General features: G+C 39.3%; 9 protein-coding genes, 1 non-coding gene and 3 pseudogenes across 26 annotated transcripts; 6 read left to right on the top strand and 7 right to left on the bottom strand.

Moving 5' to 3' along the window:
* Positions 1 to 11744: 11744 nt before the first annotated feature.
* Positions 11745 to 109744, bottom strand: HEATR5B (HEAT repeat containing 5B). Of its 2 annotated transcripts, none has more exons than XM_015076720.3 (36): positions 109620 to 109744; positions 108502 to 108649; positions 105410 to 105621; positions 102928 to 103036; positions 101221 to 101370; positions 95684 to 95855; positions 93900 to 94057; positions 92638 to 92887; positions 89459 to 89614; positions 88716 to 88966; positions 86551 to 86662; positions 85227 to 85379; positions 83952 to 84051; positions 83530 to 83639; positions 81434 to 81597; positions 80702 to 80877; positions 77221 to 77326; positions 74198 to 74388; positions 69829 to 69988; positions 67990 to 68179; positions 65761 to 65930; positions 58263 to 58407; positions 53179 to 53418; positions 52429 to 52680; positions 47302 to 47483; positions 44733 to 44801; positions 38943 to 39122; positions 34046 to 34283; positions 32572 to 32826; positions 30500 to 30627; positions 27161 to 27305; positions 25715 to 25981; positions 24340 to 24564; positions 18219 to 18370; positions 16809 to 17022; positions 11745 to 12650 (listed from the first exon to the last, which is right to left on the bottom strand). In XM_015076720.3, the coding sequence occupies exons 2-36, from the start codon at positions 108625 to 108627 to the stop codon at positions 12346 to 12348; spliced, it is 6213 nt and encodes a 2070-aa protein (XP_014932206.3). In that variant the 5' UTR covers positions 108628 to 108649; positions 109620 to 109744; the 3' UTR covers positions 11745 to 12345. The 2 variants fall into 2 exon arrangements, with proteins under 2 accessions (XP_014932206.3, XP_053056999.1); XM_053201024.1 differs by lacking the exon at positions 109620 to 109744 and adding an exon at positions 109171 to 109597.
* On the top strand, positions 71023 to 72432 carry LOC113592487 (peptidyl-prolyl cis-trans isomerase A-like; annotated as a pseudogene).
* Positions 90685 to 92630, bottom strand: LOC106978968 (ribosomal biogenesis factor-like; annotated as a pseudogene).
* Positions 92943 to 93070, bottom strand: LOC113592533 (uncharacterized; annotated as a pseudogene).
* A 34-nt stretch (positions 109745 to 109778) lies between the features above and the next one.
* GPATCH11 (G-patch domain containing 11) lies at positions 109779 to 125856 on the top strand. Of its 3 annotated transcripts, none has more exons than XR_008289587.1 (9): positions 109779 to 109922; positions 114125 to 114196; positions 114754 to 114980; positions 115784 to 115825; positions 116671 to 116791; positions 116920 to 117010; positions 118089 to 118279; positions 119117 to 119198; positions 119894 to 120029. XR_008289587.1 is itself a non-coding variant. In XM_015076722.3 (9 exons), exons 2-9 carry the CDS (start codon positions 114138 to 114140, stop codon positions 119947 to 119949), a joined length of 795 nt encoding a protein of 264 aa, XP_014932208.1. In that variant the 5' UTR covers positions 109780 to 109922; positions 114125 to 114137; the 3' UTR covers positions 119950 to 125856. The 3 variants fall into 3 exon arrangements, 2 of the variants coding, with proteins under 2 accessions (XP_014932208.1, XP_014932209.1); XM_015076722.3 differs by having other exon boundaries at positions 109780 to 109922; positions 118089 to 118205; positions 119894 to 125856; XM_015076723.3 differs by having other exon boundaries at positions 109789 to 109859; positions 118089 to 118205; positions 119894 to 125856.
* Positions 122398 to 161417, bottom strand: EIF2AK2 (eukaryotic translation initiation factor 2 alpha kinase 2). Of its 4 annotated transcripts, none has more exons than XM_027033559.2 (16): positions 161321 to 161417; positions 155099 to 155230; positions 154111 to 154231; positions 151033 to 151190; positions 148512 to 148638; positions 147215 to 147294; positions 146961 to 147054; positions 144285 to 144319; positions 142664 to 142726; positions 140759 to 140881; positions 137718 to 137834; positions 135547 to 135727; positions 132834 to 132962; positions 130399 to 130500; positions 129252 to 129305; positions 122398 to 129175 (listed from the first exon to the last, which is right to left on the bottom strand). In XM_027033559.2, exons 2-16 carry the CDS (start codon positions 155215 to 155217, stop codon positions 129053 to 129055), a joined length of 1626 nt encoding a protein of 541 aa, XP_026889360.1. In that variant the 5' UTR covers positions 155218 to 155230; positions 161321 to 161417; the 3' UTR covers positions 122398 to 129052. The 4 variants fall into 4 exon arrangements, with proteins under 4 accessions (XP_026889360.1, XP_026889357.1, XP_026889358.1 ...); XM_027033556.2 differs by having other exon boundaries at positions 137718 to 137837; positions 161321 to 161396; XM_027033557.2 differs by lacking the exon at positions 161321 to 161417 and adding an exon at positions 161097 to 161236 and having other exon boundaries at positions 137718 to 137837.
* On the top strand, positions 137000 to 137072 carry TRNAK-UUU (transfer RNA lysine (anticodon UUU)). The gene has a single exon. It is a non-coding gene; the product is annotated as a tRNA-Lys (tRNA).
* A 97-nt stretch (positions 161418 to 161514) lies between the features above and the next one.
* Positions 161515 to 214123, top strand: CEBPZOS (CEBPZ opposite strand). Of its 9 annotated transcripts, XM_053201029.1 has the most exons (7): positions 161515 to 161649; positions 161888 to 162059; positions 190876 to 190943; positions 197069 to 197184; positions 198270 to 198314; positions 198901 to 198985; positions 199124 to 199534. In XM_053201029.1, exons 4-6 carry the CDS (start codon positions 197070 to 197072, stop codon positions 198981 to 198983), a joined length of 243 nt encoding a protein of 80 aa, XP_053057004.1. In that variant the 5' UTR covers positions 161515 to 161649; positions 161888 to 162059; positions 190876 to 190943; position 197069; the 3' UTR covers positions 198984 to 198985; positions 199124 to 199534. The 9 variants fall into 9 exon arrangements, with proteins under 9 accessions (XP_053057004.1, XP_026889369.1, XP_053057003.1 ...); XM_053201026.1 differs by lacking the exons at positions 161515 to 161649; positions 161888 to 162059; positions 190876 to 190943; positions 199124 to 199534 and adding exons at positions 195380 to 196475; positions 213280 to 213370; positions 213991 to 214123; XM_027033568.2 differs by lacking the exons at positions 161515 to 161649; positions 161888 to 162059; positions 190876 to 190943 and adding an exon at positions 194513 to 194550.
* On the bottom strand, positions 169237 to 189435 carry SULT6B1 (sulfotransferase family 6B member 1). The gene is made up of 7 exons (XM_015076730.3): positions 188995 to 189435; positions 187209 to 187321; positions 182792 to 182881; positions 181527 to 181653; positions 176132 to 176226; positions 172474 to 172630; positions 169237 to 169523 (listed from the first exon to the last, which is right to left on the bottom strand). Exons 1-7 carry the CDS (start codon positions 189191 to 189193, stop codon positions 169393 to 169395), a joined length of 912 nt encoding a protein of 303 aa, XP_014932216.3. The 5' UTR covers positions 189194 to 189435; the 3' UTR covers positions 169237 to 169392.
* Positions 198826 to 221902, bottom strand: CEBPZ (CCAAT enhancer binding protein zeta). The gene is made up of 16 exons (XM_015076726.3): positions 221690 to 221902; positions 217964 to 219462; positions 214694 to 214925; positions 213934 to 214114; positions 212622 to 212710; positions 209724 to 209777; positions 209057 to 209159; positions 208885 to 208953; positions 207407 to 207473; positions 206235 to 206335; positions 205372 to 205429; positions 204911 to 205092; positions 204079 to 204165; positions 200216 to 200277; positions 199931 to 200012; positions 198826 to 199164 (listed from the first exon to the last, which is right to left on the bottom strand). The coding sequence occupies exons 1-16, from the start codon at positions 221843 to 221845 to the stop codon at positions 199025 to 199027; spliced, it is 3162 nt and encodes a 1053-aa protein (XP_014932212.2). The 5' UTR covers positions 221846 to 221902; the 3' UTR covers positions 198826 to 199024.
* On the top strand, positions 221896 to 250291 carry NDUFAF7 (NADH:ubiquinone oxidoreductase complex assembly factor 7). Of its 2 annotated transcripts, XM_015076729.3 has the most exons (11): positions 221896 to 222040; positions 222333 to 222493; positions 235542 to 235622; positions 236631 to 236741; positions 239542 to 239755; positions 240596 to 240654; positions 241564 to 241674; positions 244101 to 244244; positions 244652 to 244825; positions 245560 to 245849; positions 249967 to 250291. In XM_015076729.3, exons 1-10 carry the CDS (start codon positions 221986 to 221988, stop codon positions 245770 to 245772), a joined length of 1323 nt encoding a protein of 440 aa, XP_014932215.1. In that variant the 5' UTR covers positions 221896 to 221985; the 3' UTR covers positions 245773 to 245849; positions 249967 to 250291. The 2 variants fall into 2 exon arrangements, with proteins under 2 accessions (XP_014932215.1, XP_026889362.1); XM_027033561.2 differs by lacking the exon at positions 222333 to 222493 and having other exon boundaries at positions 221966 to 222040.
* Positions 247351 to 333285, bottom strand: PRKD3 (protein kinase D3). 2 transcript variants are annotated; one of them, XR_008289586.1, is made up of 20 exons: positions 333129 to 333285; positions 325097 to 326056; positions 293446 to 293584; positions 292002 to 292133; positions 291098 to 291255; positions 285744 to 285936; positions 280017 to 280094; positions 276488 to 276671; positions 274941 to 275064; positions 273196 to 273273; positions 271845 to 272121; positions 268926 to 268978; positions 264549 to 264621; positions 263384 to 263490; positions 256860 to 257021; positions 256524 to 256622; positions 253561 to 253828; positions 251336 to 251421; positions 249893 to 250228; positions 247351 to 249485 (listed from the first exon to the last, which is right to left on the bottom strand). XR_008289586.1 is itself a non-coding variant. In XM_027033554.2 (19 exons), the coding sequence occupies exons 2-19, from the start codon at positions 325382 to 325384 to the stop codon at positions 250055 to 250057; spliced, it is 2673 nt and encodes an 890-aa protein (XP_026889355.1). In that variant the 5' UTR covers positions 325385 to 326056; positions 333129 to 333285; the 3' UTR covers positions 247351 to 250054. The 2 variants fall into 2 exon arrangements, 1 of the variants encoding a protein (XP_026889355.1); XM_027033554.2 differs by having other exon boundaries at positions 247351 to 250228.
* Positions 333286 to 353359: 20074 nt separating this feature from the next.
* QPCT (glutaminyl-peptide cyclotransferase) lies at positions 353360 to 377801 on the top strand. The gene is made up of 7 exons (XM_027033570.2): positions 353360 to 353613; positions 361230 to 361376; positions 367201 to 367479; positions 372416 to 372592; positions 374584 to 374683; positions 376124 to 376240; positions 377487 to 377801. The coding sequence occupies exons 1-7, from the start codon at positions 353494 to 353496 to the stop codon at positions 377630 to 377632; spliced, it is 1086 nt and encodes a 361-aa protein (XP_026889371.1). The 5' UTR covers positions 353360 to 353493; the 3' UTR covers positions 377633 to 377801.
* Positions 377802 to 473100: the final 95299 nt, after the last annotated feature.

Below are 473100 nucleotides of genomic sequence, written 5' to 3'. Positions count from 1 at the left end.
AAATGAAAGCTTTTCCTCTAGGATCAGGAACAGACAAGGATGTCTACTCTCAACACCTGTATTCAACCCAGCACTGGAAGCCCTAAACAGAGCAATTAGGCAAGAAAGAGAAATAAAAGTCATCCAAATTGGAAAGGAAGAGGTAAAACTGTCACTATATACATGACATTATATATAGAAAACCCTAAATACTCCATCAAAAAACTGTTAGAATAAATGAATCCAGTAAAGTTGCAGAATACAGTCAATACACTAAGACATGTTGCATTTCTACACACTAACAATGAACTATCAGAAAGAGAAATTATGAAAAAGATCTCATTTATAAGTGCATCCAAAAAAATAAAATACCTAGGAATAAACTTGACCAATGAGGTGAAAAACCTGTATACTGAAAACTACCAGATACTAGGAAGTTGAAGAAGACATAAAAAAAATGGGAAGATATTCCATGCTTATGGATTGGAAGAATTAATATTTGTTAAATCTCCATACTACTCAAAGCAATCTACAGATTCAATGCAATCCTTATCAAAATTCTAAAGGCACTCTTCCCAGAAATAGAACAATGAATCCTAAAAGTTGTATGGAACAATAAAAGACCCCAAATAGCCAAAGCAATCTTGAGAAAGAAGAACCTCAATTTTATTCCTCACTCTACAGTTATCTAAATCTGGAAATCTTGGACAAATGGTTTAACTTTTTTGATTCACTATTCTGTCACTTTTAATATGAGAATAATATTCAGCTTTTAAGTTACCACAAAGATTAGACAAGAGAAAAAATGTAAAGCCCCTAGCATAGTGCTTGACCAATAGCATATACCAAATAATGATAGCTATTATTATAACAGAGTTCACAAGACTGAGTAACATATAAAGACGATAAATACTAGGGGGAAAATAATTGTTCTTTTTTCTTTTTAATCCCCTATGTAGAAATTCAATTCAGCAGAGTTAAAATAATCTTTAAAAAATATTAATGTCTATGCCTTACCCTTAAGCCTCAGACCTTAAGGTGGTACTGATTTCCTGATCATTTCATTTTATAATTGATAAAACCTATGACACAAAAAATAAAGTTTCATTTCCAAGCACAGAGAGAGCTGTCAAAATGTTGTTTCATGTATCAGTATAACCAGTATAAAGTGAAAAATTGTGAAATGCTAAATGTTTATTTAGATAATTAGAGTGTTGGCTTTTTTTATTTCAATGTGTATGTTATATGGGATGGGGATTATAGGAACACAAAACAACGAATAAGTCATCTGCTCTTTTTTTTTTTTTTGTATTTTTCATTAAAATGAGTGGGTATTTTTAAAAAACTGTGCAGGAGACTGACCGGCTCCGTGGTAGAACATGTGACTCTTGATCTCAGGGGTTGTGAGTTTGAGTCCCATGTTGAGTGTAGAGTTTATTCAAAAAAATTTTTTAAATAAAATAAATAAATAAATGATAAGTCACTTGGGTCTCTGATTTTTTAACTGCTCCAAGAATAGTCTTCAAATTGAGCTTCATGGCTTTTTCAGGATTCTGGCCAGAGAATAGAGTGGACCACTTGAGTAGAGATAGGCCTCCACTAGCATGAAAATGTTCAATAGCTCACTGTTTGCCAGCCTCTGTACTATCTGGCCACTACCTAATTTCCCTCACCTCCCCTTTCTGCCTACCCTGCTTCTACCTTTCCTCAGCTTCCAAGCTCCCTCTTAGATTGGAAGTCTGAAAAATGACTGGGTTGGGAGAACAGCCAATAAAAAATTGGGCAGTAAAGGAACTCCGTTATTTGAAAATGTTCTTGGAGTCCAAGAATTAAATCTACCTCACAGTCACGTGATAGGATGGGGAAAATCGCCTCTACTATTATTTATTATTACTACTATTATTTTCTTTTGGAAGAGTGTGGTTGAAATTAGAGAGTTGCCGGGGCGCCTGGATGGCTCAGTTGGTTGAGCATCCAACTTCGGCTCAGGACATGATCTCACAGTTGGTGAGTTTGAGCCCCGCGTCGGGCTCTGTGCTGACAGCTGGGAGCCTGGAGCCTGTTTCAGATTCTGTCTCCCTCTCTGTCTGCCCCTCTCCAGCTCACCCTGTCTCTCTCAGGAATAAATAAACATTAAAAAAAATTTTTTTTTAAGAAATTTTATGTTACTAACACATTTTAGTAAATTCAACTATTAAATAAAATTTCATTTTGAAATTAAAATTAATTTTAATTTTGTAGTGGCTGATATATGGAGGAATAGATACTTAAAACCTAAAATCAGGATTACTTTCACTGATCTAAATAGCTAACACTGCAGGAGGCTAAAATGATAATACAGCTCTGAAGCTGTAGCAAGACTTCTCTCAGAATATCAGTGGTGACCAACTTAAGATTCTGTTCCTCTCAGCAAAGATCAACTGGTTTTTGAACATTCTTTTTCATCCTCTCCATCAACTCCATGCCTTGCTTCTCTATCCTTGTCTCTTTTAATATTTCCAGGGAATGAAAGCTCTACTCAACTGGTTCTTGCCTTCCTCCTCATTTTCTCCTTAATAACTATGGTGCCCCTATTTCTAAAGCAGGAATTGAACTTTAAACAATTCACAGAACTTCGTTACAATTCACAGAACTTCGTTACCTAAAAATAACCGTTGTGAGGCTTGAGGTGGGGAGAGAACCTTTTTATAAGCTGACTCTCCTTGCCAACCATGAAACAGAGATATACTGATTTCCAGGTGGAGCCTTTGCCCAGAAGACACCCAACCTTCATTTAGATTTGAATTGCTCAGAACAGCAGCTTCCCCTCCCCAAACTCCAATCTGATAGTCCTTAAATATAAACTAAGTCAGTTCTCAAAAGAATTTAAATGTGGTGCGTCATCAGTATTATTATTTGTAAACATGATGGGAAATCTGGATATTGTGCCAGAAAAATAAGAAAAATGAGTGAGGTTAAAGTCTGATACGTTTTTGTTTTAGGGTTTGAAGACCCCTGTTTTCTTAACTTTTTCCAAACAAGATACACGGAGTGTATCTCCCTCCCTCTCCCCTGCAGGCCCTCAATGCGCTACTGCTATCCAGTCGGTATTAATTTTAGCACTTGGAGTTGTTCTCTGTAATGGAAAATTCTACCCATTATCTATGTTATCTCCTTGCCCAGATTTCCCCCCAGCTGCAGGACATGAAGTAACGAGAGGAGGAGGGGTTTGAACCAGCTCAAACACACTTTCACACGAAATCATAATGTGCAACATTACCGCCTGCGAGCTGATTGTATTCAAGCTGAAGGAGCCAACACATACATTTTTATTAGAAGAGAAAAAGATCATTTAAATAATACCATTTTTAGGATATTTCAATAATCAAATTAATGCTGCAACATTTTTATGAGAATACACCAGATTAAAACATGAAGGAAGAGTATAAATTAGCTAGCGCCGGGTGGAATGGAGCTTTTTCGGCCAAATTCAAACACCTGAGGAAGAAAAGTACATCGTGCATTTGAAAGAAGTCCGATATCCCTGACATAAAGAGCAAGAGGAAAGTAATAACAATTATTACTTTTATTCACCGCTTACTAAAAAAAAAAAAAAAAATATGCGTTTTCTATGCATTAACTTGATCCTTACAATGTCCTTAACGGGTAAGTACTAACATCATTTTCACTTAACAGATAGGGACACTACTATATGGCTGTAAGACCAGGATGAAATGAGTAGGTGAAGTAGGCAGGGGCCAGATTACTCGAGTCCCCTTAAAGAATTGGTCTTTAGCTAAGGTAAGCAACTGGAGACTTTTCAGCAAGGTATCAGATTTGAATTTATGAAGATCATTTCAGTTTCTCTGTGGAACACATAGTATTAGTTAACACTTCTAAATTATTTTCTAAGAGTCAGGCACTGTTTTCAGGACATTTGCAAGTCTTAACTCATTTAATCCACAGCTGCTCTATAAAATGGGTATTGTTATTTTCATTTTGCAAAAGTGGAAACTGAGGCACGGAGAGAACAAGTGACTTACCCCTGGTTGCACAGTTTGTGAATAATAGAGCCAGATTCCAACCCAGGAAAGCTGACACTACAGTCCACACCAGCCACTTTGGTATACTGCAACCAGATGTGATTGGGACTAAGATGGCAATAATGGCAATAAAGACATGTGAAGGGATTTGACAAGATATTTAGGAAACTTGATGAACTAAGCATAGTGAGGGAGAAGGTGGAAAGTGTCAGGGATGACATCACGATCTATATTTTACACGACAGGACATAATAATTGTATTATTTACTGGGAGATCACGAGTGCAGAAGTTGGTTTTAGATACAGGTGAAGAATTCAATTTAAAATTAATTGGGTTTGAGGAATCTCTGAGACAACCAAGAGTGCGTAGTCACATTTAAGGTGTGAAGAGTAGATGAGAGTCTGGAGTTCTGAACAATTCTACATAGAAATCCCCGCCTGTTCTTTCTCAAACCATACTCCATACCATTCCCTCCAACTACTTCTCACAACTTGTGACGATTTCATATCTCTCATGTAAACATATCATGGAAGATTCTTTGCTTGACTCTTCGCTATATTCTTCCCAATGCCTGGAATATAGGTGTGCCATAAATAATTGTCCAATGAGTGAATGAGATAGCATCAGACAGCCATATCACAAAATCTTTGACCAACAGGAATTCAAGTTTGCCTTGTACATGTCCAGTGTCAAGGAACGCACTATCATAAGGCAATCATTTTTAACGGCTCTCTTCAGAAATTCTCATTTTATATTCAATTGCACACCACTTATTTGAAACATTGACCTGTTGGTGCAATCCACTATCTGGTCCTGCTATCTGAAGATTAATGACCAAATTGCCCATTTTATTCTCAGTTCCTCTTTATCACATGGCTTGGATACACCTTAGTCTGTCATTGCTCTTGATACGTGGCATCTGAAGCTGATCCTCTAACCCCAAGCCCAGGCCTCACACGCTGGGTCCTTCAGGGTACAGAGTAGGACTGTCACCTTTCTTGTTTCAGCTAGCATATTTTGACTAAAAACAGCCAAACTCTATTAAGTGTTTCTGCTAGCTTCATAATGATTTACAGTCAACTAGAATGCCATTTTTAAACAATGTCTAGGGAGGCAACTGGGTGGTTCAGTTGGTTGAGCATCTGACTCTTGATTTGGGCTTACGGCTCAGGTCACGACCTTGAAGTTTGTGGGATCGAGCCCCACGTCAGGCTCTGTGCTGTCAGCTGAGCTTGGGATTCTCTCTCCTTCTCTCTCTGCCCCTCCCCCCTCCCTCTCTCTCAAAACAAATAAACATTTTAAAAAATGTTTAGGTATAACCAAATATTTGTGATTTAATGATACTCCCAGGTATATTCTCGACTTTGGAAAACAATGGCCCAGTTTCATATTCACATGTTATTTCAAAAGGCATCACTTTCTAAGATTCAGCAATGTGTATCAAAATTTAAAATCTGTCATCTTTTTATAACCCTTTAAAAAGCAATCTATCCCAAGGAAATAATCTGTGAAGTTACATTTTTTAAAAGTCAAATGCAGCATTATTTAGAAAAATGTAAAAACTAGTACCCAGCATAGGTCAGTAGTGGTACAGCCACCATTAAGTAGCCATCAAAAAATGATGGTTACTAAATCTAGCTCATTTTATTATTAGAGTGATTCCAAGGGGAAATGCTTATAAAATAAGTTGGCAAAAGCAGGATACAGCATTCCACTTCAGGATGATTACAAATGTAGAAGGAAATAGACTAAAATATCAACAGTATTGTCTCTGTGTGGTGAATTGTGATAAGTTTTCCCCAAAATTTAATGAATGCACATTTTTTAATTAAAATCAATTTAGAATAATGTATAAAATTATTTTCCTTTTTCCTCTTGAGTCTACTTTTATGCTCATTAGACAAGGTTAAAGTCCCACCCACCCCCCCCCCCTCCATTTTCTTCACAAATAAGAGAGGTATTTTCCTATACAAATGGAAATAAGTTGGAAAGAAGGAAGAGGTTTAAAGAAAGAATGAATAATCAAAGTTAGAAGTTGGAAAAGCCAAACAAACTCACTTAAATTTTCATGTATTCTTTTGTTTAATGTTGATTTATTTATTTTGAGAAAGGAGTGCACGCACACGCACCAGCTGGGGAGGGACAGAGAGAGAGAGAGAGAGAGAGAGAGAGAGGGTGGGAGAGAGAATCCCAAGCTGGCTCCACGTTGTCAACGCAGAGCCGGAGGCAGGGCTTGATCCCACCAACCATGAGATCCTGATCTGAACCCAAATCAAGAGCTGGTGGGCCGCTCAACTGACTGAGCCCCCCAGGTGCCCCTTCATGTATTATTTTGACTTGCATTGAAAGTTGGGGGTGTGGGGGTGGGGGAGAAGGGCAAACAGGGCATATGGGTATGAGAAAAATGATGCCTGAAGTGGAAACCCTGACTTCTAATGGTAAAAAGAGACAGGGAATTGTGAATAGGGGCCCAAGGCTGTAAACAAATGCTCTGGAAACAAAAGAAAAAACAGTTGTACTGTTATTTGTGCATGCATGGTCCTCACATGTTTGTTTAGTGACAGCACCAAGACCTTAGCTCAGGATGATTTTTCTAAATTGTGATTAAGACATGAAATTTTTAGGTAAAATTTTGTGAAGTCTGTCAATAATAATTTCATATGTTTTTACAAGTAGAAATAGATTCGTGATGATTAAATTAGGTTTTTGAAATAATCCATGTGATGGAAAGCATTAAGGCAAGACATTTATTTATAGCTGGACTCTAGCCATTTCTGGCATGGACCTAAAAATTCCAATTAAGAAGGAAGAAAATGTGAGGTATAGTGACTCATACAAGTAAAGGTGTTTTTGAAAATTGTGCTAATTGCATACCTCATTCAGCATTGTTTGCGTAGAAGGAAATAATGGATATAAAAGTGCCTAGCACAGTGCCTGGAACACAATGGGAATGGCAACTCTTCTTGATAGTGATAATCTACAATATTTAACTGCTCTCTGGATTTAATGTATTTTATACTGTCTTACCATGATAGCTATTTTATATCCACTTAACAACTATTTATCAGACGAAACAATATTGTGCGCTAATATTAAAGGATCAGCCAAAGATTCCCTCTCTTGATAAAAATAAGCAGGATAAATATACAGACATACATACTTTTTAGATATGCAAAAGATCATAGAGAGAATACCCAGGAAACTTTCCTCTCATTTTCTAGAGGAGGGAACTGAAGCCCCCAAGAGGTTAGGTTGTCCAAAGTTCTATCCCTAGTTGATGGCAGAACCTATTTGGAAAAGGGAAACCTGACTTCAAAGTTTTGTTCTCTCTCATTAGATTCAGAATCCAAATGGACAATATTAACAAGAACCTGGAAAGGAAATAGAAAATATTTATTTTAATGTTAACAGTGCTCAAACTACGCTTCAGAAAGAATCCATTGGCTACCACGATGCTTCTCCTTTTAGCTTCCTGATACTGGATGTTTGCAAGCAAATAGATACAATTATTCAGGTTGAGAAGAAGCTCATGGATTGGGCAGTGAAACAAATTAATAAATATAATTCTTCAAACCAAACAGAGCTTCTTTTATAAATATTATCACAGAAACCTAGACATTAGGTTGTAAGTGGCTCAGAAGAGTTTAGGGAAAGTATAAAGAAGAACTGGGGAGAGGGAGAAGGAAGGAAGATATTGAGGGAGAGAGGGAGGGAAAAAAGAATCATTGCCAATGCATGATGCAGCCTACCTCAAAGTAGGAAATGATGGGAAAAGTCTGGGAGGTACCAAGAACAGAAGAAAACAGCCAAGGCTGAAATAAACTTTATTCTCTACACACAGGTGAGTGAAAAGGGGTTATATGCGCCAGAAACAAGGGACTGAAGAACAGTCTGGCAGTTCCTTAAAAAGTTGTAGAGCTACCAATTCCACTTCTAGGTATATAGCCAAGAGAAATGAAAACACATATGTCCACTCAAAAACTTGCACACAGTTGTCTGCAACAGTATTATTTACAATAGGCAAAAGGTGGCAACAGCCCAAGTGCCCATCAACTGATGAACGGATAAACAAAATGTGGTCTACGTGTAACGGAGTGTTATCCAGCCATAAAGAGGGATGAAGTACTGATGTGTGCTATCATGTGGAGGAAGCTTAAAAACATGAAGTCAAGGGAGGCGCCACATCCGGGTATCTTCGCCTTTGGCTCCTTAGCTGCGGCCCTTGCGTCCTCGTACCTTCCACTTGCAGAGGGGGCCATGTCATGAGGGGCCTGGGACCTGGAGTCCGGCGGCTTTGCGCATCCTGGCCATGTCCAAGGCAAAGATGTCGGGCATTGGGACTGGTTCGTCGCCACTGTCACGATGCCCTTGGTGGGCAAACTCAGTCCCATCAGCCCTCCCACTTGGCACCGCTCGCTGCCCACAGGAGGGGAGGGGTGTGAATTTGGCGTGCCCCCTGCTAGCATGAGGCGAGATGCTGATCAGAACGGTGGAGGCGGGAGATACAATTGGGGACAGGGTTTGGGGACCTATGAAAGAGTGGCCTCTGGCCAGTCCACCAGCCACTGGCTCAGATGAAGTTTTCTTCCCAGTGCTGGGTGTGCTTAACAACCAAGTTCTAGCAAACGCTGTTGGACCTGACCCACGCTGAAGTAATCTTTCAGTACAAGAGAAAATTTTTTAAATCCTTAAGACAGATGTGTGTTCTTCAAGTTTCCGGATTCTCATTCAAGCTCTTACTGTTAGGAATAAGTATCACTTGTACAAATTTCTGGACTCGTGTGTGTGTGTGTGTGTGTGTGTGTGTTTCGCTTCCTTTTCTGTCTGAATAATGGGCTTTGGTGGGCCCTGGTCTGTGGGCACCAAGATGGGCATCTGGGGATGGGTCACCAAACCCTTGACAAAGGGATTCTTACCTCTTTCTTGCACACACGCCTGGCTCCTTCTTTTCCCAAGCCCCAAATTTGCAGCTAGAGGAGGTAGCCCATATAATGGTTCTGCCTTTGACAAGCTTTCTTATTTATGGACTTTTGCCAAAGACTGGTTGCAAAGAAGTTGTCCACCATCTTTCCCCCTTTGGTGGCAAAACTAGTAACAATAAGGGAGAAGATTGGACCAGTGGATGGAGAGCTTTTTCAGCTTTTGGAATTGCTGTAACCTGATGTATGTTGCAACCATTTGCCACCTCTTTGGTTGTTTTTATAAAAACAAAAACAAAAACAAACAAAAACAAAAAACAAACAAAAAAAGCACCACGGAGTCAGTGAGGGCCACAGATTGGTGTTAATGAGGCATAAAGGTTGTTCCCTAAGGGAAGTGATCAAAACTATAGTGGAGCTACACCTTGCACAGGGGCTAGGTGCAAACTGTGTGTACCCAGAGTAGTTGGGATGTATTATGCTAGAGAGTTCCAAACCCCATGCACCACAAGGACTTGCTCTCTTTGAGAGGCACCTGGGCATTGATTCCATTTCATTCTCATTCTGGATATATGTTTATTGGATAGTGTAGAGAGGAGGACCTTATACTCTATTTGTCATTTTTGCCCTCCCTCCCTTTAATGGCCCTGTGCTTCAGTTAATTGTGAGGAAGGTATAGCTCCTCTGTACATAGGTCATATTTTAGGAGCCAATATAAGTGAATCACATGGGTTGTAATGGCTTTAGAATCATTTGTATTTGAGGGTCCTTCTAAAAAAAAATTTTTTTTTTAATGTTTATTGTTGAGAGAGGGACAGAGCATTAGCAGGGGAGGGGCAGAGAGAGAGGGAGACACAGAATCCAAAGCAGGTTCCAGGCTCTGAGCTGTCAGCACAGAGCCCAATGTGGGGCTTGAGATGAGATCATGACCTGAACAGAAGTCGGACGCTTAACCGACTAAGGCACCCAGGTGCCCCCCTTTTTAAAAAAGATTATTTATTTTGAGAGCGACAGAGGCAGTGTGAGCTGGGGAGGGGCAGAGAGAGAGAGAGAGAGAGAGAATCCCAAGCAGGCTCTGTACCGTCAGTGTAGAGTCCGATGTGGGGCTTGAACTCATGAACCATGAGATCATGACCTGAGCCAAAACTAAGAGTCAGACGCTTAACTGAGCCACCCAGGCACCCTGAGGGTCTTTATTTTGAGCCATGAATGTGTAATTCATAGATGTACATCAGACCAACTTAAATAATCAGTCTTCTTTCATAGGTGGGCTTTTTCCACTAGAGCTAGGCTTATCCCCCAGTAAAGTTTTTTGAAGGCTAATAAACCGTCAAGAAGCCAGTCACAAAAGACCCCATTCTATGATTTCATTTATATGAGATGTTCATAATAGGAGAATTGATGGAGACTGAAAGTAAATCTGTTGTAGTGACAGGCTAGGGAGAAATGGAAGGATTGTAGGGTGATTGCTAAAGGGCGTGAGGCTTCTTTTTGGAGTAATGAAAATGTTCATAATTGATTGTAGGGATGGTTGTTGCACTACTCTGTGAAAATATTAAACACCATTGAATTATACCTTTTATTTTTTATTTTTATTTTTTAAAGTTTATTTATTTATTTAAAGTTTTTTTTTTTTTAAACGTTTACTTATTTTTGAGACAGAGAGAGACAGAGCATGAACGAGGGAGGGTCAGAGAGAGAGGGAGACACAGAAAATGAAACAGGCTCCAGGCTATGAGCTGTCAGCACAGAGCCTGACGCGGGGCTCGAACTCACGGACGCGAGATCATGACCTGAGCTGAAGTTGGACACTCAACCGACTGAGCCACCCAGGCGCCCCTAAAGTTTATTTATTTTTGAAGGAGAGAGAGAGAGAGAGAAAGAGAGAGAGAGTGAGTTGGGGAGGGGTAGACAGAGAGGGAGACCCAGAATCTGAAGCAGGTTCCAGGCTCCGAGCTGTCAGCACAGAGCCCGACGTTGAGCTTGAACTTAAGAGCTGTGAGATCATGACCTGAGCCAAAGTCAGACGCTTTAACCGACTGAGCCACCCAGGCGCCCCTCAATTATACCTTTTAAATGGTGAATTATATGGTGTCTGAATTACATCTCAATAAAACTGTTACCAAAAATATCTCCCCTGAAACAAGAATAACTTTGGAAAAGCAAGTTTGAGATGAAACAACAACCCTGTAGCCATAAAAGAAAGTAAGGAATGGGCAAACGAAAGCCCCCTCTAGAGGCCTAACAGACTGAATAAGGAAAGCCAGCAAGAAGATGGGAGCTGCCAGCTGGTGAGAGTATGCAAGCCAATAGAAGGCCAGCCAATGAGAAACAGGTGTGCATCTGGAATATTCAAAAAAGTGACTTGCTGTTGCTACTGCAGTCTATGTGACACCTGCAGTCTATGCGACACCTGCAGTCCATGAGACACCTGCAGTCTATGCAACACCTGCAGTCCATGAGACACCTGCAGTCTATGTGACACCTGTAGTCTACATAACACCGTCTGGTAAAACATGGTGTTTAATATTTGCTCAACACTGTGCAAATGTTCGTTTCATCAATTATCTATTTGATGCGGTAAAATTCCCATTGCACAAAAGACTGGCATAATCATAATTATGACTAATTCATTTTTGTATGCCCTGCAGCACTCAGCTTGAGGCCTTATATGCAGCAGGCACTCAATAAATATTTGATGAACAAAAGTAACCATCATAGTCGGGGCTCAAGACTCTGCACTGTAATTATAAAACATAACCAAGGCCAAAGTTTTAGCCATCAAAAAAAAAAAAAAAACAAAACACAGAACATTATTCCACATTTGAAATATTTTAATGGACCTTTAAATGAGAGTTTTAATTCAGTTAACAATTAAACTACACACAAAGCATAATTTAGTAATCTAATATGAAAGTAAAAAGATCTATCAGAAAGGTAAGGACATTCTGAGAAATGCTAAGAAAATGGGATTTTATTCATATTATATATACACCGCAAAACAGATAATTTCCATTATTCTGGTTACTTCAAAATTTAAATTCTGCATGTTTTTCAATTAAATTTTTTCATGACAGATGCTGAATACTGACCTGTTTTTTCCTGACAATATCAATAGGCTGCCCAACTACATGATATAATTGTTTTTAGCATTTAAATTTAAGAGCCTATGGCTCAGTGTTTAAAAATAAATTAATTAACAAAAACAAAACATTATTAGGAGAAAAATGAAAGCACACCTACCACATGATAATAATCACTCCTTCAAAATCAGAAAGCGGCGGCATGAGCATTATTTTACTTGTCCTGCTTACCTGAGGCATACAATTCAAATGACGCAGAACCCATAGCTCGGAATGATACAGTTGCTATTGCTAATTAGGTGCCACTAGGTAGTATAAATAAAAACAAATGGAATATCAACTTAAAAAAAACTTGTTTTTAGCTTAATCGTTGGTGCAGTATGTACGGTCGGGGTTGGCTGTCTGGTAGCTGCTTTAGCTTTGCTGGCTTGGCTTGCCCGAATAGCAGTTTCCAAACGCACTTTCAACTCAGGCGCTGCTCCCATTACTGTCTTGAAAGCATGTGGATACAGAGGTCCAATATGCATTAAATTCTGGAGTGCAAACTCATGAAGATCTTTGGAAACTGTGCTTGCTGAGGCAAAGGAATTTTCATCCAGCAGATAGGAGATCAAAGTGGGAACTAAAAGGGCAAGTAACTGGACTCCTGTAAATAACAAAGATAAAGTCTGAAGATCATCCCGGGTCTGTCAATTACAATAAACTTTAATTTTAAAATTATGCAATTACCATGGTGGTCTCAATCATAATACAACATAAGCAAATACACATACACAATCTGTTTTAGACTCAACAATAACTCATAATTAATATCAAATATTTACTTAATGCTAAGCTATCTGGCTGAGACCAGATTTGTTACACTGTAAATCTTAGGTTTATATTAATTTGTTCTATTAAAAAAATTACTGCCTAAAAAGGTTAAAAAGGAACAAGCATTTTACAACTGCCATCTGGTGGAATGTATTCGGCTAGTAAGATTATGACATCTTTAAGGGTATTCCAGAATAGGGAGGTTCGAGTAGGAAACAGATACCTGAACAGCATCCAATTACTAACATTTAACTAAAACTAAGTATTTCTTTCTTTTTAAAATGGAAATATAACTCTCTCCCATTTCATTATCTCCCCAAACGCACAGTAAGTGAGGGAAAAGAATCTCACAAAAATAATGGAATATATAGAATTTAGGGTTAAAAACCAAGAATTTAGGGCTAAAGAGCAAGGATCTTTGTGTGTTTACTTCATGACTAGAACACACCTGGTGCATAGCAGGCATTCAGTAACTATTTGATGAATGGATGAGCAAACACATAAACACCCTTTCTCTTGAAAACCACTCAGAGGTTCTTATCAATTGGATTTTTCCATGATAAAATTTCAGAAGAAAGAAGACAACAAGCTGATATTTTAAAAGTCCCAAGAATCCTCAAATAAGGTAGTTAGTTGAATGTTCCTCATACAGAATTATAACATTACTGTTTAATAAGAACTTTCATAATGAACATATAATAGTAAATTATCAAATAAATATGAAATTATCTTGAGTACACTGTGCATACTAGAGCAGACAAGGCTTTCCACCATTACGTTGAAAAGCAAGGTTTGGTTTTAACACTTAATTAACTGGAAAAAATCTATTATAAATTATTTAAGTACCCATCAAGTATCTAGAAATATGCTAAGCATTCTAGGAAATATGTAATAATTCATCTATACTTAAAACTGTTATTACCTAGCTGAAAAGACTATACAGCACAGGGTGCGTGGGTGGATCAGTCAGTTGAACGTCTGATTCCGGACTTTAGTTCAGGTCATGATCTCACAGTTCCTGAGTTTGAGCCCCACATAGGGCTCTGTGCTGACAGCACGGAGCCTGCTTGGGATTCTCTCTCTCTCCCTCTCTTTCTGTCCCTCCCCTGCTGGCACTCACCCTCTCTTTCAAATTAAACAAATAAACTTAAAAAAAAAAAAAGAGTATACAGTACACCAAACAAGTACAGAACTAAGTGCTAAAAATCTGTGGTTGGCATCTGAGATAGAATTCCTCAAAAAACTCACACAGCTGAGGAATACTTTAGGATTTTATACTTTTAGTGATTATCTTAAAATCTCAGGGCCATAGAATACGGTTGATCATAACTGCCAAAGAAATTGTATGAAGGGAGAGGTCAGAGAGGGCTGAGTAATCAGGCAACATTTCCCTAAAGAAATGAGATCTGACACAGGTTGAATCCGTTTGTATAAGGAGAAAGAGGGGGAAGAAACACACCCAAGAAAAGTGAAAACAGAATGCAGACTGTATAGAGATTAAAATAAGCTGAAGGAGAAAACTGGACTGGTCAGGTTAATGGGTACACATTAGGGAGGAGAATAAAAGTTTTGAGAACTGAGCAAGGATATTCGGACCTGAGGCAGTAATGCAAGAGGAAACTACTTACAGTTCTTAAACAAAGAAGAGGTAAAATTGTTCTAGGTAAAATTGATGGGGAATACTCTTAGGAAATTATTATAGTTATCTAGTTATGAGATGATTAGATATAAGAATAGGAAGTCAGAGTCTCTTGAATCCTAGAGAAGTTTCAAAAAAAGATAGGATAACTTTTGAGTAATAGATTGGATAAAGATGAATAAGAATTAAGACTCAAATATAAATCCAATGTCTTTAGCTTGTAACCCTGGTCATGTCGGGTGAAAAAACTTCATTGTCTATTTCTGTAATGGATACTATCAAGTTAAAAACAAAAATTAGCATTTGGAACTGATGTGAAAAACATTGAGTGATAAAGCAAATTTAAAAGCTGAAAATTTACACTTTGGGTTTTATAGTACTGTATTTTCTATAACTATGTATTGTAGTATTAAGTATAACTTTATACTATATATTATATATGTAAATTGCTATATATTCTCATATTAAATATTAGTGAAATATCATCAACAATAAGTATTATAGTTTCTTCATTTTTTAAGATTGCTTCACTCAGATAACAGATGCTATGTACTACATCAAGACTTAAAAAAATTTTTCTTTAATGTTTATTTATTTCTGAGAGAGAGACAGAGAGCACGAGAGGTGGAAGGGGGAGAGAAAGAGGGAGACACAAAATCTGAAGTAGGCTCCAGGCTCTGAGCTCAAACTCACAAACCGTGAGATCATGAGCTGAGCTGAAGTCAGATGCTTAACTGACCAAGCCATCCAGGCACCCCTATACCAAGACTTTTAAGATGTACAATAAGACTGGTGTATAAGATCAATTTCTTTTTTCAGAGGCACCTGGGTGGCTCAGTCGGTTAAGCATCCAACTCTTGATTTCCACTCAGGTCATGATCTCACCACAGTTTGTGAGTTCGAGCCCCTAACTGGGCTCTGCACTGGCAATTTGGAGCCTGCTTGGGATTCTCTCTCTCTCTCTCTCTCTCTCTCTCTCTCTCTCCCCCCCCTCCCCCACTTACTCAATCTCTGTCTCTTAAAATAAATAAATAAATAAAATTAAAAAAAACCTTTTTTTTCATAATCACCTTTACATTTATCCTTTTTCACTATCATAGTTTTGGATTATTACTTAGAAAATTTTTTTTTAGTGTTTATTTATTTTTGAGAGAGAGAGAGACAGAGTGTGAGAGGGGGAGGGTCAGAGAGAGAGGGAGACACAGAATCTGAAGCAGGCTCCAGGCTCTGAGCTGTCAGCACAGAGCCCAATGTGGGGCTCCAACCCACAGACTGTGAGATCATGACCTGAGCTGAAGTCAGATGATTAACCGACTGAGCCCCTGGTTCCAGGTACCCCTGGATCATTACTTTATAGGGAAACTATAACAATAGCTTTTTCAAAATCTCTCCTATCTTCCCAATTTCCTGTAAAAATTTTTTTCAAGGGAAGAAGAAAAAACTTATGATAGAAAAAATGGATATAATTGTTATCTGGAGCATAAACCAGCAATATATATTAAAAGCCTTAAAAATGTACATTTCCTTCAACCCAGTCATTTCACTTTAAGGAATTTGTCTGAGAAACAGAATAAAAAATCTGTACAAAGATACTTAGAATCCCAAAGAAAGATACAAAGAATCCCAAATGTGTACAAGGATACTTAGCTCAATTATTTATGATTTTGAAAAACTGGAACTAGCTTAATGTTCAATCATAAGGTACTAGTTTAAAAGGTATAGTCTTTCTGCAATAATTGAAAGTCCTATTTCTAAAGACAAATTTTAGATTGCGATGAAATCAAGGGAATAAAGAGTAGGTATTAAGCTAAGTCTGTGATTAAATTGATGTATGTATGTGGTAGCTTTTCATTAAATAAAAATAATTTTTAAATTTCAAAATTGGAAGGATTTTAGTAATGATCTGTGGTATTAATACTAATCTGATCATGTTTGTTATAAAGCTTTTGTACTTCTATTATGAACACAACAATAAATTATTTTTATAAATCTATTAAACATCCATAGTTTTCCTAGTTCTTTTTTTTTTTTTCCCTAGTTCTTAAAGAGTACATTCCTAGGAAAAAACATCAATGTGCTGTAATGCCATCAGTAATTTATTTTAACCTCTTGCTCATAAAAAAATGAATATAAATCAACTCAATACACTATATTATTAGCACCCTAAGAAAAATATTAAGCTTTCCGATAGTAACCACTCCTAGTAAACTTACTATTGCAATGGCCTGTGTCCAATATCAAATTATATATATATATATATGTATATATATATATACATATATATATGTGTATATATATGTATATATAATACAGTTCTTCATTTGAGACTTGGATTTTTATACAAATACTTACTGTTCTGTTCTTCCCCAAGAGCAACTAACGTTTCAAGAACTTTGATTCCTTCTTGAACAGCTAAAAGTTCTGTGCTACTGGCTGGTCTGTTTCTTTCAACAGCTTTCAGCTTTTCAACTACTATTGGAGCTAAGGAATGGATATAAGGAGTTGAAAGGGCACGATTGGAATGTTGGAAGACTGACAAGAGAAGCTGGTAACATTTGGCTTGAACCTATAGAAGAAAGTAATTTCATTAATTAACATGTGCAATAGTTCTTGTTTGTGTACACTCACACTGCAACTTAATATAGGAAGAAAAGATATGACACTATAGGATGAAAATTAAAATGTAGGATGAATTAATGCCATTTTCTATTTATAGAAATGAAGCTAAAATAACAAAATTGCCAATAAGCTAACTAAAAAAAAACTAACTTAAAAGAAATTAATCAAAAAAACATTCCTTATACGGTAACTGCCAAATTACCAAGTCTATATAATTTGTATATTTCAATAGTGTGGAAGATGCTAGAAACCAGGAATTCCAATTTCTGTTTTTAATTTTTTCTTTACTCGACAATTGTCCCTTCCACTTTAACCTAACATATTTAGTAAGGAAGGCGATGTCAAACAATGCTATAAAAATACACTGGTAAGACACCTCACATTCATTTGAACTCCCTGGAAATAACTGCTTATGACAACTTAAGTTTTTTAGGTCTCTAGAAAGTAAAATCTCATTGACTCCACTTTAGCTTAGAAATACTTCATATTACCATTTAAAAAAAAAAAAAAAAAGGAAGGAAGGAAGGAAGGAAGGATCAAAGGAAGGTCCATCACCATATGGGACAAATAGTGGAATAAAGCTGTTTCAGCACTTTGGTAGAAGAGAAGTTACCAGACCTTGCTGGACATAAATACTTGGGCAATATTTTTAAAATACAGATTTATGATTCAGGAAGACAGTAGCAGAGTTCTAGGAATCATGTTACTAAACTGATTTTTTTTTTTCTGATACGAAGCAGGTTTGAGAATCATTAGTTCAGACTTTGACATGTGAAACCAAAAAAATTTATTTTCTAGAAAAACTAGTTTCCAATAGGTTCATCAAAACATGTAATAATACAAATTTATTTTTTAATGTTCTTGGTGCCATTAAGTAAACAGTGAAAAATATAATCGCAGACTCATGTAAAATTTCTACCAATATAAGTCAGAGTTAATAAAATATTTTAGACATTGGAGAATAAACATACACATAATGTGTCTCCTAGTGCTTAAACCCCGTGATCTTTTCCAGCTTTTCTATTTAAAAACCACATAGCAAATATTTAGGTTCTCATTTGATGTATTACCCCTTTTAGTGAACCAATCTGAAATATTATTGATAAAGTGGAATGTTTACCTCTATGTTTAAGTGTAACTTACCCATGGGTCACATGAATTCAAGGCATTCTTAAATCTGTTCATGCAGCCATTCTGTAATGACTGGACTCCTATTATTTCACTACTAGCAGACCACAGGAAGAGTGCAATCGCTGTTAGCATGCTTACTTCATCAGGCATAGGCATGGAATCTTCTGAAATATATGAATAATATTAAAATATGTGAAAAATGAAAGCAATGTCTTGTTTCCAACATGCTTTGGAATTCCAAACATGAACAATAACCTTCTCTCCCCTAAAAGACATTTACAGCAGCATGTACCTCAATCTAATGCAGTCCATAAACAACTTTATGGATAGAATCTACTACTAAGGAAACAGGGATACTTCCTGTATTTAAGGTTTTTTTCCTTGTTTTTCTGGATGATACAATATTAACTGAAAAAAAATCAGGCATAAATCCTAATAAGAACTCTACAAGGGAAAGCAAATTGGAATAGGAAAGATAACACTGTAATGTAAAATTACTTAAAAGTTACGTAACTTCCTTGTAGTTTAGACTGATCAACAATTTCCAAATACAGCTATTCCTTCAACAAAGCCAGGTGATTATAAGATATTCTAAGTAGTTTAAAAATCCAGAGTGTTCTTTGTTAGTGATATCACCTTTATATTCAGTAAATATGAAACCTTTAAGTTCTACACAACCATAATCAAAAAAATCTCGTACAATTTCCTGAAGGCAGTATTCTCATAATTTTAAAGAACTTCTTGCTATTGCAACCATTTATTTGGGAATAGATATGACTTTAACCTAATGGAAATACAGTATGTTATTAGAAACACAGGAAATATATACATTTTTTCTGAAGAAAAGTACTATTAAACATATAAAATAAGAAAAAAAAACATAAAAGAAGAGACCTCAACTATTTTGTCATTATCATTTCTTCCACAGCTGAACTTACTAACATTCTTTACATATGAATTTGGACTAATTTGGAAATTGCAAATACTCTATAATCAGTAATTTATCAGGATTATGAATATATTTAATATGCTGACACTATCTCCTAATTAGGGTACCAGCATAAAATAGAATGTGCTACAAAAATAGTTAAGAAGCCCACTAACTTGGAGAAAAGGAAGAGATGTAAAATCTGAAGGATTCAGCCAATCTATAATAACCTAAGTCACAGATGTTAAAAACCTGAGAACTCCATCATAGGAATATTACTGTATTATTGTAGTAGGAATATTATTGAACAATCTCTAACTCAGAGTTTGTGACACTGCAAGCAATTTTTTGTTGGAAAATTAACACTTTATTTTAAAATTGCGACTTTAAGATTTGCTATCTAAATACCATTTCCTACTAAAAGAAACCAGGGCTTTTTTAGAGAAGTGACTAATTCCAGAACAGTAATAGGGAAAACATAAGGTAAGTCTGCCACATCTTGGTGCCAGAAAGTAAAAATGTGCTCAGGAAATAATGGAGATATGTCAAAATGACATTAATGGACCCACTGAACTAAAAAAAGAATCATAAGTCTGTACTGATAGTAATAAACAATAACCATATAAAAAATAACAAATGAAGGCAAAGAAAAAGCTCTTCCTTTCAGAGAAATGCCAGCTAATAAATGTAAAAGGAAGAAAACTAATGAAGAAGTTAGAAAATTATCATTTTGACATCATCACAGTAAGAACTGGTTCAGGTATAACAGATATTAAAACGACTGGGTATGGCACGCCTGGCTGGCTGGGTTGGTGGAGCATGTGACCCTTGATCTCAGGGTCATGAATTCAACGCCCACACTGGGGGTAGGGCTTACTTAATAAACAAAAACAAAAACAAAAACCATTGGGTAAAAGCTTGATGGGAAACAGATAATTGATATAGTTTCAAAGTATCTCCCTACAAATTCCTTACTAATTGTAAAAGGGAAAAATGTAAACTTTATGGTGGAGAAATATGGCAGACAGCATCTTAATCAAGTTATTAAAGTTAAGACTCCTAATAATGGGGGGGCGGTGCCTGGGTGGCTCAGTCAGTTAAGCATCTGACTTTGGCTCAGGTCATGATCTCATGGTTCGTGAGTTCAAGCCCTGCATGGGGCTCTGTGCTGACAGCTCAGCGCCTGAAGCCTGCTTCGGATTCTGTGTCTCCATCTCTTTCTCTCTCTGCGTCTCCCCCACTCATGCTCATTCTCTGTCTCTCACTCTCTCAAAAATAAACATTAAAAAGACTCCTAATAATGAGACGAAACACCATTATATGGCTCTTTACATGATGCACTGAGAAAGACCTAACAAAATCATACAGTATTCCTGCCAAAAAAGCATAACCTGAATCTAAGCACAACACACACACACACACACACACACACACACACACACACACACACACAATTCCAAGCTGAAAAACAATCTATAAAATAGATGGTCTGCACTTTTAAAGGACAATATCATGAAAGATAAAGAAAAGCTGAGAGAGACTGACTCAGATTAAAGAAGACTAAAGCATTAAGACAAGTACAATGCGTGATCTTGGACTGTATCAAAAAGAAAAAGAAAAAACTTCTATTCAAGTCATTATTAGGACAACTGGTAAATTTGAATATGAATAACAATAGCATTATATCAGTGTTAAATTGCTTACATGTGATAATTCTTCTGTGGTTATGTAAGAAAATGTTCTTGTTCTTAGAATAGCCATAAAGCATTTAGTAGTAAAGAGTCATGATGACTTCAGTGTATTCTCAAATGGCTCAGCATAATTAACAATGATAATATTAACAATAACATGTGGATTATAGAGTAATAAGATACGTGGCAAAATGTTAACAGCTGGTGAATTGAGGAGAAGAGTATACTGTAGTTAACTATGTTATTCTTGTAACTTTTAAAAAGTTTGAAATCTATTCAAAATTGAAGTTTTTAGAAATGAAAAAAAAACTGCAGCAATATTAAGAGTATACACTACATCCAAGGAGATTTCTATTCATGGGTGTATGTGTTCACATACATACATATGTACATTTTTTCTAAGTGGAAGTCTCAGATTTTATACTAGGAAATATGATTTCTATAATAAAAATTCTCAATTACGAAACTTTTCTTGTAAAGCAAGGGATTCTGCTTGCCTTGCCTACATATACTATACATATATTATACACAATGGTACTTGCGGCCTTGATCCCATTTTCATATTGACCATCTCCTAAGAGTTCAGTTCTGGACAGAATATCTTAGGCAAGTTCATTCTTTTATCATACTTTTGAATTAATTTAATATTACTAGACTGATAAAATATCAAAACCTTCCCTTGTAACTGACAATTTAAAAAACATGATTATTGACTACGGAACTGCCCCGTGAAAATTAAAACAATATTTAGATTTTTAAACAAATTCTTAACTATTTATCTTGTTACTCATATCTATTTATGTACTTACACATATATACATACACATACATATATAAATATGGTATTTAACATTTCTTTAGTTGGTTATAAACATTCACTCAAGATACAGCTAAAATACTTCCAGTAGCACTAATAAAACTAATTGAAGTTTTCCTTTCCAAATAAATTTTTTAAAATTCAGATAATAAAAATAACACAAGGTCATTGTTTAACATATAAAAATGGTCTAGGGAAGGAAATAAAAGTAATTCTACCATCAAGTGACAGTTTAATTTCTAGGTACTGTTTTAAATCCTTCTGGTCTGCGTTCTTTTTGTATGTATTTATAAATATGATTTTAATAGATATAATGATATATAATCCAAATTAATATATAATCATGTATTTTATAATTTTTCCCACCGCCAGGTAATTATATTTATCACATATTTTCACTATTGTAAAATAGACTGTGATAAATAACCTTGAACATAATGAATCCTTGAAAACGCTTTGTACATTCTATAGAATTGATTCCCTAAAAGTTTAAACCATTTTAAACTCCCTTCAGCAAAGTAGGAAAATGTTCTACGGGTACCAATGCCAACTGTACAATCACATTTAAAAAAAAAATCAACTTTACAAGAAAAATTTGACAGTACTTCATTTTTGTTCATATTTCTTTGCTTATTAATGTGGTTGATTTTTTTTTTACACGCTTGGTGGTCATCTCTACTTTTCACTAATGTGTGTTCTTTCCCCTTCTATTGGGTGTTAAATGTTTATCTTACAAGACTTCTTTGTATATTAATGATATTAACACTAACATAAATATTGTTGTCAGTTTTTCAGCTGTCTTTTTTTTCAGCTACCTTTTAATGTAAGAGGTTTTGACAGGTAGAAGTTACTCTATAGCCTAGTATGTTGATATTTACCTCTGTGATATTTTCCGTTCTTACACTTACACACTCTGTTGCCATCCTTACATAAAAGTTGTACATGTATTTTCTGTAACTATTTTTAAAATGTTATATTATCATTTTAATTTATCTGGTATTTATTTTGAGTCATGATCTAAGGTGAGGGCCTAACTGGAACTGGTTATCTCAAACAGCTACCTGACACAAACCATTTGAAGGATAATGAATGGTCTTTATCATGTATTATATTCTCATGTGCATAAATGTCTGTTTTAAAGCAATTTGTGTGTTTCGTTGTGCTGTCTGTTAATTCATGGGCCTGCTCCACAGTTTTAATGTGGAAATGCGTGAAAGGTGACATGGCAAATTTTAATACGTGAAACGTGACATGGCAAATCTTTATTATTCTTTGTCTTCCGTCTTTGTTTCTGTCTTTACAACAGAAATAAAATGAAAGAAAAAGTCAAACACAGAACAGAAATGAACAAAAGTGCAAATAAGCATTTCCCTCAAAATTAAACACAAGCATGAAGAATGCTTATTATACTCACTAGGAAAATGGGAAATGCACATTAAAACAACAAGACAGTACATTTTACCCATCAGATAGCAAAATTTAAAAGTCTGAAATACCAAGTCTTGGTGAGGACATGGAGAAACAGAGATTATCATCCACTGCTGGTGGGTGTTTAAATTCACATGGTTACTTTGGAGAGCAATTTGGCCAGGTCTGATAAAATTAAAATTAAAATATGTCATCAATTCCATCTCTAGCGGTGTACCCCAGAAAATCGCATAGCACAAGTGTGTGAACAATTTATAAAGATGTTCATGGCAGCAATTTTTATAATGGGGAAAAATCTGAAACAGCAGAAATATCAGTTGACAGGGAATGAATAATAACTGAAAAATTCATGTGATGGAAACTATATAGAAGTTATATAGAAGGAATAAATGAGAATTTTATATGTACACATTAATAGCTCCAAAAAACCTTACTCTTGAGTGAGAACGTAATGGCAGAATGACATGCTGTGACATTACTTATGTCGATTGAAAAACACAAAAGAGGGGCACCTGGATGGCTCAAGTCGGTTGGGCGTCCGACTTCAGCTCAGGTCATGATCTCACACCCCATGAGTCGGGCTCTGTGCTGACAGCTCAGAGCCTGGAGCCTGCTTCAGATTCTGTGTCTCCCTCTCTCTCTGCCCCGCCCCTGCTCATGCTCTGTCTCTCTCTATCTCAAAAATAAATAAAAACATTAAAAAAATTTAAACACACAAAAATACTATATATTGCGCATGGTTATTTATCTCATTTTATATATAACCCATGTATACATTTATTAATATATACATTTATTTTTATTATTTATTAATAAGGACCTATATTTATTAGTACAAAAAGTATATTTACATACAAAAATATTTCTGGAATGAAATATATCTAAATCAAGGCTGTGGTTTCATTTGAGGATAAGCTTGGTGAGTGACAGATACTTCAACTTTCTCTATTTTATTATATTTATTTTTAAAAATGGAAGCAAAAAAATATTTTAACACATATCAATTTGATTCTGAGTATGTTTTCTGAAATTTTCTGTCCTTTTTGGCCTGGGGAACCTCCAACATGTATTTAAGTGCTACGACAAGGACATTTACAGTCAATATCCAAATATCCAGAAAGGGGTACTAACATTCCTATCTAACATGACTACAAGACATCTCTGAGTTGCTTCAGTGTTCTATAGCACTTTTCTGATAAGCTCATTCAACTACTTATTGGCATACAGATATCCCAATACATTATGGATTTTAAGCCCTGTTTAGGTTACCTGGCTGAGAATATTCCAGGATGCATGCAAGAGTGCTGCGAATTAGAGCTGTCCACTGTTTCTGAGTGTCCTCCGTCTTGGCCATCGAGAGTGTCACGATGCTTTTAATCCCTTGAAGAGCTGCACTGACTGGTGCAGGAACCTGATTATCTGCTGATTTTATTGCTGTGTCTTTCAATATTCTTGCAATTAAAAACAGAATTGTGGGCAGGATTGTCATACATCCTGAATTGAAAACAAATCAGATTACCTCATAACTATTCAGTTCTCACATTACAGTTCTTCCAATTGTTTTCACATTTGATTGTGGTTTAATATTATTTTTTTTCCTTGTTGTTTTACAAAATGTGCTGCATTCCTATTACTTAATTCAATGTTAAAAAAGAAAATGAGAAAGTGGCAAGTTATTTCAAAGAAGACAATATTTTCTTTCTTATTCTGGCTAGCCTTATTTTTATTATTTCCAGTATTTCATCTAATCATGCCCTTCAAAATGAAAATGAGAAAGGAAGACAGAAAACCAGAAGGGAAGCACTACCATATCCTTTGAGAAGCATCTGAGTAACTTATTGAATCATGTAACAATTCTAAGACATGTAATCAATCTTTAGTGTATTCAAGTCAGCCTTAACCATGCTGGGAAAAATGATGAAAAGACTATATGGGTAAGCAAAGAAGAAATGAAAAAAATTCCAGAATTTCTAGCTAAAAGAACTCGAAGGTCATTGAATTCAAACTCCCACCTCGGGGAAGATGCCCCTCACCACGTTTCCATGCAGCCATCGTAGCTGGCCTGCAAAGCCCCAGCAATAGAGAATTCATTATTTTTACATCCACAGGCTTGCATTGAGCTGAAATTTGCCTTTATATCTCCTGATACTATTTCTCCTATTTCTCCCTCCTAGATAAGTAGAGGGAAAGTCTAAGTTTCCATCTGGTATTTTTCAGGTTATCTGCAGACAGCTATAATCTGTGCAGCTATAATTTCTCTAGTTATTCCTTACAGTTGGTTGTCACAGTCATCTGACGTTTAGTAGTTTGTCAGTGTTACTCAAAAGTGGCAACTAGACCAGAAACTAACAGGTTTAGTCGTCCCGCCTTATGTCTATCCACTAACATTCAGTGTCTTGCTTCAAGCTGTGCTTCTATCTCTTTGCTGGTTTGTCTGAAATATATCTGAAAAGCATCTTGAGTTTTTGGTTTTTAAATCCTTAACCTTTCTAGGCTCCAAAAGGTAAACGTCATAAAAGACTGACTTCTTTCATACTTGAGATTTAAGAGGGAAAATAAGTCATAACAGCACTTAAAAACAAAGGAAGGCTCATCTTTGTCTACTGCAATATAATGCATTTGCAAATAGTGTTCAATACTGTACCAGCAGGCGAGCAAAGGGACGGTAAGTCAGAGAGTATGGTAACTGTGGCTGCCACCAGACGAGCACTTTCTTCTGACAGTCGAGTTTTAGTGGCTACGTGACTGGGGGAGTCGGACATCTTGGTACTGAGATGTGGCATATGTCGCACTAAAATGAACATCAACAGCTCCATAGTTGCAAACACAAGAGATTTTCCAGGAACAAGACCACCGCTGTCACCTCCTTCTCCTACTACAGGACAGGGTTCTTTTTCCATATCATCTTCATCTTGGGGGGAAAAATGGGTAAAATTTCCAGCAAAAAAAAAAAAAAAAATAGCACAGAGTAGATAAAACTACACAATAAGTATATTTGAGAAATTCTTTCAAAAGAATTTATAACTGAATGTCTAACTGATAGCACATGTCTTTCAGAATAATTCTCTGCCTTCCTAGAATTCTGTTTATTGACCTCTCCTTAAAAGTAAAGGACAATTCAGGGGTGCCTGGGTGGCTCAGTCGGTTAAGCGTCCGACTTCAGCTCAGGTCACGATCTCGCGGTCCGTGAGTTCGAGCCCCGCGTCGGGCTCTGGGCTGATGGCTCAGAGCCTGGAGCCTGCTTCTGATTCTGTGTCTCCCTCTCTCTCTGCCCCTCCCCCGTTCATGCTCTGTCTCTCTCCGTCTCAAAAATAAATTAAAAAACGTTAAAAATTTTTTTTCAAAAGGTAAAGGACAATTCATTTTTGACTTCAAAAATTCTTATTAGGTATTTTTATTTGGAATGTATTTCATATTACGAGTAACACACGTTAGATTGAACCATATCAACTTGACACTTTTGAAGGTGAGAAATAGCTATCAGCAATTTCCTTTGGGTTTTTTGTTTGTTTAGTTTTTTTATTTTATTTTATTTTATTTTTTTAACATTTATTTATTTTTGAGACAGAGAGCGTCAGAGCATGAGCAGGGGAGGATCAGAGAGAGATGGAGACACAGAATCCGAAACAGGCTCCAGGCTCTGAGCTGTCAGCCCAGAGCCTGATGTGGGGCTTGAACTCACAGACCACGAGATCATGACCTGAGCCGAAGTTGGACGCCCAACCGACTGAGCCACCCAGGCGCCCCTGTTTAGTATTTTTAGAGAGAGAGCACAAGCAGGGCAGAGGGAGTGGGAGAGAGAGACTCTTAAACAGGCTCCACACTCAGCACGGAGCCCGACAGGGCTCAATGCCACAACCCTGGGATCATAACCGAGCTGAAACCAAGAGTCAGATGCTCAACTGAGTGAGCCACTCAGGTGCCCCTCATTTGTCTCTTTCTAATTAAAGCAAAATCAACTGCAAATCTTCTATATATATGGTTAAATTTTTTGATTAAAATTTTTATTAAAAACTTGCTGGCATTGATACTTAAAAGTCAGAGTACAAATAAGATATATTTCAAAGTTAGCATAATTTCTAGTACTTACTTAGAGTGTTTCTTTTTTCTTGCAAATAATCCTGAGCAGCTCTTACTATCTGTTGTACAACTCCAGTAACCAGCAGTTGGACAGATGGGGGGTTCCAGGTCAGCAGGAGGCGGTGCAAAACACTCAGCAACTCTACGCCAATCAGCTATTATAAATTAATTCAGGTAAACTTAATTTATCTTAATTTGAAAGGATAAATTTAGGTTATTAAAATCTAAGAAAATATGCGTGTAAAAATAAGGTTGGTAACTAAAGTTAACATTTATGACTATGCAACAAATAAGAAAATTATAACAATCTTGAGAAATGGTCATATTGTATCCCAACACCTTTTCAGTCAACAAATTATTTTTCCGTTTAAATAATTTTTATATTAAAAAAATGATCATTCTCCTATTTCTTTTCTCCATTTGAACTAAATGGCATTGCTAAAGTACAATGCCACTAAATGTATGATTTCCAATCCTAGCTGAGCACCAGGAGTTGTCTACCAGGGATTCTAAGCCCTTCTAGTAAGTCCTTGTCCAATTCATCTCAGCAATTATTACAAACTTTCACCACTCATTTTAAGCTTCTTACAATCTTCCACATCAAACCCATCCAATGACCCTGCCTCAGATTTCAAAGGGGAAAAAAAAACACTTAACTATAACCAAAGCCACCTTTGCCTTTTTCCTTAAGACTAAGTATCCAGGCTCTATCCAAGGCTGGTTCATCTTTCCTCATTTGCTTCCTATCCTATCCTATTTGACCTCCCAAGGGTTCTTCAAGGACCTTGATTGTACTTCATATATCATCAACCTCTCTCCCTCTGGTTAGGCTCTTCTCCCCAGTATAAGGAAAACACTCACGTCTTTCCTGTCTAATTCGCCCTCCTCCCCTGAACCCAGTCAGATCCTTCTCTCTTGCCTCTATGTCCTTTCTATCTCTTCCTCTGTTCCCAGCCTAGATAGATGCTTCCACTTCCTTCACCCTCTCATTTACTCCGCACTCTTCCACTGTCTGGCTCTGCCCAAAGTCACCAGTAACCTCCTTGGGACTCTCTTATGTCCTTATATACTGGATCCTGTTTCTTCTGAGACTTGTCTATCTCTGAAACTCTCTCTTGCCCTAGTAACTCTGTTCTTAGTTCTCCTCCTACCACTCTAGTGATCTCCACTGTTGACTTACTTCCCTCATCTCCACCCTTATTTGCTATTTATCCCTCAGGCTCCAGTCTTGGCCCTCTTTTCTTCTTCCTTTGTTCAGTTTCCTAGGCCAGTGTAATTCATCACTTCTTTAGAATTATGAAAAGAGCCTCTTAATTTGGTCACCCTGCCTCCCTTATCATCTCTTACCGACCAATCTCTACGAGATTGATGAAAGTGATCAAATCTATATCTACCATATTCTTAAATATAAGTTTAATCATGTCATTCCTCTATTTTAACATTAATTTTTTTTCATATTTATTTTTGACAGAGAGACAGAGACAGAGAGGGGAGAGCAAGCATGAGCAGAGGAGGGGCAGAGAGAGAGAGGAAGCCACAGAATCGGAAGCAGACTCCCTCCAAGCTGTCAGCACAGAGCCGAACATGGGGCTCAAACCCATGAACTGCAAGATCATGCTCTGAGCTGAAGTCGGATGCTTAACCGATTGAGCCACCCAGGTGCCCCTATTTTAACATTTTTAATGATTCCTTACCACTTTCAAGATAGATTTTAAATGCTTTAACATGCCATAAAGGAATCTTCATGAGCTGGCCTTTTCCCCATTGTCCAGCCTCATCTAACAACCCCCACATGCTCCTTTTGCCTTGGCCATAGTAAATGAGAGTAGTGTCCTTGAACTGGTCCTGTTCTTCATACCTTCTTGTCTTTGTATCTGCTTCTCTCTTGGAGAGGAAAACCCATTCCTCTTGTGCTGCCTCACTAATAACTCTTTTAAGATGTAATCCAACCATCATCTCCTTTGACAACCCAATCTTTATTTTCCTTGATAATGTCAGCACTCCTCCCCTCTGTCCTCATCAGACCGTTACATCCGCTAGCTCAGCACTTATCATATTGTACTGGTCTCCTAATCCAGGTGCAGTGAAACCATTTTTGATACCTATAGCCTCAAAATGTGTCTGATGCCAGGACAGGCACAGAGTAAAAGTTGTTGGGTGAATGAATACAATTTTTGAGTCAATGTACTCTGATGCTATTGAAATCATAGGAACCAACTCAGGAGAGAAAAAAAACAAAACCCATCCAAGTGTAAAGCAGTGCTTGAATAAACAAAACACTATTATGTGCAAAAAATAGCTAGGTAGTTAGGTGTGGGACAAATTATGTTAACACCCAAATTACTGAGTGTAAATATAGTATTCCCTTCTCATTCACTGATTGAATTGTATATGTGTGACTATTTGAAGACAACCCTGAAGTTTCTTGCAGCAATCTGTAGTACAGCTGAGGAATAGCTTCAGGATGCAAGGCTGGGGTGCAATGAATATATAATGAAATGACAGCAACTTTGTTTTTTATCTGTTAGTTTGTGGTTTATAGAAAATTACCCCACATGGTAGTGATGGCAACCAAAAAGATGTTTCTTATGAAAAGAAAATAAATTTTTTTAATGTTTTTATTTTATTTTTGAGAGAGAGAGACAGACAGACAGAAAGAGCACGAGCAGGGGAGGGGCAGAGAGAGAGAGAGAGAGAGAGGGAGACACAGAATCCGAAGCAGGCTCCAGGCTCCAGTTGTCAGCACAGAGCCTGATGCGGGGCTGCAACCTATCAACCATGAGATCATGACCTGAGCTGAAGTAGGACGCTTAACAGACTGAGCCACCCAGGTGCCCCCAGGGAAAGAGTTTCGAATTAAAAAGAAGAGTAACAAATCTGCTGGTAGCTTGCTTCTGGAACATGAATAAAGGCTTCTAAATAATCCACACAGAAATTAGAAAAAGCAATTCATTAAACTGTTTAGAGGAGTACTTGAGCAGTACAAAAAACAATCTCATTAAATGAGAGATAAAACTTATCAAACATTTAAAAGTGGTATAATTTACTTAATAGCCTTATAAATTACTTCAGCCCCTTTTTAGTAGAATCATTAACTGGGATGGAAGGCATCCCTTAATTTTTAGTTGTACCTGACTGCCGATGAACACATCTACAAAGATATACTGACCAATCTCTATGCTGGCTCTGCCTGGTCATCCAACATTCAGTATAATGCCTTAGATAAAGCCAAAATCCTGAACAGTTACTACATAAGATTTATTTCGTAAGGGAGAAAATTATCTTAAGATAAAATATGACGAAAACAAAGCATACGATTTATAGAAATTGTTATAGAAATACACTGTACCTGATCTTCTGCGATATGGACTCGGGCATAAGGAGAATCTAGCAAGGTGTGTAAGGCCTGTAGACATGCTGTGACGTGTTCAATAGGCTCCTCGGGTCTAGGGGAACAAAGGAACTGTATACTCACACCTGCGATGTACATAATAAAAATACACATTTGTCACCATCACATACTTCGTTGCTTCCGCATCAATGTTTTTTCTCTATTTTTCCTATTTCTTTGTCAGATGCTTTAGCATATATTTAATGCTACCTTGAAGTAGACTTCCAAATGGTTACCAAAAGCAGCAGCCAAACTTTAGAATACAGATTCTAGCTTTTTAGAATACAGATTTGTAACTACAGATTGTAGCCTCCAATGAAATTGGAGGTTGGGGGAGGGAGGCAGTTCCACAGTCATCAAGTTGATTAAGAAGATATTCAATTTTTTCTTTCTAGGACTTTTAAAAATAAACTTATGAAGGTTATACAATTAACTCTCATTAAATGGTTGCCAAACAATTTTCATATCTACAAAGTTTTTTTCAGTGGCAAGCTACAGATGCACAACGGATAACTTGGGTAACAATTTTTTTTTTTTTTTATCTATTTATTTTGAGAGAGACAGCGTGAGCAGGAGAGGGGCAGAGAGAAAGGCAGAGAGAGAGAGAATCCCAAGCAGGCTCCACACTACCAGCTGTGGAGCCCAACGCAGAGCCTGAACTCATGAACTGTGAGATGGTGACCTGAGCTGAAACCAAGAATGAGTCACCCCACTGACTGAACCACCAAGAAGCTCCAGGTAACAATTGTTTTTAATTTGCATAAGGGTAAGGTCATAGTTCTAGAAGTCTCTCATTTTTTCATGTATAAGATTTACTGACGAGTTCTATAATTTCATCCTACCACTGTGTTCCTTTCCCCTCCCAGAAAAGATAAGACCATTTAAGAGCCTCATTAGAATCTATAATATCTTAATGTTAAAAGAACACCTATGAAGCAATTATAAATTGAAATTTATTCAAATTTGCTTTAACTTTGCATTTGTTATTTCCTCATGGGACAATTTGTTAAGTGCCAACTAAAAATAAAATCTGTTGTTGAAAAAGAAAAATGTAGCTTTTTTTTCTTGAAAATTATTCAGTACTGCTCTGTGAGTAGACACAACAGGTAAAATTTTTAGAGTAGTTTTTTTTGTTTTTGTTTTTGTTTTTAGACAGAGAGCATGTGAGCAGGGGAGAAGGGCAGGAGGAGAGAGAGAGAGAGAGAGAGACAGACAGAGAGAGAGACAGAGACAGAGAGAGAGAGAGACAATCCCAAGCAGGCTCCACACTTAGCACAGAGCTCAACACAGGGCTCAATCCCACAACCCTGGGATCATGACCTGAGCCAAAATCAAGAGTCAGATGCTTAGCTGACTGAGCCACCCTGGCGCCCCAGAATATTTTTAATAATTAAATTTTTTATATTAAAAATTCAGTTAGTAATTTAGAAAATGTACTTAAAAATTCTTTTATTATTCCCTCTCTGAACTGCAATACATAAAACCTTTCTATGGCATTAAAATGAAAGATGGAGGAGTTCAGAACATGCCACACCAAAATATGCCTCTCTGGCATATTGGTTATTTTGAGCTGAAGGTACTTGATGAACAGCAGACCCCTTTCTACCTACAAGCAGGTCATAAAATTTCTCATGAGAAAGGTGCCCTCCCTGTATCAGGAAGACCAGACTGGGAGTCAATGCTGAAATAGACCTGTACAAACAAACCTACTAAAACCAGTTTCCTGCACATATTTCCTAGCCCTGTCCCACAGTTTACTGCCCCTGGCCCAAAGCCCTTTCTTGTCACATTCCTACCATTTACTGTTCTTTGTGCAGAATGGCATGTAAGTTTTTGGGCCTAATGGCTACTTCAGGTTGAAAATATTAAAAAAATCTGTGTGCTCTTCTCTTGTTAATCTGTCTCATATCAATTTAATTCTTAGGCCAGCCACAGAACCTAAGAAGATAGAAAAGAGATTTTTTTCTTCCCTACAGATATGAATTTTCAGAAATGACACATCTCGAAATACAGTAATATGACACACCTACCTAAAATCAGATGCATTCTATCTTTGTTAATTTCTGGCAAAGATTTAGCACTAGGTGTTGCTCCTGATGCCTGGTTTAAATTGACGGGTGTAGAACGTTTTTGTAAGCCAGGTATCGCTGCTGCTTCTGCAGACTCTGAACATGTGAATCCTGTGCTATTTAACCAAAGTGCCACTGCGTGGAGAATAGGGGCCCAGGAATTCCGGTAGTGAAGTCTAGCTGTATCAATAGTCTCAGGAGTATAAAATGCTCCGCCTGTAAAATAATCAAGCCAATCAAAGCCATTACTTTTTATTGTACGTGTTTAACCATTTATCAACAGCTAACTTAAAAATACTCATTCCTTACTGTGTTAGTCCATTTGGGCTGCTATAACAAAACACCACAGACTGGGTGGCTTATAAACAACAGAATTTATTTCTCACAGTTCTGGAGGCAGGAAGTCTGAGATCACGTGCCATCATGCTCGGTTAAGGGCCATGTCTCTGACTCCATGTGGGGTCTCTTCTACAAGGGTACCAATCCCATTCAGAAGGGCTCCGTCTCATGACCTAAGCACTTCCCAAAGACCTCACTTTCTGATACCATCACCATGGGGATTAGGTTTCAACACGTGAATTTTGAGGGGACACACAATTCAGACACAGCACATACAAAAGAGCAATCTGACCAATTGGGATTCTCTTCATTACCAAGCCACCAAAACTAATGTCTTTCCTGCCACTGCTGAACTGGAGTGCCTGTGTTTTCCTCACCAATGCTATGGTTTCCAGTCTTTCCTCTGCAACTGTGGATGCTGATGGGAACCCAGTACCTTTCTCTACCTTGTGGCCACAGGCTTCCTCTTCACTGTTGCCAGACACTCCCTAAAGCCCTTGTCGCCTTCACTTTCCATCACTCTTTCTATCGCCTTTCTCTCTGTTGCAGAGACAGGGAACTCTGTCCCTTCTTTCTCTTTCTTTCAACTCCCCCTCTGCCATTCTCCCTCATCTCCTGTTTACACTGTCAAACTGAAGATTTCCCCCACCTGTCCTTGCATTCACTGACCAGCACAGCAATAAACTTCAATATATAGCAATAAACTTCATAATGACTTGTTATGCATAGTTATTTAGAGTATGTTAGCTCATAAAGTTATTATTATAACAGGGAGAACATGTTTGCTTGGGTTAACAAATAAGCTTAAGGCTGTATTTGAATTCAGAAATTCAATATGGAGAACAGGCTCCAAGTGAGAGAATGCCAAGTATAAGTCCACAGAAATTGAAAATGTTATTGCTACATCTTAAATCACTTTATTAAATTATCAATAATTAAAAATTTAAATTTAAGATGTTATACTATCTTTATAAATTTAAGATGTAAAAGTTATATCATAATATTATTAGTGATTGTCGCTAGCTTCCACCCATTACATTTTGTTTAATTACTACTCTGAACTCCATAAAGGCCAAACTCTGAACGCAGTACTTACCATCTGCGGGGAGCTGACTAGCAAATTCAGCTGGTAAAGTCAAAAGCGCGTAGTCTTTTAGTGCCGCCAACCACAGGCGGCTGAGTGTTGGCAGCTCGGGTTGCACAAGTGTGATTAAACTATCTGGCGGTAGTTCATCTATGGTACCAAAATCATCATCATCATCATCAGCGCTTTTAATTGCTCTTTTTGGTTTTGACTCCGCTTCCTTCTTAATATTCATAGCAACCACATATACCTAGTGCGGTATTCAGGAGGAGAAAATAACAAGGCATAATACTAAGAAATGACATAATCTAAGTTGCTATGATTATACAATTGAATTACCAAAAGTAGCTGAGTACAGACACTGGAGAGGATACAGCCTCATGAGTTCCTGAGAGCCTCCAAAGAATAATTCCACCTGCTTTGGAGGTAATTTGTTTTTATTGCTCTGACTTCTGACTATTCCTCTCATAAAATATTCCTTGAGTAGGGTTCTCTGAATTTCTTCTGGTTTCTCTTGCTATACTTTACAAAGCCCCCTTTTATGTGTGTCTTTTTTTAACTTTTTCTTTTCGTCATAGGGTATAACTTCCTGTTTACTGTCTCTACTTTCACAGACTTATTAGACACAATTGGACAGCATTCAAAGAAAAAGGCTGGGGCATGGGGGAAGGGCCACAGAAAGGATTTCCATAAATATCCTTCTAACCCCTTAAGTGATAGTTAGCAATCTAGTCTTTATAACAGAGAGATGAGCATATAATTTACTGCTTACATATATATTATCCATATCCTTTCTCTCCACTTGGTAAACCAAAAGGATGTATAATAGCAACTTCCTAAATCATAATTTAAAAAAAAAATTGTTTTAAGTTTATTCATTTTTGAGAGACACACACAGCGTGAGCAGGGGAGGGAATAGATAGAGATAGAGATAGAGATAGAGATAGAGATAGAGATAGAGACAGAGATAGAGAGAGACATGGAATCCAAAGCAGGCTTCAGGCTCTGAGCTGTCAGCACAGAGCCTGACACGGGGCTCAAACTCATGAACCGTGAGATCATGACCTGAGCTGAAGTCGGATGCTTAACTGACTGAGCCACCCAGGCGCCCCTCCTAAATCATAATTTTAAAGATTCTTCTTTGTTACAGTTATACACGTTTGTTTTTGTACATGCATTCAGGCTTTGGCAAGTGGTACAGACCGAGCAGAGACTAGGAGGCAAAAGTAGGTGAAGGTTTTACTCTATATGCAATGGGGAAGAAAAGAGGTGACTACAGGATTTATAGACCAGATGTTATGTATCTTCCCTTAACTTTTGATGTTATTTAAAAAGTTATACTATAAAAAGTTTTGGAAATGGGTTTTTAAAATTACTATAATTCCAATTTCCAGGTTATCATATTCTGTCTTTGTAAGCTGGAATGCTGTTGTACAGAGAACTTTGGGTTTAATTTTATCTTCTAACATATCATAAGGTTTTCCCATGGAATCCTAGTCTTCATAACCATTACTCTTCATGGCTGCAGGGGGTGAGCCATAATAGGTCTAACAATTTCCCCATCACTGAAATTTTATATTTACTTCTGATTCTCTAGTCAGCCTTCAGAATCTTAAAAAAGACTACATATAGTTTTCAAAGACAAAAGGTGTTCAGTTCTTCACATTATAAATAATGTTCCAAGTAAACCTTTTTTGTAAACACTTCCTTCCTACACTTTGGATATTCTTCCCTAGATAAAGTCTCAGAAACAGAATTACTGCATTACTGATTATAAATCTTTTTATAGCTGTGAATAGACACTGTCGAAACCTTTCCAAAAGGGTTCTATAATTTATATTGCTACTTGCAATACAGGAGAATATATTTTTTAGGATTTTTTTAAACAAATTTTGGCTTATTTTTCTTATTAGATATCACACAAGAAAAATAGAAAAATGAGAAGCATAAAATGAAGAAAATAAGAAAATATCGTTAACGTTCCAGATAAGTTGTATATACATATTCATAGTCTTTTAAACAATACTTGGATTCTTCTAGCACAAGATAATATCTAAGGAGTGATCAGGTAGGGTCATCAGTTTTCCAAGACCACTGACTCCAGACACCTTGACACTGAGACCTCAGGCTCCAGGGCACAAGTGACTCACGGAGCATGTCTGAGCACTTGTTCTTGTTTTGACCGGTCCGTGGACGCCTGAGAATACATGTACACCAGACCACTGTCCTCAATAAAAACCCCAGACCCCAAGCAAAGATGAGACTCACTCTCCTTTCCTTTCCAAGTCTCCCAGAGACTTGGTATCTGTATCTGCTCTCTCTATATCTTCAGTAAACTCTGCTCCCACTTCCTCTCAGCTCGTGTTTGATTTCTATCCTGCGCAAAGCCAAAGACCCTCCTGGTTGGTCCTGTAGGGCCCCCTCGGGGTCCTCGGACCCAGCTAGCCTGCATCAGTGAAGACCCCAGATTGTGGGGGACTGAGAAGTGGGTGGCCAAGAGCTTAGGAAGTGGAGATACTGAAATTTCAGTGAACTGAGATGTGAAGAGGAGAGACAGAAAGCAGTGAGTAAAAGAGAATGCTGAGTTGGGGAGGAAAGCAGGTAAGAGGACCAAGCATGTAGAGGGAGAGGCTGAAGACACACAGGTGGGCAGGACTGATGGCACTGAGCTGGAAACAGTCTCCCCTTCCTTCTCATGCCTAACGGGAAAGTTCCCAAACCATGTAAATCTAAAGATTTCAAGGAAACGATCTGAGGAGACAGACAATGGAAATCCTCAGCTTTCTGAGTGAAAAAGTATAACCAAAGAAAGGTCTTGAGGAGAGAAATCTAGAATATGCTGGCCATTTGAAGAGAATGATAAAGGAAAGGAAGATAAGCAGGGAAAGAATTGCTAGACAGCATTGAAGGCTGAGGCGTGAGGTGCAAATCATTAAATTATAGCACAAGTTACCCCCCCAAAAAAATGTGTCAAATACAAATGTACATTGTTAATTTAATTATGTGAGGTTCTGGGGCGCCTGGGTGGCTCAGTCGGTTAAGCGTCCGACTTCGGCTCAGGTCACGATCTCGTGGTCCGTGAGTTCGAGCCCCGTGTTGGGCTCTGGGCTGATGGCTCGGAGCCTGGAGCCTGCTTCCAATTCTGTGTCTCCCTCTCTCTCTGCCCCTCCCCCATTCATGCTCTGTCTGTCTCTGTCTCAAAAATAAATAAATGTTAAAAAAAAAATTAAAAAAAAAATTATGTGAGGTTCTGATGTAACTTTTTAAAAGTAATGATCTGTCTTCCATTCAGTCCCAGTTCCAGTCCCAGTAGTTGGTCCTTTTATATACATTGCCTTACAAGATATTATCTCCATGTTGTAATGAAAAAACTAAGGCTCTAAGAGGTTGAATCACTTGACCAAAATCACAAGGATGGTAAATGCCAGAGACAGAATTTGTTCTAGGGCCTCTGAGTCAATATTTAATGCTTTTTATATTAAACTATGCCAGGCTTCCTAGTAGGTGAATCAAGCATGTTAATGCAGGTCAGCAAAGAACTAGCTGACTGGCAACCAATGTGCTGACCTTCAGACCCCACAGTGGTCTCTACATTTGGGGAAATGAGTGAATGGGGTTAGAGAGTTCAGAACAATGCGGATTTTCAGATAAAAATCAATACATCAACTGCAATGTAATTTCTACAGACAAGAAAAGTAGCAGTTTTAGATAAAAACCCAGATACATGAAAATTAACAAAGAATTTTTATCATTTTCTAAGTGAGAAAACAGAGATAAGTCATATTATAGTAACTTTGTCTTATACTACTTCCCATGTAAAAAGGTTTGCATTGATTTGGAAAAAAAAACTAAATGTTTATCAATAAGAGCAATCATTTTATCAATCAAACAAAAAATATTATTTTGCTTTCTAAGCCAAAAATGGCAGCAAGGAAAAATAAGGCAACTTTCATGGATAATCTACTTGAAGGATAGCTTGATCTACAATCTAAAAATCAGAGAAAACTAATTTCCATATCTTATTGAGCTCTATATTTTTCCATTTTTATTTTTGTGGGGGAAAAAAGTACAGCAAAAATTCAGAGGTCCTTTATCTGAACTATATCACGTGGATGCTGCATGCTTTGAGTCAGCAAGTATCTACTGGGTAGTCATCAGCCACTGATACTAGAGAAATAGAGAAGTCAGGTGCTGGTTGGCAGAGGGAGGGTTACTTGAAATACTGTAGGTCAGATAATAAGAATTTGAAAGCAAATGGCAGAAGGAATTTGGAAAAGTGAATTTAAAGCAATATCACAATTTTTTAAAAAATGGCTGTGGAATGAAAAAGGTAAAGCCAGCTATAGAAACAAAACAAAACAAACAAAACCAAAACAAAACACACAAACAGAAAACTGCAATCTTGGTATCAATGAGCAGTGGCAAGTCTCTTGAAATTTAATCAGATAAAAGACTTTTTTTTTTTTTTTAAGTAAATTCTACACCCAACGTGGGGCTTGAACTCACAACCCTAAGATCAAGAGTCGCATGCTCCACCAACTGAGCCAGCCAGGTAACTGTCAAATAAAAGATTCTTGGCATAAAATATTTTATATTACTTATATTTGTAGTTTTCTCTGCCTAATTTCCACATAATTAGTTAAGGGATCAATTTCTCAATATTGAAATTTTGAAAAAACTGATTAAAAACTGTAATTTTCAAAGGCTTCATAAGAGCTCTTTTGAGACATAAACATATACGTATTTCAGCGAGAAGGAGCAAATAATAGATTTTCAAAAAGCATTCCATACCAAAGATCAGTTTTAAAAGAACAATAACCAAATAAAATTTTTTTTTACCTACAGGAGGAGTAGGGGAACATTTTCTCATGGATGGGGAAATGGTTCAGAAACAATAGGCTGTGGTTACCTCTGCCCACGCTTTGAGAACAGCCAGTTTTTCCATGGTTGTGGCACTTTCTCGGTACAGTTGGCTAGAAGATCCTTTTCCAGCCTGCACTTTGTCCAGAGAAGAAACAAGCAGATTGTGCACTCGACGGAGGTCATTGAGATCACTGACAACTCCACTTCCGATCCACGTACTACACACCTGGCCAAAGAAAAACATTGTTAATGTTGTATAAAAAAATTAACACAAAACATTTAAGAGTATAAATATGATTTTTTTCCTTGGGGAAGAAACATAAAACAAAACCAATGAAGAAAACAAAACAAAAAAACCCCAATGCTGTGCTTCAGTATTATTTTGAATCAGAAATCAATAGCAAGAGTAGGATTTATTGTACTCTTATGTGGAAAATGAACTGTGATTTACTTATGCTTCCATTTTCTAATTTGACAAAAATTTTAATAGAAAAAATTTTCTGCCTGTATCAGTTCAGAATCAGTTGTGAATAATCCTTCAATTCAACAACATTTCTGCTTACCACAGATAAAACGTTATTCTGAGTGCTATGGAAGAGATTAAAAAATAAACAAAGGGTTAAAATCTGGTCCCTGTTCTCAAGGAAGAGAACGTACGTAGATTGAATGAACACACACGACCATTTTAGGATTGCAACACTACACTTAAAAACAGAGAAGGGAGACATCACTTCCAGGAGGAGAAATGGGAATGTTTGGAGATCAGGAAGGTCTGTGTGTATAGATACAGAGGAGTTACAAGGGAAAAGTGATGAGATTAGCAAAGTTAAGTGGGATCAGATTATGGTGCAATTTAAATTCCAGGAGAACTGAATACTGACTTTGTTCTATGGGCAATCATAAGTTTCCAAGGCCTCTGGGCAGGGAGATTACAATTAGAATTATGCTTTAGGAAGATTGCTCCAGCATTTATGCCAGCAAAGAGGGTATTTAGATGGTTAGCCATGTGTTCAGTAAAGTGACTACTATAATATTGTGGGACAGAGAATACAGATGAAACTGGGAATGGAATAAAAAGGGAAAGTCATCTGAGAGAGATTTGGAGGTAGAAATCACAGGATTTGGAAACCAATTAAATATTTTTAGGGGGAGGGGGCGGGGCCTTAGAAAAAGTGTGAGGACTCAAAGATTGCCAAAGCTTCTAACTTGGATGAAAGTGAGGAAAGTGAGGCCACTGCTTAAGAGACAAGAAAGGAAAAAGGAAAGGTTGGGGGAGATGAGAAGTTAGAGAGCATTTTTAACCTTGCACAGTTTAACATGCTGAGTTCAAAGTACTAGTAGGGGACCTGTGGGAAGATATTCAGCAGACAGGTGGAACCTTGGTTCTGGATTTCAGGAGGAAGGTAAAAAATAACGAAGTAGATGCTCAGTATCAGTCACCATCAGGGAAGTGCAAATCAAAACCACAATAAGATATCACCTCACACCTATCAGAATGACTAAAATAAAAAACGCCAGAAACAACAGATGTTGGTGAGGACGTGGAGAAAAAGGAACCCTATTGCCCTGTTGGTGGGAATGCAAACTGGTGCAGCTACTATGGAAAACAGTATGGAGGTTCCTCAAAAAGTTAAAAATAGAGATAACTTATGATCCAGTAACTGCACTACTAGGTATCTACCCAAAGAATACGAAAACAATTCAAAGGGATACATGCACTCCTAGGTTTACTGCAGCATCATTTATAATAGCCAAATTATGGAAGCAACCTAAGTGTCCATTGACAAATGAATGGATAAAGATGTGGTGTATATGCATGTGTGTGTATACACACACATACATATATACACACATATCATATATGTTATACATGTTACATATATACACATTATACATATTACATATATATACATTATATACATATATATATATGATGGAATATTATTCACCCATAAAAAGAATGAAATCTTGCCATTTGCAACAACATCGATAGATCTAGAGAGTATTATGCTAAATGAAATAAGCCTATGCTAAATGAATAAGACTAAGACAAATACAATATGATTTCATTCATATGTGGAATTTAAGAAACAAAATAAATGAACAAAAGAAAAAAAAAAGAGACACAAACCAAAAAATAGACTCTTAACTATAGAGCAACAACTGATAGTTACCAGAGGGGAGGTGGGTGGAGCTAGGGTGAAGGAGATTAAGAGTACGCTAATACGATGAGCACAGAGTGAACGACAGAATTGTTGAGTCGCTAATATTGTACACTGAAACTAATATAACACTGTAGTTAACACTGGTTATTATTTAGTAATAATAGCAATGTTACCAGGTAAATTTGTTCAAGGACTGAGGTACAAAAAAAAGGTGTTAAGGGCAGAACACAGGGCAAATATTTATACTTAAGGGACAAGTGGAATAAGAATAAACAATGAAAGAAATTGAAAAGAAAATTCCAGAAAAACAAAAGAAAAACCAGGCAAGTGTGGTGACACTGGAGCCAAGGGAAGAATGTCAAGAAGTAAGGGGTGGCCTGGTAGTGCCACCTTTACTCCACAATTACAAGTCCTCATGTTCTGATTATCTGAAATCTTTGGGTCAAGATGTGGGTCACAATTCACAACTTTTTGATGAAAGGTAGTAAGGCCAGTGAACCTCACTAAGAAATACATCAAGCAAGACGTGTGGCAGCACCCCCCCAATTAACAGAAGGACACTTCTGTCGTGAAATGTAGTACAAATCACAGTAAGAGGGACGGATCAATACTCTAGCCCCACTCAGCTTCACATCAAGACAAATGAGGACAGTCAGCTCAGGTTTTACCAGCAAATAAATAATGAAAAAGCTTTTGTTTTTCAGAGCGTTTGGATATTAAATCATAATTAATGGATTATGTTTCTATATTTAAAATTTTTTTAAGCTGAGAATAAATATTTATGTAAATCATTTTATTCTCTTATAATCTTATCCTCCCAGAATTCAGAACTAAGTTTAATAAAAATTAAAAAGGACATTTTAAAAATTGTTATTAATTATGAACATATTGATGGCAAAATAAAATGCCAATCAAAATATTGTTGGAAATATAATGAAACTTGAAGTAGAAAGATTTTAAATATGATTATGAAAATAGAGTTGCTATTCTTTAGGAAACTGAGCAACATATTGAAGACATCTGATACACATTTCTCTTGAGGTAGAAATACAACTAAAAGTTGGGGGAAACTAAACACTGAGGATTTGGCACAAAGTTTAATTTATAAAAACATTAATTATCTCTTCCACTTTAAAGAAGATGAAACTAGATATTGCAGGTACTGCATTATAGGTTTGGTTTATCAAGAAAGGCATAGCAGCACTGAATCAGCAAAATCATTTTCAGAGAAAAGACCTTGGCCTTACATCAAAGGAGGGGTGCGTGAATGTACATTTATAAATTTTAATCTGAAATAAGATAAAGTATATATTATGTTTAAGATTGCTAGGCTGATTTAAATGATTTTTTATTAAGCCATTGATTACTTGTCCACATGTGTGTTCCACTTGAGTCTTCCTGTAATATCTAAAAATTGTCCTGATTTTCAGGTTTAACATAACATCTATTCCAGTAAATAAGGTGGGATGCAATGTTTCATGACCTGTCCAAAGCCAACTCCTTACTTTTCTTTAAGGAAAAGGAATTTGCAACCCACTGTTCCATTTGTTTCAAAACCAGGTTTCCTTCAAGAAACAGAAGGATAGGAGGTCAAAACTTAAGCCTGCCTCTAGATAAGGAGAAACTTCTTATAGAAAAAGCAGCTAGAGCCACATAAAGAATGAGACGTTGAAGGCAAATTCAGTAAGAGGAAATTTTCATAGTACTCATCCACAAGATGAAATCTGAATAGCCTTTGCTTTTCTATGAACAGGAGCTTTGTATGATTCTTCTGCTTAAATACTATGCTTTAAAACATCACCATGATACATTTATTTATACATAACTATGATTTCTGATTGTGTGTTGGTATCCCAAACAAAACGGCCTCCTCTAACTCTGAGGTTTGTATCATGATCCACAGACTTCTCTTTTCTTTTTAAAATTTTTTTAATGTTTATTCATTTTTTTTGAGAGACAGAGAGTGAGTGAGTAGGGGAGGGGCAGAGAGACAGAAAGACACAGAATCTGAAGCAGGCTCCAGGCTCTAGAGGCAAACCCATTCAGCCACAGAGAGAACACAGTAAGAACTTCACACTTACCATTGCAAACAGCAGAACATTCTCTTTCTAGAGGTCACAGCTTGATTATGGATTCTAAGCAATAATGATGGACCCAAACCCATACTCCAGAAAACTGGGAAGGAGAGGGTTGCCTCTTTTCTATCTTTAGGAAAGCAGATAAAGACTCTGATTTCCTGGGGGCTCCTGGGTGGCTCAGTTGGTTGAGCATCCAACTTTGGCTCAGGTCATGATCTTACAGTTTGTGGGTTCGAGTCCCATATTGGGCTCTGTGCTGACAGCTCAGAGCCTGGAGCCTGCTTCATTCTGTCTCCCTCTCTCTCTGCCCCACCCCCACTCAGCTGTCGGTCTGGCTCCCTCAAAAAGAAATAATAAACATTAAAAAAAAAAAAAAAAGAATTGGATTTCCTGAAACACGGGAGTTTAATGCATGAATCCTTTTTCAGAATGAGGCATGAAAAAGAGGAATTTATTAAAAGTGTAGGAATATAAGTGCTTGCTTTTGTGACTCTTTTCAAATGTAATAATGTTAGAACAATTCCCCTGCAATTAATTTTACAATTAAATTTCCATATTGTTAAATTCTCTTTAGGATAAGTGATTCCCAGAAACGTAAATTTTTCAAAACTTGTGATGAAAAGTCTTTTTTGGGGGTGCCTGGGTGGTTCAGTCGGTTATGATCTTCAGCTCAGGTCATGATCTCCCGGTTTGTGGGTTCGTGCTTTCTCTCTGTCCCTCCCCAGCCTGTGCTCGGTCTCTCACTCTTAAAAATAAACATTAAAAAAGTTTTTTTAATTAAAAAAAATCTTCTTTTATGTTTATTTTTTAAGTTTATTTATTTTTGAGATAGAACATGGGGGAGGGGAAGAGAGGAGAGGGGCTCGCAATCAGTCTCTGCCCACTCTCAGCCCAGAGCCTGACATGGGGTCTAATCTCTCTAACCATAATATCATGGCCTGAGCTGAAATCAAGAGTCAGATGCCTAACCGACTGAGCCACCCTGACGCCCCCCAACAATTTTCTATTACCTAATTATCATTCATAATACATTATTTAATTATTTTGTAATCTTACTTTAATTTTTAGTTGTTTTTATGATTTTCATACCTCTGTTTACTTCTGGATAATATAAAAGCTATGTATTCCAAAGTCATCTCCTCAGCTATGACAAAAAAAGGGATGCGACTAAGTTACTACTTCATCATTTGATACAGAATAAAAAAGGAAACTGTCACTATTGTGTTTTCAAGATAAAAAACAAATATTATTTGATTTTTCCCTCTTCTTTCTTGGAGGTGAAATTCTAAGGCATCTATTAACTTAAAGAAGGTAACTATAGGGGCACCTGGGTGGCTCAGTCAGTTACGTGTCCAACTTTGGCTCAGGTCATGATCTCGCGGTCTGTGAGTTCGAGCCCCGCGTCGGGCTCTGTGCTGACAGCTCAGAGCCTGGAGCCTGTTTCAGATTCTGTGTCTCCCTCTCTCTGACCCTCCCCTGTTCGTGCTGTGTCTGTCTCTGTTTCAAAAATAAATAAACGTTAAAAAAATTAAAAAAAATTAAAAAAATTAAAAAAAAGAAGGTAACTATAGAAAACCCTATTTTTCTTCTTACCTGGCAAGCTTTTGCAATTATGTCTGATGGGGTATCTTGTGAAAAGGCTGGTCTTAGAGCAGCTCCCACCTAAAAAAAAAAAAAAAAAAAATGAATATGAGCGTTTTGTTTTAAAGATACGTGGTAAACATAAAGCCTCTTGTGTCCTTGGAGATGAAAACACACAAAATACATCATTGTTACTTTCCTTTTTATCACATCTCCCTTATCTCTCTTCTCAGTTACAATAAACTCAAACATACCGTGTGTTTCTTTTGCTTTCCAGGAGGTTATAATCATTATCAAATCTGTATGAATGCTATACCAAAGAGGCAATTAATCTTGTTTCTTTTTCCTTTGTTTTTGTTTAATACTAAACAAGATTTTCTGACAAAGTCACAGGCTCCTAGAGATAACAGAAAACTGCTATTCTTTTTTATTCTGTCTATATTTTCCTGAATGTATTTCTTTAAAAAAAATTTTTTTTTATTATGTTTATTTATTTTGAAAGAAAGAGAGAGACAGAGTGCGAGTGGGGGAGGGGCAGAGAGAGAGGGAGACACTGAATCTGAAGCAAGGCTCCAGGCTCTGAGCTGTCAGCACAAAACCTGATGCGGGGCTTGAACCTGTGAGTGTAAGATCATGACCTGAGTCCAAGTTGGACGCCCAACCGACTGAGCCACCCAGGCGCCCCTCCTGAATGTATTTCTAACAGTATTTACCTCATGGGTGAATCTCATATAACTGGATCAACTCCTTTAAATAACTGAGTAATACTAAAAATTCACATAGTCATTTAAAGACCTTAGAAGCCATTTTACCTCAAAAAGAGGTGCTTTCAGAGAAGGATTCTCAAGAAATATTCATTTGTGTACCATTGTTACAGTAATAAGTAAAGGAATATTAGCTTTAGTTTTCAAAAATATTTTTTTTTTACATTTATTTATTTTTGAGAGAGAGAGTGAGTACGAGCAGGGGAAGGGCAGAGAGAGGGAGACAGGATCTGAAGCATAAACGCAGAGCCCAACGTGGGGTTCAAACTCACCAACTGTGAGATTATGACCTGACCTGAAATCAAGAGTCAGCCACTTAACCAACTGAGCCACCTGGGTACCCCATGAACTTTAGTTTTAATAAGCCAACCCAGTCATTGATTTTTAGATATACTAAATTTAATGTGCATGAACTGAACAAGGAATTAGATACATTCAACTCCTAATTTGAGACATTTTCCCTTACACAAGAGTCAGTCACTAAGATATATCAGTAGCCATTTGGAAATGGATTGAGTCACTCTCTGTGACTAAACACACATGGCAACTAATTGCAGTATTGGTGGTACAATCATCAACTAATCACAGAGCTGGTGCTGGGTCCTGTACTGAAGGTGGAAGAGAATATACTGTAAAAGAGATTACCGGCTTGACTGATAAAAGTGGAATATGACAGACTATATAGAAGTAATATATCAATGTTGAATTTCCTGAAGTTGAGAACTGTTCTGTGGCTATGTTAGACAATGTTCTTGTCCTTTGGAAATACAGACTGAAGTATTCAAAGATAAAGGTACATGATTTAAATAATTTATCTGTAAATGGTTTAGAAAAAAAAATGTGTGTATAAAGAGAGAGAAATATAAAATCAATGCTAAAGCAAATGAGGCAAAAATAACCATTGGTAAATATGAGTAAAGGGCATAAGACAGTTTTTTGTACTATTCTTATAATTTTTCTGTACGTTTAAAATTATTTCTAAATAAAAAGTCAAAATAAAGCAAAACAGAACAACAAACCTTCATTTGGATAGGTTGGGTATTTGGGAGTAAATAGTTGAATATGGATTTTCTATAGCCAGCTGGGCTAGAAGCTATAACTTCCTCACCAGTACTTATGATGGAAAAACAATGGATTAAAAATTATTCATACTTTTTAATTTTATGTATGTTTGAGTATAGCTTTTGGATAAGGTGTTGTGTATCTGAAGCGAAGATTTTGATCACAGTAAAAAAAAAAAATGTGTATTCTTTCCTTGCTAACTTTGTCTTCATATAACCCATCATTACCAGGATTATATCTATTGTGCCTCAGGCGAAGAAAACAAAGTTATAAATCTCAGGAGAAAAAAGTATCTCTGTTTAGAACAAAATAAAAATATTTTTGAAGGTATACAATTCTTTCAGTAATATTTTTAACTGCTATTATTAAAAGTTATCCTTCAGCGTACAAAGTTGCCCTTTGTATTTTTAAAAATGCTTATCAAGTCTTGACATATAAAAGTAATGTCAGCAAATCCACAACACTCTTTGAATGTCCTTTTATCTTTTAAATGGCATGGCTAAACATCTAAACACAAGACTGCAAAGCTAGCCTGCGACTTCTATTCTAGTTTTATCATGAATATGCTATCATAACTTAAAAATAGTTTTATCCTATTGTTTCTTCAACTGTGGGATTCAACTATGCAACAGACAATGGGAATAAAGACATACAGTTGAAGCTCCAAAGACATTTCTCCAGGGAATCCTTGTCCCCTTACTCACCACACAAAGAATCAATTTTAAGTTTTTAAGTAAACAGAGTATCTCACTCACATTAGCTTGATACTGCTCCAGAATCACTTGGCCTGGAAATTCTGGCTCAGGCACAGATGCAAACTTCTTGATAATGTCTTCAAGTGCTTGGAGCCCAGCCATCCGCAGCTGGTTACTATGATCTGTTGCAGCCATGAAGGCCATGCGAATCAGGTCAGAGAGATGAAGTACCAACAGGTCATCTAAAAATAAAATAGACGGCAAAAAGGAAAATTTCTGCCCAAATAGGTTTAATATGAAATGAAATAAATGTCTTTAAAAAAGCACTTATGGGGGCGCTTGGGTGGCTCAGTCGGTTGGGTGACCGACTTTGACTCAGGTCATGATCTCAGAGTCTGTGAGTTCGAGCCCCGCATCGGGCTCTGTGCTGACAGCTCAGAGCCTGGAGCCTGTTTTGGATTCTATGTCTCCCCCTCTCTCTACCCCTCCCCTGCTCATTCTTTGTGTCTGTCTCTCAATAATAAATAAATGTTTAAAAAATTAAAAAATAAATAAAAAATAAAAAAATAAAAAAGCACTTACATTCCATACATTTCACTGTGTTTAAAAATAACAAAGATACACTTTCAAGAAAGCTTATCTATCATAATTTCTCAAGAACATTGGTAAACCTTTTACACAGTATGGTAAAATAGATGACATTATTATGCGATAACATTTGAAGCAAAGTAACTGATTATCTTAACTTTCCCCAAAGAAGTTTATAATTCTTTAGAATGGGGTCGGCAGATTTTTTTTTCTGTAAAGAACTAGACAGTAAATAGTTTTGGCTTTCCTGGCCATATAATTTCTTTTTATTTTTTATTTTTTTAATCTTTATTTATTTTTGAGAGAGAGACAGAGCGTGAGCAGGGGAGGAAGAGAAAGAGAGGGAGACACAGAATCCGAAGCAGGCTCCAGGCTCCGAGCTGTCAGCACAGAGCCCGACGCGGGGCTCAAACCCACGAAGTGTGAGATCATGACCTGAGCCGAAGTCGTACGCTTAACCTACTGAGCCACCCAAGCACCCCTGGCCATATAATTTCTAACACAGCTACTCAACTCTGGTGTTGCAGAATGAAAGTAGTCACAGTCCATGTGTATATAAATGGGCGTGCTGTGTTCCAATAAAACTTCATTTAAAAAAACAGGCTATGGGCTGGATTTAGACTGTAGGCAGTAGTTTCTCAACTTCTACTTTATGGAAAAGACTTTTGCAAGGTAAGACATAGGAAGGAGAAGACTTTTTCCTTTTAGAATAAAGGCTGCTCCAGATCTGCCCAAACAAAGCTTAAATGCAAGTCTCAAAGGATTCAAAAGATAGCAGGTAATTTAACTATATCCCAGAACAAAGTATAATACTATTTAAAGGAATAGAACAAAATCCAGCACTACTACCATAAAATTTGCAATATCTGGCATGTAATAAAAAAATTACCAGGGATGCAAAGAAGCAGGAAAATATATTTCATAACAAGGGAAAAAACTCTCAGTGAATAGAAACAGATTCAGAAATGAAAGGGATGATGAAATTAACAGACAGGCAGCCTAAAACAGGTTTATTATAAACATGTTGCCTATATTCAAGAAAGAAAAGGAAAGCCCGAGCATAATGAAGACAGAAATAAAAGAGAAAACCACAAATGGGACTTGTAAAAATTAAAAAATATATATATTGGAAATGAAAGATAAATTGGATAAGATTATTAGGGATTAGTGCCAAAGAGGAAAAGATTGGTGAATTTAAAGACATAGCAACTAAAATCATCTAAATAATTTATCAAGCTCAAGTACTCTAAAGTTCTTCAGGCTGCTGCAAGACTCTCAAAGTCTTTTTGAAGCAGTGGCAAGTCTGTGTTTCAGCCTGATTCCCAAACAGCTCCTATTTAAACAGGTTTTTGCTGTTATTCTTATTGTGAATGTTGTAAGACAAGTTCTTCTAATTTTTTCCTGTGCCTACCTAAAATTCTTATTTTAGAATCTTAAGTTTAAAAAAGAATATCTATTGGTTTGGGGAAGAGGAACAGAGGAGAGAGAAAAAGAACATTTAGTCAGAAGCCCCCAGTGCTTCCTCACCTCAGGGAAACAAAAACATTCCACCAATAAAAATCAGGAATAATGAAATGCTGCCAGAAGTTGGGAGGAAATTTCCAAAGTAGATGGAACTCGCTTAAAATGGGCCTATTCATATTATGCCAACCCAGAAGTAAATTAAAAGGCCCATTACTCCTCTGTTACTCTCTGCCACCTAATTAAAAAGGTCTAGAATGACAGCACTCTCACAACGAAAAAGTAGGCAATAATTCCTAAATGAAAGTGCTATCGCTTCTCTACACAATTCTCTACCTCCAACTTTTCTTAAATCAAGACCGCTTTTTTTTCCAAATCCTAGGAGATGAACTCCTAAAGCAGGGGAGTGGGAAGGGACATGGGGCAGAAATTCTAAAATGGGGAATTAGGGGACTGTTAGAGGTTTATTATATTCTGGGACTGGTAGTTCTGTGCAATGAAAGCACAGTGCATGCAAAGGGAGATAAGGATGATACAGGAAGAGCCTGGATAGCACATTTATTTGATCTGTAACTTTTCATACACACTGACATTACTGTTCAGGACAGCACGCAATGGGAACTAGAAAGGATCCTCTTTCAGTCCAGCAGAACAAAGCATGTCAGATACTGAAATCTAGGTTGGAGAGCTGTTATATCAGCTCACCATCCAGCTACCAATGTGAAGCACCCAGTTAACAAAGACAGAGAATATGGGCAATCCACCCACACACAATGTGAGCAAATTCCAAATATGCACTCTACCCTTTCAAGGATTTATAAACAAATAAGCCTGTGGAAAAAAAATACACCCAGGCAAAAGAAAGATTATGAAGATTCCGAAAGAACTAATCTCAAGAATAATTTTCTGGGGACACCTGGGTGGCTCAGTCGGTTAAGTGTCCAACTCTTGATTTAGACTCAGATCATCATCTCATGGTTTGTGAGATCAAGCCCCACATCAGGCTCCCTGCTGATCACGCAGAGCCTGCTTGAGATTCTCTCTGCCCCTCCCCCATTCATGTGTGTTCACATGTGCGGACTCTTTCTCTCAAAATAAATAAAATGCACCTAAAAAATAATGTTCTATAAAAATCAGAATAAAATACAGAAAATCACTTGGCATCTCAACAGGATGCACAAAGTCACGGTTGCTATAGAATAAGAACAGAAAATCATAAGGAGCCCAAATGATATGATACGATGAAGGAAGAAGACAAAACAATTAAACGAAAACTAAAAACATAAAAGAAGACTTCAGATCCGCTATGGGGGGCAGAAAACAGTAAAACATTATATCCATGACATAAAGGGAAGCCTTGTGAGGATCTCTGAGAATGCAGGGAAAAAGACAAGATACAAATAATGAGAGAAAAAACAATTAAACACAAAGAAAGGAAAGCCAACTTAAGGATCTTCACCTTTCCTTAAATGTAATATGCATACTTCTGTGCCTTTACAAATTCTCTTACTTTCTTTGCTTATAATAAACCAGTGCGGTAGGCGGAATAATGGTGCTCAAATATTTCTACACCCTAATCCCTACAACCTGTGAATGTTAAAGGGACTTTGTACATGGAGATTATCCCAAATTTAACAGGTGGGCCCAATCTAATCACATGTGCCTTAAAAGCAGAGCACCTCTTCTGGCTGTAGTCAGAGAGAAGTGTGACAACTAAAGGTGGATTACTGAGACAGCCAATGTTGTTGGTTTCGAAGACAGAGAAAGGGGGCCACCAGTCGAGGAATACAGGCAGTTGACAGAAGCTATGATGAAAATAGACTCCTCTAGAGCTTCCAGAAAGGGATGCAGCCCTGCTGAGACCTTGATCTTAGGCCAGGGAGACTCATGTTGGACTTTCTGACCTACAGAACTATAGGATAGGGCCACTGAATTTGTGGTCTTTTCTTACAGCAGCAATAGAACACTAATACAATCAGCTTCTTCTACCTGCAAAATCTTTTCTCTGTCTTTAAAATCCAGTTTCAAAATCACCTTTTCTGTGAGATCTTCCCTGGCTCTTCAGGAAACGAACACTACTTTTTTTATGTTCCCCAAATACTCCATCATACCACTATGGGACATGTAATTGTTTGAGACAAGCCTTTTTGTCTTCTAGACTAGAAATTCTTCAAGGATGTGGACTCTGTTTTCTTTTTCTTTGTATCCCCAATGTGTAGCAAAGAACAGGATTTGGTAAATATTTGATAAATAATGACAGGAATAAAGACACTGTGCTCATGATAATTGTGCTTTCCTGATAACTGTACCTTCAGATTCACATTCTATACATGGAGTACTGTTTTACCTTTTGTTTTTTAATGCATTTCTGAGCTCTAGTAAACTGAAAGGCATTTAGTAACAAAACAAACTGGAAGGCATTTTAATGTACAGACTTCAATACTATTAACACATACAGTTTGTCTTTACATATGTAAGAAAATGACAGGGCAATGAAGAGACAACAAATGACGAGACAGAGTCTATTACTCTCTTACTGCCCTCAGCTTCTCTGATTCTCATTTGTAAAATGAGGATATTGGATGCAATGATTTCTTTGCAAACTCCCTATAATATCGGATCCAGGGAATTATGGGATATAAAAAAGGTCATAAAATATAAAAAAGTGACAGGTCTCAGTAACCAACAATTTTCACTTTTTTAAAACTACCTAGCAGCATTTCTGAAATCTGAGAGTTTGAGTTGAATTGAATGATAGCACTCATGAATTCTGACATTCTCCATGGCTGGGGACTGCAAAATTCACTTTGCTTATGCACCTTAAAGCGTTGCTCTATCTTTTACATTGAAGTGCTAAACCTAGGACAAGGTATAAAGGATATGTAAGTTACTGTCATTATTACCCTGAGGGGACATGATTAAGATACATCTACCTTAAGATAGGTAGACATATACCTTTGAACCACTTTCTTCAACTTATCTTCCAAATACAAAGCAGAAGATGGGTAGTATGTTTAGGGGACAGAAAACAAAGGTAAAAGGCACATGAATGCAAGACATGAAAGGCAGAATCTAAAGCATGTTACCTAGCAGCAAAATATCTCAAACCTATAGAAGAAGTACTGATTTTAAATTTACTTGTAGGGTTTCGTAGTTTAGCAGAACGTGCCATCGCAAGATCAAAGTGGGCCTGGTCCGCATTCTCACACAAATTGATGATTCGGCACAGGCAATCGGCAGCGAACACCCGAGTGGCCCAGCGAGGTGCCACGAAGGGCTTTGATTTATCTTCTTCGCCTAGTGTGGTGAACATGGTATCATCATCCATTTCATCTTTCTTCTCAGATTCCTCATCTTTTCCACTACTTAAGGGAGTTGCAGTGCTCATATCTATAACAAAAAACAGCATATTATGACAAATTTCCATATAGCAAAAATGATGTTATAGAACTTGCATTCATGTTAGAAGATTGTTAATAAAAAAGGACTAAATTCTCATTCCTTTGAAAACAGTAGAATTGGTAACTTAAAAAAAAAAAAACCAATCAGAAACCAAGCAGAGGGTAACATAAAAGCCTTTTACATATTTCACTAGTTTTACATACTATGTTGAACTATGGAGTAACTGGGGGTTTTCATACATGAAAATTTAGTTTGAATTTAGCTGTTTCCCCCAAATCAAAGAAAGCATATTACTTTGTAATGTAATTTAACCTTCAACATTTATATAGGGATTTATAGATTAAAATGTATTAGTATTTTTAAATGCAAGCTCAAATTTAAATCTATGTATCTATATATCTTTTTATGTATCTGTATCCATACATTTACACATACAAATGTATATGAGAGGGAAAATATTCACTATTTTATATATTGAATACATACCACTAGAAGCTGCCAGGACATCTTTACAAAGCATTAGCCAATGCGAAAGTTTTTCTACAGCCAGTGATGACAGCATATGCCCCAAAGTATCGTGAATATCAGAACATAATTTTCTATCTGTCTCCCGGTCTAGCATTCCAAAAAGAAGCCCTTCAAGACCAGTTTCTGTTATATTAACACCTTGGTGCCGGCAATGGATATCACTTCGAGAACTAACTCCAGGTGCAAAAGGACTGACATCTGAAAAGCAAATTTTATAAATGAACTTGTACAGGATTTTGTTGTACACTAGAGGTAACAATTACGTTAAATACCAACGCTTACATGTAAATTCAGGATTACAACAAAACAAGCTAGCTACACATACAATTTATGTTCTCCAATTTACATACATATCCTTAGGTTTAGAATTTAATCTGACAATAAATCTGATCTTTAAGACTGATTATTCTGAGGTAGTTTAAACAAATCTCCAGGGAATGCTAAATAGATATATATTTCACGTAAAAAAGAAAAAGTGTGGGAAAGAGATATATTTCTAGGTAGATTGAATTTAATGGCCTAAAAAATAATTACTGCTATATTTGTTGGAAGAACAAATTGAAATTCATTCAGTCTTATAGTTCAGATTTTTAAAAATCTGGCTTTATAAAGCCAGAACACAAATCATAAATGGATTATATGCTATACGAACACTTAAAAACTGGGAAAGTCCTTTCCAAGAAACATACAATCCAAAAGTAATACTGAATGGCAAGATGGATAAAATAGGTGAAGGGGATTAGGAGGCACAAACTTCAAGCTATAAAGTAAGTCACAGGGATGAAAAGTACAAACAAGGAATACAGTCAACAATATTGTAATAATGTCGTATGATGACAGATGGCGACTACACTTATCATGGTGAGCACTTCATCATGTACAGAATTGTGGATCTCTATGTTGTATCCCTGAAACTAACATAACATTGTATGTTACTTATACTTCAACTAAAAAAGCAATATTATTATAAGATAGTAAATGTCTTGCTTTATCTGAAAATCTTTTTGTTCTTATAAACAGCAAAACTTGTACAACAGGTAGCCTTAAGAATGGACACCGTGGGGGTACCCAGGTGGTTCAGTTGGTTAAGCATCCGACTTTGGCTCAGGTCATGATGCCATGGTCTGTGAGTTCAAGCCCTGCGTCAGGCTCTGTGCTCACAGCTCGGAGCCTGGAGCCTGCTTGGGATTGTGTCTCTCTCTCTCTCTCTGCCCCTCCCCTGCTCATGCTCTGTCTCTATCTCAAGAATAAATAAACATTAAAAAAAATAATAATAATGAATACTGCGAGCTCCGAAGTCTAAAGTCCTCTGAACCTTGAAGAGAGTGACACAGATGGATGGAAACTGAAAAGTGACTCTTAGTTGACTCACTCCAAAGACAAATGAGGGGTGTCTGCAGAAAACAGCCACAATGAAAGGAATTCAGACAGTAGGAAAAGTCAAAAGAAAAGGTTCCAAGGAAAGAGAACATTAGTGAGAAATTAGACACAGAAGCTTAATTTTCACTTAGCAGCAGGTAATATGTTCCCATATCAGGAATTATACTTCTATAACATGAATTTTCATAGCTACATAGCAAACCACTGAATTAAGAGAACATTGATTAACTCATTGAGGATGAATTCCTAAAAGGGGAATTGCTAGGTCAAAGGGTAAGCTGACAAAAAATACTGACAAATCCAAAAAATTTGTATGACTTTACATTTCTTCCTATCTGCAGTGTAAGACATTTGTCTTCTATTCATACCTCTCCCAACGCTAGTTATAATCATTATTTTTAATCTGGTCAGTTTCATAAAAGAAAAATGCTATCTTATTATTGCACTGACTTATAACTTAATTATTATTTAATCACTGGAGGTTGAAAATATTTCCTATGTTGATACTTGTTCTTTGATAAAACATGTTTCTTATGCTCTCATGATTTCTGTAGATGCAAAAGACAGTTAACATAGCAGCCTGAGAATACTTAGTAAGGCCTGATATTCAGGTTAGCCCTCTGTTAGCATCTGAGAGAACTGGGTTTCAGGAGGGTTCCCATAATTTCCTGGTAAAAGTGGCTCACTATGCCTAACCTGTTTGTACAAACAGTATGGTTTATGCCAAACATCCGCCTGACTCTTGAACATCTGGGCTTTTGAAACATGCTAGGCAGACATACCCTGTCAACCAGTGCCCAATAAAAACCTTGGGGACTGAGTCTCTGAGAAGATTCCCTGGTAGACATTTCGTATGTGTTGTCAAAACAGATTGTTGGGGAGTCAAGCAGCTCCTGTGTGACTTCATGGGGCATGGGCGCTTGGAAACCTGAGCCTGGTTTGCTCCAGACTTCACCCCAAGTACCTTTTCCCTCTGCAAATTTTGCTTTGTATCCAGTTGCTGTAATAAACCATAGCCATAAGCACGACTATATGCTAAGTCCTCCTACTGCATCATCAAATGTGGGGTGGTCTTAGGACCCCCAACACGCTAAGCTTTTAAGCTTTAAAAATATTAAAACAGGGGCGCCTGGGTGGCTCAGTTGGTTGAGTGTCTGGCTTCAGCCCAGGACATGATCTCGCGGTCCGTGAGTTCGAGCCCTGCGTTGGACTCTATGCTGACAGCTAGGAGCCTGGAGCCTGCTTCTTGTTCTGTGTCTCCCTCTCTCTTCCCCTCCCCTGCTCATGATCTGCCTCTCTCTCTCTCTCTCAAAAATAAATAAACATTAAAAAAATTAAAAATTTTAAAACATAAATATACACACTTCAATAAATAAAGCAATAAATATATTTTGCAAATATTTCCCCCTCTTAGTTTGTCTTTCAACTTCAATGATGGTGGCTGAATGTAAATGTTTTAAAATTTTGTATCTTGGGCAGCCATGGTGGGTCAAGAGGATCGGTACTGTGAGAGGTTCAGCAGGACTGAGCGAACTGGGAGTATACTGAGGTCATCAGCAGCAGCATCAACAAATTGTGGACTTTCTCAACTCATTCGATACATCTTGTTGTTCAAGACTTGCAACACTAAACGAGAAACTGACAGCCTTTGAACAGAGACTAGAGTACACTGAAGCACGGGTGACAAAAGGTGAGACCTAGCACCATGCCATGCTGCTGCTGGGAGGCATACCTGGGAAAGGCCCCAACAGCCTCCGCTCCTTCCTCTCTCCTTAAAGAGCAACAGGGCTTATTCTGGTTTTACTTTTTTCCAAAGCGTGGCCTTTGGGCCCTGCCACATACGTTGGTGTGTGATGTGGCGTGTGGGAAGAAGTCCAGGGGCACTCTCAGAAACAACATTAGGCATTTTACCTTTTAAGTAACCATTTTGTAGAACTGTTTGTCAATGCATTTGAGGCCGTGCAGAGCCAAACGCCTGGGACTCTTTGTTAAGGTCCTCCCCACCTCCTTTTCTCTCTCTCTCTCAGACTTTCCTTATAGCTCCCATTGCCTCTGCATTGGTTCTATAAACAGTCTTTGTCTCCTTTCCACCTTTGGAGGGGAGGGGGGTGGAGTGGAGCGGTGCTGGCTGAGAACACTTATGCCCTGGCAAGGTGGCCACCAGAGAATGTTGTTGGTAACCCACCAGTTTCTTGTCCTTTTGGGGAGGTCAAGGCCAGGCCCCCACTTGGCTTGAAGGGACATTTTCAGAATTTTCTTTCTGTCACTTGGGGTGTCTTTGCCTCTCATATTTCTCTAATAAACTCCTCAATTTTTAAAAAAGATAAAAATAAAAAAATTAAAATTTTATATCTTATTCAGGAATATTCTGTAATTACTTTTGGTTCTATGTTTTCTCTCTTAAAAGCAATAATGTTTATTGTATAGCTTCTTTCACATTTCTACAATACAGTATATTTGTTAATAGAGCTCCTACACTATGCTAAAATTGAAGATATTTTAGTATCTTGCTTCTTAGTACCCAAGCAACTTCTATGCCTTTGAAAGCTCTTGTAAGTAAAATTTTTTCTCTCACAATAAGGAAATATCTGTCAATTAAGCTCTGAAAAAGTTCCCAAGCAACCAATCCCTAGGGACCAGAAGACCAAGTATGAAATTCAAGTTATACATAAAACCCCCCCAAAAACAGAAAGAATTGAAGAAAGCAAAGATCTACCTTTTGCTACCCAAACATGTACTGACATTTCTTGTTTTATTGGTTACTCTAGCTTTACCTTCTTGAGGAAAAGTTGCATCACTTTTCAAAAGGGACCAAAGCTTTCAGGTACCCCCCAAATAGATCACTGCTCTTTCCAGAAGTCTATCAGTGATACTGAGCAACATCCTTAGAGTTAGTAATCCTTTATATATAGCTAAATCATCCTCAAGGCATGGCACAAGTATCTTGATATTAAATGCTGTTTAGCTCCAAACCTTAAAAAAGGTAAAAGTGTAAAATTACCAAGAAAACCATACTGGAATTTTTGGGGGCATGTGGGTGGCTCTGTCAGTTAAGCATCTGATTCTTGATTTCAGCTTGGTCATGATCTCAGAGTTGTGGGATCAAGCCCCATGTCGGGCTCAGTGCTGAGCGTGGAGCCTCCTTGGGATTCTCTCTCTTCTCTCTCTGCCCCTCCCCTGCTTATGCTGTCTCTGTCTCTCTCTCTCTCTCTCTCTCTCTCTGTCTCTCTCTCTCTCTCAAAAAAATCAATAAACATTTATGGGACGCCTGGGTGGCTCAGTCAGTTGAGCGTCTGACTTTGGCTCAGGTCATGATCTCACGGCTTATGGGTTCGAGCCCTGCATCAGCCTCTGCCCTGAAAGCTCGGAGCCTGGAGACTGCTTCAGATTCTATGTCTCCTCTCTCTCTCTGCCCCTCTCCCACTTGCTCTGTCTCTAAAAAATAAATAAAAACATAAAAAAATTATAAATAAATAAACATTAAAAAAATCTTTCTAAAAACTACACTGGAGGTGTTTTCTAAGTGATAATGGTTTTATTTTATTTAAAAGGACAGGAAGAATGACTATCCTTGAAAGCAAAAATGTTACTTAAAGAGCAATACTCCTGTGAAATGGTTAAGTATTTAAACAAAAAGAATAATGACCGATAAGGTAACTTACTAGTACCACTGTTCTCCTTGTCGCCTGCATTTTTGGCTAGGCTCATGGCATATTCACAGACTTCCGCAGCTTCTCTTTGGGCGAGCTGCCGGAGACAAGCCACGGCTGCGCGTCGAAGCAGCAAATGGGAACTACATAAGTGAACCTGTAAACCATAACATATTAGACAATTTTTTTAAAAACACTGCGATCTCATTTACCTAATGAATATATATTAACACTTTACTTGGGAAGAGGCTCTTCATTGAACAACATCAGTTGTTAAATATATAGCCAAATAAATGGCCTTTTGGAAAAATAATAATACCAATAAAGCATATAAGGAATATTTTAGTGGCCAAAATAACTGTCCCAAGACCTGGTCACTAAAGACCATACAATATACTTACATAAAAATCCAGATGGATCTCTTGCACATCTTATTTTACACACGGTCCTACTAAATGTTGTCATCCAAAATTTTTAACTGCAGGGGTGCCTGAGTAGCTCAGTCGGTTAAGCATCCGACTTCGGCTCAGGTCATGATCTCATGGTTCGTGGGTTTGAGCCCCGCATTGGGCTCTGTGCTGACAGCTCAGAGCCCAGAGCCTGTTTCAGATTCTGAATCTCCCTCTCTCTATGCCCCTCCCCCACTCATGCTTTGTCTCCCTCTGTCTCAAAAATAAATAAACATAAAAAAAATTTAAAAATTGTTAAGTGCATAAAGATTATATGTAGTGAATGAAAAGTTAGCAAGGAATGAAAGCAAAGAAGGGTTGTTTATTAAAATAAAAAAAATCAAGCCAATATTTACACGTGGAAAAAATTCCAAAATGGGCCCTTTTGGAAAAGAATTGTTTTTCATCTCAAAAGATCCTGAAAGACATTGAAAAAATCAATGTAGCACACTTTAATACATGAAGTATAAGACACAGCATAACATGATGATTAAGAGCTTGTGCTCTGATTGCTAGACTGGGTTTGAATCTTGGTTGTCATTTACTTCTGTGTGACCTTCGACGAGTTACTTAACCTCTCTGTGCCTTGTTTGTCCATATGCAAAATGTGGAGAGTAATTCTTTGCAGGAATATAGTGAAAATAAAATAAGTTAATGCAAGTATTTTGCTTAGAACAATGATTGACATACTTACTCAATACAGATTAGTTGTTATTACCATAAAGCTGATTCACCAAGAAAATATTAAATTAGGTCCCATGAGCTACTTCTTAAGCAAGGAGATAAGAAATGTAAGTAATATATGTTAGTAAAAAATCTCATCCAGAAATAGCGAAAGGGGGAATAATTATATGGAATACACCACCCCTTCACAATGCTAGATAGTATATTTTTATACTACCAATATAGCATTTTTAATTCCAGATATATTTGCATAAAATTCATAGCCTGTGAAACTTATACCAAGTATTTAAAATATATATCTATATCTATATCTATATATACATATATATGTATATATATATATATATATAACTGAGGAGAGAAAACCTGACAGATTTCTTTCAATAAAATGTTTTATTCACTCCATTTCCTTAAAATTAAGACATTTTGGAACTTTCAAATATCCTCTAATTAGAAAGCTTAAGTATGGTCACATGAGATGTGAAGAACAAGTCACTTAGTCTCTCAGAGTTTCTGCCTTTTCATGTGTACATTGGGGACAATACCCACCCTATCTTACATGATTGTGGTAAGAATCAAATGATTAAATATATATAAACATAACATCATAAAAATTTAATTTAGTTGCAACTAAATAGAATTGTAGCTAAGAGGGGTGCCTTGCTGGCTCAGTCTATACACCATGCAACTCTTTATCTTGGGGTCGTGAGTTCAAGCCCCACGTTGGGCACAGAGTTTACGTAAAAAAATTTTTTTTAATATTAAAAAAAAAGAATTGTAGCTAAGAAAATACATTCAACAAATGTTGATTGGGAGAGCTGAAGAGAAAAAAATAGAACACTTTTGTTTTCAAAGTACTTTGAATACTCCATTTTAATGATTTTGAGGCATATATATTTTTTTCCATTTGAACATCTCTAGTATTAGAGATGCAAATTACAATCGATGGTGTCTTACAGTCACTGTAAATCAGGTAAAATAAAGACATATTTGTTTGAATAAATATTTGATAAAAATATGTGGCTTCCTAATGTCCCTCCCTAGCTCCTTAGAGATAATGAGAATCTATAGTGACATCCATCATTATAGTTTCATTTAGCCTGCTCTTGAACTTTATATAAATGGAACTATGTAGTGTGCTCTTATGTCCGACTTCTCAGAAATTTATCTGTGAGATTCATCCAAGTAACTACATTTCAGTTTGTTTTTATTGCTGTGTAGTGTTCTGTTGAATATTAATTATATCACTATTTATCCACTGCTCACTGGTAGACATATAGGTCATTTCTGGGTTTTGGCTATTTTGAATAACCAATCAATGAACATTCCTGCACATGTATTTTGGCACACATATGCATGTATTTCTTTCAGCTATTTACTTAAGACTGAAGTTGCTGGGGGCACCTGGATGGCTCAGTTGGTTAAGTGTCTACTTTTTTTTTTTTAATGTTTATTTTTGAGACAGAGACAGCGCAAGAGAGCACGCACGCACGCATGCATGCATGCGTGAGTGGAGCAGGGGCAGAGAGAGGGACAGAGGATCTGAAGCAGGCTCTATGTTGACAGCAGCAAGCCCAATATGGGGCTCGAACTCAAGAACCGTGAGATCATGACCTGAGCTGAAGTCAGACACTCAACTGACTGAGCCACCCAGGTGCCCCAAGCGTCCTACTCTTGATTTTAGCTCAGGTCATGATCTCACAGTTCCTGAGATTGAGACAGCATCAGGCTCTGCGTAGACAGCACGGAGTCTGCTTGGTATACTCTCTCTCCCTCTCTCTCTGTCCCTCCCTGCTCACATACTCTCTTTCTCTCAAAATAAATAAATGTAAAAAAAAAAAAGCCTATAAAAAAAAGAGTGAAGTTTCTGGGTCATAGCATATGCATATATTAAACTAGTTTAGATTATGCCTAATTGTTTTCCAAAGAAACTTTTTTGTCTTATATTTCACAAACTTCAGGAACATTGTGTTGCTTACTCCTACAGTAGACCTCCACCTTCCTATAAAAATGCCTGTTATTTTATACTTTACATCATCTTGCTATCTCTTGTTGCATCCACTGCATATACATCCTGGACAACTGGACATCCCCTGCTCTGACACTGATGACCTGGGCATTCAGTTCAAGTCTTTTTCTCACTGACATTTCCTACAACTATCCCAGATGACATCAATGCCTATGTGTGGAATACTTCTGTCAGGATGGGAGAATGAGTAACTGTGGTCACCTGGTAGAAAAGCAGTTGCTTGCCAAGAGGGAAATAACAATACGTCAGAGTGGTGGTTGTTCTTTCAAAGACACATTTTGAATAGTTCTAACATCACACAAATTTTAACACTTTTATATCACTTAAAGATTACTATGGTGAAACTCACCTCTCAATACATTTGCTGAAAAAATAAATCACATTTCATTTGTGTGAGGTATTACACATGGTATCACATAATATTGCCATTTCTTTTTTTTTTTTTTTTAATTTTTTTTTCAACGTTTATTTATTTTTGGGACAGAGAGAGACAGAGCATGAACGGGGGAGGGTCAGAGAGAGAGGGAGACACAGAATCGGAAGCAGGCTCCAGGCTCTGAGCCATCAGCCCAGAGCCTGACGCGGGGCTCGAACTCACGGACCGCGAGATCGTGACCTGGCTGAAGTCGGACGCTTAACCGACTGCGCGACCAGGCGCCCCTAATATTGCCATTTCTGATGGCAATGATTGAGTAGGAATAAACATGAAATTTGTAAAAATCTGAACCGATTTCACTAATTTGGATGAACCCACGTGTGGACTAATTTTCAGTGTTGAAAGATCTGGTATGGAGACAGCACAGGGGCTTTTGGCAATGTGGAAACAAGACAACCCCTTGCATGGCCCCTTTTCTCATCGCTACCCTGCCAAGCCACCTCCTTCCAACCAACTACCTGGAATCTCACTACTTAGCCTCTTGGAAGAGGTTCAGGAAAGTGCTCCAACACACCTTGTAATAAAACCCTTGGTGTTCTGCCAAGGGAATCAGTTTGGAGGCTCATTGCACAGCCTGTGGCTTATTGATAACCTCCACTGAGATAAAGAAACTCATGTTATTACTTTACCAGATCCTCTTAAATGTGCTCTATTTCATAAGGTCAATGCCATAGTATAATTATATTTAAGGAGAAAAAAATGGAGAGAGGAATCAGACAACCTAAAGAATACATGTCTGTGTTTTGTCAGTAACCTACGTTTGTCAGTAACCTAAGCTGTATCACGTAACAGAGTCACCTTGTTCAAGAGATGCCATCAATGCCCTCGGAGCTTGGGCATTAAACCATGGTTTTTGGCAGGATGCTACGTATCTTGTTGCAGAATGCAATCAGATATGAACTATTAATCGACTATTTTCTTTGCAGATGTTTTTTGTACACATTTCATGTGCATCTGGTTTCTGCCCTGCAGCACTCTCAGATTCTGGGATGGTCTAGGACGGATTCACATTCCCCTGGTCTATGGTGAAACAAGAGCAAACCTTATTGCGTCCGTTAAATATACCACATCAGATCTAACAACTAATATGTTGGCCTTTCAGTCCCTTCACCTCATTCTGGGTAACCTCCTCCCTTTTTCTCAGCAATATCCTCCCATGGTTACATCTGTAGTGCCTTTCTTTCTCCTTGTATATCAGCCTCATACTGTCTTTTCCTTCCTCCTTTACTGAAGTGAGAGCTCACAATCTCAGCACTATCTTGTTAGTATCCTTATTTCTTTCATCCTGCTGTCATTTAACTGAACCTGCTTGGCTAAAGTCCAACCATGAATGTACCAAAGCATCTATCTGGCTGCTCAGTGCCTGCACTCAGTTGATTACAGGTTTTGGAGAAAAATCCTACAAGGTGAACTGCTACCATTACAAATCACACCCTGGAGCCAAAAGGGTCACTATTCTCCGCTGAAGCCTTAGTCCTACCACAGAAACTCCTATTTCTCCAGTTAGTTCAATCTCCCACATCCCACTCCTGTCAAATTTCTGGCCCTCTTCTTTGCTCTTTTGTTCATAAAACTTATCTTCCCTTTTACGTGAAAGTAAAAGTCATTGGATGATAACCCCCCAACTTCAAGCCACCAAATCCATAAACTCATCTGTATGTACACTCATCCTCTCCCCCTTTCTTCATGCTGTACCGGGAGAGAGATTCTCTTCCTTGTGCCCTGAGAAGTTTATCCCATTAGAAACCTTGGGTGATTAATTATCTCTCCACTCTCCGTCCCACACCTTAAACTCTCCCACCCTACTGGTTCCATCCCCTCAGCATTTAAACCCCCACATCTCACTACCATAGGAGAAAAAGTCCATCTCCCCCTTGACCTACTGTCCTCAGTCCTCTCCTACAAAGTGAACTTCTGGAAAGAAGTTTCTATTCATATCCCACCATTAGCCCAATGTATTTGGGCTTCCATTGGTACCACTCTGCAAGATGAGCTCTTGCTAAAGCCATCATGTGACAAAAGCCAAAGGACACATTATAAATCTCATTCTTATCTCTTAACAATATGTTATAGCAGCCCACTCCTCTAATCCACTTGGCTTCCGTGAACACTACAAACTCTATTTTTCCTTTAATCACTCAGATTGCTTCATATTTTTCCTAATTCTTTTTCTTTCCCTAAATGTTATATGCTGAGTTCCTCATGCAGCACTCTCCCTGGTGATCTTATCTACTTCTGTATTTATTGCCCATCTAAATGCTTATGCCTCCCAAATTTACCTTTCCAACCAGACTTCTCTTTTCTGAGCTCTAGCTCATGAAACTAACTAAATGTCTAAAACTGAATTCATTACATCCACCTTTCCCAACCTTCTCCTATTCTGGTGTTACCAATCTCAGAAAATTATATTACTATGCGCAAGTCAGGAACTTGGATTATATCCTTCTCCTTTTTCCTTACAGCCCATTAATCAATGAATTGCACTGATTCTTTCTCTTAAACATCACTCAAATCCATTTATTTTTCTGCATTCTCATTGCTACTAATAGGGAGCAAGTCATTACCATCTCTCTCCTAGACCACCGTATTTCTCTCTTTAAAAAAATTTTTTTTAAAATGTTTACTTATTTTTGAAAGGGGGACAGAGTGTGAGTGGGGAAGTGGCAGACAGAGAGGGAGACACAGAATTCAGAACAGGCTCCAGGCTCCGAGCTATCAGCACGGAGCTTGACATGGGGCTGGAACTCATGGACCATGAGATCATGACTGGAGCTGAAGTTGGACGCTTAACCAACTGAGCCACCAGGCGCCCCACCGTAATTTTCAAAGCCAAAAAAGTCCAAAGTTTTACTAAATCTAGAAAGTCTGCATGATCTCTCACCTGGCTAACTGTCTAGCTTCATCCTGTGCCTGGGCCCTATCCACCCCTTCTCTCTCAGCCTAACCACACTGACTAAACAGTTTCTTGAAAGTATCACACTCCTTCCCATCTTGGGGCCTTTCACATTTTTCTCTCTCCCTAAAAATAAATGCTGTCTATACCAATACCATGCTTTCTCTCAAACTAACTCTTATTTATCACACCTTGAATATCATTTTTTCAGGGAAATCTTTTCTGAATGCCTGGATTCTGACAGGCTCCCCTGTTACATGTTTTCCTATAGCCCTTTCTAGCAATTGTCATATTGGTAAATAATTATTATTGGCCATGTTCCCTTGTAAACTATAAATTTTATATGACAGAAACTTCATCTTGTCTCATCTATAAAATGTATTCCCAGTACTTTGCATAGTACATGACATATGGCAGTTTCTCAATAAGTATTTATTAAGTGAACAGATTAATGACTGTGATAACAGCAACTGCCCCTCAGAAGTTATCAATCAAACTTTAGGAGACAAAATTCTGAATGGGAAAAGCTAAAAATATGATACATCCTTAACCAAGACATAAACAGCTCATCAAAATATTTCTTAAAAGGTGAAAAAGGAAACCAGTAAATAAAACGAACAGTCAAAAAATGACTACTGAAGCTGAATCTCTAAGATTCACAATCTAGGAAACTTCCATTTTTTGTTTTGGGTCTAGTTTAATCTTTTGGGAAACAAATCTGGGGCTCTCTAAATAAATCCATGAATGAGGGGTGCCTGGGTGGCTCATTCAGTTGAGCATCTGACTCTTGGTTTCGGCTCAGGTCATGATCTCACGGTTTGGGAGTTCGAGCTCCACGTCTGGCTTGGTGCTGACAGCCTGCTTGGGATTCTCTCTGTCTCTCTCTCTCTCTCTCTCTCTCTCTCTGCGAACCGCACCCCCTCCCCCCACCAGCCACTTGTGCTGTCTCTGTCCCTCTCAAAATAAACTTTGAAAATATTAAATAAATAAATATATAAACGAAGCAACTTTATACTTACACACAGGCTAGGAACAAGACTAGATAGGTTGACATGTCGTGGTGCAAACATGTGAAGCTGCTGAAGGCAAGAAATGGCAGCAGCCTGAACAAGGGAATCTGAATGGTCCTGGGTTATGGCACAACCCACCAAACAAGAAGAACGAATGGTGGAAATTGTTGCTCCGTTCCCTAATCGAAAAATACAAGAAAATGCAAAACACAATTATTAGTATTACCAAAAATATTCCTAGAAAACAATTGTCTTCTAAATAACCTCTCTTTCTGATTACTGTACAGTTTTGAAGACAAAAAGTCTACGAAGTCCATAGAAATGATTTCAAAACATGATTGTCTATCAATAACAACAATATATCCCTCCAGGTTTAGCTAGGTTTACATATACTCTCTAGGAAACTATGTTGTCTTTTAAATCCATCATTGTTTTATTTGAAAGAGACAGAAAATTCCTCATTCTGTTTCTCTGTTCAACCAATATTATCACGACAGTATTTAATAACTTTAAATCGTATTTTCCTAAGAAGATTAATGGAAATTTTTACAGAGATAGGAAAAATAATTGTAGTATTATATACTATCTGTATAAAAATGGCTTAATTGCCGGGGCACCTGGGTGGCTCAGTTGGTTGAGCGTCCGACTTCAGCTCAGGTCATGATCTCACAGTTCATGGTTCAAGCCCCACATCGGGCTCTGTGCTGACAGCTCAGAGCCTGGAGCCTGTTTCGGATTCTGTGCCTCCCTCTCTCTCTACCCCTCCCCCACTCATGCTCTGTCTCTGTCTCTTTTTTTTTTTTTAATTTTTTTTTTTAACGTTTTATTTATTTTTGAGACAGAGAGAGACAGAGCATGAACAGGGGAGGGGCAGAGAGAGAGGGAGACACAGAATCGGAAGCAGGTTCCAGGCTCTGAGCCATCAGCCCAGAGCCCGACGCGAAGCTTGAACTCACGGACCGCGAGATCATGACCTGAGCCGAAGTCGGACGCCCAACCAACTGAGCCACCCAGGCGCCCCATCTCTGTCTCTGTCTCTTAAAAAAAAATGAATAAACCTTAAAAAAAAATGGCTTAATTGCCTAATATAAGTGATTTCAAACTTTTGCCAATGTAAAATAAAAAATAATTTTATAGACATAAGGAAATCATAGGGTCACTTCTAATTTGAAATACACATTGCCTCCTTATCACTGCATTAGAAAGCACTTGGTAAACACCTATGTTTAATCAAAGTTGTATATTTATCCTGTGTATATCCTTATGATAACACTGAAAGAAAGAATTATCAACTTTCTCAAAGAGGACACTGAGACCAAGAAAAAAGACATGTCTAAATCATGTATTTTCCACTTTCTAGCATTCTTCATCAAGATCTTTTTATTTCGGCTTCCTTTTTTAAAATATCTGTCTGGATGGAGGCAACACAGACAGCAGAGTGGTTAAGAATGCATGCAAAGGAAACTGATCTGGGCTTCACCTCTGGCTCCAACCACTTGCTGGCTATACAAAACTTGGAAAAGTTCTTAACCTCTCCCAGCCTTAGAGTTCCATCTATAAAATGGAGTGATATACCTATCTCAGGATGTTGTCAAAGTTAAATGAGATAATGTGCATAAACACCTTGACCCACTTAAAGCATTTACTGAATGATGGGAAAAAAGTGAAAATTTTGAAAATGGCTGGTACATTCAGGATAAATTCACAGTAATTTTCTGCCTTGTATGTTTCATTCAACCTTTAGTAAAATTATGTCGGTGGAATTGTGTGGTTAGAATGCGGGCCTTAGGATCATATCTATCTTCTCTGAGTTTGCTTCCTCACAGAGAAATTACATAATATTATCCCCTTTATTGCAGTGGGTTTTCAAACTTTGATCCTGAGCTTTAGAGTTCAAAGAAAACAGTGAAGCAAAAGTCCATGAAGACAAGTGGATGGCACTCCGGGACACAGGGACTCCACTTTCATCTTGTCTTCATGGGGATCCAGGTAAAATATAATTTGGAAAGGCTGTCTCTGCTCAAAACTTCAAATAACAGTCAGTTATAGGTATGGTGTACGCATTAGATTAAATACCATATGTAAAAAGAAGAGGCATAGGTCTTTGGTAAATAACAAGCATTCAGTACATAGTAATTATTATTATTATAAGTTTTCATTTAGCAACATGATAGTGACATGCAGGAAACTGAAAGACGGCAAAGTGTAGTTCCTTTCATTTAAGATGAATTCACTCACCTTGTAGCTCAGGGCCAACCGTAGTTATTATGGCACCCAAACATCTACCCAAACATTGATGAACTTCTGTATGTGAAGGTGGAACAGTCAACAGCAAGGTAAGAACTAGAGATAATGTTGGCTCCACATATCCACGATACATTGGGCCACTAGAATCCACTATAAGAGCGAGTGAATGAAGAGACCATGTCTGGAATGAAATATAATTTCATTTAGTTGTAAGGAATAATTAGAGTATACTGAGCTGATTTTTTTAACTTAAATTTTAGTAACTACTAACATCTTACTTTTTTAAAAGTTTATTTATTTGTTTTGAGAGCGTGCACATGCAAATGGGGTAGGAGGGGAGAGGGAGAGAGAGAGAGAGAGAGAGAGAGAGAGAGAGAGAGAGAGAGAGAGAATCTCAAGCAGGATCCGTGCAGTGCAGAGCCTGACACAGGGTTCGATCCCGTGAACCGTTAAGATTATGACCTGAGCCAAAATCAAAAGTTGGGACGTTTAACTGACTGAACTACGCAGATGCTCCTTGAGTTAGGATTCTTAAAACGGAAGACAAATTAGGGAAAACTTAAGAATATCTACTGTACTCTTCTTGTGCAGATATACAGTAGTGCTGAGGGAATGCAATTGATACAAATTATAGTAAAATGTCCTCTCATATAAAAAGAATCATGTAGGGGTGCCTATCGGATGGCTCAGCTGGTTAAGCCTCCACCTCTTGATTTCAGCTCAGGTCATGATCTTGCAGTTCATCTCGCAGTCTACTGTGAAAACAGAATTTTTTTTAAAAAAAAGTGTAGCGCCTAACAAGTAATAAGCTTACTTAACTTTTGTTTCTAACCTTTTTGGGAATTTTGGGCTTTACACAGCTGGAAACTTTTACCAAGAAGTCAAAGGCAAACTGAGCCTGTAGACTGGAAGCCTCTGCTGGATTTACTGCTTCTTGTCTAACTGTGAAGGAACTAATTTATCAACAAACTAATGGTATGTAGTAATGGCAAATGAATTGTTTCTTCTCCCAACTTACAGTCCCAGTATGAAGCTGGCAAGCTGAATGCTACTATAGTCATATACTCTTAATATTTTTAGGTGCATCAGTGCATGGTGGCAAATCCTTAGTGTAGTATGTTTTCAGACATGTGAAGCTCTTGCCTTTCGTTGTGGTTGTATTTATTTGTATATAAAATGTTCGAGCATAAACAAACAAAAATTCCAGGAGAACACTTGAAAATTCAACCAAAAAACCCAGACTTTGACTGGTGTCTGAGTGGGAAGAGAGACAGGATAGCCATTAAAACAAACTTGATCAACTCAGCAAATGTGGAGCGCCTGGGTGGCTCATTTGGTTAAGCGTCTGACTTCAGGTCATGATCTCAGTTTGTGGGTTCGAGCCCTGTGTTGGGCTCTGTGCTGACAGCTTGGAGCCTGGAGCCTGCTTTGGATTCTGTGTCTCCCTCTCTCCCTGCCCTTCCCCTGCTCTTGCTCTCTCTCAAAAACAACAACAACAACAACAACAACAACAACAACAACAAAAACTTAGCAAATGTAAGGAAATGCAAAAAAAGAGGAAACAAGTACAAAAGATAGTAAATTAATAAAAAGAAACTATATTTCGAGAAATATATGTGAATGGGTTAAATTCCCAGAATAAGACAGATTTAAGAGTAGGTTAAAATACAAATTCCTGTTCTACAGTTTTACAAATAGAACTCATAAAACAAACACCCTAGTAACATTTTTCCAAACAAATTATAAGAATCATTACTATTTTATAAAACAAATGACAGTCCTAAAAATATTATTTAAAAATGTCATAATGAAACAAAATCAGCATTATACCTGGACTTCAGAGGATGTTCCATCTTGTGCTAGAGCCAATAAAATGCTGACACTGGTTTTCAGATGTTGTCCTGAGCCGATACCACCAACATAACGATGCAAGCAACCCAGAGCCAATGAGTGCCCAGTTCTGGATACAACATCTCGGGCTGATTTCAACCTGGGAAAATAATTATATGCTTCAGGGACTGGCCTTTCTATTTCCCTATGACAATAACAAGCTGATTATGAGTCACACCATAAACTGGATTTATTGTGGAAATCAGAAAAGACTACAATCATGATTACTTCTTTATCCACTCCCTACCAAGAGTCAGAGATTAATTTAAAATGGTTGGCTAACGTCACATATTTCATTTTAATTTTAGAGAAAATCTGAAAGAAGAATCACAACTTCTCAGTTTTTAACATTTATTATTCCTTGAAAAGTTAAGAATCATTTGAAACATATTTTTATTATTGGTGTTTTAAATAAACACGAATTGCTTTTATAACTGGTTTTAAAAATCTAAAAATTTAGATTACAGAAATTACAAAATTACAGAAAATGTTAACTTAAGAAATTCTCTATAATTATGATCTGAACCTCTTTAACATGCATCAGTCTTTTTCTTTGTGAAATATATCTAATGAATTAAAAAATATAAAAAGAAGATATTGCAGATTACTTAAAAAATAAGCTTTATTGAGATATATTTATATAAAATAAAATTCACCAATGGTAATTCTTTTCAAGTATCCATAGAACATTTACCAAGATAGATAATTAATTGAGCCAATAAGGAAATAAAACATATCAGAATTTATGGTATGCAGCTAAAGTGTGTATCAAGGTGAATTTATAGCATCAAAATCCTTGTATTAGAAAAGAAGAAAGGTTTTAAATGAATTATCTAAACCTCCACCATCAGAATCTAGAAAGAGAAAAGTAAACTGAACTGAAGGTAAGCATAATGAAGCAAGTTATAAAAATAAAGCAGAAATCAGTGGAAGAGAAAATGGAAAGACAATAGAAAAACTCAATGAAATCCAAACCTGATTTTTTAAAAAAGAATTATGAGAATAAGGAGAATAAGGAGAGAGAGAGAGAGAGAGAGAGAGAGAGAGAGAGAGAGAGAGAGAGAGAGAAAGGCAGAATGTATATTGCTTCTTTTGTAAAGTATTCTACAAATGTCAGTAGGCCAAGCTAGATGACAGCGTTGGTAAAATCTACATTTTTAATAATCGGAGTGTCTGTTCTATTAGTTACTGAGACAGGAATGCTGAGATCACCAAATATAATTTTAGACTTGTCTATTTTACTTTCACTTCTATTAGGTTTCGTTCCATGTATTTTAAAACTATATCATAAGATACATATACATTGAGAATTGCTATGTATTCTTGTGGGGAATTGGTCTTCTTATCATTATGAAAGCACTCATTTATTCTGGTAACAATTTTTGTTACAAAATCTACTTTTTCTGATAATAACAGAGCCACTCTAGCTTCCTTTGAATTAGTGTTTTCCTGGTATATTATCCCTATCCTTTTACTTTTAAGCTATTTCTTTCTTTAGAGTTAAAGGGGTTTCTTGTAGATAGCATTCAGTTAGATTTTGCTTTTTATCCAATATGACAAATTCTAACTTTTACTCGTAATGTTTAAACCATTTATATTTAATGTAATTATCAGCAGGTTGGGTTTAAGTCTCCCATATTGCTATTCATGCTCTGTCACATCAGTTTGTTTCTTTTTCCTTCTTTCCATCTTCTTTTGGATTTAGTATTTTTTATGATTCCATTTTATCTCCACTATTGGTTTATTAGTTATACATTTTTGTTTTTCAGTAGGATCTCTGGAGTTTACATTATACATTTCTAACTCATTATGATATACCTTCAAAGAATATTATATTCTTTCATGTATATTGTACACAGAGTATGCCACCATTTCCTCTTCCCATTCTTTGCACTGCTGTCATGTATTTTTACTTCTCTATTAAAATCCTACCATACATTATCATTTTTGCATGAAAGGGTCAATTATCTTCCCAAGGCATTTAAAAAATGCGACTAAAAATAGCCTGCAAACTCTGTTGCCCAGGAGCTGCCTGTGCCACTCAGCCATGGTCAACTCCACCATGTTCTTCAGCATCGCCATAGATGGTAAGCCCCTGGGATGTGTCACCTTGGAGCTGTCTGCAGACAAAGTTTGAAAAACAGTAGAAAATTTTTATGCTCTGAGCACTGGGGAGAAAAGATTTGGTTATACAAGTTCTTGCTTTCATGGGATTATTCTGGGATTTATGTGTCAGGGCGGTGACTTGGCATACCATAATGGCACTGGTGACAAGTCCATCAATGGGGAGAAATTTGATGATGAGTATTTTATCCTGAAGCATAGGGGTCCTGGAATCTTGTCCATGGCAAATGCTGGACCCAACACAACAGTTCACAGTTTTTTCATCCGCATTGCCAAGAGTAAGTGGTTGGATGTCAAGTATGTGGTCTCTGGCAAGTGAAAGAGGACATGAATATTGTGGAAGCCACAGAGCGCTTTGGGTCCGGGAATGGCAAGGCCAGAAAGAAGATCAGCATTGCTGACTGTGGACAAATCTATTAAATTTGACTTGTGTTTTATCTTAACTACCAGACCATTCCTGCTGTAGCTCAAGAGAGCACTCCTTTGCCCTTGTCTGCTCTCGCTGTAATCTTTGTATCTCGCTGCAGTTCTGTGGGTTCCATAATTTCCTTATTCCCCTCCAAGTTTAGCTGGATTGCAGAGTTAAATTTATGATTATGAAATAAAAACTAAACAATAACCAAAAGTAAAATATAATAAAAAATAAATGAGAATAAAATAATAGGTCATTTTAAAACAGACATATAAAGAGTAAGTCTTTATATTTATCTACATACCTACCACTCTTGGCACTCTTCACTTCTGTATGTTACACTCAAATTTTCATCTACTATCATCTTTTTTTTTTTCCCAAAAAGCTTCTTTTAACACTTCTTATGGTACACCGGGTAAGCAATGAATTTCACAACTTTTCACAGTCTGAAAGTCTTTATTAAAACTTCAGTTTTAAAAAAGTATTTTCACTGGCTATAAAGTTCTAGGTCACTCTACTGCCTTTTGCTTGCATAGTTTATAATCAGAAGCCTGCTGAAATTGTTATCTTTGTTCCTCTGCGTGATGTCTTCCCCCAACTGGCTGCTTTTATGACATTCTCTTTATCACTGGCTTTATGAAATTTGATTATGCTATGCTTTTCTTTTGTCTTTATTCCACCTCGGGTTTGTTGAGGTTATTGGATGTGTAAAACTCCTATTTTACCTATTATTAACAGAGCACAAATCATTAAACAGGTAAGACTGGTTGTATATTTTAAAAAATCTTTAATGGAAGTTGGATTTCAGAATCAATGACATACTTGGAAAAGCAAAACTGATCTATTGTTAGAAAATGGTAAAAGTCATCCTACAGAAGATCAAGTGTCAGGGACTATTTTATCTTCTGCTTGCTCATATTATCCTTAGTGATTCAAACAACACACTGGGGCATTACCCTATAAGCAAATTGTTGCTCATGTCTGAAGACGGGGAAAAGCCATTCTCATATAACCAAGAATTCAGAAAATACTTTTTATTCAGAACTACTGCTTCACAACCATTGCTTCCCCCCCACCTCTCTCGTTAAAGATTATGGCCTAGTTTGGTGTAATTAGTACTCAAAATATACAGTGGTTAATTTACATAACTCAAGTATCAGTTCTTGACCACACTTGATTTTCAACTTGTCTACTTTAAGTACTTGATTAACAACCAACCAAGAGTCACTAATAAGGGCATCATCTTAACCATGCTTATTTGGAACTCTGAGATCATTCTTTTTAATTAATATGCAAAGAAATCCTTAAAACCTAACACCAACTTTTCCTGTTTCAGGGATAATTTAAAAGATGATAAACTTGCTGGCAGTTATAAAAAGAATGGCTTATTCCAAAAAATGAATAATTAACAAAAAGAGTAATGTAAGGAGCAGAGATAAGAGAAAGGGACTTCCAGAACACGTCTTCAGAGCAGAGTACATATAACTAACTAAGAGAGGTCGTATTAACAATCTGCTTGATTCCATTATGTAATACTCAAAGGCTGAAGCCTGACCACCTTAAAAGTATCTATAATATGACAACTTTCCCAGGTTCTGGAGTTTAAACAATTACTGCATTGAAAATTAAAATCATTATAAAAAAACACACAATATTTTGTCATATGCTATACCATGTGGAAAGCATATCACCCAGTTAATATAATTATTGACTACTAAAAAGACATCTTTGTCTCTATGAGAAACTTACTTGTCAGTAAAAAGACCCACTTACTTGTCAAAGCTATACTGGGCCATTCTAGCAATGAAGGTTGCTTCCCCAACCACCTGAGCCATTCTTCCAAGAGCTTCCCCTGCTGCACATCTTAAGATGGGGTTTGGGTTGTCAAGAGCACCCATAACCAGAGTCAGAGCAGATTTACGAACTTCCTCAGGTCCTAAAGTACTTTTGTTTTCAGCCAGGCCCTATGGTTATTAAAAACAAAAAAGGGGGTGGGGGAAGGGGGCAAATTCAAAATTCACAGTACATAAAAGAAAAAGATGTGCTGCTATCTTTGTAAATATACATGTATTTCCACCCACCTTTTTTCAACCATCTTTTTTTTTAAGTTTTTATTTTAATCACCTAGTGCTCACCATGACAAGTGCACTCCTTAATCCCCATCACCTATTTCACCCATCCAACCACCCACCTCCCCTCTGGTAACCAGTTTGCTCTCTATAGTTAAGAGTAGTTTCTCTCTCTCTCTTTTTCCCTTTGCTTGTTTTGTTTCTTAAATTCCACATATGAGTGAAATCATATGGTATTTGTCTTTCTCTGACTTATTTTACTTAGCATTATACTCTCTAGCTCCATCTATGTCACTGCAAATGACAAGATTTCATTATTTTTGATAGCTGAGTAACATTCCATTGTGTATATATACCACATCTTCTTTATCCAGTCACCAGTTGATGGGCACCTGGGCTGCTTCCATATCTTGGCTATTGTAAATAATGCTGCTATGAAATAGGGGTATTATGTATCAACCATCTTTTCGTTTTAATTGAAGTACAGTTGACATACTGTACAAACCTAGTTTTAGGTGTACAACATCATGATTAGACAATTCTATGCATTAAGCTATGCTCATCATGATAAATGTAGTCACCATCGGTCAATGTACAATATTATTACAATATTAACTATGTTTCCCATGCTGTATTCCTATGACCTATTTGTAACTGGAATTTGTACCTCTTAGTCCCCTTCACCTATGTTACCCATTCACCTACCTGCTCCCCTGCTTCAGCCATCTTCCATATGCATATATTATGCCTAGAATCAATACCCGTTAAACTAATCATTTTCCTAAACATGATTCACAACATGATATATAACAAGGTTATAGTCAATCAGCCCTAAGATGAACAATCCCTGGACGTGTCTTTATCCAAAGACTGATGCTTTTTATATAAAAGTATTGCTTTTATGTATAAAGGATGCTATACTATTAAGTCAACTGGTATTCAACTAATTGACATTTACCATTAGAACTTTAGGTAAGGAAAAAGGCTGATGAGTATGAAAATTTGACATGTTTCTATAAAAATTCCAGAGAAGATAATTATGTCATCAAGAGTACATTCAATATATATATGAAAAGATAAAATAAGGTAAAAATAATCAGTAACTGGATATCGATACACTTTGTTCATCATATTAAATGTTAGTATCTCTGTTCTAGGTACACCTAGAACATGGAACTTAGCTTACATGAGACCAAAAATCCAACTCATGGTGCCTGGAGAAAATGTTAGCCATAGCAGGGGCATTAGCAAGCAAATCTATGAAGAAAAGTATACTGTAGAGCAATATTACAGTTGGTTCACTCACCTTCCAACCACTAAGGAAGACTGACTACCCAATTCTTTTTTAAAAAACTCAGATGTTCATATTAGCTGATGGTCTCTAAATAGGGCATATACTAATAGTTATATAAATGATACAAACTTCTATTTCTGTATTCAATGCCTATGTCCCTTTTCCCTGATGTTTACAAAACACAATTTAATTCACGCCCATTTAAACACTTGTATTTGCTGTCATTTTAACGGTAAACCTTATAACAAGCTTAGTGCTGAATAATATAAAAAAGTTTTCAAATATGTCACGAGAGGCTGTAGGCTGCATAGAACAGTGCATGAACTCTGACAGCTAGGCAAAATATTGGTTATTTCACTTCAAACATACAGAAACCGAGGTTCAAAAGGTTAAGGAACTGCTTAAGACATAAACCTATGAGATCTAAACCACAACACAGTCTCTAAATGTAGCCTTTTTTCAGCTGTATAACATAGTCTCTCCTGATTTATGGTCTAAACCACAAATGGAACTCAAACTTTATCTAGTTAACCTCAAGTAGAATACAAGATTTTATTAGTCAGACATCTTTGAAAATTCCAAGAAAACTTACTAGAACTTATAAAATCTGAAAGATCAGATCAAAAAATGAACTTTAACATTATTAAACTATATTGCAATGAGTCTAATAAATAGTTTCTAATAATTTAGTTAAACTAATGTAAAAACACAGTTTTCAAGTGATATACATATAATCGTCATAATGGTCTAGATATACCTGCCTTATTAAAGGCATTAATTAAAATCTTAGTTCAGAATACTTATGTTTTTTTTTAAATTTTTATTTATTTTATTTGAAAGAGAGAATGTACACACGTGCTCAAGTGGGGGAGAGGGGCCAACGAAGGGAGAGAGGGAGAGAGAGAGAGAGAGAGAGAGAGAGAGAAAGAGGGTGAAAGGGAGAGGGAGAGAGAGGGTGAAAGGGAGAGAGAGGGTGAAAGGGAGAGGGAGAGGGAAGGGGGGTGGGGAGAGAGAGACAGAGAGACAGAGACAGAAAGAGAGTGAATCTTTTTTTTTTTTTTTCAACGTTTTTTATTTATTTTTTTTGGGACAGAGAGAGACAGAGCATGAACGGGGGAGGGGCAGAGAGAGAGGGAGACACAGAATCGGAAACAGGCTCCAGGCTCTGAGCCATCAGCCCAGAGCCTGACGCAGGGCTCGAACTCATGGACCGCGAGATCGTGACCTGGCTGAAGTCGGACGCTTAACCGACTGCGCCACCCAGGCGCCCCAGAAAGAGAGTGAATCTTAAGCAGCCTCCACATGCAGTGTAGAGCCCGTCTTGGAGCTATTCCCACAATGGTGGGATCATGACCTGAGCCAAAATTAAGAGATGCTCAGCCAAATGAGCCACCCAGGTGTCCCCAAAAAACTTATGTTTTAAAAGTAAATACCTTTAGTGCACTAAGAACAGCAGTAAAAATATTAAGCTGCACAGCCTGCTGACGGACGCCTTTGGCTTGTTTAACGCATTCAGCAAAGTGGTCCAACATTTGTAATCTATGAAAACAGAATAAAGATCACATTAGCAATACTTTTTATTCAAATATGGCTCAAAAAAGATACATAAAAAGAGTATAAGCTAATTGGTAACAAATAATGCCCCATGCTGTCTCATTTTTATTTCATTCCTGCAGCTGGTTCAAACCCGAGCTCCTCCTGAATTGATATAGGGGCATGCGGTTTTTAAGTGGAACAAGGCAAGAGACTAAATATTAAGTTTCAATGAACAAAATAAGGTCATAATTTCAGTGTTAACATTAATGCCAGAATCTAATAAAGTGCCTGGTATACAGTAGGTGCTCAAGGTTTCTTGAACAGAATTAGCAATCATTAATTATGCATCTGTGTAGAAGATTCAGTTGGAAATTTTTAAATGAGGCATAATTTTTTTCTTCTTTTCAAAATACACTCACATGGAAGAAAATTGTACCTCATGTCCTATTCTCAGAAGCTAACTGGGAGGTTTTTATTTTATTTTTTTTATTTTTATTTAAAAAAAATTTTTTTTTAATGTTTATTTATTTTAGAGACAGAGAGACAGAGCAAAGCAGGGTCAGGGCAGAGCGAGAGGGAGACAGAATCTGAAACAGGCTCCAGGCTCTGAGCTGTCAGCACAGAGCCCGACACGGGGCTTGAACTCACGAACCGTGAGATCATGACCTGAGTTGAAGCCGGACGCTCCACCGACTGAGCCACCCAGACGCCCCAACTGGGAGGTTTTTAAAGGGATTTAGCTTTGGTCATTTTTTTCGTTTAATGTAAAAAATCAGAAGTGAATTTTTTTTTATTTCAAATTTTTTAAATGAGACAGTCAGCAAAAAAAAAAAAAAAAAAAATCACAGCCATTTGAGACTATTCCGATAAGAGAATGAGATTTCAGATTCTTCTAAAAATAAATCAGATGGGCAAAGGAATCCGGGATGTTGGATTCAGTACCAAAATAACTATGATCTAAAGTAGGAAATCAGGATCTCCCTAAGGTCACTATAAGGATTTAAGCTTAATTTACAATAGGCCATAGGTCTCAGGTCAAAGTATTCTTCAAATATCACATAGGAAGAAATCACCTAATCTTTCAGTAAAACTCCACTGAGAGTTACTGGGGGCTAAAATTGACTACTTAATACTTGCTCTGACATAGACCCACATCTTCTAAGGATGAGGAGACTGGGCATTGCTTTCAAGCATACACATAAGAAGACACACACACTACCAGAAGCATGATTTACCTATGACTGATCTCAAATACATAACCTTTTTAAAAACCTTACTTTAAAAAATGTTTTTTCTTTTTTATAAAATATTTGTTTCATTTAATTTGAAGATTAGTAACAAAAAATTATATCCAGAAATAACTACTCTTACCCTCAGATACATTTCCTTTCAGGTCTTTTTTTTCATCATTATTTTTAATGTTTATTTATTTTTGAGGGGGGGAGGGGCAGAGGGAGAAGGAGGCAGAGGATCTGAAGTGGGCTCTTTGCTGACAGCAGAGAGCCCAATGCAGGGCTCGAACTCACAAACTGTGAGATCACAACCTGAGCCAAAGTCGGACTCCTACCCGACTGAGCCACCCAGGCTCCTCTCAGGTCTTTTCTTTAAAATACAGGACAGGGATCACTTCTTGCCTTTTATTTTACTTTTATCATTTAACATTGTATAAGGAGCATATCAAAACATTGTCCATGTAAAAAAAAATTCTAACCTATTGACCTTCCATAATTGATAGACTCATTCCTCTATCACTGGATATTTAAGTTATTAATTGTTAATGTAATTTATTTAATTGTTCTACAAAAGTGAGTTAATATAGTCAAAATAATCCTGGACTCTACTTACAGCTCTCATAACTAGCTGTGTAACTTTGGGCAAACCACAAACTCTTAGACCTGGATTTCCTGATTTAAAACAAGGATATTAAAGTAGATGCTTTATGAGATTCTTTCCCCTTTCATATTCTTCATTTATGTGACAACCAAATGTTCTTAAAGATACCTGGGTAAAGTGAAATTTTACACGGAAATTTTTCTCCTCAAATTAAAAAGCAATTAACCAAGTAACCTATGCATTTTTTAAAGATAATATTTACATTATTTTTTATACTTATGTTATCTTTATACACAAACCTAACAATGTTTCAAAAGCATTATTTATTTTTTATTAAAAAAAATTTTTTTTTAACGTTTATTTATTTTTGAAACAGAGAGAGACAGAGCATGAATGGGGGAGGGTCAGAGAGAGAGGGAGACACAGAATCTGAAACAGGCTCCAGGCTCTGAGCCATCAGCACAGAGCCTGATGCGGGGCTTGAACTCACGAACCGCGAGATCATGACCTGAGCCGAAGTCGGACGCTTAACCGACAGAGCCACCCAGGCGCCCCTCAAAAGCATTGTTTAAAAAGATTTTTTATTTTTAAGTAATCTCTATATCTAACGTGGAGCTTGAACTCACAAGCCCGAGATCAAGAGTCACATGCTCCACCGAATGAACCAGTCAGGCACCCCTAAAAGCATATTTTGTTAAACAAGTTACCTATGAGTGTCTTACACTAATTCATTTTCACTCTTCCTCTTGAGAAAACCACCATAAATAGATAAAATGCCTACAAAAATTAGGGATAGTGTCTGTGGACACAGAATACAGCAAACCAAAATGCTCCTATTAGAAAAACAACCTGTTACTTTAGTTTCCTAAGTCCCAGACTAAACCATATGACAGACAAACACTATTAGAGAATGGACCTCACATTCATTAACTTCTTCAGTAATAAAAAAAAGAGTTAGCAAAGTGATGTCTCTAATTAAAGATATGGAAAACCTACTTAAAAACTCGCAAACGAATTATTGAAATGAAAATCTTCCTGTTTTAAGACAGTCCACAAGACAATGGATGTCAGAGGCCAGTTCACAGAGCCAGATCTTAAAAAGTTTCAATTATGTGGAATTTTCAAGCAATTTTTTTCATCATGTATGTGTCACTTACATTATTAAATTTATAAGCCTATTATTTAAGTAGTAGTTTACCTTATTGCAGGTAACTGAGATGGGAAAATCTATTGCTTAAATATAATTTATATATATGTTTTTCCTGACAGCTTTATTATGTTAAATACTTAAAAAGTGTTTTTATTTTTTATTTTTTTATTTTTATTTTTAAAAAGTTTTCATTTAAATTGCAGCTAGTTACCATAGTGTAATCGTTAGTTTCAGGTGTGCAATATAGTTATTCAACACTTCCATACAATACCCAGGGCTCCTCACAATAAAAGCCCTCCTTAATCTCCATCACCTACTTAAACCATCCCCCCACCCACCTCCTCTCTGGTATAGTTTATATTAAACTAAAATTATTTGATTGATTTTATACTAACCGGTGTTTGTAAGAAACATGAGGAAACACTACACCAAAAAGAGCCACGGAAGCATCAATGACTGAAACCCCAAGCGGGAGAGGACCAGGCACAGCTTCTCCAGCAGGGATTCGTAAGTAAATGGAGGATGGGTCGTGCTCCAGAGCCCCACTTCCAGATGCACTGTTTGGCTGGAGCTACAAAAAGAAGGACATAAAAATCATTCAAAATCTACTTTAAGAAACTCACTAAGTATTAGTTAGGCATGAAAAACAGAATGAGAGGAAGGAAAAAAGGTAACAACAGCACAAAAAAACCAAGAATGATTGAATTTGAAAAAAAAGAAAAAAACAAAAATGATTGAATCTGAAAAATGTTAAATAGATAAAAATATTATTTGGCCACTAAAAAAAGCCATCAGTAACACCTTGTATAATTTTAAGAAAATACTTATTCATTTTAACATTTGTATATTGACCACCTTACAATGTGTAAGCAAAACAATATCAGGAATAACTTCAACTCACGAAAACTCACTAAAAGAGGCATTAGTAAGTCTTTTTTTAAAAGAACATAAGAAATTCACCATTTTTCACTATTTTTTTCTACCACCAGGAAGCGATCTTTAAATGTCTAAGGAAGCTAAAATAAAATTAAACTTTAGTCTGAAATATTTCCTTTTCAAATAACAATCTGTAACAGCCCCATTGCTTTTGATGACGTAGTATTTCAATTCCCTGTGTAGTTTGCTACCTGGTCTTCAATTGATTTATGATCAGTTTCTTGAAGCCAGGAACCAAGAAGAACACTGTCATCATAATGGCAGAGAGATCTGAGGAGGGAAGTGGTTGTGTTGGCTGAATTGTCAGTCAAAGTGAATTCTGCTACCAGTTCTCTAAGAAGTGCGTTGAAAGATCCTAAAAAAACAGAACTTCAGATCAGACATGAAAGAATAGTTTTTATGAAAACTGCAATCACTGCCCACAAAAAGAAGCACCATGTTCAACAGGGATAAAATAATTAAGTCCCATCGCTCCTCAGCCTCTTGCTAAGATCAAGTGAGATAATTAAGTCCCCCCTGTTCTCTTTTTTAAAAAATCTGTATCAAATACTTTAATGCGGTTTTAAAATACAATAATGGTACTTTCTTTTTTATTATTGTATTATGCGTTTTAGCCCAAGTTATTTAAAGGAACAAAAAACTTAGAGAAAATATTTACAATAACTATTACATTTACTATTTAAATTTAAAACATTTAAATTTACTAAATATATTAAATATTTTCATGCTTTAAATATTTATTTAAATATACTAAATATGACGCAATTATTATTTATTAATTACCCAGTGATGTGCAGACAATGAAGCCGAGCACATCAGAATTCTTGGACATGGCTGAAGTGAAGACAAATCAATGGCTTATTTTAATATTAACATTTTACATAATATTTGATATCTATAGAGTACATTATTATTCTCTTTCAAGATTCCTAAATTATTGGCTATATTATAATATATATGAAGCAGTTTCAGATGGTGATTAAAAGCAGAGACTTTGTTGTTGTTGTTGTTGTTTTTTAGTGTTTATTTATTCTTGAGAGAGAGAGACAGAGCGTGAGCGGGGGAGGAGCAGAGAGAGAGGGAGACACAGAATCCGAAGCGGGCTCCGGGCTCCGAGCTGTCAGCACAGAGCCCGACGCGGGGCTCGAATGCACGAACCGTGAGATCATGACCTGAGCCGAAGTCGGACGCTTAACCAACTGAGCCACCCAGGCGCCTCTGTTGTTTTTTTTTAATATGAAATTTATTGTCAAATTGGTTTCCATACAACACCAGTGCTCATCCCAACAGGTGCCCTCCTCAATGCCCATCACCCACTTTCCCCTCTCTCCCACCCCCCCTCAACCTTCAGTTTATTCTCAGTTTTCAAGAGTCTCTTATGGTTTGGCTCCCTCCTCTCTAACTTTTTTTTTCCCCTTCCCCTCCCCCGTGGTCTTCTGTTAAGTTTCTCAGGATCCACATAAGAGTGAAAACGTATGGTATCTGTTCTTTCTCTGTATGACTTATTTCACTTAGCATAACACTCTCCACTTCCATTCATGTTGCTACAAAGGCCATATTTCATCCTTTCTCATTGCCAAGTAGTATTCCGTTGTATATATAAACCACAATTTCTTTATCCATTCGTCAGTTGATGGACATTTAGGCTCTTTCCACTATTTGGCTATTGTTGAGACTGCTGCTATAAACATTGGGGTACAAGTGCCCCTATGCATCAGTACTCCTGTATCCCTTGGGTAAATTCCTAGCAGTGCTATTGCTGGGTCATAGGGTAGGTCTATTTTTAATTTTTTGAGGAACCTCCACACTGTTTTCCAGAGTGGCTACACCAGTTTGCATTCCCAACAGTGCAAGAGGGTTCCCGTTTCTCCACATCCTCTCCAGCATCTGTAGTCTCCTGATTTGTTCATTTTAGCCACTCAAAGCAGAGACTCTGAAGTTGAACCAGTTGGGTCTGAATCCAAGCTCTGCCACTTACTAGATCTCAGACTTAGGTAAGTTACATCACCTCTCTGTACACCGGAGGTTCTTCATCTATAAAATATAGGTGAATTACCTCATAAAGTTGTGGTTAGAGTCCAAGGAGATAATCCACGTAAAGGGATTAGAACAAACCTGGAACACAGTAAGTGCTCAACGAGAGTTAGCTACTCTACATGAAGAAAAGTAAAATGGTTGTCTTCCTTTGTACGGTCAGGGGACAGCCTTGGTCAGAACTCTGTAATGTTGTGAAGAACTAGAAAGATACACTGAAGAATTTTTATTAGATAATGCAAATTTCATTTACCTTCATAAGTCTTTGGAGGTAACAAAGCCAAGATATCATAAAGTCTTAAACGGACCATTGCTGCACTAGCTTTCAGATGAGCTCCATGGGCTTTAATTACAGACGGAATGCTAAAATATCAAAAGTACAGTTGGTGTCAGCTTACTAGAATAAGTGTTATAGACATTTTCAGCAATGTATCGATGTACTGTCAAAATACATTGGCAAGTATAACATTTTCATCTTAGTTTAGACTGTGACCTTTATTGGAACAGTATAAAATACAATTTTATTTCAATTCATTCCATGACTATAGTTTTTAAGTTCATTTTAAAAAAGTAAAGTTTTACATGTTTCCTGTATGACATTAGAGAGGAGTGCAAAACATGATTATTTATAAGTATGTAAAACTGAACATTAACTTGTTATAATCGCTTACTTACTGTGACATCATGGTCATGGCACATTCAATTGGGGTCATCAATTTTCTAATCACATCTTCAGTCAGGAGCTCAGGGCAATGTGCGACAAAACTCCTCATTGCTAGATAAAATTTTTAATTCTTAATTATTATGAAATATAAGGTTCTGAAATCAGGTCAAATCAAACAAAGAACTAACTGCAACTACAGAGAAACATCATTAGAAAAGGCTAGAAGAAAGGTGGAGGGAGGGAAGATATCTGTTAGGGAGATTTCTGTGAGTGGGAATTCAAAGGTCTGTTAACATCACTGAATTCAGATAACCTCAAAGAAAGCAAGACAGAACCAAGGGTGGACAAAGTGGCTCAGTGAGAAGGAATATCTTTGCTGCCTCTTTAGCAATAGAACTAAGACAAAAAGAGCTCTCAGATGTTTGGGAACAAAACTGACACCTTCCCCTGCCACCTTTATGATTTAAGCATATATCTGTTTCCCACGGTTTGGAAAAAGAAGCACTTTCCAACCAAAAAAGAACAGAGTCACCCAGTGTAATTCTAGTTCCCAGTTGAAACAAAACTGGAGCCTTTCCTGTAAGTTGCTGACTTCTAAACAAAAACAATTTTATTCATAATTTTTGTAATGTGGATGTCTAAAAAAATGCATCTCAACATTTGTAGATTTGATAATGCTGGAGGGAACAGCTGTTTGTCCATCATGAAAAGACTCACTGTCAACTCAGTGACCTGGGAGATCCTGAGTGTCTTCTTCCTTTAAATACCTACTGGGTTTTCTATGTGGTGACAGTGCCTCTTTGACAGGTAGAAGACTGCAATAACTGGACTCAAGAGGCCTGGGTTCTAAGTCTTGTCTGATGACCACTAATGCTAACCTCCTCTTTCAAGTCACTGCTTCATTTCCATCTCAAAATTAGGTTATTTATGGGATGCCTGGGTGGCTCGGTCAGTTAAGCGTCAGACTCTTGGTTTTGGCTCAGGTCATAATCTCATGGTTTGTGAGTTTGAGCTCAGTGCTGACAGGCAGAGCCTTCTTAGGATTCTCTCTCTCCCTCTCTGTCTGTCCCTCCCCTACTCATGCACGCATGCACGCGGGCTCTCTTTCTCTCTCCCCACCCCCCAAAATAAATAAATTAGTTTACAAAGTTTCTTTCTAAATCTACAAGTCTATGAGTTCATCATTACACATTAACATAAAAATCTGAAGTAGTGATTCTCCTTAACCTCACAAATATTTTCGTAATAAAATTATATTCTGGGAGCACACCCCTTTCAGTTCTTACCACATAAAGCTCCGGCACGACCTTCCAATGTTACCTGCCAGGTAAAAGAATCGCCTCGGGCCTTCTCAGCCTCCAATTCCTTTAGAGAACGAGGGAAAACATTTCGCCACAATAACAACATCTTGGGCAGATGGTATCGAACTACAGATGGTCCTAATGGAGAAAAGGAGAATACGAAACCATACATACATAAAACAAACATTACAAACAAAAGTCAAAGAGCCCCACACAAGCTTTAATAATATCATTTCACTCTACCTTCATCTGTGACAGTAAGAGTTTCAAAATGTTTCTTTTATTTTCCAGTGTGATTGAGAAATAAGTGGCATACATCACTGTATCAGGTGAAGGTTTGGGTTACAAATATTGTGAAATGAGCACCACAACAGGTCTGGCCAACATTCATCATCTCATATAGATACAATAAAATGAAAGAGAGAAACAGAGAAAGAGAGAAAGAGAGAAAGAGAGAGAGAGAGAAAGAGAAAGAGAAAGAAGAGAAAAGAAAAAAAAGAAAAGAAAAGAAAAGAAAAGAAAAGAAAAGAAAAGAAAAGAAAAAAGAAAAAGAAATCAAAAAAATGTTCTCCCTGTGATGGGAAGCCTCAGGATTTACTACTCTCTTGACAGCTTTCCTGTCTGTCACATAGCAGTATATCTGCATGCCGGACATCGCATCTCCGGTATTTACTCATCTCAGAACTGCAAGTCTCTACTTTTTGATCACCTTCCCCCACTTCCTCCCTAACTCAAAGTGCTTCTTATTCAGTAAGTAAAACACGTATCTACTACTAAAGTTGGAAGTTGGACATGTGAACTAAAAAGAAGACACACGCCATCACCATGACAACAGTTCTGTTCTATGTACAGTGCTAGACTTTGCCTGCATGTCAGGTTTATCATAGCACTTGGGAAAGTGAAGGGGAGAAGGGTAACTCCAGAAAAGCCGCACCAACAAGACCACTGGAATGTGACTTTATCACCCCACTAAAATCATGTCACTCACATCACTTTGGGGATGGAATGGGCCCCACACTCTTATCTCATTTGGTTAACACTAAGCCAGTTAGTTAGACCAGGGCTATTCTGGTGACACTTTGTTATTTTTTAAGGTGAAACTTTGTTAACCATTTTCTCCTTAAATGTACTTAAGCAGAAGTTACCAGAAATAGAAATCTACTCCCAAATGAGAGGAAAAACACCTTCACCATTTTACCATGTCATTCAAAGTCTAGAATGTGAAGTTTAATACTTTTAAATTACATTTTATTTATAATCTACTGACACTTACAGAGTAAGACGACATCCTACTCAGATATAACTATACCTAAAGTCATAAGTGCTCCAAGTAAAAGCCATCCAGCTTGGGTGCGCTGTAAAGACAGCCTGCTATTTTGAGCAGCGGTTCGTAAGAGATCTTCAGCGATACTAACTACCATCTGCAAGAGAAGTTCAGAATTGGATTTTAACTGAAACAAGTTAAAGAAACCAAGTAAGAAAATACATAGCTAGTGCGCCTTATTAAAAAAGGAAGTTGTTCTTTTTTGTTGTTCCTGTTAACATGTTTTAAAAGATCCAACATCAAGACCTACTTCATCTCGATCACACTGTCGTCTGTGAGGAGACCCTGAACAGCACAGTGGTTGAGAGAGAGCTCTAGAGCCAGACTGCCTGGGTTCACAGCCCAGCTTTGTCATTTCCTGGCTTTCTGATCTGGGACACCTTCACCTCCCTGCCTCAGTTCCCTCACCGGGGAAATAGGAGTAATAGGAATGCCAACCTCACTCCAGCAAGGATTAAATAAGTTAATACAGCAAAGCACTCAGAACAGTTGCTGGTCCATGAAACCACTTAATAAATGCTATTACTGGTAGCACCATTATCCTATATTAAATGATTTGTTGAACTCCTAATATGTTTCTGCCATTAAAATCATCTTACAGCACTTAAAGTCTTCGAGAAGTCACAGGGAAATGGGAAGTAACAAGCAGCACATGAATGACAAAAGAGTAAGCAGATATAGTAGTGGTCCACAAGGGCAAAGGTTATCGCAGACAGAGTAGCTCTGAAGAAATTTCATAAAAGAGATGGAACTTGAATTGGGCCTCTAAACAGACAGATATGTTTGGTTCATGTGACCAAGAAGGGGGATGAGATGCTATTGTGTGAACACAGGCATGAAGGCTGCAAAAGGCATGGAAAGAGAGCAAGACGACTAGTCTAAGTAGAGCAGTGGGAACGCAGAATGAATGGGTAGAATGACAGCAAATTGTGGAGGTGCCGGTTTACCAGACCGAGGGGATTCTATTTACTCTCTGAGCACCGGGTAGTCCCTAAGGGTCTTGGAGCTAATGTGAAAAATGCAAGTGGTGTGGGGAGACGGGAGAAAGACTGCAGGCAGGATAATCAGAGAGGAGGCAGTTGAAGGACAAAGGGAGATGGAAGCCAATATTCGAGTGGTAGCTATGGAGCTCGTAAGAGTGAATGGATCTGGGCCTAATGTCCCAGGAAGAGTAAGAAGTTAAAAACCTAGCCCCAATCTACATATGTAAAGTTGCAGACAGTATTTACATAAATGTTTAATATTCTTTTTTTTTTTTCTAAATTTTTTTTTTCAACGTTTTTTATTTATTTTTGGGACAGAGAGAGACAGAGCATGAACGGGGGAGGGGCAGAGAGAGAGGGAGACACAGAATCGGAAACAGGCTCCAGGCTCCGAGCCATCAGCCCAGAGCCTGACGCGGGGCTCGAACTCGCGGACCGCGAGATCGTGCCCTGGCTGAAGTCGGACGCTTAACCGACTGCGCCACCCAGGCGCCCCATAATATTCTTGAGAAAAAAAACCATAATAGTGTTAGTAGGTATAGTAGAAAGAAAAAGAAAAAGGGGCGCCTGGGTGGCGCAGTCGGTTAAGCGTCCGACTTCAGCCAGGGCACGATCTCGCGGTCCGCGAGTTCGAGCCCCGCGTCAGGCTCTGGGCTGATGGCTCGGAGCCTGGAGCCTGTTTCCGATTCTGTGTCTCCCTCTCTCTCTGCCCCTCCCCCGTTCATGCTCTGTCTCTCTCTGTCCCAAAAATAAATAAAAAACGTTGAAAAAAAAAATTTAGAAAAAGAAAAAAACTGACTCATAATAACCTCTGATTATTATTACCAAAATGCTAAATGCAATAGCATATTCTCCTGATATCTTTGAATAGAGCACTGTGAATTTTTATCTCTAAAAGCTGAAAGAATAGCTCTGATTTCTACATAATAACTGTTAAGGGTTTGGGGTTTTTTTTTTCTCTAAAATAAAATGATACTACCCCCAGACAACAGAATTAAAGAATTAAATATCAAATTTGAATTAGGGTCTGTCAACTCCATATTAGCATAACACTATATTTTATACTATTATATTAAAATTGATTGATCACCCAGCTCAGCATTAAACACAGGAGGTGTTCCAATAGAGACTAAAGCCCACGTGACAGCACTCATAATTCCGTCGTACCTTTCCCTTGGCATGAGGAATGCCCAATGGACACTGATGAACTCCACCTAACAGAGCAGCCATTGCAAAGCTGTATCCACTAACGGCTTCCGGTGACGTTTTCAAGTTGTTGAGCCGTTCGGCACACCTGTCTAGAAAGGGTGTCAACTGGAAAGGTAATGCCACAGCCACACAGCGCAAACACCATGCGGCAGCAAGCCGAGCAGCCATACTCGGATGAAGAAGCACGGAAGTCACAGTCTCCAAAAGTCCTAAGAAGAAATACTCAAAAAATTACTCTTTAACGAAGTCCAACGATTCCATGAACTAGAAGACTACGTGTAACACAATGATTAAAATCATAATCATTATGGTTTTAGTCACATACATTCAGAACTTTGCCAGAAAACACATAACATCATCTCAGAAACGGCAGAGAACCTCAAAGAAACATTTTCTACAAAAGAGAGTATAATTACATCTAATAAAATACAAATGATGTAAAAATTAAATGAATATTTAACAAACGTTAGCCAATTATTACAAACTACCATGACGTCTTTGTCTCCCTAAACTTTCACTATTTATTCAACATTTACAATTACAGTGAATCTTAACTTAAATAAAACCCAACTGATCTAAATGATCTAAAAACTGCTAATTATGATGACAAGCAACTAATCAGGAGTTAAGTATCAGTCACACTTCTGACTTTCTTTTTTAAATAGTGAAAAGAATCCCAGCAAGTAAATGAATTCTCATACCTATAGATGCTTCCTGAATAAGAGGAGAGGCGGTAGCATTCAGGCTCTGCACCAGGCTCCCGAGCTCCTGGAGGGCACAGACCATCACATGCTGGCTTGCTGCGATGTCTGCCGCTCCAGATTTGTTTTCACCGCTAGTATCATTCACGACTGCTTCTGGAAACACACAATCATGTGTTTGATGTGGGTGAGTTAAATTGTGACATAATGTTTTTGATTTATACAACTGATATTTATTTTAACTTTATTTATTTATTTTGAGAGAGACAGAGATAGGGTGAGTGGGGAAGGGGCAGAGAGAGAGGGAGAGAGTGAGAATCCCAAGCGGGTTCTGCACTGCCAGCACAGAGCCCAGGCGGGGCTTGAACCCATGAAGTTCTGAGATCGTGACCTGAGCCGAAACCAAGAGTCAGATGCTTAACCGACTGAGCCACCCAGGAGCCCCCTACAATTGGTATTTTTATATCAACATTTATACCAGTTGATGTCTGCATGTTAAAAACTCTGTATGTAATTATTTCTTAGCAGAACACTTGTGTAATTAAACGATGAAGTGACTTAAAAACACTGATTAATGACATCATGACAGTACTTCAATACATACTGGGATATCTTGTCTGCTTTCAGGAAGACACCTAGCTCTAGTCAGCAGTAGCAAATCACATTGTACAAAGCACTGGCTCTGGAGAAAGGAAACCTGGGTTCCTGTCCCATCTCCACCAGTCACGTCAGCTATGTGACTCTGGGCAAGATACTCCGCTGACCCGAGTCTTAAATTCCTCATCTGCGGAGAGGGTTAAGGGCCTATCTCAACGGGTACTGTGGTGATTAAGGAAGACAGCACAATGCTGCCCGCAATACATGTTCAGCAAATGTCAGCAGCCATTACTGTCACTTTATTATTATTGCTATCTCAAGTGCTGCAACACTGTCAACTTTCTGACTAGAAAGGAAGTAGATCTATAAGGAAACTGGCTTTAGAATTTCTTACTGAGATGTTCCTCAAAGCTCCTTTAGCTTTGCTGCCCCCTTCCCTGACCCTTCATTAGAATTAAAATGTATTTAACATAAAGACAACTGAAGATTCCTTGTCAAATTAATTGAGAATATATTCTGGCCCATAAATCCCAGACATATGGCATTACATTCAGTTCTGCTTTTAAGATTGTTTAAATATTTATTTATTTATTTATTTATTTTTTACTTATTTTTAAACTAAAACTGTATATAAAACATTTAATTTATTGGTCTTTCTGGGGTATTTGATGTATCACCAGTGTCTTACAACTGAGCCATTAATCTTGTCGCTTCATCAACATTAACTGGCTCGTTTTCATGACACTGCTGAGGAACTGACTATTTCTGCAGAGGTTCAAGGGAAAGTCCTTTGGAGAAACATGCAAGTTCCTTTTGTATATCTACAAAAGCTTTATTCACTCTGTTAACTTTTCCATCATTCACAATGTTTATCTTCTTAAGATTAGTGGTAACTGGTTTTGCTTTGTTTTTAGTCTTAAAATTTTTTGGCTCGCTATATGAAATCCATTCCTGGACCCTTTGCCCTCTTAGTTTGCTCTTGGCCATTGTCTTCAATAACCCTGTGCAGCAACTGAAGCTCCAAGTGACGCCATCTGCACGCCTTGTAAGATTTTTTTAAAAATCAAATGGCTAGTCTGTTGCCTTAAGATTAAGACCCTTATGTGACTGTAAAACTTCCTTACCTTTATTGCATTCATTGTGTATTGACAGACTATAAAAATATATAATACCTAATTATGGAAGAGAATAGATTAATACACTACAGACTGTAATTTTCATTACGGACCTCTTTATTTTTACCTATTTCTGGACTTGGAAATGCATTAACTCCACCTTTTGATTACTAAACCATAAGCCCCTTGACCAGGTACTATCTATATCTGGTTCGCTATTTTATTCCCACAACCTGGCAGTGTTTCTGGCACTCAAACATTTCTTCCACACATCAATGTACAAGTATTTGTCAAGTTGTGAAACTAGGACAGACTACTATTTTAAGATAACTAAAGAATGATGCCTCATTCATTTAAACACCCTTCAATTCACAATTCATAACTTTTAGTTAACCCTATACATTTAAAAATGGTTTGCTAAGTAAGCTATTATAAACAATGAAAGCAAGGGGTGCCTGGGTGGCTCAGTTGGTTAAGCGTCCGACTTCGTCTCGTGTCATGATCTCAGGGACTGTGAGTTTGAGCCCCATATTTGGCTCTGTGGTGACAGCTCAGAGCCTGGAGCCTGCTTCAGATTCTCTGTCTCCCTCTCTCTCTACCCCTCCCTCACTCATGCTCTGTCTCTCTCTTTCTTTTCCTGAAAAAATAAATATTTTTAAAAACTTAAAGAAAAAAACAATCAAAGCTATAACTATTTGTGAATTTACTTTTATGGATTTTAGAAAATGTTTAATATATATTCTCTAAATATAAGTTACCGAGTATTCTCTATTCATTAAATTCTTATTTCTAAAGAGCACTAGTAGGCAATATAATTTGCATGATTAGAATTAATAAAACTGAACTGTCCAGAATTTATATTTTACGTTATATAGTTCCCTAACTGGATTACAAGCCAACTGGATTGCAAGAAACTTTTATGTCACTCATTATTCAAACCCTGAATTACTGCTTTGCAAATCTCAGATACTCAATATTTGTTAACTGAAAATTTTATAAATGGACATTTCTTTGAAAAGGATTTCTTTTAATTATGAATTACTGAGGTTTCACAGTGTATCCTCTGGTGGGCTAATAACCACATCTTCACAGTAAGCCTAGTAATGGAGGGAAAACAAACAAACAAACTTGTGTTTATAAAAAAAAGGGTCCAAGCAGAAAAATTACAATAGACTGTTCCTTAAAGACAGCAAAGCACAACAGAGCTTACCAGGAGAGCTCTAACACCAGTATAGGTACTGGAAATAAAACAGAAAACCTAACCTTTCAAACACGCTACCGAAATCTGTAAAAATTCTATTTCACTGTAATGACATTGTTTGAATAACAAAATAAGAGTCCTCAATAAAACTATTAAACACAGTCCAGAAAGTGACACAAATGAATCAGATCTATTATATTTATCAAGAATAATAATACTAAACTAAATGACTAATCAACCAGACACATCAAGATATCGATTCTTACCTACTGCTTTCATCTGTTTCCCAATAGCTTGGCATATTTCTTTGGCAGCTGCAATCTGGGCTTTTTCACCTAGCAAACTGCCCACGGTAGCTCTTAGGATAAAGGAGACACATCGTCTTGAGTACACAGCCTCTACGTGAGTTTGTGTTGCCCGAGGATGGGAGACCAGATCAAGTACGTGAGACAAGAATGTAGCAAAGCTACGCTCCAACCACTGACCACCCAACGTAGTCACAAAAACGACATACGCCTATAAATAAAGATACAACTTCAGCTAAATTATATAAATGAACTGAAATTAACAGACAAAGCAAACACAGAAATACATGATGACAGTATGCAAAATAACTTATATTTGAGAAAAGTTTTCAATTAGCAATAATCACGCCTCAGATAAACCTCATTGGCTACAATACTGCCACTGCGCAAAGCTAAAATAACTTATATTTGAGATTAAAGTTGAGAAAATTGACAACTTGAGACCTGGTGGATTAAAAACTGTCCTTAAGATAATAGCTTCATGAAAAACACAAAAAGAGAATGGGGAGGGATAGCTGAATTCACCCTAATACTGAGGAAGGTAAAAGGTTACAGGACTAAGAAAACTCACACATCCTAAATAAACATGGACCTGGAAAATAGTTGCTTATGATAGTAAGATAAAAATGGCTTACTATTATTTTACACTTGTTTTAGGAACAATGTATAGCTGGAGTGATTTTGACTAAGATCACAAAGGAACATTTTATCTTATAATGTATTAATTATTCTTGGATCATTACCCATAATACCTTATTTGGTTAATTATTATTTTGAAATTATAAATCCAAGTCAGGATTCATTTCATAATTACACTGGTGATTAATCATTAATGATAATCCAATCAAAGTATTAACCAATATGGTTGGCTACAGGGTAGCTGGAGTACGTTAACATCTAAATGCCTAAAGCTATTTGAATATAATTTCAAGTAAAACTGAATTATTTTACATCTGATTTTCAGCCAAGTAAAATTTGGGAAAATGTTATTGGATACTTATATAAATATAGTAGACAAAGGCTTATTTACACATCATTAAAAATCTATCTTTCCATATAAGTAATTTGGAATCTGAATGTAATTCATTCATTTGGTAAAATAAATGTTTTGAAAGAAACCAGACAGGGTTAAAAACTTGGGTGTACTGTTACTTAGTAAGAATGTTCCATGAGATTTCATAAGCGATGCAAACAGAATTCTTTTATAGGTATACATTACAAACCTGTGTGACTCCAACTCTCACTTCACGATTAACAGACCCTCCGACTTTTAACATTTCTCCACCACTCTTTAGAAAACCTGACCCTCCACGTAGAAATCCTGTGGCCATGAGTTCCAAGACTTCATCAAATGTCGCTCGCTTCACATTCTGCCGCATTACTTTCAGGAAGAAAAATAAATTCATAAGCAATATATCTTGCTATTAGTTGAGTAACACTTTCTTACAAATCTAGCTTAAAATTCAAGGAATTATTTTCAAGGATTCTTTACTACAAAGGAGATAGGGTCCTTTTGTTCTCTTACAGTCTTTACATTTACAATGTACTTGTAAAAATAAATTCAACTTTGAAGCTAAATGCTAGGAAATGGAATGAACTAGATATTAAAGGTAATTCAATAAATTGATGTCAAAAATAGCTTAATAATACTGTTAACCTTGATATATGTAACACAAGGACAAAGCACACCCACAGCCCTCATTGATCACAGCCCTCAATCCCAGCTGAGGTGGACTCAAAGAAACTTTGTCAAGTACATGCTTTTTACACAATGGTTAGCAATAAATTAAAATGTCACTGGACTGCCGCTGACTTGCCCTCCCTTATACAGAGCTTCATATTTTACAAAGTCCTTTCACAAACAGCTGCAAACATAATCCTCACAAAAAGTCTGTAGGAGAGGTATAAAGCTCATGATTAAGTATGTTAACTTTGGAATCTGGCTGCCTGGGTTTGAATTTGTTCTGACACTTAACACTTAACAGAATATAAATTAATACAATCGCTCGACTTCCTTGTTTATAAAATAACAGTACTTATAGGGCCGCCTGGGTGGCTCAGTTGGTTGCATCCGACTTTGGTTTTGGCTCAGGTCATGATCTCACGATTCATGAGTTCAAGGTTCATGAGTTGGAGCTCTGCATCGGGCTCTCTGCTGTCAGCAGAGACCGTTTCATATCCTCTGTCCCCCTCCCCTACCCCTCCCATGTGGCCGCATGTGTGCACACCCTCTCTCTAAAAATAAACATTTAAAAGTAAATAAATAAATAATAGTACTTATAAGTCACAGAGCTTTTGTGAGGATTAAATAAAACACTTTTGTTATATGCTTAATTCAGTGCCTGGCACAGAGAGCTTGGTAAATGTTACCTGTCATCATCATCTAACTGCACAAATTGAAATAATTGAAGATAAAGAGACTACAGCTCAGAGGGCTTCATAGCTAATTAACATAAGAGCCTGGACTTGAATCTATGACATCTGATTCTCCTTCTACTATATAAAGGTGAAGTAGGGGTGGGGACAGTAGCAAACGGTGGCTCAGAGCATCTACTCACAACCCTCCCTCACTGAGGCATCTCTGTGGAACTGTGAGGCAAAGCACAAATCACATGACAAATCAATGATGCCTCTGATTTTGCTTAAAATAGTCATCAAAACAAAAAAAAACCAAAAAAAAAAAATACTGTACTATAAGAAGGGTCTACTCACAGAGATTGAAAGAAAGCATATAAAGTGCCAGACTCTGGTCCCTTGACGATTACACAATACCATTTCATAAATCTTACTTGCTTATATATCCAGTATACTTGATATATATTATCTTGTATGTTAAAACCATAAAAAAATGCCTATATCAAGAAAAATTCCATTTGGGTAGTAGACAAAGATACTCAACAATTTAAAACTTTAAAGTGGCTTGCCTCTAAGAAAGAACTCACTTAGATGAATTCCATATACCTTCAAGTATCTGTTATAATCTACATTAGGGGCTGGCAAACAATACCTGTTGCCTGTTTTGGCATCAATGCTGTAGCCATGACTGTTCCTAAGAGTTTAGACACTGCCACTCGAACCCCATAATTTGAGTTTTCCAAAGCCTTGAAGCAGAGAGTGGCAATATTTTCCAGTTCAGCAGTCCACATGAACACAGCTTCATTCTGTAGTTCTAGTAGACACTGGAATTAAAAAAAAAAGAAAAGAGAAAAAAAAAAAAATAAAGTACATCCTAGAACTTCCACTTCCATAGATATAATAAGAATCAGATTTACTCTTTCTCCTGAAATAACTAAAAAAATTAAATTAAAATATATGAAACAATAGTTTTCAAGACGCTGGACATCAGGCAATGAAGCACAGTGAGCCTTAGGAGATGGAAAATAAAGTTAACCCTATAATTGTCCCAGCTTACTGCCTTGAGTTTTCAGTACTTTGGAGAACATATTTAACAGTAATTCTTATATTAGAAAGAAGAAAAGTCTTAAATCAATAGCCTCAGCTTCCCCTTAAGAAACTAGATGATGCAGAGCAAATTTAGCACAAAGTAAGCAGGGAAAAAAAGAGAATAATAAGATAAAAGAGCCAAAGTAGAAAACTGAAAAGAAAAACAGAAATAAAACCAAAAGCTGCTTCTTTGTGATGACCAATAAATTTGACAAATCTCTAGCCAGACAAATGAAGGAAAAAGGGAGAAGACACAAATCACCAGAATCAGGAATGAAAAAGGTCACATCATTACAGATTCAATATATATTAAAAGAACAAACAGAATATTATAAACTTGATGCCAATAAATTTGACAACTTAAATGAGACAGATAACTCACTGAAGAAGAAATATATAACCTAAATAGCCCAATATCTATTTTTATTATTATTTTTTTTAACGTTTATTTATTTTTGAGACAGAGAGAGACAGAGCATGAACGGGGGAGGGGCAGAGAGAGAGGGAGACACAGAATCGGAAGCGGGCTCCAGGCTCTGAGCCATCAGCCCAGAGCCTGACGCGGGGCCCGAACCCACGGACCGCGAGATCATGACCTGAGCTGAAGTCGGACGCTTAACCGACTGAGCCACCCAGGCGCCCCAGCCCAATATCTATTTTTAAAATTGAATTTGTATACAAGTAAAACTGGGAAAACTAAACAAGATCAATGGATTGTGTCAATGTCAACACTGTATTAAACTAGTTGTAATACTGTACTATATTTTTGCAAGATATTACCATTGGAGGGAACTGGGTAAAAGTTTATAAAAACTTCTCTATATTACTTCTTATAATTGCATGTAAATCTACAATTATCTTAAAGTAAGAAGTTTAACTCGAAAACAGCAACAACAAAAACAACACAAGTAATCAAGTATAAAACAAAAGACATTTGACAAAATCCAACATCCATTCCTGCCAAAACCTCTTAGCAAGCTAGGAATATAAGAGCACTTCCTCAATTTGGTAAAAGTCATCAAGAAAAACCAACACTTAACACTAAATGGCAAAGTACTGAATATTTTCTCCTTAAGGATCTGGAATAACACATGGATCTTTGCTCTCATGTTTTCGTTTTTGTTTTCAATGTTTTATTTATTTTTGAGACAGAGAGAGACAGACAGACAGAGTGTGAGCAGGGGAGGGGCAGAGATTGAGGAAGACACAGAATCCGAAGCAGGCTCCAGGCTCTGAGCTGTCAGCACGGAGACCGACGTGGGGCTCGAACTCACAAACCATGAGATCACAACCTGAGCCCAAGTCAGACACTTAACCAACTGAGCCATCCAGGCGCCCCCTTGCTCTCATGTTTTTAATTCAACATTGTACTGAAGGATTTAGCCAGAGCAAGACACCCATGTTGGAAAACAAATAAAACTGTCTTTATTCTTAGACAACATGATTGTCTATGTAGAATATCTGACAGAATCCATTAAAAGAGCTGACAGAACTTATAAGTCACTTAGTAACACTGACAGATACAAGGTCAATATATAAGAACCAATTGTATTTCTGTGTTAGCAAAGAACAATTAGAAATTAAAATTTTAAAAATCAGTATCATTTAAAACAGCATCAAAAATATAAAATGCTTAAGAATAAATCTGACAAAAGATGTACACGACCTACACCTAGACTCCACAAAGTGTTAAGAGAAAACAAAGAAGACCTAAATAAATGGAGAGATATAGCATATTCAAGGGTTAGAAGATTTAATATTGTTAAGATGTCAACTCTTCCATGGATAAAGAACATGTGGTTATATATATACACACATATATATATATGGGTGTGTGTACATATACATACACCCATATATATGGAATATTACTCAGCCAAAAAGAATGAAATCTTGTCATTTGCAATCATATGGATAGAGCTAGAGCATATTATACTAAGTGAAATAAGTCAAAGAAAGATAAATACCATATTATTTTACCCATATGTGGAATTTAAGAAACAAAACATATGAACAAAGGGGAAGGGGTGGAGAGAGAGGGAAGCAAAGCATAAGAGACTCAGTGATAGAGAACAAACAGGGTTGAGGGAGGAAGGTGGGGGGGATGGACTAAATGGGTAATGGGTATTAAGGAGGGTACTTGTGATGAGCACTGGGTGTTATATATAACTAAATTCTACTCCTGAAACCAATATTACACTATATGCTAACTAACCAGAATTTAAATAAAAATGTGAAAACGAAAAAAAAAAAAGGAAAAAAGATACCAACTCTTCCTAAATTGATCTATAGATTCATTGCAAAATACCAGCATGAATCAGAATCCTAGCATGTTATTTTTCTACAAATTGATAAACTAATTCTAAAATTCATAAAAAATGCAAAGAGCCTAGAATACTATTTTGAAAAAGAACACAGTTGGAAGGTTAATACTACCTAGTTTCAAGACTTATGAAGGTACAGTAATTACGACGGTGTTATTGACATCAAAATAGATCAATAGAACATAAGAGTCCAAAAATAGACCCATACATATATGGACAATCAACTTTCAACAAAGGTTCAAATCCAAGTTAGGTGAAGAAAGGATAGTGTTTTCAACATGGTGGTGGAACAAGTGAATATACGTGTGCAAAAAAGAAAAAAAGGAAAAAAAAGAACTTTGATTCATACCTTGTACCATATTAAAAAAATAACTCAAAATGGATCATAAAAGAAAGAACTTCGATTCATACCTTCCACTATATTAAAAAATTAACTCAAAATGGAGTGTATATCTAAGTATAAAACTATTAAACTTCTAGAAGGAAACATAAGAGAAACTTTCAGTTAGGAAGTTTTCTTAAGATACAAAACCAGCAGTATGGTCTATATAAGAAAAATTGGTAAACTGGACTTCGACAAAATTCAAAACTTCTCTTCTTAGAAAACCACTATTTAGAGAATGAAAAGACAGTCCACAGCTGAAAAAAAAATATTTACAAATCATGTATCTGATAAAGGAATACATACAAAAACTATAAAGTACTATCAAAACTCAATAATAAGAAAACAACTCCATAAAACAATGGGCAAAGGATTTGAAGAGATTCTTCACCAAAGAAGGTATGGATGGCAATAAACACATCAAAATATGTGTCTGTTTTTGTGCCAATACCATGCTGTCTTGATGACTACAGCTTTGTAGTAGAAGCTAACATCTGGGATTGTGATGCCTCCCACTTTGGTCTTCTTCTTCAATATTACTTTGGCTATTCGGGTCTTTTGTGGTTCCATACAAATTTTAGGATTGCTTGTTCTAGCTCTGAGAAGAATGCTGGTGCAATTTTGATTGGGATTGCACTGAATGTGTAGATTGCTTTGGGTAGTATTGACATTTTAACAATATTTTTTCCAATCCATGAGCACGGATTGCTTTTCCATTTCTTTGTATCTTCTTCAATTTCCTTCATAAGCTTTCTGTAGTTTTCAGCATACAAATCTTTTACATCTTTGGTTAGGTTTATTCCTAGGTATTTTATGATTCTTGGTGCAATTGTGAATGTGATCAGTTTCTTTATTTGTCTTTCTGTTGCTTCATTATTAGTGTATAAGAATGCAACTGATTTCTGTACATTGATTTTGTATCCTGCAACTTTGCTGTATTCATGTATCAGTTCTAGCAGACTTTTGGTGAAGTCTATCAGGTTTTCCATGTATAGTATCATGCCATCTGCAAAAAGTGAAAGCTTGACTTCATCTTTGCCAATTTTGATGCCTTTGTTTTTCTCTTGTTGTCTGATTGCTGATGCTAGAACTTCCAACACTATGTTAAACAACAGCAGTGAGAGTGGCCATCCCTGTCGTGTTCATGATCTCAGAGGGAAAGGAAATTTACCCAAGGGATGCAGGAGTGCTGATGCATAGGGACACTTGTACGCCAATGTTTACAGCAGCACTTTCAACAATAGCCAAATTATGGAAAAAACCTAAATGTCCATCAACTGATGAATGGATAAAGAAATTGTGGTTTATATACACAATGGAATACTACTTGGCAATGAGAAAGAATGAAATATGGCCTTTTGTAGCAACATGGAGGGAAGTGGAGAGTGTTATGCTAAGTGAAATAAGTCATACAGAGAAAGACAGATACCATATGTTTTCACTCTTATGTGGATCCTGAGAAACTTAACAGAAGACCATAGCGGAGGGGAAGGAAAAAAAAAAGTTAGAGAGGAGGGAGCCAAACCATAAGAGACTCTTGAAAACTGAGAATAAACTGAGGGTTGGGGGGGGGGGATGGGAGAGAGGGGAAAGTGGGTGATGGGCACTGAGGAGGGCACTTGTTGGGATGAGCACTGGGTGTTGTATGGAAACCAATTTGACAGTAAATTTCATGTAAAAATAAATAAATAAATAATTAATTAATTAAAAAAATATGCTCACCATTAGTCATTAGGGAAATAGAAATTAAAGCCACAATGAGATGTGGGTACATATATACAAGAATGGATAAAATGAACAAGCATGACTAACCAAATGTTGGTGAAGATGTGGAGGAATTAGAAATCTCATACATTGCTGGTGGAAATGTAAAATGGTATGATTACTTTGGAAAATCGTTTGGCAATTTTTTAAAAAGTGAAACACAAATCTATCATAGGATCCAGTTATTCCACTCCTGGGTATTTACCCAGGTAAAATGAATGCATATGTTCACACAAAAATTTGTACAGAGATGTTCATAGCTTTTTTTGTAATAGTCTACACTGGAAGCAACTCTAATGTCCCTAACTGGTAAAGGAATAAACCAACTGTAGTACGTCCACACAATGAAATACTACCAAGCAATGAAAAGAAAATAAACTATTGACACATATGTAACAATATAGATGAATCTCAAAATAATTACATTGAGTGAAAGAAGCCAGACCACCCCCCCCAAAAAAGAGAGGGAGAGAGAGAGCACATACCACATGATTCCATTTATACATAATTTTATAAAATGAAACTAACCCATGGGGACAATAAGCATACTATCATATTTTAAAACTTAAAAAAAAAAAAAAAAGAGCAAGCAGGAGAAGGAACAGCATTATAAAGTGGCCAAGCACTAACCTTGGCAACTGCACACCTAACAGCCATTGACCGGTCAGTCAAGAGGGATCTGGCATTCTTGTAAATATCACGATGAGAGGAAGCTGCCGCACCTCCCAGTCCATTCAGAACTTTCTGTAGACTCATTAGGATTTCACTTCGCCCTTGAGACTAGAAGTGAACATAAATCAAACTGAAAACTTTGTTGTAAAACAAATTCCATGTTTAAACAAGAACATACCAAAACACAACAGTTTTCTGGGCTTCCTGGTCTCATAGTCTTACCTTTAAATTGTAAACAGTAAGTAATGAAAAGCAAAATAAAATAAAGTATCCTAGAAAGTACCTGAAAGGTAAGAGTAGTTATTAACTTCAATTAAGGAATACCTTTCTGAGAAATTAGGTTACAACTAGAAAACATATTCTAATGTTTCCACAATATGTTGAAGTGCAGCTTAATGAGAACATGAAAACAAATTCAAAAACTTCACTATAAGTGTATCTCAAGGATCCAAAACCTCAGAATGTGAATGATTAAGCAAAACAGTAGTTAAGTAATATAGGCATTCTAAGAGAAAAACCATCCAACACATTTAAAAAATGTGTCACAGAGATATGCTAAACCTTCATCTTTTTGTAGTTCCTGTTGTCATACTCTTAACACTTATTCAAACACAGATCTCTTCCACTAGACTTGATGAGGTCAGGGACCACATCTTGTTCATCTTTATGTGCTTACTACCTGACAGTATGTCCTCAATCATTGTTTAATAAATGAATGGACAAATGATTCCCAGAAGAAGGGTTGTCCAAGAAATCTTTACCTTTCCGAGATGAAGGAATTAGACTGTGAGAGTCCAGGGCTTGGTCCAGTTTTAGTCAACACCAAGTTGATAAGGAACTTTCAGAAGTAACACGAAACTGACATCACAAAATAGAACTATTTTTACTAAATAGCAGCTGCTGTGGATTGAATAGTGTCCTCCGAAAAGATTAGTTCAAGTGTTAAGCCCCATTACCTGTGCAGACGACTTGATGTGGAAATAAGGACTTTGCATATGAAATTAAATAAAAACAAGGTCATACTCTATTGAAGTGGCCCTACTCCAATAATTGGCATCCTCATAAGAAAAGAAGAATTTGGATGCAGAACACAGGTACGGAGGGAGAACACTATGTGACAACAGAAGTAGAAATTAGAAATGTGTCTATAAATCAAGGAATACCAAGGAACAACAAGGGACTGCCAGCAACCACTGGAAGAAAGCAAGCAAGGAGTCTTCACAAGTCTTCAGAAGAAGCATAGCCTTGCCAAACATGTTGATTTGGGATCTTATCTTCCAGAACTGTGAGACAACAAATTTCTGTTGAAGTCCCCATGGTCATTCATTACCCTGGGCAACTCTTGGAGCCTAATACATTAATTATGACAAATAAAATGGCAATGCAAAAATATCCATAGGGCTAAATAAAAAATAATAAGTAAACCTATTTTTGCCCAGGTGCCAAGGAAAAGCATTCTTTTCCTTCACACTGAAATATAAGGTAATATACATTAAAGAAGGGGCAAGCGATGTATTTTTTTGCAAGTAATAATCTTAAATTACCTTCTTGCTAAGCACTAGGAGTACCACAGTGACAGGAAAAAAAGGCAAACATATATTTTTAACTGACATCTAACTCCTGCCAAAAGCAAAACATTTAAATAATATTTGTTGTAAAACTTACCTCTGCACTTTTCAGAGATTTCAAAAGATTATTCACTGTTTCTGGAAATGCACTTCCTAACATTCTCCCCATTTTTTCATAAAATGCTCCAACACAAGCCACTGCAGCCCTGTAAGAAGTGATGCTTTCACTGGTCGCTGTTCAGGTTAATAAAACAATTTTCATGATACCTTTCTCATTTTCAGAAATCAGTTTGTATTTGTGCAGGACACTTTTGGCTACAAATCCTTAATTTTCAGCTTTCAAAAACACCTTGTTTACCTACCTATTCATTACAATCACAACAAATACTACCATTAATCGAACTGTATTGTTAGGAATACAAGAGAAGAAATATATTTATGTAAGAAATCCTACCCATCCTTTGGAAAAAAAACGAAGTTTTCCTTTCATGAAAACTTCCCAAATTATGTCAATCCACAACGATTCCTTCTCTTCTCTCATTATATATAACACTCCATGTCAACCATTCATTTTCACAAAATTATGTTATTTACTGTGTTGTGACTTGACCATTTATGTGACAAGCATAAGCTTTGAAGTCTGGCAGATCTATGTCTAAATCCTAGGACCCGCCACCTAATACCTATGGGTCCTGAGCAAGTTACTGAGGCAGAAACATTAAATATGCTCACTTCACTACCATATATGTAATAAATAACAGAATCATGGAATCAACCTTCATCTGTTTGACTCTAAATCCTGTACTTTTTTCAATACTCTCCAGGCTGATAACAAAACTAAAAATGACTGAGGTCACATGCCAGAATATTCAGGAATTCCTAAACAGAATCCATGAATCCACTGGAAATACATATGAATAATATGCAATATGTAATAAATTCTACTTAAGCAGAACTAGAAAATCATGTGTGGATTTGCTAAGTGGTGGAGAACTAAACCACCCAAGTTTAGTTTCAAATTCCAAATTAAACTGGAAAGCACTGGTGCTCTCTAATCTCTTCCAAAACTTTTGAGATCTACATCTATCCCAAACAACACAGAATCTAGTCACAACATACCTATGCAGTTGAAAACAGACTTAAAAATCAGTGCCCAGGTTCAGAATAATGTCCCTGTTTCCTCTGTAAGCTATTAAACTGGCCCAGGCCCCTTGCATCGTGTTCTAGAGATGTATCTCTGGCCAGTCTCTGTTCTCAAATAGTAACTCTTTCTAGGTAACTATCCATACCAAAGCTGCGTTGCCAAAAGCTACGTTCTCAACTCAGAGCTCTGATATCCAGACCACGACTTCCAACTACCGACTATACACACTGTCCCTTGGATATTGCCTCCTGTCCTGCAAGTCAGCACACCCAGAACTGAACTTCTCATCTTCCCCTCATGACTTGTTCCCTCCTCTACTTTGCATCTTTCTGAAAAGCTCTGTAAAGTATAAAGAACCTACTTCTGTTTCCAATGAGAAGTTTCCTTTGCCTAGAAAACAGGTTGGCAAACTACTGCCTGCAGGCCGAATCTGACCCATTATCCAGCCTGCCACCTGGTTTTGTAAATACAGTTTCCCTGGAACACAGCTATGTTCGTTTATTTACATACAGTCTTGGGCAGAGGCGAGTAGTTGCAACAGAAATGTATATATGGTCTTATAAGCCAAAAATAGTTATTACCTGGCTCTTTTTTATGAAGTCTGTCAATCCCTGGCCTATCACATCCACCTTCCCTTCTTCCCATCTAACCACTTACTTGACTATTTCCATGTGTCCTTCCCTGCTGTTGATCTTCTTTGGCCGATGCTTTGTTGAGAAGCCTTCCTGACACTGCTCTCCGCTCACACCACAGCTAAGCTTATTTAGGTGTCATTTCCCCCTCCCCACCCCACCCCGGACAACACTCCTCACTGTACTCTAACTGCTGATTTTCTTATTTGACCCTTTCATAGGACATACCCCATTGCCATTATTCTTAAGGCTTGCTCTGAAAATGTCTGTCTTTGACCCAAACCACAAGTTCGAGCCACGAGTTGGGTAAGCCCTTAATTTAGAGGTCATCAAATTTGCAGGCAAAATGGTCTCTGTCTCAGCTATTCAATTCTGCCATTATAACATGAGAGCAGCTACCACCCGAATGAATATGTCTGTATTCCAATAAAACTTTATTTACAAAATAGGCAGCAGGCTGGATTCGGCCTGTGGGCTAGTTTGCCCATTCCTGCCTTAATCCCATCACTTAGAAATTCTTGACTTTTCTTTCTATCTCAGTCAAGAATATTCTCTCCATCCAAATTTACCAAGAGATCTCTGTGCAAATTGAAGACACCACACCAATTCTCTGTAGTTTACTGAAAAGTCCCAGGGGTGATGAAACACGTATTGAAAAAGAAACCCTTCCCCAGACCTACTTAGAGCTTTCATTGTCAAGCAGAATGCCTCAGGTTCCATTGACCTTGGGGTCTTTATGATCAGTAGTCCCTTATTAAGATAAGTTACTCTAAAAAAACCAAAACGTCAAATTAAGTACTTACAGTTTTGTTGGTAAGTAGGCTGCAGTGTCATCTTTATTTCTGATAATATCATTACATTTATCAAGTGTTTGAAAAACAGTAAAAGTATCCCCAATGCTATAAAGGGCTGCCAGATTTTTAGCTAACAATTTTCGTGTAGGTGGTCCAGGTGAACTACTTATTAATCCAGTTAATTGTTCAACAAGTTTTTTCTGTTTTTCCTTTACGTCAGTCTGTTATAAAAAATAAAGAACATTAATCAGCTTTTTTCTTATGTGTGCTTTCATTACCTTTCAATCAAAATAAAAAATACTCAAAAGTTAAAATCTATATTACATTAGGCATAAAACCATAAATGAAAATGTTCAAGATAAGGAAAAGTTTGGTAAGAAATGAACCATTCTTGGGGCACCTGGCTTGCTTAGTCTGTCGGGCATGCAACCCTTGATCTTGGGGTTATAAGTTCAAGCCCCACACTGGGTATAGACATTACTTAAAAATAAAGTCTTAAAAAGAATAAATGAACCATTCTTTCCTAAATGTTATCCTTTGTTCCCCTCCAATACCAAAAATTTAGCTGCTAATACAAGTGACTGCTCTAGATGAAAAAGTTTCCACACCAACTTACTAAGAAACCAACAGTCAAAGGATGTAAAATATTGGGTACATGGACAACTGACATCTTAGAACCTAGCTAGGCTGCCCTGTAAAAGCCAAGTCAGCAGTTCATAAGACACAGGTCCGTGAAGGAAACCAAAAGAAACTCTAGGAGCCCTACGCAGTAAAAAAAGATATTCAAATAGACTCATAGTCAATACTGAGAGTTCATTCATTCATTCAAGAAATGCTTATTGTGCACTTATTATATGCCAAGCACTATTCCAGGCACTGGGATGAAACAGTGAACACAACAAAGTCTCTGCCCTTGTGAGTTTATATTCTAGTGGGGAGAGGCAAAGTTTACCGAATAAACAAATGAATAGTGTGAGTTCTTACTGTTTTGTTCAGATTAGTAAGAAAAGGCCTCTCTAAAAAGAAGCGAAGGTGTGAGCTATGCAGATATTGAAAGAAAAATATTCCAAGCAGGAGAAACAAGGGCAAAGGCCTTGAGGTGGGAACTTGCTTGGGAGAGGACAGCAAGAAGGCCAGTCTGGCTGGCAGAAAGTGAGAGAGAGGAAGTAATGAGAGATGAAGTCAGAAGAATAGAAAGGACCAGACTGTATAGCCCCTTATACACCATTGTAAGAATTTTCTATTTCATCCTGAGAATCTGAAGCATAAGAGGTACATGATCAAAATGTTTTAATAGGCACATTCTGACTACTGAGTGAAAAATACTCCACAAGGTCCATGGTCGGAAGCATAGTGAGCATTTAAGAAGGTGTTGCAATGATCCAGATGAGAGAGGAGGGTGGGAACAATGGAAACGATAACAAATAATTCAATTCTGGACACATTTAGTGGATAGAACCCTTAGGATTTGCTGATAAATATGATGTGAAATTTCCAAAAGAGAGAAGAATGACTCTAAGGTTTATGACCTGAGCAACTGGAAGGAAGAAATGGTTGTTTCCTGAGATGGTGACCACTGAGGAAAGGACAGGTTTGGAACGGAGAAATCAAGAATTTAACTTTGTATATGTTAATTTTGGGATGCTATTTAAAAGAGAAAGAGGTAGTTGGAGATCTGCAAGTCATTACTGTATAGATGGTAGCAAAAATCATGAAATTAGATGATATCATTGCGGGAATAAATATTTGTATATACTCTTCACAACAAAATAAAATACCTATTTAGTGTTTCAAGGGAGAGGATCAACTATGTCAAAAGCTGCTGATGGTCAACTAAGACGGAATACTGACCATTGGCTGGAACAATGTGAGATCACTGATGACTGGACAAGAGCCATTTCAGTGAAATGGATGCAGCAAATACTCAGTTGGAAGGGGTTTAAGAGAAAATAGAGACTTCTAGCTAAGGGCCATAAGTGAATCCATGCATTAACTTTGTCTTTCCAGAAATACTAGTAAAACTATATTAAAGGGCAACCACAACACACACCCAAATGCACAAATCCACAAGAGCAAAGAAAACAGGAAAAAAATCAACAGAATATACAGAAGCCAGGTACCTCCAATGGGGAAAGCTGAGAAGAGACGCAACTTACAACACAGAATCCCATGAAGCTCATGTCTGTTTTGTTGTTGTTGTTTGAAGCTCCAGGTGCTTATGGAGGAGGGAGTGAATTATGCCTGGAACTGGAGGAAATGGTTGAGAGTCTAGAAGTTGTAAGACTCTCATACCTCTCTCCTCCATTTGGGACTTAGGAAGCTCCAGCACAGCTGTGGGCTGGAAAAACTGTACTGAAAACAGGGGATTAAACGAAAGTTTTCATACTGGATGTTGAAGCCTGGAGCCTTCTCCCTGAATTCCTAGAATCTAGGCAGCTAGTGATATGCCCTAGGACACTAGAGTAGAAAAGTCTCTTCCTGGGAATCACTAGCCAAGGGAAATCTATGATGCCAATGCCAGGGGTTCCTCAAACCACAGGACTGGCCTACAGTGAAGCACAGTTAGCAAACTTCACCCTGCCCAGGAAACATACTACTCATTCTTAAATTTGAGCAGACAGCCAAACATTATCAGATATTCGAGGAAAGTATCTAATTTTAAAGACAGAAAACAAAACACATAATGAAAAGCAAGAAGGCTAAAACAGACTATGTAGGAAGAAGAAAACAGAAAAAAGCCACCCCATTATAACTCCTCAGAGAGATAAGTGAAGATATTGGGATTGCTAGACAGCGCAGAGGGACCACTTGCAAGGTGGAGATGAGTGAATTTAAAAGTCATATAATCATATTTTTCTCCAGTCACATTCAGTTGTCCGGGTAGAGACATGAAGTAGGCAAAGAGCTAGGTTCAAATGAGATTCTGGTTTTGCCACAAAATAGAAAAAGAACAGACAAAAATTTCTATTACTGTGTTATATTCTCAATTCCGTAAGTGACCCACAACCTTTCCAAAACATAATGCGTGCTCCCTTACAAAGCATGAACATATAATACTCTTCATTATGTAAACCCAGCTGGGAAAAAAAGCAATACTATACCTTGTTGGCAGCGACCAATACTTTATCAAGAAATCTCAACCATTCAAAGATAAAAACTGGTCTCTTTGCTTCAGTGATTTGAGCCAAAGCTTCTTCATTTAGCAATAAACTGTGGGCCAGCTCCATTACTGAAGTTTAAAAGTCACACCTTAACAAATCAAGAAATACTTGTAAGGATTTTTTTTTAATGTTAAAAGTCAAAGCTTAGTAAATGCAACCACTAAGAATTGAAAAGTGTGGTTTTACTTCTCATTTCATTTGCGGGAAATTTACATTACTTCTTTGAGGCAAAACCCAAGAACCTAATTCTAAAGAACAAGGGTAAAACAAAAACAAACATAAATGAGTCATGCTTGGTGAAGAAGAATGAAAAAAGGACAATTTAAATCAATACTGCAAATAACAGGGCGTCTGCCTGGCTCAGCCAGTACAGCATGCGACTGTTGAACTCAGGGTCCTGGGTTTGAACTCCACGTTGGGCATAGAGATAGCTTTTTAAAAAAATATTGCAAAGAAGACGTTATTCCAGAAGCAATATGCCTAGCAAAACATGTGTCATTAACCCATTCCACGAATGGGAAAACCACGGCACCAAGATCATCCACCGGTTGGGCCTGACAATCCACCCTCCTCTTTTCTCGCCCACGGCTCAGTGCACAGCACCCTTACCCTCCCCTGGCCCAGGACGACGTCAAAACTCCCGGAATAAAGATCTCACACTGGAAGTCTCCAACAAGAGTCTTCCTACGGTGACGGGACGGGGAAGGCCAGATCCCTGTGGCCGAAGATTTAGTGACAACCCCGGGCGGTCGGGGAAATGCAGCCCACAAAGGCTGCGCGCGCTGCGGGTCTGGGTTAGCCCGGCTACTCCGAGGACCGCCGTAGCGCAGCGCCCGGCCTGGGAGGAAATGTTAAGAGGCCGCCGCAGGCCTCGCAAGGGCCACTTAGGGCTGTCAACTACAGGAGGCAGTGGCTCGGAACCAAGCCCGGAGCCTGAGAAAGAAAAATGTTCCCTACGAATTCGATTTTCCTCCCCAGTCCTCTGAAAACATACGGGGGGACAGGGGTGTGTGTGCGTATCACCGTGCGTGCTTTGGCCGCAACGGGGATGGCCTCACCTCCTAGTCTGGCAGGGGCTGAACAGCTGAGTTCCGGGGCCAGAAGCAGCTGCCAAAAGACCCGGATGCCCCGCCTCCCGCACTCCTGCCAGCAGGAAACGAGAAGAGAGCGCGTGCGCGGAAGGCTCGTGTTGCGCAAGCGCACTAACGACATCCTCCTGGCTCCTCCCGCCGCAGGTTTCCAATCGATTGCTCGCTAAGAAGCTCAGGTGGGAGCTGAGGCTCAGAAGTCCTGTGCAGGTGGGTGGGCGCATGCGCAGCGCGCGCTCTCACAAGCCGACCCGGGGCGAATAGAGCTACCAGGTAAGGGGATGGGGACACCTGATAGAATGGTAAAGGGCGGTGGTCTGTGCGCTGGTCGTGACTGACCTATCACACCATCACCCACATTCCTGCCTGTGACGCTTGCAGCTGGGCGGGACGCGAGAAGGGAGAAATCAGCCGTCCCTAAGGGGGGGTTTGGGGACTGAGGCTTTTTGGTTACCTTTCTACTGTATGTCCAGCTAATTAGCCCTTCTCTCCACTTGGATGTATAATGGGATTCTCCGTGTGTCTGAAGCAGCGTTCTTGTTGCCACCGCCTCTGCCTGCTCTATGTCGAAAAAACAAGCAAAAGTCTTCACCCGAACCAAACCTACTACAGTCTAACCACTCTTAACTGGTAACTCCATTCTTCCAGGTGTTCGGGCCAAAAGCCTTAACATAATCGTTGACATCGCTCTTTCACACGCCGCCTCCCATCCATCAGCCAGTCTCCTTAGCTCTACCTTTAAAATACGCTCAGGGGCGCCTGGGTGGCTCAGTTGATTAAACGTCCGACTTCAGCTCAGGTCATGATCTCGTGGTTCGTGGGTTCGAGCCCCATGTTGGGCTCTGTGCTGACAGCTCAAAGCCTGGAGCCTGCTTCAGATTCTGTATCTCCCTCTCTCTCTGCCCCTCCCCTGCTCTCTCTCTGTCTCTCTCTTTCTCTCGAAAATGAACAAACTTAAAAAAAATTTTTTAATATACGCAGAATCCGACCGCTTCTCACCACTTCCACTGCTGGTGGTCCACTTCCACTGGTGGTCCAAGCCACCGTCATGGTGGCTTTACAAAGTTTATCCTTATGCTTGATGCGAATGGATGATGTTGAAGTGTATTGGACCCACAAAGGGGGAGTTTTAAAAAGAAGCTGGAACCCCTTAGGCAGCCCCCCCCCCCGCCCCGTTCCTAAGACCAATGGATTACTTCTGTCCTATAAAAGTTGAAAAAGCCATGCTTTTATGCATGGAGACATGAATTAGCAGTTCTTGCATACCTTTTCAGTAAATAGGAAGATTCAAACTTCTATTATTAGACTAACCAATCTAATGTTTTTATTAAACTATATTTACAGTAAATAGGACCTAGAACGATTTTGGGATTTAGTGATAGGAGTAGGAGCGGGAGTAGGTGGAGAGTTATTACGGCATTTTCTCATGTAAATGATGGTTTAGTGCTTTTGATATGGTGTGTGTATTTGCCCCGTTGGGTTGTGATTAGTATATAAGGGGAAATATAGGGCTGTAATAATAATGTGTGTGCCTATGAGGATAATAGTAATATTGGATCATGAGGATGAGGCTATTACTACAGATAGTTCTCCAACTAGATTAATTGTAGGGTGTAGGGCTAGATTTGCAAGGCTGGCTAGTAGTCATCAGGCAGCTATTAAGGGGAGGAGTGTTTGCAGACCTCATGCTAGGATTATCGTTTGGCTATGTACTCGTTCATAGTTTGAGTTTGCGAGACAGAATAGTATTGATGATGTTAATCTGTGGGCAATTATTAGGGCTGTTGCTCCTAAATAGCTTCATGGTGTTTGGATAAGAACTGCTACAATAATTAGGGCTATATGGTCCTATACTTCTATAAATTAACTAAATGTTTTGATTTATTGTTTTACATTAGTTGAATTTATGGTTATTTGGGCTAGTTTTGGCTCAAGATGGCCAGTTTGATATGAAATCTTCTGGGTGTAAGCCAGATGCTTTGTTTAAGCTGCATCTCGTTTTACCCAAGCATACTTTCCAGTATGCTTACCTTGTTACGACTTGTCTCCTCTTGTGTTTTTTATAGTTTGAATAGATTGTCTTTGGGTTTTGTCACTTGAGGAGGGTGACGGGTAGTGTGTGCGTGCTTCGTGGCCCAATTCAATTGAGCTCTCTCTTCTCAATTTACTACTAAATCCTCCTTTGGTTCTTAATTTCATAAGGACTTTTCATGGAAAAGTGTTCTAGGATAGAAAATGTAGCCCATTACTTCCCACCTCATAGGTTACAGCTTGACCTAACTTTTTTATGTTAAGATACTTGTGCTTACTTTTCTTCCTTTTTACGGTTTGCTGAAGATGGCGGTATACAGACTGGATTAGCAAAGGGTGGTGAGGTATATTGGGATTTATCGATTATAGAACAGGCTCCTCTAGAGGGATATAAAATAAAGCACTGCAAAGTCCTTTGAGTTTTAAGCTGTCGCTAGTTCTCTGGCAGACAGATTTGTTTAGTTAGCTATCTAAGTTTAGGGTTAAGCGTAGTGGGGTATCTAATCCCAGTTTGGGTCTTAGCTATCGTGTGGTCAGAGGTGTTAAGTTACTTTCGTGCCATATTTTTATGTTAACTGTAGCTTTTTACAGCTGAGTTAAAATTTAACTTTAGTGCGGGGTGGGGAGGGGTTCCTCTATAACACGCTTTATGCTGTGGGTCTATTAATTCGGGTTAATTGTATGACCGCAGTGGCTGGCATGAAATTTACCAACCCTAGTTTAATACGGCTTAGCTGAACTTTCATTCATGGCTTAATTTTTATCGCTGCTGTGTCCCGTGGGGGTGTGGCTAAGCAAGGTGTCAGGCCTATCTTTGCCCATTTTTTCTATCTGGCTTCATTCTGCAAGTGGGATCTCTTCATATGGCCAGGAAGATGGCCCTTTGGAGCCCACCTTCACATACTCTCTGTTCAGAAACCCCAGTGAAGAGATCTCTTTTCCCCCATAAGACATGCTTATCTGACCTGGTTAGGTCATCACCTCCTCTGTTGCTGGGACATAGTGAACTATAATTGGCCATCTTGTGCCCAGGGAAGTATAGAAGACAGAGCTTGCCACCCTCCACTAGAACCCAGTGGAGGGCAGAGGGTTGGGTTCCCAAAGAAAAGGATGGTGGGTGGGCCAAAACAGCCTGTGTGTACTGCAGCAAATGACTGCCTTCTGTAACTAGCTTCTAGACCAGAAGCATTGATATCATCTGGGAGCCTATTAGAAATACAAAACTTCAAGCTCTAGCTCAGAATCAGACTCTGGATTTTAAGAAGATCCTGAAGCAATTCATATACATAATAAAGTTTGAGATGTGCTTTTTTGGATAACTATTTTATCCCTGTAAGAGAAAATAATTACATGATTTTAACTATTTTGGATGGAAACTCTCCCCAAAAATGTCTCCGTATAAGTGAGATGTTAAGTATACCAAGTTCCAAGTGGACAGCTTGAACATGGAGTGCTGTAGAGAGAGGCCTGGAATGGTTAGGATGGGTTTCGTGAAGGAGGGGAGCTTAGGCCAAGGAGGAAGGAAATGTCTGTGTATGTTCAGAGAACAATGAGAAACCCATGTGACTTGAATATGGAGCCCTAAAGGAGCGTCAGGGGTGAGATTTTGAAGGATCCCTCCTGCTACAGTGTTAGAGTGACTAGTCCTCCAGGGCCTGCAGAGTAAAGTTTATTGAGGGATTGAAATAGACAGATTAAATGACCTGACTTATGTTTTTTATAAAACCACTCTGGAGAGGCTGGCTCAGCAGGAAGAGCATGCAACACTTGATCTCAGGGTTGTGAGTTTGAGCCCCACTTTGGGTGTAAAGATTACTAAAAAAAAAATAAACTTTAAACTTTTTTTAATGTTTATTTTATTTTTGAGAGAGAGAGAGCAAGTTGGGGAGGGGCAGAGAGAGGGAGACAGAGGATCTGAAGGAGAACTCAGGAACCATGAGATCATGACCTGAGCCAAAATTGGATGCATAACCAACTGAGCCACCCAGGAGCCCCAAATAAAAAAAAATAAAAAAAAAAAAAAAGTTGTCTTTAAAAAAAAAAAACACTGCAGAGGGTGTAGGGGATGCACTGGAAGAGGAGAGGCCACACACAATGAAACTAATTAGGAAGTTGTTGTAATAGTTCGGGTGAGAAAGAAATGCCTGAACTGAAGCAATGGTCACGACTATAGGAAAAAAGCTTTTGAAGGATATTGTAGAGGAAGAATTGGCAGAGGGCTATACGAGGTCAGGAATGGGGAGATTGTAGCGACATTTATTTGAAAAAATTAGGGGATAACGGGGGTTTGGAATGGAAGAGAACGAGTCGTTGGAGAGCTTCCCACAGAAAGATGTCAGAAGGCACTTGAATGTGTGGTAGAGCTCCAGAGAAAGGTTTATTTCCATTGTCGACCAAACAACAACAAAAAAAGGTGCTGTTACTTTATCCTCTTTGATTTGTAGATACTTTTGCCATATGAAGTTGAACATGGCGGAAGAAGAGGACTATATGTCTGATTCCTTCATTAATGTCCAGTAAGTAAATTTGCACACCTCATGTAGTGATATATATAAGACATTAATGTAGACTCCTAAGTGATGACATTGATTTTAAATGTGAGTTGAAAAGTCAGTTTTGTTGCTTTGTGGAAACACCTCCTACATTTCTGTACAAAGATACCAGGAGCCTTTTCTTCCCTTTTAATGCTAAACATTTGACTTCTGCCCTTGATTCTTGTTATTTTCCTCTTCCAAGCAAGTTTACACTTTTGCTTTATTTCATCTTACTGTCTCTTCTAGCTCGTATTCAGCTTGGCTCTTTATTATTTCCAACCTCCTAGAAAAATTAGTCTAAAATTACTGTTTCTTCAACTCTCTATTTTCTTTAGCTTCCTACAATCTGGCACCAGCTTTCATTATTTTTACTAAAATAGCCATTCTCAGAGGTCACTGATTATGTTCTAAGATCAATGAAAACAAAGGTGGTCATCGTGGTGGTCCTGAAATATTAAGTAGCGTCAGGTAAGTAAGTAGCAAAGTTATGAGAAAACTGCATGTCCTCATCTAAAATAACCTTCTCCATTATTCTTTAGACAAGACATCAGACCAGGATTGCCAATGCTGAGGCAAATCCGAGAAGCCCGTCGAAAAGAAGAAAAGCAACAGGAAGCTAATTTGAAAAACAGACAGAAGAGTTTAAAAGAAGAAGAACAAGAAAGACGTGACATTGGATTGAAGAATGCACTAGGCTGTGAAAACAAAGGGTTTGCTTTGCTCCAAAAGATGGGATATAAAAGTGGTCAGGCCCTTGGCAAAAGTGGTAAGTTCCATCTGGACATAAGCAGGGGTTCCTAACCACCAAATGGTGCTCTATTGATGAGTGCCAGAGAGGACTCCTTATCCATCTACACAGAAAGTAAAGCAACATAGCTACTAGGTGTAACAAGCATATAGAGAACGGTGTCTTCCTACACCACTTTAGACAAGTGTGTGTCATCAAGAGCTACTTACCAGCCCCACTTCGCCTTCAAGGCACCAACAGTGGGGATGGACGAGGCTTACAACGGAGGCAGCAGCTAACAATGGTGATAAGAGAAGGGTTGAGAAGTACAACAGCCAAAGGACAGTGAAGCAACATTGAGGATGATGGCAGGACACCGCCCTGCTCGCTCTGTACCTGTGCCAGGTACCCCAGTGAGCGCGTGGTTGGAGAAGCTCCATTCTCGCCTCCCTATTTAGGAAGGTGTAGAGGCCATACATTCATAGTAGATTCTGTAAGCCATTTTTCTTTTCTTCCTTATTATAATTGCTTTGATCTTCACCGAGCAAGGCTTTGCTTTCTCTGGAAGCTGCCACTTTCTTGGACATATATCAGTGTTTTCCCTTCCTGAAACCCTAACTTCAGATGGCATAGGAGGCTGTGGGTCAGTCTTACTGAGGAGTAGATATTTGAAGGCAAGGGAGGTGGTTGATTATAGAGTATTCATGTTCAGATTTCAATTTCAAATGGCATCGAAACTGGAAGGGTTATGTATAGAACATTGTAAAGCTGCATACTACGCTCACCTGTAGTTTGAGGAAGAAGTTCTAAAGTCATGTGTGTGTTTTGTTCTCTTTTCTTAGGAGGTGGTATTGTTGAACCAATTCCTCTCAACGTCAAAACAGGTATATAATTATTTCTGAGCATATTTACCAGTAATAATAACTTATGCTTAGATCTAGCACATAAACTTGCATACTAAATGGGTTTTTTTTGTGGTAGCACTGTTACAGTTCTTATCCTAGGAAGCCCCCAGTAAAATATTTCTTAGTTAAACTTCTCAATATTTTAAACTAAAAATAACAGTTTGAGTATAAAATAAAATTTAAATCCTAAAAATATGGGGGGGAATCATAACCATTAAAAATGCAAAGCTATTTTTTGCCCATTGAAATGTGCTAAGGGGTGCCTTGGTGGCTCAGTCAGTTTAGCGTTTGAGTCTTGATTTCGACTCAGGTCATGATCTCACAGGTTGTGAGTTTGAGCCCCGTGTCAGGCTTCCCACTAACAGTGCAGAGTCTGCTTAGGATTCTTTCTGTCTCCCTCTCTTCCCTGCTTGTGCTATGTCTCTAAATAAATAAACATTAAAAAAAAAAAAAGGAATGTACTGAAAGTATTCTGAGACAGACTTATCCATTCAATGTTTTTCTTAAGACTTTGGATGAATTAAGGAGAAAAAGACATATTTTATTTGGTTATTATATTTATATGGAAGTATGATAGTTGATACTGTTTTCCCAATTTAAGGAATTTTGTATTGTGTGACTATCTCATTAAGTCAGACTAATGATCTTTGTAAAACTCAAATTGTGTGTTTGGGTTTAGGAAAAAAAAATCTCCAGTGTTTTCATGTCAAATGATTTTGAGTGATTGTACTCAAATCAGAATTGTGTGTAATTTGCACCTGGTTAGAGGTCGTGTTTTGAAGTGTGAAGTCATCAGGTTCTAAAGCAGTTTGCTCTTTGAACAGGGAAAAGTGGCATTGGTCATGAGGCATTACTGAAGCGGAAAGCAGAGGAAAAACTAGAAAACTATAGGAGAAAGATCCACATGAAAACCCAAGCCGAAGAAAAAGCCGCAGAGCAGTTTCGGTAACACTTGGTATTTGAGCTATTTTGGGTTTTACCCCGTGTTTGTTGTGATGTTTTCTGGTAGTTGGGCATTTAAATGGATAAAGGGAGGGCAGACTCTCGGTAGACTATTGTTTTCTTTCGATTAGACTGCGATTGAAACATAAGCAGGATGAAGTGAAGCTGGAAGGGGACCTTAGAAGAAGCCAGCGAGCCTGCCAGCAGTTGGATACTCAGAAGGCAAGCCTTTCACCTGTGTTCCGTTTGGAAAGGTTTTTCGGCGCCCAGTGTGATTTGCCACGTAATTAGGAAAAAAGAAAGAAAAGAAACTCCAGGCCTGTGGTATCTAGCCCGCTACCTATTAAAGCTTTCATTTAACATGCAGGGCTGATCTTTGATGGTTGACACTCATGACGATGACCTGGTCGCTGCAGGAACCGGAGTAGTCTGAATCACCCAATAAGGCTCAAATAACATTTTTATATTTAATCGTTCTCTGCTTTATTTGGATATTGGAGACTCAGAGCTAGTGTGTGTGGAAATTCTGTCCACCAGAATATTTGATGAATAGCCTATTTTTAGTCCATCTTCAGTACCTCTTGTGTCCCTAACTAGTAAAATCATGGTAGATTACTATATATTTTGGCTGTTTTTAAAATTCTGTTTTTGGTTTTATTTGTATTTCATTTTGCAATTTTTTTATTTTGATCTTTCCATTAGAATAAAATGACTTCAATTAAAGTCTCTAAAACATTTCCCTTCTATGTAAATAGATCTCTGGAAGCAATCTCTCACTTTTCTGTATTCCCATAGCACTTTATTTTGCGTCATGACACTTTCCTAACTGATGTGTAGTTTGTGTGTGTGTGTGCGTGCTGTACAAGTAAATCTCGCGAGATCTAAAACCAAATCTCATGAGATTTTTTTTTTTTTAATTCAAGTTAATTAACATACAGTGTAGTCTTGGCTTCAGGAGTAGAACCCAATGATTCACCTCTTACATATGACACCCAGTGTTCATCCCAACAAGTGCCCTCCTTCATGCCCATCCCCTCACCTACATCCCTCTTATGTGTGTTATTTTATTCCCATTAAGATATGTATACCCATGGCTTATTTCCCTAATAGACTGGCAGCCACTGGGGGACAATACTTGAACTGAGTCTTCATCCCTATGGTTCATACAGCCCAGGGCTTTACTTTTGAAGCAGCAATCAGTAAATATTTCATTGAAAGAAAGAATCCATGTCGATATGAACGTACTTGTGATCGTCTTCTGGTTAGCTGTGTTTAATTGGGAATAATTCTTTATTTTCAGAATATTCAGGTTCCTAGGGAAGCATGGTACTGGTTGGGGCTTGAAGTGGAAACCGAGGAAGAGGAAGAGGAAGAAAAAGAACACGATGAAGATGAATATAAGAGTGAAGACTTGAGTGTATGTTTTGGTACCAGTTCCTCGAGCAGGGTGTCTTAAGTGTATGCCTTGGTACCATTCACATTTTGAGCTGGGTAATTATTTGTTGGGGCACACTGTTCTAACAGCATCCCTGGCCTCCACCCACCAGGTGCCTGTTGCACTTCCCCCTTGTGACAATCAAAAATATTTCCAGACATTGCTAAATTTCCCCGAGGGGAAAAATCACCTCTAGTTGAGAACTACTATATTATAGGGTTATTTTATTGACCCCAAACCATTATATAATTTCTTCCTTTAGCTTCGGTTTACACTCTCAGCTTCAGTTTGGATGACAGATGAGCCACAAATATAAATTATCTTAATTTCTACTTTGTAGCCTGTTAAACCTCAGGAAGTGATTCTAATGAATACCTCTCTCCTCCACCCATAAACAAAGCAAAAAGACACAGCTCAAAGGAAGTGGAAATTATTCAAGAAAGGAATCCCATTTCTGTGTTTTTTTGTGTGTAAGAATTTTATAGGAAACATTTGCAATTTGAAAAACCAGTGTTCCACTTAACTGGGAGACCATTGATGAGAACTTTAATGACAAAGGGAGGCAGTGTTCACTCTCATTCCATCTGGGAAGGTAGGTTCTTTGAAGTAGAGGGAGGTTTTTAAAGGATCCTGATTAAAATAAGAGCCAGCCCAAATGTATTCTCCAAATGTTAACAAGTGGTCTCTTTGTGTCTGTCAAACATGTGAAAATATCAGGGTGGCTGGTAAACTGGGACACGTTCTAATATATTCTTCCCTTGATACCTATCCTACATGGTTAAGAGAGTAGCAGAAGATTTATGGCCTTGGGCTTATTTGGCAGGATCCAAGAGACCAGAATACCAAGATTATGTTCAATTTGAACTATTAATGTGCCTGTGTCCTACATGTAGGTACTGGAAAAATTACAAATATTGACTGGTTATTTAAGAGAAGAACATCTGTATTGTATTTGGTGTGGAACAGCCTATGAAGGTAAGAGGATACTTTGCACTTTTTAAAAATATTGAACACAAATGCTCTTTGATTTTTTAACTTTGATTTTGTGTGTGTGTGTGTGCACGTGTGTGTAAGTCACATTTCCCATAGACAATGGAAATTTCTTATTTCATCCAAATGGCAGTGTGGGGTCAATGTCTTAAAGCAGTGGTACATATAGAAATAATTGAGGCCTTTTCAGAAACTAAATGTGCAGAAGGGAATTTTTCAGTTCTCTATTTCAAAAGGAAGAATTTTTTAGTTACTTGAGGATGAATTTTTTTCATGCTTTATTTTTAAAGATTCTTTCTTCAGCTGCATTACTTGCAAGATATTTCAGATTTTTAGAATTAGCTTTTATGTAGATAGAATATTGTTTCAGAATACTGAAATCCACTCCATTTTTTTTTTATTATTATAAGGAAAGAAATGAGTTTAAAATTTGCCAGATACCTTATAGGGCCAAGCACTTTCCCTTCTAACACATTCTCCCCAAGTTGGCCCTGTTAACTTGAATTTAAGGACTTTACACTTGACAGTAAAGAATTGTTGGTTATGGTTGTATCTTTTCCCAGTTTAGCTCAGTAAGTAGCAAACACAGCTACATGTGTTTACATGTTATGTTGAACTAATTTTCTAGAGTAGTTTACTATACTAGTATTAATCTTTTATTTTCCTCACATACATTACAGATAAAGAAGACCTCTCTTCAAATTGCCCAGGACCAACTTCTGCAGATCATGACTAAGATTATTCTCAATAAAGTAGAAACTTGGAAAATGTTACTGTTTTCTAAAAATAAACAATTGAGCAGTTAGAATTCCCAAATTATGCCAGTTAAAGAAAGAGGGCCTTTTTATATGTTTTGTTCTTTTTGTGATTTTAGAAGCACTTTGTACTTTATAGTTGTTCATTGATTTCAAAAAAAAAATAACAATGCTGTTTCAGAACGCAAGTGTTATAGACATGGGCAAACACAATTTGTGACTCTGTTGTGATGCTATGGGGCTCAAGGACACCAATAGGTAACTCCCTCATTCCTCTCTTCACTTTGGAACAAAGTGAGAAGTAAGACATGGGAGTCAGAGAGAGATCAACATGTCAGCTTTATTATCAGTGACGTTGAGATAGAGAGCAAGGTTGACTTGTTCTCCTATTAGGCTCCCTAAAATATCTCCCTGACTGGACACAACTGCAGACCTCTGCCTTGCCGGGGATGGAGCCTACCTTTGCCTTCTGAGAGCATTTAGCTTTCAAGGAGAGAGGACCCACTAGGGGCGGGGCCACACGTGCTAAGTTCCTTCTCCTAAAATCACATCTCAGATAAGACACTTCTCTGTTGAGAGGGAATGAATGACGGTTCACAGAGCTTGCTCCCATACTTCTCTCTCCCAAGGAGCAAGAAAAAGTCCCTTCCCTCCATGCAGATAGGAGGAAGGAAAAGCATCCCCCTCAATAAGACTGATGTCAGGCCATGTTCCATTAACACTACTTCATTCTAGCCAATTTCAGAAACAAAATAATTATGATACTTGTGGGTAAATCATGAGTTTTCATGACAGTGTGTATATCCACTATAAGTGAAGATTGCAAGTTTTAGCTAAAGAAACTTTAGAATTGGAAGTAATCTTAACTATCAGGTTATCCAAGTACTTCCTAAATTTGGGAGCCCTTGGACAACATTCCCAGCAGTTTGCAATCTAACCTCTGCCTTTATTTCTCCAGCCACAGAGAACTCACTGCCTTAAAATGGATTGTTCCATTGCTGGGTAGCTATAAGTGATTTTTAAAGTTATTTTTCTAAAATCTGCTTCTCTATAATGTCACCACATATAGCTAAGGACATACCATGTAGCACACCTCTAGATATCTTCAGACAAAATTGGGCATCAAAAATCCTGAACTTTTTTTAAAGTTCACAAGCTCAGGTACCACCCGTAGTGATTTTGATTCGGCTAGTCTAGGGTAGTTTCTAGATATCTGTATTTGTATAAAGTGCTAAGAATACATCTGATAAGCACCTGTGCATTAGGACTAATGCTACAGGTTAAATACAGAGCACTGTTACATTCTTGGGGATCCAGTTTTATAGCTAACCTCTCTTTCAGTACCACTGAGCAAGAGATCAGCCTCTTCTTTTAGAAACAGTATACACAAGAACAGAGCAAAAGCATAACCTGTATTTGCATAAGTTAAGATAATCAATAGCACAACTTGTATCAGCCTTTGCCCTAATATAACCTAATCCATTTGTTCTCAAGTTTAGCTTGGGGAGCTTTAAAAATGATAATACAAGGGGTGCCTGGGTGGCTCAGTCGGTTAAGTGTTTGACTCTTCATCATCACAATTTCGTGAGTTGAAGCCCCACATCAGGCTCTGCGCTGACAGTTTCCCATCGGCAGAGGTTCTGATGTAATTGGTCACTGTGGCCTGAGCGTGACCACCTTTGACTCTGAGATGCAGCAAAACTTGAGAATCACTACACTAGTTAACTTCTGGGCCTCCAGAAAATGAAGCATTATTTTTATGAATATAAACACACATATAAAATACTAGAGCTTATACTGTTGTATAATAGTATTAAATATTTACTTTTTCACTTAACAATAAAATTGTATTAATAGCTGAAACAAAGGAGTTCATCTTTCCTGGGAATTACAGTCAGATACTCTCCCGTCATTTCAGCCAGTATACTGCCATCCATGCAGTCATTCCCAAAGCCATGTGGGTTGTTTCAGATGGAATGGAGTTAGTCACCAGCTTCCTTTTCTACTACTGACTGTGGGGACAACCATCCACCTGCCTAATGGCCAAGAATATTTTTAATACGTTCATGCTCAGAATATGGGAATAATTTTGATAGAATCCATGACTCCACCAGATTTGTGGTTCGCATTTCCAGGTCAAGGCTTAAAACTAGGCTTACCTTGGAGAATGGGAAACATTCCTTATTCTTATCCATTGACAATTAAAAATACAGGCTTCCAGGGCGCCTGCGTGGCTCAGTCAGTTAAGCGTCCAACTATTGATTTTGGCTCAGGTCATCATGAAATGGAGCCCTGCATCTGGCTCTGCACTGACATCATGGAGCCTGCTTGGGATTCTCTCTCCCTCTCTCTCTGTTCTTCCCCTGCTTGTACTTTCTTTTCCTCTCAAAAATACATAATAAACTTAAAAAAAAAATACAGGCTTCCAATATGAGTAAAAATTTACTTTTATTAACATAAGCCTTTACTGATTTCAAAACTAGACAATAATGAAAACCAAGATAAGCAAAACATTAGAATTTTTAAATTTGCTTTAGGGAATTTGAATTTGCTTCAGTGAAATTTATGTAAAATTTGAAACATAATATGTCGTGTTGTCATTTACTTTTATTTATATTGTGCTTTGTTTCCTTTTTTTTTTTTTGAGTGCTTTGTTTATTTTCAAAGTCCAATCTATAATTTCTAAAGTCTTTCATTTTCCTAAAATATAAATCCAAAATACTGGAGCTTCTACAATTCAAAATGAATAGACTTTAATGTACAAAATTTGTTTCCCTTAAATACCCCTTTTTTTAGTGTTATTTGCCATTTAACTGTTGAAATTTGAAAGTGAACATTATTATTTAGTATTAGACACATTTTGTAGGATCAAGCATATGAAATCCTTAATACTTTTATTTCCCACCGATTCAAAAGCATTTACAGAGTTCCTGCTTTATGCAGATCAGTAGGCTCACTGCCTTGGGGTAGACAAAAATGAGAGAGCCTGTCCCTGCTTTCCAGAAATTCATCGAAAGAGCCACACAGGGAAAACTGAGCTCCCAAGGCAAATTGGTAAGCATAATACTGAGGCACTGGACAAGAGCAGAACTAGGAAACTGTTCCATTCTGGGTGGGGGACAGTGGAACATGATGAAGTCACACTGAATTTGATTCTGAATGTCATTTCAATACGCGAAGTTATGAGGAAAGGGTTACAATATAACCCAGCACTTTCACTCCCAGTATTTACCCAAGAGAAATGAAAACATACATCCACATAAAACTTGCACATGAATATTCATAGTAGCATTGTTCATAATAGCAGGAAAGTGGAAACAACCCAAATGTCCATCAACTGATGAATGGATAAATTGTGATAGAGCCATAGAATTGATTATTAGTTGGCCATAAAAAGGAAGGAGGTCCTGGTCCATGCCACAACATGGATGAACCTCAAAAACATTATGCTAAATGGAAAAGACCACATATTGTATGATTCCATTTAAATGAAAGTCCAGATTGGGCAAAAAAATCTCTTTGGGATTCTCTCTGTCTCTCTGTCTCTGCCCTCCTCTGTGCACTCTCTCTCTAAAAAAAAAAAAAAAAAAAAAAAAAAAAAATTTAAAGATTAAAAAGATAACATCGTGGTGATGGTTGCACTCTCAACATACATGACGTCACTGAAATGTATAGTTTAAATGGGTGAAATGTATGGTATGTATTCTATCTCAGTAAAATTGTTATTAAAAAAAGAAGGAGATTTTAGGTAGAAACCGTAGTTGAGAGCCATTGAGTGCAAAACCTTATTCAGGTAACACAGCTGACCTGTGTGGCAGGAGCTTAGTCAAGTAAGTCAGTGAACATGGGTCATGGAGTGGGAACCTCCAGAGGAACATGGCCCTGTCAACACCTCGACTTTAGCCCAGTGAAACTCACTTCAGGCTTCTGGCCTCCAGAGGTGTAAGAGAATAAATGAGTGTTGTTTTAAGCCCCCAAGTGTGTGGTAGTTTTTCAAAGCAGCCATAGAAAACTAATACAGGTCTCAACCCCTGAAGAGTCACACATATTTGAGAGGTATTTGCCTCACGGTTTTATCTCTTCTACTGTTTTTAGTCAGAGTTTAAACCAATAGTGAGAACACTGTACATCTATCAACTGTAGTCCCTTCATCTGAGACTGTTCTGAGGACATGCAGGATTGGGACAGGCCATAGTTACAGATAGAGAATCACACAGACGTCAAGGACAGGGTTGACATTTAGATATAAAGAGTAAATACCTAAATGGAGTGTTTGCCATACTTTGTTCCTTAGTCTGCCTTCCTCTGCATAATCTCCCCTGGATTCAAAGTTGAGCCTCAGGGGTTACTTCCAGATAATATACACATCACTCTGTGTATGAATCCATCCTCTCTCTCATGTGTTTTCCACGGTCTGCTCGACCTCTTCACCTCAATATTCTGGCAGCAACACAAACAGCATCTCCAAATGAGAGCTAACATTTTACACCCCATACGTGCTCCCCTCATCACGTGGACAGATGTGCGGTGGCCTTCCTATTGGCTTAAATCCTAACGAAAAATTGTATAATAGATAAAAGTGTGACACAAAATATCTCTCAAATATGTGTGGCTCTTTGGGGGTTAATCCTATTGAAGCCTACATCCTAATCTGGCTACTCACCTTCAAACAAACCTGGAGGTAATCTCTGGCGGTACTTTCTCCTTAATCCTCACAACTAGTCACCGACTCCTCTTGGTTCTGTCCCCAGTATCTTTCAGGCCGTCTTAGCCTCTCAGCCTTCTGGTCTTTCAAATATAGTCTCCTCCTGCTCCAACCCATTCTAAACACAACTGTTTCAAAGAGCTGGCTGGGTCATACCGCTGCTCAAAAAACGAAAGCCTTATTTGTTGCCTTTGGGGGTTACCAGGGCACCAACTCATTCTAAAATATTTATTCCATCTATTCCATTCTGCTTTAAAGAAAGTTCTTTATAGAATAACCACAGATGATAAAGATTACAGAATCCAAAAATCTCTATTTTGCAACCCCTAATGAAATAATGGATCCAAACAACAATCTCCAACCATTAGGTGGAAGATTGGAAAGAAACTTTATAGTAGATTACACCACCAGAACCCACGGATCAATCTTAAGATCACTGAAAATGAAACAACCAAACATTATGTTACTCCTGAAGAGATGTCAAGGAAAGTATACACCATCATCTATGCAGTATTCTTGGGGAAAAAACTTGAACCAGAATCAAATCAAGCTTCTAGTCCTAACTAGACACCATGGGGATACCATCAGTCAAGTCCTGAATGAAGGAAATTCCACAGGATATATGATCTAGTTCCGTCCTTAAATAAATGGCAAGAGGAAAGAAATTTAAAACAGGGGTAAATGTTACAAAGCAAAAGAGACATCAGCTAAATGCAATGTTGGATCCTGATTTAAACAACTGGCCAAAATATATTTTTGTGAAGAAAACTGAACACAGACTGGTTACTATACAACCATCAAGGAAATATTAATTTTGTTGAATGACAATGTATCATGGCTTTGTTAAAATTCAAAAGATCTTATGTCAGAAATACATTTTTAAGTATTTACAAGTGAAATGACACAAGGACTGAGATTTGCTTTAAAATACTCCAGTAGAAGAAAATTTAAAAAAGGAAGGGGGGTTGGGACACCTGTGTGGCTCAGTCGGTTAAGCATCTGACTCTTGATTTTGGTTCAGGTCACCTCACAGTTTATGAGATCGAGCCCCATGTCTGGCTCTGCACTGACAGTGCACAGCTGCTTGGGAGTCTCTCGCTACCTTTCTCTTTGCCCCTGCCCTGCTTGTACAAGCTAGCTCATTCTCTTTCAAAATAAATGATTAAACATTAAAAAAAAAAAAGGAAGGAGGTATATATAACAAAGAAGGCATAATATTGATATTTGAATAATGAATGAAACATAGAGTTTCATTATTCTGTTTTTGTGTATGCTTTAACATAAAATTTATTAAATTAAATATGAATAATATTAGAATCATTCAATATTCCATAATATCCCATAATGAAATATTCCACAATGAATTCCAATATTCCATAATGAAAAGTTAACATGCCAGGAACCTCAAGTTATGGTGGACACTCCAGTAGGGAATGGATGTTGTGAGTTTGTTTCTAGTGAGGGTCCTGGATGATTTGAGTCTTGGAGAAGCTGGTATTTAGACTTCTAAACATTTCATCTCAGATACATATGCATGTGCACGTATATATGTGTGTATACATATATATCTTCACACATGTCTGGCTTTACGGCTGTGGAACCTGTGCAGCTGTACAAAGCTCCATATTCAAGAAGTGACCCATGCTTAATTACTGAACAAAGTCCCCATGTGTTCATTTCACTGGGTCCCAAATGATGTAGCTGCCCCCACACACACACTTATCTATGTATATGTGTATATATAAAAGCTAAATCACATATGTGCATAAATAACTTTATCCTCCTCCTGGATTTATCAGTCATTCAGTTGTTAACATTTTGCCCCATTTGCTTTTTCTCCCTTCACATACAAAGTGATTTTCACTAAACATTTGAAAGTTGTCCCTATCATGCTGCTTCACCCCTAAATATTTCCTCATTCACTGCCTAAGAATAAGACCTCTTCCTGCATAACTGCAATATCATTATCACACCTAAGAAAGTTAAAAATTATTCTATAATGCCATCTAATATGCAGTCCATACCCAAATGTTAACTGTCCCCAAAACGTCTTTTATAATTTGATGGGTTTTTTTTTAATGTTTATTTATTTTTGAGAGACAGAGAGGGAGTGTGAGTGGGGGAGGGGCAGAGAGAGAGGGAGACACAGAATCTGAAGCAGGGTCCAGGCTCTGAGCTGTCAGCACAGAGCCCGATGCAGGGCTTGAACTCATGGACCATGAGATCATGACCTGAGCCAAAGTCAGACGCTTAACCCACTGAGCCACCCAGGCGCTCCAGGTTTTTTTTTTTTTTTATCTCTTTTTTTTTTAACATCCAAGATACAATCAAGGTTCAAGTATCACATTTGGTCATTATATCTCTCTAGTCTCTATTTAGAATACTTCCTCTACTTTTTTGTGTGTGATATTGACTTTCTGAGAAGCCCAAGGTAATTATCTTATAGAATGACTTAATTCAAGATTTGTCTAATAATTTCATGATTGAGTTCCAGTTAAATGCTTTGGCAAGAAAACGAAATAGGTGATAGTACATAACTCTTACATCAGGAGAGGCATAATATTAGGTAGTCAGTCCCACCTTCAGTGATGTTGATTTAATCACATGGTTATTAAGGAGACCAGGAGGTCTTTCCATTGTAAAGGTACATTTCCCTTTCCCCCTTGTAACTGATATATCATCTGTGGGATTATATTTAAATCCTTTGAAGATCTTGTTCCCCAACACCTTTTCAACCAATGGTTTTACCCTCCATTGATAAACCTTGCCTTGATCAAATACTGCATTGAGAGTTGAAAACCATATTAACTGCTTTCAATAACTTTTTAGAAATAGCTATAGCCTTCATAATAGCCTTTCTCTGTGACTTTTCTGCCTAGCCTAAACTTGGCTCACTTTAAAAACTGTAAAATTATATGACAGGTTTTTTCCCTCAGGTTTTTTTCCAAGATGTCACCCAAATTATCTTCTGGTATTCTCTCCAGCAATTCAGGGAAACAAAGTATACCCAACATTCTTAGGTATATCTTTTCCAGAACTCAAGCCATGGCTCTTGTCCAGACTCCTGCCCATATTTGCTCCTCACTACTTGTCTAAATCCCTAGCCTACTTAGAAGTCTCACTGGAATGCCACTTCTAAGCCGTATGCCATGATACCTCAGTAGAAAGTGATCTCCTGGAAACTTCTCCAGACTGATTCTTCTCTGTGCTTACCTACTGCCTTCTAGCACAGTTATCTCTTTAAAGTGTTTGTTCTAATAGATACAAAATGTATTTAAGATAAAAAGAGTACACAGTAAACAGTAGTGAATGCAACATCTGGTTTAAGACAAAAAAAGTGAGGAGTGCCTGGGTGACTCAGTCATGATGCTTAAGCATCCAACTCTTGACCTCGGCTCAGGTCATGATCTCATGTCTCAGGAGTTCGAGCCCCACATCTGGCTCCATGCTGTAAGTGTAGAGCCTGCTTGGAATTCTCTCTCCTCTCTCTCTCTCCAAAGTAAATAAACTTAAAACAAAGTGAACTGTTATCTCTGAAGTTTACTTCCCCTATCACACCACTTCCATCCCTCCTCAGAAAACCACCATCAAAATGTAGAATTTCTTATTCCTTTCTTTCCCTTTATTGTTTTACCACATTTGTTTGGATTTCTAAACAAAGTATTTCATTTAGCGTGGTCTGCAACTTTATGTAAATAGAATCATTCTGTATATGTTTTCTGTAACTGGCTTTGTTGGCTTAACATTATGTTCCTCAGAGATGTATCATGTTATTGCACCTAGCTATATAATTGTTCATTTTCACTGCTATATAGTATTACAATGTATGAAAAAATACAGTTTATCCATTCTTCTTGTGATGTACGTTGTTTTTTGTTCTTTTGGCTGTTATGAACAAGGTTTCTATGAACATTCTGGTAGGCAAGCATGTAGGAACCAAACTGATGGCTTTGAGGGTATATACACCTTCAACTTTACCAGATCATACCAAATTGTTTTCCAAAGTGATTGTATATCACTTATCTTCTTATGAGTACCATATTTCTCTAAATTAGCTATTTCAAACAGTGAGAGATCTCATATTTTTTGGCCTAGAAACAGTGGACATTTAATGAATATTAATTGATTTGCTAATATTTTAAAAATTTGAGAGATATTCTCCCCTATGTTTATAATAAGAAGATAAGCTCAGGAAAAGAAAAGTGTCTGAATGTTTTTGAAGTAAAAAAAAAAAAAGATTCAAACCTTCTTAAAATTTAGTGAAAAATTAAGAGGAAAATAAAAATAGAAGGTAAATACCCAATCGGTGTCCCTAGAAGAATTTAGACAGTTATAGAAAAATTGAATATCCAAGGCAGGATACTTTTTTTAGAAGAGCTCTAACATGTGCTTCGTTTCATATTCTCTTTTACATTCCTCCACTCCTTCAAAGTCTCCAGTATTTCAGATGCATGAGGCCGTTTCGTGGGTTCGGGTGACAGTAATTTTTGCAGAAGAATTTTCTGTAATGATAGTGAGTCAATACTAATAAATAGAACACTGAAATGAAGAAAAGTCTGATTATTTTCAAGTACTTACTTCTCTGCCATCAAATACATCTGAGAACTTGCCGTCCCTTAGCTCTTTAAAAATCTGAAAATAAAACACACACACACACACACATATATATATGTATATATGTGTATATATATATATACATATATATATATATATACACATATATATATATATATATATATATATATATATATATACATATATACATATATTCATGAGGAAGTTATTCACTCAGGAGGAAAACCAAACTTGCTTCTTGGCCCAGAGGCAAGCAGGACTCTCCTCTCCCACCTTTCCCCATCCTTAACATCAACATGTTGAGTGCTAAGAGCGTCATCTGCATTACTTCCCTTCATCCTTTTTTGGCATCCTACGTGCTAGGTATTTTCATTATCCCTGCTGTCCAGGGAAGGCTGTTGGCTCCAGCAAGTCCATTTACTGAGCTTCAGACCAAGATATCCCTCCGGTTGCCTAATACGTTTAGCAGCTCCCCACTGCCCCCATAAGAAAGTCCATAATCTTGCCTTAATTTAGTCCCAACACGTCTCTCCAGTGTGCCAACCATCCCTTCCTTGTCACTTACTACTCCAAGAAAAATGATTCTGTCTGCTAGTCCCACCCTCTGCACAAGGAAGGCTGGAATGATCTTTCTTCTATTTTGGCCTATTAGAAGCCAACCAATCCTTCAAAGCCCAACTTAAACACCCCATGAAACCTAAATCGCTACAGCTAGAAAGATCTCTGTCCTGTTTCCCCAAGACTTCATGTCTTTTCCCAAAAACATGTAGAGCATTCTCTTATAGTATCTTCCCTTCTAAAATAAAAGCTCCATGAGAACGAGGCTTATTCACATTTAAAACCCTGTAGCACTTAGCACAGTGTCTTAGGCAAAGCAGGCAATCAATAAAATTTTACTGACTGACTCAAATAAGAAGAAACAGCTTTAGTTTTGTGAGATGTACACACCTTAAAAGAAGACCAAAGTTTCTGGTCTGAAGCAAAAAGTTTTGGTTGCCCAACTGTGTGAAAGATTAAATCCGTATTTCCTTCTCAGTCAATACTAATATATTCAAGTCTATCCTCACATAAGGGCAGTTACTGTAGCAGCACTTTGGAGATGACTGCTAATAATTTTTGTTGCTTAATTCTTTTTTGTGATATTATTTACCTGTAATGTTTCTGAAACAGTGGGACATATGTAAAGGAGTTCCGCGAGAATTAGCCCCAAAGCAAAGATGTCCACTTCGTTTCCATATTCTTGTAAAGAAATCTAAAGAGACCAAAATATGTTTATATTTGTTACTGATAGATACCTGATATAAACATCCATGGCTTCTGAAACCAAAACAGCTATTTGACCAAACTATCTTATATCATGTAACAATGCATGTTTATTAGCAAGATCTAAGGAGTCTCACTGCCCTGGTTCAAATGTGTCACTAACTGGCTGCATCACTCATGTAAATTAACCATCAATGGTGGAATAATCTCAGCCATAAAATGGGGATAACAAAAATTTCAGCCTCAGAGCTTGACAGTAGTGTTAAATAAGATGCAGGAGGCGAAATAGTTAAGAGTTCCCAGTAAGTGGCTTTCATGCAAATGTTCATATGTATTCATAATGTTCTATAACTGGAAGCAATCCAAATGACCATCAGAAGAATAGGGAAGCACACTGTGGTATATTCAGGCAATGGAATAGTACTCAGTAATCAAAAGGAATAATCTGCTGGTATAAACAACCACTAGAGGTTCTCCAGCAGACATTAGTTTGACTGAAGTAATCAAATACAATAAAAAAATCATACATAAAATATGATTCCACTCATATGAAGCTCAAGACAGGGAAAACTAATCTGTGGTGACAGAAATCAGAGCACCAGCTGCCTCTGGGAAGGAGGGAGGGACTGGAAAGGGCCTGAGGGAATTTTCACAGGCCAGGGAGATGTCCTACATTTTCACAAGTGTATGGGTTTCCCAGGTATATATGCCTTTGTCAAATGACAAATGTACCTTTAAAATACATACACTTCATGATGTATAAATTATTTCTCAATAAAATGTTTTTCAGTTTAAAAACCACTAAGGAAATGAAAAGCACAATGAGGAATGATTTTTTCAAAAATATTTTAGGGTGACAATACAGGGTGCAGGAGTTAAAGTTTGTCTTCCAGTTTCCTATTCCACAAAAAAAATTAAATTATGTTTTTATGCCACATGGTCCCCAAGGGAAGAAGGTGGATTTCCTCTCTACCCTAGGCTCTCAAACATCAAAAAGATGAAAACAGACAATAAGCTATCAACCAAAAATGGAGACTATTAGAGTAATGAAACTACACATAAGACAAACATTCAAATGTTCTCCTTGATGATGGTTTCTTGTTATTTCTTTGTTTAAAATGTAGCATAGACGATTTTAAGTTGTCATACAAGAACATTTCTGTAATATCGTTAACAGATACAGAATCAATATCCAAAATATATAAATATTCCTTACAAAGAAATTAGGAACAGATAACCTAATTAAGAAAAATGAGGAGAGTACATGAATAGAAAATCTGCAGAAAAGCTGTAAGTACATACATATATAGATGGCCTACCTTACTAAAAATCTGAAAAATGCAAACTAAAACATCAGGATACTCATTCATCACCGAGGCCAAAATGCAGTCTGCTAGCACCCTAGTCTGGTTGGGAGTGTGAAGGAGAAAGCAGCATTGTCCTACACTTTGGGAGGAGGGCATAATAGAATCACTTTTTTCCGAATGACAATTTCACAGTGTTTACCAAATTTGAAATGCACCTGTCAGCCTACTCAGTAATTTCACTTAAAGAAATCTATTACAGATTATCATGGAAATACTCATTTTTAGGGGCACCTGGGTGACTCAGTTGGTTAAGTGGTGGACTCTTGATTTTGCCTCAGGTCATGATCTCATGATTGTGGGATCGAGCCCCGTGTCGGGCTCCACACTGAGCACAGAGCCTGCTTGAGATTCTCTTACTCTCTCTCTCTCTCTCTCTCTCTCTCTCTCTCTGCCCCTCTTACTGCTCACTAGCACACTCTCTCTCAAAATAAATAAACTTAAAAAAAAAGAAATATGTGTTTTTAGAGTCAAAGATAAGGAGGAAAACACGTAAAAAGTTGGTAACAGCCTAAATAAACACTCATCAGTAGGGGAACAGTTAAATAAATGATGGTAGAGCTATACTTCAGTATACAATACAGTTGCTAAAATGGATGTCAGATCCGTCTGTGCTGGTACGGAAAGATTATGATACATTGTTGAGTGAAAAAAAAAGCCACAAAACAATAGTACAGTCAGTTATAGAAACACCTCTTTATATTTTTGTGCAAAAAGTCTGCATATATATACAAATGTGTGTTTATAAATGTCTATAACTCACAGAAAATGATCCAAGAGGATAAACAACAGACTCTATGAGAAGAGTAGGGATAGAAAGTTGGGTTAAAGGGAATTTTCCACTTTCTTCCTATATCCTTCTGTGATGTTTTAATTTTATAAGAGGTGCCTGTTATCTTTCTAATTAAAAATACAAAAGAAATGAAAACTATATAGACAGAAAGGAAAGGGACCTCACCTGTTCTGGGCTCATGTATCGAAGAGTTCCTGTATTCCTTGTCCGATTTGCGTAATTTTTCAGGGATGTCACAAGTCCAAAGTCTCCTATCTTTACTTGTTTTGTATCTACCAAAAACACGTTACCTGGCTACAAAAAAAGAAACCCAATATTGAATTTATAAGCACCAGTTTGACAGACTGTTAACACATATCCAAATCACATTTAACAAGGGCTATTTTTATATTTCCTTATAAGACATTTACCCTTACACAGGTAGCCCCAGACAGGATATTTAATATCACAGGTCTTTAAAATGCCAGCTGAAGAAGTAAGGATTTCTCTGTCTACAGAGAGGGCTTTGGGCATTGCTGCCTTCAAATCTCTGGAGACATGTTAAGTGGGAGGTGGATTCACTCTGTACAGTACAAAGGGATGGATCCAGGACTGGAGGGCAGAAAAAAACCAAAAGTTTTACTTTAATATATCCTAATAGACTAACAGTGTGGTCCAAGGAATGGGAATTTGAGAGTCCCCATGTCAGAGAGTATTCAAGGTGGGGCTGGACACCCACTGGTTAGAAATGTTGCAAATATGAGTCCAGGATCTGTTGGGGATTGAAGTCGACACCTTTAAGATCTCTTCTAAGTTTGAGATTCTCAGAATGAGACTCTTGTCAATAATGTTGTAAGATAGCGCATGCAGCAACCGTAGTAGAGAAGCTAGAAAAGTTGGAAGATGGAAAGAAGGCTCAAGAGTATTAAGGTCTGATCTCTGAGCAACTACAGACACGGAGCAAACATCGTCTGCAAACAGACACAAGAAAAGAACACTGTGACACAGGGCAACAGGAAGTATGGGGTACAGGAGAGAACGGGCAAGAGACGTGCTAGAGAAAGGAACATCCAGTCAGCACCAGTCAGTTTCGAGAATTCATCCAGAGCAGGGGAGCCTGGGAGTTAATACCCAAACTTCTGCATTTATTTGCAGGTTACTTTATAAGTAAATAAATGTGCTTAATTTGTTATTTAACTATATATATATATATATATATATAGAGAGAGAGAGAGAGAGAGAGAGAGAGATATATATAGATAGAAAGATATATATATCTCTATATATCTATATATATCACCTATTCCAAGGTGAAGGCATAGCCAATCGAAATGTATTTTTCTGAACACAGTTCTTACAACATTCCAACTTCAAAGAGCACCTTCAGATATTAAAGCAGATGAAAGTAGGTGGACTCCAACACAAAGGCCTTGGCCATCCAGCTCCTGGGCAGACCAAAGACACGATATCTTTTATGGGCCAATTATTCCTATGTAGGCCCAACAACTACAACTATGGGTCCTTCTTTTACTCAAGAAACTCTTTTGTTTCATCCTTATTCTTGACTATTTTAGATGGGTGGGGTAAGCAAACAGCCAAGATCTACACAGAAAAGGTGCTTCTCCTGGATCCAGAGTCATCAGGAAAGGCTACATGAAGAGCCTGAGACCAGAGAAGACAGAAGAATGTTCCACGCAAGAAGAAGAGGAGCAAAGCCTCCGTGATAGGATTCAGCATGGCCAAAGTGTGATGGAAGTAGGCCAATTACAGGGAAGAGAGAGTGAGGGAGGCTGTGAAAAGCTGTTCTGTCTTCTTTGATTTTGATGAGGAGGTAAAATGGGAAAACAGCTCATCTCAACCATAAAAGAAGCTAGGAAGCCAGCAGAAAATAAAAATACAAAGGTATGCTGTGTGTTCCAAGTTTTGGATTACAATTTTCCAGTCACGGGGTAGAAATGTCTAACCAAAGGCCAGGAAAGTTCTAGACTCTGGACCCAGTAGCTATGATTGCCGTCATGAATAATGACTGATAGGGGCGCCTGGGTGGGTCCATTGGTTAAGCATCCAACTGCATCTCAGGTCATGATCTCAAGCCCCACATTGGGTTCTCTGCGGTCACCACGGAGCCTGCTTTGGATCTCCTGGCCCCCTCCTGTCAGCCCTTCCCCCACTTTCTCTCTCTCTCTCTCTTTCTCAAAAATAAATATTTAAAAAAAGAGTAATGACTGAGAAATTGGGAGAATCATGTTCCCAAAGCCAGTCATCAGAGTCCCTTCTGCTTCTCAAACAAGCCTGAGTAGCAGCAGAGGCAATGACAAAGCAGCCCACTGGCTGTGGTAGCCACAGTAATTCTTTGCATGCAAAGGTAGTTTACTGAAGCAGTGTTTGCAAGCGAAGTATACAGAGCAGCCAGATAGGACCAGAAGTGAATGAGCTCCTTCCTATAGGGCTCACTGTCTCAATAAATTGATTTGTCCTGAAGATCCTCTGAATGGTCCTATGGAATGGTATTTGGGGCAAGAGCTAGATCCATTCTAACTTCAGAGGATCAGAGATATTATTTCCTCAGGACTGTTAATCAATTCTAAAACTACAGAAGATACGTTTTAGAATGACTAAACCGTAGGGGCGCCTGGGTGGCTCAGTCGGTTGAGCATCTGACATCAGCTCAGGTCATGATCTCGCGGTCCGTGAGTTCGAGCCCCACGTCGGGCTCTGTGCTGACAGCTCAGAGCCTGGAGCCTGCTTCGGATTCTGTGCTCCCCCTTTCTCTGCCCATCCCCCGCTAGCACTCCATCTCTCTCTCTCTCTCTCTCTCTCAAGAATAAAACAGACATTAAAAAAAATAAAATTACTAAATCATATTTATCAATTCCTAACAAAGTACATTTTCATTTACCTTAAGGTCTCTATGGATTAACTGTTTGCAATGTATATAATCCACACCTGCTGTTATTTGTTCATACAATTCCAAAGCCAAATGTTTGTCTGGTGTCTGGCCTCTTCTGCTGTCAATCCATTGCTCCAAAGTCCCTTTACCACAGAATTCCATTTGGATGAAAAGGCACTTAGTCTTTGGTCTGGATATAAAATTCACAGTATATTACAAATAGCAATAAAAAGAAATTTATAAAAAAATAACATTTCTTTTTAAAATTATACTTCATCTTCTTAAGAATCCCAAAACATGTCTGAAGGCAGAAATCTAGGGGTGCCTGGGTGGCTTAGTCGGTTAAGCATCTGACTCGTGATTTTGGCTCAGGTCATGATCTCACAGTTCATGAGATCTTGCTAGCATCTGGCTCTGAGCTGTCAGCACAGAGCCTGCTTAGGATTCTCTCTCGCCTCTTTCTCTGCCCCTCCCTTGCTCCCATATGTGCACACACATGCTCTCTCTTTCTCAAAATAAGTAGATAAGCTTAAAAAAACATGAAAATCTAAATGTAATAAACTTGAATCAAAATACAATAAATCATTTTTGACTTAAATTGTAAGTTCCCAAATGTCCAGAGCTTTATTTGTTAAGTAATTTACAAAGTATGAGACTGCCCATTCTCTAATGGTAAGGGTCCTTGATCACCTTTGCTAGTAGAAAGGAATAGCAACACCAATACAATGGAATTAAGGAAAACCAAATTGCATTACTACATAAAGTAATTCTGGAACATTTTAATTCACTATTGGCCTACTGAGCATCTGTTTTGTGAAAGGCCTAGAACAGTCACCTAGAGATGAGAAAACAAGTTAGATACTATCCTTGCTGTCATGGGGGTTATAGTTTAATGAGAGAGAAATACAGGAAAAACAAATCGAAAACAATAGTGTAAGGATCGTTTCTCAAAGAGAAATGCCAACAAATTGCTATGACATATACTTGCAAGGACTAATTTTGCTAACCATGTTTTTATCTTGCTTTATAAACTAAGTTGGCTTCAATATTAATTTATTCTCTTCAAATTTATGTTGGTTAGAAAATAGGAAAAGAAAGCCAAAAATCTGCTGAAAGCTGAAGAAGTCCTGTCTGTATGCTGATGGTCGATGAGTCCTGAAACTAACGATAAAGCTCTCAATCACATGGGGTGGATGGAGCTGGTGCTGGGGGTGGGAGTCAATGAATGAACAGACCCTCATTGTCCTCAGGATTTCAGTGAGGACAGTCCCCAAGAAACACTGGCTGACTTTTCAGAAGCAGATGCCAGGTCTTTAGAGACCTCCAGTCCTTTGTCAGGGTCTTACCTGAGACAAAGCATGAGTGATGCAAGGTGGGGTACCTCCTTGGTCTTAAATTATCTTCAATGCCCACCACTCCACTGTAAGTGGTGTGGTTGTATTCAAAAGGGACCCCTTGGGGTGTCTGGCTGGCTCAGTTGGTAGAGCATGTAACTTTTGACCTCAGGGTCATGGGTTCAAGCCCCACGTTGGACATGGAGCTTAACTTAAAATATTAAAAAAAAAGAGAGAGACAGAGAGAGACAGACCACTTAACCGCACCCCAACAATCAGGAGTCTCTGAGAGGGACAGAAAAGTGTTGGCAGCTGAGGAGGGGTTTCCAGCTGTAGCATCCATAATGTGTTCAAACCTTCTTCCTAAGACTGCATGTACAGCCTAGCCTGAAGCCGGGGTAAGTGAGCAAGCCTACAAATTAAACAATGGAGACAAAAAAGCTAAACCTGAGATTTTCAAAACAGATGAGGACAGGGATACCTGGCTGGCTCAGTCAGAAAAGCATGCAACTCTTGATCTTGGGGTTGTGAGTTCGAGCCCCACACTGGGTGTAGAGGTTACTAAAAATAATAAATAAACTAAAAAAAACCCCAAAAAAACGTATAAATTTAAAAAAATAAAACAGTTGAGGACAATAAAAAAAATTTTTTAAGCAAGTGTGGAGCAAGGGATAGAAGCAAGGACAAGATTATTGTTTCAAACGGTGTTTGTGGTTGGTGGTTATTAAATGTAATAACTTATCTTCTGTAATGTAATTAAATGTAATGGCCTTATCTTCTGGCCTACACCAAGTAAATAACAGTTTCTTCCATCCTGTTAGGGCTATGAGAATTCTTTTTAGTTACCTTGAAGTGTTAATGCTGTCCACAGAATGGTAATCATCGCCAAACCAGCAGCTGTAGTAGTGAACGATATTTGGGTGATTGAGAGCTGCCAAAGCTTTTACTTCACGCTCTGCCTTCCTGCTTTAAAGAAACAGGGAACATAAAAGTGTCAGCATCATCCCTGCTATGAACTACAAGTCAGGTGACAGAAGACAACTACCTACGCTCCCTTATGAAACAGTTGCCGTGGTTCCCTCACCCTGAGTTTTTAGAATGGAGGCCAGGAGTACTCGAAAGGAAAAACTGAACACACAGAAAAAACATGGCTGTCCTCACTCTCAACATGAGAAAAAGCAGTGACTTAATCAAGTTCAAGCATCAGACATTTTAAAAGCCATTTGTAGTCGTCTTTGAAATGCCAGTCAAGCATTTTTGGTTGCTAATTCATACATCATATTTTGTTTAACCTTGTGTTGAAATCACTTTGGATTTCATAAGCAAACCCTAATAGGGCAGCAAGGGTAACCCAGGCAACATGATGAACCTAACTCAAAAATTTTAATGTATAACAGAAATACACAAAGGAGATATCTACGCAGAGAAAGCTAGACTTCACTGTACGTGTGGGAGCTTTATAGTGATCTGGAGTCAAGAGCTGAGAAAATGCTATGCTACATGGAATAAATTTGAGATTTCAATGAGGAGAAAAGATAAGCAAACATTTTACAATTCCATTTTCTAATTTGCAAAGTTCCATAACCACATGACATAACATTTGTAAAAATAAAGGGAAAAAAAGTACTCATCCATCAACAGCCCTAACACAATCAGTTATCGTTTTGGATTGTTTCTTATAGTCTTTCTTCCTATATATTTTTATATACTTGTAATTATAGTATATAGTTTTTATCCTATTTCTCCATATAACAGGTTATCTTTACCATTTTCCTTGTTATACAATTTGTATAACCATCATGTAAACTTTTTAATGTAAGATTTCTAAAGTATAAAAAAGTAGAGCAAATAATTTCATGAACTGCTACCTAGCCATTACCCAAATGAAACTGTTATTAACTCCTGGCCAATCTCGTTTCATCTATACTCTCACCCACTTCCTCATCTTCCCTGGATTATTCTGAAGCAAATTCCAGCATCATATCATTTCATGTCTGAATATTTTCCGTATGTAAGCTTAGCCATCGAACAGGGGAGAGAACAAAACATACTTAATCATTCCTTCGTTGCTGGACCTTTAGTTTGTTCTAATTTTTCACTGTTATAATGGCACAGTGATTTACATCTTCTTGTATAACTTTTTCCATAATTTGGATAATATCCTTAGAATAGGTTCCCAGATGGGAAATCCATGGGTCAAGGTGTATAAATATTCCAAGTATATTTTTTTTAATTTAATAATTATTTCTGAGAGACAGAGAACACAAGCATGGAGAGGCGCAAACAGAGAGGGAGACACAGAATCTGAAGCAGTCTCCAGGCTCGAGCTGTCAGCACAGAGCCTGATGTGGGGCTTGAACTCACGAACCACGAGATCGTGACCTGAGCTGAAGTTGGATGCTTAATTGACTGAGCCACCCAGGTGCCCCTCCACGTATATTTTTAACTGTGTTATACCAATTTATGAAGCTACTAAAAATGTCCAACATACTGTACTCTTATCATCATTACATATTACCATTAAGAAAAATGCTACTGAATGGAAAGAACAACACTTCATTCATGTTAAGCAAAATAATGTAATGGGAAAAATAACCTTGTTTTGATGCCAGGTGGACAAGGCAAGGCATTGTCCGTGGGAAGGGAAGTAGGTGTGTCTGGCTGAGATGAGGAATGGCCAGGACTCCATGCCTGCTTCTCCTTTACTCATGTCATTTTCCATAGCTCATATCTGTTTCCCATATCCTTCCCTAGTCCTTGAGGGATAGGTATACCAAGTTATACATAGTCCAACTGTCAGAAACCAACAAGCAAGATTGGTGAACCGGTGAGCTTGTGATTTAATACTTCCTTCCCACATGTTCTCTTTTCTGCAGGAGTTCTATCCAGTAAGTGGGAAGGGTGGGAGTAAGTGGGTGCAGATAATACATGAAACAAACATGGGGAGCAAGGGGTTATAGTGGGAACACAATGGATCAGCATTCCAGAAAACAAGTTCTAAATCTCCACCTTGTTACCATAGTAGGTAGCATCCAAAGATGGTCATCAATTCGTGTCCTCCCCATACATACATCCACTCCTCAGATTAAGAGGTAGAGTCTATTTGCCCTCTACCTGAGTCTGAGCTGGCCTTAGTGATGCTGTTTATCCGATATTATGTAGAACTTCCAAGACTAGGTCAAAAGTAGCCTTTGCTGTTCCCTCTTGGGATGACTTTCTCTGAGGACAATCCTTGGAATGCAGCCACTAGGTTGTGAGAAGCCCAGGTGACATAAAGAGGCCACGTAGAGGCGCTCTGGTTAACAGCTAAAATTCCAGCCCACAGCCAGCATCAACTGCTAGCCATGTGCGACAGCCATCACTAGCCAAGCTTTCAGATGACTTCTGACAGCAAATGCGTGAGAGACCCCGTGTGAGGATGGCCCAGATGGCCACAGCCAACTCAGAGGACCATGAGAGATAATACCTGTTGTTTTTAAGCCACTACATTTTGGAGTGGTGTATGATGCAATAATAGACAAACAGTTACCTATTTACCTTTGACAGATCAGTTCCCAGCTTTGGGTCTCAGTCTCCTAGTTCTTCCGATAAAGGAGAGGAGACCAGAAAATCTCAAAGGTCACTGTAAGCTAGATGATTCTATTACTTCTGTTTTCATCAAGACAAGCTCAAAAGAATGATCAATGGTATATTCTTTTTTTTTTTTTTAATAACCACAGTAAAGTGAGGTCATTTCACGGTAAGCCAAGCCCCTGATGATAGAGCAACATTTTTAAGGAAGACGAGAAAAAACTAAATAATATGCTAATGAAGAAGAGAGAAACATAAAAAAAGAATAGTGCAGGTTCACACACCTCATTCAAAGAAATAAAACATTTACTACTTACTCGCTATCATATTTAACACGTTTAACAACGTAAGTCTTCCTATCAATTCTGTGTTTTGCTTTGAAAACTTGGCCATATCCACCTGAACCAATCGGTTCTATTTCTGTAAAATCGCTGGTAAACCTTAAAAGATAAAAAATACATGGTTATTCTGAGGTTCAATGGTCACTGCCCACCCAGCCTCCCAACCCTTCCACTTTCCCTTAATGTCACTGGCAAAATGGACTCTACAAGAAACATGGCTCTCTCCTTCTAAATGAGAAGAGTCTACTCCACAGAAACTCTTGAATCACAAAGGATAGCTACGCCTGCTCCTGCTCCCAAAATAACAGACCACCTCTGGTAATTACGTTCAACTTCTGGCTGGTACAAAAGCCATGATAATTTTATCTCAAGTATAAAACTTTAGAAAGAAGTGCCATGGGGCGCCTGGGTGGCTCAGTGTGTTAAGTGTCCGACTTCAGCTCAGGTCATGATCTCACGGTTCGTGAGTTCAAGCCCCACGTCGGGCTCTGTGCTGACAGCTTGGAGTCTGGAGCCTGCTTTGGATTCTGTGTCTCTCTCTTTCTCTCCCTCCCCTGCTTGAGCTCTGTCTCTCTCTCCCTAAAAATAAATAAAGATTAAAAAAAATTTGTTTAATAAAAAAAATAGAAGTGTATTATGTTCCACAGCTATCACCAAGCTATCATAAGAGAAATGAGCATGTTCTCTGAGCCTGCCTAGGTCTGTAACTACCTGGGGTTCCCCTCTCTCTCCTGTCCTGCATTCCATCATTAAGCCCTGCCAATTCTACTTCCAAAACCTATCACTGGTATGCACCCACTTTCCTTATCTCCAACAGCTGTACACTAGTACAACCTTCTATCAGGCTCCTTCATGAGCCACACAGCAACGAGTGTCAAAAAATGGAGTATGATCATGTCTCTCTATTGCCTAAATTCTCCAACAGCCTCCTTTTCATTAAGCCAGAAAGTCCTTAGATGGCCTATAAGGAGTCTCCTACTTCCCTGCTCAGCCTGTCTCATGGCACCGTGTCCTTGTTCCCTGCACTCCAAGCACACAGCCTCTGCTCCTTGAACACTCACCTACCTTTCCTACCTTTACTTTTCCACATGTGGCTCTTTTGCAGAGCCACAGAGCTTCTCCACCTCCCTGTCCTAACTCATCCTCTAGGCGCCCCCACACCGGTGACCCCACAGGAAGCCTTGCTTCACCCCTCACACTAAACCCAAGGTTCCTATTTCCACTTCTTACCATGTCATTGCTTCTAAGACCATGCGTGTTAATTACAGATTTTTCATCGAATTATTCTCCCCACAAAACTGTGAGGGTGGAAGATGTTTCTGTTTGTTCCACTCTAAATCCAATGCCCAAAACTGTGCCAGGTGTGTATTAGGGACTTATAAAATGTTTGCAGATTCTTTTAAACTTGTATTCAGTGTCCTCCTATTGCAAATAGGCTTCATTTTTTTTTAGATACTTTATTCAAACCCAAACATGCAATCTACCACAAGGGGAACCTTTTTCCAAAGTGAAATCTGGAATGGAGCTGGAAAGTGGAAAACATATTCAAGTGGAGCTGTTCGGATTCCTGCAAGAGTCTTTTCTAAGAAATCATTGGTTTATAGAAATATTTACCTTCAATATTAAAAACGTCCATGGATGTCAGAAAAATTCACATAACTATCCAGTAGATCTACACTTACCACATTCCACCTGGATTCATCTAAACTTTCCGTCTCCAGGAGACAATGATCCTTTGTGGATCTGAGTGTACTAAAAAATTAAACTGTTCAGGTAGAAATATAATTTAGCCTGGCTGACGAACAACAGTCCCTTAAGAAACTTTTGTCGAAGGGGCGAACATATCTGTAACCAGATTCTTGTCACAGCTTTCCCTCTTACCTGAGTTCCACAGAACACCTGCTGTCTTTTGTCACAGGAGAGTTAAATGTAGGTGCCAAACTTCTAAGATTTAAGAATATGAAACTCAAATAAAACTGAAATCAAATATAACGTTAGAAGAAGTTTTATGTCACGCACTAGTTTTTTTTATATATTCAGTCAACTATTAGAATTACAGGGTTGAAACCATTCACCTTTTCCTTTATAAAACAATAAACTTAACAGTTCTCCTCTGTCAACTAATGATTTTTCATTCCTTTTCTGATTCCTTATTTATTTATTTATTTATTTATTTATTTATTATTTTTGCCTGAACACATTTATTGCTGGTATGCCCCAGCCTCCCTTTTTCTCCCTCCAGACTCAGAACCAAAGGACTTCTATCTGCTTGCACTGTCATTCCGGTCATTTTACCCTTTGTACTTTATTCCTTACTGGCCATGACACCTGCTTTTGGAAGTTCAAACCCCACTTAAAGCTAAACCTCTTCCAATTGCTACCTTCCCTTTAAGCCCTCAGGTTCCTAACACCATCAGCTGTTAGGCCATCAGCCATGATGCCTGATTCCGTCTACATCTCACCCACAAGGAATAGTCTTCAAATCCTTTCTCCATTGCTTCTTCCCCCAGTTACTGGAACCATACTCCCTCAAACCCTGCCCACTCTTCTCGTATGGTCTGTCTTGCAAATTCTCCTCACCCTCCTCACTGCCACAATAACCAATGGCTGATGTCTGGATCACCTCACATGTACATCTCTCTTCTCTCCACCCAAACACCCACATCAGGAATCATTTTTCCTTGACACACCTCCTACTCTTCAGAATATATCGGTGGCTCATAATGGCTCCTACTGCCACCTCACCCTCACGGCTGACTTATAATTACGTCCTCGTTTTTCTCTTCAGGTCAAAAAAACAATCCACGTGGGGCGCCTGGGTGGCTCAGTTGGTTAAGTGTCCAACTTCGACTCAGGTCATGATCTCACAGTACATGAGTTCGAGCCCCATGTCGGGCTCTGTGCTCACAACTCAGAGCCTGGAGCCTGTTTCAGATTCTGTGTCTCCCTCTCTCTGCCCATCCCCTGCTCACATTCTATCTCTGTCTCAAAAATAAACATCAAAAAAAAAAAAAAAAAGAAGAAGAAGAAGAAGAAGAAGAAGAAGAAGAAGAAGAAGAAGAAGAAAGAAACCAATCCACCATCATTTATGTAACATTTGGTCTTTTTCTTTTCTTGCCCAAGTCATTACACCATCTCTACCCTACCTAGCTGTAAAATAACACAATTCATGGGTCATGGGAGAGTACTTCCCTAAGCCCACATTTGTCAGCCTCATCCAAAATAATTCCCTTAACCAATGACTTTAGTGACCCCCTACAGGCTTTATGTCCACAGTGCAGTATGTACATCCATTCAAAGATTTCTCTACATATTTACACTTATTTGTTTGCAGATGTCAAGCTTTCTGTGATCCTCAACCATGCTTTCCACCTCTGAAACTCCACACAAATGACGATGTATAGTATTCTACAAATACTAAAGACTTAGTAAATAAGGCTAACAAACGAAGTCTGAAATAAAACTTCGTTTCAAAATACAGTCACTGCATAATGATACTCACCTTTTCACCTTCTTTTCACTATTTCTGACATTGTCCTATAATAAAAGAAAATGAAAAATAGTTTCAGATGATTAAATCAATTCTCTTGCTTGACCTTGCTCTTCTTCCTGCTGTACTTCTAGATGGTTCTGTGACATTTTTTTGGTCCCTTAGATGAACAGCATCATCAACTTGTGTACTCTCGTCATGCCCTGCTTCTCAGGTTGGCTACATCAGTGTTCTCATCTATTATAGCAACCAGATAGACATGGTGGGAAGAGCAAAAAGGTAGTCCTAGGGCATGTTCAGCAGAAGCACAGATTCCCTTGGTACAGAACGTGGCCTCCCTGGCGACGCCCCGGGCTGGTGGGTCTCACCAAGTCATCCACAGTGCTAATGAAGAAGAAATGGAGCTCAGGGACTAGTTTAAAGTAATTCCCCAAGTGTTTCTGATCTGATCAGTTAAAAATGGCAATGCTGGGGCACCTGGGTGGCTCAGTCGGTTAAGCATCTGACTTCAGCTCAGGTCACGATCTTGCAGATCGTGGGTTTGAGCCCGGCATTGGGTTCTGGGCTCATGGTGCAGTGCCTGCTAGGGCTCCTCTGTCTCCCTCTCTCTCTGCCCCTCCCCTGCTCGTTCTCTCTCTCTCTCTCTCAAAAATAAATAAAATTTTTAAAAAATCCAAACTGTTTTAAAAAATGGCAATGCTGAAATATTCATTTTTAGCAAAAATGAACAATTTAATTAAAAAAAATTTTTTAACATTTATTTATTTTTGAGACAGAGAGAGCAGAGCATGAACGGGGGAGGGTCAGAGAGAGGGAGCCACAGAATCTGAAACAGGCTCCAGGCTCTGAGCTGTCAGCACAGAGCCCAACGCAGGGCTCGAACTCACGGACTGCGAGATCGTGACCTGAGCCGAAGCCGGCCGCTCAACCGACTGAGCCACCCAGGCGCCCCAACAATTTAATTTTAATAGTTAAGAAAAAAAGAGAAGTCCTGGATATATCTCAAAAACTAATTTCACATAGCTATTCTTTATTCATATTCACTTTTATTCTGGTAGGTTTGGTAACTTTGTAGTTTTACCAAGTTGAGTATGTTGACACAGAGTGGGGAGCATCGAACTAAGAACTTTTGAGCTCATAGCACCTACCAGCCTCAGTATTGTGTGATGACTAAGCTATGGTTAATTTAGCCATTCTGTTAATGGACAATGTTTTTTTTCTAATCTCCTCCTGTTACCAATGCTGTTGCAAAGAACGTGCTTATCCAGTGTCTCTGTACATACGTATGAGTGTTTCTCTAGTACACATTCCCCAGGAAGGGAACTGCCTGAAGGCACAGCACACACACCCTCCACTTCACTACGTGTCGCCAAACCGTTCTCCACAATGACTGCACCAACTTACGCTTCCACCAGCAGCAGCGTATAGCGGTCATAACTGGAACACAGCTGTGCCAATGTTTAGTACTGCCAGACTCAAATTTTGCCATGGTAACGGGCTTAAAATGATACCTAACTGTGTTTTGATTTGCATGTTCACCATTACTATGCAGTGAAGCATCTTTTCATATGTTGGGGCCTATTTGGGTATCTCTTCTCTGACCTGTTTGTTCAGATATTTTGCACATCTTTATACTGACCCACTTTTCTTTTTCTTATTGATCTGTTCATCACTCATTATAAACAGGACACTTTTATAACACTAATCATCACCACAAAAATTATCTGATTTTTTAATTTACTTTTGAGAGAGAGAGAGACAGAGAGAGAGGAGAGACAGAGCATGAGTGGGGAGGGGCAGAGAGTGAGTGAGACACAGAATCTGAAGCAGGCTCCAGGCTCTGAGCTGTCAGCACAGAGCCCCATACAGGGCTTGAACTTGTGAACTGCGATACCATGACCTGAGCTGAAGTCAGATTCTTAACCGACTAAGCCATCCAGATGCCCCCCAAATTATCTGATTTTTAACATTAGTTCTGATTTTTTAAAACAAGAGCAGAACTGGGGTGCCTGGGTGGCTCAGTCAGTTGAGCATCTGACTCTTAATTTCAGCTCAAGTCATGATCCTAGGGTCTTGGGATTGAGCCCTGTGTTAAGCTCCGTGCTGAGTGTGGAGGCTGCTTAAGATTTCTCTCTCTCAAGCCAAACCATAAGAGACTCTTAAAAACTGAGAATAAACTGAGGGTTGATTGGAGGGGGGGGTGGGAGGGAGGGGGGTTGGGTGATGGGCATTGAGGAGAGCACCTGTTGGGATGAGCACTGGGTATTGTATGGAAACCAATTTGACAATAAATTTCATATTAAAAAAAAAAGATTTCTCTCTCTCTCCCTCTGCCCCTCTCCCCCACACATGTTCGTGTTCTCTCTCTCTCTCTTGAAAATAAAACAGGAGCAGAATTATATTAATGGACCTTTCAAGTACTAATTAATAGAAGATAAGCATGATCATAGGAATATATGAAGCCATGAAGGTGAGTAGGGAGAAGATGAGAGTGAATAGTGGAGGAATTTTGCATGTGAGGAATGGGAGTTAATAAAGGAGGAAGTCAAATGCTGCCACATATCAATATGAAATAAGAGTGCACCAGATAATAGAAAAATTACGGTTGGGTACGGGAGATACTTTTTAAATGAGGAAATACAAAGAAAATAAGGAAACTAATTAGGAAGCTAGAGGCTAATACTATACCATAGGAGATGAAGAATTGTTTACATGGCCCCTGTCACAACTTCCTCCTGATGAATTTTCCAAGAAATCATTTTCAGATGGTGATTCAGGAGCACTGGAAGAAGGGGGAATAATTGTTAATTTGTGAATTCTGACTATTTTTTGTTGATCAGTAATTTCTTTCTCTAAATTCTCCTTCAACATTTTCATAAAATGTGCACTTTCAGGCAGCAATCTTAATTTGTTAAATATCACAGCTGTTTGCTCATACTTACGATATGCTTTTCACCAAAGTGTTGCTTCCAGAGTCACCAGGCGAAGTAATCAAAGAACCAGCTAATACCGAGTCAGCTTTCTGAAAGAAAGAGTACCCCTTAGGAGTTTGAAGAGCAATTAAATTATTGCTCCATACTGACTCAGTCTCTGTGCTAACTACCACATTTATTTACGAATGCTTGATCTGGATTTACAAAACAACCCTGAGGGGGGCGCCTGGGTGGCTCAGTTGGTTGGACGACCAACTCTTGATTTCCAGTCAGGTCATGATCTCACATGTCTGTGAGTTCCAGCCCTGCATCAGGCTGTGCTACGAGTGCAGAGCCTGCTTGAGACTCATTCTCGCTCCCTCTCTCTGCCCTTCCCCCGCTCATGCACATGCTCTCCCTCTCTCCCAAAATAAATAAATAAATATTCAAACAAACAAACAAACAAACAAACAAACCCTGAACTGCCAACAGAACTTTGATCTCTGGGGCCTCATGGCCCCATGGCTCATGGCTCATGGCTCATTGGTGAAACACAGAATGGAGGAATCCTTTTGCTATGTTACTGGCTGTCCTGGCATCATCTAAACACAGTCTAACCTTTCCAGGGGAATTCTACCAAACACTTAAAGAAGAGTTAACACCTATTCTTTTGAAGCTCTTCCAAAAATATAAATGGAAAGAAAACTTCCAAACTCATTCTATGAAACCAGCATTACCTTGATTCCAAAACCAAAGACCCCACTAAAAAGAATAGACCAATTTCTCTGATGAACATGGATGCAAAAATCCTCAAGATATTAGCCAACCAGATCCAACAATACATTAAAAGAATTATTCACCACAACCAAGTGGGATTTATACCTGGGATGCAGGGCTGGTTCAATATCCACAAAACAATCAATGTGCTACGTCACATCAATAAAAGAAAGGACAAGACCCATACGATCCTCTCAATAGATGCAGAGAAAGCATTTGACAAAATACAGCAACCTTTCTTGATAAAAACCCTCAAGAAAGTAGAAATAGAAGGATCATACCTCAGGATCATAAAAGCCATATATGAAAGACCCATCGCTAATATCATCCTCAATGGGGAAAAGCTGAGAACTTTCCCCCTAAGGTCAGGAACATGATAGGGATGTCCACTCTCACCTCTGTTATTCAACATAGTATTGGAAGTCCTAGCCTCAGCATTTAGGCAACACAAAGGAATAAAAGCCATCCAAATCATCAAGGAGGAAGTCAAACTTGCACTCTTCAAAGGGAATTTTAAAATTTAAAAGTTAAATCCAAAGGCAGTACGTACCATTGAGGTTTTCTCTGAAAGTATCTGCTCATATGCAAGCTTAGCAGCTGACTGTTTGGCTTCTTGCTTAGTACTACCTACACCAATACCGTATTCTTTCTGTCCAATTTTGCATCTATAATGAAATCTAGGAGAAATGATGGAGAATATGTAACCCAAATACCAAAAAACAGTGAATCTAATTTATGATGTGGAAACAAACACATATTAACAAAGACCTTAATATGATGTGGTAGGTAGATTTACAGTTGGTAGCTTGTATGATATAAATCTTCAAAACTGGCTGACCAGTTTCCCAGAATAACCAGGATTGGTTGACATCCTAGCTTGCATTTTCCAGCCAACTTCTCTTTGTTGCTTCACTGAAATTCTGCAAAGGTTGGGGCACCTGAGTGGCTCAGTTTGTTAAGCATCCAGCTCTTGACTTCAGCTCAGGTCATATGAGTTTTAGCCCTGCATCAGACTCCGTGCTGACAGTGTGGAGCCTGTCTGGGATTCTCTCTTTCTACCTCTCTCTTTGCCCCTCCCCCCCCATGTTCTCTTTCTTTCTCAAAATAAATAGATACAATTTTTTTAAAAAACTTTTAAAAAATTCCTTGGGGCACCTGGGTGGCTCAGTCGGTTAAGCTTCTGACGTCAGCCCAGGTCATGATCTCAGCATTCGTGAGTTCAAGCCCCACATCAGGCTCTCGGCTGTCAATGCAGAGCCCGCTTCAGATCCTTTGTCCCTCTTTCTGTCTGCACCTCCTCTGTGCTCTCACTCTCTTTCAAAAATAAATAAACATTAAAAACATTTTTTTTAATTCCTCAAAGATCAAAAGATATGGAGGAAAAGAAGGACGAGAGAGATCTGGTAAATTTTTCAGAGATGCTCAAATGGAAAGAAAAAGCCTGAGTAGGGAAAGTAGGACATCTACAGTAGAAACAATAAGGTTATAGTGTTTTGTAGGGAATGGGCAAATCATAGATTTGTTCTAACTTCAGCATTTTCTGTCCCCTGCTCATGTGCCCCCAAACCTAAGAAAATCCCCACAGTACAAAAGACAAAAGCCCCATGCTGAAGTCCAGACACCCCTCATATTATATGTAAGAATATTTGTGGTTAGGCAAGGATACTTGAACAATTACATGAGAACTATATTTAAGGTAGCAAAGCAATGGACATGGTAAGTATCATCGAGTTACTATATATTACCGCAAAACTATTCTAGTATTATTTGCCATAGAGGCAAATACATCCAACCAGGGTGAGTCTTTGCTGCTGGGCCCTGAAAGCAGAATTAGGTTGAATGACTGGAGGGTTTCTATGGCCCTTATTCTCTCAGGCACCTCTAACTAGACTTCTCTCTTTTAGGGAACTGACGTTAGAGCACTTAAGCCAAAGGAACCAAACAGGTGAGCTATGAAAAAATAAAATGGCCTCTTACTTTATTGAGATTGACCCACACACTTCACTATTTCATGCCAATGAATACTATCCTGCTTTTCTCATCCTGGTTCTGGCCTAAAAGCCATCAGAGTAAAATAGTCAATAGCTGAGTCAATTCAGAGGACAGTGGGGCACGCAGGTGGCTCAGTAGGTTGAGCGTCCGACCTCTGCCCAAGTCATGATCCCGTGCTTTGTGGGTTCAAGCCCCCCGTCGGTCTCTGTGCTGACAGCTCAGACCCTGGAGCCTGCTTCAGATTCTGTGTCACCCTCTGTCTATGCCCCTCCCCTGCTTGCACTCTGTCTGTCTCCCCAAAATAAACAAACATTAAAAATAATTCAGAGGACAGTATCCTAAGGTAGTTATTTGGGTTATTTGTCAGTCAGATTTTTTTTCTCTCATTTACCTGTTGGTTGTAGCCAAGAAACAATCCCCTTCAGACTCATTTGCTTTCTGCTTTTCCTAGTTCTTATCTATTCTTTATCCTTACTTCCAAAGTCTTGGCAGCTCTGAAGCTCTACTCCATCCCTCAAATCATATTCCTAAAATCCTGGTCTCCTCACAGTCTACGACTAAAGCCCATTTCTTTTAATACCTGGTATTTGTCTAGGGAGTGACACCATTTAACTGAATTTGTAGGACAAACACCTGGACAAACAGCTCTCTAATCTGATGATGGTAGAAGGAGAGTCATTTTGCCTACACGTGTGGCACAGCCATTTTCATCTAGCCACTTCCGCTGTGACCCCTGGGATGGAAATATCTCTGCACCCCCACACTCCCGAGCAGGGCCACCTCACACTCTCATAGGTCTCCTGCAGACTAAACCATCCAGATATACCTCAGAAACAAAGGATTCCCCAGATTTGATCTATTATGGTATATGGGTCCCAAGATTTCAGCAAGTAAGCATTTTAATATTTCAATTACAAAGATGTCCAATTGCGTATGAGTTCTATAAAACCTTCCCTGCAGAATATACAAAAAAGGAAGACAAATATTTCTGGAAAATTAGACATGAAACAAGCCCGTTATATTGCTGTTATATTGCTTAGATACAATGAAACCGAAGGAAAAGCTGAATTACGTCTCACCTTTCAGGCCCAGGTTCTTTCAGTTCACATTGTTCATAATTTACAGACAGTTGTTCCTTCTGGGCAAGCCTATTGATACGGCCTATGAAATTCCCAGTGGATCCTAATCCTAATCCTTCTGATGAATGTGTTGTTGGCAGTGATACAGAACTAACTGCCTACAAAGAAAGAAAAATCTTGCTTAATATACATGAAAACAGAAGTTGAACTATTTTGATAAATACTAAATAAAATTTAGTTTATTTAATAAAATTTAATAAGATTACTAGAAGAATAATTTGAAAGACAATTTAGATCTTATGTGTTGTCCTACTCTACTACCTTGAGTACAAGTCTAAGTATGTATCTTTTTCTACCAGAAAAAATCCACAAGGGTAAGTGTTAACCATAGGAACCACCATTTTCCTTTGATAGTTTCCTAAAGAAAAACAAAGTAGGTAACTTTCTTGTTTATCCACGCAAAATACTATAACACTGTCTCACTCATCCTTTGTAAATCTCAAAAATGAAGACAACCAAAATTGAAGTAAAGCCATATCCTGGATCACACCTTAGTGGGAAAGATGAATATAATAGCACATTCCTTCCATTATAAGAATGGAATGTACTTTTTTTAATCTGACGAAAGCTTGTCCAAAGTTTTTCTATTTAATCTTGTCAGAGAACTAACTTTTAGTTTTATCGACCATCTTTATTATTTCTTTGTTTTCTTGTACATTAACGTCTGACCTTGTTATTATTTTCTTCTGCTTCTTTAGGGGAAGGCATTCTATTGTTCTTTTTCTAACTTCTTGATTCGATTTTCTGGCTCATTAACAATTCATGAGTTTACAATTTTGCCTGATTTACTTTTCCCTATTTGAGTTACCAGGGAGACATCATCGAGTAAGATTTTTCAGGAAAGTATCTTGAAAGTCAATGTTTTCAAATGTTCAATATGTGAGAATGATCCTCTCTTGTCCCACATATAAACGAGCTCTTGTCTCATGTTACAGCCATTTCTCGACTATCCCTTGGCTTTTAACGTTGCTATGGACAGTATGATTTTTTTTCATTTTTATATACTTTTAAAGTATTTATTTATCTTTGAGAAAGAGAGAGCACAATCAGGGGAGGGGCAGAGAGTAAAGGACACAAGAGGATCCGAAGCAGGCTCCACGCTGACAGCACAGAGTTTGATGTAGGGCTCAAACTCATGAAGCTGAAGTCGGATAGCTAACCAACTAAGCCACCCAGGCACCCCTTCATTTTTACATTAAAAAAAATTGTTTTTAATGCTTATTTATTTTTGAGACCGAGAGAGACAGAGCGTGATCAGGGAGGAGCAGAGAGAGAGGGAGACACAGAATCTGAAGCAGGCTCCAGGCTCCAAGCTGTCAGCACAGAGCCCTACGCGGGGCTCGAGCTCACAAACTGTGAGATCATGAGCCAAGCCGAAGTCGGACGCTTAACTGACTGAGCCACCCAGGTGCCCCCATTTTTACATTTTAAATAATTTACTTTTGGGGGTGCCTGGATGGCTCAGTCAGTTAAGTGTCCAGCTTCGGCTCAGGTCATGATCTCGAGGTTCGTGAGTTCGAGCCCCGCATTAGGCTCTGTGCTGACAGCTCGGAGCCTGGAACCTGCTTCAGATTCTGTGTATCTGTCTCTCTCTGGCCCTTCCCTGCTCATGATCTGTCTTTCTCTCTCTCTCTCTCTCTCTCAAAAAATGAATAAACATTAAAAGAAATTTTGAAAAAAATTTTTTTTAATAAAAATTTTTTTTTAATTAAAAAAAAAATTTCTTTTCTGCCTAGATGCTTGCAGGATTTTGTCATCACGCCTAGAGCTCAGGACTTTCCCAATGATTGATCGATCTTGTTCTTGGTGGCTCTGTATTTTTCTATGATCTGTTGTTTTAATCTGGATGCAGGTCTTCCTTTATTTCAGAAACATTTTCGACTGGAATCTCTTCAGACAGCTTTTTCTGTACTCTTTACTCTGTTCTCACCTAGAACAGAGCTCTTGATCAGGCTCTCGATCATCTGCCCTCCTGATACATCACCCTCCTCACAGTCCCTCCACCTCTTTGTCCTTTCCCACTGCACTGCTCACTTAGGTGGAGGGGTCCTGCCAGGACCTGTCGGCTCATTTCACACTGTTTCCTTTCCCCATTCTTCCAACTTCAGAGGCTACCACTACCATTAGCATTCTAAATAGGTATGGCCAAGCTTTGCCCACTATCTCCTAGATATATCTTTCATTCAGGGCTTTACAGAAATGGAGATGGTGGGGGGCGGAACTTCTGAATGTAAAAGAACTTGTGGGAGCACCTGAGTGGCTCAGTTGGTGAAGAGACCGACTCTTGATATCAGCTAAGGTAGTGATCTCTCAGTTGTGAGACTGAGCTCCTTGTCGGACTCTGTGCTCATAGCATGGAGCCTGCTTGGGATTCTCTCTCTCCTTCTTCCTAAGCTCCTCCCCCACTTGCCCTCGCTCTCTCTCTCAAAATAAATAAATAAACTTAAAAAAAGAAAAAGATGGGGTGCCTGGGTGGCTCAGTCAGTTAAGCGTCCGACCTCGGCTCAAGTCATGATCTCACGGTTTGTGAGTTCAAGCCCCGCATCAGGCTCTGCGCTGACAGTGCGGAACCTGGAGCCTGCTTCGATTCTGTGTCTCCCTGTCTCTCTGCCCCTCCCCCGCTTGCACTCTGTCTCTCTCTCTCTCTTTCAAAAATAAATAAAACATTTTTTAAAACTTTAAAAAATAGGGGCGCCTGGGTGGCTCAGTCAGTTAAGCGTCCGACTTCTGCTCAGGTCATGATCTCACAGTTCGTGAGTTCGAGCCCCATGTCGGGCTCTATGCTGACAGCTCAGAGCCTGGAGCCTGCTTCGGATTCTGTGTCTCCCCCTCTCTCTGCCCCTTCCCTGCTCATGCTCTGTGTCTCTCTGTCTCTCAATAATAAATAAATATTAAAAAAAAATTTTGTTTTAAAAACTAAAAAATTAATTAATTAATAAAAAAAAAAGAACTTGTGAATGGCTTTACTCTGTATGGGTATTTTCTCACAGAGAAAAGTTAAAAAGGGCATTTACTCACCTTGTTTTCTTTATTAAGTATTTCAATCGCCAATTTGGCTGCAGCATTCCTGGCCTCCTTCTTCGATTTACCTTCAGCTTCTGGATATTCTCTCTCATCTATGATAACTTGGTATTTAAACCTGATTACAAAGACAATATTCATAAAATATTATAAAATTCATACATTATCTAAAGACAAGTGTTCTAATTACACTGCCTCCTGTGACTACCCTGAAGGTTTTAACCCATTCCACATAGAATTTAAGCAGTCACCCCCAAACACCAAACGGCACATCATCTTTGTTCTAGAGCTAAATTATTATTTTTTTCTTTTTTTTAAGTTTATTTATTTATTTTGAGACAGAGACAGAGAGACAACAGGCAAGGGGCAGAGAGAGAGAGAAAGAAAGAGAGAGAATCCCAAACAGGCTCTGTACTGTTAGTGCAGAGCCTGACATGGGGCTTGAACTCACAATCTGTGAGATCGTGACCTGAGCAGGAATCAAGAGTTGGATGCTCAACCGACTGAGCCGCCCAGGTGCCCCCATAGCTAAATTATTGACTTCAAAATTGTGCCAGAGTGGCCATTTTCCCAGTTCATATTTTATGGAGATATACCTTTTAAAAACCCCAGCAATCAGATGTGCTTGGGTGGCTCAGTCGGTTAAGCATCTGACTTTGGCTCAGGACATGATCTCGAGGTTTGTGAGTTTGAGCCCCGCAACGGGCTCGGTGCTGATAGTACAGAGCCAGGAGCCTGCTTCAGATTCTGTGTCTCCCTGTCTCTCTGTGCCCCTCCCCCACTTGTGCTGTGTCTCTATCAAAAATAAATAAATGTTAAAAAAAAAACAAAACAAACAAACAAAAAAAACAGCAATTTGAAAGACCTAGTTGGCCCAGTCAGTCGAGCATGCGACTCTTGATCTCGAGGTTGTAAGTTTGAGCCCCACATTGGATACAGAAATTACTAAAAAAATACAATCTTAAAAAAGAAAAAAGCAATGTACCTTAAGTTATGTGGAGGTCCTGTCTTAGACAGTTCCTGATACTTAAGTACCATGTTGTGCTTCTGACAGTATACATTAAGTTCTTCTATAAAAAAACTTGGTGGACGATGATTGGCCATTTCTTCTAATGACCTAGAACAGAAGAGATGTTTGAAAAAAGTAACACAGAACATATTTAATCTGATTTTCCCAGTCCAGTTTAGGAGACAAAACAGGGTAAGAAGAATCTTCTTTAGAAGACTCTTCTCTGGGCACCTGGGTGGCTAAGTTGGTTAAGTGTCCAACTTCAGCTCAGGTCATGATCTTGCACCTCATGAATTCAAGCCCCGCGTTGGGTTCTGTGCTGACAGCTCAGAGCCTGGAGCCTGCTTCCGATTCTGTGTCTCCCTCTCTGCTCCTCCCCCACTCGCATGTGCACGCACGCTCTCTCTCTCTCTCAAAAATAAACATTAAAAAAAGAGACCCATTTCAGCCCCACATAAATACAGAGAAGACTTTGTTACGAAATCTTTTTCTCTCATGAACTGCATACCAAAACTTTCTACTTTCACAACTCAACTGGCCAAAAAAGGAAAGGGATCTCTCTCTTCCACTCCACTCTCTGTTTCTAGTGAATGTCAGGTACAAGTTTATCTACCTGCCTGAGAAGGTAAAAAGGCTACAGGAGTAGAATCAGAATTCTTCATGCTGAGAAGAAAAAGGTCGAGAGTACATATATAAAGTGAAGTTTATGAAATCATTAAAGACTTTGCAATACAGAAATAGACTTCCATATGAAATCTCCAAAATCTTTCTTTGAAAAGTCAATTTTAGGTAAATTCACCTGGGTAAATTATGACCCCAGTTTATGGGTCTCATTGGACCAAGAGAGTAGCAATGACTTAAATCATAAGAAAAATCTAAAAAATATATAGAATCTAAATACAGGAGCTCAAACTGTAAAACTCTTAGAAAAAAAGACATAAGGGTAAATCTTCATGATCTTGGATTTGGCAATGGAATCTTTGTTATCACAGCAAAAGCACAAGCAGCAAAAGAAAACACAGATAGACTGGGTTTTATCGAAAGTAAAATCATTTGTGTGACACAGGCCACTATGAAGAAAATGAATGTACAGAATGGGATATCTATAAATCATATGCTGATAAGGGTCTAATATCCAGAATATATAAAGAACTTTTACAACCCAACAACAAAAAGACAACCTAATTAAAAACTGGCAGAGGACTTGAACAGACATTGCTTGTAAATATTCTAGTACCCCAGGGTCCAGTCCTTGGATCTCCTCTCTCTTCTAACACTCACTCCCCTGGTGATCGCCTCTAGAATTATGGCTTTAAATTCCACCTACACAATGGTGGTGTGCAAAAGAACACTTCTACCCCTCCCTCCTGACTCCTAACTCCTTCTGTCCAACACGCTGCCTCCTGAAATGTTCTTGGCTCTACCCCTTCCACTGCCTTCGCCTGGTCAACTCCTATTTCCTATAGATCTCAGCTCAAATGTCACTTCTCAGACACCCTTGAAGAGGTCCTGGTTTGGTGCTCTATCACAGCTCTTGTCCCCTTTACTGCAATTGCTTATATAACTGTGCGCCAAAAGAGTTCACAAGCTGTAAAAGGGAAGGGAGCAGGCTATTATAGTAGTGGCTCAATAATCAATGAATGGATGCCAAAGTATCTGCAGACCCCCCCCCCCCCGCCCAGACCTCCCCCGCCATGACTTGTCACATGCTTTTCTCTTTGCTGTGAATGCAATATGTGAGCCCTCTGTCTACCAGGCAACTCCCACTCATCTGTGAGGCTCCACAAGTCTTCTTTGATGTTGGAGGGCCCACTAGTATTCCTCCAAGGCCCGGCCGCTCCATTTTGCCCAGCTCTGATAACAGCCCAGTGAGTTCTTTGGGAAGTAGGTTCTATGTCTTACTCATCTTTGTATATCAACACCCAGTGGGCAGTGGTAAGTACTGAACAGTTGAACGGTATACAGAGAATGAAAGAATGACTCATTAAAATTAATTACTGCACGTTCAATCCTCTCGTCTTCTCCTTTTTCTTCATCTGCTGTTTTCTGTGTATCCTTTCTTCATTTATTCAGTAAATGTTTATCAAGTGTCAGGCACTGTTCTGACCATGAGTATACAGATGTGCACAGGACAGATTATAACTCTACCTGCATTCCACTGAGGGAAGACAGAAAATGATCATGTACAGAAACAAATAAAAGGAATGGATAATATGATGATCAGATGGCTGAAAGTGCCACGGTGAAATTAAATAGGGGTGCGGCATAGAGGATGAGCTCTGTTGGTGGGGACAGAGGGAGGTGGTTGTAGACACAGTGGTCAGGAAAGACCTTTCTTAGGAGGCAATATTTAAATGAAGACTGAGTAATGAGAAAGTCCATCATATTAAGATATGGGGGAAGAGTATCTCAGGAACCAGCATGGCCTTTGAAGGGATAACAAAAAGATCAAGGGGACTGCTGCACATTGAATGAGGGGGAAAGAGTAGGAAGCGAGACAGAGAAGTGGGCCAGTGCCACCCACATAGACCTTGTGGTTCACGGTCAGAACTGGTGGATGTTACTACAATTGCAATAGGAAGTTAGTTACAGAAGGTTCTCTAAGTAGTGGGGGGATGTGATTGGATTTACGTTTTAAAGGATTACTCTGATACTACGTAAAGAACAAGGTATGCAGGCAGGGACAGGTGTGGAAAGGGAAGCAGAGCACGTGCAGAAGTAAGGCGACCAAACAGAGGCGGATGCAGTGGTTTGGGCGAGCAGTGCTGGTGGCTCCCAGTGCCTGGAGCCCGAGCAAAGGTAAAGCCCTCACATGACTGCTTACTGTCGTAGAGACAGGCTTTACAGCCACACGGATCTGGGCTACACCCTCTCTGAACCTTTTATTTATGACTTGAAGACAGGAATAAAAGCACCTGAGTTCAACGTTGTGGGGAATAAATCAGATGAAAAGCATCCAGCAGAGTCCTTCCCACACCATTAACCTTCAATCAATGGTGCTCCTGGTCTGCAATTCCAAAATCCAAAAGGCACTGAAAATTGAGGTTTATTTTGTTTTCATTTGTTTGTTTTGTTTTTGATAGGTGTGTAGCCCCCTGTCTAGACCTGAAATGACACGAGCTAGCTTTATGATACTTTGTCGTCCACTTATACAGTTCACTACGGAAACTGTTTTATTAGAGAGTGCTGCCCCCAAATCCCACTGAGAGCATGGTATAATAAACAGGATGTATGCTGCCCTACCTTTCTAAAATCCAAAAACCTCTGAATACCAGAACACATCTGGCCCAAGGGTTTTTTTTTTAATTTTTTTTTTTAACGTTTATTTATTTTTGAGACAGAGAGAGACAGAGCGTGAGCAGGGGAGGGGCAGAGAGAGGGAAACACAGAATCTGAAACAGGCTCCAGGCTCTGAGCCGTCAGCACAGAGCCCGACGCGGGGCTCGAACTCAAGGACCGCGAGATCATGACCCGAGCTGAAGTCGGCCGCTTAACCGACTGAGCCACCCAGGCGCCCCGAGGCCCAAGGGTTTTTGATAAGGATCTGTAGATGTACCATAGGAACAGTGTCATTTACTTTGGTCACAACTATGAGACCATATGTCAGATTAGGGGAGGGGATCACAGACTTCAAAATAGCAGTTATGGAAGAGACCGTAAATTCTCTCAAATGCTCTAAATCCTCTGTACTCTTAATTTTAAGTAACTGCCCATCATCAGAATTTAAGTGAAATATACGTGCAACCTAAGAAAGTGCTGAATTAACATGTTTGCAAAAGTACTTACAAGCCTGGAAAAAAGAAGCAGCAGGTTTCTTTTCCAACTACTGTAAATTAATCTTGTTTTAAATCTATGTTATCATTTTCCTAAAAGAAATCCCCACCTAAATCACTGACGAGTGTTATGTATCCATCTTACTCATGCCCGGAAGTCACTATGACTGTGGCTTTGCCCCTTCTGGCAGACTGTTAGCTCCTTGTGGGCCCAGCCCCCTCCCGGGCCTCCACGATGCTCGCCACACAACACGTATCATCTAGTATCTGACTAATGAAATGAGTAAACTATAGGTCCAGGGTTATGGATCCTCAGGGTCAAATAAGCAAATGGAAGAAGAGCACAATCTGCCCCAAATTCAAAACTCCGAAGTGACAGCAAAGTCTCTTTCAGCCCTCCTTCGGCAAGACATTTTTTAGTGCTTAAGAAATCACAGGCTGGGAATGCAAACTGGTGCAGCCACTCTAGAAAACAGTATGGAGGTTCCTCAAAAAATTAAAAACAGAACTACCCTACCACCCAGCAATTGCACTACTAGGTATTTATCCACGGGATACAGGTATGCTGTTTCAAAGGGGCACATGTACCCCCATGTTTATAGCAGCACTATCAACAATAGCCAAAGTATGGAAAGAGCCCAAATGTCCATCGATGGATGAATGGATAAAGAAGATGTGGTATATACACAGTGGAGTATTACTCGGCAATCAAATCAAAATTTGCAACTACGTGGATGGAACTGGAGGGTATTATGCTAAGTGAAATTAGCCAGAGAAGGACAAGTATCATATGACTTCACTCATATGAGGACTTTAAGATACAAAACAGATGAACATAAGGGAAGGGAAGCAAAAATAATATAAAAACATGGAGGGGGGCAAAACATAAGAGACTCTTAAATATGGAGAACAAACAGGGTTGCTGGAGGGGTTGTGGGGGGGGATGGGCTAAATGGGTAAGGGGTATTAAGGAATCTACTCCTGAAATCATTGTTGCACTATATGCTAATTAACTTGGATGTAAATTTTAAAAATAAATTAAAAAAAAACACAGGCAATAGGAAGTCTCGTTATTCTGTAATTCAAAAGAGAATTTATGAATCGCCATTCATTAAACAGATATTTAATGAGAACCTGTTATGTACTAGGTGCCCAGGCAGTACCAGTGAACAATACTCTTGTGAACTTAACTAATGGAGGAACTCAGACAAATCCATAAAAAATGTCACAGGCTGAAAACTACCATGTTGAAAACTGAACCAGAGTAAGGGGGGACTGCCAGGGAAGGGAGGTGTTTTGTTTGTTAATAATAGACAGTATTCAGGGAAAGCTACTCTGACATAAGTGACATTGCAGGAAGCACAGGGTAAAACAGGGGAGTCTGGGTGGCTCAGTGGGGTGGGGGTCCAACTTCGGCTCAGGTCATAATCTCATACATAGGTCATGATCTCACCGTGGCTGGGTTGGAGCCCCGCATCAGGCTCTATGCTGATAGTGGGGAGCCTGCTTGGGATTCTCTCTCTCTCCCTCGCTCTCTGCCCCTCCCCAACTTGTTCTGGTTCTGTCTCTCTCAAAAACAAATACACTAAAAAAGAAGAAGTGCAGGGTAAGGTAAAAGAACGGCCCAAGAAGGTATGGGGGGGAAGAGCTTTCCAGGAAGGGTAAACAGGCAGTGCAAAGGCCCAGAGGCAAGCATATGCTCGGCTGTATCCCAAGAACAGCAATGGGGCCTGCATGGTCGGAGTGGAGAGAGCAAGGGGCCTTGTCTGTGCCATTTACGGAATTCTGATGAGCCGGTAAGCCATTGGGATGATCGGAGCAAAGGACTGTCCTGTTCTGATTAAAAGGACCCCTGGGGCAGCGGCAGTGTTGAAAAAAGGCAAGGGGGAAAGGGTGGTAGGGAGTTGGGGCAGGGGAAGGAGGAAGGGATGGGGGCGGGGGGAGAGGAGGAGACCGGGCGGGGGCGGAGGGGGGGAGGTGGGGGGAGGGCTAAGGCCAAGCAATCGGGAAACAATTAGAAGTGTCTAGGCAAGGGATTTTTAGCCAAGGCCTATTTAGCCAATCTATGAGAAGTCCAGGCCTCCGTATTTCCGATCTGTCACATTCCCCACGTATCTGTTTTCCACTAGATCCCCCCGCCCCCGCACCCCCACCCCACCACCCTGCCACCCCGGCCTGGGAAATTCGTTACTTGCTCTGACCGAAATTCTTCGCGGAAAAAAACAGCTCTCAGTCGCCAGCGCGCTGAGGGATCCCCTCCCCAGCTGCGGGCCTCGGACAGCGCTTCCGCGCTGCCAGGCCGGGGGTCCGCGGCGTCTACCCCCGCCGCCACTTCCCGGGCCGGGGCCGCGCCCCTCGCCGCGCCCCTCGCCGCGCCCAGCACCGCCCCGCGCGCTCGCCGCGCACCCGGAGCCCCGCTGCTCACCGTGCACCGCCGCTGCCGCTGCCGCTGCCCGCCTGCCGGGTCCGGGCGGCTCGCTCTCGCTTTCCTTTTCCCCGCCGGCTCCGCCTTCTATGACCGCGCGCGGCCCCTCCCGCACCGACTCGGGATCGCGGGCGACTCGAGTCTCCTTCCGAGTCCGCGCCGCGCGCGCTGCCGCCCACGTGCTGCCGGCTGCCCGCCGGGCGCGCGGGGACTCTCCTGCGGCACCCCCAGCTCCAAGCCCTCCGGCTTCCAGGTGTGTTTGTGGCCGGAAGGGTCCGCCGGGAGGAAGGGAGGACAGAGAGGTGTCCAAGCGCCCGTGGCGTGCGAGGGTGGGTATTATTCGCCCCATTTCAGGATCGAAGAAACTGAGTAAATTTACTCGTCCAGAGTCCTGCTGCTGCTAAGTGGCAAAGTCAGGAGTCAACTCAGGGTCAGGCCTGTAAACACCGAAGTACTCCGTCCCCGTTCCCTTCTGCCTCCTAACTTTCACGAGACTGGGGATGAAGAGACCTGAAGGCCTAGCCTTCCTTCGGTCAGTTTCCACCCATTTGTCTATTCATTCAACAGGTACTTGCCAGCGCTGTTCTAAACACCGGCCGCAGGTCCAGCCATTAGGAGAGCTACCTGCTCCCTGTGGGACCTCGTGGAGTTTTGCTCCCGAAGCCCCTACGGGTAGTCCTCGGTTTATAAGAAACTGACACAGCGATTGAGGAGTCCTGAGGACTTACGATAGGGCAAAGTAGGTACCCATTACTGTACCCATTCAACAGATAAGAAAACTGAGGTCTGGGGCACAGAGAAGTTCAGTAACACAGAAGTTAAGTAAGCCGGAGAGCTAGAATTAGAATTACAAGTCTGTACCCTCAACATCTGAGTTAGAGTGAGGGAGTGAGGTGGTCCCAAGATGGACCTCCGATATACTATTGGCATTGGGCATTGGCTCTAGGACTCATTGCCCACTCCTCTTCTCCATCCCTCCGGAGTTTCAGTGGCTAAACTGAATGGCTAAATTTTCGGTGGTTAAACACTATATTTTCTTTAGAGCCCAGGTCCTGGGCAGAGGATTTAAATTCTGCAAATGTGAAGTACTGGTGGAAAGTTTGAAAGATAGATAGGAGACAGAGCCATCTTTCTGTGGGATTTCCAGATGACGGAAAGCTCCAGAAATAGCAGGGATTTGCATGAGACCATTTACCAGGTTTGTGGGTGCGTGGTGTCTGTGACAGCAGCAACAGCGGTAGCAGTGACAGGTTTTCTGAAGGCCCTGAACTGCCCAAGAGAGTTTAAAGACAGGAAATGACAATCTCAAGCGTGGTCAGAGGATACAAGCTTTAATAAATGCCCAGAAGCACCTCTCATTTCATGTAGACTCAGGGCTGATGTTGCAGAAATTAGGTGCAGAGTCTGCAGCTGCAGGTAACAGAATTTTGCAATACAAATTTAATTTGCAGCCTCCCCAGGTCTCTTCTATGAACATTGAGGGCATTGAATGGGAAAGAATGAGGCCCTGGGAATTTGGGGGGATTTGAGTGAATCCAAGTACTACTGCCCTCCCAAATACTGCTGAGCCTTCAACAGTCCTCTGCCCATGTTTGGTAAGAGTGGTACAGCCTGGTTTGAAGATTATAAAGTAATCACCTTGCAGGGAGGTGCTGATTCTCCAAATGCCCCATCCCTACCTCATACTTTGACTCCCAGAACTAGAATCAGATGCTAGCATGCCCCAAGAGGATACGGACAAGATCTGATCCAGAGGAGATAGTTTATGGGACAAAAGATTTGCAAACTTCCACTAATTTTTATCAGCAGAAACCCAGGAAATATGCATGCAAATGATTCGAAAGGTGGCATTTAGAAATGAATGTAATTCGGATTATGCACTCAGTGTGCTGGCTCCAGCAGCTGGAAATGGCTCATTAGAAATGTTACTGCAACCTGGGCTCAGGGGTGGCCCCCATTAAATGAAATTGTGATGCCAACTAATACAGATAAATCAAAAATACTCAGGGAGTCAGGAATATTGGAGTAGAATGATGGCATTCATTCACTCCCTAGCCATGCTCCCCAAGAAGATCCAAAGGACCCTTCTTCCTCAGGCATTGAGGAAAATATTGGAGTGAGGATCCATTGGAGTGATGTATCCTTGATGTATCCTTGAAAAACTCTGTAATGCCTGACCACTGTAGATTTAGAGAATGTCAGTGGGAGGTGCTGCCATTGGAAAAGCTCCCTAATTTCAGTGGGGATTATGGCAGGTATATAAGACCCCCATGGCACTCACCGCTGCTCTGTCAACCCACAGCACTGAGCTCATGGAGAGTTCCCTGTGACCAGATGACTGAGAAAGAAAAAATCGAATGAAGCACAGTATACTGGCGTTAATCAGAAGTGGATTGATGTATTAAAACAGCCCCTCTGGAAGGTGGCCCTAAAGAGTATTGGGAGAAAGGAAATCCAGCAGGCAGAACTTTGAGCAGTACATTTCGTTGTCACTTGGAAAGAGAGCAAGCCAGTGGCTTGAACACACCCAGTGTCTCAGAGGCTAGCTGGAGATTCAGAGATTTGGAAGGAAGAAGATCAGAGGGTTGGTCATAAGCGGTCTGAGGAAAATGGTGTGGGTGAACCCCTTGGACACTATGAGCATATAGTGAATGTTCATCAAAGGCACCTACTACTTCTGAGGAGGCTTTTGAGGAGCAAGTGGCCAGGAAAACTTCTGTAGAGGTCAGTCAGCTTTTCCCCAGCACACACAGTTGCTTGTTCACGATGAATAAGGAGACGACAACAGCAGCAAGGTATGGAATGTGTGAGTTCATCGACGCGAAATTCTCATCAAGGCTCATCTGGCTGCTGAGCACCCAGCAGTCTCCCATCAGGGACCAACTCTGAGCCCCAGTGTCGAGTACCATACCCCAAGGTAGACCAAGCGGCCACTTGGTGGCAGACAGGTTACACAGGAGCCCTTCCATCTGGAGTGCACAGGGATTTGCCCTGTGGGGAGTGAGCATTTATTTCAGGTACGGATTTGCATTTCCTTCCTGCAGTGCTTCTGCCAGCATCATCATTGTTGGATATTCTGTATACTTGCTCACCATCACAGCCTGTCTTGCTAAGAAACCCGTTTTACAGAAAAATGAGGCAGTATACTGACTGCTGTAGAATTCAGTAGTTTTATTATGAACCTCGTCACCCCAAAGCAGCTGGCTGTACAGGGCAGTAGGGTGGAGTATTGAAGGCTCAGGTGCAGCCCCAAGCAGGAGTATACTGAGTGTATACCCAGCTGAGTGTACTGTCCTTCGGGCAGTGGATGTTCTAAACCAAATTGCTGTTTCTTTCATGGCCAGTACACCTGAACTCAGGAAACAGTAGAAGTGAGAGGGTCGTGTTCCATAATGAAACCTAGTCATGCCTAGTCATCGCAAAATAGTGCTTTCCTGTTCCTATGACATTGGGCTGTGTTTCCAGTAGGAGACACATAGTTCCTTGAATAGGAATTTGAAACTGCATCTGGACATTTCAGGTTCATGATGCCATCAGGCCATCAAGGAAATAAGGAAGTTACCAAACCAGCTGGGCTGATTTATGGGAAAATAGTGATGTAGCCACACAACGGAGTTCGAGACAAGCATGTCTTTAACTCAGGAGTTCCTCTTGAGTTCCTTCTAGTAACTCCCTGTTCAATGATACATGTTAGTAGAAATCTACAGCTGTTCAACAAGACAGGACTGTTTAGGGCTCAGATCCTTCAGGATTGAAGGTTTATGTCACCCTACTGGCTGGGAAGATTTCTGAGGGCAAAGAGAATAAGGAATAAGGAATAAGGAAGTAATAAACACCAACTACAGTTTCGTGACCTATTGCATTTTTCTTCCTTGCTTTGTTTTTGTATTAATAAACTTCTTTTCATTGCTTTTCCCTTTCCTTTTCTATGAGATTTGCTGGTAGTGGTTAATTTTATAAGATAGTCTTCTGGTTAGAGTGTCTTACGGTAGAATTTGTGACTAAAAGAGAAGAGGGAGGAATATCACATAGCCATGGGTATAAAGACTAGGGGCTCGGATAAGCATGTTTTCATTTGAAGAAGGGAATGGGTGCATTAGGTGGGAACATAGTTCTGTTGTCTGCTTGAAAGATTATTAGTGCAAGCAGTGGACTGCATGATATTGTTCATTTTTATTTAGCTTCTAATCTCACTCCTTTCTATGTGTCCCTGTCTCCTGGATTATAAAGTATGGAAAGTTAAAATCACGTTGCCAGATTTTTATGGAATTAAAATTCTGGAGTTCTGCTAATGACTGATGAGCCATGGTGCAAGATTTGGAAGACGGAAGGAAGGAGAAGGCCATCCTCACGTGATAGAATGAGCTGATGAGCAAACTTTTGTGCTCATGACTCCAGGTGCCCTTGTCAGTTCTCCAAGGGTATGGTGCATCCGTGGCGGCAGCCGTGGTAGAAGCAGTGTCAGTGACAAGGTCCTGAGCTCTGGATGGCAGGTGCAGTGGAAGTCTCTTGGTTTTCATTCTGCCAACCTTTCCGACATATATGCATTCATTTCCCACTGAATCCTTATGCTTGACATACTTATAGTGGTTTCTGTTTCCAGATTTCCAAAGAGAAATCTCCCCCAAAATGGAGGCTACACTGAGGGGGTAGAGTTGAGAAGTGAAGGTTGAGAATCGGGCCTTTCTTTGAGCTCTGGATCAAGACTAATCTGAACCAGACCCATCCTAGGCCAGTCAGTTGTAAGACTTCTCCCCTCCTTTTCTTTCTACTATAAACCAGTATGTGTTTGATTTTCTGTTTATTACATCAAAAGGATCCTGACTGATTTATATTCTAAGTAACACTTCTTGGTTTTTTAAAAAAAAAGTCCCTTCGTTCATTAATTTATTCAATAAATATTTATTGAGTGCCTACTATGTGCAGCATTGTACTGGATACACGATGATGGCACTATGTCCTTAAGTGTTTATGTAGAAATTAGTTTCAAAAAGATAGAGTGTAAGAAAGGAAGCAGGCATTCAGTTGATCTTTATTTTTTTAAGTTTTTAAAAAAATTTTTAAATGTTTGTTTATTTTTGAGAGACAGTGAGCAGGGAGGGGCAGAGTGAGAGGGAGACACGGAATCCGAAGTGGGCTCCAGAGCCCGATGTGGGGCTCCAACCCACGAACTGTGAGACCATGACCTGAGCCGAAGTTCAACGCTCAACCAACTGAGCCACCCAGGTACCCTTTAAGTTTTTTTTTTTTTTTAAGTTTATTTATTTATTTGGTGAGGAAGAGAGAGAATGAGTGGAGGAGGGTCAGAGAGAGAGGGGGACAGAGAATCCAAAGCGGGCTTTGTGCTGACAGCAGAAAGCCTGAGGCGGGGCTCAAACTCACGAACCATGAGATTGTGACCTGAGTTGGACGCTTAACTGACTGAGCCACCCAAGCACCTCTTGGTTGTTCTTTATATACTCTAAATAGTAGCCTTTTATTTAGTAACTTCTTCAAGTCTCTGCCCTGCCATTTTACATTTTTGGGTTTCACTTTCTTAATGACACAGTTTTACTTTTTAAGGTTTTTTTTTTTTTGTTTGTTTGTTTTTTTACTTTTTAAACTACATCCAGCCTGGGGCTAGAATTGACAACTCTGAGATCAAGAGTCAGGACTGAGCCAGCCAGACACCCCACAAAGATGTTTAGATTTTAATGTAGCCAAAAACATAAATTGTGTCCTCTTTGTGCTTTCTGTTTCTTCTTTAAGAAATCTCACTCTAGTTATAAAAATATTATCTTGTATTTGCTTCCAAAAAACTAAAGCTTTAACATCTTTTTTAAACATATGGTTGTTTAATTTGCAAGAAATTCATTTTTGTGAGTGATAGAATGTGAGAATCTGATTTTACTTCTTCTGTATCATAACCAATTGTCTTAGTAGCAAATATGGAAGAGTGTAATTTCTTCCTAGATATGCAATGGCAGCCCTGTCCTCTATGGGTCAGTTCAACAGCTCTGTTTTGCTCTATTTGTCTACTCCTGCACCAATCATGGGGGTCTGGGCATTAAAACCCAAGCCTCTGTTGCTGACAAGTCTCTCAGTAAATGGTGGCTTAATGTCATCTCTGATTATTACTTGGTCTCCTTCTCTGTTCCATCTGTGGTTTTGGGCCCTGATGAGTCCACTTACTCTACTGGGGGCTGAGAAATTCAACTAAAAAGAATTTGTAAGAATTTTTATCCAGACTTTCTTGGTGTTCTGAGGGAAGGGTTTTCAGGTTATGTAATCCACCATACTACCAGAAATAGTAGTCCTGCAGTCTTTCTCAATGCAAATTTTTAAAAAAAGTTTAATATTTATTTATTTTTGAGAGAGGGAGAGAGAGAGAGACAGAGTGCAAGTGGGGGAGGTGCAGAGAGAGAGAGGGAGACACAGAATCCGAAGCAGGCTCCAGGCTCCGAGCTGTCAGCACAGAGCCTGATGCAGGACTCACACTCACAGACCATGAGATCATGAACTGAGCCGAAGTCAAATGCTTAACTGACTGAGCCATCTAGGCACCCCTCTCAAAGGAATTTTATTTAACTTTTCTATGAACCCTTCTATTCTTCACTGTGACTAGCTATGGTGTAAAGATTAGGGACTGTTGAGAGGGTTCGTCCAAAACTTTCTTTACCTTCTCTCGTAAGTTCCACCTTACTACCTAGGGTTCTGTGGTCGAAAAGCCTTTATGCCAGAATGACACAATCTCTAATATTTAGCTTTGAATTAAAGGTTGTGTTAAATAGACATATAATGCCCCTTGAGAGTGGGGCCTCCACGGGGCTCACTGCAGGGACATACACAGAGTAGATGAGCAGTGAATGCATTTTCCTTGAATTATATGAGGATAGGATTTATTCATCTTAATTCAGTGCAGAGTTGGAATTAAATTCCCCCCGACAGTAAGTCTGAGATAACCACAAGTGCTTTGGTCTGTAGTGAGGGACAGAGGGATTATTCTGGGAGGACAAAAAATTGTGCATCACTGGGAGGCCTGTCTCATCTACACACCATTCAGACGCCAATTTACGTGTGTCTCTGATAGTATCTGCTTATGCTCTTATGTGAACCCAGAGCATGAAAGAAGTTACAACCCCAGCATGCCACATGAGCAAGAGTATCCCCTTTGGACAGCTAAATGGTCTTTCCTCAAAAAGCAAATGGGCGCCTGGGTGGCTCAGTCGGTTAAGCGTCCGACTTCGGCTCAGGTCATGATCTCACAGTTTGTGGGTTTGAGCCCCTCGTCGGGCTCTGTGCTGACAGCTCAGAGCCTGGAGCCTGCTTCGGATTCTGTGTCTCCCTCTCTCTCTACCCCCTCCCCCGCTCGTGCTTTCTCTCTCCCTCTCTCTCTCTCTCTCTCTCAAAAATAAATAATAAACATTAAAAAAAAGTTTAAAGGGGCACCTAGGTGGCTCAGTCAGTTGGACATCTGACTTCAGCTCTGGTCATGGTCTTGTGGTCTGTGGGTTCGAGCCCCGCATCAGGCTCTGTGCTGACAGTGCGGAGGCTGGAGTCTGCTTCAGATTCTGTGTCTCCCTCTCTCTCTCTGCCCCTTGCCCACTCACTCTCTGTCTGTCTCTCCCTCAAAAATAAATAAACATTAAAAAAAAAAGTTAAAAAAAAAGTGAACAAACAACTCTGCACTCAAAAACTTCAATGTTATCATTATTATTAATGTTTTATTTATTTTTGAGACAGAGAGAGACAGAGCATGAGCAGGGGAGGGGCAGAGACAATGAGAAAAAGACACAGAATCCGAAGCAGGCTCCAGGCTCTGAGCTGTCAGCACAGAGCCCGACGCAGGGCTAGATGTCACAGACCGCGAGATCATGACCTGAACCGAAGTCGGATGCCCAACCGACTGAGCCACCCAGGCGCCCCAATGTTATCATTATTATTAAATTCATATTATGTATATCTAAACGTTGTTTAATTATCATTAGTTGATTATTTGATCAACTTCTTATTTCATTATTTAATAATCATTCAGGAAAAGAAAATACCCATGCCTGCTGAATTGGCAATCGGATGGCAGTAGGATTCCTACTTCAAGGGTGGCAGTAGGATTCATACTTCAACTTTGCTCCTAGGGAAGTGCCTGCCAAGCACTGTTTGAATTTTTCATCCATTTCCTGGTTCTGAGTTTCACTGAACAAATTTTTCCAATCACCAACTTCACCTACAACACACACAAAAATAACAGACCCGGACACCTGTTAGAAGATAGTTTCCTCATTTTTTTTTTTTAGCTATTTATTTCATTTTATTTTTATTTTTATTTGAGTATGGTTGGCACACAGTGTTACATTCGTTTCAGGGCTATCACATAGTGGTTCGACAACTAGACACACTATGCTGTGCTCACAAGTATAGCTACCATCTGTCACCATACAACGCCATTTATAATACCGTTACCTGTGCTGTGCCTTTTAGTCCCATGACTTGTTCCTTACTTAACTGGAAGCCTGTACCTCCTACTTCCCTTCACCCATTTTACCCATCCCCCTATTTCTTCTTGATTTTACCATTTTTTCAGTGCAGCATTTCACTTTGAAATGTGAAATGGAGACATAAAGAAAATTAAGCAGTCTTAAAAATGAATGTAATTTCTCCTGTAAAGTTAATGGTATCCATTGGGGCCTCCCCATCTGTGGCATAGTAGGTGATGTGCTTTCTTTATATCACCGAAGGGACTGTTGGCCTCAGTCATCTCCTAGCCCCACCCCTGTCTCAACACTTGGGACCTAAAATTCCACTTTTTGAGAGTCATTCTTTTTTCCCCCTCTGTAAAGTCTTTTAAATACCTCACCCCTTGAGAAGTTATCATTTTACAACAGGTTTTGGTTAAGACCTCAGATGCTGATAATTTTGCAAAAAGTTACTACTTTGCCTGAGATTAGGATATGTTTTTCTTATTCCTTTTTTTTTTTTAATTTTTTTAACGTTTATTCATTTTTGAGACAGAGAGAGACACAGCATGAACGGGGGAGGGGCAGAGAGAGAGGGAGACACAGAATCGGAAGCAAGCTCCAGGCTCTGAGCCATCAGCCCAGAGCCTGACGCGGGGCTCGAACTCGCGGACCGCGAGATCGTGACCTGAGCTGAAGTCGGACACTTAACCAACTGAGCCACCCAGGCGCCCCTCTTATTCCTTTTAAAAACAAAGGAAGTTGGGGCGCCTGGGTGGCTCAGTCGGTTGAGCGACCAACTTCGGCTCAGGTCGTGATCTCACGGTTTGTGAGTTTGAGCCCCACATTGGGCTCTGTGCTGACAGCTCAGAGCCTGGAGCCTGCTTCGGATTCTGTGTCTCCCTCTCTCTCTGCCCCTAACCCACTTTCATTCTGTCTCTGTCTTTCTCAAAAATAAATAAACACTAAAAAAATTAAAAAAAAAAAAAGGAAGTTGCTTCTTTCTTTAGAATCTTTTGGTGATTTGGGTTGAAGTTGCAAGTTCCTTGTTGCATAGCCATTGAAATGTATGTTTATAAAGAGGGTTTAATGACAAGGAAGTGCTTGGATGTATGAAGGGAGTAACATAAAACACAAAGCTGTTTACAAATGTCATCCACTATAAAGAACATCACAGAATGAGGCTGGAAGAGATATGCCAAAAAGTTAAACTTGCCTCTGGTGGGAGAAATGTGAATAATTTTTAACGTTCTTGCACATTTACCTGTGCCTTCTGAATTTTTGCAAAGAATATTGTAACTTAAGTTACCACTTTATTTTAGAATTTTTCTGTTCTGAATAGTGCGTGATTAACGCCTGGGTGTTTCAGTTGGTTGAGCGTCCGACTTTGGTTCAGGTCATGATCTTGCAGGTTTGTGAGTTTGAGCCCTGTGTTGGGCTCCATGCTGGCAGCTCAGAGCCTGGGGCCTGCTTGGGATTCTGTGTCTCCCTCTTTCTCTGCCCCTCCCCTGCTCTCTCTCTCTCTCTCTCTCTCAAAAATAAACATTAAAAAAAAATTTTAAAAAGCAATATAAAGAGAAGTTCTATTTTCTTCCCCCTCCTTTAAAGCTAATCAAGCAAGGCATAAAAATCAGGGGTAAAGTCAGGAATCAAGCCCAAGCTAGATTTACATTCAATGTTCCATTCACAGTGGGTATTTTAGATGGGTCTTCATTTGATAAAGTAAAGTGGAGTAGACTCAAGTAAACCTACGTTCAAATCCTGACTCCATCGATCATTAGCTTTGTGGCAACGGACAAATTAATTTCCCTGAGCTTTGGTGCCCACATTTATAAAATTAAGGAATTCATGAATTTTTTTGCTGTAAAATTTATGCCTAGTAAAAGGTCTAACACATAGTGCTGCCTCTAAATCATGTTATATTTTCAATATATATATATATAATTTTAAAAAACTGGTAATACCTAAGCTATATTATCATAAACTGTCATAAGAAGTTAGATTGCCTTTAAAAAAATCACAGTTCCCAACCAACAGGGCAGTAAGAGGTGGCCAATGAGGTATAAAGAAGTCACTGATGAGGCTTCCCACAAAGTTCTTTAAAGGGGCCCCACTCAGCTAACATGCGATTCTGTATCTTGCTATTCCCTGTTTATTTTTAAAATGTATAATCCTTTAGTTTTAATGTAATGGTGGAGCGCTGGCTGTTGTCCTGCCATCACATACTGGCAAGCAGAAAGGTACAAGGAACTTAGTACTCTGAAAGGTACTTTAGATATTGTGGAACTCACTCAGTCTACTTCTGTGGAATTAGTACACAGTAGAAGTATACTACTCAGTGGAACTCAGTCTACTTTGAGCTCACTGTGTCCAAACTTATTGAGGGAGAAACAAGAAAATCCTGTCTTAACTGAAGATAAAAGTATTTGGATTGGGGCACCTGTGTGGCTCAGTCGGTTAAGTGTCTGCCTTCGGCTTAGGTCATGATCTCATGGTTCATGGGTTCAAGCCCCACGTCTGGCTTAGTGCTGACAGCTCAGAGCCTGGAGCCTGCTTTGGATTTGGGGTCTCCCTCTCTCTCTGCCCCTCCCCTGCTGGTGCTCTGTCTGTCTTTCTGTCTCTCAAAAATAAATATACATTAAAAAAATTATAAAAATAAAGTATTTGGATTGCCTGTTACATGCAAACCAATGGATGTCCCAGAAACAAATGTGACTTTACCTTTGCGGAACAGGAAGGGCCCAACGGCACCGTGTGTTTCCTGGGACTTTGCTCGCATTGCTTGGAAGGTACTCTGGGCTGAGATGGTTTGGATCTGCTCCCCAGTTAAAGAGAATCCAAAGAACTCAGCAATTTGTTTTATTCCAGCGGTCAGGTTCTGAAAACAACATTTTCAAGGATAAACTTCTTTCTATGGGAATTGTGCCTGAGCAAAGACAGGTTTCTTAGCCAGAATGGATTCACTAAGCTTACCTCTCCAACTCACCTTTTCATCTCTCTCTTTAGACTTTCTTTGATACTTCTGTATCAATATTTGAGATAGCCCTACAAAATATTCTGTATTGTTTTTACTTTGTAGTTTCAATGGGTGACTCTTACTAAACTCCTCAGGATACAAATAATGATAGCAAGCATTAAGTAGTAGGTCTTATCTAAGATGATACTCATTTTATTAAAAAGCACCAGTCTAGGGGCACCTGGGTGGCTCAGTCGATTAAGCATCCGACTTTGGCTCAGGTTATGATCTCCCAGTTTGTGAGCAAGCCTTGCATCGGGCTGTGAGCTTGTTTCAGAATCTGTATCTACCCCTCTCTCTCTCTGCTTCTCCCTGGCTCTTGCTGTCTCTCTCTCAAAAATAAACATTAAAAAAAAATAATTAAAAAAAAGCACCAGTCTAAATGAGCTGAGGAAATCAATGTATTTGTACATGCCCATTCCAATTCTCTTTTCTTCTGAATCCTATTTATAGCTAATGTTTAATTCTATCCAGAAAGTCTAATTTTTAGAATCCTGAAAACTAGAAGGAATCTTGAAATTAATCTTGTCTAAATACCCTTGTAACCAGTATCCCTACCAATGACGATTCATAATCTTCTAGAACAGTTTCTTAAACTGTATTCTACAAAACACTAATTTACTTCAAGGTGGCTATAGATGTTTTGTGAAAAAAGAAAAAAAAAGAAAAGAAAAGGAGAGTGAAGGGTGAGGTCAAATAAGTTTGGAATCCTTTTGGTTAAATAAAGAGAAGTTTGTTTTCTTTTTCCTACAGGATCTCTCACTTTTTTTTTTTCAACGTTTATTTATTTTTGGGACAGAGAGAGACAGAGCATGAACGGGCAAGGGGCAGAGAGAGAGGGAGTCACAAAATCGGAAACAGGCTCCAGGCTCTGAGCCATCAGCCCAGAGCCCGACGCGGGGCTCGAACTCACGGACCGCGCAGGATCTCTCACTCTTGAGTATGTCAATTTGCAATGTGAATGTCCCAAAAGAGCCACAGTCCCCAAATCAGTTTGAATAGGCAACCTCCAAGCAAGAATTATTAACATCTGGGCAACATGGCATTCCATGGAACACAAGTTTCAGAAACATCATTGTAGACTAGAAGGATAAAAGACTAAATTAGTATGTTCTCTCATGTTACATAAATGCACTCGAGAAACAGAAGGGATGGATTCATTCATACTTCCCTTTGATAAGAATGTCAGAGGAGACTGGTGTTAATAACCCAATTCCTCTAGAAAGCATTTGGCACGCTCCCTTTTTAACATACTTTCTCTACTGGAGTCCAGGACTCTGGCTTCCCTCCTGCCTTATTAGCCCCTCCTCCATCTCCTTTGCTGGTTCCTCCTGTTTCCCAAACAGTCTATATGGGGGACTCTAGGGCTCAGTTCTTGGTCTCCTTCTCTTCCCTATGTATATACTTACATACATGTAAGTGTGTAATCTCATGGCTTTAAATGCCATCTATGTGCCAAATTTATATATACAGCCCAGCACTCTTTCCATTCAACACGTTTATAGTCAACTTGACCTCTCCATTTGGATGACTAATAAACATCTCAGACTAAGCATGTGCAAAGCCAAACCCCTGATCTTTCCCACAATCTCACTTCACCTGCTGGCATCTCGTACTCAAGGGACAACAATTCAGTCCTCTCAGTTGGTCAGGCCAGTAATATTGGAGTCTTATTTGACTTCATTTTTCTCTCACTGCTCTTTCTCCCATCCAATCCAGCAGCAAATCCTAATAGCTCTTCTTCAACAAATATTCAGAATTTAACTACTTATTACTTCCATTGCCACTTCTGATCTAAGCCACAATCTTCCTTTGCCTGGACTACTATAGTACTCTCCTCATGGGTTTCTCTACACAATCTTTGCTTCTCTCTAGTACGTTTTCATACACCAACCAGAATGAACCTGTTAAAAACACAACTCCTATCACTTTTCTGCTCGAATCCCATAATGGTTTTCTATTTCACTCAGAGTGAAGGCCAAAGTAATTTCAATGGCTGGCCACATTATTCCCCACACTCCTCTCTACCCCACTCCCTTGCCTCTGTTCTCATTGGTTAATCTCCCCTGGTTCACCCCTACTGACCCAGCCACATCCGCCCCCTTCATATCACTTAACCATACCAGGAACACTCCTACCTCAGGGCATTTGCTCCAGTTGGTTCTGTATGCCTGGAAAATTCTTATTCCAGTTACCTACTCTGCTTACTCCCTCATCTTCTTTAGATCTTTGCTCAAATCACATCCATTCCATGAGGTTTCTACCAGCTATCTTATTTGGGGATTTGTCCAACATCCCAATTTCCTACCCCTGACATTTCCAGTTTTCCTTAATCAGTTATACCATTTCTTTTTTCTCACATATTATAAACATTTTTAAAATGTTATATTTATTGTTTTTCTCTCTCCCTGCCTCCTCCAGCTAGAAGGTAAGCTTCTCCAGGGCAGTGAATTTTGTCTGGTCTGTTCATTGATGTATCACAAGGGCCTAGAACAATGTTGGGCAGCACTAAATGTTCATGAATGGGGGAGGGGAAGGAAAAAAAAAAAAGAGGTTAGGGTGGGAGACAGCCGAAGCATAAGAGACTCTTAAAAACTGCGAACAAACTGAGGGTTGATGGGGGGTGGGAGGGAGGGGAGGGTAGGTGATGGGTATTGAAGAGGGCATCTTTTGGGATGAGCACTGGGTGTTGTATGGAAACCAATTTGACAATAAATTTCATATATTAAAAAAATAAATGTTCGGGGCGCCTGGGTGGCTCAGTCAGTTGGGCGACCAACTTCAGCTCAGGTCATCATCTCACGGTTTGTGAGTTTGAGCCCCGCATCAGGCTGTGTGCTGACAGCTCAGAGCCTGGAGCCTGCTTTGGATTCTGTGTCCCCTTCTCTCTCTGCCCTTCCCCAACTTGTGCTCTGTCTCTCTATGTCTCTCAAAAAAATAAATAAATGTAAAAAAAAGTAAAAAATAAAATAAAATAAAAAAATAAATGTTCATGAATACCAATTTAAAAAATAACATTATATGGAAAAATCAATTCACAGCCAAATGCACGTTCAATTCCATCTCAGTTGAAACCTACTTATTATTTCTGCCATTCTTAAGTTGGGCTGTCTATCACAGAAGGAAAATAAAGCAGCCACTGTTAGTAATAAGTTGCTAAGCATTATTTTATTTCTGTTAAATAAACAACCTAAGCCCCTATGCACTGTGTTTTTTTTTCCTAGCATTGTACCACAAATCTGGAATATTTATTTTTTTAATTGAATACAATATTTGTTCACACAACCAGACATTAAAAGTAGGTTCTCTATGTGATATTTTATAATAAATCTTGCTATAGAATGTCAATAATCAAAATCTTACCTTTTTCAGGTCTTCATATAATATGAACTTAACATTTTCATCATCAAGATGTTTGTTCCAGTTAATGGCAAAATCAAAATAGCTTCCCCAGGAAACTAAAAATACAAGGAAAAAATTCTCAGGGAATTTCAAATAATTGAGGTTAAAATTATAGATGGTTAATTTATGCTTTAAAATATAAACTATATATATATGTGTGTGTGTATATGCTCAGACAAGATGTTTGTATGTCATTATAAATCCCTGCTCCAGAAGAACTGGCATACGGCCATTCCTGTGTCAGATTTCTATTCATTTTATTATTTTCATAAATAATAACTAAGCAAGTTGCAAAAGTGATTTGATAAAAACTACCAGACATTCATGAATATTTAGGTGAATAAAATGATTCAGAAATAGTGAAAGGTACACGAAAAACGACAGATAGTACCAGAAAGAAAAGAAATGATGAGACAGATGTTTTCTCGATCAGCATTGTCCAATAGAAGTTTAATGAAAGCCACATCTGTAAATTTTTAAAAATGCTTATTTATTTATTTTTGAGAGAGAGAGAAAGCAGAAGCAAGGGAGGGACAGAGATAAAGGGAGACAGGATCCAAAGCAGGATCTGTGCTGAGAGCACAGAGCCTGGTTTGCAGCTCGAACTCATGAACCGAAAGATCATGACCTGAGCCAGAGTCAGAGGCTTAACTGACTGAACCACCCCAGCATTCCCCCCACCACATCTGTAATTTTAAATATTCCAATAGCCACATTAAGAAAAGCAAAAAGAGGGGCGCCTGGGTGGCTTGGTTGGTTAAGCGTCCAACTTCGGCTCAGGTCATGATCTCACAGTCCGTGAGTTCGAGCCCCGCGTCGAGCTCTGTGCTGACCGCTCAGAGCCTGGAGCCTGTTTCAGATTCTGTGTCTCCCTCTCTCTCTGCCCCTCCCCTGTTCATGCTCTGTCTGTCTCTGTCTCAAAAATAAATAAATGTTAAAAAAATTAAAAAAAAAAGCAAAAAGAAACAGGTGAAATTAACTTTAATATTTTATTTTGTTTAACCAAATATATCCCAAAATATTATCATTTCAGAATATAATCAATATAAAAAATTACTAAGGAACCATCACACTTTGTTTCTAAGTCTTCAAAAGCCAGTGGGCATTTTACACTTACAGAGAATCTCAATTTGAATGCCAAATTCTTTATCAAAAATACTTGATGTATTTTTAGACCTTTTTTTAAAGTTAATTTGTTTATTCTGTGAGAGAGAGACCACAAGTAGGGGAAAGGCATAGAGATAGGGAGAGAGAGAGAGAATCCAAAGCAGGCTCTGCAGTGTCAGTGCAGAGCCTGATGCGGGGCTCAAATTCACAAACCCGTGAGATTGTGACCTGAGCTGAAATCAAGAGTCAGACCCTTAACCGACTGAGCCACCCAGGTGCTCTGATGTATTTTTAGACGTTTACAACTTAAGTTGAGAAAGTAGATTCATATACTCAACTTGTACCAAATTCATTTAAAAGTTTCCAATAACTGAATTATCTGGGTTTTTTTTTTTTTTAATGTTTATTTGTTTTTGAGAGAGAGAGGGAACAAGCAGGGGAGGAACAGAGAGGGAGGGAGACACAGAATCTGAAGCAGACTCCAGGCTCCTTGCTGCCAGCGCAGAGTCTGATGCGGGGCTCAAACTCACGAATCTTGAGATCATGACCTGAGCCAAAGTCAGACCCTTAACCGACTGAGCCACCCAGGTGCCCTGAGTATCTGTTTTTAAATTTAAACTAATTAAATAAGATGCAAAGTTTAACTCCTCGATTGCACCAGTCACAATTCACGTGCTCATTTGCCACACGTAGCTAGTGGCTACTACACTGAACAGTAAACATCTAGACACTGATTAGCTGTGCTGCTTATTAACTGTGTGACTTTGAGCAACAACCGAAACCTCTTTGTACCTTAGTTACCTCATTAGTAAAATGGCATTGTTGTCAGACTTAAATGAATTAACACACATCAAATGGTTAAAACAGTGCCTGATTAATAGTACCCACTCAGCAAATTTTAGCCGTTACTATAATCGCTAGTAATAATAATATTCTCATAATTCTTATCATCATCATTGTTATCATTGAAGCCCTTGCTTTGAGCCAGGCTATTTCCACATGTTTTCTTTGTTGAGGCAGACACTGTATGTTTCATACCCAATATCCAATATTTTCCTGTTTTTGCTGCTAACCAAACTCTGGTTAGTTACTTGGGTCTAAGCCAGTTATGGGAATTCTGGTTCCTGTTTCTCAGCCTCCCTTCGCGCTGTGATTGGTCTCAGGATATGGTTCTGGCGAGCAACACACAAGCAGAAGTCTGCTGGAAGCTTTCTAGTAAAACCGTTGCGGTCTTGATGAACCTCCTTCAGGATCTGAAAGTGATGCTTGGAGGCACAGTAGCCAGCCTGAGAGTATGTTGCAAAAGGCAGAAGGGAAAGGCCAAGGGAATGGCAGAGGCGTTGGCTTTGCCATCACTGGGCAACTGAACCAGCTGTCTCTCTTCAGGCTTCTTGTTGAGTGAGAAAAATTAAACCTAATCTGTTTGGGCCACTGCGGTCAGGTTTTCTGTTCTTCCCCATGCACTATTAATTGATAGTTACACATTTGATCCTGGGATCTTTAAAGCAATCCAGGGTGATAGGTACAGGTTTTATACCTATTTTGTTGGTGGGGAAATAACCGCTTTAAGGTCACACAGCAAGTTATGGGTTTTGCCGTCTTTCAACATCTGTCTGACACCAGAGCTGTAGTGCTGCCAAACAAAATGCTCTACTGTCCTACTTCCTGCAGGTCAGATATTCTTACCTTTCCTTTATAAGTCAGGAAACCAATGTTCATAAAGATCAAATGTTGTGGGGCGCCTGGGTGGTTCAGTCGGTTAAGCGTCCGACTTCAGCTCAGGTCACGATCTCACGGTTCGTGAGTTCGATCCCTGCGTCGGGCTCTGTGCTGACAGCTCAGAGCCTGGAGCCTGCTTCCGATTCTGTGTTTCCCTCTCTCTCTGCCCCTCCCCCATTCATGCTCTGTCTCTCTCTGTCTCAAAAATAAATAAACGTTAAAAAAAATTAAAAAAAATCAAATGTCTTGCTCAACATCACCCAGGTGTGAGTGATTTGAACCTGAATTTAAATTCAAGCTCTGCTACTTAGTGGCTGTGTGACCTTTTTATGCCTCTATTTCCATCTTTACAAAAGGGGACAATTACAGTATTTGTCCCCATGGGTTCTTACGAGAAATGGAAATTTTGGGGAGCATCTGGGTGGCTTAGTCGGTTAAGCGTCCAACTCTTGGTTTCAGTTCAGGTCATGATTTCATGGTTCGTGTATTCGAGTCCCTCATCGGGCTCCGCACTGACAGCACAGAGCCTGCCTGGGATTGTCTCTCTCCGTCTCTCTCTGCTCCTCCTCTGCTATCTGTCTCTCAAAATAAATAAACTTAAAAAAAAATGAAATGTTAAAATGTACACGAGAGATAGTATATAGTGCCTGGCATGTAGTAATTGCTCAGTAAGTGGTAACTATTCTATCTAATATTAATTACTAATATATAATAATAAGTGATGAAGCCAATCCAGTCCTCTCATTCCAAATCCTGCATGTTTTCCAGTACACTGAGCTTCCTTCATAAGTTGAACGTAACAAAGCGTGCAAAGAAGAAACTTTGCACCACTTAGTGAGTGGTTTCCAGACAAACAAAACTTTGATCATGGTGCTTCATAAGCACCTTCTGTGCACTACCCCCCCCACACCCCCCCCACACCCCCGCCAATCCCAATACTTAATCTGTGCTTAGGAACCAATACTGTACCCAGTGGCCATGCATGTGGGGCGTGGTGTTGCTGTGCTGGTCACCTTTAGAAGTGGTCCTCTTTGGGCGCCTGGGTGGCTCAGTAGGTTAAACATCCCACTCTCGATTTCAGCTCAGGTCATGATCTCACAGTTTCATGTGTTTAAGTCCCACATCGGGCTCTGCATTGACAGTGCAGAGTCTGCTTGGGATTCTCCCTCTCTCTCTGCCCCTCCCACACTTGGCACGGCTCTGTCTCTCTCAAAATAATAAATAAGTCCGTGAGTAAGTAAATAAATAAATAAAACTTTAAAAATCATGTTAGGATGAGCACTGGGTGTTGTATGTAAGTGATGAACCACGGGAATCTACCCCCAGAACCAAGAGCAGACTGTACACGCTGTTTGTTAGCCAATAAAATAAAATAAAAGTGGTTCTCTTAGAGTGACCTGTCAACAACTTCTCAAGGATCATGTGGCATTAATTCTGCCTTCTATGACACTGCCAAGACTGAAAAGAGCCACCAACTAAAGGAGGCATCTTTAATCTCTGGCCATTATACCCATGGAAGTAGAGTCACTGGGGCTTACAAGCAGTGGGACCACTGGCAAGTGTTTTAACTTTTTGGATTAGTTTTCTCATCTGCGCAAGGGGCTGGAAATACTTTATTCATAGTTTGTTATAGTCTTAAATGAAATCAGGCACATAAAACACCTCCTTTGGTACATTGGAGCATCAGTAGGCACTTACAAGAGTTTTTTTTAAGTAATCCCTACACCCAATGTGGGGCTCGAACTCACAACCCCAAGATCAAGGGTTGCATGCTCTGCTGACTGAGCCAGCCAGAAGCCTCAGTAGGCACCTACAAAATTGCAGTTATCAATAACCAGAGGTAAAACATCAACATGGTCTAACAAAGCCTTTTCCTTTCTGGCAAACAAATATCTTAGATGTGTTTGCTCAATGTCATGGTTTTATCTCTCTCTCTCTCTCTCTCTTTTTTTTTTTTAATCATTGTGTTATATAGAGACTTAGGGTAAATTAACCAGAGATGCTTTTCCACATGACTCTGTATAAGCCTCTTGGTCCTATGTCTGTTCTACGGCCACCTCATACTTCTAGGCAACATGTAAATTGCCCAAATTATTTTTAAAAACAGTAATGTATTATTGTTTGATGTGCAGAACTAGTGGTGCTATAAAACTTCATTAAAGTTTCATTAAAAGCAACTTTTTGGGGGGCGCCTGGGTGGCTCAGTCGGTTGAGCGAACGACTTCGGCTCAGGTCACGATCTCGCGGTCCGTGAGCTCGAGCCCCACTTCAGGCTCTGTGCTGACAGCTCAGAGCCTGGAGCCTGTTTCAGATTCTGTGGCTCCCTCTCTCTGACCCTCCCCCGTTCATGCTCTGTCTCTCTCTGTCTGTCTCAAAAATAAATAAACGTTAAAAAAAAAATTTTAAATAAAAGCAACTTTTTGGTTCCTGGATCCTCCCTAGTCTTCTTTCTTTACCTTAAAATACATTTGATTTTTTGTACTTTTGTGGTCATCTGTCAAAGTAAGAATTCTTTCACCAACAGCCATACCTTGGCCTTTCATGAACTGTCTGAAGAATTCATCCCAGGAGCCATAGCTTGGAATATCAGGGACATCGTTGTGGAAATGGAAAAAAGATACTGCCGTATCTTTAGGGTTTCGAAATATCACCAAAATCTAGAAAGAGAAAATTAAGTTAATTTATTCAGGTCTATATTTTGAACTTTGGAAAAGTGAAGGGGTGAACAATATCATTGTGTAATCTTGTATACGACATAATTTTGTTAACATACAGAGAAATTGAAGAAGCGGGGGTGGCAGATGGGGAAGTCTGGGGAGAGGGAAGAGAAAAGAAGAAAAAGCAGACTGATGTTGTAGCAGAGAACTTTTGCTAATGAACTTAGACATTAAGAAGGCATGTGTAGAAGATATGAAAAAAGCAAGGTGCCTGGGTGGCTCAGTCGGTTAAGTGTCTGACTCTTGAGTTCAGCTTAGGTCACAATCTCATGGTTTGTGGGATTGAGCCCCAAGCCAGGTTCTGCACTGACAGTGCAGAGCCGGCTTGAGATTCTCCCTCTCCCTCTCTCTCTCTCTCTCTCTCTCTCTCTTTGCCCCTCCCCCAGCTAGCATGTGTTCATGCGTGAGCAGTGCACACACTCTCTCTCTTTCTCAAAATAAATAAATAAACATTAAAAAAAAAAAGAAGATACCAAAAAGGAAAAAAGGGCAAGCTCATTAGAATAGTCATAAGGGCATGATCTGGAAGGGTAAACCACAAAGTAAAAATTGCAACATAATATTAAAAAGTAATATTAAGGACAATGAAAATAATGTTCAGAGTTTGGTCAGCAAAAATAAAAAAATGATAAGAGTAGCCAAAGCACCTATAGTTAGTTTGCAGGACATGAAGTTTGCTATTATACGTGAAATTCAGAAATAAAATTGCTTCAGACCTCACATAAATAATGCTCACCAGAAAGAACAAAAAAACACAACTTCTCGTTTTCCTATCACATTCTTTTGTTAAACTCTCTAAATATCTTAGTGGGATTCTGGAATCTATTCACTATAAAACAGATTTTAAAATATGTTCAATTCTAGGTATATGTTTTATATCCTAACTGAAAATGCATTTGCTTTGAGCACAACAATAGCAAATATATTTGAAGAAAGAAACAACAGAAGAAATGCTAAATCACACGTTTCATTTCTCAAAATTCTATGATAAGATGCAGACTTCATCACATAGCTCAGAAAGGCAATATCTAGACATTAAAAACTTCAAACTGAAATACGAGTAGAGAGGGACACTCACTTTGGCTTTATTCTTGAAGATGGACCCAGGTAATTTGTCATAATGGAGATGAGTTGCCAGAATCCTTGGGGATGGAAACTGTTTCATTCTCTTAAAAACAGACATGGTAAAGTAAAAGTGTGTATGTCTTATGGTGAATCGCTCTTAAGTGTAGTATCTGAATGGTAGTTCCAAGTATCACTACTGTGCCTTTTCTATTTCCCCCTCCAGTTTTTAAAAATTTATTTCCGTTTTCTTAATTTGTGGGGATAAGGAATGGAGAAAGTCGTAAATAATTTAAATCATCTTTCTGGACCGCCTTATAGGGTTTGGCTTACCATTTTGGAGGGGTCTGTTTTTTGAAAATTTTACCTTTTCTACAATCATACTAAATTCTTTTTAGAATTGATTCTTTGCAGCTCATAATTTGTGATGTATTCTGTCTTCAGTTGGCTCTCTTCTATAGTCAAGGTCTTTACCAGAAATACTCAAGTTTTTCCATAGGTCTCCCAAACCCACTTTTAATATCTAGACTTTTTTTTTGCCAACAAAATTCCATGCAATCAAACATCCTAACAGAACCTGGAAGTGCACAGTCACTTGAATATCTGAGAAATATTTTACTAGAGAAATTCTTGTCAATGTAAGGACTCAGTGATTGATTCTTTGTGTGTGTGTGTGTGTGTGTGTGTGTGTGTGTGTGTGTGTATGTGTCTGCTTCTACTGATAATTTTGAAAATGAAGTTACCTGTTTAATCTGCCAGGGTTAAGGGTTTTAGTACGTTATATGGGCTAAAGCCTCAAGTTTCATTTCCACACTTGTAGAGGTCACTCACAGCTGGGGCACATTATTTCAAGTGGTAAAATGATATTTAGACGTTTATAGCCAATGTTTCTGTAGAAACTTAGTGGACAGTAGACACCAGCTCATGTCATGATCTCGCAGTCCATGAGTTGGAGCCCTGCCTTGGGTTCTGTGCTGACAGCTCAGAGCCTGGAGCCTGCTTCAGATTCTGTGTCTCCCCCTCTCTCTCTGCCCCTCCCCTGCGCACTGTCTCTCTCTCTCTCTCTCTCTCTCTCTCTCTCAAAAATAAAATAAACATAAAAATTTTTGGAAAAAAAAAAGAAAGAAACTTAGTGGACATCTCAATTCAAGCAAGAGCCAAAAAAAAAAAAAAAAAGGAAAAAAAGAAACACCTGAGATTTTAAAAATAAAAAACCAATTTAAGTCAATGATATGGGTTCCAGTGGCAATTAATAGTCATAATACTTGAGGGGCATCTGGGTGGCTCAGTCGGTTAAGCTCAGATCATGATCTCACAGTTTGTGAGTTTGAGCCCTGCATCTGGCTCTGGGCTGACAGCCTGCTTTGGATCCTCTGTGTCCTTCTCTCTCTGCCTCTCCCTTGCTTGCACTCTCTCTCTCTCTCTCTCTCTCTCTCTCTCTCTCTCAAAAATAAATAAACATTAAAAAAAGAAGAGAATAGTCGTAATACTTGATTTACATCAAATTTCCCTAATTTTTAGTTTTGAACATTACTTTTACATTCATTCACAGCAATCCCCTCAAGTGGATATTATAACCCCCATTTTAGAGATTAACAAATGACTTTGAGGTTTTAAGGGCTTTGTGCAAAATTGCACAGATGGTAATTTTCAGATTAAGTTATAGAATGCAGTTTCCACTGCACTGCATGGCCAAAAATCACAAAAAGACATATGAGAAATGGTAAAGTTCCTAATAGGATTAAAGAAATATCCAGGGAGAAAACGGGAAATAACTGTAACAAAACTGATGTGTCAACGAAAATGTGTGATGGGGCCAAACTATAAGCAATGTAAAGACTGGATATAGACATATTTTAAGAAAATACATGTATTTAATTTTATTTATTTTTGTAAGTATCTCTATGCCCAATGTGGGGCTCAAACCCACAACCCGGAGATCAAGAGCTCACATGGGGCACCTGGGTAGCTCAGTCTGTTGAGCATCCGACTCTTGGTTTTGGCTCAGGTCAAGATCTCACAGTTTGTGGGTCTGAGCCCCTCATGGGGCTCTGTGCTGAGGCACGGAGCCTGCTTGGGATTCTCCGTCTCCCTCTCTCTCTGCCCCTCCCCTGCTCATGCACTCTCCCTCTCTCTCTCAAAGTAAATAAATAAATTTTAAAAATTATAAATAAAAGGGGAGTTGGAGGGGCGCCTGGCTGGCTCAGTCAGAGCATGTAACTCTTCATCTCCAGATCGTGAATCTGAGTCCCAATTCGGATGTAGAGTTTACTTTAAAAAAAGTTGGAGGGGCACCTGGGTGGCTCAGCCGGTTAAGTGTCTGACTTCGGCTCAGGTCATGATCTCACAAGTTCGAATTCGTGAGTTCAAGCCCTGCATCGGGCTCTGTGCTGACAGCTCAGAGCCTGGAGCCTGCTTCGGATTCTGTGTCTCCCTCTCTCTCTCTCTCTGCCCCTCCCCAGTCATGCTCTGTCTCACTCTGTCTCTCAAAAATGAAGAAATTTTAAATAAAAATTACTTTTAAAAAAAGTTGGAAAGCTAGAGAAATGTTAGCATAAATTTTAAAGGTGATGATACACACCCTCTTTAGATAAAAGGTTATGCAGTGGCCTGGAGAGGAAAAATCAATGGGGCTTTTCATTAGCCCGTTCATCTCTACCTAGGAAAGTTTCTTAAAACTCCTGTCCCCACATCCTGAACTGGTCCTGACCTCCCACCTCTGGGCCCTGCTGTGGCTGCTAGGCCTCTGCTTCCTCCTGACATTGCAGCCCACCAGATCCAGGATGCACGCTTAGCTCCGCACTCCAGCCCAGCCCCAAGTCCCTGAATACCTTATCTGCCTGTGTTTTTCTGTTACTTTAACCCAATCCATGGAAATGGGCTTCCTTCCCCCTAGGATCCAACTTTTCAGTTTGTATTTGTCATCATGCCATATGTCTCTGTCGTTTTCCAGAAACCCCTTCATCAGTCCCGATCCAGTGACTTAATTCTCAGTAAATGAGTTCTTCTGTGTGCTTGTTGGGAGTCCTGGCGGTAAGCATCTCTGAAAGTTTTGCTGAGACTGTAGTCCCCCCCCCCCGCCCCCAAATGCGTTTCTGGCGGGGCTGGGGCTGGCCCTCCTCCCACCTGTCCTGTCCAGGCACTGAAGTCTTGAGGCAGATCCTTCCTCCCTCCCTATCCTTGCCTTTCCTGCCTGGGAACAGAACTTTCTGTCTCACACCCAAGCCTCACCTGGTTATATTGGTAGTGGGAGCAATAACGTGTAGTAAAGTGAATTAGAACAGGTAAGGGGGCGCCTGGGTTGCTCAATCGGTTAAGTGTCCAACTCTTCATTTTGGGTCAGGTCATGATCTCACAGTTTGTGAGATCGAGCCCTGCATGCTGATAGCATGAAGCCCGCTTGGTGTTCTCTCTATATTTCTTTCTGGCCTTTCCTTGCTCATGCATGCTCTCTCTCTCTCTCTCCCTGAAAATAAATAAATAAACATAAAAAAAAAAAAAGAAGAACTTTAGGGTGCCTGTGTGGCTCAGTCGGTGAAGCGTCTGACTTCGGCTCAGGTCATGATCTCATAGCTTGTGAGTTCTAGCCCCACATCAGGCTCTGTGCTGACAGCTCAGAGCCTGGAGCCTGCTTCAGATTCTGTCTCCTTCTCTCACTCTGCACCTCCCCTGCTTGCACTCTGTCCCTCTCTGTCTCTCTCAAAAATAAAAATTAAAAAAAAAAAAAGAACCTTTATGCACAATCAGTGGCTTACTCTCTCAGCTACTACCCTTTCCCATCCCCCCACACACCAGAGACATCACTGATACAGGGACACCAAAGATAGTGTCTTATTAGGAAAAGACTGGGGGGTGCTGACATAAACTGAAGGTAGAATGATTCAGGCCTTAGAGGAACCCTTCTCTTGCCATCCCACCAAGTTTCTGTCTTCAGAGAGAAAGTTTTTATGGTTTTAATTTTTTTAAAGAGATCTTATTTTTTAAGTAATGTCTACACCCAACATGGGGCTTGATCGTACAACCCCAAGATCAAGAGTAGCATGCTTTACTGACTAAGCCAGCTGGGTGCCCCTCATTTTAATTTTTTACTTTCCCTCCTAGTTCTCTTTAATAAGTAGGCTGTCTATATTGTGCAGAGGTTAAGAAGCTCAAATTGGACAATTTGGGTTCAAATCTTGGCCCTGACATTTATAAGCCCCTTGACCTTGGGCAAGTCTCTGACGGTTTGATCTTTTGAGAAACGGTGATGAGGTTTTTTTGCCCTGAAATGAGACAATCCTTGAAAGGTGCAGGGCTTAGAGGGTACGCACAAAATAAGTTGCAATGATTATTAGTATTAGTACTTTCTGAACCCAAAACTAAAAAAATCCCCCAAATGGAAGAAGTCTTTCTATGATAATTTACTATAAGTTTAAAGGCTGTTTTGTACTAACCTGATATTTTTCTGGGTCCCCACATTCAAGAATTGGAAATTCTGGATATTCATACTTTTTGTTAGATTCAGCAAATATTAACTCACTAATGATATGTAGAATCCAATTTGAACCTATAAGAAAAATCAGAGAATCAAAGCTCATTAAAAGAACCTTGGTATAGCAAAGACATGTTACTTGTGCATATACATCATAAAAATTAAAATCTATAGCCACTCTGTGGTATGTACAATTGGTTCTTCTGCATTTGAAATAAACCGGGCTATGGAAAGAAATAGAGTTTTGTGGAAAATAGAACGTACTTACATTAGTATAAATTCAGGTTACCTTATTTTTCAGATTTCTCTTTTAACAAGAGGCAATTCTTCTTAAATCTACAATATGTTCCTTATAGAACAATGTTATGTTATAGAAATGATTGTTTATTATATATCACATATTATTGTACCTTACATTAGTAAATATTTTCTTTGAAAAAAATTTTTTAATGTTTATTTTTGGGAGACAGACAGACAGACAGACAGAGCCTAAGCAGGGGGCAGGGGGGCAGAGAGAGTGGGAGACACAGAATATGAAGCAGGCTCCAGGTTCTGAGCTGTCAGTGCAGAGCCCCGATGCGGGGCTCGAACCCACGAACTGTATGATCATGACCTGAGTCAAAGTCAGACGCTTAACTGACTGAGCCACCCAGGTGCCCCAGTGAATATTTTCTAAAAAAGTATATATAATTTTGAATTTATAAAAACTCAGCATCAAATAATAGAAAAATATCAAATAAAGATGACTTTAGTAAACACTTAGAGATGAAATAACAGTTTAAAAAATCAGATTGTGTAAAATAGGGATTTAGATTCTGTTTTTTTTTTATCGTTTATTTATTTTTGAGACAGAGAGAGACAGAGCATGAACGGGGGAGGGTCAGAGAGAGGGAGACACAGAATCTGAAACAGGCTCCAGGCTCTGAGCTGTCAGCACAGAGCCCGATGCGGGGCTCGAACTCACGGACCATGAGATCATGACCTGAGCCGAAGTCGGCCACCCAGCCGACTGAGCCACCCAGGCGCCCCTGATTCTGTTTTTTTTAAATGTATTTACTTATTTTGAGAGGGAAAGAGAGAGGGGGAGAAAGAGAGAGAGAGAGAGAGAGAGAGAGAGAGAGCGCGCGCGCGCGCTCATGGGGGAGGGGCAGAGAGAAAGAATCCCAAGCAGGCTCTGTGCTGACAGCGCTGAGCCCCATGCAGGGCTCGACCCTATGAACCATGAGATCATGACCTGATCTGAAATCAAGAGTCAGATGCCTGACTATGTCACCCCGGTGCCCCACAGATTCTTAATTTATCCTCCATTGATGAATGACCATTGTAACACTGGTTTGAGAAGCTGGAGGATTGATGATGTTTGATCCTGAAAAATAATTACATGGAAATCATCATATACATTATAGACATGGCCATGCTCCTCAGTCAAAAACCAAGATGAAAATCTTTCCTGCTCTCAGTGGCCGATGGCAAATGGACTTTCTTGCATTTCTCTTTCTGGTTGCTAGCCCCACCATGACTCCCTTTTTGCATCCATCATCCTTCCCTCAGACCCCAGGATTTCTAAATCTAGCAGTTCTGGTTATTGATTTCACAAGCTATGTTCTTAACCATCTTGGTCGTCCTCCTCCCTGACTTCTGGCCAGCTTCATGCGGAGAGGAACCGCCTTCCTCCCACCTTTGCCTTGCACCCTGCCCAACCTACTCCTTATGAAAAGCGCCCTTGTAGAAAATGACTTGTTATTTACCACACTTTGGATAAGATGCAAGCACTATGTCATTGCTTCTGGCTTCAAAGTTGTCCAAGGCCTGGAAAGTTTCTGAAGTGCACATGGTGATGGGGTACGGAATCCCCTGATGGGTGAAAAACAAGTGAGAAAGTGCAGTTTCTTTTGATTTTTCCAGAGCTTCATCAATGTAGTCAATAAATTTCGACTTGTTGGCCATGCTGGCTTTCTGCTAATGAACCTGTTCTGTGGTTGTCCGGCGGCAGCCATCGCTTTTAAAGGAGTTTTTCAGGAGGTGGAATAAAGGACTCCTCCCATTCACATGAGAAACAAGTCATTTCATTCTCACCCCTTTCTCACCCCTTCCTCCCCCCACCTGCCTGTTTGCACGCCCACCTCTGACAAAAGGCAAACCACAGGTGCAAAAACAGGCTGAGGATCAGGGAGTATTACCCCAGGGGTCGATTATATTACCATTATGGACAATCCTCCCAAGGAAAGTAAGAGTAGAATCTCCGACCAGACGATAATAGATAATAACTATCGAGCAAATAATTCTTTAATTGAATCAGACATACAATTTTCCATCACCGAATTGAGGAAATTTTAGAAGTCAGCAGAACATATCTTACTGAGGCAGGTAGTACACGTAGGGGAGCAACTTTCAATCTCCGTTTTACAGAGGGAAAAAAGAGCTGACCAAAGAGGGTTCCCAGTTAGATAGGGTTCTGGGTTTCATTTTATTTATAATAATGTCTTTTTAAAATGTTGGTAAAAAGGTAGAATTGGAATGTCCAATTGTCTTACTATTTTTGTATTTCCTTATGTAACAATGGGATGCTATTCACTGTAGGTGGGAAGGTGGTGTATTTCAGAAGCTCCCTCCCCACCCCCTCCCGGCCAAAAAGGGAGGTAGGATTGGACTCCCTGCCAAGCTGCTTAGTGGGATTGCCCCTTACATTATAAAGAGTCTTTGTTTACCTGGGGAAGGTAGAATTTAAGGTATTAATTCAAATACTGCTGTTGTCCTTAGTTTGCTTCTTAGTGAGTAAAATGTTAAAAAAAGACAATATGCCTGGATCCTGTTTTGACAGTAATGCCTGTAATTATAGGAGGATTTGGAGGACTGTTTGGACTTGGTAATGTGAGCTCTGATTCTTCTTAGTCTCCCTGGGCTCAGGGCAAATGGTCAGTCTTAACAGTTCTACCTCCTTGACTCTGTTTTATCTGCAAGATTTTATTTTTTAAAGTATTCTCTACACCCAATGTGGGGCTTGAACTCACAACTCCAAGATCAAGAGTCACATGCTCCATTGACTGAGCCAGCCAGGTGCCCCCCTACTTGACTCTTAAGTGTCTACATGCATGATGCAGGGAAACAGCATGAATGATTGTAAAATAACCTAGATTATATGCTCGTGTGCACTGGTGTGCTTTTGAGTGCGGGTAGGCCCCAGGTTCTGTGCAACCCCAGCTTTCATTTAGCTCCTGGATCCACCTAGGCTGGAGATAAGTGGTGGGGGACCTCTCAGACGGCACTGCCCAGGCTTGGTTCACGCTCCTTGGTGGGAGCAGCAGAGAACGTTTGTTTAAAGCTCCTTTTCTTGAGATTACACACATTGCTCCCTCTTTTAAAAAAAATTTTTTTTAATGTTTATTTATTTTTGAGAGAGAGAGAGAGACAGATTGTGAGCAGGGGAGGGGCAGAGAGAGAGGGAGACACAGAATCTGAAGCAGGGTCCAGGCTCTGAGCTGTCAGCACAGAGCCTGACAAATGGCTCAAACTCACAAACCACAAGATCATGACCTGAGCAGAAGTTGGATACTTAACTGACTGAGCCACCCAGGCGCCCCGAGACATTGTTCCCTCTTAACTTCTTTTCTTTTTATTTTTTTCTCTAGGCTATGGACTTACGCCAGATGACAGAGAGAGACAGAGAGAATTCTGGAAAGAGAGATTGAGAAAACAGGTGACAAAAAATGTCTAGGGTGATCGAACTCAAGTCTGGTTAGTAAAGCAAGCAAGTGAGGATCAAGAAGCATATGTGCCCATTGGCCTCAGGCTGATTTTTAGGGGCAGGTAAATCAGCCCCTCCTGTGCCATCCCTCCCTTTAGGGAGTGGGATGCCCCTTCAGGATTAAATTGTGGTTTTTTTTGTCTTCTTTAGCAAGAGAAGTCTTACTTGCTAGTGTAGTACAGGATTGAAATTTACTTTGGAATCTTACATGCAGGGAGAGGGCATAGCCTCTTGGTATTTGGGGGAGTTTATTAAAAATTGGCTTCCCTCTTTAGAACTTGAACACCAGAAAGTCAGGGATGATGTGTATGAGTTAGTGGATGCTGAAAACATTCAGGATCCAGGATGGTTTATCTGGTGACACTTTGACATCCTAGAATGGGGACAACGAAGAACCACTCCACTCCAGCCCTGGGCAGCTGGCAAGGTCCTGCCGCCACTGCCCGTGTTTCAGGGACAGTGCCACCAGAGGCTCAGTCACCCACTGTTCTGTGTTCTGTGGCCCTCCTAAGGGAAGGCTGGGTTGTCACCAAGATCCTGGGCCTCTCTTTTCCAGTAGGTGCCTTTTGGCACCAGTGGCCATGGGTCATCTAATCTCTGTAACCTCATGCCAGTTAATTGAAAGAGCTTTATTTGGAGGATCCCAGACAGGTTGGGTAGCTGCTCTTTCTCTGAGATAACCATGGGAGAATGGTCAGCAAACCTCCTACGTATTTATTAGTGAAGAGATCCCTGCTGCCTTACACCTGCTACTTGTGAGTCTTTCCAATTGACGCTGGTGGGAATCGGTGCCACTTTGAAAATCTGCCATCAGAGTCTTTCCCACCACCCCCATACCCTCTGCCCTCTACCCCAATTCACTGATTGTATTAACTTAACACAAGTCTCCATTGGAGTCTATATTTCTCCTGTTCTAAACCTTGTGGGCAAATGGTCCTTACCTGCAAACATGTTTGTGAAATTTATGATGGGGTCCAGGATGTGTAAAAAATGAATATGAGGATGCCATATAAGTTTTGTGTAATACCAGGAAACTCCCACTCTAATGGACAGCCTCCTTTAATTAGTTTATATACACTCTCAGTGGAAGTGATTGCATCTCTGTGCAATTATTTCAGCCTTTGTTATCAAGTTTTTTCTTTTCTTTTTTTTTTTTAATTTGAGAGAGAGAGAGAGAGAGAGAGAGGGAGAATCTTAAGCAGGCTCCATGCTTAGCACAGAGCCCAACTCTGGGCTACGATCACAACCCTAGGATCATGACCTGAGCCAAAATCAAGGGCCAGATGCTCAACCAACTGAGACACCCAGGCGCCCTTCTTTTCTTTTCTCAATCTGAACCATTCCAATTTACCTTTTCGTCTTGTTTTGTCACCCTGGTTCATATATCTATGTATGTATGTATATAACAAATATAAATATAAATTATATATTATATCATATTGTGTATTAAATACAATATATATTAAACAAATTCCTGGAAGTCATTTGGGCTGCTTTTGAAATGGGAAATATTTATCCTGGGTGAATCTTTGAATAGAAATGAATCTCTAAAGACTGCACATGTCTCGGCTGGAGGAAAAAGAAGAACATTAACAGAGTAGGTAATAGCTGGGGGTGGAGTTCTGAAAAGTTTTGAGAAAAACAGATCATGACAGCAAAAACAATAACTGACAAAATAAAAAAAACAGACCAAAAAAAAAAAAAGAGATCTTGGGAGAAAAACTGGAGAGAAAGTCAGATATATAATATTAATAGAATGGGGGCTCAAGCCAGAGATCGTTACCATAGAGCAGATAGAAGAGATAGAGACTATACAAAACCCAGACGTTAAGCGGATACTGATAAAGCCGTGTTGTGGAAGTTGGGGATCTGGATCTGTAGGGATCTGAGTGATCTTGACCAATGACATGCTTTAAATTAGTAGTTTGCAGATCCACATTTCTCACAACTTATGATGGTTTAGTTGTGTAAATGAACCATGTATGCGGCACTGTGGGGTTGTACAGGAAAACTGGGGACATCACAAAGAGCTCCTCAGAGGCACTTCCTTTACCTGGCTTTGACAAAGACAGCTCCAACTAGCTTGCCAAAGACAACTCATCCCTTCTCTAAAACCTCGGGGGTCCTTCAGATTAGTACCAAGACCCTAGGGGCTCTTGGCTGGCTCAGTCAGAAGCAAGGCCCTAATCGCTGTGTACTTTTCATTGGCTATTTGTGAATGTATTTTACCCCTACTAGACTATAACCTCAATGAAGGTAGATCTGTGTAACTATTTTGGCTAGCCCAGGCTTCGTCTTGTACATAGTACCATAATAGACCTTTATATTCCTTTTCTCCTCTTCCTCCTTCTCCCCTTCTGCTTCTCCTTCTCTTCCTTTTGGGTAGTATAGGCAGTGCATCTCAAAATTCAATTTACAAGCGAATTGTCTAGGGATCTGGCTAAAATGCAGGTTCTGATTCAGTAGGTCTGCATTTCCTACAACTTTGTTTTGTTTTTTAAGTAGCCTCCATGACCAGCCTGGGGCTCAAGCTCATGTCTCTGAGTTGCTTGCTCTAACGGACTGTGCCAGCCAGGTGCCCCCGTAGGTCTGCATTTCTAAGAAGCTCCCAGGTTGCTGATTCTATCACACTTTGGGTTGCAGAGTGTAGAAAAATAATTGAGCACAGGTTTTCCAGTCAGTGTCCCGAGTTCAAATCCAATTTTAACTCTTGTTAACTCTGTGCTTGTGGGCAGGGTAAAACTCCCGCCTTCTCTGTAAAATGAGATACTCATACCACCTAGTATGACATAGGGTTTTTCTGAGGATTAAATAAATTAACGTACATAGGCGGCAGTCAGGATCTACTTTCTGTAAGGAAAGCACAATAACGGGGCACTTGGCTGGCTCAGTCGGAAGAACATGCGTTCCTTGATCTAGGGGTCGTGAGTTCCAGTTCCACATGGAGTGTAGAAATTATTGAAATAAATAAAACTTAAAAGAAAAATAAAAGGACCACAATAGGGGCGCCTGGGTGGCTCAGTCGGTTGAGCGTCCAACTTGGGCTCAGGTCACAGTCTCACACAGTTCGTGGGTTTGAGGCCCGCATCAGGCTCTGTGCTGACCGCTTGCTCAGAGCCTGGAGCCTGCTTCGGATTCTGTGTCTCCTTCTCTCTCTGCCCCTTCCCCGCTCACGCTTTGTCTCACTCTGTTTCTTAAAAATAAATAAATGTAAAAAAAAAAAGGGGGGGGGGCGCCTGGGTGGCTCAGTCGGTTAAGCGTCCGACTTCGGCTCAGGTCGTGATCTCTCAGTCCGTTAGTTCGAGCCCCGGGTCGGGCTCTGTGCTGACAGCTCAGAGCCTAGAGCCTGTTTCAGATTCTGTGTCTCCCTCTCTCTGGCCCTCCCCCATTCATGCTCTGTCTCTGTCTCAAAAATAAATAAAGGTTAAAAAAAATTAAAAAAAAAATTTTTTTAAAGGAGCGCAATAAAAAGTAATCTCGGGGCGGGGAGGGCCCAACGCCGGGAGGGGCGGGGCTTTGACAACACTCGCGCATGCGCAGTCCGCAGTAAGCGCCTCAGGTAAGAGCGAGGGCTGACTCTAGTTGAGAGTCCTCTTGATCCTCGGAACGCTGAGCTGGGCAGGTTTTCTTTGGCGGGGGTAGGAGGTGGGGGTGGGTGCGTGCTAAAGTTCTGGGTTCATAAGGAGGAAAGTTGGGTGTCGCTATATCCATCCATTCAGCGGGAGAGTCGCCGGAGAGGACCGAGTGTTTCCGGGTCGCTCTGCGACCTTGGCCCCGTGACCGGGCAGTGCAGCCTGCGATGATGCCCGCGGGAGTCGGCTGCGGGCCGGGCGGGAGCGTCCGGGGAGCCCGGGCAGGCGGGAGAGCGCGGGGGGCCGCCGAGATACACCGGAGACCCGGGGGCCTGGGGGCCGCGCGAGGGCCTGAGGATCGTGGGTAGCCAGCCTGAGGCAGCTTCCGGAGGCCTCGCTGGTTCCTTGGTTCTTGACCGTGGGAATCTGGACAAAGTGCTTTAGCTAATCAAACCCAGGGACGTAGCTGAGAAACCTTGCTCTCCAACATCTAGCGTGCGTGTGAGAGACCTTGCTGTGTGATAAATCGTGTTGCCTGCAGATGCTGAGCCGTGTCGGTTTCCAGCTGTAGTGGACGGATGAGGGTTTTCAGACGCAACATTTGCACGTTTAAGCTTGTGCACCCTGAATCAGCTTCTCAGCCCGGTGCTGAGACCCCCATGACGCACAGCCCTGCTTTCCTTCGAGCCCATTCGGGGACTGCTTTCTTTTAAACTTCGCCTAAGTTCTGTCCTTCTCCAAAATCTTGCCTAATCTTGTTCCTCCTCTGCTAGTTAGTAACCTAACTTCGTCGTGGACAGGTATGCCTTTGGTGGTCTTTGTCAACTAGGCTTTATCAGTCGTTATAAACACCTTTACTGAAGTCGAGGGACTTGTAATGTAAAATGTGTGTATATATTTTTCAAAAAGGTAAACACTGAATTATACAGTGTTACTTGTACTTTATGTTTTGAACCCTTAACCTCACCTCCCAACAGAACAAAACCAGATTTTACTTGGATTCCTTACACTGTGGTTATGGCTGCAGTCAGGCTTTATTTTTAAGTTAAAAGAATATTTTTTTTTCACCCGTTGAACATTAAAACTTATCCCACGAGAGGTCCCTGTACCAATCATGACTTACTTGGTGTCAGGTACAGCATTGTAAACAAAACAGTTCTCCATTCCCACCCACTCAGCTGCCTGTTGGTTACATGCAAGTTCTTTATTAACTTCCTCTGCTTCGGTTTTTAAAGATACGAACAATAAAGTTATAATCTTTTAGTCCCCAGGGTGATCATATTATCAAAATGAGGGAAAGGAATTTTGGAGGGGAGGGGCACCTGGTAAAGAGATTAATAGGATAATCCCACAAAGTAGGGTATTTAATTACCCCGTCTGAGGCATTATAAAAAGGAGTCAAAAGGAAATGGTGCAAACGCATGACGTGAGCAGAGAACTGGGACTGTAGAATATCACAGAGCTTACCATCTCTGCACCGATGTTAGAGAACAAATACTATGACACAGCATACATTGACGATATCAAAATCCTAAGATTAAAAACGACTGGTTTCTCCTGTTGTTGGGGTTCTAGGGAGGCAGAGTAATAACTTGAGTTTATGTTTCATATACTCAGTAAGAGTCATGTGTTATTTTCTTGACTTACATAGCCCCTTTCCCTTGTTTAGCTTTTACATTAGAGAAAGAGAATGAAGACTCAAACCCTTTTTGATTGGCTTTTATTTTAATTGAAGCGAATCAAGATCTGAAGTCTAGGTTGCGACTTACTGGATGGTGGTGATCAGTTTTCCTAATGTGGTACAGGGGCCTCTTGTATACAAGTCATTGGAGTTGCGTGCAAATGGGCACCTTACTGGGATGCTAACCCTCAACTTGTTGAATCAGAAAGCTGGGAACTCGGGAACTGCAGGGTGAGGCCCAGGAATGTGCATTTTTAAGAAGCCTTGTGGGTGATGTACTTAGTTTGAAAGTACTGTTAGAATAGCACCTCCCCAGAACAAGTTGATTTGTTGCTCAACTTTGAAATGCTTGGGCTGTGGCACCTAGTTCACTATATGCTGTATAAATAAAATGAAAACCTCCAGCTATGAAACATGTACAACCACTCAGAGAATAGCCTTACTTTTGTAGGGTACTTACAAAGGGCTTTCACATATGCTGCCCATTTAGATCATCTTAATATTTTTTTTGGTTAAAAAGAAAGGATTTACCCTCTCTCTCAACATTCTATATTCTTAGGTAATTAAAAGTCTTAGTTCCATAAATTGTTGGTTCTTTTTACAGTGCTTTTTTCAGTTTTATCTCCTGCCTGTGCTTTATCCAATGGTGTCTTTGGTTCATTGTGCCCTTAGGGGTGGAGATTGAAAACTAGGAATGTGGGACATCTAATACAAATAAGTATACAGTATACATCATTCAAACTGGGAATGAATTATTTTTATGGAAGTGGTATTAAGTTTGTATATGTTCACTCAGGTTTACATGTTGTTATTGTTAAACTTAGGATGGCCCGCACTATGGAACCACTGGCAAAGAAGATCTTTAAAGGAGTTTTAGTAGTTGAACTTGTGGGCGTTTTTGGAGCATATTTTTTGTTTAATAAGATGAACACAAGTCAAGGTAATTCTAATTCAGAAGTTAATGTTTTCTAGAGGGGTATACAGTCTGTTAATGCATTTAGGTGCTAAACAGTTTTAGAGAAATTGCTTCTTCCACGTATTGGGCATTTTTATGGGTATAAGAGGAACACTTGGTGTTAATTATGGACCTAATGACTCTTCTTCCTAAATGTTGTTTGTAGATGAAAGAGAATGTTTCACACTTCTATGGATTTTACTAGTCGGGGGCATAGAGCAAGTATTTTTGGTCTGGCTTAGTTTGGGAACATGGGTGGAAGAAATTCAGCCTGCCAATTATACCTCATCGTCTGGTAGAGTAGTGGTGGCATAGCTGAATCATCAAATAACCACTCTCAAAGGCTATCATATCTGAGTTCTTCCTGTGTGTCAATATTGGACACTAAAAACCTTTCCCATGCCACCGGCTATCACTGAAAGTGCTTGACATTTTGTGGGGGGAAATTGTAGAGTCCTCAACTTTTTGAATTATTAAGTGGTGCTTTCTTTTCCTAAAGCAGATAATAGTAGTCCTGGGTGGTGGCCATCTTTGAAACTTATCATGTGTCTTCTTAAAGTATTTTAGTGCAACACTGTGTTCTGGATGCTATTCGATCTCACAAAGTCTCTACACTTTTCAAGTGTAAGGGTGTAAAAGAAAACATCGACATGGAATTTAAGAGCAAATTAAAGTTTCTAATTATATTAAGAGGGTAAAATAGAATCCATCGAACAATGAATTGTTTTTATGGATTCCATTTTGCCTTACTATGGAATTAGAAATACGTCTACTCAGTTTTTTATCTCAAACGTCATAGCTAATGTGTCTCAAACACATTAACAATGAAAAGTTGCTTTTTGTCCCTTTTCTAAATAAATTACATCATGTATACAAGCCAAATTTGAAAAACTCCAAAAGGAACTATGGGAGGCAACATGTAAGGCAAGTACAACTTACACCCTAAAAGGATATAGTTCCTGATTGCCAGAAGGACCTTAACACAGATTCTTATCTCATAAACCCTAAAGCTAGCACTAATTATGGACTCTATGCTTTAATATTTAATTTTAACACTTTTTCTCCATCAGATTTCAGGCAAACAATGAGCAAAAAATTCCCCTTCATCTTGGAAGGTATGTTTTAAGAGTGTACAAAACCTTTTTCAGGTACCCTTTAAGTAATTTTTTAAATGACCAATTAATGGCTGAGACTTTAATTTTGTGGTGTCAATTTCCAAGAATTACTGCCTATCCCTATTTTAGCTCCTCTGAGAACACAGGGTGGAGAAAATTCTCATTTGGAGAGGAGAGTAGTTAGCCAGTGGTTAAAAATGTAGACTTTGGAATGAAACCTATCTGAGGTGGTGATGGAATCAAATCACTACCTAAAACTTGAGTGACCTCTGGTTTGCTAATTTCTTGGGAGCTGTTTCTCCATACAGCAGTGATGATAATGGCCATCTTTATGAACTGTTGTAAGGATTAAACAAGATGACATTGTGTAATCACTTAGCGCAGTATCTGCTATAAAGTAATGCTTAACAAATAGTGCTTATTATAACAGTACAGATGCTAGAGGGCTTGTAAGTGAAATACGTATCCTACTGTCTTTTTTACTTTACTATTAAGAAATAAGGAAAAAAGGTTTGATTTCTTTCAATATAGTTTAATTTTGACACTTTTACATGATTTTATAAATGACAGCTGTCTTTATTTATAGTTTATTACAAATCCATTGAACAGTCTGGAATGTATGGAGTCAGAGAGCAAGATCAAGAAAAATGGCTGAATAGCAAAAATTAAGAGTAAGTACAATTTTAACTTATAGTTTATTTAGAAAACAATCAATTTCTTTGCTTTTTAATTTTCTGAGTGGTTTTTGGCCTCTTCTTTTTGAAATTTTTCTTTTTCTTGATGATACTTTTTACATCTCTGTTGTGTAGCCAGTCATCACGTTCAGCCTCCCATCTAAGCTGTTTGAGACCTTTGTGGGGAAGAAGAAAGATGAACACACCGTGTTGTAGACTCCTGGCCCCACAGAACAAAACAGGAACTTCTGGTCTGCTATGGCTTACTCATTTCCTATCCACTATGCAAATCCCCTGCTCTTGTTTGTTGCTTTCCTTCTGCATTTATTGTTAAAGATTACTGTTTAACAAATAAAAGACTAGGTCAACAAAGGAACAAATACCCTAAAGATTTTATTTCCCCTGAACGCTTTTATTGGCAAAAGAACAGAAGCCAGTAACAATATCAGAAATTATGTCTATAAAGTACTTGTAAAGCTACTAAGCATACTCACAATATATAAAAACTGCCTCTCTAAAAGAATTAAACAGTTTAAAGTAACTACAGTCTTTATTACAAAATGTTTTTTATATTTATTTTGAGAGAGAGAGGGAGACAGAGTACACAATTGGGGGAGGGGCAGAGAGAAGGAGACAGAATCCCAAGCAGGCTCCGCAGGATCCACAAATCATGGGATCATGACCTGAGCTGAAATGAAGAGTTGGATGCCTAACTGACTGCATCACCCAGGGGCCCCAAACGTAACTACAGTCTTTATTGCTGTAGTCTAAATGCTTTTTAATCCTACATGCTCCCCAGACACTGATGAAAAAAGCCATTCCTTCAGGGTTGTAAGGAACCATTTTATTTATCCTTACTAAAAAAGGTTGTCTAAAAATACATCTTCGGAAGTTGTAAGTTAAGGCTATTTAAAAACCTCCATAAAAATTCAAGTTACTTACTTGCATTGTCTTTGTTAGCCATGGCATTCATGCCAATGTTATCAAACTTGGATCCCATATTTTCATCCAGTAGGTGGCCAAACTTAAAAAGAGATACATTTATTAGAAAACTCAAAGCAGTGTAGAATAGCTAGCTTTTTTAAAAAAAATTTTATTTTTTAATCTCTCCACCCAACATGGGGCTTGAACTCACAACCCTTAGATCAAGAGTCCTGTACTCTACCGACTGAGCCAGCTAGTTACCCCCAGAGTAGCTAACATCATGAAGCAGTATTTTAACCTTACCTCTTCAGCTGATACAAATAGGCTGGAGTCATTGAAATTTCCTTTCTTTTTTTTCCTTGGTCCTAAAAAAAATGTAAGTGTAGGTTATTAAATTGTAAATCCATTAATTTTGGAAAAATACAACATTTTTAAATTGAAGTATAGTGGGCACACGTTACATTAATTTCAAGTATATGACACAGTGATTCAACAATCTTTCAACATAGTTTTGTTGTAAAAAAGTTGTATTTGGGTTAAAACACAGAATTACAGTTTCCTCATAGCACCATTAAGTAGCTGGCATTTTAAAATAAATATATTTTATTTAAGAGTTGGTATATAGTACTTTTAAAATTGTATCCTAATAAAATTGTTTAGATGACAAATAGTGTCTTCTTGACTGCCTTTCCAATTTGGCCACTGATCAAGGTTTACCTAATTTCATAGTATCAGGCAAGATTAATTCTAAGGGTGACATGGATGAATTTTGGAATTTTTAAGGAAAACTAAATTCTCATTAAGTCAGAGGTTTTATTCTTTGGACTAACAGTGAAGAAAGTGATGGAAGGTATATTATGTTGTAAATGAAATTTTTGTTTACACTTCTCAAAATGGTTCTCCTTAGAAAAAATAACTCCACTTATAATTGTGAATATAAACTTTTTTTAAGTTTGTTTATTTATTTATTTTGAGAGACATTGGGCGCAAGAGAGGGGTAGGGGCACAGAGAATCCCAAGCAGGCTCTGCGTTACCAGCACAGAGCATGACACAGGACTTCAACTCATGAATGCGAGATCATTACCTAGGCTGAAATCAAGAATTGGGACGCTTAACTGACTGAGCCACTCACGTTCTGAACATAAACTTTTCAAAATAAAAAACTAGAACATCTATTTCTAATATTCATTAAATTTTAATTCATACACTAATAAAAATTTTTAAAAATGGCTCTACTAGATGCAAAGAATTTGAGTAATACTGTTTCAGAAAAAGTGAAAATGGATAAAAACAGTATTTCTAGTTAATATATTTTAGATAATGTGATTTTAACTAGAAATACTGTTTTTATCCATTTTCACTTTTTCTGAAAAAGTGAAAATGGATAAAAACAGTATTTCTAGTTAATATATTTTAGATAATGTGATTTTAACTAGAAATACTGTTTTTATCCATTTTCACTTTTTCTGAAACAGTATTACTCAAATTCTTTGCATCTAGTAGAGCCATTTTTAAAAAATTTTTATTAACTATGGGGCACCTGGGTGACTCAGTTGGCTAAGCATCCAACTTTGGCTCAGGTCATGATCTCAGTGCGTGAGTTCAAGCCCCAGGTCAGGGTCTGTGCTGACAGCTCAGATCCTGTCTCCCTCTCTCTGCCCCTCCCCCATTCACATTCTGTCTCTCTCTCCCTCTCAAGAATAAACAAAAACAAACATTAAAAAAAACCTTTTTTTGATTTTTATTTACTTTTATTTTTTGAGAGAGAATATGCATGTGTGAGTGGGGGAGGGGCAGAGAGAGAGGGGAGAGAGAGAGAGAATCCCAATTAGGCTCCACATTGTCAGCGCAGAACCTGACATGGGGCTTGATCCCATGTACCATGAGATCATGACCTGAGGCAAAATCAAGAGTCAGACACCCCATAGTGGGCCAATTTTTAAAATAGCTTTATTAGGGAATAAAATTCATAATAAAACTCAGCTGTTTTTAAGTGTGTAATTCAGTATGTTTTAGTAAATTTACAGAATTGTTCAACGTCATCACAATGCAATTTTAGGACAATTCCATCAACTCCAGATCCTGGTGCCCATCTGCAGTCATGTGCCCTTTTCCCAAGAAGGCTTTTGCCTTTTCTGGTTATTTCATGTAAGTGGGATCATGATGTGGTATTCTGTATTTGGCTACTTTCACTTAGCGTAGTATTTCTGAAGCTCATCCATGTTATAACATGTAACAGATCAGTACTTAATACCATTTTATTGCTGAATAATATTCCATTATCTATTCTTTAGTCAACAGACATTTAAACTGTTCCCACTCTTTGGCGGTTAATAATAATGGTGCTACTAACAATCATGTAAAGTCTGTGCATTGATACCAAAGCCACTTTTGATAAAATAGTTTCTACAGCATTTCATCTCAAATTTTGTGTATCCTTAAATGGGATACTGTTATTGAGTATTTTCTCTTTAGCTAAAATTCCCATTTGTGTATAGCACTTAGAAACGTGTTTTTGGTGTTCACTCACATTATATGTATACATCTATAACTTCAACTGGTGAGCCCTGTTACTGCCCTCTTAAAGTTGCCTTAAGGTTTGTTTATCCTTAAGGATATCCAACGTTTGCAAATATAGGGTGAATACCACCCACCTCTCCCTCTGCAATTTATCAATGTTTGAAATTCCTTTGCCTTCTTTTGTTTTAATCAATTATGTCAGGTATCCTTTAATTCAAAACTATTGTCAGCTGAGATCTAACATCTTTCAGGCTCTGGTCTTCAGAAATAATAGTAAGGTCACTGAGAGAGCATCTTTTAATGAAAGTCTCAGTAGGACTTACGATAAAGCAACATTTTTAAGTTTACTTATTTGAGAGAGCACAGGGGGGAGGGGTGGAGAGCGAGACAGAGATCCCAAGCATGCTCTGTACTCAGTGCAGAGCCTGACATGGAGCTTGAACTCAGGAATGCTGTGAGATGATGACCTAAGCCAAAACAGTTGCATGCTTAGCCGACTGAGCCACCCAGGTACCGTTTTCATAATTTTAAGTAATCTCTACACCCAACATGGGGCTTAAACTTAGAACTCCAAGTTGCATGCTCTGCTGACTGAGACAGCCAGGAGCCCCAATGTTTCTTTTTGGAGATGATTTTGGGGAAAGCCGTCTTATATTTGAGCACAGGCTAGTATTAAATTGCGACCTTACACCACTCAACGGATGACAAAATCTGAAAGATAATGTTATCATTTACATATCAGGTAAGTCAATCTAATTAAGAGGATTATGGCTGTCAGTACTTGAAAGGGCTTATAAAAGTTTTGCAGGTATAAATGTCTGAGAGACTACTACCAAAATATAGTTATTATTTTTGATACTTATTAGCAAAAATATTTAATGTCCAAAATATTTTAACATTTAATTTTAAAAGAAATGTTGTCAAGCATTTTAATTATTTTTAACTTTGCAAATCTATTTTTATTCGTTATCAGTATTTATTAGTCAGCAGAAACGAGACATTAGAAGCAAAGCATAGAAAAAAAGTAAGCCTATGAATTTATCACAGATTTCAGGAATAAAATATAATGCTTTCTACATCACAAAAAATTTTTTAATGTTTATTTAGTTTTGAGAGAGAGAGAGAGAGAGAGTGCACAAGCAGGGGAGGGGCAGAGAGAGGAGACACAGAATGTGAAATGGGCTCCAGGCTCTGAGCTGTCAGCACAGAGCCTGATGTGGGGCTTGAACACACAAACTGTGAGATCATGACCTGAGCCAAAGTCAGACGCTTAACCCACTGAGCCACCCAGGAGCCCCCTGCTTTCTATACATTTATCAAAAAGTTAAAATTGTCACCTGATACAGTACCTTTTTCTTTTATTACCACTTTACAAGTGTTAACATTAAAAGGCATAATCTGTTATGATATACTTTATAGATGATCGAGAGATTTAAATAAGAAAAAAGTTATGAAGAGAAAATAATTGAAGGCATATGTGGCAAACAACTTTCACATATTAAAAATAGAGAAAATCGTTATTATCCATTATAAAAACAAAAACTAAATTATACTAACCAATTAAGAAGTTTCCCAAAATAATAATGAGTGGTAACTTTCCCATAACCACTGTTTAGGTTTAAAAGAGAGTAAATGCATTCCTTACCTTGAAATGATCCAGCAAAGTCCAAATCATTTGCACCTTTCCTTTTGCTTCTCTTTGTATTGATTTTGGAGCTGACGTCATCAACTTCTATTTCAAAAAACCCAAAACAAAAAACAACACCATGCTATTAAGCAATTTAAAAAACAGAACTGCCACTGGGCTAAGAAAAATGATTATTTTGACTAACTTTTAGAAATAATTACTACTCTAAAATTTAAAAAGGGGAACGTAACAGCTCAACAGGTATTGAAGAGACAGCTTAAGTGCTGATTAAAATAAAAGCCCAAACACCTGGGTGACTCAGTAGGTTGGGTGTCCAATTCCTGATTCTGGCACAGGTCATGATCCCAGGGTGGTGGGATCAAGCTCTGCATCGGGCTCTGCACTGAGCATGGAGCTTGCTTGGGATTCATATTTCTCTCTCTCTCTCTCTCTCTCTCTCTTCCCCCCCCCTTCTGCCCCTCTTCCCCAGCTCATGCTCCTTAAAATAAAATAATATATATACACATATATATATTTATGTGTATATATGTATATATGTGTGTGTGTATATATATATGTAATATATATACATATATAAATAAATGCCCAAAACTCAACTCTTTAAAAGAAAAAAAAACACACACACAAAAAACCCTTCAGTTCCAAATAAAAATAAGAGGGGAAAAGGTCCTATTTAAATTTTTGGCCGATCTCATTATTAATTTGAATATAGGATAATATGTAAAAAAAAAAAAAAACAAAAAAAAACCACTGTAGTAGAAAAACTAGCTTACACTGAGGAATAAAGGAAGATATGTTTTTTTGGCCCATATTTAAAAAATGCCCTTACTTTCCTCATCCGACACATCCATGAATGTTCCTCCATCTTCATCAATTTCAGTAAATTCCTCATTCAGACTTCCTAAAGAAACTTCATCATCATCTAAGTTATCAAATAGGTCATCATCACTGCCTTCTGAATCTTCATCTTCTGGGTCTTCCTTAGCACCTTTTTTTTCCTTTTTCATGTTGCTGAAGAAAACCAAAAACTTGTAATGGAGAACATTGTTTTCCTAAGTGTTTTTTGGTGACCAGAGGGTACTAGGCTAATAAGAGCACAGAATCTCTATTTAATACACTAATGTGTATTATAAAGGTCTAAAATGAAAGTACAAATCCATTTCCCAAACTTATTTCAATAAACTTCTCCTACACATCATAGTCCTGTACTTTACTGTTCTGAAGACAATTTGGGAAATGCTGAGAAAACAACAAAGTTAAGAAAAGACCAAAAAAGTTGAAGTATTTTACCCAGCAAAATCAAGGTCATCCTTTCCAGAGGTGAAACAATTATCATCTTCAAATGTGTCTGTCAGAGAACAATATACAAATTGTCAGATATAGCAAGGAATAACAAAGTTGACCTATGTCTTCTATTTGAATCAATTAACAGTTATGATTGTGCTAGTTATGACAAGCAAACACCAAAACGATATAAATCTGATTACTGCTGGTGTGTTTGATTAATCTACATAAACCTATGAATATACTGACCTTAATTAAATCCCCAAACTAAAGTGGATTCCAGTTAATTTCAACTTCTTTCTACAACTCTTTTATGGAAAGAGGGTAAATATCAAAATACTTAACAATGTGTAGTCCTTTTAAGTGATTGTTGTTTAAGCGCTTACGGTATTCTATCTACACGATGCACAAGAAAAACAAACTCAATGTAAGCTTTTCTAATTTCCCATTTTTTGTTTTAGCCTAAGTATAGATTAAAATTTTTCTAGCTCTGTGGATCACAAAGGTAAAACAGATGAAACAGCAGACTATTGCTACGAATAGTGCAAGGAGATTATTAGTAAAAGTAACAATGGCTTCTCTTTTATAAGAGATTAGGCCTTAAGAAGGAATACATACCATATAAACACAAACTTATTTTTCCCATTAATAGTCCATGCACAATCCCATACATTTCTCTGGAGCAAGTGTAGGTGAACTACCGTATGCCACCAAGGTACTTCCCAATCCTCTGTTGTCATTTTCATGGCATTCTTAGCTAAATGATTTTTCTAAAACTAAGATTATTACTACAACTAATATTCCAATATTCTAAAAGGAAATAGAAATAGATTATTTTACAAATTGAAGAGCTGACAAAAACAAATTACCAATCATCTTTTCAAATTCCTCATCGTCCACATCTTCTATACTTTCTTCATCTGCATTCCGTTTTTGTTTCTCCTTAACAATAGCAACCTTTTTATAGTATCTAAAATAAAACAGATGTTATATATTTGATAATTTTATGAAAGAGCCCATTTAACTATAATTAAAGCACCTATGACCAGTGACACAAACAAATGTAAAAACTTAACTCAGCTGGATATAAATGACTAAAATTTGTATTTATTGTAGAAAAAGTTTTGAATTAAAATAGAAGCCTCTGGATGTGAAGTATAATACATTTCAAAGATTTCATAAAAACACTTCATCTTAATTAAACGGCATAGCAAAAAGTTGTTTTAGCATCAACACTAACGATCTAAGTGTTAGAATAAGACCAACTGTGACTCTAGAGAATAGCTAATCACAATATTTTATCAGTCAGACGCATCCTCTTACAAGGGTACAGTGAAACTTGGCATTCTGCAAATGGGATCATACCCTCAAAATTCTTCACACAAAATGTTTTTTAAAAAGCAAATCAAATCAAGTGGAATTAACCAATCAGATAATGATAACAGTACTAGTAGGTTTAGGACTTCTCTCTACAGCAGCACAGTGAATTTTGCTAATTCTGCTTAGAACCATGTTTTAGACAACTTACTCATGAGTTGCTTATTATGTTAGACTGGTAACAGATTTAAAGCCTATAAGACAATTACTATATTAAAAAAATAAGAAAGATAAATTTCATAAAGTCAAGAGTCATAAAAAATTCCCCCAAATTTACTTGTTCTTAAGTTTCACTTACATATCCTTTTTTTTTTAATTTGAGAGACAGAAAAAGCGAGTGAGACAGAATGCACATAAGCTGGGGAAAGGGGCAGAGGGAGAAAGAGAATCCCAAGTAGACTTGACACTCAGCAGAGCCTGAGGCAAGGCTTAAGACAAAATCAAGAGTCAGACGTTCAGCCAACTGAGACACACAGGTGCCCCAGATTTCACTTAGATATCTTAAGATTAGTAAACTGAATGATTTATAAATTCCCTTTGCAAAACAACAAAAAACCTACCTTCTAATCTTTTCAAGACACACCTATGTTAATGAAACATTTTATGGAATCTAAAAATTTCAATTTTAATAGTACCCCAAATGAAACTGTATTAAGTAGATTACCTGTAGAAAAATAGTTCATCTGCTGGTATTTGGCTTTCTTCTTTTGCAAGGAACTCCTTACTGTTCACTACGAAAACAGATTAAGATAAAAATTTTATTAAAGTAATCCTTTTTTATGTTATTCAAGCTCTTAAGACTACATACAGCATACCTATAACTCTAAGTCTCAAAATGTTAAGGAAGATGGACAGAAGGCATCTTCTAGTGCATAGGACAATCTCTGGAAAAGTCTGAGTGCAGAAGACCCAACATTTGAAACTATTTGTCAGCTACAATGAAGTATGCAGCCACCAGTGCATCACAAAGAAAGAACATGGTTCTCTCATTGTCCTCCAACTGCATCCAGGATCCCAATTTCAAGAGAAAATTAGAGTTCTCTTAATAATCACTTTAAACTTGACATTTTCATCTCAGAAAAAAGACAATAATGCCTGCCATTCTGGAACAGGAAGTAAACGTAAACAGAATTATCCACAATTTTACATAATACTAAGACAGAAACTAAGGAACAAGAACAAGGCACTATAGGAATATTAGTTTTCCCTCTTCTGAATACAATTTTCTAACTCCTCTTGATTAAAAGCAGATTTGGGTGAATTCTAACTATTAACTTTGGGCAAGTCCATTTACATCTCTGGGTCTCTGTGAAATCAGTTGGGAATTAAATGATTTATAAGGTGCAAATTAACCCTAGTCTCTGAACAAAAAGCTGTGACTTATTATATAAAGAAATATCTGAATACAGAAACAGAATCAGGTCCACAAGATGGGTATTCAAAACCCACAGAAGGTTATCAGCTAGTTTAAAATGATGCTTTGTGGGGCGCCAGGGTGGCTCAGTTGGTTAAACGTCTGACTCTTGATCTCAGCTTAGGTCATGATCTCACAGTTTGTGGGATAGAGCCCCACGTTGGGCTCTGCTGCTTGGGGATTCTCTCTCTGCCCCTTCCCTCCCCTACTCTTGCATGCGTGCACACATGCTCACTCTCTTTCAAAATAATAAACATTAAAAAAAAGGGGAGAAATCTATTACAAAGAAATGATGCTTTGTGACAAAAGCAGTTGTGGGTTTTCTGCTGAACCCATATTAGAGAGCTTAAGATGGTATTCAACTATGAAAGATAGTTATATGTGTGTGTGTGTGTGTGGGATCATCACCAATAAAGCTATAGATGATAGAGAAATGGCAAAATATTGATAACTGTTCAAGCTGGTGATAGTTATAGAGGGTTCATTATACTATATGTGTATTTACTCTGGATATGTTTGAAACTTTTTGTAATGTAAAAAAAAAAAAAAAGAAGAAAAGAAAAAGCCCAGTCAGACATGGTAAACTCGCGAATGCATACACATTTTTGGGAGTAAGAGATGGATAATGTCTCTGGTGCTTAGTTTTATTCTGGTAAAGTGGAGGAAAGAATAACACAACTTATGTATTATTGACTTGTTCATTTCAAGTGTCCAGGCTTGATGCTTACCAGCAAGACTACGAACATCCTTCATAAAATGTTTTCTTTTTGGCTGCATCACAACACTATCTGTGTTTTCTGAAATGTAAAATCAAGACAGTGCAATGTAAAACCTAGTTGTATGCTCATTTTATTTATTAAATATCAACAATGAAAACCAAATAATTAAATAGAAGCATACCTTTGCCTTTATGTGGCTTTGGATTTCGGTATACAAATCGATCTAAGAATCTCATTAATGTAAAATCCTGGAGTGGGTCCCCTGAATACTGAATATGATTTCCCTGAAAGGCAGACAGGGTGGGAGGATTAAGAGCTTAACTCAAGTTATATAGATGCATCCAGATAAGAAAGAAAAAAAAAAAGGAAAAACACAATGCACAAAGGCACAAATATGCCATAAATGATGGTTCAAATATCCATCTCATCCCTCTTTACTTGAAGAATTACACACACACTCATATATACACATATGTACTTTACGATACACTGCTGACTTTATCAATAGGCCAATGATATTAATACTATAGGTCATCTAACTATTAACCAGGAACACTGACGTGGCAAACACAGCAAATGGGAAAGGAATGGGCACTCTTTCCTCAGGAGACAAGCCAGAATGTAGTTAAGTAATGGCTGAAGTTTTTTAATATCCTGTATTTCCATTCACCTCAGAGTGGGAAGACTTATCTGCTGCACTGTATTAGACAAGCCACTGCTCCTTTACAACAGCAGAAAATGTTTATGATTCTATGTGGTAGACAGAAAACAGTGTATGACCAATTATTGATTATCTAAAACTAGATTATTTATTCTTATTTCTTATCTTTGTAGTATTTTAGACTTACCTGAAGGATAGTCTTTGCAAAAAGGGCCACAGAGGGATGAAAATGCTCAGATAGCTAAAAAGAAAAATGTGAGCAAAGTCAACTTTTACTACAGTAAATCCAAAAAACTGAAACTTGAGCCAATACATTAGAGAAGAATGATTCTCAAAATTTTGGTCTCAGGAGTACTTTATACATTTAAAAGTCAGGGACCTCAAGAGCTTCCTTAATTTAAGTGGGATATATCTACTGTTATTTACCTAATTAGAAATTACAACAGAAAACATTTTTTTAAGTTTATTTATTAATTTTGATAGAAAGTCAGATGCGGGATTGGAACTGTGAGATCATGACCTGAGCTGAAACCAAGAGTCAGATGCTTAACCAACTGAGCCACCCAGCCACCGGCAAAAGAATTTTAAGTTTTTATTTACTTAAATAATCTGTACAGCCAAAGGGGGCTCAAACTCGACCTGGAGATCAAGAGTCACACGCTCTTCTGACTGAGCCAGCCAGGTGCCCCACAACAGAAAAATTTTAAACAACTGTTTACAGTCAACTTAAAATAACAATGAGCCTATTATACAGTAATGTAAATAACAGAGTTTACCAAAAGTAAGTTTTTCAGAATAAGTAACTATTAGAAGAGCAGAATTATTTCACAGTTTTGTAAAACTACTCAATGGCTGGCTTAATAGAAGACAGTGGATTTGCATACATGCTTCTGTAGTCCATGTTATTTTTAGTTGGAAGTATATGAATGGTCTTTCTTCACACAGATACATAGTTGGAAATAGGAGGGTTAACTAATAGTCTTTCACATAATTGTGGATTTTCTTCTTTGCTACTACACCCAAACTGAAGATTAGTTGCAATATGGAATCTGAAACCATTATCAATCAGCTTTTCGTACTTGCTACTTAAAATTAATTAGTCTACTTTGAATAGATCTCTTATTCATGACTTTGTAACACTGTGCATCAGTCGTTTGGAAAATACTGATTGAGTTATGCAGTTCTTCCAAATGCTGGTTATATTATCACAAAAATTACACTGGTGGTATCCCACTGATTTTATCAGAAAAGTTTTTACATATTGAGAAAATGTCTAATTCAAGGTGGTGGTTACAAGATTTCTAAATTTTTAGTCTTTGCTTAAAGGCTTGAATTTTAAGGGTGCCTGGGTGGCTCAGTCAGCTAAGCATCCGACTTCAACTCAGGTCAGGATCTTGCGGTTCATGAGTTTGAGACCCACATTGGGCTCTGTGCTGACAGCTCAGAGCCTGGAAACTGCTTCGGTTTCTGTGTCGCCTTCTCTCTCTGCCCCTCCCCGCCTGCACTATCTCTCTCTCTCTCAAAAGTGAATAAACATTAAAAAAAAAAAAAGCTTGAATTTTATCATTGACCATAAATACTGTCAGCTGTTTCACTTGAAATAAGAGATTCACTTCATTCACTTTCAAGAAAATGTCTCCCAAATACCCAAATCTGAGTAACCAGTTTATCAGTCAGCCAGTCTTTCATGAAAAAAGCAGCTAGTTGAGCTTACAACAAACTACACGTGTACTTTTCCTAAGACCCGAGAAAACCTTCATACTTACTTAGGTATGCACAAGTATGTTATGGATTCTTGCTGTATATGCACACAGAATATAAAAAGACATGTACTCTAGGGTAAAGATCATCACTAATTTTTCCTGCTTCATCATTCCTATGTGATACTGGCTTTTTTTGGTTTTCCTTGGAAAGTAAGTGGCAATGAAGAATATAATGGCCATGAATGCAGTATGGTGCTACTGTCCCTATGTGTGCTAAGGCACAAACAATTTTATCCATTTTAATATCATCAGTACCACGGTCAACACAGTTACAAAGGCAAATAATGTGCCTTGGTATCACTATGAAAGTAGCTGTGACCTTGTAGACTCATTGAAAAGGTGTGAAGGACACACAGGAGTCTATAATGAAGCACTTGTTTAACCAAAGGTATCATAGAAAGTTTATTGGATATATTAATTCCTCTAATGCATTTCTTTAAAAAAACTTTTTTTTAACGTTTATTTTTGAGAGAGAGAGTGTGTGAGCAGGGGAGGGGCAGAGAGAGATGGAAACATAATCTGAAGCACACTCCAGGCTCTGAGCTGTCAGCACAGAGCCGGACACGGGGCTTGAACTCAAAAACTGTGAGATCATGACCTGAGCCGAAGTTGGACACTTAACAGATTGAGCCACCCAGGTGCCCCTTCTCTAATGCATTTAAAAAGTAACTATATTTGTAAATAGTTCTATCTACACAAAACTTCTCAGGGAGATCTAATGCATGAAGCAAAATTTACCCTTTATATTGAGTCCTTATATGCAATAACCTGCTAAAAACACAATTTCTTTTATTAGTATTAAGATGTTATATTTATTATTTATTAATTTTGCATGCGCATTATTTAAGATTTTCTACATGTGAATGTAGAAACGTATAAATGCGTAAATTTAGGGGTGCCTGGATGGCTCAGTCAGTTAAGTGTCCGGCTCTTCATTGCAGCTTAGGTCATGATCTCACAGTTCATGAGTTTCAGCCCTGCAGTGGGCTCTGCGCTGACAGTGCAGAGCCTGCTTGGGATTCTCTCTCTCCCCTCTCTATGCCCCTCCCATGCGCACATGCACGCTCTCTTAAATAAACTTCAAACAAACAAACAAACAAATAAATGTGTAAATTTAATGTTTAGCAGAGGCCACAGAAGTATGAGTTATAAAGCATTACAGCTGGGTGACATACTTCAAATTGGTTCCTTATGCCAATTAACTAATGTCTAAGCAAGTAAACACTATCATTTACAAGAAAAATGGAAACTTCAAAGTGTTAAATCCATGAGGGCAAATAGAAAGCGCTATTGAATTAAAAGACAATTTAAAATTACTTTACCTTTTTGAGTTCCCAAAGACTTGTGTTTTCAGCTCCACAGAACAGAGGGTTTCTACTGAATGGATCATAGGTCTTTAACTTTTTGCCACCTGAGAATAAAAAAATACTATTTCTCAAGTGCTTTATTCCCAGCCCAAGAGTTCACTAAAAGCTATCACCATTAATGTCTCCAATAACTATAATATGTATGTGTATATGTAATGTAACTACAATTTTCAACATTCTTAGTTAGCCAGGTATCTACCTAGATTAAAAATTCTAAGCCCCAACGAGAATTAGTTATGGTACCCAAAATAGCATTTGCTACCTTGAAATAGCAAACTGAATAAACCAGGCAGCAAAAGGTACCCAAATCTGGGTCAATTAGGTCGTTAGTGTTAAAATGGCAAATAACCTGATGATGAAATACATCTAAATTCTTTCAGAACTTTAAGAGCACTGAATATTTGTTATTAAATTATGTGCAGAAATAATCCTCACTTCAAACAAGTTTTACATTATCTTCATGTTTGCAGAAACTCAGGATGAAAAATTTAAGAGAACTTTCAGAACAGATCACAATGTCTCTACTTCACAATGTACATGCTCATCATCTTTCTGATGGATTCTTTTAAAAATTTTCCTGCTTGCTATCATACTTCTCTTTTATATTTCACAGGCAAACTGAATCTGGGGAGATGAAATAATTTGACTAAGAGTCCCATGACAAGTTTGAAGAAATGGATCTGGCCCATTTCTTGATCTCCAAGGTTAGTGTGCTTTTCTTTTAGAGCCTCAAATGAAGAAGCTGCATTTCCAAAAGGTATTTGCTTTATTTTTTAAGATCTAATTTACTTTAAAATGTGCTATTATCTATATTATTAATAAACAGATCAGTGATTCACTATATTAAAAATTTAGTTCTAAGTTCCTGAATATATCTGGTTATAAAAGCTCTATTTTATTTTTTTTTTCAACGTTTATTTATTTTGGGGACAGAGAGAGACAGAGCATGAACGGGGGAGGGGCAGAGAGAGAGGGAGACACAGAATCGGAAACAGGCTCCAGGCTCTGAGCCGTCAGCCCAGAGCCTGACGCGGGGCTCGAACTCACGGACCGCGAGATCGTGACCTGGCTGAAGTCGGACGCTTAACCGACTGCGCCACCCAGGCAGGCGCCCCTATAAAAGCTCTATTTAAAAAAAAAAAAAAAAAAGAAAGAAATACTGAGGTCTTCTAAAATGGTATACTATTAATTTCTATTAAGATCAAAGGGGAATCCAATTCCCTGGTTTAAAAGTTCAAGAGAAAAATTTGAAGATTAAGAAACTCACCTTTCAAATTATCAAAGTGCACCCAAGAAGCAGACTCTGATTTTTTTGTCCCCACAGGTCCGTCAGACACAGTTTCTTCTATCTCAGCTTTTTTTACTGTATCTGTTTCTTTATCTGCATCAGTGAATTGTTCTGTGTCTTCATCATCTCCTATGTCAATAAAATTCTCTTCATCAGACTCCTAAAACAATGTTTTAGTAAATCTACATTAATCAGCTGAAAGTCTGTATTTAGTTAAGTGAGGGAGTTCTGAAGAAGATCCACTTATTGCAATAATGGTGAAACATGAAAGTTCCATCAATCAAATTGATAATGAGAGGATTCCATGTTCTTTTTCCTAAATGTAAAAGGAATTAAGTTTTCAGCCACAATTCCCTGAAGACTTTGGGGATTTTTTTTGTTTTTTTTTTTACATGAAAACATTCAGCCCTCAAATTTCTGACATGTTATAAATAACCCTATGAAGTAGGTGCTGATATGTCCATTTCACAACCAAGGAAACAGGTTTAAGAGATCTACTAGCTCTGTAACTATCTGTAACCACCTCATATAATTTTAGTTTAGTACAGTTTATTATGAGTAAAGGGATCAAGCAACATGCCCACCTAGTAAACTGTACACCTGGGATTAAAATCTACGTCTGTCCAAATCCAGGACTCACACTTGTTCATGTTCCAGAGAACTAAGTTATTGAAGCAAAGAAGAAAATACCAATATATTTCAGAACCCACTCGATTTAAAAAGCAGTTGTGAAATATACCGGATGATCATCTAGTTGGCTTCTTAAACCTGGTTTTGCTTTAAGGATCTCCGACACAAGATATAAAGCTCCACATATGAATGGTGGCATCTGTTCGCAAGTAACTTGGAGTAACCTCTTCACAAAAGCCTTGACCCTGCGCAACACGATGTCCGCTTTCAGAGACTTGTAGACAAGGTTAAGAAACATGGCTTGCTTAGAACACAACATCAACCCTGGATCCAACATCTTCCTATAAAACAAAAACAAGATCAAATATTTATTCATAAAATACCTCCACAACCAGTAGCAGAGGCAGCTGCTAACCTCATCTTAGTTAGGGATAACCTTCCTGTTTATTTTACAACAAGAGACCATTTCTGGTAAAATGGAAGTCAATGACCAAAACAGAAAGAATGATGATCTTGGGGGTGTCGGGGGGGGGGGGGGCGGGAGTTATCACAGGAGAAAGAGGCTTTTTGTGGGTTTCTTTTCCAAGTGTTTCTCCATTCTCTAGGATAACAGCCTAATTTTTATATGGATACAAAACCGTACATGAAAGGCTAATCCAAAACCAAATAATGAAAACTACTTATGAAAGCAGTGGACTAGACCAGGGCTCTTCCTATCCTTGTAGTACTACCTCCTACCTGGGGACCAGAGGCAGCCTCGACATATTTCTAATGAAAAACACACATGTAGAGTAGAAAACTGAACATGATACTTTTAAAATTGTCTTTATCCTAGTTGCTGAATCCTAGAGATGCTTCAGACATTAGGATATCCAGAATTAACACAATCCTTGGTATATGCTCATGTGCAGTATTACTTCTTATTCTAAGCACTTCTATTAACTTTTTCCCGTTATACTAGAGATGGAAATATTTCATCTTGTGATACATTTTCATATTGCTCTGCATCCCAGTTTTCCCCATTTGTCAGTTCTGTAATTCTGGTGATATTCTGAGATCTCCTATATTATCTAATCTTTGATATTCAATTTTCTCTCTGCACATTTAAAATTGTATTTCCATCTGTTTTATGCTCATTTTTTTAAAACACTTGAGAGTTTAGATAGGTGTGTCCCCACCACTTGGCAGAGAACATGCTCTGGAAGTTTTTGATAAATCATATTTTTGTAAACGAAATCATCTGTTTCCTTTATCCTTCAAATATTAGGGAATTTTTGTTTATAGGGAATTCTGCTTAAATAAAATACTATAAGAAGGCTTAGATGCCCTTTGAGGAGATACATCTGTGAGAGCTCCTGGCAAGCAATAATTTAAAGAATTTACGAATGTACTCCTCAGATATTAGACTGTTGTGTTAAACACTGAGATAGTAAATGGATATTAGAAAAGTATATTTCCAATAGACTCTAAATGTTGTCCAAAAGGTTCTTGTGACCATCAAAAGTTACAAAAAAAACCCCCTAGGACCCTGAAACCTCTACATTTTCAGTCCTGGAACTCTTTCCAAAGTAAAGAAGTTTTTATTACTTAAAAAAATTGTAGACTGTTAGGAGTTATGGAAAGGACTCTTAGATTTTCTTTAGTTTACCAGTGCAGTCAGTACCGTGCAACATTATGAATTCCCAGAGCTCGAAGTCCAGGATTTGCCATCTCAGTTGGCTTTGTCATGTCTGTGTGATTTTGCACAAATCACTGTACCTCACAGACTGGAGAGGTGTTAAAGGGAAGAAATTCATGTGAGTAACATTAATAACAATAGCAGCCAACACTTGCAGAGCACTTATTGTATATGAGGCATTATTAAACACAACATACATGTGAAGATTACATGGGTTAACATATACATGGATTCAATAAAGCCCCAGTTCTGTCATTTTTTAGCTATGTAACCTTGGGAAATTTTAGAACAATTAATCCTACAGGAGAGGTGCACTCCTTTCCATTTTACAGACAAACTGGGCCACAGTAAAATGGGATCAATCATGTTTACCAACAGGGTTTTAAAGAGGATTAAGTAATTTGTCCAAAGTTACACAGCAAACTAATGGCTGGGACTCAAAGCCAGGCACTGGGTCTTAAGTTCAAAATATTAATTAGCACATTGTATTTCTTATAAAATACATGTATGTAAAATTAGTAAAATGAATTAGAAAGGAACATAGGGGTGCCTGGATGGCTCAGTCGGTTAAGTGTCCGACTCTTGATTTCAGTTCAGGTCCTAATCCCAGGGTCACAGGACTGAGCCATGCATCAGGCTCCGTGCTGGGTGTCGAGCCTCCTTAAGTTTCTGTCTCTCCTTCTCTCTGCCCTGCTCCCCCACTCACACTTTTTCTCTAAAAAGAAAAAAAAAAAAAAAAAAAGGAACATATAGCTTGTTGGTATACTTGAACAGTTCCAAAGTGTTTGTTTATACACTGTTCAAAATACCATCCCTCAATAGGTGTCAGGACAATTGCAAAATTCAGTAAACAAAATCTTAATTCTAATAACTAAAAAATTCCAAAAATGCAACCCTAACCCTCCCTAACAGACTTTCTTATGTACTATCTGTCCTCCCCATTATAAACGTAAGCACCTCTAGGGGTAGGAATTTTGTCCAGTGCTATAGCTGGAGCACTTATAACAGTGTCCAGCATATAGATGTCACTCAAAAAAAAAAAAAAAAATTCCTGTTGAATGAATTACTAAATGGCTGTGTGAAGGGCAGGGGGAAGAAATATAGGGCTGAGGATGGGGGTGGTGGGAAATTTTAACTGCAGTTCTAATTTTTTAAATTTCCTTTATTTTTTAAAGTTTATTTTTGAGACAGAGAGGGTATGCATGTGAACTGGGGAGGGGCAGAGAGAATCCCAAGCAGGTTCCTCCCTGTCAGCACAGAGCCTGACATGGGGCTTGATCTCAATGAACCACAAGATCATGACCTGAGCCAAAACCAAGAGCAGGATACTTAACAGACTGAGCTACTCAGGTGCCCCAGCAGTTCTAATTTTTTAATATTTGAAAGATTTAAAACAAATATAGCAAAATGTTAAAGTTGAAATATTAGGTGGTAGAATATGGATGCTTTCTTTGGGGAGGGTATTCTTATGAATTTTAACAACTTCTTAAAACAAAAAGTAATGTATGCAAAACATTTAACAGTTTTCCAAGAAGGAAACAAAGATTAAGTGACTTACTCAAAGTCGGTGATTAGCAAGTTGCTGAGGAGGGGGACCCAAAATCCAGTTTTCTAAGTCTTTTTCCCGCAAGTGGGGCACAGTAGGTGCTGTATATTAAATCACATTATTATTAAATCATGTTATTAATGGTATGTACTTACCTATATAGTGCTGCATAATATCGATCTGATATTGTCTGCTGAGAATTCATTACTTGAAAAAGCAACATTAAAGCCTGGACGCTGGTATTAAAATTCACAACATGTAGCACTTTAAAGAGCGTGTCAACCTGCTCCCTCACTTTGTCATCACCAGTCTGGGCATAAGGGTATGCCCTATTTACTCCTGTTAAAAGGGCACTAAGCATTTTTGATTCAATATCTTTTTTCTTGATACAAGTCCGAAAAAAACAAAAATAAAGAGTAATTAATTTGTTAGCTAATTCACTTTCTTCATGGGAAAGGACCATTTGATTTAAAAAGCAAATTGCATAATATTGGGCTTTGGAGCTGATATTTGAGCGAAAGAGCAGTCTTTCTACTTCGCCACATACAACTCCTTTCATATTTGGATGTTTAGAAAGCAAGGTCTCTAACAGATGGGAGGCTTTTGTGGCTATTCTGTTCTGAGGATCTCCCAGTTTATTTACCACCTGCACAAGAAGAGCCTTTTCTTCCTCTGGTTTGTTGCAGAGAAGTTCATGAGCTACCACAAGGGCTCGAGTTTTAGTGGCCACTAATGAATCATGACTTAAAGTTTCTAAGACCTGCACAAATTCAGCCACTAAATGTTTCAGCTGGTGTTCAAAATACCATAATATCAGCCTTCTATCTCTTGAGTCCTTGTTGCCACTGGACAACTGTTCCAGTTTGTTGAAAGGATGCTGGCTGAAAATCCGTAGTTTCCGACTGTCTGGCAAAAGGTCTGTAATCAGTAACTCTTTGAAAGTATCCAAAGCCATGAGGCACTGCTGTTTGCTACCCTTCTTTTTAACAAGGCTCACAAGAGTTTCTACAAACTGCAGTGTGTGAATAGCATCATCCTGAATAAGAAGAATCATGGCTGCCATCCTGTCACCTAGCGTCCCTGACGACACAATTGCCTTCATCCAGGTAGAAGCAGCTCCCTTTTGATTATTTGTCTTATTTTTGAATAAGTTGATTTCATGCTCATACAATTTCTGAGCTAAGGTTTTGTACTGAGACACAACATCCCGAGGCTGGGGTTCCAAAGAATACTCGTTGCTGTATTCTAGATCATACCATTTGCCTCCAGGCTTGAGCAACAATGTCTGTCTCTCACAAAATTCAAAGATGTCCTGTTGTTTATCTTTCTTAACTTTTGGTGTGGCACTGTTGTTCTCACCAGAATGCTGTTCTGGCCTCTTCTTATTCTTCACCTTACCGAGTGATGTCCTTTCACTTTCTGCTGCGTTTTGCTTTTTTTTATCTACTTTAGATTCGCTTGCTTTTTTGCTGGCATTTTCTTTTTTAGCTGGTTCATCTTCTTCAACTAAGAAAGCTTTTGCATACTTGGCCAAACTAAGATTTTGAATAAATGCTTCTAATTCACCTTGCTGAAGGTCATCAATTGTTCCTTTTTTGCCTCCATCCACCACTTCCTCATTTTCATCCAAGGTAGCCAGCATAAGGTAATCTTGCTGCATTAAAACATAAGAAAGTTTAAATTACAAATCCAACAGTTTAGGTAAGTTTCAAAAGTTAATTTGAAATCTGTATCTTCAAAAGCAATTAAATTCAATTACCATGGTATTGCCTGGGCTCCCACCGTACAACCAAATAAATACTTGATGAATTAAAGATTTATGTGAAAAATAAAACCATAAATAGGAGGATGCACACTGTAATTCAAATAATTTCAGAGTAGAGAAAATCTTTCCAAATCTGACATACACTGCAGGCCTTTAAAGGCAAAGATGGGTATGACTGTCATTCACAGAAAACATGCAAAAGTCAAAACACAAATATGGGGAAAAAAGTAATGGCAACTGACATCAAAGTAATTGGGCTTAATATTTAATACAAAAGTTCCTACATGTCAATTAAAGAAGTGACAACCAAAAAGAAAGATTTGCAAAGGATATAAACAAATGGTTCACAGAGAAAAATGTATTTTTTTCAAAATATGAAAGGATGCTCAACCTCACTGACATTAAGAAAAATCCAAATTATGGGGCGCCTGGGTGGCTCAGTTTGTTGGGTATCTGGCTTTGGCTCAGGTCATGGTTTCACGGTTCATGGATTCGAGCCCCACGTCAAATGAACCTGTACTGTCAGCATACAGCCTGCTTCAGATCCTGTCTCCCTTTCTGCCTCTACCCTGCTTGTGTGCACTCTCTCCCCAAAATGAATAAAACATTAAAAGAAAAACAGGATTTAAAACCACCACGATTTTCTAATGTGTCAGATGAGCAAAGATAAAATTATGACAGCTGGTGCTGGGGAGAGTGTGAGGAACAGGCATTTTCCTACATGGTTGATGGAAATGCAAACTAGCACAACCTCTACAGAGAGCAATTTGCTACCTTCAAATCAAAATACAAGACACACTTCCTTTGATCCAGCAGTTCCATTTCTATCAATTTGGGTTATACATAACACTTACAATGTGGGAAAGGATTTATTTTCAAGGTATTCACTGAAGCATTATTTAAGATAGCAAAAAGTTGACAACCCACAATAAATGGCTGGTTAGACAGATTAAACAACGATTTATGCAGGCATAAAACCAATAAAACCAGTGACACAACTGCATATACTGATAGGGAAAAATCTTCAAGACAGCAAGAAAAAAAAGACACACAAAATATTATACAATATGGTATCTTTTGTGTAAAAAAGAACCTGTGTTGTGTGTTTGCTTGGAAGATATCCAAGACACATAAAAATAATGGAAAGGAAATTGCATGGCTGGACATAAAAGCGGGAAAGACGACTTTTTACCGTGTACTCCTCCTTTTTAAGAGAACCTTTTTGTAACATCGGAAATATTATATATTCAAAAATTAAGTACAGGGAAAATTGTGAATCTGCCCCTGTAAAGTGCATTTCTCCTGCCCCCATGTCTCCCCCTCCCCAAGCTATAGTCTCAAACATTTACTAAAAAAATAAGCTAAATTCTGCCAGGTATTTGCTCCAAACCTTTTAAGGTTTTCCATCAAACCCAGGGACAGGCCTACATTCTTACCTTTCTTACTTCATTTCTTACACTCTCTCCTTACCTCACTGGGCCTCAGCTACACTTGACATTTTTGTTGTTCAGAGAGCAGCATGGCTCACTCCTTTCTTTCCTAGTTTTATGCCTAAACATCTCCGTGATGAGTTCCCCGATCACCTCATGTGAAACTGTTACGCCCTTCCCACTCATTACCCTCTTTTCTGATTTTCTTTTTTTCCGTGGCACTACTCAGCATCCGACGTTCTATGCATTCAAAAGTTGGTTACTGTTTCTTTTCCTTAATTAGGATGTAAATTCCGAGAGCGCAGAAGGCTTCTAGAGCGCACAGTAAACACGTGCATGTATTCCGTGAGGACAGAAGTTAACGTTCCAACCGCACTGGAGTACAGAACACTGATGCCACGATGTCAGGACCCAAAAAAGGTCAGTCCTCTCTGACCTTATGGAGTGCCAATTATCCATCAGTGAAAATGAGTGACCTACATCCTAAGAAAGGCCATAGCGTAAACACGTTCAATTCTAAAGCACTCTTCTCTCGTAGAGAGCAGTAGAAAAGAAGTGCAGGAAGGGCACAACACAGTTTCGAAGCTGGAATCAGGGTTCAGGTCACCCTCCCACGCCACTCGCCGGATCACTTGCGAGACCACCCCGGGCGCCTCTGTCCCCTTGTCTGAGTACGAGGCCATTACCTTGGTGCCTCCAAGCCGTAATACTTCCTCCAGAGAGAACCCATTTTCGGCTTCATCGTTATCCTCTTCGCTGTCCTCGTCCGGATCTTCTACCGCCTCCTCTCCGCCCCAGGGCCGCTTGGCATGGAACTCCAAAGGCTTCCTGGCGGCCGCCATTACCAGCACAGCACGCGCAAACAGCCCAGAGCCTCCTTTCGTTTGCCTGAGTGACGTACTTCCTGCAGGGGCGGGCCCTCTCCCGGAAATGGCTTTACTCCACACCCCGGGACTGCGCGCTGCAGCCTGCGAAGTTCGGCATGAACGTCCTTGCAAGGGTAGGCGTGGGGCCGCTGTGCTCCGCGGCTCGCGCGGGTAAGCGTTCGCCTAGCCAGAGCCCCGGTTGCGGTAGAGACTGTCTGGGGTGCCTTCCTCAATTGGGCGCTCCTGGGGTGCAGGACGCCTCTTGGGGGTTTTGAGGTGCAGACGAGTCCAGCCTCAGACCCCAAATGGCTGGTCGCGGGCACTGTGCGTTCCTGCTGGCGCCTGGTGGGCTTGCTTCGTGCGAGGTTAAGAGTTAACGCAGCTGCTTCGGAAGCACTCAGGCTGCTTGCACTTGCAAAGAAACTAAGATTTTTTCATGGTCCCGTTTAACTGTTTTTCGCAGTCATTCCCTGGTTTTGGAGAGGGAAATACTTCAGTTCCGGGAGAGAGCCGGCAGAAAACCAGGTGACACCAATGCTGCGGCATCTTGTGTACAAAATCAAAGCAACTGGCCCCATCACTGTGGCTGAGTACATGAAGGAGGTCTTGACCAACCCCGCCAAGGTACCAGTCGGGGAGCCCGAGGACCAGGCCCTGCTCTAGCGGCCTTGAGGTGTGAGCCAGGAGGGGTGTGCACAGGGAAGCCCCAAGTCCAGGCAGCGGTGGTGCCTTCTGCAGGGGAAGAGCCACTCCCACAGACCTGGAGATGGAGAATTAGTGTCAGGTGGTTAGGGATGGATCAAGTCAGTGGCAGTGCCATAAAGAAGAGAGAACGAAATCAAAGCTGTTCAGGAGGCAGTGTAACCCACTGAATTTAGGAAATGAGGATGTCTTTCCTACCTGGGCTGATTGATGGTAGCTGGTGGTATCATTTCTCTGGGAGAAGGGAATGTAGAAGGAGAAAGAGCAGTAGCCTCTTTAAGAGGGAGGGAAAGTACAGAATTCAATCCAATATATGAACCTGAAGTGCAGACAGGACTTAAGTGGAAATCTACAATAGGCATCTGGAATTATGAATTTAGTCCTGGAGCTTTGTCTGTGTTGGGATGGCATTAGCAGGCATTGGAAGCATATTCTGGGTTTCCTTTTTGGGAATGGAAGGTCTAGGTCTTTACGCTTCAAGGATTAAGCACTGCCCCTGCTCTCTGTCCTGGATTTCCTTCTCTGCTCAACAAAGCCACTTGGTGAAAGCTGGGGTCCTTTTGGTTTAGAATGTATTACCTGTTGATGGGTCGAAATATGAAATCTGGACTTCTGGGGTTTGTTTGGCCTATTGCTGTTGGATGTGGTGAAGGCAGGGATCCTTTCATACCTGTACTCAGTGCTACCACATACCAACAGTTCACATAGGGAGAAACTTTAGAACAAACATCTGTGTGTTAGAGTGAGGGTTCATTCATCATTGATTCAGGCTCCAAAAGGGCCAGGCACTATCTGAGGCACTGGGAATACTGCAGTGGACAGTGGAACATGGCACTTATGTTCTAGTGAGGAAATGATCTATAAATAAGGAAACAAGATAATTATAAATTGTTGCAAGTGCTTCTGAAGGCAAGGAAAAGAAGAAAAAAAAAAAACCTCAACGGGTTGGTGGGGTTGAAAATAAGTGGTGCAGTGGGAGTAGGGGTTGTAAAAGTTCCCTTGGTAGGTAGGTGGCCAGGAAAGGCTAGATGGTTGAGATGGGCCAGCCTGGCAAAGAACTGGGAGTGAGTCCCCGATGGAGGAAGGGGAGGTACAAAGTTTTAGAGCTGGCAAATGTCTTGGCATTCACAGAGAAAAAAAAGGCACCAGTATGGCTGGTGGGTGGTGACTGGGTGTGGCAGGTAATGGTGAGGAAAGTAGATGAGTTTGAGGGAGGAGCCAGTTCATTCAAGGCTTTCCTGGAATTTAGACTTTTGTGTTAGTGCAAGGGGAGAACATTAGGAGATGCATTTGATGCACGTTGGTGATGACATCCAGGCGGAGACAGCAAGTGAGCAGCTGGCTGTAAGGGTCTAGAGTTCTTGAGAAAGATTGGATATGCATATATTAATTTGTTCACCAGCGTATGGATGGTGTTAAAATCCAAGGAATCTGAAAGAATATATTTAGAGAACTGAAGGTTACCCCGGATTAAGCCTTGAGGAAACTCTTTGAATTTAGAGTAGAGGCTTTTTTTTTTTTAAATCAGCCTTAATTTTTATTTAAAATTTGTTAAACCTTTTTTTTTAATTGGAGCATAGTTGATACAATGTCACAGTAGTTTCAGATGTACAACATGGTGATTTCGATGACTGTACCTTATACTATGCTCACCACAAACGTAGCTACCATTTGAAAGTAGAGTTTCTTAACCTAGGGATCCTTGAATAGAAACGGGGCTGTGACCTTGGATGGGAATAAAAATTACACCATTTGCATTAGCTTCTTTTTTTCCCCCATTTTTACTGAGAAATAATTGATGTACGTCACTGTATAAGCTTAAGGGGTACAGCATGATGGCTTGATGTGCACATGTTGTGACATTACCACAGTGAATTCAGTTAATATCCACCTTATGTAGATACATTAAGAAGAAAGGAAACAAAAAGGGAGAAAAATTTTTTTCTTGTAATGAGAACTCTTAGGATTTACTTTCTTTTTTTTTAATTTAATCTTTTGTTTTTTAAAATTTACATCTAAACTAGTTAGCATATAGTGAAACAATGATTTCAGTAGATTCCTTAGTGCTCCTTACCCATTTAGCCCATCCCCCCTCCCACAACCCCTCCAGCAACCCTCAGTTTGTTCTCCATATTTATGAGTCTCTTCTGTTTTGTACCCCTCCCTATTTTAAATTATTTTTGTTTCCCTTCCCTTATGTTCATCTGTTTTGTCTCTTAAAGTCCTCATGTGAGTGAGGTCCTATGATTTTTGTCTTTCTCTGACTAATTTCACTTAGCATAGTACCCTCCAGTTCCATCCACGTAGTTGTAAATGGCAAGATTTCATTTATTGCTTGCTAATACTACATTGAATACATATACCACATCTTTTTTTTTCTTTTTTCTTTTTTTTTTTTTTTTTTTACCACATCTTCTTTATCCATTCATCCTTTGATGGACATTTGGGCTCTTTCCGTACTTTGGCTATTGTGATAGTGCTGCTATAAACATGAGGTTGCATGTGTCCCTTTGAAACAGCACACCTGTATCCTGTGGATAAATGCCTAGGAGTGCAATTGCTGGGTCGTGGGTAGTTCTATTTTTAGTTTTTTGAGGAACCTCCATACTGTTTTCCAGAGTGGCTGCACCAGCTTGCATTGCCGCCAACAATGCAAAAGAGATCCTCTTTATCCACATCCTCGCCAACATCTGTTGTTGCCTGAGTTGTTAATGTTAGCCATTCTGACAGGTGTAAGGTGGTATCTCATTGTGGTTTTGATTTGTATTTCCCTGATGATGAGTGATATTGAGCATTTTTTCATGTGTCGGTTGGCCATCTGGATGTCTTCCTTGGAGAAGCGTCTTTTCATGTCTTTTGCCCATTTCTTCACTGGCTTATTTGTTTCTTGGGTGTTGAGTTTGATTGTAGAAAACTTTGTAGATTTTCAATACTAACCCTTTATCTGATATGTCATTTGCAAATATCTTCTCCCATTCTGTCGGTTGCCTTTCAGTTTTGCTGATTGTTTCCTTTGCTGTGCAGAAGCCTTTTATTTTGATGAGGTCCCAGTAGTTCATTTTTGCTTTTGTTTCCCTTGCCTCTGGAGACGTGTTGAGTAAGAAGTTGCTGTGGGCAAGATCAAAGAGGTTTTTGCCTGCTTTCTCCTCGAGGATCTTGATGGCTTCCTGTCTTACATTGAGGTCTTTCATCCACTTTGAGTTTATTTTTGTGTATGGTGTAAGAAAGTGGTCCATGTTCATTCTTCTGCATGTCGCCGTCCGGTTTTCCCAGCACCACTTGCTGAAGAGACTGTCTTTATTCCATTGGATATTCTTTCCTGCTTTGTCAAAGATTAGTTACCCATACGTTTGTGGGTCCATGTATGGGTTCTGTATTCTGTTCCATTCAACTGAGTGTCTGTTCTTGTGCCAGTACCATACTGTCTTGATGATTACAGTTTTGTAGTATAGCTTGAAGTCTGGGATTGTGATGCTTCCTGCTTTGGTTTTCTTTTTCAAGATTGCTTTGGCTATTCGGGGTCTTTTCTGGTTCCATACAAATTTTAGGATTGTTTGCCCTAGCTCTGTGAAGAATGCTGGTGTTGTTTTGATAGGGATTGCATTGAATATGTAGATTGCTTTGCATAGTATCGACATTTTAACAATATTTGTTCTTCCTATCCAGGAGCATGGAATCTTTACATTTCTTTGTGTCTTCTTCAATTTGTTTCATAAGCTTTCTATAGTTTTCACCTCTTTGGTGAGATTTATTCCTAGGTATTTTGTGGTTTTTTTGTGCAACTGTAAATGGGATTGATTCCTTGATTTTCTGTCGCTTCATTGTTGGTGTATAGGAATGCAACCGATTTCTGTGCATTGATTTTATATCCTGCAACTTTGCTGAATTCATGAATCAGTTCTAGCAGTTTTCTGGTGGAATCTTTTGGGTTTTCCATATAGACTATCATGCCATCTGCGAAGAGCGAAAGTTTGACCTCTTCCTGGCTGATCTGAATGCCTTTTATTTCTTTGTGTTGTCTGATTGCAGAGGCTAAGACTTCCAATACTATGTTGAACAACACTGGTGAGAGTGGATATCCCTGTTTTGTTCCTGAGCTTGGGGGGAAAGCTCTCAGTTTTTCCCCATTTTGAGGATGATATTAGCATTGGGTCGTTCATATATGGCTTTTATGATCTTGAGGTATGATCCTTCCATCCCTACTTTCTTGATGGTTTTTATCAAGAAAAGATGCTGTGTTTTGTCAAATGCTTTCTCTGCATCTATTGAGAGGATCATATGGTTCTTATCCTTTCTTTTATTGATGTGATGAATCATGTTGTTTTGTGGATATTAAACCAGCTCTGCATCCCAGGTATAAATCCCACTTGGTTGTAGTGAATAATTTTTTTAACGTATTGTTGGATCCGGTTGGCTAATATCTTGTTGAGGATTTTTGCATCCATATTCATCAGGGAAATTGGTCTATAGTTCTCCTTTTTAGTGGGGTCTCTTTCTGGTTTTGGAATCAAGGTAATGCTGGCATCATAGGAAGAGTTGGGAAGTTTTCCTTCCATTTCTATTTTTTGGAAAAGCTTCAAGAGAATAGGTGTTAACTCTTCCTTAAATGTTTGGTAGAATTCCCCTGGAAAGTCATCTGGCCCTGGACTCTTGTTTTTTGACAGATTTTTGATTACTAATTCGATTTCCTTACTGGTTAAGGGTCTGTTCAAATCTATTTCTTCCTGTTTCAGTTTTGGTAGTGTATATGTTTCTAGGAATTTGTCCATTTCTTCCAGATTACCCATTTGATTGGCATATAATTGCTCATAATATTCTCTTATTATTGTTTTTATTTCTGTTGTGTTGATTGTGATCTCTCCTTTTCATTCTTGATTTTATTTATTTGGGTCCTTTTTCTTCTTGATCAGACTGGCTAGTGGTTTATCAATTTTGTTAATTCTTTCCAAGAAATTTGTTAATCAAATTTTGTTAATTCTAGTTTCATTGATCTGTCCTACTGTCTTTTTGGTTTCGATAGCATTAATTTCGGCTCTAATTTTTATTATTTCTTGTCTTCTGCTGGTTTGGGGTTTTATTTGCTGTTCTTTTTCCAGCTCATTAAGGTGTAAGATTAGGTTGTGTATCTGAGATCTTTTTTCCTTCTTTAGGAAGGCCTGGATTGCTATATACTTTCCTCTTATGACCGCCTTTGCTGCATCCCAGAGGTTTTGGGTTGTGGTGCTATCATTTTCATTGACTTCCATATACTTTTTAATTTCCTCTTTAACTGCTTAGTTAGCCCATTCATTCTTTAGTAGGATGTTCTTCAGTCTCCAAGTATTTGTTACCTTTCCAAATTTTTTCTTGTGGTTGATTTTGAGTTTCATAGCATTGTGGTCTGAAAATATGCACGGTATGATCTTGATCTTTTTGTACTTACTTAGGGCTGATTTGTGTCCCAGTATATGGTCTATTCTGGAGAACATTCCATGTACACTGGAGAAGAATGTATATTCTACTGCTTTAGGATGAAATGTTCAGAATATATCCGTTAATTCCATCTGGTCCAATGTGTCATTCAAAGCCATTGTTTCCTTGATGATTTAAAAAAAAATTTTTTTTAACATTTATTCATTTTTGGGAGACAGAGACAGCGCATGAGCGGGGAAGGGGCAGAGAGAGAGGGAGACACAGAATCCGAAGCAGGCTCCAGGCTCTGAGCTGTCAGCACAGAGCCCGATACGGGGCTCAAACTCATGAACTGCGAGATCATGACCTGAGCTGAAGTCAGACGCTCAACTGACTGAGCCACCCAGGCACCCCTCCTTGTTGATTTTTTGATTAGATGATCTGTCCAATGTTGTGGTGGGGTGCTGAAGTCTCCTACTATTATGGTATTACTATCAATGAGTTTCTTTATGTTTGTGATTAATTGATTTATATATTTGGGTGCTTCCACATTTGGCACATAACTGTTTACAATTGTTAGGTCTTCTTGCTCTGTAGACCCCTTGATTATGATATAATGCCGTTCTGCATCTCTTGATACAGTCTTTATTTTAAAGTCTAGCTTGTCTGATATAAGTATGGCTACTCTGGCTTTCTTTTGTTGACCATTAGCATGGTAGATGGTTCTCCATACCCTTATTTTCAATCTGTAGGTGTCTTTAGGTCTAAAGTGGGTCTCTTGTAAACAGCATATAGATGGGTCTTGTTTTCTTTTCCATTCTGTTACCCTATGTATTTTGATTGGAGCATTGAGTCCATTGACATTTAGAGTGAGTACTGAAAGATATGAATTTATTGCCATTTTGATGCTTGTAGAGTTGGAGTTTCTGGTGGTGTTCTGTGGTCCTTTCTAATCTTTTGTTGTTTTTGGTGTGTGTGTGTGTGTGTGTGTGTGTGTGTGTGTGTGTGTGTTTCATCTTTTCTCCCTTCAGAAAGTCCCCCTTAAAATTTCTTGCAGGGCTGGTTCAGTGGTCACAAACTCCTTTAATTTTTGTTTGTCTGGGAAACTTTTTATCTCTCCTTCTATTTTGAATGACAGCCTTGCTGGATAAAGAATTCTTGCTGCATATTTTTCTGATTCAGCACATTGAATATATCCCGCCACTCCTCTCTGGGCTGCCAAGTTTCTGTGGATGGGTCTGCTGCAAACCTGATCTGTCTTCCCTTGTATGTTAGGGACTTTTTTTCCCTTGCTGCTTTCATGATTCTCTCCTTCCCTGAGTATTTTGTGAATTTGACTATTTGACTATTTGACTTATTGATGGTCGGTTTTTGTTGAATCTAATGGGAGTCCTCTGTGCTTTCTGGATTTTGATGTCTGTGTCTTTCCCCAGGTTAGGAAAGTTTTCCACTATTATTTGCTCACATAACCCTTCTACCCCTGTTTCTCTCTCTTCCTTTTCTGGGACCCCTATGATTCTGATGTTGTTCCTTTTTAATGAGTCACTGATTTCTCTAATTCTTAAATTGCACTCTTTTGCCTTAATCTCCGTCTTTTTTTCTGCTTCGTTATTCTCTATAAGTTTGACCTCTATATCACTGATTCTCTGTTCTGCCTTGTCCATCCTTGCCGCTGCTGCATCTATCCATGATTGCGGCTCAGTTAAAGCATTTTTAATTTCATTCTGGCTATTTTTTACTTCATTTATATCTACAGAAAGGGATTCTAATCTATTTTCGACTCCAGCTAGTATTCTTATTATCATGATTCTAAATTCTGGTTCAGACATCTTGCTTGTATCTGTGTTGGTTGAATCCCTGGCTGTTGTTTCTTCGTGCTCTTTCTCTTGGGATGAATTCCTTTGTTTTGTCATTTTGAAGGGAGAAGAGGAATTAATGAGGTAGAAAAATTGAAATTAAAAAAATTAAAATTAAAAAAATGGTAAAGTTAAACATTAAAAACACACACATACACACAAATCAAATAGATAATGCTAGATCCTAGGTGTGTTTTGGTCTGGGTGTTGAAAGTGGTTTGACAGATTAGAGAAAAAAAAAGGGGGGGAAGGAAATCGTTTGAGAATTTGAAAAAATGAATACACTGAAGTAGACTAAAATGAGATGATGGGGGTAAAATAGAATTTGAAATAATATGCACAAAAATCAAGAATATAGTAGAAAAAATATTTTTAATAAAAGTTAAAAATAAATATGAATTTTTTCATTTTCTGTATTTAAGAAAAAAGAAAAGAAATGAAAAAGAAAAAATAAAATCGTTTGAAAATTTGAAAAAGTGAATACGCTGTAGTAGACTAAAATAAAATGGTGGAAGTAAAATAGAATTTGAAAAAATTTACATAAAAGCCAAAAATATAGTAACGAAAATTAAATAAGAATATTTTTAATAGAAATTGAGAGTAAAAATGAAGTTTTTCTGCATTCAAGAAAAAGAAAAGAAATGGAAAAGAGAAAAAGAAAGAAAAAAAGATTGTATGAAAATTTGAAAGATTGTATGAATACACTGAAGTAGACTAGAATGATGGAAGTAAAATACAATTTGAAAAAATTTACACAAAATAAAAAATATAGTAATAAAAATAAAAGATATTTTTAATAAGATTGAAAATAAAAATGAGTTTTTTCTTTTTATGTATTCAAGAAAAGAATTGTAAAAGAGAAAAAGAAAAAAAAGAAAGAAAATTGAATAGATGAACCTGCTAACAGATTGAAGTAGGACTGAAATTGTTTCATTTTCCCTTAGAAGTCAGTCTATGTAGCTCTTTATAGTCCATAAATTAAGCTGATGGTGAGACTTGTGTTCTTAAAGAGCAAGGTTGGCCCAGTTGGGTGGGGCTCAGTGTAACAGCTCTGCTCTCCACTAGATGGCGCTGCTAGCCTATTGGGGTGGATTGTTGAGGCACTTGCAGGTGCATATGCGCATGCACGGGAGTGGAGAAAATGGTGCCTCGCAACTACCCAGTCTGTTCTCCCGGATCAGCAGTTGCACACCCATCCTCTGTCTTCAGCTCTTGTCCACTCCCCGCTTTTTCACTCTCCATGATCAGGCCCCAGGCAGTACCTCTCTCCCAAGTTTTGTCTCAGATGCGGCTGTTTTCCCTGGCCCCTTACTTCTGAAGGACTGTGGCTTTGACCCATTGTGCCCCTCTGCACAATGGTCTCACTGAGCGATAGCCGAATGAGCAGTGGCCGAACGTCATCTGCACCCAGGAAAGCCTGCTGTATCCTGCTGTTGCCGATGTCCTGAGGCTGCAGCCAGGTGCAAGCCTGTCCCAGAAAATGGTCGCAAGACAGTGTAGCCGCAGCATTTCAGGGATTATGGAAAATCACAACACACATCTGGCACCAGGCCTCACTCTCAATGGCCTTGCCCCAGCACCAGCGAATGTGGCTGCCTTCTGGGGTCTACTGGGACCAGGTGGCTTCAACAGTCTCTACCAAATGTCCTTTCATTAGTGGAACCACTTTTCCCTGTGTGGCCCGAGAACCTCCCGGATCCCACTCTGTTCCTGGGGATTCGCCCTTCCCACTGGAGCACCGCCAGGTATTGAGCGGCTGAGTTGCAGCCTTTGTGCTCCCCTTGTTTACAGTCTTAATGGAATTTAAATCCTCTCCTTTCTCCCTTTTTAATTTAGTCCCTGTGGCTGTTTCCAATTTTCCACTTTGTCCTCTAGCTGCTTTTAGATACTTTTAGATACTTTTCCCATATCCGCGCCCCCCCCCGCCCCCCGCCTCCAGTCTCCATCCTCTCTCCACCCGCAAAAGTGGTTCCCTACCTTCCACGGCTTCTCGCTTCCCAAGTTCAGCTCTCCACGCCGTGTGCCTGCTGAATTCTGTGGTTCAGGCTGTGCAGATTGTTGTGTTAATCCAATCAGTTTTCTAGGTGTGTAGAATGGTTTAGTGTTGGTCTGGCTGTATTTCGTGGACACGAGACATGCAAAAAGCTTCCATGCACTTCCGCCATCTTGCCTCCTCCCCTCTCTTTAACATTTCTTGTCAGGCCAGTTTGGTAATGATGATCTCCTTTATCTTGTTTTGGAAATTCTTTGTCTCTCCTTCTATTCTGAATTTTAATCTTGCATGGTAGAGTATTCTTGGTTGTAGGTCTTTTCTTTTCAGTGCTTTTAATATAGCACTCCTTTGTTCCCTGTAAAGTTTCTGCTGAAAAATCAGCTCATAGCCTTATGAGGTTTCCCTTGTATGTTACAGTTTTCTCTTGCTTCTTAAAAAAAAATTTTTTTTTAAATGTTTGTTTAGTTTTAAGAGAGAATGAGCTGGGTAGGAGCAGAGAGAGGGAGACACAGAATCCAAAGCAGACTTCAGGCTCTGAAGTGTCAGCACAGAGCCCAATATGGGGCTCAAAGTCATGAAATGCAAGATCGTGACCTGAGCCAAAGTTGAATGGTTAAGTGACTGAGCCACCCAGGGGCCCCTCTTGCTGCTTTGAAGACTGTCTCTATCGGGGCACCTGGGTGGCTCAGTCGGTTAAGCGTCTGACTTCAGCTTAGGTCATGATCTCATGGTTCATGGGTTCAAGCCCCACGTTGGGCTCTGTGCTGACAGCTTGGAGCCTGGAGGCTGCTCCAGATTCTGTACCTCCTTCTCTCTCTGTTCCTTCCCTGCTCTCACTCTGTCTCTCTCTCTCTCTCTCAAAAATAAAGAAAGATTTTAAAAAAATGAAAAAAGAAAAGACTGTCTTTATCATTACTTTATGCGGTTTTAATTATTATGTGTCTTGTTGTGTACCTCCCTGGTTTGTCTTGTTAGGTGTTCTGTGTGCTTCCTGGATGTCTGCTTTCTTCCTCAGATTAGGGAAGTTTTCAACTATTATTTCTTGAAATAAGATTTTCGCCAACCTCTCTCTCATCCTTCTGGGATTCCTAATAATGTGAATGCTATTATGCCTGAAGATGTTGCAGAATTCCTTTAACTTATTCTCATTTTCAAAAAAATTTTTTTAAAGGTTTATTTATTTTGAAAGAGAGAGAGACAGAGCACGAGCAGGGGAGGGGCAGAGAGAGAGAGAGGGAGACACAGAATCTAAACAGGCTTCAGACTCTGAGCTGTCAGCACAGAGCCCGATGTGGGGCTTAAACCTATGAGCTGTGAGATCATGACCTGAACCTAAGTTGGATGCTCAACCAACTGAACCACCTAGGCACCCCTAAATTCTTTTTCTTTTTGGTCTTCAGTTTGTTTGCTTTTCATTACCCTGTTGGATTACTAATCTGTCCTGCATCCTCTAATCTGCTGTTGAGTCCCTCTAGGATATTTTTCATTTTAGTTATTATATTCTTCAGCTCTGACTGGTTCTTTTTGAATATTTTCTATCTTCTTGTGAAGTTCTCACTGCATTCATTCACTCTTAAGTCTGCTGAGTTTCTTTATGGCCATTACTTTGAACTCTATTATTAGGGTTATTGCTTATCTGAGTTTCATTTAGCTGTTTTTTCTGTGATTTTGCTTTGTTCTTTCATTTGGGACATAGTCCTCTGTCCCCTCATTTTGTTTCACTCTCTGTGTTTGTATATATGTATTTGTTAAACCAGCTACATCTTTTGGTCTTGAAAGTAGTGGCCTTGTGTAAAACAGGTCTTCTGGTACCTTATGTGCGGTCTCCCCTGGTCACCAGAACCAGATGCTCCAAGGATATCCCTTGTGTGGCTGCATGTGCCCTCCTGTTTATATACCACAGTTTCTTTATCCATTCATCCATTGATGGACACAGGCTGTTGCCATGTCTTGCCTGTTATAGACAATGCTGCTGCGAACATGGAGGTTCAGGTCTCTTTTCGAGGTAGTGTTTTCATTTTCTTTGGATATATTCTAGAAGTGGAAGTGCTGAATCATATGGTATTCTATTTTAAAGTTTTTGAGGATCTTCCATACTGTTTTCCATGGTGGCTGTACCATTTTACAGTCCCACCAACAGTGCACAAGGGTTCCCTTTTCTCCACATCCACACCAACATTTGTCATCTCTTGTGTTTTTGATGGTGACCTAACATGAGGTGGTATCTCATGGGTTTAATTTGCATTTACCTCCTTAGCTTCTGAAAGTTAGCATTTCTCTCATTATGAACAGAGGAGACATCCTGTGGCATCAGTAATACCTGTGACTTTAACATTAGTGGAAATCACTGATGTTGTCATACCCAACAGAGTGATCGTAGGTATCTCACAATACCATTGTGCTCATCCGTATTTCAAAACTTTGTTACTTATTGGACCTTAAGTTTGGCTTTATTAACATACTTCTAAAGCTGCATATATATTATTATATCATCAGTTTAGTTTTTAAATATTGGATAAGTATTTTTCTTTTTTTTTTTAACCCTATGTGTTTTAAAGTCTTGCATTTAAAAACATTGTATGAAGGGATCTATAGCCTTCATTAGGCTACCAGAGTGGTTTGTAATGCACCACAAAAACATCCCTGCAATCTTCACTTATGAAGAGAAAGGCTAGAGGGGGAGATGCTGTATGAAGTGAAAAGTTGTTTTTTGTTTTTTTTTTTAAGTTGAGAGTGACTCAAGTATATTTCTGCTGCTGAGAGAGGGAAGTTAAAGCTATAAGAGAAGGGGATGATAACAAGATCCTGGCCTATGAGGACTGTGTGAGGAGAGGCAGTGGTCCAGAGCACAGGTGGTGGGATTAGGTTTGGGTAAGAGCAGAAGGTGAAGGCATTTCATCCTTTGAGTTCCGAGGAACGAATGGGAGCAGGTGGAGGCCAGTTGGGGTCAGGAAGCTGAGTCAGTCCTATTTTGTAACATTTCGTTACTTCCTGTGTAGACTGGAGCCCAGGTCACCTGCAAAGAGTAAGATGGTGAAAGAAGGGGCTTGAGGAGCATAGAGGAATTTTTAACAGAATTCTTGAGTATTTCTTGAAGTTTAGACAGTATGCTGAAACTTGGAATAGTATGGTAAATAAGATAGTTCTCTATCCCGAATAACTGTGTTTCTTGGTGAGGAACACAGATACATAAAAAAATAAGCACATAAAAGGAAGCACTGCATTTAGTCTGAAGTTGGAGGGCTGGAGGAGGAGGTCAGGGAAGGTGACATTTGAGCAGATATTCACTTTTATTGAGTGTAAGATTGCCAGGGAGAAACAGGCAGGGAGAAAGGAGAGCATCTGCAATGGCATGGATTTGTGGACAAAGAGGGCTAATTAAAAAAAAACAACAAAAAAACTTTTCTTGGAAATATAAACACAGTAAGCAGGATCTTACTGTGTTGGGTGTTGGGAGCAGGGAGGGACTGGCGGGTGTGGAGATGGATGTGGTGTGGCTTCTGCCTTGATGGTCAAGGAGGGGTCATGTTGGGATAGTATAGTTCTGCAATGTGATTGGTGCTGTGTAAAGTTTAAATCAAGTCACAGTGCTTATCATGTTTATTTAGAAGACGGAACTTTCTTACCAAATGATTATGTCATTGTATACGTTATGTAAGATTCTGGAGGGGTGTTTTACAAAACTTACTTGAAAGTTAATCCATTTTCTCCACTTTCTCTTTTTACTCAGGGATATTACGTGTATCGTGACATGCTAGGAGAAAAAGGAGATTTCATTACTTCACCGGAAATAAGTCAGATCTTTGGGGAGGTAATCGTCAATTTCAGCTATAAAAGAAGCTAATATCTGGGCGCCTAGGTGGCTCAGTTGGTTAAGTGTCTGACTCTTGATTTTGGCTCAGGTTATGATCTAACAGTTCATGAGCTCGAGCCCTGCGTTGGGCTGTGTGCTAAAGGTGCAAAAAAAGCCTGCTTGGGATTCTCTGTCCCTCTGTCTTTGCACGCCTCTCTCTCTCTCTCTCTCTCTCTCTCTCTCTCAAAACAAACATTAATTAAAAAAGCTAGTATCACAAACACTTGAGAGCAGATCAGGTTGTATTCTTCTGTAGTAAGTAGTCTCTTACACCTTTGCTTTTGTGATTCATCAAAAGTTCTAATTTTTAATCATTTATATGCTGGAGGAATACAGAATAATAGAGAAAAGAGAGAGAGAAAAGTGAAGGGAGAAAAGTTGCAAAACCCTGAGGAGTTCGTGGGGCGAGATGTGGTCTCAGGCCCCACCCTGCCGTGGTTGTACCGTAGTTCCAGTGGAAACCCCCCTCACAAATTTTCAATTCTCCTCAGGAATTCCAGTTCATTGATTTCCACATAAAAACCCCCGATGAATTTAGAAATAGAAAGTAGTACACAAGAGGAAGTGGAATCCAGGTATTAAAAATGGTAATTGTGCCTAAAAAGCCATGTAATCGTATCAGTCATATGAATGTAAAGAAATGGCATCATCTTATTTCATATGTCTGTCTGCTGTTCCAACAGCAGCACCTTTCTGGAAGTGCTAGCCTCTTCCTTGTGTCAGGGGACCTCTTACAGTGGGGCTGCCTTTTAATGGTGCTCTGTTACTAGGCTTCCTAAGTGGTGTCTTTTGTAATGCCGCCTCCATGAGGCTTCTGGGTGTGCATACGTATATGTACATAGTAAATGACATACATGTGGTCATTGGCAAATATTTTGCTTTCTGGCATAAAATGCATATTTCCTTGGAGTTTTATATACTTTTACGCTATAATATTTCAGTATAGTTTTTTTTTCCTTGTCCCAGCTGCTAGGTATATGGTTCATTAGTGAATGGATGGCCACTGGAAAAAATGCAGCTTTCCAACTGGTGGAACTGGGCCCAGGCAGGGGTACCCTCTTGGGAGATATTTTGAGGGTAAGTAATAAAAGGAACGTCTTCAGAGTCTCGTGTACTTGCCTGAACCTTTGTTCTTTTGATTTGTTTGCAAACTTCATTGACTTCAGTGGCTTTTGGTCCTCCCTCCTTACCTTCTCTTTCTCCGCTAAAATACAATGTCAGAATGATGTAATGAATCATTACTTATTGTTGTCTGTTTGTAATCTAAAAAGTGAGGGTAAAGGAGAATGTGAAAGGGAAAAGTTTAAAACCTTTAGAAGACATCATGGGAGAATATATTTGTCTTCTAGGTGGGAAAAGAATTTGTGAATTATATAAAGGTAGAAGCCATAAAGGTAAAGGTGAATAGAGGGATAATTTCAACTACATTAAATTTAAGAAGTTATTGTTCTTTAAAGAAATTAGGAATTTTTTATTCTTCAAAGACACTGTAGGGGCGCCTGGGTGGCTCAGTTGGTTTAGCGTCCGACTTCAGCTCAGGTCATGATCTCATGGTCTGTGAGTTCCAGCCCCACGTCAGGTTCTGTGCTGACAGCTCAGAGCCTGGAGCCCTCTTTGTCTGCCTCTCGCCCGCTCATGCTCTGGTTCTCTCTCAAAAATAAACAAGCATTAAAAAAAATTTTCAAAAGACACATAAAGAGAGTGATAAGACAAGCTGCAAAATGGGAGGAGTTATTTGCAACACATAAAGAACTGGTAGTTAGCATACATGAAGAATTCCTTTCAATCATTAAGAAGGTGACAGATAGCTCAATAGAAAAGTCAGGCTAAAGATGTGAATAGGCCCTTCATGAAAGAGGAAGTCCTCATGGGCAGTAAAAACAAAAAGATGCTCAGACTGATTGGTAGTCAAGGAAATGAAAGTTAAAATCAGAGTGAGATACCACTGTGTCCGCAAGATTAGCACATTTTGCATCACCAAGGGTTGTTGAAGATGGAGAGATGGGGAGCAATGGGGACTCGCAGACACTGTTTGTAAGAGTGTAATTTGGAGTAAGCACTTTGAGACGTGCTTATTGGGCATCGTCTGCTAACGTCACAGTAACATACTGTATGAGCCAGTAGCACTTTTACTGCTAGACGTCTGCCCTCCAGGAGCTAGTGCAGATGTGTACCAGGAAACATGGTCAAGAAGACAGCAGCATTGTTTAGAAGAGCAAAAAAAATGGAAACAACCCAAATGCCTATCAATGGGAAAATAGATCAATAAATTGTGGTACAGTCAGACACACAGTGGAACATCAAGGGTTGTGAAACTGCATGAAATCACAGCAGAATGCACAACACTCAGATGGACCTCAGAGTCTTGTGAGTGAAAATAACAATTTGTAAAAGAATCCGGATCATATGATTGTATCTATATAAAATCCCCAAATGTCAACATTCAACAATTTGTGTTTGGTGATACAAATGCAATTAGGAACATTTATAAAGAAAAAGCAGGAAATGTTGGTGGTGGCATCTGAGGGTGAGGGAGGACACGTTTTCGAAGGGAAGGGTCGTGTCACTTTAACCAAAGATGCGGTATCTTTCCATGTATTGTTGTTTCTAGCACTCTACCTAATGTTTTGTAAAAACACTAAAGAGGAGGAATATTGTTTATAGTACATGATAAGTAATTGTGTTTGTTAAACTTTTGTAGTTACACTGTTTTGGAATCCATTAGGCTTTTAAAAACAAAAACACATATTCAGTATACATTTGAATGTCTTGATGCAGTATGATTTTTGCTTGAAATTTGGAATCAAAGGATTTTAAAAAACGTATAACATCTGACAGATAATCCTGATTATATCATATTTGGGGGTAAAAGAAATGAACCACTGTTTTAGGTTTCCAGTGTTCTATTTTATCGCTTTAAATTGGCAAAGTCATTTGAATACAAAATACTTAATAAGGTTCTCAAATAATATTGTCTTGTTTCAGGTACAATAAAAATCAAGCCCACAGCTCTTAAAATGCATACAGGATGCTTCTTTAGATCAAGTCCTAAGAACTTTAAAAAGCTAAAGGATTTAAAAGAATGTTAAGAAAATGGACAAAGACATAATTACGGACTTGTTTTCATTTTTTGATCATAATTTCTGAAGGATTTTTCTCTTGGGAAGTTTTCCATTTGTAGTTTCATTTCCAAACGAAATTTGGAAAAATTGTCTTATTATTAGCCTATACCTGCTTATTCAGATCTCAAAAATAGGAGACAAATCAGCAGTGAAAATTACATTCAAATGAAAAATACTATTGGCGTACTTTATGCCTTGGCATTGAATTTTTAGCATTGAGATATTGATAAAATATCAGTGTACTCCTTTTTTCTTCATGTTTACAACAGTTATAAATGTGTGTGGCTAAAAAAAATTAAAAATTTAAAGAACTGCGAAGTTAAACTGTCAAGTTTTTACTGCCCTTAGAATTTGATTTCCTGAGAACACAGTTGAAACATCTCAAAGATGAGATTATTTCATAGACATAGCAGCTTCATAAAATCAGGGGATACATACATTTCATGTTTTTGTTCTCTCTTTAGACTCCCTAATCTGATTATTTACTGGATGCTGAATCGTTAATGTTTGTTTGTCTTAATTCTAATTTTTCTCATTAGGAAACCAAATTGTGCATTATTCGTCTTTCATGTAGACTGTAATAACTGATAGCTTATGAATCTCACGGACTGCTGGAGAGTGGCTTGTGTGAAGTTCCTCTGAAACCAAATTTTACTTCTGTGACATGAGCAAAGTGTTAAGGGAAATGGTTAGAAAACCTAAAATCTACTCAACACATTGTATTTTGCCATTTTTTTCTTTCTTTTTGTATTTAGGTGTTCAGTCAGCTGGGATCTGTGCTGAAAAACTGTGACATTTCAATACATCTGGTAGAGGTGAGCGAAAAACTGAGTGAGATTCAAGCATTAACACTGACTGAAGAGAAGGTCCCTCTAGAGCGAAATCCTGGATCCCCTGCGTATATGAAAGGTGTTACTAAATCTGGGATTCCAATTTCCTGGTACCGAGATCTGCAAGATGTTCCAAAAGGTAATTAGTTTTACACTGCGTGATGAGCTAATTTTGATTACCACCCATCCCAGCGATGATAGGCGACTACAAACGTGTAGAGCACTATAGTACGTTGATGCGATGCCACCAGGACCCTTACTCATAGGGAATAGCAAATTTGTTTCTAAAAAGTAGCATTGTATTAAAAAAATAACATGCCTAATAATAAGGAGAAATGCCTTTCATATGGTTTTGCACAAAAATGTAGATAGATCCCTATTGTACCTTTAAGTTTTTCCTGACCCCTAAGATAGCACTGTCGCTGAGGCAGTCCAAGGCGGTGGGGACTGATGGAAGCAGAGTTAGGTGGTTTGAGTTTAACTGTCTCATCTTTTGAACATCCTTGCTTACCTTCAGAGAGGTGGGAAAATCCCTGCACTCGGCAGGGACCATCCACTATGTTGATGGACCTCTGCTCCCACCTAAAGTGGTGGTCTGACCTTGGCAAGCCACCTCGGCGAGTCCTGGGCTCAGCTGTCTCAGATGATTTTAGGAAGTTCAAAGCCTCTTTTAGCTAACAAATTTGGGTTCTAATTTCTTTCATGCCCTGTGATGAATAAAGGGTTAAATTGATAATTGGGATGTTTTGGCCGTCGGGTCCGGATATGTGGAAAATGAGGAGGTAGTAATTGGTCTTGAGCGTGTTCTCAGAGTAGGTGAAGCAGTGCCTGAGGTGGATGATTCTCTGGTAGCGATGGTTGTGGAAGCCACCTCAGGTTCCTACTCGATCCGCTAGGCGCTTTCTTTTGTTGATGTTCAAAAGAACTATTAGATATTGCCTTAATGCTGAAACTATTTTTTCCTTCTGTTTTTAAATAGGGTACAGCTTTTATCTTGCGCATGAATTTTTTGATGTTCTTCCTGTGCATAAGTTTCAGGTATTGACGGGATAAAGTCATATTTATAATTGAATAACAAAGGGGCTTATGTTGGAAGAATAAACGTGAATGGCATTTGATTACTGTTAAAGTTAACTCTGTTTGGAATTCTGATGAATATAAATAATTGAAAAGCAAAAGTAAAAGGTTAAGTAGAATCTTAATTGTCTTAGGATAACTATTAAGAATATTTATTTCCCATAAGAGACTCTTAAACACAGAGAACAAATGGAGGGTTGCTGGAGGAGAGGTGGGGGGGATGGGTTAAATCGGGGATGGGCAGTAAGGAGGGCACGTTTTGGGATGAGCACTGGGTGTCATAGGTAAGAGATGAATCACTGGAATCTACTCCTGAAGTCAAGATTACACTGTATGTTAACTAATTTGAATTTCAATAAAAAAGCTTATTTTTCCAAGGACAAAGATATGTGAGAATATAACATGGTAAATGGCTTTATTACAAGGAAGGATTACGTTTTAGCCAATAGTTTTGATATCCAAAGGTTAAAATTTTTCCTCATTGAAACTGAAGTGAGCAGACTTAAGATTTGGTGGTAATGTATGTGTCCTGGTAATTTTTAAGGCTAAGAGCATGCATTGATTTGTTAGCAAAAGCTATTGATTAGTCCTTCAGAGTCTGTTTTCCATGTTAGGGGGCACTTTCCTTGCTGCTTAGTTTATCTTCAGCTCCATCACTTATCTAACCACTACTAGTAGTTTTCATCTGTCCGTCTTACTGTTTGAAGGAATTGAAGTAATGCCTTCAAGTGATTTTAAGTGGTAAAATCCTTTGTAAATGTTAGTCATCTATCTTGTATATGGCAGGAGAAAATTAATAGTTATTTTTGGGAGGCAGTTTTGAGGAAAAAACTTGTAAGAATTAGTTTTTATGTGTTATTTTGTGTTTAGAAAACTCCGCAAGGATGGCGAGAAGTATTCATCGATATTGATCCCCAAGCTTCTGATAAACTGCGGTTTGTTTTGGCGCCTTGTGTCACCCCAGCGGAAGTCTTCATACAAGTAGGAATACCACGCGAATCCTCATAGTCTTGTTTTCTGAGTTACTGCTTTACAGGGGCCAGGAGAGATTTGCTCTTAATGTATGCGGTGCATTTTATGAGTGGGAAGTGCAGAGGCTATCGAGTCAGGAGCCTGGGGTAAAATCCTTTCTTGGGTGCGTGACCTTAACGTAACAGGGAAGTTAGTAAGCACTTACTCTGCAAGTTCTTCACCTTCTCCCTTCACTCACTTCCCTACCACGCGGTGATAGTATTGCCTACCTGATGGTACAGTAATGCAACAACTGTTTAATGAGTACTTTGTATATGTGACTCTGTATTTTCTCATTTAATTCTCAAACGATTATGTAGGCTTCATTCTACACTGCCAAAATGGTTCATGTGCTGCTGCTGCTTTTGCCCTCAAGGAGTAATCACAAGAGCCATTCTTGTGTTTAGGGTTCAAAAAACCCTATACTTGTGAGGAACGTTTAGGTTTTGGATTGCATGTTGTAAAAAGGTCTACTTTTTGGGCCATAACTAAGTACTTTTTCCTCAGAAGTTACTTGTTTCAAAATCACAGGAGCTTTTAAACATGAACCTATCAATTAATTTTTTTTTTTTTCCAGAGCATAATTAAATTCAAATAGCAACCTGAGTGCTTGGGGGCATTTCTGTTTTTTCGTATTCTAGCTTCCCAGTTTTACCTGAGTGAGAAGCAAATTCATAGCTACCAAGAGCTAACCCCCTGCTCCTGGGAGATACAATTGTTTTCAGTTCTTGACTTGAGTGAGTGGTACTCACGAGAGAGGGAGCGATGACTTTCCCTCTCATTTGAATGGGGCAAATGGTGACAGAATCTGCCATCTTGAAGAGTGGTCGAAGATGGTAGGTATGTCACCACAGCACCCCGAGGTGTCAGTTTATGCCTGAAGTGGCTAATCTCATGGGGTTACAGTTCAACCACAGTAATGTATTTTATAAAGCTGGGGGATGGGGCACCTGGGTGGCTCAGTTGGTTAAGTGTCCAACTTCAGTTCAGGTCATGATCTTGCACTTCATGAGTTCAAGCCCCGCGTTGGGTTCTGTGCTGACAGCTCAGAGCCTGGAGCGTGCTTCCGATTCTGTGTCTCCCTCTCTCTCTGCCCCTCCCCGACTCGTGCATTGGTGTGTGTTCTCTCTCTCTCTCTCTCTCAAAATTAAACATTAAAAAAATAATAATAAAGCTGGGGGCTAAGTGCTTTATTGTTTAAGCCTCACGATAAGCCTTGTGTGTACATGATGAGGAAGGACTCTTGTCCTTCATGTGTGTACATGATGAGGAAGTAACTTGTTTCTAGTAAGCAGTACGAAGAGCAGAGACTCAATTGCTAAGTGTGTGTGACTCCATACCTGTTAGCTCTGTGCCATTAGAGGCAAGATCAGGCCAGGTCAGTACTTCATTTTTTTTTTTTTTAATATTTATTTATTTTTGGGAGACAGAGTACAAGCAGGGGAGGGGCAGAGGCAGAGGGAGAGGGAGACACAGAATCCAAAGCAGGCTCCAGGCTCTGAGCTGTCAGCACAGAGCCCGACATGGGGCTCAAACCCAAGAAGTGCAGGATCATGACGTGGGCCTAACTGACTGAGCCACCCAGGCACCCCAAAACTTCATTTTTAAGAGTATATTAGGAAGGAGCAAAAGTTAATACAGGTTTTCATAATAAAGACCAACGCTTTTTCCCCATTTTCTCAGGAGTTAGTGTAATGTCATATATACTAGTCAAGTTGACAAGTTCTAATACCATCATTTCACTTTTTAGACTAATGGGCACTAAAATAAATAAACATCAAAAGAATCATCTAGACTATTAGGCACTTATTAAGGACCCTTAGTAAATAGTTGAATATCTTGGGAAATTACGGCCTCAGGTACAAGGTCATGAGCTGAGGTTTCTAGACAGAGGGCATATCATTGGAGTATCTTTTGCCCTAAAAGAAGGTATCAAAACATACTTACTTGCTAGGGTCTATCTTGTTATATTGGATTTATATCATTTGTTCTTTCAGCACAAATTTTAGAGCATCTGTTATTTGCCAGGCACTATTCTAGGCAGACAAAAATTCCTTTCCCATGCATTCAACCCAGGGGAATATATTTATATGAATTACGAGCATAATATCACCATAAATAAAACTATAATGAGCCAGCCATCTAGGGGTTTGGGAGGCATATGCCTTTTTATAAGAGGGATTAAAATTAAAATATCTTTGTAAACTTAGTGGACGGCATCAAAGCACTAGGGAGTTCCATATAATAAAGAGGACGTCATGTGGAAAGTTGAGTGTGGACAACATAATGCGTATTGAGGAGGAGTGTATTGTAACCAAGAAATGCTCATTATAGAAAAACCCCAAGGAAACCGTTCTTTTCAGTGATGCATTTTGATGCAGCTGTTCCTTTACCAGAGTGATGAAACGAGGGATCACGTGGAAGTGTGTCCTGAAGCTGGTGTAATTATTCAGGAACTTTCTCAACGCATTGCGCTGACTGGAGGGGCTGCGCTGATTGCCGATTATGGTCATGATGGGACTAAGACAGACACCTTCAGAGTACGTATAATTCAGCAAGATGACTTCTCAAAAGTTAATTGGCGTGCTCTATTAAGTTTTTAGGTTTGAAACTCATTGAAGATCTTTATCTTTGGCTTCTACAGTGGCTAGCATTGTAATATCACATTATTTTGTCATGAGTATTCATTTATAGTATTATAATTCCTTCTCTATTCCATCACTGTGGGCAGCATCTTCAGGCACTCCAGGCGGCACTTTATATTGGGTTTTCCACATAGCATCTCATTTGAAGAAAGGGTGCTGTTTTAAGAGTTTGGAAACCACTGATTCAGGCTACGTTTTTCTTTTTAACAGCTGTTATGTAAAATGTACTAAAATGATAGCATTTCCTTAGTCTTGATAACCACAAAAGGACAAAAATTCATCATTTTAAAATTATTTTCAAGGGATTTTGTGGCCATAAGCTTCATGATGTCCTTATCGCCCCGGGAACTGCAGACCTAACAGCTGATGTGGACTTCAGTTATTTGCGCAGAATGGCAGAGGGAAAAGTAGCTTCTCTGGGTCCAATAAAACAACAGACGTTTTTAAAAAACATGGGCATTGATGTCCGGCTGAAGGTAATGATTTATTTTGCTATCTTAAATATTTCAATTTTGTAGTATTTCTAATGTTACACTATGTGTTAACTAACTGGGATTCAAATAAAAACTTGAAACAAAAAATTTTGTAGTATTTCAAAGAAACCTCTAAAATAATAAGTACGTCTGGCCTCAGCGCTCCTATTGTTAGCCAGATGCTTGGTATTGCTATTGTAGGGTATGGTGGAACCAGATCGCCTGTTGTGGCGGGGGAGCCTTGTAAGTTCCTGTGTTTCTGTGTGAGGTAGATTTAAGACTTCCAAATGGTGTTTGTGTTTGTTAAGAAAACTTGACTGTGTTTATCAGTAGATCAAACCACCTGGGAATATTTGCTAAACCTACAAATCCACAGGTTTGGGTCTTGGCAACCTACATTCCCCCCGCCCCCCCAGTAATTTTTATTTTTTATTTTATTATGAGAGAGAGTAGCGGGAGAGGGAGAGAAAATCCTAGGCTCCATGCTCAGTGTAGAGTCTGACACGGGACTCGAACTCATGACCTGAGCCAAAATCGAAAGTTGGACGATTAACTGACTAAGCCACCCCGGCGCCCCAGCAACCTGGGCTTTTAGTGAGCACCCCATGACTCTTGAGGCAGGTGATCAGAAACCCCATCTTAAGTAGTACTTTACTGAGTGGCTAACAGTCATGAGTGTTGCTGCATGTAACTAGGAATCCTTCTGGTTATTTCTTCTAAGAAGTTTTTCCTTTCAGGTTCTTGCAGACAAATCAGATGAGCCATCCAGGCAGCAGTTACTTCAGGGGTATGATATGTTGATGAATCCTAAGAAGATGGGAGAAAGATTTCACTTTTTTGCCTTGCTACCTCATCGGAGACTTCATGGTGGAAGCCATCCAATGAATGCGTGTCAGTCAAAACCTTCTCCGTCACCTGTAGCTGGGTTTGGTGAACTTGCCTGGAGGTGATATCTCAATGTGGACGTTTTACCCCTAAGTCTGCCTAAGAAAGCAAAATGAAGGGAACCCATTCACATATATCACAGGTAAAATCCATATCGCAGTATTTTATGTCTCACAGCCAATAAAAATAGCCCATTTTATATACAGTACAACTAAACATTGATCTTTTAAGGTTGTGTGTGGCTTTGGGCACAATTGTGTGCTTTCAGCTTAATGAAACAAGTTACCATGAAACAGAGTATCCTTAATTTTTTTAAAGTTTATTTTGTGGAAGAGAGCGTACATGTGAACATACTGGGGAGGGGCAGAGAGGATCCCAAGCGGCCTTCATGCCATCAGTGCAGACAGAGCCTGATGCAGGGCTCGATCCCACAACTGTGAGATCGTGATCTGAGCTGTATCAAGAGTTGGACACTTAACCAACTGAGCCACTCAGGCACCTTGAAATGAATATCCTTTAATTAATAAGGCTAGTTGCTGTATTTTTATTTTAAAAAGTAAATATGAACACTGATTGGTTTAGTAAAAACTGGAAATCTAAGTGGCCTTTCACAGGGGATGGGTTAAATAGAACTATCCATAAAGTATTTTTAAAAAAAGAGGTAGAGTAGTATGTCCTTACCTCTAAGAAGGTAGTAAATGAAAAATGTGGTCAAGTAAAAATGTTTTATAGTTATGATTCCATTTTTGTTGGGGAGAAGCTGCATTTAAAGAAATGCTTAATTTCATAGAAATTAATAATGCAGACTGGTGGTTTTCTGTGATAGTTACTTATATATAAAAAGTGAGGAAAGGATGCCAGTAATTACTATCAAATATGCCAACGTAGCCTCTCTGGCTCTTGATTTTGGCTCAAGTCCTGCTCGCACGGTGGTGAGCCAGAGCTCAACGTCAGGCTCTGCGCCGAGAACGGTGCCTGCTTAAGTTTCTCTCCATCCCCCTGCCCCTCCTCTGCTGTATGTGCACACGTGCTCGCTCACTCAAAACAAAAACAAAAACCCCAACATGGAAGTGGGTTTGAGGGGTAGAAATTCATTCTCCTTTGTGGTATTTAAAATTTTGTACCCTATGAGATTAAAGGAAAAGAATACCAGCCATGTTTTGAACTTACAGCTTAACTGTATTCGAAGTTTGCTGGCGGAGTGATCAACCCTTGGTTTTTTATTGCTTCTCTGGCTTCCCTCAGAACAGGACTAACATTCTGAATCTCACTCTTAAAATGAAGATGGAGGCCTTATGTTTCACGTGCTGCCCAGCCTTGGGCCATTCATAGCCACCCTTATTTTTTTTTTCCCCGCATTTTCTTTTCTCAAAAACTTGGTTGGGAGAATTTGGAAGGTGAAAATGCCTCATATTGGCCCCTCTCAATTATCTAGTAGTTTTACATTTAATGGGAGGAATCAGGCAATGCCTTGTATCTTAAAACTTAGAACATTTACTTTGAATGGTAAGTCTTCTAGCAGTGGCAGTCGTTGAATATTTGATGATAGTTCCCGAAAAATCTGTAGTTGTAATTACTCTAAACTTTCATTCCAAGAAATGAGACCTCCAGATAATTACCTCAGATTTCATATAAATTGAAATAATGAGTTTTTTATTTTAGGTAGTTAAAAAAAAAAATCAGTGTTTTAAATATAGCATTAGTTCCATTTACAAATACTATTTCCAAAATAGTTCTTTTACCAAGGCCTGGGAAAACAACACAATCTAATAAAATTTTCTTTGGATACCTCTACTAGAGATAAGCTCAGGTTTTCACATAGGAAAGTATGGTGATATGGAAATACATTTTATTATCAGGTTTCTTTGAGGATATTTACAAAAGTGGGATGTAACAAAAAATATAAAAATGTACTGAACAGTGTCATTATAGACTACTTTGTACATTACCAAATGTTTCTAACAATTATTTCTTATACAAAAACAACTTCAAGACAAAAAGGTTATGCAGGTTATACAGTATCTGGAGTAAATTACTCCAAATTATCTGACAGTGCCTTTACAAATTTTTTAAGAAAACGTCTTAGGCATTCAACAACACAGACACAAAGAGTGCAATTAATTTCATGGCTTGTAGTTTGATTACATAAGTAGAGCAAACCATTCCAGTTAATTTTCACCTTCTGTAGTAAAACCACAATAGGGTGCCTAGTGACTTAGAACTACTCCATTTTAGCACATTGATATAAACAGACTTAGTTTGGACACATTTGGGAAGCCATCCTTTCCCACAGGGAAATTATAGTTCTAAAAGGTTTTGTGAAATTAATTTGGATTAATTTTTTAAACTCCTGTAGGAGAAGAAAATACCAGGAGACACTGTGGAATGTTTCCTGGAGAGGTTTATGGGAGGCAGTGCAGCAACATGGTTAGGAGGGAGGAAAGGGACTAGAGCCACACTGCCTGAGTTCAAATCCACATACCAACTGTGACCTCCAGCATCTAGGTACTTAATTTTCCTGTGCCTCAGTTTCCTTATCTGTGAGATGGAGTCCATAACGTACTCCCCCTCGTGGCTGTCATAAGGGGAACTAAAGACATGTTGAGTTGAAAGCATGGGAACCACGTTTGCTACTATCTCCACAGTAATTTTAGTCCTAGGTAAGGGAGTAGCTTCAGGGATCTCTTAAGACCCTCTCTTACACTGTATACAGGGACATTCTTTTCCTTTGCCACCTCAAATTCAGTGGGCAGTGATAGTTAACGCTTTTATGGTTTTTAGTTTATTGAATATGGATATGTTCTTATATATCTGATCATCACAACACTGTGAGGAAAATAGAGGCAAGGGTTATAATCTTTGTTTTTTAGACTGATGAGGAACTTGAGGCTTAGATAGATTGGAGCCAAGACATAAAAGACTGGATTTTCTGACTCCCAATCTTTTGTTGCTCTTTTTGTAGGAAAAAAACTTACAGTGATTACTGAGGAGTGAAAAAACGAAAAGCCACTAGTTTTTTAATAAGTGGGTGGTGCTAGATCTTGAACTTTTTTGCGGGGGGGGGGGGGGGAACTATTAGTAACTTGTTAAAAGCTATGGAAAAATCTAACCTCTTAAATATTATATCTGAGTAGAAAAACATTTCGTTAGCTGGTTGCCAGTGCTGAAATGTAAAAAAACAAAACAACCCCCCCCTCCCCCACAATTTATAAGGGCAGGGCTACGTGATCAGCAGAGCAGATGAAAGAATAAGTGTTTCATGCTCTACCCCACCCACTCTCCCAAACTGCTTGAGATGATTGATTTACAAACATTCTGGATATCTGTAAAACCTTCCAATAAACTAAGGGAAGAAAAACTGGATACGCTCTTTGCTGTTTCCTGCAGCATTAACTGATCCTGCACTGGCCTTACTTTTAGTAATTTTCTTCCTCAAATTATTCAACTCTGTGTAAAGATAAACTGTGTAATGAAAGTTCCCACCTAAACCTACTGAATGTCAGAAACCAACCATGGTGTCACAGAGCTGTGGGTCACAGATATGGGAGTTCGAGTATGCAATAGGGGGGCTGGGCTCCAAAAAGACATACTTACTACCTCCGCACTTAGACCAGTGGGTTCTCCCCCCAGGTTTGTAGTATCGTTTGACCCCAAAATTATCTTAGAGGGCCTTCCAATATACTCACAAAAGGTGACAACTTAATTTCTATCTTGTAGAGAGCACGTTAAGAATTTCAACTCCAAAATGTTAGGGATCACTGTTTTGGAGTCGACTGACCTAAAGAAAAAGAAAAAGGTACAAGAGTCTAGAGCTCCTCTTCTAGGCATGCAGGAAAACCCCCTCAATGCCTCTGTGGTCAAATATTTAGAGTTCTCACAGGAAATCGCATGCTGGGAGCCCTTCCTCAGTTCTCTTTAAATGCAAACCTATTTAGTAATCAACTTTAAAACTCTTGTGTGATTTGGTCAAGCTATACAATGGCTGGACTCTAAGCCTGCCTTTTTCTCCTTTTTAAAAAATAATGTAACAGGAAAGGGAAGATAAATTAAATGCCACTATAGTATTAAAGTGAAGGATTAGGAAAAAAATATAAAAACCAGTCATTGCTTATGCTATAAAAATTTATGAAAAGCTTCATCTTGATTCCGTTATGTGTTCTTATTACTCAGTTTCCCCTCTTGTACCTTCTCACGATGAACTACAGTATTGGTGTCACGGATTCCTTATCACATTTCCCCGTATCTTCGCATCCTTGCAGATGATAACCTACAAAGAACAACAGTTGTGCGGCAAAGTATCAGTCCATAACGTGAAATCCTTCCTTACTGACGTTAGCTCACTGACAACTAAGGATCTTCTTCCATATCATCCGGATTGGGAGCCATAATGAAGTGCTTTGGGTACACAAGATTGTGGGTGTATGCATGTATTTCCCAGCGGGCATCGTCACTTTCGTGCGTAATGTAACGTTCACCAATGCGAGTTTCAAATTCTCTAAGGTCAAGCCAAGTCTGATAGTCCTAGAAAAAAATGGAATTATAAACGATAAAAGAAATAAAATACGTTGAACTTTTTTTTCCTAACCCCATAGCTGCAAAATTGACAGTCTCTACTATGAGTACTTGCTATACAGTAAGTTCCATTCGTAATATTTTAAATTAGCAATGTTAAGATACTTTTTCAAATTTAGAGTCTCTAATGAAGGAAGTAACTAGTTTCTAAAACTAAAACTAAAACAAAACTGCCTGGGGCTTCTGAGATGGCTAATAATAATCACTAAAACATTCTGTTCTAAATTCTGACCTTATACCCCACCTTACTCCTCAAAATAGGGGAAAGTACTTAGAATCTACTATCAGGATAATTTAATAATCACTGCAACTGTGCATTTGTTTTGAAGTTAATTCTACCTGCCAACCTCCACCCCAGTCACCTTTAGAGTAGTTCTAAAGCTTCTCTTTACTCTGAAGCTCAGGGGTTCCTTTTAAGAAATCTATGCAATAGCTTTTGGGGGAATTAAGCCAAACATTTTTATTTTATTTTATTTTTTTAAATGTTTATTTTTGACAGAGAGACAGAGCATGAGTGGGGGAGGGGCAGAGAGAGAGGGAGACACAGAATCTGAAGCAGGCTCCAGGCTCTGAGCTGTCAGCACAGAACCCGATGTGGGGCTTGAACTCACAGACTGCAAGATCATGACCTGAGCTGAAGTCAGATGCTCAACCGACTGAGCCACCCAGGCGCCCCTGAGCCAGACATTTTAAATGGCATTTCATGTATCATTAGTGCAAATATGAATCTTTTAAGCGGGCATCTTAAAAGCAAAATCTATTTGACAAAATAACATGCTTATTTTACAGAAAGGGGAAATGAAGCCTAAAAGGCCCTATATAAAGGCTAAATCATTGCTTTCATTTAATGGGAGTTGAACTGCCTATCAGTTCTGCATGTGAATGGTATACAGCAAACCTTCCAGAGATTCAGCCATAGTACAAAGTAATCACTGAAGAACACTTACAATATTCTAAAACGTGTAGAATCTGTTGATCTTAGAGTAGTTTGATTAGGTGAGACACATTACAATGAATGGCTCCAATGGGGATCACCAGAGAGATTTGTTTTTTTACCTGCAGCCAGGGATGGCTGAGAGATTTGTCCACACTGTAGCGCTTTCTCATCTTCACTTGAAGGAGGTTGTTTATCAAATCAATTGCTAAGAAGAGAGAAAATCCAACCGGTGAACTGGGTGTATGGGGCACCCACACATACCGTGACTCTGCCTGGAAGGCATTCAAGCCACAGAAATACAGGGTGGGCGACTTTTCTCAAGAACATGGCCTTCCCGCTGACACGTTAGTGGCCCGTAAACATTCACTGAATTTAGAGCACCTATTTTATGAAGTGTGCCTGTTTTGTTACAGAGGCGGTGTCAAGTACAGGTTAACAGTGTAGACTTACTGCGTGTGCCAGAGGGTCACTTTCCTCTTCTGTAACATGAGGTTATTGAGAAGATGAAATAACACACATAAAGGGCTTAGAACGGTGCTTACTTAGCACGTAAGTGTTAGTATTATTATTATTTCCAAATGAATTAAAAAACTCAATTCAGACTGACGTGTTGTTGCTGTCCTCCAGTGACACCGTTCTCTAGTCCCCGGCTTGGTCTGCAAGGGACCAAAAGCCACTGCCTTGCCTCTACAGATGTGGCCGGACTTGCACGATCACTTCTCATCAAAAGTGTTTAACAGGTCTTATACAAATATGTTCATGGTGTTTTGGTGTGAGTGGGGAGATCTTGGCATACTTGTTTTGCCCACTTATTTGAAGAAACAGAATACCACAAAACCAAAACCACCATGTAGCTACATACTGACTTCCACCTGTATGACGATACGCGTGAAATACCGACAATAAGGCCTGGACCCAGGGCTGAACCAAGGGGAAGAGTCCCATTATACCACTTCTCTTTCTCTTCCGCACACCACAGTATTTAAGTATGAACTTCCCTGTGTTCAATACTTCAAACTTTTATCCATTGTTCCTTAAATGGTTGTCCACCATGTGCATCAGAGTCATTTGGGGTGTTTATTAAAATGCATTCTTGGGTGTCATAACAACTGGTGAACTGGAACCTCTGAGATCTAGCCACAGGTTTTTGCTTTAGTACGCTCACCAATTGATTATTCTGAAGTCTACAGACCACACTGCCCCAGGAACTCTAAGAGGATTCTGGGAACACCCAGACCCTCCTATATTCTTCAATTAGGTATTCATTACAAAGAAAGCCTGCTACTGCCTTTACATGTTGTTCCTCAAACCTTCCCAGTTTACTGGACTGTCAAATCCCCAAGATTAGGTCTGGTACTTTTGGAAAACAAAAAAGGCCCGTGTTCCAAAGGTTGGCTAAATCCAGGTGGGGGTATTCCCCAGTAGGGTTCTATTCAGTATGGGGCTGTTAAAGAAGTGTGTGCCTTTCCTGTCAGCGTCCATAAACTAAAGAGACCCAAACAAGGCATTCTTGATGGGTACAGAACCAGGGCCCGCAAGCTCAAAAACCTTCACCAGGCAGGGAAAACGAATGTTACCATGCCTCCTAGGATTGGTCCACAGGGGAGCTAAAAACTGAAGAATGTCTATATCATTCGTTGTAGGTATAAAGAACCTGAAATACAGGTCTCTGAAAATAAGTAATTATGAAAAGAAAGAATACTTCAGGGAGAATATCTCCTCCTAGTAGCCTGAGTAGATCTTACACAGTTCAGAGGAGGGGCTCCGGGAAGACTTCACAGATGAGCCACAGGCTAAGAGGTCCCTGAAGGACTGGAAGGATTTCAATAGTGAGGAGGGACTGAAGGCAGGGAAAGGTCTAAGCAAAATGCAGAAAGCAGCTGAGAAGAGTCAGCAGCTAGGTTTTAGATCGGGAGCAGTAGAGGGGAGGGCAGAAGGTGAACTTGGGCTATCTCTGAGAGACCTACAGATGCAATGTGGTTAAAGGGAGGCCGTGATGTAAGGGCACAGTAAGATGGAAGGAGGGTTTCCTGAAGACCGATTTGGCAGCAGTGGTGACTGGGAAGCACCGTCAAAGAGTCTAACGGGTAGAACCCTAGGTATTTTAGTAGCTTCAAAGGGAGGAAATTGGGTCCTGGGTTAGTGCTAGGCGTGGGAACTTTAAGGAAGTTAGAGACGAGACCGTCAGGAGGAAGAGTGCTCATGAACTGGTAACTGGTTGAATCTGGAAGAGGAGTATGAGAAATTAAAAAGAGAAGTCAGAAGAAATAGGCTGATTTGGGATCACAAAGATTTTTAGACTAAAGGGCACAGAGCTATAATTTTTTTTTTTTTTTTTTTTTACCTTCACCAGAAATTTCTCTCCACGGATTTGGTGGGTACATAAACGCAGCATTTTGGATTTGGTCATTTATATCTTCATCTTCATTAAAAGGAAATGTGCCACTGAGGCTCACATAGACGATAACTCCCACTGACCACATATCTAGAGAACGGTTGTAACCTTTGCTCCTGAGCACTTCAGGGGCTAAGTATGCTGGAGTCCCCACCACAGACCTCCTGAATGACTTTTCACCAATGATGCGTGCAAAACCAAAGTCACATAGCTTCACCTGCAAATTAAAAAAATGTTAGTTTTGTATTATTATCTATGTGTCAATCTATTATGCTTGTCCCTAAATGATACTGTATCATTTCATTTTTAAAAGTTATGTTTTTTTTATTTTGAGAGCGAGCGAGTAAGCAGGGGAGGGCAGAGAGGGAGAGAATCCCAAGCAGGCTCTGCGCTGTCAGTGCAGAGCCCTAGGTGGGGCTCGATCCCACCAACAGCTCATAACCTGAGCCAAAATCAAGAGTTGGACCCTTAACCAACTGAGCCACCCAAGCTCCCTGATACCGTATCATTTCAACACACTTGCCAACTGTACTGATCACGAATGTCAAATGATTGTCAATAGGGAAATTGTAAAGTATGCTTTTCCCAAAAGGCAGATACATTTATGATCCTGTGATCTTCTGCCAACATGGTATGAAAAACTTCCCTAGTGCCTATTTCAAAAAACCACTTTGAAGTTTTAGCTTCCACAATGTCAAATACCAGCTGGGTGCTGTAAGTGGTCACAAAGTTTTGTTCGTCTGTTTTTAACATTTATTTACTATTGGGAGGCAGACACAGAGCATGAGCAGGGGAAGGGTAAAGAGAGGGGGAGACACAGAATGCCAAGCAGGCTCCAGGCTCTGAGCTGTCAGCACAGAGCTGGATGCGGGGCTCGAACTCACAAACGGTGAGATCATGACCTGAGCCAAAGTCGGCTGCTTAACCGACTGAGCCACCCAGGCGCCCCTGGTCACAAAGTTTTTTGATGAAATGGAGGGTGCTGATCTTTCAGCATCTGACTTTAAAGGAGATAATTTTCTGTGAAAAGGAATTATAGGTTTCATTTTTAAATCCTCAGTGACTTCACAGCGCCTGAAAACATAAAGGCCCTCAGTAAATGTTTGCTGAATGAAAAATAAGTTGATATTTTAAAACTTACCCTTTATTTTGTTTAATCCTAGAACCTATATTCCCAAGGATACTGTCAATTGGCAAATAACTTGAGTGTAGTAAAGAACTACGAGGCTGCTTGAAAGAGGAGCAAAGGTGTTTCCTGTGACTGTGGAATAAATTATTACTAGTGAGATGTTTAGATTTGAAAAAAGTTCTGTCTGAAGGTAGTCACGGTTACTACAATGTCCTTTTGGAAAGAAAGTTCTGGAAGTGTGATGAGCTTGGCAGAGCTCAGAGCACTTCTGCTGCCCATCTTCTAGTGATGTTCAGATTTTGGTGATTAATGATGCATCCATGCCGAACAAGCAAATGCCAAGTACTTTCCGGAGGAGATGCCCTGCCTCATAAACTGTCTTCACAAAAAGCATTATGATACATTGAGAAAAAAAGAGATTTGGCCTCTACAAACCAACAGTACCAACAGTGCCTGGAGAGTGTATGATGAAGGTGTATTCAAATGCTGCTGGCTTTCTAGGACATGGACCCTCACGCACAATTTTATGGTAACTGTTCCGCGCCATTATTGAATGTGATTCCCTCTTTGAGTATTGGAAGAATAGGATTATCGACCATGAAGACATGAACTCTTTTGTTGTTAGATGCCGCATTTCAGCTAACATCTTGATAAAGAAAAGTTGCCTTGGCAGTTTGGCAACTGAATAAAGTGTGGCCATGGCTAGCACTTAGGCAAAAAGGCACGTCGAGTAAATGATGTGATTTTCCCTTTGTTCCTAACAGAGGTAAGAGAGACGGAGTTTTAGCCTCACTGTAGGGGTGTGCGTCCTTTGCCCAAACTATTCTGAAGATCAAATGAGGTAACGACGTATGGAAGCACTTTATTTAAAACATCACGCCAACTATCAGGGAACCTTTTTTGGCCTCACAATGATAGGGAGTCACTTTTAAGCACACAGGCATTGTAAAAGAATAGGATTACCTCCTTAAAAGAGTTGAGTAATTTTTAAAAATACGTCTTTTTCTTTGAAAGACGATCTGAGTTGCATTTGACTCAAGTGAAACAGCTACTTGTCCTTAGTGTAGCCAACTAATTGTGCGTGTTTCAAATCTACATAAACAATAGTTTGAAGGAGAGAGTCTAGCTGATAGTTATGGGCACTGCCAACACATATTCCACAGGAAAATATTTCAAACTTTGGGTTTATGAACCATTTTGCAGGTTATTAAATAATTTTGGATCAAGGTCAACAGTCTTCAGCGAAATGAAGTTTCACCAAGTAAAACAATCAGTGCATCACACACAGGACACACACACACAAAGGGGATACGCATGTGAGTGACAGCAGTGATGGGAAATGTAATTCTGACATAGGTTTTGGTGAAAATGTTTGAAATAAAGTGCCCTAAAGAGGAAGAGGAGCTGGCTGCCTGCCTCAAAATCTATGTCCCCCAACGTAGGGTCACCCCTCTGCCTCATTTTATGGGGAGTTTGTCCTGAGCACCAGGCACCAACCAAGGTGGCCTCTCCTAACTTCATTCCCTGCCCACGAGGAGAAGTGACCTGCAAACAGTCTACATGCAAAAAAGATACTCCTTAAGGTCTGCTGAAGTCTAAAAAGTCTTCATGAAAATAAACAATATACGTTCTGAGTTCAAATTATTCAAGGATTAATCCTCACTGGCAGTTACAGGCTAATTACTTCTGTCAGCATGTTTATGTATCCGAACCGACACCACCGCCTTTCATTATACGGGTGCTTTGTAACGTCAGACACTCAAGGTTCCGGAGAGTATCTCACCTGAGGAAATGGCTCTGCTGATGCGAGCAGCACATTTTCTGGCTTTAAATCACAGTGCACAATATTTTTAAAATGTAGATTCCTCAAAGCAACAAGGATCTGTTATTGAAGAAAACAGTTTTTTCAGTGCCTGGAAAAAATCATAGTTCACCCCCACCTGACCTCTCGAATGGCATAACTGGAGAAGTCCACCACAGTTCGTCAAGATTTAACTGAAGTGTTAGTTACTCTGTTCTCCACGGTTAATAATTCCCACCATATCCCTTTATGTAAAAAGCACTGCTATTTAATTCTCTCATTTTAAAGTATTCTCGTTTCAAAAAAGAGTTAAAATACCTGTGTCACCATGAATTTAGTAATTCGTTCTGGAAGTCGACTTTTCTCACTGGACAGAATCATTTCCAACATATCGCCATGCAGCTTTTCCATTACTACAAAAACTCGTTCCGGAGTTTCAAACATGCATTCCAGGTTTACAATCCCAGGATGGTGCAAATTCTGAAGAGTTGCAGGATGTTTATATGACCAACTTAAGTAGAGAAATGGTTTTACTATGCAAATATCTAGCAATGTGCTACGATTAACTGTATGCAACACATGGAATGGGAACAAAATCAGCTTAGGGCAACAGGCACTAAAAGCAAACAAACAGCATCACGGATTCTGATTTGCCAAGATCTGTGGTGGAGAGTGGAGAGTGGATGGAGGGGAAGGAGGGTCCTCCTAACTGATTACATAATTGCCCTTGTCCATTACTACTCCTTTTCCTTCTCATCTTTTGTCTTCTGCCTCTACTCTAAGTTTATGTTGTCCACGAGTGGGCACCAACTGCCAATCAAACTTTATGGTCAATTACGCAGAGCTGTGGCTCTTTGGGGCTGTATCTCTGCTCAAGAAATGGTTCTGTTTTTAAGGTAGTTTTTTGTCTAAGCCCGGATCTTCAATCACGCCTCGATTTGGTCTTCCCTCTTTCGGGCTCAGCATCTCTACCTCCATCACCTCAGGTTTCTTGAGCACCACTACGTTACCAGGGCTAGTGAAATAGAAAGCTGAATGTGATACGGTTTCTGCTAATAAAAAAAAGCAATCTATCTTACCGGTTTAAAAAAAAGCCAAAAACCCAAAAAACTTTCCTCAAAAGTAAATTTGAGAAGTCAGTCATGCTCAAAAACATTCAATGGCTTATTACTCTGGACATAAATCTATTCCTCTGCTTGTATTTTCACATCTTCAATAACATGGCTTCATTCGCCCTATTCAATTTTAAATATGCTCTATTGGTCCAAGTGATTTAACTTTTATTCTTTATTTATAGAAATCTATTTTTCTTACGCTGTTTTCCTTATTATGGGTACCTAATTATGCCAGGAGGGCAAACTTCTTTTTGGCTTATGTGAGGCTGAGTGCCATCTCTATGTTTTTTGAACCTGCCGCCATCTCTCAATTCCCACTGTAACTGCTTTAATTTCAGCTCACGTTACCTCTCTTTGGGACGACTGCAGTAGTTTCCAGCAAACACCGTCTATCCATGTAGCAATACTTACCCCATGCTACTATGTCATGTGTATCTTACTCTGTAGTCTAGGAAGTTCCCTGGGAGCAGAGACTGTCTTAGTCATTTTAGGTCAATGTCTGAATCACGGTTGGTGTTTTAAAAAATGACTAGCAAGCATGAAATAAATACTGTTTACTAATCAGTTTAAAACAACTTAATGAGGTGGTATTCCAAGTAGCAAAATATAAAGTGTCACAGCTTTATAAATAAACAAAAGTGAAATGCGTGTGATAATAGCGGTAAGCAAGGGGAAGACTCAGAATATCACAACTCTGATCAACTTAAGAGTTGGTAGTGTGGCTGGCTGTCCCCATGCTGTAGTTGTCTGTCTCCCACTCTCCTGTAAAGCCGTATGTATACACATACAAAACCAGAAGTAAGCTGTAACATTATTGTCTCTTAACTTCTATTTGTTTAGATGTCCTGTTTCCTCTGGAGTCTGTTTTGGGAAGTTATACTTTCACAGAGAATCATTTTCTCCAGGTGTTCAAATTTATCTGATCAAGTTGGTCACGGCAGCATCTTAAAATCTCAAAATGCCTTTACATTTTTTTCAGTATTTGTGGTCATATTTCTTATTTTTTGCTTTCCTTAAGTTTATTGTTCCTTTTTTTTTTTTAAAGTAATCTCTACATCCAATGTGGGGCTTCAACTCACGACCCCGAGATCAAGAGTCAGTCGCACACTCTCCCACTTGAGCCAGCCAGGCCCCCGTCATTCTCTAACTTCTCAAGTTGGATTCTTAATTCATTTATTTTCATTCTTTCTTGTGTAAATACTTGAGCTTATAGTTTTTTTTTTCTGAGCAATAGTCTAAAAGCTGATATACAGTATTTTCATGATTACTGTCAAAATACTCTGACATCTTGACTTTGCTCTTTAAGAATTAAGATATTAAAAAATTTGTTTCAGAGGGCACCTGGGTGGCTCGGTCAGTTGAGCGGCTGACTCTTGATCTCAGCTCAGGTCATCACCTCAGGGTTGGGAGTTCGGGCCCACATTGGGCTTTGCGCAGGCCGTGGAGCCTACTTAAGAAAAAAAAATTCAGGAGGTGGGAGCTTTTTGTTCTCTGATTTTGTAATTTATTTCTAGTTTTATTGCATTAGGATCAAAGAACACTATCCTATGGCTTTTTTGAATTAATGAGGTATTCTTTGTTCTCTGTTTTTAGGACACAGATGTCAGTATCAAGTGGTTAGATTAGCTTCTACTGTTTAGGCCTTCTACGCTGTTAGTTTTGGCTACTTCATCTGCCAGGACCACTAAGTGCTTGCCAGTTCCTCCCTGGCTCTAGTTTCCTTTTATAAATCTTGCCACTGTTAATCTGCTGTGATCTGCATTCTTCCACTGTCAAAGTGCCCTTCTTCAGTTCACTTACTGTTTTCCCTTGAATTAAATCTTACCAGATCATGACCCCCTTGGCCTTCTATTTGAGGAGGGACCTGGAGAGGATATCACGACTGGAGAGGTCAGAAAGAGCCAGCAAAACCTGCTCTGACTGTGGCCCCTCTTCCTGCACGCATCCCTGGCTCCCCCTGCAGTGTTTCTGGAAAACTCCTACCTATTTTGTAGGTCTGAACTCCCTTCTATTTTTATTAAAGACACAGTATACATTTCTGTTTATCATTTTTCTTGTAGCTTTTGGGTAATTTCCAAGAAGAGGTGGGGGAAATGCTGAATTTATACCACAGCGTATAACCAGAAATTTCTCTCTGAAGTTTCTGATGACATTTTCCCATTAACACAGTAGCCGTGAGAGTGCCACACATCTTCCCCCATTACTACTCTATACCTACCCTCTTCAGGCAGGGGCAAAAGACATTTTATATTACCTTATCCCCATGAAACAAAGGTAAAAATCCTCCGTTTCCTTCCTGCCCCACAACACGCTCCCCAGATGTGGCCGTGTTAACAGTTTACGTAGGTATGGACCTTTTTCTCTGCATAACCGCTTGTACACATCTACAAAGTAACACATTACCTTAAGGAACTATACAAGTGAAACCATTCCACGCTTCCATTCAAAATTTTAACAATGTGTTATGGGTTAATTCCCCACATAAACACATTTATTCAATAAATATTAAATGAGTATTTGCTATGTGCCAGTACTATGCTGGTAGTCCGGATTCATGAGTACACAAAATTGACAAATATGTCTCATCTCACTGAGCTTATTAATTCTAGCAAGGTTGGGTAGACACTAGGTAATAAACTAGTAAATGACCCAGTGTGAAGGTGGTAAATGCTATGGAAAGAAGAGGAAGGGGCGCTGGGGGTAGATGGGTGGATAATGCTGAACGGAATGCAAGGGCCTCACGAGGAAATAACATCTGGGCAAAGTCTTGAAGGAGATAAAGGAATATGCCATGCAGATATGGGGCGTGCCAGCATTCTAGGCACAGGGAATAGCTAAAGCAAAGTCCTTGAGGCAGGACCATATCTGGCAAGTTTGAGGAACAGAAAGAAAGTCAGTGTGGCCACCATCTGGAAAAGAGACTCAATGTGTTGAGTGTGGTGTCTATGATGGAACCTTTTTAAAGAGATTTTGATTTAGCTGAATAGAATATGTGCAGATGTCCAAAAATGTCATGTTCTCATTTCTATTAAATTGATAGAAATACAGAGCTTATCACCAGGCACTCAAGAGAGAGGCTGGATGTTCCTGGGTAAACTGTAAGGTCACTCCTAAGTCAATGATTCTATAATTGTCTCTCCCTGCCATTGGAAAGGCCAAAAGTATGGTCTCAATAATATGCTTGATCTTCACCCCATCCTTTCTTTATAAAGATGAGGACACGGTGGGCGCCTGGGCGGCTCAGTCGGTTAAGTGTCCAACTTCAGCTCAGGTCACGATCTCACAGTCTGTGAGTTTGAGCCCCACGTTGGGCTCTGCACTTACAGCTCGGAGCCTGGAGCCTGATTCAGATTCTGTGTCTCCCTCTCTCTCTGCCCCCTCCCCTGCTCATGCTGTCTCTGTCCCAAAAATAGATAAAAACATTAAAAAAAAATTCATAAAAAAAAAAAAGATGAGGACACGGGGAAGAAAAACTACGGCTGTCGGCGGAGCTGCAGGGGACTTACAGTACCAGGATCAACTACCAGGCTGCGTTCACCCAGACCTTTAGATTTGTTTAAGGAGGACTACGTACAAGAAGAATCAGGGGCACTGACTGGAAAGTAAGGATGACCGGGCTGCCAGGGGAGGCGGGAACCAAAGGGTAGAGCGAGTGAGCGAGTACAGAAGTGCCTCGCGACCCGTGTGGAAGGGTCTCGCTGAAATGCTCATACAACCAAATCTTGAGGAATGAATTTCAGCAAATGAGTTACTATCTGAAAGAAGTCTGCTTTAAAAAAATGTATTTACCATATTCACATTGTTCTAAGAGAACTGTAATTCAAATATAAAGTAGCCTAAAGCTGGTCCTCACACTCAACATTCGCTGAACTTACACACTGCAAAGAAACTGAAGTCACAATTTTACACACACACACACACACACACACACACACACGAGATCCAATGTGGCAGAGAAGAAAGAGCATGTGGTGTGGAGACAGACTTAGATTCACACTCTGAACCTGTCCTCTTCCTGCTGGGTGATGTTAATTAAGTTTAGTTTCTGGCACAAAGTAAGCCATTCACGACATACGATTTGAACAGAATCTATAACAAAGAATATGGTATTAAATTTAAGATGAAAATAGTATATTTGGAGACATACTATAATCACTTAACTGTATTCCCCATAGGGCAATATCAATGAAAAAACCCAGAAGGACAGAATACAGCTTTTGCACTGTGCATTACCTGGAAACCCCTAAATTTAGCTATTATGAGCCATAGTTCATAACACGACGAAAAAAAGCTTCAGTGTTTAATTCAAAGATGTGTTCGTGATCAAAGCGACAAGGATGAATCAAGTCTTAAGAATATATCCTTGGGGCACTTGGGTGGCTCAGTCAGTTGGGTGTCCAACTCAGGTCACGATCTCACTGTTCGTGAGTTCGAGTCCCACGTCAGGCTCTGTGCTGACAGCTCAGAGCCTGGAGCCTGCTTCAGATTCTGGGTCTCCCTCGCTCTCTGCCCCTCCCCTGCTCATGCTCTGTCTCTGTCTCTCTCAAAAGTAAATAAACATTAAAAAAAAAAAAACCTTAAAAAATATATATCCTTAATGGTTTTTTTTTTTTTTTTGCATACTAGTTGGACAATGAGCAAGATTCCAAAATTAGATGTGAAAAAGATTTCTAACCATATCCTAATATACTCTGAATGCTATTAATATTCTGTATGAAGGTAGTTTTATAGGAGGAAGCAACTTGAAAGGACCACAGGTAGCTTGTTGATCATAATCTTTTGATTATCACGCCTCTGAAAAAGAAGTGAGGCAAACATTACTGCTAGTAACTGATAATGTAATACATGTAACATTAATCCTTTGTTTATACATTTCTTACCTGCTTCTTCAAGGAAGCCTAAGTTCAGTAGACTATCTTCTTGAACTTCACCCACAAGCAAATGGGGGCTCTGACAGCATTAACTATTATATCACCATGATTTCTTAAATATTATGCAAAAGCTACACAGTAAATAGTTATTTGCATATTATAAAAGATTTAGGATATTCATAAAAATAAAGATAAAGCTACATTTTAGTCTTCTAGATGACCCCCAAAAGAGGTAAAAATGTTACATGAAAATAAGAAGACAGTAATTTATTTTATGGGAGTTAAGTCATTGTCAGTATATCTTTAAAAACACACCTTAGTGAACTAAACCATTATAAAATTAAATCTTTGGAGTTGTGAATTAATAAAATAGCAAATGCTACTGTTAAAAAGTCCACAATTTTTAAGCGACTTTTTTTTTTTTTTTACAGCAACTGCTATAATCATCAAGCAGATCATCTGTGAGAACTGAACGGGTATAGCACTGATCTCCTAATCAAATGTGGTGATACAGAACTATCAAGTGTTTTGAGCTTCTGGAGAGACGAATTAAGAGTTTTGTTGTTAAGATTTTACTTATGAAAATGTGTTCTGAACAAACTACTACCATAATGGCAGTTCTCGTAACTCCTAGGTTACTGTAACTTAATTTTTCCTTTAAAAAAAAAAATTAAAAAAAGACTTAAGGATTTAATGCAGATGTGCACCAACCTCTCACTAAGCCAAAAGGGCGTAATATGAAAACAAAACAGAAAACAAGCCTTATTCTTATCAGCACAGTAAACAGACCTGTATTTAAAAACTCATAAATCAAAATTAAAACCAATACAAAGCAACTTGGTTTTTTGTTCTTTACCTGTAAAATAGCCACTTCATTACGGAGTTGACTTTCCTGTTTTGTGGGGAATCTCATCTTATCAATTACTTTAATAGCCACATCCCTTCCAGTCTTTCTGTGTTTTCCTATTAAAAAAAAAAAAAAAAAGTATAGAAAAGAAAGAAGGAGCAAACTGTCAGCTCATCTACAACATAAAAGCTTTATCAGGAAGTTGTCCTCAGACCAAAACTGATATGTATTTACTCTTATATTTCTTTTCTTTGGCTGATTTTGTTCTCCTTCACTCACCTTTAATTTTAAGAAGTAAATTGTTTTCCCTTAATAGTAGCTGTCCCTAATGACAGCTTCAGTACTCAAAACAGCAGGAAATTTGAATGAACTTGGGGGCTGAAAAATAATCTACCTTATTAGTTAACTACTCTTAGTCTTCAAAGACTGTCAAGATAGAAACACTGTATCAATGAATTAATTTTACTAGGTTCACTGAGTCAGCACAAAGTTATTTAACCACACTTGAGAGCAAGCCTGGAGGCAGAAAGGCTGAGGAGGAGACTACTTAAACAGTGTCAGCAAGTGAGGACTAGGATTTAACATTACCTTCCTTTTATACCTCGGATCATAGCTCATAAAAGTACTTTTATGTACAATTAGGTTTAATTAACAACCCTGTGAACTATGCAGGTAAAGGTTTATTAACTCCATTCAACAGATGAAGATACAAAGGCATGGTGAGCTTAAATGACTCTGCCAATATCATAAGTCACAGTGAGATCTTAGGTCCTCAGACGTGATATAACATTCATGCCAACAGCAGATGAACGGGGCCATTTGTGTTGGACATCCAGTAGGGCATAACCTCCAATAAACAAGCTCACACGCCGCCCAACAAAGCTCTGAGCCATTGATTTTTCCCTCACAAACATCTTTATGCTACAAGAAGAGATAAAGTAAGACTACTGTGGAACTAATTTCCTGATTCTTTGTTACTTTGTAAAGTCTGCGGTTGAAATGAAGAATGAATACTCAGTTACAGTGAAAAGGGCTTAGCTGAAAGAATGCAAGTCAACCCTGCAGAAACAAGCCACTGGACAAAATTGTGAAAAGACGTAACAGCTAGCAGAGGTTTTCGAATTTCACAATTTTCTGGAGTATGTATAATATGCAGCAGGCTGCAGTCACTCACCTCCATAGACGATGCCAAACTGGCCTGAACCAAGCACCTCATCGGCAAAGATCTGGTAAACAGTACTAATGTCCTATTTGGGAAGGAGTAAGCAGCATTATTTGCCTTATGAAACACGGTCAGCATCTCTAACTCTTCATTCTAACACTTAAACACATCTTTATTTTTATGAGGCAGCTAATTTTCATAACAAATATTTTATGAATATAGACTTCCCATGTCCTAGAAAAGCCCAGTTTTAATACTATGACTCTTAATATACAAGTATAATATATTCAGCAAGATCTTTGGGGAGGGAAATGCCTTGAATAAAAGACATCATGCATTTATTAAGTAATCATCTATAAACAGTAAATTAACATAAAAAATTAAGAACAGTATTTTACTTATTTCACCATCAAAGAAATTTGCTATCTTTGATTTGAGAGAAAAACTTACAAGGTTCATATTATCAAAATTAGGCTGATTTTGAAAGGCTGGTGACAGCGTATGTGTGAGAAAGTCTGTCAGTGAGACCCACTCCCCAATCTTCTCCCCTGCCCCGCTCTCTCTTGGTGGTGGTTGCTGCTGTCGGATTATTCTTGGGAGGGCAATCCCCGGTCCCCTCCACAGCTCTTCGATCCCGGTCTCCCTTTTGTTTGGGGTCTGTGCCAGTCTGCATGAAGTCAGGGGCTCGATCTCTGTGGCTCTTACATTCCCAGCCAGTGCCTGTCTCACGGTAGTAACTCAAATAGAATCACATAGGCCTCAATTTTCTCAATTGGTAAAGGGAATATAGTAACACCTATTTCACTGGATTTTTAAGCAAAGTAAATAAAGATATCTACAAAGTGTCAAGTCCAGTGCTTAGCATATAAAAATCAGTAATTCCATAAATCTGATTTCCTAATTTGTTTTAATTAGATAATCTTAAATTGTTGACTCCCCTGGGACGTTTTCTCATCTGTAAAAAAAAAGTATTGGTCTACATCCCTAGGTTCCTCCTAATTTAAAAAATGCCTATGATTTTATGATTATCATCAACATTTATTGAACCCTAACTGTACACAGGGCTCTGCAAAAGGTAGCTAATTTGTGGAAGAGACCTAGTTAAGAGCCTTATGATGTATTTGGGAAGCAGAAAAATCTATTAAAAAGATAAGGAATTCAGGACATATCAGGGTCAAATAAGTACTACATTAGAGGCTATCCTAACACCTTTTCTTTTACTAACTCACCAGAAAAACCTACACTCTCCACTCCCTCTGTAAAGCATATATTGACTGATGTCTACCACAGCCTAACAAAATGCTTGTGGCCGGTATCCCAATGAGTAGCTCTTAAAACTGAATTTATTCCCCAAACCATTTTGCCAAATGTACTTGTTATAGATTACACAAAAATTAAATATAAATATATTTGATAAGTCAATGAAACACACAAGATTTCTATGAAAACTAAGTAGTTTTACAAACTCCAGATTGGGGGAGTGTGGATTCTGTTCTCAGAATATTTCACAAGTATCCCTGGCTCTACTTTAAAGAAACAAAAATAGGAAATTATAGATATTATGGGTGTTGTATAATAAGAATTTGACTGGCCTTTTCCCCTGGTTTCTTAGAGAGAGACTCTTAAATCCTGGGAATTTCCCAAGTCACAGGAATATCTCATTCATGTAATACATGAGCCCTTTGGATCACACCTGTGTTAAGCTAACAAGATGACTTAGGATGAGGAAATATCACTGGAAAGACTAACCACGTGATTAGAGGATTGGGGCTTTGAACAGTCCAAACTCAGGGGAGGACACGAGGGGGCAGGAGACTGAGTTCAATCAGGTAGCCAATGATTCAGTCAATCATACTTAATGAAACTCAAAAAAAAAACCTTTGGACACCACAATCCAGGTAACTCTCGGGGCTGGTGACACATCTATGTGCTGGTAGGGTTGCATACCCGGACTTCAGCAAGAGAACGCAGAAGCTCTACATTTAGAACCCTCCCAAACCGCACCCTAGGTGTCTTTAGTTGGCTGGTCCCGATTTTTATACTTAAGCTGTAATCAGAAGTCCAGAGCTTTCCTGCGTTCTCAGAGTCACTCTAGTGAATTATTGAACCTCAGTGTGGGTTCGTGGGAATCCTCTGGATTTGTAGCCAGTTGGTCAGAAGTACGGGTGACCTGGAGACCGCTGCACTTGTGGCTGGTGTCTCAAGTGCGGGCAGCCTTTTGGGAACTTGTACCCTTAGTCTGTGAAGTCTGCACGAAATCTGGGTGGTTACCATTGGAACTGCATTACAGATGTGACTGACACAAGAAAGACAAAGTGCAAGTCTGCTTAGCAGACCCATAAGAATCTCAGTCCTGTGACAACAGCAAATGAATGTGCATAGGTATGTTTTAAGTTATAATGAAAATTTTAAGGTTTGTAAGAATCATTTTTATATGCTTCCTAACTTTAATCAACTTTTTGTTTAACCAAATTTTGGTTCTAATCAAATTAGATGAGGGGACATGTGCTATTCAAATAATAGCTGCCAGAAAAGGTTTTTTCACAAAGATCAGCTCTAAACCTTTCCCCTTTTCAGCTATGAATGTGCATGTCCCTCAAGCTCCTTCAAAGTTAGTGACCTCACATTCTTGTTACTCCTCCTTCCCTCCCCGAGAATCTGGTATCTCTCGTACCTGCCACTACAACAAGAGATACACAGATTACATCTCCTTGAGACCCTCTATTTCCCATAGCGCCACTGGATAACGTGTCTTCACTGCAATCCTAGAATAGGCAACGTTTATATGCTAAGAGCTAGAACAGCTGGATGCCCCAGGTGGAAGATGGTGAGAGGTTTTTATCAGAGAAATTTATATATAGTCAATGAAATATTTTAGGACTTCTTTTTCTAGCCTTTTTTCTTTCTAATCCATGGTTGGCAAATTAGTTGGTAGGTCTGCTGGGTCTTTTTGTACAGACTCCTGATCAAAGAATAGATTTTACATTTTTAAATGGTTAAAAAAGAGAAAATAATGGTATCTCTCGACACATGAAAGTGACATAAAGTTCAAAATCAAGGGTCCATAAATGCAGGTTTATTGGAACGCAGCCATGCTCATTCCTTTCTGTACTAAGGCTGCTTTCTCACTACCATGGCAGAATCAAGTAATTGGGTGTGGTCCACAAAGCCTAAGATATTTACTATCTATCCCTTTATAGAAAGTTTGCTGGGGCGCCTGGGTGGCTCAGTCAGTTAAGCGTCCGACTTCGGCTCAGGTCACCATCTCGCGGTCCGTGGGTTCGAGCCCCGCGTCGGGCTCTGTGCTGACAGCTCAGAGCCTGGAGCCTGTTTCAGATTCTGTGTCTCCCTCTTTCTCTGACCCTCCCCTGTTCATGCTCTCTCTCTGTCTCAAAAATAAATAAATGTTTAAAAAAAAAAAAAAAAGAAAGTTTGCTGACCCCTGTTACAATCCTCAGCACATACCTACATATATACACCAGCCAAACTAAACCTATTCACTATTCCTTACAAGTCCTGTATGTCCTGCTTCTTTCTATGTGCCCATCCTGGTCCCTGTCTTGTATGAAGTAGTATTCCCTGCCCTCAACCTCTCAGCCCTTGAGTCTAAATCCCTTTCCATCCACTTGGGCACAGCTCAGGATTCACTTCTTGTAGGAAGCTTTCTCTGCTGACCCAGAAAGAAGTGGTCTCTCCCTTCTCTTTGAACTAGTCTGTCACTATGTAATAGTCTACTAACACTTATGAAAAAGTTAACTTTATTTTCACAGTTAAAAAAATCTGCCACACTTTCCTTCATAAGGCAGAATTCCTTAAAGAAGTTATCAGCCCCGAAGTCTAGCCTGCCTGGTGTCTTTAGGCCAACTGGTCAATACTTTGGCCTAAGAATTATTATTTTTTTGAATTTTCTTTAACGTTTATTTATTATTGAGAGACAGAGAGAGACAGAGCATGAACGGGGGAGGGGCCGAGAGAGAGGGAGACACAGAATCCAAAGTGGGCTCCCGGCTCCAGCTGTCAGCACAGAGCCCAACGTGGGGCTCGAACCCACAAACCGCGAGATCATGGCCTGAGCCGAAGTTGGATGCTTACCCGACTGAGCCACCCAGGCGCCCCATATATTTTTTTTTTAATTCAAGTATAATTAGCATACAGTGTTATATTAGTTTCAACAGTTCTATATGTTTCTCAGTGCTCATCAGGATAAATGCATTCTTAATCCCCTCTATTTCCCCATCCCCCCATTCACTTCCTCTCTGGCAACCACCAGTTTGCTCTCTGTGTTTAAGAGTTTGTTTTTTATCTCTTGAACTGATTTTCACATCTACATTTACCTATTTTAATTATCCAATTTGCATATCTTAGCTATAATTTTCAATTTTTACTTACCACATTTTCCTGGATCTGACAGTTAGATACAGAGATACTAGTAGATAAATCTTCTGTAAAACAGAAGAACGATGTAAGAGCAAAGAACAAAGTTGTTATAGGACTTAATAATATTAACATCTGCTGACATGCAAGTGCCCACAGTACATTAAGTTTTATAAACTGGCTGAATTAAAAACTGGCTAATTATGTTCTTTAAAAAAATTTATCCACACACACAATACTAACCCAGTAACAGGAAACTGGTTAAATAAAATATGAAACATCCACACAAAGAAATCCTATCTAAACATTTAATGGTGTAGAGCTATAATACTGAGTTAGAATGCTATCCACAGCATATTAAGTTAGAAAGGCAAGTTGTAAGGTAGTAGCAGCATTTGATGAAGAAAATGATACTTCCGATGAGTGAGAGAAGTAGGGTTGGGGAACAAAGCCTGCTCTTTATACACTTCTATACTGCCTTCATTTTCTAAAACATAAAAAGCATGCATTACTTTAGTAATAATAAAATTTGGGGTGTCTGGGTGCTTCAGTCGGTTAAATGTCTGACTTTGGCTCAGGTCATGATCTCGTGGTTCATGAGTTCAAGCCCTGTGTCAGGCTCTGGGCTAACAGCCTGCTTCAGATTCTGTCTCCCTCTCTTTCTGCCCCCCTCCCATCATGCTCTCTGTCTCTCTCTCTCAAAAACAAACATTACAAAACCTTTTTTAAAAATTTAAAAATTAAAATTAAAAATTAGACAAATCTACATATACTAGCATTGAAATATATCTGATATATATTAAATAGTGGATAAAAGCCAGTTCCAAAAAGAACAAAGAGTATGACCACACTTTTCTACAAAAATAAAATATAACAATACAGCATAGATAACATAAGCTTCCCTTCTCCCCAAAGCAAGAAATATACACCAAATTGTTCATAATGGTCTTCTGAAGGAGGAGGTATAGGACCAGGAATAAGGGGGGGCATTACAAGTGTATAGGAAGGACTTCTTCACCTTATATTCCATAATGCTGTAAAATTCAAATGTTTGTATTATTTTGGTATGCAACGGAAGTAACTGACAAGAGAAAAGGGCAGCATGGGAAGTGAGTAAGAGATTAGGTCTCAAACATCTAGAATCTTGGAGACAACTCAAAGACAATATGAAATTTCCTTTACAATCCCAAATACAAAAATTAACAAAATGTAAGCAAACTATGCATCAAAAACTATGCATCAAAAAATGACTGTCAAAGCCTGCATTTAAAAATATTAAATCAATCTTAAAATATTTTAAATAATTAAAATATTAAATATCAATGAAACAAAAAAGGCACAGCATCAACGATACAGAAGTATCTAACACTATGCTTTCCAATTGTTCCGGTTTCCTAGTGTCAACGCAGATTGTTTCAAAGGCCTCCACTGTCCAGCTCCACCCAGTTTTAATTTCTATTGCTTCCCAGAACTTTACACCACAAAAAGCAGCAGCAACAACAACAACAACAGTATTACCAGTGCATCAGGAACTGTGCTACGTGCATTGTATGCATTTATTATGATTCACACTTTAGATGAGAGACTGTAGAGACCAAGGTCACACAGACAGTAAGCAGCACGACTGTGCATCATTCTCTAGCACTCTCACGCAACCCTTCTGCTTTTCGAGATTCTCAACCCGAGGGAGGAGGTCCATGGATGATGGGCTAGAGGAGGTTCCCACATCCAGTTATACATAAAATTTGTATGTATGCTCCTGTATTATTTTCTGGTGGAATAGGTCCATGGCTTTAGTTAGGTTATCAGAGTTCTGTCTAAAATCCCCCAAAACTTTAGCAGCACTGTAAATATCCATTAATTCATCCTCTTAGAATCAATGTTAAACACCAAACATGGTCACGGTCATTATCTTCATCCCATTGATCACACCTGTCTCCTTAACGAGACTAACACTAGCTCTCTACCGTTCCCTTTTAGCTTTTCCTATCCTAACCTACTTGGGATCCAAGGTCAAGATCCAAATCATGAAGTCTCTGCTTACTCCTTCTATCCATATCCGCATCCTCCAAGTAATGCATTATTTTGCGCACTACTGCTTTATGCTGCTACCTAACACTTACTTATGTATGTGTGTCCTATCTCCCTTAATTTCTCCCTTAATACTCCAGCTCAGAGCCTAACATAATGCCAAGAATAGGTGCACAAAATAATACAGTTGAACAGAAATAAATTACATGTAGGAACTGGTTGATACCTATTTCAATTTAAATATATCTGTCTAAGAAATGGTGTTTCCCCAGAAATAACATAATACCAATGGCGTAAAAGTGACATTATATTATGGCTTTCACTTGATCCTTTACAGAATTTAGCTTTTATTTTATAAATTTTGTTGGTGCAAAGAACATGTGTTTCAACAATTTTTTTTAGTATTTCTGAATGTCTTAATTCAGTTAAAAGAAAAACAGCATTTCTGGCTTCATAGATTTCACAAGTATGACGTGAACCGTAATTCTTGATCACCTGTTTATATCCCACTATGAAGCAAAATACTAATATTAGCAATTTAGTTTAATCCACTGAGAGTTCATGGAAACCAAAGACTGTTCTATTCCTTACTGGTTCTCTTTCCTCGAATGCTGACAACCCCACAAAGTAGGTACTATCACAGAGAGGTGAAGTTTTGCCTAAGATCACCTAATAGGTTGGCAGAGCCTGGAGAGGGAGACTGACTCTGGAACCTTTTCTTTCATACTGGGGGTTGTATGGATACACTATAACCAACGTGAATTGTATAAAGGAATTAACCCGCAGTATTGGTTACTGACGATGAAGCTTAAAATGAGCGTTAGAAATACATAAACACAACCACACCCACAAAACGCTTAAGAACCAAAGGGGGGAAAAGCCATCAACAAGCTTATTGCTTACTGTGATCTTTCCCTTGCCCCGGAGAAGTGCAAACGCTTGCTTGAGGGGTAACGGGCATGAGGGCTTGGCGAATTGCTTTTTCCCAGCTCTGTGCTACATCAACTCCAATTCCAGTGGCAGCAAGAACAGGATTGTGGGAACTGTCTCCATTGTTCTCCCCAACAAAGTATACCATCGTGTCAGTGATGATTTCAAAACAGTGTGGGTTGCTGCCTTGTGAAATGTTTGTGAAATCTTGTGGCGAAGATATGCGGAGAATTTCTGAAAGGGGAATTTCCTGCAGTAAAAAATCAAGCATTAAAAAATATAAATACATCTTTGTTTTTATTTTCAAATACGCTAAACAATCAAAGATACACATTTCTAGCGAATGCACTAAGATGAACACAAGTATGTGGTACACGGAGCACGCAGTCAAGTCTTACAGTAGTATCTGCCATCAGTGATCTGCCAAAGGCAGAGCCTGGAGCGTACTAACCCAGTGTTCCAGCCTATAGCAGGTTGTTAGAATGCAAGGAAGGAGAGGACTGGGGAGAGTTAACCGCCACTGTATCCAACACTTGTCCCTTTCCAACTGTCATTAAATCAACTCAACAATTACTTCTCTGCCAGCTGCTGTCTGCAAGATGCAGCCCTCAAAGGAAAACAAAGCAAAAACAACAGCAAAAGGAGAACGCTAGCACAGGTTGTTCACGCACTCCATTCTGGTTCTGCCCACAACTGTAACAACTCTGTATGTGTAGTCTACTCCCTGAGGCAAAAAAAAAAAAAAAAAAAAAAACAAACAAAAAAAACACACCCAAAAAACCTATTTAAAAGAACCCAACCAGCTCAAAGTCATCAGTTTCTGATCTCTCTTAAGGATACAATCGCTCCACTTACAATTTTGTTTGGTGTCGGTCTGTGACATGGCCAAGTGTGGAACAAGCCAGGCAAAGAAGACTATACAAAAGCGAAGCAGCAGCATGTGGGAATCGGGGCCTAAGATCAAATGGAGCAGGGAGAACATGGATACCACACCGGCCTCTTCTGGACAGGCAATGATCATGAACAGCCCGATCTAAATCATGGTGTCCAGAAGGAAATCAGCAGCAACCTGACAGGCAGGCCAAGACCAAAGGAACACACAACAAAAAACATCCTTTGGTAGCAGGGCTGCTGTGGGGGGTGAAATGGAGGGTGGGGGAAAACTGTTTCAACAAGGAACTCAAGAGTGACTTATAAGCGATATTAGGCAGAGTCATAATACACAGTATATGCCAATATAATAACTAACAAATATTACTTTAATATACCTGGAAAACATACGATATTTTAATGTATGTTATTTTTTTAAATGTGGAATCTTTACCTTATAATACTTTGATCCAGATTCATTTTGAAATAATGTGAGACATTTGCTGTCCAGTCTCCAATAATGCCTCTTTCTCTATAAAATAAAGGGCATACAACTGTTAGGTATAAAAATAATGATTCTTCCAAAGTACCTGTGCCTTTCTTTCTTTTTCCTTTCATTTATACTCATAAGTTTGTATGTCTGAATAGGTTTAAAATTCACGGGGGTCAAAATTCTGCGAACAGAAAAAGGATATGTAGTCATAAGCATACTCAAGTCCACCCTACCCCACGTAAGCAACGGTAGTAGGTTTCTGGGAATCCTTTTAGGGAACTTTATGTGAGCACGTGCAAATATACGTGTGGTATACATGCACTGATATGTAATTCATCTGTAGGCTACATTTCTAATTTACCTATTGGCTTGCCAGGTCAAAAGATATGTACACATGTAATTCTCCTTGACAGTATTAATTATCCTACATATGATTTGATCCAATTTATAGTTTTATCAGCAACATGAGTACCTATTTACTCAAACCTTCACTAATCTAGTATGTCACTAAACTTTTTGATCTTTGCTGTACTGATAAAAAAAAAAGGTAATTCAGTGAAATTTTAAATTGTACTTTTTATTAAATATGAGATCAAGCTCTCATCTTTAAAAGTCATTTGTATTTTCCTGCCTGTGAACTCTGTAGATATTATTTGCCCATTCTTTGTTTGCATTTTTTTTGAATCAATTTGTTGGTATCCTTTACATATCATGAAATGAATCCTTGTCTAGAACATGACTTCAGAATACTTTTTTCAGTTTGTCATTTGTCTTTGCTTTTTTTGACACGTGGCTTTTTTTTAATGTTTCTTAAAATAATTTTGTAAAATGAAGATTTTGGCCGTTTTAAGTTCATAGCCTAATTAAAGGGAAGGTACAGAGATTTCTCATATATCCCCTGTGCCCACACATGCAGAGCATTCCTGTGACCTACATCCTTCTTCTGAGTGGTACATCCACTACAACTGATGAACCTACACTGATACATCATAATCACAAAGCCCATAATTTGTAAGAAACCACCAGTCTCCCAAAGTATCTATACCACTGCATCCCCATCAGCAATGAATGAAAGTTTGTGTTGCCCTACATCCTTGCCAGCATTTGGTGTCGACAGTGTTCCAGATTTTGGTCATTCCAATAAGCGTGTAGTGGTATCTCACTGTTGTTTTAATTTGCATCTCCCTGACAACATATGATGTGGAACATCTTCATCATATGCCTGTTTGCCATCTGTACAGATCTTCTTTGGTGAGGTATATGTTAAGGTCTTGGACTCATTTTTTAATTGGGTTGTTTGTTTTCTTACTGTTGAGTTTTAAGTGTTCTTTGTATATTTTAGAGAAGTCTTTCATCAGATGTCTCTTTTGTAAATACTTCCTCCTAGCCAGTGGTTGTCTTATTCTCTTGATACTGTCTTTCGCAGAGCAGGAGTTTATAATTATAATGAAGTCCCTCTTATTATTTATTTCATGGATTTTGTATTTGATGTTATATCCCCAGACCTCTTCTGAATCTCTACTGCTCTACTGGTTTGTAAAGATATTTCAACGTTCTGTCTTTTGAGAACTCTTTACAAATGTAACTACAGTTCCAATATACTATGTCTTAATACATATTACATCCTCATTTTGATTTTAAAAATGCACAAAATAAAGTACGTAACAAACTTTCACTACCATATTAAAATATCTGTGACTACTGACCAGGGTGTCCCTGCTGGTGTAATGGACCATCCACCCTTCCTTCACCATCGTGCTGCTCTTCCTCTTTGTGTGCTTGATGGACTGTACAACCCTCATCAGCGGAATATTACTGCTTGTTGACGGACTACAAAACATTTAACATTTATGATAAAATATTGATAATTTGAATTTTTAAAAAATCCTATGAATACTGTAAGCTCACTGGCCTTTTTAAAGATAACTGAGCTAAATTTTTTCAAAATATCTTACAGAAATAGGTTAAGAAAAAGAAATTAATCCTTTCATGATGATACACAGTTGATTTATAAAAGACTAAGACAATCCTGAAAGTCCTCATTATGTGTCATCAATATTTTTTGGAAGGTCCCAACACAAAACAATGAACAGAGCAGAAAGAATCTTCCCCAACTGGAAGATCTGGAGCCTGGAAGAGGGTCTCATTTGGGACTGCTGTTGAGAAAGGTTCTTTTGTCCTAGGCAGCATGATTAACTAGTAAATTCGTAACAAGGTAAAAAGCAAGTATACCTATTCACAAAATCACATGGTTCAAATGTCAAATTCCATTTTTCATGTTGTTAGGAAAAAGTATTTCTAATAGATACTAATAAAATGATTTACAGCTACCAATTAAGACAATAAAATAAAGTACTGCGTCAAATCAGGTAATATTGAAACATGGGTCAGAAACAGCACAGCTGGAAGTAAAAGAATTTGACGGGATATGTGTGAAAAATACATGGTTTTTCAATTTGAATCTCAGTTAAATATTTTCTCTTAAATTATGAAATATTCATGATTAGGAAGCTAGCTAAGTTCTCTTCACAGTCTCCGAACTGGGTAAACAGTAAGTTTTAGTTCATAATGATAATAGCTGCAATCTAATGACAAGCCAAAATGAATAAATGACCACTCAGTTAAATGATCCATTTTCTCTAAATACTTCTTTGTTGCCAGTGAAGAACAAAACCTGCCAAAATATTCACATTTTATTACAAAGTAGTGTATCCTACAAAGCTGTATACACAAAAAACTGAATTTCTATAAACATAAGGGGGATATTTATAAGTTTTATAATCCAATAGCATTTTGCAAAGTGCTAACAGTCTAATTGTGGTAAAATGAAAACTGCCCCCAAATTTGTCACCATCATCTCTGTGCAACATTCAGCAGGTATATATTCTCACTGGTGTTTCTAACATCTGATAATTTGCCTAAATGAAGAAGCTGGTTGCTTTAATTGATAGTTTAATTCCGGCACCTTGTGGTGGCTGTTCCACAGCCAGATATAATATCTAGACTACATTTAAATAAAGCATTTTTCTCTTTAACAAGGATTTTCATACTTTCCCATCTTGAGTAGATGGCAAGAGTGTATAATTTATTTCAGAAATACTGTGGTGCATGTAAAGGAATTAGCAATACTTTAACTGTATTGTAAATTACATTCTAGGTTCCACTGAAAGAAATGTGGCTTTTTCTTTCTTAATGAAGCACCTGGACTAATCTTGCATTTGGAAGTAGCTTGCAATACACACACGTGCATTACCTGATGGTTTTCACAGCTTCCTCATCTCTTTCCACATCAAGATCAGACGGATCCAAGAAGAACATCTTATCTTCTGGAGGAGATGGTTCTTCAATGTCATCCAAGCCCCGGCTACCATCACTGTTCATGTCACTACTGTCAATATCCATTGGTATATCTGTATCTGTTCCCAGACTGGAAGGTTCTGGCAAAGTTTTAAATGAATTCAGAGTTTCATATTAATGGGAGAGCAATACATGTAAATAGAAAAAGTATATGAAATGTGAAAAAAAAAGGTTTTAAAACTCTTAATGAAAATAGGAAAATATCTTTATGGATAAAGAGGTATTTAATTAAGGAAGATATAAAATGCACATACCCTAAGGCAGAAAATTAATTAATTTGCTTAAACAGAACTTAGGGGCGCCTGGGCGGCTCAGTCAGTTGAGTGTCTGACTTCGGCTCAGGTCATGATCTCACAACTCGTGAGTTCGAGCCCCGCATCAGGCTCTGTGCTGACAGCTCAGAGCCTGGAGCTTGCTTCAGATTCTGTGTCTCCCTCTCTCTCTCTGCTCCTACTCTGCTTGCTCTCTCTCTCTCTCAAAAATAAATAAAAACATTTAAAAAAAATTTTTAATAATTAGAACTTAAATTTCTGTATGACAAAAGATACTAGAAGCAAAGCAAAAAATTAGCCACCACTATTGTATGTTGGGTTAACTGGTCCAGGGCAATTTGTTGGGGAAAGATAAATAGTCTGTTCCAAAAATGGTGCTGGGAGAACTGGATTATCTACATGCAAAAAGGTGAAACTGGACCTCTTTTGTAAACCAAATACAAAAATTAACTTAAAGTGGATCACAGATCTAAATGTAGGAGTTAAATCTATAAAATTCTTAGAAGAAAACATAGGAGTAAATCTTTGTGACCTTGGGTTATGCAAAGCCTTCCAGATAGAATACCAAAAATATAAGTGACAGAAGAAAAATTAAAGTGGACTTGATTATAATTAAAAACTTTTGTGCTTCAAATGATACCTCAAAAAAGCAAAAAGTCTGCCCAACAGAAGGGAAAAAAGTATTTACATATCATATATCAAATAAGGGACTTGTATCTCAAATGTTTAAAGAACTCTTAAGACTCGATAATAAAAAAAGAAATAACCAGTTGAATGGGCAAAGGACCAGAGTAATAGAGATTTCCCAAAGCAGATGTAAAAATGATCAACAGGTATGTGAAAAGATGTGGATATCAATTAGCCATCCACGAATGCAAATCAAAACCACAAGGAAGTATTACTTCATACTCAGTAGGACGGCAACAATCCAAATGACAGATAATAACAAGTGGTGGTGAGCTTTCAGAAAAACTAGAATCCTCATACACTGCTGGTAAAGTGAGTGTAAAATAGTGCAGCTGCTTTGGAAAACAGTTTGGCAGTCCTCAAAATTTTAAAACACGGAGTTACCATATGACTCAACAATTCCACAACTAGGTATCTACCCAAGTGAAATGAAAACATATGTCCACAGAAATTGTACTCAAAATGTTCATAGCAGCATTATTCATAATAGCCCCAAAGTGGATACAGCTCAAATGTCCATCAACTGGCTGGTGAACAGATACATAAAATGTGGTATCTTCATACAGAGGAATGCTATTCATCAACAAAGCAGAACGAGTACTGATACATGTTACAACATGGAGGAACCCTGAAAACATTAAGCTAGGTCCAAGAAACCAGTCACAAAAGACTACATATTATGATTTCATCTGTATGAAAAGCTTAGAATAGACAAACCCACAGCGGTAGAAAGTTGATTAGTGGTTGCCATGGGCTAGTGGGGAAGAGCGACGAGTGACTCCTAATGTGTATGGAGTTTCTTTTCAGGGTAATGAAAAATGTCCTAACACTGGACTGCACTGATAGATGCCTAACTTTGTGAATAAACTAAATGTGCCAAGTATGCAAAGTTTCTCAATAACACTGCTTAAAAAAATGATAATCCAGAACTCAGAGAAGGTATTTACATCAAGTATAACTGACAAAGAACTATTAGGTAGAATTATCAACAACTCCCTGCAAATCAGTAACAAATAAACAGAAAAATGGACAAAACATGTGAACAGATAATTTATAGGGGAAAAAAAAAACCCCTTAAGAACCAGTAACCATTTGAAAGATGTTCAAACTACTTAGTAAAACCAATATAAATAGTATTTCATATTCATCTGTCAAACAGTAGTAAAGTACAAAAATACATGAACCATAAATCTGGAGGAAACTTTAGTCTATAGCAAAGCTGCATTAATTCAGAGTAACCCAAATGAGAAAACCAATCACGATCTGTCAATGGTGTTAAATAGCAACCATAAAAAACATGCCACAGGGGCGCCTGCGTGGCCCAGTCAGTTGAGCGACTGACTCTTGGTTTTGGCTCAAGTCATGATCTCATGGTTTGTGAGTTTGAGCCCAAAGTTGGGCTCTGCACTGACAGTGTAGAGCCAGGTTGTGATTCTCTATCTCCCTCTCTCTCTGCCCCCCACCCTCGCACTGTCTCTCTCAAAATAAATAAACTTAAAAAAAAAAAAATGCCATAAAAGAAAACATTAAAATCTTAAGAAATTCAATTTCCATTCCTTATACTTTTCATCCTACAGAACTACTTACATTTAATTTTTACCAGTCCTGTAAATGTTAAATAAAAATTATGCTTGGATGATGGGTATTGAGGAGGGCACCTTTTGGGATGAGCACTGGTGTTGTATGGAAACCAATTTGACAATAAACTTCATATATTGAAAAAAATATATATTACAGGCAAACAATAAAAAAAAATTATGCTTGGGATCATTATTCCTTCCCTCCAAAAACATAATCACTATATAATCTTGAAAAAAGAAAAGAAAAAGGCATATGAGGGAATATGTTTAGCAAATGATTATTTGATGGAGAAAGAGACAGTGAGGCAGCACAATGTGTTCTAATGACTATGGACTAAGAAGCCAGATCATATGGGTTCAAATCCCAACTCTATAAACTGTTGGCTATATTTCTTGGGCAACTTATTCAATGTATTTGTGCCCAAGTTTACTCATCTGTAAATACTTAACTCAAAGGGCTGTTCTTAGGTTTAAATATCAATGTATGTAAAGAGTACAGAACTGTGCCTGGCACACAGAAGCAGTCAGTATTAGAACTATGAACACCTCTAGGGACAACAGCAGGGTGTAAAAAGAAGTATTTTATGTCTAAGGATGGAAGAAAATATGCAACACCACTGGCAACATTAGACTACAAATGGTAGGTGGCTATAGGAAAAATGGGAAGGCATAAATAAAATAAGATAAAATACAATACAATACAATACAATAAGTGTACCTTTACTGATTATCTGTATTTTCCTTGATTATTAAATTTAAAAAGCCAAAGTTTAAGAAACAAAGTAAACAAAATAAAACATGCAAATATAACCTTATACAAAGATAATACACAAAAGAACTGTGACCTTTTCTGCTCGTTTAGGCAAATTAAGAAAAAGAATTTTACCTCCATTGAAAGTGACTTCTCCAAGACAGTCTCTTGGTACTTTTGATGCACAGCGTTTATGGCAGTTGAATTTACAATCTGAAATAAAATATTTGGTTTATTAATGTATGTAAAAAGTCAGGCAGTATCAGATATGCTTAGAGACTTTTTAAAGTTTTCCTTTACTAAGAACTCAGGTCTTGGAATAAAGGTCTGGTTTCAAATTCTGATGCCACCTCTTAATAGGTATTCAACTCCTCAGGGTTCCATTTCTTTTTTTTTTTAATTTATTTTTTTTAAGTTTTAATGTAAATTCCAGCTAGTTAACATGATGTAATATTAGTTTCAGGTATGTAATATAGTGATTCAACACTTCCATACATCACCCAGTGCTCATCACAATGCACTCCTTAATCCCTATAACCTTTCTAACACTTCCTCTACCAACCTCCCCTCTGGTAACCATCAGTTAAGATGTTTAACTCTATAGCTAAGAGTCTGTTTCTTGGTTTGTTTCTGTTTTTCCCCTTTGCTCGTTTGTTTTGTTTTTTAAATTCCACATATGAGTGAAATCATATGGTATTTGTCTTTCTCTGACTTATTTTGCTGAGCATAATTCTCTCTAGCCCCATCTACCAAGTGGCAAGATTTCATTCTTTCTTATGGCTGATTAATATTCCACTGTATATATATGCCGCATCTTCTTTATCCATTCATCAATCTGTTGATAATGGCTGTTTCCATAATTTAAATATTGTAGACAATGCTATTATAAACATAAGAGTGCATGTTACCTCTCTGAATTAGTGCTTTTGTACTCTGTGGGTAAATACTTCTGGTGGGATTGCTGGATCATAGGGTAGTTCTATTTTTAACTTTGTTTTTTTTAAGTCTATTTATTTTGAGAGAAAGAGAGCATGAGTGGGAAAGGGGCAGAGAGAGGAAGAGAGAGAATCCCAAGCAAACTCCAACACTGTCAGCACAGAGCCCAACATGGGACTCAATCTCACAGTTTGTAGGATCATGACCTGAGCTGAAATCAAAAGTTGGACGCTTAACCGACTGAGCCACCCAGGTGCCCCTATTTTTAACTTTCTGAGGTATTTCCATACTGTTCTCCAGAGAGGCTGTACCAGTTTGTATTCCCACCAAAAGTGCAAAAGCGTACCCCTTTCACCACATCCTGACGAAAACTTGTTTCTTGTGTTGTTGATTTTAGCCATTCTGACAGGTGTGAGGTGATATATCACTGTAGTTTTGATTTGTGTTTCCCCGATGATAAGTGATGTTGAGCATCTTTTCATGTGCCTATTGGCCATCTGTATGTCTTCTTTGGAAAAATGTCTATTCATGTCTTCTGCCCATTTCTAATTGGCTTACTCATTTTTTGGCTGTTAAGTTATATAACTTTTTTATGTATTTTGGGTACTGACCCTTTATGGGATAGGTCATTTTTAAATATCTTCTCCCATTCCATAGGTTGCTGCCTTTTAGTTTTGATGATTGTTTCCTTTGCTGTGCAGCAGCTTTTTATTTTGATGTGGTCCCAACAGTTTATTTTTGCTTCTGTTTCCCTTGGGTCAGGAGACCTATCTAGAAAAAAGTTGCTATGGCTCATATCAGAGAAATTATTGCTGTGCTTTCTTCAAGGGCTTTTATGATTTCAGTTCTCACACTTAGGTCTTTAATCCACTTTCAGTTTATTTTCGTGTATGGTAAAAGAGAGTGGTCCAGTTTCATTCTTTTGCATGTTGCTGTCCAGTTTTCCCAACACCATTTGTTAAAAAGATTGTCTTTTTCCCACTGGATATTCTTTCCTACTTTGTCCAAGATTAACTGACCATACAGTTGTGGGTTCATTTCAGGGTTTTCCATTCTATTCCACTGATCTATGACCACTAATTGGCAGGAGAAAAAAATGGCACCAGCTCCTTTGTTCCCAGAAAGGGCTCTTTGTGAACTCTGCTTCTCAGGGGCATGCTCCAAGAAGAGCAAATAATCTCCTCACTGTGTGCCCCAGGCATTCTTCAGATTGTTGCTTCCACACTGTCTGCCCCCAGGTTGTTTGCCTGTCTTGTCTCTGAAGGCAGCCCCAATACCTCTAGACTCCCAGAGTCCAGTCTGCTGATGCTTAAAACTTCAGGCTTTAATCTCTGCTGACTGCAAGAACTCAAGTAATTCAGCCCCTCTTGCTTTCCAAGCCAATGGATGAGGCAACATTCTCCTTGTGCATTCCCTTGTGCATTCTCTCTCATCCTTCTCATGACCATGGCTCCCTCTCCTCCACAGCAGCTAAGATCCATTTCTTCCCTAAACCACATCCCACACTTCCATCCTTCTTCATTGTGGCTTCTTTTCTACCTTTAGTTGTAGAGTTTGTTCTGCCAGTCTTCAGGTAGATTTCTGGGACACTTAGGATGCTTTGATAATTATCTAGTTGTATCTGTGGGATGAGCGAACCTAGGTTCCTCCTACTTTGCTGCCATCTTCCCCAATTCTTCTAGGGCTCAGTTTCTTTATCTGTAAAATGAAGCTAATACTATTCATATAACCATTGCCAAAATGTTGCTGGCAGCTCCATTAACTCATACTCATCTTTCCATGTTCCCCTTGACAGTTTCTCAGGCTGACTACTTTCCAATATATGTCAAGCACTTACTTTCAGTTCCTAATTATTAGGACCTGGTGCATATGCAGAAGAGAGACTGAGATTCTACAAGCTTTTATTAGGAATTAGTAAGGGCTTTCCTATACAGCCTTGTAAGGAAAGGCATGAGCTTCTCATGCACAACGTCTCCCACCTTTATATATAGTTCTCTTCAGCCTGCAAGAACATCAGAGTTGATAGCACTGCAGATGAATGTCAGGTACAAGCTATTCAACACTACAAGTAACTCAGTGGTTCTCAAACTCTGGTTCCCAGACCAGCAGAATCAGCATTACAAAGAACTTGTTAGAAATGCAAATTCCTGGGTGACACTCCAAACCTATTACATCAGCAGCTCTGGGAGTGGGGCTGAGAAATGTGTTTTAAAAGTGTTTTTTAGGTGATACCAAAATTGAGACCCTCTGCTATTACTACTGTGTACTACGCCCTTCCACCTTGGAATTCCATCTTCCAGCAATATCCGGAAGAAAATAATTTCAAGTCCTGACTTAGAATGATTTTGTAGCCCTTGTGATTCAAGAAAGTTCTGGGTATCACACCAATGGCATAAGGTAAAGGTTATTATAAGAAAAAGTCCCATGATTAATAATTTGGTGGGTGACCCAACTTGTATTAAAATGAAAGGCCCTAGAAAAATTCATATATGATATTAATATTAACATCTTCCATTTATCTTAAGTAATTGATTTGCTTTTTATCTCATGAGGTATGCAAGCTATAACAATAACAAGATTTCCATTTTCGCTTTGAAAATGTAGAGCCAAATTTGTGGCCTGTCGGCAGCAAGTAGGTAGGTTCTAATGGCAGGCATTTTTATTTCTCTGTACTCTTACTCATGTTCTTATTAACTTGTTCATATTTTCTTATATTTTATGTATGCTTTCAAGCTGTCTTGAAGTTTTAATATTACAAAGTAGAAAATAAGCAGGTGATGGGGCACGTGGGTGGCTCAGTCAGTTAAGTGTCCAACTTCAGCTCAGGTCATGATCTCACAGTTTGTGGGTTCAAGCCCCTACACTGGGCTTTGCACTGGCAGTATGGAGCCCGCTTGGGATTCTCTCTCTCTGCCCCTTCCCCCCCCCCCCTCAAAATAAATAAATAAACTTAAAAAAAATTTTTTTAAACAAAAAAACAGGTGATTGAATGAGTAGCTGCTCTTGGAACTGTGTATCTTCTCAAATGATCCAGCATAACTGTTTTAACTAAATTACTGTTTTCTTTCTTAGCTTGACAAGTGAATGAAAATGACTGTTTTACTTTTTAATATCCTAATTCATATCTTAAAAATATAGAAATCACTGGGGTGCCTGGGTGGTCAGTCAGTTAAGAGTTTGACTTTGGCTCAGGTTCATGAGTTCGAGCTCCACATCGGGCTCTGTGTGGACAGCTCAGAGCCTAGAACCTGCTTCGGATTCTGTGTCTCCCTCTCTCTCTGCCCCTCCACTGCTCACACTCCATCTCTCTCAAAAATAAATAAATATTAAAAAAACTAAAAAAACAAAAAAGAAGTCACTGAAATAAGTGATTGTTTCTGACTGATCATTAAAATAGCTTAGTTATACAGAAATATATATATTTCTGAACCAATACGTGCTACTTTCTGAACCAATACAAGCATGAAACATTATTTTTTTAGAGCTAAGAAATTAAATCAATAACCCAGTGGCAGAGTTAACTGGTTTTATTTCAAAATTCATCAATCTACATATTTATGTTAGGTCCTCTACAAACTATCGTACTGCTCTGCAGATGGTTTTAAAATGTTTCTGTTCTGTTCAGCAGAGCAGCACTACTTACAACCTTTTCTAAGATTATCTGTTGGCTAGAATTTGTACATCTGTTATTAATGTTCTTTCCCAAAACATTCCTTAGTGGCTGCTTGCCAATATACTTTAGTGTTGATATTTTAAAGTATTAATTTATATATTAACTCATATTTAAAAGTAAGCTGTTGAAATAAAATTTCAACATTTAATTATGCCTGCCTGATAGTTATTAACTACCTGGCAACAAACGCACAACCTGTCCTCTATCTGCTGTTCTCCCATGTCACCATATATTGCCAAGAAAAGTTTTCTCATATACTTAAGTCAAATTTATGTACAATTATTTTATTCTGTATTGTAAATAGGATTTATTGTTGCAAAGACCTCAATTCTAATGTTTTATTTATATAAAACTAGATAATTCAATTCCACATCACTTCTATTATATAAAAAGTATGTTACCAAGAACCGTTAAAATAATCACATAAAAATAAGTACATAAAACTATAGACAGGCTACTTACACCCCATCCTGGCTCAATAATTAATAACACATTTTAAACTGTTTTGGTTTTCACTATATTGTTCAGGAGTGTTGTGAAGGAGATATGAAACAAAAGTTAAAATCATCTTTAAAAACATAAAAAATAACACAACTGTAGGAAAAAATATTCCATTATTCTATTAAAAGCCTGGTTCAATGAGAGATGTTTTTAGAATACGATGATAGTATTCTGGGTTAGTACCCGAATATGGATAATCCCTATCACATTTCCAGTGGCTTCTACTTATATTCTTCCTATTTCAGTATGATTAGTCTCTGGAATAACAGTTTTGGTACAGCTTTCCTAGCTACATAATTATAAATAAAAACAAGAAAACTCTGGTAATATATGTGTGTGTGTGTGTGTGTGTGTGTGTGTGTGTGTGTGTGTGTGAATGTTTAAGGGCAAGAGGAAAGCATTATTTTATATTTTGGGTAGCATTTGGCTCTGGAATCAGAAAGACTTAAGCTCAAATATCTGCTCACCTGCTTACTAACTGCCCCATACTGATAGGTGTAGAGCAGCCATACCTTACAGATCCAAATTCTAGCTTTTCTGTATTGTAGTTCCTGGTACATAGTACATATACTGCAGAGAGCAATAGCTGTTGATAAATATGAATGTGTGTGTATGCATGCATTTTTTTCTTTTTTTAAATTAACAACTATGAAACCAATTTCTTTGCCTATGCTTCTGAAATATAAATATTTTGAAACAAATTTCCTAACAAAAACCTATGAATTTTATTTAAGAAGAACATCCAATCCTACCTTTACACTGCATTCCTTGGCGAAAGAGGCCTTTCAGTAACCGCTTGCAGTACTGACATATTGTGGGGCGGGTGTAAGAGTGAACAGCAAATGTGTGTGGAACTTTTACTCTGCACATTACCATCTTTTCCATCCAGATTGGGCGACCACTCCAAGAAGGAATTCTCTTACTTGGTTCTTGGTGAACATGTGACTAAAACATAAGTAATTTCCATAAGTATTAAGTATATTAAAAACAAAGTATTAAGAGCAGGACTTGAGATCAAAGTCATTTATTTTGAACACTAAAGCCAAAAATCTAAAAATGTGCATCTCAGCAGTTTCCTCTGGAAGCTTAACTTACCATCACTTGAATGTGAACAGTGCAGATTTTTTTGCTATTATTTATACCAAAAAAAATTTTTTTTCATCCTCACATATGTATATTCATTGATGAACTATTTGCCAGACATATATAGCGTTTTACAAATAAAAAACAAAAGCCTTAAAATGAATTTATGACATGTTTAAATCCCTTGAAAAACCTAACCAAGAAATGAATCATAATCATGAACCTTTCTGAATAATAATAAATTCAGAAAGTTTATTGTTGTTCATGTTGAATTATTGAACATGATGTCTAAAAATATTTTGAAATAAGTCTTGGTTTTTCAAATGTATTTTTACAAATACTAAAATATGTTTGTTAAAAACTTAAGTCTAGGGGCGCCTGGGTGGCTTGGTCGGTTAAGCGTCCGACTTCGGCTCAGGTCATGATCTCACGGTCCGTGAGTTTGAGCCCCGCGTTGGGCTCTGTGCTGACAGCTCAGAGCCTGGAGCCTGTTTCGGATTCTGTGTCTCCCTCTCTCTCTGCCCCTCCCCTGTTCATGCTCTGTCTCTCTCTGTCTCAAAAATAAACGTTAAAAAAAAAAAAAATTAAAAAAAAAACCCAAAACTTAAGTCTAATGATGACATAAAAAATGGCAGATACAAAATTAGCTAAAACTTTACCCCTCAGTACTGATGCTTTAGGAAGTCCCTTGATATTTTAAGTATTTTCTAGTTATTTGGGCTTTACTCCCCCAGAGGAGCAAAGAGGAAAATTAAAGATGTTGATTAAAAATTTTTGTGTAACCTGAGAGATAACTAGATTTTTCTAACTATGATACTTTCTATATGTACAAAGAAAATAATCAAGTTAAATTATAGGCCAGTTCAATATGGCTCATCCCATTCATTCAGCATTCACTGATTATTATACTACAGCCCAGACCCTCTGCTGTGTATTGCAGAAACAAAAATGAATACAGTATAGTCCACATTCTCAAGCACAAAACACCTATCATCTAGACATATTATAGATTTTGTTGTAGCTGCTTGTATCTTCACTGCCAGAACTGAAGTCCTGAGACCTTTCATGCGCCTTCCATAACTTGTAATATCTAACTCAGAGAAGTTGAGTCAACCCATAAAAGCAAAAGAAGCCAGAAGAAACCTAGAGACAGAGAACTGTATGAAATAAATGAAGGGAGGAAGAAAAAAAAAGACTGTTTGGAAGAAAGCAGGAAGAAGGTTAAGAAGAAACAGAAAAGGACATACAAATGGAGAAGAACATTATAAAAAGAACACAAAAATGGTCTCTGATGGATAGTTTTTCACTACTATGTAGCCACAAATGTCCCAAAGCATATTAGGAAGCAGTTTAATTTAAGAAAAGTTACAAAAACAATGTTAAAACCCAAACCAAACTTGCTTCAGCTCTCAGGATCTCCCGCTCTAGCCTGGCTCTTTTCTTCCACCGTGACGCTGGGTACTTAGCACCGCAGCGATCCTGCAAAGCTAGTAATGGAAGCCAGCGGGAACGAGAAACAGATGTTGTAGGCTTTTGTTCACCCCTGGCTCCCTATTCTAGTGGTGATTCAACACTCTGCTCCTCTTGCTCCTGCTTCTACCACTTTTGGTTTGTCTCAAGTGTAAAGCACACAAGATGGAAGAAGATCGATTTTGCCAGCCATCATCAAATATGTAGGACACCCCTGTAAGGAAGAACTGTCATAACAAATCCCTTCATATGCCAGTGGCCAGCGAGTGACTGACTGCCTTTGGTCAGGCCCTCCTGGGACTGGGTATTAGGGACATGGTACAAAGCATGTGTGCAAGGAGCTACTCAGGAGACTGGGCTACAGCAGCCACCTAATTTTTCATGTTTAGTACAAAGTTACTTAAATATGAAAAAACAAGCTCAAAGGGATTAATATTACTTATATGCAAGCATTATAATCAAGACTTAGCCCTAGGTCTTCTGTCTGTGGGTTTTTTGTTTTTTGTTTTTTGTTTTTTGTTTTTTTTTTTGAGAGAGAACATGTATGTGATAGGGAGACAGAGAGAGAGAAAGAATGAATTTCAAGTAGGCTCCATGCACTGCACAGAGCCTGACACGAGACTTGATCTTATGACCGTGAGATCATGATGTAAACCAAAATCAAGAGTTGGACGCTTAACTGCCCGCCTAGGCAGGCGCCCCTAGCCCCAGGTCTTCTCCATGAAAGTCCAGTCCCATCTTTTTCCCATCTCAAACACACCTGAGCATAGGCTACAATCTCATCAGGGACCACGGTTTACCACTCTCTTGAGTGAGGAAGGCAGGAAAGGTATGGAAGACTGAACCAGAATTTGGAGGAAGGAGGATACTGGTAAAATTACCTGTGGAACATTTGGTGAAAATGGGACCACTAAGACTAGAGTAACTAGAGTGAAAGTTCTTCTCTTACCTTGATTTAATGGCCCCTCTTTACAAACTACTAAAATTCTTACTTCTTTATTAATGAGAAGCCAGAAATTCTCTAAAAGTAATCCGATTATTTCCATGGCATGGGTTTCAACTAATGTCTAAAGTGAACATTTGCCTACAAAAACTTTATAACATGTTGCCAACTCTCAATCAGATGTAATAATAAAAGCAATAAAAGCATTCAAAGGGGGGAAATTCCCTAATTATACAAATTTGACTTTGGAATATTATTCAGTAAAAAAATGCCTCCACTTTTATGCATACGCTTAGTTCCAACAGTTTCTACCTTGATTCTGTCCTGTCCTGGCCCCTCAGGCCTCTGCCCAAATGTACTGCAAGGAATATTCCTCCTTCTCATCTCCAAAGAGCCATCATTCAAGTCTGGTCTTTCTAGTCTTAGTGGTCCTGTGGTAACCAAATTCAGTGACCATCTTCTAGTCCCAAAGACTAGCTTCTGCTCCTCTGTCTCTTTACTCACTTCCCTTACAATGACTTCAGGCACTGCAACAGAAACTGCCTTCTTACATGTAAACAATGACAACCCCAGAGTCAGATTCAGAAGTTTCTATTCCTGCCTGGCCTTTTTTCCAACTTATCTCAGTGGTCAGTGAAGTTTAGTATCTCGACTACTCAGAAACTTTTCTTCCTCACATCTTATCTAAGAAATCAGGATGAGAGCTGCTATGCCTTCCAGGACTGTGGTAAGGATTACATGAGAAAAGACGAGTAAAGCATCCATCATGAAGCCTGGCACGTGGAACGTAGGAGGCTCTCACCGGGCAGCCATTTGGAGTCAGCTCTTCTCTAACCTTTGTTCAGATTCAAGGCTGCACTCATCTCCTCATTGGTATCTCCTATATTCCTTTAGTGTGTCCTCTTTTCCCACGCTTCCCTCTGATTTTCCTCCATGAGCTCTTCTCTTACTGTACCTTTTTCCTTTTTGAGACTGCATGCGTGGCCTGATAGAAGCAGCCTTTTTTCACACATTCTACTCTACAATTTCTACTCATTCTACAATACTCTGCACAATCTAACCAATTCAAACATGTCACTCTACTTCATACACTTCCCTAAGGAATTTTCATCTTCAGGATAAAACAGAAACTAATGAATTAAATTTAACCTGATTCATCTGCTCTGTCCTGCCTATTTCCTAATCTAGTACTCCTCATCTAGGGGGAGCTGGAATCCCAGCATCAGTTGTGGGGCTCTTAAAACAACACGCCTCTATCCTACAGACCCCATTGCGACCTAAGTTTCCTGTGTAGTTCGTGTATAAAATACACTCACTTTTCAATCACCAGTCCTTTCCCAAGCTCTTGTATATGTTTCTGATAACTCTTTGCTCTCAGTTCTTATGCCACAGCACTCTTTTTTTCTAAGTTAAACATCTCACATTAGTGCTAAGCAACAGGGAAATATGGGATTTTTGTGAAAGAACTTCAGAAGCTTTTATTCTAAGGTGCCTCAGTATAGCAAAATCTTGTGACCAGGATTTCAAGCCAATAGCCCAAAGGCTTGGTTTTGCCATTAATTTATGGAAGACCAAAGGGGTTACAGAAACAACTAAATGATAAGATTGCAATCTATGGATGGAGGTCACTTTAAGTACTATCAAAAGAACAAGGGAGTTATTTCTTTCTCTCTTGATCTACTATTTTACTCTTCACGGGTACAATATATTAGGAAAAATCCCTGATCTAAAAATAATTAAATCTGGATTTAATTCTAATGTTGCTTACGAATTTGCTCGGTGACTTGAGTCAAGTTACTACTTAACCATTATAAGTCTCAACTATCTCATTATGTACAGATCTACTAAAATATCTCACTGGAATATTGTGATAATCACTGGGTTCATTCATTCACTCATTCTTACATCACTGAATATAACATATTCAGTGAGTATAACATATACAGAGTATAACATATTGTGCTGGGCACGGTAGGGCACACAAAAGACCATGAGCATTGTCTTCTCTAAACAGATCATGAATTCCTTGAGGACACCATGATATTAAGGTAGAATGATATACACACCATTAGACAGGTCTGAAAAGTGGTTTGGCATTCGACCAATAAAATAACTTCTGGGTAAGAGGAAAATTCAGGAAAGGCAGCTGTTGAGCTAGGTCTGAAAAAAGCATGGAGGAGGGACACCAATAAGAGCAAAGGTAGAGGGAACAATCGGGTGTTCAGGGAATGCTAAATAGAACGGATTGTTGGAAACGAGAATATATAAAGGTTTCCTAGTGGGGAGCGATATAATCAGAGTTGTGTATTAAGCTCTAGTGAAATAAGATGATCTGACTGTAGTGTAAAAGATGAGGTAAAGTATGGGAACCAGGATACTGGTTAGGAGGTTAACACAGTGGTCCAAGTGATAACGTGGTCCCAAAGAAGATAATACACAACTCATTACTACTGGTAAACTCTGTCTCCAGTAATATATTTTAATTTTCTTAAGTCTAGGAATGTTTGTAGTCTTTAGTGTATAATTTATGTCCTAGGATGATGTCATATACCTCATAGAAACATAAGGAACAAGTAGTAAAATGCCCTCTTATTGCCTTAAAATACATACCTCCTCTGTGGGAAGGGGTACATATTCAGTCTGTAGGAGTCTTGGAACTGAGAGGCCAGGTCCTGGCAGAGATACATTTGATAGACGTCTCTTTCTTACTCCACTACAGTTATTTGGAATCTTGAAGGCACATCGTTTATGATAATTTAATCCACAGCCTAAATATATTTTAAAAGGTAAAAAAATAGATTAAAGAAACTTAGATATATAAGTATGTTACATAAAAAATAGATGCTTCTTTTATTTAATTTACTTTCTCTGGCAGCAATAGTTATCCTAATTAAGAACCTGAATGAAAAACTAAGCAGAAGCCAAAAAATTCAGTGTAAATTATTGGGCTCCACCCCAGACCGACTGAATCAGAAATTCTGGGGATAGGTCCTAGCAAAGTATGTTTAACAAGTCCTCAAGGTGATTCTGATACATGGTAAAGTTTGAGAACAATTAGCTTAAAGCACTTCAGCAAACTGTAGACTGTGTACCAAATTCCTCCCATGATATATAAAAATTGTATGAAATCCAAATTTCAGTGTTCATAATTAATTTTATTAAAACACAGCATGTTGTTCATTTCTCTACATCTTGTTTATAGCTTCCCTGGCCCAAAGCAGATTTAAGTAGCTGTGACAGAGACTATTAACCAATAATACTTAAAAATTTACTCTCTGGCCCTCTGCAGAAAAACTTTATTGACCCTCCACCTTAGAGTACTCAGAAGACTAATCAGAAATGTGCACCTGCTTCCTACCCCTTAGCAATTCTAACGCAGAAAAACTAGATCTGCCCAGTTCTAAACACTGGTTACTACCTAGTCACCAACCAATGATCTTATTCTTTCATTAACGATTAGAGAATGCAAATGCAAAATCCCCTTTCAAAAGACACCAAAACTCAGAACACATACCTTCACATTTCAGTCCTTGACGTACCAATCCCCAGAGCATCTCACCACAATAATCACAAAAAGTAGGAGCTTTGTAAGAATGTACATAGAGAGTATGTGGACGAATCTGGAAGTCTTCTACTGTGGCCAAAGCTTTTAAAAAAGACAAGTACCAAAATAAAACGTATATCTGCAATTACAATAATATTAAGAATGTTGACCATACTCATTTATGTCAAAGTATGTGGAATCTTTTTTTCTTTCTAAGTTTCATTCATCATAAACTATTCTCGGCATTTAATATTGTGGGTTTCAAACTATTTTAGGAAGTTCCTCAGGTCCAAATAATTTGAGCTCCAAAAGGAGGTCTGTGGGTAGATATTTCAATCTCCAAAAGAATATTCTCATAGTGACAAGATCACAAATAGTTGTTAGGTCTAAAACTGTTTAACTTATAACACACTGGGAAACAGAACACTAAAGTAAAAACAAACAAACAAAAAACAAACAAAAAAACCCATAAAACTGTGGAACTTAACCTCAATGGTAAACACAATGAGTTCTAACAGGATCTCAGTATAAGCTCTTTCCAGAGTCTGTTCTCCATAGTCCTGGTAGTTAAGAAAAAGAGACTCTAAAAAACAGCAGCTATCAAATGGGAAGGATCGAGGACTAATAAGGAAAGGTGAGGGGAGAGAGGATCTCAAGAACAGGTAACAAAGATGAGTCTGAAAAGAGGAAAAATTGGTGGCAGGACTCTGAACTCTTGGCTGGCTTTCCTTTTCCTTCTCTTCCTTCCTCTCACACCCTTCTCTCTCTCCCTCCCTCCTTTCCTGTCAAACAAGAAATTCTGCAGGCCTACTAGGTGCACTTTCTGTTCCTTTACATTCCTCACTAAATCCTGCCCACCTGCTATTGGATGAGATCAGAAACAGAAGGAGCTAAGGAACAACAGGTGGCAAGAACGGGTGAGGGGGGGAAAGGAGGGAGGTAAGAAAATGTCCACTGAGAACACATAGGGAAGGAGCATTATTTAAACCATGGGAATGATCAGCACTGCAGTTTTCTCTTCCACATCTTCATTACTTCTCCTTTTTTCCTGATTTTCTTTTTTGAGCCTCAATTCTCTTCCATGCTCTTCGTAGAAATGGGGATAAGTGAACTGAATTTTAGTATAATTGTTTTATTTCAATTTATTTCAAAGAGTATATATTCTTCTGCCAGTTCAAATGATAATTCCCTTAGCTTAGTAACACTCAAATAAACAATTCAGGGCTTATTCTCCTACTGTGTCATCTGTGATATAACCTTCCTGAAAGTAAAAATCACCTGGTAGCCGTTACAATAGATGAAAGAAGTTAAGCAACTATAGTATAAAGGCTAAGTATAACAGAACAAGGCATTTAGCACAAAAAATAATGTTTGTTGGGAAAAAAAAGGCAACAAAATAAAAGAAGCCACTTACCTGAAAGAACAACTTCTACTAGGTCTCCTTCATGTATTTCATCTGCTGAGGTAATCAGCTGCAAAATATTTTCTGAGTTCATGTCATGGCGAAAGAGAAGAATTTTATCATACATGCCAAAGAATCCACACTCTGGAAACTACAAGAAAACAGTCTTATATCAGTATACCCACAGGTTTCCAGTTTTATAAGTAAATGTCTCAATCTTATGAAATAATTTTAAGTGTAGTTTTTAGCCTAACACGGTCTGAAAACAACTGTATTAATATCTAAAAGATCAACCATGGACTCAAGCATCCTTGGTTAACTGTCAAGCTCAAAAACAAAACAGCAAACTTAAATATAATCATTATCTTTAGTAAAAGCTCATGTCTCTTAAAAACACAGGATTTCTTTATTCAGTTATTGATGAAGAATATAATCTTGAACTTAGCTGCTACTCTATCTCACACAGACTGAGAGATCAGCATTCTTTCCTGTCCTCTAGAACCGAGCTTCCTCTCTAGCTACTAGCCACATGCAGTTATTTTAATTAAAATTAAATAAAATTAAAAGTTCAGTTCCTCAGTCACTCTAGCTACATTACATGTGCTCAATCACCACCTTGGCTACTGGCTTGGCTACCATTTTGGAATGTGCAGATATAGAACACTTTCACCATCACAGGAAACTCTACTGAATAGTGCTGGTAGAAGGTTAGCAATTCCCAAACTATAGTCACAAGAGTATCAGTTCCAACATTTTTGACAAATGCACCTACAGCCTCCAGCATTTACCTAATACTTTCCTCTTAAAAAACCTTTGGCCAGAGCAGGAGACTTGCAGATCTGTTCATATATACCCTATGTATATTATTTCAAGGCTTCTACAGTTTGTGACTACAGAGCTGACACTTTGGGGACTGGCATACCAAGGACTAAAAATATGAAGGTATGAGCTCTAAAAGTTTTTATAGTTAATAAAGTTATGTAAGGGAAACTTGTAAGTCTTTGCCTCACAAAATAACTGTTTAATTTCTAAATCAAAATCAAGACCATCTTCTAAAATATCAGTGCCTTGGGAAATGCTGCTCAAAGTATTTCAAATTTCTTTAGTTTATCTCAGGATTGTATACTCTCGTTGACTTATTTTGGCTCCTCATAGAGTATCCTTTGATGGACTATATAGTATGTCACTGGTCTGCACTGAATGGTCTGATATGTATGTCATACTAAACCATAAATGTATCTATTGCAGGGATGTTGCTGAGGATACGGACCTACTTCATATGGTAGCCCTTCTTTGTGAGGACTCATAAAAGACACTTATCTGGTTGGTTTTAGAATATGAACAATTTGATCATGTAACTAATCATGTTTACTTTGCCCACTGGAAAAAGCAAAGTCAAATATGTAGTTCACTTCCAGCGTGAGTCTAGGATCTTAGGCATGTGTTTTAGGTGGAGATACTTTCTCCTTATCTTCTGAATTTAATTTTCCCATTAAAAATTCTTGTATATTTCTCTAAAAAGGTCTAAATTTTATTGGAAAATATTAAATTAAAAAAATTGAAAATAATGACTTAATTAGAAATTTGAGTTGATTTGAATTTTTTTAAACCTCAGTAAATAATGAAAAAGTACAGAAATATTCAGAATCTTTATATTAGTTCACCTTTCAATTATCTGAGTTACCAATAATACTTCCAAAACTTTATAGTATGCTTTAAACATATACCTAACAGTACATAATTTTCAACTGAAAATATAAAAGTAGGGGTGCCTGGGTGGCTCAGTTTGTTGAGTGCCCAACTTCAGCTCAGGTCATGATCTCACGGTTGGTGGGTTCAAGCCCCGCATCAGGCTCTCTGCTGTCAGCACAGAGCCCACTTTGGATCCTCTGTTCCCCACTCCCCTTCTCAAAATAAACAAACTTAAAAGAATAGTACAGAATCAAAAATGGAGTTTTATTTAATATTAAAACTTGAAATTAAAATTTTATGAAGTATCATCAAATTAGAAAATCTCCATAAATTAGTTGCAACAATTCTTAAGTATTAACAAAAAAGATTCCACTGTCCATCCTTATAAAAATATCTAACAAAATATTTGTATGAATAAAATTCCTTTTAAAAATTCACATTTCTGCATGTCTTCTATGTGCAAGGCATTGGCCCCATGGTTTCTAAAGGTAAGACAGCCCCTCCCCTCCCAGAAACTTACAATCTAGTAGGAAGATGGAAATAAAACAAATATATAACCTGATAATGGAAATGACAAAAATGAAAAATAAATAAAATTCTAGAAGAGGGAATAAAAAACTTTAACTGAGAAGGTGGAATGTCACTTTAACAGTGATATTTGAAGAGAATCATAAAAAGAAAAGCAGGGTTTCTATGGGCAGAAAGTGAAAGTGAAAGTACAAGGGTCATAGCTGAGAAAATACAAGGTAAATGGGACAAAGTAAGTGGACCCCTATGACTGAAGAATGAGGGGACGGCTGTGCAGAAAGAGGGCAAAAATGCACACAGGAGCTCAAAGGGGGCTATACTTAAAGAAACTCGGGAGTCAACAGAATGGGGTTCAGGCTTTGCCACGTACTAACTATAGAACCTTAGATAAGCTACTTAACCTCCCTATGCTCAGCTTCTTGTCTATAAATTTGGAATAAAAAGGGTACTGGCTTTATAGGATTCTTGTTAAAATTAAATTACTTGATGTTATAAAATAGTACCATGATCAGTAAACGCTAGGCGCTCATATCCCATACGCTAGGGGGTGGGGAGGAGAGAGAAAGAATACCAGAACAAGGCAGTGACATGATCAAATCTGTATCTTAAAAAGAAACAGGATGAGATCAGAGCAAGCTCCTAAAGAAGGCTGAAGCCATTGGTCAGGAAAGAGGCATCAGGGTCTGGACTATTCAGTAAGAAGACGGAAAGCAAGACAAGAAAGAACACTTCTAAAATCTATCTTTGGCAAATTACAGGGATCATTAGCATTGTTTTGACCAGCCCAGAGGTCCCAATAACTAAAGAGCTAAATAAACACATTAATGACAGAAGAAAAACGTTTAAAAATGTGTGGAATGAGTCATGGACATCTGAATTTCAAGTTTACTTTTACATTATTCAATACATTTGTTATGTATACTCTTTTTAAAAAAACAGATTTTGTTTTTAAGAACAGTTTTAGTTACAGAAAAACTGGGATAATACATAGAGATCTCATATACCCCACACCTAGTTTCCCCTATTATCAACATCTTATATTAGTATGGTACATTAATTACAACTTAATGAACTAACATTGATACATTCTCATTAACTAAAGTCCATACTTTATTCAAGTTTCCTGAGTTTTTACTCAATTTCCTTTTTATGTCCCAGGATCCTACACAGGATACCACATTATCTTTCACTGTGATGTCTTCTTAGGCCACTTTTGGCTGTGACAATGCTTTCTCAGACTTTGCTGTATTGTGTGAGGATGCCACCATTAAAATATATCTGATGTTTTTCTCATAATTAAAATGGAATTATGAGTTTTGGGGAAGAAGACCACAAAGGTAAAGTGCCATTCTCCTCACATCATATCAAGTGTACCTACTACCAACATGATTTATTGCTACTGATGTAGACCTTGATTATCTGGCTAAGATAGTATTTGTCAAGTTTCTTCACTGCAAAGCTATTTCCTCTGAACCCCTAATACTGTGCTCTTTGGAAGGAAGTCGCCGTGTGCAGTCCACCCTTAAGGAATGGCAAGTTACATTCCTTCTCCTTGAAGGCAGAGTATCTATATAAATTATTGGGAGTTCTTCTGCATGTGAGATTTATCTATTTTCCCCCATTTATTTATTCATCTAATCATTTTTAAACACACACACACACGGCCTCACAGATATTTACTAATACTCTGGGATACAATATACACTCTTTAAAAATAGAATTTTATTTATTTTTTAATAGGCAATTTTTTCACATGGTTCAAAATTTTTACAGTACAGAAGAATAGAGTGCAAAATCTATGCCTGAGTTTCCAGTTATCCCTGCCATAGTCAACACTGTTGCCAGTTTTCCCTAGCATCCTTCTGAAGATATTTTATGCATAAAATGTTCTTATTCTTTTTTAAATTTATTTTTGAGAGAGAGTGCATGGCACACATGTAGGAGAGGGCAGAAAGAAAGAGGGAGGCAGAGGATCCAAAGCAGGCTCTGCATTGACAGCAGAGGGCCCGATGTGGGGCTCCAGCTCACGAACCACTAAATCATGACATGAGCCAAAGTTGGACACTTAACCAACTGAGCCACCCAGCCATCCCTCTTCCCTTTTTCTTTCCTTCTTTCTCTCCTTTCTTCCTTTCTTTCCTATTCTATTCTATTTTTTAATTTTTTTATGCAATTTTTACAATTGCATAGTTTTATTTTACCAGTTTCCCACTGATGGGATATGGATCAAGGAATAAAACTAAGCCCAAACTGCTGAGTTCAAATCCTGATCATTTCACTTACTATTTAACTGTGGCTAACTTACTTAACCTCAGTTTCTCTATCTGTAAAATAGTACCCACTTCATAAGGCTGTCACCAGAATTAATGAATGAATACACATAAAAAGTTAGAACTCCTGATCCATTTTGGGCACTCTATAAATCTTAGCTACTGTTTCAAATCTTTTTTTTAAGTTTATTTATTTTGAGAGAGAGTGTGTGTGGGTGCATGTACACACACGAGCAGGGGAGGGGCAGAGAGCTAGGGGGAGAAAGAATCCCAAGTAGGCTACACACTCAGAGTGGAGCCCAATGTGGGGCTCAAAACCACCAACTGTGAGATCATGACCTGAGCTAAAATCAAGAGTCAGAGGTTTAACCGACAGCCACCCAGGTGTCCCTCAAATCCTTTATTACAAACAACACCCAATATATAATCTTACATACTTACTTTTTCTACTTTTTGAGTATATGATTAGGACTACTTCCTAAAAGTAGATTTGCTAGGTCTAAGAACATCCACATTTGACATTTTTAGATATTGCCAAAATTCTCTTTATAGAGGTCATACCAAGTTATATTTCCATAAGTAATAAACTGAGTGCTTGTTTTTTCCACATTCTAGTTTATAGTGTTGTATTAGCTTAGGCCGCATAACAAAATATAGACTGAGTAGCTTAAACAACACAAACTTATTTTCTCAAATTGCTGGGAGCTAGAGTCCTGAGACCAGGGTACTAGCACGGTCAAGTTCTAGTGAGAGGCCTCTTCCTGACTTGTAGACAGCAGCTTTCTTCACTAAGTGCTCAGATGAGCTCTCCTTCCAAAATGCACATGGGGAGAGAGAGAGACAAACCTCTCTCTCTTCCTCTTCTTATAAAGCCACCAATCCTATCGAACTACAACCCTATGACTTCATTTAACTTTAATTACTTCCTAAAAGTCCTATCTCCAAAGTCACACTAGGTGCAGGTTAGGGCTTCAACATATGGATGTGGGAGGTTGGGGTGGAAAGACACAATTTAATCCTTAGCAAATCTGTTAATATTAGGTAAAACATGGTATTTCAGTATAGTTTTAATTATGAGAAGTTGAACATTTTAAATGTTTGCTTATTTTTGAGAGACAGTGCATGCACACGAGCAAGAGGGGGCAGAGAGAGAAGAAGACATGGGATCTGAAGCAGGCTCTTCACTCTTAGGACACAGAGAGCTCCCCACTGTTGATGTGGGGCCTTGATGCAGGGCCGGAACTCATGGAACCATGAGATCACAACCTGAGCTGAAGTCAGGTGCTTAAATGACTGAGCTACTCAGGTGCTCCAAGAAGTTGAACATTTTTTACATGTTTAAGGGACATCTGTATTTCCTTTTCTCTACACTGGTGTTTCATATTCTTTGCCCATTTCTAATGGATTGACAGATCTTTAAAACTTCAAATCCAACCATTCTTCAAAATGCATCTCATTATGTGGGAAATACTTAATAAGTCCTGGACAACATATCAAACACACACACACAAAACACCCTGTTTATTTAACAGTATATATGTTGAATTTCTCAAATGATCTGATGCAATAAAACATCCTATACAGAAAAAGGGAGCTTTACCAAAGCAACAGAGTGTTTACCTAAGCCAGACTCCAGCAGAATAAAGAACAAAAGAGAACTTTTTTCCCTTTCAAAGTTGTATAATTTTAAGAGGAAGAAATATTCTAGCAAACTAATGAAAATCAGTTCTTGATTATATTTATGAATCCACTGTTTTCATTGGGCTTTCTCTTTATCATCCAGAATGCAAGTCTTAGCTAATAAAATGGTATAATGCTTTCTAAGCATTCTACTTTCATAGGGAAGAAAGCAATTTTGCAACAAGATTAAAAGAGCAGCAGAGGTGGTAACACGCTTAGTAACTGTCAGTTATTGTCAAGGGCTATTCATATCCTAAACTAAGGTTCTCAATCAGGGCAGTTTTTTCCCCCAGAAAGTATGTGGTGATGTCTTGAGACACTTGGGTTGTTACAATGTGATGTACTGGCATCAAGGGGGTAGAGACCAGGGGTATGGCTAAACATCCTCTGAGGCACAGGACACTTCAGAGAACAAAGAATTATCCATCCCAAAATGTTGATAGTGCTGAAACTGAGAAACCCTGCTCTGGGCAACAAAGGGGTCAAGAATATTGAGAGACTGGAAAATGTGGAAGGAAGTTAACAAAGTTCTGAAAACTAGACATGCCCATATTTCCTTCCCTAGCCTACCTCAGCCTTGATTAAAAGAAAAGAGGAAATGAAAGAAACAGCAAAAGAGCTAGCAAGGTAGCGCAAAATAGGCCTTTAATTTGACTTCATTCCAAATTGCCCCAGGCATTTCTACACTTGCTTTCTACAGATTGTGCCAAATGAAGTCTTTTCCCAGTCCATATGGGAGAGTAATGGAATTTCATTGTAAGTGAAATTCTCACCCCTTATGCACTGCTCTCTTTGCCCACTTCACGAATTCTGTACATCTTTACTGTTGCAGTAAAGACAACTTCAATAATAAAAAACAGATCTTATCTTTCGATAGCCATTTTATGGAAGCTACTTTTGATAGTATTAATTTGTTTGTAATTAAAAGTTCCCAATACTTGCAAATAAAACTCCTTCAAGCAATACTATAACTTGAGAGATATTTAATGTGAACAGTTTAAAGTTCATGTCATAAAATTCATGTCATGTCATAAAATTCTATCAGTAAAATGTTAGATGAGGTAGAAGTTTTCAAGTTTTTAATTCTACTTGGTCAAATACAATTTTTACACGTTAACAAGCTTCAGAATTTAACATTATCTGAACAAAAATTTATTACTGTACACCTTTTTAAAGGACTATGGGATTTTCTAGGTGCAAAGGGAAACCACTGGAGTGTTTCAATGGACATCTAATTTTAATAAAAACAGTTTACATCGAAACATAATGAGTAAAATGCAATAATCTTAATTAGAATAGATAACTATACACATACACACACACACACACCCATGTAACTACCACCCAGCTCAAGATATAGAACATTCTCAGTGCCACAGGTTTATCTGTATTCACTTAATTTGAGAAGCTGAATACTAAGGTAATTTTAAAGTCTGATGTCAAGTAAATCATAGAAAGTCTAATAATAAACCAGGTCATAGTAAATAAGCTCCACAAGGGCAAGGGCATTCTCTTTTCATGCTCCCTACTGGACATCCAGTACCTAGAACTTGGTATTTAACTTACTGGAAAAAAAAAAAAACCTGTTGATTACAGAGCAAAGGTAACGAGTTTCACACTAATATAATTCCCAGAAACAAATATACTATTTAACATCATTTTTAGGGAAAGTATGTAGTTGAAGAGAAGAATTTCAAAGACTATTTCTTTTAGTCATGTATTTTGTTTATTTATTTATTTTTGAGATAGAGAGTACAGGCAGCAAAGGGGCAGAGAGAAAGGGAGGGAGAATCCCAAGCAGGCTCTGCACTGTCAGCACAGAGCCCAATGCAGGGCTTGAACTCACAAACCCTGACATCATGACCTGAGCCGAGATCAAGAGTAGGACACTTAATTGACTGAGCCACCCAGGGGCTCCCAATGACTATTTTTTTACTATATAAAAATAGTAGGCACTAGGGTCTAGATGAGTCAATGAGAAAATTATTCAATGTTTACTCTGAATTTATTCTTAAACAATTTTTTTTTAAATGTGTATTTGTTTTTAAGAGAGAGAGAGAGTGCACTCCAGCGGGGAGAAGCAGAAAGAGAAGAAAAGAGAATCTGAAGCAGGCTCCAGGCTCTGAGCTGTCAGCACAGTGACCAACACAGGGCTCGAACTCACAAACCCCAAGATCATGACCTGAGCACAAGTCAGACGCTTAACCGACTGAGCCACCCAGGTGCCCATACTCTGAAATTATTCTTCACTTTCATTATTAATCTCCAACCCAGGATTTTCTGGATATGACATAGTAGAGGAGCTGCTTCATTTAACACCATTTCTCTTTGACACAAACCAGAGTGATCTTTTTCCATTACCTTTTTTCCTTGTTTTGCTATTAGTTCTGATTATCTTTCATTCAAACTTCCTGGAACTTTCTAGTCTATCCAACATCTTAACCTGAATATCCAGAAGAATTAAAAAAAAAAATCTTTCTTCCGGTTTGAGCCTCCAGATTAGTAATGGTTGCCTGGCACTATTTTGCCAAGACAAAAATGCAGGCTAGATGTCACCTAGCCACTGCAACACAGCTGTAGTAGAAAGAATAGAGCAGAAAAAAAAAAACCAAAAAAAAAACCCAACACATAATGACAACCGGTTTCCAGAAGACAAAAGATACAGCTGGGGTTTTCGCTCTACTTTGGCAGGACCTGAAAATTATACCTAATCCATGTCTGCAGAAACAATGTATTCAGTTGGCAAGTAGACCAAAATCACTCCTAAACTAGGATACATAACCAAAGACTCTTTAGGTCTAGTGTCATGTAAATGGTCAAAACTAAAAACAAATGTTTTAAATCAGCTAAAAGCAGAGTCTGCTCTAGTAAGATTCATTTCAATTTCAGTAAACACCATCACAGCTTAAAATGAATTGCTGTTGGCCAATTTCCTTTCCTACTCCTATTACATCTATTATATTCATTCAACAAATTAACACAATAGCAATAGCATCACAGTGCTATTTTCTAAGCTTCTTGGCAATATGAAATCAAGAAGGTGGGGAACTAACACTCACTGAGAGTAGTTACTATGCACCAGGCATCATGTAAAGCACTCATCATAGGCTACCTCATTTAATTTCCTCAAAACTCCTAAAACGAGTAATCCCAGTCCTCTAATAAACACTTAATCTCTATTTTTTATAGTTTGTCATATGCTAAATACTAAAATCAAAAAGCGTAAGTAAAGCAATGTCAGTGTATTGAAAGAATGCTATACATGCTTTGGTATTTACTAAAAATTTAAGAACACTACAATATCGATGATCTTCCCAGATCAGAGAAATTTTAAAACTGAGTATTACTATTTTGAGGGTACTAATTATATGCCAGACACTGAATTAAGGGCTTGACATTTATCACCATAACTTTTTAATGAAGGTAGGAATCATGATCCCCCTTTTGCAGATCAAGATCTGAAGGGGCACCTGGGTGGCTCAGTTGGTTAAGTGTTTAACTCTTGATTTCAGCTCAGATCAAGATCTCACAGTTCATAGGATTGAGCCCCGTGTTGGGCTCTGTGCTGACAGTGTGAAGCCTGCTTAAGGTTCTCTCTCTCCCTTTCTCTCTGCCCTTCCCTCCCCCAAAATAAAACACACACACACACACACACACACACACACACACACACACACACACACACACACACACACACACACAAATCTGAAGTAACTGACCCGAAAAGAGTCTATAATCATAAAGCAAGAAAGTGAAAGAATTCAAAATCTCCAACTGAGTCTGTCTCTTTGGCTTTAGAACAGTGCTACCTCTTTCTTGGATTATTTTTTTAAACATATGCCAATAACAAAAAATAACAGTACAGGTTTAAACACTAATGTAATTTTGACATTGAGAATCCATGCACAATCACTGTAAGATGGGCAAAGCTTTTGACCTGTTCCCTCCGTTTTGATTTGCTCATTCATTGTAATTTGACTCTTTGATAGTGACCTCCTAGCAGAGGTCCGGTTTCTGCTTGGCTCAACCCCAACTCTACCTCCTGGTCAGATCTGTCTGCCTTCTCAGTTCTCCTGATAGCCACTCTCACTAGCCCTCTGAGTTTCACCAGTTTAAGAATTCTCTTCAGTGGATAAACTCCTAGAGGGCAGAGATATACTGTCTGTTGCTAAGTCTGCTTTATAAGCTACTATGTAGATAGAGGAATCTAATGTGTAAGTCTAAAAATTTACATTCATTCCTGAAACTAATATAAATTGATGTCAACTAGATTTCAATAAAAATTAAGATTTACATTGTATAATTATTTCCATGCTCACAACAGAAACTGTATACTAAAACACACCCAAGCCAAACTAGAAATCCTACCTGAAAGCTCATAATTCACACCAAGATATTCATATTCACTACTTATTCACTTTTTTTAATGTTTGTTTATTTTTGAGACAGAGTGTGAGTGGGGGAGGGGCAGAAAGAGAGGGGGACAGAGGATCTGAAGCAGGCTCAGTGCTGATAGCAGAGAGCCTGATTCGGGGCTCAAATACAGGAACCGTGAGATCATGACCTGAGCTGAAGTCCTAGGCTCAACAGACTGTGCCACCCAGGCACCCCTAATATGACCCTACAATAGTAACAGAAGTTTTTTTTATTTCTCCAAAGTTCAGAAATTCTATTTCTACATAGTTTAACTCAGGGTTTTTCAACTTCAGCACTACTGGCATTTGGGGCCAGATAATTCTTTGCTGTGGGGGGCTTCCTGGTACATCAGAGTAACATCCCTGCCCTCTACCCTTCAGATGCCAGGAGCACTCCCTCTCTCCTCATTAGTGACAACCAGAAAAAGTCTCCAGATATTGCTAAAGGTTGTCAGGGATCAAAATCACTGGTTTAATTTAATCTTATACATTAAAATTAGATATTGGAACTATAATACCTGCCAATTAAGTAGTGCTAATCTACATTCTTACATTAAAATTAGATATTGGAGCTATAATATCTGCTATTTAAATCGTGCTAATCTACATTCTTACAAGGAAAAAGGAAAAAGTTCACTGATGTCCTCAGAGTGAATAACTTTGAGAATTTCAAGTATTTCAAGAAGCTGGCCTTTTGCACAATCCCAGGAAGAAAGAGTTCTTTGAACTAAATATCTGAAAATCTAAACTAGTCAGAGCAGATTGGACACAACTAAGGAACTGATACATGAAATGGATCAGAAAAGAATATTGGTGCTTATCTGCTTATTTCTTTCTAGAAGTCATTTCATCACTAGAGGGAACTACCACTATAGATTATCTACAGTATTGTTTTCAGCAGTAAAAGTACAGTGTGTCCTTTAAAAAATGTCTACTGAGACTAAGGCATTTGCGGGGACAGAAAGGTGAATAGAACAGAACCAATCTCAATGTAATATAAATGTGGACGCATTTCAAATCTTCAAGGAAAGGAAGCTGAATTTTTGGCTTATGTTAAAGACAACAACAACAACAAAAGAAACTCCACCCACTCCACCCTCTGGATGTGTCATGAAATTGGACTGAATTCAAAGAGTGACCACTTTCGGTCACATCCAAGTTTTAAGCAAAGCTCAACTATAAATGATCTGTTAGATATTTTCTTGGAAACAAACAAACAAAAAAAAACTTTGGTGTATATGTATTATCTGTGTTAGTTACAATTCAATCCCATTTCTAATTATAAGCCTGAAATCATTGATTGTTCTCTATTTCTATGAAGTTTTACCACACCCTCATCTATACTGGAAATACCAATTTCATTTTTCCTGATTGAACAACATAACTAACCTGTATTTATTACTACATTTTGAACATTTCCCCGCATGCCTGTTTACTAATTTAAAATTTTTGTGAAGTTTATTTTTGTATCATTTGACTAAATATTTAGAGATCAGTGTTTTTCTTGCCAATACATGAACTCTTTGCAGAATAAAGATATTAACCTATAGAATACTTGTGTAGTATTTACCCAATCTTATTTTTGTTTATATTGTTTTAACATATGTAAATACTTTAATTTTCAACTCAAATCTATAAATGGTTCTTAAAAAAAAAAAATTTTTTTAATGTTTTTATTTTTGAGACAGAGAGAGACAGAGCGTGAGCAGGGGAGGGGCAGAGAGAGAGGGAGACACAGAATCCAAAGCAGGCTCCAGGCTCTGAGCTGTCAGCACAGAGCCTGATGCATAAATGGTTCTTTTTCCTTGTGTTTCCTTTTCCTGATCTGAAAGTGAGATATCTGGAAGTATGATGAATATTCAATTCCATTTTATTCTAATTTTCCTTTGATTTGAATCTCATACTTAACCTTTAGTTCCTCTGAAATTTATCCTGGTACCAGATATTAAGTGCCAGGTCTATGTTAATGCCCCTTTCACTGCTTAACTTGTTTTCTAAACACTTTTTTTGAGAGAGAGAGAAAGTGCATGCAAGCATGAGCAGGGGAGGGGATCTGAGAGAGGAAGAGAGAATCTTAAGCAGGCTCTCTATGCCCAGCCCAGAACCCAACCCAGCAAGGAGTCTGACAAACAGCTCAGTCTCACAACCATGAGATCATGACCTAAGCCAAAATCAATAGGTGGATGCTTAACTGACTGAGCCAACTAGGCATCTCTTCTAAACTCCATTTCTGAAAAATGATTCTCCTTTATTCCTCATTTCCTTAGCCACATACTTAAAAGTACTGTGGTTCTATTACTGTTTAAGTAGTATATAGTTTCCATTACTGTAGCTTTTTTTTTCTTTCTCTTATTTTTCAGACTTTTAACTTAATGTTTTCAATTACTTTTTATCCTAAATAAACTTTAGAAAAATACTGTCATGGTAAAAAGAATCCCAATAAAATCTTGAATGGAAAATTTAATTTAATTCGGGAAGTAGAAATTATATATGATTGGTCTTCCTTTTTCGGGAATATGAGTATACATTTATTTCACAAAGTCTTTTATTAACTATTTCACAAAATTTTTAAATTTTATTTATATTTGGATTCATCCATTCTTAAGACAGTTATCAATAAATACTTTGATCATTTTTTTTTCCTAATGGAGATAGTATTCTTGGTTAGTTTCCATGTCCTTTTTTCTTTAATTTTTTTTAACATTTATTCATTTTTGAGAGACAGAGAGAGCATGTGAGTGGGGGAGGGGCAGAGAGAGAAGGAGACACAGAATCGGAAGCAAGTCTCCAGGCTCCAAGCTGTCAGCACAAAGCCCACCACAGGGTTCAAACTCACAAACCGAAACATGAGATCATGACCTGAGCTGAAGTCGGGTGCTTAACTGACTGAACCACCCCACATGTCCTTCTTTTGATATCAAAAGTTTCAATTAACTATCCCTATGCCTTTAAAGTAGCTCTATAGGCTCCTTCTGCCAGTTTTATTCTTGGGAATGTGCATACTGTACAGGAATATCATAATTCCATTATATTAGATACAACAGTCTAAGGGTATAGAAACACCGACAGGCATGTTTACTCACTGCTCAATAATAGTAATTAAGTACTTAAATCAGTTGAACTCACAATTATTATTCTGAAGTCACATCTGTAATCACCATTAATCTAAAGAATCACAGAACTACTTCATCCCCTGAGGAATATAGTACAATATTCTAAGACAAAAACACAGGTTTTCAGGAGCTAAAGAATGCATGTGAAATAGACACTAATAGCCCAAGAATAGGTGATTAAATAAACCACAGAACTGATATACCATTAACCTCCAATTTTCTGTACCTTTAAAAGGAGCATTTGCAGAGTGAACAGAAAATTGTGAATAATTTACCTATACAGATTAAGAAAACTCAGTTGCCTTCTACACAGCAGAAAATAGTTTATGACCCGTGTATATTCTGTAAAGCACAAAAGCAAAACATAAACTCAACTACTAGTAGTTTTCACTCATTTCTGGATCACTACTAATTTCCAATAAACTCACAGAAAAGCGTTCCCAAAGTATGTGTGACTAAAGTTTTTTCACTTTAGAAACCACTAAGATCAGATTAATAAATAATATTATTGACAAACTAACAATGAGATTGCTATGCTAGGTGCGGGGCTGTTTTATAAATGTACCATTTAGTGTACATACACACACACAAAGCCATGAAATGAGCACTTTTAAACCTCATTTTTTAGATAAGAAACCAAGGTTACACAACTAGTAAGTGGTAGAGATAAAACCCAAATTTGACCTCAAAGCTCCTATTAAAAAAAAGTTTATTTTTGAGAGAGAGACAGAGCGTGAGCAGGGGAAGAGCAGAGACAGAGGGAGACACAGAATCCGAAGCAGGCTCCAGGCTCCGAGCTGTCAGCCTGACGTGGGGCTCAATCTCACGAACTGCGAGATCATGACCTGAGCCGACGTTGGACGCTTACCTGACTGAGCCACCCAGGTGCCTGCCCCTCGAAGCTCGTATTTTTTTTAACAACCATACTATACTGTTTCATATGAATTTATTTTGTTTATTCAACCAAAAACTATTTGTTGAACATCTATTGTGTACACAATGTCTGACCTTACAGAGCTTACGATTTTTACATTCAAGTAAAAGAACAATCACAATCAATACAACAAAACTTTAAATATAAGTTGTCCAGGAGTAAAGAGCATAGCACACGGTAATTAAATAGATATACAAAAAATGTTATGTTTCACTATTCTCATAATCTCCATAAAAGGCAACTAATGGTTTAATGTACTATAAGAAAAATGATGGGGGGGATTGTAAAGGGATTACCATGAACAGAACAGAAATCACCATGAATTTCTTAAATAATTAGGTCTAACTCACCTAAAATTTAGAGCACAAGGAAGCACAATCATACAGATTTATTCATTTAACCATGAAAAAAAAAAGGTCCACATGTACATAAATACACAGGTTTCTGACTACTGAGGATGTTAAAGGCATCTTGCTTTGTCCATGCCACAAGCTATCAAAGTAGTAGCAGGGAACTGTACCAGCTGCTAAGGTTTATTTCCCCAGGCGAAGGGCTATAGTTGGTGATAATACAAGCAAAAAGTAAGGTTAAAACAAGTTTTCGTAACTCCTGAATGAGATGGTAGTTCTTCCTTGAGTCATTTACCATTTTGTACTTTTACCTCAGGTGTTACCATGATCTAAAGTAATTTTACATTCACTCAACTTCTCTTTTTCCAAAGCATAAATCACTGGGGCAGGAAATTTATCTTTCATCTTGGTAACTCCACAGTCTCTAGCACAGTGACTGAACAGAGTTAAGTGCACCACAAATATTTGTTCAATTGCATGAAGCTGTAACAGATAACGGCACCTAGGTAAGGGGTCACTGTACTACACTATTTAGCTCTCTGCAAACTGCCAAGTAAAAGAAATGAAATCACTAGTACTTATTCTTCTATCTAAAATTTTCAACTAATTAACCTATAATCAGATGCAGACCTCACTGAATTTTTGAATTTGCATGCAAGATTCAAAAAATATATAATTTTATTTTATATAATGGTAAACTCATAACAAAATATACAATTTAAGTATTTGGAAAAAATATCTTCAGATTATTTACTTATCTGGCCCTTTAAGTTTATTGATTTTCATTATACTTGAGGTTCTCAACTCTGGATACTTCTTAGAACCACAGACAGAGCTCTTAGACTCTCCAAGCCTAGAGAGCCTGACTCAACTGGTCTGGGAAAGGGTCTGCTAAGTTTCCTGGTTGTTCTCAGGGGCAGCCAGAATTGAAAATCACTGTTACAAAGTTGCATAAAACCTTGAAACCACATACATGGAGTTTGTAAACATTTAAGAATCTTGATCTTTCACAACACATGGCCTGTGATAAAAGATTTTTAGAAGTGTAGCCACTTTTTCATATACATATGACAAAACAAAGCTTGAAAATTTTGCTCCTAATTAAAAATTTAAAAAGCTGGTTATCAGAAAATGCTCACTGTCAGAGTAATCAAAGTATCTTGTGGGGGCTTTTAAAAGTAGATTGTATATAAGATTTTATAGGTTAAAAAAATAGGCACACACGTTGAAATAAAGCACATTTATCAAAGTACACGTATTAGAGCTTGTTCATTTGATTGAATGAATCAAGATAAATAAATTGGTTACAACAATTTACCATCTTACCAAAAATTACTGAATCGTGGAAAACTTTAACAAGGAGCTTGGTTCACACTTCTTCAATCTATTTCCAACAGTAGGCTGGGAATGAAAAATGTTTTAAAATAATGCATTCATTCAGATGTGGTCATGGCACAACCCAGAAGTAACTGAAATACAGCTTTTCCATTACACTGTATATTTCAAGTGAAAGCCTGTATTAGAAAGAACATAAGGAGGAAAGCAAACAAGAACATGTTCAGGAAAATTTGTAAGGGTAGTAAAAATGGGACACAGGAAAAGACTCAAGGAAGCTTTAATGAATACAAAAAGTCTCCCAAGTTGAGGAAACTATAACCTTCAACAAACCCCAGCAACAAAAACAGAAAGAAAACCACAACAAGGCATATCATATTCAAATTGCTGAAAACCAAGAAGAGAAAAACTGTAAATGAAGCAGAGAAAAGAAGATATTGCATACACTTTGGATCTAACACAAAGTAATACAAATGCTAAATACGTGATAAAATATAAAAGGTCATTTTTCTCGCTTTTAATTTTTTTAAAACATAGTTAACTGTTAAAAGCAAGAATAACAATGTGTTGTGGGATCTGTAGCAACAGTTGATCCTCATCATTCACAGATTCTGTATCTATGAACTTGCTAAAATTTATTTGTAACCAAAAATCAGTATTTTGTGCTTTTGTAGTCATTTGCAGACATGGACAGAAGACAAAAAATCTGTCACTGTGCACGTTCCCAACTGAAGTCAAACAAGGTGATGTTCTGACTTCTTATCTCAACTATCATAGTACAAAAACGCATGTCCTTTTCATGGGCTATTTATTTAGTGTCATGTGTTCTGAATTTGGGGGTTTCAATGGTGATTTTTCTATTTAAAATGACCTCCAAGCATCATGCTGAAGTGCCATTCAATGTTCCTAAGAGCAAGTAGCCTATGATATGCCTTATGGAGAAAATACATGTGTTAGATAAGCTTCATTCAGGCATGAGTTACAGTACTGTTGGCCATGAGAGCAATATCAACGTATCAACAATATATATTAAGTACGGTGTCTTTAAATGTCTTTTAAGTACATGCATAAATGTCTTTAAATGTCTTTTAAGTACGTGCATAAAACAAGGTTACGTATTTACTAGTTAACAAAAGTTTTCTGACGAGATGCTCACAGGAATCTAACCCTGTATTTCCCCTAGGAGCAGTTGTTCAGCATTCACTAAGTCAATGTTTGAGGTCATTTTATAGAACATAACTATCACAAATAATGAGAATCAACTGTCTACAGAAATAAAATGTATGACAACAGTAGTACAAGTGACAACAGAAAGAAAATAGAAATATACTATTCTAAAGTATATATTACATCATACGCAGAGTAGTACGATACTGTTTGAAGACATCTCTGATGAGTTAAAGATGCACATAAACTAGAGGAAGGGTTGGCAAAAATTTTCTGTAGAAAGCAGATGCTAATATTTTAGGCTTGGTATACCACATGGTCTCCGTCAGAGCTACTTAATTTTGCTACTGTAGCATACAAGCAGCCACAGGCAAGATACAAATGAATGAACCTGCTATGTCCCAATAAAACTCTACTCACAAAAAGAGGAGGTAGGTCAGATTTGGCCCACAGATGTAGTCTACTGACCCTGGCACTAGAGCAATTGCCGAAAAAACTTTTTGAAGGGTATAGGAGAGATAAAAAGGGATTACAGAAAATACTCAATTCCAAAGAAGAGAGAAAATGACCCAAGACCAGAAGGGACAAACAGAAAACAGTATGTTTAAATGCATCTATACTAAACATCATATTAAATATAAATGGTCTAAACCTTTAAAAAGCAGAGTTGTCACACTGAATTCAAAAAGAATGACCCAAGCATATGTAGTCTATAAAAAAAACCCCATTTCACATATGAGAGGTTATAAGCAAAAACATAAATGTGGTAAAAACACACCACAATGCAAACAATAATTTTTTTGAAAAAGTAGGAATGGTTATATTAATATCACACAAAGATGACTTCAGAACAAAGTACGTTACCAAAAATAAAGAAGAAAAGTTACACTGAAAAATAAATCAATATGTCAAAGGCTGTAAAAATCCTAAATGTGTCTGTAAATAATAGTCTCAAAAATAAAACAAAAATTAATTGAAACTGAAAGGACTAATAGGCAAATCTAAAATTACAAAGATTTCAATACTCCTTTTTCAATAAATAATAGAATGAAAAGAAATCCATAAAGATACAGAAAACACTATCAACCAACTTAACCTAACTTTTATAGAAAACTCCACTTAAAAAAAAAAAACTTGCATATGTAACATTCAGAATGTAGTGTAAGACAGAATCTTACACTATAAAAAACAAAACAAAACCCTCAAATTAAACAGATTGAAATTAAAGTATATTCTTGGACCAAAATTGAAATAAAACTAGAAATCAATATAACAGAAAAATATCTGGAAAACTTTCAAATGCTTCCAAATTAAACAATCCTTGGACTGCAGATGAAATCACAAAAGTAATTAGGAAATAATTTAAACAAAATGTAGATGAAAATACAACATATCAAAGTTTGTGGCATACAGCTAAAGTAGTGATTAGAGGAAAACTTACAGAGCTAGACACATATCAGAAAAGACAAGACTCAAATCAATGATCCGACGTTCCACCTTAAGAAACTGAAAAAATAAAGTTATGCATAAAGAAGATAGAAAAAAAGAAAATTAAAAAAATAGAAAACAGACAATAAAGAAAATCACTTTAAAGGATAATAAAACAACATAAAGCACAATTTTTGGCGATAGATTTGCCAACTTAGATGAAATGAAAATTTTCCTTTAAAGACACAAAATAAAAACTGCACTCACAAAGAAATAAATAACCTGAACAGCTCTATGTTCATTAAAGAAATAGAAAGCGATTTAAAAATGTTCTCATAAAAAAATTCCAGGCACAGTGGGCTTCATTGGTGAATTCTATCAAATATTTAAGGAAGAAATAATATCAATTTTATACAAACTTATTCAGAAGACAGGAAGAAAATACCTCCAAACTCATTTTGTGAGGCCAACATTACCTTGATACCAAAACCACACAAAGATAATAGAAGGAAAAAATATAGGCCAATACATTTCCCATTATCTTAGAAAAATATTAAGAAAACAGAGATATATTGAATCAAGGAAAGCATAAAAAGGAATATATGATGCCCAGGAATGCAAGGGTGGTAACATTCAAAGTATAAGCCACACCAAAAACCATAAAATACCTAGGAATAAATCTAACCAAAGAAGTGAAAAATCTATACACTGAAAACTATAGAAAGCTGATGAAAGAAATTGAAGAAGACACAAAGAAATGGAAAAAGAGTCCATGCTCCTGGATAGGAAGAACAAATATTGTTAAAATGTCAATACTACCCAAAGCAACCTACATAGTCAACGCGATCCCTATCAAAGTAACACCAGCATTCTTCACAGAGCTAGAACAAATAATCCTAAAATGTGTATGGAACCAGAAAAGACCCCGAATAGCCAAAGCAATCTTGAAAAAGAAAACCAAAGCAGGAAGCATCACAATCCCAGACTTCAAGCTATACTACAAAGCTGTAATCATCAAGACAGTATGGTACTGGCACAAGAACACTCAGATCAATGGAACAGAATAGAGAACCCAGACATGGACCCACAAACGTATGGGCAACTAATCTTTGACAAAGCAGGAAAGAATATCCAATGGAATCAAGACAGTCTCTTCAGCAAGTGGTGCTGGGAAAACCGGACAGCGACATGCAGAAGAATGAACATGGACCACTTTCTCACACCATACACAAAAATAAACTCCAAGTGGACGAAAGACCTCAATGTAAGACAGGAAGCCATCAAAATCCTTGAGGAGAAAGCAGGCAAAAACCTCTTTGATCTTGCCCGCAGCAATTTCTCACTAAACACATCTCCTGAGGGAAGGGAAACAAAAACAAAAATGAACTACTGGGACCTCATCAAAATAAAATGCTTCTGCACAGCGAAGGAAACAGTCAGCAAAACTGAAAGGCAACCAACAGAATGGAAGAAGATATTTGCAAATGACATATCAGATAAAGGGTTAGTATCCAAAATCTACAAAGAACTTATCAAATTCAACACCCAAAAATCAAATAATCTAGTGAAGAAATGGGCAAAAGACATGAATAGACGCTTCTCCAAAGAAGACATCCTGGTGGCCAACCAACACATGAAAAAATGCTCAACATCACTCATCATCTGGGAAATACAAATCAAAACCACAATGAGATACCAACTGTCAGAATAGCTAACATTAACAACTCAGGCAACAACAGATGTTGGCAAGGATGCAGAGAAAGAGGATCTCTTCTGCATTGTTGGTGAGAATGCAAGCTGGTGCAGCCACTCTGGAAAACAGTAAGGAGGTTTCTCAAAAAACTAAAAATAGAACTACCCTACGACCCAGCAATTGCACTACTAGGCATATATCCAAGGGACACAGATGTGCTGTTGCGAAGGGACACCAGCACCCCCATGTTTATAGCAGCACTATCAACAATAGCCAAAGTATGGAAAGAGCCCAAATGCCCATCGATGGATGAATGGATAAAGAAAATGTGGTATATATATACCATGGAGTATTACTTGGCAATCAAAAAGAATGAAATCTTTCCATTTGCAACTATGTGGATGGAACTGGAGGGTATTATGCTAAGTGAAATTAGTCAATCAGAGAAAGATAAAAATCATATGACTTCACTCATATGAGGACTTTGAGACAAAACCAATGAACATAAGGGAAGGGAAACAAAAATAATATAAAAACAGGGAGGGGGACAAAATAAAAGAGACTCATAAATATGGAGAACAAACAGGATTACTGGAGGGGTTGTGGGAGGGGGGATGGGCTAAATGGGTAAGCAGCACTAAGGAATCTACTGAAATCATTGCTTCACTATATACTAACTAATTTGGACGTAAATTTTAAAAAATAAAAAATAAAGTTGTGGCGCTTGGGTGGCTCAGTCAGTTGACTGTCCAACTTCGGCCCAGGTCATGATCTCACAGTCTGTCGGTTCGAGCCCCACGTTGGGCTCTGTGCTGACAGCTCAGGGCCTGGGGCCTACTTCCGATTCTGTGTCTCCCTCTCTCTCTCTGCCCCTCCCCTGCTCATGCTCTGTCTCTCTCTCTGTCAAAAATAAATAAACATTAAAAAAAAATTTTTTAATAAAAAAGTTAAAAAAATAAATTAAAAAAAAAAATAAAAAATAAAGGAATGGAAAAAAAAAGTATAAGCCAACATACTTCATCATATTAACAGACTAAAAGATAAAAATACATAGACACAGAAAAAGTATATAATTTACAATCATTCAAGATAGTAAATCTCAGTCTACTATGTACAGACAGGGATTTCCTCAACTTGATGAAGAACATCTAAAAAATTACATCAAATTTAATGGTCAAAGACCAAATGCTTTTCCTTTTAAGACTGATAACAAGGTACAAATGTCCATTCTTATCACTTCTATGCAATATAGTACAATACAGGCTTAGCCTCCATTACAAAACAAGAAAAAGAAATATTGGCAGACAAGGCATATAACTATCTTTACTTACAAAAGACAAGATCATCTATGTACAGAACTGTACAGAATTTTTTAAAGTTACTAGAAGTGATAAATGAGTTTAGCAAGGTTGCAGGACACAATAACATTGTACAAAAATCATAGTGTTTCTATATAATAAAATGAAAAATCAGACAGATTTTTTAGAACTCCATTTATAATTGTATCAAAAATATGAAACACAGACAAAAAATGATGTACATAATTTCAATAGACATTTTTGGTAGAAATTGTCAAACTGATTTTATTACAATGGAAATGCAAAGGATACAGATTGGTAAAAATCATTTTGAAAAAGAAGAACAAAGTTGGAGGACTTAATGCACCTGATTTCATGTCTTTATAAAACTGAATTCAAGACAATGTGAAATTAGTTTAAGGGTACACATGTAGGTCAATAAAGCAAAACAATGTTCAGAAATAGACCAAAACATATGTGGTCAACTGATTTACGATAAAGGTACTAAAGTAATTCAATGAGGGAAGAAGTCTTTTCAACAAATGGTCCTGGAAAAATTTGATGTCTGATGCAAAGAAATGAAGCTCAACCTTTATTTCACACCATATACAAATTTTTGTTTTGAAGTGGATTGTAATGAGTTAAACAGTGTTCCTCCAAAAGATGCTAAGTCCTAACCCCCAGTACCTGGGAATGTAATCTTTGGAAATAGGGTTTTTATACACAGATGATCAAGTTAGGATGAGGTCATTAAGCTGAGCCCTAATCCCATATGACTGTGTCCTTATAAAAAGGTGACATTTATAAACACAAATATTTATAGAAGGAAGACAATATGAAGACACGAGAATACCATCTACAAACCAAAGAATGCCTGAGACCGTTAGAAGCTGAAAGAGAGGCATGAAACAGATTCTTGTAGCCCTCAGAAGGAACAAACCCTACTGATACCTTAATTATAGACAGCCAGCCTCAAGAACTGTCAGAAAAATTTCTGTTAAGTCATGAAGCTGTGGTAGCCCCAAGAACTAACATACATATCATAAACATAAAGGAAAAGCTAAAACTATGAAACTTCCCGAAGAAAACATGGGACAAAAAAAATCTGTTATCTTCATTTAGGCAAATACGTGTTAGATGTGAAACAAAAACACTATCTACAAAGGAAAAAATTAATTGTACTTCATCAAAATTAGAAATTTTGGCTCTCCAGATGATACTGTTAAGAGAATGAAAAGAGTATATATAGTGTATTATAATGAAAAGTATACAAACTAATTTAGATCAGACAAAATAGACTTTAAGCCAAAGACTGTAAAGAGACAACGATCATTATATAATGATAAAGCAGTCAATCCTTCAAGTGGATATAATATTTGTAAATATTTATGCACCAAACATAGAGGCACCTAAATACATAAAATCTATAAAGTTAATATTAATAGACCCAAAAGAAGAAATAGACAGCTATGCAATAATAACCAGGGACTTTAATACCCTACTTTCAACAATGGACAGATCATCCAGACAGAAAATCAAAAGGGAACACTGGAGTTAAACTACACATTAGATCAGACACTTAACAGGCATTTACAGAACATTCCATCTAAAAGCAGCAGAATACATATTCTTCTCAAGCAAACATGGAACATTCTCTAGGACAGATCATGTTAGACCACCATGGAGCCTGCTTAAAATTCTCTTTCTCTCCCTCTGCCCCCTTCCACACTTGTGCGATCTAAATAATTAAACAAATAGTGCTGGTAGAACTGGGACAGACACATGCAAAAGAATGAAACTGAACCCCTACTTTACACCATACACAAAAATCAACTCAAAATGGACCTGAAACCATAAAACTCCTAGAAGAAAAAATTGGGGATAAGCTCCTTGACATCATTCTTGGCAATGATTTTTAGATTTGACACCAAAAGCAAAGGCAACCAAAGCAAAAATAAACAAGGGCTACATCAAATTAAAAACCTTCTTCTCAGCAAAGGAAACCATTGACAAAATGAAAAGGCAACCTACAGAAGGGGGAAAAAGTATTTGCAAATCATATATCTGATAAGGGTTTAACACCCAAAATATATAAAGAACTCATATAACTCAATGGCAAAACAACAAGAACAAACAATCCAATTTAAAAATGGTCAGAAGAACTGAATAGACATTCTCCCAAAGAAAACATACAAGTGGCCAACAGGTACATGAAAAGGTCCTCATTATCACTAACCATCAGGAAAATGCAAATTCAAACCACAAGGAGATATCACTTTATGGCTATCATCAACAAGAGATAACAAGTGTTGGTGAGAATGTGGAGAAAAGGGAACCCCTGTGCACTGCTGGTGGGAATCTAAATTTGTGCAGCCACTATGGAAAACAGTATGGACATTCCTTGAAAAATTAAAAATAGAACTACCATATGACACACCAACTCCATTTCTGGGCATATATCTGAAGAAAATTAAAACACTACCTTAAATAATCTGCACTCCATGTCAATGCATCATTATAATAGCTAAGACATGGAAACAACCTAAATGTCCATCCATGGATGAATGAATAAGGAAGTTGTGGTATATATACAATGGAATATTAGTCAGCCATAAAATAAGGAAATCCTACCATTTGCCACAGCATGGATGGACCTTGAGGGCTTTATGCTAAATGAAATAAGTCAAGCAGAGAAAGACAACTACCATGTGATCTCACCTATATGGAGTCTCATGTAACTTAACTCACAGAAACAGAGAGCAGATTGGTGGTTACCAGAGGCAGAAGACAGGAGGTGGGGAAAATGAGTGAAGGTGGTCAAAGGGTACAAACTTCCAGTTATAAGATAAATAAGTTCTGGCAATGTAATGTACAGCACAGTGACTATAGCTAAACATTTTTTTTTTAATTAAAAAAAAAAAGAATGGTTATTTATTTTTAAGAGGGAGACAGAGTGTGAGCAGGGGAGGTGCAGAAGAGACACAGAATCCGAAGCAGGCTCCAGGCTCCAAGCTGTCAGCACAGAGCCTGACGTGGGGCTCGAACTCATGGATCATAAGATCGTGACCTGAGCTGAAGTTGGACACTCAACCGACTGAGCCACCCAAGTGCCCCTATAGTTAACCATTCTTTATTGTATACCTAAAAGCTGCTAAGAGAACAGACCTTAGAAATTCTCATCACAAGAAAAAAATTTAACTATGTAAGGTGATGTATGTTATCTAAGTTTATTGTGGTCATCATTTTGCAAAATATACATATATCAAACCATTATGTTGTATACCTTAAACTAATCCAAATTTAGGGATGCCTGGGTGGCTTGGTAGGTTAAGCGTCCAACTCTTGATTGCAGCTCAGGTCATGATCTCATGGTTCATGAGACTGAGCCCCATCTTGGGCTCAGCAATGACAGTGCATAGCTTGCTTAGGACTGTGTCTGTCTCTCTCTCTCTCTCTCTCACTCTCTCTCTCTCCCTCTCTCTCTCTCTCCCCGCTCCTCCCCTGCTCATGCTCACATTCTCTCTCTCAAAATAAATAAATAAACATTTTTAAAAAACTAATACAAATATATCAATTATATCTCCATAAAACTGGAAAAAATGAGAAGCAACATAAACAACTAAAATAAGAAACTGGTTGTAAACTACTATGCATCAATATAACTGAAGCCTTTAAAATGATGATTATTTACACTATTACTTAGATTAAAAAGAGAGAGAGAAAAAAATGAAAAGCTGCCACAGACTGGAAGAAAGTATGTGCATTTCATATCTGATAAGAACTTGTATCTAAGATGTTAAAAAACTTTTATACTTCAATAACATAAACAATCTGTGTGGAATTTAACCAAAGAAAATAAGTGAATAAACCCATGCACAGATAACCAATCTCGTTAGTCATTAGGGAAATGCAAATCAAAGTCACAAGGAGATATCATTACACATCAACCAGAATGGTTAAATTAAAAAGACTGGAAATACCAAGTGCTGGCAAGGATATGGCCATTATACACCCGCATATTTACCCCAAGGAAATGAAAACACATATCTACAATCAAGATTTGTATGAGAATGTTAATAGCAACTTTATTCAAAATTCCCCCAAATTGGAAACAACTCTAGTATCAATCAACTGATGAATAAACAAATTATGGTATATGCACACAATGGAACAGTACTCAGCAACAAAAAAGAACTACCGACGTAACAGCATGGATGAATTAAAAACAAAGAACACTGAGGTATGTGAAAGACAGCAGAACAATAGACTACACACTATATGACTTCATTTATATGAAAATCTAGAAAAAGTCAAACTATAGTAACAGAGTGTAGTACAGTGGTAGCCCAGGACCAAGACGAGGAAAGGAGACTGCAAAAGTGCAAGAGGGAACTTAGGGGGTAATGAAGATGCTCTATATCTTGAATGGGTGATAGTTGCACAAACTTCCTACAATTGTTAAAACTCCATCAATGGATTTTATTACAGGTAAATTATATATATTACGTCTGATTTTTAAAAAAGTAAACACCTTATTAAAATAGCTATTAAAGGGAAAAAAAACTATATATATGGCATACTTCTATTTAATGCCTGAGAGGTACTAGAAAATAAAGCAATATAAAATCCAATCTTAGCCAATAAATTAATTTAAAAATGTAATGGTCATTCCGTTTAGATCACTGTGCTATTATTTGAAAAAAATATTGAAATATTATTTCTGAATATGGAATACATGCAGAAGACACAAAATCTAAAAGGTACACAAGGGTATACAATGAAAAGTAAATCTCCATTTCACTCTTGTTTCCCAGTCACCAGTCCCCTCCTGGAAGAAATCTCTCTCTCCTTCCAAGGTAATCAAAAAGCAATCAAGCGATCATATATACATGTACATATGTATAAGTGTGTGTAGTACAAAATGATAGCACAGCATGCCCTGTTCTACACTTATGTTATCTATATGTCCTATATACTTTGCAGATCTCTCCCTCCCCCAACCATGTCCACACAAAATGTTTCCTTTTTTAATAGCTGCAAAAACTTTTATAGATTCCCACAAACTACACTTTGGATCACTGCAGGGGTACTTTAAAAAGCCTTACAAATTAATAAACTCCATTCTTGTACCTGAGGCCAAATTCCTATTCCTTATATCTGAGGTCAATTATTACTAATATACTGTTAACACTGGATGGCAAAAATGTAAAATAGATGGAATACACATTTGGTATTATGACTAGATTAAATATATTATTTAAAAAAATCTAAAATATCGTTAACATGAAATCGTATCTCAGGCAGTCCTCCTCTACTAATTCAAAAGGAGGACTGCCCTCCAGGCTTACTTCACTAACTTTTAGAGGCCTTTCCTCTGGTCCTTCAAAGTAAGAGCTCTTTTCATCACTTTTCCGCCTTGTTGGTTTCTCTACAGAAAGAAAGTTGGGAAGGTTCTTCTCAAGGAATAATGATTCCATTTCAAGAGTCACAGCAGAACACTAGGGCCCAAATCCTTAAAAATTTCTAGAACACGGGAACTCTATCTTATTAAAGTTTGATAAAAATCAGTCCTATTCTCTCCCCCCAGAAAAACCTTACTTTTCTTTCTGAATTTTCTACCTTGGTTACCAGCATCACCACCCATCCAGCCACCCGCGCTCCCGTCTTCTTCAATAGGCTGTCAAGTTTTACCAACACTACTTGCCCAACACTCTTCAAATATATTCACTTCCCACATCATCTCAGTTCAGATATTCATTACAGTGGCTTCTTACCTGATCTCCTTATTTTATGTCACACTGAGTTACACATTTAAGCTTTCCCAAACACAAATCTGATCATGTTGCTTTGCTGCATGCAGACCTTAGTTAAATCTCTGCTCTTACAGGAATCAAGTGCAAAAATTTCCTTTGCATGAAGAAGGCAGTGTGGTGCACTGAAAAGAGTATACAGGTTTTGGAGTTTAAAAAAGACCTGTGTTTGAATTCCAACTTTCAGCAAGTAATTAAATGTCTCTGAAATTCAGTTCCTCTTTTATTCAACAGCAATTATATCACCCACACTCTTCCCACTCAGTGAGGTCCTTGGGAAGGAGCATCAACCTCCCCTAAGACCATATTACAAATGCTTAGACCCACCCCAAACCTACTGATTCAAAACCTACATTTTAGAAGAATCACTAGATAACTGGCATATACATTAAAATTTGAGATGCACCACAAACTATTGTGAGAATTAACTAGAAAATGTGTATAAAGCTCCCAACATAGAATAGGCACTCAATAAATGTTATTATAATCTTCCTCTTGTCCCCTTCTGTATCTTCAATCATCTTAATTCTTTTACCTGGAATGTATTCCTCACCTCCTATATTATTGAAATCTTGCTCATTCTTTAAATGTCAAATAAAATGCTACTTTCTGTATGAAGTCTTCCATATCCTTTATTAACCTGAGAAGAGCACTCTCTACCTTAACCTCACTTTCTACTTTTCATGTTTTACTCTGTTTCCTTCAGTAGACTGTAAGCTTTTTGAGAGAAGGGATATATGGTTAATCTTCCCAACCTAAAATTTAACCAGTACCCCATCTTTTAAAAGGTTCAGGTAAATGCATTTACTAAGAATAGATATAAGAAAAGCAGGTATGTGACCCTCAGAGCCCTGGCAGCTAACCTGGAGCTGTAGAGATGTAGGTAATGAAAATGGATGACTAATGAGCAAGTACCCAAGAGGGAAGGAAAAAACAAAAGAACTTCTGACATGATTTTTCCATCCTCCAAATGAGTTAGGGATCCATGAAATGTCTCTATAAAATCTCAGAATCTGAGCTGGTTGCCTTAAGATTTTTCTCTGGTTAGGGTCTGGAGTAGGTCATCCCTTAAAACTCCTTTTTCCTTTAACTGTCTCTAGCAGTGAAGACCCAATTTTGATTAAATGTTTCATAATCTCACCACTGCAATTACACACTAGAAATCATCCCAACTCAGTCATTGATAGATTTGGAAATTGTAATCCAGAGAAGTCAAACCACTTGTGCAAAGTTAAACAGTAAATAAGCAATACAGCTGACCTAGTTTCAAGCTCAAAACTCTTAGAAATGTGTAGTATATTTATGCCCTATATATGCTACATATTTTTGCCAGATACATCCCCATATCACTATAATATTGATTCAAATTCAGTTCACTATAATATTTCTAGAATCAATAATTCTATATAAAGTTCACCCTAAGTTATCTTTTTTTTCCTTCGGCTCTATCCTGTTTACTTCCTTGGTATCACTGTAATTTTTCATGGATTATGATTTTTAATCAAGTTTTCTAAGAGTTTAACCCATTGACCCACTTCTCACATCTATATTAAAGAAGAAGTAACATGAATTCTAAAATAATCCTGTAGGAAATCAGCATGCCTCTGTATAAATGTAAGAACAAAGTGAAATTTTAGAAGATTGAAAACAATAAATACAGACTCTGCCAAAACATTGGTTATAAATTTCTATAGGTTTGGGGTGCCTGGGTGGCTCAGTTGGTTAAGTGTCCAACTCTTAATTTCGACTTGGGTCATGATCCCAGGGTTGTGTGATGGAGCCCTGTGTCGGACTCTGCACTGAGTGTGGAGCCTGTGTGGGGTTCTCTTTCTTTCTCCCTCCCTCCCTCCCTCTCTCTCTCTCTCTCTCCCCATCCCCTGTTGGCACACTCTCACAAAATAAACAAACATTTTTTAGAATTTCTATGCACTCAAATAAAAAGGAAACATTAAAGTTACAAACTATAGTTAACTTAAAAGCTTACCTTTAAATTAAAAACCTTGTCGCAAAAGTATTTGTGAAAAACCTCTGTAACATTTAATGAAAGGGAAAATAAAAGCAAAAATACTTAAAGGCACGCAGATGGTTCTACAGATCTACAAAAGGAAAGTGAATCTTTAGGCCACATTTCAACAGACAAGTTATTGTTGACACACAGGCACAGATTATTTTTACAAACCACATCACGTTTTAGACTATTAAATGCATCTACATCAGAATATAATAACAAACAAAGATAAGAAATTAAAAGAAAAACAGGGGCGGGTGCCTGGGTGGCTCCATTGGTTGAGTGTCCAACTTCAGCTCAGGTCATGATCTTGGCTCAGGTTCATGGGTTTGAGCCCCGCATCGGGCTCTGTGCTGACAGCTCAGAGCCTGGAGCTTGCTTCCCTCTCTGTCTGCCCCTCCCCCACTCATGCTTGGTCTCTCTCTCTCTCTCTCTCTCTCTCAAAATAAATAAACATTAAAAAAATACTTTGGGGGGCGCCTGGGTGGCTCAGTCGGTTGGGTGTCCGACTTCAGCTCAGGTCACGATCTCATGGTTCGTGAGTTCGAGCCCTGCGTTGGGCTCTGGGCTGATGGCTCAGAGCCTGGAGCCTGCTTCCGATTCTGTGTCTTCCTCTCTCTCTGCCCCTCCCCCATTCATGCTCTGTCTCTGTCTCAAAAATAAACAAACATTAAAAAAAAAAATACTTTGGGGGGCACCCGGGTGGCTCAGTCAGTTAAGCATCCGACTTCAGCTCAGGTCATGATCTCATGGTTCGTGAGTTCAAGCCCATGTCCGGCTTGCTCTCTCTCTCTCTCTCTCTGCTCCTCCCCCATTTGTGCTTTGTCTCTCTCAAAAATAAACATTAAATTTTTTTTTTAATTTTTAAAGAAATTAAAACAAAAACAGGATGATAAAGAGCATGAACCCAAATATATTAATCTTGTGCAATGATTTTTAAAATAAAAAATATACTAATTTGTTTGAACCATATGCTCAGTCCATCAAAAATAAAATGTACCCAATTCACACTATGTAAATATACAGTTTCATGATAAAATAGAGAACGTCCCTGCTTATCCACCAAATCAAGATTATTAAAGACATTTAGCTAAGGTTCCTTAAAAAATAGTATAGTATAGGGGTGCCTGGGTGGCTCAGTTGGTTAAGCGTCTGACTCTTGGTTTCAGCTGAGATCACAATCTCACACTTGTGAGATCCAGCCCTGTGTCGGGCTTGGATCTGGGCATGGAGCCTGCTTGAGGTTCTCTCTCTCCTTCTCCCTCTGCTTCCGCCTCTTCTCCCATTAGCGCTCGCATGCTTGCTTGCGCGCGCTCTCTCTCTCTCTCTCAAAAACAAAAATGGTATAGTACAGGACAGGAGACAGGTAGAGAGGAAACAAAAACTACCCTCAATTTCAAATTTTTATGTATTGTCATATATTCAAAACTCATTTACCTATTTTTTAAGTAAGAGAGAGTGGTCTTCTCATATCAGATGGCAGTTTAGGTGAAACTAAGACCAAAAGGGAAAGAAGAGAGTATAAAAAAGAGGGCGGAATACAGCGCACCTAGGAAGAACACGTATGCACCTGGGACTCAGCCACAGCTGGGTCTTATCCTTTAGGGAAGCCATCTGGGTGGCTTGCACCCTCTAACTCCTCTTTTCTCTAAAAACAAAGGAGATTTCTTAAGTTCTCTTGATTTTATATGGATTTTCATGCTCTTAAAAAGGAAAATTGAATAGGCAGTATTTTAAAGTTAGGATATAGGCTCCAGTTGTTAGGACCTGAAATTTCAGACCTTAGGCTTCTAGCCTATTAGCACTTTTCCCAAAATGATCAAAATTAGGACATAATCAATTGACTCACGTGTTAACTCATTGTTGCATGTATAATTTATAGAAAAGCATTAGGAACAACGTTAATTAGAAAAAGTATGGACATAAATAGTATGCACAGTACCTTTTGATAAACAATGGAGCACACAAGATCCTTGACAGCAGATAAAGATAGTTCCTGGGCTTCAATAGTAACACTCTCCCGTGTAAGGCCAATTTGCAGCAGAAATGAAATTGTATGCTCTGAGCCTCTGGAGTTGGTGAGTGATGGTGCACTGAAGCTTCCATTAGAGAGCCGGGCAGAGAGTCCTGTTTTAGGACTTGAACACGGAGAAGGAGTGGGAAGCACAGCAGGAAGAGTTGCAGGTAATACAGACTTCTGGGCTGATGGAGGGGAATTGTTTGCAGACATCTGCCTTTCTTTAATCTTTTAAAATAGTTGTCAATTCTTTTTCAGTGGTTATGAAGAGGCTTTTACAATCACAGGAGTAAAAAAATGACTGTACTTTTGGATTTAATTGAAAACTGCTGTATTTCCTCTTTTAAGCCACTCATGCCAATGACTGCATCTTCTACAACTGTGAGCTGAATACACAGAAGGTCCCACTTCCCCTAGTATCAGATGTCCCATCAAAAAACAGTCTTGTCTTCAGGACCACAACCAGGGATTTGGAAAGGATTTAACATCACTGAATTATCCTCATCAGAAAAGAGTTGACACTCCTTATTTACTAACCATCTTCATCTATTTTCTTTTAAGTCTACTTTTGTCTCTCTCTTTTAATTTCAGAAAATACATATTGAATAAAAGTTGTTTTTCTGTTAAGATGAAATCCTCCTGGTTTAAAAGAGAAGTGTTTAGGATTAATCTATTTAATCCTTATCCTTAGGTTCAATGATTTGATGGGATACTTTCTCAAATATCCACACCTTAAATCACCTTCTCAAATGTCTTCATTTTCATTTTTGGGGGGGGTAAATTTTTCCATGATGAAGCACAAAGCTTTTTAAAACAGTACAGGTATATTTCACTTGAAGAATTGGTCCGCTGAGAAGAGCTGATGTTTTCTGAAATGTAGTCAGCCTGGAAGGAATTTTAAAAACACTCTTAATATTTTATACTCATTTGACATTATTTTCAGAATGCCAAGAATCCCTTTAATTTTTTTAAATGAGAAGTTTTGGTTGCATGTTTACAATTCACCAATAAATCCTAACGGGTAGTCGTTCTGGAGGTCTAGTTATCAGAGTCTTTTTTTTTTTTTTTTTACTGTAGATATAATTTTAGGGAGAGCCTTCTGCTCACCACTACCACCACCACCACCAAGCCCATGGCACCCCTCACTAACACCCAAAATCTGAAGATCAAACACTTTTATTCCATAATACACAACTGAGTTAAGAAAAAAACAGAGAAAAACAGAGAAAAACAGAAGGGACTAAAAGAAGGTTAAAACTGATATGGTCATTGAAATAAAGCACATACCACTCAGCCATACCGAAGAAGTAGAACACTGTCCTAATAAAGACATGTTAAGAGTATTCTTTTTTATATTAAAAGTCTAATTCTACCAAAATATGATTGCTGACTTGCTTTTTGACAGATTTCTTCCGTAAGGCCAAGAAAGCAGAAGGGGACATACTATGCACAGTTATAATGTGAACAACATACTTAAGACAGGAACATAGGAGAAAGTGACCTTATCGTAAAGGGTTTCTATAAGTAAAAAGAGAGACAGCACTGGACTCAGTTATATATGTATCACAGTTTACAACAGGACATTTCAAAAACAAAACAAAAGGCATGACCCCCATGGCCTAAGTGAAATGGCTCACAAGAGATCTTTCTAAATTTTCCATATATAACCGTAAACAATTCCAATGATGAAAAAGAGTGAAGCATCCAATGTGGTTGCAGAATGACTCTCTGGAGAGTAGTTAATGGGGCTAAATAAATCAGGATGAACACAACAGAAGAGCAAAAACATACAGATGTAGTTATCAGGAATTAGAAAGCTCAGGGAAAACTAAGGCTTAGAAAAAATTACTTAAAGATAACAAAAGCTTTTATAGCTACATTCAAATAAATATTAACCCACTTTATACAGTACAGCACTTAACATCTCATAAATGCTTTACATACTTTACCTCGTGCACACCTCTTTGGAGACAAATATGACTTTTGCAGATGAGAAAATAGAAGCACAAGCAGATAAAGCAACGTGCCCAGCATCACGCAGGTAATTAAGAGGCAGAGTGGGAATCAGGACCCAAGTTTCATACTTTCTTACTAAGTGCTATCTCCATAAAATAACATACTATTTTTCAAAGAGAACAAGGAACTGAGAGAATCACTGCTCAGAGAGGATGTTGTTAAGGTTGAGCACGTACAGAAGGCAGAATTGCTCAACTTGTATTTTGCTGATCTTCTCTCAGTTTTTAAACTAAAGTTGTAGAAGGGCAATGAGAACCGAAACCCCAGCCTGGTGAATGAGAGAGACTAAAACAACTTTATGTAGTAAGTCTTGGGTTCCAGATGCAATTCATTCCACACTGCAAAAGCAATTAGCAAGTGTAATCACAAAGCTGACTCCTAAAATCTTAGAGAAAGAGCTCAGAAAAAAATAATCAGGGCCTGGAGATGGGTCAGGGTTGCTTCGAATTTTGGAGCTGGAGGAGTAGGGAAGTAGATTTCAGAAATCACAGACATATAAACTTAATTTTTAGTCAAATCTGAGAATAGATTATGAAAGGAAATGGTTTCTGAATATTTAGAAAAGAATATAATAATCACTAGATGTCAGCATGAATTAAAACAGAACAAATAATGCCAAATCAACTGCATTTACATCTTGGAAAAGAAGGATTACTAGACTTCTCAGATGCAAGGGAAAAAAATAATAACTTATAGTCATTGAGCTCCAACTATCTGCCAGACACTGTCTAAGCACTTTATATGCATTACCTCATTTAATCCTCTGCAACAACCCATTTTATAGTTGAAAAAACACGCTTAGAAATTAAAGTACTTGCCCAAGATCACACAATTAGCAAAGCCAGGGAGAAAAAAGTGTATTCTGGCCAAAACAGTATTCAAGATGGTTTTTCACACTATTTTTGCAAATATGTTGTTTGAGTGTGAGTTGGATGTTAGTGTAGTTGGGTAAATTCACTACTCTAGATCAGCCTAGATGAAAGAAGTCTTTAGGGGAGTGCCTCAGAACTCTGTCCTCGGCCCTGTATTGTTTTTGATTATTCATAACATAAAGGCACAGAAAACATGCTTATAAAATCCTCAGAGTGTACGATCCGGGAGAAATACACTAAAATTAAAGTGAAATGTAACAACAGTGAGTGTAAAGCTTTACGTTTGGTTTCAAAAAGTTAATGGAGAAGAAATGCAGAAGTGCTGATTTAGAAGGTATTCAGAAGGGGAGTTAGCCACCTAAGAGTTTAATGAGAGCTGCTAATCTGTAACTAAAAGAACTAATGCAAATCTAACCCCCCAGGACACTGAGAACACATGGGCACCAACCTGTAAACTCTGTTGCCAGTCAGCCTACCTTACCCCTGTATTCATTTCTACAGTCCACATTTTTAAGAGCCATATTGATTAAAAAATAGTAGTAACAGCACGCATCTAGATAAAGGTGAAAACAATGTCATGTGACAAATACATGCTTAACAAAGCCAAACAGAATAATGGTGTTCAAACATTTGAAAAGGTGTTAAGAGAATAATCGGCTTTATTCAGTATCACTGCAGAGAAGTAAAATGAAGATAACCGCACTACTTGCTTACCTCACAGGAGATCAAGAGCACGGAGCTACTGCATGTAAAGTACTTTCAACAGTACCCGGCTTACAGTCCAGTGCTCAGTTAAGTTTTAACGATTTTTACAGTGATTCCATGAGGAAATTAAGAAGGAAGGTCCTACTTTATGCTAACCGCTGCAATTGATATATGATACTTCATTACATTCTCAAGACCACTCTAGATTTGTTCCACTCTGTTTTACTGAAAAGGAACCAAAGTTTATAGTTGCTTGCTCACAACTACACAGCTAATGTGAGATGGAACTGGGATTCAAACAAAAGTTTGCCAGGCTCCAAAGCCCGTGTTCTTTCTGTTGCATTCCACCTCCAACAGCCTAACTACCCACCAGGTTTTCTCCTGAAGTAGTCAGTCACTTACAAGTAGTTTCAAAAGCTGAACAACTGTCATGAAAAAGGTAGCAAAATATCTACGAATAATACTGTATTCAGGTCAAATACTTCAAAATACAAGATACTGCTGTGTTCAATAATAATTTACTTTCAATGGATGTCTTCCCACTAAATTTCCATTTTATTATAACTGTCTAGTAATACAATCAACCAATTTATCAGAACTATTGCTAACTGTTAATAAACTATATAAATGCTATAGTTTTGTATAAAAATATTTTTTACAGTTTCAGCATGAAAACAAATAGAAGAAACTAAGTGAGCTGTCTTTAAGCTTCTGCCCATTCATCCCAACTGTTTTCTCTCTCCTTTTATTTTATGGAACCCTGATTTTCTCTGTAAGATGCAAGACGTAGGATTCAAAATATTAACACTAAACATCAAAAAAATCCAAGAACTGTAATTTACTTTGTCTTTATGTTTCAATTAGAAAACAGAGACAAAAGACAATTACTAATTTATAAGCTATGTATCAATTAGATATCTTTATTTCTAACAGCTATGGATTAGCAAGCATTTCTAATACGTTTACTTGGAACATCTCAAATATTCTTTGGGGGGGAGTTAATTTGTCACATATCCCATTCAAATGAGCTTACAGGATCCATCACCACTGCGGAATGGAATCAAAAGATGAACTATGAAAGGAATCGTGAGCCCAATCTGCCATATTACTACAGACAAGGTAAAACAAAGCCTATGACTTCGTAGTAACATCACAAGTTGATCTACCTTTCTCTCCCACTCCCTTACCTCCCCCCTGCATGCACGTATCTCATATCTTGGCAAAGCCTCTAATTACAAGCTCTAACAACAGCATTTTCATTCAACAAATATTTACTGAGTGCCTATTATTTGCCAGACTGTTACTACAGTCGCTGTGCTTATATAGCAGTAACCGATACAGATATGGCTACTGTTCCTTCTGGAGCTTACAGTGTGATGTGGGGCACACACATTAAACAAACACCATTCACATAAACAGCAAGGGAACTACAAATTATGAAAAGTGAAATGACCGAGTATACCAAAAGGACCTAATTTTAACTGGGGTCTCAGGCAAGGTGACTTTAAGGAAGTAGTGCTTAAGCTAAGACCTAAAGGATAAGTAGGAGTCAGGGAAGCAGAGAAGGGAGGATTCCAGGAAGACAAAACAAATCCAATTCTTACATACAGTACTTCAAAAGGAAGCTCATTATTTAGTGTAGCCAGTGTCCTTTTTGTAATCAGGGCTAAAGAGGTAAAATGCTTTTCTTATTCAGAACAGCGTAATTATTTACCATGACTCCTACTAGTAATGGGTTGTCCTTGTTCAATTTAGTTTTGTGTGCTAGGAATGCTATTTTTTTTCCCTCCTGTTAATATGTAGACGTATTCTTTTAGCACGTAAAAAGCATGTGCCCTTTTTCAGTGCAATACTGACCAGTGTCCTGAGGTCATTTTGCCTTGATAACAGGCTTGATCTGGCTTAATAATCCTAGTGTTGCTTTTATACTGTATATCGCATTAAAGTCAAATAACTTTTTGGTTTTTTAAAATCAGTTTGCGGCAAATACAATTTCAAAAACTATTACCTTAGGTTAATATAATACTTTTCCTAAGAGATCAGCATTCAACTAAATTGTTGCGGCTAAAATTCTGTTTATCTGGATCAGTGACATTTGAATCTCAGTCCTTCTACTCTCAGAGAGAGGACAGAGAGCATACTATGTCTGCTCTCTGCTCAGCCACTGAAAAGTTTATCCGGTAATAAGATTACAGACTGCCAATCTGGCAACGCTGTAGGAATCTATGCTGGGCTTGATGGGCCTTCATCGCCTCTCTTCGCCCCAGTGGTATCTGAGAAATCTGACTGGCTAACAGCCAATGAGCAATTTCTCACACAATGTCACTGTAAACTAACCACACAAGTGGAGAAAACTTTTCTGCAATGAAATTAAAACAAAAACATTTCCTAAGTGTATCATCTCAAATTTTTTGACGAACAGGACAACTGCTCCAAAGAGGGCACATAAAAGTTCAATTTAAATTACATAATCAGAGACTCAAAGTACTAACAGAAAATTGTGAACCATAAAAATGATTATTAAATCAAGTTAAAATCTGTACTGGCAAATAATTTCCTCATATACCCAGGCCTGTAAGAGTAATTTCTTTTAAAAATGAGCAATTCACTTCAATATGGTAATATTTTCATCACCTTTAAAATGTCTGTTTTTAAATGAGAAAATGTCCCTTAAAAGTGCATTTAAATGATCATTTCGTTTTTTCTCTATGAGGTTTTTTCAATTCTAATTTAATTTTTTAAATTTACTGTCCCAACACTTGATTTATTAAAGCCTTTTTTTTTGCATATGCCAGTGTTAAATTAAAAACAACCCACAAGAGAAATTTCTCTTTTAAAGAGGTCGTCTGATGACACTGAAAGCTTATAAAATCTGTATATCTAAGAGTCACTACTATCTGAGATGCTTAAAAAATTACTCCAGATATCTTGAATGTGAATCATCCTAAAAAGTGAAATGCTATCCACCAAATTATTGTATGGAAACTGGCTTGTCAAATACTCCAAACTCATCTGATCAGGTCTACCACATGTATATTAACTGCTAAAAAGCAAAACGTAAGGTGAAGGCTTTAAGTGACATGTTTAAAATACTTTTACTAAACTTGTAACTTCTTTTTTAGCTGAATTTTCATGCTTGCTCTCAATTCAGATCCTAACAGGGGAGGAAGAAAAGGTTCCTTGATAAAATTAAACTAGTCTAGACCTAGATCGGGGTACTTTACACGGACGTCTTCGGCAGCAAATCCAGAGGTATTCCCAGCCTTCGAGGCATGAGAAGTTGGTAAGTAAGTAAGCTTGATCTAAGCAAAATCATAGTCGCTAAAAACGTAGGAAAGAACTGCAGCGTTAAGTACTAAGTAGAAGCAGTTGTAAGAGTAACACAATGTAGCATTTTCTAGGGTACAGATTAAGGCATTTGAAAACTTTTTGTTTCATTTGCGGCTACAGCTTATGAAGGCTGGGTAGTACAAAATTGTAGTTCAGGGTGGAACTTATTCTTCCTAATCAAAGATGACACCGATATCTTATTTCCTGTGGGGATGGGTGTGGTCGAAGAGACAGTTATGTCCAAGCCATCAATCTGTGTATGGAAAAGTCTGCAGGTTTTACGCCTGTCCCTGGAATTTATATTCGTGCCTGCAGTCGGCAAGGCCTATGCTTCTGCCTGCGATGACTTCAAATAAAATATCCAACAGGCAATCGAGTAGTACGCGGTTATGGTTGCTGCTCAAAGAAACAGTCGCACTCCTCAGCGTTTCATCTCAAGAAAAACCTCCCGGGGTTAAGAACAACTCCGAGCAAGGCTGCAACTTGCAAAACTAAGCACAGTCAGGAAACTGGGGTGGGGGCTCCCATGCTCTAAGCACCATTTACTCCCCGCTCTGAGACGGCTGCAACTCCAAGTGATGAAATGAAAAAGAAAAAAAGGCTCATCCCAAATTCGGCAGCTTGACTGTCGCGGGTCTGGCGTCGGAAGCCAGCTGGAGGGACCCCGAAACAGACCGCTCCCGAGGCGGCCGCACGCGCGGTGGTCGCCCGCGGAGCGCGAACCCAAGTTGGCCTCCGCGCCCACGCCGGAACTTGGCCCCATCTGGCGGCCGCGCCGGCGCCCCCGGCCCGCCGCGGCGCCCCCCCCCCCCAACCCCGCCCGCGCCTCCCGCCCAGCGCTCCGCCAACTTCCCGCCCGGCCCCGGGCGGTCGCCGCCCAGCCCCGCGCGGGGCCCGGAGTCCCGACGCCGCCGCGTGCGGGTGGGGGAGGGGCCGCCGCCGCCTCACCCGACGGGCCGCGAGAACAAAGCGGCGGCCGCCGCGGCGCTAACTTTTTCGGTATCTGATCCGCGCTCCCCGAGGCGACGACTTACAGAGGGAGAGCTCCGCCGGTCGTGAGAAACTCCACGGCCGCCAGCGTCTGGGACCAGGACGAGGCGCCAGCGAGGCTTCACGCGCCTCGCACGATCCCGCCCGCCGCTGGCGCCCCTTCCTCCCTCTCCCTCCCGCCCTCCTCCCTGTCCCGTCCTGAGGCCCGGGGGCGGGGGGCGGGGGCGTGCGGGGCGGGGGCGCGCGGCCGGCGCGGGGCCTGCCGGGAGCTGTAGTTTCCGCGCGGGGATGTCAGTCACGCTATGCCTGCGCGCGGTGCAGGGGCAGCGCGAGCGCTGGGTCCTTTCGGGCTGGCCCTGCGCGCTCGGTGGTCCCTGTGCCTCCGTGGGCGCGCGGCAGCGGGGCGCCACCGGGTATTTGAACCAGTTACACACGGCGCTTGATACCCATCATTGCCTCTTGCTCTTTTGTCGTCCGCTCTGACGGAGGCGACGGGGGCAAGGAACCAAGAGGTGGCAACTTGGACGGGAGGCTTGCAAGAGGTCCACAGCAGAGAGCAGCTACCCCCCTGAGAGCTCTTCTCCCAGCTCCCCGCCTTTCCCTCCCTCGGGCCTGCCTTCCAGGTGGCCGCCTGGCGCCGGGGCCCCGGACATCCCGCCCCGGAGGCAGAAACATCAAGAGCCTTCCATCTAAACAGAGTAAATCGAAGTGGCTACTTTCCATGTGTTTTGTGTTTCCTCTCTGTCCATCATGGAACTCCACGGGGTCCCCTACCATCAAAGTGAAGTGCAGTCAAGCATCACAAACCTCGGCTTCCACGCCCAGGGGAAAGAGAGTGACAATGCCTGGGGAGGGGCAGAGGGAGGGGTGGTTGTCGGGATGAGGATCTAGAAGGAAAATACACTATGTGGTAAATTACAACTTTAATGTGAGAGAAAACCCTGAGCAGCCGACAGTTGTCCCAGAAAGGACCTAGTTCTCCTTCTCTCAAGATTTTGTCTCAAAAATACTTAAGTAAAATATCTTGTAACAAGTTAGATGGGCTACTGTCAACAATCTATCCATCCTCAGGCGACGCTCCCAAGCAGCTTTTGAGAATAGAAAGAAAAGAAAGTTAAGTGGGTCCTTTCTTTTTATACTAAGTTGTCAATCTTAATCGATGTCCCTGTATTTAAACTTAAGAAATGGGAATTTTAAAAAAAAATTATATTAAAGATGGGACAAGTAAGCTTGTGTATAATTCTAATGTACTCTGAAGCTATTTGTTAGAAAAGACCTTTCTGAAACATTCTCAGGAATTGGAAGCTGCTAAATGTCCCATATCCCATATCCAGTAGTATCTACCTAATTCGATCTAATATTTTATATTTAGTCTTATTTTCTGCTCTTGTTTTATTTTAAAATTGAAAGTAACTCCACTCAAGTTTACATTCTTTTTAAAGAACGCTCTTACCTAACTTTGCCTTTTTCTTCCTTCCACTTCCCAACAGACGTTTTAGTCCAGCCCCAAATACTCTCTCTCAGCAAGATTCCCAGGACCTCATTGGAGCAGTTTACAGCCATTCCCATGTCACTAGTGACTTCCATGTTCTCTCGTGGTCCTTAAAGGGACAGAAGTTACTCTTCTAGAAGTAACTTTTCTAAACGAATCAACCTGGTATTATATAGAGATTTAAGGATTTGTGTGTGTGTGTGTGTGTGTGTGTGTGTGAGAGAGAGAGAGAGAGAGAGAGAGAGAGAGAGTTCATTTCATTTCCACTGTTCTGCTTCTCTTTTTAAAAACTAAATTGTCTCCTCCACTTTAGATGAATCTTTCAACAATGAATTCTAGCATAAGACTATCTTTGTAGCTGCAATTTTTTGCTTGACAGAAAATACAATTTCTTTAACTGAGTATATATCAGATCTACCTGGATTCCCCCTTCATAGGAATGTGTCTTTCCCCCTACTGAACTTGTAGAAGATCATGGATATAAAGGCGAGTAATATTTATCATTTATTGAACATCAGCTCCGGGCCAGTCACATTCATCCATTTTTGTATCACTTTCTCTGTATATTACACATAACACCTCCCTTTTCTTTATATGCACTTATATTTAACTTTATATAATTTACTGTTTGATTACATACTATGTAATAGTATGTTCTATTATACTATTGTATAATGTATAACTATTGTTATACATTATACTATTGTTATACTATTGTACTATTGTATAATGTATAACTATTGTTACATACTATGTTCTAATATATTTGTAGAAATAAACTGCAAATATATTCATGTTTATATCTACAAATATATGTAGAACATAGTATATAAGCAAAGAATCGCAGAAAGGATTGTCCAACTAAAAGGAGGATTAGAAAAACCAAGTAACTATAAGGAGAAGCTATTGCATATACTCCACCCAGGATTTCATATGGTGTCCCTAAAATTTAATAGGTAATTTGTAATCAAAAACCAATTACCTTGCTCATCCCCAGTAATTCCTATTTATCTTTGTGGTTGTAAAATACGTTTCTCCAAGAAGGACAAAATAGTGCATAAATGTGCCTTTGGATTTCATTTTAATTACATATTCACTATAAACCTTGCTTTTGAAGTACTATAAACTGGCCATAATATATCTTAAAAGTCAACTGAGAAAGAGAACACAAATGCTACAGACCTGGATAAGGAGCCAGTATTAAAATTAATTCTTGTACCAACACTGGTCAGAGCAAAGGAATTAGACAACTGGGCTCCCTCACTCACAGTCTGGAAACTGCACCAGCCCTAAAGAGCCAGTTAGAAGAGGGTTGGGATGGGACTTAGAAGACAGAATCCAACCTAGTCCCTGCCATGTCACAGGTGCATGCCTCTCAATCTCACTAAGAATTGGTGTTCTTACCTGTGAAATGAGGGGAGATAATTATGTACACCATGGGGTCGTGAGAATGAAGAGATGCCTTGAGTGTACCACACATGCAATGAGCATCGGAGGTAGTCTGCCCAGGTACGCATCACGATTCTGCCACGGCTGTGCGGTCATGGGCATGCCAACATCAGTGAGCTTCCTTCCCAGCCTCAGTTAACTTGGATGATAACGGTCCTTATCCCATGAGCTGTGCAAGACCTAAATGACATAACAAATGGAAGACGCTTTTAAGAATTCACACAGTGAATGCTCAATAAATGTTAGCTATTACATTTAAGAGGTGGAGCTTTTCAGAGTGCCACAGCTCCTCCTGGAAGTACAGAGGGAGAAAAGTTAATAAGCTTGAGTCTGTAAAGGGAAATTTAAAATAATAGCGAAGAGTTTAAATGACACAGGAATCCCTGTGACCATGGAGTAAAGTCCTTTTCACTTCATCAAGGGAATATCCTACTGCACTGGTGCTCAGTTGACCAGAAACCATCACTTTCTCCACTAATAGCTTCAGGTGTCCCATCCAGGGTAAAATCACTACATGGTTTTGTTTGTTGGGTTTGTTTTTGTTTTATTTATTTATTTATTTATTTATTTATTTATTTATTTATTTAAGCTTATTTATTTTGAGAGAGAAAGAGAAAGAACAAGGGTGGGGCAGAGAGAGGGGGAGACAGACAATTTGAAGCAGGCTCTGTGCTGAAGGCAGAGAGCCTGATGTGGGGTTTGAACTCACGAACCAGGAGATCATGACCCAAGCCCAAGTCGGACGCTTAACTGACTGGGCCACTCAGGCCCCCTGGTTTTGTTTTTAATAAAGTTAATCAGACTCTACTAAGATGAACATTTTACTATAATTTGTACTCTGATCATATATCTCAAATTTCACAATCTCAGATACCTCCAGAAAGAATTCTGACTATATAACCCTAGACTTTAAACTCATAGTTCCTTAAATGATGATGAAGTGTGCAGCTGAAGTCTAGTTGAGGTTAATTTGGCTTACATGCCTTTTTTCCTAGCTCCCCCTTAAGACCTTACAGTCCTTGGGGTGCCTGGGTGGCTCAGTTGGTTAAGCAGCCGACTTTGGCTCAGGTCATGATTTCGCGGTCTGTGAGTTCGAGCCCAGCATCAGGCTCTGTGCTGACAGCTCAGAGCCTGCAGCATGTTTCGGATTCTGTGTCTCCCTCTCTCTGACCCTCCCCTGTTCATGCTCTGTCTTTCTCTGTCTCAAAAATAAATAAATTTATTAAAAAAATAAAAAATTTTTTAATAAAAAAAATTTAAAAAAAGACTTTACAGTCCTTGATATATTGATTCAATAAACATTTTTTTAACATTTATTTTTGAGAGAGAGAGAGAGTAGGGCAGGGGCAGAGAGAGAGGGAGACACAGAATCCAAAGCAGGCTCCAGGCTCCGAGCTGTCAGCACAGAGCCCCACGCAGGGCTATAACCCACAGACCGTGAGATCATGACCTGAGCCGAAGTCGGTCGCTCAACCGACTGAGCCACCCAGGTGCCTCTATTCAATAAACATTTTTGGAGAGGCTGCCATGTGCAAGGCATTAGACAGGACCTATAGGTGAAACAATTACTGATCTTGGGGGACTAACGTTTATTAATAAGGTATGTCAAATCTATCATACAGAGAAAAGAGTAAAAAAGAAATAGGAAGCAAAATAAAAGGTTAGAAGGTGGCAAAGAAGTACAAGACATATGTCTGACCTGGGAAGGCTAAACATACGGACAAAGAGGATTTTAGCTGAGCTTTGAAGGAGTAGAATTGGAAAATATGGGGGAGGGAAATGAGGGGGAAAAAAAGAAAATTCCAAGTAGAAGCAACAGTGAGCAAAGGCACAGAGGTATGAAACATGGCGCACAGTTGTGGACCAAATAGTTTTGTTAGGCTGAGCCATAGGACCAGACAGTCCTCACACAGTCATTTAAAAATTGAGATATAATTCACAAACTATAAAAGTTCACCTTTTTAAAGTGGTTTTGAGTTAACTCACAAAGGTATGCAATATTGCCACTATCTAATTTCAGAATATTTTCATCACCCCCAAAAGAAACTCCATATCCGTTAGCAGTCACTGCCCATGACCCCCAGAGGTGGCTGGACCCCCCAGGAGGCTCCCAATGGAGTCGCAGGTGCTTGCAGTTGGAAGCCCTTAAGTGGACAGGTGGGGGGAATGGTGGGGGCGGGGTGGATATTGGCAGGACACCTGCTGTATTCACCTCACATGGCTTCAATCACAGACTTACAAATCTCTATCCATAGCCTTGATCCCTTTATATAACCACCTCAATGTTCCATAGAAAGATCACAAATTCAAAGTGTGCCAAACTAAACTCATCTTTTCCTTAAAACCTTTTCTTCTTCCTATATTTCCAATCTTAGTTCACAGTACTACTATTTAGTCATCTAAGACAGAAACTTCTTGGTTAGCCTAGACTTCTTTTTCCTTGTTCTCAAACCCAATTAGCGACCAAGTCCTGTCAATTTCAGACTGTCCTATTTCTAGTGTTGGATTCCTCTTCTCCTTTTTCACTATGACTGTCTTAACTCCGGCCTCCATTAGCTTTCACCTGATTCACTAGCCATCTAAGAGATTTCTAAAACATTTCCCCCCTTGATTGAATCTTTTCTTTAGCCCACTCTCCACTCTGCCACCAGAGTAATAGTTCTAAAATGCAGAATATGATTCCTTGTGGCTAAAGTCCTTCAGGAGCTAACCAATGCCTTCATTATGCAAACATTTTAGCATGGTGCCTAATGTGCCCCTTCCTGCTTTACCCCCAATTCCTCACATACCTACCACCTCAAGCAGTGGTGAACTACTGACAGTTTCCCACTGTATTTTTGCTAATGTGATACTTGCCTCCCCCATTTCCACCTGGAAACTTATTTCAGTTTCAGCTCCATCTATGAGGTCTTTCCTATCTGATTCAGACAGACTGGGAATCACCATGCCTTTCCTTGTGCTCCAGACGTGCTGCTTCCATAGCACCTGTGACATTTTATCACACAACTCTCTCTCTCACTACACTGTAAGCCCCTGGGGTGCCTGGGTGGCTTGGTGGGTTAAGCATCTGACTTTTTTTTTTAAACAATGTTTATTTATTTTTGAGACAGAGAGAGACAGGGCATGAGTGGGGAAGACAGGGCAGAGAGAGGGAGATACAGAATCTGAAACAGGCTCCAGGCTCTGAGCTGTCAGCACAGAGCCCGACGCGGGGCTCAAACCCACGAACCGTGAGATCATGACCTGAGCTAAAGTCAGACGCTCAACCGACTAAGCCACCCAGGTGTCCCACATCTGACTCTTGATTTCGGCTCAGGTTATGATCTCAGGGTTGTGATTTCAAGGCCAGCATCGGGCTCTTCACTGGGCTTGGAACCTGCTTGAGATTCTCTCTCTCCTTCTCCCTGTGCCCCTCCTCTGCTTGTGTGCGCGCTCTCTCTCTTTCTCTCTTTCTGTCTCTCAGCAAACAAACACCTGTAAGCTGCTGAAAAGCAGGGACCACATAACTCATCCCTATCTTCTTTGCAGTATGTTTTGCCCACTCTTAGTACTTCCCTGAGATTTGGGAGTCAGTGCATAGGATGGAGAATGAAACAATGGGAAGGGATGAAATTATCCTGCAGGAAGACCAGGAGTGGAAATTACATTTATTGGGGTCCTACTATGTCGAAGGAGACAGGATCCTAAGGTTTGACTCCAGAGTTCTATGCTTTTCACCAATTATAATAGGACTGAAGAAGATCCATTCCATTTGGCAATGATAAGTTCATCATGTGTTGACTCTGGGGACAGAGGTGTCAGGAGAAGATTGGGGCCAAAGCCGTACTGTAATGAATTGAGGAGGTAAATGGAAGATAAGAAGACAGAGAGGACATTGATGGCTCTCAGATGTTCAGATTTCAAGGACCAAGACATTTACAAGAAAAACTGGAGAGCCTTGCTGAGTTGCCAAATTCTTGTTTTACCAACTAAGAACATTAAAATAAGGCAAGATTGCAATATCACTAATTATTAGGGAAACGCAAATCGAAATCATGAGATACTACGTCACACCCATCAGGATGGCGGCTGTCAAAAAACAGAAAATAACAAATGTTGGCAAGGATGTGGAGAAACTGGAGCCCTCAGGTGCTGTTGACGGAAATACAAAATGGCGCAGCTGCTACGGAAAACAGTATAGCAGTTTCTCAAAAAATTAAAAATAGAGTTACCATATGACCCAGCAACTCCGCTTCTGGGTATACATACAAAAGAAATGAAAGTCTTGAAGAGATATTTGTACACCCATGTTCATAGCAGCATAAGCAACCTGAATAACCAATGACAGATGAATGGAAAAGCAAAATGTGGTTATATGTAATGGAATATTATTCGATCTCGAAACAGAAGGGAAGTCTAACACGTGCTACAATATGGATGAACCTTGAGGACATCATACTAAGTGAAAGAAGCCAGTCACAAAAATATAAATACCCACTTATGTGAGGTACCTAGAGTAGTCAAATTCATAGAGACAGGAAAATAGAATAGTGGTTGCCAAGGGCTGGAGGGAGGAGCGAATGGAGAATTATTATTTAACGGATTCAGAGATTCAGTTCTGCCAGATGACAAGAGTTCTGGAGATAGATAGTGGTGATGGTTGCACAACAGTGTGAATGTACTTAATGCTAAACTGCACTCTTAAAATTGGTGAGGACAGCAAATTTTATGTTATGTATATTTTACCACAGTTAAAAACAACAACAATAACAGAGCAAAACTAACTCAGGAACTTACACCAACTGTTGCATTAATTTAAAAATATTTAGCATCAAATATGAAGGAAGAATGTAATAATAAATATTAAATACAGTTACCTTATTGACAAAACATTTTTCTTAATTTTCTCATTAAGGAGAGTCATGGACAAGTGTTAACATGGGACCGGCATTTGGGAACTAATGATGTTCATTACATTAAAAATGGAAGCTAAAGGAAAGAGGGCAATAATTAAAGAAGGTAGGTCATTGCCTGTTGTTATTGGTTGGGCTGTGTTTTTAGGCACTATGACAAGTCAAATATTTCCTCGTATGTTTTGGAAGGTACCACTCTGAATAATCATAAGGTATTTGTTTTCAGACATTCAATATTTTACTGAGAATTACTGAGAATTTAGTACACTTCCAGGTCCCTGTTTTTGTAAGGATTATGTTATCAAGCCTTCTACACATGTAAAGCATATGCTAAAGATGTGTGTGTACTGTAAAATAATAGTATTATATAACTAGCTGCAGAATATAATAAAGGTGAATATGTGAAACACTGTCACACAGAGATGCGTGGAATAAGCTATTACCTAGCCACCATCCCATGTTTCCTTCATATCTTTCATCTCTAAAAACCCTGTAATAATTTTTACCGTATCCTATGCATACAGCATGGTCCTGAATGTCATGTAGTTCCTGTCTCAGCCACTAGCTTGTTTTCTCATTGGTGTTCCTTTTCTCTAATGTAAGAGTAGAGTTGAAAGAAGACCATCTTGCCTCAGAGTGGAATGATGATGCACCATTCTTCTCTGGTCACTTCCTTTGCCTGCAAAATTTCCTCCCAGCCTGCTTTCCAAAGTTACAACTTTGCTTGTTCCTAATTTGTAAGACAGATTCAACCCTAGACCGTTGGAACGATTTTCTTGAAAGACTAAACAAATGTATTATGAAAGGCAATTATTCAATCTCTTCTACTTTCTCACAGATCTGTGAATTCAAACGTTAGCGTTCCCCATAATAGGCATGAGACTTCACCCAGTGAGAACCACACACAAAAAAATCAAGGTTTGGCGAGTGACAGAAGGGGATTAGTCTTCCTAAAACTGTATGCTCCGTAATTTAAGCTTCTTTTAAAGGGAAAGTCAGGTATACTCTTGGCCTCGTGCCAATGACCGCTCTCTTGAAATGCGTTTTCAAACATTAAAATTGAAGGTGGATTAGCTCATCTAATTTATTATGGTCTGAACAATGTTGTATATATAAATCGTAGGGTTGAAAGGATTTTTTTATGACCACAGTCCATGCTGTTTTAAAATTATTAAAACACTTGAAATACTTTGCTAATGTCTTCAGATATATAAATAAAACAAACAATGAATTCATCCTAAATTTCAGCAAAAATGAAGATATATTTAGGAACATATGTGGTTTAAGGCAGAATTTGGGTTATGGTATCATGTTGCAACTTTCTATCATTATTATTAATAGCTATGGTGGCATTGTCCACTTGACTCTTTTGTTTAATGATTGTTGCCAGTTTCTGTATATTTGTATCATATTTACTTCTTTCTTAACATTTTATTTTCGAATCCTGCAAAAAGAGATTTTAGAGCCTTTCTTCCTACTTTATTTGACGCCACTGGGCCTAACCTGAATCTGAAAAACAATTTTTCTTTGTTTGTTTGTTTGTTTGTTTATGACTTGAAAATTACTCTTGGAATTGTTGTTCTTTTGAAGGGCTTAATTAACAGCCCCAATTAATACTGCTGCAGGATTACAAAACTGAAAGGAGTGCTTTTACAATTAACTCTGATTACAGACAGTGTAGCTTCATCAGTAGAGAATTCTCACAATTTCCTATCATTAGAACATAAATAAATCGAATATAAAACCTTAGAAAATCCATAAATGACCCCAAAGCAAAAGATAACCAGTGCTTTAGTCTTTGCAAAGGTCTGACTCTGTACCACGGAAGCAAACATTCTAATTTTTCGTTCCATCATTAAAAGCTGGGGTGGATGGATTCGGGCAGGGACATAATGTGGGCGTCTATAGTCTATGTGGCTATTCAAGGAACAAAGGGCAAGGTGTTTTAGTGTGAGGCTTGTGCACGGGCAAAAAGTGAGGGGAAGGGTGGGAGGTTTGGGTCTAAACATTCAGGACAAGCTTACCTTAGTATATTAAAAACTAGATTTTATAACTACTTAAATTTTCTCCTTTGAAACTGGAAAAGCCTATGGGCTATAGCAAAAGTACACTACCTACAGTTGAGTTGGCTTTGTATGCGCCGGGGGCAGGTTACTTGACCTCCTTGTGCTTTTATTTTCTTATCATTCACAACAAGGATAATAATAATGGTTTTCATCATACTCATATATAGAATTAGAGGATCTTTAAAAATATATCATTGACATGCCTAACACCTTTGATCATATTTTTAACTTGCATCAAAAAATTTAGCTAGTAATTTTGGATGCAAATAAGTTCGTGCACTAACAGCTTTTTGTCATTCACATAGTAGCATTAATATTCTCGAGAAATTGGTGCCTCGTCACCTACTTAATCCTTAAACTGCAAAAAAAGAAAAAAAAATAATGGATACGCAAACATACACTGTATGAACACATACTCTTCATAACAATCGGTTAATTGAAACCGCAGTCAATTTGGGTGTGCAGATCAGAGCTGTCTATTCTGTGAGCAGTAAAGACATGAACTTTTTTTTGGTTTTTCATCTTTTGATTCTCTCTGCCCTCATCTCTGTGAGGAGATTAAAATTCCTTACTGGAAATTCATTTCTTTGGATCTTAAAAGCTTTTGGTTTTTAGAGCTTGCAGAGAAAAATTGATTTAAAAAAGCAGGATAAAATTAAAAAAGGAGTAAGAGGAATTTTGTTTGGGAGCAAGATGAGTGTCAGTGAAAGGAATCAGGGGTCAAGGGGAATGTTCTCCTCCCCTTCTTTGAGAGGAGAGTGAGTTGTTATTCTAAACGGCTGGGAAGGGAGAGGGCCAGAAAACCAGAGGAAAGGGGATTTTTTTTTCCTAACTTTTATTGCCATCTTGACTTGACCTCTGATAAGGTGAAGGGAGCTGGGAAGATTTACAGGAAATCTGGATTCCTGAGATTTCTGAGGAACAGCAAAGGTCTGACTCTGTACTGAGGAAGCAAACATTCTAATTTTTCGTTCCATTATTAAAAGCTGTGGTGGGCAGATTTGGGCAGGAATATAATGTGGGCGTCTTTATAGTCGCTGTGGCTATTCAAGGAACAAAGGGCAAGGTGTTTTAGCGCGAGGCTTGTGCTCGGGCAAAAAGTGAGGGGAAGGGTGGGAGGTTTGGATCCAAACTTGTCTACTTCAGGAGCACGTGGGTGACTCAGTAGGTTGACATCTGACTCTTGATTTCGGCTCAGGTCATGATCCCAGAGTTGTGGGATGGAGCCCCGCATTGGGCTCCTCTGTGCTGAGTGTGGAGCCTCTTTAAGATTCTCTCTTTGCCCCTCTCCCACACTCGTGCCTTCTCTCTCTCTAAAATAATTAAAAAAAAAATTATAAACTTGTCTACTTCATAATTTGTCTAGGATTGTCCCATTTTACCAAGTTCTTTTTTTTTTTTCACTACCATTTCCCTCAGAGCTTTCACAACATGATGATTAATGTTATCATTAATCTGATTATATGATTTTTGGTAATGTATTTCTCGGAGCATGGGATTACTGCAATGGTTCTTAGCCTGCTAGAATCATTTGGGAAGTTTTGAATAGACCTGATGCCCAGGCCACACACCAGACTAATCATATCAAAACCTTCAGGGGGTGGCACTCAAGCATTATTTAAAAAAAAAAAAAAAAAAAGCTTTCTACATGATTTCACTATGTAGCTCAAGTTAAAACCATTGAACCATTGGCTTAATGTATTATCTTTCCCAGGTGAAATAGCTTAAATACAGCAGCTCTCAAATATTTTGGTCTCAGGACTCCTGTGCCTTAGTAACAATTGTTGAAGACCAAAAATAACTTTTGCTTGTGTGAATTATGCCTATCAATAGCTCTTGTATTGAAAATTAAAACAGGCATTTTATAAATATTTAATCATGAGTTATTTAAAAATAACGAGGGGCGCCTGGGTGGCTCAGTCGGTTGAGCCTCCGACTTCGGCTCAGGTCATGATCTCACAGTTTGTGAGTTCGAGCCCCGTGTCGGGCTCTCTGCTGACAGCTCAGAGCCTGGAGCCTGCTTCAGATTCTGTGTCTCCCTCTCTCTCTGCCCCTTCCCTGCTCATACTTTGTCTCTCTCTGTCTCTCAAAAAAATGAATAAACGTTAAAAAAAATTTTTTTTAAATAAAAATAAAAAAAATAACGAAAACACTGTATGTTAAGTAACACATTTTTTATGGAAAACTTGCTGTTTTTAAAAACAAAAATAATTTTGTGAAAAAATGGACATTCTTGAATATTTAACAATTTTCTTGAATGTCTGACCTATTAGAAAATAACTGGATTTATTTATGCATTCAATCTGCTGTAATACGTTATTTTGGTTGAAGGATATGAAGAAAATTTGGCCTCATGCTGACATGTAGTGGGAAAAGAAAGAAGTATTGTAATAGCTTCTTTAGATAATTATGGATAATCTTTGTTATTCAATCAAAATATGATAGAAGGTAATGTTGTAAAAGTTAGTCACAAAGTGGAATCTAAGACCATATAAATAAACATTTTTTCTTCATTACATTAAAATCTGTTGATCTTGATTATCTTAGTTAAGTAAGACTGATTTAAGGTTATAATATCCTTCTTACACATATAATATTCTGAGCACTGTATGCTATTTCTAACATTTTTATATTTGAAATGAAGAATAAAGGTGTAAAAGCAATTCTAAAATAAAATCTCATACTTTGAATCGATCTTCTCTCTGTGATTAAGCACTGAGCATTTGGAAAATATTGGTTCACTAAGTTATACAGATATTCCAAATGTTGAAATTTAATTATGTATTATTTAAAAATTACATTTGTTAAAATAACTGACTTGGTCAGAAAAGTTGTCACATATAAGGAAACTGTCAGGCTTATGGGAACATATACAAGTTTTCCAAAATTCGAATGTTTATTTGGAAGATCTAGCTTTTTCATTGGTGATAAAAACTGCCGGTTAGTTTCCTTGAAGGCATAAGCACACTTTATTCATTTTTTTAAAATGTTTATTTTTGAGAGAGAGAGAGAGAGAGGGAGCGAGAGGGGGAGGGCCAGGGAGAGAGGAGATACAGAACTGAAGCAGGCTCCAGGCTCTGAGCTGTCAGCACAGAGCCTGACACAAACCCACAAACCATGAGATCATGACGTAAGCCAAAGTTGGATGCTCAACTGACTGAGCCACCTAGGTGCTCCTATACTTTATTCATTTTTAAACAAATGTCTGCCAAATATCCAAATCTAAATAATCATAGGTTATTAGTAACTTATCATTCTACCAGAAAAAGTAGAATTTTCTGAAAAAGCAGACAGTTCACTATGCATCTCAAGCAATTGCACAAGTGCTTCTCCTTGAGACAACAATTGTCCTTCAGTATGCAGTAGGAGTACTTTATTTGCACCTCCCATTTTGTCATGTAGAACAGAAAAAGATTCATACTCTCAACTTATGCTTCCAGTCAAAGTTGAGTAAAAGAGACTTGATTTATCATCCCATCTTAAAAAAAACAAAAATCAAACAACGTTGTTCCAAAGTTGGGAAGCAAATATCACAGAAGAGTGATGGCAGAAGGAAAGGAAGTGAAATGAGCTGGGCGCTTTCCCCACTTTCCACCTTGAGCTTCCAGGATGCAATGTCGGTAGGAGGAATCCCAACAGAACCAAGTGGTCTCTGTGAGATGCAAGAACGGGGTTGAGAACATGGGAAAGTGGCTAGAATTTGCAGTACAGAGTGGAGGAGAGAGAGAGAGTACTTCAGAGATCATTTACGGTTTCTCCATAAGTCTTCACCTGAGTACAGGACAGCAACTGCAGGTGAGGAAACTACTCAAGGTGGAGGAAAGAGCTAACAAAAAGCAGACAAAATAAGCCCCAGGACACAGATGGGGTCAGGAATATTTTATGTTTCCACCAGTCAAAGTGGAAAAACCCCAGCATACAAGGGGCAAAAGTAAATGCCCAGAGAGTATTGTTTCAGCTGGGGGCCAAATTATACCTGGATTATGAGCTGCTCTGCTCCAGCCTAACAAAATTTAAAAGCAAGCCTCCAAAGGATCAAACTATTTCCAACTCCACTGTGTTTCATATACCAAGATTATTTAAAGGAAAACAAATATGCTCAGCACCAAAAAAGGTAAAATTCACAGCATCTGATATCTAATAAAAAATTACCAAGCATGCAAAGAAGTAGCAACATACAACCCATAATGAAGACAAAAATCAATCAATAGAAACAGACACAGAAATGACACAGATGATAAATTAGCAGATAAGGATATTAAAACCAGTTGTCTTAATATAACTATATTCTATATGTTCAAGAAGGTAGAGGAAAGGTTGAACACGTTAAGGAGAGGCATGGATGGTATAAAGAAAATCTAAATCAAACCTCCAGAGAAGGAAAACAGCAATGTCTGGGATAAAAAATAACCGGATGGAACTAATAACAGGTTAAGCACTGAAAAAAAAAAAAAAAAAAAGAAGTGGACTTGAAGATATAGAAATAGAAACTATATATACAAATGAACCAGACAAAAAAATTATCAGATCACTGGTGAACTGTGGGAAAACTTGAAACAATTTAATATGTGTATAATTGGAGTCCCCAATGGAGGAGGCAGATAAAAGTACTTGAAGAAAAAATAGTAAACATTTTCCAAATTTGAGGAAAACTTAAAACCCACTGATCCAAGAAAGTCTGTGAACCCCAAGCATGAGAACACAAATTCCACCAAAGAATATCATAATCAAATTGCTTAAAACGTGTGATGAAGGGGAAATCTTAAGGCAGACTGATGCACATTACATACATACACACATTACATACATTACATTCTACAGAACGAAGATTAGGATGACAGTCAGTTTCTCATCAGAAACAAAGCAAGCAAGAAGACGTTGAAGCAATATCTTAAAAGTACTGAAAGAAAAGAAAAAGTCACCATAATATTCTACACTCAGTGAAAATGTCTTTCAAAAATGAAGGCAAAACAAATTTTTTTTTTCAGCGTACAAAAATTTCCACTATACCTGCAGTACAAGAAATGTTAAAGGACGTCCTTTAGGCAGAAGGGAAATGATACCAGATGGATATATGTATCTACACAGAGGAAGGAAGAGTATCAGAAATGGCAACTATGTGGGTCAATGAAAAGCACTTGTAAAAACCTCATTTTAACAATTTCTTTGAAAGGTAATTGTTTAATGCAAAGATAATTGCAGTGTATCGTGAGGTTAATATTTAGAAGTAAAATATCTGACAACAAGAGCACAAAGACTAAGAAGGGAAATAGAGGTATGCTATTTTAAGATTCTCATACTGTACATTATGTGATATAATAATTCTTGATGGTAGACAGTAATACGTTAAAGATATATATTATGAATCCAAAAACAACCACTAAAAACAGTTATGCTGACAAGCTAACAAAGGAGATAAATGAAATAATAAAAAATAAGTTAGTCAAGATAAACAGAAAAAGTGGTAAAAGATGAACAAAGAACAGATGGAACAAATGAAAAAATAATGTAGTGGTACATTGAAATTTGACCATATCCATAATCACATTAAATATACATAATCTAAATACCCCATTTAAAAGCCAGAGATTGTCCAATTGGCTAAAAAAGGTGAGACCTCACTTACTATATGCTGCCTACAAGAAACCCACTTTATATGTAAATAAGAGAAATAGTTTAAAAGTAAAAAGGATGGGGAAAGATATACCATGCTAACACTAATCAAAAGAAAGTTGGAGTGGCTACATTAATATTAGGAAAAAAGTAGATTTCAGAGCAAAGAAGATTACCAAGTATAAAAAGGGTCATCCCATGATGATAAAGGGTTCAATTTGTCAAAAGGACACTGCAATCCTAAATATGTATGCACTCAATAAGAAAGCTTAGAAATACATGATATAAAAATTAATAGAACTAAAAGAAATAGGCAAATCAACAATTATACTCAGAGATTTAAGCTGCAGCCCCTCAGTAATCAATAGAACAAGTAGAAGAAAACCAGTTATTAATTGGAAGATTCAGAGAACATTATCAACTGCCTTATCTAGTTGATGTTTATAGAACATTCTACCCAATAACAGCAGAATACATATTCTTTTCATGTGCAGAAGGAACATTTGCCAAGACGGATCATATTCTGGGCTATAAAACAATTCTCAAAACATTTTAAAAGATTCATCCATATCAAGTCTGTTCCCTGACCATGATGGAATTAAATTTGAAATCAATAACAAAAAGATATCGGGGAAATCCTCAAGTATTTGGAAACTAAATAACACAATTTAAATAACCAATGGGTAAAAGATGGATATTTTCATTTTCTTGATGATGGTGATTGTTTCATGGTGTAAACATATGTTAAAACTCATCAGATTATGTACTTTAAGTTTGTATAATTTAATGTATTTTAATTATATCTTAATAAAGCTGTTTAAAAAAAAGGCCGGTACTCAAGGGTTGAGATTTCATAATAACCACAATTTGTATGGCTTCACTGTGATATTCTTTTTATTTTTTATGTTTTTAATGTTAATTTATTTTTGAGACACTCACACATGCGCGCGCGCGCGCGCGCGCGCGCACACACACACACACACACACACACACACACAGCTTGAGTGGGGGAGGGGCAGAGAAAGGGAGACAGAAGCCGAAGCAGCTCCAGCCACTGAGCTGTCAGCACAGAGCCCACGTGGGGCTCGAACTTGTGAATTGCGAGATGATGACCTGAGCTGAAGTTGGATGCTTAACCTACTGAGCCACCCACGTGCCCCTTCATTGTGATATTCTTAAGTGAGATTGGCTCTTTTGCTTTCTTTTGTCTGTTCTTTTCCTTTTCCTTTTTTTTTTTATTGTGCAGCAGTGAATAATACTTCTAAGTAAACAGTTGTTTTTAATAGTACAGTTTTGTGTCCTCTCTTGATAAATGCTAAGCTACCAGCAGTTTGGCATCATCAGTGTAGAGTTAATATAGTAAAATAGACTAATTTTGCTTTAGTATTATTACAAATATTGATTCAATCATGCAGATATTCAAAGGGTCTTGGAGAATCCCTAGGGGTCCATGAATCACATTTTGAGAACTATTTATTTTTATTTTTAAAAAATATATGTTTTTACGTTTATTTATTTGAGAGAGACAGAGACAGCATGGGCAGGGGAGGGGCAGACAGAGGAGAGAGAATCTCAAGCAGGCTCCACACTGGCAGCACAAGGCCCAATGTGGGGCTCGAACTCACAAAACGGTGAGATCATGACCTGAGCTGAAACCAAGAGTCGGACGCTTAACCGACTGAACCACCCAGGCACCCAAGAACTATTGCTTTAACAAAACTTTGTGGTTATGGCTGCATTAGTCCAATGATGGGACTATAGCAATATGAAAATCCTACCATGGCGACTGCACAGATACGATCTTTTATAGCAGTTGGTACCTTAATATGTTCAAATCACAGTACAGAATCTAGACTATAATAAAGATGATAACCATCCCACTTGTGATTAGTACTATCACTGCGTACGCAACTGATTATTTTCCATGACGAAAAACAGGGCCTGAAAAGGTTTTATTGGATATAATAGTCACAGGCTTTCTTCCATAGGAAGAGTGCGAAGAAAGGAAAGGCTGCAACAGGGAAACATCTAGTAGATACGAGAGATTTCTGACAGTTTCTAGAATGAAAGAAGGGAGAAAAGAAGAATGAGTGAAGGAAAAGCGAAGGAGTCCCTTTATATTTAGTATCTTTATGTAAATCCCTTTACAGTTAGTGTCTAAGGCACAAGAAAAGATACGAATAACGAAGGTAGGGATACACAGATAGAGGCTTGCAGTTTTCTGGAGAGTTGTCAGAAAAGCCTACACGTGTAAGAAACGGTTTGCTAAAATCAGCTTCACTTATTGGTACGAGATACATCACATGGCTGCATCTGTGGTGGATACAGAGAGGCACTGCTCGGATGCCCCTTCAGGGAAGGACTCTGCTCCAGCTGTTGGAGTGCTGTTGGCAGCCGGCCTCTAGCTGTCAGCTCCTTTGGCAGCAGAGAGCTGCTTTCAGGAAGTCACTCCACTGAGGTGGGGGGAGAAAGCCCTAGACGTTTTGGCTCACCGCTCAGACCCGGCTTTCAGCTCCAGGGCTCCCTGTGGGGTTGGCTGAGGCTGTGGAGGGGAGACCCCCTTCTCTGCTAACTTTTCCTTCGTGCCCAGTCCTATCTCTCCTTCTCCCTGCCTCAGGGGTTTGTCCCAAGGGCACATCCTGAATGCTAAACTCTGTCTCAGGGTCAGCTTCCAGCAGATCCCAAACTACACCAGCATCTACTGACTAAAATATAAGCAAAATTGAAGAAAACTGGAGAACGCTTGGGGATGGAAAATCATCATAAAATTATGTGTTAACGTTTAACTCAAGGGTTCACTTGTCTTTCACTTTAAATTGCTTACACTGAGCATGACTTTACATTTTGTAATTGCTTTACATTTTTAAATTGCTTACGCTGAGCGTGACTTTAACACTTTGTTTCCTATCAGTTTGCTATGTCTACTTCCCCTTTCGTACAGGAATCGTACTGTGGAAAGATAAAAAGGTAACAGAGTAAGAAAAACAGTTAGGTGGTTTCTTCCCCGACCTCTCAGGAAATCCATGATTTCAAGGCTGGCCTAAGCAGCAAGTGAGGAAACATGTTGGGAAATGTGACAGTGGTTTTGTTCTGAACATTAGACTAACAGAAAGTTATGAAGTGGTCTGATTATTGGAAGAACAGTCCCTGAACATAATAAAGAAGGTATTTAATTTTAAGCCTAAAGATTTCAACACTCACTTAGAAGTCTCAGACCTGAATAGGATTAGTAATTTTATTTTATTATTTTTAAAAATTTTTTTTTCAACGTTTATTTATTTTTGGGACAGAGAGAGACAGAGCATGAACGGGGGAGGGGCAGAGAGAGAGGGAGACACAGAATCGGAAACAGGCTCCAGGCTCCGAGCCATCAGCCCAGAGCCTGATGCGGGGCTCGAACTCGCGGACCACGAGATCGTGACCTGGCTGAAGTCGGACGCTTAACCGACTGCACCACCCAGGCGCCCCAGGATTAGTAATTTTAAACATAAACAGGAAAGTAGGTACCATCCTGTCTTCCCCTACAGCTCCAGATGAGGGCAGAACAGTGGATTCCCAGACATTTTGAACTCACGAGTTTAGGAGACAGGGGGGCGCCTGAGTGGCTCAGTCGGGTAAGCATCTGACCTCGGCTCAGGTCATGATCTCATGGTTCCTGGCTTTGGGTTGGAGCCCCACGTGGGGCTCTGTGCTGAGAGCTCAGAGTCTGGAGCCTGTTTCGGATTCTGTGTCTACCTCTCTCTCTCTGCCCCTTCCCCGCTCGCTCTCTCTCTTTCTCTAAAAAAATTTATAAACATTAAAAAAAGAAGAGTTTAGGAGACAGAGCAGGGGAGTCTTCTGACTGCCTCCTTTACCTTCAGACCTTTGATCTCTGGGAAATACATCTATTTCAGTGTCCTTGTCCTGATTTTTCTGGGATCTATAGGTTACCGGGAGATGACTCAGGCAGGTTACACCCTGATCCTCACTGTGGAAAAAGAGAATGGTGACATAAATGTCCTGACAACATAGACTACATACCTACAGACAAAATTGAAATATTATTTTGTTTTTCTTTTCCCTAAGATTATCTTGATAACAGTGATCTTTGATATTACAAAGTAAATACAATTATATTTAGGTATTCCTTTTGGGAGCATGCACTGGGGAAGATGACTATGTAAAGAGCCACTGTGAACATTTTCGATCTCATTTATTATGGAGATTCACTCAAGCATATTCAGTTTGTGAGTATGACGATCTGTTGCCTATAAGGCAAGGCAACTACTTGTGAGAAAAGAGAAAAGATATAATGGGCTATTGTAAAGGAAATACTTTGAGGGTTCTAGTTCAGGCTTTGTACAGGGTTTGAGTCTCGGTTTTCTCATCTGTAAAGTGGGGTTAATACCTACCTCGTTGGTTATGAAGATCACATAAGGGGACATGGGAAGAGCCAGGCACCTAGGACAGTGCCTGGTACAGTAAATGTGGATTCCCTGTCCACCCCTTCCTGCAGAGCTGTGGGAAAACACTCCATAACCTCACAGGGTGTGATGAACTGTCCCTCCCCTTTCTATTCCCAGTTATGGCACTGGAGATCATAAAAACGCCTCTTCCCTGTCTCTTCCTTTCTTCCTTCCTCTCCAAGACAAGGAAGTGGCCGGCTCCCTTCCCTTCTTTCGGAAGCTTTCGCCTCCCAGGACAGCCCAGCCCCCGGGTTGCTAAGGTCGGGGGTTGGGGGTGGGGGGAGGAGAGCTGCGTCTCCGGCCTGCGCCGCGCAGTGGGGAGGCGGCAGGGAGGCGATGGGGAGGCGGGCGCAGTCGACCCAAGGGTGGAGAAGGGGGACGGCGAAGGACGCGCGTTCCCGGGCTCGTGACCGCCGGTGGCCCAGGGAGCCGGCGCCTGGACAGCCTCGGAGATGGCAGGCGGCGGGGACCGGCGCGCCGTGGGCACCCTCCACCTGCTGCTGCTGGCGGCTGCCCTGCCCCTGGCTGCCCGGGGGGTCAGCCGAGGCGCCGCAGACTGGACCCAGGAGAAGGTGAGCGGCTGCCGCTGCGCGACTGCACCTGGGCGGCTCGTGCCGCGCGCGCAGGGACCGGGGACCGGGCGACCACACTTTCGCGAGGGGGGTGGGGAGGCAGGCGGAGTCGCCGTCCGCGGCCCAGGCAGCCGTGCCCGCAACGGGCACCCGGAGGAATCGGAGCTCTGCGTCCTCGTCGGGGTGCCTCGCTGGCCTCGGGACTGCTTTGGAGAAGCCTCGGGAGCTGGGTGATGTCACCAGCCTCCCCTCGGCTGCGGTCTGATGCGGGTAGTGATAGGCACAGGAAGTGTGTCTAGCCGGCGGCGGCCGAGCGGGGAGGTGAGGGCGCATAGCCTCGCCGCCGCCCACTCGGGACCCGGGAGGCCAGCGGTCGCGGCGCTCGGCTGGCGCGGGGGTGCCCGGCGCGCCTGGGGGTGTGCCTACTGCTCCCCCACCGCTGCAGCCGCGGACGCCCTTGGGACGCTGGAGTTTCCGTGCAGTCTCGAGACAGACGCGTGTTACCGTTTGCTTTAGGTTTTTTAAGCGGAGCAGCTCTAACTGGAGACCAGCTTCACTTAAAAAAAATTTTTTTTTTCCCCTTAAGAGAGGCAATGCAATTGTCAGAGCAATGTATCTGGTTGTAGGTGGAAATTCATATAAGGAACTTAGGAGGCAAGCTTCCTCTGCGTGCAGTAAACAGGTTCAAAATTATTTCCTTTTCTTGTGTAACAGTTTTGAAATCATGAAATTGCTAGGGAATTATGCATATTTAACGATATCGGAGTAAAATGCCCTTAAAAATAGTAAGAAAAAGCAGTCCAGGGTTATAAACCTTGACCGCGTTGCTGAGCAGAACTTTTAAATGCTTACAGTATGCTTGTATTTGCTGGCACGTTGGGATTACAGGGCACACTGGCAACTGCACGGGCCCTGTGTGGTCACCCGTGGACTCGCACCCCGCCGCGTGCATGTGCATATGAATAGCCTGCTTGAGTTCTCTGGGTTATGCTTACTTAGCTTCACGGTTCAGACCCCACAATGTGCCCCGACCTACATGTGGAGACCACCAGCCACAGGGAACCTGGTGAGGATGTGGGAAGGCAAACTCAAGAATAACTGCATTATAAGAAAAAATTTCTGTGGGCGTTCAGAAGGAGTAAGGTCCCTTAAGGGACATTGAATTACACACTTAAATCCTTTCCTTCTTCACTTCATCCTGGGTACCTTCCTGATCAGAAATTGGGAAGGGGGCATTAATAACCGGAATGTGGAGCCACACCAACTGTGTTTTTCTGATACATCTGAATGGGTGAGTAAGTGAGATAGGGAGTATTTGAATGAGCTGTTCTTTGGGCATCATTTGTAGGCAGGGTGTATTTCTAGGGGGGAGAAGGTGTTGGATTCTGGACATGTTTAAAACTAACGAGACTAACTTTTGAGAAAAGTCTTTGAAAGGGTAAATCCCTTTTATGTTTATTTTAAGAAGCTTCTAAATACTGTTCTACTAGGAAACTGTATGCTTTCAAATGGTGTAAGCAAGGGCCTGGGTGGCTCAGTTAGTTAAGCGTCTGACTTCGGCTCAGGTCATGATCTCACCGCTCGTGAGTTCGAGCCCCGCGTGGGGCTCTGTGCTGACAGTTCAGAGCCTGAAGCCTGCTTCGGATTCTGTGTCTCCCTCTCTCTCTGCCCCTCCCCTGCTTACACTCTGTCTCTCTCTCTCAAAAATATAAATAAACATTAAAAAAAAAAAAGAGTACATTCAAATGGTGTGAGCAAATGACAAGATTAACCATGACGGTTCTGTTTCTGGTTCCTTCCTCCCTTACTCGGTAGGCCTACATAAAGTCCTTCAGATGTCCAGTACAGCTTGTGGCCTGGGAAGTGAGTTGGTCCATATTAAAACACATGCCTTCCTGCCATATGTGGCATTTAACTATTTTAATCACTGAGGTGTGCCCTTGGTACACTGGTCTGCCAAAAGGTGAGGTACAGTAAAGAAAACATTGATTCTGAAATCTGTTTCCTTTGCTTTGAAGTAAAGGCGTGTCTCTTTCAGTGGCATCTACTACATAAAACAGTTCAACCCTACTTGGTGGTTGAGTTCGGGGGACTGTGATTGGGTTGCTTGAAACCTGCAAACATTTTCCCATAGAGGCAGTAGTATAAATGGTTAGATTCTCAGGTGGGCCCACAGGTGTATATTTAGAGGCATTGACATCTGGGTTCCGGGACGCTCATGTATAACCATCTCACTTGAACCTCATAGTGCCCCTGGGAGGAGAGAAGTTTCATCCCCAATTTATAGGTGAGGACACTTGACTATGGCTACACCAGCGAACTGAAGAGCCTTCATCTTTCCTCTTCCACTCTCTTCTCCAAGGTAGATGAGTCCTGGCTGAGGGTACAGGGAACAGTGTCCAGGGAGTGAAGGACGGTGGGGCTGGTGGGAGGGTTGGGGGGACCAGAGGAAGAGCTTATTTCTCCTTTCCTGGGTCAGAGTGGATCCTAAATGGAATTCCAGAATAGATTGTTTCTTTCTGGAACCTTCTCTCCCTATTTAGCCCCTTTCCGGATCTCCCTCGTGGAGCTTAAAGGTTAATTATCTGGGGCTTGGGCCTTATTCCAAAACTACTTCTCTGGAATCCTGTCCCATCCTTGATCCCCAATCCTATTTCTTTGGTACAGACCCATTCCTTTGGTACAACTTTGTCAACTGACTGTTAAAAGGAATCTTGTTAAATCAGTCCTCCCTTAGGTGTGGAAGATGAATGGCTGTTAGGAAAGTTGCATTTTTTTTTTTTTTAAAGGAAGCTGTTAGTTAAAAAGTATGGCTTCTATTGAAGTCTCCCCATTATAAAGTTAACATGTGCTCATTTTAGAAAACGAGGAAAATACAGAAAAGTATACTAAAAAGAAAACTGTTGTGACCATAATCCCACATTTGGAGATGATTGCTGTTAACCGTTTTGATGTTTTTATTCCTAGTCTCTCTCTCTCTCGCTCATTCTCCCCTACCTCCTGTTTCTCCTTCCCTCTTTCTTTCTATAGATATATATCATATTTATATGTACACACATACACATGTATATATGTGTGTATTTTTATTTATAGAAATGGACAACAATTATATCAGTCTTGTAGGTTTTTGTGAGAATTGAGCTAGCCATCTAAAGTACTTAGCACAGTGCTGCCATGTGGTAAATGCTCAATAAACACTAATTATTTATTTTTAAAATAACACATGTGAATACTTATTTCTTACTAGGGATTATGCTCCATATATGGTTTTATATTTTAGTATGTCGCTTAAAAGTATGCGTGTTACCTTGAACCGATAAAACCCATTGAAAGCATCACTTGATAATTGCAAAATCATCAGCATTCCATAATTTGCCTATCCTTTTACTGTTGGACATTTAGGTTGTTTCCAAACTTTATCATAAAGTTGGGACTCCGTGCATTGGTAGAATCTTCCTTTATTATAACAAGGGTGACGTAGAAAATTTCAAGTCATATTGGATGTGGAGGGGCAGAGTTTTTGAAGCAAGGCAAGAGATGCAGGAGGGTTGGCCTCACCTAGGGGTTCTCCTCCATGGTCATCTCTGGCAAGCTGCTACTGCTGTCTTCAGTACTTCACACTTTTGCTTCTGGAGTCACACATATTCTGAGCGTTTAGGGTTCCCCTCTTCCATGGTTTTAAAAGTTCTTAGCCATTCTCCCATCTACCCTCCATGATTCTTAGGGAAGCAACAATGGAGACTCCAAGTCAGGGGACAGGGCGGTCAGTGATAGGCTGGGTGTTGGTAGGGGAAGAAAGACAAAATATGCCATTTTTTAGTTTCTACCTCCTGATAGGTGAGTACTCTGACATCCTTACAGATAGGTAAACCTTTCCTTGTCACAGCTAGTAAGCCAGGGTCCTGGGATTTGACTCTGAATTGTCGTTTCAAAGCCTACATTGCTTTTCTTTTAGCTAGAGGGCTCATTGCATTCAAAGAAGGCAGAACTTTACCTTATTCGGTTCTCAACTTCTCCACAACTGCATTTGTCATGCCGGGGGCTTCGGACACACTGGAAGGGTGTCTGTAAATGCTGGCTGGGTTGAATTTACTGGTAGACACAGGAGTTAACCTGAGCGCTGTCTGGGAGACACTCATATGGGATGGGAACTAGAATTGAAATCACTGGGCTTCTGTAATGATCTCTCTTTAATTCAATGGCTTGGGACCTCAGATCCCCCTGCAAGCTGGGCCAGCCCTACAAATTATGTAATTAAAAACCTCTTTGGCCTAGCATCATGTGATTAGCCTAGAGGAGATGTTTCAGGATATCTGGTTCACACTTTTTTAGCTGAAAGATTCTTGTCACCCAAAGCAGACTTATTGTCCTTTCTGCCTGGCTGAAAAGACAAAGCAGGGGCTGTAATAGAGACTCATTCCTCTGAGAATGCCTATACTAAAGAAAACTTGTCGATGTGCCTTTTAACTGAAATAATCCTAGACTAATTGGGGGTTTGCATTTAGCACTAAGCTCAACACTGTTTTTGCCTCATTTACTTTCCTCATGTCCAGCCCACACTTTCTGTCCAGGTTTCTCCTCTCTTTCCTTCCTCTGATCTCTGCAGAGATTTTTATGTTTATTGGGTTCTGAGAGAAGGGCTTAAGCATTTTTTGGTGCTGTTTCTCAACTATATTTCATGTAGGATATCTGCTACAGCTAGTGATGCTGGAGGGTTATTTATTTTGTTCCTGCTTTTCCTCAAATCTCTTAAGAACTCTCTAGAGTCTCCATAAACTGCCCATTTTAACATGAGCTTGATTTCCTCCCGCTGTGGACATGCAGTGAAGGACCTTGTCCACGGTGACCAGGTAGGCTCTGGGATAGAGTAATGGACACTAAACAGAAAAGGAGTCACTGGTCAGACAGCCTTCCCGACACAACAGTTCTTGGTTATCGCAGAGACTGCCCCGGGCCAAACCAACTCTAAAGCATCACAAGCATTGACTGTTAGAAATGTAAAAAGAGCAAAGACCACAAAACTTGAATCATAGCACTTCCTGGCCCTTTGCAGTAGGTAGCTTCTTGTTTTCCTGTTTTTATGATTGCTTGTACATTTAACTGACTTGATATGTATAATGCCCATTTTACACTATTATTCTATAAGCATCGTCTTAGTGAAGACAATTTGAGAGAGGTAGTTCCTCTGTCAATACCTTATTTGATGAGTTCACCCAATATTTCTTGAGTACTCAATATGCCCAGGGCACTGTGTGGCCCTGGGAAGACTAGAAAGTAAAGATAGTTCCCGCCCTCATGGAGCTGATATCCAATATGAAATCAGATGTTAAACAAGGAAACACACAAGAAAGGGGTCTCCAAATTATAACCTGAGTTAGGTGAAGAGAGAGGGAAGAGCCTGGAAGCCAGAAATCACCGCAGAGGCAAAAGCCTCAACAGGTCAGAGTCTCACACTGCTTTGGGACCTGGATGGTCCCAGGACCTGGATGGAGGCCAGGGTGACTGAAGCATGGTGCCCTGGGGGCGAGTGGCCCTGCCTGGGGGCGGTGAGGCAGCAGGAGAGACCAGACAGGCTCCTGTTGGCCTGGTCAAGTAGTAATTAACCATAGAAACCATCCCACTCCTTGCCTCCAGGTTCTTCTTTGCCCTTTTCACATTTCTGTTTTGTCTGTTAGCTTCAGCTTTCTACTTCAAAGTGCTGAGAGTTAACATAAGGACTGAGATCCTGAACATACCAGGGAATTGAAAGGCTGAGGTGACAAATTTATGACGTATATTTAAAAATGTATTATCAGTAAACAAAGATAAACCTTAAGATGTTTGGGCACAGCATCCACATTTGGGAGTAACTGGAGGTTCATAGATGAGGCAGGGAGGCAGAGCAGAAGGGCATGGGAGGGGGAATCCATGGAACCCGGATCTTTTCATGGACTTACCTGGAGCTCTCCTATGACCTTGGGAAAATCATCTGCTCTCTAAGAAAAACTCAGTTTCCACTGACATAAATTCAGGAGGTTAGACTAGATCATCTCTAAGTGTCTTTCCAGCTCTAAATTCTGTACCTCTTTCATGTATGATAGAAGGTAATAGAATGAAAACTTATTGAATGTTTACTATGGTGGCTTATATATGTTAGCTCACGTAATTATAATTACTCTAGGAAGTAGGTGTTATTACCTCCACTTTACAGATGAGGAAATTGAGCCTTAATGAGGTTAAGTAACTCACCAGAATCACACCTTGTGAGTGGTGGGGGGCTGAGTTGAGAGGGTCTGTCTGAACCCACAGCCCACGTTCTCTGCATGATCACACTGGAGAGTAATGTTGAGACATAGCAAAGTATAGATGAGTATAAGTGATTGGCAATTAGCATTCTTTAATTCCAGAGTTTCTCACCAGCCACTTGGAGAGGAAATACCTACGTGATTACTGAGACATATTTAACCAACACTGGTGCCGGAAAGAACCGTGAAGAAGAAAAGGCTCCTTCAGTTTGTTTTGCATTCCGAAGAACTTAATATCCTATATGACCTTCATCATTCCCCTTAGGGCAGAAATCAGCTGATCAATCACTCACTTACCTAGGGGAGGAGTAACACATTCCATTACTGAGTGCCTGATAAACACGCAATGAATCGATGATTCATCATTACTAGTGTCACAAGAAAATACAGTGTGTGTGAGGTTATATCTGAAGTACAAATTTGAGGGGCACCTGTGTGGCTCAGTTGGTTGAGCGATCAACTCTTGATTTTGGCTCAGGTCATGATTCCAGGGTCGTGGGATGGAGCCCTGCATTGGGCTCTGTGCTGCCAGCACAGAGTCTGGTTGGGATTCTCCCTCTCCCTCTGCCCCTCCTCTGCTTTCACATTGAGTGTGTGTGTGTGTGTGTGTGTGTGCGCGCGCACCCTCTCTCTCTCTCAAAAAATATATGTATATACATTAAAAAAAAAGCAAATTTAATTTTTATGTTTATTTAGCTCTTTAAGGTTAATTCAGCTAATATATAAATGTTCCTATGAATGTGAGTGTTAATAGAATTTTAAAATAATTTTAAGGGAAGATAAAAAGTGTACTATTTAGCGGGTTATAGAATCATCAAACTCTGGCTGAAAGGAATTTCAATGATCATCTAGTTTAGAGCTCTACAACGAAAATATATAATGAGAAGTACATATGTAATTTTAGGTTTTCTTCTTTTTTAAGTTTATTTATTTATTTTGAGAGAATGAGAGGGAGGGGAAGGGCAGAGAGAGGGAGAGAGAGAGAATCCCAAGCAGGCTCTGCACTGTCAGCGTGGAGCCCGATGTGGGGCTCAAACCCACGAGGTGTGAGATCATGACCTGAGCTGAAACCAAGAGTTGGACGCTTAACTGACTGAGCCACCCAGGTGCCCCCATTTTCTTTTTAAAATAAGCTGCCAAAACAGTTAGTTTAACTTTCTAGATCTAATGGGCCAATTTGAAAGTTGAGTAGTTTAACTTACTTTATGGCATAAGACCTATCTCCTTAGTTTGAGATTCAAAAGAAATAGTTTTCTATTGCAAATGTCTCAGGATAAGTCCTGACCGTGTTATGAAATGATAGCCAGTTAAATGATGTTATTTAATCCTCAGAATTATCACCAACCAGCCATTTTGAATTCATCGTCTCTTCGACAAGTTGCAGAAGGCACCAGTATTTCAGCAATGTGGCAAAATGACTTACGACCGTTGCTGATAGAGCGATACCCGGGATCCCCTGGAAGCTATGCGGCTCGCCAGGTGAGGACGCAGCACACAAATCTGGAGGTTGCTGAACACTTTGCTTGCACGTGGGAGATAATATCATGTCCCAAGTTCTGAGTTGTCTGATATTCAGACCTGTCATCTCATCATAGCATCCACCAAAATAAGCAACTCAAAAAACCAAACAACTGAGAGTAAATGTCTGTTCTGAACTGAGTGATACATGTTCATCTAAATCAATTTAGGTGTGAAATCTCTGTTGGGGTACAACATGAGATAGGGTACTAAGTATTCAACTCTTGGTCATTTCTATAATACACCCCCAGGCACCCCAGCACGTTTTCTTGGACCCTAACCACCCAACGTCACTAGCCCTAAGCAGTTCTTAACTGACAGTTTCTGGCCAAGAGTGGGTTTACTGTCCTATGAGGCCTTCATTCCTCTTGGAAAATTGTATTCTCCCTGGAGGGCAAGTCAAGATCAGTTATAAGCTACTTTCTCCAGTGCAGTGTTTCTCAAACTTCTGATTCTGATCCATGTTAAAAAAAAATAGCAAAGTTAAAAAAACTTACATTTTGTGCACACAAGTATAAAAATAGATTTAACTGACACCAAAGTTTCATGAAAAAAAACCCGCACTCTTATTACCTGCATTACCTGTGATTTGCTCTGATATCGTTAATTCTACTTTACTAGTTTGTTCTGTATTGTTTTTTTTTAATACTGGTCATGACCCAGTAAACTGATTTTGAGATTCACTGATTTTACCATTGCAGTTTGAAAGACACTGCTATGGAGGGTAAATTATACCATAGCTGGGCTAGACCTTGTGTCTCTGCCTCCTTAGTGCCAGTCTTCCTAAGTAATCTGATATCCCACCTCTGAATGAATGTTTTTCAAAATAGCCCCATTTCAAGGGGCAGCTCAGGAAAGAATGGGGAGAGACTGACCCCCCAAATCCTCCTCTGAGAGTACTCCACCTGCCTAACTCTCCAGGCAAAAGACCTTGGCACCCCACTTCTGTGATAGAGTGACACCTGCAAGGTCCAGCAACACAGCCGTTGGGCTCATCCCTTGTACCCAGTATATGACTCTGCCTCTAACATCCAACCCAGATAGCCATTGTCTGCTGCCCCATTAGGCACCTGTCTTCCAACCAAGCACCTGTTTCTCCTAAGGAATTAGATGGTGGAGACCCAAAGAGCGCCTTAGTTCTTTCTAACCTTTAGGCGGGGCGAGGTATAATAATGATGATGGCTGACTTTCATGGAGCACTGTTTTTTGAAGTCAGGTACTTTATGGAGTTCTTCGCATGGACTTTTGCATTCAGTCCTCACAACCATGCTGTCGTGTGGGTACTATTATTATCCTAGTGCTACAGATCAAAAGGCCTGAGGTTTAGGTATATGAGTTAACTTGTTCAAGGTTATAAACATAATAGTGATGAGACCAGAATTTGGACCCAAATCAGCTTGACTTCACAATCCTATCACTGAAAAGCGGTGGCTGGGGGGAACCAGTGTGTGCTCATAAATGTCTCCAGCTCTGGCTCTTCTCTTGCCTAAGTTGGAGAGTGAGATACATACCTCTCATTTCAATGATATTCCTGGATTTCATCTCCCAAGTATTTTCTTTTTTTCTTAAGTTTATTTTTTATTTATGTTGAGAGAGAGCAAGTACAAGCCAGGGAGGGGCAGAGAGAGAGAGAGAGAGAGGGAGAGAGAGAGAATCCCAAGCAGGTTCCATGCTGTCCACGCAGAGCCTGATGTGGGGCTCGATCTCACAAATCATGAGATCATAACCTGAGCTGAAATCAAGAATTGGAAGCTTAACCTACTGAGCTACCCAGGTGTCCTGAAAATCACTAGGATTGCTGTCTAAGCTGTGGAAAGAGAGGGGTTTCTACTTTAGATGATGAGGTGGGGACACTTGGGTGGCTCAGTCGGTTAAGAGTCTGACTTCAACTCAGTTTATGATCTCATAGTTTGTGGGCTCAAGCCCCGTGTTGGGCTCTGCAGAGCTGTGCTGCTTGGGATTCTCTCTCTCTCTCTCTCTCTCAAAATAAACTTAAAAAACTGAGGTGGGGTGCCTGGGTGTCTCAGTTGGTTAAGCATCCGACTTCAGATCAGGGCATGATATCCTAGCTCCTAGCCCCGATGCCCAACATTGGACTCCGTGCTGACATGAAGAGCCTCCTTGGGATTCTCTCTCTCTTCCTCTCTCTCTGCCCCTTCTCCACTCGAGTTCTCTCTCTCAAAATAAATAAAAAAAAAAGATGAGATAGATGACACTTGGGTTCTGATGAGGGAATTACACACTAATGCACTCAGTTTGACCTGTCACTCAGAACTAAATCCAAACAAGAATGGTGGAAAATCTGCTTTTTTCCTGAGGCCTTTTGGAGCATTGGATTCGATGTTTTATAATTTATGGCGTTTCAGGGTTGTAGCTAGAGAAGACTCTCAAATCTAAAGATACGTGGACTTGATAGAAAGTTGGTTATTGAACTGACCTGTGCAGTTGACGATAAAGATGTGCATTGCAATGGATTCTTTTTCAGAGAATAATATGAGAACGATGTCCCAGAGTCTCCATTTTTACTGCCTCTCATCATGGAGCCTAAAGACGCCTATTGGATTTTTAGAAGTTTTATTTTTTTAGGAGATAATTTATTTGTAGAATAAATAATAAGAAGGCATGAAATTTTGGGGGTTTTTTTGGTAATTTCTATCTGAGATAGGAATAAAAAAAATAACTAAAAAATCAGGATGATGAAATCTTCGTAGGGAGCAAGCCAGAAACTTTGTCTAAAAGAGGCAAGCTACAAACTGTGGGGTTAAAATCCCCTGTAGATGCACAGTACACGTGAGAAGTGGCAGCTGGCCTTCTTCAGCCCAAGGTGGGGCTGTCCCTGAGTGGAGGGCCCCGTGTGGAGAGCACTCAGCATGGAGCCTGGGAGACCAACATGTCTAAGAAGGAGGAGGTACCTGACGTCCCCCGTGTCAGGAATCAGCATCCTGAGAATGACATGTTTGTAGACTTGGGACAAACATCGTAGAATCTGCTTCCTCCAAACAAACCTGGGCTGCTAATGTTATTGTTTCTTGGAACCTGGAAATAAGAATTTAAGTGAAATTAAATTAGACCCAGGATCATTCACTACTGTTAAGCTACAATGCCTGGGGCCTTCCCTCCTGGAAGTAGAATGTCATATTTATGTCTGACTTTCTCTTCCTCTCTCACTCTCTCTCCTCGCCTCCACCTTTATCTCTGTATCCTTTTCTTTTTGGCTCTACTCAATGTCCGTCTATCTCTGTGTTCATCTCTCTCTCTCTATCCATCCATCTCTTTCTCTCTGTCTTTTTCTCCCTTCCCCGTCCAAAAAAGAAATCTAGAATAGTCCAAAATACAATCTATATTCTGAACTGCCCTTTGCACTCCTGGCAGGCCTGGGTTCTTGCTACTTAGTTTCAGGAAGCACTCCCTACCTGGTTTCAGGGCATTCTAGTGAGCAGAGCGGTGGTTTGGGGAGCCCACTCTAGAGAATTGCAGTGGGAACTTGCAGACTAAGCTTGAAAGCCAAAGGCACAACAAGGGATATTGGTGACCTAATGAGATTATGGAGCCAATACGATTGTTTATAAAGAAATTCGTTGCTAAGATAATTAAAAAAAATTTGCACTGAGTAAAAAAAGAAGATTCCTTCAGAGAGGACTCTTTTGGGGACACTTGCTGAGGCTTTTGTGGATTTTAGTGTCAACATAAGATAATCAGAAATTATGTCCCCAACTTATTTAGTAGTTGAGAAATGAGTTTGTGTGTGAGACTTCAGCTGAATGAAGCTAACAGATACATATTTTTAAATCTCAGTTCATTTCTGTAAGCATACAGGCTGCTATTGATTTGGAATCGTTCATCATCTGGATACCAGATGTTCTGGAATATACGCCTGTTTTTTGTTTTTTTTTTAAAGATGACCCCTTTATGGAAAAATTTCTCTTCCCTAAAGTCTGGGAATAACTTATTTTCATATTCTGTGGAAAGCCGATCTTGGATGCACAGTGATTTGTCTCGATTCAAGCTCCCCAAGCTTGATATCATATAATTTTATTGTTCTCATTGAGAATAACTTACTAGTTAGAATCAGACCATATTTAGTGATAGCCTACTGTGAGCAAAGCCCAGTATTAAGAATTGTGGATGAAAACAAAGTGAATGAGATATGAATGACGATTTCTTTTAATTATTTGAAAGGTTATTAATATTTCTTTTCATTATTTGGAAAGAGAACTTGTGAACTTGTAATACAAAAGGTAAGGGACTGTGTACACATGCCATTGTGGCCAAAGTCCGCATCACTGCAGAAAGCAGGGAATGAGTACCAGGGAACCGTTTGTTTATTTGGCTTTTACAGAATTGAATGGGGAATCAGTGTCCTCGTTCTGGTTTGGTTATTTTCCTGGAAGCTTCCTGCCACAGTTTTTCCAAAGCCTTTGCCTACGTGTCTTGTCACATTAGTTATGACAGGCCATACAAGAGTTGGGTAGGCTAGAAAATCTTGTATTTCCTTGGGGGTAGGGGAAAAAACAACCAAAAACCAAGCCTCGATTCTTTTCCAGTGATTATGAGTTATATGTTTGTCACCTCACGGTCCTTCCCTACTGGATATTCATGGTGCAACAAATTGCCAGTCCTGTTGATGGTTAGTTTGTCGTCTGACTTTTTTAAAAGATCCTTTAAGGCACACTTACAAAGATGTACACAGTATTTCAACATAAAATAAAATAAATGAAACCTAGTTGAGAAACATGAAGTGAAGGAGAAATGAAGGCAGGAAAGGGCGAATGGAACAGTAGTGACCTCCCCGTAACTTGCCACACCATGAAGTCTAGACTCTGAAGGAAGACACGGCCAGTCTCGGAAGTGGTGTTTCTTTTCCATCTGCTTCCGATCAGCCACTGTGTGATTCATTAGTTCCTAGGTGATGAGGAGAGATAGGAAAACAGATTCTTCTTTATGTTTACCGTTTGTAGTGGGGTCTGAACTCACCTTTGGTGCCGAGGAAAACTACTTGATGTGTCATTATGGTTCAGAGTTGTTTATTGATTCTTAAAGTGGGCGGGACCTCAGATATCCCCCAGAAATCCCCTTGTGGGACATTATACCATCAGAATCTTTTGTTAGCGTATATTACATTTTGAAGTATTTGCTGAACTTGGGGCACATGCTGTGCTCTTGGGACAAAAGAGTTACCATTTGCAGTTCTTGCTTTCAAAGAACTTAGGGTAGAAGTTGAGATCTGTAGGACCTCGGTGTATCTGACTTCTCAAAATGCCTTCTCAGCCTCCTAGAAGTATTGAAAGTGGACTTTAATACATACTGAACTGGTCTCTCTCCTGACATGTAGAAATGACCCCGATGGTATTGTTAAGTACCAGCAGGGGTCGGAATAATGTATAGATTCTATTCCTATAAAAACATGTACCCCTTTGCCAAATACGTGTTTGTGTACTAGTATATGTATATATAAACAATAAGGATGATGTGGAAGGATATACATCAGACTATTAACATCAGTTAATACCAATAGTGCGTTGGGATTGCTTGGCAGGGGTATGGTTAAAGGAGAGGGAGAGGGAGAGGGATAGCTTTTCTTTTAATCACCCTTGCTATTAACTCTATAACCACGTATTGCATTTTTAACTTGAAAGACATCACATAAATTTATATGTGTGTGTATATATATATATACATATATACATATGTATATATATATATATATATATATATACATATATATATATACAGTGAACCAATCGAAACTGTCTAGATCTGAAATTTTGGTTTTTGTTTTGATCAGCACATCATGCAGAGAATTCAAAGACTTCAAGCCGACTGGGTCTTGGAAATAGACACCTTCTTGAGTCAGACACCCTATGGGTACCGATCTTTCTCAAATATCATCAGCACCCTCAATCCCACCGCTAAACGACACCTGGTCCTCGCCTGTCACTACGACTCCAAGTATTTTCCCCCTTGGGACAACAGGGTGTTTGTGGGAGCCACTGACTCAGCAGTGCCATGCGCGATGTTGTTGGAACTTGCCCGGGCTTTAGACAAGCAACTCCTTTCCTTGAAGGTATTTGTTTCTGTCTCGAAGATTCTGGGAATAAAATGCAGAGTGAATTCTAGAATCCTTGGGGGAGTAAGAAGGCCATTTAGAAATGTAGACTTTCAGTACATTTTGTAATAATTTGTTGCAAAAAGACATGAGGTTGAATGAATATTAATTGGAAGATTACACTATTTGAAATGTCAACCATGGACGATAAACCTAGGATACATGACAGTGAATTTATTCAGTGGCACTTAATTGCTTAATTTTGCATGCACATTAAATTAAATGCAACATTTCTTTGCAAAAAATGAAGAGGGTGGATGGTTGGTACAGGCGTATGTATGAGAACTATGTTTATTTCTTCTTGTTCATGTAGCCATGAAACATCACAACCTCCTAATCTGAGAGGTGTGGCTCTTGAGTTGGGGGGAAAGGGTTGATTGAAAAGTGCTTCTGAAGTAGAGAGTGGGTTTTTCAGACATATCAAGATGAAAAACTTGGAGCAGAAATGCATTATTGTTATTATCTGTGAATCTCGGCTCAATTTTATGTAGCATAGCAGAGCTTTTGTACGTTCTCAGCTCAAAATACTTCTGGGACTCTCAGATGCTATTTCAGTCTCTGTGTTCTGAAGGGTGCATTGGAAAAAAGTGCTAACCTAGATGAAGACATATTGTTCAGATATCACTCATAACCAAGTAAACACAACAAAGCGAAAACAAAAAACTTTGATCACAGGCAGCAAATGCATTTTTCTCCCTCAGAGTTTTATGAAGGGGCCAGCCTTTGCTACAATGGGAGTAAAGAAATAAAAGGTTTATCTTGTAATGGAAGGAATAGAGATATTTGGTTCTGTTTTTTTTTTTTTTTTTTTTTTTTTTTTGCTGGATATGCTGAACTTGAAAGCAAGAATTGTTTGTAACCTCTCAGTATCCTTTTCACTATTTTTTTTTTAGTTTGTTTTGTTTTGTTTCCTGAACCTTCTATAATGTCTTTGTCCCATCCTCTGTCCTGCTTTTAACTAGTACCCTTCCCCAGCAATTGGGTTGAGGGAGTTCAGAAGCTGATATCAAAGGTTAATTTTCCATGTTTACATTCTAAGGACATTAAATGAAAGGCACAGTCTATATAGTGGGTGTGTTTTCTCTGGAGCTCAGACCTGCTTATAGTGACCAGAAACAGAAAGGGCCAAATAGGTTGTTAGGTGGACATCCTCATTAAAACACACACAGACACACACACACATTCTCTCTCCTTTTTTTTTTTTTAAAGTTTATTCATTTTTTCAGAGACAGAGACAGAGCACGAGTAGGGGAGGGGCAGGGAGAGAGGGAAACACAGAATCCGAAGCAGGCTCCAGGCTCTGAGCTGTCAGCACAGAGCCCGACGCGGGGCTTGAACTCACGAACCGTGAGATCGTGACCTGCGCCGAAGTCGGATGCTTAACCGACCGAGCCACCCAGGCGCTCCACACATTCTCTTAATTATTCTTTCTCATAGAAGTAACAGTGATGTGGGCATTTAAAAAAAAATGGATCACGTTTGATGGAAACATGAAGAGTATCAGATTCATTTTTCCAGGGGTACTTTAACTAAATTTGTATTAAGGTGTTGTTGGAAGCTCTTCAGCTGTCATGGATTGGGTACGTGGGAGTGGAATGTGACCTGGTTGAGGATGGCAGAATAGTCTGGATTATTGTTCCAACTGCATGCACCCCTCCAGGAATAAGATTACAGTTATGCATTCCCGTCTTTTCCCTTGTAACCCTGCTGTGCCTTCCCACTGTAGCAGGTGGTACGTTCTCATTCCTTGACTCCGGACGTGGTTATGTGACCTGTCCTGGCCAATGGGATACTAGTGGATGTGATACCAGCAGAGGCTGGGAATGAGCTTGCACAATTGGGTTTGCTGTCTCATGCCGTTGCCGCCACCATAAGGGCACGCCCTGGCTGGCCTGCCAGTCCCAGGGGGAGGGTATGACGTGTGGAGCCCAGCCAACCTTCATGACTGCATGGTGAGGCAGAACTTCTCCAACCAGCCTAGATCAATAGTCCTCCAGCTGACCTACAGACCTGGGAGGACACATGAGTGTTGTGTTAAGCCACTTGGGTTTGGGGTGGGTTTTTACACCCTCTTATTGTGGCATTAGCTGATACAACCTTGGATGGGGAAAGCCTGCAGATAATTCACCTGCTACGTTGACACTGGTAACTAGATTTATCACATTACCATGAAAGACTGAAAGACCCTCACAAACCAGATTTTCCTAGCTCCAAGGTGCTAGACTGAGTTACCAAAAGTGGAAGGCCACAGTTATTTTCCTGCTAATCCTGAAAAGAAGCAAAAAGAGCAAAGTGCCTCACAGGACTCAGAATCACTGTCTACACGGTCTACTCCTGTCTTAACGATCAGACGCTTGGAGGACGGAAAGTGAGTCGTTGCGCTGACCTCTGGAATCACTCAGCTGTTGAAATTTCAGGGAGGCATCTGAACCTTCAAGCCTGTAGAATATGAAAACTGCTTTTGTTTCTGCCCCGACATGAGCAGAATGTCTGTGGTACCGGGCAGTCTTATTCTGTGCTGGTGTTTCGTTATTATGCTGTTTGATTTGGAACTAGAACTTTGCAACCAGTTAGCAATATTAAAACAATTGCAATGACTAGCATACAAAGATAACTTAGTTTTCAGACGATAAAGACATTTTTTTCCATCTTAGGAAATCACCCTAAAACAATCAGGAAAATTCCATATTTGAAGAAACTAGGGAACATGTGTTAATGGGAACCACAATATGAAGACAGAAGGTAAATGGAGAATGACATACCCAAGTAGAGAGAAATCACAGCCTCCAGAGCGAGGAGGAAATGGAAAAGCCAGTGGTTCCCTGACAAAATCCTGGAGTGGCTCAGGGATCGGTGGAGATAGTGAGGCCGGGGGCTGGGGAGGGGAGTGTTTGTTAGTCTGCACAAGGACCAGTTGGTATATAGATTCCCACCCCATCTCTGGTAGATGGGTGAGTATGCCACCAGTAGCCTTGCAGGAGAGGACAGGATAATTTTTCTGGAGACACTGAACCAGGGGGGTTCTGGATGTGGGGACACCAGATGCAGAGGAGGATAGGAATGAAGTTTCCCATGGAAGTCAAGGAGATTAGGTGAAAGTCTGCACATTGAGCAGTGAGGTCCCCAGCCTTTCCCTGTTTTCAGCATGAGAAAGCCAGCACGCAGCTTATGCCCCTCAGAGAGCAAACCGGATGCTCCTTCTCTGGGGAGTGTGAACTACCTCATGAAAAAGACCCAAGATCTGGAGGTGCTCAGTGAAAAACACCCAACGGGGCACCAGATTGCCCTGCGCTGAAGCCAACCAGTCTGTCTCTGATCAGTGTTTTAGTACCTTATTCTCTGATATGAATGAACACAAAGGACGACCAGACATTTGAGGACAGTCTCCAGCATGAAAGAAAGAGTAGACCAATACGAACAATACGAAAAATGAACTCAGAGAAAATAGAGCGTAAGGAGCAGGAGGTAACTTAAAGGGACACTGTTTTAAATATCTTTAGAGAGATAAGAGGAGAAGTTATGTCCATTAAAGATTAGGGAGATGTCAGATTCAGTTCGGTCTGATGGGAGCATGTCCCCCAGTGCTGTACTGAGGTGCAGAGACCAAATGGTTGTGTATCTTTCTTCAGCGAGGTCTGGCTGTGTGCAGGCACAGAGTAGGCAGAGAGCTGGGCTAGAGGTTATATTTTTGCCGTGTGAGTTTGGCCAAGGCAGAGAGAGGCCAGGGAACTGAGCATGTATGCAAGGGAATGGTTAGAATGATTGGCTGTGGAATTTAAGGTGAATATGGAGGGAAGTGAGGACTTCATGGGAGTGAAGGACTGTGAACAGGTGAAGGATTCAATAGATCAGGGATTTCAGTGGGGCTGAAGGACTGTGGGGGTTAAGGTACCAGAAGGACTAATCTGAAAAGTGTGAGCAGACAGTGAAAGGTATAAAATCGATCAGAATCTTCCTGACCCTTCTAAGTTCTGCTTGAATCCTGGCTCATAAAGTCTTCCTTGACACCCCAGGGATCTGACCTGTCTTTCTATCCAGTTCCCACATAAGTTTTGGTGTTCCATTTGTGACCCTTGGCATGCATTGTCCATGTTGTTTTATCTTTCCTAACCCAGCTGAAGTGTAGACTCTTTCAAAAGAGAGGCTGTAATTATTATTCTTTGTGTCCCTGTTGCATTCCTAAGGTGCATCCTTGAGCCTAGATTCAATGAAAAAGTTGCAGACTCAGTTAAGGTGGGCAGCAAGGACAATGTGCAGTTGTTTCACACTGACGTGGAGTTTAGCATTTAGGTCATTCCTAAGGGAGTAGCCCTGGTTTAACACCCGCAGCAGGGAGGGGAGAGAAATGGGATTAGGCAGAGGCAGAAGTCAATCCACCATGCAGGTTCAACAACAGGCTCAGCCAACCTTGGGGAGCTCTGGAGGTGGAGTGGCCCCATAGAGCCGCCAGGACCTGCTTAGATCAGTCATTGGATATAGGACACCCCTATGGCTGAGGCAATCTCTAAAAGAACTAATAGCCGAAGACCTGTGGACAGCTCTCTTGGTAGCAGGGGCAACATATCCTTCTGGAAGGGAACTGGGTGGGTGTCTCTGTGTCTGCCATGACAGTTTCATAGTTTCTAGGTTCTCTAAGGAGTAAGAAAAAAATATAAGACTTCTATTTTCAGAGGGAGTAGGAGAAAGTGAGACTTACACGGGTGAAGACCATGGGGAATGGGATGACTTTTGGAGGCAAAGTGGTACAAAATACATTTTGGCATATTCTCACTTGCTTTGGTATCTTCCTTTTCTTCATGGCATATCTGTCTTTTTTGCCCAGTTAATAAGAACGTATGCTATTTTTTAAACCCTCACAGTATTTTTGCTACCTTTTTACTATTCTTTTTACCAGAATGTTTCAGACTCCAAGCCAGATCTCTCACTCCAGCTGATTTTCTTTGATGGGGAAGAGGCTTTTCTTCATTGGTCTCCTCGAGATTCTCTGTATGGATCTCGGCACTTAGCTCCCAAGATGGCATCGACACCGCACCCACCTGGAGCCAAAGACACCAACCAACTGCACGGCATGGTCAGTCCTGGGAATTTTCATGGCGCTGCAGCTGTGGGCTCTGTGTCAAAGCCAAACCTAAAGCCAATTAAAGACCTAAAAATGCCACGGCATTCTTGGAACAGAGCGTTCATTATAGAACATTCTTTGGCAGGCATTGGGCTTTTGAGGAATCCCAGAGCTACAAAGAATGATTCTGGGTTAGAAGTTACGTTTGACTGAGCTTAATTAAAATGACGTAAAAAATTAGATTAAGGAAACATCCCAGGTTCAGTTCGGTCCAATGGGAGCACATTCCCTGGTTCTGTATAGAGATGGTGAGAGCAAATCCCTTCTTTGAAGCTTCTCTACAAAGCCTGAGGAGGCTTGGGTCTTGGGAATTGGAGGGGGAGTGAGACATGGTATAGGGATGGGAGTGAAGAATTTCCTTGGTGGCTTCAAAGTGTTATAATGACTCCAAATGTGTAGGGGACATTGTGTTGGACGTGTCTGTTTTGGTGTAATATTGTTGCCATGGGGATGGAAACATTTGCGATGCTGCCTTAATATCCTGTTCTTATTATCAAGTAATTAGTGCAGCACACAGCCCCATTTTTATTCCATTTCTGGGCCCAAACCTCATTGCTAGTCCCTCACTCCACCTTTGAATTCTCTTCCTATCCTGATTCTCTTCCCATATTTGACCTTCACTCGGTCTTATGTCCTCACTAACCCCAGTTGGTAACTTCATGCTGCTCTTGAGACTTCTTGCTTCCCTGTGCTTTCATCCATCCCTGTGCTGTGAACTGAAAGTCTATTTCTAACTCCTTCCATTCATCCTTGTCCTTTGCCATATCACCGACCTTCACCCTGTAAGTCCAACTGGCCACATTCAGTGTCCTCTGTGGCTCTAACACATCATGTTGGCATTGTCTCCATCCTGTTATCTGTTGGCACCTTATAATGGGTCAGGGGAATATGGTTGGCACCTCGTTCATTCCTTTGGACCAAGTGGCTAAAAAGGGTTCAGAGGAGGAGGAGAGAGACCTGATTGATCAGTAGGAAGAACAAAGTTATTTATTTATGAGTCCAAATCTATGAATCCATAGTGATGGTGAAGACTATTTTCTTCCCTGGGGGCGGGGGGGAGGGGGGAGGGACCTCTTAGTAGCTTATCATGCTTTGTAAACATACTCTTATTTCAAACAAACCTATTTTCCCTCCAAGAATATATTTGATCATTATCCATAAGTTAATAGATCTTATGTCTATAGAATCATAAACTCTGCAAGTATTTATGTACTGTGGGTCAGGACCTGTGCTACGTATCTACCCACATGTTGTCTCACTGATATAAATCAGGAGTTCTTAATGTGGGAAGTAGTCTTCAGGGAGTCTTCAAGCCTGCTGATGTTTTATGGCTCAAATGAGAAACCCTGGGGCAATGATGGAGGCTTATCGTCAGGAGACGCCTTTAAAGACCAGCAAGTTTGAGCTTCTGGTTTGATGGAAAAGGAAATGGAGATCCAGAGACAGAAGGTCACAGAGCTCGTAGTCAAGAAGTTTTTCCAAGATGCTGCCTTGAGGAGTAAATAGTTACTACACAAGTGCTTTCCTATACGCAGCTGTAGCATTGCAGACTAAGGATATAAGGACTAATTGGAATGGAAGAGATGATCAGACAGGCTTGGAATCCTATTTGAAAATAAAGATAAATATTCTTTTTTAATCTGTAAAATGTTATGTAAATGTTCTCTTTCTAATGTTTCTTGAGTGATATCCTTCTGGGGTTACAGACACAAACAATCTACACTTTGCCATTTGTCTATATTGCATAAGCAAGATTTTTTAAAGTTCTTCAAAATAATTAGTTTACAATGTTATTAAACCTTTTGTTCATTTATACAGCTCTCTAGGTTATTCTCAATTGTTGAAGTGCAGTTAGTTTTGACTGTTTTTTTTTTTTTCTCCCATTGGTGGATCTGAAACGTGTTTTGGTGACAGTGATTAAACAATGTTATTTTCTCCCTTAGGATTTATTGGTCTTATTGGATTTAATTGGAGCTCCCAACCCAACATTTCCCAATTTTTTCCCAAACTCTGCCAGATGGTTTGATAGACTTGAAGCAATTGGTAAGCACCACTGTCACTAAAAGTCAACTTAGTTCCTTCCTACGCACCAAACTACATTTTAAAATTCAAAAGTTATGATTTAAATATGTGATTTGAAGATGTAATATACTTTGCTGGCTTTTTTTCTCGCTTTGTTGATTATTAGTTTATTGTTCCTATTTATCTTTTTTAGTAGGCTCCTTTATTTTCCTGCATGAGACTGCATTTGGAAATGGAAACATACAGTGCTACATTTAATATTTGCACATCCCTAGCAATGGTTTGAAACTATTTTCCCAGAGTCCTGTTTGCAGCATATGGAATGCATGTCTAGGGAAAACCAGTCAGCAAAACATGCTGGCTAATGATGAATGTTATGTCTTTATGATACCAAAAGATGTTCTTTAATTTTTCTTTCTCTTTTTTTTTTATCTCTGTCTTTGTCATCTTTTATTTCCTGCCTTATTCAGACACGATTTTCCTTTAAATCTAGAACAATCTCTATTTTCTAAGGAAGTAAGAGATCGGATGCAAGAGAAAGCCAAGATCCTTCAAAAGTCATTTTAGAGACAGGTTAGTGTCAATTAAACGAGAGTAGACTAGTCCAGACCAGGTCAAGCCAGGCCAGGCAAAGAAACAAAATATCTATAGCTCAAGACAGAGGCATAGGGCTTGAAGAAGGAAAAGGGGAATAGCTTCTTCCCTTCATACCTCCACTATCCCTTCCTACTCCATAACACATACACACACACACACACACACACACACACGCGCACACACACACACACACACACACACACACACCAATAAAAAAAAAAGGCAATTGGCCTCAGGGAGAGATGAAGTAGATGAGATAATATTGATAATTTTATGATAAAATTATAATTTTATGATAATTTTATGATAAAATCCAAGCCAGAAGGCCTGCTTTTGAGGCAAGTGCTTCAGACTAGGAATTCCTTAGGAACTGTATGGACTTCCTGGAGCAGGATAGAATTGTATTCTTTCTAAGCAGCGAGAAAAACACTGCCATCTCATTCATACTTTTGCTGTGAGTTCAAAATTTGCCAATATCCAAATCTAGAATATTATAAGAGAAACTTTGAACGGAGTCTCAGGTAAACCTATGTATCCCACCCCCACCCCCCATCCCCGCCCGCCGCCATTTTCCTCTGGTTTTCTCATTGTCTATTCCTCTCCATTGTCCTACTTGGTATCTACCTCTAAGGAGGTTCTCACCTGTAATGTTAGAGCCACGTGTGACTCTTCTCTCCTTGAACTACTACTGAACGTCCACACCCAAGTTCAGCCTAGATGTTTACTGTCATGGCTGTAGTTGTGCCCACTGCTGTAATTTGTTTAAAAAACGATGACCACATGTGCCAAGAGTTCAAAGTCCTTATGCATTCTGAGTATTGATCAGATAAGAACAGATAATCATCTGCTGTCTATCATCTGCAGAACAAGAACTCCACAAATTAGGTTTGCTCAAGGATCACTCGTGGGAGAGGTGGTATTTCCAGAATTACGGTTATGGAGGTGTGATTCAGGATGACCATATCCCATTTTTAAGAAGAGGTAATGTGTATACATGTGTGTGTGTGTGTGTGTGTACATGTGCGTGCATATATGCATTTTTTACTTATTTTATATTTATTGTCTTTTGTGTGTATTTGCAACAATCTAGAAGGATGAGGAGCCACTACATTTAATTTCTTGATAAATTAAATCATCTACTAAGTATCTTATGGTTTCTATTTTTTCATGAAAGTCATTCCAAATCCTTGAGCCTCCACCCTCATTCTAGAATATTTATAAAAGCTCATATTCCACTGACCTTGCCTTCTCATTCACAGAGTAAGACAATATTCTTACAGTTTGTGTACTCTGGTGTTTTTTGCTTAATAGAGAAGCAATATCCTTGATGTCGATGGTGGAAGTCTAAATCAACTCAAGGACTCTTGCCACGGCCTCCCAGTTGGTCTCTAGCTTTTGCTTTTGCTTCCCTATACTTTACATAGGAGCTAGAGTTATCTTTTAAAAATGTAAAGCAAATTTTGTTTCTTCCCTGCTTCCAAGCTCTGGTGGCTTGCCATCATGTAGAATAAGACCGAAAGTCTTTACCATGACCTACAAGGGCCTCCATTTTCTGACTCTGTTCTTCTCCAACATCTCTTTCTGCTTTTCTCTCTGATTATTGCTCTGATCCAGCCACGTTGTGTTCCTGCTGTTCCTCAAGCAGGCCAAGCACACTCCCACCTCAGGGCCTTTGCACTCGCGAATAGTGCCGCCTGGAATGCTCATCCCCAGATCTTTGCGCAGCTTGCTTTCTCCTTTGTTGCATGTCTCTAGTTAAAGGTTAGATTCTCAAAGAAGCCTTCCCTGACCTTAAATACATATTTCTTGGCCCAGCTGTCTGCCCCTCATTCTCTATTACCTTATCTTGTTTTATTATTCTTTAGAATCTTTATCATTTTCTAAAATTATTTTTATATTTGTTTCCTTGCTTCTTTCTTTACTGGAATGTAGGCTCCGTATGAGCAGGGCTTGGTCTTTTCACTGATGAAATCTCAATTCCTAGAATAGGGACTGGTACGTGGGAGGTGCTTTATAATTATTTACTGAATTAATGAACATTTGTTTAATGGCCAAATGACTTTGGAGTGAAAGGGTAAGGTACAAGGAGGTACACAGGAAATGATGGGTTATCAGCTGTCTTTACATGGTACAGAGCTCCCACTCAGACTTGCGCTTGAAGAATGATACTCTCTTCTTTACTCACTGGAAATAAGCACTTAATTACAAGTTGGTTCTTTCTTTTTAGGTGTTCCAGTTCTGCATCTGATACCATCACCTTTCCCTGAAGTCTGGCACACCATGGATGACAATGAAGAAAATTTGGATGAAACAACCGTTGACAATCTAAACAAAATCCTACAAGTCTTTGTGTTAGAGTATCTTCATTTGTAATTATCCTGTCTTAACTTTATGGTAATCGTATCTAGTTTCACATTCAGAAGTCAAAGCACAACCTAAAATATTCTTACTCCAGACAAATGCCATGTGGAACCTCCCATCCTATAGATTCATTCTGTAGGTGTCTTTGAATAGGTGATCAATAAACCCTAGATTTACATCATGTCCTAAATTGCACATTACTTTTCATTGAGAGATAAAGGAAGAAAAATGTTAGGAGAACAGAAAACAAGTATCTTTAAAAAACTCAGATAAGAAACTATGAAACTAAATCAGATTGATATATGTAGTATCATGGTCTTCTAAATAGTACTTAAATATGATGGTGATGTGAAACATGTAACCTTAGGTTTATGATTTTTTTCGATACTTGGGAATCTCTTGCTTATCATACAAAACAGAGATGTAGTTTGAAGACCTTCAGATTTCTTTGAGAACTCTTTGTAGGTTTTATTTCATAAAAATTAAATAAAAATTAAATGGCACATGAATTCCTTTGTTTATACATAAATGAAAAACTTATGTAATTTATAGTTCAATTTTTTAAAAAGATTTTATTTTTTTTGTAGTCTCTATAGCCAATGTGGGCTCAAACTTACAATCCGGAGATCAAGAGTCACATGTTCTACCAACTGAGCCAGCCAGGCACTCCTATAGTTCGATTTTGATAGTGTTTTACAAATTTAACGTTTTTATTGTAAAAAGAATATAGTCAGTCAAAAATCAGAAAATGGAGAAAATCACAATCTCATACCAATAAGATTACCATTCATTCTTTAGTTTTTCCTCACATATTTTCTTTTTAATGTTTATTTTAGAAAGAGAGAGACAGGGTGCGAGTTGTCAGGGGACTTTCTCAGAGGAGGGTCAGAGAAAGGGAGACACAGAATCTGAAGCAGGCTCCAGGCTCCAAGCTGTTAGCACAGAGCCCGACATGGGGCTCGAACTCATGAACTGTGAGATCGTGATCTGAGCCAAAGTCGAATGCTTAACTGACCGAGCCATCCAGGTGCCCCAACCTCACATATTTTCAATGCAAATTAAAAATATGTGATTATAATCCAACTGTATCTACAATATTTTAGCCTTTTTTTTCTGTTAAATTACATAATTACCAGACATTTATTTGCTGTTTTGATCATGGGTTGAGATGAATATGAAGACTTTTGAGTGTAACCTCTAGAGTTAACATTAAGGTAACACAGTAGTGTGGTACCTTATGATAATTTTTGTGTAGTTAAGTTATGTGGCATTCAATTTGGACTGATTATAGCACACTTCTTTCCAGAGATTCATGGAAGCAAAATTGTTTGGGCCGGAAAAACATAGGAATTCACAGATTTTTCTTTAGCTACAAGAAACAATTCTCTAGAAAGCAAACTTGCTCAATTAAACGTTTAGGAAATTCATCCTGCTGTATAGATGTAGTTAGTTGGTGCCCCTCTTGTTCATGTGGTGTTTTTCTGAGCAGATATTTACTAAATACTCACTGAATTAATGTGTTGGGGCTGGGTAGGATGTGAGACAGGCAAACTGAATAAGGAAGCAATGACAGCTTTAGTTCTGGGACAAAAGAAGTCTTAGGGAAAGGGATTTACTTATGAAAACATTTTTTCCAGGTTAAAAAAAAGGATGAATATATTTTTATCTATTGACTCTATGCAATTATATAAAAGAATAGCCTGAGTTTTATTAAATCATGTATATAACATTTTCTGTCTGTAATTTCATGTTGGTAAGTTATACGGAATTAGATTTTTCTAGGATTTCTTTTTATTTTACAAGTCTGTTTCTAAAGTTATATAAAAGGATGTCATGTCTTGTGAGGTGGATGATATTACGAGCTAACACTCGCTGGGTACCAACTCTATGTCAGACAGCGTCCCGAGTGCTGTCTATGTTTTTTACCAACGTAACCCTCACAACACTCCTGAGCGGCGGGGTGGTATAATTAACCCTATTTTGTGATGCGGGTGGCTAAGTGTCTTCTTCAAGATCACACAGCTAGTAAGTGGCAACAATGGGATTTGAACATGTTCTGAACCACTGTAGAGTACTGCCTCTCCACATGAAAAGAGCTTTGTAGAATATTCTTAATGCCAAATGCCAAACAACAATTGTATCTTGGAATTTTTACAGGTCATTCACTCAGTCTGGAGAAGTTTTTGTTTTTTTTTAAGTTTATTTATTTATTTTGAGAGAGAGAGAGAGAGAGAGAGAGAGGGAGGAGAGACAGAATCCCAGGCAAGCTCCATGCTGTCATCGTAGAGCCCGACACAGGGCTTGAACCCATGAACTGGGGGATCATGAGCTGAGCTGAGATCAAGAGTTGGACCCTTAACGGACTGAGCCACCCAAGCGCCCCTGGAGAAGTATTCTTAAATCACCCTGGCCGTAGTTCACCTGACAATGTTAATCTTAAGAGGCACATCATCTGCACGCAGAATTATTTTTCTGCCATAGCAAAGGTTTTTACACCAGCATGGATATAACAGAAATCAACACGAATGCTTTCAGAGTGAAAGAATCTAAGCCCCAAAGCAGGATTAAGGGAGGCTGTTTTCTGGATTCACTTTTGGATGAGATAAGACTTTTGAAAGGGGCTCAGGGAAAGCACATGTATTTTTAACACCAGAAAAGAAATTATTTCACTGATGATACACAGCATGAAAAGGTTTAATAAGGAATGTAAACATTAGTTGACAGGACTACACATGTAATTATGAGCCTCAATAATCACTTCCTTTTGAGGCAGAATGAAATTAATAAACCTGGTATAATCTGTTATGTTGGCGTTAGTTGAATTATTTTTAGAGGAGGAAGTTGGAGGATATGTTGAAATGAGATAAAAGGAAAAATAAAACAGAAGCAGCTTAATCCAGTGAAGGTTTCCTTCCTTCCAAATGGCACATCCTAAAATGCTATTCACTAAGAGTTTGCAGTGATTTGGGAAAAGCAATCACGATGCCGTAAAGGGAGACATTTTAAGCTATTAATCTTGGTATTAATCTCTGAAATATGTTCTATGGAATATATGCCAGTCAGAAATATTACTTTTTAAAAATTATAGCTGCAAAGGCAGTGCTCCATAAACAGTATGTTGTATTTGGAATTTTTCTATGTGCATTTCGGAGCATTTTACTGCCCCTGAGAGAACAATTTGTATGTTTCGTGTATTACTGTCAGCCCTGCAATACATGAGGCTATTTTTCGTCTGCAAGAAAAATGAGTTCAAAGGAGAATATTCATGAAAGAGTATTCATAACCTTGGCATCAAAAAAAAAAAAAATCATGAGTCTGTTGTTGTAGCTTGAGGGTTGCGGCTGGAAGAGAAAAGACAGATCCTTCAAAACGGGAGGATGTTTTAGATGGGGAAGCCGTTGCTGTAAGAACAAAGCAGCCCATGTTTCCAGCTCCTGCTCCAAATCCTTGAACTGTTTCTTTCACGGACCTTCTTTCTTTCATGAAAGAGGTACATTCATTATGGTGCTGCAGCAAAATCATTTGAAAATGGAATATTTGCCGAATCAATTTGGCCCAGCTGGAGGTAATTCCTTCGTATGAAGGAGCGATGGACAGGACCCAAGACTCTTCCATTTCTCTAAAGGACAGAGGGCCCCACGTGGTGCTTGGTCACGGCATCTTCTGCTGAAAACGAAATCTCCGTTTCTTCGCGAACCCTCAATGTGAGAAGGAAGGACATAAAGCAAAGAGGAGTATTTACAGCACCCGTAGCAATTTCAAGCAATCCTTAAATAGGAAATTTGGGGAACTTGCTTAAACTGGCTGCTCATGAAAGTGTGGGGCTGTGCGTTCACAGCCAGCCTCCCCACCAACTTTTGGCTTCAAAGATGAATGTGCGAAAGGTTGAGGTTACTTTTCTGAGTTTCAGGGCTGCTTTCTACGCAGCCTGAGAGTCAAAAAGTGGTTTTGAAGTGGTTTAACTGCCTCCCCTTACTTCACCTTCTGTCTCACTTTTCTGGCTTCTATGGTGCATCTCTCAGCCTTCAAATAGCTGCCCTCCTGCTTTGTCTCAAGGGGCAGGTACCATCCTGAGAAGTCGCCGCCATGTTTTGTGCAAGGGCCAAGGTGGCGAGGAGAGCTCGTTAGCTAGTTGAGCCAGCAGAGTGGGATAGGATACCCCTCAAGCCCTCCTAAACTTGAAAATTGGCCCCAGGATCCCAGCACTATTTTCAGCAGCAATAATTTATGGCCGTTTTGAAGAGCGTGGAGATGAAAGCAGGGTCTGTCGTGGCTGTAACCCTCAGCCTGGATTTGGCCGGCTGTGCTCACGCAATGTGAAGTCATCTCATTGTGCTCAGATTTCAAAGGCAGCACATGGAACCGAGCCCACTCTCCCGACATCTCCGAATTGGCCAGTAGAGAGTTGAGGCCATTTGTTTGAGAATTAATCTTCAGAGCGCAAACTTGCCAAGAAGAGACCAAAAAACAGAGAAAAGATTAGAAAGGTACCATAAAAAAATCGATTTGCAAACCGATGACTTCTAAAAGGCACTGAAAACTTTATCCTCTTACATTTACAGAGCACTATGGGCTACAAGAGGACCTTGGCATTCAAGGATTTAACGTTTGTGGGGTTGACTAACAAAGAATGACAGGTAGTAAACTATGGGAACTAAGAGATGGGTGTGGAGAAGTGTATGAGTTTAGCTGACTGCCAGCCATCAACTTCACTGTTGTTCTACAGCGATCCTTGCAGTAACACTTGGGAAGTAATGAAACCCATTTGTTGATTAAAATAACCCCTCCCCACTTCCTAAGCCAATCTCTCCCACTGGAGATGCAATTAAAGAGGTCTAGAAAAATGATGGTAACACAGGATAGCTTTAGAAGTGACTTTAACTCTTTATTGGTAGGTGAATTAAGAGTGTGAAAATATAACCATGAACTTTCAGGGTTTAGAAATTTTTTTTGTGTGTGGGGGGGGGGGATGGAGAGAGCTAGAGCAAGAATGAGTGAGCAGGGGAGGGGCAGAGGGAGAGAGACAGAGACAATCTTCAATAGACTCCACACCTAGTGCAGGTGGGTGCCCCTAAAAAATTATCGTTTTATGGACCAATTATAAGTTACAATGGTGTTCAGAAGTCTCTAGACTCCTTGGTATTTACCCAAAGGAGCTAAATGCTTATGTCCACATGAAAACCTGCACACATGTGTTACAGCAGCTTTACTCATAATTGCCAGAACTTGGAAGCAATCAAAATGTCCTTTGGTAAGTGAATGGGTACATCAACTGTGGTCCATATAAATTTGGAAAAAGAATGTTTAAGATATTTCCCTTGGGAATGTTATGGATCTATTTTAGGTTATGCTAGATTTACTTCAAGTAATTTATCACATTGATCCCTTGATAAGTTTACCCTTATAGTTGTATATTAGTGTCCTCATTTTAAAAATAAGTGGATGCAAAAATTTTATTATTTGCAGTTGATGCTAAGACTAGACTCTAGTGAACTTGATTTCTGGTACATGACATGGCTAATTTCAGCTCGGTTGAGAGGGGCTTAGAGATTTTCTAGTTTATTTGTTCTCAACTTGGGAAATAACTTGTCCATAGGAGCCATTTGGAAATGTGCGTGTGTGTGTGTGTGTGTGTGTGTGTGTGTGTCTAGTGGAATAGGTGGTGGGTTTTTAGTTGCTATAATAACTGAAAGGTGCTTCTGGTATTTTGTGGGCAGGGGCAAAAATGAATGTTTGGAGCAGCGGCATCTGGGTGGCTCGGTCAGTTAAGCGTCTGACTCTTGATTTCAGCTCAGGTCATGCTCTCACGTTCGTGAGTTTGAGCCCCACATCAGGCTCTGTGTTGAGTGTGGAGCCTGCTTGGGATTCTATCTCTCCCTCTTTCTATGCCCCTCCCCTGCTTGTGCTCAGCTCTCTCTCTCTCTCTCTTTCTCAAGATAAAGAAATAAACATTAAAAAAGATGAATGTTCAGAACAGTGCACACAATAAAGAATTGTCCCACCAAATGCTATTAGTGTCTGCACTGAGGAACACTGACTAGTCTTAAATATCCTCATTCTAAAGGCTCAGATATCAAGATCTATGATTCTTTTTGTTACAAGTGACAGAAAACTCAATTCAAACTTACCTAAGCCAAAAGAAAATTTATTTCATGCCTCTGGTTTCAGACACAGCTGAATCCAGAATCCTATATCTTCTTAACTCTCTTCTCTTCCCACCTCTGAATAGGCTCCAAACTTAAGACAGCTTTTTATATAGGAGGCAAGATGAAGACTAGTAGCCCCAGTATCATATCCCCTTAACTTTACTTTTTATAGATGTTTCCATATGCTTTCTCATTTTTACTTTTTTTTTTAAAGGAGATATACTCATTCATTTAAAGATTAAAAACAAATTTTTTAAAGTAATCTCTACACCCAATGTAGGGCTTGAACTCACAACCCCAAGATCAAGTGTCACACGTTCTACCAATTGAGTCACCCAGGCACCCATCCCTTAACTTTAGTTTTAATGAAAGAAGAGTATCCATCTGCTGTCCAACACTAACACTAAGTGGTAGGCTTGATTGCCCAAGTTGGGTTCTAGGTCCATTCCTGACTTAGTCTCTGGGTTGGGGAATGGATTGCACTGAGTGAATCTGGCCTGTGGCTCATGCCCACCCTACAGATGGGAGCAGGGTTAGCCTCACCAAACCACAGGGATGAGTGTGAGGCAGGGGTGGTTCCCCAAAGAAGGTCTATAGAAAGGATGCTGTACAGTCAAGGGCAACAAATGGTCACCACATTAAGCAAGTGAGTTTGCTTATTGTGCTTATGCACAATCCTAAGCCTGGTACCACGCTGCCTTTATACTTACCTTGCATAGGATGTGGCATTATATAATCTCTTAGGATAAAGACATACTTGATTCTCCATCAAAGTTCTTAAAATATAGGGTCAAAATCTTGGAAAAGGAACACAGGAGTTACAAGACTAAATTATGCCTCAGGCTTGAGTCTGGATTAGGAGATTCCTGAATCCCGCTGCTTATACTTCATTTCCTTGTAGTTGGATCCTGTGTTGGAAGTGAGAGTTTGTCCAAGGAAAGCCAAGTTGCTTTCCCTAACTTTGGATTTTCTTCAGGATTGCTGCATTTCTTCCCTAGACCTAGATTGCAAGTCGACAGAGCTTAGAAAGTTACATTCAAGGGAAGGGCATCTTTGAATACCTGAACTTGTTAACATTTCATTTTGGCAGAAGCCCAAGAGGCTACAGTATCTGAGAAACCAAGAAAACTTCATAATCCTTAAAAATTGACCAGGAAAGTGAAACTGCTCTGCTCCAGGAGGCTGGCAGTCACAGATTAGACCTTGTCCAGACACTGCCTGATTCCAGACAGACTGTGAAGCTGATTAAGATCAGAGAGGTAGGAGGAGGCAGGGTCTGTTGGCTCACTGTGAAGTTTCAGTCCAGCAGTCCTCCTCAAAATCAGAGTTCAAGGCAGTCCTTGGATCAAATAAATATGTTTCTTTTTCTTTTTTTTTTTTCTGTTTTTTAAAATGCTTATTTATTTATTTATTTAGCACCAAATGAGCGAAGGGCAGAGAGAGGGGGAGAGAAAATCCCAAGAAGGCTCCATGCTGTCAACACAGAGCCTGATGCAAGGCTCGATCTCATGAACAGTGGGATCGTGACCAGAGCTGAAATCGAGAGCTGGATGCTTGACCTACTGGGCCACCCAGGTGTCCCTCAAATAAATGCTTCTTACACCACTCCTCAAAGGCCCCCAAATGTTATCAAGCCCATGTAGGAGGGCCAGCCAGGTCCCTCAAGGTTATTATCAGACCAGAGCATGGGTGGAGTCTTAAGTGATATTGTTGTCTGGGGACTGAAACCAAGAGAGTGAAACCCATGTGTTTTAGAACTGAAAAAGGCCTTGGAAATCATCCACTCAATGGTTTTCCTTCTTTCCCTGGGGGCGGCAGTGCAGAGACAGCCCCTCTCCATATTCCTGCCCCTTTCCCAATGGTAGCAGGTGTCCAACAGTTTCCAAAGCTTTGTGTTTTACGTGCTAGAACCCTTCCTTCAGAGGAACTCTCACATGGAATCCTAGATCTAAAAGAGGAGCAGATATAACTGAAGCAGGGAGAAAGGCCTAGAACCTGTTTGGCTAAGCCCCCATGGGGCCTGCACGAAACCCAGGACTTCAGAGCATCCCTGGGGACTCTGATTTCATTCTCAGCCATTTTTAAACTCAGTTCTCAGGGAAAATGACTTGGCTGATCATTCTCTCACTATTGGCTTCTGAGTCACCACTTTCTTTTGATCCTTCCACCTGATCAATCTCTTTTTTTCCATCTCCTTTGTTGGCTAGTCCTTGTTTTCCTGACTCTTAAAAATTGGAATATTATGGAGCTTAGTTCTTGGACCTCTTCTCCAGCTATACCTATACTCACTCCCCAGGAGATCTCATTCAGCATCCCCCCCTCCCCCTGCCAGCTCTGACATGTTCAGATGACTCTCAGATTTATATATCCAGTCCCAGTCTCTCCATGAACTCCACACATGTCCACTGGGATGGCCCAAGCTCACCTCGAATGAAGACATGTGAAACTGGACTCATGGTTCTAAATCTTTTCCTTCCTGACTCAATCAATGGAAGCTTTTGACTCAGTTGCTAACTCCATTCTCTCTGTTCAGGACACTAGCAAATCCTATGTGTTTTGTACTGTGTCCTGCATTTGTCCACTTTCAAGTGGACATCACCTCTCCCATCACCTCTCACCCGGCCTCCATACTCCATCCTTGCTCCCTTGGTTTTCTCTCCACACAGGAGCCAGAACCATCCTTTTACATTACAATCACATCATATTACTGCTTGACTGAAATCCTCCAATGGCCCCTCACCTCACCTGAAATAGAATCATGTCTCCTCCATGGCTGGCCAGGCCCCATGTGATCCAGCCTCTGTACCTTTCTGATTTCACCGCCCACCACTTTTTTTCTCACTCGCTTCACCTTGGTCACGCTGACCTCCTGCCTTTTCCCAAACAAGCTGAGCATGTTCCTGAGTCACCCGGGAAGCAGATGTAGCAATAAATCATGGCGCATGAGCCGGGAGCCTGATGCTGGCTTGTGAGCTGTCTGCGCCAGGCCTCCTTATCCAGGGGCAGCTAGAGGCAGGCTCTGGGCTCAAGGCTGGCAACTGGACATCAGTTTCCAGCAGGTTCTGAGAGAGCTGCCTTCAGAGAAGCGGCTGATTTGGAACCAGCACAGCAACACACTTCAATGGGTCTGGAGAACTCTGTACCCTGCTTGCCTCCTCTTACATTTGTTCTTCAAAAGAAAGGTGTTTTAGGAAAGCTCAGGGAAGGCAGCTGAGAAATATGGGATATGAAATGAAGTGGACTGAAGAATCACAGTATTGGGATTTTTCAGCATTGGGTGGAGTTTTGCAGTGAGATATAGACTTGGGTGGAGGGCAAAAATCCAGAAGTTGACAGAGGAGGAAAGGCAGAGAGTTGAGGCTTTTTATGCTATTTTTCTTTGTTTAAATGTTTATTTATTTTTGAGAGAGAGAGAGAGAGAGAGAGAGAGCGGGGGAGGGGCAGGAGAGAGGGAGACACAGGGCTCCAGGCTCCGAGCTGTCAGCACAGAGCCCGACATGGGGCTTGAACTCACGAACCGTGAGATCATGACCTGAGTGGAAGTTGGACACTTAACTGACTGAGTCACTCAGATGCCCTGAGGCTCCTTAGGCTTTGAGTGAGAAGCCTGCCCTCAGACCCTCAGAATAACCACGCTCTGTCTCCCGTGGTCTCCTGTGTGCCAGCAGGGCCTATGAGTTTAGAGTGTTTCCTCTGTGGAAGTAAAGAAGGCCCAAGAAGATTTGCATAGGCAGCTCTGAGGCATCGACCAAAGAGTTTCTGACTCATCCCAGTGACTCCCTCCCACATCTGTCATCAGGGGAAATGCCAGATGGTGAGGTTCCATTTTTCTGCCTCCCTCTTCTGGACCATTTTCCACCCTGGGAGGTGGTGGTGTTGAGGGATTCTCCATGCCCCCACCCTCCTTCCTGTTCCTCTCTATTAAACTCTATGTTTCCATTTTGAGCTCAAAGTGATAGAGAGCAGGGTTTGTGAAAAACATTTTTTAATCGAGAGATTAAGTTCTGATAATGGTGGAATTTCAAACAAGGATCTGTTTAAATCAGATTGTAGACTTGAAGCTTTGAAGAGGTTTCTGTGCTCTCAGAAATGCAGAAATCAATTCCCAGCCACTTCAGCACGCTGCCCTCAAGGATTTAGAGCAAGACGCTTGCCGGGGCAACAAGCTATGAGCGTCAAGCTGTAGGATGCTCCAGGCCCCTGGGTCTATCTGTCTTCTTCCCCGGGTTCCCGGCATCATCTTCTACATGCTGCTGAGCCCCCACAAGCTGTGCGATACCTGGACGGTTTTCCCAGACAGCTGGCTTGAGCGTTCTCTCATTCTGTGTTTTGATAGCATTGGGTAGGGCACAATCTGTGGGATCTGTTTAGATTGGCAGCTCTCCCTCTGGACACGGAGCGAATCAAAGCAGCCGAAAGGCTGCCTGTCTGAGCCATTTTCTTGACATCAGTGCTACTGCCCTGGCTGCTACCAGACCTACACGGGAGTCACAGGGAGAGGGCTGGGCACCATTGGGCGTTCTGTACAAAGAACAGAAGCACTCAGAGATGTGGGATTTTTTCACACCGATTCAGGGAACCAAATAGAATATTCTTGGCTTGTGTGCCCATCGAGATTAGAATCTGTTTTATTGCACTTCCCTGTTCTCCTCCAATTCACTGGCGGCTCTTTCTCAGGCTCTTTTGCTGATTTTTCCCACTGTCCAGACTGGCTAATGTTGAAGGGCCCCATGGCTCAGTCCTTGGTCCTCGTCTCTTCTCTTTCTCACTTAGTCCATTGTTGATCTCAGCCAGCTTCAAGTCTTTAAAATACTTCATGTATGTTGAGGACCCCCAGGGCTCTGAACTGCCCTCCAGTCTCATGTATCCCATTGTCTACTGAACAGCTCCAGTTGGAGGTCAAACTCAACATCCCTCCGCTGAACTCCTGATCTTCTCCTTACATTCCTGCTCCCCTCGGTCTTCTCCATCTCAGTGGAAGGTAGCTTCATTCTTCCCGTAGCTCAGCCACAGACATTGGCGTCACTCCTGACTCCTCACTTTCTTTTGCATGCCACATCCGATTAGTCAGGAAATAGCTCGACCAGGTTTGGGTTCAAAGTGTATCCAAAACCCAATCATCTTTTATCACCTCTATTGCTACCACACCGGTCTGAGCCATCATTATCTCTTCCTTGATGAGTCCAAGATCCTCTTACCCTCTTATCAAGTCTTCCTGCTTCTGTCTTGGCTCCTTCAGTCTAGTAATGCAGCAGCAAGAATGATCCTTTAAGACTTTCAGGAAATAGGTCACATTGTGTCACTCTTAGGCTCGAAACCCTACAATAGTTTCTTATTTCACTCAAAATAAATACCAACGTCTTTAGAGTGGTCTATTTGACCCCCTGTGATCTGTCCCCTAACACCACCCTGACCTCATCTCTGACCAGTATCCCCCTTTGCTCACTCTGCTCCGGCGACATTAGCAGCTTCTGGAACGTGTCAGACCTGATCCTACATGTTCACACAGGTTGTTCCCTCTGCCTGGAGTACTTTGCCCCAAGCTAAATAAGATGTGGATATTTGTGGTGATTGTGTAGAAGTCAACTTTCCCCAGAAGTTCAAAGTTGCACTCAGTTTAGAATATGTAATTCGGCCATTGAATAGTAGGGTGGATCCAAGAGTTTCTGGTTTCCAGCAAGAGGGAAGTGGAGCTGAGAAGAGAAACCTCAGCCCACTCCCTGGGCTTGAGTAACCAGAAACCACATTGGCCGGCAGATTATGCAGAGGCTCTTTCGTGTCCTGTGAAGTGAAGTTTGTGGCATCTCTTGTTGGCTGTATAGGCAGACCATGTCCTTCTCTGGACCTTGGTGTCCTCTTCTGCAAAGTACAGGGATTCAACTTAACAGTCTGTTGGGTCCCTTTGAGCACTAAGAGTCTATGCAGTCATACAGCATAATATTCAAGAGCCTGGCCTTTGGAGATTGAACTGAGTTAAAATCCTGGCTCTGCAATGTAAAAGGTACCCGACTGTGAGCAGGTCATACACTTGGGTTTCTCATTGATGAAATGGGGATTATACTCACTCACAGGCTTTTTGTGATGACTAAGTGAAATAATACGTGAGAAAACCCCTGTGCCTGGCACAAAATCCTTCAGTGAAGGATGTAGGCTTCTATGCCCTTGCATGTGATTCTCCTCGCACTGTTTTCAAAATAAGTGATCTGGTGTAAGACTCACAACTGTGGGAGGTCAGCTGGGTGGCTATTGTCACCTTTATTTTACTAATGAGAAGGGTGAAACTCAGAGAAGTCAGGTGATTCACAGAGCCTGAGCCTTGCCAGACATTCATGGAAGAGACTTACGTGTATTCACTTGCCCAGCAAGGGAGACCTTGACTCACAGTCATTATGTGAGAAAATTCTCTAGACGTATGTACAAAAGGAGAGCCAGTTGCGAGAGTGGGGATTCGGCCGGGAAAACAAAAACACTTTCTCTTCCTTAGACAGTGCAGTGGCCTCTGTTTATTTTGTTGTTCTACACTCCAGCGACATTGCACTGTCAGAGGCTGTTAATGTCACCACGGACCCTCACTATTCCATCCATATCTGTTTTGGGGCTCCTGTTCTCCGGTAAAATGTCATTTTCTTTTTTAATAAATAACTTTTAAAAAATGTTTATTCCATTTTGCGTGTGTGTGTGTAGGGGGGGAGGGGAAGAGAGAGGGGCGGCATAGGATCCGAAGCAGTCTCTGTGTCGACAGCAGTGAGCCCTACACTGGGCTTGAACCCACAAACCTTGAGACCATGACCTGAACTGCAGTCAGACGCTCAACCAACTGAGCCACCCAGGAATCCCCTAATAAGTCATTTTTCAAGAGAATATATCTTAAATGTTCTTACTATACACACACGCACACACAGACACACAAATGATTATTACACGAGGTGATGGAAGTGTTACCTAACTTTATTGTGGTAATCATGTCACACTATTTATATGTATCAAATTGTCAGGTTGTATATCTTAAATTTACACAATGTTGAATGTCAACTGTATCTCAGTAAAGCTGGAAAAAAGTTAAAAAATATTTAAAAAAATTTATTCCTTTGCCTTCTATTCAGTAAGGTAATACAGCTTATTGCAGAAATGTTGAAAAATATAGAAATGCACAAAGAAGAAAACGCTGACCTCAGAGATGACCACTATTAATATATTCTGCCTTTCATTCCAGATTCCTTTCTCTGAGCGTATACAGACATCAATTTTACTTAATCATTATCTATCATGGTTTGTTTTATAATCCTCATTTTGCACTTAAAAATCTTTATATGAGCATTTCCTTGTGTTATTAAAATGATTTGAGAACATAGCTTCAAATGGATGATCGATAGTTCACGGCACACATGTACCGTTAAATTTATTTAAGCCATGTTGCACTGTTGGACGCTATGTCTTTCCAATATTTCACGTTTATAAATGGTACTTGATGAAAAATTTCACGGGGCGCCTGAGTGGCTCAGTTAGTTGAGCATCTGACTTCAGCTTGGGTCATGATCTCATGGGTGGTGAGTTTGAGGCCTACTTTGGGCTCTGTGCTGACAACACGGAGCCCCTTGGGGATTCTCTGTCTCCCTGTTTTCCTGCCCCTCCCACCCCCACCCCCCAATAAATAAATAAACTTAAAAAAATTCTTTAAAAAAAAAGAAAGAAAACTTGAATGTAAACCTTTGTCCACATCTCTGGTTATTTCCTTGACAACAGTGTTCCCTGTGTAAGAGGGCAGACCAAGGAACAGCAAGGATTAATCCGCGCTGGAAGCAGCCAAGCAGTAGAAATGCCCCTTGCAGGGACCTCTTGCTGCCAGTAGGTGTCACCTTTGCCTCGTCCTTTCTCCTCTTAACCGGCTTCTGCCAGGATGGCTTTGGAAGGCCAGGGATACAATAAATTTGCGAGTCAATGGAATTCAACTTTAGATGTTAAAATCTCCCACAGGAGACACAAATCAACAGTGCCTGAGGGCTGCAGGCCTGTTTATTTTACTTCCTCCTTTGGGTTGATTTCATCCAACCCAACAGCATCTTTGCTGCTGACCTGATTCTGAGAAAGTGTTCAATCTGGATTGCTGGCAAAACTCCAACCTTTCAGACTCTCTAGGAAAAAGAAACAACAACACGCATAAATGTTTAAAAAAAGCTACTGCTTATTGAGAGCTTGCTCAAAGCACAGAGTAATGAAACATTCACAACGATTTTGAGAGATAAGGATTATTATGAACGCCCTCATCTTGATAAAGAAACTGAGGTTCAGAGATGCTATCTTGGCCAAGGTGCTACAACTACTAAATGGCTTATGGCAACATTCAAACCCAGGTACGTTTATCTCCAAAGTCTGTAATTTTGACAATTTTCCTATGCTTGTTAAAAATATAGATTCTGAGGCCCCACCCTAAGCCAATTGGAACAGAATATCTGGGCATGGGGCCCTGGAATTTGCATTTAAAAGACCTTGGAAGATTTATACGTGTACTAAAGAGAGACACCTGTTTTGTCAGTTCCATGACCAACTGAACCAGTTGGAGGTCATGACTAGAGAGAGCCTGGGTTGACCTTGGCGGTCTGAGTCTTGAGTCACTTGTCGGATCCTCCCTTTATGTCTGCAGCAAAAGTCTTGAAATACTCTAGGGTTCACTTGGCCCAGAGCATATAATATGTTTTGAAATCGAGAGCCTCGTTGCTTGGGCAACCACTCCTCTTTCTTTTGCTAAAAGAAGATTCTCTGAGACTCTCTTCATTCCTTAGCAGAGGAGCAGTGTGGCTTAGGGACCCAGCCTGTGCTTCCAGGTCAGACAGACCTGGACTGGGATTCTAACTCTGCTACCGACAACCTGTCTGATCCTGGTCTGATTACTTAAGCTCAGTGTCTCAGGATCTTCCTCTCAAAAATGGGTATAATCACACCCACTTCATTGAGTTGAAGTGACTATTAAATAAGTTACTAACGGTAAAAGTGAGATATTCAGTGCTTGTCTCATAATAGGTGGTTAGGAAATGACAGGGAAAAAACCCCATTTGTTTAAATAACAGGGACAGAAAGAAAAATGCTATCATTTAAAAAAATTTATGATTTATTTTTTTAATGTTTATTTTTGAGAGAGAGACAGAGAGAGCATGAGCGAGCTAGGGTCAGAAAGGGAGGGAGACACAGAATCCAAAGCAGGCTCCAGGCCCCGAGCTGTCAGCACAGAGCCCGATGCGAGCTTGAACCCACAAACTGTGAGATCATGACCTGAGCCGAAGTCGGTCCCCCAACCGAATGAGCCATCCAGGCTCCTCATAAAGCTATCATTTTTTAAAAAGGATCTGATGTTTTAATGTTTATTTTTGAGGGGGGAGGGAGGGGCAGAGAGAGGGAGATAGAGAATCCTAAGCAGGCTCTGCACTATCAGCACAAAGCCCGGTGTGGGGCTTGAACCCACAAACTGTGAGATCATGACCTGAGCTGAATTCGGATGCTCAACTGACCCAGACACCCAGGTGCTCCATGAAAGTTAATTTTAAACAAAGATAACCGTCTCTTCTCTATCTACTTAAAGGCAGCTCTATTGAGGTATATTTACATACACACCATAAAGTTCATCCATTGTTAAGTGTACAGTTAGATGATTTTTAGTCAACTTATTAAGTTGCACACCATTGCCACAATCCAGTTTTAGAATGCTTCCATCACCCCAAAGAGTTCCCTCCCGCCTGTATGCATTTATTTACCATTTATCCCCAGACCCGCGCAACCACTGGTCTGCTTTCTGTCTCCTTAGATTTTCCATTTCTGGATATTTCATATAAATGGGATGCTATCATATGTAGAATATCTTCAAGCTTTGTGCACTGTTGGTGGGAATGTAAATCTGGGCAGCCACTATAGAAAACAGTATGGACGTTCGTCAGAATATTAAAAAATAGAACCATGTGATCCAGCAATTTCATTTCTGGGCATGTATCAGAAGAAAATGAAATCACTCTCTCGAAAAGGTATTTGTCCCCCCGCCTTATTAATTGCAGAATTATAAACAATAGCCAAGACAAGAAACAACGTAAGTGTTTATCAATGGATGAATGGATAAAGAAAATGTGACATACAGTTGATTCTCGAAGAACATGGTGTTGAACGTGAATTTTTTTCATAAGGTGCTATAAATATATTTGTCTTCCTCATGATTTTCTTAATAATTTTCTTTTCTCTAGCTTACTTAATTGTAAAAATACAGTATGTAATACATATAATATACAAAATACGTGTTGATCAACTATTTGCATTGTTGGTCAGGCTTCTGGTCAACATTAGGCTATTAGTAGTTAAGTTTTTGGGCAGTCAAAAGTTATATGCCTATTTTTGACAACACAGGGGTCGGTACCCCTAATGCCTAGGTTGTTCAAGAGTCAACCGTATAACCATCATTCTACTCTCTGCTTCTATGAGTTGGGCTTTTTTAGATTCCACATATAAGTGAAATAATAAAAGTACTTAGCTTTCTCTTCTGACTTATTCCACGTAGTATAATGCCCTCAAAGTCCACCCATATTGTTGCAAATGGCAGTATTTCTCTCTTTGTTTTATTGTTTGCCTTGGGTTGATATTTATTTATTTATTTATGTTTGCTTGTTTATTTATTTATTTATTTAAATTTACATCCAGGTTAGCATATAGTGCGACAATGATTTCAGGAGTAGATTCCGTAATGTCCCTTACCCATTTAGCCCATCCCTCCTCCCACAACCCCTCCAGTAACCCTCTGTTTGTTCCCCATATTTAAGAGTCTCTTATGTTTCGTCCCCTTTCCTATTTTTATATTATTTTTGCTTCCCTTCCTTTATGTTTATTTGTTTTGTATCTTAAAGTCTTCATATAAGTAAAGTCATATGATATTTGTCTTTCTCTGACTAATTTTGCTTAGCATAATACCCTCTAGTTCCATCCACATAGTTGCAAATGGGAAGATTTCATTCTTTTTGATTGCCAAGTAATAGTCCATTGTGTGTTTGTGTGAGTGTGTGTATGCATGCCACATGTTCTTTATCCATTCATCCATCGATGGGACATTTGGGCTCTTTCATACTTTGGCTATTGTTGATAGTGCTGCTATAAACATGGGGGTGCATGGGCCCCTTCGAAACAGCATACCTGTATCCTTTGGGTAAATACCTAGTAGTGTAATTTCTGGGTTTTAGGGTAGCTCTATTTTTAATTTTTGAGGAACCTCCATACTGTTTTCCAGACTGGCTGCACCAGTTTGCATTTCCACCAGCAGTGCAAAAGAGATCTTCTTTCTCAGCATCCTCGCCAACATCTGTTGTTGCCTGAGTTGTTAATGTTAGCTATTCTGACAGGTGGTATCTCATTGTGGTTTTGATTTGTATTTCCCAGATGATGAGTGATGTTGAGCATTTTTTCATGTGTCAGTTGGCCATCTGGATGTCTTCTTTGGAGAAGCATCTATTCATGTCTTTTTGCCCATTTCTTCACTGGATTATTTGTTTTTTGGGTGTTGAGTTTGATATGTTCTTTATACATTTTGGATACTAACTCTTTATCTGATACGTCATTTGCAAATATCTTCTTCCATTCTGTCAGTTGCCTTTTAGTTTTGCTGATTGTTTCCTTCGCTGTGCAGAAGCTTTTTATTTTGATGAGGTCCCAGTAGTTCATTTTTGCTTTTGTTTCCCTTGCCTCAGGAGACGTGTTTAGTGAGAAATTGCTGCGGGCAAGATCAGAGAGGTTTTTGCCTGCTTTGTCCTTGAGGATTTTGATGGCTTCCTGTCTTACATTGAGGTCTTTCATCCACTTGGAGTTTATTTTTGTGTATGGTGTAAGAAAGTGGTCCATGTTCATTCTTCTGCATGTCGTTGTCCAGTTTTCCCAGCACCACTTGCTGGAGAGACTGTCTTGATTCCATTGGATATTCTTTCCTGCTTTGTCAAAGATTAGTTGCCCATACGTTTGTGGGTCCATTTCTGGGTTCTTTATTCTGTTCGATTGATCTGAGTGTCTGTTCTTGTGCTGTCTTGATGATTACAGCTTTGTAGTATAGCTTGAAGTCTGGGATTGTGATGCCTCCTGCTTTGGTTTTCTTTTTCAAGATTGCTTTGGCTATTCGGGGTCTTTTCTGGTTCCATACAAATTTTAGGATTGTTTGTCCTAGCTCTGTGAAGAATGCTGGTGTTATTTTGATAGGTATTGCATTGAATATGTAGATTGCTTTGGGTAGTATTGAAATTTTAACAATATTTGTTCTTCCTATCCAGGAGCATGGAATATTTTTCCAGTTTTTTTTTGTGTGTTCTTCTTTCATAAGCTTTCTATAGTTTTCAGGGTATAGATTTTTCACTTCTTTGGTTAGATTTATTCCTAGGTATTTTATGTTTTTTTGTGCAACTGTAAATGGGATCATTTCCTTGATTTCTCTTTCTGTCGCTTTATTGTTGGTGTATAGGAATGCAACTGATTTCTGTGCATTGATTTTATATCTTGCAACTTTGCTGAATTCATGGATCAGTTCTAGCAGTTTAGTGGAATCTTTTGGGTTTTACATATAGAGTATCATGTCATCTGCAAAGAGTGAAAGTTTGACCTCCTCCTGGCCGATTTGGATGCCTTTTATTTCTTTGTTATCTGATATCTGACGCTATGACTTCCAATACTATGCTGAGTAACAGTGGTGAGAGTGGACATCCCTGTCTTGTTCCTGACCTTATGGGGAAAGCTCTCTGTCCTCATTGAGGATGATATTAGCTTTGGCTCTTTCATTTATGACTTTTATGATCTCAAGGTATGATCCTTCTATCCCTACTTTCTTGAGGGTTTTTTTTATCAAGAAAGGATGCTGTATTTTGTCAAATGCTTTCTATGCATCTATTGAGAGGATCTTGTGGTTCTTGTCCTTTCTTTTATTGATGTGATGAATCACATTGATTGTTTTGTGGATATTGACCCAGCCCTGCATCCCAGGTATAAATCCCACTTGGTCGTGGTGAATAATTTTTTTAATGTATTGTTGGATCCGGTTGGCTAATATCTTGTTGAGGATTCTTGCATCCATGTTCAGGGAAATTGGTCTATAGGTGTCCTTTTTAGTGGGGTCTTTGTCTGGTTTTGGAATCAAGGTAATGCTGGCTTCATAGAAAGTTTGGACGTTTTCCTTCCATTTCCATTTTTGGAACAGCTTCAAGAGAATAGTTGTTAACTCTTCTTCAAATGTTTGGTAGAATTCCCCTGGAAAGCCATCTGGCCCTGGACTCTTGTTTTTTGGGAGATTTTGATTACTAATTCAATTTATTTACTGGTTATGGGTCTGTTCAAATTTTCTATTTCTTCCTGTTTCAGTTTTGGTAGTGTATGTGTTTCTAGGAATTTGTCTATTTCTTCCAGATTGCCCATTTTATTGGCATATAATTGCTCATAATATTCTGTTATGATTGTTTATATTTCTGTTGTGCTGGTTTTGATCTCTCCTCTTTCATTCTTGATTTTATTTGGGTCCTTTCCTTTTTCTTTTTGATCAAACTGGATAAGGATTTATTAATTTTGTTAATTCTTTCATAGAACCAGTTTCTGGTTTCATTGATCTGTTCTACTATGTTTTTGGTTTTGATAGCATTGCTTTCTGCTCTAATCTTTATTATTTCCTGTCTTCTGCTGGTTTTGGGTTTTATTTGCTGTTCTTTTTCCAGCTCTTTAAGGTGTAAAGTTAGGTTGTGTATCTGAGACCTTTCTTCCTTCTTTATGCTTCCCTCTTATGACCGTCTTTCCTGTGTCCCAGAGATTTTGGGCTGTGGTGTTATCATTTTCATTGGCTTCCATGTGCTTTTAACTTCCTCTTTAACTTCTTGGTGACTCCATTCATTTTGTAGTAGGATGTTCTTTAGTCTCCAAGTATTTGTTAGCTTTCCAAATTTTTTCTTGTGGTTGATTATGAGTTTCATAGCGCTGTGGTCTGAAAATATGCATGGTATGATCTTGATCTTTTTGTACTTGTTGAGGGCTGATTTGTGTCCCAGTATGTGATCCATTCTGGAGAACGTTCCATGTGCACTGGAGAAGAATGTGTATTCCACTGCTTTAGGATGAAATGTTCTGAATATATCTGTTGAGTCCATCTGGTCCAATGTGTCATTCAAGGCCGTTGTTTCCTTGTTGATTTTCTGTTTAGATAATCTGTCCATTGTTGTAAATGGGGTGTTGAAGTCCCCTACTATTATGGTATTATTATCGATGAGTTTCCTTATGTTTGTGATTAATTGATTTATATATTTGGGTGCTTTCACATTGGAGTATAAATGTTTACAATTGTTAGTTCTTCTTGGTGGATAGACTCCTTAATTATGATACAATGTCCTTCTTTATCTCTTGTTACAGTCTTTATTTTAGTTCCAATTTTAGTATATGTGCTGCCGAAGCGAGCACTACAGTCTTTATTTTAAAGTCTAGATTGTTTGATATAAGTATGGCTACTCCGGCTTTCTTTTCTTGACCATTAGCGTGATAGATGGTTCTCCAACCCCTTACTTTCAATCTGAAGGTGTCTTTAGGTCTAAAGTGTGTCTCTTGTAAACAGCATATAGATGGATCTTGTTTTCTTATCCATTCTGTTACCCTATGTCTTTTGATTGGAGCATTAAGTCCATTGATATTTAGAGTGAGTACTGAAAGATATGAATTTATTGTCATTATGTTGTTTGTAGAGTTGGAGTTTCTGATGGTGTTCTGTGGTCCTTTCTAGTCTTTGTTGCTTTTGGTCTCCACCCCCGCCCCCCCTCCCCCCCATCTTTTGTTCCCTCAGAGAGTCCTCCTTAAAATTTCTTGTAGGGCTAGTTTAGTGGTCATGAACTCCTTCAATTTTTGTTTGTCTGGGACTTTTTATCTCTCCTTCTATTTTGACAGCCTTGCTGGATAAAGAATTCTTGGCTGCATGTTTTTCTTAATCAGCACATTGGATATATCCCGCCACTCCTCTCTGGGCTGCCAAGTTTCTGTGGATGGGTCTGCTGCAAACCTGAGCTGTCTTCCCTTGTAGGTTAAAGACTTTTTCCCTTGCTGTTTTCATGATTCTTTCCTTGCCTGAGTATTTTGTGAATTTGACTATGATATTCCTTGTTGATTGCAGGTTTTTGTTGAATCTAATGGGAGTCCTCTGTGCTTCCTGGATTTTTATGTCTGTGTCTTTCCCCAGGTTAGGAAAGTTTTCTGCTATGATTTGCTCCTATTACCCTTCTACCCCTTTTTCTTTCTCTTCATCTTCTGGGATCCCTATAATTCTGATGTTGTTCCTTTTTAATGAGTCACTGAGTTCTCTAATTCTTAAATTGTGCTTTTTTTGCCTTAGTTTCCCTCTTTTTCCAGCTTCATTGTTCTCCATAAGTTTGTCCTCTATATCGCTGATTCACTGCTCTGCCTCATTCATCTTTGCCTCATCCATTCGAGATTGCAGCTCAGTTATAGCATTTTTTTATTTCATCCTGACTAGCTTTTACTTCTTTTATCTCCGCAGAAAGGGATTCTAATCTATTTTCACCCCCTGCCAGCATTCTTATTATCATGATTCTAAATTCTGGTTCAGACATCTTGCTTGTATCTGTGTTAATGAAGTCCCTGGCTGTCATTTCTTCCTGCTCCTTCTTTTGGGGTGAATTCCTTCATTTTGTCATTTTGAAGGAAGAAAAAGAATTAATAAGGTAAAAAAAATTAAAATTATAAAATTAAAAACAACACACAAAAAAATCAAATAAATGATGCTAAATCCTAGGTGTGTTTTGGTCTGGTTGTTGAGAGGAATTTGATAGATTAGAGAAAAAAGGAGAAAGGAAAAAAAGGCAAAACGTTTGAAAATGTGAAAAAATGAATACAATGAAATAGAATAAAATTAAATTATGGAAGTAAAATAGAATTTGAAAGATGTACAAGAAGGAAAAAATATAGTAGAAAAAAATTAAAGAAAAATATTTTTTAATTTTTTTAAATGTTTTACTCATTTTTGAGACAGAGAGAGACAGAGCGTGAGCAGGGGAGGGACAGAGAGATAGAGAGACACAGAATCCGAAGCAGGCTCCAGGCTCTGAGCTGTCAACACAGAGCCCAACGTGGGGCTTGAACTCACACACTGCGAGATCATGACCTGAGATGAAGTCAGACGCTCAGCCGACTGAGCCACCCAGGTGCCCCTAAAGAAAAATATTTTTAATAAAATTTGAAAATAAAAATAAAGTTTTTCTCTTTCTGTATTCAAGAAAAAGAAATAAAAAAAAACGAAAATTGAATAGATGGACCAGCGAACAGACTGAAATATGATGGAAGTTACATAATTTTTCCCTAGAAGTCAACCTATGAAGCACTTTATAGTCTGTAAACTAAGCAGGCAGAGAGACTCGCGATGTTCCTGAAGAGCAAGGTCGGCCCAGTTGGGCCGGGCTTAGTGCAACAGTTCTGTTCTCCACTAGATGGCGCTGCTTAGCTTACTGGGGTGGATTGCTGTCGTGCTTGTAGGTGTGTGCACGCATGCGTGGAAGGGGTAAAAATGGCATCACCCACTACCTGGTCTCTAGTATTGGGGCTGTGCTCTTCCCAATCAGCAATCGTGCACCTGTCCTTTGTCTCCGACTTCGGTCTACTCCCCGCTTTTACACTGTCTATGACCAAGCCGTCAGCTTGCCAGGCGGCACCTCCGTCCTGAGTTTTATCTCATGCAGCTGTGTTTTCCGGACTCCTCACTTCTGAGGGACTGCGGCTTTGACCCGTTCTGCCCCTCTGGGAGAGGGTCTCACCGAGAAATGGCCAGGGGCCGGCCGCACCCAGGAATGTTCACAGGAGCACGCTGCTGCCAATGCCCAGAGACTGCTGCTGGGGGCCAGCTCACCACAGAAAAAGTTCATGTGATCGTGTATCAGCAGCAGCGTTTCAGGGATTATGGAAAATCACAACACACGTCAGGTACCAGGCTTCACCCTTAACGACCTTGTTCCAGCACCAGCGAATGTGGTTGTTCTCTGGGGTCTGCTGGGACTGAGGGCCACACAGCCTCTACCAAATGTCCTCCCAGCAGGGGAACTGCCTCTCCCCATGCGGCCCGAAGACTGCGGACTTCACTCTGCTCCTGGGGATTCGCCCTTCCCACCAGAGCACCGCCAGGTATCGAGCTGCGGAGTTTCAGACTCTGCACTCACCCTGTTTATTGAGTCTTAATGGAATTTAAACCCTCTCCTTTCTCCTTTCTCCCTTTTTAGTTCAGTCCCTGTGGCTGTTACCACTTTTCGACTTTCTCTCTAGCTGCTTTTGGGGGGGTGTTTTCCCCATATTCTTCCCCCGCCCCTCGTCTCCGTCCTCTCTTTGCACACAAAAACAGCTCCCTGCCCTCTGCAGCTTCTGTCTCCGCCAGTTCACCTCTCCGCGCCCGTGTACCTGCTGAGTTCTGTGGTTTGGGTCGTGCAGATTGTTGTGTTAATCCTCCAATAAGTTTTCTAGGTGTGCGGGATGGTTTAGTGTTGATCTGGTTGTATTTTATGGACATGAGATACAAAAAAACCCCAAACCTTCCATGCTGTTCTGCCATCTTGGCCCCTCCTAGTATTTCCATTTTTTATGGCTGAGTAATATTCATGTATATATATATATATATATATATATATATCACTCAGTAGACACTTAGGTTGTTTCCATGTCTTGGCTATTGTGAATAATGCTGCAATGAACCTGGGAGGGCAGATATCTTTTTGATACCTGTTTACATTCCTTTTGGATAGATTTCCAGCAGTGAGATTGCTGGGTCAGATAGTAATTATATGCTAATTTTTTGAGGAATCTCCAAACCGTTTTCCATAGTGGCTCTACCAGTTTAACATTCCCGCCAACAAGAAGAGGGTTCCCTTTTTTCTGCATACTTGCCTGCACTGATTATCTCTTGCCCTTTAGGTAATAGCCATTTTACTTATTTTTTTAATGTTTATTTATTTATTTTGAGAGAGAGAGAGGGAAAGAGAGTGCACAAGCTCAGGAAGAGCTGAGAGAGAGGAAGTGAGAGGATCCCAAGCCGGTTCCTCACTGTCAGCACATAGCCTGGTATTGGGGCTTGATTTCATGAACCATGAGATCATGACCTGAGCTGAAATCAAGAGTTGGAAACTTTACCTACTGAACCACCCAGGCGCTCCAAAAACCATTTTACTTTCGAGCCTGCTTAAATTTTTTTTTTTACTTTATCATAATTTCAGACTTGTTCATTTCATTAAACATATAATTTATATTTCATATTTGATAATTCTAATACCTTCATTAATTGTGGATATGAATGAGTGGTTTGTTTTTCTATCAACTCTCCATTATATTGGCTTGTTCTCTTGGTTTTACTTTTATTTTTATATTTGTTGGGGATTTTGAAGTATGAGCTCCTGTCCTTGAGAACTTTTAGTTGTAAAAATTCCTTGAGGGCTGGATTACGTTGCATTCCTTTAGGGAGGATTTATATTTGGTTCTTGTGTGTGACTGGTGGCACTACCAATTTGGGATGACTTTAAATTTGCAACTTGGATGTTTTTTGGCCACATGCATACTATAAATTCCAGTCTAAACCCACCTGGGGATCCGTTTATGGGTAAAAATTCTCAGAGAATATGCCTTTTCCCCTTTAGATTCATAACTAAGAGTCAAGGTTCTTTATGGTCTATCTTTGTGAGTTATTGCTTTTCTTTCTCTGAAAAGATCATCTGATAGGGGCCCATCCTTTTTCAGGAGTCATCCATCTGGTCTCATTTTCCCCAGGACATAAGCTTTGTTGCCGATGGCTGGTTGAAACTCAAGTTCTAGGTTTCCAGAGATCAGTAGATCCCGGAGGGGGGGGGGGGGGCAGCTGTTGGCTTCAATGTTTAGTTATCTTGCTGGATTTGGAATTTTCTTTTTTAAAACAACTTTGGCCATGAAGTATTTCCAATACTTCCTGGCCAGCTCAGCTGCTAGGCATTTAAAGAAATACTTTGTATATTTTTTTCAGCATTATTAAGTGCTTTTTATTAGTGGAAGTTTTCATGATACCTAGTCCTGTATTGCCATAGAGAGAAGTTTTAGAGGGTTAGTCTTTTCAATATACAAGGGAAAGTGAATTTGATTTTAGACTTGAGTCCATTTGAAATTTTCCTTTTTTAAGACAAATTTATAATGGGATTTAATTTGAGTATTTAAATGTCTCTCTAGAAATCTTATAGTAAGCAGGCTTAAATGTATACGTAGAACATTTAGCATATAATCGTTGGAGTGTTTCTATGATACTAGTTTTATTTTTTGCAGAACTGCTAATAAGGTATTCTGGATAATGTGGATGGACTAATTAGAAATGGAAAATAAAATAGGAAGTGAATGTTGGACCTAGGATAAAGTGGCAATGGGATCAACTTAACTGATGGAACTTGTAGGGCCTCTTTTAGAGCCTTCTGGGGCAAAACTGTCACTGTTCAACATAGCCTCTATTAATAATAGAGACGCTAATATGCTCTCCATCTGCTTTACTCCTTTGTCACTTTCCATAAATCCAGAACTCTGGCAGAAGAGAGAGTGTGGTTTATCGGGTCCTTTCAAACCCCAATAATTTTTTTCATAAGAATATTGCCTAACAGTGTAATAACACTGGATAAGAATAAGTCCCCTTTTATTATTCAGTTAGTACCTAATGCCCAGGATGTTTGAAATGACTTGCTCCCTACCCTCACCCTCCTTTTCCCAGCCTCAGGTTTAAATCATTAAACTGAGAGGAAGTCTTTAGCACTCCCAAGTCAATGGCTCATTTCTTCCAGAGACTGTCTGGTACCATCCTTATGGTAAAATAAAATAAGATCAAAATATAATCAGTTTGGAGAGCGATGTCCGCAATAACCAGGTCAGTCTTGAACTCATAGTGAAGAAGTTCAAGGATGTCTCTTTTGATAGCGGTTAAGATTCTGGATGCCCGTCTTCTCATAAACTCCCCTCAAATGCTCCTTCCAGCAAGCACCTCCTTATCTGAGGCTGATAAGGATAAAAACAAGAATGGGGTAACCCACTGCTTAATGATTTTTTGCCCTATCCAACTTGCCAAATAGGAAAGAACATGTAACAGAGTAATTAGGATTTCTGACAAGACAATTTGATGTCTTTTCTGTGATCAAGTGGAATGAGGCAATCTCTCCTCCTGACAGTACAGGAGTGGTGAAGTCCATTGGCGTTTATCTGCCCTGGCCTGGAATCCTGTCCTTGGGGCCTAACTGCTGTGTGACAATTCTGGAGGAGTTACTTGTGACAATGGTTATTACTGTTTGTAGATGAGAAAACAGACCTTAAGAAGTTGGGTGGGATAACATCTGTAAGCTACTTATCAAGCACTCCATAAATCAGAGCTGCAATAAAGTCTTATTACCCCAGAATGGAATCTCTCGTCAAGTAAGTCTTTTACCAATGGTCTTCCTGGTGTCTGGAGAAAATCCATACCAAATCCAGAAAGATGTACAAAAAAGCATTTACATAGGGTCTTGTAAAAATCATACAGGAAATCATATGAATTTACTGTTTGTGAGTGTATTAAGAAACTGAAATTAAGAAATGACTTAGTGAGGCACCTGGGTAGCTCAGTCAGTTAAGCGTCCAACTCTTGATCTCGGCTCAAGTCATGATCTCACGGCTTGTGAGTTCAAGTTCCGCATCTGCACTGTCAGGGCAGAGCCTGCTTGGGATTCTCTGTCTCTTTCTGCCCCTCCCTTACTCTCTTGCACGCTCTCTCTCTTTCAGAATAAATAAACAAATTTGAAAAAAAGAAAGAAATGACTTAGCATTCTTGACTCATCCTCTCTTCTCAACCTGGTCTAACACCAGAGTCTTAATTATTACATATTGCGTCCCAATATGTGGTTATTTTACTATTATTTCTATTGGTATGCATCCTTCTCATTCTGAAATTTAAGGTTTGCTCTTCTTCAGCTTATTATGGGCTGCAAATATTTATCATCTGTTGGTGAAATATCTGTTCTGACCATTTCTGTGCTTGCTAGCCTGTTAACTTGTCCTATGATGTTAGGAAAGGTTTTGTGTAAGTGAGAGAAGGCCTGAAAAGGATTCCCCGTAGCCCAGTTCTATGAGGCTTCTTGAATACCTCCAGGCATCCTTTAATTACTGCTGCAGTAACTCAGGATTTTATAATTTACTGATATCATATACACTATTATGTAAGCTAGCGGTGTCCAAAGTGAGGATCTCAAGATGGTCTATGTGAAAACAAAAAACCTATTACTTATATTTAGTTTTTAATTTCATCCTTTAAAAACTCAGAGTTTAGTATGTTTTAATGTACACTTTATGTTTATATTTTATAAGTAATACACATAGTGAGTGCCTACACAAACTTAAATTTTTTTTAATGTTTATTTATTTTTGAGAGACACAGAGAGACAGAATGTGAGCAGGGGAGGGGCAGAGAGAGAGAGAGAGGGAGACACAGAATCTGAAGCAGGCTCCAGGCTCTGAGCTGTCAGCACAGAGCCCGACGCGGGGCTTGAACTCACAAACCACAAAATCATGACCTGAGCCAAAGTCGGATCCTTCACCGACTCAGCCACCCAGGCGCCCCAAAACTGTTTTTTTTAACTGATGGGAGAGTAATTAAAACAACTTGGAGACCACTGGTATTGATTATATTTGCAAACTTATAATTATCAACTCCAGTACATTGTTGATAAAGGCAAGACTAACCTTTAGTAATAAGGTTATCAGAGTTTACATATCATTTATAGCCAGTAATATCTGAACTTTTTCTCCTTAAATTTGCAAATTTTGTTTTTTGTAAAATCATGCCCAGGACACGTTTAAATTGTTTGGTGGCAATACTGAATAAAACAAGTAGAAATGAACTAGGATGAAATCTCTCCAGAGCTATTAGCTAGCTATGTTTCTAAGACAGAAGTACATTTGACTTTATTCCCTCAAATAAAGTACCCCAGGGTGGAATGAAATGTGTTTCTAAGAAGTTCACAAAAAACTTTTAAATCTGTCATCTCCTAATTGAAAAATAGACTTTCATTTTAATGTCTCTATTGGTTTTCTTTGTCATGTTTATTTATTTTTGAGAGAGAGAGACAGAGCGTGAGCAGGGGAGGGGCAGAGAGAGAGGGAGACACAGAACCCGAAGCAGGCTCCAGGCTCCGAGCTGTCGGCACAGAGCCTGATGTAGGGCTTGAACCCATGAACTGCGACATCATGACCTGAGCTGTAAGTGGGACGCTTAACCAACTGAGCTGCCCAGGTGTCCCTATGTTGGTTTAAAAAAAAAATTAAAAAAAAATTTTTTTTTTAATGTTTATCTTTATTTTTGAGACAGAGAGAGACAGAGCATGAGCGGGGGAGAGGCAGAGAGAGAGAGGGAGACACAGAACCCGAAGCAGGCTCCAGGCTCTGAGCTGTCGGCACAGAGCCCGATGCGGGGCTCGAACTCACAAACTGCGAGATCATGACCTCAGCCAAAGTCTGACGCTGAACCGACTGAACCACCCAGGCACCCCGTTTTTTAAGATGCAAAAGGGTGATCCTCTCAGACAGCTTTTGCGTGGGGAAGGGAGACCCTAAGGGAGACTGAAGGTGGGTCCTTTCTGTGGGTGCTCCTCCTTTCTGTGGGTGCTCCTCCTTTCTGTGGGTGCTCCTCCTGAGACACTCACCAGAGGCCGTGGCGGGCTTGGCTCTGGGGATTCTGTGAGCTGGGAGGGGAACCGACAGCAGTGGGCTCATTCTACCAAAAAGCCGAGGGGACAGAGGAAAATGTGACCTGTCCAAAGTGTCACTCTGTGCAGGTAAGACAACAAGATAACTCAATAAAGTGAGAAAAGATAACTCAATAGAATTAGGAAGAAGAAGCCAGCCACAAAAGGAAGCAGAAGAACTGAGGTTCAACCTTTCTTGTGACATTTTAAAGGGCCCTGCTAGTCGTGTGACCTGTGTGAGAGAATTCAAGATGGCTGCTATAGAGGTCTGCTAGGGCTGCTGTAGCAAGAACCACAAACTGAGTAACTTAAACCAACAGAGATTCATTCTCTCCACGTTCTGGAGGCTTGGAAGTCTGAAATCAAAGTGTTGGTAGAGCCATGATCCCTCTGAACCCTCTAGGGGGAGATCGTTTGTTGCTTCTTGAAGCTTCTGGTAGCTCCAGGTGTTCCTTGGCTTGTGGTAGCATCACTCCAATCTCTGCCTGTGTTGCTGTCTTCCCTCAGAGTCTCTGTTCAAATTTCACTCTTCTTATAAAGACAGCAGGCATATTGGAGCAGGGGCCCATTCTGCTCTGCTAGGACTTCATCTTGACTAATTGTATCTGCAATTTCCAAGTAAGGTCATTCTGAGGTACTGGGGATTAAGACTTCAGCGTATCTTTTGAAGGGACACAAACTCAACCCATAAGAGCTGTTGCATGTCTTGCAGTTTCTCGGGAGGAGAGACGGAGAAGTCACTCAGTGATTCTGGATTTCCAGCTGTGGGTGGGAGGGGGGCCACAATGCATGAGAATGGAGCGGGGTGACGACCCTTAGACTTTCCAAATCAGGACATAAACTTGAAGACCTGGAAAAATACCGTGAGGAATTAGGAAAGAGAGAATGTGCCCACATCTGATCTTAATGATCACGTTGCTATTAAGTTGAATGTTTTTGTTAACTGAACTTGTAGAGGCCTAGAAGTTTTGTTTGCAAGTGTGTGAGGGAAGGTTGCTGTTCTGGAGCGCCCCCCACAGAGCCACCCCGGCTCTGCAAGCCTCCTGCCCTGTCTGCCTGGTGTGTGCTCCACTCCAACTGAGGCCAGCTCAGTTGTTAAATCTCTTAAATATCACCCCTGGGAATTGCTAGTGAGGAAGAGTCAGCACAGACAAATTTTTTTTTAAAAGTTAGTGGTAAAAATAAAGTTACAGTAGCTTGATGGGAGAGCAAGTTTAGTTTTTTGTTTTAATTTATTAGGTTTTTGATTTTAATTTTTCAATGGAATAATTTGAATGTATTTCTTGTCCATCAGGAGGGCTCGAGGCCCTGCTGTGGGCAGGAGAGTTTGTGCTCAGGATGTGCTCAGGCACATCCATGCTGGGTTAACACCAAAAGGGAGCTAAGTGTTCCTGTTTGGAAAATTATTTTACTCCAGGACTGACCTTTCCCGGAGTGTCCTCTGGGCTCTGAGTCAGGGTAGCTGGGATGAGTGCCCTAGTTTATGGATGCTTTCTTAGTTTGGAATCCATCCTGGCCATCTGGCAGGCAAAGATATGGCTGTTTTCTCCTCATTGGGTCCATGGCCCTGGGACACTCAAACAGATTCCCACTGCCAGCGGTAAGCACCCTGGGAGAGGCCAGGGCCATTCTTAATTTACTTCCTTTTCTTCTATCCTTCGATGGCCAAATGACCTCGTTTCCAATGGGAATAACGACCCACTGACTTATTTTAATAATATTTTTACCAGTGTAACTTCATCTAAGAGCTTTATGCTTCCGGGTTAATGGAACTTATCTTAAAATTATACCCAGTTCACCTTCTACTAACTTTGGGCTTAGTTTGTTCTTTTTCTAGTTCTATGAGATGTAAAGATCTTTCTTTTTTTCTTAAGGGAGGCATTTATTGCTATTAACTTCCCTCTTGGAAATGTGTTTTGCTGCATCTCACAGGTTTTGGTTTTTCATTTGAATCAAGATATTTTTTGATATCCCTGTTGACTTCTTTTTTAATAAGCCATTGATTGCTCAGGAACGTGTTGTTTAGTCTCCACATATTTGTGAATTTTCCAGTTTTTTTTTCTTACAACTAATTTCTGGTTTCACACTATTGCTATTTTCAGGACTTCTCTCAGAGGGAATCACTCCATGTGTAGCTGTACTTCTGGTGTGGCCAAGGGAGGAGGGAAGTTCAGGAGTCTCCAATGTTGTCATCTTGGTTCCTGTTAAATTCCTAATCTATCTTATTATTTTTCATTAAGAAATTAATGCATTGCAATCAGAAAAAAATTTGAAGACTAAAAAATAGAGAGAAAATAATGACTTCAAGTATTACTTGCCAGAGAAAACTTTGATTAATAATTTGGTACATTTCTTGCCAGACTCCCATTTTGGTGTTGTTAACATTGTTGTGATTTAAAAATTTTTTTTTTAAAATGTTTATTTATTCTTGAGAGAGAGAGAGAGACAGAGAGTGAGCAGGGAGGGGCAGAGAGAGACAGAGGGAAACACAGAATCCCAAGCAGGCGTCAGGCTCTGAGCTGTCAGCACAGAGCCTGACGCAGGGCTTGAACTCACGAATGGAGAGATCATGACCTGAGCCTAAGTCGGATGCTTAACCGACTGAGCCGCACAGGTGCCCCAATGTTGTGATTACACTGCATACACAAACATTCCTCCTGCCTTACAAACTTTGTTGTTGCATAAACACTTTCCATGTTACAGCAAGTTCTTTAAAAACATTCAAGTGGCTGCATATAATATTCCATCATGTGAGTGTGCGGAGGTTTATATATTTTTGCCATCAGACAAAGTTGCAAACACTGCCAAGGACATCTTTGTTCAGTGTGGGTGAGATAGAGAACTTGACAGCAATATATATACATCTGTGTTGAGAGGCTATATTCTCTAAGGGATATAACCAATTTGGGGAGGGAGCCTATGTGTGGAAGGCTAGTTCCTTAGCTCTTTTTAAGTTAACGTCTCACAGGGCTCTGATCATGCCTGGAAAGGAATCTGGGGATGAATTAGGGTGGGAGACAGCAAAAGGGCACTAGAAACTGTTAGCCAGTTTTCCTTCTGGCCCCACAATACACACTGTGTCTTGTGGCTCTTGCACCCACTAAGGCTGGAGGTGAGATTTCACTGGCCCACAATTTCCTTGATGTCTCTTTATAGAGAAGCTTGATTTATAATCTGGCCCTTTAGAAGGGAAGTGTCTTGGATTGAGGAAAGAAATTGAAGACACAAATAAATGGAAATGTACTTCATATGTATGGATCAAGTTAATATTGTTAAGATGTCCATACTACCTAGTGCCATCTATAGATTCATTTTTATTTATCAAAATTTATCAAATTTCAGTGGCATTTTTCATAGAAAAAAAAATCCTACAGTTTGTATGGGACCAGAAAAGATCACCAAATCACCAAACCAATCTTGAGAAAGAAGTCCAAAGCTAGAGGCAACACACTTCCTGATTTCAAACTATATTACAAAGCTATAGTAACCAGAAAAGTATGGTACTGGCAGAAAAACAGATACACATACCAGTGGAGTGGATTAGAGACCCCAGAAATAAACCCATGCATATATGGTTAATTAATATTTGACAGAGGAGCCAAGAATGGGGAAAGAATAGTCTTCAATAAATGATGCTGGGAAAACTGGATGAAGGATGAAACTGGACTGCTATGTTACACCGTATGCACAAAAATCCACTCAAAACGGATTAAAGACTTGATGTAAGACCTAAAACCATAAAACTCCTAGAACAAAACATAGGGGAGAATGTCATTGATGCTGCAGTGTTATTTACAATAGTCAAGACATGGAAACAACCTAAGTACTAATTGATGAATGATGAAGAAGATGTATATATATCTTCGTATAACATGAATATTATTCAGCCATAAGAAGAAGGAAATCCTGACCTTTGTGACATCATGGACCTTGAAGGCATTATGTTAAGTGAAATAAGCTGGACAGAGAAAGAAAATAATGTGCGATCTCATTGACATATGCAATCTAAAAACACTGGACTCCTAGAAACAGACTGTAGAATGGTGGTTGCCTGGGGCAGAAGGGTGGGGGCACATGGGGAGATGTTGGTCAGGGTATATAAACTTTCAGTTACGAAATGAGTAAGTTCTAGGGATCTAATGTACAGCATGGTGACTGTACTTAACAATACTGTATTGTATACTTGCAAGTTGCTAGGAGAGTAGACCTTTAATGTTGTCACCATGACCACAGTCACAACAAAACCGTAGTTATGTGAGATGAAGGATGTGTTAACTAACCTTACTGTGGTAAACATTTTGCAATAGAAAGGTGCATCAAATCATTACATTGTACACCTTAAACTTACACACTGTTATATGTCAATTATATCTCAAGAAAGCTGGAAAAAACCCAACTAACGTCTCGGTGTGTTGCCCAGTCTTCCCTGAAAGTCTGAATGACTCCTGTAGTTTCTTCCTTCCTCCGTGGGATGAGCTTGCAGAGTTATTCTAAGAGATCACCACTAGGAGATGCACAAGATTCAAAGAAGAAAGAGCCGAGCTCCTCGATTTTTGTTCCACATTTATCAGAGCTTTGCAGGTTTCTTTTGTTCTAAATCTATTGAGAATTGAGGGCAAAATGTCCATTTCTTAGATCCCATTAGCTCCCCAAAGAGACAAAAGGGTGGTTTTGCCCTTCGTTTTACCTCGGAAAAGTAGACCGAGGGGACTGGCAATCAAAACTCCCTATGGTAAGTTAATAATAATATGTGTAGCATTTGATTCCTCTCAGGGAGACATGAACCCCCTTTCACCATCCTCTGTTTCCATCAAGGATGGTGCTGATGGCAATGCAAATGGTTACCACATACTGTGTTTGTACTTAGCGCCTTGCTAACTACTTTGTACTCTTTATCGCATGTAATTCCCAGGTTCATTGTTTCAGCTCATTAACACAACGTTATTACCCAGCTGTGCCAAGGAGGAAACCAAAGCATAGAGAGGTCAAGGGACTTATCCAAGGTTACCTACCTAGGAAGTGGCTGAGCTGAGATTTAGACTCAAAGCCTGCAACCCCAGAGCTGCATGTTTAACCCCTTAACTATAAGTGGGTTCAACTGTAAACTGTGCTCCTAGTTGTTATCCCAACTTGACAGATTAAGGAGCCATCTGACAGAGGTCAGGCCAGTAAAAGGACTTGTCCCTCTCCTAGCTGGCTCAGGAAGAAGTCTAGACTAGGTGTTCCTTCTCCTGGTCCAGAGTGTCTCCTTTCTTTATCTTATATCTTTAGCATCTGCAAAAGGGCCCAAGGAAGGAAGAGGAAGAGCTCTGTGCTGGAAACAAGTGGAGGAGATCTTAACACAAACGGTAGAAGGCTGCTAGGTGGCAGACTCTTCTATCAACCTCCAGGCCCTTGTAGGCTGTGGCCACCTTGACTGTGGCTTGGGGTGACTGGAGATTGCCCGTGTTCTTGGGTAGAACAAGCTGGGATGGATGGGGCAGATGGAAGAAAAACACTATGCAACCCTCCTGGCTTTGGAACCGCCTTGTGGGTTCTGTGGACAGTGGGGGGCAGCAATCCCTTCCTGGAAGGAACAGGTACTTTGGGTTCCTTTCTACTACTCTTGCTTAGTTTTGTCCATAGCAGTGTTGAAATACAAGGCTAAATCATCTTACAATTGTATTCCTCTGCTCATATGGATGTGTTTTTTCTCTGTCCAGCCTTCTGTCCCTGAGCCACTTGTATTCAAGAGAGAGGCTCACAGGAATCACACAGGCAACCTTTACACTTTTCCACACCCAGCCCATCCTTGTCATTATCAGGAGCTGCCTTTGCATGGAAAGTCACTCTCCAGGACTTCAAAACTTGGCAAGGCAGTGGCAGCCTCTTCCTGCTGTGGGTTAAGTCACTGTTCCTATGAGTCTCTTTCTGCAATACACATCTACCTCTCCAGGAGAGCGTGAGAGGCCAGACCAGCTAGTTGAAATCTTTGGGAATTGTGGATGAATGGGTCCTCTCTGACAGAGAGGAGTGGGTTCTTAGGGGACAATGGGGAGCCCCCCAATATTTCTATCCCAAAGACATGCTATACATGAAAAATGAGAAATCCAGGCTCTTAAATCAATTTCTTTCTTTCTTTCTTCCTCTCCTCTCGTCTCCTCTCGTCTCCTCTCGTCTCCTCTTCTCTCCCCTCCTTTCCTCTCCTTTCCTTTCTTTTTTCTAATAGCCCTGTAGTTACACAGATATGTGTGTCAGTCACAGTCAGTGGTTTTGGTGATCCCTTTAACAACTTAGGCTAAAAGAAGACTGGACTGTGAGTTGGCAGGAAAGCTAGAATTGGAATAGAGATGGCTCAACTGGTATATGAACCATTGCGGTCACCAGTTTCCTCTTCTGAAAACTGCAGAGGTGGATGAGAGGAACTTTGGGAAGTTTGAAGACTCTCATTAATTCTAACATTTTCTGTTTGGGGAAAAAAATGGGAATTTCAAATGGACATTTTGAAGAAGACAATGATAACAATCCTTAAAAACACAATGTGGAGAAGGGTGTTGGGGTGGGTCCTTAATCTCCTGGGTTGTCATGGATACAAAGAGTGAGACTCTTGTCAAGGCTACCTATGGGGTGTGACCCACCATAGGGTTTGTGAACTGAATCCACACAGAATATTCTTCAGATTTGTGTGGTAATCGCACAAAGCTGACAATTTATAATCTGCTGGGGCTTGCTTGTGTGTCTTAAACACTCTGAAGACAAATAAATTGTCCCAGTGGTCTAAATTTGGTACGCCCCTTTTTTCATCCCTGTGTACAGAGCTGAACTAAGCTGGCTGCTTGCTTTTGGTGCAAATATAATGGTCTAATTGTCCCCTCATGCCAGGGGCGGGCTATGGAGCACACCCAGAGCCCTGTGGGAACCCACAGAAGGGAGGTGGCTATTTCGACATTTAGTCTGTAGTGGAGACAAGTTAACGACCCTGCCTGGGGCATTCCAGAGTTTATTTAATGATAAAATTGGACCTGAATTCTCCACCGGGGCTTGTAAGTTCTGTGCAGTGCACGATGGGGTGAGAATGTAGTTAAACACACATCCTAAAGGCATTTTAGCTTGTGAGGAAATGGCAAATCCCCTCTGTGATTTGAAAATACCATTTAAAAATTCGTGCCAAAAGATTTTTTTTTCCTAACTCAGCTCCTAGAAAACAGAAAAACAAAATGGTAGCTTCATCTATGACTACACTTGTCAAAACAACTGATTCAAGAGTGAAAAATTCATCACTGGTGTCATTTGGGTAAAGAAAATGCAGCTATCTAATTGAATTATACACACATATTTTACTGAATCCAGTCAAACTGATTCATTACTGATGTAACCTAAATGTTCCATTGGCTTGAAAGTCAGTGAGTAAATTGGATGTGAAAGTCTCTCATAAAGCAATGCGCGGTCCTCAAATATCAGCTTCCTAACATCATGGCTCTGGCAGGTATTGAGTTTCTAGTTGTGTTGGAGTTGGTGACAAACCCAAGTTAGGGTGTTGCCAAGGGGATGGGGCTGTTGCTAGGGGGACATCTCTAAGCCTGAGGACAGACTCCTGGGGTGTTAATAAGCACAGATGACAGGGAAATTGAGAAGAATGGAAATGTCACCTTCTGATGACAGCACCGGCACTAACACCTTATATTGATAGGCCTTCCCTTTCAAGCCTAGGGCGTTTTGCAGATGTTCTCTCATTAACTAATTAGTTAAGTTAATTAAGGGGCTCTAGGAAGGAAGGAAGGTGGGGGCCAGAGTCTGTTGGTATTCATTTCATTTTCTGTTCCTTTTTGTTTGATCAGAACAAGAGTGATGGGGAATAAGTGGCCAGGGAGAGCACATAGCTGATGGGGAAAACTGTGTCTCTTGCCCTCGCTCATGGACTTTCCCCTTGGTTAGATTTGTCCAAAAAGCAAGGGTAGGTAGGCTGACTCTGGAATCCCAGGGTGGGCTCTGCAGAGGAAAGATTCACTCTGAGAGGGGAGAGAGTTTAACACAAGGAAGTCTTGTGTTGAACATATATGTGAGGACCCAACTATTTTGAAATGTGGAAAGAGGTTGCTTTGAAAATATAGATTGTCCTATAGAGTTAGAAGGAATCTGGCAAAGGCATTAGGGGCTTGGACAGGGCTTGGGCAGATGATGAAGCAGGGCAGGGCCTGCAGGTAAAAGGGAAACCAGGACAGGAAGCAGAGAGATCCTGGGAAGAGTGGGTGAAAAAGAGGTGAGAAAAGAATATATACACCAAGAGTGAACCCCATTGTAAACCATAAGCTTTAGTTAATGACAATGTGCCAGTATTGGCTTACCAGTTGTAACAAATGTGCCAACCCTAAGCAAAAGCTTAGCAACAGGGGAAACTGGGGAGATGGGTGAATGGGAACTCTCTGTACTTGCCTCCATTTTTCTGTAAACCTAAAACTTTGCTCCAGAATAAAGTCTATTAATTAAAAAAAGAGAGAGAGGAGATGAGAGAAGACTGTCGTGGGAAAGCTGAGCATAGGGCCCCAGGGCTAGAGCTAATAGGTTAAGCCTCTAGTTGACTTAAAGGTGGAAAGACAGAGAGGTTTCAGAACTCACTGAAAAGAGCATGGGACCTACCCTGAAAGTCAGAAGAGGAAATGGTAACAGTGAGATTTTCCTCAGGATCCAGGAACCCGAGAGGGCACCAAAGTCAGTGACACAGAGGACTTGGCTATACCATGGAATTCTCTAAGACTGGATGGGAGCTACGCCTAAGGAGAAGGCTAAGCTGCAGGTCTGGGAAGGTCCAGTTAATAACAATAATGACCCCAGTAACCATCACTTGCTAAGTATTTACTCTACAGAGATGTGGTGCTAAGCAAGCCCTTTGCAGACATTATTTTCTCTTCATGATACAGGGGGCACCATTAAAAAAAAATCTCCACTTCTTGGGGGTACTTGAGTGGTTCAGTTGGTTAAGTGTCTGACTTTTGATTTTGGCTCAGGTCATGATCTCACAGTTGGTGAGTTCAAGCCCCACATAGGGCTTTGTGCTGACAGTGCGGAACCTGCTTGGATTCTCTCCCTTCCTCTCTCTCTGCCCCTACCCCACTTGCACTTTCTCTCTTAAAATAAATAAATAAACTTAAAAAGAAATCCACTTCTGGGGCAAAGAAGCCGAGGCTCAGGGAGTAACTTAACTAGGGTCATGCAGCTCACAAGTGTGAAGGCCAGAATTTGGAAGCAAGATGGCTAATGCCGCCAGCAGGCTCTTAACCATTGTGTTTTATTTCCTGAGAGTGGCTCTCTGAATAGTTTCCTGCTTCAGAAACAGTACTTTAAAACTCCTAGTTAAGATGATTAACTATCATGAAATAGCACTTTGAATATTTTGTCTCTGTAATTAATTTCTACTATATCACACACTCCCTTACTCTACAAAAACTCTGGTTGTCCGATGACATGTGTTTGCCGTGCCAGAGAGAAAGACAGCGGCTGAACTACGTTGTTAAGAGAAAAAGGCAAGGACAGTGACTTTCTTTTTTTCCTTAAGAAAAATCAAACTCTGTTGTAGCTAATTTAGAAATGATAAGCACAAAGAATACGTTCATGGTTATTATTTGTGACTTCAAAGGGGTAACAGGAATCCTTCCAGAGCTACGGGCAGTTGAGTGTACTACAGCAGATTTACTGAGCCATGCCACGTGCTGGGCATAGGAGCAGATGCCGAGGAAGTAAAGATAAACCAGACCCAGTCCCTGTTTTAAAGGAGGTCATGATCATGACAGATATGTGAAAACCAAGAGCTCTACTTTGTGTAGAAATAAACTTGAAACTGTTTCAAACCTATATGCATCCAGTTCACACTGTTTCTGACTCTAGGGAACTCATGGGGCCGAAGGCACTCCCTCTTCTAGAGGACATTGTCATACCGAATCTCAGCTGCTGAGTCTTCATTCTGAGCCAATATCCTGTTGATGTTTACACTGTGTGAAGATGGCCCAGATGAGGAAATCAAGGCTGCGTGCAGAACCAAACCCACACACGCTCTCAGAATCACGCAAGGCTCACACCACATTCTTGGCTGCCTCTAGTCTTGGAGAGACATAGGGAAGGAAGCTACTCAGGCACTGATGGATTCAACCTCAAATAATTCTGGATCCAGAGTCCCTGTCCTGTGCCAGATGTGATGATGACAGGATGGGACCTTGGGGAGCCAGCAGGGCTTGTCTTACCCAGCTATGGAGTTACCAGATGAGCTCGGCTCAGCTTATCCACATGCCTTCCATAGAGGCCCAAATGAATGACCATAGACCCGTGGTGACTCAAGGAGGATTGTTCTTCAAAGACTTGGTGGCATGAATGTAATCTTCCCTTCAGAGCTCACAGGGACCACCAGCTGGACGGGTCTGCTAGGTGCAATTGACAGCAATGTATTCAGCTGCTGGTCACAGGGACGTGCAAGCAAGAAGACTCGGAAGTACCCCCTGGACATGCATATTGTTATCAGAGACTTGGGTGGTTACTAACTTCTCCCGAGTCCTTAACTGCATTGAAAATTAAAATGCTCATCTCAAATAATCCATGTAGCAAATATTATGTGCCTACTATATGTTGGACATAGTTCCAGGTACTGAAGATAGAGCAACGTGCAAAAATGTAAGCCATTGTACGTGTCAGTCATATCTCGGCAAGGTGATTTTTTTTAGATTTATTTTTTACTTTTTATTTTTTATTTTAGAGAGAGAGAGAATCTCAAACAGGCTCCACACTCAGTGCAGAGCCAGACACAGGGCTCGATCCCCCAACCATGACCTAAGCCGTAATCAAGAGTCAGATGCTCAACTGACTGAGCCACCTAGGAGCCCCCATGAAGTGATTTTTTTTTCAAGTAAGTCATTGTGGAGCCTACGTGTGTGTGTGTGTGTGTGTGGGAGAGAGAGAGAGAGAGAGAGATAGGTGTTTGATGGAGAAAATTAAAGAAGGTCAAGAGGGGAATAGGACTGCTGTGGGTAGGTAGGGGTGAGGTTGCAATTTTCAACAGTGAGGCACCAATGGAGGTGATGGAGTCAGTCATGTGACTCCTTGTGGAAGAACATTCTAGACAGATAAAAGAGTAAAGTGCAAAGGCCCCGAGGCAGGGAACATTTAGCAATTCAAGAAATATCCAGGAGGGCATTGCACAGGGGCAGAGAGAAGGAGGGGCAAATGGAAGGAGATAAGGTCAGAGAGGCCATGCAAAGCCAATGCAATGTGGGAGAAGGTGAGCAATCACAAAGCTTGGGCAGAAAACAGTGTGGTCTGACTTTTGCTCTAGGAGGCTAATTCTGTTTGCTCTGCTGAGGAAAGACTCTAGGGGGACAAGAGTAGAAATAAGGAGATCAGTTAGAGGCTATTTCAACAACACAGATGCAGATGATGGTGTCTGGACGAAGGTGGTGGTAGTGGAGGTGGTGACAAATAGTTGGATTCTGGGTACATTTTGTAAGTTGTATCAACAGGATTTCATAAGAGATCAAATGTAGGACATTAGACAAAGAGAGGAGTGAAGCACTTGAGCTACAGGAAGGGTGAAATCGCCATGGACTGAGATGGGGAAGAATGGAGATGAGCAAATACCAGAAGCTTAGTTCAGGACATGTGCATTTGAGCTGTTTATTAGACATGCAAGTGGAAATGGTTATTTCATATGAGTCTGGAGTTCAGGGGGCAGGTCTGGGCTGGAAATAAGTTGTTGCTTTGCAGAGAGAGAGGGGGTATTTACTGCCTCAAGCCTGGGTGAGATCACCATGGTGGTGAGTGTAAATAGAAAAAGCCAGAGTGGTATTCTGGGGTTCTCTCTTCACTCCAGGCAGTGGAGGCATGTGAAGGGGGTAAGGCTGTCACACAGCTGTGGAGTTGTTCCACAGGGATAAGAATGCATTCAGCTTTTATCATCTCGAAAGAATGGTTGCTTCAGCCCAGAATGTCAGAATCAGCTGGGGCATTAGAGATCATTTCAAGTGGAACCACCTTATTTTGGAAATGAAGAAACTAAGGCCTAGAGTAGAGAAGTGAAATGCTTCCTGTAAGGGCTTCTGTGGCTCCTAGCTCTGTGTGTGTGTGTGTGTGTGTGTGTGTGTGTGTGTGTGTGTGTGTGTGTGTGTTGGTAGGGATTGAAGTGTTCCTCATGTACTGGGTGCCTTCTCCCATTTGCTGAGCCAGTATGCAAGTCTGCCTTTCCTTAGGTGTGGACCTCTCTGAGAGTCATGGTATCTGAGGAGTGGAGGTTAGGCCATCTATGCAGGAGCTAAGAGGAGAGAACTCCTTTCCCTTTTTTTGCTCTTTCTCTCTGTGTGTGTATGTGTGCGGGTTTAAACCTAAGCAGGCAAGTTCTGAGAAGGCAATTTGAGCCACGTGTTTTCAGAGCTCTTTTTCAGATACCAGAGGGTCACACTGGTGGCAGATAGGAGTCACTATTGTGTCCTGGGACCATTGTGGGAGAGGAGGGTGGGGCTGGAAGGGCAGGCAGGGATGAGAGGGCAGACAGGTCACCAGCTTGCTTTCATCCTTTCCTCTCTTTCTTTGGAGGGACTTGTGCTCTTAGATCCTATAACAAGTTCCCCTTAGAATATGATTAGGTCTCATATCTTAAATACTCGTGTGGGATTATTATATTCCTGCCTTGGCTCCTCCAGGAATATGTGCACTTGAGGCTTTACATCTTCCATGGCAGAATGAAAGGCTTTGTAATGGTGGGGATGGGGTGGAAGGGGGTGGCTGGTAGAGTGAGATACCATGGAGATGAAGAGCATGGGCTATGGGCACAAAACAGTTGGTTTTAGATTTTGTCTCTGCCATTTACTAGCTGTGATATCTTGGACAAGTCATGTACCCTTGGGCCTGGATTTCCTGTGAAGGGTTCCTGGGAAGATTAACTGAGATCGTGTATGTTTAAGACATAGCATGGTGACTGGTGCATTATATGCAATGAATTAATGGTGGAAATAACATAAGTTTCTGGCTGCCGAGATGCTGGGCTATATAGGCTGATCTTCAGCTGGCATGCACCCTGGTTATTGAGAGCTGGCCCCTGCATGCTGTGTTTCTTGCTCATGGTCTGGAGGATTCAGGAAAGACATGAGTCTTAACTAGAGCCTTCAAAGATGGGTAGAATGATTTTTTCAATGAGAATTAGAAGCCTACCAAAACAATCCTTAGTCATTCATTTTTTTTAGCCATCACTTAATTTTGAAAAATGTGTATTAGTGAGAAATTAGACATTTCTTGTTTGAACTACTTACCTATTGTGAATCATCTTTAAATAGAAAATATTTGAATCACATTTTTAACAGAAGCCCTGAAAGTATAAGCCATTAATTTAGTTCTGACTTCCACTGCCTGAGAGATTCAGGGAAAGAGAAGAAGTTTGCTTGATTTATTGTTTTAAATATTTTAGTGAAGACAAAAAAAAAATCTGGGTTTTTGATATTTTTAGTGGTCTCTTTAGAATTCTGAGTGCAGAAGATTTTCATGAGGAATTTATTTCTCCAATTTTATCAATCAGTTGTAAAACAAAAATACTTAAATAGTGAAAGGGTTCCTGAACTCAGTAAACCCATCAGCTGCTTAAGCAGTGACAATGACATTGGATTTAAATATATCAAAACTGTTGCAACACAAAGTGAATTTTATCCCCCAGGGAGCTTGCAGCTGGTTTGTTTCAAGTTTACTGAGGTTCGAAATGTTCTGTTGGAGTCAGTTTAAATCGCCCTTGTTCATTTTCCTAAGCGTACGCTTTTGCACATTTGTCTTTGCGGTTGCTGTTAGTGCTAAGATTCATTGCTCTGATCCCTCTGCCAGCATCAAGGGGAGGCCTCAGTTCTATGACTTTGAGGTAACCATAATAGCTGAGCTTGCATTTGTGATGTTAGTGGACTAAACACTCCAATTAAGAGGCAGGGATTGCAGAATGGATACAAAGGCAGGACCCAACTCTGGATGCCTAGGAGAGATGGACTTGAAACATAAAGATACAAATAGCTTGAAAACAAATGGATGGAACAAGATGTGCCCTAACAACAGCATGTGAAGGCTAACCTGGCCATGTTAATATCAGATAGCATAGACTTCAAGAAAAAAAAAAAGAGTATTGCCAGAGATAAAAAGGAATAAGGAAAACAGAACAAACATAAATGTATATGTACCTAAAAACTGAGTCTCAAAATACAAGAAGCAAAAATTGACCTAATTATTGAGAGATAATTCCAGAATTTAGTAGGAGATTCCTGTCTCTCAGGAATTGATAAGGACAAATAGCCAAAAATCAGTAAAGATATAGAGGGTCTGAACACATTATCAACTGTCTTAACCTAGTTAATAATTATGGGACCTTCACTCAACACCTGCAAAATAAACATACATTTTAGTCTATGATACACATTTGTTTTATTGTATATGGTTTATTCACCAACATATACCACATTGGGGCCATACAATAAACCTTAATAAATTTACAAGGATTGAAATAGTACAGATATTCTCTGACCCCAGTGAAATTAATTAAAAATCAATAACACTAAGATATTTGGTTGAATCTGAAATCCTTTGCAAGTAAAAAACACATTGTTGGGTCAAAGAAGAAGTCACAAAATAAATTTTAAAATAGTTTTTTAAGTCACTGTACATGAAAGTATAATGCATTAGAATTTCTGGTATGCAACTGAAGAAGTGTGTACACAGTATGCTTATAGTAGAAAAGAAAAAAAGAACAGTGATCTAAGATACCACGTCAAGGCACTAGAAAAAGAAGAGCAAAGTAAGTCCAAAGTACAGAAAATAAAGAAGTTAATTATGGCAAGGGTAAATATCAATGAAATAGAAAAAAACGATCCCGAAGTAAGTTCTCTGAAAAGATCAGCAAAATGAATAAACTCTTGGTTAAACTGATGAAGGAATACCCTTAAATTATCAATATTGAGAAGACAAAAGGCATTATCACTGTAGATCTCACAGATATTAAAAGGCTAATGAAAGGACATTGTGAACAAATGTATGCTAAAAACAACATAATTTAGGTGAAAAATTCCTTGAAAAAATTCAACTATAATTGATACAATATGAAATAGAAAATCTGCATAGCCTCTTTAATGAAATTGAATTCATTATCAAAAACCTCCATACTATGAAAACTTCAGGCTCAGATGGTTTTACTGGTGAATTCTGTAGAACATTCAAAGCGAATAATAACCCAAACTATTTCAAAAATAAGAGTAGAAGAGAGCATTTTTCAGCCTAGTTTTTGAGGCCAGCATAATGCTGATACAAAACCTGACAAAAAGAACAATAAAAAAAAAAAAAATCCAGAGCATTAACCCTCATAAATCTAGTTGGAAAAAGCCTTAGAAAGATGTAAATTGAATCTAACACTATATATAAATATAGTAAATTGAATCTAACACTATATATAAAAAGAGTAATACAAAGAAGTTTTTTGTAGAAATTGAAATGCTGATTCTAAAATATATATAGAGGGAGCCTGGGTTGAGTGACCAACTCTTGATTTCAGCTCAAGTCGTGATCTCAGGGTCATGGGATTGAGCCCTGCATCAGGCTCCATGCTGAGCATGAAGCCTGCTTGAGATTCTCTCTCTCCCCCACTGCCCTTCTTCCCACTCATGCACTCTCTCTCTCTCTGTCTCTCTCAAGTTAAAAATAAAATAAAATAGGGGTGCCTGGGTAGCTCAGTCAATCAAGTGTCCGACTTTGGTTCAGGTCATGATCTCACAGTTCATGAGTTCATGCCCTGCCTTGGACTCTGTGCTGATAGTGCAGAGCCTGGAGCCTGCTTGGGATTCTGTATCTCTCTGCCTCTCTCCTGCTTACACTCTGTCTCTCTCTGTCTCAAAAAAAATAAACATTAAAAAAGATTTTTTTAAACAGAAATTAAATAAAATGTATGTAGAAATGCAAATGAGTTAAAAAAAGGAATTTAAAAAAAAGAACAGGGACACTTGGGTGGCTCAGTTGGTTAGGCGTCTTTTTTTTTTGGCTCAAGTCATGATCTCACAGTTCATGAGTTTGAACCCTACGTGGGGCTCTGTGCTGATAGCTCAGAGCCTGGAGCCTTCTTCAGATTCTGTGTCTCCCTCGCTCTCTGCCCTTCCCCCACTCATTCACTCATTCTCTCTCTCTCTCTCTCTCTCTGTCAAATAAATAAAACATTCAAAAAATAAATATAAAAAAATAAAAAAAAAGAACAAAGTTCAAGGACTTATACTACCTAATTTTAAGTCTTACTGCAAAGGTAGAGTGATTAACACCACAGTATTTGTGAAAAGATAGTCATGTAGATCAATAGAAGTAAAATAGATGGAGAGGAGAACAGAGTCCAGAAATAGCTCCCCCATATGTACGTTCAATTGATTTTCAACAAACGGTGCTTGAGTAACTGATTTCCATATGAAAAGAAACACATCAGTCCCTATCTTTCTCCATACATAAAATTAACTCAAAATTAATCAAAGACCTAACTGTAAAAGCCAATACTCTAAAAACTTTAAAAGAATACGGCAGAAAATTTTTTTGACTTTGGATAGGCAAGAATTTCTTAGATACAACACATGAAGCACAAAGCACAAAAGAAAAAAAATGATGAATTATATTTCATTAAAATGGAAAACCTCTGGTCATCCAGAGACACCATTAACAACATAAAAATGCAGGTAATGGAATGGGAGAAAATATTTGCAATGCATATATCTGACAAAGGACTCAGTTCCAGAATGTATACAGAATTCTTCTTACAGCTGAATAAAAAGAATTACAATTCAGTTTTAAAAATGAGCAAAAGATTTGCACATGTAAATAGGAAATTGTCCAATTATTTTGGAAGACTATAGCAGTTTCTTAAAAGGTTAAACATACATTTATTATACAAACCAGGATACTTCTCCTAGGCATTTATCCAAAAGAAATAAAAACTTACGTGCACAGAAAGATTTGTACGCAAATGTTCATAGCATCATTATTCATGGTAGTCCAAAGCTGAAAATAACACAAATGTCCATCAATATCTGCTGATTGGACAAACAAAATGTGCTATGTCAAGGTGATGAAAAATTACTCACTAATTTAAAAGAATGAACTACTGATAGATGTAGTAACATGGAAGAATTTCAAGTCATTACGCTGAAGGAAAGAAGCCAAACACAGGAGAGCATTCTATATGATTCCATATATACACAATTCCAGAAAATGCAAACAAATCTGTAGTGACGAAAAGCACATCAGTGGAGGCTGGGGTGGAGGGAAGGAAGAATCTCTTGAGGATGATGGAAATGTTTTGAATTTTGATTATAGTGCTGGTTTCGTGTATATATATAGTTGTCAAAAGTCATCAATTCTCAACTTGAAATAGATGCAGTTTATAATGCGTTAATTACACTTCTGTAGGTTGATTTAAAAAAAGAAATCCTTTAATAATATTTAAATAATTCTTTAAATAATATTTCATTTTCATTTTCTACTACTACTACTACAGAGTTCCATGTTAGAATAAACTGATGAATTAAACCAATGAATCAACATCTCTGTCAGCATTATAATAGAAATCTGAGCACTAATTTAAAAACTCCAGAGTTTAAAAATAGTAAATATGTTAGTGATTAAACCCAGTTGACTTTTCATATACTGAGAATAAAGCTTAAATACCCTGAAATGGATTATTTGTAGAGAAATATTTCTAAATAGTATTTGAAAATCTTTCATGTCTTTTTTTTTTTTTTTTTTTTGAGAAACAGAGAAAGAGAGAGAGAGAGTGTGCATGTGAGTGGGGGAGGGGTAGAGAGAGAATCTTAAGCAGACTCCACACCCAGCGCGGAGCCTGACCAGGGCTCGTGATCTTATGACCGTGAGATCATGACCTTAGCCGAAATCTGAAATCAAGAGTCAGACACTTAACAGATTGAGTCACCCAGGTGCCCCTCTCTTATGTCTTTAAAAGAAACAAAATAATAAAAATAAATCCTTTAATGCCTTTACACATAAAATTGACATTTGGTCACAATAACAGTTTTTATTTGTTTTTGATGCTAGAACACATAGTTGAGTTTAGTCTATAGTTTCATAAATATTTAGGCTCAAATCCAAACACAATTTAAGGTATTTTAAAATCTATTTGTTGAGAAATTATATTTTATGTTACATAATTAACTTAAATTAAGCCCTTATGTTACTTGTTAAATTGTGAAAAGATGAATGTTTTCCTTGATTTATTATAAATATTAAATACGGTAATAAAATCAACTTAATACAACGTTAGTAATATACTGATCTAAATGAAGTATGTATTATAAGGAATTTGGCTGGCTTTTGTCCTCATTTCTAGGAATGTAACCTCTAAACCCTTGAGATTTCTAGTGCAATAGGAGTGTCTTTGTTATCCGTGGTGGACCCACAGACAATATTTGGTAGTTTATGATAATGAGGTGACACACAATGGGGGTTGGTCACCCAGAAAGGTCAAATGTGTGATTAAAGGTTTGGGTTTTGAGCTACATGATATCAATCCAATCTCTCTATCAGTCCAACCTCCAGGGAGAGGAAGGGGGCTGGAGAGTGAATCACATGGCCAATGATGCATTCATTCATAATGATAAAATAAATAAAATTAAAACTCTGGGCACTGAAGCTCAGGTGAGCTTCCCTGGTTGGCAGTATTCTTTGAGTATTCTCACACTTCAATACTAGGAGGACAATATATCCCCAGGGATGACAGATGCTTCCCATTTGGAGCCTTCCCAAACTTAATCCTTGTGTATCTCTGCCTTTGGCTGGTTCTAAATTCTACCCTTTTGCTACAATAAAACTTTAAGTATCACGCTTCCCTGAGTTCTGTGAGTAATTCTAATGGATTACGAATGCTGAGGGAGTCTTGGGGAACCCCGAAATTTGTAGCCAGCTTGTCTGAAATGAGAGTGGCCTTGGGGACCCCCAAATTTACAGCTGGTGTCTTAAGTGAGAGCTGTCTTCTGGAGAACTGTGTTCTCAGATTTGGTAGTTCAGAAAGTTCACTGCAAATATTTTAATTTAAAAGCTTTCATATAAAATACAAAAATCATGTAATGATTTCTGAAGACTCCTAGGGGAGGGCCTTGAGATAATATATTCATTATTATGTGAAAAGGATGAAAAGGGTTTGGAAGTGAAAATGTAGGCAATGGGCAAGTGTAGCTAGTACTGTTCAGGGAAGTGCAGATTCTCACTCTGTAACCCAGATGTGCTGTACTTCCTTTTGGATGGCTCTTTGGGGGGCAGGGGTAGATATTCATGTTATTTCATGACTAAGGTGACCATGTGCTATTTTAGCTTATTCTCCCCTTCTTTTTTGTAATAGACTCTGCTTTCTGTTCAGAATTCACTCCTCTCCATCTTCCCAGTCCCCCATCCCATACATACCTTTGTTTATGAGACAGATGACCACAACCAACCTCAGATCCAGAGTGTGCCTGTTTTGGTTTAAACCAAATCAGCATACTCCTTTTCCCTGATCACAGTGATCACACATGTGACCCATTTTGGCCCAGTGAGCTGTGGGGAGGCATTCTCTAGGGGCCTCTGCGAAAGACATTTTCTGGAAATTTCAAAAAGCCTATCTGACGAGACATTCTCTTCCTGCTGGATGTTAATGAGAAAGTAAGCAGCTCCGAAATCCTTTGGCATCCATCTTCCAACCACAGAATGAAGCTTTAGGATGAAGAAGGCACTAACAGAGGCAGTTTGGTATCAGTGTTGAACTGCTAGATCAAACCTCACCCTTTAGTTCATATGACCTCTAAAATTTTTAGTTATGTGGATCAATGCATTCCCTTTACTTCTCCAGTCAATATGGGTCAGCATTTTCTGATACGTGTATTCGGCAACTTTCTGAGACAATTACTTTAACATGGAAGATAATGATTGTTTTGACAGGGAATAAAAGTCTAAAGGAAAAGAATATCATTCTTACAATAGAGAAAAGGGATGGTATATTGGATCTATGTGGTGGTTTAAGCACACTTGACCACCCTGACCCACCTCCTAAATCCCTTGAAATGACAGAAAAATATATTGACTAAAGACTAGACCCACTACTTTCCAGAAAACCAATAAAGGGCAACATGTACATATCAAAAATTATGTGGAAATTCCTGGAAAATGAGAAGCAATAGTATTGAATTGATAAGAATTGAGAAAACCCCAGCCTAAAACACACAGAGAAAATGGTCAGGGAGATAAGAGCAGATCTAGAGAAATTTCAAGAGGACAAAGAACATTTGAGGAGCTATGTGCCAATAGGTGGGCCATTATTACTGAACAGGGGCCAGTTGTGCCCATAAATCCTCTGACACTGAATCACAGGTCACAGGGGTGGGGGTGGGGGCAGTGGGGTATAACTCCAGCTCAAAACACTAGGATCTACATACAGAGGTATGAACTGCTGTTTGGGGAAGGCTGCTAGTTAGACTCTCTGGGAGCGTCTGAGAGGGCATAAAGTCAATCCTCCCAATCAGGTTATCTGGGGTGGGGTGACCTCTACAGTCAGTAGAGAAAAGACCTCTACAACTGCAAAGCTGTGGAAATAAAGGTTCTCAAGCCTTCCTTCAAAGAGATGAGTTGGGAATCCAGGAGTACCAGATATATGAGAAAAGTTAACAGTAAGAAGAGGGGTGCAAGATGAATGAACTGATCAGTGGACCCTGGACAACACAGAAAATTCAGAGAACAACAACAACAACAATTCTATTCTTAAAAGAATTCCATGTTCTATCTTTGGAAAAAGAACCCCAAAGTATATTGTATTCATAAAAAAGAATAGGTAGCTATAAGAACATAGCTATCAGAGATGAGAAGGTTTTTGAAAATTGGAAATAATGTTGTCAAAACAAAGAAGTTCAACAAAAGAGATAAATACTAGAATGAAATCAACTCAAGACAGAAATAGTGATCTAGGGATGAGAAGGGGATTAGGTGGACAGAAAGGGGGATTTTACTTTTAAAAAATATTTCTCTATATTGAGTCTCAAAAAAAAAAAAGAAAATATTAGTTGAATAAAAAAGAAGAAAAGAATTTAAAAATTGACCCAGTAATTCTACTTTGGGTAGTTATTTGCAAAAATTAGTTTTAAGAAGATGACTCCGGATGCTGATAGTGTCTGCTGTTTTGTAGTTTTTTTCTGGTTTGTTTTGTTTTATTCAGAACAACATTGACATGCAGCCACTCAAATGAATCATGTTTATCTCGACCAACTCATTTAGTAGGAGCAAAACCTTTACACACTCATGTATGGGGTGACACACACACACACGCACAATCTATTCTTGTGTTTCAGGCAACAAGTGTTGGGGAGTGTTTTTTCTCCTTTATTTTAGCTCACATCCGGCAGTCTGAAAGAATTTAGGCACCAGATCATTTTTCAAAAATATGATAATTTTTTTGATTTAGATTTTGTAAAATTTTAATTAATTAGTGCTTGCTCACATTCTAGTTGTTTTGATAAATGGAAGGAGATTATTTACCATTGATTTAAAAAGAATTTTCTTTTTCTTTTTTATGAGTTGCTATTTGATGTTTGCAGCGTCCTTGTAACACATAGCCATTGCACTAATTTTTCCCCAAAGTCACTTGATTATAATAATAATATTATTATTCCTCACAGTAGCTCTCCTCTTTCTTCTATGTAATCAATGAAGAGATCACAGTAATTTTGAGAAGTCCATTGAAACAGGACGTTGATTTATTTGAAACTGGTTTTTAATGTGAGGATTCAGGGCCACTCAACATGCACAGAGAGCTTTATTTTCTTTGCAAATCCATTTGGTAAATCACCACTTTATGTTTAATTATAGGCTCTCTCACCCACTCTGCCTCCCCTGGTTTTCATGAGATCAGTTTAGTGTAGCAGAAAAAACATGGCTTTGGGGTCAGACTGGCTTCAGTTGGAATTCTAGCTTCCCTATGTCCACACTGTGTGATTCTGGACATCTTTGAGCCTCTGTTTATCTGTCAAAAGAGGATAATATTAAAGACTAAGGAGAAACAAAATACGAATAAGTGTAGAGCTTGAGTTGATTAACTGTTTCTAATTATGTATGCTTTGCTATAACTATTGTTATTTTTCGATATACAAGGGGTTTTGATACTCCATTTCACCAAATTAGAAAGTTGGGAGTCCTTAGATCTAGTCTAACACTGTCGGGCTTCAATGGCTATGAGCCCGTAGTCCCTCCTGTAATCTGGGGAAGTTGGAGAAGATGACAAAAACTGTTCCCCACCCTTAGTGGGAATTTTGAGTAAAACTCTTTTACTTTGCTGTGTGCCAGGCATTACGGCCATGTCAGAAGTACGACTGGGTCGGGCTGGCCTGTGGAATTAGCAACACATACTACTTTTAATGAGTGTCTTTGTGTTTGGAGGCTGATCCATCTTGTCACCATCTTTGGAAGTTGGGGGGCACTTCTTAACATCTCAACTATCATAGACTATCCAGGCAATGAGATTTAACCATATTTCTGGGGGTTGTTAGCAGCCTAAGCGCCTTGTGGGGAAAACGCGTCAATTCTGGCCGTTTTTAGACTTTTGATACATACTGAAGTTTTTGAGGTACTTAAAGGGTCTATAGGAAGCCAGAGCAACAAAACCCTCATTAAAAGAAATCACTGTCGGGGAGCCTGGGTGGCTCAGTCAGTTAGGCGTCCGACTTCAGCTCAGGTCATGATCTCCCAGTCTGTGAGTTCAAGCCCCGCATCGGGCTCTGTGCTGACAGCTCAGAGCCTGGAGTCTGCTTCCGATTCTGTGTCTCCCTCTCTCCCTGCCCCTCCCCTGCTCATGCTCTCTCTCTGTTTCAAAAATAAATATTAAAAAAAAAATTTTTTTTTTAAATCACTGTGTGTGAGGGGTTTTGGCAGGTTGGACCAAGATAGGCAGCAGGGACTAAGTATTAGAGTTCAGAGATGTGCTCATCAGCCCAGACATGGCCTTTACTCCCCTGTACACCTGCACCACCACCAGCCCCCACCAGAATGAGCGTGTGGTGCCACAGAAAGAACCAGAGGGACTCAGCACCTCTGTGTGGGAATCCCCTCTGCAGGAGTTCTTATGAGAAGCAGATGCTCCCCAAATGTCTGGAGAAAAAGAGCAGCCGAGCTTGGTAGTTTAGAGACCAGTTGGCCTTGAGTGGGTAGTGGCGTGCAAGTTATGGAGTGAACCACATAAACGGTGGTCCACAGGGCAGGACAGAAAAGGGCAGGCAGAAACCATGATCATATATATGACTCCCCTACCCTGCTCTTTGTGACTCCTAGGGGGATCGATCCAAGGACCCACCAACTGGTGGACATTTGGGTTATAGTCCTATAAATGCTTTGGGCTGCATTAGGAACGTACTTCCCCCAAATTTGGACTTCCAACTGGGAAGCAGGTGTGGGTGTCTGTGGGAAAGTGGGTAATGTGGTGGTGCTTTGGTACTGAGTATTGAGACTTGGATCTTATTTGTAAGCTGTCTGTGCTCATTAGATGGTCTAGCTTGGGGTGTGCTGGTTGCCCCAGTATTTAGAATCATGAGTTCCTGTGGTTACCTTCTAGTTTCTCTTTTCTATGGCAAGTGCGTGTTGTCTACTGTATACAAAAGCCAGCAGCACTATGGCAGGTATCGTCCTGTCTTTGGCTGCTCATTGCCTACACTGCCTGGTCTCGTGATCCTTCCTCCCCACAAAAGAAGCTGCTTCTAAGGATGAACATAGATATTTCTCCACGGATAACATGAGTGGTAGATGAGAGCAGTTCTAAAATGTGATTTTTATTGTCAAAAATATCATTTTTATTTGTGAAAAGTTAGAACAAATAGGTAAGCCAAAAAAAAAAAAAAAAAAGAGGAAATAAGAAAATTCTTCCCTGTAGACCTAACTACTGTCAATTTGGTATAAACTCTTACAGCCTTTTTATGCATATTTATTCTTTCCACAAACATTGAGTCTACTGCATTTGCAAAGATGAGTCACTCTGCATATGCCATTTTGTAATTTGCTTTTTCCCTTGACAATACATTGTGAACAAATTTTCATGGATAAACTTGAAGCTGCTCCTCAGCTGGGTCTTGCAGATCGCCTGACACTTTTTTGGGGGGATGCTCTCTTTAATTAAAACTCAAGTTCCATACACAGATCTTTCCCCTCCATCGCTAAATTTGCTTATTCCAAGAAGCCCATTTGTTAAAAATTATGAACAGAAGGATTGAAAAGAAGAGAAATCTTTCTTTCCATTTAGGAACCACATAAAAATGCTCTGAATGTATATTTGACATTATCATCTGCTTCACAGATTTCTTTGGCTGGTATCCATTTTAATTGTTTGCTCTCTGCCACATGGACTCTAGGAAACGATCAGCTCGCCTTCACCAGGGAAGTGTAGCAGAAGAGATCTGGCAGGTGGTGGGAGCTGGGAGTCGGGGACAGAAGAAGAGTTGAGAGCAAACACCACCATTCCTCATCCAGGAACGGGGGTTCATGTGAATCTAGTGAGGAATCATACATTGAGAAGATTTACCCTGGAGGCAAATTTGCTTTTTCTTCAGACCGAACAACGAAATGAACCACATACGGGCTCTTCTTTTTTTTTGGGGGCGGGGGAGGCGGGAGGGGACAATGTTTTCTGCAGAATATTGATAGGTTTCACACATAACAAAATGGGTTCTCTGATCAGGCAGACTTGGGAAATACTAGGTGTTAGAGAAGCACATTGCTTCAATGCAGCACTTCTCAGAGCATTTCGCATGCTCAGATGCACGGTGACTCTCCAAGAGAGGGAAGTAGTCAACTTTTTTAATTCACAGACTCTGTTTTGATGTTGGGTGTGCACGTACGAACAACTTTGGTAAATGCTAGCCTTAGAAGTACAGTCCTTTACGGATATTGACGTCAGGAGAGAGCAAGAGTAGTTTTATGGTTCAATGTTGGACTGAGATGTTCTCCTGTACTTTGCCCTTCTAGGAGGTACCTCAGTCAAAAGCTACCGTGTAATTGGGAGGTGAGCATGGGACAGAAGTCATTCCTGGGGATTTCAAGTGAGGGTCTCTAAGCCGAGATGCCTTCCTGTGCGATCGATGAGTAAAGTCAGCCCTCCCCTTACCTTGCTTTGCTCGCAAACTTTGCAAAATAACAGGTGCTGGCTGACAAGTGAAAAGCGTGCTTCTAGGTCTTGGTTCCTTCCCTCTTATGTTCTTCAAACTTTTCTCCTTTATGGGGTCTGTCATCCTGGAATGAGATCCATGCAGCCTTCCTTCCTAAAGCTAGCTAAAGGGCTCTCCAGGTGCCCTCCCACCCAACACACTCCTTCGCAGAGTCAGTGATTTACTGCCCGAGGCTGAGTTGGGGAAAGTCCTAACGAGCCTGGGGCTGTGCTTGGAGCTGCCTTTAACCACAACTATTCTTATCAAAAAAACTTACTCGAAAAGTAAGACCCCAGAAGAGGACCTCTGAGGGAGAGCGGTGGGTGTTTAAAAAAAGAGGCGGGGCAGCATTCCTGGTCATCTATAAATTAAAACAAACAAAGGAAAAATCACATCCAACTGTAGTCAGTTGCTCCTGTAAGAGAAGGAGAGTAATTCAAAGAGGTTTATGTATTTTGGCGGAGGCTGGGGTGTGTGTGGGAGTTTAAAAGCATAGAATAACATGACCAGGAATCAGCTCCAGCCGCTGGCCAGCTCGCGCTTCCTCACTCCATCCAGCTCATATGCCTGGAGCCAATTTTTTTTCTTCCTTCTTTATCCCTATTTGATCTCTCCCATGTCTGAGACACCAGGGGGTGTTGAAAGAAGGACTGCATGTGTCCGTGATAACATCTTACATTTCATAATTAGGAGCAATTTCAAAGCATAGTTGTGTATTGTATTCTGTCTCATTCTTACACCAAGCCTGTGAACAGCAGAGGATGTATCGCCATTGTATAGATGAGGAATTGAAACTGAGAGAGAAGCCTGAGGTTGTAAAGCAAGTTAACTGGCAGGGCCAGGAGGGGACTCTGCATTCCCAGCAGGGGGTCCAGGTGGTTCTGGTTCTGCGGTTCTGGTTCTGCGTTGCTACACTAGCCTCTGGGCCTTGACATCTCAAGTGAAACAGGACTAACTTTTGGTTACAATCGACCACTTACTTTAGGTTGGATCAAGATCATGAAGAGTGTTTATTAGAAAACTTTTTTTGAAGGGCGCCTGGGGGGCTCAGTCAGTTAAGTGTCCAGCTCTTGGTTTTGGCTCAGGTCATGATCTCATGGTTTGTGAGTTCAAGCCCTGCATCGGGCTCCGTGCTGACAGTGCAGGGCCTTCTTGGGATTCTCTCTCTCCCTCTCTCTCTGCCCCTCCCCTGCTTGCTCTCTCTGTCTCTCTCTTTCAAAAATAAAGTCATTAATTTAAAAAAGAAAAGAAAACTTTTTTTTGAGTCACCTCCCAGCACCAGGGCTAGAGCTGAGGTTGTGTAAATAAATGAAGCCTGCCCAAGTGAGAACAGGCAAAGGCTATTTACCCAGAGCTTGCTATCGCAAGGGGCTCAGTCACCATCATTTGGGGTCAGCAGAGACTCAAAGGCAGGCAGAGGAGTGGAAAGGCTTTATCGTGAACACAAGGGAATGCTTTAGGTATGCCTTGTTTGGGGGCGGTGGGCACGGTGAAGCTTAGGTCGGCTAACATCCTACGTGATGACTTAGGGGTCCGTATTTGGCTTTCTCTGGTTGTTCCTAAGTTGGAAGTAAAAGCAAAAATAAGAGGAGCTGTCGGATATTAATCAAGTCATGGCCATTTGGACTGACGGCCACAGGGGTTATTTTTTGGCTTCCTGAGCTGGTTATTGTAGATGGTAGGTTGTTTTTCTAGGCAGGTTGCTGTGGGTTGTGGGTCCCAGCTCTGTTTTTTGTATATAGTCTGGCCATTGTCCATTTACATATTCAGTTACTGAGTAGTGAGTGAGGTGAAGGAAGAGAGAGAGGACCTGGGATGTGCCAGGAAGCAAGGGCCCTGGCACCACCTAGGACTTATTAAGGCTCTGTCCCTACCTTTTGGGTCAGGTGCTGTTGAGTGTTGTTAGGAGACAGAAAAGAAAGTGGTGAGAATTAATCTTGTAGTCTCAATATCCTCTCTCTGGCCCAAGTTCATTTCATTTGGTATTTTTAGTTTCTGCTGTTTGAGAATAACTTTAATGCAGTGGACTGCTTTTTACTATTTCCAAGGCAGTAAACTTTTAGATGCCATTAGCCAAGTGTAGACCCAAATCTCTGCCACCTGGTCCTGGATACGCTTGGTGTTTCTTGATTCTGGTTCTATTTTGACTGGAAGAAATGGGGACGATTTCTTATAGGAGGTGAATGAGGAAGAAAACTTGATGGGTGGATAGATTTTGGGGTAAGTTAAAAGTGTACTTGAGAGCAGAAAGTATAGGGGGAAAGGCACAGTGTGGGCAAAGGTACGGAAAAGAAATACATTGTGTTCACAGGATGGCAAATGATGTGTATAGGAGTAAGGCTGGATGGGGTAAGATCAGAGGGACTTTGAATGTCATTCTCGGGAACTTGGATTTTATTGATGTGGGAAGTCTTAATGTGTTTGAACAGGATTTGAAATGAATTGTGTACTTATGAAGATTACTCTGGCAGAAAGGTATGTGTTAACTTTGAAAAACAAGGCAAGGTTGAAAGTGGGAAAGCTAGTCTTTTAACTGTTTTCAACAATGCAGAAAGAAATTTGAACAAAAGTCAACATATCTTTTGGAAGGCAACAGTAATTATACTACAAATTGAATGTTTTAGGACGTCCAACTTCCATATGTACATGAATCAGGAACCTGTTCTAGATATTACATTAGGTTTCTGAAGTGCTTCCTGAGGCTTAGCTGTGAGCCCAATTAGAGCCATCAATAGTCAGTTCTAAAGTGCAGTTGGTAACGACAGGTATGATAGAGAGGAGCTATAGGGACTGAAGGCAGGAAGAATCGATTTAAGGAGCAAAGAAAGACAGCTTGATTGATTTGGTAAAGGGCAGCAGGGCATAGAGAGGATTGGTATACAGCAAATTGAGGGGAGAAACGAAATTATTTTATCGTAATATATCCTTAAGAATCTTGGGTTATTAGTTTAAAAATATTTAAAATTATGCAAAGGGGAACCTAGCTGGCTCAGTCGGTTAAACGTCCGACTTCAGCTCAGGTCATGATCTCACAGTTCATGAGTTCGAACCCTACACAGGCTCCGTGCTGACAGCTCAGAGCCTGGAGCCTGCTTTGGATTGTGTGTCTCCCTCTCTCTCCGCCCCACTCCCACTTGTTCTCTGCCTCTCAAAAATGATTAAATGTTAGGGGTGCCTGGGTGGCTCAGTCAGTTGAGCGTCCGACTTCAGCTCAGGTCATGATCTCATGGTCCGTGAGTTCGAGCCCCGCGTTGGGCTCTGTGATGACAGCTCGGAGCCTGGAGCCTGCTTTGGATTCTGTGTCTCCCTCTCTCTCTGCCCCTCCCCTGCTCATGCTCTGTCTCTCTCTGTCTCAAAAATAAATAAAACTATAAAAAAATGATTAAATGTTTAAAAAATTAAAAAAATAAATAAAATTATGCAAAGATTTGACTGCATTTGTGTTGATCTAAAATCCTGGTTTTGGGGATAAACACCTAATATTAGGTTATTTACTTATAAATGTTCTAAAAACCTTAAAATATGTGCATAATCTCTGATCCAATTCATGAATTAATCTTACTGAAATAATCAGATGAGGGTTTACTTTTTTAAGTCTATTTATTTTGGGGAAGAGAGAGAGAGAGAGAGTGCAAATGGGGGAGGTGCAGGGAGATAGGGAGAGAGAAAGAGAATCCCAAGCACTGATAGTGCAAAGCCCGATGTGGGGCTTGAACTCAAGAACCATGAGATCATGACCTGAGCTGAAACCAAGTGTCGGATGCTCAACTTACTGAGCAACCTAGGTGCCCCTCAAATGAGTTTTCAAAGATGTGTGCATGAGGATTTTTCACATTATTCGTAATAGTGAAAATAGACACAAGAAAATAATTAAATATATAAAGATATATTTAAACTATGACATATTATGCAGCCTTAAAATGATATGACTGTTATGTTGACTTGGAAAGACATCCATGGTATGGAGCAAAAGTTTTAAAGAAAGGAGGTATCCAGAGTTTGCATATATTATGTTTCCATTTTAGTGAGAAAATATATATTTAGTTTTATACATATATTTCCCTTCTAGCCATTTATACATAAGAACATTATATATATAATTACTATATATGTAAGTATGTATACAGTGTATATGTATATATATTGTTCTTGTATACACAAATTACATATATAATTACTGTATACATATGTACAATGTGTGTGTGTATACTATTTTTATGTATAAACATCTGAAAGGCTACATAGCAAATACTAACAGTGGTTTTATCTAGGTGTTGGTATAGCTACTTTATTTTCTTCTTTAAATATTTCTGCATTTTCTGAGAATTTTTTTTGCCACAAGAAAATAGAAATTTATTTAAAAAGTTTATTTCTGTAAAAAGAAATGAGGTGATTTACCCTCCTGGAACTTCTTCGGCATAAAAGTAAATATTATTTACTCTCTGTCTAATATACATATATACATATTGCATATACACAAATATTTATATATTGTAATTTCTATATAGCATGTGTTTATATATAGTGTGTTTGGGTTCCAGTAGCTAAATATACACATCTATTTATAAAAAGACTATATACATGCATAGCTTAGGAAACCCAGAACATATATTTTTCTGATGTGGTTAAATTTCCTTTTGTAAGAAGATTGAGTGACTCTGCATAATGGTGTGTTTTTCCTTAGAAATTACAGTTGTTTCCAGGTGGGAAAAAAATCACCACCTTAGCTCTGGATCTTTCAACCTGAGCTTTGGAAGGAGGTTGCATAGCAACTGCTTTAGTGTAAATGACTAGTCTTGATTCTCTGGGGGATGATATTGATTTATACAATAAAATGGTGCCTTCAGATCTGTTGCTGGTTAGAATAAGATACAAGAGCTGCATGAGCTGGGACCTTTTAGGCGCCCTTTGAAAAAGGACTCAGTGAGATGAAGGGCATTTAGTTTGTTCCTTCGGAGATGGCAGATTGAATTCGGGGCAGCTGTGAACTCTGAAATTCAAGGATGCAAATTCCTTGAGAAACGAAACCTTTCCCTTCTTTCCGTCAAAGTTTGCTGAATTCCTACTAGGTACACGACGTTGTACTAGTCATTAAGGATACAGTCATGATAATATGTGATTTCTACCATCTGGGCACTTACGCTTCATTCAGTAGGGAAGAAAAACACAAAAATTAGTACCTTCGATTCTTGATGCTAAGTGATGGCAGGATGTGTGGAGGCATTATGGGACACACAGAAAAAGTTTCCAATGCCACCTGGGGACTGTTGCATAATCATTTCTTGAGCAGTGACTGTGTGCCTTGGTGTTGGGGACACAAAGATGAATGGCTCTTGGCCATCTGGATTTCATAGTCCGACAGAAGAGGCAGAAAAGAACCAAGGTAATACAATGTGGTAAATGCTCAGCTAGCGTGAAGATTAAAGTATGAGAGCGCACAGGCAGAGATCAGTGAATGATTAACGCTTATTTAACACTCTCCTGTTTGCAGAACCCTCAAAACATATGTCACCTCCTTTGGTGTTTATGAACTGGTAGGGTTTATCTCTCTTTTCCTAATGAGGAAACTGAGGTTTGGGGATGTTGTGACTTGTCTACGATTACTGTATGAGTAACAAAGTACCATAGATCGGGTGGCTTAAACCACAGACATGTATTTTCTCAGAGTTCTGGAGACTAGAAGTCCCAGATGAAGGTCTGGTAGGATTAGCTCCTGGTGAGAACCCTCTTCCTGATGTGTAGATACTAGTCTTCTCACTGTGTCCACACACGGCAGAAAGAGAGAGAGAGAGAACAAGGAAGCTCCTTGGTGTCCCTTATAATGACACTAATCCTGTCAGACCAGGCCCACCCTTCTGACCTCATTTAATCCTAATTCCTTCCTTAGAGGGCCAATCTCCAAATATAGCCACATTAGGGGTTTGGACTTTAACATATGAAATTTGGAGGGCATAAACATGTAGTCTATAAACAGTTGGGCTGTGATCGTAGGGCTTCAGCTTCTGAGAGAGAGAGAGAGAGAGAGAGAGAGAAAGAGTGAGAGAGAGAGAGAGAAAGTGCGCATGTGTATTTCCTACAGCACACGCTAGATTTCAGGGGCATTTTTTTCAGTGTGATTATTCAGTGACTCTCTTTTTGTTTTTAAACATTTTTTAATGTTTATTCATTTTTTGAGAGAGAGAGAGAGAGAGAGACAGAGCGTGAGTGGGGGAGGGGCAGAGAGAAAGGGAGACACAGAACCAAAGCAGGCTCCAGGCTCTGAGCTGTCAGCACAAAGTCCATCACAACTTCGCGAACCACTAGATCGGGACCTGGCCGCAGTCGGAAGCTTAACCGACTGAGACACCCAAGCACCCCTCAGTGACTCTCTTACAACATGGAAGACATAAGGAGGGCTGACATTTTGAATGTCTGGTTATGCTCCCTTCTCCAGCTGGCCTTTAGGACTTACTGAGAAGTGGTCCTTTCTACAGTCCATCAACACTTGTTTGGGGCTTGTCACTTGGAACCTCCAGTTTTAAGCAGGGTTCAGGGGTGGGACTGGAGATGGCTTGTGAGGACTGGGACGGGGATAGTAGATAGAGATCAGGACCCAGAGGCTAGTTCTGTTCTCAAAGAGGAAGATGCCCAGGGCATGTTCCCATTGGCCAATCCAAGATGAGACCTCAGTCTGCTCCAGAACCGTTTGGAGGAGTAGGATGATAGAGGCAGGTCAAGGGCAGCCGTGAGGACTACAGGGCTGGGAAAGGGCATTTTGCCAATAATAGTAGCCCTGCTCCGTATTGCACTTCCCATACTCTCACCCCCTTTTCTAGGAGAGCAAGATGCTCATTCTTGTTTGTGTGGAGCTCATCTTCCTCCTCCTTGCCCTCCTCCAGGCTGGTGACCTTTAATCTTACTTCAGATTATCAGGGGGACATTCAAATAATGTTAGTGCTCAAGCCCCATCTTCAGACATTCTGATCTAACTGGAGTATGACTTGGGGCTTCTATTTTTTGAAATCTTCTTAAATGATTTTAACATGTGGCCAAGGATGGAAATCAGATACATTCCTTCTGCTCTGCTCTTGAAAGTTTGGAGCACACACTGTGACTCTTGAGTTTCTGACAGCCTGGTCTATTTTGATCCTCTCAAGACCTGTGGGGGTAGACAGGTATCAGGACCTTCAAGATGGAAACCTGGGACTACATTTGGTCTGTGAGTTGGAAGGCTGCAGTTAGCGAGCAGGAGGCACAGGTAGAAAGAAAAGCCAACCTTATTATGAGAAAATCAGGAAGGAGTGATTTTAAGTTCCCTTGCTGGATTTGGCAGACATGTTTCATTCATTCACTCATTGAACAAATATCTGCTGAACATCCACTATGCACCGGGTCCTGTACAAGGTGCTGGGTTAAGAGCGAGCCCTTGGCATGTGGCAGGGGCTGGTGATGGGGGCACAGGCAGAGGGTTACACCCTCTAGGGCTCAGCCTTGGGCAGTGGTTCTTTGGAGAGGTGTGTGTGTGTCAGAGCTTTGAAGAACTAAAAAAGGTTCTTGTAGGTACTGTTTTCTTTGCCTACATGACCCATATAAGGAAGGAATGAAATTACTTTGTTTTTCCATTTAAAATTAAGCCTAGCCAGAATCTGTAATCCTATTGGGATGAAGGTTTACAAACTATAGAAAAGGGTAATCATGGCAGATTTAAACTATGGCTTGGTGACCAGGAAGAGACAATACAGCTTTAGACTCACATGTTCCACTCTGGCAAAACTGAGCACTCTGACACCCACAGATGTCCATCCATCTCTGTGCAGAGGCATTCCACTACACAAAGCCAGTTGATAGCTCGCATTCTGAGGATTTTTCAAATAGCATTACTAGCATTTTCCCTTGTTTTGTTTTCATTCAAGTGGGTTTTTATTTAAGATGTAGAGGTCATAAGTTTTATATCCTTAGGCTTGATTTAAAACCTGGCCATGATGGAGAGTAAACAGTGGTCTCATTTTCTTGTAACAATAGTTCATGACATTGTGGTAAGAAACCAAACTTGGCAGCCGAACATAACAAAGTGTACGGTCTTTAGAGTTGAACAGACCCCAACTATGAATCCTGACTCTGTCATTTATATCATCGGGATCTAGGACAAGTTACTCAACCATTTTGAGCCTCTCTTTCTTCATCTGTAAAATGGGGACAGCGATGTTGTAAAGTATATATGTGTCTTGAGCAGTGCTTAATATGGAATTGGCTTTTGATAGGTATTCCTTTGTAGTTTTGTCATGACATGACATTTCCATCCATAGCCTCAGGGCTCAGGCTCAAAGAGGTGTAGAGCTCACAAAAGGTCTTGGTTGATGGGGCACCTGAGTGACTCAGTCGGTTAAGTGCCCAAGTTCAGCTCAGGTTATAATCTCATGGTTCATGAGTTCGAGCCCCACGTCGGGCTCTGTGTTTACAGCTCAGAGCCTGGAGCCTGCTTCAGATTCTGTGCCTCTCTTTTTCTGCCCCTCCCCTGCTTGCGCTCTGTTTCTCTCTCTCTCTCTCAAAAATAAATAGACATTAAAAAAAAAAAAAAGACCTTGGTTGAAATTCCACCTTGGAAGAGGAGACCACATAGTTTCTACCATGAATTATAAATGTCTATGGAAGACAAACGACATGTTTCTTCTGTGTGTAAATTACATTTGATTTTTGTGTATTTGTGAATAGTTGAATGGTAGGCAGTCACGTGGCAAAGAAAACATTAATACCTATCAATAGAGCCTTAACTATGTGCTGGGCACCTTACATATGTTATTTTATCCTTACAACCCTCAAAGAGACATGTTATTATCTCATTTATAAATAAGGAAACTAAAGAATGGGCAGGTTAACTGTCTTTCCCAAAGACCCACAACCAGTGGCAGAGTTGGGATTCCAAGCCAAGGGTGTCAATAAATCATTGACAATGGTGGCTGTTATATCAAGAATATTATTTCTTGACTAAACTCAATCATGAGGGTAGCATTCCAGTACCAATATGCAGGAACTTGCTGGACGAATGACTAAGTGGAATTAGTTTCCGCAAGTCAGGAGTGCTTAGCTATCCAAGAGGATTATTTCTTGACTGACGGCTTAAGCTGAGTCAATGGAGTGATATCCACTAAAGAACTGAGGGTTCTTTGGGACAGTAGCATCTGTAATGCAATGACTGATTCCACACTAATAATTTTAATGTTTGCCTTATGGTTCATTGAATGGATTAACCATTATTTCCTTAATTATTTTGCCTTTGATGGACATCTTGGTTAAGTATAATTTTTTCACATCATCAGTGGGCTCTTTTGAACACTTTCCTGAATATTTACTTATTTTGGTTTCTCTAACAGTTTTCACAAGTTTGTCTTTTGGGTGACATGTACAGTGTTTTGACAGTTATGTTCTAATGACACATAAAGTCCTTAAGATTTATAGTAAGGCTAGAATTCATCCAGTGAATACACTGAGCAACAACAGAATATGTACTTTTTAATGATAAAAAGTTTTAATAAGTTTTCTGTAGTCAGCCTAATGATTTCAATATACAATGATCTTCAATACACATGAACTTTACTCCTAATAAGAGCAGAAACCTTCGATTCCTTTCAGGTCTCCTTTCATACTTATCTTCAATAATTTAATCTTTGTTTGAGTATTAGTCTGTAGTTGGTATGTTTTCTCCATTTATATGCATTTATCCAGGTCAAAATGTGGTTAAAGTGATGACATACAAAGGAAATTCAGGACTCTTGACCCTGAGCCAGAGGCCTGAATAAACATTCCTGTGTCTGAGATTTTGGGGTTGGAGAAGGTCTTTGGACCTGTCCCCTCAAAATGTCAGGAGCCTATTGCATTTCCAAAAGAGGAGGATGCCTAGAAATATAGTCTTTGGTGATTAAAAAAAAATACATAGCAACCATTACATGGTATTTAAGATAATCCCGCTTTTAGAAAATTAGGCAGATGATGGTAAAAAGTTGGTGGTGGTGTTGATGAAGAATGGTTGTTGAGAAAGAACTTACTAATGGTCCTTTACTGAGGCAAGAAAACAAAACCCAAAATACATTACTGGGGCAAAACCACAGCAGCACAAAATTCATAGGGCTCTACAAAAATACAGTCCAAGCCAGACTCCAGCCCTCCTGGCTTACATGATTCCAGAAAAGACCCGGCAAGGGGATTAATTGACTGCATAAGGTGTCCATGGCCAAGAGGAACTGACAGGGTCAAACCTCCAGGAGTCCTCACATTTCTGGTTTCCCATTAGATTTTATCTCCTGTCACAAGCAGTAGGATCTGGCAAGAGGGACACAAAAGACTCTGTGATTCAGCTTTCAGAAGAGTTGGAGAAAAAGCAAGGCCTTGCCTCTCTGTTAATAAACCTCTGTGCTTCAGACCACAGTGTGAGAATTTGGAAGTATGAGGGAAGGAGGAGGCTGCATCAGGAATCTTGGCCTGCGATCAGTTTTAGGGAGTTTTGCATAAAAGTATTTACTTTTGGAAGATAATATTAGCTCACTTATTTCCTATGGAAACTGGAAAATAAACACCTACCTAAAAATAAACACATATAGACACATAGACAAATGTAGTTTCTACTTGTACTCTTTCTTGGACTAGTGAGTGAGAAAGGTGTGTGTGCATGTGTGTGTGTGTGTGTGTGTGCGCGCGCGCGCGCGTGCATGTGTGTGCTTCTTTGTGGCTACATTTTTGGCTTGCTTCAACTTATTTCATGCTGGCTGCCAAGCAGACATGGCTGGACGGATTTTGATCAGGGTAAAGGCAGCCTGCCCACTATGTGCCATAGGGGGACTTACGCTGACCAGTGGGTTAGGCCTCCCTGAAGTTCAGCATGTCTGTCAACATTCCAACCAAGCAAGATTGATGTGTTTCAAGGTGGAATTATTTTTCAAAGTCTGTTTGGGCTCGCTCCTGGTCCAGTGCCATGTCTTACATAATAATGTATATCATGAACCTTCATTGAGAAAGAAACAACAGGCCCATGTTTCTGAAGTGCCCTCCAGCTTAGGCCAATCCCGATTACCCATAAACTTCTGGCAAGATTCTCCTTTCCAGTAGCCTCAGAGTGAGTCCAGGGTGCAGAAAAGAGGAATGTATTGTGCTTGTGGGGTTAGCAGTTTGTCTGTCACCACTCCTGTGAAACAGCCGGGCTGTCTCACTGATGATTGATTCAATGCCACTCTTCTAGGGTCAAGGGAATCATTTAATGCATGTGGTTAATCAGTCTCTGAAGTAAGAGAAGGGGTGCTGATTTCTACATAGGAACAGTGAGACCCTCAAAACGGGAATGGTTCTAGGCTTGTTGGAAAGAATGATGGTATATCACAGCTTCTCTTTCCATTGACTTTTTAAATATATTTTAAAGAATATGTATTTATTTTTTTGATAGAGCAAGCAGGGGAGGGGCAGAGAGAGAGGGAGACAGAGGATCCGAAGCAGGCTCTGCGCTGACAGAGCTGGATGTGGGGCTCCAACTCACAAACTGCGAGATCATGACCTGAGCCAAAGTCACTCAACTGACTGAGCCACCCAGGCGCCCCCTTCCGTTGACTTTTTAAAGAGCAGTTTGTAGAAAAGAGCATATGGTACAGAGAGTTCCCAAGTACTTTCTCTCTCCCTCCATTGATTTTGAGCGCTGAATCAAGTGTGGTATTGTTGGGAGTTTTGTACTGATATTTGTGTAGTTTATCGGATCGCCCCACAGTTTCTGTGGGTCAGAAATTTGGGAAGGACAACGGTAGGTGGTTCTGGCACGGGGTCTCCTCAGGGACTGGAATGAGGCAGTGGCTGGAACCGTAGGAGCTGGAGTCTGGCTGAGCATCTCTGGCTCTCTCTCTCCACGTCGTCTGGGGGGCTCTCCATGTGGTCTCTCCACCTGGGATACTTCGGGCTTCTTTACAGCGTGATGGCCTCAGGAAGTTGGACTGCTTACATGGCAGCTCAGCGTTGTAATGCTCCAGTGAGGCAGGGGGAAGTTGCCTCACCCTTCCAAACTAAGCTTTGGGAGTCATGGCAGTGTCGCATCTGCTACATTTCTGTTGGTTCCAAGTAGGTCACAAGAGAACTCAGAAATAAGGGGAGGGAACACAGACCCCACTTTTTGATGGGGGGGATATCTAGGTCATGTGTTACTATAGTGTTGGGCTGCTGCCATGTTTGGAAGACATAATTTGTCACAGGTACAGCACTGCTCAGGACAAAAGGACCACAAAAGGACAGTCCAACTGGCAGGAGGCCATTCAGGAAGCTCTAGGATCTCAAAATCTTATAAACCAGTGTGAATGGTAAAATATCCATTCTGTGACACCTAATTTTTTTGAAGTTTAGAGTAAGTTTTATTGAGGTATAATTTACATTCAATACAATACACACATTTTAACTGTACAGTTCAATTTTGATAACTGTATATAACTGGGTGACAACCACTCTAGTTGAGAAACAGAATACTTCTCTGCCCCCCCCCCCCCAAATTCTTGTTCTTTTGTAGTAAATCCCTGCCATCCTTGGTCCCAGGCAACCATTGATCTGGCTTTCTGTTAGTATTGATTAGTTTTGCCTGTTCTACATTTTCATGGAATCTTTTTATTTTTTAAATTTTTTCATGTTTCATGTTTATTTATTTATTTTGAGAGAGTGAGAGACAGAGCATGAGCAGGAGAGGGGCAAACAGAGAGGGAAAGAGAGGATCCCAAGCAGGCTCTGCACTGTCAACACACAGCCTGATGTGGGACTCGAACCCATGAACCGTGAGATCATGACCTGAGCCGAAATCAGGAGTTGGACGCTTAACCAACTGAGCCAACCAGGTGCTGGGAATCTTTTGAGATTCACCGATTTTGTTGTATGTATCAACATAATTGCTGCCTATTACTCTACTGTATGAATATACTACAATTTGTTTATCCATTTTCCAGTTGATAGACATTTGGGTTATTTACAGTTTGGGGCTATTATGAATAAAGTTGCTATGAACATTCATGAACAAAAATTTTTGAGTGGGCAGACATTTTTATTTCTCTTAGGTAAATACCTAGGAGTGGAATTGCTGGGTCATATGGGAGGTTTATACGTTGAACTTTATAAAAGCTGCCATTCTGTTTTCCAAAGTGGTTGTTCCATTGTCTCCAACAGTTTACAAAAGTCCCAGTGGCTCAGAGCTTCACCAAACTTCATGCTGTCTGTCTTTAATTGTAGACAATTTAACGGTCTGCAGAGCTTTACAAATGAATTTTCCTGGGGCGCCTGGGTGGCTCAGTCGGTTGGGCATCTGATTTTGGCTTAGGTCATGATCTCGTGGTTTGTGAGTTCGAGCCCTGCGTCAGGCTCTGTGTTGACAGCTCAGAGCCTGGAGCCTGCTTCAGATTCTGTGTCTCCCTCTCTCTCTACTCCTCCCCCGCTCACACTTGGTCTCTCTCAAAAATAAATAAACATTAAAAAAATTTAAATATGCACTTTCCTGATGATCAAAGATGTTGAACACCATTTCATGCATTTAGTGGATATTTGTATATCTTCTTTTGTGAACTGTCTGTTCAAATCTTCGGTCCATTAAAAAAATCATTCTTCCTGTCTAATTGTATTTAAAAATATTCTGGATACAAGATCTTTAGGACCTATGTGTGTTGTGAATGTTTTCTCCCAGTCTATGGCTTGTCTTTTCATTCTCTTTTTAAAAATGTTTATTTATTTAGGGGCACCTGGGTGGCTCTGTCAGTTGAGCATCTGACTCTTGGTTTCAGCTGGGGTCATGATCTCGAGGTTTCATGGGTTCAAGCCCCGCATCGGGCTCTGTACTGAAAGCATGGAGCCTGCTTGGGATTCTTTCTCTCCCTCCCTCTCTCTGCCCCTTCTCAGCTTGTCCTGTTTCTGTCTCTCTCAAATAAGTAAATAAAACTTGACAAAATAGTTAAATATTTATTTATTTATTTTGAGGAGAGAGAGAGAGAGAGAGAGTGGGGGAAGGACAGAGAGACAGGGAGAGAGAGAGAATCCCAAGCAGGCTCTGCATTGTCAGTGTGAGCCTAATGCTGGGCTTGATCTCATGAAATTATAAGATCATGACCTGAGCCGAGATCAAGAGTTGGATGCTTAACTGACTGGGCCACCCAGGCTGTCCCATCTTTTTATTCTTGAATGGTATTCTTGGACTAGAAGTCTTTAATTTTGATAAAGTTTAATTTATAATTTTTTCTTTTTTTGTACTTTTTATCTGCTGTATCTAAAAAATCTTTACCTAGCCCATGGTCACAAAGATTTTGTCTATATGTCTTTTTCTGTAAGTTTTATATTTTAGCTTCTATTTCTATGATCAGTTTTGAGTTAATTTTTGTGTACATCTGTTATCATTTTCTGTCAGCCTGAAGAACGTCCTTTTATATTAGTGTAGGTCTGCTGTTCTTAAATTCTCTCAGACTGTGTTTATCTTGAAATTGCTTCATTTTGCCTTTATTTTTGAATAATATTTTTGATAGATGTAGAATTATAGATTTACTTTTTTCCCTTCCTTTCAGTACTTTTAAGAATGCCATTCAACTGTCTCTTGACTTTCTTTTTTTTTTTTTATTTTTTTTTAATGTCTATTTATTATTGAGAAACAGAGAGAGACAGAGCATGAGCATGGGAGGGGTAGAGAGAGAGGGAGACACAGAATCTGAAGCAGGCTCCAGGCTCCGAGCTGTCAGCACAGAGCTCAACACAGGGCTCGAACTCACAAACTGCGAGATCATGACCTGAGCTGAAGTCATATATTTAACCGACTGAGCCACCCAGGTGCCCCTGACTTACTTTGTTTCTGATATGAAGTCAGTGATTTTCTTATCTTCATCTTTCTATATCAAATATGTCTTTTTTTCCTCTCTACTTTTAGTATTTCCTATTTCCAGTTTTCATCGATTGTAATATAAGTTACCTTTATATGTTTTTCTTTATGTTTATACTGTGTGAGCTGTGTTGATATTCTTGGATGCAGAGATTTATATTTTTCATCAAATTTTGAAAAATTTTGGCCATTATTTCATACAGTTTCTATTTATATGTCTTCACATTCACTGATCTTTTCTAGTATGTAAACTGTTGTTAATCACATTTAGTCAAATTTTCATTTTAGCTCATGTGTTTCCCAGCTCTAGAAGTCCCATTTGGTCCTCTTTTATATCTTCAATTTCTCTATTTCTTTTGTTTATATTTTTCTTTAAATCTTTGAACATATGTGCATATCACTTTAAAAAATCTTTGTGAATTTGGTCATCTATGTAATTTCTGCGTATGTTTCTATTGAATGGGTTTTTTTGTTTTTGTTTTTGTTTCTGGCCACAGTTCTCATTTTCTTGCTTCTTACTAGGGCTAGTTATTTTTGATAGGATATTAGACATTGTGAATATCACGTTGTTAAATGGATTTCGGTGTCTTCTTTTAGAGATCGTTAAACTTTATTTTGGCAGACAATTAAGTTACCTACAGATCAGTTTGATCATTTTGAGGTTTGTTTTTAGTGCAGGTCTGCAGTGGCCTCACTCAAGCATAGTTTAGCCTCAATGCCTCTGGAGTCTCTTCTAAATGCTCTGCTTGTTCAATGAGATTTCTCCACCACAACTGGTTAGAACTTGGATGACTCCCAGCCCTGTATGAGTTCTGGGAATTGTTCAGTTTACAGCTCCTTGTTAGTTGTTCTTTCACTCATAGTTATTCTTTGCCTGGTTTCGTGGTGTCTTACCACACATATGCAGAACTGGATATTGTGCCAAAGACTCAAAGGGCCACCTATGCAGATTTCTGGAGCTCTTTCTCTGTGTAACTCTCTCCTCTCTGGTACTGTGCTTTGCAAATTTAAGCCACCCTGGCTTCTCCAAACTCTGATGTTATTTCTTTGATTCAGCAAGGTCCTGTGATTTACTTGGCGTTCTACTTTCGTATGTTCTAGTCTCCAGGTAGAAAGCAGTGGCATTTTTAGTGCTAATCTTATTTCCTTCCCTTCTTTCAAAGATCAAGTCTGGTGCAGTCTGCAGTTCATGTTTGAAAAGAGTTATATATTTTGCCCCTTAGAAAACATAGTTTATAGCGGGAAGGCAAATGTAGTCCTAGTTACTATATCATATACTGGAAGAAGAAGTTATAAATTTGGATTTTAAGGCAAAATGGAATCATCTTTTTTCCATTATTTAAAAAAAATTTTTTTAATGTTTATTTTTGAGAGAGAGAGACAGAGTCAGAGTGTGAGTGGGCAAGGGGTAGAGAGAGAGGGAGACACAGAATCCGAAGCAGGCTCCAGGCTCTGAGCTGTCAGCACAGAGCACGATGCAGGGCTCAAACCCACAAAGTGTGAAATCGTGACCTGAGCCGAAGTCGGATGCTTAACTGACCGAGCCACCCAAGCGCCCCTTTCCATTACTTTTTGTAGGCATACATAATTTTATCTGATGACTGGTTAGCTGAAAAAAAAATCCTCTTAGCTCAGTTTTTAGAAAATAAAAATTTCCATGAGGAGAACTAGACTCTTAGAGGTGAATTAATTTGATGTATCCTTTGCCTACTGGACAGGAGTCCGAAATCATTTGGTAGGAAACTTGGCTTCAGTCCCTTTTAACAAACACTGAAATATCCTTCATTCTCTCTGTCACTCTGTTCTTGTCTATAGAAAATGGATTCTGAAGAGCTGGAAGAGAGGCACCTGAAATTAGAAGGGATTGGGCTTCTCTGGACTGCCAGTTACAGGGCACAAAAGCAAACTGCATACCTTTTCAGAGAGCCACTAGTGTGGTATACAAGGAAGGTCTCTCACTGCTATCTTGGCTTGCATTGTGGTTTTATGTTCCCAGAAGTTGGAAGCTGTGACTTAGGAAAAGCCATGGTACCTGGCCGACAAACCAATTGACATAAATGTGCTAACCATATACTGGCAGGTGGCCTGCTCTACTAGCTGGCTTCTGAGAAATGATAAACACAGGGGCCTCACAGACAGATCACCACTATCTCCAGCCTCTGAATGTTCTGGAATCAGAATCTGGAGCAAGTTCATCGCTCTCTATTTTTACTGGAAATGTACCAAAGAAACTGCCCCAAGCTCTTTCTGTGGCTAATACCCATTACACAATGCAGTATTGTTTGCTAAGCTGTTGGGCTCTTTATCTGGGTGGGTCTTGGAAGTTAAATATGCATACAGACATTATCTATCTATCTGAATATATTTATTCTATAGGTATACATATTTTCTTTATAGTTTACATAATGTTTTAATATATAGATGAAGCCAGTGGAACATAATTTCTTAATATTCTGTAATAAGGGGTAATATTAATTTCTACTGCAAAGGGTAGAAGGATACAATGAATTAATGCATATAAATAACTTAGTACCTAATATATAGCTCAATACGCTTTTACTACTGTTATATATTATAGATGCAAACTAATGCTTCTCGGTTACCTTAAGACTCATTTTATGGAACTTGGCCCCTCTCTGGCTTTGTTATAGCTTTTTTTGTGGCATTTATCTGTAAACTCATTTTAGCATATATTTTAGGAAACACATTTTGATGGTTGAGATAACGGATCTACCTGAGCGTTCAGATCTGCCAACACCAAGAAGAGACCTGAGTTAAGAAAATTCAAGTTAAATTGTGGTCATTTTTATGAGTTGAGTGGAGAAGCAGACTTTTCCCTTTGTAGGTGTAATCTCCTGCCCGAGACTCAGATCCACGTGTGTACACAGAATTGTAAACTATTGAGTGGGAAAGGCATAAAAATTGAAAGGCATCATGGAAGATACCAGGTCTGTTTTAAACAGAAGGAGCTGAGAAACATACCCCTATCTATGCTGATCATTTGCCTATTGAGTCTGAGTCCCAAACCCACAATTCTATACTGTGCTCTGTGCTGCTGAGATTATAGCTCTGCCAAATAGCCTCCCCAGACTCGGGCCAGTTGGCTTCCTGTCGGGTTCTGTTAATATCTATCACTAGAGGGAGACTGGAAGGTATGAGTTGGGGACTAAGGAATTTCTTATTTTTATTTGGTCGTGTCAGTGTTGCCTTGACTTTGGAAACTAGCCATATCTTCCCTGCTCAGAGGTATCATCAGTAGCCAAGTGTTTCCCTTTTCTCAGTGCCACAGACTTCTCTGATTTTTGAGATTGTAGGACATACTACTTTCTCAGAGAACTAAGCCCCAGCTTAATGAGTATCTCTTTTCTGAGTTACCAAGTTTTGATAACCCCAACCCTTCCTTTTTCTTCACCTAGTCCAAAAGCTTATAGATTCATGTTGTAGTTATCACCTCTAGGTTCTAAGTTCTTGCTTTTATTCTTTCATTTCTCCAACATCTGTGAAATCAGTTCTGCATATTAAACCCTCTCTGTTTAAATATCTTGTGTTATTCTTCCTCCCTTCTTCCCTCCCCATCTTTATTCCTCCCTGTCTCTCTCTCGCTTTCCTTCTTTCTTTCTTCCCTTCCTTCCTTCCTTCCTTCCTTCTTCTCTCTCCTTCCTTCCTCCCTCCCTCCCTTCCTTGTTTCCTTCCTTCCTTCTTTCCTCCTTCCTTCTTTCCTTCCCTCCATAGATAGACGGTTTCTAATAGGAATAGTCCTACTAAAATAACTATAAATGTTGGTATTCTTGGCTTGGTTTGGTTATGACCTTGGTCTTGAATGTAGTGTTGACTTGTTTTCCAAAGGAAAATGGGATACTCTTAATTCATGGCCTACATTGCCATAATCATTAAATTATCAATGATGGTCACTTGGGATAAAGTTCCTGTTAAACTAAGTTCCTTGGGAGAGAAAGTGACTATTACATTATAGCAATAATGCCTACAGGGACTGTGGCATGAGATGGCTTTTTCAGTCTGCCCTGGGGAATAACAAAAAGAAAATGACAAACTCAGGGGTTAAAAATCTTCACTTAAGTCTCAGTCAGAGAACTAGAGAATTTCTATGGCTGTTTTATAAAAGACCATTATATTTATTAGTTGTGGAACAAATATTATTGAAAACTAATCCCAAATTTAATTGTGTGGATTGCAGAATTACATCAATTAAAAACAGACTCACCAAATTTCTTATATGAAAGTTAGGGACGTGGTTGGGAAGGAGTGAGGCCCTGAGATTTGGAATGAGAGTTCTCTGGGTGGACTCAGAAAAAGCTGAAGTTTTTGAATCCTTCCAAGTGTCCCTGAATCTTCCTTGCTAGCTGCATGAGCTTCTCCTCCCAAGTTTTAGTTGATCTCTCTCTCCTTTGCTTGAAAACTCTGTTTAAGACCAACTAGCCCTGTTGTTTTGTGAGAGACAACCCAGTCAAGACCCCTTCTCATTGTCTCTAGACTTACAGCTAGAGTCAGAGCCCATCATGTACAGGAGTACAAGTGTGAATCTGACCTGGGAAGATACAGCATATTCTCCAAAGTGCACGATCTAGCTAATTTCTCTCAGCTGGAACCTGAGGAGTATGGCAAATGTGTGGGAATCAATTCTCAGTGTAGTAAACCAAAGAGAACAGAATATAATAGGAGGTCAGGCTGAATTTATTGAAATGGGTAAATTTACCAGAGATTATGGATTTAGTGTATGAACTAACTAGACAGTGTGCTTAATTGATTGGCTGAAATTTGGACTAAACAGTGGCTTACATTCTATGAGACTGAGCTGTCAGAACTTCTGTGGCATAATATAGAGCAGGGGTCAACAAATTATGGTCTATTGGTCAAATCTGCAACCTAAGAATGGGTTTTACATTTTGAAGAGTTATAAATAGAAGAATAAGGGTTATAAATAGAAAAAGAAGTGTTGTAAATAGAGGAAGGGTTATAAAGTGAGGGCAGCAGGAGGAAAAGGCAGGAGGAGAGGGGAGCAGGAGAGAGACCATATATGGTCTGCAAGGCCTAGACCATGTGCTCTCTGGACTTTTACAAAAAAAAAAAAGTTGAGGACAGCTGACGTAGAGAAAGGAATCAAAGGTTTAAGGTGCAAGGAATAATGACATAGTTTTATCACGTGCAAACTCATTTCTACATCATTCAGGGGCGCGTACAGTCATGCCATATGTGGGCTCAGACCAAACATATCTAAGGAGAAGTTGATTCCCTTTATTCCTCAGTGTTTGTATTGAAGGGAGAAGAATGACGTGCAAAGACTCCTCCTGGCCCGTACACCTGTTCACAGGTAACCCTTGGAGGATGGGAGACACAGGATGTTAAAAACCAGTGAGCCTTTGGAGAAGAACTGGTTATCTGTTGGGTCTTTTCTTCCTTTAGTAGACATGGCTTCCTGGAGGGCTAAAGGAAGAGAAGATTCAGATATTACTGGGAACTCATGCTTCAAAACATCTTGCACAGACTGAACTAAGGTTAAAAGCATTCTTCATACTTCCTCCTTAATCAATGGTAGGGCTGATAAAGTGATTGCTGATTGGTGACTGGTTTCCATGATTACCACAAATTCTTTCTGAAAGAGACTCTACTTGTTTTCTAGCTTACCTTTTCCAACTGATACACTTTTAAAAAAGCAATGTTTGTATTTCCTGCCACTCCAGCGTCAACGAGAGAATTTATTTTATAATGTGTATGAACTGGCAGCTTCTCAGAAAAAAAAAAAAAAAGCATTATTGTCAGAATGAAGTCATCTGTTTGGTGAACAAAACCTCAAGTATCATTCAAGGGGCGGGAACCCAGTGCCCTCTGTATGCTTAGCCCTTTGGCATATAGAGCCATTGTCAAAACCTGTTTCCAAAGCGACTGAATTCTCTTCTGAAATTACTTGGCAGTTCCTGGCCCTAAGGGTCTGGAATAACTCTTTTCAAGGGCTTTATGTTAAGGCAGCTGGTCCCTAATGGAAACCAAGATCACTGCCAGCTAAAGAATTTAGCAATACCCGAAAGTGGGCTCACCTAATAAATTTTTATAGTCTTCAGGCTAAGGTGTGTATTTGGGGGTTGGTCTCTATTTGATGTCCTTATCATCTCGAAAACATGGAAAAGGTCAAGAACATATCTGGCCTTTGGGTTATTTTCAAAATAATATTATATCTGGATATATGATGCTGAGAAGATAGCTTTTGAGGGTATTCCTCCCCTCCACTTACCCAAATTGAATATGGAATAAACAGCAATTCATTACATACTCTGTTTTCTGACTGTGGCACAGTGGGGTCTAGGGAAAGAAAACAAGGCCCTCTCTTGGCTTTTGAAGTCTTTGCTTTTTGAAAAAGTCTTTAAAAAAAACACACAATAAAAGCTTAATTTAACAACGGATGTCTAGGCTGAATTGCCGGGTCAAAACTAACAAAAGTGGAATTTAATATAAGTGTAAAAATCCTGTGATTAGGTTAAAAAATCAGTGTCCTAAATAACTACCAGGTGGAGAAGCTCTCTATTTTACAGTCATAGGGAATCTTTCTCTATTAAGGAAAACCAACTTGTATCACTTCTACCATCCCCCCCCCCCACCTCCCCTGCAGAAAAGCCTCTCTTGGGCCATGTGCAAACAAAGAATAATTTAAATCTCATTTAAAAAAAAAGATTAAACAGAATCCTTCATTGTTGAATGGCATCCATTAATTAAGAGCAAAAGAGTAAGAGCATTTTAACCATACAGCTGAACTAACAAAATTTGATAGTTAGGCTATTAAAACCTAAAATCCAGGTCAGTCCTTGAAAATAAAATTGGACACATACAGAAAGTAAAAAACAACCAAGAAAATGCAAGTGGCTACCCTGAGAAAAGGAGAAGGCACTGCGGTCCCATGGACAATCTTCTATGAGCTAAGTGTGTTGGATAAACTTAGGTCTCCTGATTAAACTCAGGCTGGTTTTGGCGTCTGTGGGGGATGCGAGAGGGAAATGGGCTCCATTAGGTTCCATGACAATGGCTGCAGCCAATCAAAGGTAAGACCCATCGGAAAGGCCCTGCATGGTGGGTCTGGAACAGGCTTCTGTGTGCTATGGTGCATTACAGCTTCAAAGCACCTTCACCGTCATTCTTTCTCTTGCTCCTCCTGTTTTACAGATGTGGTCATTGAAGGGCTGAGAGAAGAAATTGCTTCAAGTTCCCACAACCAGGTAGCAGCAGGATGAGGGTTGCCCTCCCAGAGCCCTGCTTTTTCGTGTTAATTATGTCCCCTAGAAGACTGCATCCTTCAAGAGATTATTATTTTATCTGGGAAATGTTAGCCCCAACATTCACATTTTACTTGCCATCATTCTACTTTGAATTGAACTTGGTTGGGGGTGTGAATGGGGGTTCAGCACCTCCCTCCAGTCTCTCTTCTTCCCTGGGTCACTCTGTGAGCCTCCTGTTGGATCATCTGGGCCCCTAATTTTGTTCCCCTACCCCCACCCCCATGCAGTTTCTCTTGTGTTTCCAGATAGTTGGCAGCATCAGCTGGTGCTTTGGGGTTGCTGAGGCTTTGTTGCCCCTTGTTGAACCCATGGAGCCTGGGATACTCTTTCTAGAAAGCAATGGGACCCATGGAAGCTGTCACTTCTCAGTAACAGCTAACTCAGTGGCAAAAGGTCCTGGTCTTTCCAGACAGCAGAAGTTCCGATGGGTACTCACCTGGGGGAGGGGGGCCTCTGCCTTTTTAACTCCTCTTACTTTCTTCTCATATTTGCCCCTCTTTGCCTGCCATTGTTCCCAAGTCTGGCTAATCCAGAATATTTTCTCGTCTTTGTATACCTGGAGGCGCTGGTTTGTTCATGAACACTCATACCCCAGCCTTTGAGATGGGTTTGGTGTTCTCAGCCATATAACCTCACCTCACTGGCCTTGATATGGATTCCCATGATGTCATCTCTGGCCCCTGTTGGGGCAAATCTCAGCCTGTCAAACCAGTCCTGCTGGGCCACAGTCTCCTTTACTCAAATACTCACTTCAACACTGAGCTTTGCGCCCACCTCTCCCCCACTTCGGCCATAGGTCATTCCGTATCTCTGCGTGGCAGAAAACTAACTGCAGGACTGAAATCGCGTGGATTCAGTTTGCTCAATCATACAATACTAAAAAGTATTTATTAAGTGCCTCGTTGAGCATAGTGATACATAAAAGGGGCTGATTTAATGATGCGAAGATAGTAATAACCTCTTATGTTTGATGACAGTCAGTGCCATCATACTACTATCTCTATCTCTGTTAACACAGCCACTCCAACTATTTCTGTCTCACACATTTGTCTCACGAGATGTGCGAGACTTGGCAGACCGAGGACACAGCTTGCAAGAGGGACCCCTAAGACTTATGGGCAAAGGAACTGTGCAGAGGACCTCGAGGGCAATTTAAAGCCTTTTGACATCTTCTTTGCCTCTGATTTGGAGTTAAAACACCACTGTAGGGAAGGAATGGGGGCTGGGAAGGCAAAGGCAATAGTTGAACTCCTCCCCCAATTTAGGACCATGAGACGGTAACTTGGAGGGAGAGGAAAAAGGAACAAGTAAGGGTGTTATTTAAGGCATTGTTTAATGTTCCAGGGTTCATCCTGTGTCAGAGAGCCCAAGAGTCAAATAGTTAGACTCTTGCTAAACTCCAAAAAGATTTCACTCACTGCAACTCTTTAGTGAGATGTTATTAAGGATGACACAACAAAGAGGCATCCGTGGCCAAAAGAAATTAGGAAATGAGATATCCTTAACACACATTAGCATCTTGAAAGCTCTAAGAAGTCCTGCAAAGCAACCATCTTAAACCTTGTTTGAACCTGGGTTTCCCAAAAATATTGGATCTTGGAACCATTTTGGGGAGGAGCACCTGTGAACATTTGTGTACCTCTTGTGGATAGAGTTCTCTCAAACTCATCTTGAGAAGTGCTGAATTGGGCTAAGTTTTGTAGCAGAGGGAGATGTAATAATGGGAGACACAGTCTTAGAGGGATGAGGACAGGGCCTGTGAGGAGAGGCAGAAGGACTGAAGTGGACGAGATGTTCATGGCCTTGCTGTTGTCGGCCATGGGGAGGTGCTCAGTGTCCTTGTTTCACTGTATTCTTTTGGGAAGGGTGGATCCTTCTTTCCTCCTGTCAAAGCACCTTCAGTTTAGGGAGAATGTCAGAAGGTTCTAGGGTTTTGTCCTGGTAGAGTTTGAATCTAGGATCTCTGGATTCAAACCTATACTCCATTTCTTTGCTGCATGTGTGGCCAGGAAACAGATACTTGTTACAAATTACATTGTTGACCCTTCGCCTACTTTCAGGAATTCTTTTCCAGTTTTTGTGTGATTTTCCCTGGAGGAGGTTTGGGATCAGACTGCTGCCAACCTACCCTTGACATGTACCCAAAGCTGCTATTTCTGGAAATTCTTGACCATATAAAAATACCTAACATGTTTTTTTCCTTGTCAAAATATAAGACTGGTCTTGGTGAAATTTTAATCATAAATTGATTTTGCTTGGAAAGGCCCCAATATTTGCTCCAGTTTTTAGGACAGACTTTAAGGTTCAGTTCTAGGGCTTTAGCACATGTTCTTCAACAAATAACTCGATGTGTTTGAATGGTGCTCCTAAATTTCTGAAACAGCACTCAAGGATGTTATTTTTTGGTGTGGCTGGGAATGAAAATACCCTGTTAACTTTTGAACCATCCATCCCTGTGCCTAACTAGCTGGGCAGATGGGGAAAGAGAACTCGGCCTTCTCCTCCCCCTCTTCCCCCTCCCTCTTCTCCTCCCCCTCCCCCTCCCCCCTCCTCCCCCTCCCCCTCCTCCTCCTCCCCCTCCCCCTCCCCTCCCCCTTCTCCTTCTTTTTTATTTGGAAGGGGTGGCACCAAGTGAAGTTTTTTTCTCAACATAGTTTTTCTTTGTTTGAAGAAGTTTATTAGACAAGATTACTCTTCAAGCAGTAATAAAGATTCTTTAAGAATCAAATATTTACGCTTTGAACTCACTGTAGAAATATTTACAGATTTCTGTGACTTTAGCTCAGACCCTCTTCCTCATTGTATTCTAGTCATGCTTTTGCTCTTAGGAATGAAGTTTGAGGTAATGTATTAAATATATAAATAGCTAATGTGATGGGAGGTATTTTTAAAGTGTGGGATAATTTTTCCATTAAGAAAGCAATAATTTTAAGAAATCTGAGGCTGATTTGAAACTTCAGAATACATTTTTGAGGTTAGGAAAGATACTTTAAAAAATATGCTTTCATTGAATTATCTCTGTGACTCTTTAGATAAAAGTTAGGGCTTCTAGGAAGGGGACCAGAACATTTAACAGCAAAGGTCTATTATCTTTGATTGGAATTCATTGCTTTGAGTTTGCCAGGGTTTTTTTTTTTTTTTTTTGCTGTTATTTTTACATGGGTAAATGAAGAGTATTCCAGCTGTTTTGACATTTTTATTAGATAAATTTGAAAATCACTTATTCATGCCAATTCTCTATCCTCTGGAGCTCCAAATGAAAGTTTGCAATATCTCAGTCATACAACACCTCAAGAAGGACTTATATTTATACTTAAAAAGGAAGTTTCATTTGGTATATGTTTGGCTGACATATTGCAGTTCTAAAAACTTGTACAGACAAGCATTTTGAACAGATTATTCTGCCAATTTAAAAGTGATTATATAACATCTGTGAACTCAGTATACATTTCAAGAAAAATGCTGCTGGCTTTGTCCTCCTGCTCAAGGCACACACTGAGCAATGAAATCCAGAGATGTCCTCCTGAGCTGTCATTATTGATTCTCCAACTGTCCCATCTCTCTTTTATGCTTCAGGGTAATGATTGCGTATGAATGAAATTAGAATTTCATGGAGTATAGGTTTTAATGAAAAAATACAATAACGTTCTTCCGGTCTCTCTTTTTGCCCAAGGATCAATTTTTTTTGTTGGGTCCCTTCAAAACCAGAATTCCCAAATCTTCAGTACAAATGGCAACTATACATTACAAACAAACAAACAAAAAAGCAAGCTGATCTCAGAGTCCTCCAGACCCATCCTAAGACTGGGCCTGCTTTGAAAAATTTTGTGAACTGTCTCAGGCTATGTTATTTTATGGAGCGATTTTCTGATATAGCAGTGGTTTGGTGGGATTTCAGGGTTTATAGACCACTGCTGATTTATGGCATTAACACAACAACAAAAAAGGCTACTCTGTAGGTAATCGGAAAAATTCCTGGTTAGTGTGTAAGGTGCTCAGATGTGAAGCAGAAGCATGGCTCTGGTCCCCCTTTATGTTAAAAGAACAAACGGACAGGTAGGAGGCCAATCAAAATCTTCCCTCTGCCAGAGCCAAGCTGTGGAGAAACTTACTTACTGGATCTGCTGATAATAAACTTGTAGGGAACTGGTACTGTTATCTTGTCATACACAGTTCATTGCTGTGTCTCAGGTGTCCTTACTATTCCTGCCGCACCCACCTTAATCCAGACCCTCATCACCCCTGTACCAAAGCCGCTGTTGCAAATTCCTAGCTGGTCTCCTGCCCCCAGTCTCCTGTACCTCCTAGTCCAGTGGGTCTGGCTGGCTGAGAGATCTTCCTAAAATGTCACGTTCATCCTATCAATCTTTTTGCAAAGTGCTGCTGCAATGACTTTCCACTGCTGACCTCATCAAGCTGAAACATCTTATTCTATGCAGAAGCGTGAAGCTCTGCTCTGGCCCAACTGAACATGGGCCTGTGCTTTTTTCATGCTCCCCCTCCCCCCACTTTGTTCTGGTCAAATTTTAATCCACCAACCAATTTGACGGTATGTACTGGGTCTTAAAATTTTTCCCATTCTTTTTTTTTTTTTTTTAAATGTTCATTTGTTTTTGAGAGAGACAGAGAAAGTACAAGTGGGGGAGGGGCAGAGGAGAGGGAGACAGAGGATCCGAAGCAGGCTCCACACCGAACAGCAAAGGGCCTGATGCAGGGCTCGAACTGAACCAGGAGATCATGACCTGAGCCGTCATCAGACGCTCAACCGCGTGAGCCACCCAAGTGCTCCCAATTTTTCCCACTCTTGAGGAAATAATTCTTCAGAAAGAAAAAGGCTTAATGTGCAAAAGGCCATTAGAGTTATTTGTATAATTACAAGTTACAACCTAAATATTCAGCCAAGGAGAAACAAGTGTGGCACATTTGTAAAATATAGACAATAAAAATGGTGTGTACAGATTTGTTAACATAAGAAAACATGGTTCAATAAGAAAGAAAAAATCGCCACCAAACTCTATATACAGTATGAGCTTAACTATTAAAAAATTTTTAGGGAAGTCTTCCTAGAAACTCATTTCCCAAAACTGTCAAGAGAGGTTATGACTAGTGGGATTAGGGGCTCCTCTCAGATTTTAGTTTTTTTTTTTTTAATGTTTTTTAGTTTGTCGATACATTTTTTAAATGTTTATTTTGAGAGGGACAGATAGAAAGTGAGGGGGGGAGGGGCAGAGAAAGAGAGAGAGAGACAGAGAATCCCAAGCAGGCTCTGCACTGTCAGTGAAGAGCCCAACTCAGGGCTTGAACCCACAAACTCTTAGATCATGACCTGAGTCAAAACCGTGTTGGATGCTCAACTGACTGAGCCACCTAGGTGTTTCTAACGTTGTCAATATTTTAAGAAAAAATTCATTATTTTTACATTTTTGTATCTTCATTGATTTTTCTGATAATAAAGGTATATACCATACCCACTGTTAAAATTTCAGACATTAAAAAATATATGCGTTTTTAAAAAGTAAAAATCCCCTGTAGTTTCAATGAAAATAAAAACCACCTAGCGATAGCTACTGTATTTCTCAGGTTTGCCCTGGTCACAAATGACACACAATAGCGGTGGCTTACACAGCAAACATTATTTTTCCCTCACGTTACAGCTCGGCTGTCCTGTGCTCCAGGTGCTGGGATGTGCTCCACGTGTCATCTCATTCTGGATCTCAGGTTAAGGAAGCAACCCTGTTCTGGAATATCCCTGTCCTCACAGCAGAGGGGAAGAGTGAGAGGCTGAGCTCAAACCACACTGTCATGTTGAAAACATTAGCTTAGATGACACATATGCTCACATTCCGTTGCTCAGCACAAGTCATTTGGTCAAGCCCAACATTACTGTGGCAGAGACGTGTACCCGCCCCCCGCCCCAGGGCAGGAGGGGACCGTTACCTACCATAACCTTCAGCAACATTTGGAGCAAACATCCTTTTAGACTTTTCAGTAGGCAAGGGCATGGGCACATCCACCTGTATATACTTTTTAAGACTGGGATGACTCATGCTGTGAAATTACTTGTCTAATTCTTTTTTTTTTTTTTGATGGATGGTTTTCTAAGTCAACATATGTATTCTTACATGTGCATTTTGATAGGCAACATAATATTCCACTTTACAGATAGGTGTGGACACCCTTGTTCCTATATCTCTGAACATATCATGAAGATCCATTACTACAGGTAGAATCACTGGGGCATTCAGATGTCAAAGCTTTTAGGGAATGTTGTAATTTACCCTCCTGCTAAAAGTGACAAGTTTCGCTTAAAATAAAAATGTATTGACTCTTCAATACATTAAGTTGAAGCTTAAATTCAACTTTAAAAAGTTATTTATTTTTTTTAGTGTATTTATTTTGAGAGAGAAAGAGAGGGAGAGAAAGAATCCCAAGCAGGCTCAGCACTGTCAGCACAGAGCCCAACATGGGGCTCGATTTCACCAACTGTGAGATCATGACCTGAGCCAAACCGAGAGTTGGAGGCTTAACCGACTGAGCCACCCAGCCGCCCCTAAATTCTACTTCTCATGGCTTGTTTTCTTAATAACTTCAGCTAGAATTAATGTAATGTCTTGAATTTCATGTTTAATATGTACAGTTGTGTGTATGTGTTTTGTCATCTCAATTATAGTGTAAGTTTCAGAAGGGCAAGGACTAGTCCTTGGACTATTTTATTTCCTCAAAAGAAGCCATTTTTTTTTCTGTCCTACCCCAAGACTTTAAGTTCAGATCCCTCTGCCTCCCCATCCCCCAGTTCAGGCAGGTACTATAATTCACATCCTCTCGGAGGAGGTACTTGGGAGGGTATGGGGCCAGGAGGGTAAGCCTTTCCGGGTTTTGTTCTTAAAATGTTAAAGCCCAGAGATGAGAGAGAATTCGCAGGTGTAGGAGCAGCAAAGGAGAGCACAGATTTCTTTCCAAATTTAGAAAATGATTCCCCTGGACTGGGGTGGGTGGTGCAGGGCCCCTCTGAGGGGGTACACCTGCCCCCAGGAAGCAGTGCCTGCAGGGAGTACCCCTTCCTTCAATCTGCTCTAGCCATATGGCACCCTTGCCCTTCAGCAGGACCTTGCATTTATTGTCCCTTTGCCTGAAAACCTCTTTGCTCAGATATGGCACCTTCTCAGGGAGGCCTCCCCTGACTACTATATGTATAACTGGGATAATCCACAAAACCACCTGTCTCTGCTCCTTGACTGATTTTTCCCCACACGACTTAACGATATCTAAATACTGTGCATTTGACTTCTTTATTTTATTAATTGCCTCACTCCCTCCACTAAAATGTGAGCTCCCTGAGGCAGAATAGCTGTTGTTGTTTCTGCTGCACCCCAGGGCTCACGTTGTGCTCAATAAATGTTTGTTGAATGAACAAATAAAATGGATGAATCTCAGAGGATATTGTACCTGAACTGATAAGTCAGTTAGAGGGAAAAGGTATTTTTGTAGACTTCACACTCTACACACTCTACAGAGTCTTGAGACTCTGTATCTGTTGGGCACCGTGATCATTGCTGGGGGAAACAAGAAATAAATAAGACTGTTCTGTCTTCATTCCAAGTCCACGGTCGGGCCATGGCCCTGCTTATTCAGAATGGGACCCAGACATCAAGGTGGTTTATCCGGGCAGCATTGCTGATGGTCCTGTGGGATAAGTTTCTCCATTTTTTTTCCTGTTGAAGGTTTATTTTTTTTAATAAAAACATTTTTTTTACATTAATTTTTTATTTTTGAGAGACAGAGAGAGATAGAGCACAAACAGAGGAGGCGCATAGAGAGAATGAGACACAGAATCCAAAGCAGGCTCCAGGCTTCCAGCCATCAGCACAAAGCCAGATTCAGGGTTTGAACTCAGGAACGGTGAGATCATGACCTGAACCGAAGTCAGACGCTTAACCCACTGAGCCACTCAAGTGCCCCACCCTTTGAAAGTTTAAGGGACTGTGTCCAGTGTTTTTGGAAACTGTTTCCAGAAAGATTTCATGGAAAATTTCCATCTACCTAAGGGAGCTACAGAAGATCAGAAATGAGAAAGAGACAAACATTTAACAAACCAGTTTTACTATCAGAATATCCCATACCTGCTTTGGTGGCTAGACTTAAGAATGAAGTTTGGGGATTACTTTTTGATGTAAATGTATCCTCATGAGCTCATTTCTCTGTCTCTGGGATAATAGAGATGTGGCTAAAGTGTATTTTTTTGTAAGGGGTAGTCCAGGTGTATTCAAATTTGAAATTTAAAGGGAACCAGTACAGCTCTGAGTCAAGTGCAGTGTTGGGTAGAAGTAAAACAGTTGACTAAGAATTATTGTGTGTAAAAACCTGTCTCTCAAATATTATTTTAAAGGAACTTGGGAAAAGCCAGCAACTTGACAGGGGGAGCAGAGCCCTCGTCCACATCCACGAGGGACTTCATGGTTGGTGAAATCAAGGTTCTTAGGCAGACAAAAATTGTGAACTGGGAGGCCCATCATCTTCATAAAAATGACAGAGCATCCTAAACACCTTTCTGGGATGCTGAAAGGGTCGCGTCATAAACCGCAGGGTGCCGAGAGCATTGGGTGATAGGAGTAAGAGTGGAGAGAGGTACTCTTTGCTAGAGAAAGAGACAGCTACTGTTGGGGGGGGTGGCAACAGGTTCTTAACGTACATCTTCTGTGCTAAGAAACTCAAGATAATGAGAATTTTGCATAAACAGAACAAACAAATCAGAGACAAACAGAAAAAAAGAACAAAAACCCTGTCATCTCTCTCTCTCTCTCTCTCTCTCTCTCTCTCTCTCTCTCCCCCTCCCCCTCCCTCCCTCCCTCCCCCCCCCCTCCCTCTTTCTCTTTTTGTTGTAAGTCACTGGCACTAGCCTTTTCCATGATTGTATACCAAAGCTTCTCTGGCGTGTAACAGGAAAATAGAAAACTTCAGGAGACCCAGGTAGAGTTTTGGTGAAAAAGACTAACAAAGGCTTTAATCTTAGACCCTGGGAGATGTCTCGCCTCTGTAACTAGAAGCAGATTTGATATGATTCCTTTAATTAAAACCATCTGATGCACAAAAACCCTTCTCAGTTGCCCTGAATAACTTATTTTCCAACTCCGTCTTCAAACAGTTTGTCTTCTAATAAAGCATGTTATCATTTGTTCAGAAGACTGATAACCCAAGAGTCGTGAATAATGGAAAAATGACAAACCTTGCTATACATAATCAGTTGGCAAAGGAAGAAGAAATAACAGCTGCTCCACTGTTGTAACATATATTTTTAAACTGAGTTTGTAAGTCAGTAGGGATGCCAAGTCACAGATTTTCTTCAACAATCTCATGATGGCTCAAGGCCATGCAGATAAAGTTTGTTGGTGGCTTTCTTCTGCCCCAGAGCCTTTGACTTTGGAAAGATACTGGGCAGGGGAAAAAATCCTTCTAGAACCACAGTTGCTGAGGGTCCTAGACCCTCCAATGGAAATGCCACTGGGACCAGACAGTGGCACTGTTACAGGCACATTTTTGTCAGCCATACAGTGTCAACCTCTGAATTCAGGTAGGCATTGACTGAAAAAAATTGATTGATTGAAAAAAAAATCAATGTGTTCTTAAAAAGTTGATTGTCAGATTTTGGTAAATCAGAGTAAATATTCAATGCAGTGATATAACTTGATCTTTACAGGAGTCTGGATGATCATTTTGCAAGATAAGGAATTTTTGGAGGGGCATCTTGGTGCAGGTGACTTAAGTTGGAGTTCCCGCTTCTTTCCTTTCTTGCTTCGTGATGGTTGGTAAGGGATTTGACCTTGAGGAACCCGTATCTCATCCATAAAATAAACACCATACAGTCTTATTTGCGAGGGTCTATCAAAATGAGATCATGGATATGTAGTGATTTGTTGATTTTATTTATTAATTTTTAAAAGTTATGAAATTGAAAAATACAGAGAATAACCTAAGAGATTCCCATGTACCAACCACTAGATTTAAAAATTAGTTACATTTGGGGCGCCTGGGTGGCTCAGTTGGTTGAACGTCTGATTCGGCTCAGGTCGTGATCTCACGGTTCGTGGGCTCAGGCCCCGCATGGGGCTCTGTGCTGACATCTCAGAGCCTAGAGGCTGCTTTGGACTCTGTGTCTCCCTCTCTCTGCTCCTCCCCCACTCACACTCTGTGTCTATCTCTCTCTCTCTCTCTCTCAAAAATAAATAAACATTAAAAAAATAAAATAAAAATTACATTTGTCTAGTTTTCCTCTTAAAAATTTTTTTTTTAATGTTTATTATTTTTGAGAGAGAGAGAGAGCGCGCACGCACAAGTGGGGGAAGGGCAGAGAGAGAGGGAGACACAGAATCTGAAGCAGGCTCCAGGCTCTGAGCTGTCAGCACAGAGCCCGGATGTGGGGCTCGAACTCACAGACCTCAAGATCATGACCTGAACTAAAGTCAGCCGCTTAACCAACTGAGCCACCCAGGAGCCCCTTCTTTTTTCTTTTTTAGAAAAAAAAAAACAAAACTGCAGTTGATGGCTCCTTCTCCTTTCCTTTCCTTTCCTCCACAGTTAACCACTATCCTAAAATTGGTCTATATCTCTCCCATCTGTACTTTTGTATTTATTCTGTATGTATGTATCCTTCAACAATTATAGTATTGTTTTGCAACTTTTACATATTTACATAAATAAAATAGCTTTAAATCTTTTTGCAATCACCTTTCACGGAACACTGATTCTGGGAGTTAGCGATGTTGAAACATTAACAGGTAGTTTATTCATTTAAGCTACTTTCCTGTCCCATTGCATGTAATTCTCCATTTCCTCAGTGACAAACTTTGAACTTGCTTCTGATTTTTTGCTGTTCAAATAAGGGTTCAGTGGACATCCTATACGTCTCTTCTTGGGCCTATGTTGGATTTTTTTTTTTTTCCTGAAGGTGCATCTAGAAGTAAAATTCTGGGCCATAGGGATGTGCCTCTTCAGCTTTGCTAGATATTTATTGACAAATTGCTCATGAAGGTATTTATAAGTTCTACAGAGGAAAGTTCCAGTTTCTCCACTTTCTCCTCAAAAATTAGTATTTTAGATGTCTTGTTTTTCTGAAATGATATCTCACATCAATGTGCATTTTGTTGATAGTGCCCATGAGTGACAAATTTTCCATGTTTCAGTTTTCTCTGTGTGAATTTCCTGTTCATGTCCTTTACTAATTTTGTTACAGTACTCTTTGTATTTTTATTACTGATTTATAAGAATTATACCTATGTTTTAATTCATATGTGACAAACAGCTCTTTCCAAGTATGTGGTTTGTGTTTTAACTTACTTTGCTCTATCTTATTTTATTTAAAAAAATTTTTTTAAGTTTGCCATACCTTATGTCATGAAAACTTAAATTTCCGATATAATCAAATTTAATTTAATAAAAAAAAGAGAATCAACATTTTTCCTTGATTGGTTCCATTGGCATTTTCTTTCAGAAACAACTCATTTCCCTATGTTCACAAAAAATACTCTGTCTCTATTTTTCTCTTTCGAAGTCCTAATATTCTCATTTGGGTTTTTAATCTGTTTATGAAGTGAGGTTGGAATAAGTTGTACTTTTTGTTTGTTTGTTTGTGTTTTGCCTATAGACAACTGCAGTCACATGCATTGTATACTTGATCCTTTTCCACTGACTTGTAATGACACCTCGTATACAGATGGGGGTTTTTGTTGTTGTTGTTTTTCCTGCCTGGGCTTTCTCTTCTATTTCATTGGCCTATTTCCTCGTTTTTTGGACACATACCACATTTTCTTCAAGTTAATATAACTTTGTTTTCATACTTGCGCATCTTCTTAGCTGTCAAATGGTTGTGACATTTGGCTTGGCTCCTCCCTTCTCCTTACGACTCTCATTAACTTGTCAAATTCTGTAAAACAGCGGGTGACAATATTATAGGAATTGCGTTAAAATTTATAGATAAATATGAGAAAAATGATACCTTAACGATATTGAGTCCCCTTTCTACCACCATTATATATTTCTCCATTTACTTCGTTTGTTTTTTTTTTTAATGTCACTCAATAGTGTTAAAATGTCCTGTAAAATCTTGAACATCTTTTGTGTATATTTGTGATCACTTAATTTTTTTTTGTTCTTTCTGTGACTGGATACTTTTTTAAAAATTAAAATTTTCTCCTTAGCTGTTGCCTGTAAGATTGTTAATAATTTTAACATATTTTTTAATCAAGCCACTTTGTCAAACTCATGTAAGTCCCAGTTATTTGCTGTGTATTTTCTTTTATTTCTTTGTTTAATTAAATTGTTGGAAAATAATGATGGTTTTATTTTTTTCCTTCTAATCCTTAATTTTTTATTGCACTAAGCTAAAAGCACCAATATGATAAGCTGAAAAGAAAACAGATAATTTGTCTCTAATATTTCACAATTAAGTATGATATTCACTGTAATGAAGCACCATGTATTAGATTAAGATTATTTCTTTCCATTTCTAGACTGCTAAGAGTATGTTTGCTTTTTAATCATGAACCAGTATCAAAACTTATTGGATGTCTTTTTTTTTTTTTTGGATGTATTGGGATGAATTTATGGCTTTTCTTCTTTAAAAGATGAGTTATAGGGGCCCCTGGGTGGCTCAGTCGGTTAAGCATCTGACTCTTGGTTTTGACTCAGGTCATAATATCGCATTTTGTGAGTTCGAACCCCATGTCTGTCAGTGTGGAGCCTGCTTGGGATTCTCTCTTTCCCTCTCTTTCTTCCCCTCCCCTGCTCACTCTCTCTGTCTCTCTCAAAGTGTATAAACTTAAAATAAAGGAAATAAAAGTGAGTTAAATCAATAGATTACCAATAACTGAGTTATCTTTGTATATCTAGGATAAACCCTAATTGCTCATAATTTAACATACACACACCAATTGGGTTTATTTTGCTAGTATTTTGTCTAGGATTTTATATTTATATTGTGAGTGAGATTAGTGATTTTTTTTCATACAGTAGTTTAGCTAATTTTAGCATTAAGGTTATATTAGCTTCATAAAATGAGTAATGGACCTTTCTCTTAATAATTTATATAGAATATGAATTATCTACTATCTGAAGATTAGGTAAAGGATGCTTGAAAACCCTTTGAAGCTTTTTTCATGTGTGTGGTTAGATCTTAACCGATCACTTTGAAATTTTAGATATGATTTTGCTAGTTTCCCATGTTTTTCACTAGTCAATGCTGGTCATTTAAATTTTCCTAGAATTTTCATTCACTTTACATTTATTGGCATAAAGCTTTATATAATATTTTCATAAGCTTTAAGAAAAACTCTACTTTATGTGATCATATACCTTCTTCATTTCCAGTATTTTTCCTATTTCTTTTTCTTTTTTTCCCTGGCTCAGTCTTCCAGAGCTTTATATTTCCTTTATGTGTTTTCTTCCTCAAAGAATCAGTTTTCTGTTTTACTGATCAATTATGAAAAATGTCTTTGTTTTCTCTTCTATTAAGTTCTGCTTTTATATTTGATCTTTCCTTTAGGCCAACTCCCTTGCTCTTCTCACTTCTAGAGTCACTGGGCTCCTAACTCTTTTTTCTTTCCTACCATGTGCATTGAAAGGCATACACATTTCCTTTGAAAGAATACTTAGGCTACTTCTCATAGATTTTGTGTTATATTTTCATTGCTATTCAGTTCCAAGTATTAAAAAAGTCTTCATTGATTATGAATGATTTGGAAGCTTGTGTTTAAATGTCCAAATGCATATTTTCACCTATCTTTCAGTTATTGGTTTCTAAGTTTATGGCATTTTGTAATAATTTTAATGCTGTTATTTTATGTCTGTTTCAGCCTGTTCTCTCTTCTGTTCCCTAGCTCTAGGGTTCCTAACTGACCCTGCTTGTTATGCCTGTTGGTTTTCCCTCCCTGCAAATAATTTCCAAGTGTTGGTTGAGTTTTTCACTGTGAACTCATCTTCAGCAGGGGTGTCTTTACATGGGTTTCCTGAACCTTTGGCTGTGAAAGTTTCTCTACAAGGTATTTTGTATTTGTTTCTACTGGAAGTCTCAGGGTTTCAATGGACCAGGACCTGTTTTTCAGTGAATGTCTCAGCTTGCTATCTCTTTATCACACAGCTAGTATAAATTTTAACCCTGCATCCACCTATGTCACAGGTTTGGGATTTTTCTGTTTCCTCACATGAACTTTCTCTTCTTCCTATTCCTAGAAGCCCTGTAGATGATATGCCATTACTGCCGGGACTGGTAAGAAGCTGCCCTTCTGGAGTTCTTGTTTTGTAGGAGATTCAGTTCTAGCCTCTGCCCTATTATGGGATTAAAAAGAAAAATGTCTTGTGTTTCTGGGTGGACCCTGTAACTCCAGTCCCAGCCAGGAGGCCCTCTGGACCACTAAGGCCCTCAGCTTGCATGCTTACCAGTCTAGTGTTGAGTAACTTCCTTTCGGTAATTCCCTTTTGAGATCAGCTGTATATTTAAAAGTTCAGGTTGTATTTTAGGTTTTCTAATTTCCTAAGAGTAGGAGAGAATGCATTGTAAGAACAGACAAACTTGTTATAATCGATGTAAAATTTTACAAATCTAAGCTAGAGATACTTCTTTTTTTTTACTAAAAAAATTTTTTTTTAATCTTTATGTATTTTTGAGAGAGAGAGCATGAGAGCAGGGAAGGAGCAGAGAGAGAGGCACACAGAATGTGAAGCAGGCTCCAGGCTCTGAGCTGTCAGCACAGAGCCCGACGGGTGGCTTGAACTCACAAACTGGGAATCATGACCAAAGCCAAAGTGGGATGCTCAACCCACTGAGCCACCCAGGCACCCCAGCTAGAGATACTTCTTATCTTGAACTGCAAACTATCATTCCTGAAGTGAATTATTCTTTTCTTTAAACATTTATTTTTATTTATTTATTTTGAGAGTGAGAGAGAGTGCAAGCGGGGAGGGGCAGAGAGAGAAAGGCAGAAAGAGAATCCCAAGCAGGCTCCGCACTGTCATCTCAGAGCCCAATGAGGGGCTCGACCTCATGACTGGTGAGATTATGACCTGAGCTGAAATCAAAAGTCAGGTGCTTAACCACCCAGGTGCCTGTTTTTATGTGTTAGCTTTCCTTAAAGCAGGGTACACGTAATTACTTTAAGTGAACTCACTTTCAGAGAGGAAATCTAAGTATGAATTACAGTTGTGTCCTCAGGTTGTCCTAGAACCTTGGGGGAAAAAAAGACAAGTCCTGGCTGCAGGGAGAAGACATAATTCTGTTTACTGCTGATTTATAGGAATATTTACCTTTATATCACTGTCAAGTCTCTGGACCAGGATCAGTCAGACCTTGCTGGGCAGTGGAAAGCCAAGAAGCTCAAAATGATGTGTGTAGTTTTATATGTCTAAAATTTTGGATTCTGGCATTTTGATAGATTGACAAGATTTGCACTTGTTTGCTTTTTCACTGAGTTCTAAACATAGATATAGGCTTTTTTTCCCCACATGGAGACTACTAAGAATTTATTTCCTAAAGATGAATTTTTTTTTCCCATTCTAGGCCTGATTCTCTCTGACGGGATGAAGTTTTGTAGGCAATAGACATTTCTGTTGGTTGGCCAGAGTGACAAGAGCCTGAAACATTAACGAATACAAATTAATATGGATGCTCTCTCCTTTTTTTTTTTTTTTAATTTTTTAATGTTTATTTATTTTGAGAGAGAGAGAGAGAGAACGGGGAGGGGCAGAGAGACAGAGGGAGACACAGAATCCGAAGCAGGCTCCAGGCTCTGAGCTGTCAGCACAGAGTCCCATGCGGGACTCAAACTCACGAACCGCGAGATCATGACCTGAGCCAAAGTCGGACACTTAACCGACTGAGCCACCCAGGTGCCCCTGCTCTCTCCTTTTTAAAAAAGGTTTACTGGGGCACCTGGGTGGCTCAGTCGGTTGGTTAAGCGTCCGACTTCGGCTCAGGTCATGATCTCACGGTCCATGAGTTCGAGCCCCGCGTCAGGCTCTGTGCTGACAGCTCCGATCCTGGAGCCTGTTTCAGATTCTGTGTCTCCCTCTCTTTCTGGCCCTCCCCCGTTCATGCTCTGTCTCTCTCTGTCTCAAAAATAAATAAACGTTAAAAAAAAATGTTTACTAATACTAGATTTTTACTTTGCATTGTTACAGAAACCATTTCAAGGAGCAGAGGGACAGTTGGTAAATGCAGATAATTTCAGAAATGTTTATTGTTTTGTTTTAAAAAGCAGTGAACATCTGGGGTGCCTGGGTAGCTCTGTTAATTGAGCGTCTGACTTGATTTTGGCTCAGGTCATGATCCCAGGATCGCGGGATTAAGCCCGTGTCAAGCTCTGTGCTGAGCGTGGAGCCTACTTAGGATTCTCTCTCTCCCTCTGCCCCTCACCCCCTCCCTCTAAAAAAATAAAACAAAAATAATTGAACAGGTTAGGGAAAATCAGTAACTTGATTATATACAAGCTGGTAACTTGTAGGTGCTACCTGAATTTAGGTACCTACTGTGACAAATAATCTAAGCAATAAATTTGAAAACTCATATGTGTCAGTGCATTTACAAGATAGAGCCCCTTGAAGTAATCAGGAAAAGAAATAAAAACGGGATCCTGACTAATAAATATCGAATTGTTCTTTCCAGCTTTTGACATTGGTGAATATTTAGTCATTAAAAAAAAGAGTGACCATTGACTTTACCTTCTGCTACAAGCTTGTTGTTTGATTGAACCGAAGGACTTTAGTGGAGATTGAGCTGAAGGTGGAGGGAAGGCTAATCAACCATTGCTGTGACCAGGACGTGTGGTGCACATTTCCTTATGTGGTCTGCCTAAGGCCAGCCCTAAACCGTTACCAGATAATCTTAAACTTCAGGATATGTGGGCATTGATTTCATTTAAGAGATGAACAATCTAACAATTTGTTGTATTGAGCCTTCTTGACACTTCCTACTTATTTCAACTCCTTTTTTTAATTTTTGAAGTTTTTTTAAAGTTTATTTTGAGAGAGAAAGAGAGAGAGTGGGGGGGTGCGAGGGGCAGAAAGAAAGGGAGAGAGAGAGAGAGAGAGAGAGAGAGAGAGAGAGAGAGAATCTTAAGCAGGCTCCATGCTGTCAGCACAGAGCCCAAAATGGAACACGAACTCATGAACCGGGAGATCATAACCTGAGCCCAAATCAAGAGTTGGACACTTAACTGACCGAGCCACCCAGACGCCCCTACTTATTACAACTCTTAGGGTAACTACACTGAATTCACAGTACACAAGTAGTCAAAAAAATTTTTTTTACTTGCCATTTAATGTAGGTAATTTCTATTCCTGAACTAATACTGTCATTAGCATCATAAAAAAGCTATTTGAGGGGCGCCTGGGTGGCTCAGTTGGTTACGTGTCCAACTTGGGCTCAGGTCATGATCTCACGGTTTGTGGGTTTGAGCCCCGTGTCAGGCTCTGTGCTGACAGCTCAGATCTAGGAGCCTGCTTTGGATTCTGTGTCTCCCCCTCTCTATGCTCCTCCCCAGCTCATGCCATGTCTCTCTCTGTCCCCAAAATAAATAAAACATTAAAAAAAAAAAAAAGAAGAAGAAGAAGAAGCTATTTGAAACGCTCCCTGAAAGACACCTATTGCCGAGGTTGAGAATTAGACTGTTTGGGTTCAAATCCCAGCTCTGCCCCTAACCAGTGGTTACCAGTGACAAAGTTGCTTCAGTGTCTCATTTTGTAGAATGCAGGCAATAAGAGTACCACCCTCTCTGAGTACTTGGGAGGATTAGAATATACACAGAAAGCACATGGGTCCCATCTAATGAGCATTCATTGTCAGCCTTTGTAATTAAATATGCACATATACTGCATGGAAACATGCAGTGACTGAAGGATATAGCTCTTACCACCATACTAATGATTGAAACATTTCTGCCATTCTTTTGGGAAATAAAATATTATTTTTCTCCTGAGAAAGCAAGCGGTCTGTCTAGATTGATGATTCTGTGGGAAAAAACAAATAATAATGCCTGTCTTTTCAGATATTTCAGCCTCTTTAGGAGTGAACCCTAGACAACTACATTCAAATTTTAGCTCTAGCCGTGCTTTGCTCTTTACTCATCTTTCTAATCCAACATTTAATGAAAGAAATCTGATTTTCACATCTGGGCAAAGAGAGCTTAAATATCAATTGTTTTTATTCATGCTGCCTTGTCCAATTCCTTTCATTGTCTTCACAGTGTCATTTTAGAGCCTCCCTCCCTTTCCCTTGCTGCTCAGAGCTGAGGCTTTTCCAACTGGAACTATCCACTGTGACTTGAAATGCTCGCTTTCCAGCTGGGAATGGAGTGTGTGTAAACTGCGGAAAGCCTGCACTTGCGAATTTCTGGTTTGCATTAGACCATCATGGTTTATTGTTCTGAAGGCTCTTGGAGGAGGGTCCTAACCCATGGTGCCATGCAACCTCTCCAGGGTGAGCTACTTCTTCAAGACGGCTGTTCCCTTGACATTCCAGCGTTTAGAAATCACTTGAGTAAATCTTTAGATACAGTTCATCACCACCATGTATCAAATGAGGATAATCTGAATCCCTTGAAAGCATGCATAAAATATGTAATTGCCCTTGAAAATAAGCACAAATAATTTAGTGGTAAATATTTGTTTTACTAGACCACATCCCACTTCCCTGGGCTGCAATCTGTACTCCACAAATGCTAGTAAAACCCACATTTTTTTTTTTGTTTGTTTTTGCTTTTTCATTGGTTCACTGTGGTCCTAAGTCAGTGGCTACTTCTAAGGCTTTTTTTCTGAGTCAAAAAGTAATAAGAGACAGAGTAAAGGATCTTTTATTGATTCCATTGTTGACTTCCCTGACAGTATTTCCATTACTCCCTGGGCTGATTTGCTGTTGCTCATTAGACCTCACCTGAAGTGTTGTCATTCGAGACACTCTGCATCTGAATTTTTTATACTTACCTTTCTGATCATCCTAGCAATGTTTTTTTCCCCCTTTCTCTGCAGCTAAGTGTGCAAGGTCCAGCCGTCACGTCAGTTGTCCTTATTTGTGACCTCTTACTTTGAGGCTCACTCTAGTTCTCATTTCTAGCTCTCTCCTGATCTCCTGGTCTAAAAATTCCCTGGACTTGGGGTGCCCAGCAGCCTCAGTCAGTGGAACATGTGACTCTTGATCTCACGGTTGTAAGTTTGAGTCCCACAATGGGTGTGAAGTTTACTTAAGAATAAAATCTTTAAAAAAATTAAAAACAAATTCCTTGGACTTCACTGCTCATCATGCCCCCACCAAACCTCCATGTCCATTTCCACTGACC

Source organism: Acinonyx jubatus, chromosome A3 (assembly GCF_027475565.1).
Source record: "Acinonyx jubatus isolate Ajub_Pintada_27869175 chromosome A3, VMU_Ajub_asm_v1.0, whole genome shotgun sequence".
Classification (NCBI taxonomy): Eukaryota; Metazoa; Chordata; class Mammalia; order Carnivora; family Felidae; genus Acinonyx; species Acinonyx jubatus.
Note: the sequence above shows the minus strand (reverse complement) of the source record. Positions and strands in the feature narration are given on the sequence as shown.

Bases quoted from the DNA above. Each gene is read 5' to 3' on its own strand.
- HEATR5B (XM_015076720.3), bottom strand. From the start codon at position 108,627: ATGGAGCTGGCCCACAGTTTATTGCTAAATGAAGAAGCTTTGGCTCAA. The intron at 103,037-105,409 runs GTAAGTACTTAA...CACTTCTTACAG, and splicing joins GCCTACTTACCAACAAAACT to GGCTGCAGTGGCTTGTGTTG. The intron at 85,380-86,550 runs GTATAGTTATAT...TTTCTCCATTAG, and splicing joins TGGAGCACTTATGACTTTAG to GACCATCTGTAGTTCGATAC.
- GPATCH11 (XM_015076722.3), top strand. From the start codon at position 114,138: ATGAAGTTGAACATGGCGGAAGAAGAGGACTATATGTCTGATTCCTTC. The intron at 116,792-116,919 runs GTAACACTTGGT...TCTTTCGATTAG, and splicing joins AAAGCCGCAGAGCAGTTTCG to ACTGCGATTGAAACATAAGC. The intron at 119,199-119,893 runs GTAAGAGGATAC...CATACATTACAG, and splicing joins GTGTGGAACAGCCTATGAAG to ATAAAGAAGACCTCTCTTCA.
- EIF2AK2 (XM_027033556.2), bottom strand. From the start codon at position 155,217: ATGGCCAATCATCGTCCACCAAGTTTTTTTATAGAAGAACTTAATGTA. The intron at 154,232-155,098 runs GTACATTGCTTT...CTTTGTAATCAG, and splicing joins GGACCTCCACATAACTTAAG to GTTTAAATACCAAGTTATCA. The intron at 137,838-140,758 runs GTAAGTAGTAAA...GTTTCTTTAAAG, and splicing joins CGTGTTAAATATGATAGCGA to CAGGAAGGCAGAGCGTGAAG.
- SULT6B1 (XM_015076730.3), bottom strand. From the start codon at position 189,193: ATGGCCAACAAGTCGAAATTTATTGACTACATTGATGAAGCTCTGGAA. The intron at 182,882-187,208 runs GTTAGTACAAAA...TCTGTTTTTAAG, and splicing joins GGGACCCAGAAAAATATCAG to AGAATGAAACAGTTTCCATC. The intron at 172,631-176,131 runs GTAAGATTTTGA...TGTTGTTTTCAG, and splicing joins TATATGAAGACCTGAAAAAG to AACCTGACCGCTGGAATAAA.
- CEBPZOS (XM_053201026.1), top strand. From the start codon at position 196,336: ATGGTGGTGATCAGTTTTCCTAATGTGGTACAGGGGCCTCTTGTATAC. The intron at 196,476-197,068 runs GTGAGGCCCAGG...TGTTAAACTTAG, and splicing joins GGGAACTCGGGAACTGCAGG to GATGGCCCGCACTATGGAAC. The intron at 198,315-198,900 runs GTATGTTTTAAG...CTTTATTTATAG, and splicing joins ATTCCCCTTCATCTTGGAAG to TTTATTACAAATCCATTGAA.
- CEBPZ (XM_015076726.3), bottom strand. From the start codon at position 221,845: ATGGCGGCCGCCAGGAAGCCTTTGGAGTTCCATGCCAAGCGGCCCTGG. The intron at 212,711-213,933 runs GTGAGTTTCTTA...TTTTATTCTCAG, and splicing joins GCACTTTGATAATTTGAAAG to GTGGCAAAAAGTTAAAGACC. The intron at 205,430-206,234 runs GTAATTTGTTTT...GTTCTCTGACAG, and splicing joins GGAATTTGAAAAGATGATTG to ACACATTTGAAGATGATAAT.
- NDUFAF7 (XM_015076729.3), top strand. From the start codon at position 221,986: ATGAACGTCCTTGCAAGGGTAGGCGTGGGGCCGCTGTGCTCCGCGGCT. The intron at 222,041-222,332 runs GTAAGCGTTCGC...TGTTTTTCGCAG, and splicing joins GTGCTCCGCGGCTCGCGCGG to TCATTCCCTGGTTTTGGAGA. The intron at 235,623-236,630 runs GTAATCGTCAAT...TCCTTGTCCCAG, and splicing joins TAAGTCAGATCTTTGGGGAG to CTGCTAGGTATATGGTTCAT.
- PRKD3 (XM_027033554.2), bottom strand. From the start codon at position 325,384: ATGTCTGCAAACAATTCCCCTCCATCAGCCCAGAAGTCTGTATTACCT. The intron at 293,585-325,096 runs GTACTGTGCATA...GTTTTCTTGTAG, and splicing joins GCTCCATTGTTTATCAAAAG to TTTCCAGAGTGTGGATTCTT. The intron at 291,256-292,001 runs GTATGTGTTCTG...AAATATATTTAG, and splicing joins TCAAGGACTGAAATGTGAAG to GCTGTGGATTAAATTATCAT.
- QPCT (XM_027033570.2), top strand. From the start codon at position 353,494: ATGGCAGGCGGCGGGGACCGGCGCGCCGTGGGCACCCTCCACCTGCTG. The intron at 353,614-361,229 runs GTGAGCGGCTGC...TTTAATCCTCAG, and splicing joins CAGACTGGACCCAGGAGAAG to AATTATCACCAACCAGCCAT. The intron at 374,684-376,123 runs GTAAGCACCACT...TATCATCTGCAG, and splicing joins TGATAGACTTGAAGCAATTG to AACAAGAACTCCACAAATTA.